Source organism: Pristiophorus japonicus, chromosome 1 (assembly GCF_044704955.1).
Source record: "Pristiophorus japonicus isolate sPriJap1 chromosome 1, sPriJap1.hap1, whole genome shotgun sequence".
Classification (NCBI taxonomy): domain Eukaryota; kingdom Metazoa; phylum Chordata; class Chondrichthyes; family Pristiophoridae; genus Pristiophorus; species Pristiophorus japonicus.
Window position 1 is genome coordinate 10,844,007 of NC_091977.1, and position 576,716 is coordinate 11,420,722.

The 576,716-nt window shown below is 48.9% G+C and overlaps 4 protein-coding genes and 1 non-coding gene across 17 annotated transcripts in view; 3 read left to right on the forward strand and 2 right to left on the reverse strand.

The window, feature by feature from the left end:
• The first annotated feature begins 91,998 nt into the window (after positions 1–91,998).
• On the forward strand, positions 91,999–95,634 carry LOC139275463 (C-C motif chemokine 28-like). The gene is made up of 3 exons (XM_070892680.1): positions 91,999–92,143; positions 93,490–93,616; positions 94,838–95,634. The coding sequence occupies exons 1-3, from the start codon at positions 92,080–92,082 to the stop codon at positions 94,938–94,940; spliced, it is 294 nt and encodes a 97-aa protein (XP_070748781.1). The 5' UTR covers positions 91,999–92,079; the 3' UTR covers positions 94,941–95,634.
• Positions 95,635–115,215: 19,581 nt separating this feature from the next.
• On the reverse strand, positions 115,216–366,883 carry LOC139262290 (pikachurin). 6 transcript variants are annotated; one of them, XM_070877446.1, is made up of 24 exons: positions 271,695–272,625; positions 264,263–264,369; positions 263,320–263,406; positions 255,697–255,723; positions 244,179–244,296; positions 240,473–240,608; positions 216,107–216,273; positions 211,373–211,438; positions 194,076–194,191; positions 179,496–179,781; positions 174,291–174,391; positions 168,165–168,265; positions 160,770–160,914; positions 158,812–159,001; positions 155,103–155,228; positions 148,461–148,704; positions 146,184–146,295; positions 142,603–142,719; positions 138,949–139,129; positions 131,893–131,971; positions 129,604–129,747; positions 121,796–121,879; positions 120,514–120,617; positions 115,216–115,677 (listed from the first exon to the last, which is right to left on the reverse strand). In XM_070877446.1, exons 1-24 carry the CDS (start codon positions 271,801–271,803, stop codon positions 115,523–115,525), a joined length of 3,102 nt encoding a protein of 1,033 aa, XP_070733547.1. In that variant the 5' UTR covers positions 271,804–272,625; the 3' UTR covers positions 115,216–115,522. The 6 variants fall into 6 exon arrangements, with proteins under 6 accessions (XP_070733547.1, XP_070733562.1, XP_070733554.1 ...); XM_070877461.1 differs by lacking the exons at positions 264,263–264,369; positions 271,695–272,625 and adding an exon at positions 366,872–366,883; XM_070877453.1 differs by lacking the exon at positions 211,373–211,438.
• On the forward strand, positions 352,192–404,155 carry LOC139262322 (cell surface A33 antigen-like). 3 transcript variants are annotated; one of them, XM_070877509.1, is made up of 9 exons: positions 352,192–352,274; positions 366,709–367,095; positions 369,523–369,870; positions 372,912–373,022; positions 376,316–376,355; positions 377,413–377,474; positions 383,177–383,230; positions 396,291–396,377; positions 403,386–404,155. In XM_070877509.1, exons 1-9 carry the CDS (start codon positions 352,241–352,243, stop codon positions 403,418–403,420), a joined length of 1,158 nt encoding a protein of 385 aa, XP_070733610.1. In that variant the 5' UTR covers positions 352,192–352,240; the 3' UTR covers positions 403,421–404,155. The 3 variants fall into 3 exon arrangements, with proteins under 3 accessions (XP_070733610.1, XP_070733592.1, XP_070733602.1); XM_070877491.1 differs by lacking the exons at positions 396,291–396,377; positions 403,386–404,155 and having other exon boundaries at positions 383,177–383,511; XM_070877501.1 differs by lacking the exons at positions 352,192–352,274; positions 396,291–396,377; positions 403,386–404,155 and adding an exon at positions 357,964–358,053 and having other exon boundaries at positions 383,177–383,511.
• A 26,622-nt stretch (positions 404,156–430,777) lies between these two features.
• On the forward strand, positions 430,778–430,849 carry trnad-guc (transfer RNA aspartic acid (anticodon GUC)). The gene has a single exon. It is a non-coding gene; the product is annotated as a tRNA-Asp (tRNA).
• Positions 430,850–502,705: 71,856 nt separating this feature from the next.
• The window catches only part of znf131 (zinc finger protein 131), a 104,975-nt gene continuing 30,964 nt past the window's right edge, over positions 502,706–576,716 (reverse strand). For 5 of the 6 annotated variants that reach the window (XM_070877600.1, XM_070877576.1, XM_070877569.1 and 2 more), the window contains exons 2-8: positions 561,984–562,119; positions 526,717–526,818; positions 519,634–519,778; positions 511,733–512,481; positions 504,886–505,016; positions 503,592–503,834; positions 502,706–503,297 (exon numbers count right to left, since the gene is read on the reverse strand). In XM_070877600.1, the coding sequence (XP_070733701.1) occupies positions 503,271–503,297; positions 503,592–503,834; positions 504,886–505,016; positions 511,733–512,481; positions 519,634–519,778; positions 526,717–526,818; positions 561,984–562,110 (1,524 nt within the window). In that variant the 5' untranslated portion in view covers positions 562,111–562,119 and the 3' untranslated portion in view covers positions 502,706–503,270. The remainder of the gene's footprint in view (positions 503,298–503,591; positions 503,835–504,885; positions 505,017–511,732; positions 512,482–519,633; positions 519,779–526,716; positions 526,819–561,983; positions 562,120–576,716) is intronic. The other variant, XM_070877607.1, reaches the window with a different exon arrangement.

Here is a 576,716-nt window from a genome sequence, read left to right on the forward strand (position 1 = left end):
CACGAACTCCCACCTCTCGGACTGCCGACGTCTCTCGCTGTCACTGAGCCTTTATAGGCCTCACCAACCACGAACTCCCACCTCTCGGACTGCCGACGCCTCTCGCTGTCACTGGGCCTTTATAGGCCTCACCAACCACGAACTCCCACCTCTCGGACTGCCGACGCCTCTCGCTGTCACTGGGCCTTTATAGGCCTCACCAACCACGAACTCCCACCTCTCGGACTGCCGACGCCTCTCGCTGTCACTGAGCCTTTCTAGGCCTCACCAACCACGAACTCCCACCTCTCGGACTGCCGACGTCTCTCGCTGTCACTGGGCCTTTATAGGCCTCACCAACCACGAACTCCCACCTCTCGGACTGCCGACGCCTCTCGCTGTCACTGGGCCTTTATAGGCCTCACCAACCACGAACTCCCACCTCTCGGACTGCCGACGCCTCTCGCTGTCACTGAGCCTTTATAGGCCTCACCAACCACGAACTCCCACCTCTCGGACTGCCGACGTCTCTCGCTGTCACTGGGCCTTTATAGGCCTCACCAACCACGAACTCCCACCTCTCGGACTGCCGACGTCTCTCGCTGTCACTGGGCCTTTATAGGCCTCACCAACCACGAACTCCCACCTCTCGGACTGCCGACGTCTCTCGCTGTCACTGGGCCTTTATAGGCCTCACCAACTACGAACTCCCACCTCTCGGACTGCCGACGTCTCTCGCTGTCACTGGGCCTTTCTAGGCCTCACCAACCACGAACTCCCACCTCTCGGACTGCCGACGTCTCTCGCTGTCACTGGGCCTTTATAGGCCTCACCAACCACGAACTCCCACCTCTCGGACTGCCGACGTCTCTCGCTGTCACTGGGCCTTTATAGGCCTCACCAACCACGAACTCCCACCTCTCGGACTGCCGACGTCTCTCGCTGTCACTGGGCCTTTCTAGGCCTCACCAACCACGAACTCCCACCTCTCGGACTGCCGACGTCTCTCGCTGTCACTGGGCCTTTATAGGCCTCACCAACCACGAACTCCCACCTCTCGGACTGCCGACGCCTCTCGCTGTCACTGGGCCTTTCTAGGCCTCACCAACCACGAACTCCCACCTCTCGGACTGCCGACGCCTCTCGCTGTCACTGGGCCTTTATAGGCCTCACCAACCACGAACTCCCACCTCTCGGACTGCCGACGCCTCTCGCTGTCACTGGGCCTTTATAGGCCTCACCAACCACGAACTCCCACCTCTCGGACTGCCGACGCCTCTCGCTGTCACTGGGCCTTTATAGGCCTCACCAACCACGAACTCCCACCTCTCGGACTGCCGACGCCTCTCGCTGTCACTGGGCCTTTATAGGCCTCACCAACCACGAACTCCCACCTCTCGGACTGCCGACGTCTCTCGCTGTCACTGGGCCTTTATAGGCCTCACCAACCAGGAACTCCCACCTCTCGGACTGCCGACGCCTCTCGCTGTCACTGGGCCTTTATAGGCCTCACCAACCATGAACTCCCACCTCTCGGACTGCCGACGTCTCTCGCTGTCACTGGGCCTTTATAGGCCTCACCAACCATGAACTCCCACCTCTCGGACTGCCGACGTCTCTCGCTGTCACTGGGCCTTTATAGGCCTCACCAACCACGAACTCCCACCTCTCGGACTGCCGACGTCTCTCGCTGTCACTGAGCCTTTATAGGCCTCACCAACCACGAACTCCCACCTCTCGGACTGCCGACGTCTCTCGCTGTCACTGAGCCTTTATAGGCCTCACCAACCACGAACTCCCACCTCTCGGACTGCCGACGCCTCTCGCTGCCACTGGGCCTTTATAGGCCTCACCAACACCACGAACTCCCACCTCTCGGACTGCCGGAGGGGTAATACTGAGGGAGAGCTGCACTGCTGGAGGGACAGTACTAAAGGAGCGCCGAACTGTCAGAGGGGTAATACCGAGGGAGCGCCGAACTGTCAGAGGGGTAATACTGAGGGAGCGCCGAACTGTCAGAGGGGCAGTACTGAGGGAGTGCTGCACTGTCGGAGGGGCAGTACTGAGGGAGTGCTGCACTGTCGGAGGGGCAGTACTGGAGGAGGTGCCGTCTTTTGGATGAGACGTTAAACCAAGGCTCCATCTGCTCTCTCAGGTGGATGTAAAAGATCCTATTTTGAAGAGCATGGGAGTTCTCCCTGGTGTCCCGGGGTCAATAGTTCTCCCTCAATCAACATAACAAAAACAGATGGTCTGGTCATTATCACCAGATTTGTTTGTGGGAGCTTGCTGTGCGCAAATTGGCTGCCGCATTTCCTACATCACAACAGTGACTATAATTTCAAATGTACTTCATTGGCTGTAAAGCACTTTGAGACGTCCGGTGGTTGTGAAAGGCGCTATATAAATGCAAGTCTTTCTTTCTTCTTTCTTTCATAGTCAGGCCTTTGAGGGGCTGCGTGGTCCATTCACAATACAGTTTGTACGGAGAGTCTGGCTGTGTGGGATCCCTAGAGCACTGTGCAGCCATGCAGTCTTGTCTACAGCCCAGCAAATTTCTCCTTTTCAAGTGTTTATCCAATTCCCTTTTGAATGTCAGTATTTAATCTGCATTCCCCGCCCTGTCAGGCAGCAACTCACTGCGTAAAACAAATGCTCCTAATTTTTCCCCCAAGGATGCTTTGTAGTTACCTTCAATCTGTGTCCTCTCTGCCACTGGGAACAGTTTCTCCCGATGTACACCATCAAAACCACTCGATTTTGAATTCTTAAATCTCCCAAATCACTGAAAGTTGAAATACACAGGTTAGCAAAGCCATAAAAAAACAAACCAAGCACTAGGGTTTATTTCTGGACTATAGAATTGAAAAGTAGGGAAGTTATGTTAAACCTGTATCGAACCGTGGTTAGACCACACGTGGAGCACTGCGTACAGTTCTGGTCACTATATCATAAAAAGGATATTGAGGCACTTGGAGAAATTGCAGAGAAGATTTACAAGGATGATACCAGGAATGCGAGGTTATACCCATCGGGAAAGGATGAACAGGCTGGCTCTCTTTTCTCGTGAAAAAAGAATGCCGAGGGGGTGACCTAATAGAGGTCTTTCAAATGATGAAAGGTTTTGATCGAGTGGATACAGAGAGAATGTTTCCACTTGTGGGGAAGAGCATAACTAGAGGCCATCAACATAAGATAGTCACCAAGAAATCCAATAGGGAGTTCAGAAAAAACTTCTTTACCCAGAGAGTGGTGAGGATGTGGAACTCGCTGCCACAGGGAGTGGTTGAAGCGAATAGTATCGATGCATTTAAGGGGAGGCTGGACAAGTATATGAGGGAGAAGGGAATAGAGGGGTATGCTGATAGATTCAGCTGAGGATGGACGGGAGGAGGCTTGAGTGGAGCATAAACGCCGGCATGGACTGGTTGGGCTAAATATCCCATGTGATCCCATGTGATCCTCTTAACCCTCGCTGCTCGAAGAAGAACAGTCCCAACTTCTCCAGTCTCCACATAACCGAAGTCCCTCATCCTTTTTAGAAAGAATGAACTTGCATTTATATAGCGCCTTTCACAACCTCAGGGTGTCCCAAAGCGCTTTGTAGCCAATGAAGTACATTTGATCCCGGACACTCTGCTCCAGGGGGCCATCCATCTCTTTAATGACAAGACGCGCCAGGCAATTGCACAGTAAGTTGTGGTTAATGAGTAATTTTCCGAAGACGGTCCATAAGAACATAGAACATAAGAATTAGGAGCAGGAGTCAGCCATTCGCCCCCTCGAGCCTGCTCCGCCATTTAATAAGAACATGGTTGATCTTCCACCTCAACTCCACTTTCCTGTACTGTCCCCATATCCCCTGATTCCCTTAATAACCAAAAACCTATCGATCTCTGTCTGGAGTATACTCAAAGACTGAGCCTCCACAGCCCTCTGAGGCAGAGAGTTCCAAAGATTCACCACCCTCTGAGTGAAGAGATTTCTCCTAATCTCAGTCCAAAATGGCCGACCCCTTTTTCTGAGACTGTGACCCCTGGTTCTAGACTCCTCAGCCAGGGGAAATATCCTCCCTGCATCCACCCTGTCAAGCCCTGTAAGAATTTTGTATGTTTCAATGAGATCACCTCTCATTCTTCTAAAGAATATAGACCTAGTCTACTCAATCTCTCCTCATAGGACAATCCCCCCATCCCAGGAATCAGTCTGGTGAACCTTCGTTGCACTCCCTCTATGGCGCGTATATCCTTCCTTAGGTAAGGAGACCAAAACTGTACACAGTACTCCAGCTATGGTCTCACCAGGGCCCGATATAATTGCAGTAAGACATCTTTACTCTAATACTCAAATCCTCTTGTAATAAAGACCAACATACCATTTGCTTTCCTAATTACTTGCTGTACCTGCATGTTAACTTTCAGTGATTTGTGTACATGGACACCCAGGTCCCTCTGAACACCAACATTTCCCAATCTCTCAGCATTTAAAAATATCGTTTTCTATTTTTCCTACTGAAGTGGATAACTTCACATTCTCCACATAATATTCCATTTCCCATGTACCTGCCCACTCACTTAGCCTGTCTGTATCCCCTTACATCCCCGCCTAGCTTTGTAGAGTAATGACTCTATTCTGCACCGTTTAATTCAACTGTTTACATCTTAATTAAGTGACGCCTGAGTGCACTTGACGGGTGAATTATTTCTTATTAAGGCCCTGTTGGCCTGGGTGAGGCTGTTCTGAAGGAAAAGGTTTGACTGCCACTCATGTTACCAAAGTGATGGGAGAGAGGCAGGCTGCATGTTCAGTGTGAGCCACTGGTTGTTAAACCCCATCCCAATGTTCATTCAGCCTCTGGGTGCAGTTACAGGCAAAGGCTGACATATCTCCTGTCAGCTGTGGCCCAGTGGGTGGCACTGTCTGGGTGGGAGGGGCCAGGAGTGAGGGGTTGGGAGGGGCCAGGAGTGAGGAGGTGCGAGGGGCCAGGAGTGAGTAGGTGGGAGGGGCCAGGAGTGAACACTCTCTGGGTGGGAGGGGCCAGGAGTGAGCACTCTCTGGGTGGGAGGGGCCAGGAATGAGCACTCTCTGGATGGGAGGGGCCAGGAGTGAACACTCTCTGGGTGGGAGGGGCCAGGAGTGAGCACTCTCTGGGTGGGTGGGGCCTGGAGTGAGCACTCTCTGGGTGGGAGGGGCCAGGAGTGAACACTCTCTGAGTGGGAGGGGCCAGGAGTGAGCACTCTCTCGGTGGGAGGGGCCAGGAGTGAACACTCTCTGGGTGGGAGGGGCCAGGAGTGAACACTCTCTGGGTGGGAGGGGTCAGGAGTGAGCACTCTCTGAGTGGGAGGGGCTAAGAGTGAGCACTCTCTGGGTGGGAGGGGCCAGGAGTGATCACTCTCTGGGTGGGAGGGGCCAGGAGTGAGCACTCTCTGGGTGGGTGGGGCCTGGAGTGAGCACTCTCTGGGTGGGAGGGGCCAGGAGTGAACACTCTCTGGGTGGGAGGGGCCAGGAGTGAACACTCTCTGAGTGGGAGGGGCCAGGAGTGAGCACTCTCTCGGTGGGAGGGGCTAAGAGTGAGCACTCTCTGGGTGGGAGGGGCCAGGAGTGAGCAGGTGCTGCTGATTATTGCCGGAGTTGGAGTGAGTTTGTGGGTTGTTTTTTTTACATTTTCGGACTTTTTGGCCCATAAACATCAGGCAGATAGCTGCTGAGGGGCCTGGAGTGTCTCCCACAAGTTCACCACCTAGTGGTCATTGTTCTCACGGTGTACAACTTAGGTCAGATTATACATGGGTTACAATGCTGGTTGAATACATGACATCACCTCTCCCCCAAAGTCTTATTGGGATCACAAGTTGAGTCTCTCTGGTGGTTTACGCTCTCTTGTAGAGCGCCTGAATTGGGGCTCCGGTTGTTGGGCGCTGGCCTGAGTGTCTGCTGTTTGCGGTGCCTCAGGCCTGTCCGGACTGCCCACAGTGACTGGGCTCTCCTCCCTTGGTTCCTGTGTTCGGTCACCTGTGGAGGAGTGAACTCTATATCGTGTTCTTCCTCTGCTTCTTCTATGGGGTTGCTGAATCTCCTTTTTGTTTGATCCACATGTTTGCGGCAGATTTGTCCATTGGTAAGTTTAACTACCAGAATCCTATTTTCCTCTTTGGCAACCACAGTGCCTGCGAGCCATTTGGGCCCTGCAGCGTAGTTGAGGACAAAAACAGGGTCATTTACATCAATACATCGCGCCCTCGCATTCCTGTCAGTCATGGTAGTCATATTGTGACTGGCGCCTGCTCTCGACAATTTCTTTCATGGTGGGGTGTATAAGGGATAACCGGGTTTTGAGCATCCTTTTCATTAGCAGCCCTGTGAGCAAGTGTGGTCGGGATCTGTAGGCCAACAGGAGGTGTGATAAGTGGCATTGTAGGGAACCCCCTTGGATTCTGAGCATCCCCTGTTTGATTATCTGCACTGCTCGTTCTGCCTGGCCGTTTGAGGCCGGCTTGAACGGTGCCATTCTGACATGGTTAATTCCATTGCCTGCCATGAAGTCCTGGAATTCAGTGCTTGTGAAGCATGGGCCATTGTCGCTGACCAAGATGTCCGGTAGACCGTGGGCGGCGAACATTGCCCGTAGACTTTCTACCATGGCAGAGGATGTGCTTGAATTTAAAATGTCACACTCGATCCATTTGGAGTAGGCGTCGACTACAACCAAAAACATTTTTCCCATGAAAGGACCTGCGTAGTCCACATGGATGCGTGACCAAGGCTTGGCGGGCCATGGCCAGGGGCTAAGGGGGGCTTCCCTGGGTGCATTGCCCAGCTGGGCACACGTGTTGCACCTGCGAACACAAAGTTCCAGATCTGCGTCTATCCCTGGCTACCAAACGTGTGACCTGGCAATTGTCTTCATCGTGACAATGCCCGGGTACTCCTTGTGGAGTTCTCTGATGAAATCCTCTCTGCCCATCTGGGGCATGACTACGCGGTTTCCCCACAGTAGGCAATCAGCCTGAATCGAGAGTTCATCCCTGCGCCTGTGAAATGGTTTAAATTCCTCAAGGTATGCCCTGTACATGGCTGCCCAGTCCCCATTCAGGACACATTTCTTGACTAGAGACAATAGCAGGTCTCTATTTGTCCAGACTTTAATCTGATGATACTTAAGGGGTTGACTGTGGATGGGCAATGGCAGACATTTAGAGACCGCATGGATGAATTACAACAATTGTACATTCCTGTCTGGCGTAAAAATAAAAAAGGGAAGGTGGCTCAACCGTGGCTATCTAGGGAAATCAGGGATTGTATTAAAGCCAAGGAAGTGGCATACAAATTGGCCAGAAATAGCAGCGAACCTGGGGACTGGGAGAAATTTAGAACTCAGCAGAGGAGGACAAAGGGTTTGATTAGGGCAGGGAAAATGGAGTACGAGAAGAAGCTTGCAGGGAACATTAAAGCGGATTGCAAAAGTTTCTATACGTATGTAAAGAGAAAAAGGTTAGTAAAGACAAACGTAGGTCCCCTGCAGTCAGAATCAGGGGAAGTCATAACGGGGAACAAAGAAATGGCAGACCAATTGAACAAGTACTTTGGTTCAGTAGTCACTAAGGAGAACACAAACAACCTTCCGGATATAAAAGTGGTCAGAGGGTCTAGTAAAGAGGAGGAACTAAGGGAAATCTTTATTAGTCGGGAAATTGTGTTGGGGAAATTGATGGGATTGAAGGCCGATATTCCCCAGGGCCTGATGGACTGCATCCCAGAGTACTTAAGGAGGTGGCCTTGGAAATAGTGGATGCATTGACAGTCATTTTCCAACATTCCATTGACTCTGGATCAGTTCCTATCGAGTGGAGGGTAGCCAATGTAACCCCACTTTTTAAAAAAGGAGGGAGAGAGAAAGCAGGGAATTATAGACCGGTCAGCCTGACCTCAGTAGTGGGTAAAATGATGGAATCAATTATTAAGGATGTCATAGCAGCGCATTTGGAAAATGGTGACATGATAGGTCCAAGTCAGCATGGATTTGTAAAAGGGAGATCATGCTTGACAAATCTTCTGGAATGTTTTGAGGATGTTTCCAATAAAGTGGACAAAGGAGTACCAGTTGATGTGGTATATTTGGACTTTCAGAAGGCTTTCGACAAGGTCCCACACAGGAGATTAATGTGCAAAGTTAAAGCACATGGGATTGGGGGTAGTGTGCTGACGTGGATTGAGAACTGGTTGTCAGACAGGAAGCAAAGAGTAGGAGTAAATGGGTACTTTTCGGAATGGCAGGCAGTGACTAGTGGGGTACCGCAGGGTTTTGTGCTGGGGCCCCAGTTGTTTACATTGTACATTAATGATTTAGACGAGGGGATTAAATGTAGTATCTCCAAATTTGCGGATGACACTAAGTTGGGTGGCAGTGTGAGCTGCGAGGAGGATGCTATGAGGCTGCAGAGTGACTTGGATAGGTTAGGTGAGTGGGCAAATGCGTGGCAGATGAAGTATAATGTGGATAAATGTGAGGTTATCCACTTTGGTGGTAAAAACAGAGAGACAGACTATTATCTGAATGGTGACAGATTAGGAAAAGGGAAGGTGCAACGAGACCTGGGTGTCATGGTACATCAGTCATTGAAGGTTGGCATGCAGGTACAGCAGGCGGTTAAGAAAGCAAATGGCATGTTGGCCTTCATAGCGAGGGGATTTGAGTACAGGGGCAGGGAGGTGTTGCTACAGTTGTACAGGGCCTATGTGAGGCCACACCTGGAGTATTGTGTACAGTTTTGGTCTCCTAACTTGAGGAAGGACATTCTTGCTATTGAGGGAGTGCAGCGAAGATTCACCAGACTGATTCCCGGGATGGTGGGACTGACCTATCAAGAAAGACTGGATCAACTGGGCTAGTATTCACTGGAGTTCAGAAGAGTGAGAGGGGACCTCATAGAAACGTTTAAAATTCTGACGGGTTTGGACAGGTTGGATGCAGGAAGAATGTTCCCAATGTTGGGGAAGTCCAGAACCAGAGGTCACAGTCTAAGGATAAGGGTAAGCCATTTAGGACCGAGATAAGGAGAAACTTCTTCACCCAGAGAGTGGTGAACCTGTGGAATTCTCTACCACAGAAAGTAGTTGAGGCCAATTCACTAAATATATTCAAAAGGGAGTTAGATGAAGTCCTTACAACTCGGGGGATCAAGGGGTATGGCGTGAAAGCAGGAAGGGGGTACTGAAGTTGCATGTTCAGCCATGAACTCATTGAATGGCGGTGCAGGCTAGAAGGGCTGAATGGCCTGCTCCTGCACCTTTTTTCTATGTTTCTATGTTTCTATGTTTCTATGACGGGCTGTCACGGGTGAGCCTTCGTTACCGAAAGCTTCAACAGCCATGACCATCTCAGCAGCATGCTCGGTAGCCCCCTCAGTGGTGGATAGTGGGAGCCTGCTGAGTGCATCGGCGCAGTTTTCAATGCCTGGTCTGCGCCGAATAGTGTAGTCATAGGCGGCTAACATGAGTGCCCACCTCTGTATGCGGGCCGATGCGTTTGCATTTATGTCCTTGTTGTCGGCCATAGAAGGCGAATTGGACCGCCTGCTGAGGGAAGGCATCATCTCGCCAGTCGAATTCAGTGACTGGGCGAGCCCGATTGTGCCGGTGCTCAAGGCGGATGGGTCGGTCAGGATGTGGCGATTACAAGGCCACCATCAATCGGGTGTCACTCCAAGACCAGTACCCGCTACCGAGAGCGGAGGACCTCTTTGCGATGCTATCTGGTGGCAAACTTTTTTCAAAATTGGACCTGACCTCAGCTTACATGACCCAGGAGCTGGCAAGTGAGTCGAAGAAGCTGACCACCATCACGACACACAAGGGGTTGTTTGAGTACAACACATGTCCGTTCGGGATTCGCTTGGCCGCCGCGATCTTCCAACGAAATATGGAAAGCCTCAAGTCGATTCCAGGGACGGTGGTTTTCAGGACAACATCCTCATCACGGGTTACGATACTGAAGAACACTTCTACAACCTGGAGGAGGTGATATGCAGACTGGACCGGGTAGGGCTGCGACTGAAAAAGGCGAAGTGCGTCTTCCTAGCTCCAGAGGTAGAATTCTTGGGAATGAGGGTAGCAGCAGACTGGATCTGCCCTACTGCGTCCAAGACGGAAGCGATCCAGAGAGCACCCAGACCCCGTAACACGACGGAGCTGCGATCATTCCTGGGGCTCCTGAACTATTTTGGTAACTTTCTTCCCAAATTGAGCACGCTGCTAGAGCCGCTACATGTGCTCCTACGCAAAGGTCGCGAATGGGTCTGGGGGGACAGCCAGGAAAGGGCTTTTAGTAGAGCACGCAATTTGTTATGTTCTAACAATCTGTTAATGCTATATGACCCATGTAAAAAACTTGCTTTAACGTGCGATGCGTCGTCCTATGGTGTTGGGTGTGTGTTGCAGCATGTCAATGCCAAGGGTCAGTTACAGCCGGTAGCTTATGACTCCAGAAGTCTGTCCCAGGCAGAAAGGGGCTACGGGATGGTAGAAAAGGAGGCACTCGCATGTGTATATGCTGTAAAGAAAATGCACCAGTACCTGTTTGGCAGGAAATTTGAGCTGGAGATAGATCACAAACCCCAAATCACAAATCTTTTCCCGCATGCCGGGTTGAAATAATGAGTCAAATTTGTTCAGGATCTGTGAACATGATACTCGCTCCACAGAAGAAATTGCATTGACATCGCCCCATTTCCAGTTCATGACAGCAAGCCAACTCCTCCCCAGTAGTGCGGGACCGTCCCCTGGGACAACCCAGAGTGGCAACCTGTTCTCCAAATCTTTGTGGGTCACGACTACCGTGGCGCTGCCTGGTACCGGAATGATCTGCTTTGTGTATGTCCGTAGCTGTGTGTCAATCGGCGATAATTTTGGCCTCCTGGCCTTGGACGCCCACAACTTTTCGAACTGTTTGATACCCATCAGGGACTGGCTGGCCCCCGTGTCTAGCTCCATTGATACTGGGATGCCATTGAGGAGCACTTTCATCATTATCGGTGGTGTCCTGGTGTATGAACTGTATACGTGCTCCACATGTACTCGCTGAACTTCAGCTCCCAGCGATTTCCCCCAGCGTTCATTTCTGCAATTTCTGCAGGTATTTTGCTCATCTCTGCAAACTCCGGCTGAGTGTGTGCCTCCATGCCTCCAACATGAGCTGCTGTTTGAAACAAAAGGTCCCTTGCCAGTCGATCGTCTCTGACTGCCCCTGTTATTGTCTTTGAGTGCGCCATTAACAGGTGTTGATGGCCCCATTACTGGCCGCATTGTCCCTTGCAATGGCGTGAATCACCATTCAGCTTGCCATTGTCTCTGTCGAATTCCCCCTCTGGGTTCGACTACATGTTGGGGCATGCTCGACTGCCCTTGGCTGCCTGGAGAACTGTGTGCTGCTTTAACAATGTTGAATCTCTGTCCCAACCATTCCTTAACACAGTACCTCTCGTCTGTTCTGCTTGTGGCCATGCTCGCGTGGTTTAAATCCCAGTTTCTCGTCGCCATTGATACGTCCTTACTAAGCAGTATAAATGCACACGAGGCCCATGCTTGAGAGAAGGTCAGTCTGTGACCTATCCTTTATTCCATAGCACTCAAGTGATGGAAGTGGGTGGAGCTTCCCTTTTTATATCTGAAGGTCCAGGTTAGGAGTGTCTCCCACAAGTTCACCACCTCGTGGTCATTGTTCTCACAGTGTAGAACTTTGGTCAGATTATACATGGGTTACAATGCTGGTTGAATACATGACACTTACTATCTGTTTTTATATTTCTTGCTAGTTTACTCTCGTACTCTATCGTCCCTCTCTTTATTATTTTTTTAGTCGTCCTTTAAAACATTTCCCAATCCTCTGGCCTCCCACTTGGCTACTTTGTATGCCATTGTTTTCAATTTAATACCATCCTTTACTTCCTTAGTTAGCCACGGATGTTTATCCCTTTTCTTAGTTTTTCCTTCTCATTGGGATATATTTTTATTGAGAGTTATGAAATATCTCCTTAAATGTCATAACGGGGAACAAAGAAATGGCGGACCAATTGAACAAGTACTTTGGTTCGGTATTCACTGAGGAGGACACAAACAACCTTCCGGATATAAAAGGGGTCGGAGGGTCTAGTAAGGAGGAGGAACTGAGGGAAATCCTTATTAGTCGGGAAATTGTGTTGGGGAAATTGATGGGATTGAAGGCCGATAAATCCCCAGGGCCTGATGGACTGCATCCCAGAGTACTTAAGGAGGTGGCCTTGGAAATAGTGGATGCATTGACAGTCATTTTCCAACATTCCATTGACTCTGGATTAGTTCCTATGGAGTGGAGGGTAGCCAATGTAACCCCACTTTTTAAAAAAGGAGGGAGAGAGAAAACAGGGAATTATAGACCGGTCAGCCTGACATCGGTAGTGGGTAAAATGATGGAATCAATTATTAATGATGTCATAGCAGTGCATTTGGAAAGAGGTGATATGATAGGTCCAAGTCAGCATGGATTTGTGAAAGGGAAATTATGCTTGACAAATCTTCTGGAATTTTTTGAGGATGTTTCCAGTAGAGTGGACAAGGGAGAACCAGTTGATGTGGTATATTTGGACTTTCAGAAGACTTTCGACAAGGTCCCACACAAGAGATTAATGTGCAAAGTTAAAGCACATGGGACTGGGGGTAGTGTGCTGACATGGATTGAGAACTGGTTGTCAGACAGGAAGCAAAGAGTAGGAGTAAATGGGGACTTTTCAGAATGGCAGGCAGTGACTAGTGGGGTACCGCAAGGTTCTGTGCTGGGGCCCCAGCTGTTTACACTGTACATTAATGATTTAGACGAGGGGATTAAATGTAGTATCTCCAAATTTGCGGATGACACTAAGTTGGGTGGCAGTGTGAGCTGCAAGGAGGATGCTATGAGGCTGCAGAGCGACTTGGATAGGTTAGGTGAGTGGGCAAATGCATGGCAGATGAAGTATAATGTGGATAAATGTGAGGTTATCCACTTTGGTGGTAAAAACAGAGAGACAGACTATTATCTGAATGGTGACAGATTAGGAAAAGGGGAGGTGCAAAGAGTCCTGGGTGTCATGATACATCAGTCATTGAAGGTTGGCATGCAGGTACAGCAGGCGGTTAAGAAAGCAAATGGCATGTTGGCCTTCATAGCGAGGGGATTTGAGTACAGGGGCAGGGAGGTGTTGCTACAATTGTACAGGGCCTTGGTGAGGCCACACCTGGAGTATTGTGTACAGTTTTGGTCTCCTAACCTGAGGAAGGACATTCTTGCTATTGAGGGAGTGCAGCGAAGGTTCACCAGACTGATTCCCGGGATGGCGGGACTGACCTATCAAGAAAGACTGGATCAACTGGGCTTGTATTCACTGGAGTTCAGAAGAATGAGAGGGGACCTCATAGAAACGTTTAAAATTCTGACGGGGTTAGACAGGTTAGATGCAGGAAGAATGTTCCCAATGTTGGGGAAGTCCAGAACCAGGGGACACAGTCTAAGGATAAGGGGGAAGCCATTTAGGACCGAGATGAGGAGGAATTTCTTCACCCAGAGAGTGGTGAACCTGTGGAATTCTCTACCACAGAAAGTAGTTGAGGCCAATTCACTAAATATATTCAAAAAGGAGTTGGATGAAGTCCTTACTACTAGGGGAATCAAGGGGTATGGTGAGAAAGCAGGAATGGGGTACTGAAGTTGCATGTTCAGCCATGAACTCATTGAATGGTGGTGCAGGCTAGAAGGGCCGAATGGCCTACTCCTGCACCTATTTTCTATGTTTCTATGTTTCTATGTTTCTATGTTTCTGCTATTGCTCATCAACTGGCCCACTCTTTAATCCATTTTCCCAGTCCACTTTAGCCAGCTCTGCCTTCATACCTTTGTAGTCTCCTTTATTTAAGATCAGGATGCTAGTTTGAGATCCAATGTTCTCACCCTCCAACTGAATTTGTAATTCAACCATGCTATGGTCACTTGTTCCTAGGGGATCCTTTACTATGAGATCATTTATTAATCCTGTCTCATTACACAGTACCAGATTCAGGATAGCCTGCTCCCTGGTTGGTTCCGCAATGTACTGTTCAAGGAAACTATCCCGGATACACACTATGAACTTTTCCTCAAGGCTACCTTGGCCAGTTTGATTTGTCCAATCAATATGAAGATTAAAATCACCCATGATTATTGCCGTACCTTTCTTACAAGCCTCCATTATTTCTTGATTTATATTCCGTCCAACAGTGTAGGTACTGTTAGGGGGCCTATAGACTATGCCCACCAGTGACTTTTTCCCTTTATTATTCCTTATCTCCACCCAAACTGATTCAACATCTTGATCTTCTGAGCCAATATCATTTCTCACTACTGCACTGATCCCATTCTTTATTAACAGAGCTACCCCACCTCCTTTTCCTTTCTGTCTATCCTTCCAAATTGTCAAATACCCCTGAATATTCAGTTCCCAGCTTTGGTCACCTTGCAACCATGTCTCTGTAATCGCTGTCAGATCATACCCATTTGTATCTATTAGTACCATTAACTCATCTGTCTTGTTAAGAATGCTGCGTGCATTCAGGTAAAGAGCTTTTAATTTTTTCTTTTCACCATTTTTTCCTGTTTTGACCCCACTTTCTGAAACACCTTTATGTTTATACATTCTGTCCCTTCCTGTCACGCTCTGGTTATCATTTCCCCCGGTGCTACCCTGCTCTATTGCCTTCTCCTTGCTCTTTGAATTTTTAAATTTCCGCTCACCTGAATCCTCCCCCCTCCCCCCACCCCCCCACTAATTAGTTTAAAGCCCTCTCTACAGCCCTAGTTATTTGATTCACCAGGACCCTAGTCCCAGCACGGTCTAAGTGGAGCCCATCCAAACGGAACAGCTCCCTTATCCCAGTACTGGTGCCAGTGTCCCACGAACTAAAACCCATTTCTCCCACACCAGTCTTTGAGCCACGTGTTTAACTCTCTGATCTTATTTACCCTGAGCAAATCTGCTCGTGGCTCAGGTTATTACCTTTGTGGTTCTGCTGTTTAATTTGGCCCCTCGCTGCCCGTTGGTACCCACGTGGACCACAACAACTGGATCTTTTCCCTCATACTCCAAGTTCCTCTCCAGCCCTGAGGAGATGTCCTTAACCCTGGCACCGGGCAGGCAACACAGCCTTCATGACTCATGCTCTCGGCTGCAAAGAACCTTATCTATCCCCCTAATGGTGTTGTTCCCTAGCACTACAATGTTTCTTTTTACTCCCCCCACTGTACCACGATGCTGTGGTCAGTTTGCTCATCCTCCCTGCAGTCCCTGCTCCTGTCCATACACGGAGTAAGAGGCTCAAACCTGTTGGACAAGACGCTCCTCCATCACCCCATCCCGAGTCCCCATACCTTCCTCACTCGTAGTCACACCCTGGCCATGGAGAGAATTTGAATTAATTACTCTAATTGGCATGACCAGCTCAAGGATCACAGCGTCCAGGTAACTCTTTCCTCCCCTGATGTGTTGTAGTGTTTGCAGCTCGGATTCCAGCTCATCAACACGGAGCCAAAGTTCCTCGAGCTGCAGACACTTGCTGTAGATGTGGTCGCCGTGGACCTCAATGGTGTCCACCAGCTCCCACATGCAACAGCAGAAACACATCGCCTGTCCTGTCATCTCAAATGTATTTAATTAATTAAGTTTAGAACGTTTAGTTTTTAATCCCAGCTCTTTATTTAAACCAATGCCCAAGAAAAGAGAGAAATACTGACCAACCAATCCCTTCCCTGCTTTCCTGTGACATCACACTTTCAACCTTTTTATTTTTGACCCTCCCAGGGTAGTTGGTGCTGTTCAGGTGGAGGGGTGGGGGGGAGGAGAGGGTGGGATGGAGGGGGAGGGGTGGGGGAGGAGGGGGAGGAGTGGGGGAGGTGGAGGGGGAGGAGGGGGGGATGGAGGGGGAGGGGGAGGGGTGGTGGGGAGGAGAGGGTGGGATGGAGGGGGAGGAGGGGGAGGAGTGGGGAAGGGGGAGGGGAAGGAGGGGGGGATGGAGGGGGAGGGGGAGGGGGAGGGGTGGTGGGGAGGAGGGAGAGGGGTGGGGGGGAGGAGGGGAAGGGGTGGGGGGGAGGAGGAGGAGGGGGAGAGCATGGGAAGGGGTGGGGGGGAGGAGGGGGAGGGGTGGGGGAGGGGAGGAGGAGGAGGGAGGGGGAGGGGTGGGGGTACGAGGGGGAGGGGGGAGGAGGGGAGGGGTGGTGGGGGGAGGAGGTGAGGGGAGGAGGGGGAGGGGAGGAGGGGGAGGGGTGGAGGGGAGGAGAGGGAGGGATGGGGGGGAGGGGTGGGGGGCACTTGCTTTACTTTTATCTCCCGCTCCTGATCTGCTCTCATGTTGAGGCAGTGAGAGGGAGGAGCTGCTGGAGTCACAGAGGTGTCAGATCAGCTGACAAGCACCAGAGCAGCCTGACGCCCTTCTACTGAACACCAGGAACACCAGCTGGCTGCAGGGCTGAGCCAATGGAGAACACCCTGGGTCTCTTTCCGGCATCAGCTATGATGAGGCGCCACCTGGTGGCGAGGTCTGTACTAGAATAGCGCTAAACATCCGTAAGACAAATGTCCTCCACCAGCCTGTCCTCTCCACACAGCACTGCCCCCCCAGTCATCAAGATCCATGGCGCAGCCCTGGACAACATGGACCATTTTCCATACCTCGGGAGCCTCCTATTAACAAGCGCAGGCATTGAAGACGAGATCCAACACTGCCTCCAGTGCAGCCTTTGGCCGCCTGAGGAAGAGAGTGTTTGAAGACCAGGCCCTCAAATCTACCACCAAGCTCATGGTCTACAGGGCTGTAGTAATATCCGCCCTCCTGTATGGCTAAGAGACGTGGACCATGTACAGTAGACACCTCAAGTCACTGGAGAAATACCACCAACGATGCCACCGCAAGATCCTACAAATTCCCTGGGAGGACAGATGCACCAACGTTAGTGTCCTCGACTAGGCCAACATCTCCAGCATTGAAGCACTGACCACACTTGATTAGCTCCTCTGGGCAGGCCACATTGTTCGCATGTCAGACACGAGACTCCCAAAACAAGCGCTCTACTCAGAGCTCGTCCCCGGCAAATGAGCCAAAGGTGGACAGAGGCAACGTTACATGAACACCCTAACCCTAACCCTGACCCTCCTCGATAAAGTGCAACATCCCCACTGATACCTGGGAGTCCCTAGGCAAAGACAGCCCTAAGTGGAGGAAGTGCATCCGGGAGGGCGCTGAGCGCCTCGAGTCTCATCACCGAGAGCATGCAGAAATCAAGCGCAGGCAGCGGAAAGAACATGGGCCAAAACTGTCTCACCCTCCCCTTCCCTCAATGACTATCAGTCACATCTGTGACAGGGACTGTGGCTCTCGTATTGGGCTGTTCAGCCGCCTAAGGACTCATTCTAAGAGTGGAAGCAAGTCTTCCTCGATTCCGAGGGACTGCCTATGATGATGATGAGCACCACCTGATGGCGGGGTCTGTATTAGCGGCAGGTCGAGGCCATAAAAGGAGCGGCGAGCAGCGGCCTGGGAGGCATACCACTCCAGGGAGCTGCGACAGCAGCGAAGAGTGACATCAGCAAGGTCCAGGTCGGTGATCGGTGGGCACATGCAGCAGGAGCGGAGAGGTCAGGGCGAAGGAGCCACGAGAGACTGTGGAGGGACGTGATCGGGGCCCAGGGGAGGTGTGAGTTCGGGGCCGGGGGCCCAGGGGCAGCACGGGCCTACCCACACTGTGATATGTGTGCGTACTAGGTCTGTGCAGCAGAGCTGGTCTCCAGTCGTCCTGGTTAACCCTTGTCACTGGACCAAGACCTAGCTCTGTCAAACCCGTGTGGTGGCTGGTGTGCAACGGCCACCACACGTTAAAAAAATCCACGCACAGGCATCTTCCACCCTTCAGGATGTAGTTCAGGATCTGGAATATCAGATCCTTCGTTGGAACACCTGTGAACTCATCCTTATTTGGCGTGGAAGCAGGTTATCATTGCTTCGAGGGACTGTCTAAGATGATGATTAGAATAGCGTCACCTGGTTTATGTTATTTGGAAAAACAAAGACTTGCATTTGATGACGACATTCACGACCACTGGATCTCCCAAAGCGCTTTAGAACCAATTAAGTACTTTTTGAAGTGTAGATACTGTTGTAATGTGGGAAACATGAGCGCTCCCTCAGTACTGCCCCTCCGACAGTGCCGCGCTCCCTCAGTACTGCCCCTCCGACAGTGCAGCGCTCCCTCAGTACTGCCCCTCCGACAGTGCAGCGCTCCCTCAGTACTGCCCCTCCGACAGTGCAGCGCTCCCTCAGTACTGCCCCTCCGACAGTGCGGCGCTCCCTCAGTACTGCCCCTCCAACAGTGCGGCGCTCCCTCAGTACTCCCCAGTACTGCCCCTCCGACAGTGCAGCGCTCCCTCAGTACTGCCCCCCCTCCCTCCAACAGCGCAGCGCTCCCTCAGTACTGCCCCTCCGACAGTGCAGCGCTCCCTCAGTACTGCCCCTCCGACAGTGCAGCGCTCCCTCAGTACTGCCCCTCCGACAGTGCAGCGCTCCCTCAGTACTGCCCCTCCGACAGTGCAGCGCTCCCTCAGTACTGCCCCTCTGACAGTGCAGCGCTCCCTCAGTACTGCCCCTCCGACAGTGCGGCGCTCCCTCAGTACTCCCCAGTACTGCCCCTCCAACAGTGCAGCGCTCCCTCAGTACTGCCCCCCCCCTCCCCCCAACAGTGCAGCGCTCCCTCAGTACTCCCCAGTACTGCCCCTCCAACAGTGCAGCGCTCCCTCAGTACTGCCCCCCCCCTCCCCCCAACAGTGCAGCGCTCCCTCAGTACTGCCCCTCCGACAGTGTTTCCGGGACCTCAGCCCGTCCCTCACAGGCACTTCAAAACACCTCTAGGTCTCTGCTTCCCAAATTGCTGTCAGGTTTGTTAGTTAACTATAAATAACAACATGAAATCATATAGTAAATATTAAAAAGGACCCAAAGTATGACTGGAGAATGAAGGCTGACCTCTGTCTGTATGCCCTGGACTCACTGGGGTCGATTTTAACTCCCTTCACCTGCTGTTCATGCCATCAAAGTTGGGCAGATAGATTCCTTCTCAACTGACTGGGTTCGGTTTGGTTTTGGAAGGGGATAAAATGAGACGGGGAGAAAGTTTACAATAGTGAGACTGGCAGAATGCTTCAGAACCAATCCCTTTCACAGATAGCAGTGGTAATGCATCCTGCACGTAACTCTTCTCCTGTTGTGTCATGTTTCTGTGCTGCCAATGGCCGAGGTTGAGTGTCCATTTAACGGGCACAGGTTCACGAATAGGCAAATGGGTCCAGACTCGATTCCACCCAAAGCTGTTCTTGCTGTGTTCTAAACCCTACCACAGGATGGCGCTGTTCTAGCAAATAACTCCTCCTCGGTGATTTCAACCTCCGTCTCAACTTGTCGTGCTCTCCCTCCTCTGAGTTCACTACCCTCCTGTCCTCCATTAATCTCTCCCTCCATATGAACACCCCAACCTATATTCACGGCCAGCCCCTCGACCTTGCCATCTCTCGTGGGTTCACAACTCCCATCGTGTCAATCATAGATAAGGCCGTCTCTGACCACTTCCTCGTACTGCTCTCCACCCTCATCCTCTCCCCCCAACTTCCTTCTGTGCCCATCCCTGCAAAAGACTCCCAATTCGCTTACATCATCATCATCATAAGCAGTCCCTCAAAATCGAGGAAGACTTGTTTCCACTCTAAAAGTGAGTTCTCAGGTGACTGAACAGTCCAATACGGAAATTACAGTCTCTGTCATAGAAACACAGAAACATAGAAACATAGAAAATAGGTGCAGGAGTAGGCCATTCAGCCCTGCTAGCCTGCATCGCCATTCAATGAGTTCATGGCTGAACATGCAACTTCAGTACTCCCTTCCTGCTTTCTCGCCATACCCCTTGATCCCCCTAGTAGTAAGGACTTCATCTAACTCCCTTTTGAATATATTTAGTGAATTGGCCTCAACAACTTTCTGTGGTAGAGAATTCCACAGGTTCACCACTCTCTGGGTGAAGAAGTTTCTCCTCATTTCGGTCCTAAATGGCTTACCCCTTATCCTTAGACTGTGACCCCTGGTTCTGGACTTCCCCAACATTGGGAACATTCTTCCTGCATCTAACCTGTCTAAACCCGTCAGAATTTTAAACGTTTCTATGAGGTCCCCTCTCATTCTTCTGAACTCCAGTGAATACAAGCCCAGTTGTTCCAGTCTTTCTTGATAGGTCAGTCCCGCCATCCCGGGAATCAGTCTGGTGAACCTTCGCTGCACTCCCTCAATAGCAAGAATGTCCTTCCTCAAGTTAGGAGACCAAAACTGTACACAATACTCCAGGTGTGGCCTCACCAAGGCCCTGTACAACTGTAACAACACCTCCCTGCCCCTGTACTCAAATCCCCTCGCTATGAAGGCCAACATGCCATTTGCTTTCTTAACCGCCTGCTGTACCTGCATGCCAACCTTTCATGATACCCAGGTCTCGTTGCACCTCCCCTTTTCCTAATCTGTCACCATTCAGATAATAGTCTGTCTCTCTGTTTTTACCACCAAAGTGGATAACCTCACATTTATCCACATTATACTTCATTTAACCCCTTATCCTTAGACTGTGACCCCTGGTTCTGGACTTTCCCAACATTGGGAACATTCTTCCTGCATCTAACCTGTCTAAATCTGTCAGAATTTTAAACGTTTCTATGAGATCCCCTCTCATTCTTCTGAACTCCAGTGAATACAAGCCCAGTTGTCGCAGGTGGGACAGACAGTGGTTGAAGGAAAGGGTGGGGAGTCTGGTTTGCCGCATGATCCTTCCGCTGCCTGCGCTTGGTTTCTGCATGCTCTTGGCGATGAGACTCAAGGTGCTCAGCGCCCTCCCGGATGCACTTCCTCCACTTATGGCGGTCTTTGGCCAGGGACTCCCAGGTGTTGGTGGGGATGTCGCAATTTATCAAGGAGGCTTTGAGGGTGTCCGTGAAACGTTTCCTCTGCCCACCTGGGGCTCGCTTGCTGTGTAGAAGTTCTGAGTAGAGCGTTTGCTTTGGGAGTCTTGTGTCGGGCATGTGGACAATGTGGCCTGCCCAGCGGAGCTGATCAAGTGTGGTCAGTGCTTTGATGCTGGGGATGTTGGCCTGGTCGAGGACGCCAATGTTGGTGCAACTGTCCTCCCAGGGGATTTGCAGGATCTTGTTGGAGATATCGTTGGTGGTATTTCTCCAGCGATTTGAGTCGTCTGCTGTATATGGTCCACAGCGCTTACAGCAGCACTAATGAACTCCCAACTGTCCAGCTTTTTGCCCTCCATTCACCACCACATTTTTGCAGCTAGCGATCTGCCCAATCACACCCTCTCCACCACCTTTGATGCCCAAGTCCCCATTACAACCATTGCTCTCCCTCACGCTGGCCATTGCCTCTGGTACATCTTCGCTCCCTTAACTCCAAGGGACACAGACTTCAACGGATTTGCAGACGACTGGTTTAGCCATTCACCACCAGATCTGGGTGGACTACGTAAAGCATTATCAGGTCCTGCGCTCGTCTGCAAAAACTGCTCACTATTCCAGGATCATTCTGGAATGCAAAGATAACCCCCGGTTTCCTTCCTCTACTGAGAAACGTTTTCTTAAACCCCTCTCCCCAGTCTCCACCCTCTCCTGCAACAACAAGTGCGAGGAGCTCAGGGATTTCTTTGTCTCTGAGATTGAGACCATGCGATCAGCTGCCTCTGCCACTTCCCTTCCTTCCCTTAGCCCACCCGGTCAAACTTCCTCGAAGGATCCCCCCCCCTGCCCTCGCCCTAAACTCGCGTCTTTCCCCAGTTTCTCTTTGATCTCCCCTCTTGATCTCCGAGCTCATCCTGTCCATGAGACCCACTTCCTGCTCCCTCGATCCTATTCCCACTAAACTGCTGACCACCCAACTTCCTTTTCTGGCTCCCATGTTAGTCAACATTGTTAACGGTTCCCTCTCCACAGGTACTGTCCCCCTCGCCTTCAAAGCTGCCGTCATCACCCCTCCCCTCAAAAAAAAAAGCACTTGAACCCTCCATTCTTGTAAACTACTGCCCCATCGCCTATCTCCCTTTCCTCTCCAAAGTCCTTGATCGTGTTGTCGACTCCTAGATCTTTCCCACAATTCCATGTTTGAATCCCTCCAATCCGGTTTCTGCTCCTGCCACAGTACCGAAACCGCTCTCATGAAAGTCACAAATTACATCCTTTGTGGCTGTGACTATGGTAAACTATCCCTCCTCGTCCTTCTGGACCGGTCTGCAGCCTTTGACCTGGTTGACCACTCTCTCCTCCTCCAACGCCTCTCCACCATCGTCCAGCTGGGTGGGACTGCACTCGCCTGGTTCCATTCTTATCTATCTAATCGTGACCAGAAAATCTCCTGCAATGGCTTCTCTTCCCACTCCCGCATCGTTACCTCTGGTGTCCCCCAAGGATCTATCCTTGGCCCCCTCCTATTTCTCATCGATATGTTTTCCCTTGGCGATATCATCCTAAAAAATTGTCCGTTGCCACATGTACGTTGACGATACCCAGCTCTACCTCACTACCACTCCTCTTGACCTTTCCACCGTATCTAAATTGTCAGATTGATTGACTGACATCCAGTTCTGGATGAGCAGAAATTTTCCCCAAGTAAATATTGGGAAGACCGAAGCCATTGTCTTTGGTCCCCGCTACAAACACCGTTCCCTAGCCACTGACTCCATCCCTCTCCCGGCAACAGTTCAGAACCTTGGTGCCATATTTGACCACAGGATGAGCTTGCGACCACATAGCCACAGAATAACTAAGACCGCCTATTTCCACCTCCATGGCATCGCCCATTTCTGCCCCTGCCTCAGCTCATCCGCTGCTGAAACCCTCATCCATGCCTTTGTTATCTCTAGACTTGATTATTCCAACACACTCCTGGCTGGCCTCCCACATTCTACATTCCGTAAACTTGAGCTCATCCAAAACTCGGCAGCCCGTGTCCTAAGTCGCACCAAGTCCCGCTCACCGATCACTCCTGTGCTCAATGACCTACATTGGCTCCCGGTTAAACAATGCCTCGATTTCAAAATTCTTATCCTTATTTAAAATCCCTCTGTGGTCTCGCCCCTCCCTATCTCTCTAATCTCCTCCAGCCTCACAACCACCTGAGATGTCTGCGTTCCTCCAATTCTGCCCACTTGAGCATCCCTGATTATAATCGCTCAACCATCGGTGGCCGTGCCTTAAGCTGCCTGGGCCCCAAGCTCTGGAATTCCCTCCCTAAACCTCTCCGCCTTTCTACCTCTCTGTCCTCCTTCAAGACGCTCCTTAAAACCTACCTCTTTCACCCTCACCTGCCCTAATATCTCCTTATGTGGCTCGGTGTCAGTTTTTGTTTGATAATGCACCCGTGAAGTGCCTAGGGACAATTTATTATGGTAAAGGCATGTCGGAATACAAGCTGCTGTTAATTCTACTTCAGCCAAAGATTTAATTGATAAAGCGCTGCAATACCACTATCACCACTAGATGTCTCCTCAAGATCCTGCAAATCTCCTGGGAGGACAGGCGCACCAACATCAGTGTCCTCGCCCAGGCTAACATCCCCAGCATTGAAGCACTGACCACACTCGATCAGCTTCGCTGGACAGGCCACATAGTACGCATGCCAGGTACAAGACTCCCGAAGCAAATGCTTTATGCGGAGCTCCTTCATGGTAAACGAGCCAAAGGAGGACAGCGGAAACGTTACAAGGACACCCTCAAAGCCTCCCTGGTAAAGTGCGACACCACCACTGACACCTGGGAGACCCTGGCCGCAGACTGCCCGAGGTGGAGAAAGTGCATCCGGGAGGGTGCTGAGTTCTTCGAGTCTCGGTGCAAAGAGCGTGAAGAGGCCAAGTGCAGGCAGCGGAAGGAGCGCGCGGCAAACCAGTCCTACCCACCCCTTCCCTCGATGAATGTCTGTCCCACCTGTGACAGGGTCTGTGGCTCTTGTATCGGACTGTTCAGCCACCAGGGAACTCATTTTTGGAGTGGAAGCAAGTCTTCCTCGATTCCGAGGGATTGTCTATGATGATGATGAGCAACCAGCAATGTGATAATGGCCAGATAATCTGTTTTAGTGATGTTGGTTGAGCGATAAATATTGGCCCCAGGAAACCGGGGATAACTCCCCTGTACTTCTTCACAAAATAGTGCCATGGGATCTTTTACTCTGCCTGAGAGGGCAGACGCGGCCTCGGTTTAACATTACACCCCTCAGCACTGCGCTGGAGGGTCAGCCTGGATTTTTGTGCTCAGGTCTCTGGAGTGAGACCTGAACCCACAGCCTCCTGACTCAGAGGTGAGAGTACTGCCCATTGAGACACGGCTGGGATCCAAAGAGTGATAATGTATACAACAGGTACTGTACAGCCCAGTGTGTGTCTATGTACCCTGCACATGTACAGTACACAGCGGGTAAAGGAGAACGATTCACTTCTGTCTGGTACTGTACACCCAGTGTGTGTCTCAGTGTCGGCTCCTGTACATGTACAGTACACACAGCGGGCAAAGGAGAACGATTCACTCCTGTCTGGTACTGTACACCCCGTGTGTGTCTCAGTGCCCCCTGTATATGTACAGTACGCACAGCGGGCAAAGGAGAACGATTCACTCCCGTCTGTTACTGTACATCCCGTGTGTGTCTCAGTGCCCCCTGTATATGTACAGTACACAGCGGGCAAAGGAGAACGATTTACTCCCGTCTGGTACTGTACACCCAGTGTGTGTCTGTGTCCCCTGTATATGTACAGTACACAGCGGGTAAAGGAGAACGATTTACTCCCGTCTGGTACTGTACACCCAGTGTGTGTCTGTGTCCCCTGTATATGTACAGTACACAGCGGGTAAAGGAGAACGATTTACTCCCGTCTGGTACTGTACACCCAGTGTGTGTCTGTGTCCCCTGCACATGTACAGTACACAGCGGGTAAAGGAGAACGATTTACTCCCGTCTGGTACTGTACACCCAGTGTGTGTCTGTGTCCCCTGCACATGTACAGTACACACAGCGGGCAAAGGGGAACGATTCACTCCTGTCTGGTACTGTACATCCCGTGTGTTTCTCAGTGTCGGCTCCTGTACATGTACAGTACACACCGGGTAAAGGGGAACAATTCACTCCTGTTTGGTACTGTACACCCCATGTGTGTCTCAGTATCGGCTCCTGCACATGTACAGTACACATCGGGTAAAGGGGAACAATTCACTCCTGTTTAGTACTGTACACCCCGTGTGTGTCTCAGTATCGGCTCCTGCACATGTACAGTACACACCGGGTAAAGGGGAACAATTCACTCCTGTTTGGTACTGTACATCCCGTGTGTTTCTCAGTGTCGGCTCCTGCACATGTACAGTACACACCGGGTAAAGGGGAACGATTCACTCCTGTTTGGTACTGTACACTCATTGTCGGCTCCTGTACATGTACAGTACACACCGGGTAAAGGGGAACGATTCACTCCTGTCTGGTACTGTACATCCCGTGTATTTCTCAGTGTCGGCTCCTGCACATGTACAGTACACACCGGGTAAAGGGGAACGATTCACTCCTGTTTGGTACTGTACACTCATTGTCGGCTCCTGTACATGTACAGTACACACCGGGTAAAGGGGAACGATTCACTCCTGTCTGGTACTGTACATCCTGTGTGTTTCTCAGTGTCGGCTCCTGCACATGTACAGTACACACCGGGTAAAGGGGAACGATTCACTCCTGTTTGGTACTGTACACTCATTGTCGGCTCCTGTACATGTACAGTAGACACCGGGTAAAGGGGAACGATTCACTCCTGTTTGGTACTGTACACTCAGTGTCGGCTCCTGTACAAGTCCAGACAGGAGGGAATTAGTCTCTTTTATCAGCTACCCTCCCACCAGTGGAGACTGTTTAGTCTGGAAAGGTGAGCACTCGATGCCGTAGGTTCCCTGAGGACCTCTTGTCTTCGCTGAACAGGAAGTGGAATCCAGGAGGGAGGGGAGCTGAGGAAAATCCCTTCTCTTATTCTTCGAACTGTTTATTCCAGCGAATTATCGGGATTGCTACCTTGACATGACCCTGTACTATCACCCTCACTTGGTAATGTATTGTGGGCGGGCCGTACAGCACCTGGATACATTCCCTGGAATCCTTTCACACTCCCGGGAATTCCCGTCCAACTTGGAAGAGGAAATTCTTTGTTCTTTATTTCTAACTGGTAAAGAACGCTGGGTTTGGATTGCAACCCGTCCCTCTGCTAATTCAGTGCACCCTTTAACCAGAGCAGGTAACGCCGTGGGGAATATAGCCCAGGGCAATGCAATAAAGGAAAGCCTTGCGTTTATATAGCACCGTTCCCGATCTCCGGACTTGTGGGAGTGCCCTACTGGGAATGGCGGGGAGGACAGTGACAGACCAGGGGTCACGGACACATGGGGTGTCTCGGACTGGGGGCATAGTCTAAAGATTAGAGACAGGTCCTTCAGGAGCGAGATGAGGAAACACTTCTACACACACAGGGTGGGAGACGTTTGGAACTCTCTCCCGCAAACGGCAATTGATGCTAGATCAATTGTTTGCAATTAATTATAATGAAGAAATGGTAAGCTAATGATTATAAGCTGCCAACTGTTCAGATCCAGTAGTAATTATAATATTTATCCTCTAGCCACCCCCTTGGATAAGAGCCCGATATATTCTGTCATGGGCATCGTGTTCATTGACGGCAATGGCGATGGACGGCAAGGGACTGGAACAGCAGGAGGCCATTCAGCCCCTTCAGTCTGTTCCACCATTCAATTGCTGATCGGTGCCTGGGGTGAGGGGGAAGAGGTGTGTGAGGGGGAGGGTGGTGATGGGAGTGAGGGGATGAGGGAGGGTAAGGGGCATAAGAGGGGAAGGTGAGGGGATGGGTGGAGGGGATGATGGGAGTGAGGAGTGGGGTGGAGTGGAATAAGGGGTGAAGTGAGGGGGTGGGTGAGTGGGGGGGGGGTGAGGGAGTGAGAGGTGGAGGTGGCTGAGGGGGAAGGGTGAGGGGATGAGGTGTGGGAGCGTGGGAGTGAGGGCGTTGAGTGGATGGGTGCGGAGGGGTGAGGGAGTGGGGTGAGTGAGTGGGGGTTGAGGAAGGGTGGAGTGGGGGAGGGTGGGGGGTGGATGAGGGAGTGAGGGGTGGGTGGGTGGGGGAGCGCATGGGGGCGAGGTCTGGTGAGGGAGGGGTGGGTGGTGGGGAGGAGGGGTGGGGAGGTTGGGGGGGTGAGGGAGTGCAGGGGGGGTGAGGGAGGGGGTGGGGGGGAGTGGTGAAAGAGTGCAGGGCAGGTAGATAAGGGGGGTGGGTGAAGAGATGGGTGAGTGGGGGGTGAGGGTGTGAGGGAGTAAGGGGGGTGAGGGAGGGTGAGTGGAGGGGGATGAGGGGGGTGTGTGTGGAGTGGGTGAGTGGATGGGTGAATGGCGAATGTTGACGATTGATCAGATGTTTGGAGGGGTTTGCCTTTGAGCAAATTTCCCCATGCAGATTGTAGAGGAAGTCCCTGGAGACGTATCTAAGAGATGTGTGTGAGTGTGAGGTGTATTTTTACAGACCAATGATGGTTTTGTACTATCACACCGAGCGATAGGCCCGCTAGCCCACAGACGATAGTCACACATGGACATTGGAACACAGGAACAGCAGGAGGCCATTCAGTCCCTCGAGTCTGTTCCAATCAGATCGAGGCTGACCTGTATCTTAACTCCATTTACCCACCCTTTAATACTCTTACCCATCAGCCACGGTTTTGACATTTTCAATTGAACCCGAGCCCCCAGCCTCGACAGCTTTTTGGGGGAGAGCGTTCCCGATTCCCACCACCCTCTGTGTGAAGGAGTGCTTCCTGACATCACCCCCTGAATGATCTGGCTGTAATTTTAACCCCCTTGTTCTGGACTCCCCCCACCAGAGGAAAAGTTTCTCTCGATCTGCCCTATCAACTACTTTAATCGTCTTAAACACCTCAATTCGATCACCCCTTAATCTTCGATACTCCAGGGAACGTTCTCATTCATCCATTGCATTGGAGGTACGGGCCCAGTAATTTAACCCTTTCAGCCCCAGTATCGTACAGAGTACATAAAAAATCCCTGCGTCTAGTTAATACTTGGATGTGTGACAGCCCATTACGTCACTGTGTAAAGTGCCAATCTTTAGATGGTAATCCCCTTCAATACCCGCTTCCTCGTGTTCATTGTTCTCTCTTTCTGAGAAACTCTGGATATCGGTTACACCTGCACTTCTTATCTCTCCCCCGAATGTCCACAATGAACTTTATTCCTGCTGATGACTCTCCTGACTGCCTAGCCCTAAGCCTGGAATATTTCTTATCTGTGCTGTTGGTGTAATGTTTACTCTAGTCCTGACCTTGTATATCTTGCAGTTACAACTACTACAGAATGGATAGACCCACCAGTGACGGTGGCTAAGTGGTACACAGTTGGGAGGGAGTGGCTCTGGGAGTCCGCAACATTGACTCTGAACCCCATGAAGTCTCATGGCTTCAGGTCAAGCATGGGCATAGAAACGTCCTGCTGATGACCACCGACCTGGGAGCACCTTCACCACATGGACTGCAGCTCACTGCCGCCTTCTGGAGGGCAATTAGGGATGGGCAATAAATGCCGGCCTGGCCACCAATGCCCACATCCCAGGAACAAACTTTTAAAAAAAGTCTTCAACCTGTGTGTATACTCCAGGGAATGTTGTGGCGAATGTTTGGTGCGGAGGTGCGGTGAGAGATCGTGGCGGAGGTTCGGCGAATGTTTTGTGGCAGGGGAGCGGCGAGAGATCATGGCGGAGGTGCGGCAAATGAGGGTACGGGGCCCAGAAAAGCCGAGGGCCCAGGCGCAGTACGGGCCAGCCCACACTGCGATATGTGTGCGCACTAGGTCCGTGCAGCAGAGCAGGTCTCCAGTCATCCTGGTTAATCCTTGCCACCGGATAAAGACCGAGCTCTGTCAGGCTGGTGTGCAACGGTCACCCCATGTTAAAAAAAATCCACGCACAGGCATCTTCCATCCCCTCAATTGGAGTTCAGGACTGGAACATCGGGTCCTTCATTGAAACATTTGTGAACTCATCCCTTTTTGGCGTGGAAGCAAGTCATCCTCGTTTTGAGGGACCATCTATGATGATATTAAGAAAATCTTACCATGATTATCCGACCTGGTGTGCCTATACATACTTCCATTATCTGTCTCGCTGTCCTGTACGAGCAAGGTGTCGAGATATTATGAGGACTGGGTTTGTTCTCATTGGAATAGAGGAGGTTGAGAGGAGACCTCATTGGGTGTACAAAATATTGAGGGACCTGGACATATAGTGGATAGTAAGGGTCTATTTCCATTGGTGGAGGGGTCTGTTACGAGGGAGCATAGTTTTAAGGTGGTTGATGGAAGGTTTAGACAGGATTTGAGCGGTGGGGGGGGCTTCTTTACGCAGAGGGTTGTGGGGATCTGGAACTCGCTGCCTGGAAGAGTGGTGGATACAGAAACCCTCACCACTTTTAAGAGATGGTTGGGTGGGCACTTGAAGTGCCATAACCTGCGGGGTTACAGACCTAGAGCTGGTAATTGGGATTAGACTGGGTAACCTTTTGTTGGCCGGCGCAGATATAATGGTAAGTACTGCAGGGCATTGAATACGGCCAGGGTGATCTCCTGGACTAGTTTCCATTGCCTGGAAGGGTCAGAGAGGAATTTTCCCAGATTTTTTCTCCTTAAATTGGCCTGTGTTTTTATCTGGTTTTTCCCTCTCCCAGGTGATCACATGGCTCCGGTTGGGGTGGAGTGTAGAATGTTTCAGTGTAAGGGCTGTCGCAGTTGTGTGAGGCGGACTGGTTGGGCCGGGTGCTCTTTGCCTTTCCGTCATTGTTCATAGGTTTCTATGTAACCTTCAGGGCTGCTGACCGAGGGCCGTGCGGCTCTTTGTCGGCCGGCGCGGACACGATGGGCCGAAATGACCTCCTTCTGCGCTGTAAATTTCTGTGTTTCTATGAGACACGGAGGGGGGCGCCGGGGAGGGGGGTGGGGGGGAACTCACAGCATGGGTGAGCAGGAGCACCTGACCCGTGCTGCCACCCTGACAAACCGCTCCGATCCCAGCTGCACTGGGCACTGGCACTCCACGGGCCATTCACCCGCGGGAGCTGAGCCAGTGTTTGGTGTCAGCCGTGGGTGCCAGTCCCGCCTCGGGGTCAGAGGATCGTGGGACCCACTCCAGGGACTTGGGCAAATAATCTCCACTGACACTCCAGTCTGTCGGATGGGAGACCAGTCAGTGCGGAGCCGGCTGAACTGAGAGAAAGACCTGTATTTATACAGCCCACAACACTTTACAGCCAATTAAATACTTTTTGAAGTGCTGTAATGTGGGAAACGCCACTGCAAATTTGTGCACAGCACGCTCCCACAAAAATCATCATCATCATCATCATGGGCAGTCCCTCGAAATCGAGGAAGACTTGCTTCCACTCTAAAAGTGAGTGCTCAGGTGACTGAACAGTCCAATACGGGAACCACAGTCTCTGTCACAGGCGGGACAGACAGTGGTTGGAGGAAAGGGTGAGTGGGACAGGTTTGCCGCACGCTCCTTCCACTGCCTGCGCTGGGTTTTTGCATGCTCTTGGCGACGAGACTCGAGGTGCTCAGCGCCCTCCCGGATGCTCTTCCTCCACTTAGGGCGGTCTCTGGCCAGGGACTCCCAGGTGTCAGTGGGGATGTTGCACTTTATCAAGGAGGCTTTGAGGGTGTCCTTGAAACATTTCCTCTGCCCACCTGGGGCTCGCTTGCCATGTAGGAGTTCCGAGTACAGCGCTTGCTTTGGGAGTCTTGTGTCGGGCATGTGGACAATGTGGTCCATCCAACGGAGCTGGTCGAGTGTGGTCAGTGCTTCAACGCTGGGGATGTTGGCCTGATCGGGAACACTGACGTTGGTGCATCTGTCCTCCCAGGGGATTTGCAGGATCTTGCAGAGACATCGTTGGTGATATTTCTTCAGCGACTTGAGGTGTCTACTGTACATGGTCCATGTCTCTGAGCCATACAGGAGGGTGGGTATTACTACAGCCCTGTAGACCATGAGCTTGGTGACAGTTTTGAGGGCCTGGTCTTCGAACACTCTCTTCCTCAGGTGACCAAAGGCTGCGCTGGTGCAGTGGAGGCGGTGTTGGACCTCACAAAGGCCTTTGACACTGTTAACCGCGTGGGACTATGGAGCGTCCTCCTCCGTTTCGCCTGCCCCCAAAAGTTTGTCGCCATCCTCCGCCTGCCCCACAACGACATACAAGCCATGACCCTGATCAATGGATCCACCACAGATCCAATCCACATCCGGACCGGGGTCAAGCAGGGCTGCGTCATCACTCCAACCCTCTTCTCGATCTTCCTCGCTGCAATGCTCCATCTCATGCTCCCACAAACAGCAATATGATAATGACCGGATAATCTGTTTTTCGGTGTTAATATTGATCTTCTAAGCCCCTGGCAGTACATCTGTTGTTTTACTGTGTACTTTCTCCAGTAAGTCAATGTGTGTTTAATAGCAGTAGCCCAAACCTGCCCAGTGTTGAGTTACCAATACGCTGTACTACATTCAAATATATAGGTTTGGCTTCCAGTTAAATGGCTTGTCAAAGTTGCTGACTTAAGTTATATGGGGAGATTTTCCAAACTAGGGTGTGTTCCCTTAAATTTAGAAGATTAAGGGGTGATTGATCGAAGTTTTCAGGATATTAAGGGGAACAGATAGGGTAGATAGAGAGAAACGAGTTCCGCTGGTTGGGGAGTCTAGGACTAGGGGTCATAGCCTAAAATTTAGAGCCAGACCTTTCAGGAGTGAAATGAGGAAACACTTCTACACACACACAGGGTGGTAGAGTTTTGGAACTCTCTTGTTCAAACAGCAATTGATGCCAGATCAATTGTTAATTTTAAATCTGAGATTGATGGATTTTTGTTAACCAAAGGTTTTAAGGGACATGGGCCAAAGGCGGGTAAATGGAGTTAGATCGCAGATCAGCCACGATCTCATTGAATGTTGGAGCAGGCTCGAGGGGCTGAATGGCCTCCTCCTGTCCTATGACATATTTAGCTGCAGAAAAGAAAAAAAGAAAGACTTGCATTTATATAGCGCCTTTCACAACCACCGGACGTCTCAAAATGCTTTACAGCCAATGAAGTACTTTTTGAAGTGTGGTCACTGTTGTAATGTAGGAAACGCAGCAGCCAATTTGTGCACAGCAAGCTCCCACAGACAGCAATGTGATAATGACCAGATAATCTGTTTTTTTCGTGATGTTGATTGAGGGATAAATATTGGCCCCAGGACACTGGGGATAACTCCCCTGCTCTTCTTCGAGATGGTGCTGTGCGATCTTTCACGTCCACCTGAGGGCAGACTGGGCCTCGGTTTAACGTCTTATCTGAAAGGCGGCACCTCCGACTCCCTCAGCACTGCACTGAATCACTCACACTCACAGGTACGCACACACTCACTGGTACGCACAGTCACAGAATCACTCACACTCACTGGTACACACACACTCACTGGTACGCACACTCACTGAATCACTCACACTCACTGGTACACACACACTCACTGGTGTGCACACACTGACTGAATCACTCACACTCACTGGTATACACACACTCACTGGTGTGCACACACTGACTGAATCACTCACACTCACTGGTACACACACACTCACTCGTGTGCACACACTCACTGAATCACTCACACTCACTGGTACACACACACTCACACACACACGCTCCGACATCCATTGATACGCGCACTTACACAGCAGCACTCACACTGGTGATTACACATATACACACACACACACACACACACACACACATACTCTCACACTCACTGACAAGCACACACTCACACACACACACTATCATACATAAGAACATTGGAAATAGGAGCAGGAGTCGGCCATTCAATAAGATCATGGCTGATCTTCGAACTGAACTCTACTTTCCCGCCCGATCTCCGTATCCCTTGATTCTCCTAGATTCCAAAAATCTATGGATCTCAGTCTTGAATATTCTCAATGATTCAGCATGCAGATCCCTCTGGGGCAGAGAATTCCAAAGATTCACCATCCTCTGAGTGAAGAAATTTCTCCTCATCTCAGTCTTACAGTGACACACACCCGTATACTTACACTCACTGATGTACAGATATTCACTCTCACACTCACACACACACACACACACACACACACACACTCTCACACTCACACTCACACTCTCACACTCACACTCACACTCACACTCTCACACTCACACTCACACTCTCACACTCACACTCTCACTCTCTCACTTACTCACTTACTCACTCACTCACTCACTCACATACATATTCACACACTCTCTCTCACTCACTCACTCACACATACACCCACGTGTATATTCACACACTCACTGAGCAACATTTGCAGACGGTCCCTCAGCATTCTGCATTTGTCAATGCATCAACCAGACTGGAGAAAGCGTCATTGTGGACATTGGAAGCAAGTTGGGAGCTGCTTTTACAACAAGTTGTTTCAGACCTGAGTTGTGATCATTTCTCATTCTGTTCTGGATGATAAGAGCTTGATCATTTGCTTGAACGTTTGTTCTCAGGTTTACCTAAGGAAGGATATAATTGCCATTGAGGGAGTGCAGCGAAGGTTCACCAGACTGATTCCTGTGATGGGGGGATTGCCCTATGAGGAGAGATTGAGTAAACTAGGCCTATATTCTCTAGAGTTTAGAAGAATGAGAGGTAATCTTATTGAAACATACAAAATTCTTACAGGGCTTGACAGGGTAGATGCAGGGAGGATGTTTCCCCTGGCTGGGGAATCTAGAACCAGGGGTCACAGTCTCAGAATAAGGGGTTGGCCATTTAAGACTGAGATGAGGAGAAATTTCTTCACTCAGAGGGTGAGGAATCTGTGGAATTCTCTACCCCAGAGGGCTGTGGATGCTCAGTCATTGAGTTTATTCAAGGCTGAGATCGATAGATTTTTGGATATTATGGGAATCCAAGGGATATGGTGATAGTGCAGGAAAGTGGAGTTGAGGTCAAAGATCAGGAAGGCAAATAGAATGTTGCCCTTTATCGCAAGGGGGATAGAGTATAAAAGCAGAGAAGTCCTGCTGCAACTGTACGGGGTATTGGTGAGGCCACACCTGGAGTACTGCGTGTAGTTTTGGACTCTGTATTGAAGGAAGGATATATTTGCATTGGAGGCTGTTTAGAGAAGGTTCACTCAGTTGATTCCGGAGATGAGGGTGGATTAACTTATGGGGATAGGTTGAGTAGGTTGGGCCTATACACATTGGAGTTCAGCAGAATGAGAGATGATCTTATTGAAACTTATAAGATAATGAGGGGGCTCGACAAGATGGATGCAGAGAGGATGTTTCCACTCATAGGGGAAACAAAATTAGGGGACATAGTCTCAGAATAAGGGGCCGCCCACTTAAAACTGAGATGAGGAGGAATTTCTTCTCTGAGGGTTGTAAATCTGTGGAATTATCTGCCCCAGAGAGCTATGGAGGCTGGGTCATTGAATAAATTTAAGGCGGAGATCGACAGATTTTTGAGCGATAAGGGAATAAAGGGTTATGGGGAGCGGACAGGGAAGTGGAGCTGAGTCCATGATCAGATCAGCCATGATCATATTAAATAATGGAGCAGGCTCGAGGGGCCAGGTGGCCTACTCCTGCTCCTAATTCTCATGTTTATTGTGGGCAACACTGAGCAAGACTTGCCCATATCCCCAGTTGACCTTCTATTCAGCAATTGTTTGTACAACTGAGTTCCACGGCAGAGGGGCGTTAGCGTTAACCGTATAGCATGGGACTGGGGTCACGTGCTGCAGTCTGGAGCGGGTGGGGGCAATTTCCCTTCCCTGAAGCTAACACTGAGGAAGAATGCATCACGATACAAGAAGACATTGGAAAACTTGCAGACTGGCCAGTTAAGTGACAAATGAACTGTAACATAGATAAATGTGAGGTGATGCACTTTGGTCGGGATAAGAACACAAGAACATAAGAAATAGGAGCAGGAGTAGGCCATACGACCCCTCGAGCCTGCTCCGCCATTTAATACAATCATGGCTGATCCGATCATGGACTCAGCTCCACTTCCCCGCCCGCTCTCCATAACCACTTATCCCCTTATCATTTAAGAAACTGTCTATTTCTGTCTTAAATTTATTCAATGTCCCAGCTTCCTCAGCTCTCTGAGGCAGTGAATTCCACAGACTTACAACCCTTTGGGAGAATAAATTTCTCCTCATCTCAGTTTTAAATGGGCAGCCCCTTATTCTAAGATTATACCCTCTAGTTCTAGTCTCCCCTATCAGTGGAAACATCCTCTCTGTATCCACCTTGTGAAGGCCCCTCACAATCTTACACGTTTCGATAAGATCGTCTCTCATTCTTCTGAATTCCAATGAGTAGAAGCCCAACCTACTCAACCTTTCCTCATAAGTCAACCCCCTCATCTCTGGAATCAACCTAGGGAACCTTCTCTGAACTATCTCCAAAGCAAGTATATCCTTGCGTAAATATGGAAACCAAAACTGCGCGCAGTATTCCAGGTGTGGCCTCACCAATACTGGAAATGCTAGAATCATCACCAATATAATGAGGTAGAAGAGCAAAGGGAGAGAATCATAGAATCATAGAAATTTACAGCACGGAAGGAGGCCATTTTTGCCCATCATGTCCCGCCAGCCGACCAAGAACTATCTAGCCTAATTCCTCTTTCCAGCTCTTGGTCCGTAGCCCTGTAGGTTACGACACTTTAAGTGCGCTTCCAAGTACTTTTTAAATGTGGTGAGGGTATCTGCCTCTACCGCCCTTTCAGGCAGTGAGTTCTAGACCCCCACCATCCTCTGGGTGAAAAAATCTAGGGATACAGGTGAACAAGTCATTAGAAGCATTGCAGGTCAGCAAACCAATTCCAAAAACTCTAACAATGTACTGGGATTTATTTCCAGGGGTATAGAATTCAAAAGTAGTGAAGTTATGTTAAACCTGTACAGGGCCCTGGTCAGGTCACACTGGCACTACTGCGCATAGTTCTGGTCTCCGTACTGTAAAAAGGACATAGAGGCACTGGAGAAAGTGCCAAAAAAGGATTTACAAGGATGGTACCAAAACTGAGAGATTACCGCCCCGGGAAAGACTGAACAGGTTGGGGGTTTTTTTATTTAGAAAAGAGAAGACTCAGAGATGACCTGATGGAGGTGTTTAAGATTATGAATGGGTTGGACAGGGTAAATGTGGAGGGAATCTTTCCGCTTGTGTGAGAATCCAAAACTTGAGGCCATAAATACAAAATAGTCGCTAATAAATCCAATAGGAAAATAAGGATAAATGACTTTACTCAGAGTGGTTAGAACGTGGAACTCACTGCCACAGAAAGTGGTTGAGGCAAATAGCTTGGATTCTTTCAAAAGGAAACGAGAATAGTACATGCGAGAGAAGGGAAGAGAAAGATGGGCTGAAAGGCTGAGACGAGGCAGGTGGAATGGGAGGAGACTCGTGTGGAGTATAAACCCCAGCACAGACGAGTTGGGCCGAATGACCTATATATTCTATGTGAGGGCATTGAGTGAACCAATCGGGTTTGGCCAACAGTCCGGCAAGCTTCCATGGTCACTTTTTGTGACCGAGCATCCCACAATGCCCATGTGTGAACTGGTGACCTTTGAGCTCCAGGGCCAGAACCACAAGACCAGCGATCTCACCAACACAACCGTGCGTGGAAAGTGACTTACTGGGTGGTTGCGAAGTGCTGTGGGGTGAGCTGAGCATATGGGAAGGTGCTGATAACTAAAAATGTATTCAAGTCACAGATAGATAGATTTTTAACCAATAAGGGAATTAAGGGTTATGGGGAGCGGGCGGGTAAGTGGAGCTGAGTCCACGGCCAGATCAGCCATGATCTTGTTGAATGGCGGAACAGGCTCGAGGGGCTAGATGGCCTACTCCTGTTCCTAATTCTTATGTTCTTATGTTCTTTCCTTGGAGTCCCCTGGGACTCGAACCCTTTCAGCACAGGGAACAACGTTGAAGGTGGTAGAACAAGTTGCGAAGGCTGTTTAAGAAAAAAGCATATGGGAACCTGGGCTTTATAAAGAGAGGCACAGAATACAGGAGCAAGGACCTTATACTAAACCTTTATCAATTGCTGGTTCGGTCCCAACTGGAGCATTGTATCCAATTCTGGGCACCGCACTTTAGGAAGGATGTGAAGGCCTTGGAGAGAGTGCAGAGGGTGTTTACCAGAATGGTTCCAGGGATGAGGGACTCCAGTTATGTGAAGACTGGGGTGGTTCTCCTTTGAGTAGAGAAGGTTAAGAGGAGATTTAGTAGAGGTGTTCAAAATCATGAAGGGATTTGATTGAGCAAATAAGGAGAAACTATTTCCACGGGCAGGGGGGGTCGGTAACCATGGACACAGATTGGAGATGATTGGGGAAAGAACCAGAGGGGGAGATGAGGAGAATTTTTTTTACGCAGAATGTTGCTATGATCTGAAAGGCCGGTGGCAGCAGATTCAATAAGTAACTTTCAAAAGAAAAGCAGATAAATAGTTGAAAAGGACAACATTTTCAGGGCTATGGGGAAAGAGCAGGGGGAGTGGGAGTAATTGGAGAGCTCTATCACAGAGCCGGCACAGGCACGATGGGCTCCTCCTGTGTGGTGAAAGATTCTACGATTCTATGAACATGCCTGGGTGTGTTTTACCAAGTCCCTTTATAAAGGTGAGTGCTTCTCTTCAGAAAAGCAATTCCACGGACCTCAACCTTTTCCTCATGATTTCCGTGAGGGACAGCTGTTAGAGACTGAGTATTGGATTGCCACCAACAAACGTACATCACATTCAGCATCCGACATGTAAGGACAGGCGAGTACATACATGTAACCCTCGGGAGCTGCTGCTAGCCCCCCGCCCCCCCACCCTGGCCCCAACAGGTTTATTTGTTACTTGTCGATCCGCTCTTTCTGTGCACCAAAGAACCGCCGACAGTCGTACTGTCCGAGGGTCAGTGCTGAGGGAGCACCGCACTGTCGGAGGGTCAGTACTGAGGGAGCACTGCACTGTCGGAGGGTCAGTACTGAGGGAGCACCGCACTGTCCGAGGGTCAGTACTGAGGGAGCACCGCACTGTCGGAGGGTCAGTACTGAGGGAGCACTGCACTGTCGGAGGGTCAGTACTGAGGGAGCACTGCACTGTCGGAGGGGCAGTGCTGAGGGAGTGCTGCACTGTCCGAGGGTCAGTGCTGAGGGAGCGCCGCACTGTCGGAGGGGCAGTACTGAGGGAGCACTGCACTGTCGGAGGGTCAGTGCTGAGGGAGTGCTGCACTGTCCGAGGGTCAGTGCTGAGGGAGCGCCGCACTGTCGGAGGGGCAGTACTGAGGGAGTGCTGCACTGTGCGAGGGGCAGTACTGAGGGAGCGCCGCACTGTCGGAGGGTCAGTGCTGAGGGAGCACTGCACTGTCGGAGCGTCAGTACTGAGGGAGCACTGCACTGTCGGAGGGGCAGTACTGAGGGAGCACCGCACTGTCGGAGGGGCAGTACTGAGGGAGTGCTGCACTGTCGGAGGGGCAGTACTGAGGGAGTGCTGCACTGTCCGAGGGTCAGTGCTGAGGGAGTGCCGCACTGTTGGGGGGGTCAGTACTGAGGGAGCGCCATACTGTCGGAGGGTCAGTGCTGAGGGAGCACTGCACTGTCGGAGGGGCAGTACTGAGGGAGTGCTGCACTGTCGGAGGGGCAGTACTGAGGGAGTGCTGCACTGTCGGAGGGGCAGTACTGAGGGTGTGCTGCACTGTCGGAGGGGCAGTACTGAGGGAGTGCTGCACTGTCCGAGGGTCAGTGCTGAGGGAGTGCCGCACTGTTGGGGGGGGGCTGTACTGAGGGAGCGCCATACTGTCGGAGGGTCAGTGCTGAGGGAGCACTGCACTGTCGGAGGGTCAGTGCTGAGGGAGCACTGCACTGTCGGAGGGTCAGTACTGAGGGAGCGCCGTACTGTCGGAGGGACAGTACTGAGGGAGCACTGCACTGTTGGAGGTGCCGTCTTTCGAATGAGACATTAAGCCGAGGCCCCATCTGCTCTCTCAGGTGGACGTACATGATTCCACGGCCACTATTTTGAAGAAGAGTAGGGGAGTTATCCCTGTGTCCTGGGGCCAATATTTATCCTTCAATCAACATAACAAAACAGATTATCTGGTCATTATCGCATTGCTGTTTGTGGGAGCTTGCTGTGCGCAAATTGGCTGCTGCCTTTCCTACATTCAAACAGTGACTACACTTCAAAGTACTTCTTTAGCTGTAAAGCGCTTTGGGACGTCCAGTGGTTGTGAAAGGCGCTATATAAATCCAAGTCTTTCTTTCTTTACCCTTCAGAATTGCTTTCCATCTAAATTCATGAATTTGCTACTTCAGGGCTCTTATGATGCCCATTAACTTTGGCACGGCAATGGACAAGCGGGCTGCATTTTCGTCTTAGCAGATTTCGGGGCGGTAAAGTTTGCGCCCGGGGAACAGTTTGCGCCTCAGGGAGGAGTTGCAGGCCTCTCTTAAGGCCCTAGGCCGGCTGAGAATGGGAAAATCCCACGCTAAAGAGCCGTTGTGGGAGCGCTCCAAAAGGCCTGGGGAGCAAAAAAAAACCCGCACCAAAATTGCAACAAAAAAAAAAAAAGAAAACAAATGGCATTTACCTGAGGTGGCCATTACTTACCTCGCCGGGCCCGCCTTCACAGGCCGTCCCACAAGGGCACGGTCTGGAGTGTTACATAGAAACATAGAAAATAGGTGCAGGAGTAGGCCATTCGTGGCTGAACATTCAACTTCAGTACCCCATTCCTGCTTTCTCGCCATACCCCTTGATCCCCCTAGTAGTAAGGACCTCATCTAACTCCTTTTTGAATATATTTAGTGAATTGGCCTCAACAACTTTCTGTGGTAGAGAATTCCACAGGTTCACCACTCTCTGGGTGAAGAAGTTCCTCCGCATCTCGGTCCTAAATGGCTTACCCCTTATCCTTAGACTGTGACCTCTGGTTCTGGACTTCCCCAACATTGGGAACATTCTTCCTGCATCTAACCTGTCTAACCCCGTCAGAATTTTAAATGTTTCTATGAGGTCCCCTCTCATTCTTCTCAACTCCAGTGAATACAAGCCCAGTTGATCCAGTCTTTCTTGATAGGTCAGTCCCGCCATCCCGGGAATCAGTCTGGTGAACCTTCGCTGCACTCCCTCAATAGCAAGAATGTCCTTCCTCAGGTTAGGAGACCAAAACTGTACACAATACTCCAGGTGTGGCCTCACCAATGCCCTGTACAACTGTAGCAACATCTCCCTGCCCCTGTACTCAAATCCCCTCGCTATGAAGGCCAACATGCCATTTTCTTTCTTAACCGCCTGCTGTACCTGCATGCCAACCTTCAATGACTGATGTACCATGACACCCAGGTCTCTTTGCACCTCCCCTTTTCCTAATCTGTCACCATTCAGATAATAGTCTGTCTCTCTGTACGGGCCGGGCGGGAATCAAAAAGCCAGCCAGTGTTGCAACCAGGGGCCGATGCACACCAACTCGCCTCTCCCGCTCAAACCGGGCCCCGAAAACTCGCGCAGGGCGCTGGAGGCTGACCGCCCGCCTAGGACACCTCATCGCCACCATTGCCACCCCCTCCAGTGCGCAAACAAGAGGCAAACATCACCGAAAAACCCAGCTGCATTTATTCTGCAAAATTATCCACAAATTGAAAAGTATAAACACGCATGATTCGTTGGAAGTCAGACAATTCCATGTGTGGCTCTCCCCATGGGAACCTCGACCTTTGACACTTCCTTCAATAACACCGTAACACCTTGAGCAAACACCCGGCTCGAGTAAAAGGGAGCGGCTTTCGACTGAACACCTGGGACTGAAAATCATCATCTTCATCATCATCATCATTATAGGCAATCCCTCGGAGTCGAGGAAGACTTTCTTCCACACTAAAAATGAGTTCTCGGATGATTGAAGAGCCCGACACGGGCGGGACCCACAGTCTCTGTCACAGGTGGTTGAAGGAACGGGAGGTTGGGGGGGGGGGCCTGGCTTGCCGCACGCTCCTTCCGCCGTCGACGCTTGGCTTCAGCTTGCTCTCGGCGAAAAGACTCGAGGTGCTCAGCGCCCTCCCAGGATGCTTTTCCTCCACTTTGGGTGGTCTTTGGCCAGGGATTCCCAGGTGTTGGTGGGGATGTTACATTTTTTCAAGGAGCCTTTGAAGGTGTCCCTGAAGCGTTTCCTCTACCTGGGGCTCGCTTGCCGTGTCGGAGCTCCGAGTAGAGCGCTTGTTTTGGGAGTCTCGTGTCGGGCAGGCGGACGATGTGGCCTGCCCAGCGGAGCTGATCGTGCGTGGTCAGTGCTTCGATGCTGAGGTTATTGGCCTGAGAGAGCACACTGACGTTGGTGCGCCCATCCTGCCGATGGATTTGCAGGATCTTGCGGAGGCAGCGTTGGTGGTACTTCTCCAGTGTTTTGAGGTGCCTGCTGTACATGGTCCATGTCTCTGAGCCATGTAGGAGGGCGGGTATCACTACTGCTCTGTAGACCATGAGCTTGGTGCTGAGTTTGAGGTCCTGGTCTTCAACAGGCAAACACGCTCAGCAGGGAGTTTTCACATCCTCCACCCCTCCCTATCTCTGTAACCTCCTCCAGCCCTCCACCCTTCCCTGTCTCTGTAACCTCCTCCAGCCCATCAACCCCCCGAGATAGTTGCGTTCCTCCAATTCTGGCCTCTGGAGCATCCCTGATTTTGATCGTCATTCCATTGGTAGCCTTCAGCTGCCCAGTTCTGGAACTCCCTCCCTAAACCTCTCCGCTTCTCTACCTCTCTCTCCTCCTTTAAGACGCTCCATAAAACCTACCTCTTTGACCAAGCGTTTGCTCACCAGTCCTAATATCGCCTTATGTGGCTCTGTGACAGATTTTCTCTGATGTTCCTGTGAAACATATTGGGACGTTTTACTACGTTAAAGGCACCATAGAAATGCAAGTTGTTGTTGAGTTACAGGCTGGAATCTAATCGAGGGGTTCGGGAGATTTATATATAGAATAATGGATACCCGGGATTGAGTTACAGGCTGGAATCTAATCGAAGGGTTCAGGAGGTTTATATATAGAATAATGGATACCCGGGAGTGAGTTACAGGCTGGAATCTAATCGAGGGGTTCAGGAGGTTTATATATAGAATAATGGATACCCGGGAGTGAGTTACAGGCTGGAATCTAATCGAGGGGTTCGGGAGATTTATATATAGAATAATGGATACCCAGGAGTGAGTTACAGGCTGGAACCTAATCGAGGGGTTCGGGTGGTTTGTATATAGGATGACAGATACCCGGGAGTGATACACAGGAGGGGGAGGGGGGGCTCATGGAAGCTGCATTTGCCGCCAACATCGAATAAAGGGTCAGGCGACAACAACAGTATCTGGAGTTTCGAAGAATGAGGGGTGATCTCATCAAAACGTAAGATTCTGAGGGGGATTGACCGGGTAGATGCTGAGAGGATGTTTCCCCTGTCTGGGGGGCACAGTCTCAGGATAAGGAGTTGGCCATTTAGGACTGAGATGAGGAGGAATTTCTTCACTCAGAGGGATTTGTGGAATTCTCTGCCCCAGAGGCCTGTGGTTGCTGAGGCTCTGAATATATTCAAGGCTGAGATCGATGGATTTTTGAAGTCTAGGGAATATGGGGATCGGGCGGGAAAGTGGAGTTGAGGTCGATGATCAGCCGTGATCCTATTAAATGGCGGAGCAGGCTCGAGGGGTCATAGGGCCTACTCCTGCTCCTATTTCTTATATTCTTAATTTTATATCGCGCCTTCAGCATAGCAAAACGTCTCAAGGGGCTTCACAAGAGCAACATCAATAGAAACATTTTTGACATCGAGCCACATAAGGAAATATTAGGGCAGGTGACCAAAAGCTTGGTCAGAGGTAGATTCTAAGATGAGTCTTAAAGGAGGAGAGAAAGGTGGAGTAGTTTAGGGAGGGAGTTCCAGAGCTTGGGGCCCAGGCAGCTGAAGGATTGGCTGCCACCGAAAGCAAATGATGTGGCCTGGGAGAGCTGTCCTGTGGATTGGATTGGGACCACTGCCATTGGCTCCTGTCGTTCTCTCTGTCTCTCGCTCTGCCTGCTGGGTGAATCACCCAAGTGACTGCTTGGCCCGAGGAGGGTTAACCCGGAGTGGGAGGGAATGCCCACCCCCGTAAACTATAACTAATCTGTTTAGCAATCATTGATTGTGTGCCTGCAGGGCAAGGTGCGTTGTGAAGGTGACAGTTCAGCTGCCAGTTCAATTCTTCGAGTGTAAGTTAATAAATTGCCTAGCGTTTGAACATTCTCCTGGTCCTGCTCTGTAGAGATCGTCTTCCTTCTGCCACCCTCCGGCTTTTATCTTCACAGGGAAGGTGGTCTCCACATATATACTGACACTCCAGTAGTGCACTGTTGGAGGGGCAGCGCTGAGGGAGCGTCGCACTGTCGTAGGGGCAGCGCTGAGGGAGTGTCGCACTGTCGTAGGGGCAGTGCTGAGGGAGCGCCACACTGTCTGAGGGGCAGTGTTGAGGGAGTGCTGCACTGTCGTAGGGGCAGTGCTGAGGGAACGCTGCACTGTCAGAGGGGCAGCGCTGTGGGAACGTTGCACTGTCGGAGGGGCAGTGTTGAGGGAACGCTGCACTGTCAGAGGGACAGTGCTGAGAGAGTGCCGCACTGTCAGAGGGGCAGTGTTGAGGGAACGATGCACTGTCGGAGGGGCAGTGCTGAGAGAACGATGCACTGTCAGAGGAGCAGTGTTGAGGGAACGATGCACTGTCGGAGGGGCAGTGCTGAGGGAGCGCTGCACTGTCGGAGGGGCAGTGTTGAGGGAGCGCTGCACTGTCAGAGGGGCAGCGCTGTGGGAACGTTGCACTGTCGGAGGGGCAGTGCTGAGGGAACGATGCATTGTCGGAGGGGCAGTTTAGAGGGTGCACTGCAATGTCAGAAGGGCAGTGCTGAGAGAGTGCCGCACTGTCGGAGGGGCAGTGTTGAGGGAACGATGCACTGTCGGAGGGGCAGTGCTGAGGGAACGATGCGCTGTCGGAGGGGCAGTTTAGAGGGTGCGCTGCAATGTCAGAAGGGCAGTACTAACAAAGAAAGAAAGAAAGAAAGCCTTTCATGATCACCAGACATCTTAAAGCGCTTTACAGCCAATGAAGTACTTTTGGAGTGTAGTCACTGTTGTATTGTGGGAAACGCAGCAGACAACTTGGGACGTCATGCGTTCGTGAAAGGCGCTATATAAATCCAAGTCTTTCCTACTCTCTTTTACATCTGACTAACTATTCGACAATAATATAAAATTTACGTTGTACCGGCAGTTAGAAACAAAGAAGAACTTGCATTTATATAGCGCCTTCGGCAACCTCAAGATGTCCCAAATCGCTTTACAGCCAATGAAGTACTTTCTGAAGTGTCACCACATTGCACTGTGGGAAACGCGGCAGCCAAATTGCACACAGCAAGCTCCCAGAAACAGCAATTGTGATAATGACCAGATAATCTGTTTTTGTTATGTTGATTGAGGATAAGTATTATCCAGGACACTGGGGATAACTCCCCTGCTCATCTTCAAAATAGTGCCAAAGGATTTTTTTACGTCCACCTGAGAGAGCAGACGGGGCCTCGGTTTAGCATCTCATCCGAAAGACGGCCCCTCCGACAGTGCAGCGCTCCCACAGCACTGCCCCTCCAACAGTGCGGCGCTCCCTCAGTACTGCCCCTCTGACAGTACAGCGCTCCCTCAGTACTGCCCCTCCGACAGTGCGGCGCTCCCTCAGTACTGCCCCTCCGACAGTGCGGCGCTCCTTCAGTACTGCACTGGAGTGTCAGCCCAATTTATGGGAGCTCAAGTACAGAAATAGAAACATAGTGGTCTTCTTACGGGACTAATAATTCAGAGGCTTGGATTAATGTTCCAGAGACACGAGTTCAAATCCCACCATGGCAGCCGGGGAATTTAAATTCCGTTAATTAAATAAATCGGGAATAAAAAGCTAGTGCCATGAAACTGCCGAATTGTTGTAAAAACCCACCTGGTTCTTTAATGTCCTTTAGGGTGGGAAATCTGTGTCAGTACCCAGTCTGGCCGATACATGACTCCAGACTAAGAGTAATAACTGCCCTCTGATATGGCCTAGCGAGCCGCTCAGTTATAAGGCAGATCTCCACCACCTTCATGATTAGGGACTGGCAATAAATGCCGGCCTTGCCAGCGACACCCACATCCTGTGAATGAACAAAATAAACTCTATGCAGCGGGACTTGAATGCACAAGCTACTGACTCAGAGGTAACTTCAAGCATGCTGTGTGGGCAGTTTGCTGAAATATGATACAAGTTTCCACGAATAACAACATATGTAAGTAAATATTTAGTTCTGACGTATCTGTTATGGAGAAAGTGAAAAAAAATCCCTATTCTTTTTCCCTGGAAAGGCGGGGGAGTGACGAGCGGCTTCATGTATATCGCGACAGGAATCAACAGGCAGACAGTCTCTGAATAATTACAGACAGACACACTGCTCAAAAAACATAGAAAATAGGTGCAGGAGTAGGCCCTTCGAGCCTGCACCACCATTCAATATGATCATGGCTGAACATTTTTGCAACTTTAGTACCCCATTCCTGCCTGCTCTGCAAACCCCTTGAACCCTTTAGCTGTAAGGGCCACATCTAACTCCCTTTTGAATATATCTAAAAAACTGGCCTCAACAACTTTCTGTGGTAGAGAATTCCACAGGTTCACTATTCTCTGAGTGAAGAAGTTTCTCCTCATCTCGGTCCTAAATGGCCTACCCCTTGTCCTTAGACTGTGACCCCTGGTTCTGGACTTCTCCAACACCGAGATCCCCTCTCAGTCTTCTAAATTCCAGTGAATATAAACCCAGCCAATCCAATCTTTCTTCATATGTCAGGCCTGCCATCCTGGGAATCAGTCTGGTGAACCTTCGCTGCACTCCCTCAATAGCAAGAATGTCCTTCCTCAGATTAGGAGACCAAAACTGCACACAATACTAAGGCCCTGTACAACTGCAGTAAGACCTCCCTGTTCCTATACTCAAATCCTGTAGCTATGAAGACCAACATGCCTTTTGCCTTCTTCACCGCCTGCTGTACCTGCATGCCAACTTTCAATGACTGATGTACCATAACACCCAGGTCTCGTTGCACCTCCCCTTTTCCTAATCTGTCACCATTCAGATAATATTCTGCCTTCCTGTTTTTGCCACCAAAGTGGATAACCTCACATTTATCCACATTATACTGCATCTGCCATGCATTTGCCCACTCACCTAACCTGTCCAAGTCACCCTGCAGCCTCTTACCATCCTCCTCACAGCTCACACTGCCACCCAGCTTAGTGTCATCTGCAAACTTCGTCTAAATCGTTAATGTATATTGTATAATGTATATCACTGCCTGCCGTTCCAAAAAGGACCTGTTTATTCCGACTCTCTGCTTCCTGTCTGTCAACCAGTTCTCTATTCACGTCAATACATTACCCCCAATACCATGTGTTTTAATTTTGCACACTAATCTCTTGTGTGGGACCTTGTCAAAAGCCTTTTGAAAGTCCAAATACACCACATCCACTGGTTCTCCCTTATCCACTCTACTATTTACATCCTCAAAAAATTCCAGAAGATTTGTCGAGCATGATTTCCCTTTCATAAATCCATGCTGACTTGGACCGATCCTGTCACGGCTTTCCAAATGTGCTGCTATTACATCTTTAATAATTGATTCCAACATTTTCCCCACTACCAATGTCAGGCTAACCGGTCTATAAATCCCTGCTTTCTCTCTCCCTCCTTTTTTAAAAAGTGGGGTTACATTAGCTACCCTCCAATCCATAGGAACTGATCCAGAGTCTATAGAATGTTGGAAAATGACCACCAATGCATCCATTATTTCTAGGGCCACTTCCTTAATGCTCTGGGATGCAGACTATCAGGCCCTGGGGATTTATCGGCCTTCAATCCCATCAATTTCCCTCACACAATTTCCTGAAAATAAGGATTTCCTTCAGTTCCTCCTTCTCGCCAGACCCTCGGTCCCCGAGTATTTCCGGAAGGTTATTTGTGTCTTCCTTCGTGAAGACAGATCCAAAGTATTTGTTCAACTGGTCTGCCATTTCTTTGTCCCCCGTTATAAATTCACCTGATTCTAACTGCAAGGGATCTACATTTGTCTTCACTAATCTTTTTCTCTTCACATATAGTAGCTTTTGCAGTGAGTTTTTATGTTCCCAGCAAGCTTACTCTCATACTCTATTTTTCCCCCTCCTAATTAAACCCTTTGACTTCCTCTGCTGAATTCTAACTTTCGCCCAGTCCTCAGGTTTGCTGCTTTTTCTGGCCAATTTATATGCCTCTTCCTTGGATTTATCATTATCCCTAATTTCCCTTGTTAGCCACGGTTGAGCCACCTTTCCCATTTTATTTTTACGCCAGACAGGGATGTACAATTGTTGAGGTTCTTCCATGTGATCTTTAAATATCTGCCATTGCCTATCCACCGTCAACCCTTTAAGTATCATTCGCCAGTCTATCCTAGCCAATTCACATCTCATACCATCGAAGTTACCTTTCCTGAAGTTCAGGACCCTAGTCTCTGAATTACTTGTGTCACTCTCCATCTTAATGAAAAATTCTACCCATTATGGTCACACTTCACCAAGGGCCCTTGCACAACAAGATTGCTAATTAATCCTCTCTCATTACACAACACCCAGTCTAGGATGGCCAGCCCTCTAGTTGGTTCCTCGACATATTGGTCTAGAAAACCATCCCTTATACACTCCAGGAAATCCTCCTCCATAGTATTGCTACCAGTTTGGTTAGCCCAATCTATATGTAGATTAAAGTCACCCATGATGACTGCTGTACCTTTATTGCACGAATCCCTAATTTCCTGTTTGATGCCATCCCCAACCACACTACTACTGTTCTACTGATCTGTACACAACTCCCACTAGTGTTTTCTGCACTTTAGTGTTCCGAAGCTCTACGCATACAGATTCCACATCATCCAAGCTAAAGTCCTTCGTTACGATTGCATTAATCTCTTCTTTAACCAGCAATTCTACCCCACCACCTTTTCTTTTCTGTCTATCCTTCCTGAATATTGAATACCCCTGGATGTTGAGTTCACAGCCTTGGTCACCCTGGAGCCATGTCTCCGTAATCCCAATTACATCATATCATATCAGTCACTGTACACTGTATTGAATGGTGGTGCAGGCTCGAAGGGCCGAATGGCCTGTTCCTGCACCTATTTTCTATGTTTCTATGATGACACTCACAGGACACTTAGTTCTATATCTACAGCTCTGTATTGTGAAATTGGATACAGTTAATTTAATTCATGTCACCCTCTCATTGAGAAAGTGGAACTGTTAATGTGAATTTTCTTCTTTTCTAAAATCAAGACGCAGTTACTTTTTCATAAGCATTGGTCTTCATTTCTTTGCATTTGACACTGGACTAGACCAGAAATTCACCCAGGCCAAACCAAGCCAAGCCAGTCCAAATCAAATCAGACTAGTTAGACCAAACCAGATTTATGAGGGGTGTTGATCGAGTAACTGGGCAGGAACTGTGTTCACTGGGGGTGGGGTTGGTAACCAGAAGACGCAGATTTAAAATAGTTGCCAAAAAAAAACAGAGGGAGATTAAAATATTAATTTTTACGCAGCAGGTTGTGATGAGCTGGAATGCGCTGCCTGAAGGGGGGGTTGGGAGCAGATTCAATTGTAACTTTCAAAAGGGAATTGGATAAATACTAGAAGGGGAAATCCCTTCTGCCACCGGAAACAGCTTCGCCTTATTAACTCAAGCAAAACCCTTTGTAAATTTAAGCACCTCTGTTAAATCTCGCCTGAACCTCTGCTCTCGGGGGAACAATCCCAGCTTCTCAGTCTGAGGTGGAGGCATTAAGTCCTAGGTCCTCCTTGCCTCCCCTCTCCATCCCACCTCATGCGCCACCTCCCCCCCCACCCCGCCACTCACTCGTTTCAGGACCCACCGTGCAGATGATAGAGCTGTAGCGGAGCAGGGAGATTCCCTGTATCCTGGCCAACATTCCTTTCTCACACAATGCCTCCTCAACATCGCAATCTGAATGGGGTTTCACCCAATGCGATCGGGCCTTCTTCCGCACCAAATCAAACAGCTCAGCTAATACAACAACAACGAGTATTTATATAGTGCCTTTAACGTAGTAAAACATCCCAAGTCACTTCACAGAAGTGTTTTGAGACAAAACAAATAAATTTGACACCGTCACATAAGGAGAAATTTTGGCAGATGACCAAAGGCTTGATCAAAGAGGTAGGTCGTAAAGGAGGAAAGAGAGGTAGAGACATTCCAGAGCTTGGGGTAACAGAGGGCGCGGCCACCAATGGTTGAGCAGTTATAATCAGGGATGGTCAAGAGGGCAGAATTTGAGGACAATTTGAGGAGAATACAGAACAATTTTAATCGAATACAACAATGGGGAGAGCTGGGGCAAGCCTCATTCAATAACACTTCTAAGAAGCAGGCAAACATCACACACTCGTCTACCAATGACACGGTACTTTTGCCTAAAATGTCATCTGGTTTCTTAAAGCAAAGCAATTTGGAGACAGGTTACTTTTCAACCAGTGTAGGTAAGCATAGGCTGCGTACACCAACAGACTTTTGTACTGGAATTTTAACACGTGTAACAGAACACGGGTCTTCCGAGATTAGACTGTGACCACCACACTGCAGTGGGAGAGCTAGGGGGGCTGACGCAAAGCTACTCCAATACGTTTCGGAGCGTGGGCAGGAACATCAGCAGGGCCCAGGTACAGAGGAGTGGGAAGGTCGGGGCAGATGAGCGGCGAGTGTTTGTGGCGAGATGGAATTCTGTAAGTTTTCATATTTTTTCAACCGACACGCCACCACCGAAGTTTTGCAAACAGGGCCGGAGGGTCGGAGTGTCGGCCGGCAGAATTGATCCCGGATACGGGCTCGGGGCACGGCTGCAAATCAAGCCCGGTGGCGGGGCGGGTGGGGAGGTGAAGGGCTGTGGAAGGCGATCGGAAGGCATCAGAGGCCTGCACTATCCATCGAATGTCGCCGGTGGGGGGTTGCAGGGGGTTCCCGATCACTGCCCCTGCCCAGACCTGGGTGTGGTCCATACAGACCTGTGGGGAGAGAGAACAAAGAACCTTGTCCTACCTGCCTGCCGTTTTAAGCTTCTTGCAAAATTTAAATTTAAGAATGGGTCAATATTGACAATACTGACCACGCACGATGGTGCTAAGGAGGAGACAATTGATTCGCCGTCATCGCATGAGGGACCTCAGAGCCCGTAGGGTGATGGGCAGGAGGCCTCACTCACGTCGGGTATATCAAGACCTGCACCTGAGTCTTGCAGACTATGTCAGAATGCTGCGTTTTCACAAAGAATTTGTAACTGAGATCTGTGAGTTGGTAAAAGCAGACCTGCAAACTCAAAGTGTCAGGAGGACTGCTTTGTCAGTTGAAGTGAAGGTTACAGCTGTACTTTCATTCTATGCTCCCGATCATTCCAAGCTACAACTGGGGATGTGTGCGCCATTTCTCAACATGCAACACATGACTGCATTCATCAGGTGACTGCTACACTATACGCCCAGAGGAATGACTACATAAAGTTCCCCATAACCGCGCAGTCAATCCGTGACAGGGCTGCGGGCTTCTCCAGGATTGCTGGCTTCCCAAAGGTACAGGGCTGCATTGATTGTACCCACATGGCCTTGCGAGCACCTTTGCAGGATTCTGAGATGTACAGAAACAGAAAAGGTTTGCACTCCATTAATGTGCAGCTCATGTGTGTGACAACATGCATCGCATCATGTCAGCGAGATACCCTGGGAGCACCCATGATGCCATGTTTCAGCAGCAGCCAAAAGGGCAGAGCTGGCTACTGGGAGACAAAGGGTACTGCCTCACCATCTGGCTCATGATGCCCATACGTGGATAGTGGATAGTCAAGGGGCCATAGCGGGGAGGAACTTAACACAATCACATAGAAACATAGGGAGGCGCCAGCGGGAGGTCGAGGAGGCATCGGAGAGGCCCAGCGGGAGGTCGGAGAGGCCCAGCGGGAGGTCGGAGAGGCCCAGCGGGAGGTCGGAGAGGCCCAGCGGGAGGTCGGAGAGGCGAGGCTGGTGTAGTTGCAGCAGGGAGGCAAAAAAGTAGAAAGAAATCGAAAGATGACGTCACAGCCAAGGGGGTAAGTGATTGGTGGTGATTGGTGAGTAGTTTTTCTTTTTCTTTTCTATATCAGTAAGTAACCTTTAGCATTGTTGTTGCCAAATTAAGTTAATCTAAGGGTTAAGACATGGCAGGAGAGCTCGGACACGTGTTATGCTCCTCCTGTACTATGTGGGAAGTCAGGGACGCTTCCGGTGTCCCTGAAGACTACGTTTGCGGGAAGTGTATCCGCCTCCAGCTCCTGACGGACCGCATTGTGGCGCTGGAGCTGCAGGTGAATTCACTCTGGAGCATGCACGATGCTGAGAATGACGTGAATAGCACGTTTACCAAGTTGGTCTTATCGCAGGTTAAAGGTATACAGCCAGATAGAGGATGGGTGACCAACAGGAAGAGCAGTGCAAGGAAGGTAGTGCAGGGGTCCCCTGCGGTCATCCCCCTGCAAAACAGAAACACCGCTTTGAGTACTGTTGAGGGGGATGACTCATCAGGGGAGGGCAGCAGCAGCCAAGTTCATGGCACCGTGGCTGGCTCTGCTGCACAGGAGGGCAGGAAAAAGAGTGGGAGAGCGATAGTGATAGGGGATTTGATTGTAAAGGGAATAGATAGGCATTTCTGCGGCCACAACCGAGACTCCAGGATGGCATGTTGCCTCCCTGGTGTAAGGGTCAAGGATGTCTCGGAGCGGGTGCAGGACATTCTGAAAAGGGAGGGTGAACAGCCAGTTGTCGTGGTGCATATAGGTACCAACGTTATAGGTAAAAAACAGGATGAGGTCCTACAAAACGAATTTAGGGAGCTAGGAGCTAAATTAAAAAGTAGGACCTCAAAAGTAGTAATCTCAGGATTGCTACCAGTGCCACGTGTTAGTATGAGTAGGAATCGCAGGATAGCTCAGATGAATACGTGGATTGAGGAGTGGTGCAGAAGGGAGGGATTCAAATTCCTGGGACATTGGAACCGGTTCTGGGGGAGTTGGACCAGTACAAACCAGACGGTCTGCACCTGGGCAGGACCGGAACCAATGTCCTAGGGGGAGTGTTTGCTAGTGCTGTTGGGGAGGAGTTAAACTAATATGACAGGGGGATGGGAACCTATGCAGGGAGACAGAGGGAAATAAAATGGAGTCAGAAGCAAAAGATAGAAAGGAGAATAGTAAAAGTGGAGGGCAGAGAAACACAAGGCAAAAAACAAAAAGGGCCACATTACAGCAAAATTCTAAAGGGGCAAAGTGTGTTAAAAAGGCAAGCCTGAAGGCTCTGTGCCTCAATGCGAGGAGTATTCGGAATAAGGTGGACGAATTTACTGTGCAGATAGCAGTTAACGGATATGATGTAATTGGCATCACGGAGACATGGCTCCAGAGTGACCAAGGCTGGGACCTCAACATCCAGGGGTATTCAACATTTAGGAAGGATAGACAGAGAGGAAAAGGAGGCGGGGTGGCATTGCTGGTTAAAGAGGAAATGAATGCAATTGTAAGGAGGGACATTAGCCTGGATGATGTGGAATCGGTATGGGTGGAGCTGCGGAATACCAAAGGGCAGAAAATGCTAGTGGGAGTTGTGTACAGACCACCAAACAGTAGTAGTGAGGTTGGGGATGGCATCAAACAAGAAATAAGGGATGCGTGCAATAAAGGTACAGCAGTTATCATGGGCGACTTTAATCTACATATTGATTAGGCTAACCAAACTGGTAGCAATGCGGTGAGGAGGATTTCCTGGAGTGTATTAGGGATGGCTTTCTGGACCAATATGTCAAGGAACCAACTAGAGAGCTGGCCATCCTAGACTGGGTGATGTGTAATGAGAAGGGACTAATTAGCAATCTTGTTGTGCGAGGCCCCTTGGGGAAGAGTGACCACAATATGATAGAATTCTTTATTAAGATGGAGAGTGACACAGTTAATTCGGAAAATCGGATCCTGAACTTAAGGAAAGGTAACTTCGACAGTATGAGGCGTGAATTGGCTAGAATAGACTGGCAAAGGATACTTATAGGGTTGACGGTGGATAAGCAATAGCAAACATTTAAAGATCACATGGATGAACTTCAGTAATTGTACATCCCTGTCTGGAGTAAAAATAAAACGGGGAAGGTAGCTCAACCGTGACTCACACGGGAAATTAAGGATAGTGTTAAAATCAAGGAAGAGGCATATAAATTGGCCAGAAAAAGCAATAAGTGATAAGGAGGAACTGAAGGATATCCTTATTAGGTGGGAAATTGTGTTCGGGAAATTGATGGGATTGAAGGCCGATAAATCCCGGGGCCTGATAGTCTGCATCCCAGAATACTTAAGGAAGTGGCCCTAGAAATAGTGGATGCATTGGTGATCATTTTCCAACAGTCTATCGACTTTGGATCAGTTCCTATGGACTGGAGGGTAGCTCATGTAACATCACTTTTTAAAAAAGGAGGGAGAGAGAAAACAGGGAATTATCGACCGGTTAGCCTGACATCAATATTGGGGAAAATATTGGAATCAATCATTAAGGATGAAATAGCAGCGCATTTGAAAAGCAGTGACAGGATCGGTCCAAGTCAGCATGGATTTATGAAAGGGAAATCATTCTTGATGAATCTTCTGGAATTTTTTGAGGATGTAACTAGCAGAGTGGACAAGGAAGAACCAGTGGATGTGGTGTATTTGGAATTTCAAAAGGATTTTGACAAGGTCCCGCACAAGAGATTGGTGTGCAAAATCAAAGCACATGGTATTGGGGGTAATGTACTGACATGGATAGAGAACTGGTTGATAGACAGGAAGCAGAGAGTCGGGATAAACAGGTCCTTTTCAGAATGGCAGGCAGTGACTAGTGGAGTGCCGCAGGGCTCAGTCCTGGGACCCCAGCTCTTTACAATATACATTAAAGATTTAGATGAAGGAATTGAGTGTAATATCTCCAAGTTTGCAGATGACACTAAACTGGGTGGCGGTGTCAACTGTGAGGAGGACGTTAAGAGGCTGCAGGGTGACTTGGACGTTTCTATGAGACCCCCTCTCATCCGTCTAAACTCCAGTGAATAAAGGCCCAGTTGATCCAGTTTCTCCTCATACGTCAGTCCAGCCATCCCTGGAATCAGTCTGGTGAACCTTCGCTGCACGCCCTCAATAGCAAGAACATCCGTCCTCAGATTAAGAGACCAAAACTGAACACAATATTCCAGGTGAGACCTCACCAAGGCCCTGTACAACTGCAGTAAGACCTCCCTGCTCCTATACTTAAATCCCCCAGCTATGAAGGCCAACATACCATTTGCCTTCTTCACCGCCTGCTGTACCTGCATGGCAACTTTCAATGACTGATGAACCATGACACCCAGGTCTCGTTGCACCTCCCCTTTTCCTAATCTGCCGCCATTCAGATTATATTTTGCTTTCATGTGTTTGCCCTCAAAATGGATAACCTCACATTTATCCGCATTATACTGCATCTGCCATGCATTTGCCCACTCACCTAACCTGTCCAAGTCACCCTGCAGCCTCTTAGCATCCTCCTTGCAACTCGCCCTGCCTCCCAGCTTAGTGTCCTCTGCAAACTTGGAGATATTACATTCAATTCCTTCGTCTAAATCATTAATGTATATTGTAAATAGCTGGGGTCCCAGCACTGAACTCCGCTGCACCCCACTAGTCACTGCCTGCCATTCTGAAAAGGACCCGGTTATTCCCACTCTTTGCTTCCTGTCTGCCAACCAGTTCTCTATCCACTTCAATACATTACTCAATACAGCTTGGTGGCAGTTTTGAGGGCCTGGTCTTCAAACACTCTTTTCCTCAGGCGACCGAAGGCTGCACTGGCGCACTGGAGGCGGTGTTGGATCTCGTCGCCGATGCCTGCTCTTGTTGATAGGAGGCTCCCGAGATATGGGAAGTGGTCCACGGTGTCCAGGGCCGCTTCTCAATCTTCTCCGCCGCCATGCTCCACCTCACAGTCAACAAGCTCCCCGCTGGAGAGAAACTAAAGTACAGAACCAGTGGGAACCCGTTCAACCTGCGCCGTCTCCAGAACAGATCCAAGACCACCTCAACCTCTGTCGTCGAGCTACAGTACGCGGACGACGCCTGCGTCTGTGCACGTACAGAGGCCGCACTCCAGGACATAGTCGACGTATTTACTGAGGCATACGAAAGCATGGGCCTTACGCTAAACATCCGTAAGACAAAGATCCTCCACCAGCCTGTCCTCACCGCACAACACTGCCCCCCAATCATCAAGATCCACGGCATGGCCCTGGACACCGTGGACCACCTCCCATATCTCGGGAGCCTCCTATCAACAAGAACAGGCACCGACGACGAGATCCAACATCGCCTCCAGTACGCCAGTGCAGCCTTCGGTCGCCTGAGGAAAAGAGTGTTTGAAGACCAGGCCCTCCAAACTGCCACCAAGCTCATGGTCTACAGGGCTGTAGTAATACTTGCCCTTCTGTATGGACCATGTACAGTAGACACCTCAAGTTGCTGGATTAATATCACCAAAGGTGTCTCCGCAAGATCCTACAAATCCCCTGGGAGGACAGACACACCAACATCAGCGTCCTCGACCAGGCTAACATCCCCAGTATTGAAGCACTGACCACACTCGATCAGCTCTGCTGGACAGGCCACATAATCCGCATTGCCAGACACGAGACTTCCAAAGTAAGTGCTCTACTCGGAGATGCTTCATGGCAAACGAGCCAAAGGTGGGCAGTGGAAACACGACAAGGACACCCTCAAAGCCTCCCTGAACAAGTACAACATCACCAGCTGGGAGTCCCTGGCCCAGGACCATCCTAAGTGGAGGAAGTGGATCTGAGAGGGCGCTGAGCACCTCGAGTCTCAACGGCGAGAGCATGCAGAAAACAAACGCAGACAGCGAAAAGAGCATGCGGCGAACCAGTCCCACCTACCCCTTCCCTCAACGACTATCTGTCCCACCTGTGACAGAGTCTGTGGCTCTTATATTGGACTGTTCAGCCACCAAAGAACTCACTTCAGAAATGGAATCAAGTCTTCCTCGATTCCGAGGGACTGCCTATGATGATGATGACACCCAATACCATGTGCTTTAATTTTGCACACTAATCTCTTGTGTGGGACCTTTCATAAATCCATGCTGACTTGGACCGATCCTGTCACTGCTTTCCAAATGTGCTGCTATTACATCTTTAATAATTGATTACAGCATTTTCTCCACCACCGATGTCAGGCTAACTGGTCTATAATTCCCTGTTTACTCTCTCCCTCCTTTTTTAAACATTAGCTACTCTCCAGTTCCTAGGAACTGATCCTGAGTCCATGGAATGTTGGGAAATGACCACCAATAAATCAACTATTTCCAGGGCCACTTCCTTAAGTACTCTGGGATGCAGACTATCAGGCCCTGAGGATTTATCGGCCTTCAGTCCCTTCAATTTCCCTAACACCATTTCCTGACTAATAAGGATTTACCTCAGTTCCCCCTTGTCGCTAGACCCTCGGTCCTCTTGTATTTTCAGGAGGCTATTCATGTCTTCCTTAGAGAAGACAGAACCAAAGTATTTGGTCAATTGGTCTGCCATTTCCTTGTTCCCCATTATGAATTCACCTGATTCTGATTGCAAGGGACCTACATTAGTCTTCACTAATTTTTTTCTCTTCACATATCTATCGAAGCTTTTGCAGTCATTTTTTATGTTCCCTGCAAGCTTCCTCTCATACTCTATTTTCCCCCCCCTAATTAATCCGCTGAATTCTAAATTTCTCCCAGTCCTCAGGTTTGCTGCTTTTTCTGGCCAATTTATATGCCTCTTCCTTGGATTTAACACTTTCCATAATTTCCCTTGTTAGCCACGGCTGAGCCACCTTCCCTTTTTTATTTTTACGCCAGACAGGGATGTAAATTGTTGTAGTTCATCCATGTGGTCTTTAAATGTTTGCCATTGCCTATCCACCGTCAACCCTTTAAGTATCATTTGCCAGTCTTTTCTAGCCAATTCATGTCTCATACCATCAAAGTTTCCTTTCTTTGAGTTCAGGACCCTAGTCTCTGAATTAACTGTGTCACTCTGCATCTTAATGAAGAATTCTACCATATTATGGTCACTCTTCCCCAAGGGACCTCGCACGATCGGATTGCTAATTAATCCTCTCTCATTACACAACACCCAGTCTAGGATGGCCAGCCCTCTAGTTGGTTCCTCGACATATTGGTCTAGAAAACCATCCCTTATACACTCCAGGAAATCCTCCTCCACAGTATTGCTACCAGTTTGGTTAGCCCAATCAATATGTAGATTAAAGTCACCCATGATAACTGCTGTACCCTTATTGCATACGTCCCTAGTTTCCTGTTTGATGCCATCCCCAACCTCCCTACTACTGTTTGGTGGTCTGTACACAACTCCAACTAACATTTTATGCCCTTTAGTGTTTCGCAGCTCTACCCATATAGATTCCACATTATCCAAGCCAATGTCCTTCCTTACTATTACGTTAATCTCCTCTTTAACCAATAACGCTACCCCACCTCCTTTTCCTTCCTGTCTGTCCTTCCTGAATATTGAATACCCCTGGATATTGAGTTCCCAGCCTTGGTTACCCTGTAACCATGCCTCCATAATCCCAATTACATCATATCCGTTAACATCTATCTGTGCAGTTAATTCATCCACCTTATTACGAATGCTCCTCGCATTGAGACTCAGAGCCTTCAGGATCATTTTTTAAACACTCTCTGTCCTTTTAGAATTATGTTGTAATGTGGCCATTTTTGATTTTTGCCCTTGATTTCTCTGCCCTCCACTCTTGCTTTTCTCCTTCCTACCTTTTGCTTCTGCCCCTTTTTACTTCCCTCTGCCTCCCTGCATAGATTCCCATCCCCCTGCCTTTTTAGTTTAAACCCTCCCCAACAGCACTAGCAAACACTCCGCCTAGGATAACGGTTCCGGTCCTGCTCAGGTGCAGACCGTCCGGTTGTACTGGTCCCACCTTCCCCAGAACCGGTTCCAATGTCCCAGGAATTTGAATCCCTCCCCCTTGCACCATTCCTCAAGCCACTTATTCATCTGAGCTATCCTGCAATTTTTACTCTGACTAGCATGTGGCACTGGTAGCAATCCTGAGATTACTACCTTTGGAGTCCTACTTTTTAATTTAGCTCCTATCTCCCTAAATTCAGCTTGTAGGATCTCATCCTGTTTTTTACCTATATCGTTGGTACCTATATGGACCACGACAGCTGGCTGTTCACCCTCCCCCTCCAGAATGTGCTGCAGCCGCTCCGAGACATCCTTGACCCTTGCACCAGGGAGACATCATACCATCCTGGAGTCTCATTTGCAGCTGCAGAAATACCTATCTATTCCCCTTACAATCAAAATCCCTATCACTATAGCTCTCCCAATCTTTTTCCTGTCCTCCTGTGCAGCAGAGCCAGCCCTGGTGCCATGGACTTGGCTGCTATCACTAAGGAGGTGTTACTCAGTAAGATAATGGGATTAAAGGTGGATAAATCCCCTGGACCTGATGGCTTACATCCTCGGATCTTAAGACAAGTAGCGGCAGGGATAGTGGATGCATTGGTTGTAATTTAGCAAAATTGCCTGGATTCTGGGGAGGTCCCAAAAGATTGAAAAACTGCAAATGTAACGCACCTATTTAAAAAAGGAGGCAGACAAAAAGCAGGAAACTATAGACTAGTTAGCCTGACATTTGTGGTTGGGAAATTGTTGGAGTCCGTTATTAAAGAAGCAGTAGCAGGGCATTTGGAAAAGCATCATTCGGTCAGACAGAGTCAGCATGGATTTATGAAGGGGAAGTCATGTTTGACAAATTTGCTGGAATTCTTTGAGAATGTAACGAACAGAGAATGTAACTAATGTAATGTACAGACCTCCAAATAGTAGTAGTGTGGTTGGGGAGGGCATCAAACAGGAAATTAGGGGTGCATGCAATAAGGGTGCAGCAGTTATAATGGGTGACTTTAATATGCACATAGATTGGGCTAACCAAACTGGAAGCAATACGGTGGAGGAGGATTTCCTGGAGTGCATAAGGGATGGTTTTCTTGACCAATATGTCGAGGAACCAACTAGGGGGGAGGCCATCTTAGACTGGGTGTTGTGTAATGAGAGAGGATTAATTAGCAATCTCGTTGTGCGAGGCCCCTTGGGGAAGAGTGACCATAATATGGTGGAATTCTGCATTAGGATGGAGAATGAAACAGTTAATTCAGAGACCATGGTCCAGAACTTAAAGAAGGGTAACTTTGAAGGTATGAGGCTAGGATAGATTGGCGAATGATACTTAAGGGGTTGACTGTGGATGGGCAATGGCAGACATTTAGAGACCGCATGGATGAACTACAACAATTGTACATTCCTGTCTGGCGTAAAAATAAAAAAGGGAAGGTGGCTCAACCTTGGCTATCAAGGGAAATCAGGGATAGTATTAAAGCCAAGGAAGTGGCATACAAATTGGCCAGAAATAGCAGCGAACCCGGGGACTGGGAGAAATTTCGAACTCAGCAGAGGAGGACAAAGAGTTTGATTAGGGCAGGGAAAATGGAGTACGAGAAGAAGCTTGCAGGGAACATTAGGACGGATTGCAAAAGTTTCTATAGATATATAAAGAGAAAGAGGTTAGTAAAGACAAACATAGGTCCCCTGCAGTCAGAATCAGGGGAAGTCATAACGGGGAACAAAGAAATGGCGGACCAATTGAACAAGTACTTTGGTTCGGTATTCACTAAGGAGGACACAAACAACCTTCCGGATATAAAAGGGGTCAGAGGGTCTAGTAAGGAGGAGGAACTGAGGGAAATCTTTATTAGTCGGGAAATTGTGTTGGGGAAATTGATGGGATTGAAGGCTGATAAATCCCTAGGGCCTGATGGACTGCATCCCAGAGTACTTAAGGAGGTGTCCTTGGAAATAGCGGATGCATTGACAGTCATTTTCCAACATTCCATTGACTCTGGATCAATTCCTATCGATTGGAGGGTAACCAATGTAACCCCACTTTTTAAAAAAGGAGGGAGAGAGAAAACAGGGAATTATAGACCGGTCAGCCTGACATCGGTAGTGGGTAAAATGATGGAATCAATTATTAAGGATGTCATAGCAGAGCATTTGGAAAGAGGTGACATGATAGGTCCAAGTCAGCATGGATTTGTGAAAGAAAATCATGCTTGACAAATCTTCTGGAATTTTTTGAGGATGTTTCCAGGAGAGTGGACAAGGGAGAACCAGTTGATGTGGTATATTTGAACTTTCAGAAGGCTTTCGACAAGGTCCCACACAAGAGATTAATGTGCAAAGTTAAAGCACATGGGATTAGGGGTAGTGTGCTGACATGGATTGAGAACTGGTTGGCAGACAGGAAGCAAAGAGTAGGAGTAAATGGGGACTTTTCAGAATGGTAGGCAGTGACTAGTGGGGTACCTCAAAGTTCTGTGCTGGGGCCCCAGCTGTTTACATTGTACATTAATGATTTAGACGAAGGGATTAAATGTAGTATCTCCAAATTTGCGGATGACACTAAGTTGGGTGGCAGTGTGAGCTGCGAGGAGGATGCTATGAGGCTGCAGAGCGACTTGGATAGGTTAGGTGAGTGGGCAAATGCATGGCAGATGAAGTATAATGTGGATAAATGTGAGGTTATTCACTTTGGTGGTAAAAACAGAGAGACAGACTATTATCTGAATGGTGACAGATTAGGAAAAGGGGAGGTGCAACGAGACCTGGGTGTCATGGTACATCAGTCATTGAAGGTTGGCATGCAGGTACAGCAGGCGGTTAAGAAAGCAAATGGCATGTTGGCCTTCATAGTGAGGGGATTTGAGTACAGGGGCAGGGAGGTATTGCTACAGTTGTACAGGGCATTGGTGAGGCCACACCTGGAGTATTGTGTACAGTTTTGGTCTCCTAACCTGAGGAAGGACATTGCTATTGAGGGAGTGCAGCGAAGGTTCACCAGACTGATTCCCGGGATGGCGAGACTGACATATCAAGAAAGACTGGATCAACTGGGCTTGTATTCACTGGAGTTCAGAAGACTGAGAGGGGACCTCATAGAAATGTTTAACATTCTGATGGGTTTAGACAGGTGAGATGCAGGAAGAATGTTCCTAATGTTGGATAAGTCCAGAACCAGGGGTCACAGTCTAAGGATAAGGGGTAAGCCATTTAGGACCGAGATGAGGAGGAATTTCTTCACCCAGAGAGTGGTGAACCTGTGGAATTCTCTACCACAGAAAGTTGTTGAGGCCAATTCACTAAATATATTCAAAAAGGAGTTGGATGAAGTCCTTACTACTAGGGGGATCAAGGGGTATGGCGAGAAAGCAGGAATGGGGTACTGAAGTTGCATGTTCAGCCATGAACTCATTGAATGGCAGTGCAGGCTCGAAGGGCCGAATGGCCTACTTGCACCTATTTTCTATGTTTCTGTTTCTATGAACAGGGTGGATAAAGGAGCACCAGTGGATGTGGTGTATTTGGACTTCCAGAAGGCATTTGACAAACATAGAAACATAGAAACATAGAAAATAGGTGCAGGAGTAGGCCATTCGACCCTTCGAGCCTGCACCAACATTCAATAAGATCATGGCTGATCATTCACCTCAGTACCCCTTTCCTGCTTTCACTCCATACCCCTTGATCCTTTTAGCCATAAGGGCTATATCTAACTCCCTCTTGAATATATCAAAAACTCTCTGAGGGAGAGAATTCCACAGGTCCACAATTATCTGAGTGAAGAAGTTTCTCCTCATCTCGGTCCTAAATGGCTTACCCGTTATCCTTTCACTGTGATCCCTGGTTCTGGACTTCCCCAATGTCGGGAACATTCTTCCTGCATCTAACCTGTCCAGTCCTGTCAGAATTTTATATGTTTCTATGAGATCCCGTTTCATTCTTCTAAACTCCAGTGAATACAGGCTCAGTCAATCCAGTCTCTCCTCATATGTCAGTCCTGCCATCCCGGGAATCAGTCTGGTGAACCTTCGCTGCACTCCCTCAATAGCAAGAACGTCCTTCCTCAGATTAGGAGACCAAAACTGAACACAATATTCAAGGTGAGGCCTCACTAAGGCCCTGTACAATTGCAGTAAGACCTCCCTGCTCCTATACTCAAATCCCCTAGCTATGAAGGCCAACATGCCATTTGCCTTCTTCACCGCCTGCTATACCTGCATGCCAACTTTCAATGACTGATGTACCATGACACCCAGGTCTCGTTGCACCTCCCCTTTTCCTAATCTGCCGCCATTCAGATAATATTCTGCCTTCATGTTTTTGCCATCAAAGTGGATAACCTCACATTTATCCAGATTGTACTGCATCTGCCATGCATTTTCCCACTCACCTAACCTGTCCAAGTCACCCTGCAGACTCTTAGCATCCTCCTCACAGCTCACACCGCCACCCAGCTTAGTGTCATCTGAAAACTTGGAGATATTACACTCAATTCCTTCATCTAAATCATTGTGTATATTGTAAATAGCTGGGGCCCTAGCACTGAACCTTGCGGAACCCCACTAGTCACTGCCTGCCATTCTGAAAAGGACCCGCTTATCCCGAATATCTGCTTCCTGTCTGCCAACCAGTTCTCTATCCACATCAATACATTACCCTCAATACCATGCGCTTTAATTTTGCACACCAATGTCTTGTGTGGGGCCTTGTCAAAAGCCTTTTGAAAGTCCAAATACACCACATCCACTGGTTCTCTCTTGTCCACTCTACTAGTTACATCCTCAAAAAATTCTAGAAGATTTGTCAAGCATGATTTCCCTTTCATAAATCCATGCTGACTTGGACCGATCCTGTCACTGCTTTCCAAATGCGTTGTTATTTCATCTTTAATAAATGATTCCAACATTTTCCCCACTACCGATGTCAGGCTAACTGGTATATAATTCCCTGTTTTCTCTCTCCCTCCATTTTTTTAAAGTAGTGTTACATTAGCTACCCTCCAGTCCATAAGAACTGATCCAGAGTCGATAAACTGTTGGAAAATGATCACCAATGCTTCAACTATTTCTTGGGCCACTTCCTTAAGTGGGATGCAGACTATCAGGCCCTGGGGATTTATCGGCCTTCAATCCCATCAATTTCGCTCACACAATTTCCTGATGAATAAGGATTTTCTTCAGTTCCTCCTTCTCGCTAGATCCTCGGTTCACTAGTATTTTCAGAAGATAATTTGTGTCTTCCTTCGTGAAGACAGAACCAAAGTAATTGTTCAATTGGTCTGCCATTTCTTTGTTCCCCATTATAAATTCACCTGATTCTGAGTGCAAGGGACCTATGTTTATCTTCACTAATCTTTTTCTCTTCACATATCTATAGAAGCTTTTGCAGTCAGTTTTTATGTTCCCAGGTGCCACATTACTGCACAAGATAAAAGTTCACAGGGTTGGGGGTAATATATTAGCATGGATAGGGTATTGGCTAACTAACAGAAAACAGAGAGTCGTGATAAATGGTTCATTCTCAGGTTGGCAACCAGTAACTAGTGGGGTGCCACAGGGATCAGTGCTGGGACCCCAACTATTTACAATCTATATTAACGACTTGGATGAAGGGACTGAGTGTAATGTAGCTAAATTTGCTGATGATACAAAGATGGGAGGAAAAACAATGTATGAGGAGGACACAAAAAACCTGCAAAAGGACATAGACAGGCTAAGTGAGTGGGCAAAAATTTGGCAGATGGAGTATAATGTTGGAAAGTGTGAGGTTACGCACTTTGGCAGAAAAGATTGAAGAGCAAGTTATTATTTAAATGGAGAAAAATTGCAAAGTGCTGCAGTACAGTGGGACCTGGGGGACCTGGTACATGAAACACAAAAGGTTAGTATGTGGGTACAGCAAGTGATCAGGAAGGCCAATGGAATCTTGGCCTTTATTGCAAAGGGGATGGGGTATAAAAGCAGGGAGGACTTGCTACAGTTATACAGGTTATTGGTGAGGCCACACCTGGAATACTGTGTATAGCGTTTGGTTTCCATATTTATGAAAGTATATACTTGCTTTGGAGGTAGTTCAGAGAAGGTTCACTAGGTTGATTCCGGAGATGAGGGGATTGACTTATGAGGAAAGGTTGAGTAGGTTGGGCCTCTACTCATTGGAATTCAGAAGAATGAGAGGTGATCTTATCGAAACGTATAAGATTATGAGGGGGCTTGACAAGGTGGATGCAGAGAGGATGTTTCCACTGATAGGGGAGACTAGAACTAGGGGGCAGAATCTTAGAATAAGGGGCCGCCCATTTAAAACAGAGATGAGGAAGAATTTCTTCTCTCAGGGGGTTGTAAATCCGTGGAATTCGCTGCCTCAGAGAGCTGTGGAATCCGGAACATTGAATAAATTTAAGACAGAGATAGACAGTTTCTTAACCGATACGGGAATAAGGGGTTATGGGGAGCGGGCAGGGAAATGGACCTGAGTCCGTGGTCGGATCAGCCATGATCGTATTAAATGGCGGAGCAGGCTCGAGGGGCCATGTGGCCTACTCCTGCTCCTAATTCTTATGTTCTTGTGTTCTTATGTAACCCGGACGGAAACTGACCAGGAATACAACATGTTGCACTTTGCAACATGCAGCATAATAGAGAGGACTATTGGCATCTGGAAACAGCGTTTCCGATGCCTGGCCCATTCCGGAAGCTACTTGCTATACTCCCCTGAGATTGTGGGTCAGTTCACTATTGTGCACTGCATGTTGCATAACTTAGCCATCATTAGGCAGCAGCACCTGGTAGTGGAAGACCCACATGAGGTGAGAGTGGCTGATAATGATGAGGAGGAAGAGGATGAGGGAGCCATGCAACTACCTGATCCCGGAGCATGACGGTGGAGGAGGGCGGGCCGTCGTGCCCCTTTAATAATTGCTCGAGCCTTGCACCAGCAGCTCATCCGTGAACGCCTTGCTGCCTGAAGGCTCAGCAGCAACTATTCCAAATGGACCATGTTTGGACCTGTTCCGTAATGTATTGTGGTAATGGAACAAATGATGGAAATGATTCTTGTTTACTTCAAAAGTTGTGTTAATAATCAAACAAATAATATAAATGATTCAGTTATAATTTAAAATATATTTTATTCAAAAGTTGAACAAAAATTTGTTTGTACTTAACTTTAATAAACATATTCGTGTATCAAACTTTAAAGTTTTCACTTACGATCACTTACAAACTCTAAGATCACTTAAAAACTTTAAGATCACTTACTAACTTTTAAACTTGTAAATTTACGTAACTTACAAAAAACTTTTAATTTGAGAACAAGTTACAACAGTAACAATAATAACAACAACAAAGAAAGGCTGCACCCATCTCTCCTCCACCTTATTCTAAGACTGCCCGCTGCGCTTGGTCTTGGTGACTCCACTCCTGCCCGCAGGCGGTGGCGCAGTGTTGGTGCCAAGCTTATTCTTTCTAATATTTTGGAAAATGAGCAGGCGGTAATGTGGAAGGCCAGGCTTGGGCCTCTTCAGAGGCTGGTCTGGGGATTGGAGTGGGAGTGGCAGTTGATTCTGTCAATGGGCGTGGGGTTTGGCCGTGTTCCCTATTGCAGCAGCTAACTCCGACATTCCCTCCCTCATGTGCTCTGGCAGTGTCTCAACTACCTGCAACATTCCCTCCCTCATGTTCACTGAGAGTGTTTGAACTACCTGCAACATTCCCTCCCTCATGTTCACTGAGAGTGTTTGAACTACCTGTGACATTCCCTCCCTCATGTACACTGGACAGCATTCCCATTTCTCATTGTTGTTACTTCTCCCGACAGTCCCGATACCTCATCACCCACCCCACAGATGGTGTCCAGGAGTGTTTGCGTAAGGTCAATGCTCTCCCCACTCAGTGCCATCATCTGAACCACATCTGTTAGAACCTGCACCTCAGGAGAGCGCTGTTGAGCTCTCCTTCCCCTCCTCACCCTGGGTGTGCCTTGCTGCATCCCACTGGGACCCGCAGCCTCGGACGATGGGGCCCTGGGTGTGCCTCGCTGCATCCCACTGGGACCCGCAGCCTCGGACGATGGGGCCCTGGGTGTATCTCACTGCATCCCACTGGGACCCGCATCCTTGGAGGTTGGGGCCCTGGATGTGTCTTGCTGCACCCCACTGGAATCCCCAGCCTGGGACAGTGGGAAACTATGGAATGTCCCACCAACACTCAAACCACTACTCAGGGAAGGGGCTAGCACCTCAATGGGCGGCAGCTGCACCTCCTCAAAAGTGAGTACAATAGTGGGGTCTTCATCCATCCTCTCCCCCTCCTCCTCCCCCTCACCCCAATGCTCTTGGTCTGGAAGGTGCAATTGTAAGATGTTCTTCTCTTCAGGCTTGTCCCCTCTGAATCTTCTTCTGCATCGTCAGGGTTGGCCTCAAGTTCTGCAAAATATAACAGAACAGACAAATGATGAGCAGCAGAGGAGGGGGCAGGGTGGGTGGTATGAGTAGGTTCACACAGCACAGGCAGCAGGCTGTTTTGAAGGACCACGATGTATGATAGCACATTACATCAACCGAAGCCTAGCTGACGAAGACATCTCCATGAACCGAAGCATGGCTAGCCTGCATAATACTTAACATTTAGCAAAGACAGACTCTGGAATGTGGGCCCAGCTTGTGCAGTGGTAGTTGCTTTTCTCCAGACAGGACCCATCAAAGCAGTGAACTTCTCTTCCAAGGGTGTCAATGGCTGCAGATTTGCCGGCCTCTGACTGTTTGAGTTCTTTCCCATTTGTTGTGTGCCACCTTCCTCTGTAAAGATGAAAATGTTATATATGTATACTTGTATTTACTCTGTACAGCCACCAAGGGGCTCATCTCCTGGAGTCCCAAGGGATCCCATAATCCCTTGGGAGCATAGGTATTTAAGGAGGCTTCACAGGTTGGAGTGGCACTCTGGAGACTGCAATAAAAGACTAAGGTCACACCTTACTTTGAGCTCACAGTGTTCAGTCTGACTCTTTCTCCATACACAACAACTGGCAACGAGATACAGATAGCGAACCCAAAGATGCAGAGAACAGCGGGCATCCTGGAGAAATTCTCGGAGGAAGATGATTGGGAAACTTTTGTGGAGCAACTCGACCAATAATTCGTAGCCAATGAGCTAGATGGGGAAGAGAGCGCTGCCAAACGAAGGGCGATCCTCCTAACATCTCTGGGGCATCAACGTATGGCCTCATGAAAAATCTGCTCACTCCAGCGAAACCCACGGAGAAATCATACGATAATTTGTGAACACTGGTCCGTGAGCATTTGAACCCGAAGGAAAGTGCTCTGATGGCGAGGTACCGGTTCTAAACCTACAAAAGATCTGAAGGTCAGGAAGTGGCGAGTTATGTCACCGAGCTAAGATGCCTTGCAGGTCATTGCGAATTTGAAGGACATTTGGAGCACATGCTCAGAGACTTTTTCGTACTTGGCAATGGTCACGAAACCATACTTCGCAAACTTTTGACTGTAGAGACCCCAACCTTGAGTAAGGCCATAGCGATAGCCCAGGCGTTCATTGCCACCAGTGACAATACGAAGCAAACCTCTCAGCACACAAGTGCTGCTACAAGTACTGTGAACAAAGTGATGTTGTTTTTGAATCGCAACGTACAGGGCAGGTCACACATACCTGCAGCTACACATCTGCAGATGTCTCAGAGTCCACCATCAAGGGTGATGAATGCAAGGCTATTAACACCTTGTTGGCGCTGCGGGGGTGATCATCGTTTTCATTCATGCCTTTTCAAAGAGTACATTTGCAAGGGCTGTGGAACAATGGGACACCCTCCAACGAGTGTGCAGGCGAGCTGCAAAGCTTGTTAAACCTGCAAACTACCATGTTGCAGAGGAGGACAGATCCACGGAGGATCACGACGAACCAGAGCCTCAGAATGAGGAGGCAGAGGTACATGGGATGCACACATTCATCACAAATTGTCCCCCGATAATGCTGAATGTTGAACTGAATGGACTCCCAGTGTCAATGGAGCTGGACACGGGCGCGAGCCAGTCCATCATGGGCAAAAAGACTTTCGAAAGGTTGTGGTGCAACAAGGCCTCAAGGCCAGTCTTTACTCCAGTTCGTATGAAATTAAGAACTTACATGAAATAACTTATTCCTGTAATCAGCAGTGCTACCATAAAGGTCTCCTACGATGGAGCGGTGCACAAGCTACCATTCTGGGTGGTACCGGGCGATGGTCCCACGCTGCTCGGCAGGAGCTGGCTGGGAAAGATACGCTGGAACTGGGACGACGTCCAAGTGCTATCGCCCGCTGACGACACTTCATGTGCCCAGGTCTTAAACAAATTTCCTTCGCTGTTCGAACCAGGCATCGGGAAATTCCAAGGAGCAAAAGTGCAGATCCACCTAATTCCGGGGGCGTGACCCATCCATCACAAGATGAGAGCAGTACTGTACATGATGAGAGAAAGGGTAGAGATCGAGCTTGGCCGGCTGCAAAGAGAGGGCATTATTTCCCCGATCGAGTTGAATGAGTGGGCCAGTCCTATTGTCCCAGTCCTCAAGGGAGACGGCACCGTCAGAATCTGTGGCGATTACAAAGTAACTATCAATCGTTTCTCTCTGCAGGACCAATACCCACTACCAAAGGCCGACGACCTCTTTGCAATGCTGGCGGGAGGAAAGACATTCACGAAGCTGGATCTGACTTCAGCCTACATGACGCAGGAACTGGAGGAATCATCAAGGCCCTCACATGCATCAACACGCACAAAGGTCTTTTTGTTTATAACAGATGTCCGTTTGGAATCCGATCGGCGGCGACGATATTCCAGAGAAACATGGAAAGTTTACTGAAGTCAGTCCCGCACACCGTGGTCTTCCAGGATGACATCTTGGTCACAGGTCGGAACACAGTCGAGCATCAGCAGAGCCTGGAGGAGATTCTTAGTCGACTCAACTGCGTGCGGCTCAGGTTAAAATGCTCGAAGTGTGTTTTCCTGGCACCTGAAGTGGAGTTCCTGGGAAGGAGGATTGCGGCGGACGGCATCAGGTCCACCAACGCGAAGTCGGAGTCAATCGAGAACGCACCGAGGCCACAGAACGTGATGGAGCTACAGTCGTTTCTGAGACTCCTGAACTACTTTGGTAACTTCTTACCGGGTCTCAGACCCTGCTAGAACCACTGCATGTCTTACTATGAAAAGGGGATGAATGGGTTTGGGGCAAAAGCCTAGAAAATGCCTTTGTAAAAGCGAGAAAATTGTTATGCTCAAACAAGTTGCTTGTGTTGTATGATCCATGTAAGCGTTTGGTCCTAGCATGTGATGCGTCGTCATATGGCGTCGGGTGGTGTATTGCAACAAGCTAATGATTTCAGGAAACTGCAACCGGTTGCTTATGCATCCAGGAGTCTGTCTAAGGCCGAGAGAGCCCACAGCATGATTAAGGAAAGAAGCATTAGTGTGTGTCTATGGGTAAAAAAAATGCCTCAATACCTGTTTGGACTAAAATTCGAATTGGAAACTGACCCTAAGCCACTTATATCCCTGTTCTCTGAGAGTAAAGGAATAAATACCAACGCATCGGCCCGCATCCAGAGATGGGCGCTCACATTGTCCGCATACAACTACGCCATCCGCCACAGGCCAGGCACAGAAAACTGCGCCGATGCTCTCAGTAGGCTGCCATTGCCCACCACGGGGGTGGAAATGGCGCAGCCCGCAGATCTAGCCATGGTTATGGAAGCATTTGAGAGTGAGCAATCACCCATCACTGCCCGGCAGATCAAAATCTGGACAAGCCAGGACCCCTTATTATCTCTAGTCAAAAGCTCTGTGCTTCACGGGAGCTGGTCCAGTGCCCCAGTGGAAATGCAGGAAGAGATAACGCTGTTCCAGCGGCGCAAAGATGAAATGCCGATACAGGCAGACTGCCTTCTGTAGGGCAATCGAGTAGTGGTCCCCAAGAAGGGCAGAGACACCTTCATCAATGACCTCCACAGTACCTACCCAGGCATCGTAATGATGAAAGCGATAGCCAGATCCCACGTGTGGTGGCCCGGTACCGATGCGGACTTAGACTATGCAGGCCCGTTCTTGGGTAAAATGTTCCTTGTGGTTATAGACACGTACTCCGAGTGGATTGAATGTAAGATAATGTCAGCTAGCACGTCCGCTGCCACTACTGAAAGCTGCAGGCCATGTTTGCCACACATGGCCTACCCGATGTCCTGATGAGCGACAACGGGCCGTGTTTTACCAATGCTGAGTTCAAAGAATTCATGACCCGCAATGGGATCAAACATATCACATCTGCCCCGTTTAAACCAATGTCCAATGGTCAGGCAGAGAGAGCAGTGCAAACCATCAAGCAAGGCTTGAAGAGGGTAACTGAAAGTTCATTGCAGACTCACCTATCCGAGTCCTGCTTAGCTACCGCATGAGACCCCACTCACTCACTGGGATCCCACTTGCTGAACTGCTCATGAAAAGAGCACTTAAGACAAGGCTCTCGTTAGTTCACCCTGATCTACATGAACAGGTAGAGAGCAGGCGGCTTCAACAAAGTGCATACCATGATAGCGCAAATGTGTCACACGAGATTGAAATCAATGATTCTGTATTTGTATTGAATTATGGACAAGGTCCCAAGTGGCTTCCCAGCACTGTTGTGGCCAAAGAGGGGAGCAGGGTGTTTCGGGTCAAACTTTCAAATGGACTCATTCACTGGAAACACTTGGACCAAATCAAACTCAGATTCACGGACTATCCTGAGCAACCCACCTTGGACCCTACCTTTTTTGATCCCCCAACACACACATCAGTGGCAACCGGCACCACGGTTGACCAGGAAGCAGAACCCATCATCCACAGCAGCCCTGCAGGGCCCAACACACCAGGCAGCCCAGCAAGGCCAGCTGCACAGTGGCCCAGCGAGGGCCCAACAAATGATTCAACAACACCAGCTTTCACACCGAGACGATCAACCAGGACAAGAAGGGCCCCAGATCGACTCACATTGTAAATAGTTACACTATTGACTTTGCGGGGGAGTGTTGTTATATATGTATACTTGTATTTACTCTGTACAGCCACCAGAGTGCTCATCCCATAATCCCTTGCGATCACAGGTATTTAAGGAGGCTTCACAGGTTGGAGAGGCCCTCTGGAGACCTGCAATAAAAGACTAAGGTCACACTTTACTTTGAGCTCACAGTGTTCAGTCTGACTCTTTCTCCATACACAACAGAAAATATAACTTTTTAGAGAGGGTGTCTTTCTGCTGGGTGGGACATATACAGATGAATATACATTTACAATTGCAATTCCATTGAAAAGTGAAAATATTACTTTTACTTACATTAACTATTTGACCAAGGTCCTGCCACTTATTTTTGCACTGGCCTCCAGACCTCGGGGTGGTCACCATTGCACAGTAATCTTCTGCAAGTTGGTTCCAGCGTTTCTTCATTTCTTTGTGTGGAACTTTTATATGACTTCTGCTGCCATTTGGCCTCAATCACAGTAACCAGTGCCTCCTGTAAGAAATTCTTGCTCCTTGTGCCGCGTTGCATCTTGTATTGCAGCTATGATTTTTCCAATGATAATTAAAGTTCTCACACACACAACTGGCTCTTTAAAAATGGCCGATTGCAGACAGAGACAATGGCAGGTTGAACGGATATTTACACCATCACAAGGGACAATACATCCCGGGATGGGGCCATTGACACCCACTAACAGAGTGCTCAAAAGTAATCAAAGAGACAATCAGAGAGGAATGCCTGGTAACAGCTCTTTTGTTCACAACAATCTCAGCTCATGCTGGAGGTGCGGGGGCAGACATGCTGCAAAAACCTGTAGGTTTCAACAATTTATCTGTAGAAATTGTCACTTCAGTGGACATTTAGCCAGAATGTGCAGGAAGCCCGCAGCGAGGCTAATTTACGAGGCAGATGAACCACAAGAGGGGTCTGCGAGGCAGGTTGATGCTTGGGACAAAGCAATGGACGCTGAAGTTCAGCAGGTTCATGTGGCAAACATCCACAGCTCATATACAAAAACGCCACCTATGATGATGAAAGTCCTATTAAACGGCATCCCGGTATGCATGGAGCTGGGCACAGGGGCCAGCCAGTCACTTATGAGTGTCCAACAATTCGAGAAACTATGGCCACTCAGAGCTAGCAGACCCAAACTAGAACGCATTGACACGCAATTATGGACGTACACCAAAGAGATCATCCCAGTGCTAGGCAGTGCAATGTTGGTGGTCACACCTAATGGATCAGAGAACCGGCTGCCACTCTGGATTGTCCCAGGAAATGGCCCCGCGCTTTTGGGGAGGAGCTGGCTAGCCGAGATGAACTGGAAATGGGGGGATGTGCACGCCATTTCATCTGTGGAGCGAAGTTCATGCTCACATATCCTACAGAAATGTGAGTCACTATTTCAACCTGGTGTCGGGACTTTCAAAGGCAGCAAAGTAAGGATACGCATCACCCCGGACGCCAGACCAGTGCACCACAAAGCCCGAGCTGTGCCATATGTGATGCGGGAGAAAATTGAAAGTGAGTTGGATAGGTTGCTAAGAGAGGGCATAAGTTCGCCCGTTGAATTCAGCGAATGGGCAAGCCCCATCGTCCCTGTCCTAAAAACGGATGGCTCGGTCAGGATCTGTGGCGACTACAAGGCCACTATCAACTGAGTGTCACTACAAGACCAATACCCGCTTCTGAGAGCGGAGGATCTTTTTGCCACGCTGGCAGGTGGCAAGCTGTTCACCAAGTTGGACCTCACTTCAGCCTACATGACCCAGGAACTGACCGAAGAATCCAAGCTACTGACCACCATCAGCACGCACAAGGAGCTGTTTGTCTACAACAGGTGTCCGTTTGGCATTCGATCAGCGGCTGCTATCTTTCAAAGGAACATGGAAAGCCTGCTCAAATCCATCCCTGGAACAATCGTATTTCAGGACGATATCCTTATCACGGGTCGAGACACCGAGGAACACCTCCACAACCTGGAGGAGGTGCAACGCCGACTGGACCGGGTAGGCCTGCGACTAAAGAAGTCCAAGTGTGTGTTTTTGGGCCCAGAGGTCGAGTTTTTGTGCAGGAGGGTTGCCGCAGACGGAATCCGGCCTACCGAATCCAAAACGGAGGCGATTCGTCGTGCGCCCAGGCCCGGCAACACATCGGAGTTGCGTTCATTTCTGGGACTCTTGAACTATTTCGGGAACTTTCTGCCAAACTTAAGCACATTGTTAGAGCCGCTATACGTGCTCCTGTGTAAGGGTTGTGATTGGTTTTGGGGGGGGACTGTCAGGAACGGGCTTTCAATCTGGCGCAGAACCTGCTTTGTTCTAATAAGCTGTTGACCCTGTACAACCCCTGTAAGAAATTGGTTTTGACATGTGATGCATCATCCTATGGGGTTGGGTGCGTGTTGCAGCAGAGTAATGACGAGGGCCAACTCTAACCTGTGGCTTATGCCTCCAGGTTGCTCTCCCAAGCAGAAAGGGGATATGGGATGGTTGAAAAGGAAGCACTCGCATGTGTCTACGGGGTGAAAAAGATGCACCAGTACCTTTTTGGCAGAAGGTTCGAGTTAGAAATGGACCACAAGCCGTTAACGTCCCTGTTGTCAGACAGCAAAGCTGTCAATGCCAATACGTCAGCTCACATACAGCGATGGGTTCTCACGCTGGCTGTTTATGGCTACACCATACATCACCAGCCAGGCACCGAAAATTGCACTGACGCGCTCAGCAGGCTTCCACTGGCCACTGAGGGGGCAGCCGAGCAAAGCGCTGAGATGGCCATGGCTGTCGATGCTTTTGACAGCACAGGCTCCCCCATCACAGCCGGCCAGATCAAAATCCCCTCCTATCCTTGATTAAGAAATGTGTCCTGACTGGGGATTGGGCGCCCGCACACGGAGCATGCCCTGAGGAGGTCAGACCGTTTCACAGACGGATGGATGAGCCCTCCATCCAAGCCGACTGCCTACTATGGGGCAGCCGGGTAGTCATGCCCCAAAAGGGAAGGGAGGCATTCATCAGGGAACTCCACAGCGAGCACCCAGGCATCGTGCTAATGAAGGCCATTGCCCAGTCACATGTATGGTGGCCTGGAATTGACTCAGACCTGGAACACTGTGTTCGCAGGTGCATGATGCCCCCAGGGAGGCCCCACTCAGCCGTGGCCCTGGCCCACCAGGCCATGGTCACGTATTCACGTAGACTAGGCGGGCCCGTTCATGGGAAAAATGTTCCTCATTGTTGTTAATGCATACTCGAAATGGATCGAGTGCATCATATTGAATTCGTGCATGAAATCAGCTCCCCCCAACGTCTTTTGTTCTTAATCACGCTTTGGGGCCCAAGTGGCTTGAGGGTACTGTAATTGGCAAAGAGGGGAATAAGGTCATAGTGGTCAGACTTAACAATGGACAGATATGCCACAAGCATCTGGACCAAGTAAAAAAAAGGTTGAGCATGGACACTGAGGAACCTGAGGAAGATCATGAGATGTTGCCCACACCACCGCCAGTGAACGAGCAACAAGAACATTCAGCAGCATGCACAGTCCCTGCGGCCAGCCTGGACAGGCCGGAATCACCACAGGTGACAGAGACGCATACCAAGGCTCAACAACCAGAGCCCCAACTGCGGCCCTTCACGAGAGAGCGTCGACCGCCCGAAAGACTTAATCTTTGACCCCATAAGACGTTGGGGGGGAGGTGATGTCATGTCTGTAACCTTCATGTAACAACACTGCATTCTGGAAACACCTCAAAAATTCACACCTTGACCAAGGGGGTGAACTTGTGGGAGACACTCCCCACCTGGTCATACAGGTATATAAAAGGAGGTCCCACGCAGGGTCATCACTTCTTGGTCCTGTGAATAAAGGTTAGGGTCACAGAGTGACCTTGTCTGCAGAATGTGCCTCGTGTGAATTTATCGTAGTGTTTAAGGACACAACACTAACCCTATCCCTAACCCTAACCCTCACCCTAACCCGCACCCTAGTCCTAACCCTAACCCTCATCCTAACCCTCACCCTAGCCTGATCCCAAGCTTTATTTAAAGCTAGTCTATGCCTCTAAAAGGCAGTCTGCACCTCTTAAAGGTGAGCAGTCTCCTGCTTATCAAAAACTGTAAAACTGCTCCAGCTCAAACCAAAATGGCTCAACAGACCAGGGTCTTGTACGCAGCAATCGAGGCCTTTGAGCGGGTGTGAAGAAGCGAAGAGAGGTCCGCTACCATCAAGGAGCCAGGAGGCCCTCCAGAAACACTGGATGAGGGTCCAGCATGACAGGGCGATGGGCAGCAAAGAAGAGGGCAAGCTACTCACAGAGGCAGGAGGGAACGATAGCTTAGTGGTTATGTTACTGGTCTAGTAATCCAGAGGCCTGGTTCACTAATGGCCTTTGGGGAAGGAAATCTGCCGTCCTTACCCGGTCTGGCCTATATGTGACTCCAGACCCACGGCAATGTGGTTGACTCTTAACTGCCCTCAGAAATGGCCTAGCAAGCCACTCAGTTAAGGACGGATGATAAATGGTGGCCTTGCCACCGACGTCCACGTTCCACGAATGAATGATTAAAAAAAGAGTGGCTCTCAGCGGGTGTGCCTTCCGAGAGCACCTCTCCTACCTGCACCCAAGCCAGGAGCAGTGTATTCAGAGGCTCCGCTTCACCAAGGAGGTGGTCACAAAACCACGTATAAGACCAAACGTATAAGATTATGAGGGGGCTTGACAAGGTGGATGCAGAGAGGATGTTTCCACTGATGGGGGAGACTAGAACTAGGGGGCATAATCTTAGAATAAGGGGCTGCCCATTTAAAACTGAGATGAGGAGGAATTTCTTCTCTCAGAGGGTTGTGGATCTGTGGAATTCGCTGCCTCAGAGAGCTGTGGAAGCTGGGTCATTGAATAAATTTAAGACAGAAATAGACATTTTCTTAAACGATAAGGGGATAAGGGGTTATGGGGAGCGGGCAGGTAAGTGGACCTGAGTCCATGATCGGATCAGCCATGATCTTATTGAATGGCGGAACAGGCTCGAGGGGTCGTATGGCCTACTCCTGCTCCTATTTCTTATGTTCCTACCTTCCTATGTAGAACTCTGGCAGCCCGTGGAACCAGACCTGCAGCCTGTGAGCAGGGTGAGGACGGTGCTGCCAGTGGCCCTCGAAGGTGGCCGTGGCCCTGGAATCTTTTCGTCGCTGAATCCTTCCCATCTGGATCAGGCGACATCTCGCAGTTCGCCGTCCATCGTCGCAGCCGGGCCATCACACAGGCTTTGTACACTAGGACAGGCACCTGCATGGTCTTCTCCCGAAAGCAGAGGTATCGGACTGCCCCATGGGCGCAGGGCTCCATCGACTGCACACACACCTGGCTTCGCGGGCGCCGCACACCAAGCCTGAGACCTTCCCGACTGCAAAGGCTGCCATTCGCTTACTGTGCAGCTGGTGGGCGACCACACCCGGCACCTCGTGATGGTGAATGACCGGCATCCGAGCAGCAGCCACGATGCCTGCATCCTGCGCCAGTCCCCTGTGCCAGCAACCTTCCAGCGACCACGTCACACCCGAGGGTGGCTGCTCGGGGGACAAGGGGCTATCCGTTCTCATCACCACAGGCGGTCCCTCGAAGTGAGGGTGACTTGCTTCCACGCCAAAAAAGGGTGAGTTCACAGGTGTTTCAATGAAGGACCTAATATTCTGGATCCCGAACTACGTCCTGAAGGGTGGAAGATGCCTGTGCGTGGATTTTTTTACCGTGTGGTGGCCGTTGCACACCAGACACCACGCGGGCTTGACAGAGCTAGGGTCTTGGTCCAGTGGCGAGTGTATCCATTCTACACTTGGCTGCTGGCTCCCCTCCGCAGCCCCACGAGAGAGGGAACATTTTCAGGGCCATGGGGAAAGAGTCGGGGATTGGGATCAATTGGAGAGCTGTTTCAAAGAGACGGCACAGGCACAATGGGCCGAATGGCCCCCTTTTGTGCTGTAAGATTCAATGTGCGCAGCTTCGAGAGAACAGTGATCAGTACCCCTTTGTTGCACTGTGAGTAATATTCTAATTACTTACGTGGATGCACAGCACGTCAGCACCATAGGAAAGCCCCTGCTCCTGATGTTTGTGCAGCCATCGCTATTGTGACATGAGGGACGGGCTAAGACGGTGAAAACTTTAAAATTAATACAATTTGCACGAATATATATGCCTCTTTCAGCTCACCTTGTGCCTTTGGATTGTTTGTCGATGCATAACCGTGTAACTGTGGTGTTTCTGAAGTGTTAATGCATTACTACGCAGTTCTTTTAGATCATTTAAATAAGAGCATAAGAACATGAGGATTTGCGTATAGGAGCAGTTGTACTGGGCCTTGGTGAGGCCACATCTTGAGTATTGTGTTCAGTTTTGGTCTCCTAATCGGAGGAAAGACATTCTTGCTATTGAGGGAGTGCGGCGAAGGTTCACCAGACTGATTCCCGGGATGGCAGGACTGACATATGAAGAAAGACTGGATCGACTAGGCTTATATTCACTGGAGTTTAAAAGGATGAGAGGTGATAGAGAATTCAAACAGGCTGCATTTAGACAGGTTGAGAAAACACAGACTCCCATGTCTTCGTGCGACTGAGCACATTGCATTAAGTCATCAATCAACTTGACATTTTAGGACCTTTGGATAGCGAGCCAATTAAAGGTTAAAAGACTATCAAATGAGCCAATAAGGTCAAAGAAGGCGAGTTCTTTTCTGTAAATTGAAACAGATATAAGTACAGTCATTTTGACCATATGGTCTCAGAAGGACAAAGGCCTGGCTTAAAGCCAGAAGCTTGTTGCTGCTGCTAAAATAAAGTTACATTAAAACTATAACCGGAGTTCGTATTTCATTGGAAATTAAGAGATCTAACAATTTTGGCATCACGAACACGATCACTGAGGGAAGAAACTGAATTTTGGACATCGGACCTACATACTGAAGTAAGGACTCTTTATAAAAGTCCTCGGTCAAAAGTCTAAATTCGCCTCTCCTTCTACGCGATTCCGAAAGCCTCCGGTTTGCGAACCCTCCAGTTGGTAGTCGGCTAGAGGTCCCATAGATGTCTAACTTCGGCGGTGTGTTAGTTAATTAATCACCGACCCATTGACCGGCTGGAAAGCCTTCGATTCGAGACCCCAGAAAATAAATCAGTATTATGGCAGCAGGAGATAAGAGCAAAGAATTCCTACAACTGTTAAAGGTGGGCAGGCACCACCTGAGGTTTCGATAGATGAAATCCTCGAACAGTTGAAAGAATACATTGAGCAACAATTCAACTTATCGAAAACCTGTATTAAGATCGAACAGAAGTACGGAATCTCCAAAGGACAATGGTCCTTGGACGAGATTAAAAGCGTCTGGGGAAAAACGACCCGTATGAAAAATAAAGAACGAACCAGATGGTCCCTAGCGGTTATAGGACAGATTCGAAAGCAGAATGAAATTATAATGCGTTCCCAACATGATCGAGAACTGACCAGTACAAAGGATCAATTGCAAACTGTTTGTGCACAGCTGCGACAGAAAAAGCTTGAATTTGAAAAGCTGGAAGCGGAAGTTAAAGATCTTAAAGGTGAAATTAAAGAATGGAAAAAATCATTAGGTCAAGAGACAGTAATAGGGAAAGGAAAATGTATCGGTCAATTCCCAGGGTACCCATGTTTGGATAAATTAAAAGCGCAAACCCGAAGACACGACCGAGGAATAGATACGGATTCTGAATCCTCTGACGATACAGGGTCGGAGGATGATGAAGAATTAGGGGTGCGCTTTGCCCCATTTAAAAAAAGACGAGTTGTAGTCAAATCAGAAGAGACTGCGGATGAGGGCGGAACAAAAAAACGAAGAGAAGGGTGTACGAAGAATACTTAGTTCATGATCCGGCAGACCCAGAGAAAATTGATAAATGATCCAAGGAATTGCCCAATCCAAAGAAAGGGGGAGTAAAAACGTGGGACCAATTGGACCGCTTAAGAAATATATATCAACTTCATCCCTGGGACGGAGTGCAAATTTTGACCATAATGGTGCCAAAAACACAGGGAAGAAAATTGCACGACAAGGTAGAAGAAGCTTTGGGGCAGAATGAGCAAGAATTAGACGCAGGATGGGAGGCGATTAAACACTGGCTGCAAGCCTTCAGTCCAGCTAAGGCAGACTGGGGAAAAATTGCAGCCTGCCAACAGAAAGGAACAGAGGAGGTCCTGGAGTATGACGAGCGGTTTAGATGCACGTGGCTAGAACATTCGGGTATGAATAATACGGATGAGGAAATGGATGAACAAGTGTTTGGACCCCTGAAAGCAGCTTTCGTGGCAGGTCTAAAGCCAGAACTGTCCAAAATGCTTAAGGTAGTGTTACCGGACTGGGAAGGTAGAGGAACTACCTTTGCAGCATTGGTGGATCGATGTAACCAATTAGATCAGGATATGGGAGCTAAAGTCCGAGCTGTACAGGCTATGGGATGGAAATCCCAGGATTCCAATAAACAGTTATAAGGAAAATTACCTGCAAAATGTCATTATTGTGGGAAAGAAGGTCACTGGGCCAAGACGTGCAGGGCAAAACAGCAAGGTCGTGGCTGGGGAAGAGGACGCAGCCAGGGATACAATTCAGCCAACAAGCCAGGCTTGTCACAAGATAATGACCTCATAGAAGCATTTAAGCGACTGACAATACAACAACAGAAGGAGTTACTTGGGATAGCAAAAAACGATTAGAGCCCACCCTGGCCTCCCTCCTCGCACTAATACAACAGAGGGGAGATGGGCTATATATATCTGTGAGGGTGGGCGATAAGGATGTGGACTGTCTTTTCGACACAGGGGCGGAATGAACATGCTTACCCCTACAATATGGAGACTTTTTGCCGTTGGATGGTAGGGCATGTACAGCCTATAGAGTTGGAGACCATAAAATGGAAATTAAAAGGACAACACCAGTACTTATAGGGCAGGGTCCACATGAACTAACCACGCCGGTCTGGATAGGCCCAGTAGATCAACCCCTTTTGGGAATGGACGTTCTAATCCAAATAGATTCATCGTTGCATTTCGAGAATGGTCGGGTGACATGGTCAATTAGAACTTTGAAGAAAGAAGAATTGAAGGAACACCCGATATGGGCTAAAGATAAGAACGATTGTGGCCTACTCCAGATGGAGCCTGCGTCATTTACAGGGACCAAGCCTCCATGCACTAAACAGTATCCCATCAGTCCAACTGCCATCGCGGGAATCTTATCGGTTATTCAGCAATTGGAGAAACAAGGGGTGCTTATTAAAACGCATAGCTCCTCCAATAGCCCCATGTGGCCGGTACAGAAATCTAATGAGACTTGGCGTTTGACTGTCGATTATAGGAAAGCTAACCAGTGTATTGATCAAAAAGCTCCTTTGGTCGCAGATCCCTCCACCATTTTTAATGCCCTCAAACCTGAACATAAATATTTCTCGGTTATAGATATGGCCAACGGATTTTGGTCGGTGCCTCTGGCACCAGAGGTTCGACAGTGGTTTGCTTTCACGGTCCAAGGACAATAGTATACTTGGACCCGGTTACCGCAGGGTTTCCACAACAGCCCTATGGTATTCCACATGGCTTTACAAAGCCATTTGCGAGAATTACCTCCCCTGTCGTCCACAGTCATCCAATATGTAGACAATATCCTGCTAGCTTCAAACACGGAAGAACAGCATGAACAAGATTTACGAGCTTTGCTGGATCACCTTCGGCTGAAAGGACATAAAGTCAGCATCGACAAAGCACAAATATCCCAAGAAGAGGTTGTATACCTGGGACAAAAGATTTCACAAGGAAAGAGAGAACTTACCCAGGATAGAACTGCAGCCATTCGGGCTGCTAAAAAACCCACCACTATTCAGGAACTAAGGTCTTTTTTGGGATTGTGTAACTTTAACAGAAATTGGATTGACTCCTTCACACAGCTTGCTCAGCCACTGAATGATATTTTAAAGGGGAAACGTGCCTCGAAAGAAGCAACACCCTCACTAAAGAACAGCAAGAGGCGTTTTAGTCTGAGGAATAAGAAGGCCACATGCTCCTTGGAAAATAAGGTTGCGAAATTGCCCTGCGCCTGGATTGGGGCGGTAACCAGCTTGGGAAGGGACATTCTGTGCCCAGCGCAGGAGTCCTGCCCCAGCTGTAGTATTGAGCATACGGCCCTCAAAGGAAATGGAACACAATCTCACGCACTCCACTTCATTGGGGGGGGTTTCCCAGGGTGCGACTGGGGTGAGACCATCAGCGCTACGTGGATGCCCCCGCATATCGCTGATGCACCTCAACGCCCCTCCCCATCGCTTAAAGGGGAGAGCCACTGCGCATTCTGCAAGGCCTCTGATGGCCTCCACTGGGCTACCAGGGCAGCCTGGGACCCAAAACGGAGCACCGGGCTGCACGATGGCGTTGGGGGCAGTGAGGGACAGTGAGAGTCTGCGAGAGGTGGTGAGAGGCGGTGAGGGGCGGTGAGGGATGGTGAGGGGCGGTGAGGGACGGTGAGGGGCAGTGAGAGGCGGTGAGGGGGCGGTGAGGGGTGGTGAGGAGCGGTGAGAGACGGTGAGAGGCGGGGCGAGGCGGTGAGGGGCGGTGAGAGGCGGTGTGGGGCGGTGAGAGACGGTGAGAGGTGGTGTGGGGCGGTGAGGGGCGGTGAGGAGCGGTGAGAGGCGGTGAGAGGCGGGGCGAGGCGGTGAGGGGCGGTGAGGGGCGGTGAGAGACGGTGAGAGGCGGTGTGGGGCGGTGAGAGACAGTGAGAGGCGGGGCGAGGCGGTGAGGGGCGGTGAGAGGCGGTGAGGGGCGGTGAGGGGCGGTGAGGGGCGGTGAGGGGCGGTGTGGGGCGGTGAGGGGCGGTGAGGGGCGGTGAGGGGCGGTGTGGGGCGGTGAGGGGCGGTGAGGGGCGGTGAGAGGCGGTGTGGGGCGGTGAGGGGCGGTGAGGGGCGGTGAGAGACGGTGAGAGGCGGGGCGAGGCGGTGAGGGGCGGTGAGAGGCGGTGTGGGGCGGTGAGAGACGGTGAGAGGCGGGGCGAGGCGGTGAGGGGCGGTGAGAGGCGGTGTGGGGCGGTGAGAGACGGTGAGAGGCGGTGTGGGGCGGTGAGGGGCGGTGAGGGGCGGTGAGAGGCGGTGTGGGGCGGTGAGAGACGGTGAGAGGCGGGGCGAGGCGGTGAGGGGCGGTGAGGGGCGGTGAGGGGCGGTGAGGGGCGGTGAGGGGCGGTGAGGGGCGGTGAGAGGTGGTGTGGGGCGGTGAGGGGCGGTGTGGGGCGGTGAGGGGCGGTGAGGGGCGGTGAGAGGTGGTGTGGGGCGGTGAGAGAAGGTGTGGGGCGGTGAGGGGCGGTGAGAGGTGGTGTGGGGCGGTGAGAGGTGGTGTGGGGCGGTGAGGGGTGGTGTGGGGCGGTGAGGGGCGGTGAGAGGCGGTGAGAGGTGGTGTGGGGCGGTGAGAGGTGGTGTGGGGCGGTGAGGGGCGGTGAGGGGCGGTGAGGGGCGGTGAGGGGCGGTGAGGGGCGGTGAGGGGCGGTGAGGGGCGGTGAGAGGCGGTGAGGGGCGGTGAGGGGCGGTGAGGGGCGGTGAGGGGCGGTGAGGGGTGGTGAGAGGTGGTGTGGGGCGGTGAGAGGTGGTGTGGGGCGGTGAGAGGTGGTGAGGAGCGGTGAGAGACGGTGAGAGGCGGGGCGAGGCGGTGAGGGGCGGTGAGAGGCGGTGTGGGGCGGTGAGAGACGGTGAGAGGCGGTGTGGGGCGGTGAGGGGCGGTGAGGGGCGGTGAGAGGCGGTGTGGGGCGGTGAGAGACGGTGAGAGGCGGGGCGAGGCGGTGAGGGGCGGTGAGGGGCGGTGAGGGGCGGTGAGGGGCGGTGAGGGGCGGTGAGGGGCGGTGAGAGGTGGTGTGGGGCGGTGAGGGGCGGTGTGGGGCGGTGAGGGGCGGTGAGGGGCGGTGAGAGGTGGTGTGGGGCGGTGAGAGAAGGTGTGGGGCGGTGAGGGGCGGTGAGAGGTGGTGTGGGGCGGTGAGAGGTGGTGTGGGGCGGTGAGGGGTGGTGTGGGGCGGTGAGGGGCGGTGAGAGGCGGTGAGAGGTGGTGTGGGGCGGTGAGAGGTGGTGTGGGGCGGTGAGGGGCGGTGAGGGGCGGTGAGGGGCGGTGAGGGGCGGTGAGGGGCGGTGAGGGGCGGTGAGGGGCGGTGAGAGGCGGTGAGGGGCGGTGAGGGGCGGTGAGGGGCGGTGAGGGGCGGTGAGGGGTGGTGAGAGGTGGTGTGGGGCGGTGAGAGGTGGTGAGGGGCGGTGTGGGGCGGTGAGGGGCGGTGAGGGGCGGTGAGAGGCGGTGTGGGGCGGTGAGGGGCGGTGAGGGGCGGTGAGAGACGGTGAGAGGCGGGGCGAGGCGGTGAGGGGCGGTGAGAGGCGGTGTGGGGCGGTGAGAGACGGTGAGAGGCGGGGCGAGGCGGTGAGGGGCGGTGAGAGGCGGTGTGGGGCGGTGAGAGACGGTGAGAGGCGGTGTGGGGCGGTGAGGGGCGGTGAGGGGCGGTGAGAGGCGGTGTGGGGCGGTGAGAGACGGTGAGAGGCGGGGCGAGGCGGTGAGGGGCGGTGAGGGGCGGTGAGGGGCGGTGAGGGGCGGTGAGGGGCGGTGAGAGACGGTGAGAGGCGGGGCGAGGCGGTGAGGGGCGGTGAGAGGTGGTGTGGGGCGGTGAGGGGCGGTGAGGGGCGGTGAGGGGCGGTGTGGGGCGGTGAGGGGCGGTGAGGGGCGGTGAGGGGCGGTGTGGGGCGGTGAGGGGCGGTGAGGGGCGGTGAGAGGCGGTGTGGGGCGGTGAGGGGCGGTGAGGGGCGGTGAGAGACGGTGAGAGGCGGGGCGAGGCGGTGAGGGGCGGTGAGAGGCGGTGTGGGGCGGTGAGAGACGGTGAGAGGCGGGGCGAGGCGGTGAGGGGCGGTGAGAGGCGGTGTGGGGCGGTGAGAGACGGTGAGAGGTGGTGTGGGGCGGTGAGGGGCGGTGAGGAGCGGTGAGAGGCGGTGAGAGGCGGGGCGAGGCGGTGAGGGGCGGTGAGGGGCGGTGAGAGACGGTGAGAGGCGGTGTGGGGCGGTGAGAGACAGTGAGAGGCGGGGCGAGGCGGTGAGGGGCGGTGAGAGGCGGTGAGGGGCGGTGAGAGACGGTGAGAGGCGGGGCGAGGCGGTGAGGGGCGGTGAGAGGTGGTGTGGGGCGGTGAGGGGCGGTGAGGGGCGGTGAGGGGCGGTGAGGGGCGGTGTGGGGCGGTGAGGGGCGGTGAGGGGCGGTGAGGGGCGGTGTGGGGCGGTGAGGGGCGGTGAGGGGCGGTGAGAGGCGGTGTGGGGCGGTGAGGGGCGGTGAGGGGCGGTGAGAGACGGTGAGAGGCGGGGCGAGGCGGTGAGGGGCGGTGAGAGGCGGTGTGGGGCGGTGAGAGACGGTGAGAGGCGGGGCGAGGCGGTGAGGGGCGGTGAGAGGCGGTGTGGGGCGGTGAGAGACGGTGAGAGGCGGTGTGGGGCGGTGAGGGGCGGTGAGGGGCGGTGAGAGGCGGTGTGGGGCGGTGAGAGACGGTGAGAGGCGGGGCGAGGCGGTGAGGGGCGGTGAGGGGCGGTGAGGGGCGGTGAGGGGCGGTGAGGGGCGGTGAGGGGCGGTGAGAGGTGGTGTGGGGCGGTGAGGGGCGGTGTGGGGCGGTGAGGGGCGGTGAGGGGCGGTGAGAGGTGGTGTGGGGCGGTGAGAGAAGGTGTGGGGCGGTGAGGGGCGGTGAGAGGTGGTGTGGGGCGGTGAGAGGTGGTGTGGGGCGGTGAGGGGTGGTGTGGGGCGGTGAGGGGCGGTGAGAGGCGGTGAGAGGTGGTGTGGGGCGGTGAGAGGTGGTGTGGGGCGGTGAGGGGCGGTGAGGGGCGGTGAGGGGCGGTGAGGGGCGGTGAGGGGCGGTGAGGGGCGGTGAGGGGCGGTGAGAGGCGGTGAGGGGCGGTGAGGGGCGGTGAGGGGCGGTGAGGGGCGGTGAGGGGTGGTGAGAGGTGGTGTGGGGCGGTGAGAGGTGGTGTGGGGCGGTGAGAGGTGGTGAGGAGCGGTGAGAGACGGTGAGAGGCGGGGCGAGGCGGTGAGGGGCGGTGAGAGGCGGTGTGGGGCGGTGAGAGACGGTGAGAGGTGGTGTGGGGCGGTGAGGGGCGGTGAGGAGCGGTGAGAGGCGGTGAGAGGCGGGGCGAGGCGGTGAGGGGCGGTGAGGGGCGGTGAGAGACGGTGAGAGGCGGTGTGGGGCGGTGAGAGACAGTGAGAGGCGGGGCGAGGCGGTGAGGGGCGGTGAGAGGCGGTGAGGGGCGGTGAGAGACGGTGAGAGGCGGGGCGAGGCGGTGAGGGGCGGTGAGAGGTGGTGTGGGGCGGTGAGGGGCGGTGAGGGGCGGTGAGGGGCGGTGAGGGGCGGTGTGGGGCGGTGAGGGGCGGTGAGGGGCGGTGAGGGGCGGTGTGGGGCGGTGAGGGGCGGTGAGGGGCGGTGAGAGGCGGTGTGGGGCGGTGAGGGGCGGTGAGGGGCGGTGAGAGACGGTGAGAGGTGGTGTGGGGCAGTGAGAGGTGGTGTGGGGCGGTGAGAGGTGGTGTGGGGCGGTGAGGGGCGGTGTGGGGCGGTGAAGGGCGGTGAGAGGCGGGGCGAGGCGGTGAGGGGCGGTGACAGGTGGTGTGGGGCGGTGAGAGACGGTGAGAGGCGGGGCGAGGCGGTGAGGGGCGGTGACAGGTGGTGTGGGGCGGTGAGAGGCGGTGAGGGGCGGTGAGAGGCGGTGTGGGGCGGTGAGAGACGGTGAGAGGCGGGGCGAGGCGGTGAGGGGCGGTGAGGGGCGGTGAGGGGCGGTGAGGGGCGGTGAGGGGCGGTGAGGGGCGGTGTGGGGCGGTGAGGGGCGGTGAGGGGCAGTGAGGGGTGGTGAGGGGCGGTGTGGGGCGGTGAGGGGCGGTGAGGGGCGGTGAGAGGCGGTGTGGGGCGGTGAGGGGCGGTGAGGGGCGGTGAGAGACGGTGAGAGTCGGGGCGAGGCGGTGAGGGGCGGTGAGAGGCGGTGTGGGGCGGTGAGAGACGGTGAGAGGCGGGGCGAGGCGGTGAGGGGCGGTGAGAGGCGGTGTGGGGCGGTGAGAGACGGTGAGAGGCGGTGTGGGGCGGTGAGGGGCGGTGAGGGGCGGTGAGAGGCGGTGTGGGGCGGTGAGAGACGGTGAGAGGCGGGGCGAGGCGGTGAGGGGCGGTGAGGGGCGGTGAGGGGCGGTGAGGGGCGGTGAGGGGCGGTGAGGGGCGGTGAGAGGTGGTGTGGGGCGGTGAGGGGCGGTGTGGGGCGGTGAGGGGCGGTGAGGGGCGGTGAGAGGTGGTGTGGGGCGGTGAGAGGTGGTGTGGGGCGGTGAGGGGCGGTGAGGGGCGGTGAGGGGTGGTGAGGGGCGGTGAGGGGCGGTGAGGGGCGGTGAGGGGCGGTGAGAGGTGGTGTGGGGCGGTGAGAGGTGGTGTGGGGCGGTGAGGGGCGGTGAGGGGCGGTGAGGGGCGGTGAGGGGCGGTGAGGGGCGGTGAGGGGCGGTGAGAGGTGGTGTGGGGCGGTGAGAGGTGGTGTGGGGCGGTGAGAGGTGGTGTGGGGCGGTGAGAGACGGTGAGAGGCGGGGCGAGGCGGTGAGGGGCGGTGACAGGTGGTGTGGGGCGGTGAGGGGCGGTGAGGGGCGGTGAGGGGCGGTGAGAGGTGGTGTGGGGCGGTGAGAGGTGGTGTGGGGCGGTGAGGGGCGGTGAGGGGCGGTGAGGGGCGGTGTGGGGCGGTGAGAGGTGGTGTGGGGCGGTGAGAGACGGTGAGAGGCGGGGCGAGGCGGTGAGGGGCGGTGACAGGTGGTGTGGGGCGGTGAGGGGCGGTGAGAGGTGGTGTGGGGCGGTGAGGGGCGGTGAGAGGCGGTGAGGTCGCGCTCAGAGGGCCTCGTGTCCCACTCGATACAAAGAACATTAGTGGGGACATTGGCCCGGCAGCTGAGGCTCGCCTTGCCATCTCCTTCCCATCTCATGGGAGTCACTATGGAAAGAGTGAGAGTGCAGGCTGGGACCTCAGTGTTAGGCTCCCCCTCCCTGACCCCTGCACTGGCAAACTGCTGAGTGTGGGCCCACCCATTCAGGGCCCCATGGAAAGAGTGAACTTTACATCCACTCCTTGTTTCACTGGAACCTTATCTCAACTGGAGGGCCGCCAGGAAAGAAATTAGAAGCTCTTGCAAAATCAAATTCTTTTCCTTTTCTATGAAGCGAACAGACTTCAACGGAATGGCTTTATTGGGACAACATTTCCAATTTTTTACATACAATGATTTACTTAGAAATTATGTGCACGATCCTACAAGCAGCAATAATTCAACTGTCTCATTAATTAGTCATCCGTCAATGTGGGTTGTGAAAGAAATATTGGCCTCCGGGAAAATCCTCCTGCTCTGCTCTGGATCTGATTTCCAAACTACAATAATAAATACACTTCTCACTGCAATGGGAAGGTTGCAGTTGATGAGCAGTGAAAGGGGAAAATTAGTTAGGGGTTTCTTCCTGATGGCTTCTCATGACCCTTGCTGGAATGCGCGTGTGTGTGCACACGTGTGTGCTTGTGTATTCCACGTGTCTGTGTGAGTGAGTGCATGTGAGTGTGTATTATGTGTGTGTGAGTGGGTGTGTGTGTGTATTGCGCGTGTGAGAGAGTGAGTGCATGAGTGTGTATCGCATGTGTGTGTGTGTGTGAGTATGTGCGTGCGTATTGCGTTAGTGTGTATTGCATGTGTTTGTGAGTGTGTATTGCGTGTGAGTGTGTATTGCGTGTGAGTGGTGTGTGTGTGTGAGTGAGTGAACGTGTACGTGTATTGTGTGTATGTTGGAGTGAGTGTGTGTGAGTGTGTATGGCATGTGTGTGTGTGAGTGAGTGTGTATGTGCGTGTATTGTGTGGCTGTGTGAGTGAGTGTGTGTGTGTGTATTGCATGTGTGTGTATGAGTGAGAGTGCGTGTGAGTGTGTATTTTGCATGCATTTCATGTTGATTGCATGTGTGAGTGAGGGCGTGTGAGTGTTTTTGCATGTGTGTGTGAGTGTGAGTGAGTGCGTGTGAGTGTGTATGCAAGTAACAACATTTCATTTGTCAGCGATTACACCCCATTCACCCATTCAATTACCTGCCCACAATGGTTGTCCAGGGTCATGTGTGAGCAATGGACCGTTGGCTGCGTTACTGGTGAGCGTGTCTGGTACCAGCTTCTCGACCAACCTGTGAGAGTGAGTGTGTGGCTGTGAGAGTGTGTGTATGTGAGAGTGAGTGTGTGTCTGTGAGAGTGTATGTCTGTGAGAGTGAATGTGTGTGTGAGAGTGTGTGTGTGTCTGCGAGAGTGTGTGTGTGAGAGTGAATGTGTGTCTGTGAGAGTGTGTGTGTGTGAGAGTGAGTGTGTGGGTGTGAGTGTGTGTGTGTGTCTGTGAGAGTGCGTGTGAGAGTGTGTGTGTGTGTGAGAGTGAGTGTGTAAGAGAGTGTGTGTGTGTCTGTGTGAGTGTGTGTGTGAGTGAATGTGTGTGAGAGTGAGTGTGTGTCTGTGAGAGTGTGTGTGTGAGTGAGTGTGTGTGTGTGAGAGTGTGTATGTGAGAGTGTGTATGGTGTCTGTGAGAGTGTGTGTGTGTGTGTGAGAGAGTGAGTGTGTGTGTGTGAGAGAGTGAGTGTGTGTGGCAGTGAGTGTGTATGTGTGTGAGTGTGTGTGAGAGTGAGTGTGTGTGAGAGTGACGATGAAAGAACGGCGATATATTTCCAAGTCAGGATGGTGTGTGACTTGGAGGGGAACGTGGAGGTGGTGGTGTTCCCATGCACCTGCTGCTGTCCTTCTAGGTGGTAGAGGTGGCATGTTTGGGAGGTGCTGCTGAAGAAGCCTTGGCGAGTTGCTGCAGTGCATCTTGTTGATGGTACACACTGCAGCCACGGTTCGCCGGTGGTGGAGGGAGTGAGTGTTGAAGGTGGTGGATGGGGGGCCAATCAAGCGGCTGCTTTGTCCTGGATGGTGTCGAGCTTCTTGAGTGTTGCTGGAACTGCATTCATCCAGGCAAGTGGAGAGTATTCCATCACACTCCTGCCTTGTGGCTTGCAGATAGTGGAAAGGCTTTGGGGAGTCAGGGGGCGAGACACTCGCCACAGAATACCCAGCCTCTGACCTGCTCTTGTTGCTACAGTATTTATGTGGCTGGTCCAGTTAAGTTTCTGGTCAATGGTGATCCCCCACGATGTTATGACAGGAGATTCGGCGATGGTAATGTCGGCATCTGTGAGGTGGTTCCTGGCATTTAGTAAATTCAGGATCCCTTATCCCAGCAGAAGAATTATAGTCCCACAAAATGTGTCACCCATCTGAACACAGGAACAAGAGGAGGTATTCAGCCCCTCAAGCCTGTTCCACTATTCAATGGCTAACCTGTATCTTAACTCCACCCACCTTGATTCTCTAACCTTTCATATCCTTACCAACAAAAACCTATCAATTTCAGTTTTGACATCTTTGATAGACTGCCCCGGCCTCAGCAGTCTATTGGAGGAGAGAGTTCCAGATTTCCACTATCCTTTGTGTGAAGAAGTGCTTCCTGACATCACCCCTGAATGGCCTGGCTCGAATTTTAAGATTTCCCTCCTTTGTTCTGGACTCTCCCCAGCAGAAGAAACAGTGTCTCTCTATCTACCCTGACAAATCCTTTAAGCGTCATAAACACCTCAATTAATCTTGTTTATTTGAGGGAATACAAGCCTAGTCTGTGCAACCTGACTGCATAATATAACCTTTAAGGTGCCGGCATCATTATGGTGCAGGCTGTAGCTCAGTGGGTAGCACTCTCGCCTGACACTCCCAGTGCAGTACTGAGGGAGTGTTGCACTGTCGGAGGGGCAGTACTGAGGGAGTGTTGCACTGTCGGAGGGGCAGTACTGTGGGAGCGCTGCACTGTCGGAGGGGCAGTACTGAGGGAGTGCCGCACTTTCGGAGGGGCAGTACTGAGGGAGCGCCGCACTGTCGGAGGGGCAGTACTGAGGGAGTGTTGCACTGTCGGAGGGGCAGTACTGAGGGAGGGGTGCACTGTCGGAGGGGCAGTACTGAGGGAGTGCTGCACTTTCGGAGGAGCAGTACTGAGGGAGTGCTTCACTGTCGGAGAGGTAGTACTGAGGTAGTGCCGCTCTGTTACAGGGGCAGTACTGAGGGATCGCTGCACTGTCGGAGGGGCAGTACTGAGGGAGCGCTGCACTGTCGGAGGGGCAGTACTGATGGAACGGCACTGTCGGAGGGGCAGTACTGAGGGAGCGCTGCACTGTCGGAGGGGCAGTACTGAGGGAGCGCCGCACTGTCGGAGGGGCAGTACTGAGGGAGTGCTGCACTTTCGGAGGGGCAGTACTGAGGGAGTGTTGCACTGTCGGAGGGGCAGTACTGAGGAAGTGCTGCACTGTCGGAGGGGCAGTACTGAGGGAGTGCTGCACTGTCGGAGGGGCAGTACTGAGGGAGTGCTTCACTGTCGGAGAGGTAGTACTGAGGTAGTGCCGCTCTGTTACAGGGGCAGTACTGAGGGATCGCTGCACTGTCGGAGGGGCAGTACTGAGGGAACGGCACTGTCGGAGGGGCAGTACTGAGGGAGCGCTGCACTGTCGGAGGGGCAGTACTGATGGAACGGCACTGTCGGAGGGGCAGTACTGAGGGAGCGCTGCACTGTCGGAGGGGCAGTCCTGAGGGAGCGCCGCACCGTCGGAAGGTCAGTACTGAGGGAGTGCTTCACTGTCGGAGAGGCAGTACTGAGGGAGTGCTGCACTGTCGGAGGGGCAGTACTGAGGGAGTGCTGCACTGTCGGAGGGGCAGTACTGAGGGAACGGCACTGTCGGAGTGGCAGTACTGAGGGAGCGCTGCACTGTTGGAGGGGTAGTACTGAGGGAGTGCCGCTCTGTTAGAGGGGCAGTACTGAGGGAGCGGCACTATCGGAGGTGACGTCTTCCGGATGAGACGTTGAACCGAGGCCCCGTCTGCTCTCTTGGGGGGACGTAAAAGATCCCATGGCCACTATTTCGAAGAAAAAACGGGGGAGTTCTCCGCGGTGTCCTGGGGCCAATATTTATCCCTGAATTAACATAATTGAAACAGATTATCTGGGTCATCATCACATTGCTGTTTGTGGGATCTTGCTGTGCGCAAATTGGCTGCTGCGTTTCCTGCAACCGCGATCACAGTTCGAAAAGGACTTTATTGTCCGTAAAGAGCTTTGAGACGTCCGGTGGTCATAAAAGGCGCTATATAAATGCAAGCTTTTTTCTGAATACTGCACTGGGATAATACCAGCTGGAGACAGAATATTTTAGCTTTGACACAATTGTGTTGGCGTGCTACAATATGCGAACACGATCTATGACAACAGCAGCCTGTATTGCGGTGAGTCTGTGGGAGGCGGTGTGAAGAGGGTTCGACCCCAGCATCTGGTGAAAGTTCTCTCTCCAGGCATTTCCGAGACCGCGTGTCTCAGCCTGCCGGGAATCTTGCGTCACTGCTTTCCAGTGCTGCGGACAGGCGGAGCTCCCCGATATAAGCAGCAGCCCGGCGCTGTCCCAGCACAGAGTGCGACTCTGCCCCGCTCCCGAACACAGGCACACACAGAGAGACACAGAGACAGAGAGAATGGAACTCAAACTGGTCGCGCTGATCCTCCTCACTGTCACAGTTCTGCTGCAGCACAGCACAGGTAGGTGCCTCTCTCCCCCCCGGGCTTTCCTCTTGACCAGTTGCTTAATCATGTTTTATCTTTTGTCTTTTAAATCTCAGTTCCACAGGCACCCCACACACTGCACCTTCCCCTCATCAATGTGGCTCAGTGGGCAGCACTCTCGCCTCTCAGCCAGAGGGTCGTGAGTTCATAGTCCCACTGCTGAGACTTGAGCACTTAGTCCAGGCAGTGCTGAGGGAGTGCTGCACTGCCGGTGGTGCAGTGCTGAGGGAGTGCTGCACTGTCGGTGGTGCAGTACTGAGGGAGTGCTGCACTGTCTGGGACAGTGCTGAGGGAGTACTGCACTGTCAGAGGGGCAGTACTGAGGGAGTGCTGCACTGTCTGGGGCAGTGCTGAGGGAGAGCTGCACTGTCGGAGGGGCAGTACTGAAGGAGTGCTGCACTGTCGGAGAGGCAGTACTGAGGGAGTGCTGCACTGTCGGAGAGGCAGTACTGAGGGAGTGCTGCACTGTCTGAGGCAGTACTGAGGGACTGCTGCACTGTCGGAGGGGCAATACTGAGGGAGTGCTGCACTATCGGAGGGGCAGTACTGAAGGAGTGCTGCGCTGTCGGAGGGGCAGTACTGAGGGAGTGCTGCGCTGTCGGAGTGGCAGTACTGAGGGAGTGCTGCGCTGTCGGAGGGACAGTACTGAGGGACTGTTGCTCTGTTGGAGGGGCAGTAGGAACCCAGTGGTTATGTTTGAAATTAAAAGCAATGCAGCACAGAATGAGGCCATTCGGCCCATCGTGCCTGTGCCAGCTCTTTGAAAGAGCTGTCCAGTTAACCCACTCCCCCTGCTCTTTTCCCACAGCTCTGCAAATTTTCTCCCCTTCAAGTATTTATGCAATTCCATTTTGAAAGTTACTATTGAATCTGCTTCCTCCTCCCTTTCAGGCAGCGTGTTCCAGATCACAGCATCTCGTTGCATTAAAAAAAAATTCTCTTCTTCTCCCATCTGGTTCTTTTGCCAATTATCTTAAATCTGTGCCCTCCTGATACTGACCATCTTGCCACTGGAAACAGTTTGTCCTTAAATACTCTACCTAAACTGTTCATGATTTTGAACGCCTCTATTAAATCTCCCCTTAACCTTCTCTGCTCTAAGGTGAACAGCACCAGTTTCTCCAATCTCTCCACAGCCCCTCATCCCTGGCACCATTCTGGTAAACCTCCTCCACACCCTCTCCAAGGCCTTGACATCCTTCCTACAGCGCGGTGCTCAGAATTGGACACAATGCTCCAGCTGGGGCCGAACCGGTGTTTTACACAGGTTGATCATAACTTCATTACCGTTTAAGTCTAATTGCTGCCCCTTCTCCCCACAGCCATGCCAAGCAGTCACGTCATCAGCTGCTGCACACAGGTGTCCAACAAGGTCAGCAAAAGGTTATTGAAAAGGGTGAAAAACTTTGCGATCCAGAATGACCAGATGTGCGACATCAGGGCAGTCGTGTAAGTGTCGCCTCCTTTTGTTTCATGGTAGATAGATTCCAGAGAGTTCTGGTCACCCGAGGTCAGGAAGAATGTTAGTGCTCTTGGGAGAGAGCAGGGCAGCAACTCGGGTCCCTCCGGGTGTGGAAAAGTGAAGTTGTGAGGAAAGGTTAAGGACTATGGTGAGAAGGTGGGTAGGTGGGGTTGAGGATATGGGGAGAAGGATGGTCACCTTATTTAAGGAAGGATATACTGGCTTTGGAGGGGGTACAGAGACGATTCACGAGGCTGATTCCGGAGATGAGGGGGTTACCTTATGATGATTGATTGAGTAGACTGGGTCTTTACTCGTTGGAGTTCAGAAGGATGAGGGGTGATCTTATAGAAACATTTAAAATCATGAAAGGGATAGACAAGATAGAGGCAGAGAGGTTGTTTCCACTGGTCGGGGAGACTAGAACTAGGGGGCACAGCCTCAAAATACGGGGGAGCCAATTTAAAACCGAGTTGAGAAGGAATTTCTTCTCCCAGAGGGTTGTGAATCTGTGGAATTCTCTGCCCAAGGAAGCAGTTGAGGCTAGCTCATTGAATGTATTCAAGTCACAGATAGATAGATTTTTAACCAATAAGGGAATTAAGGGTTACGGGGAGCGGGCGGGTAAGTGGAGCTGAGTCCATGGCCAGATCAGCCATGATCTTGTTGAATGGCGGAGCAGGCTCGAGGGGCTAGATGGCCTACTCCTGTTCCTAATACTTATGTTCTTATGTTCTTATGGTAGGTGAGGTTGAGGGCTATGAACACGAGGATGAAAATTTTAAATTTGAGGCTTTGCTGGACTGGGAGCTAATGTAGTTTGGTGAGGACAGGGATGATGCGTGAACACGCACAAGTTGCATGCGGATGGGCACAGAGGGAGGGGCGTGCACGCAGGGGCTGAGGATTAGGACCAGGATCACCACTGTAAAAAGGCAACACTCGAGTGGGGAAGGTGGGGGGGGGGGGGGGGGGGGGTCTCGCCTGTCAATGTTTGGGGCCTCGGGCCTGCAGAGAACATTGACACTTTCAAAACTGCCATCAAAAGACTTTTGGTGGTAAGGGTATTGAGGGTTGCGGAACCAAGGCAGGTAGGTGGAGTGAGGCTACAGAGCAGCCGTGATGTCATTGAATGGCAGGGCAGGCTCGAGGGGCTGAATGGCCTCCTCCTCTTCCAATGAGTGAATTCTGTTGAATTTTCCCTGCAGGCTCTACGTGGGTCAAAAAGCGTTGTGCGCGGAACCAGACAACGCACTGCTCGGGAGATGGATGAGAAAACATAATAAGAAGGAAATCAAGTTGAGGGGATGAGGTGGAGGAGAAGGTTGAGGAAGAGGAAGAGATGATGAGGAGGAACACAGGCTGCCTTTGGAAACTACTACCCGTGATGTCCACACTGGAGTGTCAACCATTAAAACAAACACTGGAACAGCGGACGTATTTAACGCACTGTTGCATCAATGGAGACTGGTTAACTCTTCCCACTCCTCTCATTACCAATGCGTATTCTCATAATTGTTTTAATATTTACAAGCAGTATTTTGTTGGGGAGGGGGTTGTTATTTGGGGCAATGTTTTATTTATACCCTGTTAAGAAGTGTGACGGTGAGCGATACCCTTTAAAAAGCGAGATGTAAAAGCTGTGCGGTGTTTCGGATTGCAAGCAGAACAAAATCCAATATAGCTGGGATCAGATCCGGCCCTGTCCATCAGACCTGGGATCAGATCCGGCCTTGCTCTAGTCCATCGATCCAGGCCAATAGAACCCAACGGAAGTCTGTCAGACTGCGATTAGTGAACTGGCTGTGCATGGCCTGATTCCTGGCCTGTGATCTACTTCTTGTTCCAAACCGTGCCAGTATTCGTAATACTTTTTGATTTTCCTGATTCTGTGTGACCCTGGGCAGTGTAATGCCAGTGGGTCAAATGTCACCCTTGTTCTGTATGATTATGTTTATCGGAGAAACAAAGCCATGCTGAATAAAATTCTATTTTTTAAGAAATATCTCCCTTGAATTCTCGACTCCTTTGGTTGAAAGTCATCTTTGTGTTTTATCTTCGTGTCTTCAAAAGGCATCACTGAGCAGTGGGACGTAGAACTGAGACACACAATAACCTGCATTTATATAGCACCTTTAAAAAGTCCCAAGGCACTTCGGAGGAGCAATTATCGGACAAAATCTGTCACCGAGCCACATAAGAAGATATTAGGACAGGTTATTAAAGACTTGGTCAATGATGTAGGTTTTAAGGATCGTCTTAAGAACATAGGAATAGGAGGAGGTCATTCACCCCCTCGAGTCTGTTCTGCCATTCAATGAGATCATGGCTGATCTGTGACCTAACTATATACCCGCCTTGGCTCCATATCCCTTAATATACTTGGCTACTAAAGGTCTATGGATCTCAGAATTAATTATTAATGGAGCAAGTATCTTCTGCTTTTTGTGGGAGAGAATTCCACATTTCTACCACTGGTTGCACGAAGAAATGTTTCCCAACTTCTCCCCTGAATGGCATGGCTCTGATTTTAAGGTCATGTCCCCTTGTCGTAGGCTCCCCCACCAGTGAGAAAACGGTTCTCTCCCTCTACCTTTTAATTCCTTTCAAAGTCCTCAAAACCTCAATCTATTCATCCCGTAACCTTCTACATTCCAGGAACTACAAGCCTATTTTATGTAATCTCTCCTCATAATCTAACCCTTGGAGCCCTGGTAACATTCTAGTAAACCCATGCTACACTCCTTCCAAGACCATTGGGGCGGAAATTGCGGTCGGATGCCTCCGACCCGAAACATTTCTACGAAATTACCTGGTGGTCCCGGAGGAGCGTGGGATTCCGGTGGGGAGGCCTTCTCTTCCCGCGCTGTGAAGCGCGCTCCCACCCTCCAGGTTCCCACGCAGAAGGTGCAGTCATGTGTGACTTCTCAGGCAGGTACAGCATTCCACAGCTTTCTCATTAATAGCAATGGGAACTCCGTATCTACAAGTTCTCATTGCTATTAATGAGAACAAAAAACCAAAGACACTAAACACCACAATAAAAAAATAAAAACACACCTCACATAATTAAAATTAAAGTTAATAAATATCTTCGAGGAAAATAAAGTTCAGAGTTTTTAAAAAGTTTTTTTAATTATGGTTAAAAATAAATGTAACGTGGTGGGCAGGGTTTTTAAAAATATGTGTTTTTTAAATTTAATTTAATTATATTTTTGTGTATTTTAAACTCTTACGCCTGTAACAGTAGGCTATGTGCCTGCTTTTATCAGGCGCAAGAATTTTCAGGACATTTGCTGGACAAGGTATGGGTAAATCCCGCAATCTTCCCCTTGCAAATGTCCTCGCTCCCGATATGCGTTGGATATGTCAAGCTGCAGCTTGACAGATCGGAAAAGCTGGTTTTCAGCGCATGCGCATTGTGCGCTGAAAACCGGCTTTTCCGATGCCTTCCCGGGTCCGTAGAAACTTCATACGGACCCAGGGAGGCCCGGATTTCCAAGCCAATATATCCTTCCTAAGTTGTGGTACCCAGAGCTGTACACAGTACTCTAGGTGTGGTCTAACCAGGGCTTTGTATAGCTCTGGCAAAACTTCCTCTCCTTTATATTCCAGCCCTCCAGTGATAAAGGCTGACATTCCATTGGCCTTTTTTGATTATTTTTTTCTACCTGACTATGACTTTTTAGTGCTCTGAGTACGTGACCCCTAAATCCCTTTGGGCCACCGCTGTTCCTAGCTTTTTACCATTTAAAAAATACCCAGATCCTCCTGTAAAGTCCAAAATGGCTTGCGTTGAAATCCATCTGCCACAGTTTTGCCCACTCACAATCAATCAATGTGTCTTTGTAATTTTATGCTCTCGTCTACACTATTTACTACACCACCAATCAGCAGACTTTGATATATGGCTCTCTATTGTGTTATCTAAGTCATTAATAAGATATAGTGAATAGTTGAGGCCCCAGCGCAGCACCTTGTGAGACATCTTTCAATTCCAGTACATACCCATTATCCCTACTCTCTGTCTTCTCCCGCCCAACCAACGTCCCAACCAGGTCAATATTTTGCCTTCAATCCCAAGAGCTTTCATTTTAGCTTAAAGATGGAGAGAGACAGAGAGAATTAGGGAGGGAATTCCACAGCTTAGGGCTGAGACAGCTGAAGGCACAGTCACCAATGGTGGGATGGGTTCACGGGGTTGGGGGTAATATATTAGCATGGATAGAGGATTGGCTAACTAACAGAGAAAAGAGAGTCGGGATAAATGGTTCATTCTCGGGTTGGCAATCAATAACTAGTGAGGTGCCGCAGGGATCAGTGCTGGGACTACAACTATTCACAATCTATATTAATAACTTGGAAGAAGGGACTGAGGCGTAATGTAGCCAAGTTTTCTGATGATACAAAGATGGGAGGAAAAGCAATGTGTGAGGAGGACCACAACTGTTACAATATACATAGATGACCCGGAAGAGGGGACAGAGTGTAGTGTAACAAAATTTGCAGATGACACTAAGATTAGTGGGAAAGCGGGTTGTGTAGAGGACACAGAGAGGCTGCAAAGAGATTTAGATAGGTTAAGCGAATGGGCTAAGGTTTGGCAGATGGAATACAATGTCGAAAAATGTGAGGTCATCCACCTTGGAAAAAAACACAGTAAAAGGGAATACTATTTGAATGGGGAGAAATTACAACATGCTGCGGTGCAGAGGGACCTGGGGGTCCTTGTGCATGAATCCCAAAAAGTTAGTTTGCAGGTGCAGCAGGTAATCAGGAAGGCGAATGGAATGTTGGCCTTCATTGCGAGAGGGATGGAGTACAAAAGCAGGGAAGTCTTGCTGCAGTCATACAGGGTATTGGTGAGGCCACACCTGGAATACTACGTGCAGTTTTGGTTTCTATATTTAAGAAAGTATATACTTGCTTTGGAGGCAGTTCAGAGAAGGTTCACTTGGTTGATTCCAGTGATGAGGGGTTGACATGTGAGGAAAGTTTGAGTAGGTTGGGCCTCTAATCATTGGAATTCAGAAGAATGAGAGGTGATCTTATCGAAACGTATAAGATTGTGAGGGGGCTTGACAAGGTGGATGCAGAGAGAATGTTTCCACTGATAGGGGAGACTAGAACTAGAGGGCATAGCCTTAGAATCAGGGGCCGCCCATTTAAAACTGAGATGAGGAAGATTTTCTTCTCTCAGAGGGTTGTAAATCTGTGGAATTCGCTGCCTCAGAGAGCTGTGGAAGCTGGGCCATTGGCTCCAGGGTGACCAAGGCTGAGAACTCAACATCCAGGGCTATTCAGCATTTAGGAAGAATAGACAGAAAGGAAAAGGAGGCGGGGTGGCGTTGCTGGTTAAAGAGGAAATTAATGCAATTATAAGGAGGGACATTAGCTTGGATGATGTGGAATCGGTTTGGGTGGAGCTACGGAATACCAAAGGGCAAAAAACGCGAGTGGGAATTGTGTACAGGCCACCAAATAGTAGTAGTGAGGTTGGGGACAGCATCAAACAAGAAATAAGGGAGGTGTGCTATAATGGTACAGCAGTAATCTTGGGCGACTTTAATCTAAATATAGATTGGGCTAACCTAACTGGTAGAAATGTGGTGGAGGAGGATTTCTTGGAGTGTATTAGGGATGGTTTTCTAGACCAATATGTCGAGGAACCAACCAGAGAGCTGGCCATCCTAGACTGGGTGATGTGTAATGAGAAAGGACTAATTAGCAATCTTGGTGTGCGAGGCCCCTTGGGGAAGAGTGACCATAATATGGTAGAATTCTTTATTAAGATGGAGAGTGACACAGTTAATTCAGAAATTAGGGTCCTGAACTTAAGGAAAGGTAACTTCGATGGTATGCAACGCGAATTGGCTAGATTAGACTGGCAAATGATACTTAAAGGGTTGACGGTGGATAGGCAATGGCAAACCTTTAAAGATCACATGGATGAACTTCAACAATTGTACATCCCTGTCTGGAGTAAAAATAAAACAGGGAAAGTGGCTCAACCGTGGCTAACATGGGAAACTAAGGATAGTATTAAATCCAAGGAAGAGGCATATAAATTGGCCAGAAAAAGCAGCAAACTGGGGGACTGGGAGAAATTTAGAATACGGCAGAGGAGGACAAAGGGATTAATTAAGAAGGGGAAAATAGCATACGCGAGGAAGCTTGCCGGAAACATAAAAAATGACTGCAAAACCTTCTATAGATATGTGAAGAGAAAAAGATTTGTGAAGACAAACGTTGGTCCTTTGCAGTCGGATTCTGGAGAATTTATAATGGGGAACAAAGAAATGGCAGACCAATTGAACAAATACTTTGGTTCTGTCTTCACAAAGGAAGACACAAATAACCTTCCGGATGTATTAGGGGACCGAAGGTCTAGTGAGAAGGAGGAACTGAAGGATATCCTTATTAGGCGGGAAATTGTGTTTGGGAAATTGACGGAATTGAAGGCCGATAAATTCCCAGGGCCTGATAGTCTACATCCCAGAGTACTTAAGGAAGTGGCCCTAGAAATAGTGGATGCATTGGTGATCATTTTCCAACATTCTATCGACTCTGGATCAGTTCCTATGGACTGGAGGGTTGCTAATGTAACACCACTTTTTAAAAAAGGAGGGAGAGAGAAAACGGGTAATTATAGACCAGTTAGCCTGACATCATTAGTGGGGAAATTGTTGGAATCAATCATTAAGGATGAAATAGCAGCGAATTTGGAAAGCAGTGATAAAATTGGTCGAAGTCAGCATGGATTTATGAAAGGGAAATCATGCTTGACAAATCTTCTGGAATTTTTTGAGGATTTAACTAATAGTGGACAAGGGAGAACCAGTGGATGTCGTCTATTTGGACTTTCAAAAGGCTTTTGACAAGGTCCCACACAAGAGATTGGTGTGCAAAATCAAAGCACATAGTATTGGGGGTAATGTACTGACGTGGATAGAGAACTGGTTGGCAGACAGGAAGCAGAGAGTCGGGATTAACGGGTCCTTTTCAGAATGGCAGGCAGTGACTAGTGGAGTGCCGTAGGGCTCAGTGCTGGGATCCCAGCTCGTTATAATATATATTGATGATTTAGATGATGGAATTGAGTGTAATATCTCCAAGTTTGCAGATGACACTAAACTGGGTGGCGGTGTGAGCTGTGAGGAGAACGCTAAGAGGCTGCAGGTTGATTTGGACAAGTTAGGCGAGTGGGCAAATACATGGCAGATGCAGTATAATGTGGATAAATATGAGGTTATCCACTTTGGGGGCAAAAACATGAAGGCGGAATATTATCTGAATGGCGGCAGATTAGGAAAAGGGGAGGTGCAGCGAGACCTGGGTGTCATGGTTCATCAGTCATTGAAATTCGACATGCAGGTAAAGCAGGCGGTGAAGAAGGCAAATGGTATGTTGGCCTTCATAGCAAGAGGATTTGTGTATAGGAGCAGGGAAGTCTTACTGCAGTTGTACAGGGCCTTGGTGAGGCCCCACCTGGAATATTGTGTTCAGTTTTGGTCTCCTAATCTGAGGAAGGACGTTCTTGCTATTGAGGGAGTGCAGCGAAGGTTCACCAGACTGATTCCAGGGATGGCTGGATTGACATATGAGGAAAGACTGGATCAACTGGGCCTTTACACACTGGAGTTTAGAAGGATGAGAGGAGATCTCATAGAAACATATAAGATTCTGACTGGACTGGACAGGTTAGATGCGGGAAGAATGTTTCCGATGTTGGGGAAGTCCAGAACCAGGGGACACAGTCTTAGGATAAGGCCATTTAGGACTGAGATGAGGAGGAACTTCTTCACTCAGAGAGTTGTTAACCTGTGGAATTCCCTGCTGCAAAGAGTTGTTGATGCCAGTTCATTGGATATATTCAAGAGGGGGCTAGATATGGCCCTTGCGGCTAAAGGGATCAAGGGGTATGGAGGGAAAGCAGGAAAGGGATACTGAAGGAATGATCAGCCATGATCTTATTGAATGGTGGTGCAGACTCGAAGGGCCGAATGGCCTACTCATGCACCTATTTTCTATGTTTCTATGTTTCTATGAATAAATTTAAGACAGAGATAGACAGTTTCTCAACCGATAAGAGAATAAGGGGTTATGGGGAGCGGGCAAGTAAGTAGACATGAATTCATGATCGGATCAGCCATGATTGTATTAAATGATGGAACAGGCTCGAGGGGCCGTATGGCCTACTCCTGCTCCTATTTCTTATGTTCTCATGGACTAGATTTTACACTTTTGTGCTTATCGCCCAAAAATTGGCGTTATTTCCAGCGTGGGCGGTAAAAATAGGTTTTCAGATCGCCGGCTTCTCACCCATTCTCAAAGCACCTAGTTTCCATTTTTGAAATTGGGCATTATCGTGAGCAATATGAAATGGGCGGTAGCGTTAAATCTCGCCGGCCTTCTGCTGTAAAGTGTCGCCGTCCTTAGCAACGGCATGGCAACGCTCAATTCCCGCGATTCAGGAGGTCAAGGGTCATCATGGCATGCGCAGAAAAGGAGACAGAAAGAGAAGGAGCTCAGAGGGACTGAAGGCGTGTCTGGGTGTGGTGTGGCTGCTTTGGGAGGAAGGAGGGAGACTCTATTGCAAATAGGGAAACAAAAATTAGCTGTTACCAGCCACATATTTGCCTGAATGTGGGCTATAATGGAGGGAGAGGAGGAGGCATCACAGCACGCTATGGAGACTGACGCTGGAGAAAGCAGTGAGGTGGGAGAGGAGCACATTGGAGGGCGCAAAAGAGCGAGGAGTTTCTCAGATGAGGCAAATGCCTCCCTCCTGCAGGAGGTCGAGTTACGCTGGGGTGATTTGACACAGGGAGGGCGTGGGAAGCCCACCCCAAAGGCCTACCAGAAGATATGGACCGAGATAGCAGATGTGGTCTCGTCGGCGACCAATGAGGTGCATGAGGGCAACCAATGCCACAAACGATGGAACGACCTTGTGGGATCCGCAAGGGTAAGTATTACATTTATTTACATGTACTTATGTATTTATATAATTTGATTTGTAACAATCATGAGCGACTATCAGCAGATGTGAGGTCTTCCACTTTTACCGGGAATGTTTTACTCAAAGCCTGTAGTCACGGTGTACGTCTTTAGGCAAAGAATGATAATTATCATAATAAGCATGATTACATCTGTCGGTTATGTGTTGTATCAGTCTCTGTGACAGTACGTAGCAATGATATCACGCAATGATCTCATGCCATGTCGTCCTGTCACCTTTTACAGAAGAAGCTATCGATGTTGAGGTCCGTGTAGGGGAGAACAGGTGGGGGGCCATCAGTCCCCAGCGACATCATTGAGATGGAGGAGCGGGTGCTCGCACTCGTGGGGAAGCACCCCCGGACAGCCACGGATGCACCTGAAGTGAAGCCACGTGAGTAAAACTTACACCATTGTGCCATGTAAAGTCAATAGATGCCAGACCCACTCATATCCGAACAATCATATATAATAGATGATTTCTAAAATTGTCCTATAAATAATGCTGGCCTCATGAAAATCATTGCAATGCAAATGTGTTGATGGTCATGAAATGTGATGTGTGTGATGATTTTGAGAGCGGTGGTGCTTTTGTCGTGCATATGCTGTGTGTAGCGCTGGACTCACCTTGTCACCCTTTCACCCACTTCTTCTCTAATAACCTCATTTGTGTCTTGCAGCTCAGCCAGCAGCGCGGCCCCAGGCAAGACCACAGAGGCCAGAAGGTGGGGGCGTGGGGCCCGACTCTCCGGACGATCCAACATCTGGTGCTGAGGAGCTCCGATTCTCGCCCGACAATCCGCTGGGTCTGTTCTCCGAGGGCCGACTTCGAGGAACCTGCATCACCACGCTCCAGAAGCCATTCCCCCCCAAGGCCATCTAGTGGTCCTCCGGTCATTCCTGCCACCAAGCTGGAGGTACCGGCCCCAAGCACCTCACCACAGGGCACCCCATTTGTCCCCAGGAAGGCACCGACCCCGCGGAGGCCTCGTGGACGCGGCAGGTCTGGTCCACAAGCGACACATGAGAGCGGAGAGATGGTACAGGTGTCCAGGAGAACTGTAGATATTGGTGACCAGATCATCGAAGCATTGGAGGGGCATATCCCGTCAGCTGGCCACCATGACTGAGTACATTCCACAGATGGCGGAGGCTCTGGATGCGATAGCCAGGAACACTGCTGGCACAGGCCTCCCAGTGGTTCCAGAGCGCGGCACTCCACCCCTAGGTTCTGCACCACCACTGTGAAGGACGGATGAGAGCAAGGACCAAGATCCTGCTTCTGTATCAGAGAATGTTGCCCCCTCGGCACCCGCCGCTCCCGTACACGTGCAACCACCGCATCTGCCTTCATCCCCCCCAATGAGGCACTGCCTGAGGAGCTCCTCGGCCAGGCGCCGTAGAGCAAGGAAGGGAAGGAGTAGAGGTGGAGAGAAGGGGAGGGGGGAAGGAAAGTGAGGTGCATGTCCGCAGGTGATGGCTGTGTTATATCTCCATCTGGGTGCAATTTGTTGTAATGTATGGGGGGAGGGGACCACCCTCCTGCTTTGCATTTGTATTCTGTGTTGCTGGACATGTTGAACATTTGATTTATGTCAATGGTGGAAAAAGTGGGGTGTGGGCAGGGTTTGGGTGTTTTTTCCTGTGATACTTATGATTTCAGACCAATGTTGGTATAAAAAATGTTTTATTGAATATAACCTTGTTGCGCATTGTCTCAGATAGCCGGATCGTCACACACTGGTGTTTCCTTTAAGTAAAACTTAACTTCAATCAACGTAAACTTTAACTGGCACCAAGGTGATGGGCACCATTGATGTCTGAGCTGCACACACACAGCAGTGTGTCAGTGTTGTCATGCACAGTAATGTTCTTTCAGGCAAATCTTTCATATACCAGCTCCTCACGTAAGAGTCTTGCAGCTATGTAGCCACCACGGGGCCCTTTCCTGTGGTCTGGAGGGGGTCGTGGGCATGGTTGCATAGCCAGCCTGATTGCCTGGCCCTAGGTCAGCGTCCAGCCCCTCATCATCCTCTTCCTCTCTCTCCTGCGGTGGAGCATAGAAACATAGAAACATAGAAAATGGGTGCAGGAGTAGGCCATTCGGCCCTTCGAGCCTGCACCACCATTCAATATGATCATGCAACTTCAGTACCCCATTCTTGCTTTCTCTCCATACCCCTTGGTCCCTTTAGCCGTAAGGGCAACATCTAACTCCCTTTTGCCGATATCTAATGAAATGACCTCAACAACTTTCTGTGGTAGAGAATTCCACAGGTTCACAATTCTCTGAGTGAAGAAGTTTCTCCTCATCTCGGTCCTAAATGGCCTACCCCTTATCCTTAGACTGTGATCGCTGGTTCTGGACTTCCTCAACATCGGGAACATTCTTCCTGCATCTAACCTGTCCAATCCCGTCAGAATTTTATATGTTTCTATGAGATCCCCTCTCATTCTTCTAAATTCCAGTGAATATAAGCCTAGATGATCCAGTCTTTTTTCATATGTCAGTCCTGCCATCCTGGGAATCAGTCTGGTGAACCTTTGCTGCACTCCCTCAATAGCAAGAATGTCCTTCCTCAGATTAGGAGACCAAAACTGTACACAATATTCCAGGTGAGGCCTCACCAAGGCCCTGTACAACTCCAGTAAGACCTCCCTGCTCCTATACTCAAATCCTCTCGCTATGAAGGCCAACATGACATTTGCCTTCTTCACCGCCTGCTGTACCTGCATGCCAACTTTCAATGACTAATGTACCATGATACTCAGGTCTCGTTGCACCTCCCCTTTTCCTAATTTGTCACCACTCAGATAATATTCTGCCTTCCTGTTTTTGACACCAAAGTGGATAACCTCACATTTATCTACAATATACTGCATCTGCCATGCATTTGCCCACTCACCTAACCTGTCCAAGTCACTCTGAAGCCTCTTAGCATACTCCTCACAGCTCACACAGCCACCCAGCATCTGTAAACTTGGAGATATTACATTCAATTCCTTCGTCTAAATCATTAATGTATATTATAAATAGCTGAGGTCCCAGCATTGAACCTTGCGGTACCCTCTTGTCACTGCCTGCCATTCTGAAAAGGACTCGTTGATTCCTTCTCTTTGCTGTCTGTCTGCCAACCAGTTCTCTATCCACATCATTACATTACCCCAAATACCATGTGCTTTAATTTTGCACACCAATCTCTTGTGTGGGACCTTGTCAAAAGCCTTTTGAAAGTCCAAATACACCACATCCACTGGTTCTCCCTTGTCCACTCTGCTAGTTACATCCTCAAAAAATTCTAGAAGATTTGTCAAGCATGATTTCCCTTTCATAAATCCATGCTGACTTGGACCGATCCTGCCACTGCTTTCCAAATGCGCTGCTATTACATCTTTAATAATTGATTCCAACATTTTCCCCACTACTGATGTCAGGCTAACTGGTCTATAATTCCCTGTTTTCTCCTTCCTTTTTTAAAAAGTGGGGTTACATTAGCTACCCTCCAGTCCATAGGAACTGATCCAGAGTCTATAGACTGTTGGAAAATGATCACCAATGCATCCATTATTTCTAGGACCACTTCCTTAATACTCTGGGATGCAGACTATCAGGCCCCGGAGATTTATCGGCCTTCAATCCCATCAATTTCCCTAACACAATGTCCTGACTAATAAAGATTTCCTCATTTCCTCCTTCTCGCTAGACCCTCGGTCCCCTAGTATTTCCAGAAGGTTATTTATGTCTTCCTTCGTGAAGACAGAACCAAAATATTTGTTCAATTGGTCTGCCATTTCTTTGTTCCCCATTATAAATTCACCTGATTCTGACTGCAAAGGACCTACATTTGTCTTCACTAATCTTTTTCTCTTCACATATCTATAGAAGCTTTTGCAGTCAGTTTTTATATTTCCTGCAAGTTTCCTCTCATACTCTATTTTCCCCCTCCTAATTAAACCCTTTGTCCTCCTCTGCTGAATTCTAAATTTCTCCCAGTCCTCAGGTTTGCTGCTTTTTCTGGCCAATTTATAAGCCTCTTCCTTGGATTTAACACTATCCCTAATTTCCCTTGTTAGCCATGTTGAGCCACATTCCCCGTTTTATTTTTACGCTAGACAGGGATGTACAATTGTTGAAGTTCATCCATGTGATCTTTAAATGTCTGCCATTGCCTATCCACCGTCAACCCTTTAAGTATCATTCGCCAGTCTATCCTAGCCAATTCATGTCACATACCATCAAAGTTATCTTTCTTTAAGTTCAGGATCCTAGTCTCTGAATTAACTGTGTCACTCTCCATCTTAATTCTACCATATTATGGTCACTCTTCTCCAAGAGGCCTCAGTCCCTTCTGGCAATTCTTGGCCACTCCTGATAGCCAGATTGTGCAGCATGGAGCATATGACCACGAATTTAGCTACTTGCTCAGGGTTGTATTGTAGCTCCCCTCCTGAGTGGTCCAGGCATCTGATTCGCTGCTTAAGCACAGTTATTGTTTTCTAGACCACATTGCGTGTGTCTCTGTATCGCTTTTTAGCCTCGGTGTGGGTGTCACGCAAGGGGGTCATCAGCCAGGTGGCTAGGCCATATCGATTATCACCAAGCATCACCAAGTATTGTCCTTGTGGCTGACTCTTATCGATGTCAGAGACAGCTCTCTCAAGCAGGATGTAAGCCTCATCGAAGGTGCCTGGATATTTAGCATTCCCTGCCAGTATGATCTGGTTGTGGTCGACAACTAGTTGGACCTTCAGGGAGTGAAATCCTTTTCTGTTATGAAAACGCTCTGGTTCCTGAGAAGCTGGCCGCATGGCGATGTGAGTGCACTGTATAGCTCCCTGTACCCTGGGGAACTTAGCAATGCGGTAGAATGCTCCAGCCCTGTCAGTCTGAGCCTCCGTAGTCATGGGGAAGCTGATAAAGTCCATCCTTCTCGCGTACAGGGTCTCCGTGACCTGTCTACTGCAACAATGGGTTGCATGGTAAAACAGAGGGCAAATCTTGACCACGGAGGCCTGAAAGGAACCGGAAGCGTCGAAAGATAGTGCCGCGGAGACACTGATATCCTGATGGCAGGCTGCATATGTGGCCTGATGAGCTCACATATTTCATTGATCACCACCTTGTGGAAGTGCAATCTCCGAAGGCAGGTGTGGTCAGAGATGTCAAGGTAAGATCTCTTTTCCCTGTACGTGTGGGGTGTGTATGGTCTGGCCCTCCTCCTCATTCTTGCATGTCTTAAATTGGGGACACAATGATGTGCATCACACATTGAGCCATCTGCATTCTACAGCATCTGCGTATTAATCGATGCAGACTGAGAAATGGCTGGCCACATTGCAATCAAAGTATAATAGCGATTGATCAGAAGCAATAATCTCCTCACTAAAATATACCTAGATTAAATGCCCAATAGTTCAGAGTCTGAAAATATTTCTGTTGAAATGGTCACTTCACCTGAGAAGAACTCCAGAATCAATGCAAACTGCCCCAAAGTTGAAGCAGCCTTTTGAATGAAGCGACATGCGATTTCAAAAATGGCAGCCACACCGCTGGCTTCAGTTCAGAACAGTTCCACTTTTTCTGAGCGGTGTTTTGGGCGAGCGATATTGTGGGCGATATGTGTGCGAGATGGTGAAAGTGACAGTGGCCGATCTCCTGGGCGTTAGTTTCGCCAAATGTGCTCTTTACGACAAAAAAAACCAGGCGGGCGGTATTATTGAATCTCGACGTTAATTCCGTGCGGAAAGTAACGCTGGCCGATATTATGGGCGTTGATTTCGCCCATTCTGATGATTCCGCCCCAAAATCCCGCCGTCAAGCACATGGGGAAAGTAACGCTCGGCGATAAATTTCCGAAAAATGCCCGTCAGTTTCCATTTTGTGGCTAAATGGGCAATATACGTCATTTCAGTGGTAAAATGGACGTTAAGTGGACGTTAAGCATGCAAAAAACTCGAAAAGTCTAGCCCCATGTTCTTATGAAGGAAAGGAGAGTTACATAAGAGGTCGGAATCAGAGCAGCGCAGAGATCTCGGTGGAGGGGGGGGGGGGAGTTGTAGGTCTGGAGGAGGTCACAGAGATGGCAGGGCTCAGACCACGGAGGGTTTCAAACACAAGGATGAGAATAGTCATATTGAGGTGCTTGAGGACTGGGAGCCGAGGAAGATCAGCAAGCACAGGGGTGATCTTACCTGGGTCCGCTGGTGGGGGTCCCGGGCTATAGTCTGTCTCAGTGTCCATGGGTTAGGTAAGACTAAAATCAGTCAGGATTCTCACTCCTGGCATCATGTGGCTCCGACTGGGAAACGTGGAGGTCGTGTGGGAATGGAATCAGGGATTGGATATGATGCTGACACTCACTCATCACCTGAACTCAAACATAAGAACATAAGAAATAGGAGCAGGAGTAGGCCATACGGCCCCTCGAGCCTGCTCCGACATTCAATACAATCATGGCTAATCTGATCATGGATTCAGCTCCACTTCCCTGCCCGCTCCCTATAACCCCTTATCCCCTTATCGTTTAAGAAACTGTCTATCTCTGTCTTAAATTTATTCAATGTCCCAACTTCCACAGTTCTCTGAGGCAGTGAATTCCACAGATTTACAACCCTCTGAGAGAAGAAATTCCTCCTCATCTCAGTTTTAAATGGACAGCCCCTTATTCTAAGATTATGCCCTCTAGTTCTAGTCTCCCCAATCAGTGGAAACATCCTCTCTGCATCCACCTTGTCAAGCCCCCTCATAATCTTATACGTTTCGATAAGATCACCACTCATTCTTCTGAATTCTAATGAGTAGAGGCCCAACCTCCTCAACCTTTCCTCATAAATCAACCCGAATATGTCTCTACTTATTTGTAGAATAACTCCATGAGGCCTAGTGCTGTGCTTGAACTACTGTGACCTTAGTCTTTTTATTGTAACTGCAGAGTGCCTTCACCGCATGGTGACCAGCCTTTTATACAGCTCCTGCCTGGGCCTCCCACAGTTGCACCCTCTAGTGGTACTAGCATAGTGTATACACAGAGTATACATATATGACAAACCCCTGCATAGATTGGGTGTCAGAGTAGGGCTCCCGTTCCAGATATCACAGTAAAACATCAGCCAATACCACCAGATCCCTCACACTCAGTAACTCCTTCCCCCAGCACCGTTAATGACTGTATCTCCACTGATGTTAATCCAGCTCCCTCACACTGTCATTCAGTAACCCCTCTTCCCCAGTGTCACTGACTGTATCTCTCCTGATGTTAATCCAGTTCCCTCACACTGTCACTCAGTAACCCTCCCCCAGAACCCTGTGTTGCTAACTGTATCTGTACTGATGTTAATCCAGCTCCCTCACGCTGTCACTTAGTAATCCCTCTCCCCCAGTGTCACTGACTATATTGCTACTGATGTTAATCCAGCTCCCTCACACTGTCACTCAGTAACCCCTCCCCCAGTGCCCTGTGTCGCTGACTGTATCTCTACAGATGTTAATCCAGCTCCCTCACACTCACTCAGTAACCCCTCTCTCCCAGCGCCATGTTACTTACTGTATCTTTACTGATGTTAATCCAGCTCCCTCACACTGTCACTCAGTAACCCCTCCCCCAGCGCCCTGTGTTACTGACTGTATCTCTACTGATGTTAATCCAGCTCCCTCACACTGTCACTCAGTAACCCCTCTCCCCCAGCGCCATGTTACTTACTATATCTCTACTGATGTTAATCCAGCTCCTTCACACTGTCACTCAGTAACCCCTCTCCCCCAGCGCCATGTTACTTACTGTATCTCTACTGATGTTAATCCAGCTCCCTCACACTGTCACTCAGTAACCCTTCTCCCCCCCACCCCCACGCACCCTGTCACTGACTATCTTTACTAATGTTAATCCAGCTCCCTCACACTCTCCCTCAGTAACTCTTTTCTCACCTCCGCCCCCCACCCCCGCCCCCCAGCACCCTGTGTTACTCACTGTATCTCTACTGATGTTAATCCAGCTCCCTCACACTGTCACTCAGTAACCCCCCCCACCACCATTACTGACTGTATCTCTACTGATGCTGGCTTGCTGGTGGCAGCTGTATCATGATCTTAATCAGTGCATAAAACAAACATCTGCTGGTGTTTGTGACGAAGGAATGGAATATATCCTGAGGTGTTTGCATGTCTGAGGATGAGTCACTTTTTGCAAAAGATGTGGGCCAGGTGCGTCAGAGAAGAGCTGCATTGTCCTCAAAGTGTGTAACTTCAGTCAAGTCTTGCAAAGCCCTATGATCCTCTAATCACGAAGTGACGGCTTGATAGCTAGTTGGCAGCCAAGTGGAATAATACACGCTCAGCCCAAGGCAAGCAGCCTTGATCTTGAGAACATTCATAAGAACATAAGAAATAGGAGCAGGAGTAGGCCATTTGGCCCCTCGAGCCTGCTCCGCCATTTAATAAGATCATGGCTGATCTGATCTTGGCTTCAACTCCACTTCCCTGCCCGCTCCCCATAACCCTCGACTCCCTTATTGCTCAAAATTCTGTCTATCTCCACCTTAAATATATTCAATGACCCATCCTCCACAGCCCTCTGGGGTAGAGAATTCCAAAGATTCACTACCCTCTGAGAGAAGAAATTCCTTCTCATTTCCATTCTAAATGGGCGACCCCTTGTTCTGAAATTATGCCCCTAGTTCGAGATCTCCCCATGAGGGGAAACATCCTCTCTGCATCTACCCTATCGAGCCCTCCCAGAATCTTATACATTTCAATAAGATCACCTCTCATTCTTCTAAACTCCAATGAGTATAGGCCCAACCTGCTCAACCTTTTTTCATAAGACAACCCCCTCATCTCAGGAATCAACCTCGTGAACCTTCTCTGAACTGCCTCCAATGCAAGTATATCCCTCCTGTAATAAGACCAAAACTGTATGCAGTACTCTAGGTGTGGTCTCACCAAGTCGTAGCAGGACTTCTCTGCTTTTATACTCTGTCCCCTTGCAACAAAGGCCAACATTCCATTGCCTTCCTAATTACTTGCTGTACCTGCATGCTAACTTTTTGTGTTTCATGTACAAGGACCCCCAGATCCCTCTGTACCACCGCATTTTGTAATCTCTTCCCCATTCAAATAATAATTTGCTTTTCTATTTTTTCTACCGAAGTGAATAACCTCACATTTTTGCACATTATACTCCATCTGCCAAATTTTTGCCCACTCACTTAGCCTGTCTATATCCCTTTGCAGATTCATTGTGTCCTCTTGGTATCTTGGTAACTTCTTTGTATCAGCAGCAAATTTGGCTACATTACACTCGGTCCCTTCCTCCAAGTCATTAATATAGATTATAAATAGTTGAGGCCCCAGCACTGATCCTTGTGGCACCCCACCAGTTATAGTTTGCCAATCTGAAAATGACCCAGTTATCCCGACTCTCTGTTCTCTGTTAGTTAGCCAATCCTCTATCCATGCTAATATATTACCCCCAACCCCGTGAACTTTTATCTTTTGCAGTAACCTTTTATGTGGTACCTTATCGAATGCCTTCTGAAAGTCCAAATACATGACATCTACTAGTTCCCCTTTATCCACCCTGCTCGTTACATCCTCAAAGAACTCCAGCAATACTTGACAAACATGATTTACATAGAAATATAGAAACATAGAAAATAGTTGCAGGAGTAGGCCATTCGGCCCTTCGAGCCTGCACCACCATTCAATAAGATCATGGCTGATCATTCACCTCAGTACTCCTTTCCTGCGTTCTCTCCATGCCCCTTGATCCCCTTAGCCGTAAGGGCCATATCTAACTCCCTCTTGAATATATCCAATGAACTGGCATCAACAAATCGCTGCAGTAGGGAATTCCACAGGTTAACAACTCTCTGAGTGAAGAAGTTTCTCCTCATCTCAGTCCTAAATGGCTTACCCCTTATCCTAAGACTGTGTCCCCTGGTTCTGGACTTCCCCAACATCGGGAACATTCTTCCCGCATCTAACCTGTCTAAACCCGTCAGAATTTTATATGTTTCTATGAGATCCCCTCTCATCCTTCTAAACTCCAGTTAATTCAGGCCCAGTCGATCCAATCTCTCCTCATGTGTCAGTCCTGCCATCCCGGGAATCAGTCTGGTGAAGCTTAGCTGCACTCCCTTAATAGCAAGAACATCCTTCCTCAGATTAGGAGACAAAAAATGAACACAATATTCCAGGGGAGGCCTCATCAAGGCCCTGTACAACTGCAGTAAGACCTCCCTGCTCCTATACTCAAATCCCCTAGCTATGAAGACCAACATACCATTTGCCTTCTTCACTGCCTGCTGTACCTGCATGGCAACTTTCAATGACTGATGAACCATGACACCCAGGTCTCGTTGCACCTCCCCTTTTCCTAATCTGCCGCCATTCAGATAATATTCTGCCTTCGTGTTTTTGCCACCAAAGTGGATAACCTCACATTTATCCACATTATACTGCATCTGCCACGCGTTTGCCCACTCACCTAACCTGTCCAAGTCACCCTGCAGCCTTTTAGCGTCCTCCTCACAGCTCACACTGCACCCAGCTTAGTGTCATCTACAAACTTGGAGATATTACACTCAATTCCCTCATCCAAATCATTAATGTATATTGTAAATAGCTGGGGTCCCAGCACTGAGCCCTGTGGCATCCCACTGGTCACTGCCTGCCATTCTGAAAAGGACCCGTTTATCCCGATTCTCTGCTTCCTGTCTGCCAACCAGTTCTCTATCCATGTCAGTACACTACCCCCAATACCATGTGCTTTAATTTTGCACACCGATCTCTTGTGCGGGACCTTGTCAAAAGCATTTTGAAAGTCCAAATACACCAGATCCACTGGTTCTCCCTTGTCCACTCTACCAGTTACATCCTCAAAAAAATTCCCTTTCATAAAACCATGCTGACTCTATTTGACTGTATTATGATTTTCTAAATGTCCTGCTACTACTTCCTTAATAATGGACTCCAGCATTTTCCCAATGACAGATGCTAGGCTAATTGGTGTATAATTTCCTGCTTTCTGTCTCCCTCCTTTGCAGTTTTCCAATCTGCTGGGACCTCTCCAGAATCCAGGGAATTTTGGTAGATTACAACCAATGCATCCACTATCTCTGCAGCCACTTCTTTTACGATCCTGGGATGCAGGCCTTTAGGTCCAGGAGACTTGTCCATGTTTAGTCCCATTGGTTTGCCTAGTACTTTTTCTCTATTGATAGTGATTGTTTTAAGTACCCCCCCCCTCCCCTCCCCCTCGCAGAGAGGTCAACAACCAGGGGGCATAGATTTAAAGTCATTGGTAGAAGGTTCAGAGGGGATTTGAGGGGAAATTTCTTCACCCAGAGGGTGGTGGGGTCTGGAACTCACTGCCTGAAAGAGTGGTAGAGGCAGAAACCCTCACCGCATTTAAAAAGTACTTGGATATGCCTTGACGAGCCGTAACCTACAGGGCTACGGACCGAGAGCTGGCAAGTGGGATTAGGCCGGGTAGCTCATTGTCGACTGGCACGGACACGATGGGCCAAAATGGCCTCCTTCCGTGCTGTAAGTTTCTATGATTCTATAACCCGGTTTCCTGGGCCTACTGAAGCAGTGAAGCCTTGTTCTCCACAGGCCTTTCAACCTGAGCTAAATTTTAATCCTGTGTCAAAAGCCCAGTCTGAAGGGTCATTCAGACTCCATCACAAACCTCCCAGTTACCTCCTCTAGACCCATCTTTTGTTTCTTAACTTGTCCCATTACCATCTCCTTTTGCCTCGCACCATCATCCCCTTTGTCATTCAATCTCTCCTGCCTTCCATCCTATCACAGATCTTCCCTTTTGCTCTTTCCTCCCCTCCCCATTTTCTCTGCACTTTCTTAAAAATCTGTTGCATCGCTAACTTTTTCCAGTTCTGATGAAAGGTCATCGACCCGAAACGTTAACTCGGTTCTCGGTTTCACTCTCCATGGATGCTGCCTGACCTGCTGAGTATTTCCAGCATTTCCTGTTGTTATTCCCTCAGTTACTCTGTTCAGTACACATACACCAGTGAATAAAGTGATGTGCCAGCCATGGTTCAGTGGGAAGCGTTATAAGCCTCCACTTTTAAAAGAATATCTGCACACATGACTCTCTCACTCTACCCCTCACGTCCATTGTGCCTTTTACTGGTTAGGGGATACTCTCATTGTATTTTCTCCGTAAAATTTACTAGTTCACATTTCTCTGCACTGAACTGCATCTGCCACCTTTCTGCCCCCGATCTGTCGAGGTCCTCCTGCAATCTGTTGAATTCTTCCTCATATTTTCCCATACCATCTAATTTGATACCATTGGCAAACTTGAATATCACTCATCGCATGCATTTATACAACAATTTGCATTTATATAGCTTTTTTAACATAGTAAAATATCCCAAGACGCTTCACAGGAACAGAGGAGCAGCAGATGACCATTCAACCCCTCGGGACTCTTTCACCATTCAATTGGATCGTGGCCTATCTGTCTCTTAACTCCATCTACCCACCTTGGTTCCATAACCCTTAATACTCTTGCCTAACAAAGTCTATATTGCTTCGATGAATTTACATTGGAGAGGGAGATCTGGTCCCGCTGTCTCCCAAGAGCCGCCGTTTAATAGGAAAAGAACAGGATACAGTCAAGCCAGCCGACGCAACCATAAAAAGAAAATGTCCTCCTGAAGTGAGTGATCTACACGTTTCGGTTGCCGCGGAAACTCTATCGAAAAGGAAGCTTCTGGCAAGCCGCCAGTTCCCAATGTCTGTTGTTGCCCCGGCATTTCTGGTCCAAGGGTTTTTTTTTTGGAGGGGGCTGCAAGTTTCCTTCTTCACTCCCTGCCCCACCCCTCCCCCCCCGCCCCCCCCCGCGCTGCTCCCCGGCCGGAGGGGGCTATTTGGTTCCACATGTGTTGATGTTCTTCCCATCTGTGGCGTCCTCCACCAGTGAGACATGGTAATCGGTCGAAAGCGTGAGGTGCGAGATGCAGCCCACAAAGCCCCTCATGTACTGTCGGTTGGTGTGGAGGGCGATCTCCTTCATCCCCCCTGACGCGAGAGAAAGAAACAAAATGTTAGGCCCAACTCGTTTCTTCGGAGGGATGGCAATCCCTTTCAGCAGCCACGCTGTTCCCACGCTGGTGTTTTGTGGGGAGGGAACGGCTCACAAACCAAGGGAGCTTCTTTCCTTTGTGGAGGAGCCACTTCCTGCCTAGGATTAGCTATTTCCTGTGTGGAGGAAGCCACTTCCTGTGTGGAGGAAGATACTTCCGGCCTAGGGTTAGCTATTTCCTGTGCAGAGTGAGCTACTTCTGGTGTCAGGTTATCTATTTCCTATGTGGAGGAAGCTGCTTCCTGCCTAGGGATAGCTATTTCTTGTGTGGAGCGAGCTATTTCCTGCGTCAGGTGAGCTATTTCCTGTGTGGAGCGAGCTATTTCCTATGTGGAGGAAGCTACTTCCTATGCCAGGTTAGCTATTTCCTGTGCGAAGGAAGCTACTTCTTGCCTAGGGTTAGCTATGTCCTGTGCGGAGCGAGCTACTTCCTGTGGCAGGTTAGCTATTTTCTGTGTGGAGGAAGCTACTTCCTGCCTAGGGTTAGCTATGTCCTGTGTGGAGGAAGCTACTTCCTGTGGCAGGTTAGCTATTTCCTGTGTGGAGGAAGCTACTTCCTGCCTAGGGTTAGCTATGTCCTGTGTGGAGGAAGCTACTTCCTGCCTAGGGTTAGCTATGTCCTGTGTGGAGGAAGCTACTTCCTGTGGCAGGTTAGCTATTTCCTGTGTGGAGGAAGCTACTTCTTGCCTAGGGTTAGCTATGTCCTGTGCGGAGCGAGCTACTTCCTGTGGCAGGTTAGCTATTTTCTGTGTGGAGGAAGCTACTTCCTGCCTAGGGTTAGCTATGTCCTGTGTGGAGGAAGCTACTTCCTGTGGCAGGTTAGCTATTTCCTGTGTGGAGGAAGCTACTTCCTGCCTAGGGTTAGCTATGTCCTGTGTGGAGGAAGCTACTTCCTGCCTAGGGTTAGCTATGTCCTGTGCGGAGTGAGCTACTTCCTGCATCAGGTTAGCTATTTCCTGTGTGGAGGAAGCTACTTCCTATGCCAGGTTAGCTATTTCCTGTGCAGAGGAAGCTACTTCCTGTGTCAGATTAGTATTTTAGAACAGAGAAGGTTGAGGGGAGATTTGATGGAGGTGTTCAAAATCATGAGGGGTCTGGACAGAGTGGATAGAGAGAAACTGTTCCCATTGGCGGAAGGGTCAAGAGCTAGAGGTCATAGATTTAAGGTGATTGGCAGAAGAACCAAAGGCGACATGAGGAAAAACTTTTTTTACGCAGCAAGTGGTTAGGATCTGGAATGCGCTGCCTGCAAGGGTGGTGGAGGCAGACTCAATCACGGTTGCCAAAAGGGAGCTGAATAAATACCTGAAGGAAAACATTTGCAGGGCTTCGGGTAAAGGGCGTTGGAGTGGGACTAGCTGAGGTGCTCTTGCAGAGAGCCGGCATGGGCTCGACGGGCCGAATGGCCTCCTTCTGTACTATAACCATTCTATGATTTCCTGTCTGGAGGAACTACTTCCTGTGTAGGGTTAGCTACATCCATCATGGGGGGAGCTGCACCCAGTGTGGAGGGGTTTGTGTTGTGTGCAGTGCACGACCTTACCAACGCTTGATTCAAGATCCGTGCAGGAGAGGGAAGAGAGAAGGATGAGCATAGCGATTAGGAATATCTCCCCTGCTGCTCTGAGGGTCCTGCCTCATGTTGGGATGCAGTTCGATGGGCATCACCCAGTCTGCGGTATAGCTACCAACCCATTGGCCTTGAGGTGTGAGCCCAGACCAACAGGACACTGCTGCCCAGCCCCATCCTGTCCTCCTCCCAACACCCACATGCCTGACCTTACTAGCAGGGGGCAATTGTGACCAGTGTCTCTCCTCCCTAACCCGGGTGTACTCGGGCCCCTCGCACCATCTCAACACAGGCCAACTAACTCGGTACAGACCACGCCAGGCGCGAAAACTGTGTCCTTAACAGTGGTTGTTGGAAATCAGTCAGAATTCTTGCCGGGATTCAAATATAGAAAGGGTCGCATTTATGTTGCCTGTTGCTATGTTGCTATTGAGGGAGTGCAGCGAAGGTTCACCAGACTGATTCCCGGATGTATCAAGAAAGACTGGATCAACTGGGCTTGTATTCACTGGAGTTTAGAAGGATGAGAGGGGATCTCATAGAAACATATAAAATTCTGACGGGATTGGACAGGTTAGATGCGGGAAGAATGTTCCCGATGTTGGGGAAGTCCAGAACCAGGGGTCACAGTCTAAGGATAAGGGGTAAGCCATTTAGGACCGAGATGAAGAGAAACTTCTTCACCCAGAGAGTGGTGAACCTGTGGAATTTTCTACCACAGAAAGTTGTTGAGGCCAATTCACTAAATATATTCAAAAAGGAGTTAGATGTAGTCCTTACTACTAGGGGGATCAAGGGGTATGGCGAGAAAGCAGGAATGGGATACTGAAGTTGCATGTTCAGCCATGAACTAATCGAAGGGCTGAATGGCCTATTCCTGCACTTATTTTCTATGTTTCTATGTTTCTATGTTGTCAGCCATGGCTCAGTGGGCAGCATCCTTGCCTCTGAGTCAGAAGGTTATGGGTTCAAGTCCCACTCTAGGGACTTGAGCACATAAATCTAGCCTGAGGGAGCGCTGCACTGTCGGAGGTGCCGTCTTTCGGGTGAGGCGTTAAACCGAGGTGGGCGTAAAGAAGAGCAAGGGAGTTCACTCGGTTGATTCCAGGGATGAGGGGGTTGACTTATGAGGAAAGGTTGAGTAGGTTGGGCCTCTACTCATTGGAATTCAGAAGAATGAGAGGTGATCGTATCGAAACGTATAAGATAATGAGAGGGCTTGACAGGGTGGATGCAGAGAGGATGTTTCCACTGATAGGGGAGACTAGAACTAGAGGGCATGATCTTAGAATAAGGGGCCGCCCATTTAAAACTCAGATGAGGAGGAATTTCTTCTCTCAGAGAGTTGTAAATCTGTGGAATTCGCTGCCTCAGAGAGCTGTGGAAGCTGGGTCATTGAATATATTTAAGACAGAAATAGACAGTTTCTTAACTGATAAGGGAATAAGGGGTTATGAGGAGCGTACAGGGAAGTGGACCTGAGTCCATGATCGGCTCAGCCATGATCGTATTAAATGACGGAGCAGGCTCGAGGGGTCGTATGGCCTACTCCCGCTCCTATTTCTTATGTTCTCCCCGGTAATTTGGTCAATATTTATCCCTCAACCAACATCACTAAAAAAAACAATTGATCTGGTCATTATCACATTGCTGTGTGTGGGAGCTTGCTGTGCGCAAATTGGCTGCCGCGTTTCCCACATTACAACAGTGACCACACTCCAAAAGTACTTCTTTGGCTGTAAAGCGCTTTGGGACGATCTGAGGCTGTGGAAGGCGCTATCGAAATGCAAGTTCTTTCTTTCCCCGGATATAATGGGCGTCACCTCACTGTGACATTGACTGCCCTGTATGCTGGGGACAGGCTGCTGTGTGCCTCTCCGGGGCAAAATGGTGGATTAGGGCTGCGAGCGTCCTCTTGGCCAAGGCACCCGACACACCTGGTGTTCTCCAATCGTCCATTCGCTTCCGAATTCCAAGTGCCTGGTCATATTTCACTGCATCACTGCCTTTGGGTAACATCTCCACGGGTGTCAGTGAGGGTCTCGGATATGCTGTCCTTATACCTCTCATTCTGCCCTCCACAACATAGGAGGAGGCCACCCAGCCATTCAATTAGATCATGGTCGATCATGGTACGAGAGGACACCACCGCAGATCGGGAGGTATAAGAGCCGGGGCGAGCCACTGCAGTTTCCAGCGCGAGCCGCTCCAAGTGTGCGACGGCTTCGAGGTGGGCGACTGGGTGACGTCATCGGGTCCCAGGTCGTTATTCGGAGCGTGGGCAGGAGCATCGGCTGGGCCCTGGTACAGCAGAGGAGCGGGAAGGTCGTGGCGGACTCGCAACGAGTGATCGGGGCGGGAGGAGTGATGAGGGATCGTAGCTGAGATTTGGTGGGTGGTCGTGATGGAGGTGCGGCAAATGTTTGGTGCGGCAAATGTTTGGTGCGAAGGAGCGGCGGGAGATCTTGGCGGAGGCGCGGCGAATGAGGGTACGGGGCCCAGAAGAGCCGAGGGCCCAGGGGCAGCACGGGCCCAGCCCACACTGTGCAATATGTGTGCGCACTAGGTCCGTGCAGCAGAGCTGGTCTCCAGTCGTCCTGGTTAACCCTTGTCACTGGACCAAGGCCGAGCTCTGTCAAGCCCGTGCGGTGGCTGATGTGCAACGGTCACCACACGTTAAAAAAATCCACGCACAGGCATCTTCCACCCCCTCAACTGGAGTTCAGGACTGCAACATTCGGGTCCTTCATTGAAACATCTGCGAACTCTTGTGGAAGCAAGTCATCCTCGTTCCAGGGACCGCCTGTGATGATGATGGTTGATCCATTTACCCGCCTGTGATTCCTTGATACCCTCACCCAAGAAACATCTATTTCAGGTTTAAAATTTTCAATTGACCCCCGCAGCAGGCTGATGCCTTGGAAGCTCCTGGCCTGGGAGTCTCCCCCCCTCCCCCAGCCACACCCCTCCTTTACGCTGACCTCAGTGAGGGGAGGGTCGGCACGCACTCACTCACACCGTGAGTTGCGGCCTGAGAGAGCTGCAGATTCCTGGCCCAAGTTTCTGATTGGATACACAGGCTTCGGGCACGGACCACATGCTGGAGCGCGCATGCCGCCCGTCCCCTGTGTCGACGGGTCAGGGGAACACAGCCCCACGCAGGCCTGGCACCCTCCGATATCGCAGACCGACTTCCCCTTACCCACATAGAGAGGCCCGTTGATGTTGAGCTGCCGCATCATTCCGGGGGATTTCCCGGTTTTCGCTCCGTAATCGTCGATGGTGAGCTTTCCAGCCTGTCCTTCCCTGGAATAGAGAGATCATAAAACACAGACAGAAAAACATATAGTAACATAGACACAGAAACACATGGGCACATATAGAAACAGACAGATAGAAATGTATAGAAACACATAGAAACATACACACTGGGGCCGATTTTCACCAAGGCCTTCACCCGACCAGGCGCCACTCAAAGTGCCGCCGATGGCCACCGAGGTACCGGACGGTACTTTGGGCGAGATATTCATGGCCAATGTCCCTCGAAGGTTGGCAGGCGGCAAATGGACGATGTACACCGCCAATCTGTTCCGCGGCGGGCAGAGGCGCTTGCTGCCCAAGTGCCGCCGAGGGTGGAGTTGGGCCCAGGGAAGGTCGAAGAGCTGCAAAGAAAAAGCATTAAAAAAAAAAATAAACTAGCGGAAGACGTTCAGGGGAGCCCACGCAGGTAAGCCGCTGGCTCTCCAGACTTACCATCGGGGACACACCGGCCTGCAGCTAGCGGGCCTCCCCCGTTCTGGCACCGACTCCCGCCCGCGGGAATCTGGGAGCTCGGTAGACGGGAGGTCCGGCAGCGTCAGCGGATGGTTGCTGGCGGGTCTCCTCTCCCGCCCGCTCCGGGCCACCCCGAAAGTGGCACTGGGCGGATCTTGCAGAGGAATATCGGCGGGAGTGGGCAGCAGCGGGCAGTGAGGTGATGAATTTCGGCCCCATAGAAATATAAACATATAAACATACATAGAAACATATAGAAATGTATAGAAACATACATAAATAGAAACATAGAGAAAAATAGGCACACGTGGAATGAAGCATATACACATATAAAACATGCACATATAGAAATATGCCCACAGATTGAAACACATATACGCCAGGAATTTCTTCATGGGCTCTCCCGATCAGTTGTGGCAACTCTGACAGGAATGTGCATGTATCCAGGCTTTCCACAAATCTTCCCACAAACGTATGGTAGCCGGTAGGGCCGAGAAAATTCCTGGGAATAAACACAAATACAAACACCCAGCCGTATATTTTTTTTATTTATTCGTGAGCAAGGCCAGGATAGTCCCTGCATGCTGGGTGTTGTCAGCGGACGTGGACATACAAACATGGACATGCACACATACATACACATACGTGTCCATGCTTGTGCAAACATACTTTCACAGCTAAAGACACACACACAGAACGAGGGCTCTTACCGAACCGCCTTCACACGATGCCATCGGTCATCGTGAAATGATCCGTTCACCAGGATGGCAACTGTGCCACTGCCAAGGTTATAGCTGGAACAATACAGAGAGCTTTATAAACACCCGGGTAAATACAGGGTCAATACACGGAGCTGTATAAACACCCGGGTAAATACAGGGCCAATACAGAGAGCTTTATAAACACCCGGGTAAATACAGGGTCAATACACGGAGCTGTATAAACACCCGGGTAAATACAGGGACAATACACGGAGCTGTATAAACACCTGGGTAAATACAGGGTCAATACAGAGAGTTTTATAAACACCCGGGTAAATACAGGGTCATTACACAGAGCTTTATAAACACCCAGGTAAATACAGTGTCAATACACGGAGCTGTATAAACACCTGGGTAAATACAGGGTCAATACACAGAGCTTTATAAACACCCGGGTAAATACAGGGTCATTACACAGAGCTTTATAAACACCCAGGTAAATACAGTGTCAATACACGGAGCTTTATAAATACCCGGGTAAAGACAGGGTCAACACACAGAGCTGTATAAACACCCGGGTAAATACAGGGTCAATACACGGAGCTTTATAAACACCCGGGTAAATACAGGGTCAATACACGGAGCTTTATAAACACACGGGTAAATACAGGGTCAAAACAGAGAGCTTTATAAACACCCGGGTAAATACAGGGTCAATACACAGAGCTTTATAAACACCCTGGTAAATACAGGGTCAATACACAGAGCTTTATAAACACCCAGGTAAATACAGGGTCAATACACAGAGCTTTATAAATACCCGGGTAAATACAGGGTCAATACACAGAGCTGTATAAACACCCGGGTAAATACAGGGTCAATACACGGAGCTGTATAAACACCCAGGTAAATACAGGGTCAATACACGGAGCTTTATAAACACCCAGGTAAATACAGGGTCAATACACGGAGCTTTATAAATACCCGGGTAAATACAGGGTCAATACACGGAGCTGTATAAACACCCAGGTAAATACAGGGACAATACACAGAGCTGTATAAACACCCGGGTAAATACAGGGACAATACACAGAGCTGTATAAACACCCGGGTAAATACAGGGACAATACACAGAGCTGTATAAACATCCGGGTAAATACAGGGACAATACACAGAGCTGTATAAACACCCGGGTAAATACAGGGACAATACACAGAGCTGTATAAACACCCAGGTAAATACAGGGACAATACACAGAGCTTCATAAACACCTGGGTAAATACAGGGTCAATACACAGAGCTGTATAAACACTTGGGTAAATACAGGGTCAATACAGAGAGCTTTATAAACACCCGGGTAAATACAGGGTCAATACAGAGAGTTTTATAAACACCCGGGTAAATACAGGGTCAATACACAGAGCTTTATAAACACCCGGGTAAATACAGGGTCATTACACAGAGCTTTATAAACACCCAGGTAAATACAGTGTCAATACACGGAGCTTTATAAATACCCGGGTAAATACAGGGTCAATACACAGAGCTGTATAAACACCCGGGTAAATACAGGGTCAATACACGGAGCTTTATAAACACCCGGGTAAATACAGGGTCAATACACGGAGCTTTATAAACACACGGGTAAATACAGGGTCAAAACAGAGAGCTTTATAAACACCCGGGTAAATACAGGGTCAATACACAGAGCTTTATAAACACCCGGGTAAATACAGGGTCAATACACAGAGCTTTATAAACACCCAGGTAAATACAGGGTCAATACACAGAGCTTTATAAATACCCGGGTAAATACAGGGTCAATACACAGAGCTGTATAAACACCCGGGTAAATACAGGGTCAATACACGGAGCTGTATAAACACCCAGGTAAATATAGGGTCAATACACGGAGCTTTATAAACACCCGGGTAAATACAGGGTCAATACACGGAGCTGTATAAACACCCAGGTAAATACAGGGACAATACACAGAGCTGTATAAACACCCGGGTAAATACAGGGACAATACACAGAGCTGTATAAACACCCGGGTAAATACAGGGACAATACACAGAGCTGTATAAACATCCGGGTAAATACAGGGACAATACACAGAGCTGTATAAACACCCGGGTAAATACAGGGACAATACACAGAGCTGTATAAACACCCAGGTAAATACAGGGACAATACACAGAGCTTCATAAACACCTGGGTAAATACAGGGTCAATACACAGAGCTGTATAAACACTTGGGTAAATACAAGGACAATACACATAGCTGTATAAACAACCAGGTAAATACAGGGACAATACACGGAGCTGTATAAACACCCGGGTAAATACAGGGTCAATACACAGAGCTATATAAACACCCAAGTAAATACAGGGACAATACACGGAGCTTTATAAATACCCGGGTAAATACAGGGACAATACACAGAGCTGTATAAACACCCAGGTAAATACAGGGACAATACACAGAGCTTCATAAACACCTGGGTAAATACAGGGTCAATACACAGAGCTGTATAAACACTTGGGTAAATACAAGGACAATACACATAGCTGTATAAACAACCAGGTAAATACAGGGACAATACACAGAGCTGTATAAACACCCGGGTAAATACAGGGTCAATACACAGAGCTGTATAAACACCCAGGTAAATACAGGGACAATACACGGAGCTGTATAAACACCCAGGTAAATACAGGGACAATACACTGAGCTGTATAAACACCCAGGTAAATACAGGGACAATACACATAGCTGTATAAACACCCGGGTAAATACAGCGACAATACACAGAGCTTTATAAACACCCGGGTAAATACAGGGACAATACACAGAGCTCAGTAAACACCCGGGTAAATACAGGGACAATACACAGAGCTGTATAAACACCCAGGTAAATACAGGGAGAATACACGGAGCTGTATAAACACCCGGGTAAATACAGGGACAATACACAGAGCTCTGTAAACACCCGGGTAAATACAGGGACAATACACAGAGCTGTATAAACACCCGGGTAAATACAGGGACAATACACATAGCTTCATAAACACCCGGGTAAATATAGGGACAGTTCACAGAGCTCTGTAAACACCCGGGTAAATGCAGGGTCAATACACAGAGCTTCATAAACACCCGGGTAAATACATGGGTAATACACAGAGCTGTATAAACACCCAGGTAAATACAGGGACAATACACAGAGCTGTATAAACACCCGGGTAAATGCAGGGACAATACACATAGCTTTATAAACGCCTGGGTAAATACAGGGACAATACACAGAGCTGTATAAACACCCAGGTAAATGCAGGGACAATACACAGAGCTGTATAAACACCTGGGTAAATACAGGGACAATACACAGAGCTTTATAAACACCCGGGTAAATACAGGGTCAATACACAGAGCTTTATAAACACCCAGGTAAATACAGGGACAATACACAGAACTTTATAAACACCCGGGTAAATACAGGGACAATACACAGAGCTTTATAAACACCCAGGTAAATACAGGGACAATACACATAGCTGTATAAACACCCGGGTAAATACAGGGACAATACACAGAGCTTTATAAATACCCAGGTAAATACATGGGTAATACACAGAGCTGTATAAACACCCAAGTAAATACAGGGACAATACACAGAGCTGTATAAACACCCAGGTAAATACAGGGACAATACACAGAGCTGTATAAACACCCGGGTAAATACAGGGACAATACACAGAGCTGTATAAACACCCAGGTAAATACAGGGACAATACACAGAGCTGTATAAACTCCCAGGTAAATACAGGGACAATACACAAAGCTGTATAAACACCCGGGTAAATACACGGACAATACACACAGCTGTATAAACACAAGTGTATTGAAAGAAATGGAGATCTATGAGTCTCCTCCTGTCCTGAAAGTGCGGCATCCTTGCCGAGGTGCGATTCCAGTGAGGAGCAGGTCTCTACTACCTTGACCACATGGTCATTCTTCATTGGGTGATCCTGGACGGTGAGTGTTAGCAGGCTATTTGACTGCAATGAGCATCACCACCCACCCCTATCCTGTGCAGACCCACCCCCTAAACACACGAACCTCCAATCTGTGGGGGCACTAGACAGAGATCAGCTCATTTTATTTCTCTCGCCCAGAGGTGCTGAGGACCACTGTAGCTCGCTCCACAACAACAACTTGCATTTATATAGCACCTTTAATGTAGTAAAATGGCAAGTGTCGCTTCACAGGAGCGATTAACAAACAAAATTTGACACCGAGCCACATAATGGAGACATTAGGATGGGTGACCAAAAGCTTGGTCAAAGTGGTAGGTTTTAAGGAGCATCTTAAGAACATAAGAAATATGAGCAGGAGTAGGCCATTCGGCCCCTCGAGGGCTGACCGTCCATTGCAACTCCACTTGCCTGCACTATCCCCATATCCCTTGAATCCCTTAAGATCTAAAAAATCTATTGATCTCAGTCTTGAGTATATTCAATGACTGAGCCTCCACAGCCCTCTGGGGTAGAGAATTCCACAGATTCACCACCCTCTGAGTGAAGAAATTTCTCCTCATCTCAGTCCTAAATGGCTGAGCACTTATTCTGAGACTGTGACCCCTGGCTCTAGACTCCCCAGCCAGAAGAAGCATCCTCCCTGCATCTACCCTGTCAAGCCCTAAAAGAGTTGGAGGAGAGAGAGGTGGAGAGGTTTAGAGAACATTGGTGCAGAAGGAGGCAATTGAGCCCCTCAAGCCTGATCCACCATTCAAGGAGACCATGGCTGATCTGCAACCTAACTCTATTTACCCGCCATGTCCCTTAATACCTTTGGTTAACAAAAATCCATCAATCTCAGATTTAAAATTAACAATTGATCCAGCATCAATTGCTGTTCGCAGAAGAGAGTTCCAAAACTCTACCACCCTTTGTGTGAAGAGGTGTTTTCTAATTTCACTCCTGAAAGGTCTGGCTCTAATATTTAGACTATGCCCCCCCTAGTCCGAGACCCCCCAACCAGCAGAAATCGTTTCTCTCTATCTAGCCTATCTGTTCCCCTTAATATCCTGAAAACTTTCTTAATGCTTAACACCTCTTAATCTGCTAAATTCCAGGGATACAAATCTAATTTGCGTAATCTCTCCTCGTAATTTAACCCTTGAAATCTGGGTACCATTCTGGTAAACCGAGGCTGCGCTCCCTCCAAGGGCAATATGTCCTTCCTAAGGTCTGGTGCCCAGAACTGCTCACAGTACTCCAGGTGTGGTCTAACCTGGGTTTTATACAGCTGCAGCATAACTTCTACCCCCTTGCATTCTAATCTTCTACAATAACAACAACAACTTTTATTTTTTATAGTGCCTTTAGCAAAGTGAAATGTCCCAAGGCGCTTCACAGGAGTATTATGCGACAAATCAATTTGACACCGAGCCACATAAGAAATTGGCGCAGGTGGCCAAAAACTTGGTCAAAGAGATAGGTTTTAAGGCACGACTTGAAGAAAGAGAGAGGGAGGTAGAGAGGCGGAGAGGTTTATAGAGGGCGTTCCAGAGCTTGAGGCCTGAACAGCTGAAGGCACGGCCACCGATGGTGGGGTGAAGGAAGTGGGGGATGCAGAGGAGGCCAGAGTTGAAGGAAGGCAGAGATCTCAGCACCAGATACCGTCACCCAGGCCAGAGATGGACACCGGGACTTCCTGATCTGTGTCACCCAGTACCACAGTGCATTTACCAACTGAGCGAACGAGCCAAGGATCATTCGGTTGGAGTTGAGGAATTGCCGACAAGCTCCTGCTCCCTACAATGCTCAATCCCTCAATTACCCAGGTGTTGGTGCAGTGAGTACGGGGTCATTGTGACTGTTCGTAGAATCATAGAAATTTACAGCATGGAAGGAGGCCATTTCGACCCATCGTGTCCGCGCCGACCAATCAAGAGCCATCCAGCCTAATCCCACTGTCCAGCTCTTAATCCATAGCCCTGCAGGTTACAGCATTTCAAATGTACATCCAAGTACTTTTTAATTGTGGTGAGGGTTTCTGCCTCTACCACCCTTTCAGGCAGTGAGTTCCAGACCCCCAACAACCTCCGGGTGAAGAAATTTCCCCTCAAAACCTCCTTCCAATTACTTTAGATCTATGCCCCCTGGTTGTTGACCCCTCTGCTAAGGGAACTAGGTCCTTCCTATCCACTCTATCCAGGCCCCTCATAATTTTATACGCCTCAATAACATCTCCCCTCAGCCTCCTCTGTTCCAAAGAAAACAAACCCAGCCTATCCAATCTGTCCTCATAGCTAAAATTCTCCAGTCCTGGCAATATCCTTGTCCTTTCCAGTGCAATCATATCTTTCCTGTAATGTGGTGACCAGAACTGCACGCAGTACTCCAGCTCAGGCCTAACCAGTGTTCTATACAGTTCAAGCATAACCTCCTCGCTCTTGTATTCTATTCCTCGGCTAATAAAGGGAAATATTCCGTATCCCCTCCTAACCCCCTTATCTACCAGGCCTGCTACCTTCGGGGATCTGTGGACCTGCATTCCAAGGTCCCTTTGTTCCTCTACACTTCTCAGTGTCGTACCATTTCATGTGTATTCCCTTGCCTTGTTAGCCCTCCCCAAGTGCATTACCTCACACTTCTCCGGATTGAATTCCATTTGCCACTGTTCTGCCCACCTGACCAGTTCATTCAATAAGGACCTGGAGGTGGTCATCACTGTGACGAAGATCAGGAGGTAGGTGGAGCGTTTGGTACGTATCTCACGGTGCCCCAACATCTGAGAGGAATTTCCCAAATAGCTTCCTCCTTGAATTGGCCTAGAGTTTCTTAGTGATCTATATGTTTGCCTCTTCCAGGAGAGTGGCTGCAGGTTGGAGGGAAAACTGGGAATCATGATCGTTAGTTGCACCATGAGCATTGGGGACCCGCTTGATGGACCAGTTTGTCTTTTTCTGTCCGTATTTTCACATGTCGGCGCAGGCTCGACAGGCGAATGGCCTTCTTCTGTGTTGAAACCATTCTAGGATTCTCTGAAGTCACGAAAGCTGCTGTATAAATGCAAGTACTGTCTTTCTTTTCTTTGTTCAAGCGCTTGATATACAGGAGCCAGTCAGTATTGAGTCATATCCGTAACACAAGGAACAACCTGAACACCAAGGCCCAGACACCAACCATACCCCGAGGCCCAGGCACCAACCATACCCCGAGGTCCAGACACCAACCATACCCCGAGGCCCAGACACCAACCACACCCCGAGGCCCAGACACCAACCAGGTCCCGAGGCCCAGACACCAACCACACCCCGAGGCCCAGACACCAACCACACCCCGAGGCCCAGACACCAACCACACCCCGAGGCCCAGACACCAACCACACCCCGAGGCCCAGACACCAACCACACCCCGAGGCCCAGACACCAACCATACCCCGAGGCCCAGACACCAACCATACCCCGAGGCCCAGACACCAACCATACCCCGAGGCCCAGACACCAACCATACCCCGAGGCCCAGACACCGACCATACCCCGAGGCCCAGACACCGACCATACCCCGATGCGCAGATACCGACCATACCCCGAGGCCCCAGACACTAACCACAGCCCAAGGCCCAGACACTAACCACAGCCCAAGGCCCAGACACTAACCACACCCCAAGGCCCAGACACCAACCACACCCCAAGGCCCAGATACTAACCACACCCCAAGGCCCAGACACCAACCACACCCCAAGGCCCAGACATCAACCACACCCCAAGGCCCAGACACTAACCACAACCCAAGGCCCAGACACTAACCTGAACACCAAGGCCCCATCCTGGAGACCGAGAGAGATGAAGTCACTGTTCAGCCTCATGGTACTGTCTCCCCTCCAAAGCAATAAGCCGTCGTCAGCTGTAGTCTTGAACCTCATGAAGATGTTGCATCTCGACCCCGACACTCTGGTGGGAAGATCAAAAACAAACAAAGCTCTGTTTAAATATGAGCGGGAGCCACTCACTCAAACTGTGCCATCACCAGTGAACATAAACACATGGAAACCAGGTTGACCTGGGGCAAAGGCGAAGGGAATGATGGCAAAGGTTCTAAAACCTTAGTGAGCTCCTGGATAGAAATATACCCCACTGTAACCCACTGGATGATTCTAGTCATCAGGCAATCGGAATAAAGTAATTTATATCAATCAAATGGTGAGGTGGGAACAGACTGTGATCTTATTGAATGGCGGAGCAGGCTCGAGGGGCCATAAGGCCTACTCATGTTTCTATTTCTTATGTTCTTATGAAACGGGCAGATACATGGCAGATGAAATTTAACACAGGGAAGTGAGAAGTGATGTATTTTGGAAGGAAGGGGAGACAATATGGACTAAATGGAACAATTTTAAAAGAGGTGCAGGAACAGAGAGACCCAGGGCTGTGCATACACAAATCTTTGAAGGTGGCAGGACAAGCTGAGACTGTTAAAAAAGCACACGGGCTCCTGGCTTTATTAATAGAGGCATAGAGTAGAAAAGCAATGAGGTTATGCTAAATCACTGGCCCCAGCTGGAGTATTGTGTCCAATTCTGGGCACCGCACTGTAGGAAGGATGTGAAGGCCCTGGAGAGGGTGCAGAGGAGATTTACCAGAATGGTACCGGGGATGAGGGGCTTCAGTTATGTGCAGAGACTGGAGAAGCTGAGATTGATCTCCTTAGAGCAGTAAAGGGTAAAGGGAGATTTAATAGAGGTTTTCAAAATCAGAAGTTATTATCGAGTAGATAGGGATCAACTGTTTGCACTGGCTAATAAGGAAAGGGTATACACATTAGGCGGTAGGCCACTTAATAGTGTAGATGAACAAAGGGACCTTGGAGTGCTTGTCCACAGATCCCTGAAAGTAGCAGGCCAGGTGGATAAGGCGGTTAAGGCGGCATACGGAATGCTTGCGTTTATTGGCCGAGGCATAGAATATAAGAGCAGGGAGGTAATGCTGAAATTGTATAATACTTTAGGCCACAGCTGGAGTACTGCGTGCAGTTCTGGTCGCCGTATTATAAGAAGGACGTGATTGCACTCGAGAGGGTGCAGAGGAGATTTACTAGGATGCTGCCTGGAATGGAGAATCTTAGTTATGAGGACAGATTGGATAAGCTGGGTTTGTTCTCATTGGAACAGAGGATGTTGACATGAGACCTCATTGAGGTGTGCAAAATATTGAGGGGCCTGGACATAGTGGAAAATAAGGGCCTATTTCCAGTGGTGAAGGGGTCTATAATGAGGGGCCATAGTTTTAAGGTGGTTGATGGAAGGTTGAGAGGGGATTTGAGGGGGGTTTCTTTACGCAGAGGGTTGTGGGGATCTGGAACTCGCTGCCTGGAAGAGTGGTGGATACAAAAACCCTCACCACTTTTCAGAGATGGTTGGATGGGCACTTAACGTGCCGTAACCTGCAGGGTTACGGGCCTAGAGCTGGTAATTGGGATTAGACTGGGTAACCTTTTGTTGGCCGGCACAGATATAATGGTAAGTACTGCAGGGAATAGAATGCGGCCAGGGTGATCTCCTGGACTAGTTTCGATTGCCTGGATGGGTCGGAGAAGAATTTTCCCAGATTTTTTCCTCCCGAAATTGGCCTGGGTTTTTATCTGGTTTTTGCCTCTCCCAGGAGATCACATGGCTCTGGTTGGGGTGGAGTGTAGAATGTTTCAGTATAAGGGGTGTCGCAGTTGTGTGGGGCGGACTGGTTGGGCTGGGTGCTCTTTGCCTTTCCGTCATTGTTCAGAGGTTTATATGTAACCTTCAGGGCTGCTGACTGAGGGCCATGCGGCTCTTTGTCGGCCGGTGCGGACACGATGGGCCGAAATGGCCTCCTTCTGCGCTGTAAATTTCTATGTTACTATGAACCCCTCAGTTAGATTCCAGCCTATAACTCACTCCCGGGTATCTTGTATTCTATATATAAACCACCCTGAGATTGTCTAGAGTGGAGCTTGAACCCATGATGTTCTGACTGTAAGGGAGAGAGCTACCCACTGAGCCAGGGCTGGCACGGAGCGCGAGCGGTCACAGATGCCTTTGGTGATGTGAGCGGGAGGACACTTACCGCTTGAGGAAGTTCGGATGGTCGTAGATGAGGTAACTGCGGCCAATAAACTGCGGGATTTCAATGGCTTCTGTTATAGCTGAAATCACAGGAAGAAGCTCATGGTCACACTCTGAGCCCAGCAGGTGCAATTCCTATAGTGGCCCACAGAGGGCAGGCTGGGCTCTTTTGCTGGTTTCTGCCCCACTCTCCTAAACAAAGCTGGCTTCTGTTCCACAGACACCAGATTCCCTCTCGTACCTCGCCTGTGTGTGAGAGCAGAGAACTAACCTTGGCAAACACAGATCAGAGTAATGCTTTCCCCTCCCCCCTCCCCGTCCCTCTCACCGCCATCCCCCACCTCAGCCCACCTGACCACAGTGGGGATGATCCCACCCACCAGAAGCAGCAAAACTCCGCTGTACATGTAAATCCGTGACATGAGGTGGGGGGAAGTGTAGATACAGCCCCGGTGGTCCGGGCATCCACCGTTCATATCACAATTAAAGTCCCCTACTCCCCTCACCGAGACGCCAAACTTTGGCAGAGTCAGTGCCAGAGGTCCCGGGTACGGGGAACTCAGTAATTACACCCAAGGCAGCCCCCTCCCTGCACGCTCTCCCTCCCACCCTCGCCCCAACCCTCTCACCCTCCCCACCCTCTCCCACACCCTCTCCCCATCCCCACCCTCTATCTACCCCTCCCCACCCTCTCCCCCACCCTTTCCCCCTCCCTGCACCCTCTCCCTCCTCCCCCCACCCTCTCCCCCCTCCCCCATCCTCTTCTCTCTCCACCACCCTCTTCCGCCTCCCCCACCCTCTTCCGCCTCCCCCACCATCGAACTCGTTACCACAGGGAGTAGTTGAAGCGAATAGTACAGATGCAGTTAAGGGGAGGCTAGACAAGCAAATGAGGGAGAAGGGAATAGAGGGTTATGCTGATAGATTTAGATGAGGAAAGACGGGTTGATGCTCGAGTGGAGCATAAACTTCGGCGTGGACTGGTTGGGCCGAATGGCCTGTTTCTGTGCCAAATATTCGATGCAATCCTATGTAATTCTACGAATCATGCCTCAAACTTACTCTTGGCACAGTAATGGAGGCTCAATTACCCATAATCCTTAGCTAAGATGAAACCACTCTTATAAGGGCCATGGTGTGTGCAGCAGCTCCAGTGTGTTGAGCACAGTCCCGGTGCTCCCTCTAGTGGACACCTCCATTTGGTGCACCCGCCCGTCGCAACAAACGGTGTCGCACGTCCAAGAGCAGAGGGACCTGGGGATGCGAATTCACAGAACTTTGAAGGTGGCGGGGCAAGTTGATGAGGCGGTTAAGAAAGTGTATGGGACACTTGGATTTGTAAATAGGGGCATTGAATACAAAAGCTTGGAAATCGTGCTAAACCTTTACAGATCACTGTTTGGGCCCCAGCTGGTGTATTGTGTCCAATTCTGGGCACCGAACTTTCGGAAGGATGTCAAGCAACCTGGCGAGGAGGTTTACCACAATGATGGTTTACCGGGGATGAGGGAGAGATTGGAGAAGCTGGGCTTGTTCTCCTTGGAGCAGCGAAGATTAAGGGGAGACCTAACAGAAATTGTCCAAACTATGAGGGGTTTTGATAAGAGCAAGGAGGGAGGAACTGTTTACTCTGGCCAGGGGGTTGGTAGCCAGAGGTCGCAGGTTTACAATAATGACAGGGAACGGTAGCATAGTGGTAACATCACTGGACTAGGAATCAGAGGCTTAGACTAATGATCTGGAGACACGAGTTCAAATCCCACCACGGCAGCAGTGGAATTTAAATTCAGTTAATTAATAAATCTGGAATAAAAAGCTAGTATTACTAATGGTGACATGTAACGACCGGATTGTCATTAAAAACCCATCCTTTAGGAAAGGAAATCTGCTGTCCTTACCCGGTCTGGGCCGATATGTGACTCCAAACCCACAGCAATGTGGTTGACTCTTAACTGCCCTCTGAAATGGCCCAGCGAGATACTCAGTTATACCAGACTGCCACAAGGAACAGCGGTTCAGGAGGGCGGAACACTGCCACTTCTCAAGGGCGGGTGGTCAGTAACCAGAGGTCACAGATTTACAATAATTGGCAAAATAACTCATTATACAGGAACGTTCGAAAGGCAATTGGATGTGTGGTTGAAGTTGGTTAATTAAGACGGTTATGGGGAAAGAGTGAGAGGGAGCGGCACTAATTGGATAGCACTTTCACAGAGCCGGCACAGGCTTGATGTGTCTCTGGCCAAGCCCGTTTTAGAAATGAATCCTCGGGACGTGGGTGTCGCTAGCAAGGGTGTCCCTGGGTGGACCCTACTTCTCGCACCAATCCTTTGCAAATTGTTAGCCCACATCAGAGTCAACTGCGTCGGTGTGGGACTGGAGTCACGTGTAGGCCCAGACCGGGTGAGGACGGCAGGGTTCCTTCCCCCGAAAGACGTCAGTGAACCGGTCGGGTTTTTACAACAATCCAGCAGCTTCTCATCGTCATTCTTCCCGGTGACCATCGCTGGCACCCAGAGCTGGTAAAGGTCAGGATCACTGTCACCCAGAGCTGGTAAAGGTCAGGATCACTGTCACCCAGAGCTGGTAAAGGACTGGATCACTATCACCCAGAGCTGGTAAAGGTCAGGATCACTGGATCACTGTCACCCAGAGCTGGTAAAGGCCAAGATCACTGGATCAAATGATCACTGGTACCCAGAGCTGGTAAAAGCCATGATCACTGGATCACTGGTACCCAGAACTGCTAACGGTCAGGATCACTGGTATCCAGTGCTGGTAAAGGACTGGATCACTGGATCAAATGATCACTGGTACCCAGAGCTGGTAAAAGCCAAGATCACTGGATCACTGGTACCCAGAGCTGCTAAAGGTCAGGGTCACTGGATCACTGGTATCCAGTGCTGGTAAAGGTCAGGATCACTGGATCAAATGATCACTGGTACCCAGAGCTGGTAAAGGCCAAGATCACTGGATCATTGGATCAAATGATCACTGGTACCCAGAGCTGGTAAAGGCCAAGATCACTGGATCGAATGATCACTGGTACCCAGAGCTGGTAAAGGCCAAGATCACTTGATCATTGGATCAAATGATCACTGGTACCCAGAGCTGGTAAAAGCCAAGATCACTGGATCACTGGTACCCAGAGCTGCTAAAGGTCAGGATCACTGGATCACTGGTATCCAGTGCTGGTAAAGGTCAGGATCACTGGATCACTGGTACCCAGAGCTGCTAAAGGTCAGGATCACTGGATCACTGGTATCCAGTGCTGGTAAAGGACTGGATCACTGGATCAAATGATCACTGGTACCCAGAGCTGGTAAAAGCCAAGATCACTGGATCATTGGTACCCAGAGCTGCTAAAGGTCAGGGTCACTGGATCACTGGTATCCAGTGCTGGTAAAGGTCAGGATCACTGGATCAAATGGTCACTGGTACCCAGAGCTGGTAAAGGCCAAGATCACTGGATCATTGGATCAAATGATCACTGGTACCCAGAGCTGGTAAAGGCCAAGATCACTGGATCAAATGATCACTGGTACCCAGAGCTGGTAAAGGCCAAGATCACTGGATCATTGGATCAAATGATCACTGGTACCCAGAGCTGGTAAGGGTCAGGATCACTGGTATCCAGTGCTAGTAAAGGTCAGGATCACTGGATCACTGGTATCCAGTGCTGGTAAAGGTCAGGATCACTGGATCACAGGTACCCAGAGCTGGTAAAAGTCAGGGAAGAGGGGAGGGGATTTATATATTAAACGGACGGTGTTTGACAATACAATTGACGGATGGATTAGCAGAGGCAGCATTCACCACCTCATGGACACTGCGAGCTTTCCTGTCTGTAGGTGGGAGGGAAGGGAAGGGAGGGAGGGAGGAAGGAAGGAAGGAAGGAAGGGTGGGAGGAAGGAAAGGAGGGTGAGACAGAAGGAAGGATGTTTCACAACCCCGGGTCGGCCCAAGCTGCTTTACATCCAATGAATGTTCTGAGGTGTACGTATCTGAATGTATCTCAAGTTGCTAATATATCCTGGTGATCCAGTTTCAGATTCCTCCAATGAGGCGGCCCTTCTGAAAACTGCAGTGCCAGAAAATTCAAACACCAAACCAGCACTGGCCGTTCGATGAAAGGTCATCGCCCTGAAACATTCGCTCTGTTTCTCTCCCCACGAACGCTGCGGTGACCTGCTGAGTACTGCCAGCAGTTTCTGTTTTTTATATGGGGAGTATCAGCACAACAAGGACTGGTTGTGTGGGAGCCATCCACTGTGGTGCACAGGCAGCGATTGCCTCAAGGGCCCCAGGGATGTGCCAATGGGACGGTGTATTGGCTGAGGGGGTTGGCCATCTGCAAACACTACTCGCAACCTCCGAGCAGTTCCTGCTAGGACCAGGGCGGATTCTGGAGTTACTCACTGTTCAGACAGTAATTTCCACATTCTGCAGCCCGCAGGAAGCAAAGGAAAGAAAGCAAAACCAATTGTTAGCAGTTCAGGGCTTACATCACACAGGTTATAGAAAGAAAGAAAGACCGGCATTTATATAGCGCCTTTCCTGACCACCGCACGTCCCAAAGCTCTTTCCAGCCAATGAAGTACTTTTGGAGCGTAGTCACTGTTGTAATGTGGGAAACACGACAGCCAACTTGCGCACAGCAAGATCCCACAAACAGCAATGTGATAATGACCAGATAATCTGTTTTAATGATGCTGATTAAAGGATAAATATTGGCCCCAGGACACCGGGGAGAACTCCCCTGCTCTTCTTCAAAATAGTGACCGTGGGATCATTTCTGTCCACCTGAGAGGACCCTCGGTTTTATGTCTCATCTGAAATGTGGCACCTCTGACAGTGTAGCGCTCCCTCAGCACTGTCCCTCCAACAGTGCAGCGCTCCCTCAGTACTGCCCCTCCAACAGTGCAGCACTCCCTCAGTACTGCCCCTCCGACAGTGCAGCGCTCCCTCAGTACTGCCCCTCTGACAGTGCGGCACTCCCTCAGTACTGCCCCTCCGACAGTGCAGCGCTCCCTCAGTACTGCCCCTCCGACAGTGCTGCACTCCCTCAGCACTGCCCCTCCGACAGTGCAGCGCTCCCTCAGTACTGCTCCTCTGACAGTGCAGCGCTCCCTCAGTACTGCCCCTCCAACAGTGCTGCACTCCCTCAGTACTGCCCCTCCAACAGTGCAGCACTCCCTCAGTACTGCCCCTCCAACAGTGCAGCGCTCCCTCAGTACTGCCCCTCTGACAGTGCGGCACTCCCTCAGTACTGCCCCTCCTACAGTGTAGCGCTCCCTCAGTACTGCCCCTCCGACAGTGCTGCACTCCCTCAGCATTGCCCCTCTGACAGTGCAACGCTCCCTCAGTACTGCCCCTCCAACAGTGCAGCGCTCCCTCAGTACTGCCCTTCCGACAGTGCTGCACTCCCTCAGTACTGCCCCTCCAACAGTGCAGCACTCCCTCAGTACTGCCCCTCCAACAGTGCAGCGCTCCCTCAGTACTGCCCCTCTGACAGTGCGGCACTCCCTCAGTACTGCCCCTCTGACAGTGCAGCACTCCCTCAGTACTGCCCCTCCGACAGTGCAACGCTCCCCCAGTACTGCCCCTCCGACAGTGAGGCAGTCCCTCGGCACTGCACTGGAATGTCAGCCTAGATTTTGTGCTCAAAGTCCCTGGAGTGGGAATTGAACCCACAACCTTTTGACTCAGGCGAGTGTGATGGCTGACATTGTAAGTTAACACTTTAATGTTTCCTGTCGAAGAGGGAGAATAAGACCTGGGGATCTATGTGTAGCTGAGACAAAATTAAAAATCAAGTTTTAGTCCAATGACACAATCAAACTTCTTTTGTAAATGACCATGCCCCCTTGTGGCTCAGTTGGTAACTGCAGTCCCTTGCCTGGTAGTCCGCCGAACAGACCAGACCGACCCTCGGCCTCTGCGGAGGGTCCATCCCAGCAGGGAGGGGGAAATACTGCACCTGACATCACTCCAGCTCCCCCCTTCCCCCCCCCCCCTTTCCCCCCCCCCCCCAAACCACCACACCCCCGCACTGCGGCATCAGACTGGGCTGTGACTCTCACAGCCAAATAGCTCGCCGACCTCACTGTTGAGGCTCACACAAGAAGAATGGGCGCTTGGGAATAAAGCGGGTGCTTTGCATCCCAACAACAATCTCCAGCAGGGAGTCAGCACATCCAAGAGAGAAGAGAGCAGGAATAAAATACCATCAGCTGCCCAATCCTCTCATTGCTTTAACATACGATGGGAGGGAGATGGAGATTACACCTTCCTCTGTTTACTGAAATATAGCCTTCCGCTCTGACCCTCGACCCCCCCCCCCGGCCCCTTGACCCCCAACCCCCGACTCTCGGCCCTCGACCCCCAACCCTCGACCCCCCCGGCACTCAACCCTCAACCCCCCCGGCCCTCGACCCTCAATCCCCGACCCCTCCTCTTGAATATAGAATATAGAAGATTAAGGGGTGGTATAATCGAGGATTTTAAGATGATTAAAGAAGTTGACGGGGTAGACGGAGACAAACTCTTTCCTCTGGTGGGGAGCGTCCAGAACAAAGGAGCATCACCTTAAAATTAGAGCCAGGCCGTTCAGGGGTGATGTCAGGAAGCACTTCGTCACACAAAGGATGCTGGGAATCTGGAATTCTCTCTCCCCAAAACAGCTGTTGAGGTCGGGGGGTCAATTGAAAATGTCAAAGCTGAGACTAATAGGTTTTTTGCTGGGTAAGGGTATTAAGGGACGTGGAGCCAAGGCGGGTAGATGGAGTTAAGATACAGATCAGCCACGATCTGATTGAATGGCAGAACAGGCTCGAGGGGCTAAATGGCCTCCTCCTGTTCCTATATTCACCAACCCACCTCCCCAAACCCCCCCCCCCCGACCCCCGCCAACCCACCTCCCCACAACCCACCATCCCCATCTCCCCCCACCCCCAACCCCCAGCCCCCTACCATCTCCTCCCCCACCCCCCAGCCCCCCACACACCCCTCCCTCCCCCCCCACCCCACCCTAATCTCTCCCCTGGCGACAAGATACCTTTCTGACAGCGCAGCCCGTCGAAGCCCAGGGGGCAGTCACACTCGAAGGCATCGTGCCGCGGTGTACAGGAGCCCCCGTTGACACAGGGGCTGTGGACGCAGGGGTGGGCCGCGTTCTCCACGTTCACACTCGTGCCGAACTCCCGGTGCAGCCGCAGGGTCCGATCGTTGAGGATAATCTGGTGGGGAACAAGAGATGCAGGAGTTCAGCACGGCAAGGCTTCGGGAACAGGGCGTTGGAAATGGGGAGACTCCATCAGGGGACTTCGGGGATGGGATCATGATTACGGAGGCAACAGTTCCACTGAGGGTTTCAGCCGCAGATGTGTCAGCCGTGGCTCAGTGGGCAGCACCCTCGTCTCTGAATCAGAAGGTTGTGGGTTCAAGTCCCACTCCAGGGACTTGAGCACAAAAATCTAGGCTGACATTCCACTGCAGTGCTGAGGGAGTGCTGCACTGTCGGAGAGGCAGTGCTGAGGGAGTGCTGCACTGTCGGAGGGGCAGTACTGAGGGAGTGCTGCACTGTCGGAGAGGCAGTGCTGAGGGAGTGCTGCACTGTCGGAGGGGCAGTACTGAGGGAGTGCTGCACTGTCGGAGAGGCAGTGCTGAGGGAGTGCTGCACTGTCGGAGGGACAATACTGAGGGAGTGCTGCACTGTCGGAGGGACAGTACTGAGGGAGTGCTGCACTGTCGGAGGGACAGTACTGAGGGAGTGCTGCACTGTCGGAGAGGCAGTACTGAGGGAGTGCTGCACTGTCGGAGGGGCAGTACTGAGGGAGTGCTGCACTGTCGGAGAGGCAGTACTGAGGGAGTGCTGCACTGTCGGAGGGGCAGTACTGAGAGAGTGCTGCACTGTCGGAGGGGCAGTACTGAGGGAGCGCTGCACGGTCGGAGGGGCAGTACTGAGGGAGTGCAGCACTGTCGGAAGGGCAGTACTGAGAGAGTGCTGCACTGTCAGAGGGGCAGTACGGTGGGAGGCGTCGCCTTTCGGATTAAATTTTAAACCGAGGCCCGGTCTGCTCTCTCAGGTGGGTGTAAAAGATCCCATGGCACTATTTCGAAGAAGAACAGGGGAGTTATCCCCAGAGTCTTGGTCAATATTTATCCCTCAATCAACATAACAAAAACAGATTCTCTGCTCATTATCTGATGGTATCTGAATGGCGGCAGATTAGGAAAAGGGGAGGTGCAACGAGACCTGGGTGTCATGGTTCATCAGTCATTGAAAGTTGGCATGCAGGTACAGCAGGCGGTGAAGGCGGCAAATGGTATGTTTGCCTTCATAGCGAGGGGATTTGAGTATAGGAGCAGGGAGGTCTTACTGCAGTTGTGAGGCCTCACCTGGAATATTGTGTTCAGTTTTGGTCTCCTAATCTGAGGAAGGACGTTCTTGCTATTGAGGGAGTGTAGCGAAGGTTCACCAGACTGATTCCCGGGATGGCAGGACTGACATATGAGGAGAGACTGGATCAACTGGGCCTTTATACACTGGAGTTTAGAAGGATGAGAGGGGATCTCATAGAAACGTATAAGATTGTGATGGGACGGGACAGGTTAGATGCGGGAAGAATGTTCCCGATGTTGGGGAAGTCCAGAACCAGGGGACACAGTCTAAGGATAAGGGGTAGGCCATTTAGGACTGAGATGAGGAGAAACTTCTTCACTCAGAGAGTTGTTAACCTATGGAATTCCCTGCTGCAGAGAGTTGTTGATGCCAGTTCATTGGATATATTCAAGAGGGAGTTAGATATGGCCCTTACGGCTAAAAGGATCAAGGGGTATGGAGAGAAAGCGGGAAAGGGTTACTGAGGTGAATGATCAGCCATAATCTTATTGAATGGTGATGCAGGCTCGAAGGGTCGAATGGCCTACTCCTGCACCTATTTTCTATGTTTCTTTGTGTCGGTGGAGATGTTGCACTTTATCAGGGAGGCTTTGAGGGTGTCCCCGAAATGTTTCCTCTGCCCACCTGGGGCTCGCTTGTTTCATACATTACAACAGTGACTACACTTCAAAAAGTACTTCATTGGCTGTAAAGTGCTTTGAAGAGGTCCGGTGGTCATTAAAGGCGCTATATAAATCCTAGTGTTTCTTTCAGATGGGCTGAGGAGGGGCAGAGACGGGCGATGGTACGGAGGTGGTCTAGGTGATGGAGCAGATATGGGGTCGGAAGCTCATCTCAGGGTCACATAGGACGCCAAGGTTGTGAACAGTCTGGTTCAGCCTCACATAGTGGCCTGGGAGAGAGGGATGGAATCAGTGGCAAGGGAACAGAGTTTGTGACGGGGCCCAAAAACAATGGCTTCGGTCTTCCCACTATTCAATTGGAGGAAACTTCTGCTTGGCCAAGCAGATAACTTGGAGACCGTGTAGGGGTCGAGAGACGTGGCCGTGAGCATTGTTCCCTCTAAGCTGTGCGTCCGCGCAGCAAAGGGACGGTCAAGCGGAGGCTGCTCACTGACTTCCCCCATTGTAAATACCGAGCATGCACGGAGAGTTAAAGGGACCACGCACTAAATGAACCAGGCAGCGCAGAACACAGCGCAGCTCACAGGGAACATTGGTGGTGAGGTAGACACACACACACACACACCTTCACACCAAATGCACGCAAACGCACTCGCACACACGCCTCTCACACACTCGCACATGCACTCGCACACTCACACCAGACAAATACTCACACTCACAACACACACTCACAACAGACACATACTCACACCACACACTCACACACGCACTCACACCACACATACACATTCACAACACCTGCACTCATATGAACATACTCAAAGCACACACATTCACACTCAGACCACACACTCACACACACACACTCACAACACATACACGCACATTCTCTCTCTCTCTCTCTGTTAGGCAGTCCCCCGGAGTCGAGGATGACTTGCTTCCACACTAATATGGGTTCTCAGGTGACTGAAGAGTCCAATGCGGGACCTACAGTCTCTGTCACAGGTTGGGAAGATGGTGGATGAAGGAACAGATGGGTGGGGTGCCTGGGTTGCCGTGTGCTCCATCCGCTGTCTACGCTTGGCTTCAACTTGCTCCCGGCGACGAGACTCGAGGTGCTCAGCGCCTTCCCGGATGCTTTTCCTCCACTTTGGGGCGGTCTTGGGCCAGGGACTCCCAGGTGTCGGTGGGGATGTTACATTTTATCAGGGAGGTTTTGAGGGTGTCCTTGAAACATTTCCTCTGCCCACCTGGGGCTCGCTTTCCGTGTAGGAGTTCCGAGTAGAGCGCTTGCTTTGGGAGTCTCATGTCGGGCAAGCGGACGATGAGGCCCGTCCAAAGGAACTGATCGAGCGTGGTCAATGCTTCAATGCTGGGGATGTGGGCCTGAGTGAGCACACACACTCTCGCTCACACGCACTCTCACACAAACACCCATTGAATCAGAGAGCCCCGGGGCCTCTGTACCTCCTGGGTTCCCGTATCACTGCCTCACTGAGACCAGCTCACTCAGCTCAGCGCAGTGCAGGGATTGAAGTTGGGTCCTCGGTGTTCCATGGTGCTCAGTGCCTGACCTGGGCCGTGCTGCTCACTTAGGCAGCTGGCATGTTAAAAATAAAACAGTCCCTGCCCACCCACTTCAGGAATTGAGTGCAATTATTCTGTCAGACTGAATTCTTACAGTCTGAATACTGCCGGTGAACGGCTCCAACACCTCAGAGTTCCTCCTCACGTTGTCGTAGTCTGGGATCCCTCCGAAGAATATATCCGTGTTGCACTTAATCTGGGTGAAGGCCCCCTGTGAGGGGGAAGAGAGAATGAAAGAGGCGTCAATATAGGGTCAACATAGAGGGCACCGCTCACTACTGCAGGATCCTACATCATGGAATTAGGATCAATTACTGAACCTGTCGCAAACGTTTCCCTCCTTCTCTCATTCTGGCTCGGCCAAAGGTCGTAGGCACATCGGAACAGGAGGAGGCCATTCAGCCCCTCGAGCCTGCTCCGCCATTCGAGATCATGGCTGATCTGCGACCTATCTCCATATACCTGCCTTTGGCCCATGTCCCTTAATACCTTTGGTTAACAAAAATCTATCAATCTCCGATTTAAAATTATCAATGGATCTAGCATCAATTGCCGTTTGCAGAAGAGTGTTCCAAACTTCTACCATTCTTTGTGTGTAGAAGTGTTTCCTAATTTCACTCTTGAAAGGTCTGGCTTTAATACTTAGACTCTGCCCCCTAGTCCTAGAATCTCCAACCAGCGGAAATCGTTTCTCTCTAACTACCCTATCTGTTCCCCTTAATATCCTGAAAACTTTGATGAATCACCCCTTAACCTTCTAAATTCCAGGGAATACAACCCTAATTTGTGTAATCTCTCCTCGTAACTTAACTCTTGAAGTCCTGGTTTTATTCTGGTAAACCTACGTTGCACTCCCTCCAAGGCCAATATATCATTCCTCAGGTGTGGTGCCAGAAAGTGCTCACAGTGCTCCAGGTGTGGTCTAACCCGGGCTTTGTATAGTTGCAGCATAACTTCTACCCCCTTGTAATCTAGTCCTCTCGATATAATGGCCAGCATTCCATTAGCCTTTTTGATTATTGTCTGACCTTGTTCATGATATTTTTCTGATCAATGTACCTGAACCCCCCCCCCAAGTCTCTTTGGACCTCCACTGTTTATAGATTTTCACCATTTAGAAAGTACCCTGTTCGATCCTTTTTTTGGTCCAAAGTGGATGACCTCATATTTGCCGACATTGAAATCCATTTGCCACAGTTTTGGTCGTTCACTTAATCGATTGCTATCCCTTTGCAGTTTTATGCTTCTACAGGTAAAATGTCTCAAATCCGGTAACTTCGGGACCCAGACCTGTGCCAGTTTTCGGACTTTTCAGGATTTCAGACAAGAACTCACCAGAGCGCCCAAAAAGCGTATGTGTGCTACCGAGACAGACAAAGTACTAATGGTGGCGTGGGTCAGGTGGGGTCGGGCCAGGTTGAGGGTCATTCAGCAAGGCTCGGACCAATCACGCGCCATTTAAAACCTAGCGGCGAAGCCGGCAACTAGTCCGGCCCGCCGGTTTTTGGACAATAATTCCGGATTTTATTTCACTGAATATCAAATGGGATTTTCCCAAAAATGTCCGGTTTTCGGACAATTGCGATTTTCAGACGGCCGGATTTGAGACGTTGTACCTCTACACGGCCACCTACCTCTGTATCATCGGCAAACTTGGATATATATGACTTTCTATCCCATCATCATGTTGTTAATAAATACTGTGAATAGTTGAGGCCCCGTCAAAGATCCCTGCGGGACACCACTGGATACAGCTTGCCAATTTGAGTACCTACCCATTATCCCTATTGTCTGCCTCCTGCCGCTCAGCCAATTTCCTAACCAGGTCAATAATTTGCCCTCAATTCCGAGGGCTTTTACATTAGTTAACAGTCTCTTAGGAGGGTCTTTATCAAATGCCTTCTGGAAGTCCGTATAACATACATAGACAGACCCAAGCTTGTCATCGCACCGTAACTGGCTGATTTATCGGACCTTGCCCCTTACTCTCTCCCAGCTCATAGAAACATAGAAACATAGAAAGTAGGTGCAGGAGTAGGTCATTCGGCCCTTCGAGCCTGCACCGCCATTCAATATGATCATGGCTGATCGTGCAACTTCAGTACCCCATTCCTGCTTTTTCTCCATACCCCTTGATCCCTTTAGCCATAAGGGCCAAATCTGACTCCCTTCTGAATATATCTAATGAACTGGCCTCAACAACTTTCTGTGGTAGAGAATTCCACAGGTTCACAATGCTCTGAGTGAAGAGGTTTCTCATCTCGGTCCTAAATGGTATACCCCTTATCCTTAGACTGTGACCCCTGGTTCTGGACTTCCCCAACATCGGGAACATTCTTCCTGCATCTAACCTCTCCAATCCCATCAGAATTTTATGTTTCTATGAGATCCCCTCTCATTCTTCTAAATTCCAGTGAATATAAGCCTAGTCGATCTAGTCTTTCTTCATATGTCAGTCCTGCCATCCCGGGAATCAGTCTGATGAACCTTCGCTGCACTCCCTCAATAGCAAGAATGTCCTTCCTCAGATTGGAGACCAAAACTGTACACAATACTCCAGGTGTGGCCTCTCCAAGGCCCTGTATAACTGCAGTAAGACCTCCCTGTTCCTATACTCAAATCCTCTCGTTATGAAGGCCAACATGCCATTTGCCTTCTTCACTGCCTGCTGTACCTGAATGCCCACTTTCAATGACTGATGTACCATGACACCCAGGTTGCACCATTGCATCTCCCCTTTTCCTAATCTGTCACCATTCAGATAACAGTCTGCCTTCCTGTTTTTTCCACCAAAGTGGATAACCTCACATTTATCCACATTATACTGTATCTGCCATGCATTTGCCCACTCGCCTAACCTGTCCAAGTCACCCTGCAGCCTCTTAGCATCCTCCTCACAGCTCACACTGCCACCCAGCTTAGTGTCCTCTGCAAACTTGGAGATATTACATTCAATTCCTTCATCTAAATCGTTAATGTGTATTGTAAAGAGCTGGGGTCCCAGCACTGAGCCCTGCGGCACTCCACTGGTCACTGCCTGCCATTCTGAAAAGGACCCGTTTATTCCGACTCTCTGCTTCCTGTCTGCCAACCAGTTCTCTATCCACGTCAATACATTACCCCCAATACCATGTGCTTTAATTTTGCACACCAATCTCTTGTTTGGGACCTTGTCAAAAGCCTTTTGAAAGTCCAAATACACCACAGCCACTGGTTGTCCCTTGTCCACTCTACTAGTTACATCCTCAAAAAAGTGCGGTGATGTCCTGCACTGTGAGCCATGGTCCTGCACTCAGGGCTCCTCTATAAAACGGACCCACATCCATGAGGATAAACACCTGGATGACCATCGAGTCCAAAGGAGGTGACTGCCCTCTTCTGCCCCAAAAGGGCACAAAGTACCGGCCGAGCACTACCCCCCCACCCCCGCAAAACATCCAATGGACTATTCCAAGTCATCCCAACCAGATATGGAAGCTCGGTATAGTAACCCTGCACTGCCATTAGATGTTGCTAGTGCGATGTCTGATATCGTTTATTAAACCTGCCCCAGACATTTTTAGTCAGCAAATCCTTACACTGCCACATCGGACTCCTCAACGTGGGGCTCCGGGGGAGGGCTGATGGAAGCGGAGATTATTTCGGAATCACCCCCCCCCCGGTGCTGGAACTCACCTCCGCCATCCCCTCCACGGGCCGCTGATCATCTACCTGCAGGATGCCGTTCTTGGCGGTCCGAGAGACCTTCACCTCATGCCACTCGTGCAGGGCAATGGGCTCCCGGCTCCTGCAGGGGGAAAGAGGCAACACAGTCAGCCAGTCAACAACTGCGTTGGGAGAAGGTGAGGGTCAAGGGTCAACACACAATCATTCTCACACATGTACTGCAGTGTAAGGCTCGGAGACACAGCCTGGTAGGTGGGATTGAGGGTATGGTGGGATTGAGAGATATGGTGGGATTGAGGATATGGAAAACTGGGATTGAGGGATGTGGTGGGGAGGTGGGATTGAGGATATGAGGAGGTGGATCGGTGGGATTGAGCGATGTGTGAAGGTAGGTCACATTATCTAAACTAACCATTGTTTGAATTGCAGTCTTAATTCAGCAGTTCAGGGGTCTCTGGATCTAAATTGCCTTATATTTCCTTACTCAACAGAGAATATAAAAGGGCATAACCTTAAAATTAGAGCTAGGCCGTTCAAGGGTGATGTCAGAAAGCACTTCTTCACAAAGGATCCTGGAAATCTGGAACTCTCTCCCCCCAAAAAGCTGTCGAGACTGAGGGCCAACTGAAGATTTCAAAACTGAGATTGGTAGATTTTGCTCGGTAAGGGTATTAAGGGTTACAGAACCAAGTCGGGTCAATGGTGTTAAGATCTGATTGAATGATGGAGCAGGCACGAGGGGCTGAATGACCTCTTCCTGTTCCTAAGAGAAATAAATCCCAGTATTTAGCAACTTCAGGACAATCTGATTAACCTTTTTCTCATAAAGGGAGTTGGTCTATTTTAAAGAAAGACTTGCATTTCTATAGCGCCTTTCAGACCTCAGGTTGTCCCAAAGCGCTTTACAGTCAATGAAGTACTTTCTGAAGTGTAGTCACTGTTGTAATGTAGGAAACACGGCAGCCAATTTGCGCACAGCAAGCTCCCACAAACAGCAACCTGATCATGATCAGATTATCAGCTTTAGGTGTTTGAGGGATAACTAATAGCCAGGATACCTGGGAGAACTCCCCTGCTCTTCTTCGAAATAGTGCCACAGGATCTTTTACACCCTCCTGAGAGGGCAGACGGGGCCTCAGTTTAACGTCTCATCCGAGAGACGGCACCTCTGGCAGTGCAGCGCTTCCTCAGTACAGCCCCTCCGACACTGCAGCGCTCCCTCAGTACTGACCCTCCGACAGTGCAGCGCTCCCTCAGCACTGCCCCTCCGACTGTGCAGCGCTCCCTCAGCACTGCCCCTCCGACAGTGCGGCGCTCCCTCAGTACTGCCCCTCCGACAATGCAGCACTACCTCAGTACTGCCCCTCCGACAGTGCGGTGCTCCCTCAGTACTGCCCCTCCGACAATGCAGCACTACCTCAGTACTGCCCCTCCGACAATGCAGCACTACCTCAGTACTGCCCCTCCGACAGTGCGGCGCTCCCTCAGTACTGCCCCTCCGACAGTGCGGCGCTCCCTCAGTACTGCCCCTCCGACAATGCAGCACTACCTCAGTACTGCTCCTCCGACAATGCAGTAATCCCTCAGTACTGCCCCTCCGACAATGCAGCACTACCTCAGTACTGCCCCTCCGACAGTGCGGCGCTCCCTCAGTACTGCCCCTCCGACAATGCAGCACTACCTCAGTACTGCCCCTCTGACAGTGCAGCGGTCTCTCAGTACTTACCATCCGACAGTGCAGCACTCCCTCAGAACTGTCCCTCTGACAGTGCAGCGCTCCCTCAGTACTGCCCCTCCGACACTGCAGCACTCCCTCAGTACTGCCCCTCCGACAGTGCAGCACTCCCTCAGTACTGCCCCTCCGACACTGCAGCACTCCCTCAGTACTGCCCCTCCGACACTGCAGCACTCCCTCAGTACTGCCCCTCCGACAGTGCAGCACTCCCTCAGAACTGTCCTTCTGACAGTGCAGCGCTCCCTCAGTGCTGCCCCTCCGACACTGCAGCACTCCCTCAGTACTGCCCCTCCGACACTGCAGCACTCCCTCAGTACTGCCCCTCCGACACTGCAGCACTCCCTCAGTACCGCACTGGGAGTGTCAGCCTAGATTATGTGCCCAAGTCTCTGGAGTGAGACTTGAACCCACGACCTTCTGACTTTGCGGCAAGAGTGATACCTACCGAGCCACAGCTGACACTGACATTAACCATGTGATTAACCCTTTCTCTTACGATGAGGGGGCGGGGGGGAGATGGCCCGCTGCTGTTTTTGCGGGTGAACTCTGACCTGATGGCGGCGGTCCCCGAGCCGCAGTCGAAGCGGAATTCCACGTAGCGGCCCACCAAGTTGAGGGAGATGAAGTCCTTGCTGGACGTGTCGTAGCTGTAGAGGACGGCCCCATCGCCCGTGTCAGGCCGCAGGGTGATGTGGAACTCCATGAAGGAGAGGTAGTGCTGGGGCTCCATGGGCCAGGCCAGGCCCGCGTAGGACATCAGCGAGGCGTTGAACTGCGGCACCACCAGAGTGAAAGCTAGACAGGACAGTCGTTGGAGATACAAAGAGGAGGGGTTGGGTTATAAAAGGGGCCACGGTGCTGGAGCTGGCTTTGTTCGTCAAGGGAACACCAAAAGAATCCTTGTACACCAGTCATTGACAGCAAACATGCAGGTGCAGCAAGCAGTTAGGAAGGCAAATGGTATAGAAACATAGAAACATGGCTGATCATGCAACCTCAGTACCCCATTCCTGCTTTCTCTCCATACCCCTTGATCCCTTTAGCCGTAAGGGCCACATCTAATTCCCTTTTGAATATATCTAACGAACTGGTCTCAACAACTTTCTGTGGTAGAGAATTCCATAGGTTAACCACTCTCTGAGTGAAGAAGTTTCTCTTCATCTCCATCCTAAATGGCTTACCCCTTATCCTTAGACTATGACCCCTGGTTCTGGACTTCCCCAACATCGGGAAGATTCTTACTGCATATAACCTGTCCAATCCCATCTGAATTTTATGTTTCTATGAAATCCCCTCTCATTCTTCTAAATTCCAATGAATATTAGCCTAGTTAATCCAGTCTTTCTTCATATGTCAGTCCTGCCATCCTGGGAACCAGTCTGGTGAACCTTCGCTGCAGTCCCTCAATAGCAATAGTATGTTGGCCTTCATTGCAAGAAGATTTGAGTACAGGAGCAAGGATGTCTTACTATAGTTATACAGGGCCTTGGTGAGACCGCACCTGGAGTATTGTGTGCAGTTTTGGTCTCCTTACCCAAGAAAGGCTATACTTGCCATAGAGGAAGTGCAGCGAAGGTTCACCACACTGATTCCTGGGATGGCAGGACTGTGGTATGAGGAGAGATTGTTTTGACTAGACCTGTATTCACTAGAGTTTAGAAGAATGAGAGGGGATCTCATTGAAACGTATAAAATTCTGACGGGGTTGGATAGACTGGATGCGGGGAAGATGTTTCCCCTGGCTGGGAAGTCTAGAACAAGGGGTCACAGTCTCAGGATACAGGGTAGGAAATTTAGGACCGAGATGAGGAGAAATGTTTTCACTCAGAGCATGGTGAACCTGTGGAATTCTCTACCACAGAAGGCTGTGGAGGCCAAGTCACTGAATATATTTAAGAGGGAGATAGATAGATTTCTAGACACAAAAGACATCAAGGGCTATGGGGAGAAAGCGGGAATATGGTGTTGAGATAGAAGATCAGCCATGATCATATTGAATGGCGGTGCAGACTCGAAGGGCCAAATGGCCTACTACTGCTCCTAATTTCTATGTTTCTATGTTTCTAATCGACTGGTTAGACGGTCGGTAACCAGAGGGGTTGGCCATTTAGGCCCGAGATGAGGAGGAATTTCTTCACTCAGAGGGTTGTGAATCTTTGGAACTCTCTGGCCCAGAGGGCTGTGAATCTTTGGAACTCTCTGGCCCAGAGGGTTGTGAATCTTTGGAACTCTCTGGCCCAGAGGGCTGTGAATCTTTGGAACTCTCTGGCCCAGAGGGCTGTGAATCTTTGGAACTCTCTGGCCCAGAGGGCTGTGAATCTTTGGAACTCTCTGGCCCAGAGGGCTGTGAATCTTTGGAACTCTCTGGCCCAGAGGGCTGTGAATCTTTGGAACTCTCTGGCCCAGAGGGCTGTGAATCTTTGGAACTCTCTGGCCCAGAGGGCTGTGAATCTTTGGAACTCTCTGGCACAGAGGGCTATGGAAGCTGGGTCTCTGAATATATTCAAGACCGAGATTGATAGATTTTTGGAGTCTTGGGGAATCAGGATCTGGAGATCGGGCAGGAAAGTGGAATTGAGGTTGAAGCTCAGCCATGACCTCACTGAGTGGCAGAGCAGGATCGAGGGGCCGAATGGCCTATTCCGGCTCCTATTTCTTATGAGGACACAGATTTGTAATGATTGGCAAAACAGCCAGGGAGGGAGATGAGCAGAATGTTTATTTTTACGCAGCGAGTTGTTGTGATCTGGACCGCGCTGCCTGAAAGGGCGGTGGGAGCAGATTCAATCGTAGCTTTCAAAGGGAATTGGATAAATACATATATATTAATGACTTGGATGTAGGTGTACAGGGCACAATTTCAAAATCTGCAGATGACACAGTATAGTGAACAGTGAGAAGGATGGGGATAGACTTCAGGAAGACATAGACAGGCTGGTGGAATGGGCGGACACATGGCAGATGAAATTTAACGCAGAAAAGTGCAAAGTGATGCATTTTGGTAGGAAGATCGAGGAGAGGCAAAATATAAACTAAAGGGTACAATCCTAAAGGGGCTGCATGAACAGAGAGACCTGGGGGTATATGTGCACAAATCATTGAAGATGACAGGGCAGGTTGAGAAAGTGGTTAAAAATGCTTGTGTGATACTGAGCTTCATAAATAGAGGCACAGCAAGGAGGTTATGATGAACCTGTATAAAACACTGGCTTGGCCTCAACTGGAATATTGTGTCCAATTCTGGGCACGGCACTTTAGGAAGGATGTGAAGGCCTTAGAGAGGGTGCAGAAAAGATTTACGGGAATGGTTCCAGGGATGAAGGACTTCAGTCACGTGGATAGACTGGAGAAGCTGGGTTGTTCTCCTTGGAGCAGAGAAGGTTGAGAGGAGATTTGATCGAGGTGTTCAAAATCATGAGGGATCTGGACAGAGTAGATCGAGAGAAATTGTTCCCATTGGCGGAAGGGTCGAGAACCAGAGGACACAGATTTAAGGTGATTGGCAGAAGAACCAAAGGCGACACGATGAAAAACTGTTCTACGCAGCGAGTGGTTAGGATCTGGAATGCCCTGTCTGAAAGGGTGGTGGAGGCAGACTCAATCGCTGCTTTCAAAAGGGAGTTGGATAAGTACCTGAAGGAAAAAAATTGCAGGGCTACGGGGAAAGGGCAGGGGAGCGGGACTGGCTGAGGTGCTGTTGCAGAGAGCCGGCACGGGTTCGACGGGCCGAATGGCCTCCTTCTGTGCTGTAACCATTCTATGGTCCAGGGAGGGCCCCCCCCAGAGTCTGCAGCTTGGCCCTCCCCTTTAATGAAGCGGAGAGCCCCTTCGACACGGCAGTGTTGCGCTCCGTAGCTCTTTGCCCCCCTCTCTGTGCCCCTCTCCCTGTGCCCCCTCTCCCTGCCCCCCTCTCCCTATGCCCCTCTCCCTGTGTCCCCCTCTCCCTATGCCCCTCTCTCTGTGTCCCCTCTCTCTGTGTCCCCCTCTCCCTATGCCCCTCTCCCTGTGCCCCCTCTCCCTATGCCCCTCTCCCTCTGCCCCCTCTCCCTCTGCCCCCTCTCCCTCTGCCCCCTCTCCCTATGCCCCTCTCCCTGTGCCCTCCCCCCCGCCTCCCCGGGCCCACACAGCACGTTATTCTGCGCTCCACTTCCTCTTGGGGGGGGGGGGGAAACGCGGTAACCCCTAATTCTGTGAGTGAGGCGGGACTTTCATGGCCTGACAACGGGGCGCTGGGCAATTTCCCCCCCTTGGATTCGATGAATTGGACAGCTCTTTCATAGAGCCAGCACACGACAAGGGGCCAAAATTGCCGTCTGTCTCAAACGGGGTGGATAACTCGAATTAAATAATTACTCGTCGCTCGAACACATGGGGCGGAGAACAGAGGGAAATTGGCCACTTTCACTGTTTTAATTTGTCCGGGCGGTGTCCGGGGCGGCCGAGAGATGGAAGTGCGTTAGGAGCGGGGCGGAAGGCGGGCGGTGTCATCAGCACCGCGCTGAGCCTAACAATGTCCCGCCCCTTCAGTTAAAGGGTGGGGCCGCTGCGAACTCTGTACCCCCTTTAGTGTCACCGCCTTGGGCCAGCAGGGAGGGTTTCGGCCGGGACTGCCGTAATGGACCTTAAAGAGGGGGCAATTTCAGATCCGCTTAGTTTTGCAACACAGAAGTTACACACAGTACGTGAGTGAGAACTACTCGCTCAGAGGTCAGGCGATAGTCATACCTGATGCAGGCCATTCGGCCCATCTTGCTACCTTTATCTCCCAAAAGTCCCCCTCTCAATTGCTGCTTCATTAATTCCAGGGATTTCACCGGCAGGGCACATAGTGCAGAGGAGATTTATGGGATGATACCATGGTTGAGGGACTTCTGTCACGGGGAGAAGCTGGGATTGTTCTCCTTCGAGCAGAGGAGATTTAATAGAGGGGTTCAGAATCTTGAGCGTTTTTGACAGAGTAAATGAGCAGCAATTGTTTGCAGTGACAGCAGGGTCAGTAATCAGAGGACGCAGATTTAAGATAATTGGCGAAAGTACCAGAGGGGAGATGAGGAGAATTTTTATGGGTAAAATCTGAAAGGGCGGTGGAAACAGATTCAATCGTAACTTTATAGAGGAAATTGATAAATACTTGAAAAGGATTTCAGGGCTACGGAGAAAGAGCAGGGAATGGGACTAATTGGATCGCTTTTTCAAAGAGCTGGCACAGGCATGATGGGTCGAATGATCTCCTTGTGTGCTGCATTCTGGGGAGGTCCCAGCAGATTGGAAAACTGCAAATGTAATGCCCCTATTTGAAAAAGGAGACAGACAGAAAGCAGGAAACTATAGACCAGTTAGCCTAACATCTATTATTCAGAAAATGCTGGAGTCCATTATTAAGGAAGCTGTAGCAGGATATTTGGAAAAGCATAATTCAATCAAGCAGAGTCGGCATGGTTTTATGAAAGGGAAGTCATGTAGGACAAATTTGCTGGAGTTCTTTGAGCATCTAACAAACAGGCTGGATAAAGGGGAAACAGTGGATGTGGTGTATTTGGACTTCCAGAAGGCATCGATAAGGTGACACATAAAAGGTTACTGCACAAGATAAAAGTTCACAGGGTTGGGGGTAATATATTAGCATGGATAGAGGATTGGCTAACTAACAGAAAACAGAGAGTCGGGATGAACGGGTCATTTTCCGGTTGGCAAACAAAAACTAGTGGGGTGCCGCAGGGATCGGTGCTGGGACCCCAACTATTTACAATCTATATTAATGACTTAGATGAAGGGACTGAGTGTAATGTAGCCAAGTTTGCTGATGATACAAAGATGGGTGGGAAAGCAAATTGTGAGAACACAAAAAATCTGCAAAGACAGGCTAAGTGAGTGGGCAAAATTTTGGCAGATAGAGTATAATGTAGGGAAATGTGAGATTATTCACTTTGGAAGAAAAAATAGAAAAGCAGATTATAATTGAAATGGAGAAAAATTGCAAAGTGCTTCAGTACAGAGGGACCTGGGGGTCCTTGTGCATGAAACTCAAAAAGTTAGTATGCAGGTACAGCAAGTGATCAGGAAGGCAAATGGAATGTTGGCCTTTATTGCAAGGGGGATAGAGTATAAAAGCAGAGAAGTCCTGCTACAACTGTACAGGGTATTGGTGAGGCCACACCTGGAGTACTGCGTACAGTTTTGGTCTCCGTATTTAAGAAAGGATATACTTACATTGGAGGCTGTTCAGGGAAGATTCACTTGGTTGATTCCGGAGATGAGGGGGTTAGCTTATGAAGATAGGTCGAGTAGGTTGGGCCTATACTCATTGGAGTTCAGAAGAATGAGAGGTGGTCTTTTCGAAACATATAAGATAATGAGAGGGCTCGACAAGATTGATGCAGAGAGGATATTTCCACTCATGGGAGAACTAAAACTTGGGGAAATAGTCTCAGAATAAAGGGCTGCCCATTTAACACTGAGATGAGGAGGAATTTCTTCTCTCAGAGGGTTGTAAATCTGTAGAATTCGCTGCCCCAGAGAGCTGTGGAAGCTGGGACATTGAATATATTTAAGGTGGAGAGAGATAAGATTTTTGAGCGATAAGGGAATAAAGGGTTATGGGGAGTGGGCAGGGAAGTGGAACTAAGTCCATGATTAGATCAGCCATGATCTTATTAAATGGCGGAGCAGGCTCAAGCAATCAAATGGCCTACTCCTGCTCCTATTTCTTGTGTTCTTGTGTAGCAGTCTGTGATTCTATGAACTAAATGTGCTTAATTAGAGGGAAGAGTCACCAGGAGATTTCAGACCTGTCATTAACACAGACACAGACACACACGCTCACACACACGCGCTCACACACACTCACACACCCACAGACACACACATACACTCACAAACACACAAACAGACACACACAAACAGACACACACACACACGCAGACACACACACAGACACACACAAACACAAACATACACACACACACAGACACACACTCACACACTCACAAACACACAAACAGACACACACACACAGACACACACTCACACACTCACAAACACACAAACAGACACACACACACACACACACACTCACAAACACATACCGACACAGCAATGCTAACCAGCCTCGGAATGAGCATTAGCTTAGGATTTCCAGCACAGAGAGAGAGAGAGAGAGAGAGAGCGAGAGACAGCGAGTCGAAGACACCTACCTTCCTCACAGTGCTTGCCTCGGAAGCCCGGGGGACACAGACACAGGTAGGAATCGGCTCTGTTTGAGACACAGGAACCGCCGTTGGCACAGGAGACGTCGTTGCACAATCCGGTGCTGCACTCCCCTAAAAACAAATCCCAATCGGGGGGAGGGGAGGGAAGAGGGGAGGAGGAGGGAAGGTGAAAGAATGGCAAGGGTTACTTCGTCGGAGTGAGAGGCAGTCACTTCAGGGGAGTTACTACAAGAGCAGGCAAGTACTGGGCAACTCTACGAGGAAACGATTAGACGGCCATGACCAGGAAGGACCCGGACGGTGCCAGGATGAGGGACGTGACAAAGTGTGGGGAGGGGGGAGGGCAGAGAAACTTCTGGAAAAACCAGAAGTGATGGTTCATGTGGGGAACTGATGCAATAAGAACAAAATAAAGCCATGAAAGTAGGATTACCGACTGTGATGGCTGTGTTTATTTGCAACACAAGTGGGTTAGACCAGATCTCTGATTGGTCCCCTTGGAGAACAAGACACACCCAATAGGTATCTGGAATGTGCAATTTGATCCAGTTTTCTCGGGCAACCTACAGAAAGTGGGACTGTCATTCGCTTTGGCAACACCCTCTGTTATCTCATGTTCTGCAATTGTAATTATAGTTGTTCTCGGCTGGTAAAAGTGTCAGCTGTGGCTCAGTGGGTAGCACTCTCGCCTCTCAGTCAGAAGGTTGTGGGTTCAAGTCCCACTCCAGGGACTTGAGCACAAGAATCTAGTCTGACACTCCAGGGAGTGCCACATTGCCAGAGTTGCCATCTTTCGGATGAGATGTTAAACCGAGGCACCGTCTGCTCTCTCAGGTGGACATAAAAGATCCCATGGCACTATTTTGAAGACCAGTACGGGAGTTATCCCTGGAGTGCTGGCCAATATTTATCCCTCAATCAACATCACTAAAACAGATCATCTGCTCATTCTCACATTGCTGTCTGTGGGAGCTTGCTGTGCGCAGTTGGTTGCTACATCTCCCACATTACAACAGCGACTACACTCCAAAAGTACTTCATTGGCTGTAAAGCACTTTGGGACATCCAGTAGTCATAAAAGGTGCTAAAATAAATAAGACTTTATACTCTAATCAGTGGGTGTGCCTGCGATGTTTGGGAGCAGAAGACCTTGTCATTAATCACTCCGGACTGTGGTCGGACTCATTCGTGGAGCTGTGATCACATGACTTCCCCACTCCAACTGCCCCGCCATTGGTCGCCTGGTACGTCCACCCTCGCGGCGACCCGTTTTCCCAGCCAATCGGAAAGCGAGCAGACTCTTTACAACTCGTTTGGATGATTCCCGACTGTTTTTTTATGTTGGCCTCAGGACACCGGGGATAACTCCCCTGCTCTTCTTCAAAATAGTGGCCGTGAGAGAGCAGGCGGGGCCTCGATTTAACATCTCATCTGAAAGACGGCACCTCTGACAGTGCAGTGCTCCCTCAGCACTGCACTAGGAGTATCAGCCTGGATTTTTGTGCTTTAGTCTCTGGAATGGGTCTTGAACCCACAACCTTCTGACTCAGAGGCGAGAGTGCTGCCCACTGAGCCACGGCTGTAATTTGAGGCAGTATGTTTAAAGACCAGCCCTATTTCCTGCAGGAACAGCTCCACGATCCAAAGGTTCCCGTAAGCGGCAGATCTGAGCAGTGGACTGGGCTGTGATGATCCCTGTGGACCAAGAGCCCCCTAACACCCATTCACCAATGAAGGATGAGCAATTGGATCATGCGATTGGCGGGGTGGGGGGAGGGGGGGCTGTTGATACGTGCAGAATGTTTTTTTCATATTCATTCTCGGGATGTGGCAAGACCAGCATTTATTGCCCATCCCTAACTGCCCTTGAGAAGGTGGTGGTGAGCCCCCTTCTTGAACCGCTGCAGTCCGTGTGGTGAAGGTGCTCCCACAGTGCTGTTAGGGAGGGAGTTCCTGAATTTTGACCCAGCGACGATGAAGGAACGACCGATATATATCTGAGTCCAAGGGTTGAACTAATTGAGATGTTTAAGATGATTACAAGAGTTGATAGGGGAGATAGAGAGAAACTCTATCTGGCGGGAAAGTGGGGAACAAGGGGGTGTAACCTTAAAATGAGAGCCAGGCCATTCAGGGGTGATGTCAGGAAGCGCTTCTTCACACATGGGAAATCTGGAACTCTGTCCCCCAAAAAGCTGTTGAGGCTGAGGGTGTAATGTATTTGCTTCATGGTTCTTTGCTTAAGTATCCGTAGCAACATGTTGCTAATAAGAACGAGTTGGTTTATGAGTAAAGGTTTAACACTCACACTAGACAATACCATTTCATCCACCAGGCTCACAACCACCTGACTCATCGTGGATCCCCTGAACCCAACTGGCTGGGGTTTTATTGAGTCCTGTGAACATCACGTGACTGGCTAAGCCACTCACAACTCCACAGCTCTACAACTATTTTTGTAAAACTTTAAATCAAGTGCCTGCTTATTAAAGGGCACGAGAACCAACAAATTAACAAATTAACCTTTTGGACATTACAAGACAAGTTAAAATTTGGTTGCCGGGGGTGATGATCCACTCTCTCCGGCAGAAGGCCAAGAGCGTACCAGTGGACACCACGTGCTCCAGCTCCAACTGTTCAGCCATGAATTCATTGAATGGCGGTGCAGGCTAGAAGGGCCGAATGGCCTACTCCTGCACCTATTTTCTATGTTTTTATGTTTCTATGTTTCCAGGGACACCCTGGCTCGGATGTAACTGCGGAAGAGAGGCAGGCTGTTGGGCTGAACGACCCCTCGACTGCCCGCTGCCTGGATCGGTTAATGGCCCCCTTGGCCAGGCCCAGTCAACAGCTCCACAACTATTTTGTTGTGAACAATCAAATCAAGTGTCTCCTGATTAAAGGGGGGAGGGGGGAGGGGGGAGGACACACCAAACACTTTCAAAGAAGTGCCCCCTTGATTTTTTTTGAGGGCACTAAAAACACAAATTATACAAATGCCCCCTGGTTTAAAAAGTGGGTGCACTAAAACAGGCACAATAAATAAATTAAACTTTAGATAAAAAACACCAAATTAAAATTTGGTTGCCGGGGGTGATGATGCACTCCAGTCCCTCCGGCGCCCTCCTCTCGCAGAAGGCCGCGAGCGTACCGGTGGACACCGCGTGCTCCACCTCGAGGAACACCCTGGCGCAAACATAACCGCGGGAGAGAGGCAGGCAGTCGGGCTGCCTCGACTGCCCGCTGCCTGGACCGATTAATGGCCCCCTTGGCCAGGCCCAGAGCAGGCAACAAGCTGCTCAAACCTGTGAGCATACTCACGGTGCATACATTACAGAGGGTCAATTCAAAACTGAGTCAAAACTGAGATGGGTTCGATTTTCGTTCAGTGAGGGTATAGGGGGCTATGGAACCAAGGTGGGGGAATGGAGTTGAGCTGCAGATCGGCTGTGTTCTGATTAACCGAGGGAGCAGACCCGAGGGGCTGAATGGGATCCTCCTGTTCCTATGTTCCTCGGTCGGGATGCTGTGGGACCTGGAGGTGATGCTGTCCCCATGCAGCTGCTGCCCCTGACTTTGGTGTAGGGGTGGGACGCAGGACTGGTTAACCCGGCTTGATGGAGACCGAGCTGGAGAGATGACGGGACCCCTGCCCCCCGTCCACCTCCCAATCATCGCGGCTCGAAGCACCTACCTATGTCGGCCCCACTGACCGCCCGGCCCAGGGGCCAGGGCCTCATGTTGACCCGCCTGCCGTTGATGAGCAGCGACTGCACGCAGCCCCGGAAACCCCGGTTGGTCCCCGCGACCTTGGCCAGCCAGTAGGCACTGGGGGCACCGCCAAGGTACAGGGGGGAGCGGAAGGTGATCTTGGTGTAGTGACCCTGTGGGAGGACAGAAAGTCTGGTCAATGGAGAGTCAAACACCCCCAGCCCACCCAACTACTGTGCAACAGGCAATCTCTTCCCCCCCTCCCCACTCACTACCGTGCAACAGGCAATCTCTTCCCCCCTCCCCACTCACTACCGTGCAACAGGCAATCTCTTCCCCCATCCCCTTCCCCACTCACTACCGTGCAACAGGCAATCTCTTCCCCCCCTCCCCACTCACTACCGTGCAACAGGCAATCTCTTCCCCCCTCCCCACTCACTACCGTGCAACAGGCAATCTCTTCCCCCATCCCCTTCCCCACTCACGACCGTGCAACAGGCAATCTCTCCCCCCTCCCCACTCACTACTGTGCAACAGGCAATTTCTTCCCCCATCCCCTTCCCCACTCACTACTGTGCAACAGGCAATATCTTCCCCCATCCCCTTCCCTGCTCACTACCGTGCAACAGGCAATCTCTTCCCCCGTCCTCCTCACTACCGTGCAACAGGCAATCTCTTCCCCCATCCCTCTCCTGCTCACTGCTGTGCAACAGGCAATCTCTTCCCCCTCCCCGCTCACTACTGTGCAACAGGCAATCTCTTCCCCCATCCCCCTCCTGCTCACTACCGTGCAACAGGCAATTTCTTCCCCCATCCTTCTTCCCACTCACTAACGTGCAACAGACAATCTCTTCCCCAATCCCCTTCCCCACTCACTACTGTGCAACAGGCAATCTCCTCCCCCATCCCCCTCCTGCTCACTGCTGTGCAACAGGCAAGCTCTTCCCCCTCCCCCCTCACTACTGTGCAACAGGCAATCTCTTCCCCAATCCCCTTCCCCACTCACTACTGTGCAACAGGCAATCTCTTCCCCCATCCCCCTCCTGCTCACTACTGTGCAACAGGCAATCTCTTCCCCAATCCCCTTCCCCACTCACTACTGTGCAACAGATATTCTCTTCCTCCTCCCCGCTCACTACTGTGCAACAGGCAATCTTTTCCCCCTCCCCGCTCACTATTGTGCAACAGGCAATCTCTTCCCTCACCCCATGCTCCCGCTCCCCACTCTTACCCTTTTTCCCTTACCTCCCCTCCCACTCTTCCCCTCCCCTCTCAATCCATCATTTCCCCTCTCTCCCCTCATCCACTTCTCCCCCACCTCTCTTCTCGCCCCCTCTCTACCCTCTCTGCCTCTCCCCTCCCACCTCCTCCTCCTCTACCCCTCCTCTCTCCCCCTTCCTCCTCCCTCCCCCTCTCTCTCCTCCCCCTCTCCCTCGTTCTTCTCTCCCCCTCTCTTTCCTCCCTTCCCTCTCCCCCTCCTCTCCCCCTCTCTTCTCCCTCCGCCCCCTCCTGCGCCCCGCTGGGGTTACCTTGGATTTCCCGGAGACGGGGGTGTTGTTGCCCCCTCCCCCCCCACCAGCCCTCCCCCCCCCCCCCCTGGGGGGTTACCTTGGATTTCCCGGAGACGGGGGTGTTGTTGCCCCCTCCCTCTCCCCTCCCCCCCCCCACCAGCCCTCCCCCCCCCCGGGGGTTACCTTGGATTTCCCGGAGACAGGGGTGTTGTTGCCCCCTCCCTCTCCCTCACCCCCCCCACCAGCCCTCCCCCCGGGGGGTTACCTTGGATTTCCCGGAGGCAGGGGTGTTGTTGCCCCCTCCCCCCTCCACCAGCCCTCCCCCCCCCCCCCGCTGGGGTTACCTTGGATTTCCCGGAGACGGGGGTGTTGTTGCCCCCTCCCTCTCCCCTCCCCCCCCCCACCAGCCCTCCCCCCCCCGGGGGGTTACCTTGGATTTCCCGGAGACGGGGGTGTTGTTGTCGAGCCGGAGCCAGCCGCTGCTGCCATTCCTGTAGACGGAGACCGAGTGCCACTTCCCTGCCTGGATCCTGCTCTCAGTGACCAGAACCGCAGCCCCAGTGCCACAGTTAAACCTGCCGAGAGAGACCAATCAACGTACATTTCTATAGCGCCTTTCACCTCAGGATGTCCCAAAGCACTTAAGTACTTTTGGAGTGTAGTCACTGTTGTAATGTGGGAAACGCGGCAGCCAATTTGCGCACAGCAAGCTCCCACAAATGGCAATCTGATAATGACCAGATCATCTTTTTCTGACCATCTTCACTTTAACCAGGCTGGGACCAGTGTCCTTGAAAATCGAATAACTAGGGCTGTAGAGAGGGCTTCAAACTAAATAGTGGGGGGCAGGGTTCAGATGAGGGGAAATGATAACCAGAGGGTGACAGGAAGGGACAGAATGTATAAACATAAGAGTGTATCAGAAAGTGGGGTCAGAGTAAGGAAAAATGGTAAAAAGACAAAATTAATAGCTCTTTATCTGAATGCACGCAACATTCGTAACAAGATAGAAGAGTTGACGGCACAAATAGAAATAAATGGGTATGATCTGATGGCGATTACAGAGACGTGGTAGCAAAGCGACCAAAGCTGGGAACTGAATATTCAGGGGTATTTGACATTTCGGAAGGATAGGCAGAAAGGAAAAGGAAGTGGGGTAGCTCTGTTACTAAAGGATGAGATCAGTGCAGTAGTGAGAAATGACATTGGCTCAGGAGATCAAATGTAGAATGGGTTTGGGTGGAGATAAGAAATAACAAGCGAAAGAAGTCACTGATGGGAGTGATCTATAGGCCCCCAAACAGTAGCTACACTGTAAGACAGAATATAAATCTAGAAATAATTGAGGCTTATAAGAATGGTATGGCAGTAAACATGATGTGGAATCTATATGGGTAGAGCTGCAGAACACCAAAGGGCAAAAAACGTTAGTGGGAGTTGTGTACAGACCTCCAAACAGTAGTAGTGATGTTCGGGAGGGCATCAAACAGGAAATTAGGGGTGCATGCAATAAAGGTGCAGCAGTTATAATGGGTGACTTTAATATGCACATAGATTGGGCTAACCAAACGGGAAGCAATACGGTGGAGGAGAATTTCCTGGAATGCATAAGGGATGGTTTTCTCGACCAATATGTCGAGGAACCAACTAGGGGGGAGGCCATCTTAGACTGGGTGTTGTGTAATGAGGGAGGATTAATTAGCAATCTCGTTGTGCGAGGCCCCTTGGGGAAGAGTGACCATAATATGGTGGAATTCTGCATTAGGATGGAGAATGAAACAGTTAATTCAGAGACCATGGTCCTGAACTTAAAAAAGGCTAACGTTGAAGGTATGAGGCGTGAATTGGCTAGGATAGATTGGCAAATGATACTTAAGGGGTTGACTGTGGATGGGCAACGGCAGACATTTAGAGACCGCATGGATGAACTACAACAATTGTACATTCCTGTCTGGCGTAAAAATAAAAAAGGGAAGGTGGCTCAACCGTGGCTATCAAGGGAAATCAGGGATAGTATTAAAGCCAAGGAAGTGGCATACAAATTGGCCAGAAATAGCAGCGAACCCGGGGACTGGGAGAAATTTCGAACTCAGCAGAGGAGGACAAAGGGTTTGATTAGGGCAGGGAAAATGGAGTACGAGAAGAAGCTTGCAGGGAACATTAAGACAGATTGCAAAGGTTTCTATAGATATATAAAGAGAAAAAGGTTAGTAAAGACAAACGTAGGTCCCCTGCAGTGAGAATCAGGGGAAGTCATAATGGGGAACAAAGAAATGGCGGACCAATTGAACAAGTACTTTGGTTCGGTATTCACTAAGGAGGACACAAACAACCTTCCGGATATAAAAGGGGTCAGAGGGTCTAGTAAGGAGGAGGAACTGAGGGAAATCCTTATTAGTCGGGAAATTGTGTTGGAGAAATTGATGGGATTGAAGGCCGATAAATCCCCAGGGCCTGATGGACTGCATCCCAGAGTACTTAATGAGGTGGCCTTGGAAATAGCGGATGCATTGACAGTCATTTTCCAACATTCCATTGACTCTGGATCAGTTCCTATCGATTGGAGGGTAGCTAATGTAACCCCACTTTTTAAAAAAGGAGGGAGAGAGAAAACAGGGAATTATAGACCGGTCAGCTTGACATCGGTGGCGGGTAAAGTGATGGAATCAATTATTAAGGATGTCATAGCAGCGCATTTGGAAAGAGGTGACATGATAGGTCCAAGTCAGCATGGATTTGTGAAAGGGAAATCATGCTTGACAAATCTTCTGGAATTTTTTGAGGATGTTTCCAGTAGAGTGGACAAGGTAGAACCAGTTGATGTGGTATATTTAGACTTTCAGAAGGCTTTCGACAAAGTCCCACACAAGAGATTAATGTGCAAAGTTAAAGCACATGGGATTGGGGGTAGTGTGCTGACATGGATTGAGAACTGGTTGTCAGACAGGAAGCAAAGATTAGGAGTAAATGGGTACTTTTCAGAATGGCAGGCAGTGACTAGTGGGATACCGCAAGGTTCTGTGCTGGGGCCCCAGCTGTTTACACTGTACATTAATGATTTAGACGAGGGGATTAAATGTAGTATCTCCAAATTTGCGGATGACACTAAGTTGGGTGGCAGTGTGAGCTGCGAGGAGGATGCTATGAGGTTGCAGAGCGACTTGGATAGGTTAGGTGAGTGGGCAAATGCATGGCAGATGAAGTATAATGTGAGGTTATCCACTTTGGTGGTAAAAACAGAGAGACAGACTATTATCTGAATGGTGACAGATTAGGAAAAGGGGAGGTGCAACGAGACCTGGGTGTCATGGTACATCAGTCATTGAAGGTTAAGAAAGCAAATGGCAGGTTGGCCTTCATAGCGAGGGGATTTGAGTACAGGGGCAGGGAGGTGTTGCTACAGTTGTACAGGTCCTTGGTGAGGCCACACCTGGAGTATTGTGTACAGTTTTGGTCTCCTAACCTGAGGAAGGACATTCTTGCTATTGAGGGAGTGCAGCGAAGGTTCACCAGACTGATTCCCGGGATGGCGGGACTGACCTATCAAGAAAGACTGGATCAATTGAGCTTGTATTCACTGGGGTTCAGAAGAATGAGAGGGGACCTCATAGAAACGTTTAAAATTCTGATGAGTTTAGACAGGTTAGATGCAGGAGGAATGTTCCCAATGTTGGGGAAGTCCAGAACCAGGGGTCACAGTCTAAGGATAAGGGGTAAGCCATTTAGGACCGAGATGAGGAGAAACCTCTTCACCCAGAGAGTGGTGAACCTGTGGAATTCTCTACCACAGAAAGCTGTTGAGGCCAATTCACTAAATATATTCAAAAAGGAGTTAGATGAAGTCCTTACTACTAGGGGGATCAAGGGGTATGGCGAGAAAGCAGGAATGGGGTACTGAAGTTGCATGTTCAGCCATGAACTCATTGAATGGTGGTGCAGGCTAGAATGCCAAATGGCCTACTCCTGCACCTATTTTCTATGTCTATGTTTCTATGGGCAATTTTAATCTTCATATAGATTGGACAAATCAAATTGGTAGCCCTGGGGTCGAGTTTAGTGAGTGTATTCAGGATGGTTTCTTGGAACATTACATTGTGGAACCAACAAGGGAGCAGGCTATTTTAGATCTGGTAATGTGTAAAGAGATCAGACTAATTAATGTTCTCATAGTAAAGGATCCTCTAGGGAAGAGTGATCATAGCATGTTAGAATTTCAAATTCAGTTTGAGGGTGAGAAACTTGGGTCTGAACCTAGTGTCCTGAACTTAACTAAAGGCAATTACAAAGGTATGAGGACTGAAGTGGACTGGGAAAATAGATTAAAGGGTAAGACGGTAGATAAACAGTGGCAGACATTTAAGGAGATATTTCATAACTCTCAGCAAATATATATTCCAGTGAGAAAGAAAGACTCTAAGAGGAGGATGACCCATCCGTGGCTAACTAATGAAGTAAAGGATGGTATCAAATTGAAAACATGACATACAATGTTGTGAAGATTAGTGGCAGGCGTGAGGATTGGTAAATTTTTAGAAACCAGCGAAGGACGACTAAAAAAAAAATAGAGAATAAGAGAAGCTGGATTATGAGAGTAAACTAGCAAGAAATATAACAACAGACAGTAAGAGCTTCTACAAGTATATAAAAAGGAAGAGGGTGGCTAAAGTAACTGTTGGACCCTTAGAGGATGAGACTGGGGAATTAATAATGGGGATCAGGGGAATGGCAGAACCTTTGAACAAATATTTTGTATCAGTCTTCAATTTGTGATACAAAAACTATCCCAATAATAATAGATAATCAAGGGGCTATAGGGAGGGGGGAACTTAAAACAATCACTATCACTAGAGAAAAAGTACTCGATGAAATAATGGGACTAAAGGTGGACAAGTCCCCTGGACCCGATGGCCTGCATCCTTGGGTCTTAAAAGAAGTGGCTGCAGAGATGGTGGATGCATTGGTTGTAATCTACCAACATTCCCTGGATTCTGGGGAGTTCCCAGCAGATTGGAAAACCACAAATGTAATGCCCCTATTTAAAAAGGGAGGGAGACAAAAAGCAGGAAACTATAGACCAGTTAGCCTAACATCTGTCGTTGGGAAAATGTTGGGGTCCATTATTAAGGAAGTAGTAGCAGGTCATTTAGAAAATCAAAATACAATCAAGCAGAGTCAGCATGGTTTTATGAAAGGGAAATCATATTTCACAAACTTGCTGGAGTTCTTCCAGGATGTAATGAACAGGGTGGATAAGGGGAAACCAGTGGATGTGGTGTATTTGGATTTCCAGAAGGCATTCGATAAGGTGCCACATAAAAGGTTACTGCACAAGATAAAAGCTCATGTGGTTGAGGGTAATATATTAGCATGGATAGAGGATTGACTAACTAACAGACAACAGAGAGTCGGGATAAATGGGCCATTTTCAGGTTGGCAAACTCTAACGAGTGGGGTGCCAAAGGGATCAATGCTGGGGCCTAAACTATTTATAATCTATTTATTGCCCATTTAAAACTGAGATGAGGAGGAATTTCTTCTCTCAGTGGGTTGTAAAATCTGTGGAATTTTCTACCCCAGAGAGCTGTGGAGGCTGGGTCATTGAACCTATTTAAGGCGGAGATAGACAGATTTGTGAACGATTTGGGAGTCAAGGGTTATGGGGAGCGGGCAGGGAAGTGGAGCTGAGTCCATGATCAGATCAGCCATGATCTTATTAAATGCAGAGCAGGCTCAAGGGGCTAAATGGCCTACTCCTGCTCCTATTTCTTATGTTCTTATGTTGATTGAGGGATAAATATTGGCCAGGACACCAGAGTAACTCCCCTGCTCTCCTTCTAAATAGTGGCCGTGGGAACTTTTACATCCGCCAGAGAGAGCAGAATTGGTTTCAAGCCTCACCCGAAAGACGGCACCACCGACAGTGCAGCATTCCATCAGTCCTGTGTAGTCACTGTTATAATGTCGGACAGTGGGGGAGGGGAGAAGAATGGCAGCATTCATAAAAGCATATGAAATAGGAGCAGGAGTAGGCCATTCGGCCCCTCGAGCCTGCTCCGACATTTACTAAGATCATGGCTGATCTGATCATGGACTCAGCTCCACTTCCCTGCCCGCTCCCCATAACCCTTATCAGTCAAAAATCTGTCGATCTCCATCTTAAATATATTCAATGGCCCAGCCTCCACAGCTCTCTGGGGCAGAGAATTCCACAGATTTACAACCCTCTGAGAGAAGAAATTCCTCCTCATCTCAGTTTTAAATGGGTGGCCCCTTATTCTGAGATTATGTCCCCGGGTTTTAGTTTCCCCTATGAGTGGAAACATCCTCTCTGCATCCACCTTGTTGAGCCCCCTCATTATCTGATATGTTTCAATAAGATCACCTCTCATTCTTCTGAACTCGTGATTCCCGCTGCCCACAGGGCGCGTTACTTATTTTGTTTGTTTTTTCCAACTTTTTTTCCCAAAAGCACTGAATTGTGTCACAGCACGAACATAAGAACAGAAGAAATAGGAACAGGAGTAGGCCATTCGGCCCCTCAAGCCTGCTCCACCATTCAATAAGATCATGGCTGATCTTTGACCTGCCCAATCCCCATGAGGCCTCACACGGATCCGCAAGCAGTTCAAAGAGGGAGTTGTGAGGGAGTTGTGAGGGAGTGCTGCAGTGTCGGGGATTCCGGTGCCCACAGTTTGCCCGCGGGAGGTGGGTGTTAAAGCCCACCGATCCTGGGGGAAGGAGCTGGGCGTTCCATTTCCCCGTGCATTGGCCAACATTGCGCCCTGCACCAGCGCGCGGATTGGACCGATCCCCCACCCGTTTATCGTGAATCTACAGACTGGCCCCGGAGTTAAATGGTCGTCAGAGAGGTGCTTTGGAATATCCTGAGGATGTGCAAGTGGGATGTGTGTAAATACCGGGGGCATGTGTGAGTGGGCAAAAATTTGGCAGATGGAGTATAATGTTGGGAAGTGTGAGGTCATGCACTTTGGCAGAAAAAATCAAAGAGCAAGTTATTATTTAAATGGAGAAAGATTGCAAAGTGCCGCAGTACAGCGGGACCTGGGGGTACTTGGGCATGAAACACAAAAGGATAGTATGCAGGTACAGCAAGTGATCAAGAAGGCCAATGGAATCTTGACCTTTATTGCAAAGGGGATGGAGTATAAAAGCAGGAAAATCCTGCTACAGATATACAGGGTATTGGTGAGGACACACCTGGAATACTGCGTGCAGTTTTCGTTTCCATATTTACGAAAGGATATACTTGCTTTGGAGGCAGTTCAGAGAAGGTTCACCAGGTTGATTCCGGGGATGAGGGGGTTGACTTATGAGGAAAGGTTGAGGAGGTTGGGCCTCTACTCATTGGAATTCAGAAGAATGAGAGGTGATCTTATTGCAACGTATAAGATTATGAGGGGGCTTGACAAGGTGGATGCAGAGAGGATGTTTCCACTGATGGGGGAGACTAGAACTAGAGGGCATAATCTTAGAATAAGGGGCTGCCCATTTAAAACTGAGATGAGGAGAAATTTCTTCTCTCAGAGGGTTGTAAATCTGTGGAATTCGCTGCCCCAGAGAGCTGTGGAAGCCGGGACATTGAATAAATTTAAGACATAGATAGACAGCTTCTTAACCGATAAGGGAATAAGGGGTTATGGGGAGCGGGCAGGGAAGTGGACCTGAGTCCATGATCAGATCAGCCATGATCTTATTAAATGGCGGAGCAGGCTTGAGGGGCCGTATGGCCTACTCCTGCTCCTAATTCTTATGTTCTTATGTGTGTATGAACTTTGTGTTTAAGAAGAGAAAGCCTGACCCTGACCTGAACTGGAGGCGTCGGCGAATGATTGCGAGGGACAGGAAGTCTCCGCGGCCGTTCTCGCGCTCTCCACAGTAAAGCAGCAATCCGTCCTCCACATCGGCCTGCGAGAGGAATGGGAGATGGTCCGTGAGTGTCGGGGAGGGGAAACGCGACAGACCGATCGGCACGAGCCCCACTCCTTGTACAGGAGGCGGGACATGGTGGCGCTAAACCCATTCGCCATCAGCACATCACACAGCGCAGGAGGCCATTCGGCCCATCGTTTCTGTGCTGGCTCCATGAAAGAGCCATCCAGTTAGTCCCACTCCCCCTGCTCTTTCCCCACAGCCCTGCAGATTTGTCCTCTTCAAGTGTCTGTCCAATTCCCGTTTGAAAGATGCTACTGAATCTGCTCCCACCGCCCTTTCAGGCAGCGCATTCCAGATCACAACAACTCGCTGCGTAAAAACAATTCTGCTCCTCTCGGGGCCGAAATTCACCCCCCGTTGGACACGGGTCACACCGACTGTCTTTCTAGTGTTTTGGCCCATTCTGCGAAATTCAGCTCTTTGTCGTTTTCTCTCGAGCGGGGTGGATGTCGGTCATAAGGGGGGGGGCGGGAACCGAGCCTTCGCGACTGTCGGTCATCGCGCCGGGCCGGTGACGTCATCGCGCCGGGCCGGTGATGTCATCGCGCTAGCGTGTCACCACGTCTTGCTCCTTCAGTTAAAGGGGAGGGCCGCTGCGAACTCTGCGATCCTTTGAGTTCGCTCCACTGGGCCACCAGGGAGGGGTTTCGGCCGGGCCAGTGGCCCAAGAAGGCAGGGGAGGGGGAGGGGGAGGGGGCTTCCATGCTACCTGTTGGCGGCCTGGCCGAACCTGGGGGGTGAAATTGTCAGGCCGGTACCCGACAAAAAAAAATAAGATGCGCCCTCCCCTTTAATGGTGGCCTTGCTGCCATCTCAAACACTGAGCGCGACAGAAAAAGCTGTTGGGGGCACCGGCCGGCAGCAGGAAGACTTTCTCAGCTGAATCTCCGGAGCAGGACCTTGCCGGGGCGCACTCTGATGATGCACTTAGGCTTCGGCAGCAGCGGGGCGAGAGCGGGGCGGATAAGGACACCAATTTTGCGAACGGGTGGCCATTCGACACCGACTCGTGGCCGTCACTCTCCGGTGGCCAGAAGCCTTATCGGAAGGCTGGATTCCGGGCCCCCTCATCGCTGGTCCTTCTGGCAATTATTGTGTGCGGGACTTTTAGCATCCAGCACGGAGATCCCGCCCCCAGCGTGGAATTGGCCACGCTGCCCCTGAAAGGAAGCAGAGAATTATCTCCGGCGCTCCGCTTTCTGTAGGGGCGGGGCCCCGGGGCATGCTGGGCCTCTGAAGCAAGCGCTACTTGGATGCCCCGTGTAGCACAGACGCGATTCAACGCCCCTCCCCTTCCATTAAAGGGGAGGGCTGCTGCACACTCTACACGGCCTCTGATGGCTCCACTGGGCCATCAGGGCAGCGTGGGACCCAAGACGGAGTGATTGGGTGGACCCGGCCCACGCTCGCGTCACCATGGTCAGGCCGACCCGAGAGTCGGACCGACAAAAAAAGATGGCAGCCTGGGGCACTGGCGCCCGCCCGTTTATTCACCGCCCCGAGAACGGATGTCCACCAGCTTCCCGACCCACGGAGCTAGCGGTGATATCTGCCGATAACAGCCTTGCACGGCTGTGAGGGGTCATCAGGGGCGGTGAGGGGTCATCGCGGGGGGGGGGGGTAGGGGTCATCGCAGAGCGGTGAGGGGTCGGGGTGTGGGCGGTGAGAGGTCGGGGTGTGGGCAGTGAGAGGTCGGGGTGTGGGCGGTGAGAGATCCGGGTGTGGGCGGTGAGGGGTCAGCGTGTGGGCGGTGAGGGGTCGGGGTGTGGGCGGTGAGAGGTCAGCGTGTGGACGGTGAGAAGTCAGCGTGTGGGCGGTGAGGGGTCGGGGTGTGGGCGGTGAGAGGTCGGGGTGTGGGCAGTGAGAGGTCAGCGTGTGGGCGGTGAGGGGTCGGGGTGTGGGCGGTGAGAGGTCGGGGTGTGGGCGGTGAGAGGTCGGGGTGTGGGCGGTGAAGGGTCGGGGTGTGGGCGGTGAGGGGTCGGGGTGTGGGCGGTGAGGGGTCGGGGTGTGGGCGGTGAGGGGTCGGGGTGTGGGCGGTGAAGGGTCGGGGTGTGGGCGGTGAGAGGTCGGGGTGTGGGCGGTGAAGGGTCGTGGTGTGGGCGGTGAGGGGTCGGGGTGTGGGCGGTGAAGGGTCGGGTTGTGGGCGGTGAGGGGTCGGGGTGTGGGCGGTGAAGGGTCGAGGTGTGGGCGGTGAGAGGTCGGGGTGTGGGCGGTGAGAGGTCGGGGTGTGGGCGGTGAAGGGTCGGGGTGTGGGCGGTGAGGGGTCGGGGTGTGGGCAGTGAGGGGTCCGGGTGTGGGCGGTGAGGGGTCGGGGTGTGGGCGGTGAGGGGTCGGGGTGTGGGCGGTGAGAGGTCGGGGTGTGGGCGGTGAGGGGTCGGGGTGTGGGCGGTGAGAGGTCGGGGTGTGGGCGGTGAGAGGTCGGGGTGTGGGCGGTGAGGGGTCGGGGTGTGGGCGGTGACAGGTCGGGGTGTGGGCGGTGAGAGGTCCGGGTGTGGGCGGAGAGGGGTCAGGGTGTGGGCGGTGAGGGGTCCGGGTGTGGGCGGTGAGGGGTCGGGGTGTGGGCGGTGAGAGGTCCGGGTGTGGGCGGTGAGAGGTCAGGGTGTGGGCGGTGAGAGGTCAGGGTGTGGGCGATGAAGGGTCGGGGTGTGGGCGGTGAGGGGTCAGGGTGTGGGCGGTGAGAGGTCGGGGTGTGGGCGGTGAGAGGTCGGGGTGTGGGCGGTGAGAGGTCCGGGTGTGGGCGGTGAGGGGTCGGAGTGTGCGCGGTGAGAGGTCAGGGTGTGGGCGTTGAGGGGTCGGGGTGTGGGCGGTGAGGGGTCGGGGTGTGGGCGGTGAAGGGTCGGGGTGTGGGCGGTGAGGAGTCGGGGTGTGGGCGGTGAGAGGTCGGGCTGTGGGCGGTGAGGGGTCGGGGTGTGGGCGGTGAGGGGTCGGGGTGTGGGCGGTGAGGGGTCGGGTGTGGGCGGTGAGGGGTCGGGGTGTGGGCGGTGAGAGGTCGGGGTGTGGGCGGTGAGAGGTCGGGGTGTGGGCGGTGAGGGGTCGGAGTGTGGGCGATGAGCGGTCGGGGTTTTGGCGGTGAGAGGTCCGGGTGTGGGCGGTGAGGGGTCGGGGTGTGGGCGGTGAGGGGTCGGGGTGTGGGCGGTGAGAGATTGGGGTGTGGGTGGTGAGGGGTCGAGGTGTGGGCGGTGAGAGGTCCGGGTGTGGGCGGTGAGAGGTCAGGGTGTGGGCGGTGAGGGGTCAGGGTGTGGGCGGTGAAGGGTCGGGGTGTGGGCGGTGAGAGGTCGGGGTGTGGGCGGTGAGAGGTCCGGGTGTGGGCGGTGAAGGGTCGGGGTGTGGGCGGTGAGGGGTCAGGGTGTGGGCTGTGAGAGGTCGGGGTGTGGGCGGTGAGAGTTCGGGGTGTGTGCGGTGAGAGGTCCGGGTGTGGGCAGTGAGGGGTCAGGGTGTGGGCGGTGAAGGGTCGGGGTGTGGGCGGTGAGAGGTCGGGGTGTAGGCGGTGAAGGGTCGGAATGTGGGCGGTGAGAGGTCGGGGTGTGGGCGGTGAGAGGTCGGGGTGTGGGCGGTGAGAGTTCGGGGTGTGTGCGGTGAGAGGTCCGGGTGTGGGCAGTGAGGGGTCAGGGTGTGGGCGGTGAAGGGTCGGGGTGTGGGCGGTGAGAGGTCGGGATGTAGGCGGTGAAGGGTCGGAATGTGGGCGGTGAGAGGTCGGGGTGTGGGCGGTGAGGGGTCGGGGTGTGGGCGGTGAGGGGTCGGGGTGTGGGCGGTGAGGGGTCGGGGTGTGGGCGGTGAGAGGTCGGGGTGTGGGCGGTGAGAGGTCGGGGTGTGGGCGGTGAGGGGTCGGGGTGTGGGCGGTGAGAGATCGGGGTGTGGGTGGTGAAGGGTTGGGGTGTGGGCGGTGAGAGGTCGGGGTGTGGGCGGTGAGAGGTCGGGGTGTGGGCGGTGAGAGGTCGGGGTGTGGGCGGTGAGGGGTCGGGGTGTGGGCGGTGAGAGGTCGGGGTGTGGGCGGTGAGAGGTCGGGGTGTGGGCGGTGAGAGGTCGGGGTGTGGGCGGTGAGGGGTCGGAGTGTGGGCGATGAGAGGTCGGGGTGTGGACGGTGAGGGGTCAGGGTGTGGGCGGTGAAGGGTCAGGGTGTGGACGGTGAGAGGTCGGGTGTGGGCGGTGAGAGGTCAGGGTGTGGCCGGTGAGGGGTCAGGGTGTGGGCGGTGAAGGATCGGGGTGTGGGCGGTGAACGGTCGGAGTGTGGGCGGTGAGAGGTCAGGGTGTGGGCGGTGAGAGGTCAGGGTGTGGGCGGTGAAGGGTCGGGGTGTGGGCTGTGAGGGGTCGAGGTGTGGGCGGTGAAGGGTCGGGGTGTGTGCGGTGAGGGGTCCGGGTGTGGGAGGTGAGGGGTCGGGGTGTGGGCGGTGAAGGGTCGGGGTGTGGGAGGTGAGGGGTCGGGTTGTGGGCGGTGAGGGGTCAGGGTGTGGGCAGTGAGGGGTCGGGGTGTGTGCGGTGAGGGGTCCGGGTGTGGGAGGTGAGGGGTCGGGGTGTGGGCGGTGAAGGGTCGGGGTGTGGGAGGTGAGGGGTCGGGTTGTGGGCGGTGAGGGGTCAGGGTGTGGGCAGTGAGGGGTCGGGGTGTAGGCGGTGAAGGGTCGGGGTGTGGGCGGTGAAGGGTCGGGGTGTGGGCGGTGAGAGGTCGGGGTGTGGGCGGTGAGGGGTCAGGGTGTGGGCGGTGAGGGGTCGGGGTGTGGAGGGTGAGGGGTCCGGGTGTGGGCGGTGAGAGGTCGGGGTGTGGGCGGTGAGTGGGTCGGGGTGTGGGCGGTGAGGGGTCGGGGTGTGGGCGGTGAGAGGTCGGGGTTTGGGCGGTGAGAGGTCGGGATGTGGGCGATGAGAGGTCGGGGTGTGGGCGGTGAAGGGTCGGGGTGTGGGCGGTGAGAGGTCAGGGTGTGGGCGGTGAGAGGTCAGGGTGTGGGCGGTGAAGGGTCGGGGTGTGGGCAGTGAGAGGTCGGGGTGTGGGCGGTGAGGGGTCAGGGTGTGGGCGGTGAGAGGTCGGGGTGTGGGCGGTGAGGGGTCGGCGTGTGGGCGGTGAGAGGTCGGGGTGTGGGCGGTGAGAGGTCGGGGTGTGGGCGGTGAAGGGTCGGGGTGTGGGCGGTGAGAGGTCGGGGTGTGGGCGGTGAGAGGTCGGGGTGTGGGCGATGAGAGGTCGGGGTGTGGGCGGTGAGGGGTCGGGGTGTGGGCGGTGAGAGGTCGGGGTGTGGGCGATGAGAGGTCGGGGTGTGGGCGGTGAGAGGTCTGGGTGTGGGCGATGAGAGGTCGGGGTGTGGGCGGTGAGGGGTCGGGGTGTGGGCGATGAGAGGTCGGGGTGTGGGCGATGAAGGGTCGGGGTGTGGGCGGTGAGAGGTCGGGGTGTGGGCGATGAGAGGTCGGGGTGTGGGCGATGAGAGGTCAGGGTGTGGGCGGTGAAGGGTCGGGGTGTGGGCGGTGAGGGGTCGGGGTGTGGGCGATGAGAGGTCGGGGTGTGGGCGATGAGAGGTCAGGGTGTGGGCGGTGAAGGGTCGGGGTGTGGGCGATGAAGGGTCGGGGTGTGGGCGGTGAGGGGTCGGGGTGTGGACGGTGAGAGGTCGGGGTGTGGGCGATGAGAGGTCGGGGTGTGGGCGATGAGAGGTCGGGGTGTGGGCGGTGAGAGGTCGGGTTGTGGGCGGTGAGAGGTCGGGTTGTGGGCGGTGAAAGGTCGGGGTGTGGGCGGTGAGGGGTCGGGGGGGATCTGGGATGGATCGGCGCTGGTTGTGCATTAACCGCGAGGCGCGGTGCTGCCAGGCCGCGTCTCGTAAACCTCCCTGGCAATTTCTTGGGAGGCGGTAGTGCCCCGTCCCCCGGACAAAAAATGTCTTGTAGATGCCCCACCTGCCCTCCCCTGGAAGTGCTGACGGGGCCATAAGGCAGCTCAATTTCACCCCCGCTGTTTCCATCCAAGTTGTTGTTATTTAATGTTTTTGCAATGCTGCATGTCATCATTCAGCATAGTTTGACTCACCTTGAACTCAATGGTTATCTGAAAGGTCTGGTAGGAATTCTTGAGAGGCTCGAAGGTGAGGTAGGAGTAACCGTAGAACTTTGGGTATCGAATGGCGATATCTGCGGGAGCCGGAAGGACACAGCCTCTATCAATTACAGCAACAACACCATGCCCAGCCCAGCAATCGTACCTCACACTCTTTCACTTGCAAACGTGATAATTTTTAATTATAATGAAGGGCCCGAGGGCAGGGAACCAGACCCCATCACCCTGGGCGTCAGAGAGAACACCTCGTCACTCCGTGACACCAAGACTGTGATTTGAAAGCCGGTAGATTGCGAGAGTTAGGGAAGACCGAGGAGATGAATAATTGTGCATGAAACACAAAAGAATAGTATCCAGGTACAGCAAGTGATCAGGAAGGCCAATGGTATCTTGACCTTTATTGCAAAAGGGATAGAGTATAAAAGCAGGGAAGTCTTGCCACAGTTATACAGGGTATTGGTGAGGCCACACCTGGAATACTGCGTGCAGTTTTGGTTTCCATATTTACGAAAGGATATACTTGCTGTGGAGGCAATTCAGAGAAGGTTCACTCAGTTGATCCCGGAGATGAGGGGGTTGACTTATGAGGAAAGGTTGAGTAGGTTGGGCCTCTACTCATTGGAATTCAGAAGAATGAGAGGAGATCTTATCGAAACGTATAAGATTATGAGGGGGCCTGACAAGGTGGATGCAGAGAGGATGTTTCCACTGATGGAGGAGACTAGAACTAGGGAGCATAATCTTAGAATAAGGGGCCGCCCATTTAAAACTGAGATGAGGAGGAATTTCTTCTCTCAGAGGGTTGTAAATCTGTGGAACTTGCTGCTTCAGAGAGCTGTGGAAGCTGGGTCATTGAATAAATTTAAGACAGAAGTAGACAGTTTCTTAACCGATAAGGGAGTAAGGAGATATGGGGAGCGGGCAGGGAAGTGGACCTGAGTCCATGATCGGATCAACCATGATCGTATTGAATGGCGGAGCAGGCTCGAGTGGCCATATGGCCTACTCCTGCTCCTATATTTATGTTGTTATGAATGGTCCACAGTTGGAGCCGGGACATTGGATGAAGGTGGACAAGGACATGGTTTGATGAGGCTTCATTGCGATAATGAAGATGAAGAGAGGAGAAGGAGCATGGGGGAGGAGTCATCTGCAGCTTAGGAGGAACAGGAGAACACGACAATCCAGGCTGACACTCCCAGTACAGTAGTGAGGGAGCGCCGCACTGTCGGAGGCGCAGTACTGTGGGAGTGCCGCACTGTCGGAGGGGCAGTACTGAGGGAGCGCTGCACTGTCAGAGGGGCAGTACTGAGAGAGTGCTGCACTGTCGGAGGGGCAGTACTGAGGGAGTGCTGCACTGTTGGAGGGGCAGTACTGAGGGAGCGCTGCACTGTTGGAGGGGCAGTACTGAGGGAGCACTGCACTGTTGGAGGGGCAGTACTGAGGGTGTACTGCACTGTCGGAGGGTCAGTACTGAGGGAGAGCTGCATCATCGGTGGGGCAGTACTAGGGAGCGCTGCGCTGTCGGAGGGGCAGTACTGAGGGAGTGCTGCACTATTGGAGGGGCAGTACTGAGGGTGTACTGCACTGTCGGAGGAGCAGTACTGAGGGAATGCTGCACTGTTGGAGGGGCAGTTCTGAGGAAGCGCTGCACTGTTAGAGAAGCAGTACTGAGAGTGTGCTGCACTGACGGAGGGGCAGTACTGAGGGAGTGCTGCACTGTTGGAGGGGCAGTACTGAGGGAGCACTGCACTGTTGGAGGGGCAGTACATAGAAACATAGAAAATAGATGCAGGATTTGCCATTCGGCCCTTCGAGCCTGCACCACCATTCAATGAGTTCATGGCTGAACATGCAACTTCAGTACCCAATTCCTGCTTTCTCGCCATACCCCTTGATTCCCCTAGTAGTAAGGACCATGTAATTTCTTTTTGAATATATTTAGTGAATTGGCCTCAACAACTTTCTGTGGTAGAGAATTCCACAGGTTCACCACCCTCTGGGTGAAGAAGTTTCTCCTCATCTCGGTCCTAAATGGCTTACCCCTTATCCTTAGACTGTGACTCCTGGTTCTGGACTTCCCCAACATTGGGAACATTCTTCCCGCATCTAACCTGTCTAAACCCGTCAGAATTTTAAATGTTTCTATGAGATCCCCTCTCATTCTTCTGAACTCCAGTGAATACAAGCTCAGTTGATCCAGTCTTTCTTGATATGTCAGTCCCGCCATCCCGGGAATCAGTCTGGTGAACCTTCGCTGCACTCCCTCAATAGCAAGAATGTCCTTCCTCAGGTTAGGAGACCAAAACTGTACACAATACTCCAGGTGTGGCCTCACCAAGGCTCTGTACAACTGTAGTAACACTTCCCTGTACTCAAATCCCCTAGCTATGAAGGCCAACATGCCATTTGCTTTCTTAACCGCTTGCTGTACCTGCATGCCAACCTTCAATGACTGATGTACCATGACACCCAGGTCTCGTTGCACCTCCCCTTTTCTAATCTGTCACCATTCAGATAATAGTCTGTCTCTCTGTTTTTACAATCAAAATGGATAATCTCACATTTATCCACATTATACTTCATCTGCCATGCATTTGCCCACTCATCTAACCTATCCAAGTCACTCTGCAGCCTCATAGCATACTCCTCGCATCTCACACTGCCACCCAACTTAGTGTCATCCGCAAATTTGGAGACACTACATTTAATCCCCTCGTCTAAATCATTAATGTACAATGTAAACAGCTGGGGCCCCAGCACAGAACCTTGTGGTACCCCACTAGTCACTGCCTGCCATTCTGAAAAGTACCCATTTACTCCTACTCTTTGCTTCCTGTCTGCCAACCAGTTCTCAATCCATGTCAGCACACTACCCCCAATCCCATGTGTTTTAACTTTGCACATTAATCTCTTGTGTGGGACCTTATCGAAAGCCTTCTGAAAGTCCAAATACACCACATCAACTGGTTGCCCCTTGTCCACTCTACTGGAAACATCCTCAAAAAATTCCAGAAGATTTGTCAAGCATGATTTCCCTTTCACAAATCCATGCTGATTTGGACCTATCATGTCACCTCTTTCCAAATGCGCTGCTATGACATCCATAATAATTGATTCCATCATTTTTCCCACTACCGATGTCAGGCTGACCAGTCTATAATTCCCTGTTTTCTCTCTCCCTCCTTTTTTTAAAAGTGGGGTTACATTGGCTACCCTCCACTACATAGGAACTGATCCAGAGTCAATGGAATGTTGGAAAATGACTGTCAATGCATCCGCTATTTCCAAGGCCACCTCCTTAAGTACTCTGGGATGCAGTTCATCAGGCCCTGGGGATTTATCGGCCTTCAATCCCATTAATTTCCCCAACACAATTTCCCGACTAATAAGGATTTCCCTCCGTTCCTCCTTCTTACTAGACCCTCTGACCCCTTTTATATCTGGAAGGATGTTTGTGTCCTCCTTAGTGAATACTGAACCAAAGTACTTGTTCAATTGGTCCGCCATTTCTTGGAAGTGCTGCACTGTTGGAGGGGCAGTACTGAAGGAGCACTGTACTGTCGGAGGGGCAGTACTGAGGGAGTGCTGCACTGTTGGAAAGGCAGTACTGAGAGAGTGCTGCACTGTCGGAGGGGCAGTACTGAGGGAGTGCTGCACTGTCGGAGGGGCAGTACTGAGGGAGTGCTGCACTGTCGGAGGGGCAGTACTAAGGGAGTGCTGCACTGTTGGAAAGGCAGTACTGAGGGAGTGCTGCACTGTCGGAGGGGCAGTACTGAGGGAGTGCTGCACTGTTGGAAAGGCAGTACTGAGGGAGTGCTGCACTGTCGGAGGGGCAGTACTGAGGGAGTGCTGCAGTGTCGGAGGGGCAGTACTGAGGGAGTGCTGCACTGTCGGAGGGGCAGTACTGAGGGAGTGCTGCACTGTTGGAAAGGCAGTACTGAGGGAATGCTATACTGTTGCAGGGGGTGTCTTTCAGATGAGACGTTAAATCGAGTACCCGTCTGCTCTCTCAGGTGGATATAAAAGATTCCATGGCACTATTTCGAAGAAGTGCAGGGGAGTTCTCCCCTGTATCCTGGCCAATATTTATCCCTCCATTAACATCACTAAAACAGGTTATTTGCTCATTATCATATTGCTGTTTGTGGGAGCTTGCTGTGCACTAATTGGTCGCCGTGTTACCTACATTACAACAGTGACTACACTTCAAAAAGAACCTTATAGGCTGTTTTGCGCTTTGGGTCGTCCAGTGGTCCTGAAATACACGAGTATCTTTTTTTGTTGAAATGAACTTGTCGTCTATTGTCATGAAGCGCCACTAGGTGGCGGCAGTGCTTCATCTACCATTGCAGCCTTGAAGCAGCTTCATTAAAAACCGTCCCATCACACACTCCCAGGGCAGGTACAGCACGGGCTAGATACAGAGTAAAACTCCCTCTTTACTGTCCCATCAAACACTCCCAGGGCAGGTACAGCACGGGTTAGATACAGAGTAAGGCTCCCTCTACACTGTCCCATCAAACACTCCCAGGGCAGGTACAGCACGGGTTAGATACAGAGTAAAGCTCCCTCTACACTGTCCCATCAAACACTCCCAGGTCAAATCAAGACAGAAAGACTTATATTCCTCCTTTAAATCCTCCTTTACTCCCTTGTTCTTCCTCATAATAGTACCGTGGGATCTGTTATGTACACCTGGCACCTCAGTTTAACGTCGCATCCGAAAATTGATACATTTAAGGGGAAGCTAGATTAACACATGAGGGAGAAAGGAATAGATGGATATGTTGATAAGATGAGATGGAGAGGGGTGGAAGGAGGCTCGTGTGGAGCATAAATACCGGCATAGACCAGTGCTATAAATACTATGCAATTATATGTAATTGTATGGAAATCTATGTAATTCTATATAAATTCTCTGTATAAAAATGTAATTCTATGTAAAAATTTAATTCTATATAAATTATATGTAAATGATATATAAAAGTGCAATTCTATGTAATTCTATCTAAAAATGTGATTGTATTTAAATTATATGTAATGTTATGTAAATTACATGTAAATTCTATCTATATCATGTAAATGATATGGGATGCTATGTAAATCGTATGTAAATTATATTAATGATATGTAAATTCTATGTAATGCTATGTAAATTCTATGATGCCCCCTCACCTTTGCTGCATCTCGCGTCGGCTTTTCCCAAGTTGCAGTGGCATCTGGAGCCTCCGCTCTCGTAGTCGCTCGTACAGAAGCTGTCGACCGGACAGTTGGCCTCTTCGCACGGGAGATCGAGGACGTGTCCAGCGGCCGCAGGGGGTCGGAGAGAGGTGCTGGGGGTCGGAGTGGTGGGCACTCGGGCAGGAGAAGTTCTCCCCGGGGTGGTGGCAGGATCTGGTTGGAGCCGAGTCTCGACATGGAACTTTCTGTTCCTTCCCTGGAGGACGGAGGGGGATTGAAGCTACAACAGAAAGGGGACAAGGCTGGAGGTTACAGGATCGGTTGGGAAGGGGCAGATGCCCCGACATCGGCTCGTCCAGGGCGGGACGTAGTCACCTCCTGGGTTGCCAACTCCCATTGAGCGAATTCCTGGAGGTTTCATCACATGAACTCCCGTCTTCATTCGCCCGGACCGGGCAAACAGCAGATTTACAACTAAAATCACAATTGTTGTAAACATAAACTAAGAACATAAGAAATAGGAGCAGGAGTAGGCCATACGGCCCCTCGGGTCTGCTCCACCATTCAATAAGATCATGAACTCAGCTCCACTTCCCTGCCCACTCCCCATAACCCCTTATTCCCTTATCGGTTAAGAAACTGTCATTTTCTGTCTTAAATTTATTCAATGTCCCAGCTTCCACAGTTCTCCGAGGCAGCAAATTCCATAGATCCACAAGCCTCTGAGAGAAGAAATTTCTCCTCATCTCAGTTTTAAATGGGCAACCCATTGATGCCCCAATGATTTCGCTCCTGGAGCTGCCAGATACACTGCTTTGAGAACTGTTGAGGGGGATGACTCATCAGGGGAGGGCAGCAGCAGCCAAGTTCATGGCACCGTGGCTGGCTCTGCTGCACAGGAGGGCAGGAAAAAGAGTGGGAGAGCGATCGTGATAGGGGATTCAATTGTAAGGGGAATAGATAGGCGTTTCTGCGGCCAGAGCCGAGACTCCAGGATGGTATATTGCCTCCCTGGTGCAAGGGTCAAGGATGTCTCGGAGCGGGTGCAGGACATTCTGAAAAGTGAGGGAAAACAGCCAGTTGTCGTGGTGCACATTGGTACCAACGATATAGGTAAAAAACGGGATAAGGTCCTCCGAGACGAATTTAAGGAGCCAGGAGCTAAATTAAAAAGTAGGACTTCAAAATTAGTAATCTCGGGATTGCTACCAATGCCACGTGCTAGTCAGAGTAGGAATCGCAGGATAGCGCAGATGAATATGTGGCTTGAGCAGTGGTGCAGCAGGGAGGGATTCAAATTCCTGGGGCATTGGAACCGGTTCTGGGGGAGGTGGGACCAGTACAAACCAGACGGTCTGCACCTGGGCAGGACCAGAACCAATGTCCTAGGGGGAGTGTTTGCTAGTGCTGTTGGGGAGGAGTTAAACTAATATGGCAGGGGGTGGGAACCAATGCAGGGAGAGAGAGGGAAACAAAATGGAGACAGAAGCAAAAGACAGAAAGGAGATGAGTAAAAAAGTGGAGGGCAGAGAAATCCAAGGCAAAAAACAAAAAGGGCCACTGTACAGCAAAATTCTAAAGGGTCAAAGTGTAATAAAAAGGCAAGCCTGAAAGCTCGGTGCCTCAATGCGAGGAGTATTCGGAACCCAGGAGAGGGCTCTGAGCTAGTTAGAGTGGGTGAGAGCTCAGATGAACAGGACCCCAAGGAAGAATGCAATAGGCAGGAGGCAACAGAGCAGAGTAGCACTGGGGTATGTGGAAACCACAAGGTGATAGGAAGGGACAATATGTATGAATATAAAGGGGCTGCAGGAGGGGTCAAGACTAAAAATCATGGTTTAAAAACTAGTATTAAAACACTCTACCTAAACGCACGCAGCATTCGAAATAAAGTAAATGAGTTGATGGCACAAATCATTACAAATGGGTATAATTTGGTGGCCATTACAGAAACCGGGTTGCAGGGTGGCCAAGACTGGGAATTAAACATACAGGGGTATCTGACAATTTGGAAAGATAGACAAGAAGGGAAAGGAGATGGGGTAGCTCTGTTAATAAAGGATGATATCAGGGCAGTTGTGAGAGACGATATTGGCTCGAATGAACAAAATGTTGAATCATTGTGGGTGGAGATTAAAGATAGTAAGGGGAAAAAGTCACTGGTGGGCGTAGTTTATAGGCCCCCAAATAATAACTTCACAGTGGGGTGGGCAATAATCAAGGGAATAATGGAGCCATGTGAAAAAGGAATGGCAGTAGTCATGGGGGATTTTAACCTACATATCGATTGGTCAAATCAAATCGCACGGGGTAGCCTGGAGGAGGAATTCATAGAATGCATACGGGATTGTTTCTAAGAACAGTATATAACAGAACCTACAAGGGAGCAAGCTATCTTAGATCTGGTCCTGTGTAATGAGACTAGTAACGATCTCCTAGTAAAAGATCCTCTCGGAATGAGTGATCACAGTATGGTTGAATTTGTAATACAGATTGAGGGTGAGGAAGTAGTGTCTCAAACGAGCGTACTATGCTTAAACAAAGGGGACTACAGTGGGATGAGGGCAGAGTTGGCTAAAGTAGACTGGAAACACAGACTAAACGGTGGCACAATTGAGGAACAGTGGAGGACTTTTAAGGAGCTCTTTCATAGTGCTCAACAAAAATATATTCCAGTGAAAAAGAAGGACGGTAAGAGAAGGGATAACCAGCCGTGGATAACCAAGGAAATAAAGGAGAGTATCAAATTAAAAACCAATGCGTATAAAGTGGCCAAGGTTAGTGGGAAACTAGAAGATTGGGAAAATTTTAAACGACAGCAAAGAATGACTAAGAAAGCAATAAAGAAAGGAAAGATAGATTACGAAAGTAAACTTGCGCAAAACATAAAAACAGATAGGAAAAGCTTTTACCGATATATAAAACGGAAGAGAGTGACTAAAGTAAATGTTGGTCCCTTAGAAGATGAGAAGGGGGATTTAATAATGGGAAATGTGGAAATGGCTGAGACCTTAAACAATTATTTTACTTCGGTCTTCACAGTGGAAGACACAAAAACCATGCCAAAAATTGCTGGTCACGGGAATGTGGGAAGAGAGGGCCTTGAGACAATCACTATCACTCGGGAGTTAGTGCTGGACAGGCTAATGGGACTCAAGGTAGACAAGTCCCCTGGTCCAGATGAAATGCATCCCAGGGTATTAAAAGAGATGGCGGAAGTTATAGCAGATGCATTCGTTATAATCTATCAAAATTCTCTGGACTCTGGGGAGGTACCAGCGGATTGGAAAGCAGCTAATTTAACGCCTCTGTTTAAAAAAGGGGGTGGACAAAAGGCAGGTAACTATAGGCCGGTTAGTATAACATCTGTAGTGGGGAAAATGTTTGAAGCTATCATTAAGGAAGAAATAGCGGGACATCTAGATAGGAATAGTGCAATCAAGCAGACGCAACATGGATTCATGAAGGGGAAATCATGTTTAACTAATTTACTGGAATTCTTTGAGGATATAACGAGCATGGTGGATAGAGGTGTACCGATGGATGTGGTGTATTTAGATTTTCAAAAGGCATTCGATAAGGTGCCACACAAAAGGTTACTTCAGAAGATAAAGGTACGCGGAGTCAGAGGAAATGTATTAGCATGGATAGAGAATTGGCTGGCTAACAGAAAGCAGAGAGTCGGGATAAATGGGTCCTTTTCAGGTTGGAAATCAGTGGTTACTGGTGTGCCACAGATATCGGTGCTGGGACCACAACTGTTTACAATATACATCGATGACCTGGAAGAGGGGACAGAGTGCAGTGTAACAAAATTTGCAGATGACACAAAGATTAGTGGGAAAGCGGGTTGTGTAGAGGACACAGAGAGGCTGCAAAAAGATTTAGATAGGTTAAGCGAATGGGCTAAGGTTTGGCAGATGGAATAGAATGTCGGAAAATGTGAGGTCATCCACCTTGGAAAAAAAAACAGTAAAAGGGAATAGTATTTGAATGGGGAGAAATTACAACATGCTGCAGTGCAGAGGGACCTGGGAGTCCTTGTGCATGAATCCCAAAAAGTTAGTTTGCAGGTGCAGCAGGTAATCAGGAAGGCGAATGGAATGTTGGCCTTCATTGCGAGAGAGATGGAGTACAAAAGCAGGGAGGTCCTGCTGCAACTGTACAGGGTATTGGTGAGGCCGCACTTGGAGTACTGCGTGCAGTTTTGGTCACCTTACTTAAGGAAGGATATACTAGCTTTGGAGGGGGTACAGAGACGATTCACTCGGCTGATTCCGGAGATGAGGGGGTTACCTTATGATGATAGATTGAGTAGACTGGGTCGTTACTCGTTGGAGTTCAGAAGGATGAGGGGTTATAGAAACATTTAAAATAATGGAAGGGATAGACAAGATCGAGGCAGAGAGGTTGTTTCCACTGGTCGGGGAGACTAGAACTAGGGGGCACAGCCTCAAAATACGGGGGAGACAATTTAAAAACGAGCTGAGAAGGAATTTCTTCTCCCAGAGGGTTGTGAATCTGTGGAATTCTCTGCCCAAGGAAGCAGTTGAGGCTACCTCATTGAATGTATTCAAATCACAGATAGATAGATTTTTAACCAATAAGGGAATTAAGGGTTACGGGGAGCGGGCGGGTAAGTGGAGCTGAGTCCACGGCCAGATCAGCCATGATCTTGTTGTTTGGCGGAGCAGGCTCGAGGGGCGAGATGGCCTACTCCTGTTCCTAATTCTTATGTTCTTATGTTCTTATGTTCCCAGCAGTGCCCAGGAGATTAATGTTTCATTGCTGCAGACTCCAGGGCAACCCTGGGGATTGGCAACCCTGTCCCAGTAAGACTCTCCTTTGGCATCACCAAACAACAACTTGCATTTACATAGCGCCTTTAACATTTTGAAACACCCCACGGAACTTCACAGGAGCGTAAATTAAACAACATTTGATACCGAGCCACTTAAGGAGATATTAGGACAGGTGACCAAAAGCTTGGTCAAAGAGGTCGGTTTAAAGGAGGGTCTTCAGGGCGGAAAGGTTTAGGGAGGGAGTTCCAGAGCTAAGGGCCTCGGCAGCTGAAGGCACGGCCACCAATGGTGGAGCGATTAAAATCGGGACTGTGTAGGAGGCCAGAATTAGAGGAGCGCATACATCTCGGGAGATTGTGGGGCTCCAGGAGATTACCGAGATAGGGAGGGGAGAGGTTATGGAAGGAATTAAAAACAAGGATGAGAATTTTAAAATCGAGGCGTTGCATAATCGGGAGCCAATGTAGGTCAGCGAGCACAGGGGATGATGGGTGAGCGGGACTTGTTGCGAGTTAGGTCACGGGGCTGCCGAGTTTTGGGTCACCTCTAGTTTACGTAGGGTAGAACGTGGGAGGCCAGCCAGGAGTGCGTTGGAATAGTCAAGTGAAGAGGTAACAAATGCATGGCCGAGGGTTTCAGCAGCAGATGAGCTGAGGCAAGGGCGGAGGCGGGCAATGTTACAGAGGTGGAAATACACAGTTTTAGTTATGCTGCGGATATGTGGTCGGAAGCTCAGCTCTGTTCAGAACCAAGGTTGTGAACAGTCTGGTTCAGCATTAGACAGTTGCCAGGCAGGGGGTTGGAGCTGATGGCTAGGGAATGGAGTTTGTGGCAGGGACCGAAAACAATGGCTTTGTTATTCCTTACATTTAATTGGAGAACATTTCTGCTCATCCGGTACTGGATGTCGGATAAGCAGCCTGACAATTTAGAGACCGTGGAGGGGTTGAGAGAAGTAGGGGTGAGGAAGAGCTGGGTGTCATCAGCGTACATAAGCTAGTTATAACGTTGCTCTTTTCTTTTTTGTTTTATTTTAATGGAAGTTTGAAAAATATATCACAAAAGACTACGATTATTTATATTACAATCTATATTAACGACTTGGAAGAAGGGACCGAGTGTAACGTAGCCAAGTTTGCTGATGATACAAAGATGGGAGGAAAAGCAATGTATGAGGACACAAAAAACCTGCAAAAGAACATAGACAGGCTAAGTGAGTGGGCAAAAATTTGGCAGATGGAGTATAATGTCGGAAAGTGTGAGGTCATGCACTTTGGCAGAAAATAATTAAAGAGCAAGTTATTATTTAAATGGAGAAAAATTGTAAAGTGCTGCAGTACAGCGGGTCCTGGGGGTCCTGGTGCATGAAACACAAAAGGTTAGTATGCAGGTACAGCAAGTGATCAGGAAGGCCAATGGAATCTTGGCCTTTGTTGCAAAGGAGATGGAGTATAAAAGCAAGAAAGTCCTGCTGCAGTTATACAGGGTATTGGTGAGGCCACACCTGGAATACTGCGTGCAGTTTTGGCTTCCATATTTACAAAAGGATATATTTGCTTTGGAGGCAGTTCAGAGAAGGTTGATTCTGGAGATGAGGGGATTGACTTATGAGGAAAGGTTGAGGAGGTTGGGCCTCTACTCATTGAAATGCAGAAGAATGAGAGGCGATCTTATTGAAACGTATAAGATTATGAGGGGGCTTGACAAGGTGGATGCAGAGAGGATGTTTCCACTGATAGGGGAGACTAGAACTAGGGGGCATAATCTTAGAATAAGGGGCCGCCCATTTAAAACTCAAATGAGGAGGAATTTCTTCTCTCAGAGGGTTGTAAATCTGTGGAATTCACTGCCTCAGGGAATAAGGGGTTATGGGGAACGGGCAAGGAAGTGGACCTGAGTCCATGATCGGATCAGCCATGATTGTATCAAATGGCCGAGCAGGCTCGAGGGGCCGTATGGCCTACTCATGCTCCTATTTCTTATGTTCTTATGTTTTTATGTGGAAACTGACGCTGTGTTTTCAGATAATATCGCCAAGGGGCAGCATGTAGATGAGATATAGGAGGGGGCCAAGGATAGATCCTTGGAGGACACCAGAGGTAACGATGCGGGAGTGGGAAGAGAAGCCATTGCAGGAGATTTTCTGTCTACGATTAGATAGAAAGAATGGAACCAGGCGAGTGCAGTCCCACCCAGCTGGACGATGGTGGAGAGGCCTTGGAGGAGGATTGAGTGGTCAACCAGGTCAAAGGTCGCAGACAGGTCGAGAAACACGAGGAGGGATAGTTTACCACAGTCACGGTCACATGGGATGTCACAGAATCAGACCAATACCTGTCCAACTCCCTTTTAAAATTATTAATACAAATCAGCATCTACCACTTTTTCAGGGGGTGTGTTCCAGATGCTGACATCTCAGTGAAAGTATTTCTCCCCATTTGTCACTTCGATAAGGGCCATTTCGGTACTGTGACAGAGGCAAAAACCCGATTGGAGGGGTTCAAACATGGAGTTGCGGGAAAGATGGGCATGGATTTGGGAGGTGACAAAACTTTGAGGGACTTTGGAGAGGAAAGAGAGGTTGGAGTTGGGGACGGTGGCTTACAAGGTCGGAGGGGTCGAGGGTTGTTTTTTTTGAGGAGAGGGGTGATGCCGGAAGATTTGAGGGAGAGGGGGATGGTACCTGAGGAGAGAGAACCGTTAACAATATCGGCTAACATGGGAGCCAGAAAAGGGAGTTGGGTGGTCAGCAGTTTGGTGGGAATAGGGTCAAGGGAGCAGGAAGTGGGAGTAGGGTCAAGGGAGCAGGAAGTGGGAATAGGGTCAAGAGAGCAGGAAGTGGGAATAGGGTCGAGGGAGCAGGAAGTGGGTCTCATGGACAGGATGAGCTTGGAGAGGTCATGATGGGAGATCGGAGAGAAATTGGAGCAAGATGTGGCATCAGGGCTAGGGTGGGGGAAGCTGAGGGAATGTTTGGGCCAGTGAGGCAGGGGAAGGAAGGGATGGAGGAGAGGGTGGACGAGACTGGGGAGGAGGGTTTAAGAAGACAGTTGGCAGTAGAGGAAAGAAGCTGGGGGTTATCTTTCAATTCCAGGATGATCCTGCAATAGTGAGCAGTTGCGGTAGATGAGAGCAGGACCCGATAATGCTTGTTGTGGTTCAGCCGTGTCTGCCGGTATGTGGTCTGATATGTTTTCCCTTTTCCTTAACCGAGGATTCCCCTCTACCATGGTTAACATGGCCCTCGCCCATGTCCGTTCTATTTCTCGTATTCTCTGCCCTCACCTCTCGGAACCACGACAGGGTTCCCCTTGTCCTCACCTTTCACCCCACCAGCCTCCACGTCCAACGGATCATCCTCCGCCATTTCCGCCACCTCCAGCGTGATCCCACCACCAATCACATCTTCCCCTCCCCTCTCCTCTCAGCATTCCGAAGGGACCGCTCCCTCTGCGACACCCTGGTCCATTCCGCAGTCACCCCCAGCACCCCCTTCCCTTCCCACGGCACCTTCCCGTGCTAGTGCAGGAGATACAACCCCTGCCCTTTTACCTCCTCCCTTCCCACTGTCCAGGGCCCCAAATACTCATTCTAGGTGAAACAGCGATTTACTTGTACTTCTTTCAATTTAGTATACTGTATTCGCTGCTCACGATGCAGTCTCCTCTATATTGGGGAGACCAAACGTAGATTGGGTGACCGCTTTGCGGAACACCTCCGTTCAGTTCGTAAGTGTGACCCTGAGCTTCCGGGCGCCTGTCACTTTAATTCCCCGCTCCACTCCCACTCCGACCTCTCTGTCCTCGGCCTCCTACACTGTTCCAATGAAGCTCAACACAAGCTCGAGGAACAGCACCTCATCTTTTGTTTAGGCATTTTACAGCCTTCTGGACTCAACATCGAGTTCAATAATTTCAGATCATAACCCCCTCTTTTACTTCCCTATATTGATGATCCTGCCATTCCCATTTACACCCTATCTAGACTCATCTTTTGTTTCTTAACTTGTCCCATTACCATCTCCTTTTGCCTCGCACCAACATCCCCTTTGTCTCTCTGATCTCTCCTGCTTTCCACCCGATCACAGACCTTCCCTTTTGTTCTTTCCTCCCCTCCCTCCTTTCCCGACACTTGCTTAAATACCTGTTCCATCTCTAACTTTTTCTACTTCCGACGCAGGGTCACCGACCCGAAACGCTAACTCTGTTCCTCGCTCCGCTGAGTGCTTCCAGCATTTCCTGTTTTTATTTCAGGTCTGGTGGTGTACGGCTACATGCAGTGCCCGCCGTATCCATCCACCCCTGTGGCCCTCGGACTAAAGAGAGCGGAGACTCGGGCCGTACCAGGGGGAACGGCCAGGGTGAGGGAGGGTAATGCTTGTAATGGGGGACTGAGGCATCGAAGGTGGTGGTGAGGGTGTGGCTGAGCAGATCGGTAGCTGGAGAAATGTCGTGGTGAATGGAGGGCCAAAACCTGGACAGTTGGATTTTGAAAGCGTAGTTGCAAGTGAACTGGGAGAGAATCGTTTCCAGAGGCGGACACAGAAAGAAATGGGTTTGGGAGGGGGAAGGGTGATGTGGGCTCAGAGCAGTACAAGGAAGTGGTCAGAGATGGCCTTATCTGTGTCATGTATCCAGACATGTTTACTGCCTGTACTATTACATATGTGTGCCACCAGAGGGCACTACTATGGGAAACTTGTGCACCAGCGGTATGGTCACTAAGATGTGCCACCAGAGGGCACTGCAGTGGGAGACTTGTAGGTTACCTGTACAGGTGTGCCAGGCCTACTATAAAAGGCAGGCCACCATGTGTGATCCTCACTCGGGAGTTATATTAAATGGACTAAGGTCACTACAATTCAATTGCAATATATTGCCTCGTGGAGTCATTATCAGAGTATCTAAAGACATAACAATCTGTGATTGACAGGATGGGAGGATATGACAGATGGTAAAGGGGGGACAAGGCCCCTTTAAAGGGCTTTATCCCGATTTCTCCTGACCCAGCCCCGCCTATTCCACTCTACATTAATCTACTTGGAAACCATTCTCGTCTCCATCTTCTTCTCCTAAAATGATACAGCACAGAAGGAGGCCATTCGGCCCATCGTGTCAGTGCCAGCTCTTTGGCTGTCCGATCCAATTAGTCCCACACCCCTGCTCTTGCCCTGTAATTTTTTACCCTTCAAGTATTTATCCAATTCCATTCTGAAAGTTACTATTGAATCTGCTTCCACCGTCCTTTCAGGCAGTAGATTCCGGACCACAACTAGCTGCGAAAAAAATGCTAGATTTTAAAGAGATTAAATGGGTGAGTTGTGTCCATGATAGAGGAGAGTGTACATGGGCTGTGGGAGGGGATTAAATGGGTGGGTAGTCAGTGATAGGGGAGAGTGTACATGGGCTGTGGGAGGGGATTAAATGGGTGGGTAGTCAGTGATAGGGGAGAGTGTACATGGGCTGTGGGAGGGGATTAAATGGGTGGGTAGTCAGTGATAGGGGAGTGTACATGGGCTGTGGGAGGAGATTGAATGGATGGGTAGTCAGTGATAGGGGAGTGTGTACATGGGCCTTGGGAGGGATGATATTGATGGACTGAATCAAAAGATTGCCCGATTATCAGACACTGACCAATATGATAAGAGATAGAGAGAGAGAGATACAGAGTGTGAGTGAGAGAGGGAGAGGGGGAGAGTGGAAGGGGGAGTGAGAGAGGGGGAGTGGGCGAGGGGGAGAGGTAGAGGGAGAGGTAGAGGGAGAGGGGGAGAGGGAGAGCAAGAGGGAGAGGGAGAGAGGGAGAAGGAGAATGGAGAAGGAGATAGGGAGAGAGAGGGGGAGAGAGAGAGTGGGAGAGAGAGTAGGAGAGAGAGGGGGAGAGAGTGGGAGAGAGTGGGAGAGAGGGAGAGGGAGAATGGACAGAGAGAATGGGAAGGGAGAGAGTGGGAGAGGGAGAGAGTGGGAGAGGTAGAGTGGGAGAGAGAGTGTGAGGGAGAGAGAGTGAGAGGAGAGAGAGAGCGTGAGAGTGTGAGGGAGAGAGAGAGTGAGGGAGCGTGGGAGAGGAAGAGTGGGAGGGAGAGTGTGAGGGAGAGAGAGTGAGAGGAGAGAGAGAAAGAGTGTGAGGGAAAGTGTGAGGAGAGTGTGAGGGAGAGAGAGGGAGAGTGAGAGGGAGAGTGAGAGGGAGAGCAGGCAGAAACGCACTGTGACAGGCAGAGGCAGAGAAAGGCCGGTAGCGATGGATAGAGACTGAGTTGTGTGAAGCTGGGGCGGGCCGCCTGCCCTGCCCTGCCCTGCCGGAGGGAACAGTGTGTGTACAGGGGGAGTCTGCTGTCGGTGTACAGGCCATGGCCGCTGCCCAGGCTTGGGGAAAACAGCTCTTGTTTCCCAGTTAAATTAGACACTCTGTTTCCTCCCAGTGGGGCTGTAGCCGGGGACAGATTACTTTAGCAGAAACTTCCAGCGAGTGTTTTGAGTGGGTTGGCTTGTGTTTACAAAGTCACTTCCTGCCAGAGTCAACCTCCCACTCCCAACCGTTGCACTGAACCAGGCACCAAACCAAGCTGTGGTTTGCTCTGCGAACCATCCCCAGTAACTCCGCAGCTGTGCACCAGCCGAGGGTGGACCCGACAGGAACACACACTGATTTATGCTGAATATACTGCCCCCACTCCATTCCCAGCCTCCTGTCCAGGCCCCCGCTCCATTCCCAGCCTCCTGCCCAGGCCCCCGCTCCATTCCCAGCCTCCTGCCCAGGCCCCCGCTCCATTCCCAGCCTCCTGCCCAGGCCCCCACTCCATTCCCAGCCTCCTGTCCAGGCCCCCGCTCCATTCCCAGCCTCCTGTCCAGGCCCCCACTATCTCTGGGACCCGATCTCCCTGGGCACCCGCTTTTTCTGGGACCCGCTCTCCCTGGGCACCCGCTCTCTCTGGGACCCGCTCTCCCTCGGCACCCGCTCTCTCTGGGACCCACTCTCCCTGGGCACCCGCTCTCTCTCTGGGACCCGCTCTCCCTGGGCACCCGCTCTCTCTGGAACCCGCTCTCCCTGGGCACCCGCTCTCTCTCTGGGACCCGCTCTCCCTGGGCACCCGCTCTCTCTAGAACCCGCTCTCCCTGGGCACCCGCTCTCTCTCTGGGACCCGCTCTCCCTGGGCACCCGCTCTCTCTGGGACCCACTCTCCCTGGGCACCCGCTCTCTCTGGGACCCGCTCTCCCCAGGTACCCACTCTCCCCGGGCACCCACTCTCCCGGGCACCCGCTCTCCCCAGGCACCCACTCTCTCTGGGACCCGCTCTCCCCAGGTACCCGCTCTCCCCAGGCACCCACTTTCTCTGGGACCCACTCTTCCCAGGCACCCACTCTCTCTGGGACCCGCTCTCCCCAGGCACCCACTCTCCCCGGGCACCCACTCTCCCCGAGCACCCGCTCTCCCCAGATACCCACTCTCCCCGGGCACCCGCTCTCTCTGGCACCCGCTCTCTCTGGGACCTGCACCAGCACCAGCCTGCCGCGCCACGCCCGGCGTTCTCACTGTGTGGCCGGGAATGGGCTGCTCAACTGTGGTGGGCTTCGCCAGCCTGCCTTCAGCTTACACCCGGACAAGTGCGAAATGACGGTGGGGCCCACGGTGTCGCTGCCAGCCAGTGGCTCCGTGGGTGGCACTCTCGCCTCTGAATCAGCAGGTTGTGGGTTTGAGTCCCACTCCAGGGGGCTTGAGCACATAATCCAGGCTGGCACTCCCAGTGCAGGGCTGAGGGAGTGCCGCACTGTCGGAGGTGCCGTCTTTCTGGTGAGATGTTGAACCGAGGCCCCGTCTGCCCTCTCAGATGGACGTAAAAGATCCCATGGCAACTATTTCAAAGACGAGCAGGTGAGTTATCCCCGGAGTCCTGGCCAATATTTATCCCTCAATCAACGTCACCAAAAGACAGATTATACGGTCATTATCACATTGTGGGAGCTTGCTGTGCGTAAATTGGCTGCTGTGTTTCCTTCACTACAAAAGGTACTTCACTGGCTGTGAAGCACTTTGGGACATCCGGTGGTTGTGAAAGGCGCTATATGAATGCAAGTCTTTATTTCGAACCCGGGTCGATTGATTTTTTTCCCCCCTCTTCTCCCTTCCAAGGAGACCAGCTTCGCCGCCCCCCCCATCCCCCCACCCCACCCCACAACCCCCACCCCACACCATCTCACACTAGGCCGGGGAGAGCTGGAGCCCAGCCGACTGAGGGCTCCACATCATTTAACCCCCTCGCTGGAGCTGACACCCAACCTGGCAAAGACAGTGGACTGCTGACATCAGTGCCGGGAAATGCAAGGCCCTCCTACACTTTGCCAGGCGGGATGTGGATCGGGAATGGGGACGTGACACTCCGAGGCCTCCCCTTCCCCCGCTGCCAGCTCTCACTAACTGCACTCGCACCAGAGGAGGAAGAATGGGCCATTTGGGCGGAACGTTGGAGGACTGTCAGCACCTTCAGGAGAGGAAGGAGCTGGGAGGGAGAGATACAGTCCCCACCATTGTGCTTAACTCCCGCTGTAGCACAGAAGGCCAAGAGGTCAAAGAAAGGACAAGAGAACTTGTATTTATATAGCTCCTTACATGACCGCTGGACCTGCCAAAGCACTTTACAGCTAATGAAGTACTTTTTTTGAAGTGTTGTAATGTGGGAAACACGGCAACCAATTTGCGCACAGCAAGCTCCCACAAACAGCAATGTGATCATGACCGGATAATCTGTGTTTTAGTGATGTTGATTGAGGGAAAAATATTGGCCAGGACACCGGGGAGAACTCTCCTGCTCTTCCTCGAAATAGTGGCCGTGGGATCTTTTATGTCCACTTGAGAGGGCAGAGGGGCCTCGGTTTAACGTCTCATCCGAAAGACGGCACCTCCGACAGTGCAGCCCTCCCTCAGCACTGCCCCTCTGACATTGCAGCCATCCCTCAGCACTGCCCCTCCGACAGTGCAGCCCTCCCTCAGTACTGCCCCTCCAACAGTGCAGCACTCCCTCAGTACTGCCCCTCCGACAGTGCGGCACTCCCTCAGCACTGCCCCTCCGACAGTGCGGCACTCCCTCAGCACTGCCCCTCTGACAGTGCAGCACTCCCTCAGCACTGCCTCTCCGACAGTGCAGCGGAGCTCCCTCAGTACTGCCCCTCCGACAGTGCAGCGCTCCCTCAGTACTGCCCCTCCGACAGTGCAGCGCTCCCTCAGTACTGCCCCTCCGACAGTGCAGCACTCCCTCAGTACTGCCCCTCCGACAGTGCGGCACTCCCTCAGCACTGCCCCTCCGACAGTGCGGCACTCCCTCAGCACTGCCCCTCTGACAGTGCAGCACTCCCTCAGCACTGCACTGGAGTATCAGCTTAGATCTTTGCGCTCAAGTCTCTGGAGTGGGGCTGAAACCCACAACCTTCTGACTCAGAGGCAAATGTGCTGCCCACTTAGCCACAGCTGACACAAGGATGCCAAGGACGATGGGGTTAGAATTTGGAGCAATCCGCAGTCTGGGATCAGAGACTTAGCCAACCTTCGGAGCGCGGTCGTGGATGTCGATCCAAGCCCTGGCTTCAAGTGATGTAGCCTCCCCGGTGCGGAGGTTGGGGCCGGGGCCAGTGCTGGCCTGTTTCTCCCGCCGTGCCTCTTCGGCAGAGATTTAGAGACCCCCATTCCCCCCCCTTCCCCACAGGGACTCCCCTTCCCCCCCCTTCCCCCGCCCCCCTCCCCCCTCCCAACGTTTGCCCCTAACCATCGCCCCATTCTCCGTTACCTTCTCGATGTAGACATCAAAGTCAGAATCGTCGACGGCGAACCCATCATCATCGGCGATCCCAGTGCCCACGGTGTAGCGCCGCCCGTAATGGCCGCTGCCCAGCTCCTCCGCATCTATGTCAAGCAAACCAAGAGCGCCGTCAGTCGCCGCGGGTCAAACCGCCAGGGCCCCACCCCCCAACCCGCACCCAAAAAAAAACACTTCCCACCGTCAGCAACAAAGGGACAGATCGCCAAGCAAGCCAACATCTGCCCAGGTGTCAACGCAGCCCAGCTGCAGAGCGAGGAGGCCGCAATGAGCCTTGAAGCAGTCAGGCCATTAACCAGGATTTAATCAGAATGCAAGCGGCCTGAAGTAGCAAGAACGCCGAGAGAGAGAGAGGCCACTTCACTCCCAACGTTCCCCCAAACAGTCTCACTATGCTAGAATCAGGACTCCGCCTACTCACAACTCATTCTTACCCTGGGCCTCGGAACTGTGGGACCCTTCCCCTCCCTCTGTCTCCCCTTCCTTCCCCATTGTTTGATTCATCAGCCAACCCTAGACGCAGAGTCTGGACTTATGTTTCCCTTGAGTATAGACGATTAAGGATAGATCTTAATTGAGATGTTAGGGTAGATAGAGAAAAACTATTTCCTCTGCTGGAGGAGTGCAGAACAAGGGGAGGGGGCCGCGGAAATCTTAAAATTAGAGCCAGGTCCTTCAGACGGTGATGTCAGGAAGCACTTTTTCACACAAAGGGTGGTGGGAATCGAGAACTCACTCCCCCCAAAAAAGCTGTTGAGGTCGGGGGTCAATTAAAAATGTTAAAACTGAGACTGAAAGATTTTTGCTGGGTTACAGAACCAAGGCGGGTAGATGGTGATCAGCCACGATCTAAGTGAATGGCGGAGCAGGTTAGAGGGGCTGAATGGCCTCCTCCTGTTCCTATGGTTCTATCATTTCTTCAATTTGCTGGTACCTTGAGCCATTGTCGAAGATTTTTCAGTTTACTGACATGTCACGGCTTGGAAACTATGCAGTTGTCATCTATAAATTCCCTTCTTCCCCCACCCCCCCTTCCCCCCACCACTCCCCCCCCTCCCACACACACACACACACACACATCCACCATTCCTACTGATACCACTACCCCTCCTCCCATCCCCCACCCCCACACCCCCTTCCCCCCACCACCCCCCCCCTCCCACACACACACACACACACACATCCACCATTCCTACTGATACCACTACCCCTCCTCCCATCCCCCACCCCCAACCCCCATTTAGTGTCCATGTGCACACCAGACTAATCCCTCCCCGCACCATAGGTCATTGTACAATAGGGCTGCGGCCTGCTCTAAGCTGTTGAGAAGCGCGCTGTGTAGTCTGGGTTAGGAACATAGGAACAGGAGTAGGCCATTCAGCCCCTCGAGCCTGCTCTGCCATTCAGTCAGATCCTGGCTGATCTGTATCCTAACTCCATCCACCTGCCTTGGCTCCACAATCCCTTAACACAATTGGCCAACAAAACATCTATCAATCTAAGATTTAAAATTATTACTCAAGTCCAAGCATCTAGGGCTTTTTGTGGAAGTGAGTTCCAAACTTCTACCACTCTTTGTGTGAAGAAATGCTTCCTACCTTCTCTGCTGAACGGCCCAGCTCTGATTTGAAGGTCATGTCCCCTTGTCCTGAACTCCCCACAAGTGGGAAAATGTCTCTCTATCTAACCTATCAATTCCTTTCAAAATCCTGCAAAACTCAATCAAATCATCTCTTCACAGTCTATATTCCAGGGACTACAAGGCTACTTTATGTAATGTCTCCTTGTAATCTAACTCTCGGAGCGCTAACATTCTGATAAACCTACGCTGCACTCCTTCCAAGGCCAGTATATCCTTCCTAAGGTGCAGTACCCAGAGCTGTACACAGTGCTCCAGGTGTGGTCTAACCAGGGCTTTGTATAGCTCTGGCAAAACTTCCCCTTTATATTCCAGCCCTCCAGTGATAAAGACTAGCATTCCATTAGCCTTTTTGATTATTTCTTTGTACCTGATCACTAGATTTTCGCGATCTGTGTACATAGATTAAGTTGCAGGACTTCATTGGACGATATACAGGATATACAGCCCAGAAACAGGCCATTCGGCCCAACCAGTCCATGCCGGCGTTTATGTTCCGCTCGAGCCTCCTCCCGTCTTTCCTCATCTAACTCTATCAGTATACCCCTCTATTCCCTTCTCCCTCATATGCTTGTCTAGCCTCCCCTTAAATGCATCGATACTATTCACTTCAACCACTCCCTGTGGTAACGAGTTCCACATTCTCACCACTCCCTGATTTCTTGGTGACTATCTTATATCGCTGGCCTCTAGTTATGCTCTTCCCTACAAATATTCTCTCTGTATCCACTCGATCAAACCCTTTCATACTTTTAAAGACCTCTTTAATTTGGGGGTTGGGAGTAAGAGAAAAAGACATAGAATCATAGAAGTTTACAGCACGGAAGGAGGCCATTCGGCCCATCGTGTCTGTGCCAGCCGACAAAGAACTACCCAGCCTAACCCAGCTTGCCAGCTCTAGGTCCATAGCCCTGTAGGTCACGGCACTTCAAGTGCATATCAAGTACTTTTTAAATTTGGTGAGGGTTTCAGCCTCTACCGCCCTTTCAAGCAGTGAGTTCCAGGGCCCCACTAACAACATATCTGTTGTTAAGAATTCAGGCAAACAGGAAAAGGAAAAAAATGAATAAAACTTGATGTAAACCTGCTGAAAAGATCAGTCGTGATGTAAACAGGAAGTTAAAACAAGAGATACGAGGCTCATGGAGAAGAGGTGGGGGAGGGGGTTAAATAATCAATGAGGCGCCCTGAAGGATACAGAATGTGGCAAAGTTAGAATAGGGGAGGCCAGAACTTACATTGGAACAGGAGGCCATTCAGTTCCTCGAGTCTGTTCTCATACAATCATAGAATCATAGAAACTTACAGCACGAAGGAGGCCATTTCAGCCCATCCTGTCCGCACCGGCCGACTAAAAGCTACCCAGCCTAATCCCACTTTCCAGCTCATGGTCCATAGCCCTGTAGGTTACGGCACTTCAGGTGCACATCCAAGTATTTTTTAAATGTGGTGAGGGTTTCAGCCCCTACCACCCTTTCAGGCAGTGAGTTCCAGACCCCCACCACCCTCTAGGAGAAGACATTTCCCCTCATATCTCCTCTAAACCGCCCCCCAATTACTTTAAATCTATGTTCCCTGGTTGTTGACCCCTCTGCCAAGGGAAACAGGTCCTTCCTATCCACTCTATCCAGGCCCCTCATAATTTTATACACCTCAATCAGGTCTCCCCTCAGCCTCTTCTGTTCCAAAGAAAACAGACCCAACATCTCCAATCTTTCCTCATAGCCAAAATTATCCAGTCCAGGTAACATCCTCGTAAATCTCCTCTGCACCCTTTCCAGTGCAATCACATCTTTCCTGTAATATGGTGCACACAATACTCCAGCTGCGGCCTAAGCTGTGTTTGATACATTTCAAGCATTTAATTAGATCCTGAATGTTCTGTACCTCAGCTCCATTTTCCTGCCTTAGTTCCATATCCCTCGATACCGTTACTTAACAAAAATCTATCGACCTTAATCTTGAACGCTCCAATTGTTCCTCAGGATCCACAGCTTTTCACATTTATACTACCCTTTGCATGAAAAATTGGTTCCTGATTTCACTTCTGAACGGCCTAGCTCTAATCTTGACTGCTCCAACACACTCCTGGCTGGCTTCCCGCATTCCACCCTCCATAAACTTGAGCTCATTCAAAACTTGGCTGCCCGTGTCCTAACTCGCTCCAAGTCCCGATCATCCCTGTGCTCGCTGACCTACATTTGCTCCCGGTTGAGCAACGCCTCGATTTAAAAATTCTCATCCTTGTTTTCAAATCCTCCATGGCCTCGCCCCTCTCTATCTCTGTAATCTCCTCCAGCCTCACAACCCCACGAGATCTCTGTGCTCCTCCAATTCTGGCCTCTTGTACTTGCCTGATTTCCATCGCTCCACCGTCGGTGGCCGTGCCTTCAGCTACCTGGGCCCTAAGCTGGAATTCCCTCCCTAAACCTCTCCACCACTCAAATTGTCCTCGTTTAAGATGTTCTTTAAAACCTACCTCTTTGAGCAAGCTTTTGGTCACCTGCACTAATATCTCCTTATGTGGCTCGGTGTCTGATGTCCATTGATAATTGCTCCTGTAGCACCAAGGCACTGAGCCACATCAGGAGATATTAGTGCAGGTTTTACTAAGCTCAAGGCTCTGTATAAATACAAGTTACTGTTCGTGATGTAATGTTGAGGCTATGCCCCCTCATTCTGGATTCCCCATCAGAAGAAATAGTTTCTGCATATTGACCCTGTTGAGTCCCTTTATCATTTTAAACACCTCGATTAGATCACCCCTCGACCCCCCCAAACTCTAGGGATATAGGGAAAAGATGGGGCTGAGGGATATGGGGAGAAGGTGGGCAGGTGGGGTTGAGGGATATGGTGAGAAGGTGGGTAGGTGGGACCAAGGGATATGGTGGGAAGATGGGTAGGAGGTGTTGGGGGATATGGTGGGAAGGTGGGTAAGAGGGATTGAGGGATATGGGGAGAAGGTGGGTAAGAGGGATTGAGGGATATGGGGAGAAGGTGGGTAAGAGGGGTTGGGGGATATGGTGGGAAGGTGGGTAAGAGGGGTTGGGGGATATGGTGGGAAGGTGGGTAAGAGGGATTGAGGGATATGGGGAGAAGGTGGGTAAGAGGGATTGAGGGATATGGGGAGAAGGTGGGTAGGTGGGATTGAGGGATATGGGAGAAGGTGGGAAGGTGGGACCAAAGGATATGGTGGGAAGGTGGGTAGGTGGGGTTGAGGGATTTGGGAGAAAGTGGTAGGTGGGGTTGGGGATAGGGTCTATGCAACCTGTCCTCATCATTTAACCCTTTAAGACCTGGTCTCCTGCTGGTGAATCTGAGCATCTACAAGTTCCCAGTGCAGGAAACACCGGTCTGCCCTTGTGACAAACAGAGACGAGAGCGATCCTTCCAGGAACATGGGCAAAACGGGAGTCAGTAATGATAGGGGAGAAATGGAACCCACCCTGGATTAATTAACGGGCCGGAACCTACATGAAAGCTTGTTTAGCAAATCTTTTCATCGCTTGATGTTGCAATCCAAATCAACTAAACAACAACTTGTATTTATAGACTGCTTTAATGTAGGAAAATGTCCCAGGGCGTTTCTCATAGTCTAATCTAAACATGGATACAGGCCAGAGAGGGAGATATTAGGAGTGGGGAACAAGTGTTTGGTCAAAGAGGTGGGTTTCAAGACGATGGGGTTTAGACGAGAATGCCAGAGATAAGGGCCCAGATAGCTGAAGGCACGACCACCAATGGTGGAGTTCCAGGCCAAGAATTTTTAGCAATAGGAGAGGACCATTAGACCCAACAAATCCGTCCACCTTTGATTTGGTTTTCAACCCCACCTTCTCACCATATCCCCCAACCCCACCTACCCACCATGTCCCTCAACCCCACCTTCTCACCATATCTCCCAACCCCACCTTCTCACCATATCCCCCAACCCCACCTTCTCACCATATCCCCCAACCCCACCTTCTCACCATATCTCCCAACCCCACCTTCTCACCATATCCCCCAACCCCACCTTCTCACCATATCCCCCAACCCCACCTTCTCACCATATCCCCCAACCCCACCATGTCCCACAACCCCACCTTCTCACCATATCCCCCAACCCCACCTACCCACCATGTCCCCCAACCCCACCTTCTCACCATATCCCCCAACCCCATCTACCCACCATGTCCCTCAACCCCACCTTCTCACCATATCTCCCAACCCCACCTTCTCACCATATTTCCCAACCCCACCTTCTCACCATATCTCCCAACCCCACCTTCTCACCATATCCCCCAACCCCACCTTCTCACCATATCCCCCAACCCCACCTTCTCACCATATCCCCCAACCCCAGCTACCCACCTTCCCGCTATTACGCTCATTTCCCTTGTCTCCCCATAAACATATCTAATTGTATCTTGATGCCATTGACCTTGACCTCTTCAATGTCCATCGCTGGGAACTCAATCTGTTGCTCAATTTTCCCTAGATTGAACAGGTCAACAGCCAGCTGCCCTTCCTACTCCTGGCCTTTCTCACTCTAACCAGCGGACCCTGGGATTTGAGCGATTTACTGAATTAACTTTATCAATCCTTCTTCATGATCTTAAAAATTGCCTCACCTCCACGTCTCTCTTCCAAAGAAAACAAGCTGCCCTCCACCGTGACCACCCACCCCCTCCGGGCCTCCTGGGATATACTGCCCAGTCGTGCCCAGCCTCTCTCTTCCTACTAGAATCGTCGAGTCATACAGCACAGAAGGAGGCCATTCAGCCCATCGAGCTTGTGCTGGATCTTTGAAAGCGCGACCAATTAGTCCCACTTTCCCTGCTCTTTCTCTACAACCCTGTAAATTGCTTCCTTTTCGAGTATTTATCCAATTTCTTTTTGAAAGTTACGATTTAATCAGCCTCCACCGCCCTTTCAGGCACTGTGTAAAACGGGCTGTAGCGAACCGGAAGCCTAGTTTCCTCTTCCACCAAAGTCAATGGGAAAGAAAGTGGGGCGGAGTATAAAATGAGCTGCCGATTGGCTATCGCAGCCCCCAGTCGAATCTCACCTCCACAGTGCCCCTATAATGAAGGGAGGGCTACACTTATAATAAGTACAGCAGCTGTCCGAAAGAATTGGAAAATAGCTGACGTCAGCCCAGGCTCTCAAAACAAAGCATGGGAAACTAGACTGGGGGAATGGTAAGCTGGCTAACCTTGGGCACCTGTCGATGGGACAATAGCAGAGCCTGTTTTGAAGGAAGCAATTGAGGAGCAATTAGAAGTCCGAGCCAACTTGCTATAGGAGGGCCGGGTCAGGTCCAGCGTGTTTCACTTCGAGAATATGGAGCTGGAGAATAGGAAAGTGAACTCGGCAGCTTGTGTCCTAACTCACACCGAGTCCTGCTGACCCATCACCCCCTGTGCTCGCTGACCCGTGTCCTAACTCGCACCCAGTCATGCTCACCCATCACCCGCTGTGCTCACTGACCCGTGTCCTAACTCGCAACAAGTCCCACTCACCCATCACCCACTGTGCTCGCTGACCCGTGTCCTAACTCGCACCCAGTCATACTCACCCATCACCCGCTGTGCTCACTGACCCGTGTCCTAACTCGCACCCAGTCCCACTCACCCATCACCCCCTGTGCTCGCTGACCCGTGTCCTAACTCGCACCAAGTCCTGTTCACCCATCACCCCCTGTGCTCGCTGACCCGTGTCCTAACTCGCACCAAGTCCTGTTCACCCATCACCCCCTGTGCTCGCTGACCCGTGTCCTAACTCGCACCGAGTCCTGCTGACCCATCACCCCCTGTACCCCCTGTACTCGCTGACCCATGTCCTAACTCGCACCAAGACCTATTCACCCATCACCCCTGTGCTCGCTGACCCGTGTCCTAATCTGCACCGAGTCCAGTTCAGCCATCACCCTTGTGCTCGCTGACCCATGTACTAACTCGCACCAAGTCCTGTTCACCCATCACCCACTGTGCTCGCTGACCCGTGTCCTAACTCGCACCAAGTCCTGTTCACCCATCACCCCCTGTGCTCGCTGACCCGTGTCCTAACTCGCACCGAGTCCCGCTCACCCATCACCCCCTCTGCTCGCTGACCCGCGTCCTAACTCGCACCAAGACCTATTCACCCATCACCCCCTCTGCTCGCTGACCCGTGTCCTAACTCGCACCGAGTCCTGCTGACCCATCAACCCCTGTACCCCCTGTACTCGCTGACCCATGTCCTAACTCGCACCAAGACCTATTCACCCATCACCCCTGTGCTCGCTGACCCGTGTCCTAACCTGCACCGAGTCCAGTTCAGCCATCACCCCTGTGCTCGCTGACCCGTGTACCAACTCGCAGCAAGTCCTATTCACCCATCACCCCTGCGCTCGCTGATCCGTGTCCTAACTCGCACCAAGTCCTGCTCACCCATCATCCCTGTGCTCGCTGACCTACATTGGCTCCCGGCTAAGCTACGCCTCAATTTCAAAATTCTCATCCTTGGTTTTCAAATCCCTCCATGGCTTCGCCCCTCCCTATCTCTGTAATCTCCTCCAGCCCCACAAACTCCCCCCTCCCCGGCCCCCGCCATCCCCACCCTCCCCACCCCGAGATATCTGCGCTCCTCCAATCCTGGCCTCTTGTGCACCCCCGATTTTAATCATAAGAACATAAACAATAGGGGCAGGAGTAAGCCATACGGCCCCTCGAGCCTGCTCCGCCATTCAATAAGGTCATGGCTGATCATCGACCTCAACTCCACTTTCCCGCCTGATCTCCATATTCCTTGATTTCCCCCCGATCATTCAACCATTGGCGGCCATGCCTTCAGTTGCATGCTGAACCCTTGCTGAACCTCTCTGCCTCTCTACCTTTCTCTCTCTCCTCCTTTAAGATGCCCCGTAAAACCTATCTTGCCTAGCTTTTGGTCATATCTCCGGCCCTGTGTCTTTATTCCGTTAAAGGCTCTATATAAATGCCAGTTGTTGATGTTATCAATAGCTACACATTCATGGAGCTACTTGATAAGATGTCCATGGCCTCGTGGAAGCCTTGTGATGAAGGACGAGTAAATTGGATAGCAATGTCGCTAGACAACAGGAAATGGCAGACATGATCAGTAGTATTAAGTCCTAATTGGGCCGCTGTGGTCGATAACAAGGTTTGACGTTGGACTGACACGGTTCACTGCCACAGCGGAGTGGGCTGATTCCCCCCACCCTGTACCTGAGGTCACTTGTAAATCTAGCCGCCCGCACCCCCAAGCCCACCCCCAGCCCCTGCCCATCCCTCTCCTGGGTGGGAAAGCTAATTGTGAGGAGGACACAAAAAATCTGCAGAGGGATATAGACAGGCTAAGTGAGTGGGCAAAAATCTGGCAGATGGAATATAATGTGGGAAAATGTGAGGTTATCCACTTTGGCAGTAAAAATAGAAAAGCAAATTATAATTTAAATGGAAAAAAATTGCAAAGTGTTGCAGTACAGAAGGACCTGGGGGTCCTTGTGCATGAAACACAAAAAGTTAGTATGCAGGAAAAGCAAGTGATCAGGAAGGCCAATGGAATGTTGGCCTTTATTGCAAGGGAAGATAGAGTATAAAAGCAGAGAAGCCCTGCTACAGTTATTCAGGGTATTGGTGAGGCCACACCGAGAGTACTGCGTACAGTTTTGGTCTCCGTATTTAAGGAAGGATATACTTGCATTGGAGGCTGTTCAGAGAAGGTTCACTAGGTTGATTCTGGAGATGAGGGGGTTGACTTATGAGGGCAGGTTGAGTAGGTTGGACCTATACATATTGGAGTTGAAAAGAATGAGAGGTGATCTTATCTGTTATGTATTTATCCTTGGGGTCACCAGACACCAGATGGCGCCACTGTCAGAGGTCATCGGGCTGTACGCATGTGTGCGCGGTCACTGGTTTATAAGCACAGGTACCATGTCATGCGGGTTACTTTGGGCACGAATAAAGTTGGATCAAGTTTACATCTGAGGCAGTTTACAGTAACAAGTCTTTTGAGTCATTACATTCATTATATTTGGCAACGAGGTAACTTAAGAACCTTCGCATGTACAATGGGCACTATTGGAATTCTGGAGAGATTCGTGGATGGCGAGGACTGGGTGGATTTTATCGACTGCCTGGATCAGTATTTTGTGGCCAACAAAATGGAGGCTGACGCAGTTCGGCGCAGGGCGGTTTTCTCACCGTTTGTGGTCCAAAAATTTATGGCTTCATGAAGAATCTTCTCTCAACTTTACGTCCAATGGACAAAGAATATGGAGATTTGTGTGCTTTGGTGCGTGACCATCTTAAGCCAAAAGAGGGGATCATCATCTCACGTTATCGCTTCTACACGCATGTTCGTGCTGAGGGCCAGGATGTGTCGGGATTCGTCACCGACCTACGACGTCTTGCTGAGCCGTGTAAGTTCGGGAACGTGTTGGAAGACATGCTGTGAGATTTCTTTGTGATAGGCATCAACCATGATGTGATTCTTCGGAAGTTATTGGCCGAAGAGAAGCTGGATTTGAGCAAGGCCATCACAAGCCCAGGCATGCATGACGACTGATGATCATTTGAGGCAGATAGCATCGAAGAGTCGGAGCTCCACAGCAGGTACTGTAAACAATATTGTGTCGTCGTCTGGCAGAGCTGCTTATGGCAGGGCCCACTCGACTGCTTACGTGAAACCTGTAGCTGCTCACAGTCCGCCAACTCGTACAAATCCGATCTCACTCTGTTGGCCTTGTGGGGGCAATCATCGGCTTCATCAGTGTCAGTTTAAACAGTACTCCTGTAATGGCTGTTCGAAAGTGGGGCATCTTCTGCCCACAACTGAGCAAGCGTGCTGCCGCTCATTACATTGTTGATGATGACCAGTCTAGTGCTGGCCCGGATACACAACCCGAGGAGGAAGTGTACGGTCTGTATTCATTCTTGGGAAGGAGCCAGCCGATAATTGTTAATGTGAAGCTGAATAGTGTGCCTGTATCAATGGAGCTGGACATGGGTGCGAGCCAGTCAATAATGAGCCAAGAGACATTCAACAAGTTGTGGGACACTGAGGCTGTGAAGCCTAAGTTGAGTCCAGTCAATGCCAAGTTGCGTACTTACACTAAGGAACTCATACTGGTGATCAAGGTGTCATATGATGGTGTGGTAATTGATCTACCATTATGGATCATCCCAGGTAATGGTCCAACGCTGTTCAACAGAAATTGGCTCGAGAAAATCAAGTGGAATTGGAATGATATCAAAGCGGTGTCGATGACACTTCGTGTGCTCAAGTATTGAAGAAGTTTTCTTCTTTGTTTGAACTGGGCATTGGTAATTTTACTGGAGCCAAGGTGCAGATTCATCTGGATTCTGACGCAAAGCCTTTCTATCATAAAGCTCGGTCTGTCCCCTACATGATGAGGGAGAAGGTTGAAATTGAGTTTGACAGACTCCAACGTGAAGGGATCATATCACCAGTCAAGTTTACGAATGGGCCAGTCCTATTGTTCCTGTGTTGAAGAGTGATGGCATTGTCAGGATTTGTGGAGACTACAAGGTTACGATTAACCGATTTTCGAAACAGGATCAGTATCCGTTACCGAGAGCTGATGACCTGTTCGCCATGCTAGTTGATGGAAAGTCATTCACGAAACTGGATCTGACATCAGGCTATATAACACAGAGCTTGTCGACACTTCGAAGAAACTCATCTGCAAAAAAACCCACAAAGGACTGTTTGTCTACAGCAGGTGTCCTTTCGGAATTCGTTCGGCTGCAGCCATATTTCAGAGGAACATGGAGAGTCTACTGAAGTCCGTTCCTAGAACTGTCGTGTTTCAAGATGACATTCTGGTCACAGGTCGCGACACTACTGAACATCTGGACAATCTTGAAGATGTTCTACATCGTCTGGACAAAGTGGGACTCAGGCTGAAACATTCGAAGTGTGTCTTCATGGCACCTGAAGTTGAATTCCTGGGGAGGAAGATTGCTGATGACGGTATCAGGCCTGCTGATTCGAAAACCAAGGCCATCAAAAATACACTCAGGCCTCAGATTCCTTGGGCTACTCAACTACTTTGGTAATTTCTTACCTAGATTGAGCACTTTGTTAGAGCCACTGCACGTGCTACTCAGAAAAGACGACAACTGGGTCTGGAGTGTGTCTCAAGATAGAGTCTTTGAGAAAGCTAAGAATCTGCTATGTTCAAACACGTTGCTTGTTCATTACGATCCATGTAAGTGTCTTGTATTGGCCTGTGATGCTTCATCATCTGGTGTTGGCTGTGTACTCCAACAAGCCAATGAGGCGGATATGCTACAACCTGTTGCGTATGCTTTGAGAAGTTTGTCAAAAGCGGAATAGTAGAAAAAGCTTTGGCCTGTGTGTATGGGGTCAAAAGGATGCATCAGTACCTGTTTGGTCTTCGAAACGGATCACAAGCCACTCATTTCATTGTTTTCGGAAAACAAAGGTATTAATACCAATGCATCGTCCCGTATCCAGAGGTGGGCGTTGACATTGTCTGCCTATGATTATGTTATTTGTCATAGACCTGGTACTGAGAATTGTACCGATGCACTGAGTCATCTGTCGTTGCCCACATCTGAGGTGGAGACGCCTCAACCTGCAGATCTACTGTTAGTAATGGATGCTTTGGAGAGTGAAGGAACTCCAGTCACTGCTCAACAAGTTAGGATCTGGACCAGCCATGACCCTATTTTGTTGGTCGTGAAACATTTTTTCCTCAGTGATGATTGGTCTGCAATACCTATGGAAATGTGTGATGAGACCAAGCCCTACATCCATCGCAAAGATGAGCTGTCCATTCAGTCAGATTGTTTATTGTGGGGTAATCGTGTTGTTATGCCTAAGAAAGGTAGAGAAAAATTTGTACATGAACTACATAGCACTCATCCTGGTATTGTCATGACAAATCTTCTGGAATTTTTTGAGGATGTTTCCATTAGAGTGGACAAGAGAGAACCAGTTGATATGGTATATTTGGACTTTCAGAAGGCTTTCGACAAAGTCCCACACAAGAGATTAATGTGCAAAGTGAAAGCACATGGGATTGGGGGTAGTGTGCTGACATGGATTGAGAACTGGTTGTCAGACAGGAAGCAAAGAGTAGGAGTAAATGGGGACTTTTCAGAATGGCGGGCAGTGACTAGTGGGGTACCGCAAGGTTCTGTGCTGGGGCCCCAGCTGTTTACATTGTACATTAATGATTTAGATGAGGGGATTAAATGTAGTATCTCCAAATTTGCAGATGACACTAAGTTGGGTGGCAGTGTGAGCTGCGAGGAGGATGCTATGAGGCTGCAGAGTGACTTGGATAGGTTAGGTGAGTGGGCAAATGCATGGCAAATGAATAAATGTGAGGTTATCCACTTTGGTGGTAAAAACAGAGAGACAAACTATTATCTGAATGGTGACAGATTAGGAAAAGGGGAGATGCAACGAGACCTGGGTGTCATGGTACATCAGTCATTGAAGGTTGACATGTAGGTACAGCAGGTGGTTAAAAAAGCAAATGGCATGTTGGCCTTCATAGCGAAGGGATTTGAGTACAGGGGCAGGGAGGTATTGCTACAGTTGTACAGGGCCTTGGTGAGGCCACACCTGGAGTATTGTGTACAGTTTTGTTCTCCTAACTTGAGGAAGGACATTCTTGCTATTGAGGGAATGCAGCGAAGGTTCACCAGACTGATTCCCGGGATGGCCGGACATATCAAGAAAGATTGGATCAACTGGGCTTGTATTCACTGGAGTTCAGAAGAATGAGAGGGGATCTCATAGAAATGTTTAAAATTCTGACAGGTTTAAACAGGTTAGATGCAGGAACATTGTTCCCAATGTTGGGGAAGTCCAGAACCAGGGGTCACAGTCTAAGGATAAGGGGTAAGCCATTTAGGACCGAGATGAGGAGAAACTTCTTCACCCAGAGAGTGGTGAACCTGTGGAATTCTCTACCACAGAAATTTGTTGAGGCCAATTCACTAAATATATTCAAAAAGGAGTTAGATGTAGTCCTTACTACTAGGGGGATCAAGGAGTATGGCGAGAAAGCAGGAATAGGGTACTGAAGTTGCATGTTCAGCCATGAACTCATTGAATGGTGGTGCAGGCTCGAAGGGCCGAATGGCCTACTCCTGCACCTATTTTCTATGTTTCTATGTTTTCTATGTTTCTATGTAAAGCCATTGCTAGGGCTCATGTATGGTGGCCTGGAATCGACTGATCTGGAATCATGTGTGCATCAGTGCAACACTTGCATGCAGCTAAGTAAAGTACCAGCAGAATCTCTGCTGAGTCTTTGGTAATGGCCATCTAAACCATGGTCCAGGATCCACATGGATTTTGCGGGCCCTTTCCTGGGAAAGATGTTTTTTGTTGTGGTGGATGCATATTCAAAGTGGATAGAGTGTATAATTATGTCATCCAGCACGTCTACAGCTACCATTGAGAGCCTTCGTGTCATGTTTGCTACTCATGGTTTGCCTGACATTGTTGTGAGCGACAACGGATCTTGCTTCACAAGTCTGGAGTTTCAAGAGTTCATGAAACTCAATGGTATTAAACATGTGAGGTCAGCCCCATTCAAACCTGCTTCTCATGGTCAAGCAGAGCGTGCTGTTCAAACGATCAAGCAGAGTATGAAATGTGTAACTCAGGGTTCACTGCAGACTTATTTGTCCTGTATACTGCTCAGTTACAGGACCAGACCTCATACGCTTACTGGGGTCTCCCCTGCTGAACTACTGATGAAGAGAAATCTCAAGACCAAGCTCTCTCTTGTTCATCCCGATTTGAGTGATTGTGTTGAAAACAAATGTCCAAGTCAGCAAGGGTATCATGATGGTGCTGCTGTCACGTGACATCTCTGTCAACGATCCTGTGTATGTACTGAACTATGTCAAGGTCCAAAGTGGATCGCCGGCACTGTTACAGCCAAGGAGGGTAACAGAGTGTTTATTGTCGTGCTCAAGAATGGGCAAACATGCAGGAAACATGTTGATCAGATCAAACTGCGGCACACGGATGAATTTGAACTGCATGAGGAAGATGCAGCCACTGACCAACCAACCCATGTTCATTCATCAGAGGACTATGCTGTCATTCTTGAAATTGGACCTCCAGTCTCTGATGTGGTCATTACCACTCCCATCAGATCGACTACTCAGCCTTCAGTCACACCTGGCTCAGAACGCTCGCCAAGAACTAAAGTTGAACTGAGACGATCAACTCGTGAGCGGAAAGTCCCAGACTGTCTTAATTTGTAAAAAGACTGATATTAAGATCTTGAAAGGGGATGTTGTTATGTATTGATGCTTGGGGTCACCAGACACCAGAGGGCGCCACTGTCGGAGGTTATCGGGTTGTACACGCGCGTGCGCGGCCACTGGTATATAAGTGCGGGAAACATGTCACGCGGGTTACATTGGCCGCGAATAAAGTTGGATCTGGTTTACACCTGAGGCAGTTTACAGTAACAAGTCTTTTGAGTCATTTCATTACATTATCGAAACATTTAAGATAATGAGGGGGCTTGACAAGGTGGATGCAGAGAGGATGTTTCCACTCGTAGGGGAAACTAAAAATAAGTGGCCGCCCATTTAAAACTGAGATGAGGAGGAATTTCTTCTCAGAGGGTTGTAAATGTGGGATTTTCTGCCCCAGAGAGCAGTGGAGACTGGGTCATTGAATATATTTAAGGTGGAGATCGACAGATTTTTGAGTGATAAGGGAATAAAGGGTTATGGGGAGCGGGCAGGGAAGTGGAGCTGAGTCCATGATCAGATCAGCCATGATCTTATTAAATGGCGGAGCAGGCTCAATGGGCCGAATGGCCGACTCCTGCTCCTATTTCTTATGTTCTTATGTTCTCTCTCTCCCTGCTGAGCTTATCCAACTCAGCACACACCAGGGATTCACCTGAACTGTCCTGCTCTACATAAAGAAAGACTTGCATTTTTCTAGTACCTTTCACGACCTCAGGATATCCCAAAGTGCTTTGCTGCTAATTAAGTGTAGTCAATGTTGTAACATAGGAAACGCGGCAGCCGATTTTCACACAGCAAGATTCCACAGACAGCAATGAGATAAATGACCAGATAATCTATTTTAACTATCGGCTGAGAGGTAAATATTGGCGAGGACACCGGTGATATTATCCCCTGCTCTTTTATTGAAATTGGTCCATGGGATCTGAGAGGGCAGACAGGGCCTCCATTTATCATCTCATTCAAAAGGTGGCACCTCCGACAGTGCAGCACTCCCTCTGACAGTGAAGCACTTTCTCAGTACTGCCCCTCTGACCGTGCGCCGCTCCCTCAGTACTGTCCCTTCGACATTGCGGCACTGCCTCAGCACTGCCCCTCCGACAGTGCGGCGCTCCCTCAGTACTGCCCCTCCGACAGTGCGGCGCTCCCTCAGTACTGCCCGCTCCAACAGTGCGGCGCTCCCTCAATATTGTCCCTTCAACAGTGCGGCGCTCCCTCAGTACTGTCCCTCCAACAGTGCGGCACTCCCTCAGTACTGTCCCTTCAACAGTGTGGCACTCCCTCAGTACTGCCCCTCCAACAGTGCGGCACTCCCTCAGTACTGTCCCTTCAACAGTGCGGCACTCCCTCAGTATTGCCCCTCCAACAGTACGCCGCTCCCTCAGTACTGCCCCTCCAACAGTGCGGCACTCCCTCAGTACTGCCCCTCCAACAGTGCGGCGCTCCCTCAGTACTGCCCCTCCAACAGTGCGGCGCTCCCTCAGTACTGTCCCTTCGACAGTGCGGCGCTCCCTCAGTACTGCCCCTCCGACAGTGTAGCACTCCCTCAGTACTGGGAGTATCAGCCTCGATTTTTGTGCTCAAGTCTCTGGAGTGGGTTTGAACCGATGATCTTCTGACTCTGAGGCGAGAGCGTTGCCCACTGAGCTCCGGAGAAGCAGCCAATGTCCTGCTCTATGTACCTCAGCCAAACACTGCTTTACCGGCCGAGCCATGGAGAGAGTCTTGGAAATGGGAGCAACTCGTTCTTTCCCAGAACCTTTAGACTCTGGTGCTCCTCAACCTCTCTCGGTCTTCCCTTCCTTCACAATCTACAGGCTTCCAATTCCCAAGCTTGCCGAACCTTTCTCCTCTCTCTCCCTGTACACGGCTGTCCTGCCTCGCGGCCCTTGTCTTTAAATTATGATCACACAGTGTTTGTTTGTGTATGACCCCCGCCAGCCCCCTCTCCCCCTCCCCTCTTGCCCCCACCCACCTCCCCCTCCCCCACATTCCCTTCCCCCCCCCCACCCACCTTGCCTCTGTCCCCTTCCCCTCTCCCCCTTCCCCTCTGCAACCCCCTTCCCCCTTGCCCTCACTCGCCCCTGCACCTCCCTCCCTGCACCTCCCCTCCCTCCCCCCCCCACCTTCCCCCCCACCATCCCCTTCCCGTGTCCCCTGCCGCTCGGAGTGATCATGTGACTGGGCCAATCAGCGGCCCACGATGGCGATGGTGAATGAGCCGAGCGGTGAGGCGAGGAGTTAGTGAGCAGCCAGCACACTGTTAGAGTGAATGGGTGTGTGTGGGTGGGGCGGGTGGGATGGAATGGATGGATGGATGTGTGGATCGAGCTGCTGAGCTGGCGTGTGGCCTGTACCTGCCAACCTGTACCCAGGGTCCACACCGTAACGGAAGGTCCGCCCCGCAGAGACCCTGCGCTCCGCTTGGCCGTCGACAGGAGAGAAACAATCGGTCAGCAAGAACAATATTTCCCCGCGCCTACCCTTCCCCACAGTCACCATCTCTCCAATCCCCCCCGGGCTATTCATCGTGGCATCTCCCAGGAGATGATGCGGCTTCCAGTTGGGGGGGGGGGCGATGGGGGAGTGTTGGGGGGAAGTGCTTCTATCGTGATGCACGAGGCATCGCTGTCAAATGTGGAGCAGCCAGGGGGGGCCATTAGAGTTACTGGGGAGGGGCCGGTGGGAGCTCACACTGGGGGCGGGGTGGGGGGTACAGGCTCACACTGAGAGGGGGGGGGTACAGGCTCACACTGAGAAGGGGGGGGGTACAGGCTCACACTGGGGCCGGGGGGGTGGTACAGGCTCACACTGAGAGAGGGGGGGGTACAGGCTCACACTGAGGGGGGGTGATATGGGCTCACACTGGGGGGGGTACGGGCTCACACTGAGGGGGGGTACGGGCTCACACTGAGGGGGGGGGTACAGGCTCACACTGGGGGGGGGTACGTGCTCACACTGGGGGGGGGGTACAGGCTCACACTGAGAGGGGGGGAACGGGTTCACACTGAGGGGGGTGATACGGGCTCACACTGAGGTGGGGGTACGGGCTCACACTGAGGTGGGGGTACAGGCTCACACTGGAAGGGGGGGTACGGGCTCACACTGGGGGGGCGGTACGGGCTCACACTCGGGGGGAGTGTACGGGCTCACACTGAGGGGAGTGGTGTACGGGCTCACACTGAGGGGTAGGGTGTACGGGCTCACACTGGGGGGTGTACGGGCTCACACTGGGGGGGAGGGTACGAGCTCACACTGGGGGGGGTTACGGGCTCACACTGGGGGGAGGGGGTACAGGCTCACACTGAGGGGTAGGGTGTACGGGCTCACACTGGGGGGTGTACGGGCTCACACTGGGGGGGAGGGTACGAGCTCACACTGGGGGGGAGGGTACGGACTCACACTGGGGGGGGTTACGGGCTCACACTGAGGGGGGTGTACGGGCTCACACTGAGGGGGGGTATGGGCTCACACTGAGAGGGGGGTATGGGCTCACACTGGGGGAGGGGGTACGGGCTCACACTGAGGGGGGGGGTACGGGCTCACACTGGGGGAGGGGGTACGGGCTCAAACTGAGGGGGGGGTACGGGCTCACACTGAGGGGCGGTACGGGCTCACACTGAGGGGGGGGTACGGGCTCACACTGAGAGGTGGGGTACGGGCTCACACTGAGGGGGAGGGGTACGGGCTCATACTGGAGAGGTTGTACAGGCTCACACTGGGGGGGGGGGGTAACGGGCTCCCACTGTGGGGGGGGGTACGGGCTCACACTGGGGGGGTTGGGTGGGCTCACACTGAGGGGGGGTGTACGGGCTCACACTGAGGGGGGTTTACGGGCTCACACTGGGGGGGGGTGTACGGGCTCACACTGGGGGGGGTACGGGCTCACACTGGGAGGGGGGAATGGGCTCACACTGGAAGGGGGGTACGGGCTCACACTGGGGGGGTACTGGCTCACACTGGGGGGGGTGTACGGGCTCACACTGAGGGGGGGGAGGTACGAGTTCACACTGTGAAGGGGGGAGGGGGGTTGGGCGGATGAGCCTGTGTGTCCTTTCTCCCCTCCCGTGTCCCGGTGGCTGAATGAATCCAGCTGCGGGTGGTGGGTTTTCCGTGTTTCGGACATTGGATGGAATGTGCACCGACAGTTCTCTCAGAGACACACACACACGCACTCGGGGCAGGCACTAACCTCCAGAGGGACCCGCACCGCCTCACACTGCCATCGTTCACTGATGACGATGTGGATAATTGTGGAGTGGGCAGATATCCCTCCCACCCAGCAACAGGGATACTGAGGCGAGCTGTAAATCTAACACCCGCCCCCACACACCCCACCCCACATCAACCTGGGTCTGTCCTGCTCCATGTAAACACAGAACTTGCATTTCTATAGCGTCATTCCCGGCCTCAGGCCATCCTAAAGTGCTTTACAGCCAATGAGATACTTTGTGACGTGTAGTCACTGTTGTAATGTGGGAAACGCGGCAGCCAATTTGTGCACAGCAAGCTCCCACAAACAGCAACCTGATAATGAGCAGATATTCTGTTTTTGGGGTGATGATTGAGGGATAAATATTGGCCAGGTCAGGAGGGGGAGGGGAGCAGAGGGAGGAGGGGGCCAGGGGGCGCACGGGGTAGCGGGAGGCGGAGGGGGGTTGGGGGGAGGAGGGGGGGCAGGGGGCGAAGGGGGGCAGGGGAAGGAGGGGGCGTGGAGCGAGGAGCGGGGGATGGGGGAGGGGAGGGGAGGAGAGGTTGTGGTTGGGGGGGCGGGGGGAGGAAGAGGCGCGGAGAGAGGAGGGGGATGGGAGGAGGGGCGAGGGGGAGGGGTTGCAGCGGTGGGAGGAGGGGTGGCGGAGGGGTCGGAGGTTGAGAAATGGGATCTCACTCTCTGTGCTGCTTTGAGAGTGATTGAGTAATCTGCTACAGTTCCTCGCTATCACAGACCGGATCGGGCCCCGAATCGGTCTAACTGTGAGTTCTCGACTCCCAGAGGGTTGTGGGGGTCTGGAACCCACTGCCGCAAAGGGTGGTAGAGGCAGAAACCCCTACCACATTTAAAAAGTACCTGGATGTGCACCTGATGTGCCGTAACCTGCAGGGTTACGGACCAAGAGCTGGAAAGTGGGATTAGGCTGGCTAGCTCTTGGTCAGCCGACGGGGACACAATGGGCCGAAATGGCCTCTTTCTGTGCCGTACATTTCCACGATTCTATGATCACAGTTGGCAGGCATTGATTGAATAATTCTGAGGCTTGCCCTGGCTCCTGCGATGCCCCGCCCCCTCCCCCCCTGCCCCTCCCCCGCTCCTCTCAAATTGAGCCTTGGCGCAGCAGGGGTTTAAGCCGCCCTGACTGAGACCTCGGTGAGTCTCGGGGATTCAGTGCAGGCCTATCCATGCCACAGCTGCTGGGCATGTACCCTGCTGTTTTCTAAATCTCCTTTATTACCCAATTAACTTCAGAGGATTAGAGTTCAGGCTGCTCAGCTCCAAGTTGGGTCTGATGCCGGGGCTATGATGGTAACCGAGGTTCCGATATTTCAAAACCTCACATCATATTTTGTGCGATTGACTTTTTTCCGCTTTCAGATCTTTCTACTTCCCTTCAATATTCGGGCCGCTGGCCAGGCCAGCTTGATTGCCCTCAGAGGTCAGTGGTGGACCTTCGACTTCAGCAGTTGCTATAGTTGGTCACGGGAACTTCCACAGTCAATGAGACCTGCCCCTCTCCTCCCAACCCCCACACCCCTTCCCTCCGTTCCTCTCCCCTCCCTTCGCTGGTGCCAGCACACATTGGGTAAGGGCATGATCTGACCAGCTCTATATGAAGCCTGCCATTATCCAGTGGTTGGTACCTCAAACACTCACTCCCCCCCACCACCGGCACACCGTGGCTGCAGTGTGTACCATCAACAAGATGCACCAAAGCAACTCGCCAAGGCTCCTTCGGCAGCACCTCCCAAACCCGCGGCCCCTACCACCTAGAAGGACAAGGGCAGCAGGTGCATGGGAACATCACCACCTCCTCCTCCTCCTCCTCATCATCATCATCATCGGCAGTCCCTCCAATCGAGGAAGACTTGCTTCCACTCTTAAAATGAGTCCTTAGGTGGCTGAACAGTCCAATACAGGAACCACAGACTCTGTCACAGGTGGGACAGATAGTCGTTGAGGGTAAGTGTGGGTGGGACTGGTTTGCCGCACGCTCTTTCCGCTGCCTGCGCTTGTTTTCTGCATGCTCTCGGCGATGTGACTCGAGGTGCTCAGCGCACTCCCGGATGCACTTCCTCCACTTAGGGTGGTCTTTGGCCAGGGACTCCCAGGTGTCAGTGGGGATGTTGCACTTTATCAGGGAGGCTTTGAGGGTGTCCTTGTCACGTTTCCTCTGCCCACCTTTGGCTCGTTTATCGTGAAGGAGTTCTGAGTAGAGCGCTTGCTTTGCCTCCACGTTCCCCTCGAATAGTATATCGCCGTTCTCTCATCGTCGGGTAGACAAAATCCTGGAACGCCCTCCCGAAGAGCACTGTGGGAGCACCTTCACCACACGGGACTGCAGCGGTTCAAGAAAGCGGCTCACCACCACCTTCTCGAGGGCAAATACGGATGGGAATGTAATGTATTTGCTTCAAGGATTCTTTGCTTAAGAATTCATAGCAATACATTTCCATTAAGAACTAGTTGGTTTATTAGCAAAGGTCTAACACTCACACTGCACGTTACCAGTTCATCCACCAGGCTCACAACCATCTGCCTCATCTTGGATCCCCTGCACCCAACTGGATGGGGTTTTACTGAGTCTTGTGAACATCACATGACTGGCTGAACCACTCACAACTTAACAGCTCTACAGGTGCATGCAATACAGCCCACATCCCAGGAATATTTTTTTTTAAAAAGAGCCTGTGTGCAAATTGGCTGCCACATTTTCATACGCTCCTAACTGTGACTACACTTCAAAAGTACTTCATTGGCTGTGAAGTGCTTTGGGACATCCTAAGGTTGTGAAAGGCGCTATAGAAATGCAAGTTCTCTCTTTGATGTCATTGAAGGAATTGTTCAACTCATTTAAACGTGAAGTGTTTGAACTCACTGAGTGTCTTGACAGCGTTGCTGGGGTCACTGTGCAAGCTCGGGCCGTGAGCATTGACAGCCCGAACCACAAACTGGTACCGTGTGTTCGCCTCCAGCCCCTTGATCACCATGGATTCCGACTGGATCCGTTCTCCTATCAGAGTCCAGCTGTTGTTAAGTTCCGACCTAGGGAGGGAAACAAGTCAGAAGGTGAATCTCACCACCTCCATCGTAAGTTAGAGTCTCTCGCATCGAAGGGGACTTAAAATTAGTTTAACGTAAAAGGTACAAAATTGCACTGGGAGCCGAGTGATTGAAACTGGACTAACCCCTTCAACAGGATAAAGATGTGGTTGGGCATGGGACTGGAGGGTGAATTGGATTGGGGCAAGCTGAGATTGTCAGTTACTCCTGGGAGACTATGGGGCAGAAATTGGCCTCCTTTGCACCTCTCGTTAGTGCCTCCAGGGGGTGGGGGGGTGGGGAGGGCGCGGGATAACGGGGCGATACCAGCTCTGTGAGAGTATCGACCCCCGAGAACTTGTATTTTCTATTTTGTACGTGGCAAACCCCATTTAGTGAACAATGGGTGGCGCCTCTTAATATCGCACAGCATTACATGGTACTGAATCCCACCTGACCCACCCTGCTCAGGGGGGTGGGGGGAGAGGCGGGGGGTAGGGGCCGGGGCGATTCGGGTCTGAGATGGACAAGTTGCACATACAGAACTCAAGTGATTTAGAATGAGGATGTCTTCGTTGGATGACGTCAAACCCAGTGGAAGAAACCACGTTGGGTAAGCAATGGCTCTGGGGTCAGAGGGGAGAGGTCAGGAGGGAGGTCAGTCAGAGAAGTTGTGCTATGGGAACACAACCCAACCCTGGGAAGATCCCCTTGGAGGACAGTGATGACGTAGTGGGAGCATTCACGGGCTAATTAACCGTCTGATAGGCATGATTGCTCCGTCCATGGACGTAACCCCTTTTATAGCAGTACAGGTTAGTCCAATACGGTGGGAGGGTTTTATGGGCTCCTACAACCCATCGGATGAGGGCTGGGGTGTTACCCACACCCATCCACCAGGAGAATCCCACTGGATGTCGGCGCTTCAGTCACCGGTCTGTACCCGCCGGGACAGTCTGGAGCGGGGATTGAACCCTGTACCTTCTGCCCCACAGCTCACTGGCCCAGAATGTACTGTGGCAGGACAACAAACGGTGGCTGCTGTTCATCAGGCTGCCGCTGTCCGTTTAATGTTGACGGACGTTTGCACTGCAAGTTACTGGAAGTGGGCGATGGAAGCAGCACGGAACCCTCTACAGGGCATCAGGGACCCGTGCAAACAGGGCAAGCAACTTCGTATCTCCTTAACCAATCAGAGAGAAGGAAGGTGAAATGAGCAGCGCAGAGTCTGAACCAGGAAGTGTAAGTTAGAGTGGATGAATTCAATGTCAAATCTGGTACAGGAAGAGAAATAAAGAGAGGGAAAGAAAGATTGGATTGGGACAGAGAGACAGAGATGGAAAGAAAGTTAAAAAATAATAATTTAAAATTTCACTCCAACAGTTAAATCCAGAAGGAATGCGACTCCACTCTTGTAATAATTAATTTTCAGTGTCAGAGATGTTGACTAGTTGTAATTCAAAATAATCACATCGTTAAAAGAATCTCTGACAGCTAATCCCGGATTCATTAAATATGCATGGACATTAAATGGCTCGAAAAATATCGCCTGCGTCACTTTGGGCCCTAACTTTCCATGGCCAGTTTAGTGCATATCGACCTCTCAAATACAGCAACCTCCCTCCACTCAATGCATCCTAAAGGTGAGCCAGGCAACGCAAAGCCGATTTCCTGGAATTAACGGCAAAGCGGAGCATCTCCAACAGCAGCTTTTGGAGTTCCCGTGTAATCGTTCATCTGCCCATCGCCTGAAGTACATAAGAACATAAAAAATAGGAACGGGAGTAGGCCATTTGGCCCCTCGAGCCTGCTCCGCCATTCAATAAGATCATGGCTGATCTGATCATGGACTCAGCTCCCACTTCCCTGCCCGCTCCCCATAACCCTTCTCTACTTTCTCTGGAGCAGAGAATTCCACAGATTTACAACCCTGAGGGAGAGCTGCACTGTGAGAGGGGCAGTACTGAGGGAGTGCTGCACTGTCGGAGGGGCAGTACTGAGGGAGTGCTGCACTGTGGGAAGGGCAGTACTGAGGGAGTGCTGCACTGTCGGAGGGGCAGTACTGAGGGATTACTGCACTGTTGGAGGGACAGTACTGAGGGAGCACTGCACTGTTGGAGGGACAGTACTGAGGGAGCGCTGCACTGTCGGAGGGGCAGTACTGAGGGAGTGCTGCACTGTAGGAGGGGCAGTACTGAGGGAGCGCCGCACTGTCTGAGGGACAGTACTGAGGGATCGCCCCTCCCACAGTGCTCATCTCAGTTTTAAATGGGCGGCCCCTTATTCTGAGACTACGCCCCCTAGTTCTAGATTCCCCTACAAGGGAAACATCCTCGCTGCAACCACCTTGTCGAGCCCCCTCATTACCTTATACATTTCAATAAGATCACCTCTCATTCTTCTAAACTCCAATGAGTATAGGCCTAACTTGCTCAATCTTTCTTCATACGACAACCCCCTCATCTCAGGAATCAACCTAGTGAACCTTCTCTGAACTGCCTCCAATGCAAGTAAATGAGACCAAAACTGCACGCAGTACTCCAGGTGTGGCCTCACCAATACCCTGTACAGTTGTAACAGGACTTCCCTGCTTTTATACTCTATCCCCTTTGCAATAAAAGCCAACACTACATTTGCCTTCCCATTCACTTGCTGTACCTGCATACTAACTTTTTGTGTTTCATGTACAAGGACCCCCAGGTCCCTCTGTATTTTGTAGTCTCTCTCCATTTAAATCTTATCAAAGTGGATAACCTCACATTTTCCCACATTTTACTCCATCTGCCAAATGTTTGCCCACTCACTTAGCCTGTCTATATCCCTTTATAGATTCTTTGCGTCCTCTTCACAACTTGCTTTCCCACCTATCTTTGTATCATCAGCAAACTTGGCTACGTTACACTCGGTCCCTTTATCCAAGTCATTAATATAGGTTGTAAACACTGAGCGTCATTAGCCTCGCAGTTATTCTGACAGCAAGTTATCGGCCAATCAGAAAACAACCCAGCCGAAATCCAGGGATTAAAAGATTAAAAGAGTTGATGAGATTTATGCTGTGTTTGTGAGGAAAAGCCCAGCGAACAGGAGGGTTGGTATACGAAGCTGTCAGAAACAGGGACACAATGTGAGTGTGGCGCCTCGGGAGGGTGAGATGGAGAGGGCGGACTTTAACATATTCATTCTCAGGATGTGGGCGTCGCTGGCAAGGCCGGCATTTATTGCCCTTCCCGAGTCGCCCTGAGCAGGTGACAGTGGGCCTTCTTCTTGAACCGCTAGTACCAGGTTTGTTACAGCTGAGTGGCTTAAAGGTCACTTCAAAGGGAGGGTGGAAGGGAACAAGGAAGGTAATTTGCGCACAGCAAGCTCCCACAGACAGCAATATGTCAATGACCAGACAGTCTGTTTTAGTGATGTTGATTGAGGGATAAATATTGGCCCCAGGAGACCGGGGATAACACCCCTGCACATCTTCAAAATAGAGGCCGTGGGATCTTTTACGTCCACCCAAGAGAGCAGACGGGGCCTCGGTTTAACGTCTCATCCGAAAGACGGCACTGTCGGAGGGGCAGCGCTCCCTCAGTACTGCCCCTCTGACAGTGCAGCACACCCTCAGTACTGCCCCTCGACAGTGCAGCACTCCCTCAGTACTGCTCCTCTGACAGTGTAGTGCTACCTCAGTGCTGCCCCTCCGACAGTGTAGCAGTCCCTCAGTACTGCCCCGACAGTGTGGCGCTCCCTCAGTACTGCCCCTCTGACAGTGCAGTGATACCTCAGTACTGCCCCTCCGACAGTGCAGCACTCCTTCAGTACTGCCCCTCCGACAGTGCAGCACTCCCTCAGTACTGCCCCGACAGTGCAGCACTCCCTCAGTACTGCCCCTCTGACAGTGTAGTGCTACCTCAGTGCTGCCCCTCCGACAGTGCAACACTCCTTCAGTACTGCCCCGACAGTGTGGCGCTCCCTCAGTACTGCCCCTCTGACAGTGCAGTGATACCTCAGTACTGCCCCTCCGACAGTGCAGCACTCCCTCAGTACTGCCCCTCTGACAGTGCAGTGCTCCCTAAGTGCTGCCCCTCCGACAGTGCAACACTCCCTCAGTACTGGCCCTCCGACAGTGCAGCACTCCCTCAGTTCTGCCCCTCCAACAGTGCAGCACTCCCTCAGTACTACCCCTCCGACTGTGCAACACTCCTTCAGTACTGCCCCGACAGTGCGGCGCTCCCTCAGTACTGCCCCTCCGACAGTGCAGCACTCCCTCAGTACTGCCCTCCGACAGTGCAGCGCTCCCTCAGTACTGCCCCTCCGACAGTGCAGCACTCTCTCAGTACTGCCCCTCCGACAGTGCAGCGCTCCCTCAGTACTGCCCTCTGACATTGTTGCACTCCCTCAATACTGCCCCTCCAACAGCGCAGCGCTCTCTCAGTGCTGCCCCTCCGACAGTGCAGCACTCCCTCAGTTCTGCCCCTCCAACAGTGCAGCACTCCCTCAGTACTACCCCTCCGACAGTGCAACACTCCTTCAGTACTGCCCCGACAGTGCGGCGCTCCCTCAGTACTGCCCCTCCGGCAGTGCGGCGCTCCCTCAGTACTGCCCCTCCAACAGTGCGGCGCTCCCTCAGCACTGCCCCTCCGACAGTGCGCCGCTCCCTCAGTACTGCCCCTCCAACAGTGCGCCGCTCCCTCAGCACTGCCCCTCCGACAGTGCGCCGCTCCCTCAGCACTGCACTGCGAGTGTCAGTCGAGATTATGTGCTCAAGTTTCTGGAGTGGGACTTTGAACGTCTGACTCTGAGGCGAGAGTGCTATCCACTGTGCCACGGCTGATACTGTAAGAGTCAACCATGATGATGTGGGGCTGGGCTAGGCCCAGACCGGGTAAGGGCGGCAGTTTTCTTTCCCAGTAACGTTTCCCACGTTACAAGTGACTACACTTCCAAAGTACTGCATCGGTTCGAACTCACTTTGGCATGTCCCGAGGTCGTGAAAGTCGGCACAGAAATGCAAGTCTTTCCTAAAGAACATTTAGAAACGCAATCGGATTTTAATGGCAATCCGACAGTTTCATTTTTACTGATCTATGGTTTTAATAATATTTCCAGACTTTAAAAACAAACCTGAAATTCAAATTGTCAAAGTGCCACGGTGGGATTTGAACTCACGTTCTCTGTATTATTAATCCAGGCCTCGGGATTACTGTGTCAGTAACACAGCCAGCACAGTACACTACGCTGATACCGAGGGGGATTGGAGCATTTTAAACTCAGAAACGTGTTGTCAGTGTGTTGGGGGAGGGGTATTGGAATGTTGCGATACAGAGGGTTGTTGTAGCGAGGAATTCCTTGCAACAGGGAATGGTTGTGGGACTGAAAGCTGCAACTTTGAGGAAAATGGGACAAATTTGAAAGCAAAGGGTGAGGTGAGGATTTGGGGAGTGAGCAGGGCAGTTGAATTAGCTTCGAACTGCTCTAGCTAAGGGCCGGAAGAGACACATAGAAACATCAAAAATAGGCCCTCCGAGCCTGCACCACCATTCAATATGATCATGGCTGATCATTCCCTCAGTACCCCTTTCCTGCTTTCTCTCCATACCCCTTGATCCCTTTAGCCGTAAGGGCCACATCTAACTCCCTCTTGAATATATCCAATGAACTGGCATCAACAACTCTCTGCGGCAGGGAATTCCACAGGTTAACAACTCTCTGAGTGAAGAAGTTTCTCCTCATCTCAGTCCTAAATGGCCTACCCCTTATCCTAAGACTGTGTCCCCTGGTTCTGGACTTCCCCAACATTGGGAACACTTTTCCCACATCTAACCTGTCCCGTCCCGTCAGAATCTTATACGCTTCTATGAGATTCCCTCTCATCCTTCTAAACTTCAGTGTATAAAGGCCCAGTTGATCCAGTCTCTCCTCATATGTCACGTTGGCTGAGTGGCCTCCGTCTGTGCTGTTAACTTGCCTGGGTCCACGTGAAGGAGAGAGATAGAATCCCTCAGAGCAATGATAGCTCCACAACCACTCTATTGGAATACCCCAATAGGAGGGCCAAGAGTCACAGCCCAGGGCAACACCAAGGTTGAAAAGAGTAGGAGAGAAGCTGATTAAATTAAAGAGTACTGCCGAGGTGACACCAAAATACGGTTATAAAAGGCTGTAGACTGTCAAAGGACGGGAAATCGAGGGAGGGGAGAGGGCGGGAAGGGAGACAGAGGGAAGGGAGACAGAGGGAGGGAAGACAGAGGGAGGGAGAGGAGACAGAGGGAGGGAGGGGGTATAGAAGGAGGGGGTATGGAGGAAGGGGAGATGAAGGAAGAGGAGACAGAGGAAGAGGAGACAAAGGGAGGGGAGACAAAGGGAAGGGGTGATGGAGGGAGGGAGGGGAGACAGAGAGAGGGGGTTACGAAGGGAGGGGGATACGGAAGGAGGGGGATACGGAGGGAAGGGACACGGAGGGAAGGGGACACGGAGGGAAGGGGACACGGAGGGAAGAGGACACGGAGGGCAGGGGAGACGGAGGGAAGGGGAGATACATGGAGGGAACATGGATGGAGGGGAGACGGAGGGAGGGAGGGGAGATGGAGGGGGAGGGAGGGGAGATGGAGGGGGAGGGAGACGGAGGGAGGGGGAGGGAGACGGAGGGGAGAGGGAGTGAGGGGAGAGGGATAGAGGGAGGGGAGATTGAGGGAGGGGAGTTGTAGGGAGAGGAAATGGAGGGAGATGGAGATGGAGGGAGCTGGAGGGAGGGGGAGGTGGAGACAAAGGGAGGGGGAGATGGAGGGAGGGGGAGATGGAGGGAAGGGAGACAGAGGGCGGGGAGAGGGATGGGAGATAGCGGGAGGGGGTATGGAGTGAAGGTGTATAGAGGAAGGGGTATGGAGGAAGGGGAGAGGGAGGAAGGGGAGACAGAGGGAGGCGAGATGGAGGGAGGGAGAGACGGAGAGAGAGGCAGACAGAGGGGAGGGGAGAGGGAGGGAGGGGAGACGGAGGGAGGGGAGACAGGGGGGGAGACGGGGAGGGGAGACGGAGGGAGGGAGAGGAGATGGAGGAAGGGGGTATGGAGAAAGGGGAGACGGAGGAAAGGGTGAAATGAAGGGAGGGGAGAGGAAGGGAGAGGGGATAGAGGGAGGGCAGAATGAGGGAGGAGAGATGGAGGGAGGGAGATAGAGGGAAGGAGATAGAGGGAGGGGGAGACATAGGAAAGGGAGATGGAGGTTAGGGAGACGGAGGGAGAGGAGACAGAGGGAGAGGGAGATGGAGGGAGGCGAGATGGAGGGAGAGGGAGACAGAGGGTGGGGAGATGAAGGGGGGATAGAGGGAGGGGAGATGGAGGGAGTGCTGGACAGAGGGAGGGGGAGATGGAGGGAGGGGGGATAGAAGGCGGGGAGATGGAGGGAGGGCTGAATGGAGGGAGGAGCAGACGGAGGGAGGGTGAGACAGAGAGAGTGTAGATGGAGGGAGTGGGAGAGATGGAGGGAGAGGGAGAAGGAGGGAAGGGAAACAGAGGGAGGGGGAGACGGAGAGTGGGGAGACGGCGGGAGGGGAGAGGGAGGGAGGGGAGTCGGAGGGAGGAGGAATGGAAGGAGTGGAGATGGAGGGAGAGGGAGATGGAGGGGGGAGAGGGAGGGGGGCAGGTGGAGGGAGGGGAGATAGAGGGAGGGGAGATGGAGGGAGAGATTGAGGGAGGGGAGATTGAGGGAGGGGAGTTGTAGGGAGAGAGAGATGGAGGGAGTGGGAGATGGAGAGAGGGGGAGATGGAGAGAGGGAGGGGAGACAGTGGGAGGGGAGATGGAGGGGGGAAGGGTGGGGAGATAGAAAGAGGGGGAGACGGAGGGAGGGGTAAATGAAGGGAGAGGGATACAGAGGGAGGGGAGATGGAGGGAGGGGGAGACAGAGGGAGGAGAGATGGAGTGAGGGGAGACGGAGGAAGCGTGAGATGGAGGGAGGGGAGATGGAGGGAGAGGGAGCGAGGGGAGATTGAGGGAGGGGTGTTGTAGGGAGAGAGAGATGGAGGGAGGGGAGATGGAGGGAGAGTAAGATGGAGGGAAGGGAGACAGATGGAGGGGAGAGGGATGGAGGGGAGGTGGAGGAAGCGAGGGGAGACGGAGGGATGGGAGATGGAGGGAGAGGGAGATGGAGGGAGGGGAGAGAAGGGGGAGGGGGAAGCGAGGGAGGGGGAATAGAGGGATGAAATGTGGAGGGAGGGGAGGTAGAGGGAGGGGGAGACAGAGGGAGGTGAGACGAAGGGAGGGGAGATGGAGGGAGGGGGAGACGGAGGGTGAGGGAGACAGGGAAGGGAGATGGAGGGAAAGGAGATGGAGGGAGGGGGGATACAGGGAGGAAATGTGGATGGAGGGGAGATGGAGGGAGGGAGAGACAGAGGGAGGGGGAGGGGGAGACGGAGAAAGGGGAAATGGAGGGAGGGAAGGCGGAGGGAGGCGAGATGGATGGAGGGGAAATGGAGGGAGAGGGAGATGGAGTGAGAGGGAGACGGAGGGAGAGGGAGACGGAGGGATGGGGAGATGGAGGGATGGGGAGACGGAGGGATGGGGAGACACAGGGAGAGGGAGACGGAAGAAGGGGAGACAGAAAGAGGGGGAGACGGAGGGAGGGGAGATGGGGGCAGGAGGAGACAGAGGGAGGTGGGATGGAGGGAGTGGAGGCAGACAAGGGTGAGCCGGAGGGAGGGGAGTGGGAGGGAGAGGGGATAGAGGGAGGGCAGATGGAGGGAGGGGGATAGAGGGAGGGGAGATGGAGGAAGGGGAGATGGAGGGAGGGGGATAGAGGGAGGGAAGATGGAGGGAGGGGGAAATGTAGGAAGGGGAGATGGAGGGAGAGCGAGACGGAGGGTGGGGAGAGGAAGCGAGGATGGGGAGATAGAGGAGGGATAGAGGGAGGGGAGATGGAGGGAGGGGGAGACGGAGGGAGGGGGAGACAGAGAGGGGAGAGATGGATGGAGGGGTAGGCAGAGGAGTGGGAGATGGGGGGAGAGGGAGACGGAAGGAAGGCAGACAGAGGGAGGCGACGACGGAGAGAGTGGAGATGGAGGGAGGGGTAGACGGAGGGAGGCAGAGACAGAGGGACAGGGAGGTGGAGGGTGGGGAGAGGGAGGGAGGGGAGTCAGAAGGAGGAGGGATGGAAGGAGGGGAGATGGAGGGAGGGGAGATGGAGGCAGGGGAGATGGAGGGGGAGGGAGATGGAGGGACAGGGAGATGGAGGGAGGGTGGGGAGATGGAGGGATGGGGGATAGAGGGAGGGGAGATGGAGGGAGGGCTGGACGAAGGGAGGGGGAGACGGAGGATGAGGGAGACGGAGGGAGGGGAGATGGAGGGAGAGGGTGATGGAGGGAGGAGAGAAAGAGGGAAGTGAGTTGGAGGGAGGGGAGATGGAGGGAGAGGGAGACAGAGAGAGGGGAGATGAAGGGAGGGGAGATGGAGGGAGGGAGCGACGGGGACAAGGGAGACAGAGGGAAGGGAGATGGAGGGAAGGGGTGGGAGGGAAGGGAGTGGGAGGGAAGGGAGTGGGAGGGAAGGGGGATAGAGGGATAGGAGATAGAGGGAGGAGAGACGGAGTGAGGGGGAGACGGAGGAAGCGGAGTCAGAGGGAGGGGGATGGAAGGAGGGGAGATGGAGAGAGGGGAGATGGAGGGAGGGGGAGACAGAGGGAGGGGGAGAAAGAGGGAAGAGAGTTGGAGGAAGGGGAAATGGAGGGAGAGGGAGATGGTGTGAGAGGGAGACAAAGGGAGGGGGAGACGGAGGGAGGGGGAGACGGTGGGAGGGAAGCGGGAGGGAGGAGAGTCGGAGGGAGGAGGAATAGAAGGAGGGGAGATGGAGGGAGAGGGAGATGGAGGGAGAGGGAGGGAGGGGAGATGGAGGGAGGAGAGATGGAGGGAGAGGGAGATGAAGGAAGGGGAGATGGAGGGGGAGGAAAGCTGGGGAGATGGAGGGAGGGGGATAGAGGGAGGGGAATTGGAGGGACGGGGAGACGGAGGGAGGGGGAGACGGAGGGAGGGGAGACGGAGGGAGGGGAGATGGAGGGAGGGGGGAGACAGAGGGAGGGGGAGACAGAGGGAAGGGAGATGGAGGGAGGGGAGAGGGAGGGAGAGGAGATGGAGGGAGAGGAGATGGAACAACGGGATGGAGGGAGGGACAGACAGAAGGAGGGGAGATGGAGGAAAAGGAGATGGAGGGAGGGCAGACGGAGATCGGGGGTGAGGGAGAGAAGGTAGTCGGAGGGAGTGGCGACAGAGGGAGGGTGGGTTGTGAGATGGAGCGAGGTGAGACGGAGGAAGGGGAGATAGAGGAATGGGAGATAGAGGGTGGAAAGGAGGAGAGGGAGGGAAGAGGGAGGGAGAGGGAGACAGAGGGAGGGGAGATGGAAGGAGGGGAGATGGTGCTCGGTGTGACAAAGCTCCTTGATTCACTGAACTGGACAAGAGCCTCACTGATCATTTTCCACTCGGAGTTCATTGCTGTATTTTTATATTTTATTTGAACATAAACACAAAGGGTCAGTGTTGGGAATGTCACGCGTTGCGGTCTCTCCCACTTCCTGTATGGCCAGCGACTGGAGATTCTGAAGGTTACATGCCAAGATCTCACCAGCGGCAACAGATTGTGCTGAAAGTCTGCTCCTTCGGAGGGTCAGGGTGAATGACGAACACAGGCGTCCGCGATGTTTACGAGCAGTCTGTGAATTATGGACAACGCTCCTCTTATAGCTTACAAGTGCTCAAGTGCAACAGGTCAAGTATGACAAGAGAAACTCGCCGGGCGACACATTCCACCCCCTCTCGGGACCCACAATCTCCCAGTTTCCATCACAACAAGAAAGGCCATTCAGCCCATCAAACTGGCTCCTCCCACGGCCCATGTACACTCTCCCCTATCATAAGAAACATAAGAACTTAAAAAATAGAAGCAGGAGTAGGCCACCTGGCCCCTCGAGCCTGCTCCACCATTGAATAAGATCATGGCTGATCTGGTCATGGACTCAGCTCCACTTCCCTGCCTGCTCCCCATAATCCTTTATTCCCTTATCGCTCAAAAATCTGTCTATCTCCGCCTTAAATATATTCAATGACCCAGCCTCCACAGCTCTCTGGGGCAGAGAATTCCACAGATTTACAAGCCTCAGAGAAGAAATTCCTCCTCATCTCAGTTTTAAATGGGCAGCCCCTTATTCTGAGACTGTATCCCCTAGTTTTAATTTCCCCTATGAGTGGAAATATCCTCTCTGCATTCACCTTGTCGAGCCCTCTCATTATCTTAGATGTTTCGATAAGATCACCTCTCATTCTTCTGAACTCCTATGTGTATAAGCACAACCTACTCAACCTTTCTTCACAAGTCAACCTCCTCATCTCCAGAATCAACCAAGTGAACCTTCTCTGAACAGCCTCCAATGCAAGTATATCATTCCTTCAAGACAGAGAGCAAAACTGTACGCAGTACTCCAGGTGTGGCCTCACCAATACCCTGCACAGTCGTAGCAGGACTTCTTCTGCTTTTATACTCTATCCCCCTTGTAATAAAGGCCAACATTCCATTTGCCTTCCTGATCACTTGTTGTACCTGCATACTAACTTGTTTTGTTTGTTGCACAAGGACCCCCAGGTCTCTCTGTACTGCAGCACTTTGCAATTTTTCTCCATTTAAATTATAATTTGCTTTTCTATTGTTTCTGCCAAAGTGGATAACCTCACATTTTTCCACATTGTGCTCCATCTGCCAAATTTTTGCCCTCTCATTTAGCCTGTCTATATCCCTTTGCAGATTTTTTGTGTCCTCCTCAGAATTTCCTTTCTCAGCCATCTTTGTATCATCAGCAAACTCCACCTCACAGTCAACAAGCTCCCCGCTGGAGTGGAACTAAACTACAGAACCAGTGGGAACCTGTTCAACCTTCATCGTCTCCAGGCTAGGTCCAAGACCACCCCAACCTCCGTCGTCGAGGATGCCTGCGTCTGCGCACATACAGAGGCTGAACTCCAGGACATAGTCGACGTATTTACTGAGGCGTACGAAAGCAAAGGCCTTACGCTAAATATCCGTAAGACAAAGGTCCTCCACCAGCCTGTCCTCGCCGCACAGCACTGCCCCCCAGACATCAAGATCCACGTCGTGGCCCTGGACAATGTGGACCACTTCCCATACCTCGGGAGCCTCTTATCAACAAGTGCAGACATTGACGACGAGATTCAACACTGCCTCCAGAGCGCCAGTGCAGTCTTCGGCCACCTGAGGAAAAGAGTGTTTGAAGACAACCGGTTGGAAATCGGTGGTTAGTGGTGTGCCACAGGGATCAGTGCTGGGACCACAACTGTTTACAATATACATAGATGACCTAGAAGAGGGGACAGAGTGTAGTGCAACAAAATTTGCAGATGGCACTAAGATTAGTGGGAAAGTGGGTTGTGTAGAGGACTCAGAGAGGCTGCAAGGAGATTTGGATAGGTTAAGCGAATGGGCTAAGGTTTGGCAGATGGAATACAATGTCAGAAAGTGTGAGGTCATCCACCTTGGGAAAAAAAACAGTAAAAGGGAATATTATTTGAATGGGGAGAAATTACAACATGCTGTGGTGCAGAGGGAACTGGGGGTCCTTGTGCATGAATCCCAAAAGGTTAGTTTGCAGGTGCAGCAGGTAATCAGGAAGGCGAATGGAATGTTGGCCTTCATTGCGAGAGGGATGGAGTACAAAAGCAAGGAGGTCTTGCTGCAACTGTATAAGGTATTGGTAAGGCCGCACCTGGAGTACTGCGTACAGTTTTGGTCACCTTACTTAAGGAAGGATATACTAACTTTGGAAGGGGTACAGAGACGATTCACTAGACTGATTCCAGAAATGAGGGGGTTACCTTATGATGATAGATTGAGTAGACTGGGTCTTTACTCCTTGGAGTTCAGAAGGATGAGGGGTGATCTTATAGAAACATTTAAAATCATGAAAGGGATAGACAAGATAGTGGTAGGGGAGACTAGAACTAGGGGGCACAGCCTCAAAATACGGAGGAGCCAATTTAAAACCGAGTTGAGAAGGAATTTCTTCTCCCAGAGGGTTGTGAATCTGTGGAATTCTCTGCCCAAGGAAGCAGTTGAGGCTAGCTCATTGAATGTTTTCAAGTCAAAGATAGATAGATTTTTAAACAATAAGGGAATTAAGGGTTGCGGGGAGAGGGCGGGTAAGTGGAGCTGAGTCCACGACCAGATCAGCCATGATCTTATTGAATGGCGGAGCAGGCTCGAGGGGCTAGATGGCCTACTCCTGTTCCTAATTCTTATGTTCTTATAAGACCAGGCCCTCAAATCTGCCAGCAAGCTCGTGGACTACAGGGCTGTAGTGATACCCGCCCTCCTGTATGGCTCAGAGACATGGACCATGTACAGTAGACACCTCAAGTCGCTGGAGAAATATCACCAACGATGTCTCCGCAAGATCCTACAAATCCCCTGGGAGGACAGATGCACCAAAATTAGTGTCCTCGACCAGGCCAACATCCCCAGCATTGAAGCACTGACCACACTTGATCAGCTCCATTGGGCAGGCCAGACACGAGACTCCCAAAGCAAGCACTCTACTCGGAACTCCTTCACAGCAAACGAGCCAAAGGTGGGCAGAGGAAACGTTACAAGAACACCCTCAAAGCCTCCCTGATAAAGTGCAACATCCTCACTGACACCTGGGAGTCCCTGGCCAAAGACCACCCTAAGTGGAAGAAGTGCATCCGGGAGGGCGCTGAGTGTTAAGTCCTGACTCTAATGTACTGGCTTACACGAGACACATGCTGAAGTCAAGGTCACTCAGGGCCTGCACCTTTATTTCCAGCTCTCCAGTCCTGCACTTGCCTGAGACCTCCCTTTATATACCACAGTGGGACAGGTATGGAGTGTCTCCTGCAAGTGCACCCCTGGTGGTAAGGTATGCTTATTGTTACAAGTCATATCCAGTTACAGTCATGTATAGCATGGTAAGATACAGTTATATACAGTAATGTGAGATACACGACATCACCCTCCCCCAAGGTCTTATTGCCTTTATAGATTCAGTCTCTCAGGTGCTTTCGCGTGGAGCGTCTTAGTTGTGGTTCAGTTGTTTGCCTTGGTGCCTGTTTTTCGTTCGGTGTAATTGCTGGTATCTCGCCTGGGCTGTCTGTTTCGTTCGGTGTGATTGCTTGTATCTCGCCTGGGCTGTCTGTTGAGACTGCCCTTTCCTCAATATGTTCCACCTGTCTGTCCACCAGGTGTGGTGTGAGTTCCACATTGTAGTCTGCCTCTGGTTCTTCCGTGTTATCAGTGAATCGACTTTTTACTTGGTCTACATGACTCCGGCAGGTTTGGCCATTGTCCATTTGTACAACCAGTAACCTGTTTCTCTCTTTGCCTGTTACTGTCCCTGCAAGCCATTTGGGACCCCGGCCTCTGCCCAGTCACCGGTTAAAACGCATCTTTTAACTAGAGATAACGTGGGGTCGCTGGTCGTCCAGGCTCTGATTTGGCAAGCCATCATGGGCGAACCTATGGATTCAAAGGCATTGATTGCCATGACCATCTCACAGTCCTGTTCGTCGGACCTTTCTGTGGGTCGCCAGGGGTAGCCTGCTAAGCGCATCGGCACAGTTGTCTGTGCCTGGTCTGTGCCTTATCGTGTAGTCGTAAGCTGCCAGCATGAGTGCCCACCGCTGAATGCGCGCCGAGGCGTTGGCGTTGATTGCCTTGCACTCGGATAGTAGGGATGTGAGGGGTTTGTGGTCAGTTTCTAACGCAAACTTGGCCCCGAAAAGGTATTGGTGCATCTTTTTGACACCGTACACGCATGCGAGCGCCTCCTTCTCAACCATACCGTACCCGCGCTCCGCCCGCGAAAGTGACCTGGAGGCATAAGCAACAGGCTGCAATTTACCCGCATCATTGACGTGCTATAAAACACATCCTACCCCGTACGCTGACGCATCACACGTAAGGACTAACTTTTTACCTGGGTCAAAAAAGGCTAAAACACTCTTGGAACATAGACGGTTGCGTGCCTTATTGAAGGCACGTTCTTGGGCGTCCCCCCAAAACCAATCCTTCCTGAGTAGCAAGTGGAGAGGCTCCAGCAGTGTGCTCAAGTTCTGCATAAAGTTCCCAAAGTAATTGAGTAGCCCGAGAAAGGCGCGCAGTTCCGAGTCATTCCGGGGCCTGGGTGCCAGGCAAATCGCTTCGGTTTTGGACTCTGTTGGGCGGATTCCATCAGCGGCAATCCTTCTGCCCAAAAATTCAACCTCGGGCGCGAGAAACAGACACTTGGATTTCTTAACTCTTAGGCCTACCCGATCCAATCGACTTAGTACTTCCTCAAGATTGCGGAGATGGGAGTCGGTGTCCCTGCCCGTGATGAGTATGTCATCTTGAAACACAACCGTCCCCGGGATGGACTTGAGCAGACTCTCCATGTTGCGCTGGAATATGGCAGCTGCCGACCTGATGCCGAATGGGCATCGATTGTACACAAAAAGGCCTCGATGTGTGTTGATGGTGGTGAGTAGCTTAGACTCTTCGGTCAGTCCTTGCGTCATATACGCAGATGTGAGGTCAAGTTTCGAGAAAAGTTTTCCTCCAGCCAACGTGGCAAATAGGTCCTCCGCTCTGGGCAGCGGGTACTGGTCCTGTAGGGAGACTCTGTTTATGGTAGACTTGTAATCCCCACAGATTCGCACGGATCCATTGGGCTTTATGCCGGGGACGATGGGACTTGCCCAGTCGCTGAATTCCACGGGAGAAATTATGCCTTCCCGCAGAAGCCGTTCCAGTTCGTTTTCAATCTTTTCCCTCATCACATAAGGCACAGCTCTAGCCTTGTGATGGACCGGTCTGGCATTCTGTGTGATGTAGATTCTAACTTTAGCCCCTTTGAAGGTGCCCACACCTGGCTGAAAGAGATGTTCAAAACGGCTTAGAACTGTTGAGCAGGAGGTCCGTTCCTCTGACGACATGGCGTGAACATCATCCCATTAAGTTCTGCTAGCCAGCTTCTCCCCAACAGGGCTGGGAGATCCTCGGGGACAATCCACAGGGAAAGTCGGTTCACCATCCCTTTGTGTGTGACTGAGAGCATGGCGCTGCCAAGGACTGGGACGATTTCTTTAGTATAGGTCCTTAGTTTGGTGTCGATCTTTGTGAGTTTTGGTCTGTTGCTTTTGTGCGGCCACAGCTGTTCAAATTGTTGAACGCTCATGAGAGATTGACTGGCCCCCGTGTCCAATTCCATGTTGACGGGTATCCCGTTGAGTAGAACCCTCATCATAATTGGAGGCATTTTGGTGTAAGAACAGTGGAAATTGACCGTGTTAACCCGCTGTACCTCGGCGTCCCGTGCACTGTTCCAACCGTCTTCTGGTCCGCTTTCCGACCCTTCCGATTCGTATACCAGCCGAGCTGCTGTTTTTCTGCACATGCGAGCCAGATGCCCTGTGTAGTTGCAGTTTCTGCAAACAGCATGCTGAAATCGACACACCCTGTGCCTTCCCCCACATCTCCAACACAGACCGTTTCCATTGTTTCCGAAGGATGAGCTGCGTCTGGCTGATCTCCCTTGAGCTTCTCTCAATCTGTTGTTGATTGCTCGCATTGTGGATTGATGAGGTGTGATCGGCCGTTCATGTGGCCCTTGATTTTGATGGCTTCTGGCACCAATGTCTGCTGTTGAAGGCCTGCTCTCCTGCCTTTGCCTGTGTGTGTGGGTAGCGGTTTGTTTCACAATGTGAACCCCTTGTTCCGATGTTTCGTTGGTTGTCGTACCCGAAGTATAGATCAGCCTCGTTTCTTCTTCGCCTGCCAAGAGTGTCTGTGCAACCAGTGCTGCTGCCTCTAGAGTCAAGTTCTTAGTCTCTATAAGCTTTCGGAATATGCCTGCGTGGCCTATTCCTTAAATAAAAAAGTCTCTCAGTACTTCTCTCCTTAGTTCATCGGGGAACTCACATGAACTAGCCAGCCTCCGAAGTTCCGCCACAAAGTCGGGTATGCTTTGGCCCACACAGCGTCTGTCGTTGTAGAACCTGTGTCTGGCCGTGTGTAGGCTGCTCGCTGGCTTCAGGTGGTCTCTCACCAGTGTGCTCAATTCTTCAAACGACTTGCTTGCTGGTTTCTTGGGTGCCAGCAGGTCTTTCATTAAAGTGTATGTTTTCGAGCCACAGCTGGTCAAGAGATGGGCTCTTCTCTTGTCTGCCTTATCATCGCCCAGCCAGTTTTTGGTCACAAAGCTTTGCTGGAGCCTTTCTATAAAGTCATCCCAATTGTCTCCAGCATTGTATTTCTCATCTGAGCTGTTGGTAGCCATTCTGTGGATTCTGCGATCCTGTAACTCGTCGCCACTGTTAAGTCCTGACTCTAATGCGCTGACTTACATGATACACATGCTGAAGTCAAGGTCACTCAGGACCTGCACCTTTAATTCCAGCTCTCCAGTGCTGCACTTGCCTGAGACCTCCCTTTATATACCTCAGTGGGAGAGGTATGGAGTGTCTCCTGCAAGTGCACCCCTGGTGGTAAGGTATGTTTAATATTACAGGTCATATCCAGTTACGTATAGCATGGTAAGATACAGTTATATACAGTAATGTGAGATACATGACACTGAGTACCTCGCGTTTCATCGCTGAGAGCATGCAGAAATCAAGCGCAGGCAGCGGAACGAGCGTGCGGCAAACCTGTCCCACCCACCCTTTCCCTCAACAACTATCTGTCCCACCTGTGACAGAGACTGTGGTTCTTGTATTGGACTGTTCAGCCACCTAAGGACTCATTCTAAGAGTGGAAGCAAGTCTTCCTCGATTCCGAGGGGCTGCCTATGATGATGATGGTATCATCCGCAAACTTGGCTACATTACACTCGGTCCCTTCATCCAAGTCATTAATATAGATTGTAAATAGTTGAGGCCCCAGCACTGATCCTTGCGGCACCCCACTAGTCACTGTTTGCCAAGCAGTAAATGATCCATTTATCCCGACTCTCTGTTTTCTGTTAAGTTCGCCAATCCTTTATCCATACATTAACCCCAATGCCGTGAACTTTTATCTTGTGCCGTAACCTTTTATGTGGCACCTTATTTAATCTCCTCCCACAGCCCATGTACTCTCTCCCCTTTTATTAAGCTACTGCACTGACCAGGACAGCTGGAAGCTGGTTACTAAACAGAGCTCATCATCCAGTTGTCTCATGACAGCTAAGTAACCTTCCTTCCAACACTTAATTATCTGATTGAAATCAGCTCCCTCGGGAGATATGAGGATGAAGAGAGCTGATGATGAGAGATAAAATAGAGCGGAAGGAGAGAGAGAAGTAATGATGTTAGAGAGAGAGACAGAGACAGAGAAATCAATAGGAGAGAAATCTAGGGGAAAAGGCAGAGAAATGGAGGTTGAGAGAAATGGAGAGAAAAGAGAGGGACTGCGAGAAAGAAGACTTGGATGTATATAGCACCTTTCACAGCCACAGTGGTCCAGGGCTCAAAGCTGTTACCCAATGATGGGGGTAAAGGGGAGGGAGAGGGCAGGAGGAGAGGAGAAGAGGGAAGGGGGAGGAGGGTTGGAGGAGAGGGGGAGAGGTGATGAGGAGGAGAGGGGAGGGGAGGAGGAAAAGAAAGAAAAGAAAGACTTGCATTTATATAGCGCCTTTCATGACCACCGGACTTCTCAAAGCGCTTCACAGCCAATGAAGTGCTTCTGGAGTGTAGTCACTGTTGTAACGCGGCAGCCAATTTGCGCACCGCAAGCTCCCACAAACAGCAACGTGATGATGACCAGATCATCTGTTTTTTTGGTTATGTTGATTGAGGGATAAATATTGGCCAGGACACCGGGGAGAACTCCCCCTGCTCTTCTTCGAAATAGAAAGGAAAGAAAGAATGGACAGGGTGAGTGTGGGAGGCAAGTGAGAGAGAAAGGCAGAGTTACCCAGCTCAGTCCTCCAGTCTATGGCCTGCTCTTTAGTAGCATTAAAACGTTCGAAGGAGCCCTTCAGCTTGTAATTATCCTCACACTGCTCAATTCATGCTTAACATTAAAGATTGGACAAAGCGTACAAACGGAAGGCGGAACAGTGTAAATAGCTCGGTGTGGGGGTGGGGGAGGGGAGAGGGAAAAGGTGGCAGGAAAAGGCAATCATATGTGCCTCGCACCACTGACACCAATCTGTCAACATCACTTAACGTCACAATGAGTTAAATTTATTGCAGGAAAATGACACACAGATGGTAGAAAGAATTAAACATTTAAGCAGCGAGTTAATAAGCTGATAGATGTCCCCCCCCCCGCCGCCAACCCCCTCCCCACTCTCCTCCTCCTCGTCCCCGGACTGCAGACACTGAAGACGGGAGAGTAGGAGACAGAGAGAATCCCTTGCGTGGGCCCAAGGCTGTTTGTCACACGCACAGACCCATGGAGGCTGCACCAGCCAGAGCCTCTCAATCGACCGTCTCTCCGTACTGTCGAGGCATTCCTCCTCTAAACTTGCCTTCCTCGCTCAGCCCATTCTGCTGCTGCACCTCCCCATCTGCAAATCGGAACTTGATGTTCTGGTCACAGACCTTCCCTCCCCCAACATCTGGGGGAAGGGGCACACACTCGAACATAGAAACATAGAAAATAGGTGCAGGAGTAGGCCATTCGGCCCTTCGAGCCTGCACCACCATTCAATAAGATCATGGCTGATCATTCACCTCAGTACCCCTTTCCTGCTTTCTCTCCATACCTCTTGATCCCTTTAGCTGTAAGGGCCATATCTAACTCCCTCTTGAATATATCTAACGAACTGGACTCAACAACTTTCTGTGGTAGAGAATTCCACAGGTTCACAACTCTCTGGGTGAAAAGTTTCTCCTCATCTCGGTCCTAAATGGCTTACCTCCCCAATATCTGGGGGAAGGGGCACGCACTTGATCGACCTTCCCTCCCCAACATCTGGGCGAAGGGGCACGCACTCAATTGACCTTCCCTGCCCAACATCTGGGGGAAGGGGCACGCACTCGATCGACCTTGCCCCCCCCCAACCTCTGGGGGAAGGTGTGAAGAGTCAGGATCTCGGCAGGCCCACCTCAGGCGAGGGGACTTGGCACCTGTGAGCAGCAGTCCAATAAAAAGCGCAAGAGCCCGCGTGGTAGCAGAAGGTTAAGAACATAAGAATTAGGAGCAGCGGTAGGCCACATGACCCCTCGAGCCTGCTCCGCCATTCAATAAGATCATGGCTGATCATCGACCTCAACTCCACTTTCCCGCCCGATCCCCATATCCCTTGATTCCCCTAGACCCCAAAAATGTGTCTATCTCAGCCTTGAATACATTCAGAGACTCAGCATCCACAGCCCTCAAGGGCAAAGAATTCCAAAGGTTCACAACCCTCTGAGTGATGAAATTCCTCCTCATCTCAGTCTTAAATGGCTGACCCCTTATCCTGAGACTATGTTCCCTAGTTCGAGACTCTCCAGCCAGGGGAAAACAACCTCTCAGCATCTACCCTGTCAATCCCCCTCAGAATCTTGTAAGTTTCACTGAGATCACCTCTCATTCTTCTAAACTCCACAGAGTATAGGCCCATTCTGAGCTGAGTCAGGACAGCAGGAAGGGGGAGTCACCACTGGCCCCAGGGTAGGGAGGAGGGGGTGTCCCAGGGCTGCAGCGGACTTTAACTCGGGTTGCCAAGTTTTCCGGATCAACCTGGAGTCTCCCGGAATGAAAGATTCATCACTCCAGCGAGCAGGGCGGTGGCGAGGGAAAGAAATACTTTGCTGATGGTAAGGAAAGGCAGGAGAAGGAGGCGGAGCTGGGGGTGTAAGGCCGCTGGGCCGAGAGATGCTGTGGTGCATCCTGCTCAGACATTCCCATGTGCAAGTAATCACGGAGAAGAACCTTCCCGGGAGAAGGCATTCAGAGACCATCCTTCCGGCACTCCATCTCTGCGTGCATATGTCGGATCAGGAAGAGGGGAGGGAAAATCCCACATCAGCTCCAGCCTCCTCCCACCCCCAACATCGCACAACTCCATTAACCCCTTCACTGCTGATCAACACCTCCCAAACGTGGCAATTAATCCTTAATCCCTCCTCTCCTCCTCCCCTCCCCCCCTCATCCATTTCCTCCTCCCCTCCTATTCCCCTCCCCCCTCATCCAGTTCTTCCTCCCCTCGGAGGGAGCGCTGCACTGTCAGAGGAGCATTACTGAGGGAGCGCTGCACTGTAGTAGGGGCAGTACTGAGGGAGCGCTGCACTGTCGGAGGGGCAGTACTGAGGGAGCACTACACTGTCGGAGGGGCAGTACTGAGGGAGCACTACACTGTTGGAGGGGCAGTACTGAGGGAGCGCTGCACTGTCGGAGGGGCAGTACTGAGGGAGCGCTGCACTGTCGTGGGGCAGTACAGAGGGACTGCTGCACTGTCGGAGGGGCAGTACTGAGGGAGTGCTGCACTGTCGGAGGGGCAGTACTGAGGGAGTGCTGCACTGTCGGAGGGGCAGTACAGAGGGAGCACTGCACTGTCGGAGGGGCAGTACTGAGGGAGTGCTGCACTGTCGGAGGGGCAGTACTGAGGGAGTGCTGCACTGTCGTGGGGCAGTACAGAGGGAGTGCTGCACTGTCGGAGGGGCAGTACAGAGGGAGCACTACACTGTTGGAGGGGCAGTACTGAGGGAGCACTACACTGTCGGAGGGGCAGTACTGAGGGAGCGCTGCACTGTCGTGGGGCAGTACAGAGGGACTGCTGCACTGTCGGAGGGGCAGTACTGAGGGAGTGCTGCACTGTCGTGGGGCAGTACAGAGGGAGTGCTGCACTGTCGGAGGGGCAGTACAGAGGGAGCACTACACTGTTGGAGGGGCAGTACTGAGGGAGCACTACACTGTCGGAGGGGCAGTACTGAGGGAGCACTACACTGTTGGAGGGGCAGTACTGAGGGAGCGCTGCACTGTCGGAGGGGCAGTACAGAGGGAGCACTGCACTGTCGGAGGGGCAGTACTGAGGGAGCACTGCACTGTCGTGGGGCAGTACAGAGGGAGTGCTGCACTGTCGGAGGGGCAGTACAGAGGGAGTGCTGCACTGTCGGAGGGGCAGTACTGAGGGAGCACTGCACTGTCGGAGGGGCAGTACTGAGGGAGCGCTGCACTGTCGGAGGGGCAGTACTGAGGGAGCGCTGCACTGTCGGAGGGGCAGTACTGAGGGAGCGCTGCACTGTCGGAGGGGCAGTACTGAGGGAGCGCTGCACTGTCGGAGGGGCAGTACTGAGGGAGCGCTGCACTGTCGGAGGCGATGTCTTTCGGATGAGACGTTAAACCGAGGCCCCGCCTGCTCCCTCGAGTGGACGTAAAAGATCCCACGGCCATTATTTCGAAGAAGAGCAGGGGAGTTATCCCCGGTGTCATGGGGACAATATTTATCCCTCAATCAACATCACTAAAATAGATTATCTGCCCATTATCACATTGCTGTTTGTGGGAGCTTGCTGTGCGCAAATTGGCTGCCGCATTTCCGACATTACAACAGTGACTACACTCCAAAAGTACTTTATTGGCTGTAAAACGCTTTGAGAAGTCTGGTGGTTGTGAAAGGCACTATGTAAATTAAACTCTCCTCTCCCTCCCCTCTCCTCCTCCCTTCTCCTTCCCCTTTCCCCCCATCACTGGGTAACAGCTTTGAGTCCAGGACCAGGTGGCACTGCCTAATCCAACAGTGAGGGATTACCGTCACCTTCTGTCCCTCCCCCCACTGTGAGATCATCAGAACTACAAAAACTATTCAATGGTCCCGCCTCCTCACTGACCAAGCAATCTTGGTGGTCCGTGGAGTCCGTAACTGAACTCCCGTGTGGATCTAACTGACCTGTCCAGTGTTCCTACCCAGCTTGGACCGTATGACACAGCACAGAGCAGGAGCAGAACCTGGGCCCCCTGTTGGCCTGTATTTATTGGTCAGCTGTTCAACTGTGGAAAGTTCCACAGCCAAGTCCGACCCCCAACCTTGCCCAACGCCCGCAGGGTTCCAACGGTCAAGGGAATCCCAGGCCGGATTTCCCTCGCCCCCTTCCCTAACCTGGGGCGTTGAGGCCTAGGCTGGGGTGACCCGCAGAGGCTGCCTCCTTCACTAGCCTGGTGGCCGTTCTCGGGCTCCACCTTTGAATTCGGGGTGGGCGGTCCCGGGTACCGGGTCACTCGGCCCCACTCGGCTCCGCACGGGCGGTTCGCGGCAGACTTCCAGAGACCGGGCCTCAAAGCGAGGCCTTGCCCGGAGCCTGGGTCCCTCGTGGGGGAGCCAGTGAGTAACCGTGGGTTACTGGGGGAGCCTTGGGCTTACAGGTTTCCGCAGAAGATTTCCTGAGGAGCTTTATCCTTGGGAACGATGCTAGTTCGGGGTCCAACGTTCCTGGCAGACAATGCTGGGATATCCTGCAAGTTGCTTTTAAAAAAAATACATTTCCTTTGGGCCGTGAGGAATTCTGTTTATTCCCTCTTGTAGGGGACAGGAAGTGGCGGGGGGGGGGGGGCGGGGGGGGGGTCAAAGGTGAAAGGGGAGCCTCTATAAACAGTGAGTGATGTCTGCCTGCTCGCTCCTGTCTGACCGGAGGGCAGTGTTGCTTTGTGTCGAACTTGCGGAGCCTGTTAATTGGGCTGTCCTGGCCAGGGACCCACAATGGCCTCTTTCAGTGCATCTTTCCCGAGTCAGGGCAGATTTCAAAGGGGCTCCAATTGCAGTCGGTCAGTGCCTGAATAAACCGTCCCCTGTGCGCACGCTGCCCCATTAAAGTCGCCCATTTATCGCAGTGAGGGTCAGATAATGAGCTGTAAGTGAAGGCTTCCCGAGAACTGAAGGTTGGATTGTTCGTTAAGCGATCCAGAACAAGGAGGGTACAATCTTAAAAAAAAGAGCCAGGCCGTTCAAGGGGGATGATGTCAGGAGGCACTTCTTCACACAAAGGGTGGTGGAAATCTGGAACTCTCTCCAATAAAAAGCTGTTGAGGCCAGGGGTCAATTGAAAATGTCAAAACTGACGTTGACACATTTTTTTGTGGGTTAAGGGTATTAAGGGTTAGGGAACCAATGGAGTTAAGATACAAATCAGCCACGATCTGATTGAATGGCGGGACAGGCTCGAGGGGCGGAATGGCCTCCTCCCTCAGTTCCAATACGAGGCGTTGGATTGCCAGCTCGACTCGGGCACAAGTCAACACCGCTCTGATCAACCGACACTCACCGGGTATATTCCACTGTGTAGTGCAGCAGCGACGAACTCCCTGCCCTCGGCCCTGGTTTCCACGACAACGCCACCTCTGAGTCAGACACGGCTGCGGCCTCAGGTCTAGACGGGGCGTCTGGGGGTAAGCACCGAGCTGTGGAAAGATGGATGGGCAGACCGTTCACCAACAGACCAGACAGCAGCGAGCAACGCACCCTTCACCGGCTGGAATTAAGGCCAACATGTCCACAAAGGGATAGAGTATAAAAGCAAGGAAGTCTTGCAACAGCCATACAGGGTATTGGTGAGGCCACACCTGGAATACTGGCATACAGTTTTGGTTTCTATATTTATGAAAGGATATACTTGCTTTGGAGGTAGTTCAGAGAAGGTTTACGAGGTTGATTCTGGAGATGAGGGGGTTGACTTATGAGAAAAGGTTGAGTAGGTTGGGCCTCTACTCATTGGAATTCAGAAGAATGAGAGGTGATCTTAACAAAATGTATAAGATTATGAGGGGGCTTGACAAGGTGGAAGCAGAGAGGATGTTTCCATTGATAGGGGAGACTGGAACTAGGGGGCATAATCTTAGAATAAGGGGCCTCTGAGATAAGGAGAAATTTCTTCTCTCAGTTGGTTGTAAATCTGTGGAATTCACTGCCTCAGAGAGCTGTAGAGGCTGGAAAATTGAATAAATTTAAGACAGAAATACATAATAAAATAAGAAATAGGAGCAGGAGTAGGCCATATGGCCCCTCGAGCCTGCTCCACCATTCAATAAGATCATGGCTGAGCTGATCATGGACTCAACTCCACTTCCCTGCCCGCTCCCCGTAACTCCTTATCCCCTTATCGGTTAAGAAACTGTCTATCTCTGTCTTAAATTTATTCAATGTCCCAACTTCCACAATTCTCTGAGGCAGCGAATTCCACAGATTTACAACCCTCTGAGAGAAGAAATTTCTCCTCATCTCAGTTTTAAATGGGCGGCCCCTTATTCTAAGATCATGCCCTCTAGTTCTAGTCTCCCCTATCAGTGGAAACATCCTCTCTGCATCCACCTTGTCAAGCTCCCTCAGAATCTTATATGTTTTGATTAAGATCACCTCTCATTCTTCTGAATTCCAATGAGTAGAGGCCCAAACTACTCAACCTTTCCTCATAAGTCAACTCCCTCATCTCCGGAATCAACCTAGTGAACCTTCTCTGAACTGCCTCCAAAGCAAGTACATCCTTTCGTAAATATGGAAACCAAAACTTGCACAGTATTCCAGGTGTGGCCTCACCAATACCCTGTATAACTGTAGCAAGACTTCCCTGCTTTTATACTCCATCCCCTTTGCAGTAAAGGCCAGTTTCTTAAATAGATAGATTCTTAACCGATAAGGGAATAAGGGGTTATGGGGAGCGAGCAGGGAAGTGGACCTGAGTCCATGATCGGATCAGCCATGATCTTATTAAATGGCGGAGCAGGCTCGAGGGGCTGTATGGCCTACTACTGCTCCTATTTTCTAAAATGCCCCAGAAAGCTCCACCGAAGCTGCTCGATTGTCAACAGAGGCATCAATGTGCCGATTGGTCCATCCCAACATGTTCCATTCAGGCTGACTGGATTGGCCGGTGGGCAGCCCAATAATTCCGAGGGTGGATTGTGGGACCTGTCAGCTGGCAGTAACAGGGTGATTGGCAGCCCCGAAAATGATGGGGAATGACTTACCGTTCCCCCTCCCACCCTGCCATCCCCGATCCCCTGCCTGTTCCCCCCCGCCATCGCTGTTGTCGTGGCAACCTCCAACCCAGGTCAACCAATCAGCGTGCGGCCGGTCGCTTCAGGACAGCGGCACAGGGAGTGCAAGCTTCAGATGTCCCGCCCGGTATCAGCCCGGTACCAATCGAAGAGGAGGATGACGGGGAAATTGTTGCCCTCGGTATTGGAAAGAAAAAAGAAAGACTTGCATTTAGATAGCGCCTTTCACGTCCTCTCAGCCACCCCAAAGCGCTGTACAGCCAATGAAGTGCTTTTGAAGTGTAGCCACTGTTCTAATGTAGGAACCATGGCAGCCAATTTGTGCACAGCAAGCTCCCACAAACAGCAATGTGATAATGAGCAGATCATCTTGTTTTGGTGCTGTTGGGTGAGAGATAAATATTGGCCCCAGGACACCCGGGAAAACTCCCCTGCTCTTCTTCGAAATAGTGGCCATGGGATCTTTTACGTTCACCTGAGAGAGCAGACGGGGCCTCGGTTTAACGTCTCATCTGAAAGACGGCACCTCCGACAGTGCAGCACTCCCTCATAGAAACATAGAAAATAGGTGCAGGAGTAGGCCATTCAGCCCTTCTAGACTGCACCGCCATTCAATGAGTTCATGGCTGAACATGCAACTTCAGTACCCACTTCCTGCTTTCTCGCCATACCCCTTGATCCCCCGAGTAGTAAAGACTTCATCTAACTCCCTTTTGAATAGCCTGGATTATGTGCTCGAGTCTCTGCAGTGGGACTTGAACCCACAACCTTCTGACCCAGAGGCGAGAGTGCTGCCCACTGAGCCACAGCTGGCACCTTGGGAGAAGCAGGCGTGTTAGTCCGGGGTCCATAAAACCAGCCTGGGCCGGTGCTAATTCGGGTTCAGCAACCCCCACCCACCCCCCCGCCAATCTCGAGACTAGAACATCCCCTCCCAGGGATCATTGTGGGGGTCCGGAGCCCACCCAATACTAATGAGGCTCTGGCTGCTCACAATGGACCAGGCTCCACCGCCCCAATTATCGGACGGTCTGATGGGGCATTCTCCAGGTGGTGGGGAGGTGGTGGGTGTGGATGGGGCGGGTGTTAGCGGGGAATAGAATTATAAATTATAAACTTAAGTTGCATTTAAGAGTAAGTTAGATAAGTACACGAGGGAGAAAAGGATTAGAAGATTAAGTTCTAATCTAAGTAAGCTGGGAGGAGGCTAATGTGGAGCATAAACACCAGCAGCGACCTGAAAAGGTCTGTTTCGGTGCACAGAAACATAGAAAATAGGTGCAGGAGTAGGCCATTCGGCCCTTCGAGCCTGCACCGCCATTCAATGTGATCATGGCTGATCATTCCCTCAGTACCCCATTCCTGCTTTCTTTCCATACCCCTTGATCCCTTTAGCCATAAGGGCCACATCTAACTCCCTCTTGAATATATCTAACAAACTGGCCTCAACAACTCTCTGTGGTAGAGAATTCCACAGGTTCACAATTCTCTGAGTGAAGAAGTTTCTCCTCATCTCGGTCCTAAATGGCTTACCCCTGATCCTTAGACTGTGACCCCTGGTTCTGGACTTCCCCAACATCGGGAACATTCTTCCTGCATCTAACCTGTCCAATCCCATCAGAATTTTATATGTTTCTATGAGGTCATCTCTCATTCTTCTAAATTCCAGTTAATATAAACCGAGTCGATCCAGTCTTTCTTCATATGTCAGTCCTGCCATCCCGGGAATCAGTCTGGTGAACCTTCGCTGCACTCCCTCAACAGCAAGAATGTCCTTCCTCAGATTAGGAAACCAAAACTGTACACAATAGTCAAGGTGTGGCCTCATCAAGCCCTGTACAAGTGCAGTAAGACCTCCCTGCTCCTATACTCAAATCCTCTTGCTATGAAGGCCAACATGCCATTTGCTTTCTTCAATATCGGCTGTACCTGCATGCCATCTTTCAATGACTGTCAATATGAGATGGGATCTCCTACCTTGAGGCACAGTGGTCACATCCTTGGAGGGGCTCGGCCTCCCCTCCCTCACCACGCCATGCGCTCTCAATGATACACGGTACCTGGTTCCTGGTTTCAGGCTCCCGATGACCATCTCCTGTACAGAGAAATACAAGAACTTCAATTCGACACCTGGGCATCCCACACTGCGACACACCTGGGCATCCCACACTGCGACACACCTGGGCATCCCACATTGCGATACACCTGGGCATCCCACACTGCGACACACCTGGGCATCCCACACTGCGACACACCTGGGCATCACACACTGCGACACACCTGGGCATCCCACACTGCGATACACCTGGGCATCACACACTGCGACACACCTGGGCATCACACACTGCGACACAGCTGGACATCACACACTGCGACACACCTGGGCATCACACACTTCAATATAGAAACATAGAAACATAGAAATCTAGAGCGCAGAAGGAGGTCATTTCGGCCCATCGTGTCCGCACCGGCCGACAAAGAGCCGCTCGGCCCTCGGTCAGCAGCCCTAAATGTTACATATAAACCTATGAACAATGACGGAAAGGCAAAGAGCACCCAGCCCAACCAGTCGGCCTCACACAACTGCGACACCCCTTATACTGAAAACATCTACACTCCATCCCAACCACAGCCATGTGATCTCCTGGGAGAGGCAAAAACCAGATAAAAACCCAGGCAATTTAGCGAGAAAAAATCTGGGAAAATTCCTCTCCGACCATCTAGGCGATCGAAACTAGTCCAGTCCACCACAACCCTCTGCATAAAGAAGCCCTCCGCCCCCCCCCCCCATTCAAATCCCCTCTAAACCTTCCGCCAACCACCTTAAAACTATGCCCCCTCGTAATAGACCCCTCCACCAATGGAAATTGATCCTTACTCTCCACTATGTCCAGGCCTCTCAATATTTTGTACACCTCAATGAGGTCTCCTCTCAACCTCCTCTGTTCCAATGAGAACAAACCCTGCCTATCCAATCTGTCCTCATAACTAAGATTCTCCATTCCAGGCAGCATCCTAGTAAATCTCCTCTGCATCCTCTCTAGTGCAATCACGTCCTTCCTATAATACGGTGACCAGAGCTGCATGCAGTACTCCAGCTGTGGCCTAACCAAAGTATTATACAATTTAAGCATAACCTCCCTGCTCTTATATCCTATGCCTCGGCCAATAAAGGCAAGCATTCCGTATGCCTTCTTAACCACCTTATCCACATGGCCTGCTAGTTTCAGGAATCTGTGGACAAGCACTCCAAGGTCCCTTTGTTCATCTACACTATTAAGTGGCCTACCGCTTAATGTATATACCCTTTCCTTATTAGCCCTCCCAAAGTGCATCACCTCAAACGTCTCCGAATTACATTCCATTTGCCACTGCTCTGCCCATCTGACCAGTAGATTGATATCCTCCTGCAGCCCATGACTTTCCTCTTCATTATCAACCACACAGACAATTTTAGTGTTGTCTGCAAACTTCTTAATCACACTCCCTATATTCAAATCTAAATTGTTGATATCTACCACAAAAAGCAAGGGATCCAATACTGAGCCCTGCAGAACCCCATTGGATACATCCTTCCAGTCACAAAACATCCATCAATCATTACCCTTTGCTTCCTACCTCCAAGCCAATTTTGGATCCAACTTGACACTTTGTCCTGTATCCCATGGGCTTTAACCTTCATGAACAGTCTACCATGTGGGACCTTATCAAAAGCTTTGCAAAAGTCCATATATACTACATCGTATGTACTACCCTCATCAACCTTCTTGGTTACCTCCTCAAAAAATTCAATCAGGTTAGTCAGACACGATCTTCCCTCAACAAATCCGTGCCGACTGTCCCTAATTAATCCTGGCCTTTCCAAATGTAGATTTATCCTGTCTTTCAGGATTTTTCCAATAATTTTCCCAACACTGAGGTTAGGCTGACAGGCCAGTAATTACTTGGCCTATCCCTCTCTCCCTTCTTAAACAAGGGTACTACATTAGCAGTCCTCCAATCCTCCGGCACCATGCCCAGATCCAAAGAGGACTATAAAATGATGGTCAAGGCCTCTGTTATTTCCTCTTTTGCTTCGCTCAACAGCCTGGGATGCATTTCATCCGGGCCTGGGGATTTATCTACTTTCAAAGCTGCTAAACCCCTTAATACTTCCTCTCTCTCTCTATTTATTTCATCCAGAATATCACACTCCTCCTCGATAGCAGTATCTGCATTGCCCCTTTCCTTTGTGAAAACAGATGTAAAGTACTCGTTAAGAACCCTCCCAACATCTTCCGCCTCCACACAAAGATTACCCTTATGGTCTCTAATAGGCCCTACCCTTTCTTTAGTTACCCTCTTACTCTTAATATATTTATAGAACATCTTAGGGTATTCCTTAATTTTACTGGCCAAGAATTTCTCGTGCTTTCTCAGCATTCCTAATATCCTTTTTAATTTTTCCTCTTAACTTTCTATATTCATCTAAAGATTCTAAAGTATTTAGCCGTTGATATACGAAATAAGTGTCCCTTTTTATCTTCATCCTCCCCTGTAAGTCCCTAGACATCCAGGGGGCTCTAGAATTATTTTTCCCAGCCTTTTTCTTTAAGGGCACATGTTTAGCCTGAGCCCTCCGGATCTCCTCCTTGAATGCCTCCCACTGTTCCGACACTGATTTACCCACAAGTAGCTGATTCCAGTCCACTATGGCCAAATCACTCCACAACTGAGCAAAATTAGCTTTTCCCCAATTCGGAACTTTTATTCCAGGCCTATTCTTGTCCTTATCCATAACCAACATGAATCTGATTGAATTATGGTCACTGGCACCCAAGTGCTCCCCCACTAATACCCCTTCAACCTGCCCAGCTTCATTCTCCAAAACTAAATCCAAAACCGCCCCCTCTCGTGTTGGGCTTGTTACATACTGACTAAAAAAGTTATTTTGAATGCATTTTAAGAATTCTGCATCCTCTATACCCTTCACACTAAATTTGTCGCAATCAATATTTCAATAGTTTAAATCCCCTACTATTACTACCCTATGGTTTTTGGACTTCACAGCAATTTGCCTACATATTTGCTCCTCTATCTCCCTCCCACTACTTGGGGGTCTATAATACACTCCCAGCAATGTGATCGATCATTTTTTATTTTTCAATTCTACGTATATGGCCTCATTTGATGATCCCTCGAACATATCATCCCTCCTCACCGCCTTAATAGTTTCTTTAATCAGTACCGCAACCCCCACCCACACCCCACACCCCCGCCCTTTTTTACCCCCCTCTCTATCTTGTCTAAAAATCCTGTAGGCAGGAATATTGATCTGCCAAACTTACCCCTCTTTCAACCATGTGTCTATAATGGCTGTAATGTCATACTCCCAAGTGTCTACCTGTGCTCTTAGCTCATCCACCTTATTCGCTATACTCCTTGCATTAAAGTATATATCATTCAGCACAGGAAGACCTCTTTGCTTACTAAATACTAAGCCCTGTTTCCCCTGTCTTACAGATTCACTTTCGAGATTCTTGCTATACAATTTCTGCTTTACTTCCTTCCCCTTTGAATTCGTTCTCAGGTTCCCATCCCCCTGCCATTACACACTGCTAATATATCCTTACTATACAGTATAAATGCACACGAGGCCCATACTTGAGAGAAGGTCACTCTGTGACCAGTTCTTTATTAGCCAGCACTGAAATGATGAAGGTGGGTGGAGCTTCCCCTTTTATACCTGAATGTCCAGGTTAGGAGTACTCCCACAAGTTCACCACCTAGTGGTCAGTGTTCTCACAGTGTACAACTTAGGTCAGTTTATACATGGGTTACAATGATAGTTGAATACATGACATCACCTCCCCCCCGAAAGTCTTATTGGGATCACAGGTTGAGTCTCTCTGGTGGTTTACGCTCCCTTGTAGAGCGTCTGAGTTGGGGCTTTGGTTGTAGGGCACTGGCCTGAGTGTCTGCTGTTTGCGGTGCCTCAGGCCTGTCCGGACTGCCCACAGTGACTGGGCTCTCCTCCGCTTGGTTCCGGTGTTCGGTCACCTGTGGAGGAGTGAACTCTACATCGCGTTCTTCCTCTGCTTCTTCTATGGGGTTGCTGAACCTCCTTTTTGTTTGATCCACGTGTTTGCGGCAGATTTGTCCATTGGTAAGTTTAACTACCAGAATTCTATTCCCCTCTTTGGCAATCACGGTGCCTGCGAGCCAATTGGGCCCTGCGGCGTAGTTGAGGACAAAGACAGGGTCATTGACATCAATACATCGCGCCCCCGCATTCCCGTCATGGTAGTCACATTGTGACTGGCGCCTGCTCTCAACAATTTCTTTCATGGCGGGGTGTATAAGGGATAACCTGGTTTTGAACGTCCTTTTCATTAGTATCTCTTCGGGTGGGACTCCTGTGAGCGAGTGTTGTCGGGATCTATTGGCCAACAGGAGGCGTGATAAGCGGCTTTGTAGGGAACCCCCTTGGATTCTGAGCATCCCCTGTTTGATTATCTGCACTGCTCGTTCTGCCTGGCCGTTTGAGGCCGGCTTGAACGGTGCCATTCTGACATGGTTAATTCCATTGCCTGCCATGAAGTCCTGGAATTCAGTGCTTGTGAAGCATGGGCCATTGTCGCTGACCAAGATGTCCGGTAGACCGTGGGCGGCGAACATTGCCCGTAGACTTTCTACCATGGCAGAGGATGTGCTTGAATTTAAAATGTCACACTCGATCCATTTGGAGTAGGCGTCTACTACAACCAAAAACATTTTTCCCATGAAAGGACCTGCGTAGTCCACATGGATGCGTGACCATGGCTTGGCAGGCCAGGACCAGGGGCTAAGGGGGGCTTCCCTGGGTGCATTGCCCAGCTGGGCACATGTGTTGCACCTGCGAACACAAGGTTCCAGGTCTGCATCTATCCCTGGCCACCAAACGTGTGACCTGGCAATTGCCTTCATCATGACAATGCCCGGGTGCTCAATGTGGAGTTCTCTGATGAACATCCTCTGCCCATCTAGAGCATGACTACTCAGTTTCCCCATAGTAGGCAATCGGCCCTGAATCGAGAGTCCATCCTTGCGCTTGTGAAATGGTTTGAATTCCTCAGGGCATGCCCCAGACATGGCTGCCCAGTCCCCATTCAGGACACATTTCTTGACTAAAGACAGTAGCGGGTCTCTATTTGTCCAGACTTTAATCTGACGGGCTGTCACTGGTGAGCCTTTGCTTTCGAAAGCTTCAACAGCCATGACCATCTCAGCAGCATGCTCGGTTGCCCCCTCGGTGGTGGCTAGTGGGAGCCTGTTGAGTGCATCGGCGCAGCTTTCGGTGCCCGGTCTATGCCGAATTGTATAGTCATATGCGGCTAACGTGAGTGCTCACCTCTGTATGCGGACTGATGCATTTGCATTTAAGGCCTTGTTGTCGGCCAAAAGGGACGTTAGGGGTTTGTGATCTGTCTCCAGCTCAAATTTCCTGCCAAACAGATACTGGTGCATTTTTTTTTACAGCATATACACACGCAAGCGCTTCCTTTTCTACCATCCCTTAGCCCCGTTCTGCCTGGGACAGACTTCTGGAGGCATATGCTGCCGGCTGTAACTGACCCTTTGCATTAACATGCTGCAACACACACCCGACACCATAGGACGACGCATCACACGTTAAAACGAGTTTCTTACATGGGTCATATCGCGTTAACAGCTTGTTGCAGCATAACAAATTTCGTGCTCTATCAAAAGCCCTTTCCTGGCTGTACCCCCAGACCCAATCGCATAGGAGCACGTGTAGCGGCTCTAACAGCGTGCTCAATTTGGGAAGAAAGTTACCAAAATAGTTCAGGAGCCCCAGGAACAAATGCAGCTCCGTCGTGTTGTGGGGTCTGGGTGCTCTCTGGATCGCTTCTGTTTTGGACGCAGAAGGTCTGATCCCGTCTGCTGCTCATCCCCAGGAATTTTACCTCTGGAGCTAGGAAGACTCACTTCGCCTTTTTCAGTCGCCGACCTACCCGGTCCAGTCTGCGTAGCACTTCCTCCAGGTTGCGGAGGTGTTCTTCAGTATCAAAACCCGTGATGAGGATGTCGTCTTGAAAAACCACTGTCCTTGGAAACGACTTGAGGAGGCTTTCCATATTTCGTTGAAAGATCGCGGCGGCCGAGCGAATACCAAACAGACATCTGTTGTACTCAAACAACCCCTTGTGTGTCGTGATGGTGGTCAGCTTCTTCGACTCACTCGCCAGCTCCTGGGTCATGTAAGCTGAGGTCAGGTCCAATTTTGAAAAAAGTTTGCCACCGGATAGCATCGCAAAGAGGTCCTCCGCTCTCGGTAGCAGGTACTGGTCTTGGAGTGACGGTGGTGGCCTTGTAATCGCCACATATCTTGACCGACCCATCCGCCTTGAACACCGGCACAATCGGGCTCGCCCAGTCACTGAATTCGACTGGCGAGATGATGCCTTCCCTCAGTAGGCGGTCCAATTCACCTTCTATCTTTTCCCGCATTATATACAGCACCGCTCTGGCCTTGTGGTGTACTGGCCTGGCGTCTGGGTTTGTGTGAATCACTACCTAGGCCGCCATGAAAGTGCCAATGCCGGGTTGAAATTGTGAGTTAAATTTGTCCAGGATCTGTGAGCATGATACTCGCTCCACAGAAGAAATTGCATTGACATCGTCCCATTTCCAGTTCATGACAGCCAGCCAACTCCTCCCCAGCAGTGCGGGACCATCCCCCGGGACAATCCAGAGTGGCAACCTATTCTCCGAATCTTTGTGGGCCACGACTACCGTGGCGCTGCCTAGCACCGGAATGATCTGCTTTGTGTATGTCCGTAGCTGTGCGTCAATTGGCAATAATTTTGGCCTCCTGGCCTTGGACTCCCACAACTTGTCAAACTGTTTGTTACTCATCAGGGACTGGCTGGCCCCTGTGTCTAGCTCCATTGATACAGGGATGCCATTGAGGAGCACTTTCATCATTATCGGTGACGTCCTGGTGTATGAACTGTATATGTGCTCCACATGAACTCGCTGAACTTCAGCTTCCAGCAATTTCCCCCAGTGTCCAATTGGCCTCGTAGGGCTTACATAGTCCCCGTCCTCCTCGTACATCAACCTGGCTGCAGGTTCCTGCACATACGCGCCAAGTGACCGCTGACGGTGCAGTTTCTGCAGGTATATTGCTGATACCTGCAAGCTCTGGCATTTGCCTCCACACCTCCAACATGAGCCGTTGTTGGAAACAAAAGGTCCATTACCAGTCAATCGTCTCTGACTGTCTCTGTAACTGTCCTTAAGCGAACCATTGACAGGTGTTGAATACCCCATTACTGGCCTCATTGTCCCTTGTGATGACATGAATTGCCGTTCAGCTAGCCATTGTCTCTGTTGAATTCCCTCTTTGGGTTCGACTACATACTCGGGCATGTCCGATTGCCACTGTCTGCCTGGAGAACTGTGTGCTGCGTTAACAATGTTGACTCCCTGTCCATTTGCTGCATTTAAACCCAGATTTTTGTCAAACATCATTCTGCTCTCTTCGTTCCCTGAGATAAATGTCTGGGCCATCAAAGCCGCCGTTTCCAGGGTCAAGTCTTTGGTCTCAATCAGTTTCCTGAAAACCCCAGCGTGCCCGATGCCCTCAATAAAAAAGTCTCGCAGCATCTCCGCTCTGCATGCATCTGGGAACTTACATAGGCTCGCCAGTCACCGGAGGTCTGCCACGAAGTCTGGAACGCTTTGCCCTTCTCGCCGCCGATGCGTATAAAATCGGTGTCTCGCCATGTGCATGCTGCTCGCCGGTTTAAAGTGTTCCCCGATCAACTTACTGAGCTCTTCAAAAGACTTGTCCGCCGGCTTCTCTGGCGCTAGAAGGTCCTTCATCAGGGAGAACGTCCTGGATCCACAAACCGTCAGGAGATGAGCTCTGCGTTTGTCGGCCGAATCCTGTCCCAGCCATTCCTTAGTGACGAAACTTTGCTGTAGTCTCTCAATAAAATCGTCCCAATCATCACCAACACAGTACCTCTCGTCTGTGCTGCTAGTGGCCATGCTCGCGTGGTTTAAATCCCAGTTTCTTGTCGCCAATAATATGTCCTTACTATACAGTATAAATGCACACGATTACCATACTTGAGAGAAGGTCACTCTGTGACCAGTCATTTATTAGCCAGCACTGAAGTGATGAAGGTGGGTGGAGCTTCCCCTTTTATACCTGAAAGTCCAGGTTAGGAGTGTCTCCCACAAGTTCACCACCTAGTGGTCAATGTTCTCACGGTGTACAACTTAGGTCAGTTTATACATGGATTACAATGACAGTTAAATACATGACAACTGCGATACACCTGGGCATCACACTGCAATACACCTGAGCATCACACACTGCAATACACCTGGGCATCACACCGTAATACACCTGGGCATCACACCGTAATACAGCTGGGCATCACATTGCAATATACCTGAGCATCACACTCTACGATACACCTGGGCATCACACTGCAATATACCTGGGCATCACACTGCGATACACCTGGGCATCATACTGCAATACACCTGGGCATCACACATTGCAATACACCTGGGTATCACACTGCGATACACCTGGGCATCACATTGCAATACACATGGGCATCACACTGCAATACACCTGGGCATCACACTGCAATACACCTGGGCATCACACTGCGATACACCTGGGCATCACACTGCAATGGACCTTCACAAAACAGACTCGGTCAGTAACTCCATGTTTAGTCAATGCACTTCTGGCAAAGGCAAGTTTAATTTTATTTAGCTATAATGGGTTAAAAAGTATGAAGAAGGATCTTTATACACATAATGTGTCAGCCATTGCTCAGTGGGTAGCACTCTCTCCTCTGAGTCAGAGGGTTGCCTTTGTTACCTCTAGACGTGACTATTCCAACAAACTCCTGGCTGGCCTCCCACATTCTACCCTACGTAACCTTGTGATCCAAAACTCGGCTGCCTGTATCCTAACTCGCACCAAATCCCGCTCACCCATCACCCCCTGTGCTCGCTGACCTACATTGGCTCCCAACCCAGCAACACCTCAATTTAAAAATTCTGTCTTTGTTTTCAATCCCTCCATGGCCTCGCCCCTCCCTATCTCTGTAATCTCCTCCAGCCCCACAACCCCCCCGAGATGTCGGCGCTCCTCTAATTCTGCCCTCTTGAGCATCCCTGATTATAATCGCTCCACCATTGGTGGCCATGTCTTCTGTTGCCTAGGTCCTAAGCTCTGGAACGCCCTCCCTAAACCTCTCCGCCTCTCTACCTTTCGTTCCTCCATAAAACATATCTCTTTGACCAAGCTTTCGGTCACCTGCCCTAATTTCTCCTTTTGTGGCTCGGTGACAAACAATTTTGTCTTATAACGCTCCTGTGAAGCACCTTGGGATGTTTTACTGAAGGAGCTATATAAATACAAGTTGTTGTTGTTGTTGTTGTTATGGTTTCAAGTCCCGCTCCAAAGACTTGAGCACTAAAATCTAGGCTGACACTCCCAGTGCAGTGCTGAGGGAGTGCTGCACTGTCGGAGGTGCCGTCTTTCCAATGAGATGTTAAACCGAGACCCTATCTGCTCTCTCAGGTGGACGTAAAAGATCCCATGGCACTATTTCGAAGAAGAGCAGTGACGTTCTCCCTGGTGTCCTGGGGCCAATATTTTCCCCACAATCAACATACCAAACATAGAAACATAGAAACATAGAAAACAGGTGCAGGAGTAGGCCTTTTGGCCCTTCGAGCCTGCACCACCATTCAATAAGATCATGGCTGATCATTCACCTCAGTACCCCTTTCCTGCTTTCTCTCTATTGCTGTTTGTGGGAGCTGGCTACTGCATTTCCTACATTACAACAGTGACTACGCTTCAAAAAATACTTTGATTGACTGCAAAGTCCTTTGGGATTTTCTGAGGTCATGAATGTGTGCTAGATTAATGCAACTCTTTGTTTCTTTATAAATACCGTGGCAACAAGAGCAGGTCAGAGGCTGGGTATTCTGTGGCGAGTGTCTCACCTCCTAACTCCCCAAAGCCTTTCCAGCATCTACAAGGCACAAGTCAGGAGTGTGATGGAATACTCTCCACTTGCCTGGATGAGTGCAGCTAAAACAACACTCAAGAAGCTCGACACCATCCAGGATAAAGCAGCTCGTTTGATTGGCCCCCCATCCACCACCTTCAACACTCACTCACTCCACCACCGGCGCACCGTGGCTGCAGTGTGTACCATCTACAAGATGCACTGCAGCAACTCGCCAAGGCTCCTTCGGTAGTACCTCCCAAACCCACGACCTCTACCATCTAGAAGGACAAGGACAAGTTCCCCTCCAATTCACACAACATCCTGACTTGGAAATATATCGGCCGTTCCTTCACCGTCGCTGGGTCAAGATCCTGGAACTCCCTCCCTAACAGCACTGTGGGAGCACCTTCACCACACGAACTGCAGCGATTCAAGAAGGCGGCTCACCGCCATCTTCTCAAGAGCAATTAGGGATGGGCAATAAATGCCGGCCTTGTCAGCAATGCCCACACCCCTTGAATTAATTTTTTTTAAACAGGCAGACGGTGCCTTGATTTAAAGACTCACACAAAAGGCGGACTCTGCCAATGCAGCACTCCCTCAGTACTACACCGCAGTGTCAGCCAACATCAACTGTGCCCAAATCCTGGAGTAGGTCTTTAACCCATGACCTTCTGCCTCAGTGCGAGGTGGTTACTAACCAAGCCAAACTGAGAGGCATGTTAACCATGAATAAGCAATCAATCACATAGGAAAAGGGCCAAGTTGAGGAAATTGACAAACGGGATCCAAAGCAACGACACAACCAAAGTGAAAGGTTCAAATCCCAGCGTTACAACAACAGCAGCAACTTACATTTATATAGCGCCATCAACATAGTAAAATGCCCCAAGGCGCTTCACAGTAGCGTTATCAAACAGTTTACACTGAGCCACATAAGGAAATACTAGGACAGGTGAGGTAGGTTTTAAGGAGCATCTTAAAGGAGGAGAGAGAGGCGTCGATGACTGGGGAGGGAATTCTAGTGCTTAGGACCTAGATGCTGAAGGCACGGACACCAAAGGTGACATAATGAAAATCAGGGATGGCCAAGAGTCCAGAATTAGAGGAACACAGAGATCTTGGAGGGTTGTTGGGCTGGAAGAGGTTACAGAGATGGGGAGGGGCGAGGCCGTGGATGGATCTGAACGTGAAGTTGAGGATTTTAAGTTCAAGGTGTTACCGGACCGGGAGCCAATGTAGGCCGGCGAGCACAGAAGGTGATGGGTGAACGGGACTCGGTGCGAGTTCGTACACAGACTGCCAAGTTTTGGATGAGCTGAAGTGTATGGAGGATGGAAGATGGGAGGCCTGCCAGGAGAGCAATGGGAATAGTCGAGTCTGGAGGTAACAAAAGAATATTACCATGAAAGCTAAAATGCAGTGGAAAGGGTAAAACATATTATTTACATACTTACATATGGTTGTGGGATTTTCATCTGGTCCTGCAGAACAGAAATATAAATTATAATTTTAGTCAATGCTCAACGACCCAGCTTGCTACAGAACTAGCCCCACGGGTGGCGGGGGGGGGGGGGGGAGGGTTAGCTGTGGATAGATATGGACTCCACCTCGAGTCTCTGCTGCTCCCTCGCTCCTCTCATTTATATCCAGTTCATCGACCCAGAACACAAAAATGGCCCAACTGAGGAGACACTGGGCTTTGGGGCATGTCACACTGGGGTAGTAAGAGCCGTTGCTCAGAGATTGGGGCTGAGGAGAATTCTTCGGGAAGAATAGAGGGAACTCACTAAAAGCAAATGTACAATATATTTGCTTCATAGATTCTTTGCTTACGAATTCATGGCAACACATTGCTGTTAAGAACTAGTTGGTTTATTAACAAAGGTTTAACAATCGCATTTCACATTACAATTCATCCACCTGGCTCACAACTGCATACCTCATCATGGATGACCTAGACCCAACTGGCTGGGGTTTTATTGAATCTTGTGAACATCACGTGACTGGCTAAGCCACTCACAATGCAACAGCTCTACAATTATTTTGTTGCAAACAATAATCAAGTGCCCCCTGGCTAAAGGGGGGGTCACACTCCAAAAACTTTAATTCAAAACAGATAGCAAGAGGTTCTATAGGTATTTAAAAAGGAAAAGAGTGGCTAAAGTAAATGTTGGTCCCTTAGAGGACGAGACCGGGGAATTAATAATGGGGAACATGGAGACGGCAGAAACTCTGAACAAATATTTTGTATCAGTCTTTAAGGTAGGGGACACTAATAATATTCCAACAGTGGATAGCCAAGGGGCTATAGGGGGGTATGAACTTAACACAATCACAATCATTAAGGAGGTGGTACTCAGTAAGATAATGGGACTAAAGGCGGATAAATCCCCTGGACCTGATGGCTTTCATCCTAGGGTCTTAAGAGAAGTAGTGGCAGGGATAGTGGATGCATTGGTTGCAATTTACCAAAATTTCCTGGATTCTGGGGAGGTCCCAACAGATTGGAAACTGCAAATGTAACGCCCCTATTTAAAAAAGGAGGCAGACAAAAAGCAGGAAACGAAAGTTCAGGGTGACTTGGACAGGTTAGGTGAGTGGGCAAATGCATGGCAGATGCAGTATAATGTGGATAAATGTGAGGTTATCCACTTTGGGGGCAAAAACATGAAGGCAGAATATTACCTGAATGGCAGCAGATTAGGAAAAGGGGAGGTGCAACGAGACCTGGGTGTCATGGTACATCAGTCATTGAAAGTTGCCATGCAGGTACAGCAGGCGGTGAAGAAGGCAAATGGTATGTTGGTCTTCATAGCTAGGAGATTTGATTATAGGAACAGGGAGATCTTACTGCAGTTGTACAGGGCCTTGGTGAGGCCTCACCTGGGATATTGTGTTCAGTTTTGGTCTCCTAATCTGAGGAAGGACGTTCTTGCTATTGAGGGAGTGCAACGAAGGTTCACCAGACTGATTCCAGGGATGGCTGGACTGACATATGAGGAGAGACTGGATCGACTGGGCCTTTATTCACTGGAGTTTAGAAGGATGAGAGGGGATCTCATAGAAACATATAAAATTCTGATGGGACTGGACAGGTTAGATGCAGGAAGAATGTTCTCGATGTTGGGAAAGTCCAGAACCAGGGGACACAGTCTAAGGATAAGGGGTAAGCCATTTAGGACCGAGATGAGGAGAAACTTCTTCACTCAGAAAGTTGTTAACCTGTGGAATTCCCTACCGCAGAGAGTTGTTGATGCCAGTTCATTGGATATATTCAAGAGGGAGTTAGATATGGCCCTTATGCTAAAGGGATCAAGGGGTATGGAGAGAAAGCAGGAAAGGGATACTGAGGGAATGATCAGCCATGATCTTATTGAATGGTGATGCAGGCTTGAAGGGCCAAATGGCCTACTCCTGCACCTATTTTCTATGTTTCTATGACCAGTTAACCTAACATCTGTGGTTGGGAAAATGCTGGAGTCCATTATTAAAGAAGCAGTAGCAGGACACTTGGAAAAGCAAAATTCGGTCAGGCAGAGTCAGCATGGATTTATGAAGGGGAAGTCATGTTTGACAAATTTGCTGGAGTTCTTCGAGGATGTAACGAACAGGGTGGATAAAGGGGAACCAGTGGATGTGATGTATTTGAACTTCCAGAAGGCATTTGACAAGGTGCCACTTTAAAGTTTACTGCACAAGATAAAAGATTACAGGGTTGAGGGTAATATTTTAACATGGATAGAGGATTGGCTAACTAACAGAGAACAGAGAGTCAGGATAAATGGTTCATTCTCTGGTTGGCAACCAGTAACTAGTGGGGTGCCGCAGGAATCAGTGCTGGGACCCCAACTATTTACAATCTATTTTAACAACTTGGAAGAAGGGACTGAGTGTAACGTAGCCAAGTTTGTTGATGATACAAAGATGGGGGGAAAAGCAATGTGTGAGGAGGACACAAAAAATCTGAAAAAGGACATAGACAGGCTAAGTGAGTGGGCAAAAATTTGGCAGATGGAGTATAATTGTGGAAAGTGTGAGGTCATGCACTTTGGTAGAAAAAATCAAAGAGCAAGTTATTATTTAAATGGAGAAAAATTGCAAAGTGCCGCAGTACAGCGGGACCAGGGGGTACTTGTGCATGAAATACAAAAGGATAGTATGCGGGACAGCAAGTGGTCAGGAAGACCAATGGTATCTTGGCCTTTATTGCAAAGGGGATGGAGTATAAAAGCAGGGAAGTCTTGCTACAGCTATAGAAGGTATTGGTGAGGCCACACCTGGAATACTGCATGCAGTTTTGGTTTTCAGATTAACGAAAGGATATACTTGCTTTAGAGGCAGTTCAGAGAAAGTTTACTAGGTTGATTCCAGAAATGAGGGGGTTGACTTATGAGGAAAGGTTGAGTAGATTGGACCTCTACTCACTGGAATGAGAAGAATGAGAGGTGATCTTATCGAAACGTATAGGTTTATGAGGGGGCTTGACTGGGTGGATGCAGAGAGGATGTTTCCACTGATGGGGGAGACTAAACTAGGGGGCATGATCTTAGAATAAGAGGCCGCCCATTTAAAACTGAAATGAGGAGAAATTTCTTTTCTCAGAGGGTTGTAAATCTGTGGAATTCGCTGCCTCAGAAAGCTGTGGAAGCTGGGACATTGAATAAATTTAAGACAGAAATAGACAGTTTCTTAAACGATAAGGGGATAAGGAGGTATGGGGAGCGGGCAGGGAAGTGGAGCTGAGTCCATGATCAGATCAGCCATGATCTTATTGAATGGCGGAGCAAGCTTGAGGGGCCGTATGGCCGACTCATGCTCCGATTTCTTATGTTCTTATGTTCTAAGTGCCCCCTTGTTTTTTTTTTTGAGGGCACCAAAAACACAAATTATACAAGTGGCGCCTGGCTAAAAGGGGGTGGTGGGGGGTGGGGCGGGGGGCAGGGTGGGGGGGCACTAAAACCGATAAACGTAAACAAATTAAACTTTAGACATGGTTCAAATTAAAATTTGGTTGCCGGGGGTGATGATGCATTCCAGTCCCTCCGGTGCCCACCTCTCACGGAAGGCCGCGAGCGTACCGGTGGACACCGCGTGTTCCATATTCAGGGACACCCTGGACCGGATGTAACCGCAGAAGAGAGGCAGGCAGTTGGGCTGAACGACCCCCTCGACCGCCCGCTGCCTGGACCGGCTGATGGCCCCCTTGGCCATGCCCAGGAGCAGTCCTACACGGGGGCCTTCCGTCCTGCCCGCTCCCCTCCGCACAGGGTGCCCAAAGATCAGGAGTGTGGGACTGAAGTGCAACCAGAATTTGAGGAGCAGCCCCTTCAGACATTGGAACAGGGGCTGCAACATCGCATACTCAACATACACACGGACACAGACTCCCCCAGACCGCAGAAATTACAGGCGGCCTTGGAGCCCGTGAACCGACTTAAAAACTTATTGCACGGGACTGCTCCGTGCATCACCCTCCAGGCCAAGGCCCCAATAAATAGAGGGAGGACTCCCGGGTAGAGCGCACTCCATTGGGGACCCCCGTCTCCTCCGGACGGCAAGATGGTGCGCCATAGCATGTCCGGACGGCAGACGAGGATGGCAAGGTGGAAAGTGTGGAGGAGCAGCCCGTACAGGAAACCCCCTCCGCGCAGAACTGAAAGGCATGGAGGGGATTTCCCCGAGGAGGCTCAAGTTGTGAGGCACCGGCTCCCAAGCGAGGTTTCTGGGCGTGGCGCCGATGAGAATTCCGTCCGGACGGGGGTCAGTTCGGACGGGATTGCCCCACGTGCTTGAGCCTCCTCGAAACAACAGCTCTACAACTATTTTAGTTGTGCACTTTAATCAAGTGACCCCTGCTTAAAGGGGGGGCACACTCCAAATACTTTCAAACAAGTGCCCCCTTATTTTTTTTTTGAGGGCACTAAAAACATAAATTGTACAAGTGCCCCCTGGCTAAAAGTAGCGGGGGGGGGGGCACTGAAACCGGCACAAAAATAAATTAAACTTTAGACAAAAAACATCAAATTAAAATTTGGTTGCCGGGGGTGATGATGCACTCCAGTCCTTCCAGCGTCCACCTCTCGCGGAAGGCCGTGAACGTACCGGTGGACACTGCGTGCTCCATCTCCAGGGACACCCTGGCTCGGATGTAAGCATAGAAACATAGAAAATAGGTGCAGGAGTAGGCCATTCAACCCTTCGAGCCTGCACCACCATTCAATAAGATCATGGCTGATCATTCACCTCAGTACCTCTTTCCTGCTTTCTCTCCATACTCCGTGATCCCTTTAGCCATAAGGGCCATATCTAACTCCCTCTTGAATATATCCAATGAACTGGCATCAACAACTCTCTGCAGCAGGGAATTCCACAGGTTAAAAACTCTCTGAGTGAAGAAGTTTCTCCTCATCTCAGTCCTAAATGGCCTACCCCCTATCCTTAGACTGTGTCCCCTGGTTCTGGACTTCCCCAACATCGGGAACATTCTGCCTGCATCTAATCTGTCCAGTCCCATCCAAATTTTATATGTTTCTATGAGATTCCCTCTCATCCTTCTAAACTCCAGTGAATAAAGGCCTAGTCGATCCAGTTCTCCTCATATGTCAGTCCAGCCATCCCTGGAATCAGTCTGGTGAACCTTCGCTGCACTCCCTCTATAGCAAGAATGCCCTTCCTCATATTAGGAGACCTAAACTGAACACAATATTCCAGGTAGATGATTGATTGAGTAGACTGGGTCTTTACTCGTTGGAGTTCAGAAGGATGAGGGGTGATCTTATAGAAACATTTAAAATAATGAAAGGGATAGACAAGATAGAGGCAGAGAGGTTGTTTCCACTGGTCGGGGAGAATAGAACTAGGGGGCACAGCCTCAAAATACGGGGGAGCCAATTTAAAACCGAGTTGAGAAGGAATTTCTTCTCCCAGAGGGTTGTGAATCTGTGGAATTCTGTGCCCAAGGAAGCAGTTGAGGCTAGCTCATTGAATGTATTCAAGTCACAGATAGATAGATTTTTAACCAATAAGGGAATTAAGGGTTATGGGGAGCGGGCGGGTAAGTGGAGCTGAGTCCACGGCCAGATCAGCCATGATCTTGTTGAATGGCGGAGCAGGCTTGAGGGGCTAGATGGCCTACTCCTGTTCCTAATTCTTATGTTCTTAGGTGATGCCTCACCAAGGCCCTGTACAACTGCAATAAGACTTCCCTGCTCCTTTACTTAAATCCTCTAGCTATAAAGGCCAACATACCATTTTCCTTCTTCACCGCCTGCTGTACCTGCATGCCATTCAATGACTGATGTACCATGACATCTAGGTCTCGTTGCACCTCCTCTTTTCCTAATCTGCCGCCATTCAGATAATATTCTGCCTTCGTGTTTTTGCCCCCAAAGTGGATAACCTCACATTTATCTACATTATACTGCATCTGCCATACATTTGCCCATTCACCTAACCTGTCCAAGTCACTCTGCAGCCTCTTAGCGTCCTCCTCACAGCTCACACCGCTGCCCAGTTTAGTGTCATCTGTAAACTTGGAGATATTACACTCAATTCCTTCATCCATATCATTAATGTATATTGTAAATAGCTGGAGTCCCAGCACTGAGCCCTGCGGTACCCCACTGGTCACTGCCTACCATTCTGAAAAGGACCTGTTTATCCCAACTCTCTGCTTCCTGGCTGCCAACCAATTCTCTATCCACATCAGTGTATTACCTCCAATACCATGTGCTTTAATTTTGCACAACAATCTCTTGTGGGGAACCTTGTCAAAAGCCTTTTGAAAGTCCAAATATACCAAAACCACTGGTTCTTCCTTGTCCACTCTACTAGTTACATCCTCAAAAAATTCCAGAAGATTTGTCAAGCATGATTTCCCTTTCATAAATCCATGCTGACTTGGTCCGATCCTGTCACTGGTGTTATTTCATCTTTAATAATTGATTCCAACATTTTCCCCACTACTGATGTCAGGCTGACCGGTCTATAATTACCCATTTTCTCTCTCCCTCCTTTCTTAAAAAGTGGTGTTACATTAACTACCCTCCAGTCCATAGGAACTGATCCAGAGTCGATAAACTGTTGGAAAATGATCACCAATGCATCCACTATTTCAAGGGCCACTTCCCTAACTACTCTGGGATGCAGACTATCAGGCCGTGGTGATTTATCGATCTTCAATCCCATCAATTTCTCTAACACAATTTCCCGCCTAATAAGCATATCCTTCAATTCCTCCTTCTCACTAGACCCTCAGTCCCCTAGTACTTCGGAAGGTTATTTGTGTCTTCCTTCATGAAGACAGAACCAAAGTATTTGTTCAACTGGTCCGTCAGTTAAAAAATAATTTTATAAGGCTTTATACAACTGTAGCTTAACTTCCAGACACCCCCATCTGGAGTAACTGTAACCGCAGAAGAGAGGCAGGCAGTCGGGCTGAACGACCCCCTCGACCGCCCGCTGCCTGGACTGGCTGATGGCCCCCTTGGCCAGGCCCAGGAGCAGCCTTCTGACCTGCCCGAACAACAACTCTACAAACCTGTGAGCATGCTCATGGTGCATACATTACTGAGTGGAAAGGTACAAAAAATAATTTTATAAGGCTTTACACCACTGTAGCTTAATTTCCAGACACCCCCATCTGGAGTAACTGCGTTCAGTGCTGGGCACGGCACCTCAGGAAGGGTATATTGGCCTTGGAGGGGGGATTCACCAGAATGACACCGGGGCTAAGAGGGTTAAATTATGAGGGCAGGTTGCATAGATGAGGCTTGTCTGGAAGATTAAGCGGTGATCTATTTGAGGTATTTGAGACGATTGAAGGATTTGAGGGGGTTAGACGGTGCAAAGGGATGTTATAACTAACAAAAGGCAGGGCTTAAAGGGGCAAGTACCATGAAACGCCATCCCTTTAAGTGCGGGGTAAGCACTGTGATTAATCTTTCTCAGGACTTCTATAATCACAGTCACAAGGCAAACTATTGGCAATTATTAAATGACTACAAAGGATAATGAACTCACATTGCCATTTTTGGTAAATGTATCCAACAATCCCCTTTACAAACTCAGGTACTAACCCTGCTGTGATTGTCGAGGCTGAGGAGCAGATCACGAGCTATCTTGGGCAGGACAGGCTTGTTACTCTTCATCTCTGCGTACTGTACCTGGCCAATTGGAATCACAGACACAGTTTAAGAGGAATATAAATCAGACAGTTTGGTTTCAAATATTCTTACTGAAAGTGCCCACTTTTCCAAACCCCCTTCCCGTACGGGACCCCACTCCAGATTACGATCTCCCAAACTTTCCTCATTGAGGGCAATGACCAGGGGATACTCCTTTTCCACACAGGGACCAGAACAATGATGAGAAGATCTTCCTCCTCCAGCCAGAGGAGGGGGTAATGACCCGGGGACCCTCCTGCTCCACCCAGCAGAAAGGACAATGACCAGAAGACCCTCGTTCTCCAGCTAGAGGCCAGAGCGGTGACTAGGGCATCTTCTATCTCCAGCCAGGATTTGGGGCAAAGTCCAGATCACCCTCCTTCTCCATCCAGGACCCACATCAATGACCAGTGGATCACCATCTCCAGCCAAGGGCCAGGCAATGACCAGTGGATCACCATCTCCAGCCAGGGGCCATTTCAATGACCAGTGGATCACCATCTCCAGCCAGGACCCACATCAATGACCAGTGGATCATCATCTCCAGCCAAGGGCCAGGCAATGACCAGTGGGTCACCATCTCCAGCCAGGACCCACATCAACGACCAGTGGATCACCATCTCCAGCCAGGACCCACATCAACGACCAATGGATCACCATCTCCAACCAAGGGCCAGGCAATGACCAATGGATCACCATCTCCAGCCAGCGGCCATTTCAATGACCGAGGAGATTCCTTGGTGGATAAGCCATAATGGACTGATACCAATGCCTGAGATTCCCTCTAATTGCCCCGACCCATTGCACCACCCGTTGCCCCGGGATTCACCAGGTCTGGGAATGCCGTTGCCCTTACCGTGTATCTGGTGATGGTGCCGTGCCGGCGGGGCGTCTTCCACCGCAGGCGGAAGGCGGTACAGTTCAGGGCCTCCAACTGCAGGTCCTGCGGGGGGCTGGGCCGCTCTGCCTCACACAAGATGTTTGGTAAGAACAAGATAAGAACATAAGAAATAGGAGCAGGAGTAGGTCCTACGGCCCCTCGAGCCTGCTCCGCCATTCAATAAGATCGTGACTGATTTGATCATGGACTCAGCTCCACTTCTCCGCCCGATCCCATATCCCTTGATTCCCTTCGAGTCCAAAGATCCATCAATCTCAGCCTTGAATATACTCAACGACTGAGCATCCACAGCCCTCTGGGGTAGAGAATTTCAAAGATTCACAACCCTCTAAGTGAAGAAATTCCTCGTCATCTCAGTGCTAAATGGCCGACCCCTGATCTTGAGACTGTGTGACCCCTCGTTCTAGACACTCCAGCCAGGGGGAAACAACCTCTCAGCATCTACCCTGTCAATCCCACTCAGAATCCTGTATGTTTCAATGGGATCACCTCTCATTCTTCTAAACTTCTACACAATCTCTCCTCATAGGACAACCCTCTCATCCCAGGAATCAATCTAGTGAACCTCCGCTGTATCGCCTCCGGATGCAAGATATCAATCTCGTACTCGTTCCTCTCTCACAGTGTGGTCCCATAGGCTGACCCCTTCTGGCTAACATCAGGACCCCTGCCCCACAAAGGGATTGAGCGCACACCATATGGAAGGGCGGGTTCACTTAAATATTCAGTGGCACGCAGCACGTGGTGCACTGGGAGTGCCATTGGGGAGCGGGGCTGGGGAGGGGGGGGTTAATGAAATTGGTGTTCCATTGGACAGCGAGCGCATGCTCGTCACACGGGTCTCGCTGCCTTTGTGTAAATCGGACAAGCCGGGACAGAAATCTGCTCCTTGGGTCCGGTCACTGAGGGACAGGAACAAATAGAAAACTGAAAATATCAATAATACAAACAACGAATTGCATTTATATAGCACCTTCCATGACCTCAGGAAGCCCTAAAGCATTTTTACAGCCAATTAACTACTTTTTGAAGTGTAGTCACTGTTGTGATATAGGAAACACGGCAACCAATTTGTGCACCGCAAGCTCCCACAATCAGCAATGAGATTACAATCATTGATTATGATAATCATTGTTGCTTCAGGGATAAATATTGCCCGGGACACCTGTGAGAACCTCCCCTGTAGTTCTTCAAAGCAGCACCATGGGATCCTTTACATCCACCTGAGAGGGCACATGGGGCCGCAGTTGCAATAGCGCCTCTGACTGTGCAGCACTCCCTCAGCACTGCACGCGGAGCGTCAGCCTAGACTATGTGCTACAAGTCTCTAGAGTGGGACTTGAGCCCATGACCTTCTAACTCAGAGGCGAGTATGCTGCCCACTGAGCCATAACTGACAGTCAAAATTGCCCTAGATTACAACAGTACTTCATTGACTGTAAACCACTTTGGGACATCTTGAGATCATGAAAGGTGCTATATAAATGCAATCATTTTCTTCTTTCTTTCTTTCTTCCCTCTACATTATCCCATCAAACACTCCCAGGGCAGGTACAGCACAGGTTAGATACAGAGTAAAGCTCCCTCTACACTGGCCCATCAAACACTCCCAGGGCAGGTACAGCACGGATTAGATACAGAGTAAAGCTCCCTCTACACTGTCCCATCAAACACTCCCAAGGTAGGTACAGGGGGTTAGATACAGAGTAAAGCTCCCTCTAAACTGTCCCATCAAAAACTCCCAGGGCAGGTACAGCACGGGGTTAGATACAGTAAAGCTCCCTCTACACTGTCCCATCACACACTCCCAGGGCGGGTACAGCACGGGTTAGATACAGAGTAAAGCTCCCTCTACACTTCCCATCAAACACTCCCAGGGCAGGTACAGCACGGGTTAGATACAGAGTAAAGCTCCCTCTACACTTCCCATCAAACACTCCCAGGGCAGGTACAGCACGGGTTAGATACAGAGTAAAGCTCCCTCTACACTGTCCCATCAAACACTCCCAGGGCAGGTACAGGGGGTTAGATACAGGGTAAAGCTCCCTCTACACTGTCCCATCAAACACTCCCAGGACAGGTACAGGGGGTTAGATACAGAGTAAAGCTCCCTCTACACTGTCCCATCAAACACTCCCAGGGCAGGTACAGGGGGTTAGATACAGAGTAAAGCTCCCTCTACACTGTCCCATCAAACACTCCCAGGGCAGGTACAGGGGGTTAGATACAGAGTAAAGCTCCCTCGACACTGTCCCATCAAACACTCCCAGGGCAGGTACAGGGGGTTAGATACAGAGTAAAGCTCCCTCTACACTGTCCCATCAAACACTCCCAGGGCAGGTACAGCACGGGGTTAGATACAGTAAAGCTCCCTCTACACTGTCCCATCACACACTCCCGGGGCAGGTACACCACGGGTTAGATATAGAGTAAAGCTCCCTCTACACTGTCCCATCAAACACTCCCAGGGCGGGTACAGCACGGGTTAGATACAGAGTAAAGCTCCCTCTACACTTCCCATCAAACACTCCCAGGGCAGGTACAGCACGGGTTAGATATAGAGTAAAGCTCCCTCTACACTTCCCATCAAACACTCCCAGGGCAGGTACAGCACGGGTTAGATACAGAGTAAAGCTCCCTCTACACTGTCCCATCAAACACTCCCAGGGCAGGTACAGGGGGTTAGATACAGAGTAAAGCTCCCTCTACACTGTCCCATCAAACACTCCCAGGGTAGGTACAGGGGGTTAGATACAGAGTAAAGCTCCCTCTAAACTGTCCCATCAAACACTCCCAGGACAGGTACAGGGGGTTAGATACAGAGTAAAGCTCCCTCTACACTGTCCCATCAAACACTCCCAGGGCAGGTACAGGGGGTTAGATACAGAGTAAAGCTCCCTCTACACTGTCCCATCAAACACTCCCAGGGCAGGTACAGCACGGGGTTAGATACAGTAAAGCTCCCTCTACACTGTCCCATCACACACTCCCGGGGCAGGTACACCACGGGTTAGATATAGAGTAAAGCTCCCTCTACACTGTCCCATCAAACACTCCCAGGGCGGGTACAGCACGGGTTAGATACAGAGTAAAGCTCCCTCTACACTTCCCATCAAACACTCCCAGGGCAGGTACAGCACGGGTTAGATATAGAGTAAAGCTCCCTCTACACTTCCCATCAAACACTCCCAGGGCAGGTACAGCACGGGTTAGATACAGAGTAAAGCTCCCTCTACACTGTCCCATCAAACACTCCCAGGGCAGGTACAGGGGGTTAGATACAGAGTAAAGCTCCCTCTACACTGTCCCATCAAACACTCCCAGGGTAGGTACAGGGGGTTAGATACAGAGTAAAGCTCCCTCTAAACTGTCCCATCAAACACTCCCAGGACAGGTACAGGGGGTTAGATACAGAGTAAAGCTCCCTCTACACTGTCCCATCAAACACTCCCAGGGCAGGTACAGGGGGTTAGATACAGAGTAAAGCTCCCTCTACACTGTCCCATCAAACACTCCCAGGGCAGGTACAGGGGGTTAGATACAGAGTAAAGCTCCCTCGACACTGTCCCATCAAACACTCCCAGGGCAGGTACAGGGGGTTAGATACAGAGTAAAGCTCCCTCTACACTGTCCCATCAAACACTCCCAGGGCAGGTACAGCACGGGTTAGATACAGAGTAAAGCTCCCTCTACACTGTCCCATCAAACACTCCCAGGGCAGGTACAGGGGGTTAGATACAGGGTAAAGCTCTCTCTACACTGTCCCATCAAACACTCCCAGGGCAGGTACAGCACGGGTTAGATACAGAGTAAAGCTCCCTCTACACTGTCCCATCAAACACTCCCAGGGCAGGTACAGGGGGTTAGATACAGGGTACAGCTCTCTCTACACTTCCTATCAAACACTCCCAGAACAGGTACAGGGGGTTAGATACAGAGTAAAGCTCCCTCTACACTGTCCTATCAAACACTCCCAGGACAGGTACAGCACAGGTTAGATACAGAGTAAAGCTCCCTCTACATTTCCCATCAAACACTCCCAGGGCAGGTACAGCACGGGGTTATATACAGAGTAAAGCTCCCTCTACACTGTCCCATCAAACACTCCCAGGACAGGTACAGGGGGTTAGATACAGAGTAAAGCTCCCTCTACACTGTCCTATCACACACTCCCAGGGCAGGTACAGGGGGTTAGAAACAGAGTAAAGCTCCCTCTACACTGTCCCATCAAACACTCCCAGGGCAGGTACAGGGGGTTAGATACAGAGTAAAGCTCCCTCTACACTGTCCTATCACACACTCCCAGGGCAGGTACAGGGGGTTAGATACAGGGTACAGCTCTCTCTACACTTCCTATCACACACTCCCAGGGCAGGTACAGCACGGGTTAGATACAGGGTACAGCTCTCTCTACACTTCCCATCACACACTCCGGGGGGGGGGGGGGGGGTACAACACACAGCACCTGTCAGCTCCAGCCCCCAAAGTCGATCATCTCTGAATGTCGTTTGCAACCTGAATGTTTTTTGGGATTGTTCCTCCCACCTCCCTGAATGCTGAGAGAGAGAGAGACAGAGAGGGAAGAGGTGGCGAAAGAGAGAGAAAAAGAGATAGAAAAAGATAGAGCGAGAAAAAGAAAAAGAGACGAAGAAACAGATAGCAACACAGTCAGAAGAGCCAGAGTTAAAATAGTGTCAGAAAGTGTGTGACAGAAAGAGAAGAGTTAGAGAGTGAGAGAAAGAGAGAGGCAGAGCGAGACTGATAGAGAAACAGAGAGTGACAGAGAGAGAGAAAGAGAGAGAGAGACAGGGAAAAAATAGAGGAACAGAAGACGTGACAGAACGAGAACAAGGCAGAGAGGCAGATAGACAAAGGCAGAGAGTGAGGCAGAGGGGAAGAGTGACACAGAGAGAAGAACAGAGAGAGACAGAGAGAAATAGAGAGACAGACAGAAAGCAAGACAGAGTGACAGACAGAGACAGAGATAGTGGCAGAGGCAGAGAGAGAGACAGATACAAAGAAAGTCAGAGACAGACAAAGAGAGAGAGAGAGAGAGACAGACAGAGCGAGACAGAGACAGAGAGAGAGAGAGAGAGACAGAGCGAGAGAGAGAGACAGAGAGGGAGACAGACAGCGAGAGAGACAAGAGAAAGGCAATGACAGAGAGAGACAGAGAGAGAGAGAGCAACAGATAGAGAGAGGCAGATACAGAAAAAGAGAGAGACAGACAACGAGAGTGACAGAGGGAGACAGCGAGAGAGAGAAAGCCAGACAGAGACAGAGGGAGAGAGGGAGAGAGAGAGAGACAGAGACAGAGAAAGAAAGAGAGACAGAGAGAGAGAGAGAGAGCGACAGTACAGAGATTTTGATTCGAGCAGGTGGTTCCGGATTTAACCACAGGTTAAAGGGCAGTGAATTCTAACTCTCTGCAGCAACTAATTCCCTCTAAATCCTGTTTGTAAACTTCCTGTTCAGCCAGCAGCAGGCTGTCAGCATGTTTACAAACCACAGGCACACATTCCGGCACCGGAGGAAGGGGTTTGGAGCAACGCTTTCATCAGCTTCTACCCAACGAAACTGGAACTGTGTCAGTGAACCAGGTGAGTGAGGAGCACCTGCACCGTCCCACACAAGACCCATGGGTCGATCAGCTCCGCCTACCCCCACCCCCCCAATGGTCGATCAGCTCTGTCCCCCCATGGTCGATCTGCCCCGTCCTCCCATGGTCGATCAGCCTCCCACCACCCATGGTCGATCAGCTCTGTCCCCCCATAGTCGATCTATCCCGTTCCCCCCATGGTCGATCAGCCCCCCCCCCCCCACCCCCATGGTCGCTCAGCTCTGTCCCCCCATGGCCGATCTGCCCCGTTCCCCCCATGGTCGATCAGCCCCCCCCCACCCCACCATGGTCGATCAGCCCCATCGCACCCATGATCGATCAGCTCCTCCTACCCCCCATGGTCGATCAACTCTGTCCCACCCCCCCCATGGTCGATCAGCCCCGTTCCCCCCCCCCTATAGTGGATCAGCCCCATTGCCCCCATGATCGATCAGCTCCTCTCACCCCCATGGTCGATCAAATCTGTTCCCCCCCCCCCCCATGGTCGATCAGCTCCGTTCCCCCCCCATGGTCGATCAACCCCGTCCCCCCGCATGGTCGATCAGCCCTGTCCCCCCCGCATGGTCGATCAGCTCTGAACCCCCCATGGTCGATCAGCTCCGTGCCCCCCCCCATAGTCGATCAGCCCCGTCCCTCACCCCCATGGTCGATCAGCTCCTCCCCCCCATGGTCGATCAGCCCTGCCCCCACCCCCCCATGATCGATCAGCTCCCCACCCCCCATGGTCGATCAGCCTCGTCCCCTCCCTCCCCCTCCATGGTCGATCAGCTCCTCCCCCCCATGGTCGATCAGCCTCGTCCCCTCCCTCCCCCTCCATGGTCGATCAGCCTCGTCCCCTCCCTCCCCCTCCATGGTCGATCAGCCCCATACCCTCCCTCCCCCTCCATGGTCGATCAGCTCTGTTCCCCCCAGGAGCTGTCAGCGTACTAGGGCAGTGAGCAGAATCTGCACCTTTCCAAAGTCCCAATGCAAGAATGTATCATGTAACACTTTCCACAATTACTGACTCCCCCCCCCTCAATCGCAACCCAAAAAACGTGGTTGGGATCGAGTGTTCGTCTCGAGGCTCTCACTGGCCTGAGGCAACACCGTCCAAATCACGGCCTGTTAAAATGGCGCGGGATGGGAGTGCAGCCTGAGGGAGGAGGAGTAACGTAGTGGGGCGAGTTTACCCTCTCCGCAAACCACGTTCCCGTCTGGTGCGGGGGTGGGGGGTGGGAGAGGGGGGTTTAAATCGGGGTTGGCATTTTTCACGGTGGGTGCAGAACAGACCAAATTTCACCGTGGAAATCGTTTGCTGTCAGTGAAATGCTAGCAACATCACCGTACGAAGCCCCTGGGCCGTCTCTGTGATGGGATGGTACGATGCACATCACAGTTGAGCAGCTGCATGGCAATGACGGTGGGGGGATTTTCACTCACTCGAGGGGCAAAGACTGTGGTTTCACGCCTCAGACGTGACGCAGATCACCGGTGCAAGAAGGAGCAGGGGCATTTCACCCCCCTCCCCCGCCCCGTTCCCCCCCGCACCTTTCTCCTTACTGGGGTACGGCTGCTATTCCACTAGGGCGGGCTTCATGCATGTCTGAGCCTGGGGACCCCATCCCAAGATCCCCTCCCCGGCCACCCTCCATCCCCGAGGGCTAGGCCGACCAGGAGACCTCTGCCCTCCCCTTGAAGAAAAGGCTGGCAGTCCGGGGGGGTCTTCACCCATCCTCTACGCACAGTCGCTCGATTCCAACCGGTCCAGGGGGTTCAGGATCTTACCTGGTCTGCGCAGCGCAGTCCTCTCCCGCTTGAAGCTCGCGGTCTGAGCAGAGAAGATGGCCAAGAGCAGGAGGGGGGCCAGATGCCCCGATCGCCCCCGGGCACCCATCCGGAGAGGGGCCGGAATTCCCCGTCGATGTGAGATGGACAGGACAGGGAGAGGCTGGAGGGGGTGCAGGGGCAGGATCCCAAGGCGGTGGGGCAAGAGGGAGAGTGTCTGGAACTCCTGCGCACCAAGGCAGAGAGCAATTTACAAGGCAGATTTCCACTGGGCAAATAGTCGACTCCTGCAGACTCCGTCCCCCGGAAACACTGTGAGGGAGGAGGAGACACAAACTCCAAAAAAAGACCAAAGATTCAATGGTTCACCCTTAAAGCTTAGGAACTTTCCCTCCTCCTCCTCCTCTCTTCTAACTCTCTCTCTCTCTCTCTCTCTCTCTCTCCCTCGGTCTCTCTCTCCCTCGGTCTCTCTCTCTCTCTCCCTCTCTCCCTCTCTGTCCGTCTGTTTATCTCTCACTGTCCCTCTTTCTCTTTCTCTCTCTGTCTCTCTCTCTCTCTGTCGCTCTATGTCTGTCTCTCTCTCTGTCTCCCTCTCTCTCGCTCTCTCTCTGTGACTCTGACTCTCTTTCTCTTTCTCTCTCTCTGTCGCTCTGTCTCTCTGTCGCTCTGTGTCTGTCTGTCTCTCTGTCTCCCTCTCTCTCTCTCTGTGTGTCTCTCTCTCTTTGACTCTCTCTCTTTGACTCTCTATCTGTCTCTCTCTCCCTCTGTCTCTCTCTCCCTCCCTCTGTCTGTCTCTCTCTCTCTCTCTCTGTCTCTGTCTCTCTGTCTCTCTCTCTCTCTGCCTCTCTCTGTGTGTGTGTCTCTCTCTCTGACTCTCTCTCTCTGACTATCTCTCTCTGTCTCTCTCTCTCCCTCTGTCTCTCGCTCTCTCTCTCTCTCTCTGACTCTCTCTCTCTGACTCCCTCCCTCCCTCCCTCTGTCTGTCTGTCTCTCTCTCTCTCTGTCTCTGTCTCTGTCTCTCTCTCTCTCGTCGTGCACAGTTGCTCCTTCAGGACGAGAGAGAGATCCGACTGCTAAGGAGATAAGTGAAGTTTAATCCTGTGCTGATGTAAGGGAAGCCCAGATGTAGCCCTCGGAGCTAACTTTAGCACAGCGGGATGAACATTTAAAGCAACATCGCCCACTCAATGAAACGGCTTTGAAGTTTTCTGGTGAATATACCTCGAACAGATTGGACGTTACATTCTATATCTGTTCGAGGAGTATTCTCCAGTAAAATTATAGCCATTTAATTGAGTGAGTGACGTTGCTTTAAAAAAAAAATCAGCATTTATAACAATCTTGGAAAGGCCAAAGGTCAGGAGAGAGGCTGAAATTAGTATCCCACACTAAATATCTAATCCTGCATCATTTTAATGGACATTATTTTCAATGGAATTGAGCCTTTAAACTAACGTCAAATTTCTGCCAACTTCCTTGAAGTTCTTTGGCCTCAGGATGTCCCAAAGAGCGTTCCAACCAACAAAGTACTTTTGAAGTGTAGCAAATCTCTGCCTTTTAAATTGTGCAACAGAAATCAATAAACCAGGAAGATTTTGCGAGGGTCCGGCACAGGGAAGTGGAGGATTGCAGGAAGGGCCGGAGTCAGGAACAACTGCACTGTATTAAGGTAACGCAACTTTTAAAAAGAATAATCGGTCTGGTGGCGCGCACTGCCTTTAAATGCAAATTAAAGCAAAGGGGGCGTGACCCAGTGTAAACCACCTCCTGTGAAATCACGTTAAGTGCAGCTTTCCTCAGTCAGGCTCTTAATGACATCTGGCACACGGGTGTGAGAGAGGGAAAAGAAAAGATTTGCATTTCTGTAGCGCTGTTCACGACCTCAGGACCAGCCAAAGCACTTTACAGCCAATGTGGGTCACCATTGACCAGAAACTTAACTGGACCAGCCACATAAATACTGTGGCAACAAGAGTAGGTCAGAGGCTGGGTATTCTGCGGTGAGTGTCTCATCTCCTGACTCCCCAAAGCCTTTCCACCATCTACAAGGCACAAGTCAGGAGTGTGATGGAATACTCTCCACTTGCCTGGATGAGTGCAGCTCCAACAAGAAGCTCGACACTATCCAGGACAAAGCAGCCCGCTTGATTGGCCCCCCATCCACCACCTTCAACACTCACTCCCTCCACCACCTGCGCACCGTGGCTGCAGTGTGTACCATCTACAAGATGCACTGCAGCAACTCGCCAAGGCTTCTTCGACAGCACCTCTCAAACCCGCGACCTCTACCACCTAGAAGGACAAGGGCAGCAGGCGCATGGGAACACCACCATCTCCACGTTCCCCTCCAAGTCACACACCATCCTGACTTGGAAATATATCGGCCGTTCCTTCATCGTCGCTGGGTCACAATCCTGGAACTCCCTCCCCAACAGCACTGTGGGAGCACCTTCACCACACGGACTGCAGCGGTTCAAGGCAGTGGCTCACCACCACCTTCTCAAGGGCAGTAAATGCTGGCCTTGCCAACCATGCCCATAATCCAGGAAGTTTTTTTTTTAAGTACTTTTGAAGTGTGATCACTGTTGTAATGTGCAGCAAGCTCCCACACACAGCAATGTGATAATGGCCAGATACTCAGTTTTGGTGATGTTGAGTGAGGGATAAATATTGGCCCCAGGACACCGGGGATAACTCCCCTGCTCTTCTTCAAAATAGTGCCATGGGATCTTTTACGTCCACCTGAGAGAGCAGACGGGAACTCGGTTTAATGTCTCATCGGAGAGACGACACTCCCGACAGTGCAGCGCTCCCTCAGCACCGCGCTGGGGGTGTCGGCTAGGATTATGGGCTCGAGTCCCTGGAGTGGGACTTGAACCCACAAACTTCCGACGCAGAGACGAAAGTGCTACCCACTGAGCGACAGCTGGCACCCAGGCTCCCTCACATCCTGGGAGAGGCAGAGCAGTCTGAGGTTCTCACTCACTGCCCTCTCTCCTCCCCTATCGATATTTCGTGGATTACCCCTGACCCTTCACCAGCAGCTTGCATATTCAGAATCATAAGTGTTTACAGCACGGAAGGAGGCCATTTCGGCCCATCGTGTCTGTGCCGGCCAGCAAAGAGCCATCCAGCCTAATCCCACTTTCCAGCTCTAGGTCCGTAGCCCTGCAGGTTACGGCACTTCAAGTGCACATCCAAGTATTTTTTAAATGTGGTGAGGGTTTCTGCCTCTACCACCCTTTCAGGCAGTGAGTTCCAGACCCCCACCACCCTCTGGGTGAAGAAATTTCCCCTCAAATCCCCTCTAAATCTTCTACCAAGTTTATGCCCCCTGGTTGTTGACCCCTCTGCTAAGGGAAATAGGCCCTTTCTATCCACTGTATCTAGGCCCCTCATAATTTTATACACCTCAATGAGGTCTCCCCTCAGCCTCCTCTGTTCCAAAGAAAACAATCCCAGTCTATCCAATCTGTCCTCATAGCTAAGATTCTCCAGTCCCGGCAACATCCTCGTAAATCTCCTCTGTACCCTCTCCAGTGTAATCACATCCTTCCTGTAATACGGTGACCAGAACTGCACGCAGCACTCCAGCTGTGGCCTAACTAGTGTTTTATACAGTTCAAACATAACCTCCCTGCTCTTGTATTCTATGCCTCGGCTAATAAAGGCAAGTATTCCATATGCTTTCTTAACCACCTTATCAACCTGGCCTGCTACCTTCAGGGATCTGTGAACCTGCACTCCCAGGTCCCTTTGTTCCTTTACACTTCTCAGTATCCTACCATTTAATGTGTATTCCCTTTCCTTGTTCGCCCTCCCAAAATGCATTACCTCACACTTCTCCAGATTAAATTCCATTTGTCACTGTTCTGCCCACCTGACCAGTTGATTAATATCTTCCTGCAGTCCACAGCTTTCTTTTTCATTATCAACCACACAGCCGATTGGAGTATCATCTGCAAACTTCTTAATCATACCCCCTATATTCAAATCTAGATCATTGATGTATACCACAAAATATATAGCGCCTTTAACATAGTAAAACATCCCAAGGCATTTACAGGAGCGTTGGCAGGCAGAATTTGACAGCGATATGGAGAAATTAGGGCAGGTGACCAAAGCTTGGTCAAAGAGGTAGGTTTTCGGGAGCGTTTTAAAGGAGGAGAAAGAGACAAAGAGGTTTAGGGAGGAGGTTCCAGAGCTTGGGACCTAACTTCCGCTGGCAGTCGTGAATTACTCTCGGCAGAGTTGGAACCTGAGAGAGGAGAACTTCTGCACCCCTCCCACGGTCGATCAGCCCGAGGTCGTGTGTACGAGAGGCAAGGGGCCGACATGGGCTCAGGTGCCTGACACACCAATCTCCCTCCTGCTGTCGTTCATCAGGACCGGGCACCTCTGGTGTAAGAAAGGCAACTCCAGGCCGCTGGGCCTGGTAACCTTTGACCTCATCAGGACGGCCTCGCCCCCACCCTCTACACATGAGCTATTGACAGCCTCCGCCCCTCATCCCTGCCCCCACCCCCAGTCTAGGTCGGTGGCACTGCCAGCTGCACTGTCTCATCAGGTGCCGAGGGCAGAGAGCTTTGAGATAAAGGTCCCAATTGAGGGAGTCTGCATCTGTCCTGGAAACAAATCTCACGTGTCACCTGCAAACTAGAAGTCCTCTCCCTGTCCAGCTCTCCCCCTCTCTCCGTCCAGGTCTCCCTCTCTCTCCCTGTGCAGATCTCCCTCTCTCTCTGTCCTGATCTCCCTCTCTCTTCCTGTTCTGATCTCCCTCTCTCTCCCTGTCCAGCTCTCCCCCTCGCTCCATCCAGGTCTCCATCTCTCTTCCAGTCCTGATCTCCCTCTCTCTCCCTGTTCCGATTTCCCCCCTCTCCCTGTCCTGATCTCCCTCTCTCTCCCTGTGCAAATCTCCCTCTCTCTCTGTCCCGATCTCCCTCTCTCGCCCTGTCCAGATCTCCCTCTCTCTCTCTGTCCCGATCTCCCTCTCTCTCTCTGTCCCGATCTCCCTCTCTCTCCCTGTCCTGATCTCCCTTTCTCTCTGTCCCGATCTCCCTCTCTTGCCCTGTCCAGATCTCCCTCTCTCTCTCTGTCCCGATCTCCCTCTCTCTCCCTGTCCTGATCTCCCTTTCTCTCTGTCCCGATCTCCCTCTCTTGCCCTGTCCAGATCTCCCTCTCTCTCTCTGTCCCGATCTCCCTCTCTTGCCCTGTCCAGATCTCCCTCTCTCTCCCTGTGCAGATCTCCCTCTCTCTCCCTGTCCCGATCTCCCTCTCTCGCCCTGTCCAGGTTGCCCTCTCTCTCCCTGTCCCGATTTCCCCCCTCTCTCCCTGTCCCGATTTCCCCCCTCTCTCTCCCTGTCCAGATCTCCCTCTCTCTCCCTGTGCAGATCTCCCTCTCTCTCCCTGTCCCGATCTCCCTCTCTTGCCCTGTCCAGATCTCCCTCTCTCTCTCTGTCCCGATCTCCGAGTGCCGCAAGGTTCTGTGCTGGGGCCCCAGCTGTTTACATTGTACATTAATGATTTAGACGAGGGGATTAAATGCAGTATCTCCAAATTTGCGGATGATACTAAGTTGGGTGGCAGTGTGAGCTGCGAGGAGGATGCTATTAGGCTGCAGAGTGACTTGGATAGGTTAGGTGAGTGGGCAAATGCATGGCAGATGAAGTATAATGTGGATAAATGTGAGGTTATCCACTTTGGTGGTAAAAACAGAGAGACAGACTATTATCTGAATGGTGACAGATTAGGAAAAGGGAAGGTGCAACGAGACCTGGGTGTCATGGTACATCAGTCATTGAAGGTTGGCATGCAGGTACAGCAGGCGGTTAAGAAAGCAAATGGCATGTTGGCCTTCATAGCGAGGGGATTTGAATACAGGGGCAGGGAGGTGTTGCTACAGTTGTACAGGGCCTTGGTGAGGCCACACCTGGAGTATTGTGTACAGTTTTGGTCTCCTAACTTGAGGAAGGACATTCTTGCTATTGAGGGAGTGCAGCGAAGGTTCACCAGACTGATTCCCGGGATGGCGGGACTGACCTATCAAGAAAGATTGGATCAATTGGGATTGTATTCACTGGAGTTCAGAAGAATGAGAGGGGACCTCATAGAAACGTTTAAAATTCTGACGGGTTTAGACAGGTTAGATGCAGAAAGAATGTTCCCAATGTTGGGGAAGTCCAGAACCAGGGGTCACAGTCTGAGGATAAGGGGTAAGCCATTTAGGACCGAGATGAGGAGAAACTTCTTCACCCAGAGAGTGGTGAACCTGTGGAATTCTCTACCACAGAAAGTAGTTGAGGCCAATTCACTAAATATATTCAAAAGGGAGTTAGATGAAGTCCTTACTACTCGGGGGATCAAGGGTTATGGCGAGAAAGCAAGAAGGGGGTACTGAAGTTTCATGTTCAGCCATGAACTCATTGAATGGCGGTGCAGGCTAGAAGGGCTGAATGGCCTGCTCCTGCACCTATTTTCTATGTTTCTATGTTTCTATGTTTCTCTCCCTGTCCCGATCTCCCTCTCTTGCCCTGTCCAGATCTCCCTCTCTCTCTCTGTCCCGATCTCCCTCTCTCGCCCTGTCCCAATCTCCCTCTCTCTCCCTGTCCAGATCTTCCTCTCTCTCCCTGTGCAGATCTCCCTCTCTCTCCCTGTCCCGATCTCCCTCTCTTGCCCTGTCCAGATCTCCCTCTCTCTCTCTGTCCCGATCTCCCTCTCTCTCCCTGTCCCGATCTCCCTCTCTTGCCCTGTCCAGATCTCCCTCTCTCTCCCTGTCCCGATTTCCCCCCTCTCTCCCTGTCCCGATTTCCCCCCTCTCTCCCTGTCCCGATCTCCCTCTCTCTCCCTGTCCCGATCTCCCTCTCTTGCCCTGTCCAGATCTCCCTCTCTCTCTCTGTCCCGATCTCCCTCTCTCTCCCTGTCCAGATCTCCCTCTCTCGCCCTGTCCAAATCTCCCTCTCTCTCTCTGTCCAGATCTCCCTCTCTCTCTCTGTCCAGATCTCCCTCTCTCTCCATGTCTAGATCTCTCTTTCTCTCCCTGTCCACATCTCTCTTTCTCTCCCTGTCCACATCTCCCTCTCTCGCCCTGTCCAGATCTCCCTCTCTCCCTGTCCAGATCTCCCTCTCTCTCCCTGTCCAGATCTCCCTCTCTCGCTGTCCCGATCTCCCTCCCTCTCTGTCCAGATCTCCCTCTCTCTCCCTGTCCAGATCTTCCCCAAACCCCCTATGTTGTCCTCACTCCCACCCTAAGGAGTACAGACCACCCCCAGAAGGTGGCTACACTTGTGTTGCTGTGTTCCTGCGTCGATGTGTCAATGTGTTACTCTGTTACTATTGCACTTTGTCACTGTGTTACCCTCTGTGACTCTCTGTTACTGATACTCTGTTGCTATATCCCAGAAATCGGCGCGGGCCTGGTCTGCAAGACCATCAGCGGGCCGGGGCCATTGGAGGGAACAGCATGTGGCGATATACCACTGCAGGGAGCAGCGCGTGCTGCTGCAGGAGGGCGACGGCTGACTGCAGTGCAGGCAGGTACAGCAGGAGCGACGAGGTCAGGGCGAAGGAGCGGCGAGAGTTCATAGAGGGACATGATCGGGGCCCAGGAGAGGCGAGAGTTCAGGGCCCAGAAGAGACGAGGGCCCAGGGGCAGCACGGGCCAACCCACACTGTGCAGCAGAACAGGTCTCCAGTCGTCTTGGGTAACCCTTGCCATTCTAAGACCTAGCTCTGTCAAGCCCGTGTGGTGGCTGGTGTGCAACGGCCACCATACGTTAAAAAAATCCTGCACAGGCATCTTCCACCCTTCAACGTGTAGTTCGGGATCTGGAGTATTAGGTCCTTCATTGAAACACCTGTGAACTCATCCCTTTTCGGCGTGGAAACAAGTCATCCTCGCTTCGAGGGACCGCTATGATGATGATGACTATATCACTATGTCACTGTCACACTGTGTCACTGTAACACTGTGTCACTCTGTCACAGGAGGGTCTGGGGTTCAGTGAGCACCCCAGCAATGGTCAATCGATGCAGGAACCCCATAAGAAATAAAGAATGAATTAATAAACTTGCAGAATGTCCAGAACCAGTGGACATAGTCTAAGGATAAGGGGTAGGCCATTTAGGACTGAGATGAGGAGAAACTTCTTCACTCAGAGAGTTGTTAACCTGTGGAATTCCCTGCTGCAGAGAGTTGTTGATGCCAGTTCGTTGGATATATTCAAGATGGAGTTAGATATGGCCCTTACGGCTAAGGGGATCAAAGGGTATGGAGAGAAAGCAGGAAAGGAGTACTGAAGGAATGATCAGCCCTGACCATATTGAATGGTGGTGCAGGCTCGAAGGGCTGAATGGCCTACTCCTGCACCTAGTTTTTATGTTTCTATATAATGGGCAAATTAAGTTCAACACAGATAAATGTGAGGTATTACCTTTTGGTAAGAAAAATAAGGCGGTCACTTATTGCTTGGAGGGTGCGTGTCTGGGTGGGGTAGAGGAACAAAGGGATCTCGAAGTACACATACACACATCACTAAAACTTGCGACACAGGGTAGCGAGGGCATAAAAAAAAACAAGCACTAGGGTTTATTTCTAGAGGGATATAATTGAAAAGTAGGGAAGTTATGCTAAACTTGTATCGAACCGTGGTTAGACCACACGTGGAGTACTGCGTACAGTTCTGGTCACTATATCATAAAAAGGATATAGAGGCACTGGAGAGGGGGCAGAGAAGATTTACAAGGATGATACCAGAAATGCGAGGTTATACCCATCAGGAAAGGATGAACAGGCTGGGTCTCTTTTCTCTGGATAAGAGAAGGCTGAGGGGTGACCTAATAGAGGTCTTTAAAATGATGAAAGGTTTTGATCGAGTGGATACAGAGAGAATGTTTCCACTTGTGAGGAAGAGCATAACTAGAGGCCATCAATATAAGATAGTCACCAAGAATCAGGAATTCAGGAGAAACTTCTTTACCCAGAGAGTGGTGAGAATGTGGAACTCGCTTCCACAGGGAGTGGTTGAAGCGAATAGTATCAATGCATTTAAGGGGAGGCCAGACAAGCATACGAGGGAGAAGGGAATAGAGGTGTATGCTGATAGATTTAGATGAGGAAAGACGGGAGGAGGCTCGAGTGGAGCATAAACGGCGGCATGGACTGGTTGGACCGAATGGCCTGTTTCTGTGTTGTAAATCCTATGTAATCCATCATTTTTTTTTACTTAGTTGAAGGCTGTGGTTGCCTGAAGTCAGTTGTCATGACACCTCCGATGTTGGAAAGGGTCTTGGGAGAGAAAGGTAATTGGCCAAGAGCACCGCCTACTGTCCAGAACAAGTAATTGCAAAGGGGATGGAGTATAAAAGCAGGGAAGTCTTGCTACTGTTATACAGGGTATTGGTGAGGCCACACCTGGAATACTGCGTGCAGTTTTGGTTTCCATATTTACGAAAGAATATACTTGCTTTGGAGGCAGTTCAGAGAAGGGTCACAAGGTTGATTCCAGGGATGAGGGGGTTGACTTATGAGGAAAGGTTGAGTAGGTTGGGCCTCTACTCATTGGAATTCAGAAGAATGAGAGGTGATCTTATCGAAACATAGAAGATTATGAGGGGGCTTGACAAGGTGGATGCAGAGAGGATGTTTCCACTGATGGGGGAGACTAGAACTAGGGGGCATAATCTTAGAATAAGGGGCCGCCCATTTTAAACTGAAATGAGGAGAAATTTCTTCTCTCAGAGGGTTGTAAATCTGTGGAATTTACTGCCTGTTTCTGTGTTGTAAATCCTATGTAATCCATCATTTTTTTTTACTTAGTTGAAGGCTGAATAAATTTAAGACATAGATCGACAGTTTCTCAACCGATAAGGGGATAAGGGGTTATGGGGAGCGGGCGGGGAAGTGGAGCTGAGTCCATGATCGGATCAGCCATGATCGTGTTGGTTGGCGGAACAGGATCGAGGGGCCATATGGCCCACTCCTGCTCCTATTTCTTATGTTCTAATGCAGGACTCACTCGGGAATGCAAAGTCAGTGGCAGGAAGTGACAGAATATAGTGTGACAGGTATCACGTCACACATCGAGTGAGGCAAGAGTGATTGCCATAGAAAAGATGTGACAGAAATAGTGTTCCAGGGTGTAGGAGCTACACAGCAGATGCAAGGCTATTATAAGAGATAGACAGATTGTTCGATATATCGGTACGGGGACTCTGAATACAACTTCAAAGTAAGTCAGAAAAATAACATCAGTAAACACACATGGAAATTAGTGACAAGTAAATTTAGGGCCGTTATGAGGACACATTTCTTCATTCAAAAAGTGACAAATGTTTGGATTAATGAGAGTAATACAGGGACAAATTGGGGGGGTTATGTAGAATACAATTCGATGCCAGGTTGGGTTAATGTACCAGGGGCTTCAATGGGTTATGGGTTAATGTACTGGGGGAGGGACTTTGATGAGTTAGTGTATCGGGGGAGGGGCTTTGGACGAGTTGCTGTACCAAGGCGAGGGACTTTGATGAGTTATTGTACCAGTGGGAGGGGCTTTGGAAGAGTTGCTGTACAGGGGGAGGGGCTTCAATGGGTCAGTGTACCAGGGGGAGGGGCCTCGATAGGCCAAACGCCCTCTTCAAATCCCTGAATGCTGTTCTTCTGAAACTCAGTTCCCAGTGTCACACCGCAAGAGTGCCAATTTGAGCAAGGTACGGGAGAAGGCCTGATACCCATGGGTATCGTAAACCTGCTTGGGCAGGGGGAGGGGGTGGGGGGGCAAGGGAGAAAACCGGCATCAGCAAGAACGGGTAGGTTGTGAGGAGGAGGGGGAGACCGAGGGAAGTGAGGTATCCTGAGATTCCTACTCTGACTAGCACGTGGCAGTGGTAGCAATCCCGAGATTACTACATTTTGAGGTCCTACGTTTTAATTTAGCTCCAAGCACCTTAAATTCGTCTCGTAGGACCTTATCCCTTTTTTTACCGAAATCGTTGGTACCAATGTGCACCACGACAACTGGCTGTTCACCTTTCCTTTTCAGAATGTCCTGCACCCGCTCCGAGACATCCTTGACCCTTGCACCAGGGAGGTAACATACCATCTCGGTTGCGGCCGCAGAAACACCTATCTATTCCCCTTACAATCGAATCCCCTATCACTATTGCTCTCCCACTCTTTTTCCTGCCCTCCTGTGCAGCAGAGCCAGCCACGGTGCCATGAACTTGGCTGCTGTTGCCCTCCCCTGATGAGTCATTCCCCTCAACAGTACTCAAAACGGTGTATCTGTTTTGGAGGGGGATGACCGCAGGAGACCCCTGCACTACCTTCCTTGCACTGCTCTTCCTGCTGGCCTTCCACTCCCTAGCTGGCTGTGGACCCTTTCCCTGCGGTAAGACCAACTCGCTACACGTGCTACTCACGTCATTCTCAGCATCGTGGATGCTCCAGAGTGAATCCACCCTCAGCTCCAATTCCGCAACACGGACCGTCAGGAGCTGGAGGCGGATACACTTCCCGCACACGTAGTCGTCAGGGACACCGGAAGTGTCCCTGAGTTCCCACACGGTTCAGGAGGAGCATATCACGTGACCGAGCTCTCCTGCCATGATTTAACCCTTAGATACACTTAAATTGGCAACAACAATGTTAAAGTTTACTCGCTGTTATAGAAGAGAAAAAAGAAAAACTACTCACCAATCACCAGCCAATCACTTACCCCCTTGGCTGTGACGTCACCTTTCTGTTTCTTTCTACTTCTTTTTTGCCTTCTCCTGTAGCTGCACAAGCCACGCCTCTCGCTGAACTCGCGCTGCTCCCGGTCTCACTGGCCTTTTGTAGGCCCCTCCGATCCCCGGAACTCCCGCCTCTCGCTGAACTCGCGCTGCTCCCGGTCTCACTGGCCTTTTGTAGGCCCCTCCGATCCCCGGAACTCCCGCCTCTCGCCGAACTCGCGCTGCTCCCGGTCTCACTGGCCTTTTGTAGGCCTCTCCGATCCCCAGAACTCCCGCCTCTCGCTGAACTCGCGCTGCTCCCGGTCTCACTGGCCTTTTGTAGGCCCTTCCGATCCCCGGAACTCCCGCCTCTCGCTGAACTCGCGCTGCTCCCGGTCTCACTGGCCTTTTGTAGGCCCCTCCGATCCCCGGAACTCCCGCCTCTCGCTGAACTCGCGCTGCTCCCGGTCTCACTGGCCTTTTGTCGGCCCCTCCGATCCCCGGAACTCCCGCCTCTCGCTGAACTCGCACTGCTCCCGGTCTCACTGGCCTTTTGTAGGCCTCTCCGATCCCCAGAACTCCCACCTCTCGCCGAACTCGCGCTGCTCCTGGTCTCGCTGGCCTTTTGTAGACCTCTCCGATCCCCGGAACTCCCGCCTCTCGCCGAACTCGCGCTGCTCCTGGTCTCGCTGGCCTTTTGTAGGCCCCTCCGATCCCCGGAACTCCCGCCTCTCGCCGGACTCGCGCTGCTCCCGGTCTCACTGGCCTTTTGTAGACCTCTCCAATCCCCAGAACTCCCGCCTCTCGCCGAACTCGCGCTGCTCCTGGTCTCGCTGGCCTTTTGTAGACCTCTCCAATCCCCAGAACTCCCGCCTCTCGCCGAACTCGCGCTGCTCCTGGTCTCGCTGGCCTTTTGTAGACCTCTCCGATCCCCAGAACTCCCGCCTCTCGCCGAACTCGCGCTGCTCCTGGTCTCGCTGGCCTTTTGTAGACCTCTCCGATCCCCAGAACTCCCGCCTCTCACCGAACTGCTTCAGCTGCTTCCCGCGGGCGATCAGGTAAAAAACTTTAAAAAGATGCACACGTAGCTGTTCCTGCTGTGCTCCTGAGGACTCCACTGACTGCGTGTCGCAGTGCGTGCACGTCAGGACGTGCGCAGGACTGGTGCTGCAGTCACATGGCTCTGGGCAGCCAATCAGGTAAAGTATGTTCTCCGTAAGCTGGAGTTCCCATTATTGTACTATGAATGAGAAACCACCCCCAAACACACAAAACATTAATAAAAAATAGAAAAATACACTACATATTTAACATTAATTTAAATTAAAGTTAGTTATGTATTATTAAAAATATATATTTTTCCGATTTAAAAAAAAGTTTTTTTAATTCTGCTTTAAAATAAATTTAATGTAGTGGGCAGGGTTTTTTTTCCAAGTAAAATGTGTTTTTTTAATTTTATTTTTTATGTTTTAAGTGTGTTATAAAACTCTCACGCCTGTAAAAGTAGGCGGAGAGGTTTAGGGAGGGAGTTCCAGAGCTTGGGGCCCAGGCAGCTGAAGGCACGGCCACCGATGGTGGAGCGATAACAATCAGGGATGCTCAAGAGGGCAGAATTAGAGGGCAGACATCTCGGGGGGTGTTGCGGGGCTGGAGGAGATTACAGAGATAGGGAGGGGTGAACCCCTGGAGGGATTTGAAAACAAGGATGAGAATTTTGAAATGGAGGCGTTGCTTAACGGGGAGCCAATGTCGGTGAGTGAGACAGGCCTGAGCAACGCTCCCTCGAAGTGCGAGCATGCCTGGTTGTGCAGCAATCTGGAAGGAAGTGTGCAGTCCGCTCACAAGGTGTTTCAAGACACCGTGCAGAACATTTAAAGGGACCATGCACTGAAATAAATAGGCGGCACACAATGAAACGTCGAGGGAACATCGGGCCTGAGTCGGCCGCCTCAAGGCTGGGCTTCACATCGCGGCACCAGAAGTTCCCTCTGTGAGCCAGCAGCTCGACCTCTCTCCCTCCCCACTGCACCCTGTCTTACCTCTCTTTCATCAATACTTCAATCATCGTTCCTCTAAACTCTCCGCCCCCGTTCCTCCTCATGCTCCAGCCTGCACAGAACTGCCAAAGTTATGCTGAACCTTTATAAAAACACTGGTTCGGCCCCAGCTGGAGCATTGTGTCCAATTCTGGGCACTGCGCTGTAGGAAGGATGTCAAGGCCCTGGAGAGGGTGTGGAGGAGGTTTACCAGAATGGTGCCAGGGATGAGGGATTTCAGTCCTGTGGAGAGACTGGAGAAACTGGGATTATTCTCCTTAGGGCAGAGAAAGCTAAGGGGAGCTTTAATAGGGGTGTTCAAAATCATGAAGGGTTTTGACAGATTAAATAAATTGTTTCCCATGGCAGAAGGGTTGATAACTAGAGGACATAGTTTTAAGATGATTGGCAAAAAACACAGAGGCAACATGAGGAAATATTTTTTAACCCAGTGAGTTGTGATCTAGAGCGCGCTGCCTGAAAGAGCGGTGAAAGGAGATGCAATAATAACTTTCAAAAGGGAACTGGATAAATACATAAGAACATAAGAAATAGGAGCAGGAGTAGGCCATCTGGCCCCTCGAGCCTGCCCATCGAGCCTGCTCCAACCATTTAATACGATCATGGCTGATACGATCATGGACTCAGCTCCACTTCCCCGCCCGCTCCCCAATACTTAAAGGGGAAACATTTTCAGGGCTATGGCGAAGAGCGGGGGTGCGGGATTAATGGGATAGTTCTTTCAAATAGTTCCACCAAATAGTCTCCTTCTGTGCTGTATCATTCTCCGGTTCCAGGACACGCAATCTTGAACCTCCCACACAACCCCATCGCCCCTCTCCTACACTCATTCACTCTCCCTCTACACTGTCCCATCAAACAGTCCCAGGGCAGGTACAGCACGGGTTAGATACAGAGTAAAGCTCCTTCTACACTGTCCCATCAAACACTCCCAGGGCAGGTACAGCACGGGTTAGATACAGAATAAAGCTCACCCTGCACTGTCCCATCAAACACTCCCAGGGCAGATACAGCACAGGGTTAGATTCAGAGTAAAGCTCCCTGTCATGTTTGTAACTACAATGTAACACCACTGTATTACTGGATACACTCAGCTTAGATGCACACCTTGACCACAAGGGCTGAACTTGTGGGAAACACTCCTTACCTGATCACACAGGTATATAAAGGGAGGTCCCATGTAGGGTCATCACTTCTGGAGTCCTGTAATAAAGAGTTAAGGTCACAGAGTGGCCTTGTCCCTGGAATGTACCTCGTGTGGTTTCATGCTGTAGAGTAAGGACTTTACATTGGCGACGAGAAACGGGAATTCACGACCCACGAGAATGGCCACCGGTAGCACAGAGGAACGGTACTGTGTTGGGGAAGACTGGGATGATTTTGTTGAGAGGCTTCAGCAAAGCTTTGTTATGAAAGACTGGCTGGGGGATGCAGCGGCCGACAAGCGAAGGACTCATCTTTTGACCAGCTGCGGACCAAAGACATACGCGCTCATGAAGGACTTACTAGCACCCGAAAAGCCGGCGGACAAAACCTTTGAAGAGCTTAGCAAATTGATCGGGGAGCTCCTCAAACCGGCGAGCAGCATACACATGGCCCGACACAGATTCTACACCCACCGACATCGTGAAGGACAGAGCATACCGGACTTTGGAGCGGACCTCCGGCGTTTGGCCAGCCTCTGTAAGTTCACAGACGCCTGCAGGGGGGAGATGCTCAGGGACTTCTTTATCGAGGATATCGGTCATGCAGGAATTTTTCGCAAGTTAATTGAGACCAAAGACTTGACCTTGGAAGCGGCGGCGTTGTTAGCTCAAATTTTCATGGCGGGGGAGGAAGAGACGAGAATGATTTACGTGCGCAATTCTGCCTCTAACGCAGCGATGGATCAGGGAGTCAACATCATCAATGCTACTCAGAGCCCCGCAGGCAGGCAGGGGCAGTCCGACATTTACCAGGCAGCAATAGACCCCAGAGTAGGACTTCAACAGAAATTCCCTCCTAACCCTGATTAAGAAATGTGTCCTGACTGGGGATTGGGCGCCCGCACACGGAGCATGCCCTGAGGAGGTCAGACCGTTCCACAGACGGATGGATGAACTCTCCATCCAAGCCGACTGCCTACTATGGGGCAGCTGGGTAGTCATGCCCCAGAAGGGCAGGGAGGCATTCATCAGGGAACTCCACAGCGAGCACCCAGGCATTGTGATGATGAAGGGATTGCCTGGTCACACATTTGGTGGCCTGGAATTGACTCAGACCTGGAACACTGTATTCGCAGGTGCACGACCTGTGCCTAGCTGGGTAATGCCCCCAGGGAGGCCCCGGTCAGCCCATGGCCCTGGCCCACCAAGCCATGGTCACACATTCACGTTGACTACGCGGGCCCGTTCATGGGGAAGATGTTCCTCATTGTAGTAGATGCGTACTCGAAATGGATCGAGTGCATCATCCTGAATTCATGCACGTCATCCACCACTGAGGAAAGCCTACGTGCGATCTTTGCAACCCATGGCTTGCCAGACATCCTGGTTAGTGATAATGGCCCGTGTTTCACGAGCTATGAATTCCGGGAGTTTATGTCGGGTAATGGCATCAATCACTTCAGGACTGCGCCATTCAAGCCAGCCTCCAATGGCCAGGTGGAACGGGCAGTCCAAATCATTAAGCAAGGGATGCTCAGGATTCAAGGACCCTCCCTACAATGCTGCCTATCGCGCCTCCTGCTGGCCTATAGATCCCTCCCGCACTCGCTCACGGGGGTCCCGCCCGCAGGGCTACTCATGAAACGGACACTCAAAGCTCGGTTGTCTCTCATTCACCCAGTCCTGACCGACATAGTTGAGGGTAAGCGCAAGTCACAAAATGAGTACCATGACCGTAATTCGAGGGGGAGATGTATAGAAATAAATGATCCTGTATTCATCCTCAATCACGCCGTGGGGCCCAAATGGCTCGAGGGTACTGTAATTGACAAAGAGGGGAATAGGATCATCGTGGTAAAACTCAACAATGGCCAGATATGCCGTAAGCATCTGGACCAAGTAAAAAAAAGGTTCAGCATGGACACGGAGGAACCTGAAGAAGACCATGAGATGGAGCTCACAACACCGCCAGTGAATGTGCAACAAGAGCAATCAGAAGAATGCACAGTCCCTGCGGTCAGCCCAGACAGGCCGGAATCACCACAGGTGACAGACACTCACGTCAATATCCAACAACCAGAGCCCCAACTGCGGCGCTCCACGAGGGAGCGTAGACTACCTGAAAGACTAAACCTATGATCTCAGTAAGACTTTGGGGGGGGGTGGGGCAGGGAGGTGATGTCATGTTTGTAACTACAATGTAACACCACTGTATTACTGTATACTCTCAACCTAAATGCACACCTTGACGACAGGGGGTGAACTTGTGGGAGACACTCCTTACCTGACCACACAGGTATATAAACGGAGGTCCCATGCAGGGTCATCACTTCTGGAGTCCTGTAATAAAGAGTTCAGGTCACAGAGTGGCCTTGTCCCTGGAATGTGCCTCGTGTGGTTTCAAGCTGTAAAGTAAGGACTTTACTCTACAGCGACACTTCCAGAGCAGGTACAGCACGGGTTAGATACAGAATAAAGCTCCCTCTATACTGTCCCATCCAACACTCCCCTGGCAGGTACAGCATGGGTTAGATACAGAGTAAAGCTCCCTCTATACTGTCCCATCCAACACTCCCAGGGCAGGTACAGCACGGGTTAGATACAGAGTAAAGCTCCCTCTACATTGTCCCATCAAACATTCCCAAGGCAGGTCTAGCATGGGTTAGATACAGAGTAAAGCTCCCTCTACACTGTCCCATCCAACACTCCCAGGGCAGGTACAGCAAGGGTTAGATACAGAGTAAAGCTCCCTCTACACTGTCCTATCAAACACTTTCAGGGCAGATACAGCACGGGGTTAGATACAGAGTAAAGCTCCCTCTACACTGTCCCATCAAACACTCCCAGGGCAGGTACAGCACAGGTTAGATACAGAGTAAAGCTCCCTCTACACTGTCCCATCAAACACTCCCAGGGCAGGTACAGCACGGGTTAGATACAGAGTAAAGCTCCCTCTACACTGTCCCATCAAACACTCCCAGGGCAGGGACAGCATGGGTTAGATACAGAGTAAAGCTCCCTCTACACTGTCCCATCAAACACTCCCAGGGCAGGTACAGCACGGGTTAGATACAGAGTAAAGCTCCCTCTACACTGTCCCATCAAACACTCCCAGGGCAGATACAGCATGGGTTAGATACAGAGTAAAGCTCCCTCTACACTGTCCCATCAAACACTCCCAGGGCAGGTACAGCACGGGTTAGATACAGAGTAAAGCTCCCTCTACAATGTCCCATCAAACACTCCCAGGGTAGGTACAGCACGGGTTAGATACAGAGTAAAGCTCCCTCTACACTGTCTCATCAAACACTCCCAGGGCAGGTACAGCACGGGGTTAGATACAGAGTAAAGTTCCCTCTACACTGTCCCATCAAACACTCCCAGGGCATGTACAGCACGGGTTAGATACAGAGTAAAGCTCCCTCTACACTGTCCCATCAAACACTCCCAGGGCAGGTACAGCACGGGTTAGATACAGAGTAAAGCTCCCTCTACACTGTCCCATTAAACACTCCCAGGGCAGGTACAGCACGGGGTTAGATACAGAGTAAAGCTCTCTCTACACTGTCCCACAGCAGGTGTGACATTTTCCATCCCATTCACTTGTCACCTTTCTGAGTCAGGTTGTTCTGCTTTGGAGGCTGTTTGGTGCTGGACAGCTGGTTTGTTGAACCCTCGTCCCTCTCCGTACACAGACCCTGCCTTGTTGAAATGATTCTCAGATCTATAACGACCATATTTTCCCAAATGTTTTCATCCCTTCTCTCAGGGTGTTGCTGTCTGGTACTGGGCGCAGGCTCTGCGAGCACCATTCACTTTCCCAGATCTGACCTCACTGGGCACTCCTCATGCCTGAGCCCAGGCAGTGGGCGCCTGCAGGCTATTCAGCTGTGGGGGCATCACAGCCAGGCCCAATCCTGTCGTCACCACCTCGGTCTTCCCCTTGTCGAAGCCCAGTGCTGCCGCTCCTCCTATTTCCAGTCTGGGATCAGCTGGCTCAGCACTGGAGGGAGCCTGAGGTGTGGAATGCCAGTTGCTGCAGAACAGCCAGTCTACACAGCTTTCAGAGCACCAAAATCTCTCCATCTCTGTCCCTGTTTCTTTCTCTCTCTCTGTGTCTCTATGCCAATTTCTGTCTGTCCTCCCTGATTCTTCCTCTCGCTATGTCTCGTTCCATTTATCTGCGTATGTCTATCTTTTTCCCTGTTTCTTTCTCTGTCTGTCTGTCTCTCTGCCACTATCTGTCTCTCTGATTCACTCTCTCTATGTCTCTTTCCATTTCTCTGCTTCTGTATATCTCTTTCCCTGATTCTCTCTCTCTCTCTCTCTCTGTCTCGTTCCATTTATCTCTCTTCCTCTCTCTCTCTCTTTCCCTGTTTTGCTCGCTTTCACTGTTTCTCTGTCTCGCTCTGTCCATCTCTCTCTCTCGCTCGCTTTCTATTCTCTCTCTCTCCTGGTACCTGGCATTTAATTCCACATTCGATGGCAACACGTTCGTATTTATTTTGGATAAAATAAAGTATGTATGTTTTGAAGCGTAAGAGTATTATGTACAGGTATCCACAGGCTCCCTGATGCCATCTCCCTTTGGTTCATTCCCACCTCCCAATTCTGGAACATCTTTCAGGATCTCGGAATTTTGCTTGGGCAGAAATTAATTCTCGATTTCCAGGTTGAAACCGACTGCACAGAGGCAATGGTGGGTGTGAGATCGGCGGTGGAGATAAAAAGCTGCTATAGGTAAAAGTGATCTTGCAGCTGTTCACCAATGTCCTTTTCAGGAAGTAAACCTGGAGTCCTTAACCACTTTGGGCCTATACGTGACGCCAGTCCCACACCAACGTGGTTGAGGTGGCTGAGCCAAGCTGCTGTAAACAAGACCACGTTGATTGCAGCGGTTTAAGAAGGAGGCCCAGCACGGTCTCAAGGGACGGGCAATATATATAAACAATAAATGGATTGTGGGTCACTGCTCTGCATTATAGTGTTACCTCTTTTCAGGGACTAGGCAGTGCACACTAGGTCCGTGCAGCAGAGCAGGTCTCCAGTCGCCTTGGGTACCCCTTGCCACTGGACAAAGACCTAGCTCTGTCATTGGGGTGCAATGGCCACCACAGGTTAAAAAAATCCACGCACAGGCATAAGAAAATAAGAACATAAGAACATAATAATTAGGATCAGGAGTAGGCCATCTAGCCCCTCGAGCCTGCTCCGCCATTCAACAAGATCATGGCTGATCTGGCCGTGGACTCAGCTCCACTTACCCGCCCGCTCCCCATAACCCTTAATTCCCTTATTGGTTAAAAATCTATCTATCTGTGACTTGAATACATTCAATGAGCTAGCCTCAACTGCTTCCTTGGGCAGAGAATTCCACAGATTCACAACCCTCTGGGAGAAGAAATTCCTTCTCAACTCGGTTTTAAATTGGCTCCCCCGTATTTTGAGGCTGTGCCCCCTAGTTCTAGTCTCCCCCGACCAGTGGAAACAACCTCTCTGCCTCTATCTTGTCTATCCCTTTCATTATTTTAAATGTTTCTATAAGATCACCCCTCATCCTTCTGAACTCCAACGAGTAAAGACCCAGTCTACTCAATCTATCATCATAAAGTAACCCCCTCATCTCCGGAATCAGCCGAGTGAATCGTCTCTGTACCCCCTCCAAAGCTAGTATATCCTTCCTTAAGTAAGGTGACCAAAACTGTACGCAGTACTCCAGGTGCGGCCTCACCAATACCCTGTACAGTTGCAGCAGGACCTCCCTGCTTTTGTACTCCATCCCTTTCGCAATGAAGGCCAATATTCCATTCGCCTTCCTGATTACCTGCTGCACCTGCAAACTAACCTTTTGGGATTCATGCACAAGGACCCCCAGGTCCCTCTGCACCACAGCATGTTGTAATTTCTCCCCATTCAAATAATATTTCCTTTTTTCCCAAGGTGGATGACGTCACACTTTCCGACATTGTATTCCATCTGCCAAACCTTAGCTCATTCGCTTAACCTATGTAAATCTCTTTGCAGCCTCTCTGTGTCCTCTACACAACCTGCTTTCCCACGAATCTTTGTGTCATCTGCAAATTTTGTTACACTACACTCTGTCCCTTCTTCCAGGTCATCTATGTATATTGTAAACAGTTGTGGTCCCAGCACCGATCCCTGTGGCACACCACTAAGCACTGATTTCCAACCCGAAAAGGACCCATTTATCCCGACTCTCTGCTTTCTGTTAGCAAGCCAATTCTCGATCCATGCTAATACATTTCCTCTGACTCCGCATGCCTTTATCTTCTGCAGTAACCTTTTGTGTGGCACCTTATCGAATGCCTTTTGGAAATCTAAATACACCACATCCATCGGTACACCTCCATCCACCATGCTCGTTATATCCTCAAAGAATTCCAGTAAATTAGTTAAACATGATTTCCCCTTCATGAATCCATGCTGCGTCTGCTTGATTGCACTATTCCTATCTAGATGTCCCGCTATTTCTTCCTTAATGATAGTTTCAAGCATTTTCCCCACTACAGATGTTAAACTAACCGGCCTATAGTTACCTGCCTTTTGTCTGCCCCCTTTTTTAAACAGAGGCATTACATTAGCTGCTTTCCAATCCGCTAGTACCTCCTCACAGTCCAGAGAATTTTGGTAGATTATAATGAATGCATCTGCTATAACTTCCGCCATCTCTTTTAATACCCTGGGATGCATTTCATCCGGACCAGGGGACTTGTCTACCTTGAGTCCCATTAGCCTACGCCCCTAGTGATAGTGATTGTCTCAAGGTCCTCCCTTCCCACATTCCTGTGACCAGCAATTTTTGGCATGGTTTTTGTGTCTTCCACTGTGAAGACCGAAGCAAAATAATTGTTTAAAGTCTCAGCCATTTCCACATTTCCCATTATTAAATCCCCCTTCTCATCTTCTAAGGGACCAACATTTACTTTAGTCACTCTTTTCCGTTTTATATATCTGTAAAAGCTTTTACAATCTGTTTTTATGGCATCTTCCACCATTCAAGATTTAGTTCAGGACCTGGAATATTAGGTCCTTCATTGAAACACCTGTGAACTTTTTGGCGTGGGAGCAAGTTATCCCCGCTTCGCGGGCCTGCCTATGATGATGATGATGATTAGGGACAGCAAGCACCGCAGTGCCCACTTATAACCATACGGTGGTGCTATATTTCAACAATTGCTTCCAATCAATTTAGCCATCCTTTCCAAAGCTGCCTGAGCTCCCCCAAGAGCCCACACACCAGCATTCCATTGATTCACATTGCATAGAGTTTGCAGCACAGGCCATTCGGCCCATCTGATCTATGCCAGTCTTTATGTTCCTCCCACCCCTCTTCATCTCACCCCATCAGAATAACCATCTATTCCATTCTCCCTCATGTGTTTAGCCAACTTTCCCTTAACTACATCTATTCATTCACCTCAACCACTCCCTGTGGTAGCGAGTTCCACATTCTCACCACTCTCTGGCTAAAGAGGTTTCTCCTGAATTCCCGGTTGCCTTTAATAGTAACTATTTTATATTTATGGCCCTTAGTTCTGGCCTCACCACAAGTGCAAACATCGGGGCCGAAATTACCCTACGCCCCGAGCGGGGCGAGCAATTCGAATGAAATGATTATTCTCTGCCCCAATCCATGGGCCAGAGAACAGAGGGAATTTGCCCCTTTCCCTCTGTGGATCAGTCGGGGCGGTGTATCGGGCAGCTGTCGGGGGAGGTGGGTCAGGAGCGGGGCGGAAGGCGGGCAGTGTGATCATCATCATAGGCAGTCCCTCGGGATCGAGGAAGACTTGCTTCCACTCTTAGCATGAGTTCTTAGGTGGCTGAACAGTTCAATATGAGAACCACAGTCTCTGTCACAGGTCGGACAGACAGTGGTTGAGGGGAAGGGTGGGCAGGGAGCCTGGTTTGCTGCACGCTCCTTCCGCTACCTGCGCTTGATTTCTGCATGCTCTCGGCGATGATACTCGAAGAGCTCAGCGCCCTCCCGACTGCACTTCCTCCACTTAGGGCGGTCTATGGCCAGGGACTCCCAGGTGTCAGTGGGGATGTCGCACTTTATCAGGGAGGCTTTGAGGGTGTCCTTGTAACGTTTCCTCTGCCCGCCTTTGACTCGTTTGCCGTGGACAAGTTCCGAGTAGAGTGCTTGTTTTGGCATGTGAACGATGTGGCCTGCCTGGCAGAGCTGATCGAGTGTGGTCAGTGCTTCAATGCTGGGGATGTTGGCCTGGACGAAGACGCTAATGTTTGTGCATCTGTCCTCCCAGGGGATTTGAAGGATCTTGCGGAGACATCACTGGTAGTATTTCTCTAGCGACTTGAAGTGTCTACTGTACATGGTCCACGTCTTTGAGCCATACAGGAGGGCGGGTATTACTACGGCCCCGTAGACCATGAGCTTGGTGACAGTTTTGAGGGACTGATCTTCAAACACTCTTTTCCTCAGGCGGCCAAAGGCTGCACTGGTGCGCTGGAGGCGGTGTTGGATCTCATCATCAATGCCTGCCGTTGTTGATAGGAGGCTCCCGCGATATGGGAAATGGTCCACGTTGTCCAGGGCCACGCCGTGGATCTTGATGACTGGGGGGGCAGTGCTGTGCAGCGAGGACAGGCTAGTGTAGGACCTTTGTCTTACTGATGTTTAGCGTAAGGCCCATGCTTTCATTCGCCTCGGTAAATACGTCAACTATGTCCTGGAGTTCAGCCTCTGTGTGTGCACAGACGCAGGCGCGGTGTTGGACTTCATCGTCCCTGCTGTCGGCCACTGGGAAAGCCATCGCCAGAATCCTCCTCAACCGCCTTCTCCCAGTGGCTGAAGAACTCCTCACAGTGTTGCAATGCGGATTTCGCCCACTAAGGGGCACAATATACATGAACTTCACCGCACGGCAGATACAAGAGAAATGCAGGGAACAGCACCAACGCTGATGACGTCAGTGCGACGCGGACGTGTCATGGCCCCTGTGGCGCGGAGCAACGTCCCTCTCCTTCAGCTAAAGGTCAGGGCTGCTGCCAACTCTGCAGCCACTTTAGTGGCACCCCCTGGGCCAGCAGGGAGTGCTTCAGCCGAGCCAGCAGTCCGGCTCCCGAGAGGGTACCATTGGCGGCCATTGTCGGGCCCACTTCAGAGTCAGCCCAACAATTAAAGTAAAATGGCGGACGCGGAGGTGCACCCTCCCTTTTAATGCCACTGGCTGCTTCCCGCTGGGAAAAGCCATTGGGGGCACCGCTCCGCTCCGGCGGGGTCATTTCCCTCACGGGGCGGTAAGGGGTCAGTGCGCGCCAGGGGGCGGGAACACGGGCCGGGTGGAAACCTGATTCCGCTGTTCCCGGCCCACCCGCCTGACCCAGGCCGCAAAGGCCTTCCCACCCGTTACCGCCTCTTAGGGGCGGTAGTGGACCTTACAGTGGGGGCAATTTTGGCCACGTCTTGTGCCCGTCTACCCTATCGAAACCTTTCGTAAATCTTCAGACCTCCATCAGGTCACCCTTCAGAGAAAAGAGCCCCAGCCTGTTCAATCTTCCCCGAGAGGCATAACCTCTCAATTCTGGTCGCATCCTCAAGGGGATGACACCAGATATCAAGTGGAAACAATCAATTTGTTCTGGATTTGCAGGATCTTGCGGAGGCAGCGTTGGTGGTACTTCTCCAGTGTTTGGAGGTGCCTGCTGTGCATGGGTCATGTCTCTGAGCCATATAGGAGGGCAGGAATTACTACTGCTCTGTAGACCATGAGCTTGGTGCCGGGTTTGAGGTGCTGGTCTTCAAACAATCTCTTCCTCGGGCGACCGAAGGCTGCACTGGCACACTGAAGGCGGTGTTGGACTTCATCGTCCCTGCTGTCGGCCACTGGGAAAGTGATCGCCAGAAATGCTCCTCAACCGCCTTCTCCCAGTGGCTGAAGAACTCCTCACAGAGTCGCAATGCGGATTCCGCCCACTAAGGAGCACAATGGACACGATCTGCACCGCGCGGCAGATACAACAGAAATGCAGGGAACAGCACCAACCCCTGTGCATGGCCTTCTTTGACCTCACAAAGGCCTTCGACACTGTCAACCGTGAGGGATTATGGAGCGTCCTCCTCAAATTCGGATGCCCCCAAAAGTTTGTCGCCATCCTTTGCCTGCTTCACGATGACATGCAGGCCGTGATCCTGACCAACGGATCCACCACAGACCCAATCCACGTGCCCTGTGTCACTCTTATCTCTGTGTCACTACAGCAACTTGATGGGTCCCAGTGATCGACAATAGACAGCCCGTGTCTCTCTGCCTCCCCCGGTGTTCGTCCTGTCACCATTTCACGGGAAGCTTCTGCTGTCATTCCCAAGGATTGATCACTCCAATCAGGAAGCACCTGAGGCCCAGCACTCGGCAGAGGCCTCCCGCTCTTGGTGTGATGTTTGAGGCTTTTCCGTGAATCATCCAGGTGCACAGGGACAGGGCGAGGATATTCAGCCCGTTGAGCCTGCTCCACCACTCCGCAGAACGCTCGGGGGGCAGGGGGTGCTGAGACGAGACTGGACTGCATCAGGAATCTGTGTAAATCTGTGCATAGCAGACAACAAACCATCTGTACTCTGTCTCACACACACACACAACCACGCACGTACACACCACACTCACACAAATACGGGCACACGCGTAACCACACTCAAGCGCACTCAGACATACGCACGTGTATACACATGCACACTCACACAGGTGGGTATGGTGGTCCAGCGGTTACATTACTGGACTGGTATTCCAGAGAACAACAGTTCACATCCCACGATGGCAGTTTGAGAATTTCAATTGTTTTTTTGTAATGTGTAAAAGTGACTAAAAAGTGATTAGATTGTTTGTTTTCTTTTGGTTTGGTGTGGTTAGATGGTGATGTGGTCTGGTTAGATGGCGGTGTGGTTTGGTTAGATGGCAGTGTGGTTTGGTTAGTAGTGGTGTGGTTTGGTTTGATGGCAGTGTAGTTTGGTTAGATGGTGGTGTGGTTTGATTAGATGGTGGTGTGGTTTAGTTAGATGGCAGTGTGGTTTGATTAGATGGCGGTGTGGTTTGGTTAGATGGCAGTGTGGTTTGGTTAGACGGCAGTGCAGTTTGGTTAGATGGCAGTGTAGTTTGATTAGATGGAAGTGTGGTTTGGTTAGATTGCAGTGTGGTTTAGTTAGATGGTGGTGTGGTTTGGTTAGATGTGGTGTGGTTTGGTTAGACGGCAGTGTGGTTTGGTTAGATGGCAGTGTAGTTTGATTAGATGGCAGTGTGGTTTGGTTAGATGGCAGTGTGGTTTGGTTAAATGGTGGTGTGGTTTGGTTAGATGTGGTGTGGTTTGGTTAGATGATGGAGTGGTTTGGTTAGATGGCAATGTGGTTTGGTTCGATAGTGGTGTGGTTTGGTTAGAGGGCATTGTGATTTGGTTAGATGGTGGTGTGGTTTGGCTAGATGGTGGTGTGATTTGGTTAGATGGTGGTGTGGTTTGGTTAGATGATGCTGTGGTTTGGTTAGATGGCAGCGTGCTTTAGTTAGATGGCCGTGTAGTTTGGATGGATGGTGGTGTGGTTTGTTTAGATGGTGGTGTGGTTTGGTTCGATGGCAGTGTGGTTTGGTTAGATGGTGGTGTGGTCTGGTTAGATGGTGTGGTTTTGTTAGATGGAAGTGTGGTTTGGTTAGATGGTGGTGTGGTTTGGTTAGCTGGCAGTGTGGTTTGGTTAGATGTCAGTGTGATTTGGTTAGATGTTGGTGTGGTTTGGTTAGGTGGCAGTGTGGTTTGGCTAGATGGTGGAGTGGTTTGGTGAGATGGTGGTGTGGTTTGGTTAGATGGCAGTGTGGTTTGGTGAGATGGCAGTGTGGTTTGGTTAGATGGTGGTGTGGTCTGGTTAGATGGCGGTGTGGTTTGGTTAGATATCAGTGTGGTTTGGTTAGATGGCAGTGTAGTTTTGTCAGATGGTGTGTGGTTTGGTTAGATGGCAGTGTGATTTGGTTAGATGTTGGTGTGGTTTGGTTAGGTGGCAGTGTGGTTTGGCTAGATGGCAGAGTGGTTTGCTTAGATAGTGGTGTGGTTTGGTTAGATGGCGGTGTGGTTTGGTTAGTGGTGGTGTGGTTTGGTAAGATGGCAGTGTGATTTGGTTAGATGACAGTGTGGTTTGGTTAGATATCAGTGTGGTTTGGTTAGATGGCAGTGTAGTTTTGTTAGATGGTGTGTGGTTTGGTAAGATGGCAGTGTGATTTGGTTAGGTGATGGTGTGGTTTGGTTAGATGGTGATGTGATTTGGTTAGATGGTGGTGTGGTTTGGTTAGATGATGCTGTGATTTGGTTAGATTTCAGTGTGCTTTGGTTAGATGGCAGTGTAGTTTGGTTAGATGGTGGTGTGGTTTGTTTAGATGGTGGTGTGGTTTGGTTAGATTGCAGTGTGGTTTGGTTAGATGGTGGTGTGGTCTGGTTAGATGGTGTGGTTTGGTTAGATGGCAGTGTGGTTTGTTTAGATGGTGGTGTGGTTTGTTTAGATGATGGAGTGGTTTGGTTAGACGGCGGTGTGGATTGGTTAGCTTGTGGTGTGGTTTGGTTAGATGGCTGTGTGGTTTGGTTAGATGACGGTGTGGTTTGGTTAGATTGCAGTGTGGTTTGGGTAGGTGGCTGTGTGGTTTGGTTAGATGGCGATGTGGTTTGGTTAGATTGCAGTGAGGTTTGGTTAGATGGTGGTGTGGTCTGGTTAGATGGTGTGGTTTGGTTAGATGGCAGCGTGCTTTAGTTAGATGGCCATGTCGTTTGGATGGATGGTGGTGTGGTTTGTTTAGATGGTGGTGTGGTTTGGTTCGATGGCAGTGTGATTTGGTTGGATGGTGGTGTGGTTTGGTTAGATGATGCTGTGGTTTGGTTAGATGGCAGCGTGCTTTAGTTAGATGGCCGTGTAGTTTGGATGGATGGTGGTGTGGTTTGGTTCGATGGTGGTGTGGTTTGGTTTGATGGCAGTGTGGTTTGGTTAGATGGTGGTGTGGTCTGGTTAGATGGTGTGGTTTTGTTAGATGGAAGTGTGGTTTGGTTAGATGGTGGAGTGGTTTGGTGAGATGGTGGTGTGGTTTGGTTAGATGGCAGTGTGGTTTGGTGAGATGGCAGTGTGGTTTGGTTAGATGGTGGTGTGGTTTGGTTAAATGGCAGTGTGGTTTGGTTAGTGGCAGTGTGGTTTGGTAAGATGGCAGTGTGATTTGGTTAGATGGCAGTGTGGTTTGGTTAGATATCAGTGTGGTATGGTTAGATGGCAGTGTAGTTTTGTTAGATGGTGTGTGGTTTGGTAAGATGGCAGTGTGATTTGGTTAGATGATGGTGTGGTTTGGTTAGATAGTGATGTGATTTGGTTAGATGGTGGTGTGGTTTGGTTAGATGATGCTGTGATTTGGTTAGATTTCAGTGTGCTTTGGTTAGATGGCAGTGTAGTTTGGTTAGATGGTGGTGTGGTTTGTTTAGATGGTGGTGTGGTTTGGTTAGATTGCAGTGTGGTTTGGTTAGATGGTGGTGTGCTCTGGTTAGATGGTGTGGTTTGGTTAGTTGGCAGTGTGGTTTGTTTAGATGGTAGTGTGGTTTGTTTAGATGGTGGAGTGGTTTGGTTAGACGGCGGTGTGGATTGGTTAGCTTGCGGTGTGGTTTGGTTAGATGGCTGTGTGGTTTGGTTAGATGACAGTGTGGTTTGGTTAGATTGCAGTGTGGTTTGGGTAGGTGGCTGTGTGGTTTGGTTAGATGGCGATGTGGTTTGGTTAGATTGCAGTGTGGTTTGGTTAGATGGTGGTGTGGTCTGGTTAGATGGGGTGGTTTGGTTAGATGGCAGCGTGCTTTAGTTAGATGGCCGTGTCGTTTGGATGGATGGTGGTGTGCTTTGTTTAGATGGTGGTGTGGTTTGGTTCGATGGCAGTGTGATTTGGTTAGATGGCAGTGTGGTTTGGTTAGATATCAGTGTGGTTTGGTTAGATGGCAGTGTAGTTTTGTTAGATGGTGTGTGGTTTGGTAAGATGGCAGTGTGATTTGGTTAGGTGATGGTGTGGTTTGGTTAGATGGTGATGTGATTTGGTTAGATGGTGGTGTGGTTTGGTTAGATGATGCTGTGATTTGGTTAGATTTCAGTGTGCTTTGGTTAGATGGCAGTGTAGTTTGGTTAGACGGCGGTGTGGATTGGTTAGCTTGTGGTGTGGTTTGGTTAGATGGCTGTGTGGTTTGGTTAGATGACGGTGTGGTTTGGTTAGATTGCAGTGTCGTTTGGGTAGGTGGCTGTGTGGTTTGGTTAGATGGCGATGTGGTTTGGTTAGATTGCAGTGAGGTTTGGTTAGATGGTGGTGTGGTCTGGTTAGATGGTGTGGTTTGGTTAGATGGCAGCGTGCTTTAGTTAGATGGCCGTGTCGTTTGGATGGATGGTGGTGTGGTTTGTTTAGATGGTGGTGTGGTTTGGTTCGATGGCAGTGTGATTTGGTTGGATGGTGGTGTGGTTTGGTTAGATGATGCTGTGGTTTGGTTAGATGGCAGCGTGCTTTAGTTAGATGGCCGTGTAGTTTGGATGGATGGTGGTGTGGTTTGGTTCGATGGTGGTGTGGTTTGGTTTGATGGCAGTGTGGTTTGGTTAGATGGTGGTGTGGTCTGGTTAGATGGTGTGGTTTTGTTAGATGGAAGTGTGGTTTGGTTAGATGGTGGAGTGGTTTGGTGAGATGGTGGTGTGGCTTGGTTAGATGGCAGTGTGGTTTGGTGAGATGGCAGTGTGGTTTGGTGAGATGGCAGTGTGGTTTGGTTAGATGGTGGTGTGGTCTGGTTAGATGGCGGTGTGGTTTGGTTAGATGGCAGAGCGGTTTGGTTAGATGGTGGTGTGGTTTGGTTAAATGGCAGTGTGGTTTGGTTAGTGGCGGTGTGGTTTGGTAAGATGGCAGTGTGATTTGGTTAGATGGCAGTGTGGTTTGGTTAGATATCAGTGTGGTTTGGTTAGATGGCAGTGTAGTTTTGTTAGATGGTGTGTGGTTTGGTAATATGGCAGTGTGATTTGGTTAGATGATGGTGTGGTTTGGTTAGATGGTGATGTGATTTGGTTAGATGGTGGAGTGGTTTGGTTAGATGATGCTGCGATTTGGTTAGATTTCAGTGTGCTTTGGTTAGATGGCAGTGTAGTTTGGTTAGATGGTGGTGTGGTTTGTTTAGATGGTGGTGTGGTTTGGTTAGATTGCAGTGTGGTTTGGTTAGATGGTGGTGTGGTCTGGTTAGATGGTGTGGTTTGGTTAGTTGGCAGTGTGGTTTGTTTAGATGGTAGTGTGGTTTGTTTAGATGGTGGAGTGGTTTGGTTAGACGGCGGTGTGGATTGGTTAGCTTGTGGTGTGGTTTGGTTAGATGGCTGTGTGGTTTGGTTAGATGACAGTGTGGTTTGGTTAGATTGCAGTGTGGTTTGGGTAGGTGGCTGTGTGGTTTGGTTAGATGGCGATGTGGTTTGGTTAGATTGCAGTGTGGTTTGGTTAGATGGTGGTGTGGTCTGGTTAGATGGGGTGGTTTGGTTAGATGGCAGCGTGCTTTAGTTAGATGGCCATGTCGTTTGGATGGATGGTGGTGTGGTTTGTTTAGATGGTGGTGTGGTTTGGTTCGATGGCAGTGTGATTTGGTTGGATGGTGGTGTGGTTTGGTTAGATTATGCTGTGGTTTGGTTAGATGGCAGCGTGCTTTAGTTAGATGACCATGTAGTTTGGATGGATGGTGGTGTGGTTAGTTTAGATGGTGGTGTGGTTTGGTTCGATGGCAGTGTGGTTTGGTTAGATGGTGGTGTGGTCTGGTTAGATGGTGTGGTTTTGTTAGATGGAAGTGTGGTTTGGTTAGATGGTGGCGTGGTGTGGTTAGCTGTCAGTGTGGTTTGGTTAGATGGCAGTGTGATTTGGTTAGATGGCAGTGTGGTTTGGTTAGGTGGCAGTGTGGTTTGGCTAGATGGTGGAGCTGTTTGGTGAGATGGTGGTGTGGTTTGGTTAGATGGCGGTGTGGTTTGGTGAGATGGCAGTGTGGTTTGGTAAGGTGGCAGTGTGATTTGGTTAGATGGCAGTGTGGTTTGGTTAGATATCAGTGTGGTTTGGTTAGATGGCAGTGTAGTTTTGTTAGATGGTGTGTGGTTTGGTAAGATGGCAGTGTGAATTGGTTAGGTGATGGTGTGGTTTGGTTAGATGGTGATGTGATTTGGTTAGATGGTGGTGTGGTTTGGTTAGATGATGCTGTGATTTGGTTAGATTTCAGTGTGCTTTGGTTAGATGGCAGTGTAGTTTGGTTAGATGGTGGTGTGGTTTGTTTAGATGGTAGTGTGGTTTGTTTAGATGGTGGAGTGGTTTGGTTAGACGGCGGTGTGGATTGGTTAGACGGCGGTGTGGATTGGTTAGCTTGTGGTGTGGTTTGGTTAGATGGCTGTGTGGTTTGGTTAGATGACAGTGTGGTTTGGTTAGATTGCAGTGTGGTTTGGGTAGGTGGCTGTGTGGTTTGGTTAGATGGCGATGTGGTTTGGTTAGATTGCAGTGTGGTTTGGTTAGATGGTGGTGTGGTCTGGTTAGATGGGGTGGTTTGGTTAGATGGCAGCGTGCTTTAGTTAGATGGCCGTGTCGTTTGGATGGATGGTGGTGTGGTTTGTTTAGATGGTGGTGTGGTTTGGTTCGATGGCAGTGTGATTTGGTTGGATGGTGGTGTGGTTTGGTTAGATTATGCTGTGGTTTGGTTAGATGGCAGCGTGCTTTAGTTAGATGACCGTGTAGTTTGGATGGATGGTGGTGTGGTTAGTTTAGATGGTGGTGTGGTTTGGTTCGATGGCAGTGTGGTTTGGTTAGATGGTGGTGTGGTCTGGTTAGATGGTGTGGTTTTGTTAGATGGAAGTGTGGTTTGGTTAGATGGTGGCGTGGTGTGGTTAGCTGTCAGTGTGGTTTGGTTAGATGGCAGTGTGATTTGGTTAGATGGCAGTGTGGTTTGGTTAGGTGGCAGTGTGGTTTGGCTAGATGGTGGAGCTGTTTGGTGAGATGGTGGTGTGGTTTGGTTAGATGGCGGTGTGGTTTGGTGAGATGGCAGTGTGGTTTGGTAAGGTGGCAGTGTGATTTGGTTAGATGGCAGTGTGGTTTGGTTAGATATCAGTGTGGTTTGGTTAGATGGCAGTGTAGTTTTGTTAGATGGTGTGTGGTTTGGTAAGATGGCAGTGTGAATTGGTTAGGTGATGGTGTGGTTTGGTTAGATGGTGATGTGATTTGGTTAGATGGTGGTGTGGTTTGGTTAGATGATGCTGTGATTTGGTTAGATTTCAGTGTGCTTTGGTTAGATGGCAGTGTAGTTTGGTTAGATGGTGGTGTGGTTTGTTTAGATGGTGGTGTGGTTTGGTTAGATTGCAGTGTGGTTTGGTTAGATGGTGGTGTGGTCTGGTTAGATGGTGTGGTTTGGTTAGATGGCAGTGTGGTTTGTTTAGATGGTGGTGTGGTTTGGTTAGATGATGGAGTGGTTTGGTTAGATGGCGGTGTGGATTGGTTAGCTTGTGGTGTGGTTTGGTTAGATGGCTGTGTGGTTTGGTTAGATGTTGGTGTGGTTTGGTTAGATTGCAGTGTGGTTTGGGTAGGTGGCTGTGTGGTTTGGTTAGATGGCGATGTGGTTTGGTTACATTGCAGTGAGGTTTGGTTAGATGGTGGTGTGGTCTGGTTAGATGGTGTGGTTTGGTTAGATGGCAGCATGCTTTAGTTAGATGGCCGTGTAGTTTGGATGGATGGTGGTGTGGTTTGTTTAGATGGTGGTGTGGTTTGGTTCGATGGCAGTGTGATTTGGTTGTATGGTGGTGTGGTTTGGTTAGATGATGCTGTGGTTTGGTTAGATGGCAGCGTGCTTTAGTTAGATGGCCGTGTAGTTTGGATGGATGGTGGTGTGGTTTGGTTCGATGGTGGTGTGGTTTGATTTGATGGCAGTGTGGTTTGGTTAGATGGTGGTGTGGTCTGGTTAGATGGTGTGGTTTTGTTAGATGGAAGTGTGGTTTGGTTAGATGGTGGCGTGGTGTGGTTAGCTGTCAGTGTGGTTTGGTTAGATGGCAGTGTGATTTGGTTAGATGGCAGTGTGGTTTGGTTAGGTGGCAGTGTGCTTTAGTTAGATGGCCGTGTCATTTGGATGGATGGTGGTGTGGTTTGTTTAGATGGTGGTGTGGTTTGGTTCGATGGCAGTGTGATTTGGTTGGATGGTGGTGTGGTTTGGTTAGATGATGCTGTGGTTTGGTTAGATGGCAGCGTGCTTTAGTTAGATGGCCGTGTAGTTTGGATGGATGGTGGTGTGGTTTGGTTCGATGGTGGTGTGGTTTGGTTTGATGGCAGTGTGGTTTGGTTAGATGGTGGTGTGGTCTGGTTTGATGGTGTGGTTTTGTTAGATGGAAGTGTGATTTGGTTAGATGGTGGAGTGGTTTGGTGAGATGGTGGTGTGGTTTGGTTAGATGGCAGTGTGGTTTGGTGAGATGGCAGTGTGGTTTGGTTAGATGGTGGTGTGGTCTGGTTAGATGGCGGTGTGGTTTGGTTAGATGGCAGAGTGGTTTGGTTAGATGGTGGTGTGGTTTGGTTAAATGGCAGTGTGGTTTGGTTAGTGGCGGTGTGGTTTGGTAAGATGGCAGTGTGATTTGGTTAGATGGCAGTGTGGTTTGGTTAGATATCAGTGTGGTTTGGTTAGATGGCAGTGTAGTTTTGTTAGATGGTGTGTGGTTTGGTAAGATGGCAGTGTGAATTGGTTAGGTGATGGTGTGGTTTGGTTAGATGGTGATGTGATTTGGTTAGATGGTGGTGTGGTTTGGTTAGATGATGCTGTGATTTGGTTAGATTTCAGTGTGCTTTGGTTAGATGGCAGTGTAGTTTGGTTAGATGGTGGTGTGGTTTGTTTAGATGGTGGTGTGGTTTGGTTAGATTGCAGTGTGGTTTGGTTAGATGGTGGTGTGGTCTGGTTAGATGGTGTGGTTTGGTTAGATGGCAGTGTGGTTTGTTTAGATGGTGGTGTGGTTTGGTTAGATGATGGAGTGGTTTGGTTAGATGGCGGTGTGGATTGGTTAGCTTGTGGTGTGGTTTGGTTAGATGGCTGTGTGGTTTGGTTAGATGACGGTGTGGTTTGGTTAGATGGCTGTGTGGTTTGGTTAGATGACGGTGTGGTTTGGTTAGATTGCAGTGTGGTTTGGGTAGGTGGCTGTGTGGTTTGGTTAGATGGTGATGTGGTTTGGTTAGATTGCAGTGAGGTTTGGTTAGATGGTGGTGTGGTCTGGTTAGATGGTGTGGTTTGGTTAGATGGCAGCGTGCTTTAGTTAGATGGCCGTTTCGTTTGGATGGATGGTGGTGTGGTTTGTTTAGATGGTGGTGTGGTTTGGTTCGATGGCAGTGTGATTTGGTTGGATGGTGGTGTGGTTTGGTTAGATGATGCTGTGGTTTGGTTAGATGGCAGCGTGCTTTAGTTAGATGGCCGTGTAGTTTGGATGGATGGTGGTGTGGTTTGGTTCGATAGTGGTGTGGTTTGATTTGATGGCAGTGTGGTTTGGTTAGATGGTGGTGTGGTCTGGTTAGATGGTGTGGTTTGGTTAGATGGCAGCGTGCTTTAGTTAGATGGCCGTTTCGTTTGGATGGATGGTGGTGTGGTTTGTTTAGATGGTGGTGTGGTTTGGTTCGATGGCAGTGTGATTTGGTTGGATGGTGGTGTGGTTTGGTTAGATGATGCTGTGGTTTGGTTAGATGGCAGCGTGCTTTAGTTAGATGGCCGTGTAGTTTGGATGGATGGTGGTGTGGTTTGGTTCGATAGTGGTGTGGTTTGATTTGATGGCAGTGTGGTTTGGTTAGATGGTGGTGTGGTCTGGTTAGATGGTGTGGTTTTGTTAGATGGAAGTGTGGTTTAGTTAGATGGTGGCGTGGTGTGGTTAGCTGTCAGTGTGGTTTGGTTAGATGGCAGTGTGATTTGGTTCGATGACAGTGTGGTTTGGTTAGATTGCAGTGTGGTTTGGGTAGGAGGCTGTGTGGTTTGGTTAGATGGCGATGTGGTTTGGTTAGATTGCAGTGAGGTTTGGTTAGATGGTGGTGTGGTCTGGTTAGATGGTGTGGTTTGGTTAGATGGCAGCGTGCTTTAGTTAGATGGCCGTGTCGTTTGGATGGATGGTGGTGTGGTTTGTTTAGATGGTGGTGTGGTTTAGTTCGATGGCAGTGTGATTTGGTTGGATGGTGGTGTGGTTTGGTTAGATGATGCTGTGGTTTGGTTAGATGGCAGCGTGCTTTAGTTAGATGGCCGTGTAGTTTGGATGGATGGTGGTGTGGTTTGGTTCGATGGTGGTGTGGTTTGGTTTGATGGCAGTGTGGTTTGGTTAGATGGTGGTGTGGTCTGGTTTGATCGTGTGGTTTTGTTAGATGGAAGTGTGATTTGGTTAGATGGTGGAGTGGTTTGGTGAGATGGTGGTGTGGTTTGGTTAGATGGCAGTGTGGTTTGGTGAGATGGCAGTGTGGTTTGGTTAGATGGTGGTGTGGTCTGGTTAGATGGCGGTGTGGTTTGGTTAGATGGCAGAGTGGTTTGGTTAGATGGTGGTGTGGTTTGGTTAAATGGCAGTGTGGTTTGGTTAGTGGCGGTGTGGTTTGGTAAGATGGCAGTGTGATTTGGTTAGATGGCAGTGTGGTTTGGTTAGATATCAGTGTGGTTTGGTTAGATGGCAGTGTAGTTTTGTTAGATGGTGTGTGGTTTGGTAATATGGCAGTGTGATTTGGTTAGATGATGGTGTGGTTTGGTTAGATGGTGATGTGATTTGGTTAGATGGTGGTGTGGTTTGGTTAGATGATGCTGTGATTTGGTTAGATTTCAGTGTGCTTTGGTTGGATGGCAGTGTAGTTTGGTTAGATGGTGGTGTGGTTTGTTTAGATGGTGGTGTGGTTTGGTTAGATTGCAGTGTGGTTTGGTTAGATGGTGGTGTGGTCTGGTTAGATGGTGTGGTTTGGTTAGTTGGCAGTGTGGTTTGTTTAGATGGTAGTGTGGTTTGTTTAGATGGTGGAGTGGTTTGGTTAGACGGCGGTGTGGATTGGTTAGCTTGTGGTGTGGTTTGGTTAGATGGCTGTGTGGTTTGGTTAGATGACAGTGTGGTTTGGTTAGATTGCAGTGTGGTTTGGGTAGGTGGCTGTGTGGTTTGGTTAGATGGCGATGTGGTTTGGTTAGATTGCAGTGTGGTTTGGTTAGATGGTGGTGTGGTCTGGTTAGATGGGGTGGTTTGGTTAGATGGCAGCGTGCTTTAGTTAGATGGCCGTGTCGTTTGGATGGATGGTGGTGTGGTTTGTTTAGATGGTGGTGTGGTTTGGTTCGATGGCAGTGTGATTTGGTTGGATGGTGGTGTGGTTTGGTTAGATTATGCTGTGGTTTGGTTAGATGGCAGTGTGCTTTAGTTAGATGACCGTGTAGTTTGGATGGATGGTGGTGTGGTTAGTTTAGATGGTGGTGTGGTTTGGTTCGATGGCAGTGTGGTTTGGTTAGATGGTGGTGTGGTCTGGTTAGATGGTGTGGTTTTGTTAGATGGAAGTGTGGTTTGGTTAGATGGTGGCGTGGTGTGGTTAGCTGTCAGTGTGGTTTGGTTAGATGGCAGTGTGATTTGGTTAGATGGCAGTGTGGTTTGGTTAGGTGGCAGTGTGGTTTGGCTAGATGGTGGAGCTGTTTGGTGAGATGGTGGTGTGGTTTGGTTAGATGGCGGTGTGGTTTGGTTAGTGGTGGTGTGGTTTGATAAGATGGCAGTGTGATTTGGTTAGATGGCAGTGTGGTTTGGTTAGATATCAGTGTGGTTTGGTTAGATGGCAGTGTAGTTTTGTTAGATGGTGTGTGGTTTGGTAATATGGCAGTGTGATTTGGTTAGATGATGGTGTGGTTTGGTTAGATGGTGATGTGATTTGGTTAGATGGTGGTGTGGTTTGGTTAGATGATACTGTGATTTGGTTAGATTTCAGTGTGCTTTGGTTAGATGGCAGTGTAGTTTGGTTAGATGGTGGTGTGGTTTGTTTAGATGGTGGTGTGGTTTGGTTAGATTGCAGTGTGGTTTGGTTAGATGGTGGTGTGGTCTGGTTAGATGGTGCGGTTTGGTTAGATGGCAGTGTGGTTTGTTTAGATGGTGGTGTGGTTTGTTTAGATGATGGAGTGGTTTGGTTAGACGGCGGTGTGGATTGGTTAGCTTGTGGTGTGGTTTGGTTAGATGGCTGTGTGGTTTGGTTAGATTGCAGTGTGGTTTGGGTAGGTGGCTGTGTGGTTTGGTTAGATGGCGATGTGGTTTGGTTAGATTGCAGTGAGGTTTGGTTAGATGGTGGTGTGGTCTGGTTAGATGGTGTGGTTTGGTTAGATGGCAGCGTGCTTTAGTTAGATGGCCGTGTCATTTTGATGGATGGTGGTGTGGTTTGTTTAGATGGTGGTGTGGTTTGGTTCGATGGCAGTGTGATTTGGTTGGATGCTGGTGTGGTTTGGTTAGATGATGCTGTGGTTTGGTTAGATGGAAGTGTGGTTTGGTTAGATGGTGGAGTGGTTTGGTGAGATGGTGGTGTGGTTTGATTAGATGGCAGTGTGGTTTGGTGAGATGGCAGTGTGGTTTGGTTAGATGGTGGTGTGGTCTGGTTAGATGGCGGTGTGGTTTGGTTAGATGGCAGAGTGGTTTGGTTAGATGGTGGTGTGGTTTGGTTAAATGGCAGTGTGGTTTGGTTAGTGGCGGTGTGGTTTGGTAAGATGGCAGTGTGATTTGGTTAGATGGCAGTGTGGTTTGGTTAGATATCAGTGTGGTTTGGTTAGATGGTAGTGTAGTTTTGTTAGATGGTGTGTGGTTTGGTAATATGGCAGTGTGATTTGGTTAGATGATGGTGTGGTTTGGTTAGATGGTGATGTGATTTGGTTAGATGGTGGTGTGGTTTGGTTAGATGATGCTGTGATTTGGTTAGATTTCAGTGTGCTTTGGTTAGATGGCAGTGTAGTTTGGTTAGATGGTGGTGTGGTTTGTTTAGATGGTGGTGTGGTTTGGTTAGATTGCAGTGTGGTTTGGTTAGATGGTGGTGTGGTCTGGTTAGATGGTGTGGTTTGGTTAGTTGGCAGTGTGGTTTGTTTAGATGGTAGTGTGATTTGTTTAGATGGTGGAGTGGTTTGGTTAGACGGCGGTGTGGATTGGTTAGCTTGTGGTGTGGTTTGGTTAGATGGCTGTGTGGTTTGGTTAGATGACAGTGTGGTTTGGTTAGATTGCAGTGTGGTTTGGGTAGGTGGCTGTGTGGTTTGGTTAGATGGCGATGTGGTTTGGTTAGATTGCAGTGTGGTTTGGTTAGATGGTGGTGTGGTCTGGTTAGATGGGGTGGTTTGGTTAGATGGCAGCGTGCTTTAGTTAGATGGCCGTGTCATTTGGATGGATGGTGGTGTGGTTTGTATAGATGGTGGTGTGGTTTGGTTTGATGGCAGTGTGATTTGGTTGGATGGTGGTGTGGTTTGGTTAGATTATGCTGTGGTTTGGTTAGATGGCAGCGTGCTTTAGTTAGATGACCGTGTAGTTTGGATGGATGGTGGTGTGGTTAGTTTAGATAGTGGTGTGGTTTGGTTCGATGGCAGTGTGGTTTGGTTAGATGGTGGAGTGGTTTGGTTAGACGGCGGTGTGGTTTTGTTAGATGGAAGTGTGGTTTGGTTAGATGGTGGCGTGGTGTGGTTAGCTGTCAGTGTGGTTTGGTTAGATGGCAGTGTGATTTGGTTAGATGGCAGTGTGGTTTGGTTAGGTGGCAGTGTGGTTTGGCTAGATGGTGGAGCTGTTTGGTGAGATGGTGGTGTGGTTTGGTTAGATGGCGGTGTGGTTTGGTTAGTGGTGGTGTGGTTTGGTAAGATGGCAGTGTGATTTGGTTAGATGGCAGTGTGGTTTGGTTAGATATCAGTGTGGTTTGGTTGGATGGCAGTGTAGTTTTGTTAGATGGTGTGTGGTTTGGTAAGATGGCAGTGTGATTTGGTTAGGTGATGGTGCGGTTTGGTTAGATGGTGATGTGATTTGGTTAGATGGTGGTGTGGTTTGTTTAGATGATGCTGTGATTTGGTTAGATTTCAGTGTGCTTTGGTTAGATGGCAGTGTAGTTTGGTTAGATGGTGGTGTGGTTTGTTTAGATGGTGGTGTGGTTTGGTTAGATTGCAGTGTGGTTTGGTTAGATGGTGGTGTGGTCTGGTTAGATGGTGTGGTTTGGTTAGATGGCAGTGTGGTTTGTTTAGATGGTGGTGTGGTTTGGTTAGATGATGGAGTGGTTTGGTTAGATGGCGGTGTGGATTGGTTAGCTTGTGGTGTGGTTTGGTTAGATGGCTGTGTGGTTTGGTTAGATGACGGTGTGGTTTGGTTAGATTGCAGTGTGGTTTGGGTAGGTGGCTGTGTGGTTTGGTTAGATGGCAGTGTGGTTTGGTTAGATATCAGTGTGGTTTGGTTAGATGGTAGTGTAGTTTTGTTAGATGGTGTGTGGTTTGGTAATATGGCAGTGTGATTTGGTTAGATGATGGTGTGGTTTGGTTAGATGGTGATGTGATTTGTTAGATGGTGGTGTGGTTTGGTTAGATGATGCTGTGATTTGGTTAGATTTCAGTGTGCTTTGGTTAGATGGCAGTGTAGTTTGGTTAGATGGTGGTGTGGTTTGTTTAGATGGTGGTGTGGTTTGGTTAGATTGCAGTGTGGTTTGGTTAGATGGTGGTGTGGTCTGGTTAGATGGTGTGGTTTGGTTAGTTGGCAGTGTGGTTTGTTTAGATGGTAGTGTGGTTTGTTTAGATGGTGGAGTGGTTTGGTTAGACGGCGGTGTGGATTGGTTAGCTTGTGGTGTGGTTTGGTTAGATGGCTGTGTGGTTTGGTTAGATGACAGTGTCGTTTGGTTAGATTGCAGTGTGGTTTGGGTAGGTGGCTGTGTGGTTTGGTTAGATGGCGATGTGGTTTGGTTAGATTGCAGTGTGGTTTGGTTAGATGGTGGTGTGGTCTGGTTAGATGGCGTGGTTTGGTTAGATGGCAGCGTGCTTTAGTTAGATGGCCGTGTCATTTGGATGGATGGTGGTGTGGTTTGTTTAGATGGTGGTGTGGTTTGGTTTGATGGCAGTGTGATTTGGTTGGATGGTGGTGTGGTTTGGTTAGATTATGCTGTGGTTTGGTTAGATGGCAGCGTGCTTTAGTTAGATGACCGTGTAGTTTGGATGGATGGTGGTGTGGTTAGTTTAGATAGTGGTGTGGTTTGGTTCGATGGCAGTGTGGTTTGGTTAGATGGTGGAGTGGTTTGGTTAACGGCGGTGTGGTTTTGTTAGATGGAAGTGTGGTTTGGTTAGATGGTGGCGTGGTGTGGTTAGCTGTCAGTGTGGTTTGGTTAGATGGCAGTGTAGTTTTGTTAGATGGTGTGTGGTTTGGTAAGATGGCAGTGTGATTTGGTTAGGTGATGGTACGGTTTGGTTAGATGGTGATGTGATTTGGTTAGATGGTGGTGTGGTTTGGTTAGATGATGCTGTGATTTGGTTAGATTTCAGTGTGCTTTGGTTAGATGGCAGTGTAGTTTGGTTAGATGGTGGTGTGGTTTGTTTAGATGGTGGTGTGGTTTGGTTAGATTGCAGTGTGGTTTGGTTAGATGGTGGTGTGGTCTGGTTAGATGGTGTGGTTTGGTTAGATGGCAGTGTGGTTTGTTTAGATGGTGGTGTGGTTTGGTTAGATGATGGAGTGGTTTGGTTAGATGGCGGTGTGGATTGGTTAGCTTGTGGTGTGGTTTGGTTAGATGGCTGTGTGGTTTGGTTAGATGACGGTGTGGTTTGGTTAGATTGCAGTGTGGTTTGGGTAGGTGGCTGTGTGGTTTGGTTAGATGGCGATGTGGTTTGGTTAGATTGCAGTGAGGTTTGGTTAGATGGTGGTGTGGTCTGGTTAGATGGTGTGGTTTGGTTAGATGGCACCGTGCTTTAGTTAGATGGCCGTTTCGTTTGGATGGATGGTGGTGTGGTTTGTTTAGATGGTGGTGTGGTTTGGTTCGATGGCAGTGTGATTTGGTTGGATGGTGGTGTGGTTTGGTTAGATGATGCTGTGGTTTGGTTAGATGGCAGCGTGCTTTAGTTAGATGGCCCTGTAGTTTGGATGGATGCTGGTGTGGTTTGGTTCGATGGTGGTGTGGTTTGGTTTGATGGCAGTGTGGTTTGGTTAGATGGTGGTGTGGTCTGGTTAGATGGTGTGGTTTTGTTAGATGGAAGTGTGGTTTAGTTAGATGGTGGCGTGGTGTGGTTAGCTGTCAGTGTGGTTTGGTTAGATGGCAGTGTGATTTGGTTAGATGGCAGTGTGGTTTGGTTAGGTGGCAGTGTGGTTTGGCTAGATGGTGGAGCTGTTTGGTGAGATGGTGGTGTGGTTTGGTTAGATGGCAGTGTGGTTTGGTGAGATGGCAGTGTGGTTTGGTTAGATGGTGGTGTGGTCTGGTTAGATGGCGGTGTGGTTTGGTTAGATGGCAGTGTGGTTTGGTTAGTGGTGGTGTGGTTTGGTAAGATGGCAGTGTGATTTGGTTAGATGGCAGTGTGGTTTGGTTAGATGGTAGTGTGGTTTGGTTAGATGGCAGTGTAGTTTAGTTAGTTGGTGGTGTGGTTTGGTAAGATGGCAGTATGATTTGGTTAGATGGTGGTGTGGTTTGGTTAGATGGTGATGTGATTTGGTTAGATGGTGGTGTGGTTTGGTTAGATGATGCTGTTATTTTGTTAGATGGCAGTGTGGTTTGGTTCGATAGCAGTGTGGTTTGGTTAGATGGTGGTGTGGTCTGGTTAGATGGTGTGGTTTTGTTAGATGGAAGTGTGGTTTGGTTAGATGGTGGTGTGGTTTGGTTAGCTGGCAGTGTGGTTTGGTTAGATGGTGGTGTGGTTTGGTTAGCTGGCAGTGTGGTTTGGTTAGATGGCAGTGTGATTTGGTTAGATTGCAGTGTGGTTTGGTTAGATGGTGGTGTGGTCTGGTTAGATAGTGTGGTTTGGTTAGATGGCAGTGTGGTTTGTTTAGATGGTGGTGTGGTTTGTTTAGATGGTGGAGTGGTTTGGTTAGACGGCGGTGTGGATTGGTTAGCTTGTGGCGTGGTTTGGTTAGGTGGCTGTGTGGTTTGGTTAGATGGCGGTGTGGTTTGGTTCGATGGCAGTGTGGTTTGGTTAGATGGTGGTGTGGTTTGGATAGATGGTGGTGTGGTTTGATTAGATGGCAGTGTGGTTTGGTTAGATGGTGGTGTGGTTTGGTTAGATGTGATGTGTTTTGGTTAGATAATGTTGTGGTTTGGTTAGATGGCAGTGTGGTTTGGTTAGATATCAGTGTGGTTTGGTTAGATGGCAGTGTAGTTTTGTTAGATGGTGTGTGGTTTGGTAAGATGGCAGTGTGATTTGGTTAGATGATGGTGTGGTTTGGTTAGATGGTGATGTGATTTGGTTAGATGGTGGTGTGGTTTGGTTAGATGATGCTGTGATTTGGTTAGATTTCAGTGTGCTTTGGTTAGATGGCAGTGTAGTTTGGTTAGATGGTGGTGTGGTTTGTTTAGATGGTGGTGTGGTTTGGTTAGATTGCAGTGTGGTTTGGTTAGATGGTGGTGTGGTTTGGTTAGACGGCGGTGTGGATTGGTTAGCTTGTGGTGTGGTTTGGTTAGATGGCTGTGTGGTTTGGTTAGATGACAGTGTGGTTTGGTTAGATTGCAGTGTGGTTTGGGTAGGTGGCTGTGTGGTTTGGTTAGATGACGATGTGGTTTGGTTAGATTGCAGTGTGGTTTGGTTAGATGGTGGTGTGGTCTGGTTAGATGGGGTGGTTTGGTTAGATGGCAGCGTGCTTTAGTTAGATGGCCGTGTCGTTTGGATGGACGGTGGTGTGGTTTGTTTAGATGGTGGTGTGGTTTGGTTCGATGGCAGTGTGATTTGGTTGGATGGTGGTGTGGTTTGGTTAGATGATGCTGTGGTTTGGTTAGATGGCAGCGTGCTTTAGTTAGATGACCGTGTAGTTTGGATGGATGGTGGTGTGGTTAGTTTAGATGGTGGTGTGGTTTGGTTCGATGGCAGTGTGGTTTGGTTAGATGGTGGTGTGGTCTGGTTAGATGGTGTGGTTTTGTTAGATGGAAGTGTGGTTTGGTTAGATGGTGGCGTGGTGTGGTTAGCTGTCAGTGTGGTTTGGTTAGATGGCAGTGTGATTTGGTTAGATGGCAGTGTGGTTTGGTTAGGTGGCAGTGTGGTTTGGCTAGATGGTGGAGTGGTTTGGTGAGATGGTGGTGTGGTTTGGTTAGATGGCAGTGTGGTTTGGTGAGATGGCAGTGTGGTTTGATTAGATGGTGGTGTGGTCTGGTTAGATGGCGGTGTGGTTTGGTTAGATGGCAGAGTGGTTTGGTAAATGGTGGTGTGGTTTGGTTAGATGGCAGTGTGGTTTGGTTCGTGGTGGTGTGGTTTGGTAAGTTGGCAGTGTGATTTGGTTAGATAGCAGTGTGGTTTGGTTAGATGGTAGTGTGGTTTGGTTAGATGGCAATGTAGTTTAGTTCGTTGGTGGTGTGGTTTGGTAAGATGGCAGTGTGATTTGGTTAGATGGTGGTGTGGTTTGGTTAGATGGTGATGTGATTTGGTTAGATGGTGGTGTGGTTTAGTTAGATGATGCTGTTATTTTGTTAGATGGCAGTGTGGTTTGGTTCGATAGCAGTGTGGTTTGGTTAGATGGTGGTGTGGTCTGGTTAGATGGTGTGGTTTTGTTCGATAGAAGTGTGGTTTGGTTAGATGGAAGTGTGGTTTGGTTAGATGGTGGTGTGGGTTGGTTAGCTGGCAGTGTGGTTTGGTTAGATGGCAGTGTGATTTGGTTAGATGGCAGTGTAGTTTGGTTAGATGGTGGTGTGGTTTGGTTAGATTGCAGTGTGGTTTGGTTCGATGGTGGTGTGGTCTGGTTAGATGGTGTGGTTTGGTTAGATGGCAGTGTGGTTTGTTTAGAAACATAGAAACATAGAAAATAGGTGCAGGAGCAGGCCATTCAGCCCTTCTAGCCTGCACCGCCATTCAATGAGTTCATGGCTGAACATGAAACTTCAGTACCCACTTCCTGCTTTCACGCCATACCCCTTGATCCCCCGAGTAGTAAGGACTTCATCTAACTCCCTTTTGAATATATTTAGTGAATGGGCCTCAACTACTTCCTGTGGTAGAGAATTCCACAGGTTCAATACTCTCTGGGTGAAGAAGTTTCTCCTTATCTCGGTCCTAAATGGCTTACCCCTTATCCTTAGACTGTGACCCCTGGTTCTGGACTTCCCCAACATTGGGAACATTCTTCCTGCATCCAACCTGTCCAAACCCGTCAGAATTTTAAACATTTCTATGATGTCCCCTCTCACTCTTCTGAACTCCAGTGAATACAAGCCCAGTTGATCCAGTCTTTCTTGATAGGTCAGTCCCACCATCCCGGGAATCAGTCTGGTGAATCTTCGCTGCACTCCCTCAATAGCAAGAATGTCCTTCCTCAAGTTAGGAGACCAAAACTGTACACAATACTCCAGGTGTGGCCTCACCAAGGCCCTGTACAACTGTAGCAACACCTCCCTGCCCCTGTACTCAAATCCCCTCGCAATGAAGGCCAACATGCCATTTGCTTTCTTAACCGCCTGCTGTACCTGCATGCCAACCTTCAATGACTGATGTGCCATGACACCCAGGTCTCGTTGCACCTTCCCTTTTCCTAATCTGTCACCATTCAGATAATAGTCTGTCTCTCTGTTTTTACCACCAAAGTGGATAACCTCACATTTATCCACATTATACTTCATCTGCCACGCATTTGCCCACTCACCTAACCTATCCAAGTCACTCTGCAGTCTCATAGCATCCTCCTCGCAGCTCACACTGCCACCCAACTTAGTGTCATCCGCAAATTTGGAGATACTACATTTAATCCCCTCGTCTAAATCATTAATGTACAATATAAACAGCTGGGGCCCCAGCACAGAACCCTGCGGTACCCCACTAGTCACTGCCTGCCATTCTGAAAAGTCCCCATTTACTCCTACTCTTTGCTTCCTGTCTGACAACCAGTTCTCAATCCACGTCAGCACACTACCCCCAATCCCATGTGCTTTAACTTTGCACATTAATCTCCTGTGTGGGACCTTGTCGAAAGCCTTCTGAAAGTCCAAATACACCACATCAACTGGTACTCCTTTGTCCACTTTATTGGAAACATCCTCAAAAAATTCTAGAAGATTTGTCAAGCATGATCTCCCTTTCACAAATCCATGCTGACTTGGACCTATCATGTCACCATTTTCCAAATGCGCTGCTATGACATCCTTAATAATTGATTCCATCATTTTAACCACTACTGAGGTCAGGCTGACTGGTCTATAATTCCCTGCTTTCTCTCTCCCTCCTTTTTTAAAAAGTGGGGTTACATTGGCTACCCTCCACTCGATAGGAACTGATCCAGAGTCAATGGAATGTTGGAAAATGACTGTCAATGCATCCGCTATTTCCAAGGCCACCTCCTTAAGTACTCTGGGATGCAGTCCATCAGGCCCTGGGGATTTATCGGCCTTCAATCCCATCAATTTCCCCAACACAATTTCCCGACTAATAAAGATTTCCCTCAGTTCCTCCTCCTTAATAGACCCTCTGACCACTTTTATATCCGGAAGGTTGTTTGTGTCCTCCTTAGTGAATACTGAACCAAAGTACTTGTTCAATTGGTCTGCCATTTCTTTGTTCCCCGTTATGACTTCCCCTGATTCTGACTGCAGGGGACCTACGTTTGTCTTTACTAACCTTTTTCTCTTTACATACCTATAGAAACTTTTGCAATCCGCCTTAATGTTCCCTGCAAGCTTCTTCTCGTACTCCATTTTCCCTGCCCTAATCAAACCCTTTGTCCTCCTCTGCTGAGTTCTAAATTTCTCCCAGTCCCCAGGTTCGCTGCTATTTCTGGCCAATTTGTATGCCATTTCCTTGGCTTTAATACTATCCCTGATTTCCCTAGATAGCCACGGTTGAGCCACCTTCCCTTTTTTATTTTTACGCCAGACAGGAATGTACAATTGTTGTAATTCATCCATGCGGTCTCTAAATGTCTGCCATTGCCCATCCACAGTCAACCCCTTAAGTATCATTAGCCAATCTATCTTAGCCAATTCATGCCTCATACCTTCAAAGTTACCCTTCTTTAAGTTCTGGACCATGGTCTCTGAATTAACTGTTTCATTCTCCATCCTAATGCAGAATTCCACCATATTATGGTCACTCTTCCCCAAGGGGCCTCCCACAATGAGATTGCTAATTAATCCTCTCTCATTACACAACACCCAGTCTAAGATGGCCTCCCCCCTAGTTGGTTCCTCGACATATTGGTCTAGAAAACCATCCCTTATGCATTCCAGGAAATCCTCCTCCACCGTATTGCTTCCAGTTTGGCTAGCCCAATCTATGTGCATATTAAAGTCACCCATTATAACTGCTGCACCTTTATTGCATGCACTCCTAATTTCCTGTTTGATGCCCTCCCCAACAGCACTACTACTGTTTGGAGGTCTGTACACAACTCCCACTAACGATTTTTGCCCTTTAGTGTTCTGCAGCTCTACCCATATAGATTCCACATCATCCAAGCTAATGTCTTTCCTAACTATTGCATTAATCTCCTCTTTAACCAGCAATGCTACCCCACCTCCTTTTCCTTTTATTCTATCCTTCCTGAATGTTGAATACCCCTGGATGTTGAGTTCCCAGCCCTGATCATCCTGGAGCCACGTCTCCGTAATCCCAATCACATCATATTTGTTAACATCTATTTGCACAGTTAATTCATCCACCTTATTGCGGATACTTCTTGCATTAAGACACAAAGCCTTCAGGCTTGCTTTTTTAACACCCTTTGTCCTTCTAGAATTTTGCTGTACAGTGGCCCTTTTTGTTCTTTGCCTTGGGTTTCTCTGCCCTCCACTTTTCCTCATCTCCTTTCTGTCTTTTGCTTTTGCCTCATTTTTGTCTCCCTCTGTCTCCCTGTATAGGTTCCCATCCCCTTGCAATATTAGTTTAACTCCTCCCCAACAGCACTAGCAAACACTCTCCCTAGGACATTGGTTCCGGACCTGCCCAGGTGCAGACCGTCCGGTTTGTACTGGTCCCACCTCCCCCAGAACCGGTTCCAATGCCCCAAGAATTTGAATCCCTCCCTGCTGCACCACTGCTCAAGCCATGTATTCATCTGCGCTATCCTGCGATTCCTACTCTGACTAGCACGTGGCACTGGTAGCAATCCCGAGATTACTACTTTTGAGGTCCTACTTTTTAATTTAGCTCCTAGCTCCTTAAATTCTTTTCGTAGGACCTCATCCCTTTTTTTACCTATGTCGTTGGTACCAATGTGCACCACGACAACTGGCTGTTCTCCCTCCCATTTCAGAATGTCCTGCACCCGCTCCGAGACATCCTTGACCCTTGCACCAGGGAGGCAACATACCATCCTGGAGTCTCGGTTGCGTCCGCAGAAACGCCTATCTATTCCCCTCACCATCGAATCCCCTATCACTATCGTGCTCCCACTCTTTTTCCTGCCCTTTTTGCAGCAGAGCCACCTACGGTGCCATGAACTTGGCTGCTGCTGCCCTCCCCTGATGAGTCATCCTCCCCAACAGTACTCAAAGCAGTGTATCTGTTTTGCAGGGGGATGACCACAGGGGACCCCTGCACTATCTTTCTTGCACTGCTCTTCCTGCTGGTCTTCCATTCCCTATCTGGCTGTGGACCCTTCTCCTGCGGTAAGACCAACTCACTACACGTGATACTCACGTCATTCTCAGCATCGTGGATGCTCCAGAGTGAATCCACCCTCAGCTCCAATTCCGCAACGCGGACCGTCAAGAGCTCGAGGCGGATACACTTCCCACACACGTAGCGCCCAGGGACACCGGAAGTGTCCCCGAGTTCCCACATGGTACAGGAGGAGCATATCACATGGCCGAGCTCTCCTGTCATGTCTTAACCTTAGATACCCTTAAATTGGTAATAACAATAAAAAGAAAAGAAAAGCTACTCACCAATCACCAGCCAATCACTTACCACATTGGCTGTGACGTCACTTTTTGATTACTTTCTACTTCTATTTTGCTTTCTCTCCCGCTGTAGCTGTACCGGTACGCTGGCTCTCGATCTCCCGCTGGGCTTTTGACAGGTCGCTCCCCTCTCACCAACTGCCGCTGGCTCTCGATCTCCCGCTGGGCTTTTGACAGGTCGCTCCCCTCTCACCAACTGCCGCTGGCTCTCGATCTCCCGCTGGGCTTTTGACAGGTTGCTCCCCTCTCACCAACTGCCGCTGGCTCTCGATCTCCCGCTGGGCTTTTGACAGGTCGCACCAGATGGTGGTGTGGTTTGTTTAGATGGTGGAGTGGTTTGGTTAGACGGCGGTGTGGATTGGTTAGATGGCAGTGTGGTTTGGTGAGATGGCAGTGTGGTTTGGTGAGATGGCAGTGTGGTTTGGTTAGATGGTGGTGTGGTCTGGTTAGATGGCGGTGTGGTTTGGTTAGATGGCAGAGTGGATTGGTTAGATGGTGGTGTGATTTGGTTAGATGGCAGTGTGGTTTGGTTACTGGTGGTGTGGTTTGGTAAGATGCCAGTGTGATTTGGTTAGATGGCAGTGTGGTTTGGTTAGATGGCAGTGTGGTTTGGTTAGATGGCAGTGTAGTTTGGTTAGATGGTGGTGTGGTTTGGTAAGATGGTAGTGTGATTTGGTTAGATGGTGGTGTGATTTGGTTAGATGATGCTGTTATTTTGTTAGATGGCAGTGTGCTTTGGTTAGATGGCAGTGTAGTTTGGTTAGATGGTGGTGTGGTTGGTTAGATGGCAGTGTGGTTTGTTTAGATGGTGGTGTGGTTTGGTTAGATTGCAGTGTGGTTTGGTTAGATGGTGGTGTGGTCTGGTTAGATGGTGTGGTTTGGTTAGTTGGCAGTGTGGTTTGGTTAGATGGTGGTGTGGTTGGTTAGATGGCAGTGTGGTTTGTTTAGATGGTGGTGTGGTTTGGTTAGATTGCAGTGTGGTTTGGTTAGATGGTGGTGTGGTCTGGTTAGATGGTGTGGTTTGGTTAGTTGGCAGTGTGGTTTGTTTAGATGGTAGTGTGGTTTGGTTCGATGGCAGTGTGATTTGGTTGGATGGTGGTGTGGTTTGGTTAGATGATGCTGTGGTTTGGTTAGATGGCAGCGTGCTTTAGTTAGATGACCGTGTAGTTTGGATGGATGGTGGTGTGGTTAGTTTAGATGGTGGTGTGGTTTGGTTCGATGGCAGTGTGGTTTGGTTAGATGGTGGTGTGTTCTGGTTAGATGGTGTGGTTTTGTTAGATGGAAGTGTGGTTTGGTTAGTTGGTTGCGTGGTGTGGTTAGCTGTCAGTGTGGTTTGGTTAGATGGCAGTGTGATTTGGTTAGATGGCAGTGTGGTTTGGTTCGGTGGCAGTGTGGTTTGGCTAGATGGTGGAGTGGTTTGGTGAGATGGTAGTGTGGATTGGTTAGATGGCAGTGTGGTTTGGTGAGATGGCAGTGTGGTTTGGTTAGATGGTGGTGTGGTCTGGTTAGATGGCGGTGTGGTTTGGTTAGATGGCAGAGTGGATTGGTTAGATGGTGGTGTGGTTTGGTTAGATGGCAGTGTGGTTTGGTTACTGGTGGTGTGGTTTGGTAAGATGCCAGTGTGATTTGGTTAGATGGCAGTGTGGTTTGGTTAGATGGCAGTGTGGTTTGGTTAGATGGCAGTGTAGTTTGGTTAGATGGTGGTGTGGTTTGGTAAGATGGTAGTGTGATTTGGTTAGATGGTGGTGTGATTTGGTTAGATGATGCTGTTATTTTGTTAGATGGCAGTGTGCTTTGGTTAGATGGCAGTGTAGTTTGGTTAGATGGTGGTGTGGTCTGGTTAGATGGTGTGGTTTGGTTAGCTGGCAGTGTGGTTTGGTTAGATGGCAGTGTGATTTGGTTAGATGTTGGTGTGGTTTGGTTAGGTGGCAGTGTGGTTTGGCTAGATGGTGGAGTGGTTTGGTGAGATGGTGGTGTGGTTTGGTTAGATGGCAGTGTGGTTTGGTGAGATGGCAGTGTGGTTTGGTTAGATGGTTGTGTGGTCTGGTTAGATGGCGGTGTCGTTTGGTTAGATGGCAGAGTGGTTTGGTTAGATGGTGGTGTGGTTTGGTTCGATGGCAGTGTGGTTTGGTTAGATGGTGGTGTGGTCTGGTTAGATGGTGTGGTTTGGTTAGATGGCAGTGTGGTTTGGTTAGATATCAGTGTGGTTTGGTTAGATGGCAGTGTAGTTTTGTTAGATGGTGTGTGGTTTGGTTAGATTGCAGTGTGATTTGGGTAGGTGGCTGTGTGGTTTGGTTAGATGGCGATGTGGTTTGGTTAGATTGCAGTGTGGTTTGGTTAGATGGTGGTGTGGTCTGGTTCGATGGTATGGTTTGGTTAGATGGCAGCGTGCTTTAGTTATATGGCCGTGTCATTTGGATGGATGGTGGTGTGGTTTGTTTAGCTGGTGGTGTGGTTTGGTTCGATGGCAGTGTGGTTTGGTTAGATGGTGGTGTGGTCTGGTTAGATGGTGTGGTTTTGTTCGATGGAAGTGTGGTTTGGTTAGATGGTGGTGTGGTTTGTTTAGATGGTAGAGTGGTTTGGTTCGATGGCAGTGTGGTTTGGTTAGTGGTGGTGTGGTTTGGTAAGATGTCAGTGTGATTTGGTTAGATGGCAGTGTGGTTTGGTTAGATATCAGTGTGGTTTGGTTAGATGGCAGTATAGTTTTGTTAGATGGTGTGTGGTTTGGTAAGATGGCAGTGTGATTTGGTTAGATGATGGTGTGGTTTGGTTAGATGATGCTGTGATTTGGTTAGATTTCAGTGTGCTTTGGTTAGATGGCAGTGTAGTTTGGTTAAATGGTGGTGTGGTTTGTTTAGATGGTGGTGTGGTTTGGTTAGATTGCAGTGTGGTTTGGTTAGATGGTGGTGTGGTCTGGTTCGATGGTGTGGTTTGGTTAGATGGCAGTGTGGTTTGGTTAGATATCAGTGTGGTTTGGTTAGATGGCAGTGTAGTTTTGTTAGATGGTGTGTGGTTTGGTTAGATTACAGTGTGGTTTGCGTAGGTGGCTGTGTGGTTTGGTTAGATAGCGATGTGGTTTGGTTAGATTGCAGTGTGGTTTGGTTAGATGGTGGTGTGGTCTGGTTCGATGGTGTGGTTTGGTTAGATGGCAGCGTGCTTTAGTTAGATGGCCGTGTCGTTTGGATGGATGGTGGTGTGGTTTGTTTAGATGGTGGTGTGGTTTGGTTCGATGGCAGCGTGCTTTAGTTAGATGGCCGTGTCGTTTGGATGGATGGTGGTGTGGTTTGTTTAGATGATGCTGTGGTTTGGTTAGATGGCTGTGTGCTTTAGTTAGATGGTCGTGTAGTTTGGATGGATGGTGGTGTGGTTAGTTTAGATAGTGGTGTGGTCTGGTTAGATGGTGTGGTTTTGTTAGATGGAAGTGTGGTTTGGTTAGATGGTGGTGTGGTTTGGTTAGCTGGCAGTGTGGTTTGGTTAGATGGCAGTGTGATTTGGTTAGATGTTGGTGTGGTTTGGTTAGGTGGCAGTGTGGTTTGGCTAGATGGTGGAGTGGTTTGGTGAGATGGTGGTGTGGTTTGGTTAGATGGCAGTGTGGTTTGGTGAGATGGCAGTGTGGTTTGGTTAGATGGTGGTGTGGTCTGGTTAGATGGCGGTGTGGTTTGGTTAGATGGCAGTGTGGTTTGGTTAGTGGCGGTGTGGTTTGGTAAGATGGCAGTGTGATTTGGTTAGAAGGCAGTATGGTTTGGTTAGATATCAGTGTGGTTTGGTTAGATGGCAGTGTAGTTTTGTTCGATGGTGTGTGGTTTGGTAAGATGGCAGTGTGATTTGGTTAGATGATGGTGTGGTTTGGTTAGATGATGCTGTGATTTGGTTAGATTTCAGTGTGCTTTGGTTAGATGGCAGTGTAGTTTGGTTAAATGGTGGTGTGGTTTGTTCAGATGGTGGTGTGGTTTGGTTAGATTGCAGTGTGGTTTGGTTAGATGGTGGTGTGGTCTGGTTCGATGGTGTGGTTTGGTTAGATGGCAGTGTGGTTTGGTTAGATATCAGTGTGGTTTGGTTAGATGGCAGTGTAGTTTTGTTAGATGGCGTGTGGTTTGGTTAGATTGCAGTGTGGTTTGGGTAGGTGGCTGTGTGGTTTGGTTAGATGGCGATGTGGTTTGGTTAGATTTCAGTGTGGTTTGGTTAGATGGTGGTGTGGTCTGGTTCGATGGTGTGGTTTGGTTAGATGGCAGCGTGCTTTAGTTAGATGGCCGTGTCGTTTGGATGGATGGTGGTGTGGTTTGTTTAGATGGTGGTGTGGTTTGGTTCGATGGCAGCGTGCTTTAGTTAGATGGCCGTGTCGTTTGGATGGATGGTGGTGTGGTTTGTTTAGATGATGCTGTGGTTTGGTTAGATGGCTGTGTGCTTTAGTTAGATGGTCGAGTAGTTTGGATGGATGGTGGTGTGGTTAGTTTCGATAGTGGTGTGGTCTGGTTAGATGGTGTGGTTTTGTTAGATGGAAGTGTGGTTTGGTTAGATGGTGGTGTGGTTTGGTTAGCTGGCAGTGTGGTTTGGTTACATGGCAGTGTGATTTGGTTAGATGTTGGTGTGGTTTGGTTCGGTGGCAGTGTGGTTTGGCTAGATGGTGGAGTGGTTTGGTGAGATGGTGGTGTGGTTTGGTTAGATGGCAGTGTGGTTTGGTGAGATGGCAGTGTGGTTTGGTTAGATGGTGGTGTGGTCTGGTTAGATGGTGGTGTGGTTATGTTAGATGGCAGAGTGGTTTGGTTAGATGGTGGTGTGGTTTGGTTAGATGGCAGTGTGGTTTGGTTAGTGGCGGTGTGGTTTGGTAAGATGGCAGTGTGATTTGGTTAGAAGGCAGTATGGTTTGGTTAGATATCAGTGTGGTTTGGTTAGATGGCAGTGTAGTTTTGTTTGATGGTGTGTGGTTTGGTAAGATGGCAGTGTGATTTGGTTAGATGATGGTGTGGTTTGGTTAGATGGTTATGTGATTTGGTTAGATGGTGGTGTGGTTTGGTTAGATGATGCTGTGATTTGGTTAGATTTCAGTGTGCTTTGGTTAGATGGCAGTGTGGTTTGGTTAGATGGTGGTGTGGTTTGTTTAGATGGTGGTGTGGTTTGTTTAGATTGCAGTGTGGTTTGGTTAGATGGTGGTGTGGTCTGGTTAGATGGTGTGGTTTGGTTAGATGGCAGTGTGGTTTGTTTAGATGGTGGTGTGGTTTGGTTAGATGATGGAGTGGTTTGGTTAGATGATGGTGTGGTTTGGTTAGATTGCAGTGTGGTTTGGGTAGGTGGCTGTGTGGTTTGGTTAGATGGCGATGTGGTTTGGTTAGATTGCAGTGTGGTTTGGTTAGATGGTGGTGTGGTCTGGTTAGATGGTGTGGTTTGGTTAGATGGCAGCGTGCTTTAGTTAGATGGCCATGTCGTTTGGATGGATGGTGGTGTGGTTTGTTTAGATTATGGTGTGGTTTGGTTTGATGGCAGTGTGATTTGGTTGGAAGGTGGTGTGGTTTGGTTAGATGATGCTGTGGTTTGGTTAGATGGCAGCGTGCTTTAGTTAGATGGCCGTGTAGTTTGGATGGATGGTGGTGTGGTTTGGTGAGATGGTGGTGTGGTTTGGTTAGCTGGCAGTGTGGTTTGGTTAGATGGCAGTGTGATTTGGTTAGATGTTGGTGTGGTTTGGTTAGGTGGCAGTGTGGTTTGGCTAGATGGTGGAGTGGTTTGGTGAGATGGTGGTGTGGTTTGGTTAGATGGCAGTGTGATTTGTTTAGATGGCAGTGTGGTTTGGTTAGATGGCAGTGTGGTTTGGTTAGATGGCAGTGTCGTTTGGTTAGATGGTGGTGTGGTTTCATAAGATGGCAGTGTGATTTGGTTAGATGGTGGTGTGGTTTGGTTAGATCATGCTGTAATATTGTTAAATGACAGTGTGCTTTGGTTAGATGGCAGTGTAGTTTGGTTAGATGGTGGTGTGGTTTGTTTAGATGGTGGTGTGGTTTGGTTAGATTGCAGTGTGGTTTGGTTAGATGGTGGTGTGGTCTGGTTAGAAGGTGTGGTTTGGTTAGATGGCAGTGTGGTTTGTTTAGATGGTGGTGTGGTTTGTTTAGATGGTGGTGTGGTTTGGTTAGATTGCAGTGTGGTTTGGTTAGATGGTGGTGTGGTCTGGTTCGATGGTGTATTTTGGTTAGATGGCAGTGTGGTTTGTTTAGATGGTGGTGTGGTGTGTTTAGATGGTGGAGTGGTTTGGTTAGACAGCGATGTGGATTGGTTAGCTTGAGGTGTGGTTTGGTTAGATGGCTGTGTGGTTTGGTTAGATGGTGGTGTGGTTTGGTTAGATCGAAGTGTGGTTTGGTTAGATGGTGGTGTGGTTTGGATAGATGGTGGTGTGGTTTGGTTAGATGGCAGTATGGTTTGGTTAGATGGTGGTGTTGTTTGGTTAGATGTGATGTGTTTTGGTTCGATGATGGTGTGGTTTGGTTAGATGCCAGTATGTGGTTTGGTTCGTTGGTGGTGTGGTTTGGTTAGAGTGCAGTGTGATTTTGTTCGATGGTGGTGTGGTTTGGTTAGATGGCAGTGTGGTTTTGTTAGATGGCAGTGTGGTTTGGATCGATGGTAGTGTGGTTTGGTTAGATGGCAGTGTAGTCTGGTTAGATGGTGGTGTGGTTTGGTTAGATGGCAGTGTGACTTGGTTGGATGGTGGTGTGGTTTGGTTAGATGGCAGTGTGATTTGGTTAGATGGTGGTGTGGTTTGGTTAGATGATGCTGTTGTTTTGTTAGATGGCAGCGTGCTTTAGTTAGATGGCCGTGTAGTTTGGATGGATGGTGGTGTGGTTTGTTTAGATGGTGGTGTGGTTTGGTTCGATGGCAGTGTGGTTTGGTTAGATGGTGGTGTGGTCTGGTTAGATGGTGTGGTTTTGTTAGATGGAAGTGTGGTTTGGTTAGATGGTGGTGTGGTTTGTTTAGATGGTGGAGTGGTTTGGATCGATGGCAGTGTGATTTGGTTAGATGGCCGTGTAGTTTGGATGAATGGTGGTGTGGTTTGGTTAGATGGCAGTGTGATTTGGTTGGATGGTGGTGTGGTTTGGTTAGATGGCCGTGTAGTTTGGATGGATGGTGGTGTGGTTTGGTTAGATGGCAGTGTGATTTGTTTAGATGGTGGTGTGGTTTGGTTCGATGACAGTGTGGTTTGGTTAGATGGTGGTGTGGTCTGGTTAGATGGTGTAGTTTTGTTAGATGGAAGTGTGGTTTGGTTAGATGGCGGTGTGGTTTGGATAGCTCGTGGTGTGGTTAGGTTAGGTGACAGTGTGGTTTGGTAAGATGGCGTTGTGGTTTGGTTAGATGGTGGTGTGGTTTGTTTAGATGGCAGTGTAGTTTGGTTAGATGTTGGTGTGGTTTGGTTAGATGGCAGTGTCGTTTGGTTAGATGGTGGTGTGGTTTGGTTTGATGGCTGTGTGGTTTGGTTAGATGTTGGTGTGCTTTGGTTAGATGGCAGTGTGGTTTTGTTAGATGGCAGTGTGGTTTGGATAGATGGCAGTGTGGTTTGGTTAGATGGTGGTGTGGTTTGGTTAGATGGCTGTGTGGTTTGGTTAGATGTTGGTGTGGTTTGGTTAGATGGTGGTGTGGTTTGGCTAGATGGTGGAGTGGTTTGGTGAGATGGTGGTGTGGTTTGGTTAGATGGAAGTGTGGTTTGGTTCGATGGCAGTGTGGTTTGGTTAGATGGTGGTGTGGTTTGGTTAGATGGTGGTGTGCTTTGGTTAGATGGCAGTGTGGTTTAGTTAGATGTTGGTGTGGTTTGGTTAGATGTCGGTGTGATTTGGCTAGATGGTGGTGTGGTTTAGTTAGATGTTGGTGTGGTTTGGTTAGATGGTGGTGTGGTTTGTTTAGATGGTGGAGTGGTTTGGTTAGATGGCGGTGTGGTTTGGATAGCTCGTGGTGTGGTTAGGTTAGGTGACAGTGTGGTTTGGTAAGATGGCAGTGTAGTTTGGTTAGATGGTGGTGTGGTTTGTTTAGATGGCAGTGTCGTTTGGTTAGATGGTGGTGTGGTTTGGTTTGATGGCTGTGTGGTTTGGTTAGATGGTGGTGTGCTTTGGTTAGATGGCAGTGTGGTTTTGTTAGATGGCAGTGTGGTTTGAATAGATGGCAGTGTGGTTTGGTTAGATGGTGGTGTGGTTTGGTTAGATGGCTGTGTGGTTTGGATAGATGGCAGTGTGGTTTGGTTAGATGGTGGTGTGGTTTGGCTAGATGGTGGATTGGTTTGGTTCGATGGCTGTGTGGTTTGGTTAGATGGTGGTGTGGTTTGGCTAGATGGTGGAGTGGTTTGGTGAGATGGTGGTGTGGTTTGGTTAGATGGAAGTGTGGTTTGGTTCGATGGCAGTGTGGTTTGGTTAGATGGTGGTGTGGTTTGGTTAGATGGTGGTGTGCTTTGGTTAGATGGCAGAGTGGTTTAGTTAGATGTTGGTGTGGTTTGGTTAGATGTTGGTGTGATTTGGCTAGATGGTGGTGTGGTTTGGTTAGATGGTGGTGTTATTTTGTTAGATGGCAGTGTGGTTTGGTTCGATGGCAGTGTGGTTTGGTTAGATGGTGGTGTGGTCTGGTTAGATGGTGTGGTTTTGTTAGATGGAAGTGTGGTTTGGTTAGATGGTGGTGTGGTTTGTTTAGATGGTTGAGTGGTTTGGTTAGATGGCAGTGTGATTTGGTTAGATGGCCGTGTAGTTTGGATGGATGGTGGTGTGGTTTGGTTAGATGGCAGTGTGATTTGGTTGGATGGTGGTGTGGTTTGGTTAGATGGCCGTGTAGTTTGGATGGATGGTGGTGTGGTTTGTTTAGATGGTGGTGTGGTTTGGTTCGATGACAGTGTGGTTTGGTTAGATGGTGGTGTGGTCTGGTTAGATGGTGTAGTTTTGTTAGATGGAAGTGTGGTTTGGTTAGATGGCGGTGTGGTTTGGATAGCTCGTGGTGTGGTTAGGTTAGGTGACAGTGTGGTTTGGTAAGATGGCGTTGTGGTTTGGTTAGATGGTGGTGTTGTTTGTTTAGATGGCAGTGTAGTTTGGTTAGATGTTGGTGTGGTTTGGTTAGATGGCAGTGTCGTTTGGTTAGATGGTGGTGTGGTTTGGTTTGATGGCTGTGTGGTTTGGTTAGATGTTGGTGTGCTTTGGTTAGATGGAAGTGTGGTTTGGTTCGATGGCAGTGTGGTTTGGTTAGATGGTGGTGTGGTTTGGTTAGATGGTGGTGTGCTTTGGTTAGATGGCAGTGTGGTTTAGTTAGATTTTGGTGTGGTTTGGTTAGATGTTGGTGTGATTTGGCTAGATGGTGGTGTGGTTTGGTTAGATGGTGGTGTTATTTTGTTAGATGGCAGTGTGGTTTGGTTCGATGGCAGTGTGGTTTGGTTAGATGGTGGTGTGGTCTGGTTAGATGGTGTGGTTTTGTTAGATGGAAGTGTGGTTTGGTTAGATGGTGGTGTGGTTTGTTTAGATGGTGGAGTGGTTTGTTTAGATGGCAGTGTGATTTGGTTAGATGGCCGAGTAGTTTGGATGGATGGTGGTGTGGTTTGGTTAGATGGCAGTGTGATTTGGTTGGATGGTGGTGTGGTTTGGTTAGATGGCCGTGTTGTTTGGATGGATGGTGGTGTGGTTTGTTTAGATGGTGGTGTGGTTTGGTTCGATGACAGTGTGGTTTGGTTATATGGTGGTGTGGTCTGGTTAGATGGTGTAGTTTTGTTAGATGGAAGTGTGGTTTGGTTAGATGGCGGTGTGGTTTGGATAGCTCGTGGTGTGGTCAGGTTAGGTGACAGTGTGGTTTGGTAAGATGGCGTTGTGGTTTGGTTAGATGGTGGTGTGGTTTGTTTAGATGGCAGTGTAGTTTGGTTAGATGTTGGTGTGGTTTGGTTAGATGGCAGTGTCGTTTGGTTAGATGGTGGTGTGGTTTGGTTTGATGGCTGTGTGGTTTGGTTAGATGTTGGTGTGCTTTGGTTAGATGGCAGTGTGGTTTTGTTAGATGGCAGTGTGGTTTGGATAGATGGCAGTGTGGTTTGGTTAGATGGTGGTGTGGTTTGGTTAGATGGCTGTGTGGTTTGGTTAGATGTTGGTGTGGTTTGGTTAGATGGTGGTGTGGTTTGGCTAGATGGTGGAGTGGTTTGGTGAGATGGTGGTGTGGTTTGGTTAGATGGAAGTGTGGTTTGGTTCGATGGCAGTGTGGTTTGGTTAGATGGTGGTGTGGTTTGGTTAGATGGTGGTGTGCTTTGGTTAGATGGCAGTGTGGTTTAGTTAGATGTTGGTGTGGTTTGGTTAGATGTCGGTGTGATTTGGCTAGATGGTGGTGTGGTTTAGTTAGATGTTGGTGTGGTTTGGTTAGATGGTGGTGTGGTTTGTTTAGATGGTGGAGTGGTTTGGTTAGATGGCGGTGTGGTTTGGATAGCTCGTGGTGTGGTTAGGTTAGGTGACAGTGTGGTTTGGTAAGATGGTGGTGTGGTTTGGTTAGATGGTGGTGTGGTTTGTTTAGATGGCAGTGTAGTTTGGTTAGATGTTGGTGTGGTTTGGTTAGATGGCAGTGTCGTTTGGTTAGATGGTGGTGTGGTTTGTTTAGATGGCAGTGTAGTTTGGTTAGATGTTGGTGTGGTTTGGTTAGATGGCAGTGTCGTTTGGTTAGATGGTGGTGTGGTTTGGTTTGATGGCTGTGTGGTTTGGTTAGATGGTGGTGTGCTTTGGTTAGATGGCAGTGTGGTTTTGTTAGATGGCAGTGTGGTTTGAATAGATGGCAGTGTGGTTTGGTTAGATGGTGGTGTGGTTTGGTTAGATGGCTGTGTGGTTTGGATAGATGGCAGTGTGGTTTGGTTAGATGGTGGTGTGGTTTGGCTAGATGGTGGATTGGTTTGGTTCGATGGCTGTGTGGTTTGGTTAGATGGTGGTGTGGTTTGGCTAGATGGTGGAGTGGTTTGGTGAGATGGTGGTGTGGTTTGGTTAGATGGAAGTGTGGTTTGGTTCGATGGCAGTGTGGTTTGGTTAGATGGTGGTGTGGTTTGGTTAGATGGTGGTGTGCTTTGATTAGATGGCAGTGTGGTTTAGTTAGATGTTGGTGTGGTTTGGTTAGATGTTGGTGTGATTTGGCTAGATGGTGGTGTGGTTTGGTTCGATGGTGGTGTTATTTTGTTAGATGGCAGTGTGGTTTGGTTCGATGGCAGTGTGGTTTGGTTAGATGGTGGTGTGGTCTGGTTAGATGGTGTGGTTTTGTTAGATGGAAGTGTGGTTTGGTTAGATGGTGGTGTGGTTTGTTTAGATGGTTGAGTGGTTTGGTTAGATGGCAGTGTGATTTGGTTAGATGGCCGTGTAGTTTGGATGGATGGTGGTGTGGTTTGGTTAGATGGCAGTGTGATTTGGTTGGATGGTGGTGTGGTTTGGTTAGATGGCCGTGTAGTTTGGTTGGATGGTGGTGTGGTTTGTTTAGATGGTGGTGTGGTTTGGTTCGATGACAGTGTGGTTTGGTTAGATGGTGGTGTGGTCTGGTTAGATGGTGTAGTTTTGTTAGATGGAAGTGTGGTTTGGTTAGATGGCGGTGTGGTTTGGATAGCTCGTGGTGTGGTTAGGTTAGGTGACAGTGTGGTTTGGTAAGATGGCGTTGTGGTTTGGTTAGATGGTGGTGTGGTTTGTTTAGATGGCAGTGTAGTTTGGTTAGATGTTGGTGTGGTTTGGTTAGATGGCAGTGTCGTTTGGTTAGATGGTGGTGTGGTTTGGTTTGATGGCTGTGTGGTTTGGTTAGATGTTGGTGTGCTTTGGTTAGATGGAAGTGTGGTTTGGTTCGATGGCAGTGTGGTTTGGTTAGATGGTGGTGTGGTTTGGTTAGATGGTGGTGTGCTTTGGTTAGATGGCAGTGTGGTTTAGTTAGATGTTGGTGTGGTTTGGTTAGATGTTGGTGTGATTTGGCTAGATGGTGGTGTGGTTTGGTTAGATGGTGGTGTTATTTTGTTAGATGGCAGTGTGGTTTGGTTCGATGGCAGTGTGGTTTGGTTAGATGGTGGTGTGGTCTGGTTAGATGGTGTGGTTTTGTTAGATGGAAGTGTGGTTTGGTTAGATGGTGGTGTGGTTTGTTTAGATGGTGGAGTGGTTTGTTTAGATGGCAGTGTGATTTGGTTAGATGGCCGTGTAGTTTGGATGGATGGTGGTGTGGTTTGGTTAGATGGCAGTGTGATTTGGTTGGATGGTGGTGTGGTTTGGTTAGATGGCCGTGTAGTTTGGATGGATGGTGGTGTGGTTTGTTTAGATGGTGGTGTGGTTTGGTTCGATGACAGTGTGGTTTGGTTATATGGTGGTGTGGTCTGGTTAGATGGTGTAGTTTTGTTAGATGGAAGTGTGGTTTGGTTAGATGGCGGTGTGGTTTGGATAGCTCGTGGTGTGGTTAGGTTAGGTGACAGTGTGGTTTGGTAAGATGGCGTTGTGGTTTGGTTAGATGTTGGTGTGGTTTGTTTAGATGGCAGTGTAGTTTGGTTAGATGTTGGTGTGGTTTGGTTAGATGGCAGTGTCGTTTGGTTAGATGGTGGTGTGGTTTGGTTTGATGGCTGTGTGGTTTGGTTAGATGTTGGTGTGCTTTGGTTAGATGGCAGTGTGGTTTTGTTAGATGGCAGTGTGGTTTGGATAGATGGCAGTGTGGTTTGGTTAGATGGTGGTGTGGTTTGGTTAGATGGCTGTGTGGTTTGGTTAGATGTTGGTGTGGTTTGGTTAGATGGTGGTGTGGTTTGGTTAGATGACGGTGTGGTTTGGATAGCTCGTGGTGTGGTTAGGTTAGGTGACAGTGTGGTTTGGTAAGATGGCGTTGTGGTTTGGTTAGATGGTGGTGTGGTTTGTTTAGATGGCAGTGTAGTTTGGTTAGATGTTGGTGTGGTTTGGTTAGATGGCAGTGTCGTTTGGTTAGATGGTGGTGTGGTTTGGTTTGATGGCTGTGTGGTTTCGTTATATGTTGGTGTGCTTTGGTTAGATGGCAGTGTGGTTTTGTTAGATGGCAGTATGGTTTGGATAGATGGCAGTGTGGTTTGGTTAGATGGTGGTGTGGTTTGGTTAGATGGCTGTGTGGTTTGGTTAGATGTTGGTGTGGTTTGGTTAGATGGTGGTGTGGTTTGGCTAGATGGTGGAGTGGTTTGGTGAGATGGTGTTGTGGTTTGGTTAGATGGAAGTGTGGTTTGGTTCGATGGCAGTGTGGTTTGGTTAGATGGTGGTGTGGTTTGGTTAGATGGTGGTGTGCTTTGGTTAGATGGCAGTGTGGTTTAGTTAGATGTTGGTGTGGTTTGGTTAGATGTCGGTGTGATTTGGCTAGATGGTGGTGTGGTTTAGTTAGATGTTGGTGTGGTTTGGTTAGATGGTGGTGTGGTTTCTTTAGATGGTGGAGTGGTTTGGTTAGATGGCGGTGTGGTTTGGATAGCTCGTGGTGTGGTTAGGTTAGGTGACAGTGTGGTTTGGTAAGATGGCAGTGTAGTTTGGTTAGATGGTGGTGTGGTTTGTTTAGATGGCAGTGTCGTTTGGTTAGATGGTGGTGTGGTTTGGTTTGATGGCTGTGTGGTTTGGTTAGATGGTGGTGTGCTTTGGTTAGATGGCAGTGTGGTTTTGTTAGATGGCAGTGTGGTTTGAATAGATGGCAGTGTGGTTTGGTTAGATGGTGGTGTGGTTTGGTTAGATGGCTGTGTGGTTTGGATAGATGGCAGTGTGGTTTGGTTAGATGGTGGTGTGGTTTGGCTAGATGGTGGATTGGTTTGGTTCGATGGCTGTGTGGTTTGGTTAGATGGTGGTGTGGTTTGGCTAGATGGTGGAGTGGTTTGGTGAGATGGTGGTGTGGTTTGGTTAGATGGAAGTGTGGTTTGGTTCGATGGCAGTGTGGTTTGGTTAGATGGTGGTGTGGTTTGGTTAGATGGTGGTGTGCTTTGGTTAGATGGCAGTGTGGTTTAGTTAGATGTTGGTGTGGTTTGGTTAGATGTTGGTGTGATTTGGCTAGATGGTGGTGTGGTTTGGTTAGATGGTGGTGTTATTTTGTTAGATGGCAGTGTGGTTTGGTTCGATGGCAGTGTGGTTTGGTTAGATGGTGGTGTGGTCTGGTTAGATGGTGTGGTTTTGTTAGATGGAAGTGTGGTTTGGTTAGATGGTGGTGTGGTTTGTTTAGATGGTGGAGTGGTTTGTTTAGATGGCAGTGTGATTTGGTTAGATGGCCGTGTAGTTTGGATGGATGGTGGTGTGGTTTGGTTAGATGGCAGTGTGATTTGGTTGGATGGTGGTGTGGTTTGGTTAGATGGCCGTGTAGTTTGGATGGATGGTGGTGTGGTTTGTTTAGATGGTGGTGTGGTTTGGTTCGATGACAGTGTGGTTTGGTTAGATGGTGGTGTGGTCTGGTTAGATGGTGTAGTTTTGTTAGATGGAAGTGTGGTTTGGTTAGATGGCGGTGTGGTTTGGATAGCTCGTGGTGTGGTTAGGTTAGGTGACAGTGTGGTTTGGTAAGATGGCATTGTGGTTTGGTTAGATGGTGGTGTGGTTTGTTTAGATGGCAGTGTAGTTTGGTTAGATGTTGGTGTGGTTTGGTTAGATGGCAGTGTCGTTTGGTTAGATGGTGGTGTGGTTTGGTTTGATGGCTGTGTGGTTTGGTTAGATGTTGGTGTGCTTTGGTTAGATGGCAGTGTGGTTTTGTTAGATGGCAGTGTGGTTTGGATAGATGGCAGTGTGGTTTGGTTAGATGGTGGTGTGGTTTGGTTAGATGGCTGTGTGGTTTGGTTAGATGTTGGTGTGGTTTGGTTAGATGGTGGTGTGGTTTGGTTAGATGACGGTGTGGTTTGGATAGCTCGTGGTGTGGTTAGGTTAGGTGACAGTGTGGTTTGGTAAGATGGCGTTGTGGTTTGGTTAGATGGTGGTGTGGTTTGTTTAGATGGCAGTGTAGTTTGGTTAGATGTTGGTGTGGTTTGGTTAGATGGCAGTGTCGTTTGGTTAGATGGTGGTGTGGTTTGGTTTGATGGCTGTGTGGTTTGGTTAGATGTTGGTGTGCTTTGGTTAGATGGCAGTGTGGTTTTGTTAGATGGCAGTATGGTTTGGATAGATGGCAGTGTGGTTTGGTTAGATGGTGGTGTGGTTTGGTTAGATGGCTGTGTGGTTTGGTTAGATGTTGGTGTGGTTTGGTTAGATGGTGGTGTGGTTTGGCTAGATGGTGGAGTGGTTTGGTGAGATGGTGGTGTGGTTTGGTTAGATGGAAGTGTGGTTTGGTTCGATGGCAGTGTGGTTTGGTTAGATGGTGGTGTGGTTTGGTTAGATGGTGGTGTGCTTTGGTTAGATGGCAGTGTGGTTTAGTTAGATGTTGGTGTGGTTTGGTTAGATGTCGGTGTGATTTGGCTAGATGGTGGTGTGGTTTAGTTAGATGTTGGTGTGGTTTGGTTAGATGGTGGTGTGGTTTGTTTAGATGGTGGAGTGGTTTGGTTAGATGGCGGTGTGGTTTGGATAGCTCGTGGTGTGGTTAGGTTAGGTGACAGTGTGGTTTGGTAAGATGGCAGTGTAGTTTGGTTAGATGGTGGTGTGGTTTGTTTAGATGGCAGTGTCGTTTGGTTAGATGGTGGTGTGGTTTGGTTTGATGGCTGTGTGGTTTGGTTAGATGGTGGTGTGCTTTGGTTAGATGGCAGTGTGGTTTTGTTAGATGGCCGTGTAGTTTGGATGGATGGTGGTGTGGTTTGTTTAGATGTTGGTGTGGTTTGGTTCGATGACAGTGTGGTTTGGTTAGATGGTGGTGTGGTCTGGTTAGATGGTGTAGTTTTGTTAGATGGAAGTGTGGTTTGGTTAGATGGCGGTGTGGTTTGGATAGCTCGTGGTGTGGTTAGGTTAGGTGACAGTGTGGTTTGGTAAGATGGCGTTGTGGTTTGGTTAGATGTTGGTGTGGTTTGTTTAGATGGCAGTGTAGTTTGGTTAGATGTTGGTGTGGTTTGGTTAGATGGCAGTGTCGTTTGGTTAGATGGTGGTGTGGTTTGGTTTGATGGCTGTGTGGTTTGGTTAGATGTTGGTGTGCTTTGGTTAGATGGCAGTGTGGTTTTGTTAGATGGCAGTGTGGTTTGGATAGATGGCAGTGTGGTTTGGTTAGATGGTGGTGTGGTTTGGTTAGATGGCTGTGTGGTTTGGTTAGATGTTGGTGTGGTTTGGTTAGATGGTGGTGTGGTTTGGTTAGATGACGGTGTGGTTTGGATAGCTCGTGGTGTGGTTAGGTTAGGTGACAGTGTGGTTTGGTAAGATGGCGTTGTGGTTTGGTTAGATGGTGGTGTGGTTTGTTTAGATGGCAGTGTAGTTTGGTTAGATGTTGGTGTGGTTTGGTTAGATGGCAGTGTCGTTTGGTTAGATGGTGGTGTGGTTTGGTTTGATGGTTGTGTGGTTTGGTTAGATGTTGGTGTGCTTTGGTTAGATGGCAGTGTGGTTTTGTTAGATGGCAGTATGGTTTGGATAGATGGCAGTGTGGTTTGGTTAGATGGTGGTGTGGTTTGGTTAGATGGCTGTGTGGTTTGGTTAGATGTTGGTGTGGTTTGGTTAGATGGTGGTGTGGTTTGGCTAGATGGTGGAGTGGTTTGGTGAGATGGTGGTGTGGTTTGGTTAGATGGAAGTGTGGTTTGGTTCGATGGCAGTGTGGTTTGGTTAGATGGTGGTGTGGTTTGGTTAGATGGTGGTGTGCTTTGGTTAGATGGCAGTGTGGTTTAGTTAGATGTTGGTGTGGTTTGGTTAGATGTCGGTGTGATTTGGCTAGATGGTGGTGTGGTTTAGTTAGATGTTGGTGTGGTTTGGTTAGATGGTGGTGTGGTTTGTTTAGATGGTGGAGTGGTTTGGTTAGATGGCGGTGTGGTTTGGATAGCTCGTGGTGTGGTTAGGTTAGGTGACAGTGTGGTTTGGTAAGATGGCAGTGTAGTTTGGTTAGATGGTGGTGTGGTTTGTTTAGATGGCAGTGTCGTTTGGTTAGATGGTGGTGTGGTTTGGTTTGATGGCTGTGTGGTTTGGTTAGATGGTGGTGTGCTTTGGTTAGATGGCAGTGTGGTTTTGTTAGATGGCAGTGTGGTTTGAATAGATGGCAGTGTGGTTTGGTTAGATGGTGGTGTGGTTTGGTTAGATGGCTGTGTGGTTTGGATAGATGGCAGTGTGGTTTGGTTAGATGGTGGTGTGGTTTGGCTAGATGGTGGATTGGTTTGGTTCGATGGCTGTGTGGTTTGGTTAGATGGTGGTGTGGTTTGGCTAGATGGTGGAGTGGTTTGGTGAGATGGTGGTGTGGTTTGGTTAGATGGAAGTGTGGTTTGGTTCGATGGCAGTGTGGTTTGGTTAGATGGTGGTGTGGTTTGGTTAGATGGTGGTGTGCTTTGGTTAGATGGCAGTGTGGTTTAGTTAGATGTTGGTGTGGTTTGGTTAGATGTTGGTGTGATTTGGCTAGATGGTGGTGTGGTTTGGTTAGATGGTGGTGTTATTTTGTTAGATGGCAGTGTGGTTTGGTTCGATGGCAGTGTGGTTTGGTTAGATGGTGGTGTGGTCTGGTTAGATGGTGTGGTTTTGTTAGATGGAAGTGTGGTTTGGTTAGATGGTGGTGTGGTTTGTTTAGATGGTTGAGTGGTTTGGTTAGATGGCAGTGTGATTTGGTTAGATGGCCGTGTAGTTTGGATGGATGGTGGTGTGGTTTGGTTAGATGGCAGTGTGATTTGGTTGGATGGTGGTGTGGTTTGGTTAGATGGCCGTGTAGTTTGGATGGATGGTGGTGTGGTTTGTTTAGATGGTGGTGTGGTTTGGTTCGATGACAGTGTGGTTTGGTTAGATGGTGGTGTGGTCTGGTTAGATGGTGTAGTTTTGTTAGATGGAAGTGTGGTTTGGTTAGATGGCGGTGTGGTTTGGATAGCTCGTGGTGTGGTTAGGTTAGGTGACAGTGTGGTTTGGTAAGATGGCGTTGTGGTTTGGTTAGATGGTGGTGTGGTTTGTTTAGATGGCAGTGTAGTTTGGTTAGATGTTGGTGTGGTTTGGTTAGATGGCAGTGTCGTTTGGTTAGATGGTGGTGTGGTTTGGTTTGATGGCTGTGTGGTTTGGTTAGATGTTGGTGTGCTTTGGTTAGATGGCAGTGTGGTTTGGTTCGATGGCGGTGTGGTTTGGTTAGATGGTGGTGTGGTTTGGTTAGATGGTGGTGTGCTTTGGTTAGATGGCAGTGTGGTTTAGTTAGATGTTGGTGTGGTTTGGTTAGATGTTGGTGTGATTTGGCTAGATGGTGGTGTGGTTTGGTTAGATGGTGGTGTTATTTTGTTAGATGGCAGTGTGGTTTGGTTCGATGGCAGTGTGGTTTGGTTAGATGGTGGTGTGGTCTGGTTAGATGGTGTGGTTTTGTTAGATGGAAGTGTGGTTTGGTTAGATGGTGGTGTGGTTTGTTTAGATGGTGGAGTGGTTTGTTTAGATGGCAGTGTGATTTGGTTAGATGGCCGTGTAGTTTGGATGGATGGTGGTGTGGTTTGGTTAGATGGCAGTGTGATTTGGTTGGATGGTGGTGTGGTTTGGTTAGATGGCCGTGTAGTTTGGATGGATGGTGGTGTGGTTTGTTTAGATGGTGGTGTGGTTTGGTTCGATGACAGTGTGGTTTGGTTATATGGTGGTGTGGTCTGGTTAGATGGTGTAGTTTTGTTAGATGGAAGTGTGGTTTGGTTAGATGGCGGTGTGGTTTGGATAGCTCGTGGTGTGGTTAGGTTAGGTGACAGTGTGGTTTGGTAAGATGGCGTTGTGGTTTGGTTAGATGGTGGTGTGGTTTGTTTAGATGGCAGTGTAGTTTGGTTAGATGTTGGTGTGGTTTGGTTAGATGGCAGTGTCGTTTGGTTAGATGGTGGTGTGGTTTGGTTTGATGGCTGTGTGGTTTGGTTAGATGTTGGTGTGCTTTGGTTAGATGGCAGTGTGGTTTTGTTAGATGGCAGTGTGGTTTGGATAGATGGCAGTGTGGTTTGGTTAGATGGTGGTGTGGTTTGGTTAGATGGCTGTGTGGTTTGGTTAGATGTTGGTGTGGTTTGGTTAGATGGTGGTGTGGTTTGGCTAGATGGTGGAGTGGTTTGGTGAGATGGTGGTGTGGTTTGGTTAGATGGAAGTGTGGTTTGGTTCGATGGCAGTGTGGTTTGGTTAGATGGTGGTGTGGTTTGGTTAGATGGTGGTGTGCTTTGGTTAGATGGCAGTGTGGTTTAGTTAGATGTTGGTGTGGTTTGGTTAGATGTCGGTGTGATTTGGCTAGATGGTGGTGTGGTTTAGTTAGATGTTGGTGTGGTTTGGTTAGATGGTGGTGTGGTTTGTTTAGATGGTGGAGTGGTTTGGTTAGATGGCGGTGTGGTTTGGATAGCTCGTGGTGTGGTTAGGTTAGGTGACAGTGTGGTTTGGTAAGATGGCGGTGTGGTTTGGTTAGAAGGTGGTGTGGTTTGTTTAGATGGCAGTGTAGTTTGGTTAGATGTTGGTGTGGTTTGGTTAGATTGCAGTGTCGTTTGGTTAGATGGTGGTGTGGTTTGTTTAGATGGCAGTGTAGTTTGGTTAGATGTTGGTGTGGTTTGGTTAGATGCCAGTGTCGTTTGGTTAGATGGTGGTGTGGTTTGGTTTGATGGCTGTGTGGTTTGCTTAGATGGTGGTGTGCTTTGGTTAGATGGCAGTGTGGTTTTGTTAGATGGCAGTGTGGTTTGAATAGATGGCAGTGTGGTTTGGTTAGATGGTGGTGTGGTTTGGTTAGATGGCTGTGTGATTTGGATAGATGGCAGTGTGGTTTGGTTAGATGGTGGTGTGGTTTGGCTAGATGGTGGATTGGTTTGGTTCGATGGCTGTGTGGTTTGGTTAGATGGTGGTGTGGTTTGGCTAGATGGTGTAGTGGTTTGGTGAGATGGTGGTGTGGTTTGGTTAGATGGAAGTGTGGTTTGGTTCGATGGCAGTGTGGTTTGGTTAGATGGTGGTGTGGTTTGGTTAGATGGTGGTGTGCTTTGGTTAGATGGCAGTGTGGTTTAGTTAGATGTTGGTGTGGTTTGGTTAGATGTTGGTGTGATTTGGCTAGATGGTGGTGTGGTTTGGTTAGATGGTGGTGTTATTTTGTTAGATGGCAGTGTGGTTTGGTTCGATGGCAGTGTGGTTTGGTTAGATGGTGGTGTGGTCTGGTTAGATGGTGTGGTTTTGTTAGATGGAAGTGTGGTTTGGTTAGATGGTGGTGTGGTTTGTTTAGATGGCAGTGTAGTTTGGTTAGATGTTGGTGTGGTTTGGTTAGATGGCAGTGTCGTTTGGTTAGATGGTGGTGTGGTTTGGTTTGATGGCTGTGTGGTTTGGTTAGATGTTGGTGTGCTTTGGTTAGATGGAAGTGTGGTTTGGTTCGATGGCAGTGTGGTTTGGTTAGATGGTGGTGTGGTTTGGTTAGATGGTGGTGTGCTTTGGTTAGATGGCAGTGTGGTTTAGTTAGATGTTGGTGTGGTTTGGTTAGATGTTGGTGTGATTTGGCTAGATGGTGGTGTGGTTTGGTTAGATGGTGGTGTTATTTTGTTAGATGGCAGTGTGGTTTGGTTCGATGGCAGTGTGGTTTGGTTAGATGGTGGTGTGGTCTGGTTAGATGGTGTGGTTTTGTTAGATGGAAGTGTGGTTTGGTTAGATGGTGGTGTGGTTTGTTTAGATGGTGGAGTGGTTTGTTTAGATGGCAGTGTGATTTGGTTAGATGGCCGTGTAGTTTGGATGGATGGTGGTGTGGTTTGGTTAGATGGCAGTGTGATTTGGTTGGATGGTGGTGTGGTTTGGTTAGATGGCCGTGTAGTTTGGATGGATGGTGGTGTGGTTTGTTTAGATGGTGGTGTGGTTTGGTTCGATGACAGTGTGGTTTGGATAGCTCGTGGTGTGGTCTGGTTAGATGGTGTAGTTTTGTTAGATGGAAGTGTGGTTTGGTTAGATGGCGGTGTGGTTTGGATAGCTCGTGGTGTGGTTAGGTTAGGTGACAGTGTGGTTTGGTAAGATGGCGTTGTGGTTTGGTTAGATGGTGGTGTGGTTTGTTTAGATGGCAGTGTAGTTTGGTTAGATGTTGGTGTGGTTTGGTTAGATGGCAGTGTCGTTTGGTTAGATGGTGGTGTGGTTTGGTTTGATGGCTGTGTGGTTTGGTTAGATGTTGGTGTGCTTTGGTTAGATGGCAGTGTGGTTTTGTTAGATGGCAGTGTGGTTTGGATAGATGGCAGTGTGGTTTGGTTAGATGGTGGTGTGGTTTGGTTAGATGGCTGTGTGGTTTGGTTAGATGTTGGTGTGGTTTGGTTAGATGGTGGTGTGGTTTGGCTAGATGGTGGAGTGGTTTGGTGAGATGGTGGTGTGGTTTGGTTAGATGGAAGTGTGGTTTGGTTCGATGGCAGTGTGGTTTGGTTAGATGGTGGTGTGGTTTGGTTAGATGGTGGTGTGCTTTGGTTAGATGGCAGTGTGGTTTAGTTAGATGTTGGTGTGGTTTGGTTAGATGTCGGTGTGATTTGGCTAGATGGTGGTGTGGTTTAGTTAGATGTTGGTGTGGTTTGGTTAGATGGTGGTGTGGTTTGTTTAGATGGTGGAGTGGTTTGGTTAGATGGCGGTGTGGTTTGGATAGCTCGTGGTGTGGTTAGGTTAGGTGACAGTGTGGTTTGGTAAGATGGCGGTGTGGTTTGGTTAGATGGTGGTGTGGTTTGTTTAGATGGCAGTGTAGTTTGGTTAGATGTTGGTGTGGTTTGGTTAGATGGCAGTGTCGTTTGGTTAGATGGTGGTGTGGTTTGTTTAGATGGCAGTGTAGTTTGGTTAGATGTTGGTGTGGTTTGGTTAGATGGCAGTTTCGTTTGGTTAGATGGTGGTGTGGTTTGGTTTGATGGCTGTGTGGTTTGGTTAGATGGTGGTGTGCTTTGGTTAGATGGCAGTGTGGTTTTGTTAGATGGCAGTGTGGTTTGAATAGATGGCAGTGTGGTTTGAATAGATGGCAGTGTGGTTTGGTTAGATGGTGGTGTGGTCTGGTTAGATGGTGTGGTTTTGTTAGATGGAAGTGTGGTTTGGTTAGATGGTGGTGTGGTTTGTTTAGATGGTGGAGTGGTTTGGTTAGATGGCAGTGTGATTTGGTTAGATGGCCGTGTAGTTTGGATGGATGGTGGTGTGGTTTGGTTAGATGGCAGTGTGATTTGGTTGGATGGTGGTGTGGTTTGGTTAGATGGCCGTGTAGTTTGGATGGTGGTGGTGTGGTTTGTTTAGATGGTGGTGTGGTTTGGTTCGATGACAGTGTGATTTGGTTAGATGGTGGTGTGGTCTGGTTAGATGGTGTAGTTTTGTTAGATGGAAGTGTGGTTTGGTTAGATGGCGGTGTGGTTTGGATAGCTCGTGGTGTGGTTAGGTTAGGTGACAGTGTGGTTTGGTAAGATGGCGTTGTGGTTTGGTTAGATGGTGGTGTGGTTTGTTTAGATGGCAGTGTAGTTTGGTTAGATGTTGGTGTGGTTTGGTTAGATGGCAGTGTCGTTTGGTTAGATGGTGGTGTGGTTTGGTTTGATGGCTGTGTGGTTTGGTTAGATGTTGGTGTGCTTTGGTTAGATGGCAGTGTGGTTTTGTTAGATGGCAGTGTGGTTTGGATAGATGGCAGTGTGGTTTGGTTAGATGGTGGTGTGGTTTGGTTAGATGGCTGTGTGGTTTGGTTAGATGTTGGTGTGGTTTGGTTAGATGGTGGTGTGGTTTGGCTAGATGGTGGAGTGGTTTGGTGAGATGGTGGTGTGGTTTGGTTAGATGGAAGTGTGGTTTGGTTCGATGGCAGTGTGGTTTGGTTAGATGGTGGTGTGCTTTGGTTAGATGGCAGTGTGGTTTAGTTAGATGTTGGTGTGGTTTGGTTAGATGTCGGTGTGATTTGGCTAGATGGTGGTGTGGTTTAGTTAGATGTTGGTGTGGTTTGGTTAGATGGTGGTGTGGTTTGTTTAGATGGTGGAGTGGTTTGGTTAGATGGCGGTGTGGTTTGGATAGCTCGTGGTGTGGTTAGGTTAGGTGACAGTGTGGTTTGGTAAGATGGCGGTGTGGTTTGGTTAGATAGTGGTGTGGTTTGTTTAGATGGCAGTGTAGTTTGGTTAGATGTTGGTGTGGTTTGGTTAGATGGCAGTGTCATTTGGTTAGATGGTGGTGTGGTTTGTTTAGATGGCAGTGTAGTTTGGTTAGATGTTGGTGTGGTTTGGTTAGATGGCAGTGTCGTTTGGTTAGATGGTGGTGTGGTTTGGTTTGATGGCTGTGTGGTTTGGTTAGATGGTGGTGTGCTTTGGTTAGATGGCAGTGTGGTTTTGTTAGATGGCAGTGTGGTTTGAATAGATGGCAGTGTGGTTTGGTTAGATGGTGGTGTGGTTTGGTTAGATGGCTGTGTGGTTTGGTTCGATGGCTGTGTGGTTTGGTTAGATGGTGGTGTGGTTTGGCTAGATGGTGGAGTGGTTTGGTGAGATGGTGGTGTGGTTTGGTTAGATGGAAGTGTGGTTTGGTTCGATGGCAGTGTGGTTTGGTTAGATGGTGGTGTGGTTTGGTTAGATGGTGGTGTGCTTTGGTTAGATGGCAGTGTGGTTTAGTTAGATGTTGGTGTGGTTTGGTTAGATGTTGGTGTGATTTGGCTAGATGGTGGTGTGGTTTGGTTCGATGGTGGTGTTATTTTGTTAGATGGCAGTGTGGTTTGGTTCGATGGCAGTGTGGTTTGGTTAGATGGTGGTGTGGTCTGGTTAGATGGTGTGGTTTTGTTAGATGGAAGTGTGGTTTGGTTAGATAGTGGTGTGGTTTGTTTAGATGGTGGAGTGGGTTGGTTAGATGGCAGTGTGATTTGGTTAGATGGCCGTGTAGTTTGGATGGATGGTGGTGTGGTTTGGTTAGATGGCAGTGTGATTTGGTTGGATGGTGGTGTGGTTTGGTTAGATGGCCGTGTAGTTTGGATGGATGGTGGTGTGGTTTGTTTAGATGGTGGTGTGGTTTGGTTCGATGACAGTGTGGTTTGGTTAGATGGTGGTGTGGTCTGGTTAGATGGTGTAGTTTTGTTAGATGGAAGTGTGGTTTGGTTAGATGGCGGTGTGGTTTGGATAGCTCGTGGTGTGGTTAGGTTAGGTGACAGTGTGGTTTGGTAAGATGGCGTTGTGGTTTGGTTAGATGGTGGTGTGGTTTGTTTAGATGGCAGTGTAGTTTGGTTAGATGTTGGTGTGGTTTGGTTAGATGGCAGTGTCGTTTGGTTAGATGGTGGTGTGGTTTGGTTTGATGGCTGTGTGGTTTGGTTAGATGTTGGTGTGCTTTGGTTAGATGGCAGTGTGGTTTTGTTAAATGGCAGTGTGGTTTGGATAGATGGCAGTGTGGTTTGGTTAGATGGTGGTGTGGTTTGGTTAGATGGCTGTGTGGTTTGGTTAGATGTTGGTGTGGTTTGGTTAGATGGTGGTGTGGTTTGGCTAGATGGTGGAGTGGTTTGGTGAGATGGTGGTGTGGTTTGGTTAGATGGAAGTGTGGTTTGGTTCGATGGCAGTGTGGTTTGGTTAGATGATGGTGTGGTTTGGTTAGATGGTGGTGTGCTTTGGTTAGATGGCAGTGTGGTTTAGTTAGATGTTGGTGTGGTTTGGTTAGATGTCAGTGTGATTTGGCTAGATCGTGGTGTGGTTTGTTTAGATGGTGGAGTGGTTTGGTTAGATGGCGGTGTGGTTTGGATAGCTCGTGGTGTGGTTAGGTTAGGTGACAGTGTGGTTTGGTAAGATGGCGGTGTGGTTTGGTTAGATGGTGGTGTGGTTTGTTTAGATGGCAGTGTAGTTTGGTTAGATGTTGGTGTGGTTTGGTTAGATGGCAGTGTCGTTTGGTTAGATGGTGGTGTGGTTTGTTTAGATGGCAGTGTAGTTTGGTTAGATGTTGGTGTGGTTTGGTTAGATGGCAGTGTCGTTTGGTTAGATGGTGGTGTGGTTTGGTTTGATGGCTGTGTGGTTTGGTTAGATGGTGGTGTGCTTTGGTTAGATGGCAGTGTGGTTTTGTTAGATGGCAGTGTGGTTTGGATAGATGGCAGTGTGGTTTGGTTAGATGGTGGTGTGGTTTGGTTAGATGGCTGTGTGGTTTGGTTAGATGTTGGTGTGGTTTGGTTAGATGGTGGTGTGGTTTGGCTAGATGGTGGAGTGGTTTGGTGAGATGGTGGTGTGGTTTGGTTAGATGGAAGTGTGGTTTGGTTCGATGGCAGTGTGGTTTGGTTAGATGGTGGTGTGGTTTGGTTAGATGGTGGTGTGCTTTGGTTAGATGGCAGTGTGGTTTAGTTAGATGTTGGTGTGGTTTGATTAGATGTCGGTGTGATTTGGCTAGATGGTGGTGTGGTTTAGTTAGATGTTGGTGTGGTTTGGTTAGATGGTGGTGTGGTTTGTTTAGATGGTGGAGTGGTTTGGTTAGATGGCGGTGTGGTTTGGATAGCTCGTGGTGTGGTTAGGTTAGGTGACAGTGTGGTTTGGTAAGATGGCGGTGTGGTTTGGTTAGATGGTGGTGTGGTTTGTTTAGATGGCAGTGTAGTTTGGTTAGATGTTGGTGTGGTTTGGTTAGATGGCAATGTCGTTTGGTTAGATGGTGGTGTGGTTTGTTTAGATGGCAGTGTAGTTTGGTTAGATGTTGGTGTGGTTTGGTTAGATGGCAGTGTCGTTTGGTTAGATGGTGGTGTGGTTTGGTTTGATGGCTGTGTGGTTTGGTTAGATGGTGGTGTGCTTTGGTTAGATGGCAGTGTGGTTTTGTTAGATGGCAGTGTGGTTTGAATAGATGGCAGTGTGGTTTGAATAGATGGCAGTGTGGTTTGGTTAGATGGTGGTGTGGTCTGGTTAGATGGTGTGGTTTTGTTAGATGGCAGTGTGGTTTGGTTAGATGGTGGTGTGGTTTGTTTAGATGGTGGAGTGGTTTGGTTAGATGGCAGTGTGATTTGGTTAGATGGCCGTGTAGTTTGGATGGATGGTGGTGTGGTTTGGTTAGATGGCAGTGTGATTTGGTTGGATGGTGGTGTGGTTTGGTTAGATGGCCGTGTAGTTTGGATGGATGGTGGTGTGGTTTGTTTAGATGGTGGTGTGGTTTGGTTCGATGACAGTGTGGTTTGGTTAGATGGTGGTGTGGTCTGGTTAGATGGTGTAGTTTTGTTAGATGGAAGTGTGGTTTGGTTAGATGGCGGTGTGGTTTGGATAGCTCGTGGTGTGGTTAGGTTAGGTGACAGTGTGGTTTGGTAAGATGGCGTTGTGGTTTGGTTAGATGGTGGTGTGGTTTGTTTAGATGGCAGTGTAGTTTGGTTAGATGTTGGTGTGGTTTGGTTAGATGGCAGTGTCGTTTGGTTAGATGGTGGTGTGGTTTGGTTTGATGGCTGTGTGGTTTGGTTAGATGTTGGTGTGCTTTGGTTAGATGGCAGTGTGGTTTTGTTAGATGGCAGTGTGGTTTGGATAGATGGCAGTGTGGTTTGGTTAGATGGTGGTGTGGTTTGGTTAGATGGCTGTGTGGTTTGGTTAGATGTTGGTGTGGTTTGGTTAGATGGTGGTGTGGTTTGGCTAGATGGTGGAGTGGTTTGGTGAGATGGTGGTGTGGTTTGGTTAGATGGAAGTGTGGTTTGGTTCGATGGCAGTGTGGTTTGGTTAGATGGTGGTGTGGTTTGGTTAGATGGTGGTATCATTTGGTTAGATGGTGGTGTGGCTTGGTTAGATAGTTGTGTGTTTTGGTTAGATGGTGGTGTGGATTGGTTAGATGATGGTGTGCTTTGGTTAGATGGCCGTTTAGTTTGTTTCGATGGTGGTGTGGTTTGGTTAGATGGTGGTGTGGTTTGGTTAGAGGTTGGTGTGGTTTGGTTAGATGGTGGTGTGTTTTGGTTAGATGGCAGTGTGGTTTGGTTAGATGGCAGTGTGGTTTGGTTAGATGGTAGTGTGGTTTGGTTAGATGGTTGTGTTGTTTGGTTAGATGGCAGTGTGCTTTGGTTAGATGGCAAAATGGTTTGGTTCGATTGTGGTGTGGTTTGGTTAGATGACAGTGTGGTTTGGTTAGATGGCAGTTTGCTTTGCTTAGATGGTGGTGTGGTTTGGTTAGATGGTGGTAGGCAATGGTTAAATGGCAGTCAATTGGTTAGATGGTGGTGTGGTTTGGGTAGATAGTGGTGTGGTTTGGGTAGATGGCAGTGTGGTTTGGTTAGATGGCAGTCTGGTTTGGTCAGATGGCAGTTGATTTGGTTAGATGGTGGTGTGGTTTGGTTAGATGATGTTATGGTTCGGTTAGATGGTGGTGTGGTTTGTTTAAATGCTGGTGTGGTTTGTTCAGATGGTGGTGTGGTTTGGTTAGCTGGCAGTGTGGTTTGGTTAGATGGTGGTGTGGTTTGGTTAGATGTGGTGTGGTTTGGTTAGATTACAGTGTGGTTTGGTTCGATGGTGGTGTGGTGTGGTTAGATGGCAGTGTGATTTGGTTAGATGAAGATATGATTTGGTTAGATGGCAGTTTGTTTTGGTTAGATGTCAGTGTAGTTTTGTTAGATGGCAATGTGGTTTGGTTAGATGGTGGTGTGGTTTGGTTAGATGGCACTGTGGTTTGATTAGATGGCGGTGTGGTTTGGTTGGATGGCAGTGTAGTTTGGTGAGCTGGTGGTGTGGTTTGGTTAGATGGCAGTGTGGTTTAGTAAGATGTTGGTGTGGCTTGCTTCAATGACAGTGTGGTTTGGTTAGATGGTGGTGTGGTTTGGTTAGATGGTGTTGTGATTTGGTGAGACAGTTGTGTGGTTTGGTTAGATGGTGATGTGGTTTGGTTAGATTGCAATATGGTTTGAGTAGATGGTTGTGTGATTTGGTTAAATGGCATCATGGTTTGTTTAGATGGCAGCGTGGTTTGGTTAGATGGTGGTGTGGTTTGGTTAGCTGGCAGTGTGGTTTGGTTAGATGGTGGTGTGGTTTGGTTAGATGTGGCGTGGTTTGGTTAGATTACAGTGTGGTTTGGTTCGATGGTGGTGTGGTTCGGTTAGATGGCAGTGTGATTTGGTTAGATGAAGATATGATTTGGTTAGATGGCAGTTTGTTTTGGTTAGATGTCAGTGTAGTTTTGTTAGATGGCAATGTGGTTTGGTTAGATGGGGGTGTGGTTTGATTAGATGGCGATGTGGTTTGGTTAGATGGTGTTGTGGTTTCATTAGATGGCAGTGTGGTTTGGTTAGATGTTGGTGTGGTTTGGTTAGATGGCAGTGTGGTTTGGTTAGATGGTGGTGTGGTTTGGTTAGATGGTGGTGTGGTTTGGTTAGATGGCAGTGTGGTTTGGTTAGCTGGTGTTGTGGTTTGGTGAGACAGTTGTGTGGTTTGGTTAGATGGTGATGTGGTTTGGTTAGATGGCAGTATGGTTTGGGTAGATGGTTGTGTGGTTTGGTTAAATGGCAGCATGGTTTGTTTAGATGGCAGTGTGGTTTGGTTAGATGGTGGTGTGGTTTGGTTAGATGGCAGTGTGGTTTGGTTAGATGTTGGTGTGGTATTGTTCGATGGTGGTCTGGTTTGTTTAGATGGCGGTGTGGTTTGGTTAGATGGTGGTGTGGTTTAGTTGGGTGGCAGTGTGGTTTGGTTAGATGGCAGTCTAGTTTGGTTAGCTAGTGGTGTGGTTTGGTTAGATGGTGGTGTGGTTTGGTTAGAGGGCAGTCTGGTTTGGTTAGATGGCAGTGTAGTTTGGTTAGATGGTGGCGTTGTTTGGTTAGGTGTCAGTGTGGTTTGTATAGATGGTTGTTTGGTTTGGTTCGATGACGGTGTGATTTGGTTAGATGGCAATGTGGTTTGGTTAGATGGTGGTGTGGTTTGGTTAGATGGCAGTGTGGTTTGTATAGATGGCAGTGTGGTTTGGTTAGATAGTGGTGTGGTTTGTTTCGATGGCAGTGTCGTTGCTTATGGCACAATGGGATTGTTGGTGACAGCATCAGTTTAGAGCATTTCAGTGATAATATGATTGGTTCAATGATGTCACAAAGGGTATGAATAAATTAATGACATAGGAACTAGCGGAGGCCATTCAGCCAGGCGAGTCATACCACCATTCAATCAGATCATGGCTCATCTGTACCTCCCCACTATTTTCACCATTAGGGCAATGACCAACAACATCTCGGGGGAGTGCAATCCAGAGGACATCCACCTAGAGGAGGGATCAGACAATGGGCAAATGCAAGGCAGTCTAAAATGGGTTTGCAGTGCATGTGCGTAAATGCCCAGAGCGGGTAAATAGGGTGGTGAGTTGTGGCATAAGTCACCACATGGGACTGTGATGTCATGGCAAAACAGAGACCTGGCTCAAAGAAGGGATAGATTGGGAACTTAATATTCCTGGTTACAAAGGATTCATGAAAGATAGGGAAGGGAAAACATAGAAACATAGAAATTAGGTGCAGGAGCAGGCCATTCAGCCCTTCAAGCCTGCACCGCCATTCAATAAGATCATTGCTGGTCATTCAACCTCAGTACCCCTTTCCTGTTTTCTCTCCCTATCCCTTGATCACTTTGGCCATAAGGGCCACATCTAACTCTCTTTTTGAATATATCTAAGGAACTGGCCTCAACAACTTTCTGCGGTAGAGAATTCCACAGGTTAACTATTCTTTGAGTGAAGAAGTTTCTCCTCATCTCATCCTAAATGGCTTCCCCCTTATTCTTAGACTGTGGCCCCTGGTTCTGGAACTCCACAGCAATGGGAACATTTTTCCTGACTCTAACCTGTCCAATCCCGTCAGAATTTTATATGTTTCTATGAGATCCCCTCTCATTCTACTAAACTCTAGTGGATACAAGCCCAGTTGATCCAATCTCTCCTCGTATGTCAGTCCTGCCATCCCGGGAATCAGTCTGGTGAACCTTCACTGTACTCGCTCACTAGCAAGAACACCCTTCCTCAGATTAGGAGACCAAAACTGAACACAATATTCCAGGTGTGGCCTCACCAAGGCTCAGTACAACTGCAGTAAGACCTCCCTGCTCCTATACTCAAATTCCCTAGCTATGAAGGCCAACATACCATTTTCCTTCTTCACCGCCTGCTGTACCTGCATGCCAACTTTCAATGACTGATGTACCATGACACCCAGGTCTCGTTGTACCTCCCCTTTTCCTAATCTGTCACCATTCAGATAATATTCTGTCTTTCTGTTTTTGCCACCAAAGTGGATAACCTCACATTTATCCACATTATACTGCATCTGCCATGCATTTGCCCACTCACCTAACCTGTCCAAGTCACCCTGCATCTGCTTAGCATCCTCCTCACAGCTCACACCGTCACCCAGCTTAGTGTCATCTGCAAACTTGGAGATATTACACTCAATTCCTTCATCTAAATCATTGATGTATATTGTAAATAGCTAGGGTCCCAGCACTGAACACTGCGGCACCCCACTGGTCACTGCCTGCCATTCTGAAAAGGACCCGTTTATCCCGACTCTCTGCTTCCTGTCTGCCAACCAGTTCTCTATCCATGTCAATATATTACCCCCAATACCATGTGCTTTAATTTTGCACACTAATCTCTTGTGTGGGACCTTGTCAAACGCCTTTTGAAGTTCTAAATACACCACATCCACTGGTTCTCCCTTGTCCACTCTACTAGTTACATCCTCAAAAAATTCTAGAAGATTTGTCAAGCAGGATTTCCCTTTTATAAATCCATGCTGACTTGGACCGATCCTGTCACTGCTTTCCAAATGCGCTGCTATTTCATCTTTAATAATTGATTCCAACATTTTCCCCACTACTGATGTCAGGCTAACCGGTCTATAATTTACCGTTTTCTCTCTCCCTCCTTTTTTAAAAAGTGGTGTTACATTAGCTACCCTCCAATCCATAGGAACTGATCCAGAGTCAATAGAATGTTGGAAAATGATCACCAATGCATCCACTATTTCTAGGGCCACTTTCTTAAGTACTCTGGGATGCAGACTATCAGGCCCTGGGGATTTATCAGCCTTTAATCCCATCAATATCCCTAACACAATTTCCTGACTAATAAGGATTTCCTTCAGTTCCTCCTTTTTGCTCGACCCTCGAACCCCTAGTATTTCCGGAAGGTTATCTGTGTCTTCCTTCGTGAAGACAGAACCAAAGTATTTATTCAATTGGTCTGCCATTTCTTTGTTTCCCATTATAAATTCACCTGATTCTGTCTGCAAAGGACCTACGTTTGTCTTCACTAATCGTTTTCTCTTCATATATCTATAGAAGCTTTTGCAGTCAGTTTTTATGTTCCCTGCAAGCTTCCTCTCAAACTGTATTTTCCCCCTCCTAAATAGACCCTTTGTCCTGCTCTGCTGAATTCTAAATTTGTCCCAGTCCTCAGGTTTGCTGCTTTTTCTGGCCAATTTATATGCCTCTTCCTTGTATTTAACACTATCCCTAATTTCCCTTGTTAGTCACGGTTGAGCTCCCTTCTCCTTTTTATTTTTATTCCAGACTGGGATGTACAATTGTTGAAGTTCATCCATGTAATCTATAAATGTCTGCTATTGCCTATCCATCGTCAATCATTTAAGTATCATTTGCCAGGAAGGGTCGAAGTGGCTGTATTGTGTACCACACGGACTGCAGCGGTTCAAGCACCACCTTCTCGAAGGCAATTAGGTTTGGGCAATAAATGCTGGCTTTGCCAGCGACGCCTATATCCCGTGAATAAATATCTTTTTTTTAAAAAGCACATAGATAATATGGAGCCAAAGGATGGGCCCTTGGAGTGATTCCAGAGGTGAAAGAGTGAGCGAGGGAAGGGAAGCCATTGCTGGAGATGTGCTGCCTGTATCGGTGTCTGGTGGGTAGAGGTGGAACCAAGCCAGGGCAGTCCCACGGGCAGAAACAGGACAGAGGAGAGGCGATGAAAGAATTTGGCACAGTCAATGGTGTCAAATACTGCCGAGAGCACAAGGAGTGATAATGCAGAGGACATCATTTGGGACTTTAGCCAGGGCGTTCTCAGTGGGTGAGAAGGGAGCAAACCAGACTGGAGGCTTTCCGACAGTGAGTTTCAGGACAGATTAGTACAGAGCTGAGCCAGAACACATGTACTGACCTTACAGAAGGGAGGTTAGAGCTGGGGCGATGAATGGGGAGGCGGGTGGTGATTTGGATGAGATTAATGATGCCGCTAATTTCATTGGGCGGGTTCAGTACTGGCACGGCCCAGTTTGGGACGGCACAGATTGTTTGCACTGGTTCAGTGATGGTACGTGAAGAGGTAAATTACAATTCTTTATAATATTGTGCCATTTTAAAATGGAACCTGCAGGCTACAGACTGTGAGAACATTCCCATGAGAAGCCAACGCTCCAGTTCACAGACCAAAAACCTTGGAGGGCAAGAGAACAGAGAGATAACATAGAAACTGAACTAACTAACAAGATAAGGATAGAAGGGAAATGCAAACTATAGCAACTGTCCGGAATTACCATTTAAGGCATATGGAAGCCAGACTGAAGGAAGCGCTGTATCAAGCATCATGTATTAATTGTAACTTGTATAATTACGTAATGACTTAATCTGAAATCTGAAATTGTACAAAGGAAAATGCCTCCAGCCATTTCTTTGAGCGTTCCTTATGGAATAGCTCCCCTGCTAGCTTGTATTAATTAATTAATAAAAATTGCATTTACTTTTAGGCTAATGGACTTTAAGTGGTGGTTTGAAGTTAACCCTTACAGTACGGACTGGTTCAGTGATGGCACAGACTGGCTCAGTGATGGTACGGAGTGGTAAGTTATGGCACAGACTGGTTCAGTGATGGCACAGACTGGTTCAGTTATGGCACGGACTGGTTCAGGCTCTCTCCAGTGCTGATCCAGCTGATACCAGACTGGAAACTGGAGGAGTGGCAGCATTGGGCTTCAGGACCGGGCCTGGCTGTGATGTCCCCACAGCTGAATAGCCTGCAGGCACCCACTGCCTGGGCTCAGGCATGAGGAATGCCCAGTGAGGTCAGATCTGGGAAAGTGAATGGTGCTCGTAGAGCCTGCGCCCAGTACCAGACAGCAACACCCTGAGAGAAGGGATGAAAACATTTGGGAAAATATAGTCATTATAGATCTGAGAATCATTTCAACAAGGCAGGGTCTGTGTGCGGAGAGGGACGAGGGTTCAACAAACCAGCTGTCCAGCACCAAACAGCCTCCAAAGCAGAACAACCCGACTCAGAAAGGTGACAAGTGAATGGAATAGAAAACAGCAGAGGGCGCTCTTCTCTGTTTGTGGGACAGTGCAGAGGGAGCTTTACTCTGTATCTAGCCCGTGCTGTACCTGCCCTGGGAGTGTTTGATGGGACAGTGTAGAGAGAGCTTTACTCTGTATCTAAACCGTGCTGTACCTGCCCTGGGAGTGTTTGATGGGACAGTGTAGAGGGAGCTTTACTCTGTATCTAAACCGTGCTGTACCTGCCCTGGGAGTGTTTGATGGGACAGTGTAGAGGGAGCTTTACTCTGTATCTAAACCGTGCTGTACCTGCCCTGGGAGTGTTTGATGGGACAGTGTAGAGAGAGCTTTACTCTGTATCTAAACTGTGCTGTACCTGCCCTGGGAGTGTTTGATGGGACAGTGTAGAGAGAGCTTTACTCTGTATCTAAACCGTGCTGTACCTGCCCTGGGAGTGTTTGATGGGACAGTGTAGAGAGAGCTTTACTCTGTATCTAAACCGTGCTGTACCTGCCCTGGGAGTGTTTGATGGGACAGTGTAGAGAGAGCTTTACTCTGCATCTAACCCTGTGCTGTATCTGCCCTGGGAGTGTTTGATGGGACAGTGTAGAGAGAGCTTTACTCTGTATCTGGATCTCCTGATCGTTTTCATCAAACCAGTCCTGATATTTTCTGGTTGAGTAACCAAGTGTCTCTTCACAGGCTCTGGTTATAGAGGCCTGGAAGGCAGACCAAGCGCTGTGAGCATTGAGCATCTCAGGGTCACCAAGGCACGCCAGATTGGCTGTGAGGCACTGGCTGCATACGGCTCTCTTAGCTGGTCATTAAGTGCCCCGGTATTAACATTCTGCAGCACTGTTTCTTCTGTCCTCCCTGCTTTGGGGCTATGTTAATGTTGATGACGGATTGGATTAGGCGATGTTCCGTCCAACAGTCATCAGCTCCTGTCATGGCGCAGGTGATGCGCACAACCCTGCGATCCCTGGATCGGACAATGACATTGTCGAGCAGGTGCTAGTGTTTGGAGCGAGGGTGTTGCCACGATGCCTTGTATTTGTCCCTCTGATGGAACAAGGTGTTGGTGATGAGAGTTCATGTTCTAGACATTTTGTCAGGAGTCTCTTGTCAACCCCACGATGGTTGGGGGCAGGCATTGAGAGGGTCAGCGGTCCGCTGGAGTTCAGTGTGGAAGGTCAGAGTGGTCACAGCCATAGTACTCACCACGTGCTGGGGGAGAAGAGGTCAGGTCACCAGTGGGGACGGAGAGGCGCAGTCGTCGCTGAAGGGGAGGCAGCCCGATCACCATTGAGGAGGTGCGGTCCAGCCGCCATTGAAGGAGGAGGCCCAATCTCCGCTGGAGTGGAGCAGCTGAGTCAGCCACGTGAGGTAAGCCTGTGGGGCTCGTGGGGGGAGCCTCTTGTCAACAAAGGCAGACTTTGATGCGGAGATTCAACAATGCCTCCAGTGCGCCAGTGCAGCCTTCGGCCGTCTGAGGAAAAGAGTGTTCGAAGACCAGGCCCTCAAACCTACCACCAAGCTCATGGTCTACAGGGCTTTAGTAATACCCGCCCTCCTGTATGGATCGGAGGCATGGACCATGTACAGAAGACACCTCAAGTCGCTGGAGAAATATTACTAACGATGTCGCCGCAAGATCCTGCAAATCCCCTGGGAGGACAGACGCACCAACATCAGTGTCCTCGCCCAGGCCAACATCGTCAGCATTGAAGCACTGACCACACTCGATCAGCTCCGCTGGGCAGGCCACATGCGAGACTCCCAAAGCAAATGCTCTACGCAGAGCTCCTTCATGTCATACGAGCCAAAGGTGGGCAGCGAAAACGTTACAAGGACACACTCAAAGCCTCCCTGGTAAAGTGTGACATCACTACTGACACCTGGGAGACCCTGGCCGAAGACCACCCTAGGTGGAGAAAGTCCATCCGGGAGGGCGTTGAGCTCTTCGAGTCTCAACGCAGAGCGTGAAGAGGTCAGGTGCAGGCAGCGGAAGAAGCGATCAGCAAATCCGTCCCACCCCCCCCTCCCCCATTTCTCCGACAAATGTCTGTCCCACCTGTGACAGTGTCTGTGGCTCTCGTGATGGACTGTTCAGCCACCAAAGAACTCACTTTAAGAGTGGAAGCAAGTCTTCCTCGATTCCGAGGGACTGCCTATGATGAGGGGTAACTAACTGCTGCACCTTTCCTGGGAGTGTTTGATGGGACAGTGTAGAGAGTTTTACTCTGTATCTAACCCCGTGCGGTACCTGCCCTGGGAGTGTTTGATGGGACAGTGTAGAAAGAGTTTTACTCTGTATCTAACCCCGTGCGGTACCTGCCCTGGGAGTGTTTGATGGGACAGTGTAGAGAGAGCTTTACTCTGTATCTAACCCCATGCTGTACCTGCCCTGGGAATGTTTGATGGGACAGTGTAGAGGGAAATTTATTCTGTATCTAACTCGAGCTGTACCTGCCCTGGGAGTGTAGAGGGAGCTTTACTCTGTATTTACCCCCGTGCTGTACCTATCCTGGGAGTGTTTGATGGGACAGTGTAGAGGGAGCTTTACTCTGTATCTAAAACCAAGCTGTACCTGCCCTGGGAGTGTTTGATCGGACAGTGTAGAGGGAGCTTTACTCTGTCTCTAACCCGTGCTGTACCTGCCCTGGGAGTGTGTGGTGGGACAGTGTAGAGGGAGCTTTAGTCTGTATCTAACCTGTGCTGTACCTGCCCTGGGAGTGTTTGATGGGACAGTGTAGAGGGAGCTTTATTCTGTATTTACCCCCGTGCTGTACCTGCCCTGGGAGTGTTTGATGGGGCAGTGTACAGGGAGCTTTATTCTGTATTTACCCCCGTGCTGTACCTGCCCTGGGAGTGTTTGATGGGACAGTGTACAGGGAGCTTTATTCTGTACCTAACCCCCTGTACCTGGCCTGGGAGTGTTTGATGGGACAGTGTACAGGGAGCTTTATTCTGTACCTAACCCCCTGTACCTGCCCTGGGAGTGTGTGATCGGACAGTGTAGAGGGAGCTTTACCCTGTATCTAACCCGTGCTGTACCTGCCCTGGGAGTGTTTGATGGGGCAGTGTACAGGGAGCTTTACTCTGTATCTAACCTGTGCTGTACCTGGCCTGGGAGTGTTTGATGGGACAGTGTAGCGGGAGCTTTACTCTGTATCCTACCCATGCTGTACCTGCCCTGGGAGTGTTTGAGACAGACACTGTAATGGAAAATGTTGCCTCAGTAGTTGCAGAGTCTGTTGGAGTTTTTGAGGACTATAGGGGGTGGTGTGTGGGGTCAGTTTGCCTTCCCTGACCCAGAGTGGTTGCGAGTCGCTCCCACTTCCTGGTTCTCGAGCCTGGATTTATTAATCAGGGTGTGATAAAGTACAGCAGACAACTGTTTTATACAAAGAAATGTATGATTTTTATTCAAGAAGAATGAATACATCTTTTATTAAAACTGAGAAAATTTATCACTTGAGATGAGACAAAACATATAATTTTAAATGAGAGAAAACTTATCACTCTAATGGGGAATCCTTTACTCAAACGCAAGAGAATACACAACAGTACAACACCTCCCAGCTCCCAATTCCCCTATCTAACTAGGTTAGGCTCTGGGGCTTCAGGGACTATGCTCACCAATCCTTCTTTGACAGTCGGTAATGGGTCCCGGTTTTGGGGTGCGTTGGATTTTGTCAATTCTGCGAGCCGTACCCCGAACATAGGAGAGGACTTCTTGCTGCGTGTTCCTCAGTTGGGTGGTATCCGCTGATGTGGTAGGGCGCGTATTGGATTTATGGGGTAAGTACCCACTTTCTTCCTTCAGTAGCAGGTTTTAAAATTCTTTTAGGTAATGTTTTACCCGTTTGGTAACGAGATAGCTTGTAGAGTGGAAACACCTTGCGAATCTCCGGGTTTTCGTCGATTGACTTCGGTTTGGAAATTGTTGGTTGCAGTGGCTCAATATTACCAATTTGGTTGCTGGTAATAGCTTGGTGGTTGTTCTGTGAGCCTCTTGCTGCCGCAGCGTGCTTGGTGTCCTGGTCGTTTGCGATGCTGTCTTGGTTGATGTTCTGAAGAACCAGGTTAACGAAGCTTGTGTGCTAGTCTTGAAGTCTGCCAGGTCTGAAGCATACGAAGCTGGTGTAGAAGCCAAGTGCAGTCCTGGCTGTAAAAACAGGCCTTAATTATACTTTGAGAGACTTCCTTATTTGTCCCCAAATCAACCTTGGTTCTTTGTTTAGGTTTTGCAGCCCAGCTAACTGAAACTTGATTAAGTTTTAATCTGGCGTTGATAGACTTTTCTGAGTTGATGAGCTCTTGTCCATTGTGCTAGCTGTTTTTTGTCCCAGAAGTCTGGCCTGAGCCAGGTATTTCGATGCCTGTTGAAAAGCTGTTGGAATATGTAGGTGACATTTGGGTCCTCTGGGTGGGGTGATAATGTTTCTTCCATGGTCGATTGTTTAAATGCTAATGTTTTCTAGGGGCAGGTTTCAGGGGGTAACAGTTCCCAGACAATTTGATTAGCTTCAATGTCCAGAGATTGACCCCACCCCTTTTCTTGCAGACCCAACATTCACCTTTTAAAAATCCCAAACTTGGTTAAAACTCGTAGATTTCTTCCATAAGCATTTTAAGATCCCAAACTTTCTGGTAGATAGTTCCAAAATAAATTTCCTTTCCAATGAGTCCAAACTCTGGGGGGTTCTCCCATGAATTTTGCAACTCTACACGACAATATTTTAACCTATTGCATTATCTCTCATTCTCAATATATGTCTCGCTTTTCCAGTATATATAAATATCTCTGCTCTTGCTCAACATAAATGGACTTCTCTTTAGCTGCTAAATTCAATAAGGTTGATCAACAGTTTCCACAGAATTCACAGGAAGTGAAGAAACACTTCGAGCAACTTCTGCATTTTGTCAGGAGACAAGAAGCAGCGAGGGAGAAGGACAAAACAGCGGAGAGCTGGCGATGAATTCTCTCTATGTTTGGCTTCCCACAGTCCTGCTGTCGGTCTCGGTGCAGGGTCACAGTAGGTGCTTTCCATTACATTGCCCCTTCTTGATTACCTGATCTCCTCTCCTCCTTATTGTTCCCAACCCTGGTGGTGTCCAGCACGATGTGCCGTGCCCTTGGCCCCATGGTATCTCAACCTGAGAAAACATTTGGCTTGTCAAGCAACTATCAATGCAGAATAAGATTGCTGAACTGAAGCAGTACCAGCAGAGCTCGAGAAGCCCATAGAAGCTGAGGGGAACTTTCATGGTGTGAGCGGAGAAAGAGACCGCTGCAGTCATTGCCCGGTTTTAGGGGAACTCATTGCCCGTCAGATAACGGTGAGGCTAATGGCGCTCACTTCTTATTTCTGGTCCCGCAACTTCAGGCGAGGGCCAGACGCGCGGTTATGCGCAGAAATCCAAAAGTTTCTGCTTCATGAAATCGGCATCTCGCAGCCTGGCTCACCGCTGAAATGCATTGAACGGCGAGGAGTTGCTGTATTTGCGCGGTCGATATGAACTAAACTTAGCGCAGGAAGTTAAGGCTTGTCCATTTCGGTCTAAATGCCCTTTTGACAATGTGGTGAGTGTTACTTTGCTGCCAGTCAACCACTCTGGCACTGAAAATGAACTGTTACAAGTGTGGAGTCTCCTTCCTTCAGCTTTTAATTGTTGGTGATTTTTAAAAAATGTACCTTTTCTTTTACTTTTCTTCTCTGTCTCTATTTTTTCTTCTCCCTTAATCCAATCTTTCTTCCCCTTTCTTAATTTGTCATTGAATTCGCTCACACTTTCTTTCTCAGTCCTTACGCTGTAATGTTACAATCCTCTAATCTGATTGTTTAAGGAGATACACAATTGCTTGTCCGTTTGTTCTCGCTGTGATGTTATCAACTCGCATCTTCAGCAACTTGACACAGAAAAAATGTAAACGCCTAAGCATACAAGGGCAAGTCCAACTGACGGCAGGCACCATTAGATACCAAAACTGCATTGAATTGCATCATATTTATAGCACAGAAACAGGCTATTTGGCTCAACTGGTCTATGCCGTTCCACAGGAGTCTCCTCCCACCCTACTTAATCTAACCCTCTCAACATATCCTTCTATTCCTGTACATATCCAGCTTCCCCTTAAATGCATCTGTGCTATTCACCTCAACTACTCCATATGGTGGCGAGTTCCACATTCTCTGGGTAAAGAAGTTTCTCCTGATTTCTTCCTGATTTATTAGTGGCTATCTTATATTTCTGTCCCCTAGTTTTGGATTCCTCCATATCTTCTCCAAGTCTATCCTATCGACCCTTTCATAATTTTGAAGACCTCTATCAGATCATCCCTCAGTCTTCTCTTTTCGAGAAGAAAGAGCCACAGCCTGTTCAGTCTTTCCTGGTAGTTACAACCCTCTCATTTTTCCCGCTGTATTTTAAATTTTTATCAATGAGTCTAGCTTTGCCAAAACATTTTATTCATTCTCTTTGCTGCGTAACCTGTCTTTGGGACTGGTGGTCTTGCTCACGAGGTGAGCTGCCTTCTCCACAGTCGTCTTGCCATTTTTGGAGGAGGCATTGTGAGCGATCTCGGCACCGTAAGTCCTGTTGCTCATCACTAGAATCATAGAACATTGCAACACAGAAGGAGGCCATTCAGCCCATCATGTCCGTGCTGGTTAAAAAAGAGTTACCCAGCCTAATTCCACTTTCCAGCTCTTGGTCCATAGCCCTATAGGTTATTGCACTTCACGTACGCAATGAAGTACTTTTTAAATGTGATGAGGGTTTCTGCCTCTACTACCCTTTCAGGCAGTGAGTTCCAGACCCCCTCCACCCTCTGGGTGAAGAATTGTTTCCTCATCTTCCCGCTAATCCTTCTAATAATTACTTTAAATCTATGACCCCTGGTTGTTGACCCCTCTGCTAAGGGAAATAGGTCCTTCCTATCCACTCTATCCAGGCCCCTCATAATTTTATACACCTCAATTAAATCTCCCCTCAGCCTCCTCTGTTCCAAGGAAAACAACCCCAGCCTATCCAATCTTTCCTCATAGCTAAAGTTTTCAAGTCTTAGCAACATTCTCGTAGACCTCCTCTGCACCCTCTCCAATGCAATCACATCCTTCCTGTAATGTGGTGACCAGAAATGTAGTACTCAAGCTGTGGCCTAACTAGTATTTTATGCAGTTTAAGCATAACCTCCCTGCTCTTGTATTCAATGCCTCGGCTAATAAAGGAAAGCATTCCATATTCCTTTTTAACTAATGTATCGACCTGTCCCCCTACCTTTAAGGATCTATGGACATATACTCCAAGGTCCCTCTGTTCCTCCACATTGCTCAGTATCCTCCCATTTAATGTGTATTCCCTTGCCTTGTTGCCCCTCCCCAAATGCATTACCTCACACTTTTCCAGATTGAATTCCATTTGCTAATTTTCTGCCCAACTGACCAATTCATCGATATCTTCCTGCAGTCTCGAGCTTTCCTCACTTTCAACCACACCGCCAATTTATGTATCATCTGCAGATTTCTTTATCATGCCCCCTACATTTAAGTCTAAATCATTAATATATACTACAAAAAGTAAGGGACCAAGTTCTGAGCCCTGTGGAACCCCACTGGAAACAGCCTTCCAGTCACAAAAGCTCCCCTCATCCATTACCCTTTGCTTCCTGCCACTGAGCCAATTTTGAATCCAATTTGCCCCTCTCCCTTGTATCCCATGGCCTTTTACATTTTTGATCAGCCTACCATGTGGGACCTTGTCAAAAGTCTTGTTAAAATCCATGAAAACTACATCAAAAGCACTGCCCTCATCGACCCTCCTGGTTATCTCCTCAGAAAATTCAATCAAGTTAGTCAGAAACGACCTTCCTTTAACAAATCCATACTAACTGTCCTTGATTAACCTGTGTCTTTCAAAATGAAGGTATATACTATCGCTCAGAATTGATTCCAGTAATTTGCCCACCACAGAGGTTAAACTAGCTGACCTGTAATTGCTTGGTTTATCTCTTCCTCCCTTTTTAAACAATGGTACAACATTAGCAGTTCTCCAATCCTCTGGCACAACACCTGTAGCCAGGAAGAATTAAAAAATGATGGTCAGATCCTCCGCAATTTCCTCCCTTGCTTCTTTTAGTAGCCTCGGATATATTTCATCCAGTCCTGGTGAATTATCTACTTTCAAGAATGCTAAACCCCTTAAAAATTCGTCTCTTATTATGTTAATCCCATCCAATATTTCACCATCTTCCTCATGAACTTTAACGTCGGCATCGTGTCTTTTGTGAAGACAACTGCAAAGTATTCATCAAGTTCCTTATTCACATCCTCTGCATTCACACATAGATCACCATTTTAGTCCATAACAGGCCCTATTCTTTCCATAGTTATTCTCTTGCTCTTTATGTAATTGCAAAACATCTTTGGATTTTCTTTGATTCTACTTGCCAGTATTTTTTCAAGCCCTCTTTTTGCTTTCCTAATTTCCTTCTTAATTTTACCCCTGCACTTTCTAGGCTTTCTGCAGTATTGAGCTCATGATATCTGATATAGACTTCCCTTTTTAGCCTTATCTTACCCTATATGCACCTTGGATTCCAGGGGGCTCTACATTTAGCAGTTCTACCCTATTTCTTTGTGGGAACATGTTTACCCTGAACTCCAAGTACTTCCCTCTTGAATGCCACCCACTGTTCTGGCACTGATTTACCTTCAAGTAACTGTTTCCAGTCCACTTTTGCTAAATTACTTCTCAGCCAAGTAGAACATCCGGCTCCTTGATATTGGGGACTGAAAATTTCTTGAATTCCAAGGGCAGCATGTCTTAAATCTTCTTGTTGCTGCCATAACTGATGTTTGGCGTAAGAACCTGACCCTTAAAGCTCCTGCCAATCGCTCTGGGTTTGTGCCCGTTACGCACCATCTTCACCTTGTGTCAACAACTTTGGGTTTTCCGACTTCAATTCAGTTCAGTGGAATACAGTGGGGATCCCTTTGTATGAGCTGCTGTGATGTCTACGCAGCCAATCAAACAAATGGACAAACTTTAAAAGAAATGTAAAATGGTTTGGAGAAAAGTTTCATAAAAATTTAAACTTTTATTAAAATGGACCAATTTCACACTGTACAAAATTAAAATAAGCTTTCCAGGCCCTTAACCTTTGTTTAGCAGTGAATACATTGTTAAAACTCTTGGTGTAACAACCTTTAGTGGGGAATTTAACAGCGTGCTTACTGTGGGGGGGGGGGGGGGGGGGCGCGGTGGCAGGCGGAGGTGAGGAGGGGGAACAGCACAGCCTGTGTCAAAGCTGTCGATGACTGGCAGCAACTTCAGGATTTGCTCATGTGTCAACTCCCAAAGTTGCGGTCAGTTTCAAAGGCGGAATGACAGTGAATGCTGCTTGTTTACCCAACTGCAAATTCCGGGCAAGGGTTTAGAATATTAGGTCGTGCCTGACAAATCCAGTGGATCTCATTAACGAATTCACTTATTCAGTATAGAAGTTGCATGAATTTCAGAAGGCACTGCTTAACGTTCCATATTGGAAACATAAGAACATAAGAAATAAGAGCAGGAGTAGGCCACCTGGCCCCTCGAGCCTGCTCCGCCATTTAATAAGATCGTAGCTGATCTGATTATGGACTCAGCTCCACTTCCCTGCCCGCTTCCCATAACTCTTTATGCCCTGGTCGCTCAAAAAATCTGTCTATCTCCGTCTTAAATATATTCAATGACCCAGCCTCCACAGCTCTTTGAGGCAGAGAATTGCACAGATTTACAATCCTCTGAGAGAAGAAATTCCTCCTCCTCTCAGTTTTAAATGGGTGACCCCCCCATTTTAGTTTCCCCTATGAGTGGAAATATCCTCTCTGCATCCACCTTGTCGAGCCCCCTCATTATCATATGTTTCGATAAGGTCACCTCTCATTCTTCTGAACTCCAATGTGTACAGGCCCAACCTACTCAACCTTTCTTCATAAGTCAACCCCCTCATCTCCGGAATCAATCTAGTGAACTTTCTCTGAACAGTCTCCAATGCAAGTATATCCTTCCTTAAATACGGAGACCATAACTGTACGCATACTCCAGGTGTGACCTCACCAATACCCTGTACAGTTGTAGCAGGACTTCTCTGCTTTTATACTCTATCCCCCTTGCAATAAAGGCCAACATTCCATTTGCCTTCCTGATTACTTGCTCTGCCTTCATACTAACTTCTGGTGTTTCATGCACAAGGACCCCCAGGTCTCTCTGTACTGCAGCACTTTGCAATTTTTCTCCATTTAAATTATAATTTGCTTTTCTATTTTTTCTGCCAAAGTGGATAACCTCACTTTTTGCCACATTATACTCAATCTGCCAAATTTTTGCCCAATCATTTAGCCTGTCTATATCCCTTTTCAGATTTAGTGTGTCCTCCTCACAATTTGCTTTCCCGCCCATTTTTGTATCTTCAGCAAACTTAGCTACATTAGAACATAAGAAATAGGAACAGAAGTAGGCCTTACGGCCCCTCGAACCTGCTCTGCCATTTAATACGATCATGGCTGACTCAGGTCCACTTCCCTGCCCGCTCCCCATAACCCCTTATTCCCTTATCGGTTAAGAAACTGTCTATCTCTGTCTTATTATTATTCAATGACCCAGCTTCCACAGCTCTCTGAGGCAGCAAAGTCCACAGATTTACAATCCTCTGAGAGAAGAAATTCTTCCTCATCTCATTTTAAATGGGCGGCCCCTTATTCTAAGATTATGCCCCCAAGTTCTAGTCTCTCCTATCAGTGGAAACATTCGCTCTGCATCCACCTTGTCGAGCCCCCCTCATAATCTTATACGTTTCGATATGATCACCTCTCATTCTTCTGAATTCCAATGAGTAGAGGCCCAACCTACTCAACCTTTCTTCGCAAGTCAACCCCCTCATCTCCGGAATTAACCAATGAACCTTCTCTGAACTTCCTCCAAAGCAAGTTTTGCCCTTCTTAAGTATGGAAACCAAAACTGTACGCAGTGTTCTAGGTGTGGCCTCACAAATACCCTGTATAACTGTAGCAAGACTTCCCTGCTTTTATACTCCATTCCATTTGCAATAAAGGCCAAGATTCCATTGGCCTTTCTGATCACTTGCTGTACCTGCATACCAACCTTTTGTGTTTAATGCACCATGACCCCCAGGTCCCGCTGTACTGCAGCACTTTGCAATTTTTCTCCATTTAAATAATAACTTGCTCTTCGATTTTTTTCTGCCAAAGTGCATAACCTCAGACTTTCCAACATTATACTCCATCTGCCAAATTTTTGCCCACTCACTTAGCCTGTCTATGTCCTTTTTCAGGGTTTTTGTGTTCTCCTTGCACATTGCTTTTCCTTCCATCTTTGTATCATCATCAAACTTGGCTAAATAACACTTGGTCCCTTCATCCAAGTCGTTAATATAGATTGTAAATAGTTGGGGTCCCAGCACTGATCTCTGAGGCACCCCACTAGTTACTGATTGCCAACCCAAGAATGAACCATTTATCATGACTCTCTGTTTTTTGTTAGTTAGCCAATACCCTATCCATAATATATTACCCCCAACCCTGTGAACTTTTATCTTGTGCGGTAATCTTTTATGTGGCACCTTGTCAAATGCCTTCTGTAAGTCTAAATACACCACATCCACTGGTTCCCCTTTATCCACCCTGTACATTACATCCTCAAAGAATTCCAGCAAATTTGTCAAACATGACTTCCCCTTCATAAATCCATGCTGACTCTGTGCCTGACCGAATTTTGCTTTTCCAAATGTCCTGCTACTGTTTCTTTAATAATGGACTCCAGCATTTTCCCAATGACAGATGTTAGGCCAACTGGCTAACTAGACTAGCTGGGACCTCCCCAGAATACAGGGATTTTGGTAAATTACAATCAATGCATCCACAATCCCTGCCATTACTTCTCTTAAGACCCTAGGATGCAAGCCATCAGGTCCATGGGATTTATGCACCCTTAATCCCATTATCTTACTGAGTACCAGCTCCTTTGGGATTGTGATTGTGTTAAGTTCCTCCACCCCTATAGCCCCTTGACTATCCACTGTTGGCATATTTTTAACATCCTCTACTGATAAAAAATATTTATTCAGAGTTTCTGCCATCTCCATGTTCCCTATCACTAATTCCGCGGTCTGGTCCTCTAAGTGACCAATATTTACTTTAGCCATTCTTTTCTTTTTTATATACCTGTAGAAACTCTTACTATCTGTTTTTATATTTTGTGCTAGTTTACTTTCATAGTCTATCTTCCCTTTCTTGATCATTTTTTTAGTCATTCTTTGCTGGCTTTTAAAAGCTTCCCAATCTTCTGTCCTCGGTCCTTTCATCCAAGTCATCAATATAGATTGAGGCCCCAGCACCGATCCCTGCGGCACCCCAATAGTCACTGTTTGCCAACTGGAAAATGACCCATTTATCCCGCCTCTCTGTTTTCTGTTAGTTAGCCAATCCTTTTTCCATGCTAACATATTACCCTCAACCCCGTGAACTTTTATCTTGTGCAATATCCTTTTATATGCCACCTTATTGAATGCCTTCTGGAAATCCAAATACACCACATCCACTGGTTTCCCCTTATCCACCCTGCTCGTTACATCCCCAAAGAACTCCAGCAAATTTGTCAAACATGATTTCCCTTTCATAAAACCATGCTGACGCTGCTTGATTGAATTATGCTTTTCCAAATGTCCCACTACTGCTCCTTAATAATGGGCTCCAGCATTATCCCAACTACAGATGTTAGGCGAACTGGTCTATAGTCTCCTGCTTTCTGTCTGCCCCCATGACACATGAAACAGTTGGAAAAAGGCTGGCATGGTAATAAAGTAGAAAATGACGGTAAATAGACAAGACTCTGTAGTGAGGGCCCTGAGTGCTGTTCTTCAGACACCTCCTGGTCTCCTGACACAACCGAGAGATTTGAGAAAAGTCTTACGCACATTATCAGCGCCAGAAAACGCAGGACCAAACCCACCCTTCAAACAAACAAAGCGACAAAACTTCAAAAACAACAGAGACCTGCAATCTAACCTAGGGAACAGATGGTAGTTACAAACCACCCGAACCCCTCGATTAGATTCCAAACTGTAACTCAGTCCCAGGTATCCATTATTGTATATATAGACCTCCCGAACCCCTCGATTAGGTTCCAGCCTGTAACTCACTCCCAGGTATACATTATTGTATATATAGACCTCCCGAATCCCTCGATTAGGTTCCAGCCTGTAACTCACTCCCAGGTATCCATTATTGTATATATAGACCTCCCGAACCCCTCGATTAGATTCCAGCCTGTAACTAACTCATTTCCAACTATCTATTATTGTATATATATAAACTCCCCGAACCCTGGATTAGATTCCAGCCTGTAATTCTCCCCCTGATATCCATTATTGTATATATAAATCTCCCGAACCCCTCGATTGGATTCCAGCCTGTAACTCAGTCCCAGGTATCCATTATTGTATATATAGACCTCCCGAACCCCTCGATTAGGTTCCAGCCTGTAACTCACTCCCAGGTATACATTATTGTATAGATAGAACTCCCAAACCCCTCGATTAGGTTACAGCCTGTAACTCACTCCCAGGTATCCATTATTGTATATATAGACCTCCCGAACCCCTCGATTAGGTTCCAGCCTGTAACTAACTCATTTCCAACTATCTATTATTGTATATATATAAACCCCCCGAACCCTGGATTAGATTCCAGCCTGTAATTCTCCCCCTGATATCCATTATTGTATATATAAATCTCCCGAACCCCTCGATTGGATTCCAGCCTGTATGTCACTCCACAGTGTCCGATGCCCATGTATAAACCATCCCAATCTGACCGTGTGATGTTGTATCTGTTGTCACTATATAACTGACTCAGTATATTGTCTCGCAGTATGTTTTCCAAACACTGAGTCTGACCCAGTGCTGTGTTAATGTTGTCTCTCTCTCCACAGAGCTTTCTGCCAATGGCTGGACAATGACCATCGCGGATGCAGTGAGTGCTGAGGAAGGGAGGTCCGCTGTCTTGCCGTGCAGTTTCACCCACCCACCCACTGATCGCCTGCTCACCGGCACTGTGAAATGGTTCAAAGTGCACTCATTGGAAGATATTTTTACCTGCACGTATTCTGGTCTGGGCCATTCACAGGGCGAGCTGTGTGAGATTGTGAGGCAGCAGGAAGGCGGGAATCGATTCAGATTCGTGGGGAACCTCAGCAACAACGATGTTTCGATAATGATGGAGCGGCTGAGCCAGGCGGACAATGCTGGTTATCGGTGTCGTGTGGAGCTCAATATTGGCAACTTTGGAACATCGAAAGGAACGGATCTGAGTGTGAGAGGTGAGGATCAATGTTCAGGGGCTGTCGCTGCTCCGATAGCTCAGTGGGGAAAGGATCCACCTGGTTCGGTGAGTCTCGGGTTTAAACACCGTTCTTCGTTGATCTGAAGCAGGAGGCAGTAAGAAGGAAAGGGAGTAGAGACGAGCATTGAAAAGCTTTTAAACGTGTCTCCGATAGTGTGTTTCACATAGCCTCACTGGTTTGACGTGTTCAAGCTCGCTTCAGTGGTTCTGGGCTGGGGAGCACAAAAAACATCATGGGGGATTCTAGCTCCAAGATTTCTACCAAGCTTGATGGTATCAGACCCATGTCCTCAGCCAATCGGGGCTCGGGAGGTACCAGCCTCACTACGACCTCAGCCAATGGGGGCTCGATGGTACCATCTATTGGCATTGGCTGAGGACATGGTGAGGCTGGTACCATCGAGCCCCCATTGGCTGAGGACATGGGGCTGATACCATTGAGCCCCCATTGGCTGAGGACATGGGGCTGGTACCATCGAGCCCCCATTGGCTTAGGACATGGGTCTGGTACCATCGAGCCCCCATTGGCTAAGGTCGTGGTGAGGCTGGTACCTCCCGAGCCCCGATTGGCTGAGGACATGGGTCTGATACCATCAAGCTCCCATTGGCTGAGGACATGGTGAGGCTGGTATCATCGAACGACCATTGGCTGAGGACATGGTGGGGTTGGTAAATACCTAGCCCCCATTGGCTGAGGCCATGGTAGCGCTGGTACATTCCCAGCCCCCATTTGGTGTGGCCATGCTGGGATGACTATCATTCCCTTTCCCTCCCCCCACCACCAAATAACCTGCCAACAGTCGCTGTTTAGGCTCGTCCATGAGGAAGGATTCCTTGGTCCAAGTTCCTAACAACAGTCGGCGACCATGTTAAGTAGGAAAGAAAATGGGTAACAAACATGCTCCATGGATGGTATAGCTAAGGATGAGGTTGAAAGAGACCCAGGAGGCTTGGGAGACTCGAATCTCAATAAGTCCAACCAATGCAGAGCACCAATCAACTAAACCAGTAGAGTGCTGAATAATGTTCTCTCTCTCTTCTTTTGGATCCACGGCCTCTTTAAGGGGCTGCGCGGCCCATTCACAGTTAATTTATATTGAAAAGGCCGGCCCCAGGCTGCGTGGGGACCGCACCTTACCGGAAACGTTGGTGTTGAACTACATAGCCAAAACAATAAGGTATGAGTCAGGAATTCATGACCAAACTGTACAGTTATCTGAAAGAAAGAGAGAACGTGCATTTATATAGCGTCTTTCTCCACCTCATGACATCCCAAAGCACTTTACAGTCAATAAAGTACTTTTGAAGTGTAGTCACTGCTGTAATGTAGGAAATACGGCAGACAATTTGCGCACAGCAAGCTCCCGCATACAGCAATGTGATAATGACCAGATAATCTGTTTTAGTGATATTTCTTGAAAGCTAAGTATTGGCCCAGGACACGGGGAGAACTCCCCAACTCTTGTTTGAATAATGTTTGTTTGTCAGCCAGTGGTTCGGTTGTTAGCACTCTCGCCTCTGGATCAGAAGGTTGTGACTACAAGTTCCACTTTTGAGCACATAATGCAGGCTGAAACTCCCAGTGCAGTACTGAGGGAGTGCTGCACTGTCGGAGGTGCAGTTTTTCCATATGAGACGCTTAACTGAGGCCCCATCTACACTCTAAGGTGGACCTATGGCACTATATCCTATGACTTAACATTTCATCCGAACGATGGCAGCTCCGACAGTGCAGCACTCCCTCAGCACTGCACTGGGAGTGTCAGCCTGGATTTTGTGCTCAAGTCTTTGAAGAGGGACTTGAACCCGCAACCTTCTGACTCAGAGATGAGTGTGCTACCCACTGAGCCACAGCTGATACATATGATCAGACCTCACCTTGAGTGCTGGCCATTGAGAGAGAAGAGAGCTATTCAAGTACTGGAGCTGGTGGGGAGGAGAGTCACTTGGCGGATCCCTACCCCAGTGTCAGGGTCTGAGTCCTGAGGAAAGACTGGTGAGATTTGGAATTTTCAGTCTGCAGAGGAGGAGACTGAGAGGTGACCAGGTGACCATGTAGAGGTTTGAAAGATCTTAAATGACGTAGAAAAATAAATCCGGAGTACTTACTTAAATCAAACTGTGCAAGTAGCACCAGCATCACGTGTTGAAAGCAGTGAAATGCAATGTTAGAACTGATATCGGGAGGTTCTCCTTCACGCAGAGAGTGAATGGGGGGCGGCATTTTGATCAGGGTGTGTGCTGTAGGGGAATATAAACAGCCTGTTTGGGGCAGCCCTGGAGAAATATGTCAGTGCAGTTTTTAAGCATTCATTCTATTGTAAAGTTGAAAATTACAAAACAAATTGAATCTAAAAATGATGCAGGTTGATCTGACACATTCTGATGTCTGACCTTTCCTCAGCTGCTAGTGGAAATGACTCAGTGGTGAGAGGGACCGAGGGAGCTTCGGTTACATTGCCCTGTCTGTTCACACCCAGCGACGACACCAACCCAACTGTTACATGGATGAGGAAGGAGCCCTACCAACACTTAGTCACATTTAGAGCCCAATCAAATGGGTCTTGGACAACTGTAAATGGTGGAAATCGGTACGAGCTCATCGGGAACCCAAAGGAGGGAAACGCTTCAACCAGGATAAAGCAGCTGAGCGTGAAGGACAACCACACTTACCTGTGTCTGGTGGAGCACAAGCCACGGAACAATTACATAAATCTGAGCCAGACTGAGACATGTCTGCAGCTCGTACATGGTAAGAAACCATTCCTACATTCTCCAGTGTAAAGAGGTTTTCTGTGCACTTTTGATGTTTATTGTATTTCATGTAACTTGCACGTGCTGATTCTGTTAGATGCATTCTGACATTCAGTATTGAAAGACAATGAACTGAGTGTTAAGTGTGTGTCATTATACCTTCACCAAGGGAATGGGCAGGTTTGTGAACAGACTTCACAGGACCAGAAGCTTCACAAGAACATGAGAATTAGGAGTAGGAGTAGGCCATGCGGCCCCTCGAGCCTGCTCCGACATTCAACAAGATCATTGGTGATCTCTGACCTCAACTCCCCGATCTCCATTTCCCTTGATTCCCCTCGAGTCCAAAAATCTATCGATCTCAGCATTGAATATATTCAGAGACTCAGCATCCACAGCCTTCTGGGGCAAAGAATTCCAAAGGTTCACAACCCTCTGAGTGAAGAAATTCCTCCTCATCTCGGTCTTAAATGACCGACCCCTTATCCTGAGAATGTGCCCCCCGAGTTCTAAAGTCTTCAACCAGGGGAAACAATCTCTCCGCATCTATGCTGTCAATCTCCCTCAGAATCTTCTATATTTCAATGAGATCACCTCTCATTCTTCTATACCCCAGAGAGTAGAGGCCCAATCTACTCAATCTCTCCTCATATTTCAACTTCCCCCTTCATCAGGTTAACAAGGCCATAAAAATGCTAACCAAGCGCTGGGGTTCATTTCTAGAAACACAGAAACATAGAAAATCAGTGCAGAAGTAGGCCATTCATCCCTTCAAGCCTGCACCACCATTCAATAAGATCATGGCTGATCATCACCTCAGTACCCCTTTCTTGCTTTCTCTCCATACCCCTTGATCCCTTTAGCTGTAAGGGCCATATCTAACTCCCTCTTGAATATATCCAATGAACTGGCATCAACAACTCTCTGCAGTAGGGAATTCAACAGGTTAACAACTCTGAGTGAAGAAGTTTCTCCTCATCTCAGTCCTAAATGGCTTACCCGTTATCCGTAGACTATGTCCCCTGGTTCTGGACTTCCCCAACATCGGGAACATTGTTCCTGCATCGAACCTGTCCAGTCCTGTCAGAATTTTATATGTTTCTATGAGATCCCCTTTCATCCTTCTAAACTCTAGTCGATCCAGTCTCTCCTCATATGTCAGTCCTGCCATCCCGGGAATCAGTCTGGTGAACCTTCACTGCACTCCCTCAATAGCAAGCACGTCCTTCCTCAGAATAGAATTGAAAAATAGTGACGTGTGTTAAACTTGTATCGAACATTGGTTAGACCCTACTTGGAGTACTGTGCACATTCTAGTCTCCATATTATAAAAAGGCTGTAGAGGCACTGGAAAAGATGCAAAAAAGATTTACAAGGTTGATAAGAACATCAGAACATAAGAAATAGGAGCAGGAGTAGGCCTTTTGGCCACGCAAGCCTGCTCCGCCTTTCCTCTCCCAGTATCTAGAGTACAACGGCAGTAGCTATGGGGATTGGCCGGGGGTGAAATCACATCGCCATCTTAGACACGGGAGTGGACCCCGAAGCACAAGGACTCCAGGTAATGGCACGCGATTATAGATACTGCGCATGCCCTCATTGCTTATTAGAGCAGTGTGTTTAGTCTGCCATCATTTTTGTGGTCAATATTGTTTCTGTCATAATGGAGGGCTCTTCAGTTCAACCTTGCTGTAGGTGGGGGACCATGATGTCGGTCTATTCCTGCTTGCTGGGTCAGTATTCATGCTAATTTTAACCTCTGTTGAGTCTGGACTGTGCCGGGCTGATAAAGAGTTCATCATTTTGAGAATAGCTTTGCACAGACATAGCCTTGAAATCAGATAGCATAATAAGGAACAATGATTCATACATGGGTTACTGGAAATAACATGCAAACGGCCAGCTGCACAGCCAAACATGAAACCCCTGTATGTTTTCAAAGACCATGCAGTGTAACTGGTTGGTTTCAAAAGCTCTCACTCAGGGGTGGCCAATTATTTGGGCTGGAGGGCCACTTACTGCACACGCAGTGTCTCTCCCAGCAGCAGGGGCTGGTGAGTGGCCTGCGGGGGTATCCTCGCAGATTGGTGTGTGGCCGCGCACCTTAAGGGGAACATTGGTGTGCGACCCTCGACAGCCCATCAAAACTTGTTAAGTGGCCTTCCAGCCCAAATAACTGCCCACCCCTGGGTTAGGTGAAGTAGGGTAGGAAGAGGCTCGTGTGGAGCACACACTCAGCGTGGGCCAAATGGCCTGTTTGTTCATTCAATGTAACCCTGCCACATGTCCCGTTGGAGAAGCAGTGGAACCTAAAGGCCCTCTGGGAACCAGAGCCTTCCACTTCTTTCCACGACAGACCCAAAAACAACTCCACACATCCCCCTGCACATAGTAAAGGAAAGAAAGAGCTTTCATTGATATAGCACCTCTCACATCCTCAGGATGTCCCAACATAGCCAATGAATTACTTTCGAAGTGCAGTAACATTTGTTATGGAGCCAAACGCAGCTGACAATTTCTGCTGGTTGAGGGATGAATGTTGGCCAGGACACCAGGAGAATTCCCTGCTCTTCTTCGACATGGGATCTTTTGCATCCACCCGACCAGGGAGTCGGGGGCTCGGTTTAACGTTCCATCCGAAAGACGGCACTTCTGGTAACGTAGCAGTCCCATTCAGTGCTGTATTCGAAGGTTCAGTCTCGATTACATGCTGAAATTATGTAATGGGGCTGATGGTGGCAAGAATGCCAACAACTGAGCCTGGTCGGGTGGATGCAAAAGATCTCATGTCGAAGGAGAGCAGGGAATTCTCCGGGTGTCCTGGCCAACATTCATCCCTCAACCAGCAGAAATTGTCAGCTGCGATTTGCTCCATAACAAATGTTACTGCACTTCGAAAGTAATTCATTGGCTATGTTGAGACATCCTGAGGATGTAAGAGGTGCTATATCAATGAAAGCTCTTTGGGGAGTGGCTCAAGGGTGAACACGTCCTGGGTGTGAGACATTGCATATTAACAGTGTTCGTGCTATTTTACAGAGAAGCCCTCTGACCCCACCAACAAAATGACGCCGATCATTGCACTGCTGCCGTTGCTGCTCATCCTCTTCATCCTCTTGATCCTCTTGATCATATGCAGGAAGAAAGGAGGTGGGTTCTGGATAGGATGAGGCCAAATAAAACAATACGTTTCTGTGTTTAAAGCAACAACATATGATTACCCTGGATTATGTTTCCCTCGACAATATTCTCCTCTTCCCCTCCTTTTCTGAAAGAACTGACTTTTCTTTTTGGGGTGTGTGGCCTGTTCCACAAGCAGCGGGCACCCTCTGGCACCTCAGCCAATTGGTTCTTTTTCAAGAGGAGCTTTTATGGCATCAGTCGGCTTTCAAGTGTCAGGGATTTCACAGCCAAGCTCACTCTATAGAACTGACATGGACCAAACTCCTTCCCATTCACTGTATAAAATCTCAATGGACTAAACCTCTTCCCATTCTTCCCCCACTGTATAGAATCCCAATAGGCCAAGCCTTTCCTACTCACTACCACTGTGTAGAATCCCAATGGGCCAAGCCTTTCCCACTCACTCCCATGCCTTGATCAGCCATGATCTTATTGAATGGCGGTGAAGGCTCGAAGGGCCGAATGGCCTACTCCTGCACCTATTTTCTATGTTTCTATGTTTCCATGTTTCACTCCCATTGTATAGAATCCCAATGGGCCAAGCCTTTGCCACTCACTCCCATTGTAGAGAATCCCAATGGGCCAAGCCTTTGCCACTCACTCCCATTGTAGAGAATCCCAATGGGCCAAGCCTTTGCCACTCACTCCCATTGTAGAGAATCCCAATGGGCCAAGCCTTTGCCACTCACTCCCATTGTATAGAATCCCAATGGGCCAAGCCTTTGCCACTCACTCCCATTGTAGAGAATCCCAATGGGCCATGCCTTTCTCACTCACTCCCATTGTAGAGAATCCCAATGGGCAAAGCCTTTGCCACTCACTCCCATTGTAGAGAATCCCAATGGGCCAAGCCTTTGCCACTCACTCCCATTGTAGAGAATCCCAATGGGCCATGCCTTTCTCACTCAAGCCCTCTTTGCACTGGCCGCTAATATTAGAGGGGCGAAGTGCCTTGTGCACGCTGCAGGCCTCAAACTCCCAAGTCCAATAATGTGGATCCCGATGATCTTGAAAATGTAAAGTTCTCATCCTTATGTTCAGATCCCTCGGTGGCCTCGCCCCTCCCTATCTCTGTAACCTCTCCAACTTTCCAAGATATCTGCGTTCCTCCATTTCTGGCCTCAGCCTCCAGCTGCCTAGGCCCCCAAGCTCTGGAACTCCCTCCCTAAACCTCTCCGCCTCGCTACCTCTCTCCTCCTTTCAGACACTCCTTAAAACCTACCTCTTTGACCAGGCTTTTGGTCACCTGTCCTAACATGGCTCCGTCAAATTTTTTCTGATGACGCTCCTGTGAAGCACCTTGGGACGTTTTATTACATTGATGGCGCTATATAATTAGAAGTTGTTGTTGTTGTGGTGCTTAAGTGTATCCAGTGCCCATCATCGGATTAAAGGCAAGTGACATTGATAAAACAAGGAAAGCCTTCGCAACGTTGAGACATACGGCCTCGGGTAAGAACAACAACCTTACAGTCTCATGACTAAGAACATTGTGTAATGAGTCTTATCGTAAGTGCTATCAGTGTAGCAGTCATCTTGCCTAAGTTCCCATAGGGTGACAGTTGCAACATCCTAAGACACGTTCATGTGCGTGAATGACACCTTGGAAAAAGATCTATGTAAACAAGTTGGCTTTTCTGGGAAAATTAGGAGAATGGTTCCAGGTATACGGCTCTTCAGTTATGTGGAGAGATTGGAGAAGCTGGGGTTTTTCTCCTTGGAGCAGGGGAGGTTAAGGGGAGATTTAACAGAGGCTTTCAAAATCATGAAGGGTTTTGATAGAGTGACTAAGGAGAAACTGTTAGAACTGGCAGAAGGGTCGCTAACCAGAGGGCACAGACTTAAGGTAATTGACAAAAGAGCCAGAGGTGACCTGAGGAGAATTTGTTTTACGCAGCAAGTTGCTGTGATCGGAACGCGCTGCCTGAAAGACGGTGGGAGCAGATTCGATAATAACTTTCGAAAGGGAATTGGATAAATACTTGAAAAGAAAACATTTACAGGTTTATGGGGAAAGAGCAGAAGAGTGGGACTAATATCGGATCGATCTTTCAAAGGGCCGGCACAGGCACGATGGGCCAAATGGCCTCCTTCTGTGCGGTATAATCCTCTGATTCTTCTGAACTGAACAATGAAAGATGAACAAGTGTTTTCAGAGGAAGGGGAGTGAGCAAGAACAATACAAAAGCACAGACTAAGAGAGAAGTAGTAGAGGATCGATTTCTGTGGCAGTAAGAGTAACATTGCTTTTCACTCGGTGTTGGATGGGGTTCCTGCTGCTGGTTTGGTCATTGAGTGATATTGGACTGGGCTATGTTGGGCAGTCTTCAGCAAGAGAATTTAGGTACCGTATATAAAACCTGAGACGTTTCCCAATCTAATTCTGCCTTGTGTATATATTGATGAAAGGGGATGGTTTCGCCTGTTACACTTCCACTAATAGAGGCTACATATTACAGTTGTCAATACAATATTATCGACACGCTAATGGCAATGTGGAGGAATTAGCGTGCATTTCACACCCACTCCATTGTATAGAATTCTAATGCGCTATGTTTTTCACATTCACTTTTGGTACCTAGAATGATATGTACATTGGCTATGGAAGGAGATTAAATTGGTAGGTAGAGAGTACATGGGCTGTGGGAGGGGATTAAATGGATGGGTAGTCAGTGATAGGGGAGCGTGTACATGGGCTGTGGGAGGGGATTAAATAGGTGGGTAGTGTCAGTGATAGTGGAGTGTGTACATGGGCTGTGGGAGGGGATTAAATGGGTGGGTAGTGTCTGTGATAGGGGAGTGTGTACATGGTCTGTGGGAGGGGATTAAATGGGTGGGCAGGGTCAGTGATAGGGGAGTGTGTACATGGGCTATGGGAGGGGATTAAATGGGTGGGTAGGGTCAGTGATAGGGGAGTGTGTACATGGGCTGTGGGAGGGGATTAAATGGATGGGTAGTGTCAGTGATAGGGGAGTGTATACATGGTCTGTGGGAGGGGATTAAATGGGTGGGTAGTGTCAGTGATAGGGGAGTGTGTACATGGGCTGTGGGAGGGGATTAAATGGGTGGGTAGTGTCAGTGATAGGGGACTGTGTACATGGGCTGTGGGAGGGGATTAAATGGGTGGGCATAGTCAGTGATAGGGGAGTGTGTACATGGGCTGTGGCATTGATTACCATATTTTTCCTGCTCTTTCCAATGCACCCGGTGAGGATTTCAGTTATTAAACTAAATATTTACTAATCGTTTTATCTCTTCAGGGTGTTCGTGGCTAATGGGGTGCACCAGATGTACAAAAAGGTAGGATAGTTGGCTATGAATACATGCGGGGTCACCGAGTTGCTCTGCTCCAGGGCTGCATTGACCACCCCTTGCTCACAGGTCGAGTGCAGCATGCTGGCGATGTTTAGCTGCTCACATGGTTTATCTGCTGCTCCCTGGTCACTCGCTGCGGGGAAGTGATGTAAATAGCCCCCGGGGTGAATCACAGGTTCATTGTTACTGAGTAAATATTGCCGGTTGCCAGACGGGTTGTAAATCCCTGACTCCAGATCCACCAGCAAGCTTCCTTCGACAAATTACCCCGCACTTCACCGAGTGAGCAATGGCCGTCTTGCTCCTTGTTAATACTTTGGGCACTTTGAGATGTAATGAAAGCTTGCTGAATGCTCACTTGGAATGAATGAGTATAATATGGAAGTATCTTGCTTTATGTTAATCGTCTTGGATCCCATTATTTTCCCCGACCACCCCCCCCCCCCCCCCCCCCCCAAGGAGCTGAATTTCCATTGGGAGGGGAGAGGGCCCCCTGATCGTCCACCATTTTCCAGGGTTAGTCTGTGCGTTGACAAGCTATTCAACTGTTCATTGGCAAGCTATTCAACTGTGGTAATCCCAGACTGTGCATTGTCAAGCTATTCAACTGTGGTAATCCCAGACTGTGCATTGGCAAGCTATTCAACTGTGGTAATCCCAGACTGTGCATTGGCAAGCTATTCAACTGTGGTAATCCCAGACTGTGCATTGGCAAGCTATTCAACTGTGGTAATCCCACACTGTGCATTGTCAAGCTATTCAACTGTGGTAATCCCAGACTGTGCATTGGCAAGCTATTCAACTGTGGTAAGCCTAGACTGCATTGTCAAGCTATTCAACTGTGGTAAGCCTGAGCCCACATCCGCACATGTGCTCTTTCTAGTCGGGGTCGATCGATTAACGCTGTTAATTGCCCTCGGAAATCTGTTCGCTGTATAACGTGAGCAGGAAGTTGATATGTACACATACTTTCTCACATTACTGTCACCTTGGATTATGCCGTTCGCTTTCTCTGAATATTTCTGTTCCGTGTTTTGTTTAGGGATGACCCGGGTCCATCCAGCATCGCTGGGACCAATCCTTGCCGCCGGCTGTCAGCACCAGGTAACGTCTGCACTCGAACTCACTGATCAAATGCCTTTCAGTGTGCCAGGGAGAGCTGCAAGAGTATCTACAAATAGGAAATACAGGACAGATATTCAGGGGTAGGCTCTCACCTTCACTGCCTGGGTGATCACTGATGGGACGGACTGACTGCCCCTTAAAAGAACCCGTTCGAGTTTGATTCTACTGAAACTCTTTTAGGAGTAAACAAAAAACATTAAACCGTGCCCCCCCCGATCTGGGGGAAACACCAACATTTACAAGGCCCTTTTTTTATTTTTTTGGTCTTTTTTTTTGGGCACAGAATCAAATTTTTTTCCAAGTGCCCCCTATAAAAGGGGAGGGGGACACTAAAAGCACCGGCAATTAAAACAAATTAACTTAAAAACATAAAATCAAATTAAAATTTGGTTGCCGGGCGTGATGATGCACTCCAGTCCCTCCGGTGCCCACCTCTCGCGGAAGGCCGCGAGCGTACCGGTGGACACCGCGTGCTCCATCTCCAAGGACACCCTGGACCGGATGTATGCACGGAAGAGAGGCAGGCAGTCTGACTGAACGACCCCCTCGACCGCCCGCTGCCTGGACCGGCTGATGGCCCCCTTGTTGATTCTACTGAAATCAGGGGAATGAAAATCAGGTGGGTTCTCTCATGGCCGGGTGATCTGACTCACTAGATTATTACCCAGGCAGTGAAGGTGAACATTGCTCCATGCATTCGCTGGCTCTGGATGGTTTCACAGACTATGACCATTACCTGAATCCCCGGCTGAATTACTAGCTGAAACTCTCTCGTAGGTGTCTGCTCTCATTCGTGATCAGCCTGCATGTAGAGCTCAGCAGCTTCTGCACAGGGTAGGGAGGAGAGATCAGTTGGCTGTCAGTCGCCCCCAGTGGGGACTGGCAGGGAGTGAGGGGTGGTGGGGGGAGTAAAACAGCATTAAACCGAGGCTCATCGCCCATCTCCCGCTCTAACGCTTTCTTCCTCAGGATCTGAGAGCTGGGGAGCTCCCCCTCCCCCTCAGTCTTCCCTTCCTTCCACAGGTTTATGAACCCCACGTGTGGAGTCGCCCAAATGTTACACCTCGATTCACTTCAGTTTTTACAGAGGGTGAGAGTGGTTCTGCAGGGACAGGGTAAAGAACCACTCCTGGAGGGAAACCTTCAAAACTGCGCTGTGCTTAAAAAGGTTCACAGGGTTTTTGGATGCACCAAAATCGAAGATATTGGAGGCACTAATTGTTTTACAAAAATATCACCATTCCTTTTACTATCCCACCCAGTCTAATCCCACTCTCCCGCTCTCTCCCTGTATCCTTTAATATCCCACCCAGTCTAATCCCACTCTCCCCTCACTCCCCATACCCTTTAATATCCCAACCAGTCTAATCCCACTCTCCTGCTCTCTCCCTGTATCCTTTAATATCCCACCCAGTCTAATCCCACTCTCCCCTCACTCCCCGTACCCTTCCATATCCCACCCAGTCTAATCCCACTCTCCCTCACTCCCCATACCCTTTAATATCCCACCCAGCCTAATCCCACTCTTGCCTCACTCCCCGTACCCTTTAATATCCCATCCAGTCTAATCCCTCCCTCCTGCTCACTCCCCATAACCCTTTACTATCCCACCCAGTCTAATCCCACTCTTGCCTCACTCCCCGTACACTTTAATATCCCATCCAGTCTAATCCCTCGCTTCTGCTCACTCCCCATACCCTTTAATATCCCACCCAGTCTAATCCCACTCTCCCTCACTCCCCATACCCTTTAATATCCCACCCTGTCTAATCCCACTCTTGCCTCACTCCCCGTACCCTTTAATATCCCACCCAGTCTAATCCCTCCCTCCTGCTCACTCCCCGTACCCTTTAATATCCCACCCAGTCTAATCCCACTCTTGCCTCACTCCCCGTACCCTTTAATATCCTACCTAGTCTAATCCCTCCCTCCTGCTCACTCCCCATACCTAATATCCCACCCAGTCTAATCCCACTCTCCCCCTCACTCCCCACACCCTTTAATACCCCACTTTCCATCAGTTTTCTAATTCCCTATTAAAAGGGTCTTTACTGCAATCAGAACAAATCAAAGAGTCTGTCTCTACAGATTCCACAGGTGAGCTTCCCACAACACCAAGACCAGAGGCTATGAAAATGTCCTGTCCCTTTAAGGGGTCACCATGGCGACATTGCAGTTAGGGGCTAAATGTGCCTAAATACATTGTGTGTGCTTATTTAAAGAACAAAAAACATTTTATGATATTAAAAAAGACATATTTCAGATATGTCACAGACCTGTATTTATTACTGCATCGAATCCAGGGACCTGGAATGATAATCCATAAAACAGAAGTTCACATTCCACCACAGTAATGAGAGAATATGAAATCTGTTAATAAAGAAGCCCGGAAATAAAAATCTGGTATTGGTAAAAGTGCCCGTGAAGCGGTGGGACTGACGTCAAAACCGCACTTATTCACTAACGTCCTTTAGTGAAGGAAAGCTGCCATGCCCTGACGGTCTGGCCGATATGTGACTCCAGTCCAACTTCAATGTGGCTGACTCTCTTCAATGCCCTCTAAAGCAGCCTAGCGAGCCACTCAGTTGTATCAAACGGCAAGCAGTGACCCCGGTGAGATTGCGGTGTGCTTGTCCCAAACTCTGCTGTCACCAAGTGTTTGATGCTCAGGCAGTGCATGGCTGGGCACTCTGCTGTGGAGAGGCAGGCGCATGTAAAAACAAAACACTGCACCTTCCACAATCTCAGCACGTTCCAAAGTGATTTACAGCCAATGAAGTACTTTTTTGGAGTGTAGTCACTGTTGTAATGTAGGAAATGCTGCAGCCAACGTTGCCAGAGCAAGCTCCCACAGACAGCAATGTGATAGTGACCAGTTAATCTGTTTTTTAGTAATATTGTTTGAGGGATAAATATTGGCCAGCGATAACTCCCCAGCTCTTCTTCAAAATAGTGCCGTGGGACCTTTTGCATCCAGCTGAGAGGGCAGACGGAGCTTCGGTTTTACATCTCATCCAAAGGACACACCTCCCACAGTGCAGCGCTCGCTCAGTACTGCAGTGAAGTGTCAGCCTAGAACTTTGTGCTCAAGTCTCTGGAGTGAGACTCGAAACCACGACCTCCTGACTCAGAGGCAAGAGTGCTACCAACTGAGCCACGGCTGATACCCAAGGATAAATATGCTGGAGTGTTTTTCATGATTGGTTCATGGGATGTGGACATCGCCAGTAAGGCCAGCATTTATTGGCCATCTCTAATTGCCCTTGAGAAGACTTTATTGGAAGGGGGATGGAGTATAAAAGTAGTTAAGTCTGCGACAACTGTACAGGGTATTGGTGAGGCCACACCTGGAGTACTGCGTATAGTTTTAGTCTCCTTATTTAAGGAGGGATATACTTGCATTCGAGGCAGTTCAGAGGTTCACGAGGTTGATTCCTGAGATGAAGTTGTTGTCTTATGAAGAAAGTGGAGGAGGTTGGGCCTATACTCATTGGAGTTTAGAAGAATGAGAGGTGATCTTATTGAAATGTATAAGATAATGAGGGGATTTGACAGGGTAGATGCAGAGAGGATGTTTCCCCTTGTGGGGTAACCTAGAACTAGGGGGCATAGTTTCAGAATAAGGGGTCACCCATTTAAAACAGAAATGAGGAGGAATTTCTTCTCTCAGAGGGTCATGAATCTTTGGAATTCTCTATCCCAGAGAGCTCTGGAGGCTGGGTCATCGAATATATTAAAGGAAAGGTCGATTTTTGAACAATAAGGGAGTGAAGAGTTATGGGCAGCGGGCAGGGAAGTGGAGTTGAGGCCAAGATCAGATCAGCCATGATCTTATTGAATGGCGGAGCAGGTTCGAGCTACTCTTGCTCCTATTTCTTATGTTCTTATATTATATGAATGGCACAGAACACTGCAATCATCAGCGAACATCCCCACTTCAGACCTGAAAAGAAAATAAGAACATAAGAAATAGGAACACGAGTAGGCATACGGCCCCTCGAGCCTGCTCCGCCATTCAATAAGATCATGGCTGATCTGATCATGGACTCAGCTCCACTTCCCCGCCCGCTCCCCATAACCCCTTATCATTTAAGAAACTGTCTATTTCTGTCTTAAATTTATTCAATGTCCCAGCTTCCACAGCTCTCTGAGGCAGCGAATTCCACAGATTTACAACCCTTTGATAAGAAATTTCTCCTCATCTCAGTTTTAAATGGGCGTCCCCTTATTTCTAAGATCGTGCCCTCTAGTTCTAATCTTCCTCATCAGTGGAAACATCCTCTCTGCATCCAACTTGTCAAGCCCCCTCATGATCTTATACGTTTCGATAAGATCACCTCTCATTCTTCTGAATCCAGTGCGTAGAGACCCAACCTACTCAACCTTTCCTCATAAGTAAACCCCCTCATCTCCGGAATCAACCTAGTGAACCTTCTCTGAACTGCCTCCAAAGCAAGTATATCCTTTCGTAAATATGGAAACCAAAACTGCACGCAGTGTTCCAGGTGTGGCCTCACCAATACCTTATATAGCTGTAGTAAGACTTCACTGCTATTATACTCCATCCCTTTTGCAATAATGGCCACGATATCATTGGCCTTCCTGATCACTTGCTGTACCTGCATACTATCCTTTTGTGTTTCATGCACAAGTACCCCCAGGTCCCACTGTAGAAACATAGAAACATAGAAAATAGGTGCAGGAGTAGGCCATTCGGCCCTTCGAGCCTGCACCGCCATTCAATGAGTTCATGGCTGAACATGCACCTTCAGTATCCCATTCCTGCTTTCTTGCCATACCCCTTGATCCCCCGAGTAGTAAGGACTACATCTAACTCCTGTGGCACTTGGCAATCTTTCTCCATTTAAATAATAACTTGCTCTTTGATTTTGTTCTGCCAAAATGCATGACCTCACACTTTCCAACATTATACTCCTTCTGCAAAATTTTTGCCCACTCAGCCTGTCGATATCCTTTTGCAGATTTTTTGTGTTCTCCTCACACATTGCTTTTCCTCCCATATTTGTATCATCAGCAAACTTGGCTACATTACACTCAGTTCCTCCTTCCAAGTCGTTAATATAGATTGTAAATAGTTGGGGTCCCAGCACTGATCCCTGCGACACCCCACTAGTTACTGGTTGCCAACCAGAGAATGAACCATTTATCCCAACTCTCTGTTCTCTGTTAGTTAGCCAATCCTCTATCCATGCTAATATATTACCCCCAACCCCGTGAACTTTTATCTTGTGCAGTAGCCTTTAATGTGGCACCTTGTCAAATGCATTCTGGAAGTCCAAATACACCACTTCCACTGGTTCCCCTTTAAACACCCTGGAGAGAAGATGATGAAGCAACTGATGATGGTTGGGCCGAGGACACTGCCCTGAGGAACTCCAGCTGCGATGTCCTGGGGCTGTGCTGATTGACCTCCAACCACCACAACCATCTTCCTTTGTGCAAGGTATGACTCCAGACAGTGGAGAGTTTTCCCCCTGATTCCCATTGACTTCAGTTTTACTCGGGCTCCTTGATGCCACACTCGGTCAAATGCTGCCTTTATGTCGAGGGCAGTCATTCTAACCTCATCTCTGGAATTTGCCTCTTTGTCCATGATTGGACCAAGGCTGTAGTGAGGCTGTCTGGTACCATTTCACACCTTGTTGCTGCTTGTGTTACAGTGGAAGACAATTCCTGTACCTACGCCGAAATAGAGCATCACAGCAACGGGAAAGGTAAACGTCTGCAACTTAACGGGTTAGAGCTCTTATCTATTGTGTATTCAGACTGGACTGCGTGCCCCAACCAACACAGATTACAGGTGGCAAGAGACTCACACTCAGTGCTTCAGAGGACCGTGAGTGAAAGTCTCCTTTCATATATAAAACAATTTGTTCCAAATCTCTCCACTCCCCACGTCCTTGAGAGTTGATTGATCGCTGGGTCCTGTAACCTGACCAGGGAGTGTTAGATGCTGCAATGGGCGACTTTTCCAATCCCCAGGCTTCACCATCAGGAAGTCATCCAACAGAGAGTTCCCAGGCCAGCTTCGAGTGACCATGGACTCGCCACAAGTAGTTGTTTCACAATATGGTTCCCAGCCAGCATCACGCCCTATGTCCTGACAGCACAATGACGGGAAACGGAAAAGCCACAATGCTCCAATTAGATCAGAGTTGGGGTGAAGTTTTGTCAATGGGAATGGAACGCTTTCCCATTTCTGCATCAAACACTCCCAGGGCAGGTACAGGGGGTTAGATACAGAGTAAAGCTCCCTCTACACTGTCCCATCAAACACTCCCAGGGCAGGTACAGGGGGTTGGATACAGAGTAAAGCTCCCTCTACACTGTCCCATCAAACACTCCCAGGGCAGGTACAGGGGGTTGGATACAGAGTAAAGCTCCCTCTACACTGTCCCATCAAACACTCCCAGGGCAGGTACAGGGGGTTGGATACAGAGTAAAGCTCCCTCTACACTGTCCCATCAAACACTCCCAGGGCAGGTACAGGGGGTTGGATACAGAGTAAAGCTCCCTCTACACTGTCCCATCAAACACTCCCAGGGCAGGTACAGGGGGTTGGATACAGAGTAAAGCTCCCTCTACACTGTCCCATCAAACACTCCCAGGGCAGGTACAGGGGGTTAGATACAGAGTAAAGCTCCCTCTACACTGTCCCATCAAACACTCCCAGGGCAGATACACCACGGGTTAGATACAGAGTAAAGCTCCCTCTACACTGTCCCATCAAACACTCCCAGGGCAGGTACAGCACGGGTTAGATACAGAATAAAGCTCCCTCTACACCGTCCCATCAAACACTCCCAGGGCAGTTACAGCACGGGTTAGATACAGAGTAAAGCTCCCTCTACACTGTCCCATCAAACACTCCCAGGGCAGGTACACCACGGGTTAGATACAGAATAAAGCTCCCTCTACACCGTCCCATCAAACACTCCCAGGGCAGATATAGCACGGGTTAGATACAGAGTAAAGCTCCCTCTACACAGTCCCATCAAACACTCCCAGGGCAGGTACAGGGGGTTAGATACAGAGTAAAGCTCCCACTACACTATCTCATCAAACACTCCCAGGGCAGGTACAGCACGGGTTAGATACAGAGTAAAGCTCCCTCTACGCTATCCCATCAAACACTCCCAGGACAGGTAGAGCACGGGTTAGATACAGAGTAAAGCTCCCTCTACACTGTCCCATCAAACACTCCCAGGACAGGTAGAGCACGGGGTTAGATACAGAGTAAAGCTCCCGCTACACTGGCCCATTAGCTGCCAGAAGCACATCAGGACTCTTCTATAAGCGTTGTTTCTCTGAGGGTTTGATATTCCTGTAAACAAGCTTCTCTCTCTGCTGTGGCGAGTTGGGCACCCTTTAAATGTTCCACATCTGAGTTGTGACAAAATGAACGTTGGTGGTCTTTTGACTAATTGCTGTCCCCTTAAATGCGGTCAATGTATAGGGCACCTGGGGCGTGCTACCAGTTGGCCGGGTTGTAAGTTGAGGCGAGGCTTTCTTACACCCAGCCATTGGGCCAGCCTGGGGTTGCGGTTGGAGGAACATAGGAGCAGGAGGAGCCCATTCAGTCCCTCGGGCCTGCTCTGCCTTTCACTTAGGCTGGTCTGTACCTCTGCTCCATTTACCCGCCTTTGATCCATATCCTGTTCAAATAAATGGGAGAGGGATAAACATAGCAACTGCAGGCCAGGCAGCCTACTGTCGGTGGTGGGGAAACTGAGATATTAATCCAGGACAAAGTTAATTGGCATGTGGAAAAGTATGGGCTAAGGAATGAAAACCAGCACGGATTTGTTAAACGCAAACTGTCTCTGACAAACTTGATTGAATTTTTTGATTAGTTTCTTAAAGGCCAATTTCCTCACAGGAGTCGGCTGCAAATCAGAATGTGAGCTTTCTGGGAAAGGGACTTTGGATGACGGATTTAATTAACGCATGAGACATCAGTCCAACATATTACTTTGTTTTGTGTTTCATGTACAAGGACCCCCAGAGCCCTCTGTACCTCAGCATTTTGTAATATCGTCCCTTTTAAATAACTGCTCAGATAATGAAGCTGTCCATCACTCCAAGGGACTGCCTAAGAGTCAGAAGTCCATGCGAACTTAATTTGAAACTGCATCAATAGACAGTTAAGAAGAGCTGATCAGATTCTATTCTAATACAAGCTATAATTCAGCCGTTGACCGCACATGGACACTCGACTGGGTTCCGATGTTTCTGCTGTTCTCTCGAAGTGATACATTTTGACCTGTTAATTTGTGACAAACACATTTGATTGGTTGTGTTGGCGACTTGCACAATTCACTCGTCAGCAAGTTTCAGTTTGAGACCCTTTGGTCAAGTTTAATTTTGTTTCAGTTATCGAACAGCTTGCTAAACGTGAAGAATTCTCGGGCTCCGAGCTCACCGATATCCTGTTCCATTGTCGGAAGGGTGCAGGCAACGGTTCACACTCTTTCATTACACTTGTCTCTGCCAGAATGCCTTCCTGTTTGTTAGCAAGATCAGATATTTCTGCTTCCTGTTTGAATCAGAGAATGATACAGCACAGGGGACCATTTGTCCCATCGTGCCTGTGCTGGCTCTTTGAAAGAGCTGTCCAAGTTAGTTCCTCTCCCCTGCTTTTTCCCCATAGCTCTGTACATTTTTTCCCTTTAAGTATTTCTTCAATTCCCTTTTGAAAGTTACTATCGAACCTGTTATATTTTTGGTACAACCTAACAAACACACAGGCTCTAAGATGGCTGATAACTTCAGGAACCAGTTCCCTCTTTATTGTGGTAAACTGCAATGGCTGCATTACCACAGTAGTCCACTGGGTGGAGCTATATATATATATTACTTCTTCAGTAAGGAGGGAGAAGTGTAATTATAACAAACAATCATCATACATAACTTGCATGGTTATACATAACAAATGATATGGACTTATTTTGCCATATTTACAAATCAAACTTAACCACTTGTTTTCTGTTTCGAAGAGGACACCTTCGCTCTCAAACAGAACTTTCCAAACATGGTGTCGAATTTAGACTTATTCTAGGCTGTTCCTGAGGAAAGTTTTCCTCCAAGGGATGCCCTTGATCTACATTTGAACTCTCTACAACTTCAGACTGTTTGTCTGCCTGACTTGGACTCAGACTTACATTCTGACTTTCTCTTGGATTTGTTTCCAGTACATCTGATGTAGGATATGCTACTGGTACTGTACTTGTAATGAGACTATCTGATGCTCAGAAATAATCAAATCATTCCAACCTTCAACTCCTTCCACATCTGTAGGTAAAAGATGATCAATGTGAACAAACCTAACCTGATCAAACATGATCAAACAACTTGACTAAATATGTGCGAGGACCACGGATCTTCACCACTTTTCCTGGCAACAATTTTAACCATTTATGGTGATGGTTCTTCACTCTCACCTTCTGATTTAATTTCACACTTCTCTCTTTTACTCTACCTCTTTCATGATTCTCTTTCTTTCTTAATTGTTTCTCTTCTATGGACTGTGCCAAGTTTGGTTTTAACAACGAGAATCTGGTTCTTGGCTGTCATTTGAGAAACAACCCTGCTGATGTTCTACTAGTAGTTGTATGAGGAGTATTACGATACGTAATTAGAAAATTAGCCAATTTGTCCAATGACAACTGTCATTTCTTTGGATTTGGATCCAACATCTGTTTGATGAGGGCACGTTTTACAACTTGTACTGGCTTTTACACTCCTTGAATGCTGCATCGCATTCTTCTGACCACTTCCAATGGACCTGTTTTTTCAACAGTTCATTCAGTGGATGTAGCACTGTAGCCAAATTTGGTAGGAACTTCCCATAATAGTTGAAAAGACCCAAAAATCGAAGTTCAAAGATCGAAGTTCAAAGATCGAAGTTCAGTGACATTCTTGGGAGTGGGTGCATTTCTGATTGCATCCAGCTTTCCCTTGGTTGGATGTAAACCATCTTTGTCTACTCTGTACCCTAAGTACTCCACTGAGTTTTGAAATAACTCAAACTTGCGAGCAGTCACTCGTACTCTGTGCTTCTCTAGACGTTTGAGGACTTCATTCAATATATTATAAATTTGTCTGTTTGTTGCTGAAATGAATATGTCATCTAAATAACCTACTACCCCTTCAATGCCTTGCAAAATCTGGTTCATCACCCCTTGAAATATGGCAGGGTCAGAAGAAACTTCAAATAGTAGCCTAGTAAATTGATATAGGCCTAGTTGAGTATTTATAGTCAAGCATTGTCATGTATCCTACATGGTTACTGCTTGTACTATTACAAAGTGTGCCACCAGTGGGCACTGCAATGGGAGACTTGTCGGTTACTTGTACAGGTGTGCTAGGCCTAGTATAAAAGCAGGCCACCAGGTGTGATCCTCACTCTGGAGTTACATCAAATGGACTAAGGTCACTACAGTTCAAGTACAACACATTGTCTCGTGGAATCATTATTAGAACATCTGAGGACATAACAATTGGCGATGAGATTACGGACCTTCATGCGAAAATGGCTAACTTTGGTACGTTGTAGCAGTTCGCCGATGGTGATGATTGGGAAGCCTTTGTGGAGAGACTCGACTATTTCTTCACAGCAAACGACCTGGCAGGCGACAATCCGGCCACACTGGCTGATAAGTGCAGAGCTATCCTGCTAACCAGTTGTGGGCCCACCGTCTATGGCCTAGTCAGGGACTTGCTGGCACCAGCGAAAACAACAACCAAGACGTTCGAGGAGCTTGTAATGCTGATCCAAGAACAACTCATGCCCAAAGAGAGCATCCTCACCTCAGACACCGGTTTTATACACACCAACGGCCCGAAGGCCAGGAAATCACGAAATATGTTGTAGACCTCAGGGCTGGTGGCACCGTGTGATTTCGGCGACCACCTCACCGAAGCACTGCGGGATATCTTTTTCATCGGAATCGGCCAGGAAGGCCTTCTTCATAAGTTACTATCTGCGGATACCACAGTCATACTGCAGAAGACCATCTCCGTGAGCCAAGCATTCATGACCGCGGCTCTATGCGGCTGACTCATCTCAGGACTCAAACCTGGCAAGTACTGTGCACAGAGTGGCGCCTTTTAGAGGCTGGACTGGAGAACGTGAATCTTCTCAGGGGAGAGAGAACAGGCCCCCAAGTCCCTTAACTCAGAGTCTGCCAAGGGGGGCTAATCGAGTAGCACCATGCAGGCATTGTGGAGGGAATCACAGGACTCACCAGTGCCATTTTAAGGACTAGGTGTGTAAAGGCTGCAGCACAAAGGGCCACCTCCAGCAAATGTGTAAAAGAAATCTGACTCACTGTGTTGATGAAGAGTCTGCAGATGGCCATGAATCCAGCAGGATTATGAAGCAATAGTCAGAGAGGCAGCTCAGCCCCACGATGAGGTATATGGCATGTTTATCTGCACCACCGAATGTTCTCCGTTGAGGATAGAAGTCGAGATAAATGGCGTTCCAGTCTCATGGAAGTGGACACGGGGATGAGTCAGTCAGTAATGAATCAAGAAGCCTTTGTCCATAGCCTCTCAATCGGGCTGAACGACTCCAAGTTGGTCCCGGTTCAGGCAAAGCTGCGCACCTACATCAATGAACTTATCCCAGTCATTGATAGTGCGGATGTAAAGGTACTCCATGATGGCGCGGTGCACAAGTTACCCCTGTGGATTGTTGCAGGTGATGGACCAACGCTACTCGGAAGAAGGTGGATGGAGAAGATCCACTGGAGTTGGGAAGATTTCATCCCTTCAGCAATCGATGTCCCCTGCGCTCAGAGGCAAAGCAAGCCCTCATCTGAGGGTGGACCCGGCACCAGAGAGCAGACCAGCACAGCACCCGAGGCACAGACTGCTCAGCACGACTGTGTGGAGATGATCCAGCTGGGACGACCCGAACGCACTTTCCAGGCTCCAGTGGCAGGACTCCGGAGGAAGAAAATCAGATCCAGAGACGGCTTCCCAGCTTCGGTGGCAGAACCCAGGGAGAAGAGGATCACCGCAGTCAACATCGTGGAGGGAAGAAAGATGGCGCCCAAATCACGAGGTGAGGCACTGAAGAAAAAGATGGCGGCGGCCAGACCACGAGGTGCAGCGCTGATGGAGCAACACGTGGCACCAAACGGAGAAGGGGATTGGGGTAAAGATAGCAAGGCTCTCTTAAAGGAGGCCTGCAATCCACCACACTTAAAGGGACAATTCCACATTTTCAAATAATGTAAGAGCAACTGTGAGTTAGATGTAAAATGTGTATTGATGATCAAAGTTGTGTACATGCAATAAGCAAGGAAAAGTTGCGCGATGGCGATCGGAGCTACAGGTCATTTACAATAAGTAATGAAACGTTGTGTGATGTAGGATTTTAACTGTATACAATCAATGAAGCGGGCAAACACCTATCGGGAGCACACAGGTCCAGTGATGTACAATGCTGTAGTTTGCGTCCCTGGGACCAGAATGATGCACTACAGAGTGTGGCCACAAGCAGCTAATACATATCAGCTGCAGATATCGATATCCTGCCCCCAATCGACTCCACCTCTCAGGCACCCGATGGCACCAACCGCCACGAGCCTGAAAGAGCAAACTGCCCTAAGGTGCAGCCCCCAGACCCCATCGCCACCAAGGCTACACCCGGGAACGAAGGGTCACCCACAACGGTTCTCCCAAATGGGACTGGGACCAGCTAGGATCCCAAACCAAACAACGCACAGGCAAGCGAGTCAGCAGTTCCCTGTGCACTGCCAGACGACTGCTCCTCAGGGAGCAGCAACGACCTGGGGTGCAAGGAAAGGAGAGGAAGGTCACAGGCATCTGCGAACCTGCCTGATGCTAGAAGCAACAGCAAAAGTCCCGAGAGCAGGCAACTTGAGCCAACTGGGCTCCCACTGCCAGCACTGGGCACCGCATTGCCACCAGACTACCTGGACACCATCCAGCAGTTCTGGCACTAGTTTGTCCTCATGCACCGGTGCTGACCCCAGCACTGACTCCCAAGTATATTCCAAGCATGTACCTCACCATTCCAATGTACTCACCTCACCACGGTACCACGAATGCAATATTGTAAATGCAAACTTTTTTTTGGACTTGAATGTATATGAATGTAATGAGCCAACGGCACAATCTGTATGTGTGGGGTGGGGGCGGGGGGGGGGGGGGGAAAGAGAATGGAGTGGTCATGGAAACACAAACAGAAACCACCAGCAACTCTACTGCCAACGAAACACCACCTACTCACCCAAGATGGAAACAACCCTCCAAGGGTCAACCAGATAGAGCTAAGTCCAGAGCACCGTCAATGCAAAGGCGATTTGCACTAAAGACTTGAGGGAGAGTGATGTCAAGTATCCTACATGGTTACTGCTTGTACTATTACAAGGTGTGCCACCAAAGGGCACTGCAGTGGGAGACTTGTAGTTTACCTGTACAGGTGTGCCAGGCCTAGTATAAAAGACAGGCCACCATGTGTGATCCTCACTCTGGAGTAACATTAAATGGACTAAGATCACTATAATTCAAGCACAACACATTGTCTTGTGGAGTCATTATTAGAGCATCTGAAGACATAACAAGCATGACTTAGATTCCTCATCTAGTTCAAGTTGTAAGTAAGCATTTGTAAGATCCAACTTTGAGGAGATCTGACCACCTGTCAGCGTTGTGAACAAATCTACATTTGGCAACATATTGGGGAGATTACCCTCTAGAACCTGGTTTACAGTTACTTTATAATCACCACACAACCTTACCTTGCCATCGGACTTGGGTACAACAATATTAGTAGCCCAATAACATAGATCTATCTTTGTTGTTCTCAGTCTCTTATCTTTTGAATTCTTGCTCAACTTTCTCCTTGAGTGCATATGGTACAGGACATGGCTTGCAGTAAACTGGTCTAGCATCCTTCTGTACCCTGACACTCACCTTGAAGCCTTGGATCGGACTGCCTGTTTCACAGAACACCTTTGGATACTTCTTGGTGACATTATCCTTCGATGCAAATCTCGTTTCAACACAAAAATTCTCACTCCAATCCAGCTTCAGTGATCCCAACTAATGTCTTCCTAGTAAGGCGGGCTTGTCTCCTGCCACTACTAAGAGAGGCAAGCTCTGAAATTGATCCTTGTATTTCACCGGTACGGTGACACGACCTACCACAGGAATGTTCTCTCCCGAGTTGCCTCGCAGCTCTATCTTGGGATTTCTCCAATCGGTTAAAAGCGGGATGAGGTCCTACAAGCTGAATTTAGGGAACTAGCAGTTAAATTTAAAAGTAGGACCTCAAAGGTAGTAATCTCAGGATTGCTACCAGTGCCACGTGCTAGTCAAAATAGGAATTGCAGGAAAGATGAATACGTGGCTTGAGGAGTGGTGCAAGAGGGACGGTTTCAAATTCCTGGGACATTGGAACCGGTTCTGAGGGAGGTGGGACCAGTACAAACCGGACGGTCTCCAATTGGGCAGGACCGGAACCAATGTCCTAGGGGGAGTGTTTGCAACTGCTGTTGGGGAGGGGTTAAACTAATATGGCAGGGGGATGGGAACCTATGCAGGGAGACAGAGGGAAATAAAATGGGGGCAGAAGCAAAAGATAGAAAGGAGAATAGTAAAAGTGGAGGGCAGAGAAACCCAAGGCAAAAATCAAAAAGGGCCACATTACAGCAAAATTCTAAAGGGACAAAGAGTGCTAAAAAGACAAGCCTGAAGGCTCTGTGCCTCAATGCGAAGCGTATTCGTAATAAGGTGGATGAATGAACTGCGCAGGCAGCTATTAACGATTATGATATAATTGGGATTAGGGAGACATGGCTCCAGGGTGACCAAGGCTTGGAACTCAACATTCAGGGGTATTCAACATTCCGGAAGGATAGACAGAAAGGAAAAGGAGGTGGGGTAGCATTGCTGGTTAAAGAGGAAATTAACACAATAGTAAAAAAGGACATTAGCTGGGATGATGTGGAATCTGTATGGGTAGTGCTGCGGAATACCAAAGGGCAGAAAACGTTAGTGGGAGTTGTGTACAGACCACCAAACAGTAGCAGTGAGGTTGGGGATGACAACAAACAGGAAATTAGGGATGCATGCAATAAAGGTACAGCAGTTATCATGGGCGACTTTAATCTACATATAGATTGTGCTAACCAAGCTGGTAGCAATGCGGTGGAGGAGGATTTCCTGGAGTGTATTAGGGACGGCTTTCTGGACCAATATGTCGAGGAACCAACTAGAGAGCTGGCCATCCTAGACTGGGTGTTGTGTAATGAGAGAGGACTAATAGCAATCTTGTTGTGCGAGACCCCCTGGGGAAGAGTGACCATAATATGGTAGAATTCTTTATTAAGATGGAGAGTGACAGTGTTAATTCAGAGATTAGGGTCCTGAACTTCAGGAAAGGTAACTTCGATGGTATGAGACGTGAATTGGCTACGATAGACTGGAAAATGATGCTTAAAGGGTTAACAGTGGATAGGCAATGGCAGACATTTATAGATTACATGGATGAACTTCAACAATTGTACATCCCTGTCTGGAATAAAAATAAAATGGGGAAGGGAGCTCAACCGTGGCTAACAAGGAAAATTAAGGATAGTGTTAAATCCAAGGAAGAGGCATATAAATTGGCCAGAAAAAGCAGCAAACCTAAGGACTGGGAGAAATTTAGAATTCAGTAGAGGACAAAGGGTTTAATTAGGAGTGGAAAATAGAATATAAGAGGAAGCTTGCAGGGAACATAAAAGCTGACTGCAAAAGCTTCTATAGATATGTGAAGAGAAAAAGATTAGTTAAGACCAATGTAGGTCCTTTGCAGTCAGAATCAGGTGAATTTATAGTGGGGAACAAAGAAATGACAGACCAATTGAACAAATACTTTGGATCTGTCTTCACTAAGGAAGACATAAATAACCTTCCGGAAATACTAGGGGTTCAAGGGTCTAGCGAAAAGGAGGAACTGAAGGAAATCCTTATTAATCAGGAAATTGTGTTAGGGAAATTGATGGGATTGAAGGCTGATAAATCCCCAGGGCCTGATAGGCTGCACCCCAGAGTACTTAAGGAAGTGGCCCTAGAAATAGTGGATGCATTGGTGATCATTTTCCAACATTCTATTGGCTCTGGATCAGTTCTTATGGACTGGAGGGTAGCTAATGTAAAATAGGAGGGAGAGAAAACAGGGAATTATAGACCGGCTAGCCTGACATCGGTGGTGGGGAAAATGTTGGAAACAATTATTAAAGATGAAATAGCAGCGCATTTGGAAAGCAGTGACAGGATCGGTCCAAGTCAGCATGGATTTATGAAAGGGAAATGATGCTTGACAAATCTCCTAGAATTTTTTGAGAATGTAAATTGTAGAGTGGACAAGGAAGTACCAGTGGATGTGGTGTATTTGGACTTTCAAAAGGCTTTTGACAAGGTCCCGCACAAGAGATTGGTGTGCAAAATCAAAGCACGTGGTATTGGGGGCAATGTACTGACGTGGATAGAGAACTGGTTAGCAGACAGGAAGCAGAGAGTCGGAATAAACGGGTCCTTTTCAGAATGGCAGGCAGTGACCAGTGGGGTGCTGCAGGGTTCAGTGCTGGGACCCTAGCTATTTACAATATACATCAAATGATTTGGATGAAGGAATTGAATGTAATATCTCCAAGTTTGCAGATGACACTAAGCTGGGTGGTGGTGTCATCTGTGAAGAGGATGCTAAGAGGCTGCAGGGTGACTTGGACAGGTTAGCTGAGTAGGCAAATGCATGGCAGGTGCAGTATAATGTTGATAAATGTGAGGTTATCCACTTTGGTGGCAAAAACAGGAAGACAGAATATTATCTGAATAGTGACAGATTACGAAAAGGGGAGGTGCAGCGAGACCTGGGTGTCATAGTACATCAGTCATTGAAGTTTGGCATGCAGGTACAGCAGGCGGTGAAGAAGGCAAATGGCATGTTGGCCTTCATAGCTAGAGGATTTGAGTACAGGAGCAGGCAGGTCTTACTGCAGTTGTACGGAGCCTTGGTGAGGCCACACCTGGAATATTGTGTTGAGTTTTGTTCTCCTAATCTGAGGAAGGACGTTCTTGCTATTGAGGGAGTACAGCGAAGGTTCACCAGATTGATTCCCGGGATGGCAGGACTGACATATGAGAAGAAACTGGATCAACTGGGCTTGTATCCACTGGAGTTTAGAAGAATGAGAGGGGATCTCATTGAAACATAGAAAATTCTGACGGGATTGGACAGGTTAGATGCAGGAAAATTGTTCCCGTTGCTGGGGAGTTCCAGAACCAGGGGCCACAGTCTAAGAATAAGAGGTAAGCCATTTAGGACCAAGATGAGGAGAAACTTCTTCACTCAGAGAGTGGTTAACCTGTGGAATTCTCTGCCGCAGAAAGTTGTTGAGGCCAGTTCGTTAGATATATTCAAAAGGGAGTTAGATATGGCCCTTATGGCCAAAGGGATCAAGAGATATGGCGAGAAAGCAGGAATGGGGTACTGAGGTTGAATGATCAGCCATGATCTTATTGAATGGTGGTGCAGGCTCGAAGGGCTGAATGGCCTGCTCCTGCACCTAATTTCTATGTTTCTATGTTTCTATGAAACACTCTGCCTTCAACTGTGGACAACTTTGAGCAATGTGTTGTCCCAGGCACCGATAGCATGATTTCAATGTATTATTACCATGGCCAGTTTCTGAGACCTTAAGGCCTTTTACTTTTAACCTGCAGTTAAATGTAAAACTCACCTCGGTTGTCTGACGACCGGAAATGGTATAAAATTCTCGGGAATATTACTCGACCATGTCCATTGACATAGCTGTCTGACAAGCTAAATGAAAAGTCAAGTTAGGAGTTGTCAACAACTTTCTTCTGATCGCTTCATTTTCCATCCCTCAAACAAAACGGTTTCCGAAATTATCTTTTGTAAGTGAAGTACAGGGAGCCTTAGAAAAATCTATATTAAGAAAGCCGACCTCCCATCTACCCCCCTAATACACTTCAGCTCATCCAAAACTCTGTTGCCCGTGTCCTAACTTGCACTAAGTCCCGCTCACCCATCATCCTTGTGCTCGCTGGCCTACATTGGCTCGCGGTCCAGCGATACCTCGATTTAAAAATTCTCATCCTTGTTTTCAAATCCCTCCATAGCCTCGTTCCTCCCTATCTATGTAACCTCCTCCAACTCTGGCCTCTTGTGCATCCCCCACTTCTTTCATCCCACCCTTGGGGGCCGTGCCTGCAGCTTTCTGGGCCCTAAGCTCTGGAATTTCCTTCCTAAACCTCTCCACCTCTCTCACCTTTAAGACGCTCCTTAAATCCTACCTCTTTGGCCAGCGTTTGGTCAGCTGACCTAACATGGCTCCAGGTGGGGTGGAGTGCAGAATGTTTCGGTGTAAGGGGTGTTGCATTTGTGTGAGGTGGACTGGTTGGGCTGGGTGCTCTTTACCTTACCGCCATTGTTCATTGTTCATAGATTTATATGTAACCTTCAGGGCTGCTGACCAAGGGCCGTGTGGCTTTGTCAGCCGGCGCGGACACGATGGGCCAAACTGGCCTCCTTCTGCGCTGTAAATTTCTATGTTTCTATATGTGACTCGGTGTCAAATGTATGTCTGGTTACACTCCTGTGAAGCACCTTGGGAAGTTTTACTACCTTAAAGGTGCACTGTAAATGCAAGTTGCTGTTGTGCTGTAAGATTCGGGTAAAGAAGTTCGGAAGTTTAGTGCCATTGAGAGAGGATACTGTTTGTGTTACAGCTCAGCCCGAGTCCGATTTCTGTACTTATGCCAGCATAGTGCATGACGACAGCCGTAAAGATAACCGGCTAGAAACCGATGCTCAAGGTATTTGATATATTTTACAATTCCCAAAATGTTTAGCTTCCCGACTAACGGAACATTCTCCTTTGGTTTAAGGTGGGATGAAGCACACAGTGGCTGATTCAGAAGAGGATGAGTCACTTATTCCTTTCAAAATACGATTGTTAATGATCTTCCCGCCTCCTCTCCCTCCCGGCAGTCGCTGTGGCCAATCTACCATGTGCCAGCCAAAGGCACATTGGGGCCCGGTGATTCATCTCCCTGTTATTCGGGTCACCAACTCTGGTTGGGCGTATTCCTGGAGGTTTCATCACATGAGCGCCAAACCAGCCCTGCCCCCTCCCCCACGCTCCCGCTATTGGTCGCCCAATACGCCCATCCTCGGACAGCACGCTGTTCCCACACCAATCGGATAGCGAACAGATTCTCTGTTACCCCATTGGATGATTCTTGACAGTCAAACAGCATTTCTTCCCCCCCCTTACCCCCTCGCCCATCACTCCCAATATATTTATAACTAATAAACAAAAGCATTCGAAGAAAATGAGGGGGGAAAATGCACAATTGTTTTGTTTAAATGTCCCTATGATTTTTTTTCTCCTGGAGTTGTTCACAGCAGTGTCCTGGCGATTAATAGAAAGGAAGAAAGAATTGCATTTATACAAGTAACATTCGCACCACACAGGTGCCAGGCAATGGCTATCTCCAACAGGCGAGATTCTAACCACCGCCCCTTGATATTCAACAGCATTACCATCACCATAGTTCAATGACAGAGGATGGGACGACCTTGGATCTGGCCTGGAGTTGGCAGAGGTTGAACAGATTCCCATTTGTTCTATAATTTAGCTCCAGTCCAGCGGGGAGCTTGCTAAGGGTGGGATGAAGCATTGCAGCAAGGAAGATCGAAAAGAGCGTTGGTGCAATGACGCAGCTATGCTTGACCCCTGTCCGGACGTGGATTGGGTCTGTGGTGGACCCATTGGTCAGGATCACTGCTTGCATGTCAAAGGCATGACAGCCTTTGACACTGTCAACCATGAGGGATTATGGAGCGTCCTCCTCCGTTTCGGCTGCCCTCAAAAGTTTGTCACCATCCTCCGTCTGCTCCACGATGGCATGCAAGCCGTGATCCTGACCAATGGATCCATCACAGACCCAATCCACGTCCTGACTGGGGTCAAGCAAGGCTGTGACATCGCCCCAACCTTCCTCGATCTTCCTCGCTGCAATGCTTCATCTCACCCTTAGCAAGCTCCCCGCTGGAGTGGAGCTAACTTATAGAACAAATGGCAATCTGTTCAACATCTGCCACCTCCAGGCCAGATCCAAGTTCATCGCATCCTCTGTCATTGAACTACAGTACGCAGATGACGCTTGTGTCTGCGCACACTCGGAGGCCGAACTCCAAGCCATCGTCAACACATTCACTGAGACGTAAGAGAGCATTGGCGTTACGCTAAACATTCGTAAGACAAAGGTCCTCTACCAACCCGACACTACCACATTATCAAAATCCACGACGAGGCCTTGGACAACGTGGACCATTTTCCATACCTTGGGAGCCTACTGTCAGCAAGAGCAGACATTAATGACGAAGTCCAACACCGCCTTCAGTGCGCCAGCTCAAACTTCGGTCACCTGAGGAAGAGAGTGTTTAAAGACCAGGACCTTAATTCTGGCACCAAGCTTATGTTCTACAGGGCAGTAGTGATACCCACACTACTGGCTCAGAGATGTGGATTATTTATAGCGGACACCTCGAAAAGCTGGAGAAGTACAACCAGAGCTGCCTCTGCAATATCCTGCAAATCCATTGGCAGGATAGACACACCAACGTCAGTGTTCTCGCTTAGGCCAACATCCCCAGCATCGAAGCACTGACCGCGCTCGATCAGCTCCGTTGGGCGGGCCACATGCCCGACGCGAACTTTGGCATGCGAGCCCCAGGTGGGCAGAGAAAACATTTTAAGGACACCTTCAAAGACTCCTTGAAAAAGTGCAACATCCCCACTGACTCCTGGGAATCCCTGGCCAAAGACCACCCCAAAATGGAGGAAGAGCATCCGGGAGGGTGCTGAGCACCTGTGACAGAGACTGTAGGTCCCGCATTGGACTCCTCAGTCATCTGAGAACTCACTTTTAGAGTCAAAGCAAGTCTTCCTCTACTTTGATGGACTGCCTATGATGATGATAGGGATCACTTTTGACCAGAAACTTAACTGGACCAGCCGTATAAATACTGTGGCATCAAGAGCAGGTCAGAGGCTGGGCATTCTAGAACATAAGAAATAAGAGCAGGAGTAGGCCATACGGCTCCTCGAGCCTGCTCCGCCATTCAATAAGATCATGGCTGATCTGATCATGGACTCAGCTCCACTTACCCGCCCGCTCCCCATAACCCCTTATTCCCTTATTGTTTAAGAAACTGTCTATTTCTGTCTTAAATTTATTCATAAGAACATAAGAATTAGGAACAGGAGTAGGCCATCTAGCCCCTCGAGCCTGCTCCGCCATTCAATAAGATCATGGCTGATCTGGCCATGGACTCAGCTCCACTTACCCGCCCGCTCCCCGTAACCCTTAATTCCCTTATTGGTTAAAAATCTATCTATCTGTGACTTGAATACATTCAATGAGCTAGCCTCAACTGCTTCCTTGGGCAGAGAATTCCACAGATTCACAACCCTCTGGGAGAAGAAATTCCTTCTCAACTCGGTTTTGAATTGGCTCCCCCGTATTTTGAGGCTGTGCCCCCTAGTTCTAGTCTCCCCGACCAGTGGAAACAACCTCTCCACCTCTATCTTGTCTATCCCTTTCATTATTTTAAATGTTTCTATAAGATCACCCCTCATCCTTCTGAACTCCCAATGAGTAAAGACCCAGTCTACTCAATCTATCATCATAAGGTAACCCCCTCATCTCCGGAATCAGCCTAGTGAATCGTCTCTGTACCCCCTCGAAAGCCAGTATATCCTTCCTTAAGTAAGGTGACCAAAACTGCACGCAGTACTCCAAGTGCGGCCTCACCAATACCCTGTACAGTTGCAGCAGGATCTCCCTGCTTTTGTACTCCATCCTTCGCGCAATGAAGGCCAACATTCGATTCGCCTTCCTGATTACCTGCTGCACCTGCAAACTAACTTTTTGGGATTCATACACAAGGACCCCCAGGTCCCTCTGCACCTCAGCATGTTGTAATTTCTCCCCATTCAAATAATATTCCCTTTTACTGTTTTTTTTCCCCCAAGGTGGATGACCTCACACTTTCCGACATTGTATTCCATCTGCCAAACCTTAGCCCATTCGCTTAACCTATCCAAATCTCTTTGCAGCCTCTCTCTGTCCTCTACACAACCCGCTTTCCCACTAAATTTCCCAGCTTCCACAGCGCTCTGAGGCAGCGAATTCCACAGATTTACAACCCTCTAAGAGAAGAAATTTCTCCTCATCTCAGTATTAAATGGGCGGCCCCTTATTCTAAGATTATGCCCTCTAGTTCTAGTCTCCCTCATCAGTGGAAACATCCTCTCTGCATCCACCTTGTCAAGCCCCCTCATAATCTTAAACGTTTTAATAAGATCACCTCTCAATCTTCTGAATGAGTCGAGGCCCAAACTACTCAACCTTTCCTCATAAGTCAATCCCCTCATCCCCGGAATCAATAGTGAACCTTCTCTGAATTGCCTCTAAAGCAAGTATATCCTTTTGTAAATATGGAAACCAAAACTGCACGCAGTATTCCAGGTGTGGCCTCACCAATACCTTGTATAACTGTAGCAAGACTTTATTGCAAAGGCGATGAGTATAAAAACAAGGAAGGCCAAGATTCCATTGGCCTTCCTGATCACTTGCTGTACCTGCATACTATCCTTTTGTGTTTCATGCACAAGTACGCCCAGGGCCTGTTGAACTGTGGCACTTGGCAATCTTTATCCATTTAAATAATAACTTGCTCTTTGATTTTTTTCTGCCAAAGTTCATGATCTCACACGTTCCAACATTATACTCCATCTGCCAAATTTTTGCCCACTCACAGCCTGTCTATGTTCTTTTGCAGATTTTGTGTGTCCTCCTCACACATTGCTTTTCCTCCCATCTTTGTATCGTCAGCAAACTTGGCTACATTATACTCAGTCACGTCTTCCAAGTCGTTAATATAGATTGTAAATAGTTGGGGTCCCAGCACTGATCCCTGCGGCACCCCACTAGTAACTGATTGCCAATCAGAGAATGAACCATTTATCCCGACTCTCTGTTCTCTGTTAGTTAGCCAATCCCCTATCCATGCTAATATATTACCCCCAACTCCATGAACTTTTATCTTGTGCAGTAACCTCTTATGTGACACCTTGTCAAATGCCTTCTGGTATTCCGAATACACCACATCCACTGGTTCCCCTTTATCCACCCTGTTCGTTACATCCTCAAAGAATTCCAGCAAATTTGTCAAACATGACTTCCCCTTCATAAATCCATGCTGACTCTGCCTGACCGAATTTTGCTTTTCCAAATGTCCTGCTACTGCTTCTTTAATAATAGACTCCAACATTTTCCCAACCACAGATGTTAGGCTAACTGGTCTATAGTTTCCTACTTTTTGTCTGCCTCCTTTTTTAAATATCAACATTTACTTTAGCCACTCTTTTCCTTTTTATATACCTATAGAAACTTTGCAACTGTTTTTATATTTTGTGCTAGTTTACTTTCACAGTCTATCTTTCCTTTCTTAATCAATTTTTTAGTCATTCTGTTGGCTTTTAAAAGCTTCCCAATCTTCTGACCTCCCACTCGTTTTGGCCACTCTGTATGCCCTTGTTTTTAATTGGATACCGTCCTTTATTTTCTCTATCTTTTCTCTTACACCCTTTTCTCCTCACAAGAATATATTTTTCTTGAGAGTTGTGAAATATCTCCTTAAATATACACCACTGTTCATCAACCATCCTACACTTTAATCTATTTTCTCAGTCTACTTTAGCCACTCCGCCCTCATACCTTCATAGTCTTCTTTATTTAAGCTTAGTACACTGGTTTGTGATCCAACTTTCTCACCCTCCATCTGAATTTGAAATTCAATCATGCTATGATCACTCATTCCAAAGGGATCCTTTACTATAAGATTGTTTATTAATCTTGTCTCATTACACAGGAGCAGATCTAAGATAACTTGTCCCCTGGTTGGTTCCATTACATACTGCTCAAGGAACCCATCCCTTATGCACTCTATGAACTCCTCAAGGCTACCCTGATCAATTTGATTTGTCCAATCAATATGGTGTCTCACCTCCTGACTCCCCAAAGCCTTCCCACCATCTACAAGGCACAAGGCAGATGTGTGATGCAATATTCTGGATAAGTGCGCCTCTAACAACACTTAAGGAGCTCAACACCATCCAGGATAAAGCAGCCCGCATAATTGGCAACCCCTCCACCACCTTCAACATTCACTCCCTCCACCACTGCACCGTGGCTACAGTGTGTACCATCGACAAGATGCACTGCGGCAACTCGCCACGGCTAATTCTACAGCATCTCCCAAACGCGCGACCTCTACCAGCTAAGGACAAGGGCAGCAGGTGCATGGGAACACCACCACCTCCACGTTCCCCTCCAAGTCACACACCATCCTGACTTGAAAGTATATCGCTGTTCCTTCATCGTCGCTGGGTCAAAATCCTGGAACTCCCTCCCTAACAGCACTGTGGGAGCACCTTCACCACACGGACTGCAGCAGTTCAACAAGATGGCTCACTACCACCTTCTCAACGGCGATTAGGGATGGGCAATAAATCCTGGCCTTGCCAATGACGTTCACATCCCTGGAACAAAAAAAACCCCAGCACCTTTCACGACCCAAAGCAATTTACAGCCAATGTTGTCACACTGCAGGAAACATGGCACCAACTTGCACACAGTAAGGTCCCGCAAACAGATTATCTGTCTTTTGTGATGTTGACCAGGACACTGGGGATAACTCCACTGCTTTACTTCGAAATAGTGTCATGTAATCTTTCACGTTCACCTGAGAGAGCAGACGGTGCCTCGGCTTAACGTCTCATCCGAAAGATGGCACCTCCGACAGTGCAGCGCTCTGAGAGAGCTGGCCACCGAGCCACAACCGACACCCTTTAATTTCTGGAGACACCAGGACAATCCGGGAGGGCTGTCACCCTTATTGAGGCAGAGGCCTGAGGCCTGCTTCTGTTCTGAACGGGGATATGCGGGGTGGTGAGGTGGGGGTGTGTGAGGGTGGGGGTTGGAGAGAGGGGGGAGGGTCAGGCGAGCCAGGTGGATGTACACCGACTGTGCATGAAGCTGGTTAGTATAATGGAGCTGGAGTGCCCGGCTTCAAACAGGCCCTGAAAGGGAAGGTCCATATAATTGTCGGGGTAGTCCTGGGAGAGCGCAGTTTGTTAAACGGCCACACTGCTGAAGGGCCTGCCTTTGTTCAGGCCTCCGTCGCTCCAATCGAAACGAGAGGCCCCGCAACTTGACAGGAAATCGGGCAATGTTCGACTGTCCATTTAACCTTCATTGCCCGCTGGTACCTCGTGGGGTATTACTGGGGGTACGTGAGCTGCCCGCTGAAACCCTCCCCCACCCGAGTCTTGTACTTATCCTCACACTGACTGAAGGGGCTAATGCTGGTGTTAACCACCCTCTGCCATTCCTGTACTCACCCTCACACTGAAGGGGCTAATGCTGGGGTTAATCCCCCCGCCCCGCAGTCCTGTACTCGTACTCACACTGACTGAAGGGGTTAATGCTGGTGTTAACCCCCTCACCCCCAGTCCTATACTCACCCTCACACTGAAGGGGCTAATGCTGGGGTTAATACCCCCCTCAGTCTGTACTCACCCTCACACTGAAGGGGCTAATGCTGGGGTTAATACCCCCCTCATTCTGTACTCACCCTCACATTGAAGGGGCTAATGCTGGGGTTAATCCCCCCCAGTCTTGTACTCACCCTCACACCGACATTCTTACTGTGATTGTAATCAGCGCTGACCCCTGTTCCCTTTGTTTCAGATGTAATCTATGCTGCTGTTGTGACCACACAGTAGGAGTGATCGTTGACAGTAAATACTGAGGCTGCACCATTTCTCCCACTCACATCCGAGGGAACATCCCAGCACTCACCAGCTCCGAAGCTGAACAAACCCTTTTTAAAAAACAAAGATGTGTCTTCGGGATGCGAGTGACACTGGCAAGTGCAGCATTCATTGGGCGTCCCATTTACCCCGAGGAGAAGGTGATGCTGGGCGACCTGCTGTGTACTGATTGTACAAAACTACAAAAGCTTTCTGGACAACTTCAGAAGGCATTACGAAAAAGAAACAAAGACTTGAATTTATATTGCACCTCACACGGCCAGCGGTTTCCGAAAACACTTTGCAGAACAATGAAGTACTTTTGATGTGTGGTCACTGTTGCAATGTAAGAAACGTGGCAGCACAGCAAGATCCCACAACAGCAATGTGATAATGACCAGGTAATCTGTTTTTGTTATGTTGGATGAAGGATAAATATTAGTCAGGACACCGGGGATAATCCTCGTGCTCTCTTCAAAATAGGCCTCGGTTTAACGCCTCATCCGAAAGACAACACCTCTGACAATGCAGCACTCCCTCAGTACTGCCTCTCTGACAGTGCAGCACTCTCAGTACTGCCCCTCCGACAGTGCAGCGTTCCCTCAGTACTGCCCCTCTGAAAGTGCAGCACTCCCTCAATACTACCCCTCCGACAGTGCAGCACTCCCTCAGTACTGCCCCTCCGACAGTGCGGCGCTCCCTCAGTACTGCCCCTCCGACAGTGCGGCACTCCCTCAGTACTGCCCCACCGAAAGTGCAGCACTCCCTCAGTACTGCCCCTCCGACAGTGCGGCACTCCCTCAGTACTGCCCCTCTGACAGTGCGGCGCTCCCTCAGTACTGCCCCTCCAACAGTACAGCACTCCATCAGTACTGCCCCTCCAACAGTGCAGCACTCCATCAGTACTGCCCCTCTGAAAGTGCAGCACTCCCTCAGTACTGCCCCTCCGACAGTGCGGCGCTCCCTCAGTACTGCCCCTCCGACAGTGCGGCACTCCCTCAGTACTGCCTCTCCGACAGTGCAGCATTCCCTCAGTACTGCCCCACCGAAAGTGCAGCACTCCCTCAGTACTGCCCCTCCGACAGTGCGGCACTCCCTCAGTACTGCCCCTCTGACAGTGCGGCGCTCCCTCAGTACTGCCCCTCCAACAGTACAGCACTCCCTCAGTACTGCCCCTCCGACAGTGCAGCGCTCCCTCAGTACTGCCCCTCCAACAGTACAGCACTCCCTCAGTACTGCCCCTCCACCAGTGTGGCACTCCCTCAGTACTGCCTCTCCGACAGTGTAGCACTCTCTCAGTACTGCCCCTCCCACAGTGCAGCAATCCCACGGTATTGCACTGGAGTGTCAGCCTGGACTTTTGTGGTCAAGTCTCTGGGGTGGGACTGGATCCCCCGACCTTCTGACTGAGGGGTGAGAGTGATGCCCACTCAGCCATGGCTGACACTACAACTGTTAAGTGTTAACCATGTTGTGTGGGACGGAGCCACATAAGGCCAGACTGGGTGAGGACAGTGGGGAATGAGTTAGGTTTTTGCAACAATCCGACAGCTTCACATGGCCATTTGTCTGGTGCCAGTCCACCAGATTTATTGCATTTAATCGCAACGCAGGAGCTCCAGGGTTGCTGGTTTGGTGACAGTAATCACCATAACATGCAGCCAGACCAGCCCAGAGTCTTCCAGCTAGAGTGTGAGCTGGCAAGAGAGTCAGCATGGATTTGTGAAGGGTAGGTCATGTCTGGTTCATTTCATGAAATCATTAACACGGTGAACAGGGAAGTGTCTATGGACATTGCCTATAAGCAGTTCCGGAAGGTATTTGATAAAGTTCCACACGAGATTATTAGCAAACATTAGAGCACATGGAATTGCAAAGTATTTACAGCGCAGAAACAGGCCATTCGGCCCAACAGGTCCATGCCATGCTCAACTAGTGTTGAATCTTGCTTGGACCACACTTGGAGAACTGCGTACAATTCTGGTCACCATATTATAAAAAGGATTATAGAGGCACCAGGAGAGGGTGCAAAGAAGATTTACAAAGATGATACCAGAAATGCGAGGTTATACCCATCGGGAAAGGATGAACAGGCTGGGTCTCTTTTCTCTTGAAAAAAGAATGCCGAGGGGGTGACCTAATAGAGGTCTTTAAAGTTATGAAAGGTTTTGATCGAGTGGATACAGAGAGAGTGTTCCCACTTGTGGAGAAGATCAAAACTAGAGGCTATCAACATAAGATAGTCACCAAGAAATCCAAAAGGGAATTCAGAAGAAACTTCTTTACCCAAAGAATGGTGAGAATGTGGCACTCGCTAACACAGGGAATGGTTGAAGTGAATAGTATAGATGCATTTAAGGGGAGGCTAGACAAGTATATGAGGGAGAAGGGAATAGAGGGTTATACTGAAAGATTTAGATGTGGAAAGATGGGAGGAGGCTCCAGTGGAGTATAAACACCGGTATGGAATGATTGGGCTGAATGGCCTGTTGCTGTGCCGTATTTCCTGTGTAATCCTATGTATAATGCTCCGCAAAAGCCTCTTCCCATCCCTCTTCATCTAATCCCATAAACATGTAACATGGGTTGACGAATGGTTGGGAAGTCGGAGTCACAGAGTAGGGATGAAGGGAACGTTATGATTGGTGGAATGTGACAAGTGGTGTTTTCCAGAGAACAGCCTCAGCTTTGCATCATATTTATCAATGACTTGGATGAAGGAATAAAGAGTTGTATATCCATGATCGCAGATGATACTAAGTTAGGGGCACAGTGTAAGATTATTATAGATGAATTGTTTTAATATTTTATAATCATCAGTATCTTCAGTAATGGAATTATAATCATGTGTAAGAATTCAAAGTAGAAGTCTGTAATCATCAACTGTATGCAACGGAACCTGAATTATATACGACACGTAACGCTTTTGCTTGTAATTAAAAGCCTGTGAGTAAGCTGTAACCCAGACAGCCTGGGGTGAGAAAGAGAACTGCTATAGTCGAATAGGGAAGCTGGGAGTGAAAGCTGGATATTAGGCAATACTAAGGATGAGGCATAGAGTGCAGCTCGCCTGGGAACCAAGGTCAGGTGTAGCTGTAACTGACTGGAATGTTACGATGTCTGCAGTGAGTTAAAAACATAGGCCTTTTACAGGACATCACGGGCTCAGTATCTCGATAGTGTGGAGACATGCTCCTTTTGTGTTGACATAACTACACCAGATACGAGTCTTGATGGTCAAAAACAGATGTTGTCAGGGGGTTCATAAGACCAGGACCTGCGTAAGCCAAGGTGCTGCGGACTTGTCATCTTTCTGATTAAATTTTGGGGAATTGGGCATAAGTCAGTGATTGGTTCAATAAGACTCTACAGTATCATAGATATTTACATCACAGAAAGAGGCCATTCGGCCCATCATGTCTGTACCGATATGTTCTTACTCTCATTCAAACCTAAGAACATAAGAAATAGGAGCAGGAGTAGGCCATATGGCCCCTCGAGCCTGCTCCGCCATTCAATAAGATCATGGCTGATCTGATCACAGACTCAGCTCCACTTACCCACCTGCTTCCCATAACCCCTTATCAGTTAAGCAACTGTCTATTTCTGTCTTAAATTTATTCAATGTCCCAGCTTCCACAGCTCTCTGAGGCAGCGGATTCCACAGATTTACAACCCTCTGAGAGAAGAAATTTCTCCTCATCTCAGTTTTAAATGGGCGGCCCCTTATTCTAAGATGATGCCCCCTAGTTCTAGTCTCCCCAATCAGTGAAAACATCCTCTCTGTATCCACCTTGTCAAGCCCCCTCATAATCTTATACGTTTTGATAAGATCACCTCTCATTCTTCTGAATTCCAATGAGTAGAGGCCCAACCTACTCAACCTTTCTTCATAAGCCAACTCCCTCATCCCCGGAATAAAATTAGTGAACCTTCTCTGAATTGCCTCCAAAGCAAGTATATCCTTTCGTAAATATTGAAACCAAAACTGCATGCAGTATTCCAGTTGTGGCCTCACCAATACCTTATATAGCTGTAGCAAGACTTTCCTGCTTTTTTACTCCATCCCCTTTTCAATAAAGACCAAGATTCCATTGGCCTTCCTGATCACTTGCTGTACCTGCATACTATCCATTTATGTTTCATGCACAAGTACCCCAGGTCCCGCTGTACTGCGGCACTTTGCAATCTTTCTCCATTTAAATAATAACTTGCTCTTTGATTTTTTTCTGCCAAAGTGCATGACCTCACACTTTCCAACATTATACTCCATCTGCCAAATTTTTGCCCACTCAGTTAACCTGGCTATATCCTTTTGCAGATTTTTTGCATCCTCCTCACACATTGCTTTTCCTCCCATCTTTGTATCATCAGCAAACTTGGCTACGTTACACTCGGTCCCTTCTTCCAAGTCGTTAATATAGATTGTAAATAGTTGGGGTCCCAACACTGATCCCTGTGGCACCCCACTAGTTACTGGTTGCCAACCAGAGAATGAACCATTTATCCCAACTCTCTGTTTTCTGTTCGTTAGCCAATCCTTTATCCATGCTAATATATTAGCCCCAAACCCCGAGAACTTTTATCTTGTGCAGTAACTTTTCACGTGGCACCTTGTCAAATGCCTTCTGGAAGTCCAAATATACCACATCCACTGGTTCCCCTTTATCCACCCTGTTTGTTACATCCTCAAAGAACTGCAGCAAATTTGTCAAACATGGCTTCCCCTTCATAAATCCATGCTGACTCTGCCTGACCGAATTTTGCTTTTCCAAATGTCCTGCTACTGCTTCTTTCATAATAGACTCCCAACATTTTCCCAACCACAGATGTTAGGCTAACTGGTCTATAGTTTCCTGCTTTTCATCTGCCTCATTTTGTAAATAGGGGCGTTACATTTGCAGTTTTCCAATCTGTTGGGACCTCCCCAGAATCCATGGAATTTTGGTAAATTATCCCAATGCATCCACAATCCCTGCCGCTACTTCTCTTAAGACCCTAGTATGCAAGCCATCAGGTCCAGGGGATTTATCTGTCTTTAGTCTCATTATCTTACTGAGTACCACCTCCTTACTGATTGTGATTGTGTTAAGTTCCTCCCTCCCTATAGCCGCTAGACTATCCACTATCGGAATATTGTTAGTGTCCTCTACCGTAAAGACTGATACAAAATATTTGTTCATAATTTCTGCCATCTCCATGTTCCCCATTACTAATTTCCTGGTCTCGTCCCCTAAGGGACCAACGTTTAGTTTAGCCACTCTTTTCCTTTTTATATATCTATAGAAACTCTTGTAAGGGTATAAGAAAGGGTCGTAGCAGCCATAAAGTGGAGAAGGTTTTAGGACGAATCAAGAAGACACCCGGGAGACAAAGAGAAAGGAGAGACAAGAGATATGGGGTGCATCTTACTCATGGTTGCAGCTTCTACCCAGAGTATAACGGGGTAATACAAGCCATAATTATTCTCTGTAAACTGCTGCTCAAATACTGTAATGTATTAAGTCTTGTGCTGAATAAAGTTTAATCACTGTCCCAATGTGGTCAGCTTCAAACCATTCAGACCCAGGGTCGCTATGGGATCTTACAACAGTAAGTTGTGTCGATGGGAGCAGGAAGTTACAAAGGAACATGCAGCGATTCAGTGAGTGGGTAAAACGGTGAGCGATGGAGTTCAATGTGGGGAAATGTGAGTGGATCCACTGGATCAGAGGAAGACAAATTGCAACATTTTCTTAATGGTGACACACGAGGAAATGTGGTGGAGCGAAGGGATTTCGGTGTCCGGGTACACAAATTACTGAAAGCTTATGCACAGGCACAAAAAGTCATCAAAAAAAGGCTAATGGAATGTTGGCCTTTATCTCAAGGGGGTTGGAATCCAAGCACGAGGGAGTGATGCTCCAGGTGTGCAGATCTTTGGTCAGACCCCATCTGGAGCATGGCTTCCAGATGATAAAAGGATTCGATTGGTTAGATAGAGAGAAACTATTTCCACTGGTGGAGGAGTCCAGAACAAGGAGGGAAATCAGAGCGAGGCTGTTTAGGAGTGAAATCAGGAACCACTTTTACACACAAGCTTAGTGGACATCAGGAACTCTCTCCCACAAAAAGCTGTGGATCTGGGGGTCAGTTGAAATTTTCAAGACTGAGGTCGGTAGATTTTTGTTGGGTAGGGGTATTGAGGGTTATGGAGCAAAAGTGGGTAAATGGAGTTAAAGTGCAGATCAACCGTGATCTACTGAAGTGGGGGAGCAGGCTCGAGGGGCTGAATGGCCTCCTCCTGTTCCTCTGTTAGTTCGTCGTCCTGTTCTCAGTTACTGTTCATTAACTGTATCTACAGGCCAGCCTGAGGAATGAGGGATTCACAGACACCTTCCACACCTGAGACATGGCAAAGGAACAGAAGGACCTGCAGTGCCACTGGAACCTGCAGCACTGCCAGAAAACCAACCCGTGCTATTGCTGAACCAGTCCAATCAAATCGGTGCTGGCGCAAACCAATCCAAACCAATCTGTGCCGGTCCAAACCAACCCGTACTATCACTGAACCAGTCTAAACCAAACTGTGCCGGCCCAAACCAGTCCATGCTATCACTGAACCAGTCTAAACCAATCTGTGCCGTCACAAACCAGTCCAAACCAATCTGTGCTGGCCCAAACCAACCCTTGCTATCACTGAACCAGTCTAAACCAATCTGTGCCAGTCCAAACATATAAGATAATGAGGGGGCTCGACAAGGTGGATGCAGAGAGGATATTTCCACTCAGAGGGGAAACGAAAACTAGGTGATATAGGGCTAGGCTTTCCACTTTTTTTGCATCAATACCGCCCATTTAACGTCCATTTTAACACTGAGATGAGGTATAACGCCCAGATATCGCCCATTTAGGCACAAAATGGAAACTAACGTCCATGTATCGCTCACTTATCGCCCAGCGTAACTTTCGGCATGTAATTAACGCCGAGAAATAATAATACCGCCCACCACTTTTTTTTGTCGTAAAGATCAGAATGGGCAAAACTAACGGCCAAAATATCGCCGAGCATTGCTTTCGGCATGTAATTAACGCCGAGATTTAATAATGCCGCCTGCCCACTTTTTTTTAATCGTAAAGATCAGAATTGCCGAAACTAACGCCCAAAATATCGGCGAGCGTCACTTTCGACACCTCGCACACATATCACATATCACCGAAAATATTTATCGCCGAAAAAACCGCTGTGATAAAGTTGCTCTCAGCTGAACTAATCACAGCAGCACGGACGCCATTTTCTAAATCGCAGGGCGCTTCATTTAAAAGGCTGCTTCAACTTCGGGGAAGTTTTGATATACTGTGGAGTTCTTTTAAGTTGATTTAAACATCTGAACAAACATCTTACACTGTGGACGATTGGAATTTAGTTTAGGTGTCTTAGTAGGAAAAATTATTGTTTGTGAACAATAGATATAATACTGATAGTTATTGGAATGGGGCCTGTCATTTCTCAGCCTGTCTTGATGACCACGACATGCTGCAGACTAGAGATTGCAGAAGGTATATTCAACAGCATTATGTGCCCAATCTAAGACGTGCCAGACTGCTGAGGAGGACAAGACCTTACACCCCACATACTTATAGTGAGAAGTGGTCTTACCTGAACTTGTCCGATAACACGTGCCTTAGGAGATTGCACTTCCACAAACAGGTTATCAGTGATATATGCCAACTCATCAGGGGAGATGTGCAGCCTGCCAGCACCATCAGGACCGCACTGTCCGTCGAGGTCAAGGTCACCGTGGCACTTTCGTTCTATGCAACGGGTTCCTTTCAGGCCTCAGCTGGCGACATTTGCAGTATATCTCAGCATGCCACATATTGCTGCATTAGACAGGTGACTGAAGCACTTTACGCATGCAGGATGGACTTTATCAGCTTCTCTATGACCAGGGAGGCTCAGACTGAGAGGGCTCTAGGATTCTACCGAATTGCTAGCTTCCCCAAGGTGCAGGGAGCAATAGACTGTACGCACATCGCGATGCGGGCACCTTTTCAGGATGCAGAAGTTTTTCGGAACCGAAAGGGATTCCACTCCCTGAATGTGCAACTCGTCGACTACCGGCAAATTCGAGGCCTCAACCTACGAGAAATCATCAGCGGCAGGTCGGGGCCATAAAAGGAGCGGTGTGCGGCCCAGAGGGCAGAGTGGAGGCCACTACAGCGCGAGCTGGTGCAGGAGGGCAACGGCAGTGGAGTGACGTCAGCAAGGTCCAGGTCGGTGATTGGAGCGTGGGCAGATATAGCAGGAGCGGCGAGGTCGGGGTGAAGGAGCTGTGAGAGACTGTGGAGGGATGTGATCGGGGGCCCAGGAGAGGCGTGAGTTTGGGACCAGGGGCAGCACGGACCAACCCACACTGCGATATGTGCGCACTAGGTCCGTGCAGCAGAGCAGGTCTCCAGTCTTCTTGGGTAATCCTTGCCACTGGACCAAGACCTAGCTCTGTCAAGCCCGTTTGGTGGCTGGTGTGCAACGGCCACCACACATTAAAAAATTCTACGCACAGGCATCGTCCACCCTTGAGGATGTCGTTCGGGTTCTTCATTCGAAACACCTGTGAACTCATCCTTTTTTTTGGCGTGGAAGCAAGTCTTCCTCGTTTCGAGGGACTGCCTGTGATGATGGTTATGGCAGTGAATGCAAAATTTCCAGGCAGCCATGATGTACACATCCTGCGTGAGAGCACTGTATCTGACATGTTTACCAGTTTGCTGGATGCTTGGTAACAAAGGATATGGCCTCGCCACCTGGCTGATGACCCCCCTGCGTAACACCCAGACAGAAACCAAGAAGCGATACAACGAGAGCCACAGAGCCACACGCAATATCGTCGAGAAAACCATTGGAGTGCTTAAGCAACGCTTTAGATGCCTGGACCACTCAGGAGGCGAGCTACAATACCACCCTGAGCAGCTAGCTCAATTCATGGTGGTGTGCTCCATGCTGTACAACTTGGCTATCAGGAGGCGACAAGAATTGCCAGAAGGGACTGCCGGTCCACCTCAGGAGAGAGAGGAAGAGGAGGACAAAGAGGTGGATGCTGACCTCAGGCCAGACAATCAGGCTGATGCTGAAGCCATGCCCCCGCACCCCCTCTAGACCGCAGGAAAGGGTCCGTGGTGGCTACATAGCTGCAAGACTCTTACATCAGCAGCTCATAAATGAGCGCTTTGCTTGAAATAACGTTGCTGGTATTTACAAAGCTGCAACACTGCTGTGTCTGCAGCTCATACCTCAATGGTGTGCATCACCTTGGTGACAGTTAAAGTTTAAGTTGATTAATGTTAAGTTTAATTATCCCCTTTCATGTTAAGGAATCACCAATGTGTAACGGTACAGCTATGTGAGACAATGCGCAACAAGGTTATGTTAAATAAAAAACATTTAATGGGAACATTTGTATGAAATCATAATTTTATAACTGTAAAAAACACCCCACCCCACAAAAAATTAAAAACATTTAGAGCAATCAAATGGTCAACATTTCCAACAACACAGAACACAAAATGCAAAACAAGGTAGCTCCCTCCCTCCTTCCCCCAAACCTCCCAACAAAATAGCACCAACAACATAAAAATATGATCAAGACAACACCTGGGGCCATGCAACTCACTTTCCTTCCCCCCCCACGCTTCTCCTCCCCACCTCTACCCCTTCCCCTCCTGACTCCAAGCCGCCTGGCCGAGGAGCTCCTCAGACGATGCTTCATTGGGGGGGATGACGGCAGAACCACTGCTTGGACGGATACGGGAGAGAACGGTCCTGAGGTGGGAACGAGCTCCGAGCCAGAAGCAAGATCTTACTCCTGGCTGTCATGTGTCAGTGGCAATGGGAGTGCAGCACCTTGGGGTGCAGAGCCACGCTCCGGGACCACTGGGAGACCTTTGCCATTAGTGTTCCTGGCTAACATCTCCAGGGCCTCCACCATCCGCGGCATGTACTCCGTCATGGTGGCGGACATGCTGGCCATCTGTTGGGATATGCCCCTCAGTGTCTGTAGGATCTGCTGACCTATGTCAACACTCCTCCTGGACAAATGTACTATGTCCCTGCTCAGATCTGCCACTCGTGGAGCAGACCTGCTGTGTCGAACCAACCACCGCGTGGTCGCTGCCATCCTGGAGACACCTCAGATTCCCTGTGGCAAAGTGCTTGGGCCCGGTACCTCCACGGTGGAGGTGGGAATGCTGCAGGAGCACTAGATTTCTTTGTGGACTGCAGTATGGAGCTTGGCAATGCAGGTTCCTCAAAGTTGGCACTGTCATCCGTGGAGAAGGGACCCAGCAGAGCCACGGGCGAGAATCGGGGCTCCTCAGCACCAGATGTTGGATCGTCCGGTGAGTCCAGCCCCGCGCTCCCACCTTCTGGGCTCGGTGGTCTTGCATGGGTCAGCGCTACTGGCTAAGCTGCAAAACATAAATGAGGTTATTAGAGGAGAAGGGGGTTCTAGAGTCACAAGGTGATTCCAACGCTGCACATAGGATATGCATGACAAAAACACCACCGCTATCAAAATCATCACAGACATCACATTTCATGACCATCACCAAATTCTGCAATGATTTTCATGAGGCCATCATTATTTAGAGAACAGTTTTATCATTCATCTATCATATATTATTGGTTGGATATGAGTAGGTGTGGCATCTATTGACTTTACATCACGCAATGGTGTATACTTTACTCATGTGGCATCACATCAGATTCTGCTGCTCCTTGCGTGGCCGACCACAGGTGGCTCCCCACTAGTGACAACACCCGCTCCTCAATGTCGGTGAGGTCGCTGATGACTGGTGACCCGCCTCTGCTCGGCCCTATTCCCCGAAAGCTTCTTCTGTAAAAGGTAACACCAGCACGACATGGCTGAGATCATTGTATGAGATCATTGCTAGGTACTGTCACAGAGACTGATACAACACATTACCAACAGATTTAATTATGATTATGATGAAAATTATCATTCTTTACCTAAAGACGTACACTGTGACCACAGGCTGAGAGTAAAACATTCCCGGTATAAATGCAAGACATCACATCTGATTTTAATCACTCATTACACTTACAATTATATAAATATATAAGTAAATGTAAATAAATGTAATACTCTGGCAGATCCGACAAGGTCGATCCAGCGCTTGCGGCATTGGTTGCCCTCACGCACCTCATTGGTTGCCGACGGGACCACCTGGGCTATGTCGGCCCATATCCTCTGGTAGACCTTTGGGGGTGGGCTTCCTACGCCCACCCTGGGTCAATTAACCCCAGCGTGACTCCACCTCCTGTAGGAGGAAGGCATTTGCCTCGTCCGAGAATCTTCTCGCTCTTTTTCGTCCTCCCAATTGTTCCTCTCCCACCTCACTGCTTTCGCCAGCGTCAGTCTCCACAGTGTGCTGTGTCACCTCCTCCATCCCTTCCATTGTAAATAAAACATTTCTGCAAAAAACTTGGTGGGAACAATGTTATTTGGGCTCTGAATTCTTTTTTTTGCTGGAAAATCTTCCTCCTACCTCCCAAAACAGCCAAACAAGCACACACCACAGGCACACATGCTTTCAGTTCCTCTCTGCTCCCTCTCTCCTCTTCTGCGCATGTAATGATGCCCCTGACCTCCTGAAACGCAGGAAGCAACCGTTGCCATGCCGTTGCTATGGACGCTGACACTTTACGGCAGAAGGTCAACATTTTTTTACGCTAACACCCATATCAGATTGCTCGCGGTAACACCCATTTATGGTTTGAAAATGGGCGATAATCCGGCGATCTCAAAACCCACATATACCGCCAGTGCTGGAAATAACGCCCATTTTGGGGCGATCTGCACAAGAGTGGAAAGTCTAGCCCAAAGTCTCAGGATAAGGGGCCGCCCATTTAAAACTGAGGTGAGGAGGAATTTCTTCTCTCAGAGGTTGTAAATCTGTGGAATTCTCTGCCCCAGGGAGCTGTGGAGGCTGGGTCATTGAATAAATTTAAGGTGGAGATAGATTTTTCAGCGATATGGAGAGCGGACCGGGAAGTGGAGCTGAGTCCATGATCAGATCAGCCATGATCTTATTAAATGGCAGAGCAGGCTCGAGGGGCCAAATGCCCTACTCCTGCTCCTATATCTTACGTTCTTATGTAAACAAGTCCAAACCAGTCAGTGCCATCACGGAACCAGTCCAAACCAATCCGTGCTATCACTGAACCAGTCCATGACATCACTGAACCAGTCTATAACATCACTGAACCAGCCTATGACATCACTGAACCAGTCCAAACAAATCTGTGCTGGCCCAAACCAGACCAAACCAATCTGTGCTATCATTGAACCAGTCCATGATATCACTGAACCAGTCTATGATATCACTGAACCAGTCCAAACAATCTGTGCCATCCCAAACTGGGCCGTGCCAGTTCTGAACCACAAAAAAATCAGAACCATCATTAATCGCATCCAAATCACCATCTACCTCCCCATTCATCGCCCCATCTCTAACCTCCCTTCTGTAAGGTCCGTACATGTGTTCTGGCTCAGTTCTGTACTAATCTGTCCTGAAACTCACTGTCAGAAAGCCTCCAGTCTGGTTTGCTCCCTTCTCACCCACTGAGAACGCCCTGGCTAAAGTCCCAAATGATGTCCTCTGCATTATCACTCCTTGTGCTCTCGGCAGTATTTGACACCATTGACTGTGCCAAATTCTTTTATCGCCTCTCCTCTGTCCCGTTTCTGCCCGTGGGACTGCCCTGGCTTGGTTCCACCTCTACCCACCCGGACACCGATACATCCTTAATTTCTTTTGTTAGCCATGATTGGGCCACTTTTCCTTTTGTGTTTTTATGCCAGAAAGGAATGTATAACTGTTGCAATTCATGCATTCGTTCCTTAAATATTAGCCATTGCCTATCCACCGTCATGCCTTTTAATGAAACTTCCCAATCTATTATAGCCAATTCATTCCTCATACCTTTGTAATTTCCTTTGTTTAGATTTAGGACCCTAGTTTCGGATCGGACTACTTCACTTTCCATCTTAATAAAGAATTCATTCATGTTATAGTCACTCTTCCCTAAAGGACCTCGCACAACAAGACTGTTAATTAACCTCTTCTCATTGCACAATACCCAATCTAGGATAGCCTGTTCCCTAGTAGGCTCTTCAACATACTGGTCTAAAAATCCATCTCGTACACACTCCAGGAATTCACCTGCTAATTTGGTTTGGCCAGTCTATATGTGGATTAAAGTCACCTACGATTACTGTAGTACCCTTGCTACATGCATCTCTAATTTCCTGTTTGATGCATTCTCCTACACTACCACTACTGTTTGGAGGCCTATAGACAACTCCCACAATGTTTTCTGCCCCTTGGTGCTCCTTAGCTCCACCCAGACTGATTCTACATCTTGATTTTCTGAGCCAATATCTTTTCTCACGATTGCTCTGATTTCATCTTTTACTAACAACGCCACACCACCCCCTCTTCCTTTTTGCCTGTCCTTCCTAAATATCGAATATCCTTGGATATTCAGTTCCCAACCCTAGTCACCCTGGAACCATGTCTCCGTAATTGCAACTATAGCGTATCCGTTTACATCTATTTGCGCTGTTAATTCCTTCTACCTTATTACAGATGCTGCGTGCATTCAGATACAATGCTTTTAAATTTGACTTTTTAATATTATTAAACATCTTAACATTATTTTGTACTATAGCCCGATTTGTCTTATCGCTATTTTTTCTTACCTGGACCATATTTGTTAGTGCACTCTTTTGTTTGCATGCCCTGTCCCTTCCTGACATAATCTGGTTATCCTTACCACAATCACTTTCCTGCATTGCTTCCTTTTCTTTTCTCTTTAGCATTCTAGATTGCTCTCTACTGCGATCATCCTCCTCTTATTTCATTTAAAGCCCTGTCTACCTCCCTAGTTATTTGATTCGCTAGTACTCTGGTCCCAGCATAGTGTCCCCACGGAACAGCTCTCTCCCGAGTATTGGTGCCAGTACCCCACGAATCAAAACCCACTTCTCCCACACCAACTTCTGAGCCACGTATTTATCTCCCTGACTCAATTGACCTATGCCTATTTGCTCACGGCTCAGGTAATAATGCAGAGATTATTACTATTGTGTTCCTAACACAGATGAGACTGCACACAGGGAGGTTAAAGTAACAGTGACCTCAGTCTTTATTAAAACACTCCAGAGTGAGGAACAGGCCTAAGGGACCGGCTTATATATCCCTTGGTTCATCAGGGGATGCGCTCGCTGGTGGCGGAACATGGGAGTGCATGCTTTACAGATACACATCACTCCCCCCAAAAGTCAAAGTGAAAACTATTTACAAGGTGAGGCGGTCGGGAGCCTTTCTTTCCCTGGTGGACCGCCTCGGTACAAATGTCTGTTCTGGTGTGTTGGCTGTGCCCTCGCTGGGCTGGCGTATTGTTGGCCCTGCAGGGCTGCTGGGTGAGCCTGGCCTTGCTGGGCTGTTGGGCGTGATGGGTTCGATTTCCTGGTCCGGGGTGGTGTTGTCGATCCTTTGGATGTGTTGCGGGCTCGAAAAAGGTGGTGTCTGCTGTGGGTTGTTCAGGGCAGTCTGTGAACCGCAGCCTCGTTTGGTCCAGGTGCTTTCTGCAAATTTGTCCAGTGTCCAGTTTGACTACAAACACCCGACTCCCTTCTTTAGCTATCACCATGCCCATGATACACTTGGGACCATGTCCATAGTTTAGCACATACACAGGGTCATTCAGATCAATTTCCCGTGACACAGTGGCGCGACCATCGTTTACATTTTGTTGCTGCCACCTGCTCTCTACCTGATCATGCAGGTTGGGGTGAACTAGCGTGAGTCTGGTTTTAAGCGTCCTTTTCATGAGTAGCTCAGCCGGGGGCACCCCTGTGAGCGAGTGGGGTCTTGTGCGGTAGCTGAGCAGTACTCGGGACAGGCGGGTTTGGAGTGAGCCTTCTGTGACTCGTTTAAGGCTCTGTTTGATTGTTTGTATTGCCCGCTCTGCCTGCCCATTGGAGGCTGGTTTAAACGGGGCTGAGGTGACATGTTTTATCCCATTGCAGATCATGAATTCTTTAAATTTGGCACTGGTGAAACATGGCGCGTAGTCACTGACCAGTATGTCAGGCAGGCCGTGGGTGGAAAACATGGCCCTCAGGCTTTCAATGGTGGCGGTGACGGTGCTTCCCGACATTATTTCACATTCAATCCATTTTGAAAAAGCATCCACCACCACCAGGAACATTTTACCGAGAAATGGGCCCGCACAGTTGACATGGATCCTCGACCATGGTCTGGAGGGCCAGGACCACAAACTTAGTGGTGCCTCTCTGGGAACGTTGCTCAACTGAGCACACACGCTGCATTGCCGTACACAGGACTCTAAGTCAGAGTTGATACCGGGCCACCACACGTGGGATCTGGCTATCGCTTTCATCATTACTATACCCGGGTGTGTGCTGTGGAGATCAGAGATGAACGTCTCCCTGCCCTTTTTGGGTCGCACTACGCAGTTACCCCACAACAGGCAGTCTGCCTGAATGGACAGCTCGTCCTTTCGCTGCTGGAACGGCTTGATTAGCTCTTACATTTCAATGGAGATGCTGGCCCAGCTCCCATGCAGTACACAGTTTTTTACTAGGGACAGCAGAGGATCTTGGCTTAGTCTTAATCTGGCGGGCCTTGACAGGTGATTTATCATTTTCAAACGCTTCCATGACCATCAACAAGTCTGCGGGCTGCGCCACCATCAACAAGTTTGCAGGCTGCGCCATTTCCACTCCCGTGGTGGGCAATGGTAGCCGACTGAGAGCATCCACACAGTTCTCGGTGCCTGGCCTGTGGCGGATGGTACAGTTATACGCTGATAGCGCGAGTGCCCACCTTTCTATGCGGGCTGAGGCATTAGTATTTATCCACTTGTTTTCAGCGAACATGGATATGAGGGGCTTGTGATCGGTTTCCAGCTCACAGTTGAGGCCAAACGGATACTGATGCATTTTCTTTACCCCAAACACACACGCTAATGCCTCTTTCTCAATCATGCTGCAGGCCCTTTCGGCCTTAGACAAGCTGCTGGAGGCATAGGAGACAGTTTGCAACTTCCCCGCAACGTTAGCTTGTTGTAATACACACCCGACGAAGCATCACATGCTACTCCAAGTCGTTTACACGGGTTATACAATACAAGCAGCTTGTTGGAGCATAAAATGTTTCTGACTTTCTCAAAAGCAATTACTTGGTTTTTTTCCCCATACCCAGTTCTCACCTTTACGCAATAACACATGTAGGAGCTCTAAGAGGGTGCTTAACCCCGATAGGAAGTTACCAAAATAGTTAAGGAGTCCCAGGAATGACAGCAGCTCCATGACATTCTGTGGCCTGGGTGCGTTCCTGATAGCCTCTGTCTTGGCGCCTGTTGGCCGAATGCCGTCCGCCGTGATCGATCTCCCCAAAAACTCCACTTCTGTTGCCATGAAGTTGCATTTCGACCTCTTCAGCCGCAGCCCTACGCGATCCAGTCACTGGAGGATATCCTCCAGGTTTTGTAGGTGCTCGACGGTGTCCCGACCCGTGACCAATATGTCGTCCTGAAAAACCACCGTGCGTGGTACCGACTTGAGTAGGCTCTCCATGTTTCTCTGGAAGATCGCTGAAACCGACCGAATTCCAAACGGTCCCTTGTGCGTGTTGATGCAGGTGAGGCCCTTCGAAGACTTTTCCAGCTTCTGCGTCATGTAGGCCGAAGTCAGCTCGAGCTTGGTAAACGTCTTGCCTCCTGTCAGCGTCGCATATAGGTCGTCTGCCTTAGGTAGCGGATATTGGGTCTGTAGCGAGAAACGATTAATAGTTATTTTATAATCGCCGCAAATCCTGACCGTGCCATCACTTTTGAGTACTGGAACAATCGGGCTGGCCCACTCGCTGAATTCCACTGGGGAGGTGATGCCCTCGCGTTGCAGCCTGTCCAGCTCGATTTCCACTCTCTCCCTCATCATGTGAGGTATCGCTCGCGCCTTGTGGTGAATGGGTCATGCCTCTGGGACCAAGTGAATCCGCACTTTCACCCCGGAAAAGTTTCCAATGCCTGGTTGAAAAAGGGAAGGAAATTTGTTAAGAACCTGGGTATATGAGGCCTCATCGACATGTGATAGCGCTCGGATGTCATCCCAGTTCCAGCGGATTTTGCCCAGCCAGCTCCTTCCAAGCAGTGTGGGGCCATCGCCCGGGACAATCCAGAGTGGCAGTTCGTGCACCGTGCCCTCGTAGGTGACCTTGACCATGGCGCTGCCCAGGACAGTGATGAGATCTTTGGTGCACGTTCTCAGTTTCGTGTGGATTGGGCTCAAGGCTGGACTGAGTGCCTTGTTGCACCACAGTCTCTCAAACATCTTTTTACTCATGATGGATTGGCTAGTGCCAGCGTCCAGTTCCATGGCTACAGGTAAGCCATTCAATTTTACATTTAGCATTATAGGTGGACATTTCGTCGAAAATGTGTCCACCCCCTATACTTCAGCATCTGCCTCCTCTCTCTGAGGCTCGAAATTGCTTTGATCCACCATGGACCGATCTTCCTCTGCCATGTGGTGGTTAGCAGGTTTTGCAGAGCTTGCAGCTCATTTGCAAGCTCATTGGAGGTGCCCCATTGTTCCATTGCTCTTGCAAACATACCCTTTGAAGCAGCATGAATAGGCTGAATGGAAGCCTCCACAACGCCAACAAGGTGTGAATTGCCTTGCAATCATCTTTTGTTGGGGTTTCTGAGTCATCTGGGTCACTCGTGGGTTCTGCCCTGTACATTTCTGCTCGCAAATACAGTTCCGGTTAATTTATGAACATTGCCAGCACTTGTGTGCTGAGAGATTTGTTTGGTGTTATCACTGGTGGACATAAACGCCTGCGCTATCACAATGGCCTTACTGAGGGTCGGTGTCTCTACAGTCAAAGTTTTCATAGGATGATCACGTGGCCAATGCCCAGTACAAAAAAGTCTCTAAGCATCTGCTCCAGGTAGCCATCAAACTCACATTGTCCTGCAAGTCGCCTTAGCTCAGCGACGTAGCTCGCCACTTCCTGACCTTCAGATCACTGGCACGTGTAGAACCGATACCTCGCCATCAGCACGCTCTCCCTCAGGTTAAGATGCTCCTGACCCAGTAAACACAGCTCCTCATATGACTTATCTGTGGGTTTCACCGGAGCCAGAAGATTCTTCATGAGGCTGTAGGTCGGTGCCCCGCAGACCGTGAGGAGGACCGCTCTCCTTTTTGCAGCATTTCCTTCTCCGTCCAGCTCGTTGGCTACAAAGTACTGGTCTAGCCGTTCGACATAGACTTCCCAGTCTTCATCCTCTGAGAACTTCTCCAGGATGCCCACAGTTTGCTGCATCTTTGCGTTGGATTCGTATACTCGTCGCCAGTTATTGTGTTCCTAACACAGATGAGACTGCACACAGAGAGATTAAAGTAATCGTGACCTCAGTCTTTATTAAGACACTCCACAGTGAGAAACAGGCCTTAGGGGCCGGCTTATATACAGTGCTCCCAAGGGATGCTGGGATCCCTTGGGACATCAGAGGATGCGCTCCCTGGTGGCGGAACATGGGAGTGCATGCTTTACAGACACACAACAATTACCTTTGTGGTTCTGCTTTTCAATTTAGTCCCTAGCTATTCAAACTCTCACAGCAGAACCTCTTTCTTAGTCCTAACCTATGTCATTGGTATCTACGTGTACCACGACAACTGGATCCTCCCCCTCCCACTCCAAGTTCTTCTCCAGTCCTTTACCCTGGCACTGGGTAGGTAACACAGCCTTCAGGAATGGTTGATCTCGGCTGCAGAGAACCCTATCTATCCCCCTAACTATCCTGTCCCTTACTACAACCACCTGCCTCTTTACTCCCCCCACTTGAATGGTTTTCTGCACCATGGTGCCTTGGTCATTCTGCTCATCCACCCCGCAGTCTGCACACTTGTCCACAAGAGTTGCAAGAACCTCAAATCTATTGGACAAGTGCAGGGACTGTGTTTCTGCAATACTACCTCCTGGATCCCCTTACCTGCTTCACTCGCAGTCACACCCTGCTGTCCCTGACCACTTGTCAATTCTAAAGTATTTAATCTAGAGGATGTGGCTGCCTCCTGGAGCAAAAGTTCCAGGTAACTTTCTCCCTCCCTGATGTCTCGCAATGTCTGTAGCTCGGACTCCAGCTCCTCAACTCGGAGCTGAAGTTCGTCGAGCCGCAAACAATTACCGCAGATGTCGTCACCCTGGACCAAAACGCACAGAAGCTCCCCACATATTGCAGCAGCAACATATCTCCTGTTTTCCCATTATTTTATTTAATTAATTAGTTTAGCGTAAGTCAAGCATTTACCATATAATTTATTAAATTAGTTAAACAAATAAAGGTTAGTTTTTAGTATTTAGTTATATGCTATATGTTAATTTAAAAGAAAAAAGAAAAACGTAGCCCACAGTCACTACCAATCACTTACATAAGAACATAAACATAAGAACATAAGAATTAGGAACAGGAGTAGGCCATCTAGCCCCTCGAGCCTGCTCCGCCATTCAAAAAGATCATGGCTGATCTGGCCGTGGACTCAGCTCCACTTACCCGCCCGCTCCCCATAACCCTTAATTCCCTTATTGGTTAAAAATCTATCTATCTGTGATTTGAATACATTCAATGAGCTAGCCTCAACTGCTTCCTTGGGCAGAGAATTCCACAGATTCACAACCCTCTGGGAGAAGAAATTCCTTTTCAACTCGGTTTTAAAGTGGCTCCCCTGAATTTTGAGGCTGTGCCCCCTAGTTCTAGTCTCCCCGACCAGTGGAAACAACCTCTCTGCCTCTATCTTGTCTATCCCTTTCATTATTTTAAATGTTTCTATAAGATCACCCCTCATCCTTCTGAACTCCGAGTAAAGACCCAGTCTACTCAATCTATCATCATAAGGTAACCCCCTCATCTCCGGAATCAGCCGAGTGAATCGTCTCTGTACCCCCTCCAAAGCTAGTATATCCTTCCTTAAGTAAGGTGACCAAAACTGCACGCAGTACTCCAGGTGCGGCCTCACCAATACCCTGTACAGTTGCAGCAGGACCTCCCTGCTTTTGTACTCCGTCCCTCGCGCAATGAAGGGCAACATTCCATTTGCCTTCCTGATTACCTGCTGCACCTGGGCCAATTGTGGAGCAGTGGAGGCGTGGCCTAAACAGTTGGAGCTGTGAGCAGTGAGAAAAGGAGCTGCTTCTTTTGCTCCTGGCTGGGCCTGTGAATCAGCCCAGGAAGAGAAGGAAGGAAGGAAGGGGCTTCACCACCAACTTTCACCCAGAGGGAGAGGAGGAAAAAGCAGAAAACTTTAACAACTTCACCATTTCTACAAAGAGTTGGAGAGGGGGGGAAAGACCAACAACAACATCCAGTGTGGAAGGAGGGAGACTCTACCATTCTACAGGTGGGTGTATTGGTGCAGTCCCTAAAAGACTTTGCTGTATCGGTGGGGGGAGGAAAGAAGACCAGTCGGGGGCCGGAACATCGCGGGGGGTGTGCGTGTGTGGAAGTGTGTGTGGGGGCCTTGCTTACAACTGGGCCCCACACACCTTTGAAGCACCCCTCCTCCATTGCCTAGCCTGGGATAGCTGGAGCTACCAGGCTGAAGAAACAATTAATCCACCCTAATTAACATCGTTGGGAGTGTGTGCCTGTGTGGCTCCAGCTGCACCAGGTGAAGACATCTTCTCCCCTCACCCGAAGACCACCCCAAAGACTATTTTTTTGTTTGCCATCTAGGGATTGCACCCACCCACAGCTGCGAGGGGAGACCTGCCCTCGCAGTTCCCCCCCTTCCCACACCCCTCTCTCTTTCTCTGTTACTCTCTGTCTCTCCCCTCTCTCTCTGAGAGCCATTTCCTCCCAAATTGATTGGAAAAATATAAAACAATTAAGACAACTGAGCAGAGGGAGCAAGGCCCCTCCCCAATTGTCAACAAGAGGAGCGGTGTGCCTCGTTAAGAGCTCCTCTGCTCAGTCTATTAAACGAGGCCATTTAAAGACCATTAAGGCCTGTGACTTTGGGGTGGGTGTAGCTCTTAAAGGGACCCCGTGATGGCGACCCCATCTACGCTGGTGGCAGGGCCAGCTAGGACTTATGCGCAGGTGGCATCCACATCCACGGCGCCTCCTGCGCCACCTGCTGCCCTGCCACCGTTCAGACTTATAACTAAGAAACACGGGGTCAAGAGCTACACTCACCCCACAATGAGCATTGAGGAGTGCGTGCGGGCGATGGCTGGGGTAGTCGGCCCCTTGGCCATTGTCGCAGCCTCCAAGATGTCTGGGAAGGCCGTGTTCTTCCTGGGGTCGGAGCGGGCGGTATCCCTGGCCCTTGAAAAGGGGCTCACGGTGGGCGGGGCGTTCCTGCCGGTGGACCCTCTCGAGGCCACCGCGCAGAGGGTCATCATTTCAAACGTCCTGCCCTTTGTTCCCGCTGAGCTCCTCCTCCCTCACCTACACCAACTGGGGGAGGTAAGGTCGCGGATCAACCTCATACCGCTTGGCCTCAGGGAGAACAGCCTGCGCCATGTGTTCTCCTTCCGCCGCCAGCTCTTTGTCCGGCTGGCGCGGGAAGAGACGACAGAGGGCAATTTTAATGTGGTGCACGAGGGGACTGCCTACCGCGTCTTTTGGACGTCGGACGGCGTGCGGTGCCATGCCTGCAGGGAGGTGGGGCACGTTCGCAAGAACTGCCCCGCCTCCAAAGCCGCCAAACCACCGAGGGCGGCCAAGGCTGGCGCCGCCGCCACCCTCCCCCTAGTAGCGTCCGCGTGCGCGGGCATCGTCGGGGGCCTTTGTTTTCACGGCCTCCGGCGGGGGGAGGGAGAGCGTCCGACCGGAAAGAAGGCGGCGAAACACCTAGAGGCGGGTCCCCTTAGTGCGCCAGACAAGCTGTTCACCGCGCTCGGCCCAACCCCGTCACCGGCGAGTGCGGGGTGCCCTGAGCCCGTGCCCGAGCCCTTGACTAATACCGCAGAGGGGTTCGGGCGCGGGCAAGATAAGAAAAAGGGGAGAGTGGAGCGGGAGGCCTCGGCAGACACGGGTGTCTCCCTGTCTCCGTGCCCCCCCAGGAAAAAAAGGAGGCGCCGCTCCAATGAGGCGGGGGGGGGGGAACAACATCCCTCCGCGGAGGAGTCGGTGCCCGCCGCGTGTCCCGTGTCCCCCACCGGCGCCCCCAAACTGCGCCGTAGGCACGAGGAATCTGTCCCCGGGGAGGGTGAGGCAGTCGAGGCTGCCCAGCCGCTGCCTCCTGGGGTGGGCGTGGAAGATCTGCCTGTCGTGGGGGGCGTGGGGCTAGCGGAAGAATGCGTAGCCGCCGGGCCGAGCGTCCCGGGGACTGAGGCGGGCGGGGCCGAAAATGCCAAACCTGAGCCTGCCCAGCCAATATCCAACTTCCCCCGGGATTTGCTCGACTCGGCAGAAACACAAAGTATTAGCACTTTTAATGAATCTGTACACGCTGGGCCGGGGGGTGGCGGCGGGGAGAGGGAGGAACACCCACCCTCGTCCCCTACTTTGGAGCTGGAGCGCTTGGAGGGCCTGGGGATTTCCTATGGCCGGGTCTCTCCTTGTTCCCCGGTTCCTGGGGCGGAGGAGGAACCCCTTCCGCTGTCGCTTCCCGACCCAGCACCAATTCTAAAAGAGCCCAGTGGGGACTCCTCTGCCGACGATCCTGGGGGTGGGATCGGGGCAGAGCCAGGGCCGGATGGAGCAGCCGGGCCGTTTGCCGTACCTCGTGCGGTCGACGGGCCGGCTGCTAGCGGCGACCTCCCGGAGGAGGACGGGGACTCGGTGGAGGACGCGGGTGAAGATCTCGAGTCCATCGCCAGTGAGGCGGTGGATCTCCTCGTGCCCGCAGCTGAGACCCCCCTCATTCCCGTAGAGGATCTCCGGGACTTTTTGGTCGAGAGCCAGGGTCGCCGCAACCGAGCCCATCTGGCCCGGGAAAGATGGTCCGAGCCGGGGCTGCTCATCGCTTCCGTCCGCGTCGCCGCTAAAACCATGGCCGCGGGCGGGCCCTTATCAAGGGCGCAAGGCCTTGAGCTGCGCCGGCTCAAAAAGTTCCTCGCTGGGCTGCTGAAGGAGCGGAGTTCAACAAAAGACTCCGCTCCCTCCCCCACAATAGGTTAAGGTAGAGGTTGCACTATGCTTTTGCCATGAAGATAACCATAGCCAGCCTCAACATCAACGGCGGCAGAGAGGCACGTCGTAGATTTGACAATTTTTCGCTCCTGCGGGAGGGGAAATACGCGGTGTGCTTCCTGCAAGAAACCCACACCGTTCCGGGAGACGAAGCCACGTGGCTCCTGGAATGGCAAGGAGAGGTCCGCATGAGCCACCTCACCGCCACTTCTAGTGGGGTGGCCATCTTGCTGGGCCTGCATTTTCAGCCGGAGATCTTGGGGGTCGAGGAGCCCGTGCCTGGCCGCTTGCTGCACGTAACGGTTCGCCTGGGGGACGTGCCGCTCCATCTCGTGAACATGTACGCCCCTCAGCCCGGCCCGCAGCAGGCGCGCTTCTTCGAAGAAGTGTCCGCTCTTCTTGGCTCAGTCGACGTCGGTGACTGCATTGTCCTCGGGGGGGATTTTAACTGCACCCTCAAGGCGAGGGACCGCTCCGGTGCCCCGCAGAGCATGACGGCGATGGAGAAGTTGAGGGACCTGGTTGGGTCCTTCGACTTGGTGGACGTCTGGCGAAATCTCCACCCCGACTCCAGCGCCTTTACTTGGGTGAAGCCTGGAGTAGGATGGTCCAGAGTCGACCGCCTTTACGTGTCTCGGGCGTACGTTTCCCGCGCGAGGACGGGGTCCGGGTACTGGCATTTTAACAACCGGCTGCTGGAGGACGTGCGGTTCCAGGACTCATTCCGTCGTTTCTGGGCCGACTGGAGAAGGAAGCAGGGGGGCTTCCCCTCCTTGAGGCTATGGTGGGACGTGGGCAAGGCTCACGTCCGCGTCTTCTGTCAAGAGTACGCGAGGGGGTCGACCAAGAGGCGGGCGGCCGGAGTCGGGCGCCTAGAAAAAGAGGTGCTCGACCTGGAGTCCCGTCTCGGTCAAGTCGTCGAGGACCTGGCCCTGCGGACGGTGTACGAAGCGAAGAAGGCCGTGCTGAAGGACCTGCAGCTCGTCGGGTCCCGAGACGCGTTCATGAGGTCGCGGATCCGGTTCCTGCGGGATCTGGACCGCGGCTCCCCCTTCTTCTACTCGCTGGAAAAAAGGCAGACTGTCCGTAAGCAGCTCTTGACGCTGCTGGCCGACGACGGCTCTCTCGTCTCGGATCCGGAGGGCGTCAACAACAGGGCCCGAGACTATTATGGGGCTCTGTTCTCTCCGGATCCGTCCAGCGAGGAAGCGCGTAGAGTTTTGTCGGAGGACTTGCTGAAAGTCAACCCGGAGGGCGGTGAAAATTTGGAAGCTCCGCTAAGCCTGGCGGAGCTGACCGGTGCCCTCGACCGGCTCTCGAGGGGAAAATCCCCGGGGCTGGACGGGCTGACCGTGGAGTTCCACAGGGCGTTCTGGGACGTCCTGGGGAGCGACTACGCGCGGGTCCTGGGGGAAAGTCTGGCGACCGGGGAGATGCCCCTCTCTTGGCGCAGGGCAGTCATCGTCCTGCTGCCTAAGAAGGGCGATCTCCGCCTCCTTAAGAACTGGCGCCCGGTCTCCCTCCTCAGCACGGACTACAAAATCTTCGCCAGGGCGATGTCTGCTCGCCTTGGCACCGTGCTGGACCACATGATCCACCCCGACCAGTCCTACACGGTCCCGGGCTGGACAATCCACGACAACATCCATCTGGTCCGGGACCTCATCCATCATTCCCAGGAGGCTGGTCTGTCGGTCGCCTTCCTATCTCTCGACCAAGAGAAGGCGTTCGACAGGGTGGATCACGACTATCTGCTCGGAACTCTGCGCGCTTTCGGGTTCGGGACTCATTTCGTCGCCCAGATCCGACTTTTGTACGCCGCCGCGGAGTGTCTGATTAAGGTTAACGGGTCCTTGACGGCGCCCCTTCGCTTTGGGAGAGGGGTGCGCCAGGGATGCCCCATGTCCGGCCAGTTATATGCTGTTTGCGTGGAGCCTTTCCTGCGCCTCTTGCGGACGAGGTTGACGGGACTGGCTCTGCAAGGGCCGGGCGTGGAGGTCGTCCTCTCGGCTTACGCCGATGACGTGCTCCTCGCGGTAGAGAATTCCGCTGACCTGCGGAGGATGCGTGAGTGCCAGGAGATTTACTCGGCCGCATCCTCCGCCAGAATCAACTGGGAAAAATGTTCCGGACTCCTGGTGGGTCAGTGGCGGGTGGACTCCCTGCCGGAGGAGCTCAGGCCTTTTGCCTGGAGCACGACCCATCTCCTCTATCTGGGAGTCTACCTTAGCCCCGACGAGGAAGCCTGGCCGGCGAACTGGCAGGAGCTGGAGGCCAAGGTCGCCGCTCGCCTAGGGCGCTGGACAGGACTGCTCCGAGTGCTGTCCTACAGGGGTCGAGCGCTAGTCATAAACCAGCTGGTGGCCGCAATGTTGTGGTACCAGCTGGTCACTTTGACCCCTCCCCCTGCGTTTGTCGCCAAGATACAGAAGAAGCTGGTGGACTTCTTCTGGAACAACAGGAAGCACTGGGTCTCTGCCGCGGTCTTGAGTCTCCCGCTTGAGGAAGGCGGTCAGTCGTTGGTGTGCGTCAGCGCCCAGCTCGCGACTTTCCGTCTTCAGACCCTGCAGAGATACCTTTACGTCGAGCACCCTCCTAGGTGGTGCGCTCTGGCGATGTATTTCTTCCGCCAGCAGCGCGACCTCAATTACCACACGTAGCTCCTGTTTGTGAACTTGGGGGGTGTCAGGACCGCCCTCCGGGAGCTGCCTGTCTTTTACAAGGAACTCATCAGGGTCTGGAACAAAGTCTCCACCAAGCGCAGCTCTCCGCCGGCTAGAGTGGCGGCTGTCCTGCAGGAGCCGCTGCTCGGGAATCCGTACCTCCACGACCGAGGTTTTATGTGGCGGTCGGAAGAGAGGGCTGTGGCTGGTGAGGTGACCAGGGTCAGGGACCTGCTCGATGGCGGAGGAGCGGGCTGGATGGCGCCAGGCATGCTGGCGCGGCGCCTAAATTCAGCCAACGTCTGCCGCGCGGCCGAAGCCATCGAGTCGCTAAAAACAGCTTTGGGCCCTGACTCTGTTAGGTGCATCGAGGAGGCTCAAGCACGTGGGGAGATCCCGTCCGAACTGACCCCCGTCCAGACAGAATTCCTCATCGGCGCCAAACCCCGGAACCTCCCTCGGGAGCCGGCGCCTCACAACTTGAGCCGCCTCGGGGAAATCCCCTCCGTGCCTTTCAGTTCCGCGCGGAGGGGTTTCTTGTACGGGCTGCTCCTGCACACTCTCAACTTTGCCATCCTCGCCGGCCGTCCGGACACGCCATGGCGTACTATCTTGCCGTCCGGAGGAGGCGGGGGTCCCCGATGGAGGGCACTCTATGCGGGAGTCCTCCCACTATTCATCGGGGACGTGGCCTGGAGGGTGGTGCACGGAGCAGTGCCGTGCAATAAATTTTTAAGCCGGTTCACGGACTCCCAGGCCGCCTGCAATTTCTGCGGTCTGGAAGAGTCCGTGTTCCATGTTTTTATGGAATGCACGAGGTTGCAGCCCCTGTTTTATTATTTAAAGGGGCTGCTCCTGAAATTCTGGCTGCACTTCAGTCCCACTCTCCTGATCTTTGGGCACCCTGTGCGGAGGGGAGCGGGTAGGTCCGAGGGCCTCCTCGTAGGACTGCTCCTGGGCACGGCCAAGGGTGCCATCAGCCGGTCCAGGCAGCGGGCGGTCGTTCAACCTGACTGCCTGCCTCTCTTCCGCGCCAGGGTGTCCTTGGAGATGGAGCACGCGGTGTCCACCGGTACGCTCGCGGCATTCCGCGAGAGGTGGGCGCCGGAGGGACTGGAGTGCATCGTCACGTCCGGCAACCAAATTTTAATTTGATTTTATGTTTTAAAGTTTAATTTGTTTTAATTGCCGGTGCTTTTAGTGTCCCCCTCCCCTTTTATAGGGGGCACTGTAAAAAATTTGATTTTAGTGCCCAAAAAAAAAAACAAAAAAAAAGAAAAACAAAAAAAAACCACAAAAAAGAAAAAAAGGGCCTTGTAAATGTCTGGTGTGTCATCCAGGTCAGATGGCACGGTTTAATGTTTTATGTTTTTCAGATAAACTCCAAAAAGAGTTTCATGCTCGTTAGTTCCTAAAAGAGTTTCATGCTCGTTAGTATAGTGGTGAGTATCCCCGCCTGTCACGCGGGAGACCGGGGTTCAATTCCCCGACGGGGAGGCAGTTGTTTCAAAATGTAGAATTTCCAAAAAGAGTTTCATGCACAAGGACCCCCAGGGTCCCTCTGCACCGCAGCATGTTGTAATTTCTCCCCATTCAAATAATATTCCCTTTTACTGTTTTTTTTTCCCCAAGGTGGATGACCTCACACTTTCCGACATTGTATTCCATCTGCCAAACCTTAGCCCATTCGCTTAACCTATCCAAATCTCTTTGCAGCCTCTCTGTGTCCTCTTCACAACCCGCTTTCCCACTAATCTTTGTGTCATCTGCAAATTTTGTTACACTACACTCTGTCCCTTCTTCCACATCATCTATGTATATTGTAAACAGTTGTGGTCCCAGCACCGATCCCTGTGGCACACCAATAACCACCGATTTCCAACCCGAAAAGGACCCATTTATCCCGACTCTCTGCTTTCTGTTAGCCAGCCAATTCTCGATCCATGCTAATTGAAACATAAAAACATAGAAAATAGGTGCAGAAGTAGGCCATTCGGCCCTTCGAGCCTGCACCGCCATTCAATGAGTTCATGGCTGAACATGCAACTTCAGTACCCCATTCCTGCTTTCTCGCCATACCCCTTGATCCCCCTAGTAGTAAGGACTATTCTAACTCCTTTTTGAATATATTTAGTGAATTGGCCTCAACAACTTTCTGTGACAGAGAATTCCACAGGTTCACCACTCTCGGGGTGAAGAAGTTTCTCCTCATCTCAGTCCTAAATGGCTTACCCCTTATCCTTAGACTGTGACCCCTGGTTCTGGACTTCCCCAACATTGGGAACATTCTTCCTGCATCTAACCTGTCTAAACCCATCAGAATTTTAAACGTTTCTATGAGATCCCCTCTTATTCTTCTGAACTCCAGTGAATACAAGCCCAGTTGATCCAGTCTTTCTTGATATGTCAGTCCCGCCATCCCGGGAATTAGTCTGGTGAACCTTCGCTGCACTCCCTCAATAGCAAGAATGTCCTTCCTCAAGTTAGGAGACCAAAACTGTACACAATACTCCAGGTGTGGCCTCACCAAGGCCCTGTACAACTGTAGCAATACCTCCCTGCCCCTGTACTCAAATCCCTTCGCTATGAAGGCCAACATGCCATTTGCTTTCTTAACCGCCTGCTGTACCTGCATGCCAACCTTCAATGACTGATGTACCATGACACCCAGGTCTCGTTGCACCTCCCCTTTTCCTAATCTGTCACCATTCAGATAATAGTCTGTCTCTCTGTTTTTACCACCAAAGTGGATAACCTCACATTTATCCACATTATACTTCATCTGCCATGCATTTGCCCACTCACCTAACCTATCCAAGTCACTCTGCAGCCTCATAGCATCCTCCTCGCAGCTCACACTGCCACCCAACTTCGTGTCATCCGCAAATTTGGAGATACTGCATTTAATCCCCTCATCCAAATCATTAATGTACAATGTAAACAGCTGGGGCCCCAGCACAGAACCTTGCGGTACCCCACTAGTCACTGCCTGCCATTCTGAAAAGTCCCCATTTACTCCTACTCTTTGCTTCCTGTCTGACAACCAGTTCTCAATCCATGTCAGCACACTACCCCCAATCCCATGTGCTTTAACTTTGCACATTAATCTCTTGTGTGGGACCTTGTCGAAAGCCTTCTGAAAGTCCAAATATACCACATCAACTGGTTCTCCCTCGTCCACTCTACTGGAAACATCCTCAAAAAATTCCAGAAGATTTGTCAAGCATGATTTCCCTTTCACAAATCCATGCCATACATTTCCTCTGACTCCGCGTACCTTTATCTTCTGCAGTAACCTTTTGTGTGGCACCTTATCGAATGCCTTTTGGAAATCTAAATACACCACATCCATCGGTACACCTCTATCCACCATGCTCATTATATCCTCAAAGAATTCCAGTAAAAAGGTTGAGTGTATCCGGTGCCCATCACCGGATTAAAGGCAAGTGACATTGATAAAACAAGGAAAGCCTTCTCAACGTTGAGACATACGGCCTCGGGTAAGAACAACAACCATACAGTCTCATGACTAAGAACGTTGTGTAATGAGTCTTAGCGTTAGTGCTAAGTTCCCATAGGGTGACAGTTGCAACATCCTAAGTGTGCGTGAATGACACCTTGGAAAAAAATCTATGTAAACAAGTTGGCTTTTCTGGGAGAATAACGAGAATGGTTCCAGGTATACGGCTCTTCAGTTACGTGGAGAGATTGGAGAAACATCGAAACATAGAAAATAGGTGCAGGAGTAGGCCATTCAGCCCTTCGAGCCTGCACCGCCATTCAATAAGATCATGGCTGATCATTCAACCTCAGTACCCCTTTCCTGCTTTCTCTCCATACCCCTTGATCCCTTTAACCGTAAGGGCCATATCTAACTCCTTTTTGAATATATCTAACAAACTGGCTTCAACAACTTTTTACGGTAGAGAATTCCACAGGTTAACCACTCTCTGAGTGAAGAAGTTTCTACTCATCTCGGTCTTAAATAGCTTACCCCTTATTCTTAGACTGTGACCCCTCGTCCTGGAACTCCCCAGCAACGGGAACATTCTTCCTGCCTCTAACCTGTCCAATCCCGTCCGAAATTTATATGTTTCTATTGAGATCCCCTCTCATTCTACTAAACTCCAGTGGATACAAGCCCAGTTGATCCAGTCTCTCCTCATATGTCAGTCCTGCCATCCCGGGAATCAGTCTGGTGAACCTTCGCTGTACTCCCTCAATAGCAAGAATGTCCTTCCTCAGATTTGGAGATCAAAACTGAACACAATATTCCAGATATGGCCTCACCAAGGCTCTGTACAACTGCAGTAAGACCTCCCTGCTGCTATACTTAAATCCTCTAGCTATGAAGGCCAACATGCCATTTGCGTTCTTCAACCTTCAATGACTGATATACCATGACACCCAGGTCTCGTTGCACCTCCCCTTTTCCTAATCTGTCACCGTTCAGATAATATTCTGTCTTCCTGTTTTTGCCACCAAAGTGGATAACCTCACATTTATCCACATTATACTGCATCTGCCATGCATTTGCCCATTCACCTAACCTGTCCAAGTCACCCTGCAGTCTCTTAGCATCCTCCTCACAGCTCACACCGCCACCCAGCTTAGTATCATCTGCAAACGTGGAGATATTACATTCAACTAAATCATTAATGTATATTGTAAATAGCTGGGGTCCCAGCACTGAGCCCTGCGGCACCCCACTGGTCACTGCCTGCCATTCTGAAAAGGATCAGTTTATTCCAACTCTCTGCCTCCTGTCTGCCAACCAGTTCTCTATCCACATCAATACATTACCCCCAATATCATGTGCTTTAATTTTGCACACGAATCTCTTGTGTGGGACCTTGTCAAAAGCCTTTTGAAAGTCTAAATACACCACATCCACTGGTTCTCCCTTGTCCACTCTACTAGTTACATCCTCAAAAAATTCTAGAAGATTTGTCAAGCATGATTTCCCTTTCATAAATCCATGCTGACTTGGACCGATTCTGTCACTACTTTCCAAATGTGCTGCTATTTCATCTTTAATAATTGGTTCGAACATTTTCCCCACCACCGACGTCAGGCTAACCGGTCTATGATTCCCTGTTTTCTCTCTCCCACCTTTTTTAAAAAGTGGTGTTGCATTAGTTACCCTCCAGTCCATAGGAACTGATCCAAAGTCAATAGAATGTTGGAAAATGATCGCCAATGTATCCACTATTTCTCGGGCCACTCAGCCTATCAGGCACTGGGATTATTGGCCTTCAATCCCATGAATTTCCCTAACAGAATTTCCTGACTAATAAGGATTTCCTTCATTTCCTCCTTCTCGCTAGACCCTCGATCCCCTAGTATTTCCGGAAGGTTATTTGTGTCTTCCTTAGTGAAGACAGATCCAAAGTATTTGTTCAATTGGTCTGCCATTTCTTTGTTCCCCATTATAAATTCACCTGATTCTGACTGCAAAGGACTTACGTTGGTCTTCACTAATCTTTTTCTCTTCACATATCTATAGAAGCTTTTGTAGTCAGTTTTTATGTTCCCTGCAAGCTTCCTCTCATACTCTATTTTCCCCCTCCTAATTAGACTCTTTGCCCTCCTCTGCTGAATTCTAAATTTCTCCCAGTCCTCAGGTTTGCTGCTTTTTCTGACCAATTTATATGCTTCTTCCTTGGATTTAACACTATCCCTAATTTCCATGTTAGCCACGGTTGAGCTACCTTCCCCATTTTATTTTTACTTCAGACAGGGATGTACATTTGTTGAAGTTCATCCATGTAATCTATAAATGTCTGCCATTGCCTACCCACTGTCAACCCTTTAAGTATCATTTGCCAATCTATCCTAGCCAATTCACATCTTATACCATCGAAGCTACCTTTCCTTAAGTTCAGGACCCTAATCTCTGAATTAACACTGTCACTTTCCATCTTAATAAATAATTCCATGTTATGGTCACTCTTCCCCAGGGGGCCTCGCACAACAAGATTGCTAATGAGTCCTCTCTCATTACACAACACCCACTCTAGGATGGCCAGCTCTCTAGTTGGTTCCCGACATATTGGTCCAGAAAGCCATCCCTAATACACTCCAGGAAATCCTCCTCCACTGCATTGCTACCAGTTTGGTTAGCCCAATCTATATGAAGATTAAAGTGACCCATGATAACTGCTTTACCTTTATTGCACGCATCCCTAATTTTTTGTTTGATGCTGTCCCCAACCTCACTACTACTGTTTGATGGTCTGTACACAACTCCCACTAGCGTTTTCTGCCCTTTGGTATTCCGCAGCTCTACCCATACAGATTCCACATCATCCAAGCTACTGTCCTTTCTTACTATTGCATTAATTTCCTCTTTAACCAGCAATGCTACCCCACCTCCTTTTCCTTTCTGTCTATCCTTCCGGAATATTGAATACCCCTGAATGTTGAGTTCCAAGCCTTGGTCACCCTGGAGCCATGTCTCCCTAATCCTAATTATATCATAATCGTTAATAGCTGCCTGCACAGTTAATTCATCCACCTTATTACGAATACTCCTCGCATTGAGGCACAGAGCCTTCAGGCTTGTCTTTTTAATACTCTGTGCGAGCAGCAGTGAGTACGGGGACGTCGGAGCGGCCCATAAAGGCCCAGCAGTGTCGGAGAGGCGGGAGTGCGAGCAGCAGGGAGTCCGGGGACGTCGGAGCGGCCTATAAAGGCCCAGCAGTGTCGGAGAGGCGGGAGTGCGAGCAGCAGGGAGTCCGGAGACGTCGGAGCGACCTACCGGTGCAGCTGCAGCAGGGAGGCAAAAAAGAACTCGAAAGAAATCGAAAGGTGACGTTTAAGCCAAGGGGGTAAATGATTGGCTGGTGATTGGTAAGTAGTTTTTCTTTTTCTTTTCTATATCAGTAAGTAACATTTAGCATTGTTGTTGCCAAATTAAGATTATCTAGGGGTTAAGTCATGGCAGGAAAGCTCGGGCACGTGTTATGCTCCTCCTGTACTATGTGGGAAGTCAGGGACGCTTCCGGTGTCCCTGACGACTACGTGTGCGGGAAGTGTATCCGCCTGCAGCTCCTAACAGGCCGCATTGCGGCACTGGAGCTGCAGGTGGATGAACTCTGGGCCATGCACGATGCTGAGAATGACGTGAACAGCACGTTTAGTGAGTTGGTCTTACCGCAGATAAAGGGTACGCAGCCAGATAGGGAATGGATGACCAACAGGAAGAGCAGTGCAAGGAAGGTCGTGCAGGAGTCCCCTGCGGTCATCCCCCTGCAAAACAGATACACCGCTTTGGGTACTGTTGAAGGGGACGACTCATCAGGGGAGGGCAGCAGCAGCCAAGTTCAAAAAATTTGTTTTTTAAATTTTAAAAAAAATCCTGATTTTTAAAGAGTTAGGGTTCGGGTTTAAAATAAAATTATCTGAGTAGGCACGGTTTTGACATAAATGTGTTTTTAAATTGTTATTTTAATCATGTTTTTTCTATGTTTTTAAACTCTTACGCCTGTAAAAGTAGGCTATTTGCCTGCTTTTTCAGGCGCAAGATTTTAAAGGACATTTGAAGGGCAAAATATTCGTAAATATCGGAAACCCGGCTTTTCCGATGCCTTCCCGGGTCTGTAGAAACTTCGTTCGGACCCGGGACGTCGGTATTTCAGGGCCATTGATTCATATTACATAGAATTTACAGCACAGGCCATTCGGCCCATCTGATCTATGCCAGTGTTTCTGTTCCTCCCACCCCTCTTCATCTCACCGCATCAGAATAATCTTCTATTCCATTCTCACTCATATGTTTAGCCAGCTTCCCCTTAAATTCATCTATTCATTCGCCTCAACCACTCCCTATGGTAGCGAGTTCCGCTTTCTCACTGCTCTCTGGTTAAAGACGTTTCTCCTGAATTCCCTATTACCTTTAATAGTGACTATTTTATATTCATGGCCCTTAGTTCTGGTCTCACCACAAGTGCAAACATCGGGGCCGAAATTGCCCTCCGGGGCGAGCAATTCGAATGAAATGATTATTCTCCGCCCCAATCCATGGGCCAGAGAACAGAGGGATTTTGCCCCTTTCCCTCTGTGGATCAGTCGGGGCGGTGTATCGGGCAGCTGTGGGGGGAGGTGGGTCAGGAGCGGGGCGGAAGGCGGGCAGTGTGATAGCACCAACGCTGATGACGTCAGTGCGACGCGGACGTGTCATGGCCCCTGTGGCGCGGAGCAACGTCCCTCTCCTTCAGCTAAAGGTCAGGGCTGCTGCCAACTCTGCAGCCACTTTAGTGGCACCCCCTGGGCCAGCAGGGGGTGCTTCAGCCGAGCCAGCAGTCCGGCTCCCGAGAGGGTACCATTGGCGGCCATTGTCGGGCCCACTTCAGAGTCAGCCCAACAATTAAAGTAAGATGGCGGACGCGGAGGTGCACCCTCCCCTTTAATGCCACTGCTGGGAAAAGCCATTGGGGGCACCGCTCCGCTCCGGCTGGGTCATTTCTGATACCCATACTTGAGAGAAAGTCACTCTGTGACCAGTTACCTTTATTACCAAGACCTCAAGTGATGAAGGTGGGCGGAGCTTCCCCTTTTATACCTACAAGTCCAGGTTAGGAGTGTCTCCCACAAGTTCACCCCCTTTGGTCAATCTTCTCAGGTGTACAACTTATTCAGCTTATACATGGGTTACAATGATAGTTGAATACATGACATCACCTCCCCTCCCCCCATCTAAAATCTTATTGGGATCACAGGTTAAGTCTCTCTGGTGGTTTACGCTCCCTTGTAGAGCGCCTGAGTTGGGGCTCTGGTTGTTGGGCGCTGGCCTGAGTGTCTGCTGTTTGCGGTGCCTCAGGCCTGTCCGGACTGCCCACAGTGACTGGGCTCGCCTCCACTTGGTTTCGGTGTTTTGTCACCTGTGGTGGAGTGAACTCTACATCGTGTTCTTCCTCTGCTTCTTCTATGGGGTTGCTGAACCTCCTTTTAGTTTGATCCACGTGTTTCCGGCAGATTTGTCCATTGGTAAGTTTAACTACCAAAACCCTATTCCCCTCTTTGGCAATCACAGTGCCTGCAAGCCATTTGGGCCCTGCAGCGTAATTAAGGACAAAAACAGGGTCATTGACATCAATACATCGCGCCCTCGCATTCCTGTCATGGTAGTCACATTGTGACTGACGCCTTCTCTCAACAATTTCTTTCGTAGTGGGGTGTATAAGGGATAACCTGGTTTTGAGCGTCCTTTTCATTAGCAGCTCTGCGAGTGGCACCCCAATGAGCGAGTGTGGTCGGGATCTATTGGCCAACAGGAGGCGTGATAAGCGGCTTTGTAAGGAACCCCCTTGGATTCTAAGCATCCCCTGTTTGATTATCTGCACTGCTCGTTCTGCCTGGCCGTTTGAAGCCGGCTTGAACGGTGCCGTTCTGACATGGTTGATTCCATTGCCGCCATGAAGTCCTGGAATTCAGTGCTTGTGAAGCACGGGCCATTGTCGCTGACCAAGACATCTGGTAGACCATGGGCGGCAAACATTGCCCGTAGACTTTCTACCTTGGCAGAGGATGTGCTTGAATTTAAAATGGCATACTCAATCCATTTGGAGTAGGCATCTACTACAACCAAAAACATTTTTCCCATGAAAGGACCTGCGTAGTCCACATGGATGCGTGACCATGGCTTGGCGGGCCAGGACCAGGGGCTAAGGGGGGCTTCCCTGGGCGCATTGCCCACCTGAGCAACGTGTTGCACCTGTGAACACAAAGTTCCAGGTCTGCATCTATCTCTGACCACCAAACGTGTGACCTGGCAATTGCCTTCATCATCACAATGCCCGGGTGCTCATTGTGAAGTTCTCTGATGTACACCTCTCTGCCCATCTGTTGCATGGCTACTCGGTTTCCCCACAGTAGGCAATCGGCCTGAATCGAGAGTTCATCCTTGCGCCTATGAAACAGTTCAAATTCCTAAGGGTATGCCCCATACGTGGCTGCCCAGTCCTCATTCAGGACACATTTCTTAACTAAAGACAGTAGCGGGTCTTTATTTGTCCAGACTTTAATCTGACGGGCTGTCACAGGTGAGCCTTCGCTTTTGAAAGTTTCAACAGCCATGACCATCTCAGCATCATGCTCAGTTGCTCCCTCAGTGGTGGCAAGTGGGAGCCTGCTGAGTGCATCGGCGCAGTTTTCAGTGCCCGGTCTGTGCCGAATTGTGTAGTCATAGGCGGCTAATGTGAGTGCCCACTTCTGTATGCGGGCCGATGCATTCGCATTTATGGCCTTGTTGTCGGCCAAAAGGGACTTTAAAGGTTTGTGATCTGTCTCCAGCTCAAATTTCCTGCCAAACAGGTACTGGTGCATTTTTTTTACTGCATTTACACATGCTAGCACTTCCTTTTCTACCATCCCGTAGCTCCTTTCTGCCTGGGACAGACTTCTGGAGGCATAAGCTACCGGCTGTAACTGACCATTGGCATTGACATGCTGCAACACACACTCGACCCCATAGGACGACGCACCGCTCGTTAAAACAAGTTTCTTACATGGGTCATATAACGTTAACAGTTTGTTGGAGCACGCAATTTGTTATGCTTCATCAAAAGCCCTTTCCTGGCTGTCCACCCAGACCCAATCGCGACCTTTGCGTAGGAGCACGTGTAGCGGCTCTAACAGCGTGCTCGATTTGGGAAGAAAGTTACAAAAATAGTTCAGGAGCCCCAGGAATGAACGCAGCTCCGTCGCATTATCGAGTCTGGGTGCTCTCTGGATCGCTTCCATTTTGGACGCAGTAGGTCTGATCCTGTCTGCTGCTACCCTCCTCCCCAGGAATTCTACCTCTGGAGCTAAGAAAATGCACTTCACCTTTTTCAGTTGCACCATAAAAATGATGGCAGACTAAACACACTGCTCTAAATGAGGGCATGCGCAGTATCTATAATCGCGTGCCATTACCTGGAGTCCTTGTGCTTCGGGATCCACTCCCGTGTCTAAGATGGCGATGTGATTTCACCCCCCATCCCCACAACCACTGCCACTGCCGTTGTACTCTAGTCCCCTCGGTAAAAGAGACATTGCGATGAGCAGCCATGAATCGACTCTAAAATGGATGGGACATAGTCCAATAGACAATGTATTCTGGGTACAGACATCCGCCATTGGGGTCCAGAATCACGGAGCAGATCCTTTTAAGATCAGGCCGGGAGAATCGCTTTTGTGAATTGACAAATTGAATGAATTACCGTGTGTTACCTGGATGCAGTTTGGGTCTCCACTCTGACCTACGAGAAGTGAAAGTGACCAACAAGGAGCTCGAGCTCGGGCTCGCGGTTTATTTCGGTCCCGTCCAGCGGGCCAGAGAGAATGACTTGGCTGCCTAACCCAATCTGCATAGCCTTCTACTCCTTTCTCCCTCGTATACTTATCTATCTTCCCCTTAAATGCATCGATACTATTCACCTCAACTACTCCCCTATGGTAGCGAGTTCCACATACTCACCACTCTCTGGGTAAAGAAGTTTATTCTGAATTTCCTATTGGATTATTAATCTTATATTTATGGCCCCTATGTCTGGTCTATCAAACCCCTTCATAATTGTAACGGCCTTTATCAAGTCACCCCTCAACCTTCTCTGTTCGAGAGAAAAGAGCCCCAACCTGTTCAAACGTTCCTGATACGTATAACCTCTTAGTTCTAGTCTCATTATTTAGTCTCCTCTTATTTAAGGAGGGATATAATTGCATTGGAGGCAGTTCAAAGAAGGTTCATTAGATTAATTCCTGACATGAAAGGGTTGACTTATGAAGGACGGTTGAGCAGGTTGAGCCTATACTTATTGGTGTTTAGAAGATGAAAGGTGATCTTAATGAAACACTAAGGCGCCTCGACAAGGTAGATGCAGAGCGTGGTGACTCATGGGGGAATCTAGAACTAGGGGGCAGAGTTTAAGAATAAGGTTTAGAACTGAGATGAGGGGGAATTTCTTCTCTCAGAGCGTTGTAAATCTGTGGAATTCTCTAACCCAGAGAGCTGTGGAGGCTGGGTCATTGAATATATTTAAGGTGGAGATACAGATTTTTGAACGATAAGGGAGTGAAGGGTTATGGGGAGCGGGCAGGGAAGTGAAGCTGAGCCCAAGATCAGATCAGCCATAATCTTAATAAATGGCAGAGCAGGCTAGAGGGGCCAAAAGGCCTACTCCTACTCCTATTTCTTATGTTCTGATGTTCTTATCAACCTTGAAAATCTTTTTTGCCGTGCCTCTATTGCCTTTTTACAATATGGAGACCAGAACTGTGCACAGTACTCCAAGAGTGGTCGAACCAAGGTTCGATACAAGTTTAACACAACTTCATTACTTTTCAATTCAATTCTTCTAGAAATGAACCTCAGCGCTTGGTTAGCATTTTTATGGCCTTGTTAAACTGATGAAGGGGGAAGTTGAAATATGAGGAGAGATTGAGTAGATTGGGCCTCGACTCTCTGGGGTACAGAAGAATGAAAGGTGATCTCATTGAAATATAGAAGATTCTGAGGGAGATTGGCAGCGTAGATGCTGAGAGATTGTTTCCCCTGGTTGAAGACTTTAGAACTCGGGGGGCACATTCTCAGGATAAGGGGTCGGCCATTTAAGACCGAGATGAGGAGGAATTTCTTCACTCAGAGGGTTGTGAACCTTTGGAATTCTTTGCCCCAGAAGGCTGTGGATGCTGAGTCTCTGAATATATTCAATGCTGAGATCGATAGATTTTTGGACTCGAGGGGAATCAAGGGAAATGGAGACTGGGCGGGAAAGTGGAGTTGAGGTCAAAGATTACAAATGATCTTGTTGAATGTCGGAGCAGGCTCGAAGGGCCGCATGGCCTACTCCTACTCCTAATTCTCATGTTCTTATGAAGCTTCTGGTCCTGTGAAGTCTGTTCACAAACCTGCCCATTCCCTTGGTGATGGTATAATGACACACACTTAACACTCAGTTCATTGTCTTTCAATACTGAATGTCAGAATGCATTTAACAGAATCAGCACGTGCAAATTATATGAAATACAATAAACATCAAAAGTGCACAGAAAACCTCTACACTGGAGAATGTAGGAATGGTTTCTTACCATGTACGAGCTGCAGACATGTCTCAGTCTGGATCAGATTTATGTAATTGTCCCGTGGCTTGTACTCCACCAGACACAGGTAAGTGTGGTTGTTTTTCACGCTCAGCTGCTTTATCCTGGTTGAAGCGTTTCCCCCTTTGGGTTCCCGACGAGCTCGTACCGATTTCCACCGTTTACAGTTGTCCAATATCCATTTGATTGGGCTCTAAATGTGACTACGTGTTGGTAGGGCTCCTTCCTCATCCATGCAACAGTTGGGTTGGTGTAGTCGCTGGGTGTGAACATACAGGGCAATGTAACCAAAGCTCCCTCGGTCCCTCTCACCATTGAGCCATTTCCACTAGCAGCTGAGGAAAGGACAGACATCAGAATGTGTCAGATCAACCTACATCATTTTTAGATTCAATTTATTTTGTATTTTTCAACTTTACAATAGAATGAATGCTTAAAAACTGTACTGACATATTTCTCCAGGGCTGCCCCAAACAGGCTGTTTATATTCTCCTACAGCACACACCCTGATCAAAATAGCCCCATCCCCCATTCACTCTCTGCGTGAAGGAGAACCTCCCGATATCAGTTCTAACATTGCATTTCATTGCTTTCAACCCGTGATGCTGGTGCTACTCGCACAGTTTGATTTAAATAAGTACTCCAGATTTATTTTTACTGGTTTAGTTGATTGCTGCTCTGAATTGATTGGACTTATTGAGCTTTGAGTCTCCCAAGCCTCCTGGGTGTCTTTCACCCTCAACTTTAGCTGTATCAGCAACATAGAAACATGGAAACATAGAAAATAGGTGCAGGAGTAGGCCATTCGGCCTTTCGAGCCTGCACCACCATTCAATAAGATCATGGCTGATCATTCACCTCAGTACCCCTTTCCTGCTTTCTCTCCATACCCCTTGATCCCCTTAGCCGTAAGGGTCATATCTAACTCTCTCTTGAATATATCCAATGAACTGGCATCAACAACTCTCTGCAGTAGGGAATTCCACAGATTAACAATTCTCTGTGTGAAGAAGTTTCTTCTCGTCTCAGTCCTAAATGGCTACCCCTTATCTTTAGACTGTGTCCCCTGAGTCTGGACTTCCCTAACATCGGGAACATTCTTCCCGCATTTAACTGTCCAGTCCCGTCAGAATTTTATACGTTTCTATGAGATCCCCTCTCATCCTTCTAAACTCCAGTGAATACAGGCCCAGTCGATCCAGTCTCTCCTCATATGTCAGTCCTGCCATCCCGGGAATCAGTCTGGTGAACTTTCGCTGCACTCCCTCAATAGCAAGAACATCCATCCTCAGATTAGAGACCAAAACTGAACACAATATTCCAGGTGAGGCCTCACCAAGGCCCTGTACAACTGCAGTAAGGCCTCCCTGCTCCTATACTCAAATCCCCTAGCTATGAAGGCCAACATACCATTTGCCTTCTTTATCGCCTGCTGTACCTGCATGCTAACTTTTAATGACTGAGGTACCATGACACCCAGGTCTTGTTGCACCTCTCCTTTTCCTAATCTGCCGCCATTCAGATAATATTCTGCCTTTGTGTTATTGCCACCAAAGTGGATAACCTCACATTTATCCACATTATATTGCATCTGCCATGCATTTGCCCACTCACCTAACCTGTCCAAGGCACCATGCAGCCTCTTAGCGTCCTCCTCTCAGCACACCGTCACCCAGCTTAGTGTCATCTGCAAACTTTAGATATTACATGCAATTCCTTCATCTAAATCATTAATGTATATTGTACATAGCTGGGGTCCCAGCACTGAGCCCTGCGGCACTCCACTAGTCACTGCCTGCTATTCTGAAAAGGACCCGTTTATCCCAACTCTCTGCTTCTGTCTGCCAACCAGTTCTCTATCCACGTCAGTACATTACTCCCAATACCATGTGATTAATTTTGCATACCAATCTCTTGTGTGGGACCTTGTCAAAAGCCTTTTGAAAATCCAACTACAACACATCCACTGGTTCTCCCTTGTCCACTCTACTCGTTACATCCTCAAAAAATTCCAGAAGATTTGTCAAGCATGATTTCCCTTTCACAAATCCATGCTGACTTGGACCGATCCTGTCACTGCTTTCCAAATGCGCTGCTATTTCATCCTTAATAATTGATTCCAACATTTTCCTCACTACTGATGTCAGGCTAACCAGTCTATAATTAACCGTTTTCATTCTCTCTCCTTTTTTAAAAAGTGGTGTTACATTAGCTATTCTCCAGTACATAGGAACTGATCCAGAGTCGATAGACTGTTGGAAAATGATCACCAATGCATCCACTATTTCTAGGGCCACTTCCTTAAGTACTCTGGGATGCAGACTATCAGGCCCCGGGGATTTATCGGCCTTTAATTCCATCAATATCCCTAACACAATTTCCCGCCTAATAAAGATTTCCTTCAGTTCCTCCTTCTCGGTAGACCCTCGGTCCCCTAGTATTTCTGGAAGGTTATTTATGTCGTCCTTCTTGAAGACAGAACCAAAGTAGTTGTTCACCTGGTCTGCCATTTCTTTGTTCCCCATTATAAATTCACCTGAATCTGACTGCAAGGGACCTACGTTTGTCTTCACTAATCTTTTTCTCTTCACATATCTATAGAAGCTTTTGCAGTCAGTTTTTATGTTTCCAGCAAGCTTCCTCTCATACACTATTTTCCCCCTCCTAATTAAACCCTTTGTCCTCCTCTGCTAGATTCTAAATTTCTCCCAGTCCTCAGGTCTGCTGCTTTTTCTGGCCAATTTATATGCCTCTTCCTTGGATTTAACACTATCCTTAATTTCCCTTGTTAGCCACGGTTGAGCCACCTTCCCCGTTTTAGTTTTACTCCAGACCGGGATATACAATTGTTGAAGTTCATCCATGTGATCTTTAAATGTTTGCTATTGTCTATCCACCGTCAACCCTTAAAGTATCATTTGCCAGTCTATTCTGGCCAATTCACGTCTCATACCATCGAAGTTACTTTTCCTTAAGTTCAGGACCCGAGTCTTTGAATTAACTGTGTAACTCTCCATCTTTATAAAGAATTCTATCATATTATGGTCACTCTTCCCCAAGGGCCATCACACAACAAGACTGGTAATTAGTCCTTTCTCATTATACATCATCCAGTCTAGGATGGCCAGCCCTCTAGTTGGTTCCTCGACATATTGGTCCAGAAAACCATCCCGAATACACTCCATGAAATCCTCCTCCACCGCATTGCTACCAGTTTGGTTAGCCCAATCTATATGTAGATTAAAGTTGCCCATGATAACTGCTTTACCTTTATTGCACGCATCCCTAATTTTTTGTTTGATGCTGTCCCCAACCTCACTACTACTATTTGATGGTCTGTACACAACTCCCACTAGCGTTTTCTGCCCTTTGGTATTCCGCAGCTCCACCCATACAGATTCCACATCATCCAAGCTAATGTCCTTCCTTACTATTGCGATAATTTTCTCTTACACCAGCACGCCACCCCACCTCCTTTTCCTTTCTGTCTATCCTTCCTGAATGTTGAATACCCCCTGGATGTTGAGTTCTCAGCCTTGGTCACCCTGGAGCCATGTCTCCGTAATGCCAATTATATCATATTCGTTAATTGCTGCCTGTGCAGTTAATTAGTCCACTTTATTATGAATACTCCTCGCATTGAGGCACAGAGCCTTCAGGCTTGTCTTTTTAACACACTTTGTCCCTTTAGAATTTTGCTGTAATGTGGCTATTTTTGATTTTTGCCTTGGGTTTCTCTGCCCTCCACTTTTACTTTTCTTCTTCCTATCTTTTGCTTCTGCCCCCATTCTACTTCACTGTCTCCCTGCATAGGTTCCCATCCCCCTGCCATATTAGTTTAACCCCTCCCCAACAGCACGAGCAAATACTCCCCCTAGGATATTGGTTCCGGTCCTGCCCAGGTGCAAACCGCCCGGAGCATGTTTGTTACCCATTTTCTTTCCTACTTAAGATGGTCGCTGACTCTTGTTAGGCACTTGGACCAAGGAATCCTTCCTGATGGATGAGCCTAAACAGTGACTGTTGGCAGGTTATTTCAGTGGGAGGTGGGGGAGGGGGGATGGGAAATGGAATGATAGTCATCCCACCATGGCCACACCAAATGAGGGCTGGGAATGTACTAACGTTACCACGTCCTCAGCCAATGAGGGATGGTAAATTACTAACCCTATCATGACCTCAGGAATTGGGGCTCGGGAGGTACCAGCCCCATCCATCATCATCATAGGCAGTCCCTCGGAATCGAGGAAGACTTGCTTCCACTCTTAGCATGAATTATTAGGTGGCTGTATACTCCAATACGAGAACCACAGGTGGAACAGTCAGTGGTTGGAGGAAAGTGTGGGTGGGGAGCCTGATTTGCCGCATGCTCTTTCCGCTGCCTGTGCTTGATTTCTGCATGCTCTTGGCGACGAGACTCGAGGAGCTCAGCGCCCTCCCGGATGCACTTCCTCCACTTAGGGCGGTCTTTGGCCAGGGACTCCCAGGTGTCAGTGGAGATGTTGCACTTTATCAGGGAGGCTTTGAGGGTGCCCTTGTAACGTTTCCTCTGCCTTTGGCTCGTTTGCAGGGAAGGAGTTCCGAGTAGTGCGCTTGCTTTGGAACTCTCGTGTCTGGCATGCAAACAATGTGGCCTGCCCAGTGGAGCTGATCAAGTGTGGTCAGTGCTTCAATGCTGGGGATGTTGGCCTGGTCGAGGACATTAATGTTGGTGCGTCTGTCCTCCCAGGGGATTTGCAGGATCTTGCGGAGGCATCGTTGGTGGTATTTCTCCAGCGACTTGAGGTGTCTACTGTACATGGTCCACGTCTCTGAGCCATACAGGAGGGCAGGTATCCCTACCATCACGGTAGTCCCATGGGCAGCCCCACCACGACCTCGGCCAATGGGGGCTCGGGAGGTACCAGCCTCACCATGCCCTCGGCCAATGCCTATAGAGCAGGGGTCACTTGGTAGAAATCTTGGAGCTAGAATCCCCCGTGATGTTTTTTGTGCTCCCTAGCCCAGAACCACTGAAGCGAGCTTGAACACGTCAAACCAGTGAGGCTATGTGAAACACACTATCGGAGACACATGTTTAAAAGCTTTTCAATGCTAGTCTCTACTCCCTTTCCTTCTTACTGCCTCCTGCTTCAGATCAACGAAGAACGCTCAGGGCAGTGTTCAAACCCGAGACTCACCGAACCAGGTGGAGCCTTTCCCCACTGAGCTATCGGAGCAGCGACAGCCCCTGAGCAGTGCTCCTCACCTCTCACACTCAGAAGCGTTCCTGTCCAAGTTCCAAAGTTGTCAATATTGAGCTCCACACGACACCGATAACAACCATTGTCCGCCTGGCTCAGCCGCTCCATCATTATCGAAACATCGTTGTTGCTGAGGTTCCCCACGAATCTGAATCGATTCCCGCCTTCCTGCTGCCTCACAATCTCACACAGCTCGCCCTGTGAATGGCCCAGACCAGAATACGTGCAGGTAAAAATAACTTCCAATGAGTGCACTTTGAACCATTTCACAGTGCCGGTGAGCAGGCGATCAGTGGGTGGGTGGGTGAAACTGCACGGCAAGACAGTGGACCTCCCTTCCTCAGCACTCACTGTATCCGCGGTGGTCATTGTCCAACCATTATTAGAAGCCTCTGTGGAGAGAGAGACAACATTAAAACAGCACTAGGTCAGACTCAGTGTTTGGAAAACATACTGCAAGACAATATACTGAGTCAGTTATATAGTGACAACAGATATAACATCACACGGTCAGATTGGGATGGTTTATACATGGGCATCGGACACTGTGGAGTGATATACAGGCTGGAATCCAATCGAGGGGTTCGGGAGATTTATATATACTATAATGGATATCAGGGGGAGAGTTACAAGCTGTAATCTAATCGAGGGATTCGGCAGGTCTATATATACAATAATGGATACCCGGGAGTGAGTTACAGGCTGGAATCTAATCGAGGGGTTCGGGTGGTTTGTATAGACAATAATGGATACCCGGGAGTGAGTTATAGGCTGGAATCTAATCGAGGGGTTCGGGAGGTCTATATATACAATAATGGATATCTGGGAGTGAGTTACAGGCTGGAACCTAATCGAAGGGTTCGGGAGGTCTCTATATACAATAATGGATACCCGGGAGTGAGTTACAGGCTGGAACCTAATCGAGGGGTTCGGGAGGTCTATATATACAATAATGGATACCCGGGAGTGAGTTATAGGCTGGAACCTAATCGAGGGGTTCGGGAGGTCTATATATACAATAATGGATATCTGGGAGTGAGTTACAGGCTGGAACCTAATCGAGGGGTTCGGGAGGTCTATATATACAATAATGGATACCTGGGAGTGAGTTACAGGCTGAAACCTAATCGAGGGGTTCGGGAGGTCTATATATACAATAATGGATACCTGGGAGTGAGTTACAGGCTGGAACCTAATCGAGGAGTTCGGGTGGTTTGTAACTACCATCTGTTCCCTAGGTTAGATTGCAGGTCTTTGTTGTTTTTGAAGTTTTGTCGCTTTGTTTGTTTGAAGGGTGGGTTTGGTCCTGCGTTTTCTGGCACTGATAATGTGCGTAAGACTTTTCTCCAATCTCTCGGTTGTGTCAGGAGACCAGGAGGTGTCTGAAGAACAGCACTCAGGGCCCTCACTACAGAGTCTTGTCTATTTACTGTCATTTTCTACTTTATTACCATGCCAGCCTTCATCCAACTGTTTCATGTGTCATGTGGCAAGTCTTTTAAAAAAGGAAGCAGACAGAAAGCAGGAGACTATAGACCAGTTCGCCTAACATCTGTAGTTGGGAAAATGCTGGAGTCTATTATTAAGGAAGCAGTAGCGGGACATTTGGAAAAGCATAATTCAATCAAGCAGAGTCAGCATGGTTTTATGAAAGGGAAATCATGTTTGACAAATTTGCTGGAGTTCTTTGAGGATGTAACGAGCAGGGTGGATAAGGGGAAACAGTGGATGTGGTGTATTTGGATTTCCAGAAGGCATTCGATAAGGTGCAACATAAAAGGTTACTGCACGAGATAAAAGTTCACAGGGTTGGGGGTAGTATATTAGCACGGATAGAGGATTAGCTAATTCACAGAAAACAGAGAGTCGGGATAAATGGGTCATTTTCCGATTGGCAAACAGTGACTAGTGGGGTGCCGCAGGGATCGGTGCTGGGGCCTCAACTATTTACAATCTATATACCCGCACCCCAGCCGCAGCCCCCCCCCCCCCCCCCGGCCCCACCACACAAAGAGCGACGTGCGATCAGAGGCAGGATTCAGGGTGGCTTTTGGAGGGATGAGAGGTAATGATAACCTCTGTGAACTCTCGTGGAAGCAAGTCATCCTCGTTCGAGGGACCGCCTGTGATGATGGGATAACCAGAGTGAGACAGGAAGGGACAGAGCATTCTCTGTCACAGAAAGTTGTTGAGTCCAGTTCGTTGGCCATATTCAAAAGGGAGTTAGATGTGGCCCTTATGGCTAAAGGGATCAAGGGGGTATGGAGAGAAGGCAGCGGTGGGGTACTGATGAGGATATAAATGCAAGTCTTTCTTTCTTGCTCACTTCCTTGTTTGCAGTCTCTGAGAATTATGCCTTTTGATTGGCTGCGTAGACAGCTTGTTGACATCACAGCAGCTCGTACAAGGGGATACCCACTATATTCCACTAAATTGAATTGAAGGCCGGAAAACCCGAAGTTGTCGACACAAGGTGAAGATAATTCGCCAGGACCGGATGAAATATATCTGAGGCTACTAAAAGAAGCAAGGTAGGAAATTGCGGAGGATCTATCCATCATTTTTCAATCCTCCCTGGCTACAAGAGTTGTGCCAGAGGATTGAAGAACTGCTAATGTTGTACCATTGTTTAAAAAGGGAGGAAGGGATAAACCGAGCAATTACACGCCAGTTAGTTTAACCTCGGTGGTGAGCAAATTACTAGAATCATAGAAACATAGAAAATAGGTGCAGGAGTAGGCCATTCAGCCCTTCGAGTCTGCATCACCATTCAATATGATCATGGCTGATCATGCAACTTCAGTACCCCTTTCCTGCTTTCTCTCCAAACCTCTTGATCCCTTTAGTCATAAAGGTCACATCGAACTCCCTTTTGAATATAGCTGACGAACTGGCCTCAAAAACTTTTTGTGGTAGAGAATTCCACAGGATCACAATTCTCTGGGTGAAGAAGTTTCTTCTCATCTCGGTTCTAAATGGTTTACCGTTTATCCTTAGACTGTGACCCCTGGTTCTGGACTTCCCCAACATCGGGAACATTCTTCCTGCATCTAACCTGTCCAATCCCGTCAGAATTTTATATGTTCCTCTCATTCTTCTAAATTCCAGTGAATATAAGCCTAGTCGTTCCAGTCTTTCTTCATATGTCAGTCCTGCCATCCCGGGAATCAGTCTGGTGAACCTTCGCTGCACTCCCTCAATAGCAAGAATGTCCTTCCTCAGATTAGGAGACCAAAACTGTACACAATATTCAAGGTGTGGCCTCACCAAGGTCCTGTACAACTGCAGTAAGACCTCCCTGCTCCTATACTCCTGTACATTCCTGTCTGGCGTAAAAATAAAAAAGGGAAGGTGGCTCAACCATGGCTATCAAGGGAAATCAGGGATAGTATTAAAGCCAAGGAAGTGGCATACAAATTGGCCAGAAATAGCAGCGAACCCGGGGACTGGGAGAAATTTAGAACTCAGCAGAGGAGGACAAAGGGTTTGATTAGGGCAGGGAAAATGGAGTACGAGAAGAAGCTTGCAGGGAACATTAAGACGGATTGCAAAAGTTTCTATAGATATGTAAAGAGAAAAATGTTAGTAAAGACAAACGTAGGTCCCCTGCAGTCAGAATCAGGGGAAGTCATAACGGGGAACAAAGAAATGGCAGACCAATTGAACAAGTACTTTGGTTCGGTATTCACTAAGGAGGACACAAACAACCTTCCGGATATAAAAGGGGTCAGAGCGCCTAGTAAGGAGGAGGAACTGAGGGAAATCCTTATTAGTCGGGAAATTGTGTTGGGGAAATTGATGGGATTGAAGGCCGATAAATCCCCAGGGCCTGATGGACTGCATCCCAGAGTACTTAAGGAGGTGGCCTTGGAAATAGTGGATGCATTGACAGTCATTTTCCAACATTCCATTGACTCTGGATCAGTTCCTATGGAGTGGAGGGTAGCCTATGTAACCCCACTTTTTAGAGATAACAGGGAATTATAGACCGGTCAGCCTGACATCGGTAGTGAGTAAAATGATGGAATCAATTATTAAGGATGTCACAGCAGTGCATTTGGAAAGAGGTGACATGATAGGTCCAAGTCAGCATGGATTTGTGAAAGGGAAATCATGCTTGACAAATCTTCTGGAATTTTTTGAGGATGTTTCCAGTAGAGTGGACAAGGGAGAACCAGTTGACGTGGTATATTTGGACTTTCAGAAGGCTTTCGACAAGGTCCCACACAAGAGATTAATGTGCAAAGTTAAAGCACATGGGATTGGGGGTAGTGTGCTGACATGGATTGAGAACTGGCTGTCAGACAGGAAGCAAAGTGTAGGAGTAAATGGGGACTTTTCAGAATGGCAGGCAGTGACTAGTGGGGTACCGCAAGGTTCTGTGCTGGGGCCCCAGCTGTTTACACTGTACATTAATGATTTAGACGAGGGGATTAAATGTAGTATCTCCAAATTTGTGGATGACACTAAGTTGGGTGGCAGTGTGAGCTGCGAGGAGGATGCTATGAGGCTGCAGAGCGACTTGGATAGGTTAGGTGAGTGGGCAAATGCATGGCAGATGAAGTATAATGTGGATAAATGTGAGGTTATCCACTTTGGTGGTAAAAATTATCTGAATGGTGACAGATTAGGAAAAAGGTAGGTACAACGAGACCTGGGTGTCATGGTACATCAGTCATTGAAGGTTGGCATGCAAGTACAGCAGGCGGTTAAGAAAGCAAATGGCATGTTGGCCTTCATAGCGAGGGGATTTGAGTACAGGGGCAGGGAGCTGTTGCTACAGTTGTACAGGGCCTTGTTGAGGCCACACTTGGAGTATTGTGTACAGTTTTGGTCTCCTAACCTGAGGAAGGACATTCTTGCTATTGAGGGAGTGCAGCGAAGGTTCACCAGACTGATTCCCGGGATGGCGGGACTGACCTATCAAGAAAGACTGGATCAACTGGGCTTGTATTCACTGGAGTTCAGAAGAATGAGAGGGGACCTCATAGAAACGTTTAAAATTCTGATGGGGTTAGACAGGTTAGATGCAGGAAGAATGTTCCCAATGTTGGGGAAGTCCAGAACCAGGGGACACAGTCTAAGGATAAGAGGTAAGCCATTTAGGACCGAGATGAGGAGGAATTTCTTCACCCAGAGAGTGGTGAACCTGTGGAATTCTCTACCACAGAAAGTTGTTGAGGCCAATTCACTAAATATATTCAAAAAGGAATTCGATGAAGTCCTTACTACTAGGGGGATCAAGGGGTATGGTGAGAAAGCAGGAATGGGGTACTGAAGTTGCATGTTCAGCCATGAACTCATTGAATGGCGGCGCAGGCTAGAAGGGCCGAATGGCCTACTCCTGCACCTATTTTCTATGTTTCTATACTCAAATCCTCTCGCTATGAAGGCCAACATACCATTTGCCTTCTTCACCGCCTGCTGAACCTGCATGCCAACTTTCAATGACTGATGTACCATAACACCCATGTCTCGTTGCACCTCCCCTTTTCCTATTCTGTCACCATTCAGATAACTTTTGCCTTCCTGTTTTTGCCACCAAAGTGGATAACCTCACATTTATATACATTTTATTGCATCTGCCATGTATTTGCCCACTCACCTAACCTGTCCAAGTCATCCTGCAGCCTCTTAGCATCCTCGTTACAGCTCACACTGCCACCCAGCTTAGTGTCATCTGCAAACTTGGAGATATTACATTCAATTCCTTCATCTAAATCATTAATGTATATTGTAAATAGTTGGGGTCCCAGCACTGAACCTTGTGGCACCCCACTAGTCACTGCCTACCATTCTGAAAAGGACCCGTTTATTCCTACTCTTTGATTCCTGTCTGCCAACCAGTTCTCTAACCACTAAATACATTACCATGTGCTTTAATTTTGCACACTAATTTGAGCGACAGTATAAACCTTCATTTCGAAAGACACAGATTAATCAAGGACAGTCAGCATGGATTTGTTAAGGGAAGGTAGTGTCTGACTAACTTTATTGAGTTTCTTTGAGGAGGTAACAAGGAGGGTTGATGAGGGCAGTGCTTTTGATGTAGCTTACATGGATTTTAACAAGGCTTTTGACAAGGTCCCACATGGTAGGCTGATCAAAAACGGAAAAGCCCATGGGATCCAAGGGAGAGTGGCAAATTGGATCTAAAATTGGCTCAGTGGCAGGAAGCAAAGGGTAATGGCTGAGGGGAGCTTTTGTGACTGGAAGGCTGTTTCCAGTGGGGTTCCACAGGGCTCAGTACTCGGTCCCTTGCTTATTGTAGTACCCCTGTATATATTAATGATTTGGACTTAAATGTAGAGGACATGATAAAGAGTTCGTGGTGAGTCGGCGAGAGGCTCGGGAGGTGCATGGAGAGGCCTATAAAAAGGCCCAGCGTCCATGAGTCGTCGGGAGTTCGTGGTGAGTCGGCGAGAGGCTCGGGAGGTGCGTGGAGAGGCCTATAAAAAGGCCCAGCGTCTGTGAGTCGTCAGGAGTTCGTGGTGAGTCGGCGAGAGGCATGCTTGTGCTTGTGCAGCAGGGCGAGAAGGCAAAAAGAAGTAGAAGGAAAACGAAAGGTGACGTCACAGCCAAGGGGATGTGATTGGCTGGTGGTTGGTAAGTAGTTTTTCTTTCTTTTTTCTATATCAGTAAGCAACCTTTAGCATTGTTGTTGCCAAATTAAGTTAATCTAAGGGTTAAGTCATGGCAGGACAGCTCGGACACGTGTTATGCTGCTCCTGTACTATGTGGGAAGTCAGGAACGCTTCCGGTGTCCCGGACGACTACGTGTGCTGGAAGTGTATCCGCCTCCAGCTCCTGATGGACCGCATTACGGCACTGGATCTGCGGGTGGATTCACTCTGGAGCATCCACGATGCTGAGAATGACATGAAAAGCACGTTTAGCGAGTTGGTCTCACCGTAGGTAAAGGGTACACAGCCAGATAGTAAATGGGTGACCAGCAGGAAGAGCAGTGCAAGGAAGGTAGTGCAGGGGTCCCCTGCGGTCATCCCCCTACAAAACAGATACACTGCTTTGAGTACTGTTGAGGGGGATGACTCATCAGGGGAGGGCAGCAGCAGCCAAGTTCATGGCACTGTGGATGGCTCTGCTGCACAGGAGGGCAGGAAAAAGTGTGGGAGAACATTAGTGATAGGGGATTCGATTGTAAGGGGAATAGATAGGCGTTTCTGCGGCCGCAACAAAGACTCCAGGATGGTATGTTGCCTCCCTGGTGCAAGGGTCAAGGATGTCTTGGAGCAGGTGCAGGACATTCTGAAAAGGGAGGGTGAACAGCCAGTTGTCGTGGTGCATGTAGGTACCAACGATATAGGTAAAAAACAGGATGAGGTCCTACAAGACGAATTTAGGAAGCTAGGAGCTAAATTAAAAAGTAGGACCTCAAAAGTAGTAATCTCAGGATTGCTACCAATGCCACGTGCTAGTCAGAGTAGGAATCGCAGGATAGCTCAGATGAATATGTGGCTTGAGGAGTGGTGCAGAAGGGAGGGATTCAAATTCCTGGGACATTGGAACCAGTTCTGGGGGAGGTGGGACCAGTCCAAACCGGACGGTCTGCACCTGGGCAGGACCGGAACCAATGTCCTAGGGGGAGTATTTGCTAGTGCTGTTAGGGAGGAGTTAAACTAACATGGCAGGGGGATGGGAACCTATGCAGGGAGAGAGAGGGAAATAAAATGGAGGCAGAAGCTAAAGATAGTAAGGAGAATAATAAAAGTGGAGGGCAGAGAAACCCAAGGCAAAAAACAAAAAGGGCCACATTCGAGAAAAATTCTAAAGGGGCAAGGTGTGTTAAAAAGACAAGCCTGAAGGCTCTGTGCCTCAATGCGAGGAGTATTCGGAATAAGGTGGACGAATTAACTGCGCAGACAGCAGTTAACGGATATGATGTAATTGGCATCACGGAGATATGGCTCCAGGGTGACCAAGGCTGGGAACTCAACATCCAGGGATATTCAACATTCAGGAAGGATAGACAGAGAGGAAAAGGGGGAAATTAAGGATTGTGTTAAAGCCAAGGAAGAGGCATATGAATTGGCTAGAAAAAGCAACAAACCTGAGGACTGGGAGAAAATTAGAATTCAACAGAGGAGGACTAAGGGTTTAATTAAGAGGGGGAAAATATAGAACGAGAGGAAGCTTACAAGGAACATAAAAACTGACTGCAAAAGCTTCTATAGATATGTGAAGAAAAAAAGATTAGTAAAGACAGTCGGATTCAGATGAATTTATAATGGGGAACAAAGAAATGGCAGACCAATTGAACAAATACTTCGATTCTGTCTTCATGAAGGAAGACACAAATAACCTTCCGAATGTACTAGGGGACAGTGTGTCTAGTGAGAAGGAGGAACTGAAGGATATCCTTATTCGGCAGGAAATTGTGTTAGGGAAATTGATGGGATTGAAGGCTGATAAATTCCCGGGGCCTGATAGTCTGCATCCCAGAGTACTTAAGGAAGTGGTCCTAGAAATAGTGGATGCATTGGTGATCATTTTCCAACAGTCTATCGACTCTGGAGCAGTTCCTATGGACTGGAGGGTAGCTAAAGTAACACCACTTTTTAAAAAGGGAGGGAGAGAGAAAACGGGTAATTATAGACCGGAAAGCAGTGACAGGATCGGACCAAGTCAGCATGGATTTATGAAAGGGAAATCATGCTTGACGAATCTTCTGGAATTTTTTGAGGATGTAACTAGCAGAGTGGACAAGGGAGATCCAGTGGATGTGGTGTATTTGGACTTTCAAATGGCTTTTGACAAGGTCCCGCACAAGAGATTGGTGTGCAAAATCAAAGCGCATGGTATTGGGGGTAATGTCCTGACGTGGATAGAGACAGAAAGCAGAGAGTCGGGATAAACGGGTCCTTTTCAGATTGGCAGGCAGTGACTAGTGGAGTGCCGCAGGGCTCAGTGCTGGGACCCCAGCTCTTTACAATATACATTAACGATTTAGATGAAGGAATTGAGTGTAATAGCTCCAAGTTTGCAGATGGCACTAAAGTGAGTGGTGGTGTGAGCTGTGAGGAGGACGCTAAGAGGCTGCAGGGTGACTTGGACAGGTTAGGTGAGTGGGGAAATGCATGGCAGATGCAGTATAATGTGGATAAATGTGAGGTTATCCATTTTGGGGGCAAAAACACGAAGGCAGAATATTATCTGAATGGCGGCAGATTAGGAAAAGGGGAGGTGCAACGAGACCTGGGTGTCATGGTTCATCAGTCACTGAAAGTGGACATACAGGTACAGCAGGCAGTGAAGAAGGCAAATGGTATGTTGGCCTTCATAGCTAGGGGATTTGAATATAGGAGCAGGGAGGTTTTACTGCAGTTGTACAGGGCCTTGGTGAGGCCTCACCTGGAATATTATGTTCAGTTTTGGTATCCTACTCTGAGGAAGGACGTTCTTGCTATTGAGGGAGTGCAGCGAAGGTTCACCAGACTGATTCCAGGGATGGCTGGACTGTCATATGACGGGTGACTGGATCAACTGAGCCTTTATTTACTGGAGTTTAGAAGTATGAGAGGGGATCTCATGGAAATGTATAAGATTCTGACCGGACTGGACAGGTTAGATACGGGAAGAATGTTCCTGATGTATGGGAAGTCCAGAACCAGGGGACATAGTCTTAGGATAAGGTGTAGTCCATTTAGGACTGAGATGAGGAGAAACTTCTTCACTCAGAGAGTTGTTAACCGATGGAATTTTCTGCCACAGAGAATTGTTGATGCCAGTTCATTGGATATATTCAAGAGGGAGTTAGTTACGGCTAAGGGGATCAAGGGGTATGGAGAGAAAGCAGGAAATGGGTACTGAGGGAATGATCAGCCATGATCTTATTGAATGGCGGTGCAGGATCGAAGGACCGAATGGCTTGCTCCTGCACCTATTTTCTATGTTTCTATTTGCAGATGATGCAAAAATTGGCCGTGTGGTTGACAGTGAGGAGGAAAGCTCGAGACTGCAGGAAGATATCGATGAACTGGTCAGTTGGGCAGAAAATTAGCAAATCGAATTCAATCTGGAAAAGTGTGAGGTAATGCATTTGGGGAGGGGCAACAAGGCAAGGGAATACACATTAAATGGGAGGATACTGAGTAATGTGGAGGAACAGAGGGGCTTTGGAGTTTCTGTCCATTGATCCTTAAAGGTAGCAGGACAGGTCGATAAGGTAGTTTAAAAGGCATATGGAATGCTATCCTTTATTAGCCGAGGTACTGAATACAAGAGCAGGGAGGTTATGCTTAAACTGCATAAAATACTAGTCAGTCCACAGCTTGAGTACTGTATGCAGTTCTGGTCACCACATTACAGGAAGGATTACACTAGAGAGGGTGCAGAGGAGATTTACGAGAATGTTGTTAAGACTTGAAAACTTTAGCCATGAGGAAAGATCAGATCGGCTGGGGTTGTTTTCCTTGGAACAGAGAAGACTGAGAGGAGATTTAATTGAGGTGTATAAAATTATGAGGGGCCTGGATAGAGTGGATAGGAAGGACCTATTTCCCTTAGCAGAGGGGTCAACAACCAGGGGGTATAGATTTAAAGTAATTATTAGAAGGATTAGAGGGAATATGAGGAAACAATTTTTCACCCAGAGGGTGGTGGGGGTCTGGAACTCACTGCCTGAAAGGGTGGTAGAGGCAGAAACCCTCATCACATTTAAAAAGTACTTCAATGTGCATGTGAAGTGCCGTAACCTATAGGGCTGTGGACCAAGAGCTGGAAAGTGGAATTAGGCTGGGTAACTCTTTTTTAACCAGCATGGACACGATGGGCCAAATGGCCTCCTTCTGTGTTGTAATGTTTTATGATTCTAGTGATGAGCAACAGGACTTACGGTGCCGAGATCGCTCACAATGCCTCCTCCAAAAATGGCAAGACGACTGTGGAGAAGGCAGCTCACCTCATGAGCAAGATCACCAGTCCCAAAGACAGGTTACGCAGCAAAGAAAATGAATAAAACGTTTTGGCAAAGCTAGACTTATTGATAAAAATTTAAAATACAGCGGGAAAAATGAGAGGGTTGTAACTACCAGGAAAGACTGAACAGGCTGTGGCTCTTTCTTCTCGAAAAGAGAAGACTGAGGGATGATCTGATAGAGGTCTTCAAAATTATGAAAGGGTTGATAGGAAAGACTTGGAGAAGATATGGAGGAATCCAAAACTAGGGGCCAGAAATATAAGATAGCCACTAATAAATCAGGAAGAAATCAGGAGAAACTTCTTTACCCAGAGAATGTGGAACTCGCCACCATATGGAGTAGTTGAGGTGAATAGCACAGATGCATTTAAGGGGAAGCTGGATATGTACAGGAATAGAAGGATATGTTGAGAGGGTTAGATTAAGTAGGGTGGGAGGAGACTCCTGTGGAACGGCATAGACCAGTTGAGCCAAATAGCCTGTTTCTGTGCTATAAATATGATGCAATTCAATGCACCATCATTTGGTATCTAATGGTGCCTGCCGTCAGTTGGACTTGCCCTTGTATGCTTAGGCGTTTACATTTTTCCTGTGTCAAGTTGCTGAAGATGCGAGTTGATAACATCACAGCGAGAACAAACGGACAAGCAATTGTGTATCTCCTTAAACAATCAGATTAGAGGATTGTAACATTACAGCGTAAGGACTGAGAAAGAAAGTGTGAGCGAATTCAATGACAAATTAAGAACGGGGAAGAAAGATTGGATTAAGGGAGAAGAAAAAATAGAGACAGAGAAGAAAAGTAAAAGAAAAGGTACATTTTTTAAAAATCACCAACAATTAAAAGCTGAAGGAAGGAGACTCCACACTTGTAACAGTTCATTTTCAGTGCCAGAGTGGTTGACTGGCAGCAAAGTAACACTCATCACATTGACCGAAATGGACAAGCCTTAACTTCCTGCGCTAAGTTTAGTTCATATCGACCGCGCAAATACAGCAACTCCTTGCCGTTCAATGCATTTCAGCGGTGAGCCAGGCTGCGAGATGCCGATTTCATTTTTTTTGTTGAACACTTTCATTTATTAGTTATAAATATACTGGAGAAACAAAGTAGCGGCAGGGATAGTGGATGCATTGGTTGTAAGTTACAAAAATTCCCAGGTCCCAGCAGATTGGAAAACTGCAAATGTAACGCCCCTATTTTAAAAAGGAGGCAGACAAATGCAGGAAACTATAGACCAGTTAGCCTAATGTCTGTGGTTGGGAAAATGTTGGAATCCATTAGTGGAGAAGCAGTAACAGGACATTTAGAAAAACATAATTCAATCAAGCAGAGTCAGCATGGATTTATGAAGGGGAAGTCATTTTTGACAAATAGGCTGGAATTCTTTGAGGATGCAACGTACAGGGTGGATAAAGGGGAACCAGTGGATGTGGTGTGTTTGGACTTCCAGAAGGCATTTGACAAGGTGCCACATAAAAAGTTGCTGCACAAGGGGTGCCGCAGGGATCAGTGCTGGGACCCCAACTATTTACAATTCATATTAATGACTTGGAAGAAGGGACCGAATGTAACGTAGCCAAGTTTGCTGATGATACAAAGATGGGAGGAAAAGCAATGTGTGAGGAGGACACAAAATAATCTGCAAAAGGACATAGACAGGCTAAGTGAGTGGGCAAAAATTTGGCAGATGGAGTATAACATAGAAACATAGAAAATAGGTGCAGGAGTAGGCCATTCGGCCCTTCTAGCCTGCACCGCCATTCAATGAGTTCATGGCTGAACATGCAACTTCAGTACCCCATTCCTGCTTTCTCACCATACCCCTTGATTCCCCTAGTAGTAAGGACTTCATCTAACTCCTTTTTGAATATATTTAGTGAATTGACCTCAACAACTTTCTGTGGTAGAGAATTCCACAGGTTCACCACTCTCTGGGTGAAGAAATTCCTCCTCATCTCGGTCCTAAATGGCTTCCCCCTTATCCTTAGACTGTGTCCCCTGGTTCTGGACTTCCCCAACATTGGGAACATTCTTCCTGCATCTAACCTGTCTAAACCCGTCAGAATTTTAAACGTTTCTATGAGATCCCCTCTCATTCTTCTGAACTCCAGTGAATACAAGCCCAGTTGATCCAGTCTTTCTTGATATGTCAGTCCCGCCATCCCGGGAATCAGTCTGGTGAACCTTCGCTGCACTCCCTCAATAGCAAGAATGTCCTTCCTCAAGTTAGGAGACCAAAACTGTACACAATACTCCAGGTGTGGCCTCACGACGGCCCTGTACAATTGTAGCAACACCTCCCTGCCCCTGTACTCAAATCCCCTCGCTATGAAGGCCAACATGCCATTTGCTTTCTTAACCGCCTGCTGTACCTGCATGCCAACCTTCAATGACTGATGTACCATGACACCCAGGTCTCGCTGCACCTCCCCTTTTCCTAATCTGTCACCATTCAGATAATAGTCTGTCTCTCTGTTTTTACCACCAAAGTGGATAACCTCACATTTATCCACATTATACTTCATCTGCCATGCATTTGCTCACTCACCTAACGTATCCAAGTCGCTCTGCAGCCTCATAGCATCCTCCTCGCAGCTCACACTGCCACCCAACTTAGTGTCATCCGCAAATTTGGAGATACTACATTTAATCCCCTCGTCTAAATCATTAATGTACAGTGTAAACAGCTGGGGCCCCAGCACAGAACCTTGCGGTACCCCACTAGTCACTGCCTGCCATTCTGAAAAGTCCCCATTTACTCCTACTCTTTGCTTCCTGTCTGACAACCAGTTCTCAATCCATGTCAGCACACTACCCCCAATCCCATGTGCTTTAACTTTGCACATTAATCTCTTGTGTGGGACCTTGTCGAAAGCCTTCTGAAAGTCCAAATATACCACATCAACTGATTCTCCCTTGTCCACTCTACTGGAAACATCCTCAAAAAATTCCAGAAGATTTGTCAAGCATGATTTCCCTTTCACAAATCCATGCTGACTTGGACCTATCATATTACCTCTTTCCAAATGCACTGCTATGACATCCTTAATAATTGATTCCATCATTTTACCCACTACCGATGTCAGGCTGACCGGTCTATAATTCCCTGTTTTCTCTCTCCCTCCTTTTTTAAAAAGTGGGGTTACATTGGCTACCCTCCACTCCATAGGAACTGATCCAGAGTCAATGGAATGTTGGAAAATGACTGTCAATGCATCCACTATTTCCAAGGCCACCTCCTTAAGTACTCTGGGATGCAGTCCATCAGGCCCTGGGGATTTATCGGCCTTCAATCCTATCAATTTCCCCAACACAATTTCCCGACTAATAAGGATTTCCCTCAGTTCCTCCTCCTTACTAGACCCTCCGAACCCTTTTATATCCGGAAGGTTGTTTGTGTCCTCCTCAGTGAATACCGAACCAAAGTACTTGTTCAATTGGTCCGCCATTTCTTTGTTCCCCGTTATAACTTCCCCTGATTCTGACTGCAGGGGACCTACGTTTGTCTTTACTAACCTTTTTCTCTTTACATATCTATAGAAACTTTTGCAATCCTTCTTAATGTTCCCTGCAAGCTTCTTCTCATACTCCATTTTCCCTGCCCTAATCAAACCCTTTGTCCTCCTCTGCTGAGTTATAAATTTCTCCCAGTCCCCGGGTTCGCTGCTATTTCTGGCCAATTTGTATGCCATTTCCTTGGCTTTAATGCTATCCCTGATTTCGCTTGATAGCCACGGTTGAGCCACCTTCCCTTTTTTATTTTTATGCCAGACAGGAATGTACAATTGTTGTAGTTCATTCATGCGGTCTCTAAATGTTTGCCATTGCCCATCCACAGTCAACCCCTTTAGTATCATTCGCCAATCTATCCTAGCCAATTCACTCCTCATACCTTCAAAGTTAGCCTTCTTTAAGTTCTGGACCATGGTCTCTGAATTAACTGTTTCATTCTCCATCCTAATGCAGAATTCCACCATATTATGGTCACTCTTCCCCAAGGGGCCTCGCACAACGAGATTGCTAATTAATCCTCTCTCATTACACAACACCCAGTCTATGTTGGAAAGTGTGAGGTCGTGCACTTTAGCAGAAGTCGTGCACTTTAGCAGAAAAAATCTATTATTATTTCAATGGAGAAAAATTGCAAAGTGCTGCAATACAGCAGGACCTGGGGGTACGTATGCATAAAACATAAAAGGTTAGTATGCAGGTACAGCAAGTGATCAGGAAGGCCAATGGAATCTTGGCCTTTATTGCAAAGGGAATGGAGTATAAAAGCAGGGAAGTCTTGCTACAGTTATACCATCATCATCATAGGCAGTCCCTCGAATCGAGGATGACTTGCTTAATCTTCAAAAAGTTCACAGGTGTTTCAATGAAGGACCTAAAATTCCAGGTCCCAAACTAAACCTTGAAGGGTGGAAGATGCCTGTGCATGGATTTTTTTAACGTGTGGTGACCATTGCACACCAGCCACCACACGGGCTTGACAGAGCTCGGTCTTGGTCCAGTAGCAAGGATTAACGATGACGACTGGACCAGCTCTGCTGCACGGACCTAGTGCGCACACATATCGCAGTGTGGGCTGGTCCATGCTGCCCCTGTGCCCTCGCCTGTTCTGGGTCTGAACTCACACCCCTCCTGGGCCCCGATCACGTCCCTCTACAATCTCTCGCCACTCCTTCACCCTGACCTCACCACTCCTGCTGTATCTGCCCACGCTCCAATCACTGACCTGGACCTTGGCGATGTCCCTTTTCACTGCCGTTGCTCTCCTGCTCCAGCACAGTTATACAGGGTAATGGTGAGGCCACACCTGGAATACTGCATGCAGTTTTGGTTTCCATATTTACAAAAGGATATACTTGCTTTGGAGGCTGTTCAGAGAAGGTTCACTAGGTTGATTCCGGGGATGAGGGGGTTGACTTATGAGGAAAGGTTGAGTAGGTTGGGTCTCTACTCGTTGGAATTCAGAAGAATAAGAGGTGATCTTATCAAAACATATAAGATTATGAGGGGGCTTGACAAGGTGGATGCAGAGAGGATGTTTTCACTGATAGGGGAGACTAGAACTAGGGGGCATAATCTTAGAATAAGGGGCCGCCCATTTAAAACTGAGATGAGGAGTCATTTCTTCTCTCAGAGGGTTGTCAATCTGTGGAATTCGCTGCCTCAGAGAGATGTGGAAGCTGGGACATTGAATAAATTTAAGACATAGATAGACAGTTTCTTCACCGATAAGGGAATGTGAGGTTATGGGGAGCGGGCAGGGAAGTGGACCTGAGTCCATGATCAGATCAGCCATGATCGTATTAAATGGCGGAGCAGGCTCGAGGGGCTATATGGCCTACTCCTGCTCCTATTTCTTATGTCCTTATGAGTATGGGGGGTGGGGAAAAGGCTGTTTCACTAACAGTCAAGAATAATCCGATTGGATAACAAAGAATCTGTTCCATTTCCAATTGGCCATGGAAAGGCAGTAGCGCCAGGAGAATGGACCAATGGCGAGTGTGAGGTCGGGGTGGTTCAAGGCCGCAGGTCATGTGATCATAGAGGAAACCTTAGTAGTATTCTGGCTGAAAGCAAGTATAAATCCCACGATGGTGGTTTGAGAATTTCAATAGAGTTTAAATTGAGGTCATCCAAAACTCAGCTGCCCATGTCCTAACTCGCACCAAGTCTCGTTCACCCATCACCCCTGTGCTCACTGACTTACATTGGCTCCCGGTTAAGTCATGCCTCGATTTTAAAATTCTCCTCCTGGTTTTCAAATGCCTCTATGGCCTCGGCCCTCCCTATCATTGTAATCTCCTCCAGCCCCATAAACCTCCCCCCCCCACCATGCCCCCAGGAAATCTGCGCTCCTCTAATTCTGCCTTCTTGAGCATCCCTGATTATAATTGCTCCACCATCGATGGCTGTGCCTTTTGTTGCCTCGGCCCTAAGCTCTGTTATTCCCTCCCTAAACCTCTGCACCTCTCTACCTCTCTTTCCTCTTTTAAGACGCTCCTTAAAATATACCTCTTTGACCAAGTTTTTGGTCATCTGTCCTAATATCGCCTTATGTGGTTCGGTGTCAAATTCTGTTGTATAACACTCCTGTGAAGCACCTTGGGACTTTTTATTATGTTAAAGGTGCTGTATCAATACAAGTTGTTGTAGAGTTAAAACAATAAAGCTGGTACAGGTTGAACCTCTCTTATCCGGTCCCCTTGGGACTTGGCATGTGCTGGATAAGGGATTTTGCCGGATGAGGGGCGGTCACGTTAAATTGGATTTACAGGTACAGAGCAAGGGGATATCGGGGCTGGCTGGCTTGGGGCTGGGAGTGTGGCAGAGAGATCGTGGAGGGGCAGCGCGGGGAGGGGGCGGGCGGGGGATTGCGGGGTCAGGCCAGCGATTGCCAGAGTCGGCAGCGAGGAAAGACACCAATTTGTTCCATTGTTTCATGTCGGAGAGGCCAGATAAGGGAGGCTCAACCTGTATTAGTAAAAGTGATCGTGAAGCTGTCTGATTGTCGTAAAAATCCAACTGGTTCACTAATGTCCCTTTAGGAAAGAAAACCCAGTCTGAGTTCAGGAGAGTCCGAGAGCTCAGTAGAGTTGGAGAGTCCGTGAGTTCAGGAGGTCTGGAATTCGGAGGTCTGAGTGGTCGGGAGGTCAGGAGGTCATGAATCCGAGAGTTCGGGAGGCCACAGAGGTCGGTGAGGTGAGTTGGTAAGTATCTCTCTCTTCTCTATTTTTTTTTTAATTAGATTTTAAACTATATAAGTCTAACTAAAGGGATGGCAGGGCAGCTCAGTCCCGTGGAGTGCACATACTGCGGCTTAGACAACCATGTGTGCAGGAGGAGTCTCCGGCTTCACTACCCGAGCTCCGTGTTTCGGAGGTGGTCACCCCGCAGCCTAAAGGCCTGCAGGCAGAGGGGAAGTGGATGACCAACAGACAAAGTAAGAATGCTAGGCAGGTAGTGCAGGAGTCCCCCCCATGAGCCCATCTTGCTTTCAAACCGATATTCACTTCTGAGTATCAGTAAGGACAATGGTGCCTCTGGGGAGTGCAGCCAGGGCCAATTCCAAGGCACCATGGGTGGCTCAGCTGCACAAGGGGGAGGGATGAAGAATAAAAGAGCTCTAGTGATAGGGGATTCTATAGTTCGGGGAACAGACAGACGTTTCTGCGGCCGTAGACGTGATTCCCGAATGGTTTGCTGCCTCCCTGGGTGGAACGCAGGGCATTCTGGGGGGTGGAGGGTAAACAGCTAGAGGTTGTGGTCCATATCGGGACCAACGACATCGGTAAAAAGAGGGATGAGGTCCTACAGGCAGAATTCAGGGAGTTAGGAAGAAAATTAAAGGGTAGGACTTCAAAGGTAGTAATCTCAGGAGAGAAAGCAGGAAAGGAGTACTGAGGGAATGATCAGCCATGATCTTATTGAATGGTGGTGCAGGCTCGAAGGGCTGAATGGCCTACTCCTGCACCTATTTTCTAGGTTTCTATGTTACTACCGGTGACACATGCTAATGAGTACAAGAATAGAAGGATTGAGAGGATGAACACGTGGCTGGAGAGTTGGCGTAGGAGGGAGGGCTTTAAATTCTTGAGGCATTGGGACTGCTTCTGGGGGACATGGGACCTGTACAAACTGGATGGGTTGCACCTCAACAGTACCGGGACCAATATCCTCGCGGGAAGTTTTGCCAATGCTGTTGTTGAGAGTTTAAACTAGCTTGGCAGGGAGATGGGAACCTGAGAACAAATTCAATAGGGAAGGAAGTAAAGCAGAAGTTGGATAGCAAGAATCTAGGAAGCGAATCTGTAAGAAGAGGAAACAAGGCTTAGTATGTAGTAAACAAGGAGGTCTTCCTGTGCTGAATGGTATATACTTTAATGCAAATAAGGCGAATGAGCTAAGAGCACAGGGAGACACTAGGGAGTATGACATTATAGCCATTACAGAAACATGGATGAAAGTGGGGCAGGTTTGGCAGATCAATATTCCTGGCTCCAGGATTTTTAGACAAGACAGAGAGGGGGTAAAAAGGCCGGGGGCGGGGTGGGGGACGTCGCGGTTCTGATTAAAGAAACTATTACAGCGGTGAGGAGGGATGATATGTTAGAGGGATCATCAAATGAGGCCATATGGGTCGAATTGAAAAATAAAAAAGGGTCAATCACACTGCTGGGAGTGTATTATAGACCCCAAACAGTGGGAGAGAGATAGAGGAGCAAATATGTAGGCAAATTGCTGTGAAGTCCAAAAACCATAGGGTAGTAATAGTAGGGGATTTCAACTATCCAAATATTGATTGTGACAAATTTAGTGTGAAGGGTATAGAGGGTGCGAAATTCTTGAAATGCATTCAAGAGAACTTTTTAGTCAGTATGTATCAAGCCCAACACGAGAGGGGGCGGTTTTGGATTTAGTTTTGGGGAATAAAGCTGGGCAGGCTGAAGGGACATTAGTGGGAGAGTACTTGGGTGCCAGTGACCATAATTCAGTCAGATTCAAGTTGGGTATGGATAAGGACAAGGATAGGCCTGGAATAAAAGTCCCGAATTGGGGAAAAGCTAATTTTGCTAAGTTAAGAAATGATTTGGCCATAGTGGACTGGAAACAGCTACTTGTGGGTAAATCAGTGTCGGAACAGTGGGAGGCATTCAAGGAGGAGATCCAGAAGGCTCAGGCCAAACATGTACCCTTAAAGAAAAAGGGTGTGAATAATAATTCTAGAACCCCCTGGATGTCTAGGGACTTACAGGGGAGGATTAAGAAAAAAAAGGATGCTTATGTCATATACCAATGGCTAAATACTATAGAATCTTTAGAAGAATATAGAAAGTTGAGAGGCAAAATTAAAAAGAATATTAGAAATGCTAAGAGAGAGCATGAGAAATTCTTGGCCAGTAAAATTAAGGAAAACCCAAAGATGTTCTATAAATACATTAAGAATAAGAGGGTAACTAAAGAAAGGGTAGGGCCTATTAGAGACCATGAGGTAATCTTTGTGTGGAGGCGGAAGATGTTGGAAGGGTTCTTAACGAATACTTTGCATCTGTTTTCACAAAGGAAAGGGGCATTGCAGATATTGCTATCGAGGAGGAGTGTGATATTCTGGATGAAATAAATATAGTGAGAGAGGAAGTATTAAGGGGTTTAGCAGCTTTGAAAGTAGATAAGTCCCCAGGCTCTGATGAAATGCATCCCAGGCTGTTGAGCGAAGTAATAGAGGAAATAGCAGAGGCCTTGACCATCATTTTCCAGTCCTCTTTGGATCTGGGCATGATGCCGGAGGATTGGAGAACTGCTCATGTGGTACTCTTGTTTAAAAAGGGAAAAAGGGATAGGCCGAGTAATTACAGGCCTGTCAGCCGAACCTCAGTGGTGGGAAAATTATTGGAAAAAATCCTGAAAGACAGGATAAATCTACATTTGGAAAGGCAAGGATTAATTAGGGACAGTCAGCACGGATTTGTTAAGGGAAGATCGTGTTTGACTAACCTGATTGAATTTTTTGAGGAGTAACCAAGCAGGTCGATGAGGGGAGTGCTAATGATGTAATGTATATGGACTTCAGCAAGACTTTTGATAAGGTCCCACATGGTAGACTGGTCACGAAGGTTAAAGTCCATGGGATCCAGGGAAAAGTGGCAAGTTGGATCCAAAAATTGGCTTCGAGGTAGGAAACAAAGGGAAATGATTGATGGATGTTTTTGTGACTGGAAGGATGTTTCCAGTGGAGTTCCACAGGGCTCAGTACTGGGTCCCTTGCTTTTTGTGGTATATATCAACGATTTAGATTTGAATATAGGGAGTATGATTAAGAATTTTGCAGACGACACTAAAATTGGCTGTGTGGTTGATAATGAAGAGGAAAACCATGATCTGCAGGAGGATATCAATCTACTGGTCAGGTGGGCAGAGCAGTGACAAATGGAATTTAATTCAGAGAAGTGTGAGGTAATGCACTTTGGGAGGGCTAATAAGGAAAGGGTGTACACATTAAGCAGTCAGCCACTTCATAGTGTAGATGAACAAAGGCACCTTGGCGTGCTTGTCCACAGATCCCTGAAAGTTGCAGGCCAGGGGGATAAGGTGGTTAAGAAGGCATATGGAATGCTTTCCTTTCTTGGTTGAGGCATGGAATACAAGTATTAAATTGTATAATACTTTGGTAAGGCCACAGCTGGAATACTGCGTGCAGTTCTGGTCGCCGTATTATAGGAAGGACGTGATTGCACTAGAAAGGGTGCAGAGGAGATTTACTAGGATGCTGCCTGGAATGGAGAATCTTAGTTATGAGGACAGATTGGATAGGCTGGGCTTGTTCTCATTGGAACAGAGGAAGTTGAGAGGAGACCTCATCGAGCTGTACAAAATACTGAGGGGCCTGGACATAGTGGATAGTAAGGGCCTATTTCCATTGGTGGAGGGGTCTATTACGAGGGGGCAAAGTTTTAAGGTGGTTGGTGGAAGGTTTAAAGGGGATGGTTGGTGGAAGGTTTAAAGGGGATGGTTGGTGGAAGGTTTAAAGGGGATTTGAGGGGGGCTTCTTTACGCAGAGGGTTGTGGGGATCTGGAACTCGCTGCCTGGAAGAGTGGTGGATGCAGAAACCCTCACCACTTTTAAGAGATGGTTAGATGGGCATTTAAAGTGCCGCAACCTGCAGGGTTATGAACCTAGAGCTGGTAATTGGGATTAGACTGGATAACATTTTATTGGCCGGCGCAGATATAATGGTAAGTACTGCAGGAAATCAAATATGGCCAGGGTGATCTGTTAGACTAGTTTTGTTCACCTGGATGGGTCGGAGAGCAATTTTCCCAGATTTTTTTCTCCCTAAATTGGCCGGTTTTTATCTGTTTTTTTTCCTCTCTCGGGAGATCACATGGCTCCGGTTGGGGTGAAGTGTAGTAGGTTTCAGTCTAAGGGGTGCCGCAGTTGTGTGAGGTGGACTGGTTGGGCTGGGTGCTCTTTACATTTCCGTCATAGTTCATAGGTTTATATGTAACCTTTAGGGCTGCTGACTGAGGGCCGTGCAGTTCTTTGTCGGCCGGCACGGACACGATGGTCCGAAATGGCCTCCTTCTGCGCTGTAAATTTCTATGTTTTTATATGTGACTTCAGTCCCACATCAGCGTGGTTGACTCTTAACTGCCATCTGAAGTGGCCTAGCAAGTCACTCAATTTTATCAAAACTGCCGCACTGCAGTGATTCTGGAAGCAGCCTTCTCAGAAAGACGAGACTAAGTGGAGAGCTCTTACCGTGACCGACACATGCGCAACCTGCAGAGTGGCCTCTGCGCTGTGAGTGATTCCATGAGCAGAAGAACAGATTTGAGAAACGTGGCTCTAAGATTGGAGTACTATGCACCGTTCTGGTTTCAAAAAGTATATTTGAATCTGGTCTCCATATTACAAAAAGGGCCTGGAGAAAATGCTAAATACATTCACAATGATGAAACCACAACTGAGAGGATGAGGAAAGTTTGAACAGGCTGGGGTGTTTCTCTCTTTAAAAATAAAAGAGAAGCTTGAGCGGTGACCTGATAGAGGTCTTTAAATTTATGAAGGGGTTCGATAGAGTACTCGTGAAAAGATGTTTCCACTTTTGGGGAGTCCAAAATTAGAAATCATAAATATAAGCTAGTTACTATTTAATCCAATAGGGAATTCAGGAGAAATGTCTTTACCGAGAGAGTGGAACTTGCTACCTCGTGTAGTGGTTGAGGCAAATAGCACAGCTGCATTTAAGGGGAAGCTTCATAAATACAAGATGGAGAAAGGAATAAAATGATATGCCGGTATACCTGGAATACTGCGCGCAGTTTTGGTTTTCATATTTACGAAAGGATGTACTTGCTTTGGAGGCAGTTCAGAGAAGGTTCACAAGGTTGATTCCGGAGATGAGAGGGTTGACTTATGAGGAAAGGTTGAGTAGGTTGGGCCTCTACTCATTGGAATTCAGAAGAATGAGATATGATCTTATTTACAAAAGGATATACTTGCTGAATTCCAATGAGTAGAGGTTCAACCTACTCAACCTTTCCTCATAAGTCAACCCCCTCATCCCCAGAATCAACCTTGTGAACCTTCTTTGAACTTCCAGGTTAGATCAGTAGGGGTGGGAGGAGGATCGTGTGGAACATAAACACTGGCAGGGACCAGTTGGGCCGAATGGCCAGTTTCTGTGCTGCAAATTCAATATAATACACCCTCTGAAACATAACTAACTGACATCACATGTATTTTACGGTACTATAAGAACAGAAGAAATAGGAGCAGGAGTAGGCCATACTGCCCCTCGAACCTGCTTCGCCATTTAATATGATCATGGCTGATCCGATCATGGACTCAGCTCCACTTCCCTGCCCGCTACCCATAACTGCTTATTCCCTCATCGTTTAAGAAACTAACTATTTCTGCCTTAAATGTATTCAATGTCCCAGCTTCCACAGCTCTCTGAGGCAGCAAATTCCACAGATTTACAACCCTCTGAGAGAAGAAATTTCTCCTCATCTCAGTTTTAAATGGGCGGCCCCTTATTCTAAGATTATGCCCTCTAGTTTTAGTCTCCCCTATCAGTGGAAACATCCTCTCTGCATCCACCTTGTCAAGCCTCCTCATAATCTTATATGTTTCAATAAGATCACCTCTCATTCTTCTGAATTCCAATGAGTAGAGGCCTAACCTACTCAACCTTTCCTCATAAATCAACCCCCTCATCCCCGAAATCAACCTAGTGAACCTTCTCTGAACTGCCTCCAAAGCAAGTATATCCTTTTGTAAATATGGAAACCAAAACTGCACGCAGTATTCCAAGTGTGGCCTCACCAAGACCATGTACAACTGTAGCAAGACTTCCCTGCTTTTGTACACCATCCCCTTTGCAATAAAGGCCACAATTCCATTGGCCTTCTTGATCACTTGCCGTACCTGCATACTAACCTTTTGTGTTTCATGCACAAGTACCTCCGCTGTACTGCGGCACTTTGCAATCTTTCTCCATTTAAATAATAACTTGCTCTTTGATATTTTCTGCCAAAGTGCATGACCTCACACTCTTCAACATTATACTCCATCTGCCAAATGTTTGCCCACTCACTTAGCCTGTCTATGTCCTTTTGCAGATTTTTTGTGTCCTCCTCACACATTGCAGTCCCTCCCATCTTTGTATCGGCAGCAAACTTAGCTACGTTACACTCGGTCCCCTCTTCCAAGTTGTTAATATAAATTGATAATACTATGCTGCAGTACATGTCTTTGGGGGTGACACGCAACCTCTCTCTCCTCCACTCTCTAGATTGTCTCCAGGCCCAGCATCTCCTGGGACCTGTATAAGAGTTTTAGGCAAAGTGACTTCCCTCTATTATGCATTTGTTGTTATGAGTGGTCTTGCCGTACAAACAAGTGTGTCAGCCTAGATTCTTGGGCTCAAGTCTCTGGAGTGGGACTTGAACTCACAACCTGTTGACTCAGAGGCGAGAGTGCTTCCCACTGAGCCACGACGGGCACTTGGACAGACACTTGGTTGCCCAAGTGCTGTGCATTGTCAAGCTGTTACATTGAATATACAGCCCAGAGCCAGATTCCCCCCGACCCCCTACTCTCCTGATGCTCATACCCATGCAGCACGTGAAAGTATAGTGTAGTATTAGGCAGTCCCTCGTGTCGAGGATGATCCACGTGAAACTAGAGTAGGGAACACAGGGCGCCTTCCTGCCCCTTCGCCCGGCTCCCCAGCTCGAGCTCAGAAAAATCGGCATTTTAAAATAAAGGAGAATTCATCGCCTGTAATCGTTCAACAGTGATGAATCATAATCAGAGCAAAGAACATGACTTCAAGATTACAGTGATCTTTATCTTACTCACTTCCTGCTAATTATAAATTTAAAGAAGTTCTGAATTCTTTCTTATTTCAAGGTTGACCACAACCAGTTAATATTTTCAGAGCAGAAACAGCAAAGAAAGGCTTGCATCTGAATATGATGTCGAAAATCGCAAGCTTCAACAACTCTTAAATACCAACGCCCTTCCTGATCCTTCATCCCATTGACTTTCCTCTGACCCCCATCCTTCCTTCCAATCTCACCCATTGTCGTGTTTTACCTCCACCCTTCTCCTCTCTGACCCCGAACCATCATTCCCTTACGGCACCACCTCATTAAATTTCGTGCTCGGCATGATGCTGAACCTTTGGCCATTTTTGGCCAGGAGTCTTCCCCCACCCCGCACAGCGGCACCTTCTCCAGTCCCTCTGTATCCTTTTTGCAATATGGAGACCAGAACCTTGGAGAAAGTTTGGCCTGGTGGGCTAGGGGAAGGAAGGGAGGTGGCAGAGGCAGCTGAACGGATGGTCTCAAACTTAGAGACAAAGAAGTCCATGAGCTCCTCACACTTTTTGTTGGAGATGAGGGGGAAGGAGACGGGGGAAGAAGGGTTTAAGAAGACGATTTGCAGTAGAGAAACATAGAAAATAGGTGCAGGAGTAGGCCATTCGGCCCTTTGAGCCTGTACCACCATTAAATAAGATCATGGCTGATCATTCCCTCAGTACCCCTTTCCTGCTTTCTCTCCATACCCCTTGATCTCTTTAGCCGTAAGGGCCATATCGAATTCCCTCTTGAATATATCCAATGAACTGGCATCAACAACTCTCTGCGGTAGGGAATTCCACAAGTTAACAACTCTCTGAGTGAAGAAGTTTATCCTCATCTCAGTCCTAAATGGCTTACCCCTTATCTTTAGACTGTGTCCCTGGTTCTGGATTTCCCCAACATCAGCAACATTCTTCCTGCATCTAACCTGTCCAGTCCCATCAAAATTTTAAATGTCTCTATGAGATCCCCTCTCATCCTTCTAAACTCCAGTGAATACAGGCCCAGTCAATTCAGTCTCTCCTCATATGTCAGTCCTTCCATCCTGGGAATCAGTCTGATGAACCTTCGTTGCACTCCCTCAATAGCAAGAACGTCCTTCCTCAGATTAGGAGACCAAAACTGAACACAATATTCCAGGTGAGGCCTCACTAAGGCCCTGTACAACTGCAGTAAGACCTCCCTGCTCCTATACTCAAATCCTCTAGCTATGAAGGCCAACATACCATTTGCCTTCTTCATCGCCTGCTGTACCTGCATGCCAACTTTCAATGACTGATGTACCATGACACCAAGGTCTCGTTGCACCTCCCCTTTCCTCAATCTGCCGCCATTCAGATAATATTCTGCCTTCGTGTTTTTGCCACCAAAGTGAATAACCTCACATTTATCCACATTATAGTGCATCTGCCATGCATTTGCTCACTCACCTAACCTGTCCAAGTCACCCTGCAGCCTCTTGGCATCCCCCTCACAGCTCACATCGCCACCCAGCTTAGTGTCATCTGCAAACGTGGAGATATTACACTCAATTCCTTCATCTAAATCATTAATGTATATTGTAAAGAGCTGGGGTCCCAGCACTGAGCCCTGTGGCACCCCACTAGTCACTGCCTGCCATTCTGAAAAAGACCCGTTTATCCCGACTCTCTGCTTCCTGTCTGCCAACCAGTTCTCTATCCACGTCAGTACATAACCGCCAATACCATGTGCTTTGATTTTGCACACCAATCTCTTGTGCGGGACCTTGTCAAAAGCCTTCTGAAAGTCCAAATACACCACATCCACTGGTTCTCTCATAGAAACATAGAAAATAGGTACAGGAGTAGGCCATTCGGCCCTTCTAGCCTGCACCGCCATTCAATGAGTTCATGGCTGAACATGCAACTTCAGTACCCCATTCCTGCTTTCTCACCATACCCCTTGATTCCCCTAGTAGTAAGGACTTCATATAACTCATTTTTGAATATATTTAGTGAACTGGCCTCAACAACTTTCTGTGGTAGAGAATTCCACAGGTTCACCACTCTCTGGGTGAAGAAATTCCTCCTCATTTCGGTCCTAAATGGCTTACCCCTTATCCTTAGACTGTGTCCCCTGGTTCTGGACTTTCCCAACATTGAGAACATTCTTCCTGCATCTAACCTGTCTAACCCCATCAGAATTTTAAACGTTTCTATGAGGTCCCCTCTCATTCTTCTGAACTCCAATGAATACAAGCCCAGTTGATCCAGTCTTTCTTGATAGGTGAGTCCCGCCATCCCGGGAATCAGTCTGGTGAACCTTCGCTGCACTCCCTCAATAGCAAGAATGTCCTTCCTCAGGTTCGGAGACCAAAACTGTACACAATATTCCAGGTGTGGCCTCACCAAGGCCCTGTACAACTGGAGCAACAGCTCCCTGCCCCTGTACTCAAATCCCCTCGCTATGAAGGCCAACATGCCATTTGCTTTCTTAACCGCCTGCTGTACCTGCATGCCAACCTTCAATGACTGATGTACCATGACACCCAGGTCTCTTTGCACCTCCCCTTTTCCTAATCTGTCACCATTCAGATAATAGTCTGTTTCTCTGTTTTTACCACCAAAGTGGATAACCTCACAGTTATCCACATTATACTTCATCTGCCATGCATTTGCCCACTCACCTAACCTATCCAAGTTGCTCTGCAGCCTTATAGCATCCTCCTCGCAGCTCACACTGCCACCCAACTTAGTGTCATCCGCAAATTTGGAGATACTACATTTAATCCCCTCGTCTAAATCATTAACGTACAGTGTAAACAGCTGGGGCCCCAGCACAGAACTTTCCGGTACCCCACTAGTCACTGCCTGCCATTCTGAAAAGTACCCATTTACTCCTACTCTTTGCTTCCTGTCTGACAACCAGTTCTCAATCCATGTCAGCACACTACCCCCAATCCCATGTGCTTTAACTTTGCACATTAATCTCTTGTGTGGGACCTTGTCGAAAGCCTTCTGAAAGTCCAAATATACCACATCAACTGGTTCTCCCTTGTCCACTCTACTGGAAACATCCTCAAAAAATTCCAGAAGATTTGTCAAGCATGATTTCCCTTTCACAAATCCATGCTGACTTGGACCTATCATGTCACCTCTTTCCAAATGCACTGCTATGACATCCTTAATAATTGATTCCATCATTTTACCCACTACCGATGTCAGGCTGACCGGTCTATAATTCCCTGTTTTCTCTCTCCCTTCTTTTTTAAAAAGTGGGGTTACATTGGCTACCCACCACTCCATAGGAACTGATCCAGAGTCAATGGAATGTTGGAAAATGACTGTCAATGCATCCACTATTTCCAAGGCCACTTCCTTAAGTACTCTGGGGTGCAGTCCATCAGGCCCTGGGGATTTATCGGCCTTCAATCCCATCAGTTTCCCCAACACAATTTCCCGACTAATAAGGATTTCCCTCAGTTCCTCCTCCTTACTAGACCCTCCGACCCCTTTTATATCCGGAAGGTTGTTTGTGTCCTCCTCAGTGAATACCGAACCAAAGTACTTGTTCAATTGGTCCGCCATTTCTTTGTTCCCCATTATGACTTCCCCTGATTCTGACTGCAGGGGACCTACGTTTGTCTTTACTAACCTTTTTCTCTTTACATATCTATAGAAACGTTTGCAATCCGTCTTAATGTTCCCTGCAAGCTTCTTCTCGTACTCCATTTTCCCTGCCCTAATCAAACCCTTTGTCCTCCTCTGCTGAGTTCTAAATTTCTCCCAATCCCCGGGTTCGCTGCTATTTCTGGCCAATTTGTATGCCACTTCCTTGGCTTTAATACTATCCCTGATTTCCCTTGATAACCACGGTTGAGCCACCTTCCCTTTTTTATTTTTACGCCAGACAGGAATGTACAATTGTTGCAGTTCATCCATGCGGTCTCTAAATGTCTGCCATTGCCCATCCACAGTCAACGCCTTCAGTATCATTCGCCAATCTATCCTAGCCAATTCATGCCTCATACCTTCAAAGTTACCCTTCTTTAAGTTCTGGACCATGGTCTCTGAATTAACTGTTTCATTCTCCATCCTAATGCAGAATTCCACCATATTATGGTCACTCTTCCCCAAGGGGCCTCGCACAACGAGATTGCTAATTAATCCTCTCTCATTACACAACACCCAGTCTAAGATGGCCTCCCCCCTAGTTGGTTCCTCGACATATTGGTCTAAAAAACCATCCCTTATGCACTCCAGGAAATCCTCCTCCACCGTATTGCTTCCAGTTTGGTTTACCCAATCTATGTGCATATTAAAGTCACCCATTGTAACTGCTGCACCTTTATTGCACGCATCCCTAATTTCATGTTTGATGCCCTCCCCAACATCACTACTACTGTTTGGAGGTCTGTACACAACTCCCACTAACGTTTTTTGCCCTTTGGTATTCTGCAGCTCTACCCATATAGATTCCACATCGTCCAAGCTAATGTCCTTCCGAACTATTGCCTTAATTTCCTCCTTAACCAGCAATGCTACCCCACCTCCTTTTCCTTTTATTCTATCTTTCCTGAATGTTGAATACCCCTGGATGTTGAGTTCCCAGCCCTGATCATCCTGGAGCCACGTCTCCGTAATCCCAATCACATCATATTTGTTAACATCTATTTGCACAGTTAATTCATCCACTCTGCTAGTTACTCCTCAAAAAATTCCAGAAGATTCGTCAAGTATGATTTCCCTTTCATAAATCCATGCTGACTTGGACCGATCCTGTCACTGTTTTCCAAATGTGCTGCTATTTCATCTTTAATAATTGATTCCAACATTTTCCCCACTACTGATGTCAGGCTAACCGGTCTATAATTACCCGTTTTTTCTCTCCCTCCTTTTTTTAACAGTGGTGTTATATTAGCTACCCTCCAGTCCACAGGAACTGATTCAGAGTCGATAGACTGTTGGAAAATGATCACCAATGCATCCACTATTTCTAGGGTCACTTCCTTAAGTACTCTGGGATGCAGACTATCAGGCCCCAGGAATTTATCGACCTTCAATCCCATCATTTTCCCCAACACAATTTCCCGCCTAATAAGGATTTCCTTCAGTTCCTCCTTCTCACTCGACCCTCAGTCCCCGAGTATTTCCGGAAGGTTATCTGTGCCTTCCTTCATGAAGACTGAACCAAAGTATTTGTTCAACTGGTCTGCCATTTCTTTGTCCCCCCATTATAAATTCACCTGAATTTGACTGCAAAGGACCTACGTTTGTCTTCACTAATCTTTTTCTCTTCACATATCATAGAAGCTTTTGCAGTCAGTTTTTATGTACCCAAGAAGCTTCCTCTACACTCTATTTTCCCCCTCCTAATTAAACCCTTTGTCCTCCTCTGCTGAATTCTAAATTTCTCCCAGTCCTCAGGTATGCTGCTTTTTCTGGCCAATTTATATGCTCCTTCCTTGGATTTAACACTATCCTTAATTTCCCTTGTAAGTCACAGTTGAGCCACCTTCACTCTGGAGCATCCACGATGCTGAGAATGATGTGAATAGCACGTTTAGCAAGTTGGTCTTACCGCAGGTAAAGGGTACGCAGCCAGATAGTGAATGGAAGACCAGCAGGAAGAACAGTGCAAGGAAGGTAGGGCAGGGGTCCCCTGCGGTCATCCCCCTGCAAAACAGATACACCACTTTGGGTACTGTTGAGGGGGATGACTCATCAGGGGAGAGCAGCAGCAGCCAGGTTCATGGCACCGTGGGTGGCTCTGCTGCACAGGAGGGCAGGAAAAAGAGTGGGAGAGCGATAGTGATAAGGGATTCAAATGTAAGGGGAATAGGTCGACGTTTCTGCGGCCACAACCGAGACACCACGATGGTATGTTGCCTCCCTGGTGCAAGGGTCAAGGATGTCTCGGAGCGGGTGCAGGACATTCTGAAAAGGGAGGGTGAGCAGCCAGTTGTCGTGGTGCATATAGGTACCAACGATATCGGTAAAAAATGGGATGAGGTCCTACGAGACGAATTTAGTGAGCTAGGAGTTAAATTAAAAAGTAGGACCTTAGAAGTAGTAATCTCAGGATTGCTACCAGTGCCACGTGCTAGTCAGAGTCGGAATCGCAGGATAGCTCAGATGAATATGTAGCTTGAGCAGCAGTGCAGAAGGGAGGGATTCAAATTCCTGGGACATTAGAAACGGTTCTGGGGGAGGTGGGACCAGTACAAACCGGACAGTCTGCACCTGGGCAGGACCGGAACCAATGTCCTAGGGGGAGTGTTTGCTAGTGCTGTTGGGCAAGGGGATGGGAACCTATGCAGGGAGACAGAGGGAAATAAAATGGAGTCAGAAGCAAAAGATAGAAAGGAGAATAGTAAAAGTGGAGGGCAGAGAAATCCAAGGCAAAAAACAAAAAGGGCTACATTACAGCAAAATTCTAAAGGGGCAAAGTGTGTTAAAAAGACAAGCCTGAAGGCTCTGTGCCTCAATGCGAGGAGTATTCGGAATAAGGTGGATGAATTAACTGCGCAGATAGCAGTTAACGGATACGATGTGATTGGCATCACGGAGACATGGCTCCAGGGGGACCAAGGCTGGGAACTCAACATCCAGGGGTATTCAGCATTTAGGAAGGATAGACAGAAAGGAAAAGGAGGCGGGGTGGCGTTGCTGGTTAAAGAGGAAATCAATGCAATTGTAAGGAAGGACATTAGCTTGGATGATGTGGAATTGGTATGGGTGGAGGTACGGAATACCAAAGGGCAGAAAACGCTGGTGGGAGTTGTGTACAGACCACCAAACAGTAGTAGTGAGGTTGGGGACCGCATCAAACAAGAAATAAGGGAGGTGTACAATAAAGGTACAGCAGTAATCATGGGCGACTTTAATCTATATATTAATTGAACTAACCTAACTGGTAGGAATGCGATGGAGGAGGATTTCCTGGAGTGTATTTGGGATGATTTTCGAGACTAATATGTTGAGGAACCAACCAGGGAGCTGGCCATCCTAGACTGGGTGATGTGTAATGAGAAGGGACTAATTAGCAATCTTGTTGTGCGAGGCCCCTTGGGGAAGAGTGACCATAATATGGTAGAATTCTTCATTAAGGTGGAGAGTGACAAAGTTAATTCGGAAACTAGGGTCCTGAAATTAAGGAAAGGTAACTTCGACAGTATGAGGTGTGAATTGGCTTGAATAGACTGGCAAAGGATATTTAAAGGGTTGACGGTGGATAAGCAATGGCAAACATTTAAAGATCACATGGATGAAATTCAGCAATTGTACTTCCCTGTCTGGAGTAAATATAAAACAGGCAAGGTGGCTCAACCATGTCTAACAAGGGAAATTAAGGATAGTGTTAAAGCCAAGGAAGAGGCATATAAATTGGATTAAAAAAAGCAACAAACCTGAGGATTGGGAGAAATTTAGAATTCAGCAGAGCAGGACAAAGGGTCTATTTAGGAGGGGGAAAATACAGTTTGAGAGGAAGCTAGCAGGGAACATAAAAACTGACTGCATAAGCTTCTATAAATATGTGAAGAGAAAAAGATTCGTGAAGACAAACGTAGGTCCCTTGCAGTTGGATTCAGGTGAATTTATAATGGGGGACAAAGAAATGGCAAACCAATTGAAACAATACTTCGGTTCTGTCTTCACGAAGGTAGACACAAATAACCTTCCGAATGTACTAGGGGATAGTGGGTCTCGTGAGAAGGAGGAACTGAAGAATATCCTTATTAGGCGGGAGAGTGTGTTAGGGAAATTGATGGGATTGAAGGCCGATAAATCCCCGGGGCCTGATAAGTCTGCATCCAAGAGTACTTAAGGAAGTGGCCCTAGAAATAGTGGATGCATTGGTGATCATTTTCCAACAGTCTATCGACTCTGGATCAGTTCCCATGGACTGGAGGGTAGCTAATGTAACACCACTTTTTAAAAAAGAAGAGAGAGAAAAAACGGGTAATTATAGACCGGTTAGCCTGATATCAGTAGTGGGGAAAATGTTGGAATCAATTATTAAGAATGAAATAGCAGCGCATTTGGAAAGCAGTGACAGGATCGGTCCAAGTCAGCATGGATTTATGAAAGGGAAATCATGCTTGACGAATCTTCTGGAATTTTTTGAGAATGTAACTAGCAGAGTGGACATGGAGAACCAGTGGATGTGGTGTAGTTGGACTTTCAAAAGGCTTTTGACAGGGTCCCGCACAAGAGATTGGTGTGCAAAATCAAAGCGCATGGTATTAGGGGTAATGTACTGACGTGGATAGAGAACTGGTTGGCAGACAGGAAGCAGAGAGTCGGGACAAACGGGTTCTTTTCAGAATGGCAGACAGTGACTAGTAGAGTGCCGCAGGGCTCAGTGCCCAACCCCAGCTCTTTACAATATACATCAATGATTTGGATGAAGGAATTGAGTGTAATATCTCCAAGTTTGCGGATGACACTAAACTGGGTGGCGGTGTGAGCTGTTTGGAGGACGCTAAGAGGCTGCAGGGTGACTTGGACAGGTTAGGTGAGTGGGGAAATGCATGGCAGATGCAGTATAATGTGGATAAATATGAGGTTATCCATTTTGGGGGCAAAAACACGAAGGCAGAATATTATCTGAATGGCGGCAGATTAGGAAAAGGGGAGGTGCAACAAGACCTGTGTGTCATGGTTCATCAGTCATTGAAAGTTGGCATGCAGGTACAGCAGGCGGTGAAGAAGGCAAATGGTATGTTGTCCTTGATAGCTAGGGGATTTGAGTACAGGAGCAGGGAGGTCTTACTGCAGTTGTACAGGGCCTTGGTGAGGCTTCACCTGGAAAATTGTGTTCAGTTTTGGTCTCCTAATCTGAGGAAGGACGTTCTTGCTATTGAGGGGGTGCAGCGAAGGTTCACCAGACTGATTCCAGGGATGGCTGGACTGTCATATGAGGAGAGACTGGATCAACTGGGCCTTTATTCACTGGAGTTTAGAAGGATGAGAGGGGATCTCATAGAAACGTATAAGATTCTGACGGGACTGGACAGGTTAGATGCGGGAAGAATGTTCCCGATGTTGGAGAAGTCCAGAACCAGGGGACATAGTCTTAGGATAAGGGGTAGGCCATTTAGGACTGAGATGAGGAGAAACTTCTTCACTCAGAGAGTTGTTCCCCTGCCGCAGAGAGTTGTTGATGCCAGTTCATTGGATATATTCAAGAGGGAGTTAGATATGGCCCTTACGGCTACAGGGATCAAGGGGTATGGAGAGAAAGCAGGAAAGGGGTACTGAAGGAATGATCAGCCATGATCTTATTGAATGGCGGTGCAGGCTCGAAGGGCCGAATGGCCTGCTCATGCACCTATTTTCTATGTTTCTATGTTTCCCCGTTTTATTTTTACTCCAGACAGGGTTGTACAATTGTTGAAGTTTATCCATGTGATCTTTAATAGTTTGCCATTGTCTATTCACCGTTTATGTATCATACGCCAATCTATTCTCGCCAATTCACCTCTCATACCATTGAAGTTACCTTTCCTCAAGTTCAGGACCCTAGTCTCTGAATTAACTGTGTCACTCTCCAGCTTAATGAAGAATTCTACCATATTATGGTCACTCTTCCCCAAGTGGCCTCGCACAACAAGACTGCTAATTAGTCCTTTCTCATTTTTTACACATCACCCAGTCTAGGATGGCCAGCCCTCTAGTTGACTCTTCAACATATTGGTCTAGAAAACCATCCCTAATACACACCAGGAAATCCTCCTCTACAGTATTGCTACCAGTTTGGTTAGCCCAATCTATATGTAAATTAAAGTCACCCATGATAACTGTTGTACCTTTATTGAACGCATCCATAATTTCTTGCTTGATGCTGTCCCCAACCTCACTACGACTGTTTGGTGGTCTGTACACAATTCCCACTCGCATTTTCTGCCCATTGGTATTCCGCAGCTCCACCCATACCAATTCTACATCATCCAGGGGCTAATGTCCTTCCTTACTATTGCGTTAATTTCCTCTTTAACCAGCAATGCTACACCACCTCCTTTTACTTTGTGTCGGGTGTTATCTTTGCATTCTACAATGATCCTGGAATAGCGAGCAGACAACAGATAATAAGGGATGAGATAAAGGCAGTCGTGAGAAAGGATCTTAGCACCACCTAATGATTCTACATCCCAATTTCTGGGCTAAGAAATGACACAAACACGATGGGCCAAATGGCTTCCTTCTGTGCCATTAATTTCCATGATTTTATGAACAACGGGCAGTAAACATTGGTGGGAGTAGTTTATAACAGTAGTTATACAATTGGACAGAGTATAAATCTGGAAATCAGAGGAGATGTAATAACGATAATGCAATAAGGAAATAAGGGATGGTATCAAATTAAAAACAAGGGCATACAATGTGGCCAAGACTAGTGGGAGGCCAGAGGATTGGGAAAATTTTAAAAGCAAGGAACGACTAAAAAAATGATTGAGAGGGAAGATAGCTTATGAAAGTAAACTCGCATGAAATATAAAAACAGATAGTAAGAGCTTCTACAGGTAGGGTGCCGCAGGGATCTGTGCTGGGGCCTCAACTATTTACAATCTACATTAATGACTTGGATGAAGGGACCGAATGCAATGTAGCCAAGTTTGCTGATGATACAAAGATGGGTGGGAAAGCAAATTGTGAGGAGGACACAGAAAATCTGAAAAGGAATTTAGACAGGCTAAGTGAGTGGGCAGAAATTTGGCAGATGGAGTATAATGTGTGAAAATGTGAGGTCATCCACTTTGCCAGAAAAAATAGAAAAGCAAATTATAATTTAAATGGAGAAAAATTGCAAAGTGCAGCAGTACAGAGGGACCTAGGGGTCCTTGTGCATGAAACACAAAAAGTTAGTATGCAGGTACAGCAAGCAATTAGGAAGACAAATGGAATGTTGGCCTTTATTGCAAGGGGGATAGAGTATAAAAGCAGAGAAGTCCTGCTGCAACTGTACAGGGTATTGGTGAGACCACACCTAGAGTACTACATACAGTTTTGGACTTCGTATTTAAAGAAGGATATACTTACATTGGAGGCCATTCAGAGAAAGTTCTCTAGGTTGATTCCGGAGATGAGGGGGTTGACTTATGAAGATAGGTCGAGTAGGTTGGGCCTATACTCATTGGAGTTCAGAAGAATGAGAGGTGATCTTATCGAAACATATAAGATAATGAGGGGGCTCGACAAGGTGGATGTAGAGAGGATATTTCCACTCATAGGGGAAACTAAAACTAGAGGGCATAGTCTACGAATAAGGGGCCGCCCATTTAAAACTGAGATGAGGAGGAATTTCTTCTCTCAGAGGGTTGTAAATCTATGGAATTCTCTGCCTAGAGTGCTGTGGAGGCTGGGTCATTGAAATATAGAAACATAGAAAATAGGAGCAGTAGTAGGCCATTCGGCCCTTCGAGTCTGCTTCGCCATTCAATATGATAATGGCTGATCTTCTATCGCAACACCATATTCCCGTTTTTTCCCCCATACCCCTTGATGCCTTTGGTTTCTAGAAATCTATCTATCGCCCTCTTAAATATATTCAGTGACTTGGCCTCCACAGCCTTCTGTGGTAGAGAATTCCACAGGTTCACCACCCTCTGAGTGAAAACATTTCTCTTCATCTCGGTCCTAAATTCCCTACCCCGTATCCTGAGACTGTGACCCCTTGTTCTAGACTTCCCGGCCAGGGGAAACATCCTCCCCACATCCAGTCTATCCAACCCAGTAAGAATTTTATACGTTTCAATGAGATCCCCTCTCATTCTTCTAAACTCTAGTGAATACAGGCCCAGTCGACCCAATCTCTCCTCACACGACAATCCCCCCATCCCAGGAATCAGTCTGGTGAACCTTCGCTGCACTCCCTCTATGGCAAGTATATCCTTTCTTAGGTAAGGAGACCAAAACTGCACACAATACTCCAGGTGCGGTCTCACTAAGACCCTGTATAACTGTAGTAAGACATCCTTGCTCCTGTACTCAAATCTTCATGCAATGAAGGCCATTTGTCTTCCTAACTGCTTGCTGCACCTACATGTTTGCTTTCAATGACTAATGTAGAAGGACACTCAGGTCCCTCTGTACATCGACACTTACCAAGCCATCACCATTTAAATAATACTTTGTCCTTATGTTTTTCCTACTAAAGTGGATAACTTCACAGTTATCCACGTTATACTGCATTTGCCATGTGTTTGCCCATTCACTCAACCGATCTAAATAGCCGTGCAGCATCTTTTCATCCTCCTTACAACTCATAATCCCACCTAGTTTTGTGTCGTCAACAAACTTGGAAATATTACATTTGGTTCCCTCATCCAAATCATTTATATATATTGTGAATAGCTGGGGCCCAAGCACTGATCCCTGTGGGACCCCACTAGTCACTGCCCGAAAAAGACCCGTTTATTCCTACTCTCTGTTTCCTGCCAGTTAATCAATTTTCAATCTATGCCAATAAATTACCCCCAATCCTATGTGCTTTAATTTTGCACACTAACCTCTTGTGTGGGACTTTATCAAAGGCCTTCTGAAAATCCAAATACACTACATCCACTGGTTCTCCCTTATCTATTCTATCAGTTACAGTCTCAAAAAACAGCAATAGGTTTGTCAAACATGATTTTCCTTTCATAAATCTTTTGACTTTGTTTAATCCCATTGATACTATCTAAGTGTGCCGTTATAACATCCTTTATAATAGACTCTAGCATTTGCCCTACTACTGATGTTAGGCTAACCGGTCTGTAGTTCCCTGTTTTCTCTCTCCCTCTTTTTTTAAATAGTGGGGTTACATTTGCCGCCCTCCAATCTGCAGGAACTGTTCCATAATCTATAGAATTTGGAAGATGACAACCAATCTACTATTTCCATGGCTATCTCTTTTAGTACTCTGGATGCAGATCATCAGGCCTTGGGGATTTATCAGCCTTCAGTCCCATTAGTTTCTCCAGCACTATTTTCTTACTAATAATCATTTCCTTTAATTCCTCTTGCTCACTAGACCTTTGGTTCCCTAGCATTTCTGGGACGTTATTTGTGTCCTCTTCCGTGAAGATAGAACCGAAGTATTTATTTAATTGTTCTGCTATTTCCTTGTTCCCCATTACAACTTCTCCCATTTTTGTCTGTAAAGGACCTGCATTTGTCTTCACTAATCTCTTTCTTTTTACGTACTTGTAGAAACTTTTGCAGTCGGTTTTTATGTTCCTTGCAAGTTTACTCTCATACTCTATTTTTTCCCCTCTTAATCAATCTCTGTCCTTTTTTGCTGAATTCTAAACTGCTCCCAATCCTCAGGCTTGGTACTTTTTCTGGCAACTTTGTATAACTCCTCTTTGGATCTAATACTTTCCTTAATTTCTTTTGTTGGCCATGGTTGGGCCACTTTTTCTTTTGTGTTTTTGCACCAGAAAGGAATGTATAACTGTTGCAATTCATGCATTCGTTCCTTAAATGTTAGCCATTGCCTATCCACCGTCATGCCTTTTAATGAATCTTCCCAATCTATTATAGCCAATTCATTCCTCATACCTTCGTAGTTTCCTTTGTTTAGATTTAGGACCCTAGTTTCGGATTGGACTACTTCACGTTCTATCTTAATAAAGAATTCAATCATGTTATGGTCACTCTTCCTTAAAGGACCCCGCATAACAAGACTGTAAATTAACCCCTTCTCATTATACAATACCCAATCTAGGATAGCCTGTTCCCTGGTAGGCTCCTCAGTATACTGGTCTAAAAAACCATCTCGTACACACTCCAGGAATTCACCTGCCAAACTATTACTACAAATTTGGTTTGGCCAGTCATAGAAACATAGAAAATAGGTGCAGGAGCAGGCTATTCGGCCCTTCGAGCCTGCACCGCCATTCAATAAGATCATGGCTGATCATTCCTTCAGTACCCCTTTCCTGCTTTCTCTCCATACCCCTTGATCCCTTTAGCCATAAGGGCCATATATAACTCCCTCTTGAATATATCCAATGAACTGGCATCAACAACTCTCTGCGGCAGGGAATTCCACAGGGGAACAACTCTCTGACTGAAGAAGTTTCTCCTCATCTCAGTCCTAAATGGCCTACCCTTATCCTAAGACTTCTCCAACATCGGGAACATTCTTCCCGCATCTAACCTGTCCAGTCCCGTCAGAATCTTATACGTTTCTATGCGATCCCCTCTCATTCTTCGAAACTCCAGTGAATAAAGTTGATCCAGTCTCTCCTCACATGACAGTCCAGCCATCCCTGGAATCAGTCTGGTGAACCTTCGCTGCACCCCCTCAATAGCAAGAACGTCCTTCCTCAGATTAGGAGACCAAAACTGAACACAATATTCCAGGTGAAGCCTCACCAAGGCCCTGTACAACTGCAGTAAGACCTCCCTGCTCCTGTACTCAAATCCCCTAGCTATCAAGGACAATATACCATTTGCCTTCTTCACCGCCTGCTGTACCTGCATGCCAACTTTCAATGACTGATGAACCATGACACACAGGTCTTGTTGCACCTCCCCTTTTCCGAATCTGCCGCCATTCAGATAATATTCTGCCTTCGTGTTTTTGCCCCCAAAATGGATAACCTCATATTTATCCACATTATACTGCATCTGCCATGCATTTCCCCACTCACCTAACCTGTCCAAGTCACCCTGCAGCCTCTTAGCGTCCTCCTCACAGCTCACACCGCCACCCAGTTTAGTGTCATCTGCAAACTTGGAGATATTACACTCAATTCCTTCACCTAAATCGTTGTAAAGAGCTGGGGTCCCAGCACTGAGCCCTGCGGCACTCCACTAGTCACTGCCTGCCATTCTGAAAAGGACCCGTTTATCCCGACTCTCTGCTTCCTGTCTGCCAACCAGTTCCCTATCCACGTCAGTACATTACCCCCAATACCATGCCCTTTGATTTTGCACACCAATCTCTTGTGCGGGACCATGTCAAAAGCCTTTTGAAAGTCCAAATGCAACACATCCATGGGTTCTCCCTTGTCCACTCTGCTAGCTACCTCCTCAAAAAATTCCAGAAGATTCGTCAAGCATAATTTCCCTTTCATAAATCCATGCTGACTTGGACCGATCCTGTCACTGCTTTCCAAATGCGCTGCTATTTCATCCTTAATGATTGATTCCAACATTTTCCCCACTACTGATGTCAGGCTAACCGGTCTATAATTACCCGTTTTCTCTCTCCCTCTCTTTTTAAAAAGTGGTGTTACATTAGCTACCCTCCAGTCCATAGGAACTGATCCCGAGTCGATAGACTGTTGGAAAATGATCACCAATGCATCCACTATTTCTAGGGCCACTTCCTTAAGTACTCTGGGATGCAGACTATCAGGCCTCGGGGATTTATCGGCTTTCAATCCCATCAATTTCCCTATCACAATTGCCCGCCTAATAAGGATATCCTTCAGTTCCTCCTTCTCACTAGACCCACTGTCTCCTAGTACATTCGGAAGGTTATTTGTGTCTTCCTTCGTGAAGACAGAACCGAAGTATTTGTTCAATTGGTCTGCCATTTCTTTGTTCCCCACTATAAATTCCCCATTATAAAGTCTAGATGTAGATTAAAGTTACCTACGATTACTGTACTACCCTTGTTACATGCATCTCTAATTTCCTGTTTGATGCCATCCCCTGCACTACCACTACTGTTTGGAGGCCTATAGACAACTCCCACCTGTGTTTTCTGCCCCTTGGTGCTCTTTAGCTCCACCCAGACTGATTCTACATCTTGGTTTTCTGAGCCAATATCCTTTCTCACTATTGCTCATCCTTTACTAACAACGCCACACCACCCGCTCTTTTCTTTTTGCCTGTCCTTCCTAAATATCGAATATCCTTGGATATTCAGTTCCCAACCCTAGTCACCCTGCAACCATGTCTCCATAATTGCAACTATATCGTATCCATTTACATCTATTTGCGCTGTTAATTCCGTCTGTCTTATTACAGATGCTTCGTGCATTCAGATACAATACTTTTAAATTTGTCTTTTTAACGTTTTTAGACTTCTTAACATTATTTTGTATTATAGCCCTATTTGTTCTTACCTGGACCCTATTTGTTAGTGCACTCTTTTGTTTATATGCGCCGTCCCTTTTTGACATAATCTGGTTATCCTTACCACAATCACTTTCCTGCATTGCTTCATTTTCTTTTCCCTTTAGCATTCTAGATTTCTCTCCACTGCCACCGTCCTCCCCACGCCCCCCCCCCCCCCACCACCACTCCCTTATTTAGTTTAAAGCCCTGTCTACCTCCCTAGTTATTCCGTTTGCTCGAACTCTGGTTGCAGCATAGTTTAGGTGTAGTCTGTCCCCACAGAACAGCTCTCTCTTTCGCGAGTATTGGTGTCAGTGCCCCACAAATCGAAACCCACTTCTCCCACACCAACCTCTGAGCCACGCATTAATTTTCCTGATTCTATTGATCTGTGCCAATTTACTCGTGGCTCAGGTAATAATGCAGAGATTATTACCTTTGTGGTTCTGCTGTTCAATTTAGTCCCTGGCTGTTCAAACTCTCTCAGCAGAATCTCTTCCTTAGTCCTTATCTATGGCATTGGTACCTACGTGTATGGTTAAAGGGATCAGGGTGTATGGAGAGAAAGCAGGAATGGGGTACTAAAGTTGCATGATCAGCCATGATCATATTGAATGGCAGGTTCGAAGGGCCAAATGGCCTCCTCCTGCACCTATTTTCTATGTTTCTATGTAATCTGCTTAGTCTGTGCTGTGTTAGCTGCCTGCTCCAGCAGAGTGGTGGTTACAATCGACTCCGACGTTAGGAAAGGGGGATTAAAAAAACACACGTTTCTGATTGCAGTTCAGTAAACTCTCGCAGAAAGTGTGCACATGTGGATGTCAGGACTGGGGAATCAGCTGTGATGTTCTCCACAACAACAGCTTGCATTTTGATAGCGTCTTTAATGTAGTAAAACATCCCAACGCGCTTCACAGGAATGTTATCAAACAAAATTTGACACTGAAACACATAAGGAGATATTAGGACAGATGACCAAAAAGCTTGATCAAAAAGGTAGGTTTTAAGGAATGTCTTGCATGAGGATTGTGGCGGAGGGGTGGCGCATGTTTGGTGAGGTGAGATATCGTGGTGGAGGTGCGGCGAATGTTTATGGCGGAGGAGCGGCAAGACATTGTGGCGGAGGTGCGGCAAATTAGGGTGCAGGGTCCAGAAGAGCTGAGGGCCAAGGGGCAGCACGGGCCAGCCCACACTGCGATATGTGTGTGCACTAGGTCTGTGTAGCAGAACAGGTCTCCAGTCATCCTGGTTCATCCTTGCCACTAGTTAAAGGCCGGGCTCTGTCAAGCCCGTGTGGTGGCTGATGTGCAACGGTCGTCACACATTTAAAAAAATCCACGCACAGGCATCTTCCACCCCTGGAGTCCAGGACTGGAATATCGGATCCTTCATTGAAACATTTGCGAACTCATCCCTTTTGGTGTGGAAACAAGTCATCCTCGTTCGAGGGATTGCCTATGATGATGATGATGATGATGTACCACGACAACTGGATCTTCCCCCTCCCACTCCAAGTTCTTCTCCAGCCCGGAGGAGATGTTCTTTACCCTGGCACCGGGTAGGCAACACAGCCTTTGGGACACATGCTCTCGGCTGCAAAGAACCCTATCTATCCCCCTAACTATCCTGTCCCCTACTACAACCACCTGCCTCTTTACTCCCCCCACTTGAATGGCTTTCTGCACCACAGTGCCTTGGACAGTCTGCTCATCCACCCCGCAGTCTGCACACTTGTCCACAAGGGTTGCAAGAACCTCAAATCTATTGGACAAGCGCAGGGACTGAGGCTCCTGCAATACTACTTCCTGGATCCCCTTACCTGCTTCACTCGCAACCACACCCTGCTGTCCCTGACCACTTGCCAATTCTAAAGTATTTAATCTAGATGGAATAGATTTAACGCGGAGCTAGACAGATTTTTGAGCGATAAGGGAATAAAGTGTTATGGGAAGCGGGCAGGGAAGTGGAGCTGAGTCCATGATCAGATCAGCCATGATATTAAATGGTGGAGCAGGCTCAAGGGGCCAGGTGGCCTACTGCTGCTCCTATTTCTTATGTTCTTATGTAATAATCATGGGGGATTTAAATCTTCAAGGAGACTGGGCAAATCAAATTGGCAAAAGTAACTTGGAGGCCGAGTTCATGGAATGCATCAAGACAGTTTTCTAAAACAATATTTTGAGGCATCAACTAGGGAACAGGCTATTTTAGATCAAGTATTGTGTAATGGGACAGGGTTAATTAGTAATCTTACAGTAAAGGATCCTCTGGGGAAGAGTGACCATGAGACAGAATTTCATTCTGAGTTTGAGAGTGATGTGGTTAAGTCAAAACTAGGGTCATAAATTTAAACAAGACCAATTACGTAGGTATCGTGATGAGTTGGCTAAGGTAGATTGGGAAATTAGATTAAAGGGTACGACTGTAGCAACGGCAAACATTAAAGAAATAATTCATAATTCTTAACAAATTGAGGAATAAAAACACCACTGGAAGAGTCGTCCAACTAGAGAAAGGATAGTACCTTGTATTAGATTAAAAGAAGAGGCTTACAATGTTGCCACAAACAGTAGTAAGCCTCAGGATTGGACGGTTTTTAAAAAATCAGCAAAGGACCACCAAGAAATTAATACAGGGAGAAAATAGAATGAGAGTAAACTAACAAGAAATATAAAAACAAATTGTAAGAGCTTCTACAAGTATGCATAGAAACAGATTTGCAAAAGTAAATGTGGGACCCTTAGAGGCTCATGCAACATAAATTATAATGGAGAATGGGGAATAAGGAAACGGCATCGACGTTAAACAAACATTTTGTATCTGTCTTCACAGTATAAAACACAAATACATACCGGAATTAGTGGGGAACCAAGGGATTGATAAGAGTGAGGAAATTAAATTATTAGCAAAGAAAAAGTACTGCAGAAATCAAAGGGACTAAAAGCCACCAAATTCCCTGAACCTGATGGCCTACAACTTCGGATTCTAAAAGAGATGACTGTAAAGATAGTGGATGCATTGGTTGTGATCGTCCAAAATTCCCCAGATTCCAGAACGGTCCCAGTGTTTCTAAGGTAGCAAATGTAACACCGCTATTCATGAAAGGAGGGACAGATCAGTTAGTCTAACATCAGTAGTAGGGAAAATGCTAGAATCCATTATTATGGGCGTGTTAACAGGTCACTTAGAAAATCATAACATGATTATGTAGTCAACATGGTTATATGAAAGGGATATTGTGTTTGAGGGTGAAACTAGCAGGGTAGATGAGGGGGGGACCAGTGGATGTAATATATTTGGATTTTCAGAAGGCATTTGGCAAAGTGCCACATAAGAGATCGTTACACAAGATCAGTGCTCATAGGCTTTGGAGTAATATATTAGCATGGACTGAGGATTGGTTAACGAACAGAAATCAGAGAGTAGGAATAAACGGGCCATTTTCGGGGTGGCAGCATGTAACTAGTGGGGCACCGCAAGGATCAGTTCTTGGACCTTAGCTACTCACAATCTATATCAATGATTTCGATAAGGGGGTCGAGTACAATATATCAAAGTATGTTAACGATATAAAGCTAGGCGGGAATGTATGCTGCAAAGAGGCTGCAAAGGGATATAGACCAGTTAAGTGGTTGGGCAAGAAGGTGGCAGATGGAGTATAATATGAGCAAGTGCGAAATTATCTACTTTGGTAGAAAGAATAGAAAAACAAAATATTTTTTAAAAGGTGAGGAACTAGTAAATGTTGGGGTTCAGAGGGATTTGAGGGTCCTTGTACACGAATCACAGAAGGTTAACATGGATGTATAGCCAGCAATTAGGAAAGCAAAGTGTCTATTAGCCGTTATTGCAAGGGGATTGGACTAAAATCTATGATCTAGACTTGAATATAGAGGATATGATCAAGAAGTTTGCAGATGATACTAAAATCGGCTGTGTGGTTGATAATGAAGAAGAAAGCTGCGGACTGCAGGAAGATATCAATCAACTGGTCAGGTGGGCAGAACAGTAACAAATGGAATTTAATCCAGAGAAGCATCTGGGGAGGGCGAACAAGGAAAGGGAATACACGTTAAATGGTAGGATACTGAGAAGTGTAGAGGAACAAAGGCATCTTGGAGTGCATTTCCACAGATCCCTGAAAGTAGCAGGCCAGGTGGATAAGGTTGTTAAGAGGGCATACGGAATGCTTCTTTATTAGCCGAGACACAGAATACAAGAGCAGGGGGATTATGCTTGAACTGTATAAAACACTGGTTAGGCCGCAGCTGGAGTACTGCGTGCAGTTCTGGTCACCACATTACAGGAAAGACGTGACTGCACTGGAGAGGGTACAGAGGAGATTTGTGAGGATGTTGCCGGGAGTGGAGAATCTAAGCTATGAGGGCAGATTAGATAGGCTGGGTTTGTTTTCATTGGAACAGTGGACGCTGAAGTGAGACCTCACTGAGATGTATAAAATTATGAGGGGCCAAGATATAGTGGATAGAAAGGGCTCATGTCCCTTCGCAGAGGGGTCAACAATCAGGGGGCATAAATTTAAAGTAATTGGTAGAAGGTTTAGAGGGGATTTGAGGGGACATTTCTTCACGCAGAGGGTGGTGGGGGTCTGGAACTCACTGCCTGAAAGGGCGGTAGAGGCAGAAACCCTCACCACATTTAAAAAGTACTTGGATGTGCACTTGAAGTGCTGTAACCTACAGGGCTACGGACCAAGAGCTGGAAAGTGGGATTAGGCTGGACAGCCTCTTGCTGGCCAGCATAGACACGATGGGCCGAAATGGCCTCCTTCCGTGCGGTAAACTTCTATCATTCTCTGAAAAGAGTAAAGAAGTCTTGCTGCAATTATTTAGGGAGAGTACTTACTGAAGGAAGGATATACTTGCTTTAAAGAGGATGCTTCAAAGGTTCAGTAAATTGATTCCTGGGATGACAGTGATGTCCTAGGTGGAAAAGATTGAATAAAATGGGCCTATACTCTCTGGGGTTTAAAAGAATGAGAGATGATCTCATTGAAACATAGAAAATAATCAAAGGCAAAACAGCGTCAATGCTGAGAGGCTGTTCTCCTGGCTGCAGAGTTTAGAACCAAGCGTCATAGTCTCAGGCTAAGAGGTCAGCCATTTAGGATGGAGGCAAGGAAAAATGTCTTCACTCAGAGGGATGTGGATGCTCAGTCGATGAGTATATTCATGACTGAGATCGATAGACTTTTCGGCACTAAGGAAATCACGGGACATGGGAACAGGGCAGGAAGGTGAAGTTGATGTAGAAGTTCAGCCATGATCTTATTGAATGGCAGAGCAGGCTTAAGGGGCAGTATGGTCTACCCCTATTTCTTACGTTCTTATGACAGTGTAGAAGGAGCTTTACTCTGTATCTAACTCGTGCTGTATCTGCCCTGCGAGTGTTTGATGGGACACTGTAGAGGGAGCTTTATTCTTTTGCTAACCCATTCTGTACCTGCCCTGGGAGTGTGTGATGGGGCCGTGTTGAGGGAGCTTTACTCTGTATCTAAACCTGTGCCGTATCTGCCCTGGGAGTGTTTGATGGGACAGTGTAGCGGGAGCTTTACTCTGTATCTAACCTGTGCTGTACCTGTTCTGGGAGTGTTTGATGGGATAGTGTCTCGGGAGCTTTATTCTGTATCTAACGCAGGCTATACCTGCCCTGGGAGTGTTTGATGGAACAGTGTAGAGGGAGCTTTACTCTGTACACATTAAATGGTAGGACACTGAGAAGAGTAGAGGAACAAAGGGACCTTGGAGTGCATGTCCACAGATCCCTGAAGGTAGCAGGCCAGGTAGATAAGGTAGTTAAGAAGGCATAGGGAATACTTGCCTTTATTAGCCGAGGCACAGAATATAAGAGCAGGGGGGGTTATGCTTGAACTGTATAAAACACTGGTTGGGCCACAGCTGGAGTACTGCGTGCAGTTCTGGTCACTGCATTACAGGGAGCACTTGATTGCACTGGAGAGGGTACAGAGGAGATTTACAAGTATGATGCCGGGAGTGGTGAATCTTAACTATGAGGACAGATTGGATAGGCTGGGTTTGTTTTCCTTGGAACAGAGGAGGCTGAGGGGAGACCTCATTGAAATATATAAAATTATGAGGGGCATAGAAACATAGAAAATAGGTGCAGGAGTAGGCCATTCGGCCCTTCTAGCCTGCACCGCCATTCAATGAGTTCATGGCTGAACATTCAACTTCAGTACCCCATTCCTGCATACCCCTTGATCCCCCTAGTAGTAAGGACATTATCTAACTCCTTTTTGAATATATTTAGTGAATTGGCCTCAACAACTTTCTGTGGTAGAGAATTCCACAGGTTCACCACTCTCTGGGTGAAGAAGTTCCTCCGCATCTCGGTCCTAAATGGCTTCCCCCTTATCCTTAGACTGTGACCCCTGGTTCTGGACTTCCCCAACATCGGGAACATTCTTCCTGCATCTAACCTGTCTAACCCCGTCAGAATTTTAAATGTTTATATGAGGTCCCCTCTCATTCTTCTGAACTCCAGTGAATACAAGCCCAGTTGATCCAGTCTTTCTTGATAGGTCAGTCCCGCCATCTCGGGAATCAGTCTGGTGAACCTTCGCTGCACTCCCTCAATAGCAAGAATGTCCTTCCTCAGGTTAGGAGACCAAAACTGTACACAATACTCCAGGTGTGGCCTCACCAATGCCCTGTACAACTGTAGCAACAGCTCCCTGCCCCTGTACTCAAATCACCTTGCTATGAAGGCCAACATGCCATTTGCTTTCTTAACCGCCTGCTGCACCTGCATGCCAACCTTCAATGACTGATGTACCATGACACCCAGGTCTCTTTGCACCTCCCCTTTTCCTAATCTGTCACCATTCAGATAATAGTCTGTCTCTCTGTTTTTACCACCAAAGTGGATAACCTCACATTTATCCACATTATACTTCATCTGCCATGCATTTGCCCACTCACCTAACCTATCCAAGTCGCTCTGCAGCCTCACAGCATCCTCCTCGCAGCTCACACTGCCACCCAACTTAGTGTCATCCGCAAATTTGGAGATACTACATTTAATCCCCTCATCTAAATCATTAATATACAGTGTAAACAGCTGGGGCCCCAGCACAGAACCTAGATATAGTGGATAGTGGATAGAAAGGGCCTATTTCCCTTAGCAGAAGGGTCAACAACCAGTGGGCATAAATTTAAAGTAATTGGTAGAAGGTTTAGAGAGGATTTGAGGGGCAATTTCTTCACGCAGAGTGTTGTGGGGGTCTGGAACTCACTGCCTGAAAGGGCGGTAGAGGCAGAAACCCTCACCACATTTAAAAAGTACTTGGATGTGCACTTGAAGTGCCATAACCTACAGGGTTACAGACCTAGAGCTGGAAAGTGAGATTAGGCTGGACAGCCCCTTGTTGGCCATCACGGACAGGATGTACCGAAATAGTCACCTTCCGTGCTGTAAACTTCTATGATTCTATCTAACCTATGCTGTAGCTGCCCTGGGAGTTTTTGATGGGGACAGTGTAGAGGGAGCTTTACTCTGTATCTAACCCGTGTTGCGCCTGTCCTGGGAGTGTTTGATGGGACAGTGTAGAGGGAGCTTTACTCTGTATCTAACCCGTGCTGTACCTGCCCTGGGAGTGCGAGATCGGACAGTGTAGAGGGAGCTTTATTCTATATCTAACCCATTCTGTACCTGCCCTGGGAGAGTTTGATGGGGCTGTTTAGAGGGAGCTTTACTCTGTATCTAATCCCGTGCTGTACCTGCCCTGGGAGTTTTTTGGGGGGCAGTGTAGAGGGAGTTTTACTCTGTATCTAACCCTGTGCTGTACATGCCCTGGGAGTGTTTGATGGGGCTGTTTAGAGGGAGCTTTACTCTGTATCTAACCCCGTGCTGTACCTGACCTGGGAGTGTTTGATGGGACAGTGTAGAGGGAGCTCTACTCTGTATCTAACCCTGTGCTGTACATGCCCTGGGAGTGTTTGATGGGGCTGTTTAGAGGGAGCTTTACTCTGTATCTAACCCCGTGCTATACCTGACCTGGGAGTGTTTGATGGGACAGTGTAGAGGGAGCTCTACTCTGTATCTAACAGGTGGAGGACATTAGTCTTACGGATGTTTAGCGTAACACCTATGCTTTCGTACGCCTCAGTAAATACGTCGACTATGTTCTGGAGTTCTGCCTCTGTATGTGCGCAGACTCAGGTGTCATCCGCGTACTGTAGCTCGACGACAGAGGTTGGGGAGCTTGTTGTTACCCTCAATGACTATCTATCCCACCTGTGACTGTGGCTCTCGTATTGGACTATTCAGCCACCTAAGGACTCATTTTAAGAGTGGAAGCAAGTCTTCCTATATTCCGAGGGACTGCCTATGATGATGTATCTAACCCATGCTGTACCGAGGGTTGCCAACCATCCCCAATTGCCTTGTGAGCATCCTGAATTGAGGAATGATCTCCCAGGCGCTCTTTCTAGCGACCCAGGACAAAAGTACTTTGTATGTGTGGTTGATGCCTGCGTCGCCCAGACTTTCAATCCCCGTCGTGATAAAAATGTTAAATTATCTATTTTTTTTTTAAAGTTCAATGTAACTCGGGTTTTATTTCCAAACACGGAAAACAAATCGATTGACAAACTAAGCAGCCAGACGGAGGTTACACATTCCAGAGTCGAGATAAATAGCCAATCTGCACTGGGGAGCGGAGAGAGGGGATGGGAACAGCCAATTTGTGAATTAACTACCACCACTAAACGGACATCCAGATGTCGGCAGCTGCACTGACTTATAAATCAGGATGAAGAATATTGAAGTTAAAGTGGCGACATAATGAGATCTTACAAAATTAAAAACAATCGCACAAACCACAAAAGATTTAAACATATGAAACAAAAATTAGGAAATGAGAAACATCTGTCCTTTTCTTTCCAAAGGTGGACAGAGGAAACATTACAAGGATTCCCTCAAAGCCTCCTTGATAAAGTGCAACATCCCCACCGACACCTGGGAATCCCTGGCCAAAGACCGCCCTAAGTGGAGGAAGAGCATCCGGGAGGCCGCTGAGCACCTCGAGTCTCGTCGCCGAGAGCATGCAGAAAACAAGCGCAGGCAGCGGAAAGAGCGTGCGTCAAACCTGTCCCACCCACCCCTTCCCTCAATATCTGTCTGTCCCACCTGCGACAGAGACTGTAATTCCCATATTGGACTGTTCAGTCACCAGAGAACTCACTTTTGGAATGGAAACAAGTCTTTCTCGATTTCAAGGAACTGCCTATGATGAATGGCCCAATCAATACATTTAAGCTTTTAAATGGTTAGTTCAGCACAAAATGAAAATTTTTATAAAGCCGTTAAAAGTAATCCGCCTCACAACAGCCAAATGAGTTACTGCCCAGCCAACCACGAAAATAACCACCCTAACCCTGGCTTTCTTTTAAATGATATCTATTAAATCATCTTTAACGAGCAAGAAATATCGACACACTATAGTACGTGGCCCACTCTGTCCACGATGGGCCTGCCGGAAGTCACATACCAATTCTGCGGATGTCGAGTTAGGGTTGCCAATCCAACCGGATTCCCCGTGAGTCTTTGTAAATTACCATTCATTTGCCGGGCGCTGCTGCTGGTTGGCGATCTGAGAGAAAAGTTTCTGCGTACGCTCTGTTCGTGCCTCCATGGCTCGAGCTCTGGATTGCTTTCTTGCACCATCCAATCTGTCTCCGTGCTACTGTCGAGCTTCAGAGTCAGCCGTTCCTGGAGAAGGAGGGGGATCCAGCAGTCGTGGTCCACGTAGGAACCAGCTAACTATGAATGAGGTTCTGCTGAGAGTGTTTGAGGAGCTAGGGCCCAAATCAAAACGCAGAAACTCTAAGGTAATAATCTCTGGATTGCTTGCTGAGACACACACAGATTGGAAGAGGGACAAGTAGATCAGAGAGTTCAATGCATGGCTGAAAGTGTGTTATGGGAGAAAAGTGTTTCGGTTCATGGGGCACTGGCACCAGTACTGGGGAAAGAGGGAGCTGTTCCATTCGGACGGGCTCCACTTAAACCAGGCTGGGACCAGTGTCCTGGCGAATCGACTAACTAAAGCTGTAGAAAGGGCTTTAAACTAAAGGGGGGGGAGGGGGTCAGATGAAGGGGAATTTAGAAATCTAAAGAGAAAAGTCAAGGCAATGGAGCAGTGTAGCGATTTGCGTAAAGATAAGCAGAGTGTGATGGGAAGGGACAGAGAGTTTAACCATAATAGTGCATCAGCGAATAAGGTCAAAGCAGGGACTAATGGTAAAAAGTTCAAATTAAAGGTTCTTTATCTGAATGCACAAAGTATTTGTAACAAGATAGACAAATTAGCGGCACAAATAGAAATACATGGCTTTGATCAAATAGACATCACAGAGACATGGCTGTAAGGTGACCAAGGTTGGGGACTAAATATTCCAGGGTACTTGACATTTCAGAAAGACAGGCAGAATGGAAAAGGAGGGGTGTAGCCCTGATAATAAAAGACGACATAAGGACAGTAGAGAGAAAGGATCTTGGCTCAGAAGATCAGGAAATAGAATCAGTATGGGTGGAGCTAAGAAATAACAAAGCGCAGTAAACACTGGTTGGAATAATTTCTTGGCTCTCTACAGTAGCTAGACTGTTGGACAGAGTGTTAATCATGAAATAATAGGAGCTTGTAACAAAGGTAATGCAACAATTGTGGGGGACTTTAAATTTTATATACAGGGCATACCAAATTGGTAAAGGTAGTCTGGAGGATGAGTTCATAGAATGCATTCGAAACAGTTCACTAAAACAATACGTTGTGGAACCAACCAGGGAACAGGCTATTTTAGATCTTGTATTGTGTAATGAAACAGGGTTAATTAGTAATCTCAAAACAAATGATCCACTGGGGAAGAGTAATCATAATGTAATAGAATTTAACACTGAGTTTGAAAGTGACTTACTTAAATACGAAACTAGAGTCTTAAACTTAAATAAACCCAATTACATAGGTATGAGGGATGAGTCGGCAACGGTAGATTGGGAAATTAGATTAAAAGGTATATAGTTGATAAGCAGTGGCAAATATTTAAATAAATATTTCAAAATTCTCAACAAATATACATTCCATTGAGAAATAAAAACTCCATGGGAAAGGTGAGCCATCTGTGGCTAACTAAAGATGTTAAGGATAGTATTAGATTAAAACAAGAGGTGTATAATGTTGCAAATAGTAGTAAGCCTGAGGATTGGAAGAACTTTAGAAACCAATGAAAGATGACTAAAAAATGGATAAAAAGAAAGAAAATAGAATGAGAGAAAACTAGCAAGAAATATAAAAACAGATTGTAAGAGCTTCTACAAGTATCTAAAAAGCAAGAGAATAGCAAAAGTGTTAGCCCCTTAGAGGCTGAGACAGGAGAAATTATAATGGGGAATAAGAAAATGTCAGAGACTTTAAGCAAATATTTTAAGAATGGAGTAGGCCATTTGGCCCTTCGAGCCTGCTCCGCCATTCAACATAATCATGGCTGATCTTCTACCTCAACTCCACCTTCCCACACTATCCCCATATCCTTTAATTCCTGTAGTTCCCAAAAAAGTATTGACCCCTGTCTTAAATATACTTAAGGACTGAGCATCCACAGCTCTTTGGAGTAGAGAATTCCAAAGGTTCACAACCCTTTGAGTAAAGAAATCTCTACTCATCTCAGTCCTAAATGGCCAACCCCTTATTCTAAGACTGTGACCCCGTATTCTAGATTCCCCAACCAGGGGAAACATTTTCTCAGTATTAACTCTGTCAAGCCTCTTAAGAATTTTGTATCTGTCTTCACAGTAGAAGACACAAATAGCATATCAAAAATAGGGGAACCATGGGGGTTAATGAGAGTGAGGAACTTAAAGTGATTAATATCAGTAGAGAAAAAGTACTTGAGAAACTAATGATACTAAAAGCCAATAAATTCCCTGGACCTGACGGCCTACATCCTGGGGTTCTAAAAGAGGTGGCTGCAGAGATAGTGGATGCATTGGCAACACATTTTTAACCAATACAATTTGGATTGGTTAAAAATGTGTTTTTGCATACAGTTACATGAACAGGTGTGTTGGATTTATCAAGAAATTCCAAGTGTCTCCACAACTAAGTGAATGGCTTTTAGAGGATCCACAATTTCTTTCACATTGACTCTCCTCAAGACCCATTCTGGTTTTAGTTTAGAAACTACTCTGGTTCGCACAGGAGTAGCTGGAATATATACAACACCATTGCGAGGGGCATTCATCCGCTGCTTAAAATTTAATCTATCTATATCCATCTTGATAGACTGAGGTCGGCCCCCCGTCTGTGTGTGTTCAGGCAGGACGGCCATTGTATAAAAAAACTCCTGGTAATTTTTTAATTTATTTTTTTCCTTTAGTGGCTGGGGTTCTAAAAGAGGTGGCTGCAGAGATAGTGGATCATTGGCTGTGACCGTCCAAAATTCCCAAGATTCTAGATTCCAGCAGACTGGAAGGTAGCAAATATAACCCCGATATTGAAGAAAGATGGGAAGAGAGAAAACAAGGAATTACAGGCCAGTTAGCCCGACATAGAAATGAGTTGTTCCCCGGTACTGACATTCTTCACCTGGATGAGCATAAATCTGTAAAGAGTTTCTCACATCTGTAAAATTAGGAAAAGTCAAAAACATACGGTTATACGGCACACACGAATTCAATGTCCACACACACACACACTTTACAGCAGCCTCCAAAATCCGTGCCCACCTTTCCCAGAACTCCATGTTTGGATCCCTCCAATCAGGTTTCCGCGCCTGCCACAGTACCGAAACGGCTCTTACCAAAGTCACAAATGACATCCTATGTGACCGTGATGAAAGTATCGCTCTTCGTCCTTCTCGATTTGTCTGCAGCCTTTGGCACAGTCGACCATTCTATCCTTCTCCAACGCCTCTCCACCGTTGTCCAGCTGGGTGGAACTGCACTCGTCTGGTTCCATTCTAATCTATCTAATCGTAGCCAGAAAATCTCCTGCAATGGCTTCTCTTCCCACTCCCACATCGTTACCTCTGGTGGCCCCCAAGGATCTGTCCTTGGCCCTCTCCTATATCTCAGCTACATGCTGCCCCTCGGCGACAACATCCGAAAAGTTTCTAAATGTATACCACGCCATCCAGCTATACCTCACCACATCTCTTGACTGCTCCACTGTCTATAAACAGGATGAGTAGAAATTTCCTCCAACTAAATATTGGGAAGACTGAAACCATTGTCTTCGGTCTCCATCACAAACTCCATTCCCTAGCCACCACTCCATCCCTCTCCCTAGCATCAGTCTGAGGCTGAACCAGACTGTTTGCAACCTTGGTGTCATATCTGACTCTGAAATGAGCTTCCAACCACATATCCACGGCATCACTAAAACCCGCCTATTCTCACCTCCGTGACATTGCCCGACTCCTCCCCTGCCTCAGCTCACCTGAAACCCTTATCCATGCCTTTGTTACTTGTAGACTTGACTACTCCAAAGCACTCCTGGCTGGCCTCCCATGTTCTACCCTCCATGAACATGAGGTCATTCAAAACTCTGCTGCCCATGTCCTAACTCGCACCAAGTCCTGTTCATCTAACACCCCTGTGTTCGCTGACCTATATTGGCTCCCGGTTAAGCAACGCCTCAATTGTAAAATTCTCATCCTTGTTTTTAAATCCCTCCATGGCCTCGCCCCTCCCTATCTCTGTAATTTCCTCCAGCCCCACAACCCTCCAAGATGTCTGCGCTCCTCAAATTTTGCCCTCTTGAGCATCCCCAATTTTAATCGCTCCGCCATTGTTTGGCGGTGCCTTCAGCTGCCAAGGGCCCAAGCTCTGAAATTCCCTCGCTAAACCTCTCCGTCTCTCTAACTCTCTTTACTCCTTAAAACCTACCTCTTTGATCAAGCTTTTGGCCATCTGCCCTAATATCTCCTTGTGTGGCTCTGTGTCAAATTTTGCTTTATAACACTCCTGTGAAGCGCCTTGGGACCTTTTACTATGCTGAAGGGGCTATATAAATACAGCTGGGATCTTCCTGGTCTGTTAGTCACCAGTTACATCATCGGGTGGCTGTTGGTGGTGGGAGGGATTGGGGAAGGAGAGGATGGGTGCAAAGAGCAATATAAAATGATGTTAATGAAAGACGACATACATGGTGTCTCCAGAATCAGCCACTGTTTTTATTAACAGGCCTGTAAATGGATTTAATTGCTGTGCATTCACTGTGAACATTTACAGAAGTCAAGTGGAGCTGGATGACTGGATCGACTCCACGTGTGTGGGGTCCTGTCCGCTTTGCATCCAACATCACCCATAAAAAAAGGTCCTGCGGACCAGCACTTTCTGACAGACAAGCCAGACTGCACCAGCTATGTATAAAACACGGACTATCGACATCGACAGTGACAAAAACCTCAGGAACGCGTGCGACCGTGATCTCAAGTCCGACGGAGCGACGACGGTGGGTGGTGGGGGGGTTGGGGTGGTTTCCAGCGATTGTGACAAGTGCACAATCTACAGTGCATTCATTGCTGCTCCTCTGAAATGTTGCAAAGCCGGAGGGTTGGAACTTTCAGCCGCTGGAGGAAAGAGAGTTCCCGTCTCTTCCGGCTCACGCTTACCACGGGCCAACCGCGTCCACGGACCAAATGACGGCAGCCTGGTCGGAGGGAGCGCCCTCAGCAAACCTGCGACGGTCCTGATGCTCTCGGGCAAGAAGACTTCAATTCCACAGCCTTGGACCGCAATTCTATTTAAGTCGGGAGGCAAAAAAAAACAAAGTTGTCCGCCGATCGTAAAAACTTAAAACGTGAGAGTCTGACGGGGGTGGAAACGCGGCCGGCAAAGCAGTCTCCGCGCTGGCACAGGTGCCATCAGGGCTGCTGTCTGTGCCCTTGTATTGTCCCGTTGACGGACCCCCCACCCGCCATAGGTCGGTAACTTCTCCTTGCGCTCGCTTGTGTTCGGCCGGTACGTGGAAGATTTCGATCTGGGCCTCAAACCGACCCTCCCCACCTCGGGTGGCCGTCTCCTACACCGTCACCTGCTCGATGATGGTCTCGCCCTCCATCGCCTCGGTGTCGATCAGCTCCACGGGCACCATGATCTCCGTCACTTCGCCCGCCTCCTGCTCGCCAGCGCCGTGCACCTCCTTGACGTGCTGTCGCAGCTCACCGGCACGCATGAACCACATGTCGCACACGGTGCAGTGGTTCGGCTTCTCCCCCGTGTGGACCGCCAGGTGGTTCTTGAACTGGTCCCAGCTGGGGAAGACGCTGGAGCAAACCTGCGATTGAGAATAACAGCACTGGGGTTAGTACAAGGCACAAGTCAGGAGTGCAATGGAACACTCTCCACTTGCCTGGATCAGCGCAGTTCCAAAAGCACTCAAGAAGCTCAACACCATCCAGGACAAAGCAGCCCGCATGATCAGCACCCCATCCACCACCTTCAACACTCACTCCCTCCACCACCGGCGCACCGTGGCTGCAGTGTGTACAAGATGCACTGCAGCAACTCGCCAAGGCTTCTTCGGCAGCACTTCCCAAACCCGCGACCTCTACCACCTAGAAGGACAAGGGCAGCAGGCGCATGGGAACACCACCATCTCCACGTTCCCCTCCAAGTCACACACCATCCTGACTTGGGAAATATATCGGCCGTGCCTTCAATGCCGCTGGGTCAAAATCCTGCAACAGCACTATGGGAGAACCTTCACCACATGGAGTGCAGCGGTTCAAGAAGACGGCTCACCACCACCTTCTCAAGGACAGTTAGGGATGGGCAATAAATGCCCGCCTTGCCAGCGACGCCCACAACCCGGAAAACATTTTTTTTCCCAAGTTGTGATCGGAATGTATAGGCACTGATTTCCTAATACCCAATACCCCTGATAGCATGCAAACGTAAAAATCACTCGACACCCTTCATCCTGGCTTTCAAATCCCTCCATGGCCTCGCCCCACCCATATCTGTGTAACCTCCTCCAGCCCTACAACCCTCTGAGATCTCTGCGCTCCTCCAATTCCCCTCTTGCGCATCTCCGATTTTAATCGCTCCACCATTGACGGCCGTGCCTTCAGCTGCCAAGGTTTTAAGCTCTGGAATTCCTTCCCTAATCCTTTCCGCCTCTCTACCTCCTATAAGATGCTCCTTAAAACCTTTTGGTCCTCTATCCTAATATCTCCTTATGTGGCCCAGTGTCAAATTTTGTTTGATGATGCCCCTGTGAAGCGCTTTGGGATGTTTTACTGCATTAAAGGGGCTGTGCAAAGGTTGTTGGTCTTCACCCTGGCCTTCAGGGAAGCAAGTGGCCTGTGCTGCTCGGTGTGCCGTACCTGACACTCGTACATCTTCTTTCTTCCTTTCTTTGCGCCCATACCCGTACGGCACGCCACCAGGTGGCATTTCAGTGTGCTATTCCTGGCAAATCGCTCGTGGCAGTTCGGGCACTCAAAAGGTTTCTCACCTGGAGAAGTAAAAGAATAGATTGTTCCATTTAATGTCCTGATTCACAGCTATAGTCAAGTCAAACATTCCGAGTGTCATACCCTCCCTCTCAAAAGAAAATGCTTTTTGAATTTTATACCGGTGGAAACAGAAATGATGCCAGCGAGTAACTCCACCCTCCTCTGAATAAGGACCAATCAGAAGCTAGTCTCCCATCCTAATATTTTTGCCGCTGTTTCATACGGTTAAAAAAAACGAAAGACTTGCAGTAATACAACGCCTTTCATGACCGCCGGATGTCAACAAAGTGCTTTACGGCCAATGAAGTATTTTTTGGTGGAGTCACTGTTGTAATGCAGGAAACGCGGCAGCCAATTTGTGCACAGCAAGCTCCCACAAACAACAATGTGATAATGACCAGATGATCTATTTTTGTGATGTTGATTGAGGGATAAATATTGACCAGGACACCGGAGAGAACTCCCTTGCTCTTCTTCGAAATAGTGCCCTGGGATCTGTTACATCCACCTGAGGGGGCAGACAGGGCCTCGGTTTGCCTGCAACACTGCAGCCTCAGCATTGCACTGGAGTGGCAGCCTAGATTTTTATGCTCAAGTCCCTGGAGTGGAACTAGAACCCACAACTTCTGACTCAGAGGCCAGGGTGCTCACCACTGAGCCACGTTATAACAGCGACTGCACTTTAAAAGTACTTCATTGGCTGTAAAGTGCTTTGGGATGTTCTGAAGATACGGATGGCGTTGTGGAAATACAAGTCTTTCTTTATTTCCTTGGCTCACTGTCAATTTGGGTTTGCTAACGCTCCTCTGAAGCGCTTTGGCGCTATATAAATGCAAGTTCTTGTTGCTTCAATCTGAGGTCCCAGGAGCTTCAAGGATCTGTGAGGATCCCCGGAAGTTCCCATCATCAGATTCCGACCATCTGATGGTCCAATTTTCCTATATTTGTTGACTTACTACCATGCTAGATCTGCTGCTGTACACTAAATTAAAAATAAAATTCTGCAATATCATCACTATGTTCCTTCCGATGTCTGACATGGTCTTTCGAAAAGTAGCCTGGGAAGTTCCTGGGAGTGTGTCAGTATTTACAGGGGGTCCGCGGGAGCTTGTCAGTATTTACAAGGGGTCCCCGGGAGCGTGTCAGTATTTACAGGGGATCCACAGGTGCACATCAGTATTTACAGGGGTTCCCCGGGAGTGTGTCAGTATTTATAGGGGGTCCGCGGAAGTATGTCAGTATTTACAGGGGGTCCTCTGGAGCGTGTCAGTATTTACAGGGGGCCCTCGGGAGCGTGTCAGTATTTACAGGGGGCCCCCGGGAGTGTGTCAGTATTTACAGGGAGCCCCTGGGAATGTGTCAATATTAGCAGGGAATCCCCGGGAGTGTTTCAGTATTTACAGTCTGTCCCCGGGAGCAGGTCAGTATTTACAGGGAGTCCCCGGGAGTGTGTCAGTATTTACAGGGAGTCTCCGGGAATGTGTCAATATTAGCAGGGGATCCCCGGGAGTGTTTCAGTATTTACAGTCTGTCCCCGGGAGTGGATCAGTATCTACAGGGGGTCCCTGGGAGCAGGTCATTATTTACAGGGGGTCCCCGGAGGTGTGTGAGTATTTGTAGGGGGTCCCCGGGAATGTGTCAATATCAGCAGGGGTTCCCCCGGAGTGTGTCAGTATTTACAGGCTGTCCCCGGGAGTGTGTCAGTATTTACAAGGGGTCCCCGGCAGTGTGTCAGTATTTACAGGGGGTCCCCGGGAGTGTGTCAGTATTTACAGGGGGTCCCTTGGAGTGTGTCAGTATTTACAGGCTGTCCCCGGGACTGTCAGTATTTACAGAGGGTCCCCGGGAATGTGTCAGTATTTACAGGGGGTCCCTGGAAGTGTGTCAGTATTTACAGGGGGTCCCCGGAAGTGTGTCAGTATTTACAGAGGGTCCCCGAGAGTGGGTCAGTATTTACAGAGGGTCCCCGGGAGTGGGTCAGTATTTACAGGGGGTCCCCGGGAATGTGTCAGTATTTACAGGGGGTCCCTGGAAGTGTGTCAGTATTTACAGGGGGTCCCCGAGAGTGGGTCAGTATTTACAGAGGGTCCCCGGGAGTGGGTCAGTATTTACAGGAGTCCCCGGGAATTTGTCAATATTAGCAGGGGTTCCCCCGGAGTCTGTCAGTATTTACAGGGGGTCCCCGGGAGTGTGTCAGTATTTACAGGGGGTCCCCGGGAGTGTGTCAGTATTTACAGGGTTTCCCCGGGAGCGGGTCAGTATTTACAGGGGGTCCCCGGGAGTGTGTCAGTATTTACAGGGGGTCCCCGGGAGCGGGTCAGTATTTACAAGGGGTGCCTGGGAATAGGTCAATATTTACAGGGGGTTCCCGGGAGTGTGTCAGTATTTACAGGGGGTCCCCGGGAGTGTGTCAGTATCTACAGGGCGTCCCCCAGGAGTGTGTCAATATTTACAGGGTGCCTCGGGAGCGGGTCAGTATTTACAGGGGGTTCCCGAGAGCGTGTCAGTATTTACAGGGGGTCCCTGGAAGCGCGTCAATATTTACAGGGAGTCCCCGGGAGTGTGTCAATATTTACAGGGGGTCCCCGGGAGTGTGTCAGTATTTACAGGGGGTCCCCCAGGATGTGTCAGTATTTACAGGGGGTCCCCGGGAGTGGGTCAGTATTTATAGGGGTCCCCAGGAGTGGGTCAATGTTTGCAATGTAATAACGTAGGAAATTAGTGCCTGCTCTGCCTTTCAATAAGATCATGACTGATCTTCTACCTCAACTCCACCATCCTGCACCATCTCCATATCCCTTGATTCCCTTAATATCCAAAAATCTATTGAACAGTTTCTTGAATATACTTAAAGACTGAGTTTCCATAGCGCATGGTAGTGGGGGTAATGTACTGACGTGGATAGAGAACTGGTTGGCAGACAGGAAGCAGAAAGTCGGGATAAACGGGTCCTTTTCAGAATGGCAGGCAGTGACTAGTGGAGTGCCGCAGGGCTCAGTGCTGGGACTCCAGCTCTTTACAATATACATTAACGATTTAGATGAAGGAATTGAGTGTAATATCTCCAAGTTTGCAGATGGCACTAAACTGAGTGGCGGTGTGAGCTGTGTGGAGGACAATAAGAGGCTGCAGGGTGACTTGGACAGTTAGGTGAGTGGGCAAATGCATGGCAGATGCAATATAATGTGGCTAAATGTGAGGTTATCCATTTTGGGGGCAAAAATACGAAGGCAGAATATTATTTGAATGGCGGCAGATTAGGAAAAGGGGAGGTGCAACGAGACCTGGGTGTCATGGTTCATCAGTCATTTAAAGTTGGCATGCAGGTACAACAGGCAGTGAAGAAGGCAAATGGTATGTTGGCCTTCATAGCTAGGGGATTTGAGTATAGGAGCAGGGAGATCTTGCTGCAGTTGTACAGAGTCTTAGTGAGGCCTCACCTGGAATATTGTGTTCAGTTTTGGTCTCCTAATCTGAGGAAGGACGTTCTTGCTATTGAGGGAGTGCAGCAAGAACTCCTGCACCTATTTTCTATGTTTCTATGTCTATGTTAACTTGCTATGTTAACCCGCTCACCCATCACCCCTGTGCTCGCTTACCGACATTGGCTCCCAGTTAAGCAACGCCTCGATTTCAAAATTCTCATCCTTGTTCACAAATCTCTCCATAGCCTTAACCCTCCCTATCTCTGTAACCTCCACCAGCCCCATAACCCCACGAGATGTCTACGCTCCTCAAATTCTGCCCTCTTGAGCATCCCTGATTATAATCGCTCAATCATTGGTGGCCGTGCCTTCAGCTGCCTGGGCCCAATGGACTGGAACTCCCTGCCTAAACCTCTCTATCGCTCTTTCCTCCTTTAAGAGCTCCTTAAAACCTACCTCTTTGACCAAGCTTTCGGTCATCTGCCGTAATTTATTCTTCTGTAGCTCGGTATCAAATTAATTTGTTTTGCTGTGAAGCACCTTGGGACGTTTTACTAAATTAAAGACGCTATATAAATGCAAGTTGTTGTTGTTGTCATCTTCTTTATCCAACTTTACATACATTTTACTCAAATATTGTCACGTCTAAGGCAATAGAACGACAGATGCTCACCGAATGGAAGGAGGCAGTTTGGCCCATCGTCTGTGATAGCTCTTTGTGAGAGCAATCCAAAATTGGAATAACAGAAACATAGAAAATAGGTGCAGGAGTAGGCCATTCAGCCCTTCGAGCCTGCACCACCATTCAATATGATCATGGCTGATCATGCACCTCAGTACCCCATTCCTGCTTTCTCTCCATTCACCCTGATCCCTTTAGCCGTAAGGGCCACATCTAACTCCCTTTTGAATATGTCCAATGAACTGGACTCAACAACTTTCTGTGGCAGAGAATTCCACAGGTTCACAACTCTCTGGATGAAGAAGTTTCTCCTCATCTCAGTCCTATATGGCTTAACCCTTATCCTTAGACTGTGTCCCTGGTTCTGGACTTCGCCAACATCGGGAACATTCTTCCTGCATCCAACCTGTCCAGTCCCGTCAGAATTGTATACGTTTCTATGAGATTCCCTCTCATTCTTCTAAATTCCAGTGAGTATAAGCCTAGCCGATCCAGTCTTTCCTCATATGTCAGTCCTGCCATCCCGGGAATCAGTCTGGTGAACCTTCGCTGCACTCCCTCAATAGCAAGCACGCCCTTCCTCAGATTAGGAGAACAAAACTGCACACAATACTCAAGGTGTGATCTCACCAAGGTCCTGTACAACTGCAGCAAGACCTCCCTGCTCCTGTACTCAAATCCACTCACTATGAAGGCCAGCATGCTATTTGCCTTCTTTACTGCCTGCTGTACCTGCATGCCTACCTTCAATGACTGATGTACCATGACACCCAGGTCTCATTGCACCTCCCCTTTTACTAATCTATCACCATTCAGATAATAATCTGCCTTCCTGTTTTTGCCACCAAAGTGGATAACCTCACATTTATCCACATTATACTGCATCTGCCATGCATTTGCCTATTCACTCAACCTGTCCAAGTCTCCCTGCAGCCTCTGAGCATCCTCCTTGCAGCTCGCACTGCCACCCAGCTTAGTATCATCTGCAAACTTGGAGATATTACATTCAATTCCTTCGTCTAAATCATTAATGTATATTGTAAATAGCTGGGGTCCCAGCAATGAACCCTGCAGCACACACTAGTCACTGCCTGTCATTCTGAAAGGACCCGTTTATTCCCACTCTTTGCTTCCTGCCTGCCAACCAGTTCTCTAGCCACGTCAATACATTACCCCCAATACCATGTACCTTAATTTTGCACACTAATCTCTTGTGTGGGACCTTGTCAGAAGCCTTTTGAAAGTCCAAATACACCACATCTACTGGTCTCCCTTATTCACTCTACTAGTTATATCCTCAAAAAACGCTAGAAGATTTGTCAAGCATGATTTCCCTTTCATAAATCCATGCTGACTTGGACCAATCCTGTCACTGCTTTCCAAATGCGCTGCTATTACATGTTTAATAATTGACTCCAGCATTTTCCCCACCACCGATGTCAGGCTAACCGGTCTATAATTCCCTGTTTTCCCTCTCCCTCCTTTTTTAAAAAGTGGTGTTACATTAGCTACCCTCCAGTCCATAGGAACTGATCCAGAGTCTATAGAATGTTGGAAAATGACCACCAATGCATCCACTATTTCTAGGGCCACTTCCTTAAGTACTCTGGGATGCAGACTATCAGGCCCTGGGGTATTATCGGCCTTCAGTGCCATCAATTTCCCTAATCCCACTGCCCTGCACTCTCCCCTTTTCCCTGTAGAATGTCCAAGTCTTGGAGAGGCTGCAAAGCAGATTTACAAGAATGGTACCAGTGACTTCAGTTCGGTGGAGAGACTGGAGAAGCTGGGATTGTTTTCCTTAGAGCAGAGAAGGTTAAGGGGAGATTAAATAGAGGTGTTCAAAATTATTAAGGATGTTCATAGAGCAAATAAGGAGAAACTATTTCCACTGGCAGGAGGGTCGGTAATCAGAGGACACAGATTTAAGGTAATTGGCAAAATATATATTTTTTTTACACAGCAAGTTGTTATGATCTAGAATGCGCTGCCTGAAAGGGTGGTGAAAGCAGATTCAATCATAACTTTCTGAAGGGAATACTTGAAAAGGAAAAATTTGCAGAGCTATGGGGAAATAGCAGGGGGGAGTGGGACTAATTCAAAGAGCCGGCACAGGCACGATGGGCCAAACCACCTCCTTCTGTGCTTTAAGACTCAATGATTCTGTGATACGGGGCAGCACTCTACTCGCAACTCCTTCATGGCAAACGAGCCAAAGGTGGGCAGAGGAAACGTTATAAGGACACCCTCAAAGCCTCCTTGATAAAGTGCAACATCCCCACTGACACCTGGGAGTCCCTAGCCAAAGACCGCCCTAAGTGGAGGAAGTGCATCCAGGAGGGTGCTGAGCACCTCGAGTCTCATCGCTGAGAGCATGCAGAAAACAACGCAGGCAGCGGAAGGAGCGTGCGGCAAACATGTCCCACCCTCCCTTACCCTCAACCACTGTCTGTCCCACCTGTGACAAGGACTGTGGTTCTCGTATTGGACTGTTCAGCCACCTAAGGATTCATTCTTAGGGTGGAAGCAAGTCTTCCTCGCTTGCGAGGGACTGCCTGTGATGCTGATGATACTTGGGTAAGATCCTAGTGTCGCTGGCATCTCTTACCTGTGTGCTTTCGAAGATGCTCTTTAAAATGTCCGAAGTGGTCAAACTGTTTCTCGCAATACTGACACACGTGCACCTTGCGGACACAGCGTGGCTTCTTGTTCCCGCCCTCCTCCTCGTGGTGGGAGGAGAGGTGCTGTTTCCAGGCGCTCTCCCGGGTGTACTGCTTGTTGCACAGGTGGCACACGTAGTTCTCCCCCGAGTGCACCTTCAGGTGCTCCTTGAAGTGGTAGAAGAGTCTGAAGGAGCGGTTGCACTTCTCGCAGCAGAAGAGCTTGTCACCCTGCGCCAGCACCTCCACGATGTGGATCCCGTCCTCCGACGTCAGGGAGACCTCTGACTCCTCTCGGGGCCGGGCTGTGGGCTCCCGCTCCCCCTCCTTCTCCAGCTCCTTGTCCAGCTCGTCCTGCTGGTACTTGCTGGTGATGTCAGCGAGCAGGGCCAGCGCCGACTCCGCTGGCTGCTCCAAGCTCGCCGCGTCACCGGTCGGCTGCATCGCCTCGTCTGCCGTCGACAGGTTCTCCACTGCTTCTACCGCGGCGGCCTGGTCCTCCAGCTCCTCCGCTTGCGCGTCGATCTCCACGATCTCTGCGGCGAACACGTTCTCCTGGTCGATCTCCACCGTCTCTGTCTCCTGGATGGACGGCAGGGTTTCTGTAATGACGTTCGACGTTTCAGCTATCGTCCGTTTCTTGGCTTTCCTCTTGCCAGACGTCTTGGCTTTCGCTGTCGGTGAAGCTGCATTGTTCCTGAAACACAGGGCATAACAGTGAGCAGGACAGTGAGTAGGACAAGGGACAGTAACACAGAGCGGGACAGTGAGTGGGACAGTGAGTGTGGAACAGTGAGCGGGACAGTGAGTGGGACAGTGAGTGTGGGACAGTGAGTGGGACAGTGAGTGCGGGACAGTGAGTGTGGAACAGTGAGTGTGGGACAGTGAGTGGGACAGTGAGTGTGGAACAGTGAGTGGGACAGTGAGTGTGGAACAGTGAGTGTGGGACGGTGAGTGGGACAGTGAGTGTGGAACAGTGAGTGGGACAGTGAGTGTGGAACAGTGAGCGGGACAGTGAGCGGGACAGTGAGTGTGGGACAGTGAGTGGAACAGTGAGTGGGACAGTGAGTGCGGGACAGTGAGTGCGGGACAGTGAGTGCGGGACAGTGAGTGCGGGACAGTGAGTGCGGGACAGTGAGTGCGGGACAGTGAGTGCGGGACAGTGAGTGGGACAGTGAGCGGGACAGTGAGTGTGGGACAGTGAGTGGGACAGTGAGTGGAACAGTGAGTGGAACAGTGAGTGTAGGACAGTGAGCGGGACAGTGAGCGGGACAGTGAGTGGAACAGTGAGTATGGGACAGTGAGCGGGACAGGGGACAGTGAGCGGGACAGGGGACAGTGAGCGGGACAGGGGACAGTGAGCGGGACAGGGGACAGTGAGCGGGACAGGGGACAGTGAGCGGGACAGTGAGTGGGACAGTGAGTGTGGAACAGTGAGTGGGACAGTGAGCGGGACAGTGGACAGTGAGTGGGACAGTGAGTGGGACAGTGGACAGTGAGTGGGACAGTGAGTGGGACAGTGAGTGTGGAACAGTGGGCGGGACAGTGGACAGTGAGTGGGACAGGGGACAGTGAGCGGGACAGTGAGTGTGGGACAGTGAATGTGGGACAGTGAGCGGGACAGTGAGCGGGACAGTGAGTGTGGAACAGTGAGCGGGACAGTGAGTGTGGAACAGTGAGTGTGGAACAGTGAGTGTGGGACAGTGAGCGGGACAGTGAGTGTGGGACAGTGAGCGGGACAGTGAGTGTGGGACAGTGAGCGGGACAGTGAATGTGGGACAGTGAGCGGGACAGTGAATGTGGGACAGTGAGTGGGACAGTGAGTGTGGAACAGTGAGTGGGACAGTGAGCGGGACAGTGGACAGTGAGTGGGACAGTGAGTGGGACAGTGGACAGTGAGTGGGACAGTGAGTGGGACAGTGAGTGTGGAACAGTGGGCGGGACAGTGGACAGTGAGTGGGACAGGGGACAGTGAGCGGGACAGTGAGTGTGGGACAGTGAATGTGGGACAGTGAGCGGGACAGTGAGCGGGACAGTGAGTGTGGAACAGTGAGCGGGACAGTGAGTGTGGAACAGTGAGTGTGGAACAGTGAGTGTGGGACAGTGAGTGTGGGACAGTGAGCGGGACAGTGAATGTGGAACAGTGAGTGTGGAACAGTGAGTGTGGGACAGTGAGTGTGGGACAGTGAGCGGGACAGTGAGTGTGGGACAGTGAGCGGGACAGTGAGTGTGGGACAGTGAGCGGGACAGTGAATGTGGGACAGTGAGCGGGACAGTGAATGTGGGACAGTGAGTGTGGGACAGTGAGTGTGGGACAGTGAGTGTGGGACAGTGAGTGTGGGACAGTGAGTGGGACAGTGTGTGGGACAGTGAGTGTGGGACAGTGAGTGTGGGACAGTGAGCGGGACAGTGAGTGTGGGACAGTGAGTGTGGGACAGTGAGTGTGGGACAGTGAGCGGGACAGTGAGCAGGACAGTGAGTGTGGGACAGTGAATGTGGAACAGTGAGCGGGACAGTGAGTGTGGAACAGTGAGTGGGACAGTGCGTGTGGAACAGTGAGCGGGACAGTGAGTGTGGAACAGTGAGTGTGGGACAGTGAGCGGGGACAGTGAGTGTGGGACAGTGAGCGGGACAGTGAGTGTGGGACAGTGAGCGGGACAGTGAGTGTGGGACAGTGAGCGGGGACAGTGAGTGTGGGACAGTGAGCGGGGACAGTGAATGTGGGACAGTGAGCGGGACAGTGAGTGTGGGACAGTGAGCGGGACAGTGAGTGTGGGACAGTGAGCGGGGACAGTGAATGTGGGACAGTGAGCGGGACAGTGAGTGTGGGACAGTGAGTGGGACAGTGAGTGGGGACAGTGAGTGTGGGACAGTGAGTGTGGGACAATGAGCGGGACAGTGAGTGTGGGACAGTGAGTGGGACAGTGAGTGGGACAGTGAGTGCAGGACAGTGAGTGTGGAACAGTGAGTGTGGAACAGTGAGCGGGACAGTGAGTGTGGGACAGTGAGCGGGACAATGAGCGGGACAGTGAGTGTGGAACAGTGAGTGGGACAGAGAGTGTGGGACAGTGAGCGGGACAGTGAGCGGGACAGTGAGTGTGGGACAGTGAGTGGGACAGTGAGTGGGACAGTGAGTGGGACAGTGAGTGCGGGACAGTGAGTGTGGGACAGTGAGTGGGACAGTGAGTGGAACAGTGAGTGGAACAGTGAGTGGAACAGTGAGTGCAGGACAGTGAGTGTGGAACAGTGAGTGTGGAACAGTGAGTGTGGAACAGTGAGCGGGACAGTGAGTGTGGGACAGTGAGTGTGGGACAGTGAGTGGAATAGTGAGTGTAGGACAGTGAGTGGGACAGTGAGTGGAACAGTGAGTGGAACAGTGAGTGGGACAGTGAGTGCAGGACAGTGAGTGTGGAACAGTGAGTGTGGAACAGTGAGTGGGACAGTGAGTGTGGGACAGTGAGTGTGGGACAGTGAGTGTGGGACAGTGAGCGGGACAGTGAGTGTGGGACAGTGAGTGGGACAGTGAGTGGAACAGTGAGCGGGACAGTGAGTATGGGACAGTGAGTATGGGACAGTGAGTATGGGACAGTGAGTGGGACAGTGAGCTGGACAGGGGACAGTGAGCGGGACAGGGGACAGTGAGCGGGACAGTGAGTGGGACAGTGAGTGGGACAGTGAGTGTGGAACAGTGAGTGGGACAGTGAATGTGGGACAGTGAGCGGGACGGTGAGTGTGGGACAGTGAGTGTGGAACAGTGAGCGGGACAGTGAGTGTGGGACAGTGAGTGGGACAGTGAGCAGGACAGTGACTGTGGGACAGTGAATGTGGGACAGTGAATGTGGGACAATGAGCAGGATAGTGAGTGTGGGACAGTGAGTGTGGGACAGTGAGCGGGACGGTGAGTGTGGGACAGTGAGTGTGGGACAGTGAATGTGGGACAGTGAGTGTGGGACAGTGAGTGTGAGACAGTGAGCGTGGGACAGTGAGTGTGGGACAGTGAGTGTGGGACAGTGAGTGTGAGACAGTGAGCGGGACAGTGAGTGTGGGACAGTGAGTGTGGGACAGTGAATGTGGGACAGTGAGTGTGGGACAGTGAGTGTGGGACAGTGAGTGTGGGACAGTGAATGTGGGACAGTGAATGTGGGACAGTGAGCGGGACAGTGAGTGTGGGACAGTGAGTGTGGGACAGTGAGTGTGGGACAGTGAGTGTGGAACAGTGAGCAGGACAGTGAGCGGGACATTGACTGTGGGACAGTGAATGTGGGACAGTGAGCGGGATAGTGAGTGTGGCACAGTGAGCGGGACAGTGAGTGGAACAGTGAGTGGGACAGTGAGTGTGGGACAGTGAGTGTGGGACAGTGAGTGTGGGACAGTGAGCGGGACAGTGAGCAGGACAGTGAGTGTGGGACAGTGAGTGTGGGACAGTGAATGTGGAACAGTGAGTGGGACAGTGAGTGTGGAACAGTGAGTGGGACAGTGAGTGGGACAGTGAGTGGGACAGTGAGTGTGGAACAGTGAGCGGGACAGTGAGTGTGGAACAGTGAGCGGGACAGTGAGTGTGGAACAGTGAGTGTGGGACAGTGAGCGGGGACAGTGAGTGTGGGACAGTGAGTGTGGGACAGTGAGCGGGACAGTGAGTGTGGAACAGTGAGTGTGGGACAGTGAGCGGAGACAGTGAGTGTGGGACAGTGAGCGGGGACAGTGAGTGTGGGACAGTGAGCGGGACAGTGAGTGTGGGACAGTGAATGTGGGACAGTGAGTGTGGAACAGTGAGTGGGACAGTGAGCGGGACAGTGAGTGTGGGACAGTGAGTGTGGGACAGTGAGTGTGGGACAGTGAGTGTGGAACAGTGAGTGGGACAGTGAGCGGGGACAGTGAGTGTGGGACAGTGAGTGGAACAGTGAGTGGAACAGTGAGTGTGGGACAGTGAGTGTGGGACAGTGAGTGTGGAACAGTGAGTGTGGGACAATGAGTGGGACAGTGAATGAGGGACAATGAGCGGGACAGTGAGTGTGGAACAGTGAGTGTGGGACAGTGAGTGTGGAACAGTGAGTGTGGGACAGTGAATGAGGGACAATGAGCGGGACAGTGAGTGTGGAACAGTGAATGGGACAGTGAGTGTGGAACAGTGAGTGGGACAGTGAATGTGGGACAATGAGTGGGACAGTGAGCGGGACAGTGAGTGTGGAACAGTGAGTGGGACAGTGAGTGTGGAACAGTGAGTGTGGGACAGTGAATGTGAGACAATGAGCAGGACAGTGAGTGTGGAACAGTGAGTGGGACAGTGAGTGTGGAACAGTGAGTGTGGGACAGTGAATGTGGGACAATGAGCGGGACAGTGAGTGTGGGACAGTGAGTGGGACAGTGAGTGTGGAACAGTGAGTGTGGGACAGTGAGCGGGACAGTGGACAGTGAGTGGGACAGGGGACAGTGAGTGGGACAGTGGACAGTGAGTGGGACAGGCAATAGAAACAGCACACGAACATTGCAGAGGAAGGAAGAATATCCCCAAACTTAAAAGTGCAAATAAATATCTTTAATTCAAATGGGCCTTGGCTAGAGAAAAGGAAGAGGGCATCGATGGAGCACTCCACCACTGCTCTCAAACGTCTTCAGTGAATGACTTTGAAGTGCGGTGACTTTTTGTCGGATTGCTAAAACAACAATGAGATAAATGACCCATTCAAACAAGGGCATGCAGAGTCAGCATGGATTTATGAAGGGGAAGTCATGTTTGACAAATTTGCTGGAACTCTTTGAGGATGTAACAAATAGGGTGGATAAAGGGGAACCAATGGATGTGGTGTATTTGGACTTCTAGAAGGCATTTGACAAGGTGCCACATAAAAGGTTACTGCACAAGATAAAAGTTCATGGGGTTGAAGGTAATATATTAGCATGGATAGAAGATTGACTAATGAACAGAAAACAGAGAGTCAGGATAAATGGTTCATTCTCTGGTTGACAACCAGTAACTAGTGGGGTGCTGCAGGGATCAGTGCTGGGACCCTAACTATTTACAATCTATATTAACGACTTGGAAGAAGGGACTGATTGTAACGTAGCTGACGATACAAAGATGGGAAGAAAAGCAATGTGTGAGGAGGATACAAAAAAATCTGCAAAAGGACATAGGCAGGCTAAGTGAGTGGGCAAAAATTTGGCAGATGAAGTATAATGTTGGAAAGTGTGAGGTTATGCACTTTGGCAGAAAAAAATCAAAGAGCAAGTTATTATTTAAATGGAGAAAGATTGCAAAGTACTGCAGTACAGCAGGACCTGGGGGTACTTGTGCATGAAACACAAAAGGATAGTATGCTGGTACAGCAAGTGATCAGGAAGGCCAATGGAATCTTGGCCTTTATTGCAAAGGAGATGGAGTATAAAAGCAGGGAAGTTTTGCTACAGTTATACAGGGTATTGGTGAGGCCACACCTGGAATACTGCATGCAGTTTTGGTTTCCATATTTGCGAAAGGATATATTTGTTTTGGAGGCAATTCAGAGAAGATTCACTAGGTTGATTCCGGGGATGAGGGGGTTGACTTATGAGGAAAGGTTGAGTAGGTTGGGCCTCTACTCATTGTATTCAGAAGAATGAGAGGTGATCTTACTGAAACGTATCAGATTATGAGGGGGTTTTGACAAGTGGATGCAGAGAGGATGTTTCCACTGATAGGGGAGACTAGAACTAGAGGGCATGATCTTAGAATAGGGGGCCACCCATTTAAAACTGAGTTGAGGACAAATTTCTTCTCTCAGAGGGTTGTAAATCTGTGGAATTTGCTGCCTCAGAGAGCTGTGGAAGCTGGGACATTGAATAAATTTAAGACAGAGATAGACAGTTTCTTAAACTGTTAATATGTTCTTATGCTCTTATTAATGTTGGGGAAGTCCAGAACCAGGGATCACAGTCTAAGGATAAGGGGTAAAACATTTAGGACCGAAATAAGGAGAAACTTCTTCACCCAGAGAGTGGTGAACCTGTGGAATTCTCTCCAACAGAAAGTTGTTGAGGCCAATTCACATAATATATTCAAAAAGGAGTTAGATGTAATCCTTACTACTAGGGGGAATCAAGGGGTATGGCAAAAAAGCAGGAATGGGGTACTGAGGTTGCATGTTCAGCCATGAACTCATTGAATGGCGGTGCAGGCTCGAAGGGCCGAATGGCCTACTCCTGCACCTATTTTCTATGTTTCTATGTAAATGATAAGAGGATGAGGGTTATGGGGAGCGGGCGGGGAAGTGGAGCTGAGTCCATGGTCAGATCAGCCATGATCTTATTGAATGGCGGAGCAGGCTCGAGGGACCTTATGGCCTACTCCTGTTCCTATTTCTTATGTTCTTATGTTTAATGTACTGGGCCACATTCTCCCTCAAACACCGCCACCAAAACATGTCATTCACCCCACCGCTGTTTGCGGGCTCTACCTATGCGCAAATTGGTTGCAGCATGTATTTGAATAACTAGTCACTGCATGCCACAGTAATGCAATGTCTGAGATGCATTGTGGGGCATTTGAGAGATATGATCAGGTGCTGTACAAATGCAAATTTTTGCCGACACAGGCGCGATGGGCCAAATGTCCTCCTGTGCTGTATCATTCTATGATGAGCCTGGATTTCCCCACGGCTCTTAAAGTGGCGTCCATCTGTAAATCCTAGGCTTTAATAGCTCGGATCTCACACACACTACGAGTGGCTTCCCGAGCAGGAGGGCTGCCAGCAGCCATCGAACTCATAGAATGATACAGCAGAGAAGGAGGCCGTTCAGCCCATCCAGTCTGTACCCCAGCACTAGCCTCCAGCAGAGTAAACGGCAGAAAACCGCGCAAGCGCTTTGTTACCGGTTGTTGAGTGCTTTCATCGCCTCTTCCATTTGCAAGTATTCCGCCGCCTTCCACACGTCACTCGCCTCCTCTTCCTGCAGCACCATCAGCTTGGCAGTGTAGGTAAACTCGATCAGATGTCGAAACGCCAGGTTACTCACCCCTGAGACCACAGAGCAACCGGTGTCAAAAAACTTGGTACGGCCATATCTACACTGCTTCAAATCAAGCCTCATCACAACTTGCTCAGGCTCACTCTTTCCCCGGGCCTCTTACCACACAACCTGCAGTTAGAAACGCAGGGAGGTTGCAGAGGTGCAAGGCTGCGGGGTCCCCAGCTTAGTTCCCCCATCGAGAAGGAGCCCGCCGTCTCCCCACTGTAGCCTCCCATTGCTTCTTCGATGATACAACGGTCGTTGCGGGTTGATTCCTTGGATGAGAGGGTTGTCCTATGAAGAGAGATTGAGTAGATTGGGCCTATACTCTCCAGAGTTGTGAAGAATGAGACGTGATCTTATTGAAACTTCTAAAATTCTGAAGGGGATTGACAGGGTAGATGCTGAAAGGTTGTTTCCCCTGGCTGAAGAGTCTAGAACTAGGGGTTAGAGTGTCTGTACAAAGGTTTGGCCATTTGGACTGAGGTAAGAAATTTCTTCGCTCAAAGGGTTGTGAATGTTTGGAATTCTCTGCCACAGAGGGCTGTGGATGCGGAGTCATTTGAGTATATTCAAGACAGATCGATAGATTTTTGGACTCTGGGGGAATCAAGGGATATAAGGATCGGGCAGTAAAGTGGAGCTGAGGTCCAGAGGTCGTGAAGGGCGAGGTCCGGAGGTCGGGACCGGCAAGGTCCGGAGATAGGAAGCGGAATGGAGAGGACGGTTGAGGAGCGGAGAGGTCGGAGCCCAGAGGTGGAGCACCAAGGGAAGGTACAGCACAGGCCAATAGCGAGGCTGTGAGGTCGTGAGGCTCACATTGCATACTATGAATTCCACATAGAGAGAGGTCCTGTGGGAAGGAGGATGGTAGGAGTATGTTTGAGTTTGTGTGTATGTATTGGCACATGTGGCGGAGTCTGATCTCCAGTCGTCTTGGATCCCCTGAGTACTTGTTTTTAGTGTGGAAGCAAGTCATTCTTGACCCCGAGGGACTGCCTGTGGTTTGATGATGATGAATGGCGAAGCAGGCTCGAGGGACCTATGGCCTACTCTTGCCCCTACTTCTTATAGATACCTCCACTGCTCTTATGTGGGAGACTATTTCACAAGTTGATCGCTCTCCATGTCAAGAGGAACGTCTTGATATGGCACCATGAAGACAGTTTACATCCCAAGGTGCTGCACTGAAGCTGAGCGGTAATAGGAGGGATTTTTGAGAGAGAATATTGAAGAGAGACGGAATCAAGGAAGGGAGGGAGAGAAAGCGCAAGGGAGGGAAGGGTTAGACAGGGAGCTGCAGGCAGTATGGCTGAAACAGTTGAAGGTTCTGCCACCAGCAGAGGAATATGGGGAGGGGGGGGGGGGGGATAGGGGTAAGTACACAAAGGTAGACATGCAAGACTGAGAGGCCAAGGGCTGAGACAGAGAGCTTGGGGCCGAAGTTCCCTTGTTCTGCGCCTCCCAAGAGGAGGGAGGGGGGGGGGGGGGCGGGGGGCGCTGGGGGGGGGCGCTACCAGCTCCCGCGAAACTGCGCAGGAGTTAGCAGTAGCGTGAACACACTGTAGCACCCTGGCTCGCCGCGCCTCTGCCGATGACATCATCACTGTGCACGCCGACCCCTTTTCGGCCCGCGGCAGGAATTGGGCAACGCCCTAAAAGGCCGCCGCGGGCGATGTCCATGCCAGCCTCACGGATCGCGAAGCGGGCCGCTCACCCATCGCGGGGCGAACCTTAAAGGGGAGGTGCGATGCACCCAGCGCCCCCATTTTCTATTTTCCCTCCCTTACCTGTCGGGAGATTTGCTGCTCCTTTCGTGGGGTCCGGGCCGCAATCATGCAGCCCGATAGGATACTCTGCTTTCGTGCCGGGCTGCGGCCACAGAACCCCTTAGTCCTGGTGGCCCAGTGGAGCCCATCAAAGGGCCTGCGGAAGGGGAGGGACGTGGAAACGCATCAGTGATACGTGGAGAGGCCACATAGCGCTCCACGATGCCCCTGGGCAGCGCCCCGATCTCGCCCCCAGAGGAAGTGGAGCGGGCGACATTAAGCTCCACTTCCTGTGACGGGCGGTGACCTGAATTTCCCAGCCGGGGTGCAGGAAGACCCGCATCGCCTCGGTTACCGCCCGCAAACGGGGCGTAAACCAATTTCGACCCCCTTGAGATGTTGCACAGGGAAATGTTGGGGGGGGGGGGGGGGCGGCGGGGGGGCAGAAGGAATTATAAATGTGGACAAGGATTTTGAATTTGATGTGCTGAGCGACACGGACCCACAGGAGATGGACAAGGATAGTGGTACGGGGCAAATGGGGCAGGTTGTAGACGGAGAAGTTTTGGGTGAGTTGCTGATGATCTGGGATGGAGCTGGGAGATCAGCATTCCAAGAAGTTTTTACTTCCCTCTACGGTGGAAATGGTTTTACTCCAATGAAATAGTCATTAAACTCATTGGCCATACAGTTCCAACAAAGAGCCCACAGCTGAACTGTTAACCAGTCTTTTCCCAATTCAGGAGTTGACGGACCCACTTTGTATTTCAAGTCCTGATGGATTCTTTCTTTCATCAAGGTGTGGTGGATATTTCACAGCTCACTCTGACAGTAAAAGGCCCCTCTGCATACTGTTGGTGTGAGCTGTAGTTATCGTTTAATTAATTTTGTAATATGCTTACTGGCACCCAGTTCCAACAAACACTCCTAGCTGTCCCATCAAACACTCCCAGGGGTACAGCACGGGGTTCGACTCAGAGTAAAACTCCCTCTACACTGTCCCATCAAACACTCCCAGGGCAGGTACAGCACGGGTTAGATACAGAGTAAAGCTCCCTCTGCACTGTCCCATCAAACACTCCCAGTGCAGGTACAGCACGGGTTAGATACAGAGTAAAGCTCCCTCTACACTGTCCCATCAAACACTCCCAGGGCAGGTACAGCACGGGTTAGATACAGAGTAAAGCTCCCTCTACACTGTCCCATCAAACACTCCCAGGGCAGGTACAGCACAGGGTTTGAAAAAGTTAATTTTTTTTTACATTTCCTTTCTGTCTCTTTTTTAACTCTCTCTATAAATGCTGTTTTTCTTTCCCTCCCTGTATCTGATCAGACATTGAATTCGCCCACTCTACTTTGCACTTTCTTCTCAGACCTTGCACTGTTAAGGAGATAACACAGCTTCCACTTTCAGCGACTTGCCACATAAAAAATGTATAAAGCGAAATGTGCAAAGACCAGTCTAACTCACAGCAGACGCTGTTAAATGCCCAGCCACAGCAAATTATAGCCCAATGTTCAATTTTAACCGTTGATTTTTAAGTAAGGAAGTAAGATTCTTAAATTGTATGGCGACCATTGAACTCTTGGGCAGAGAACAGACCCTTTCACCAGCACAGTTTTAATATGCTGGGGCCAAAAGAGGGAGCGGCGCGCGGCAGCATAGCAATGCAGGGAGTAGCGCGTGCTGTTGCAGGTGGGCGACGGCTGACTGCAGTGCGGGCAGGTACAGCAGGAGCAGTGCAGTCGGGGCAAAGGAGCGGCAAGAGTTCGTAGAGGGATCTCATCGGGGCCCAGGATAGGCGAGGGCCCAGGGTCAGCAGGAGCCAGCCCACACTGCGATATGTGCGCGCACAAGGTCCGTGCAGCAGAACTGGTCTCCAGTCGTCTTGGTTAACCCTTGCCACTGGACCAAGACCTAGCTCTGTCAAGCCCGTGTTGTGGCTGGTGTTAAAAAAATCCACGCACAGGCATCTTCCACCCTTCAAGATGTAGTTCGGGATCTGGAATATTAGGTCCTTCATTGAAACACCTGTGAACTCATCCCTGTTAGGCGTGGAAGCAAGTCATCCTCGCTTCGAGGGACTGCCTGTGATGATGATGATGAGATATAGAGTAAAGCTCCCTCTACACTGTCTCATCAAACACTCCCAGGGCAGGTACAGCACGGGGTTAAATACAGAGTAAAGCTTCCTCTACACTGTCTCATCAAACACTCCCATGGCAGGTAAAGCACGGGTTAGATACAGAGTAAAGCTCCCTCTACACTGTCCCATCAAACACTCCCAGGACAGGGACAGCTTGGGTTAGATACAGAGTAAAGCTCCCTCTACACTGTCCCATCAAACACTCCCAGGACAGGGACAGCTCAGTCCCTTGCTGTGCATTAATGGATAAAGCTGCAAAGCGTACAATTGCTATTGGATCTGTTCTGAGTGCACTGGGTATTTGTGGGTTTTAGACAAACTCAAATTGAAATCCGGTCCTTTCATCCAACTCTCTGCGGTCAGCCGATTAGATTAGCTGCAGACGGACATAGGAAGCAAGTTGGTGGAGGGACCGGACATTGTGTCAGTGAAATTTAATCAGGAAAATTACAGTAGGTCACCATATGAATAATGACAGGACCGAAGTCTGCGTCTGTGCCGCTAGCCTTAACCACACGACTGTCCCTGTAACAACCGACTGCTTACCCGGCACCAAGGCATGGAGGAGCCAGAAATTGCTCCATTGGCAAGACAGCAGCCAACCTGCTCGGTTCCCACGAGATATTTCACCTGTTAGCCCCTCCCTCCGCTGCCACAGTTATTCATTTACTTGCAGCTGACAACAGCGTGCCTGGTTTGACTGCGAGCACAGCTTCGAACCCTACATGCTACCCATCAGCAAGGCCTCCGTTCTCAACTGCTTCTGCTGGGAACCCATCACTGTTGTCTCCTATCTTGCCAACGTTCACCTGCAGAAATTCAGGCCCCATCATTCACTGGTGCTGGAGTGGCAGATGGTCACGACAGGATTGGTGATTGGGAGCCCAAGGGCGTTGGCGGATAAGATGCTCCCGGGATCTTCGCCACTGTTGCTCTAAAGTTGGCGGCTGGAAGTTGCATGAAAGCGCCGCCCTCCGCTCCTGCAGAAACCTTCATCCGCGCCGTCACCATCTCCAGGCTTGGATCTCCGGCACTCCCTCCTCGCCTGCCTCCCAACTACCCACCTGACACAAACCTGAACTTGTTCCCAAACTCCTCTACGCTTCCCTCTTCGACCGTACCTGTGTTCACGTCCCTAAATATCTGCTGGGTGTGTAATTCCCCTACTCCCCCTGGTGAAACACCTGATGATGTTTGTTATTACAGGAAATGTACAGCACAGAAACAGGCCATTCGGCCCAGCTGGTCGGGATAAATGGGTCCTTTTCGGGTTGGAAATCGGTGGTTAGTGGTGTGCCACAGGGATCGGTGCTGGGACCACAACTGTTTACAATATACATAGATGACCTGGAAGAGGGGACAGAGGGTAGTGTAACAAAATTTGCAGATGACACAAAGATTAGTGGGAAAGCGGGTTGTGTAGAGGACACAGAGAGGCTGCAAAGAGATTTAGATAGGTTAAGCGAATGGGCTAAGGTTTGGCAGATGGAATACAATGTCGGAAAGTGTGAGGTCATCCACCTTGGGAAAAAAAACAGTAAAAGGGAATATTATTTGAATGGGGAGAAATTACAACATGCTGCGGTGCAGAGGGACCTGGGGGTCCTTGTGCATGAAACTCTTTTTGTCCCAAAAAGTTAGTTTGCAGGTGCAGCAGGTAATCAGGAAGGCGAATGGAATGTTGGCCTTCATTGCGAGAGGGATAGAGTACAAAAACAGGGAGGTCCTGCTGCAACTGTACAGGGTATTGGTGAGGCCGCACCTGGAGTACTGCGTGCAGTTTTGGTCACCTTACTTAAGGAAGGATATATTAGCTTTGGAAGGGGTACAGAGACGATTCACTAGGCTGATTCCGGAGATGAGGGGGTTACCTTATGATGATAGATTGAGTAGAATGGGTCTTTACTCGTTGGAGTTCAGAAGGATGAGGGGTGATCTTATAGAAACATTTAAAATAATGAAAGGGATAGACAAGATAGAGGCAGAGAGGTTGTTTCCACTGGTCGGGGAGACTAGAACTAGGGGGCACAGCCTCAAAATACGGGGGAGCCAATTTAAAACCGAGTTGAGAAGGAATTTCTTCTCCCAGAGGGTTGTGAATCTGTGGAATTCTCTGCCCAAGGAAGCAGTTGAGGCTAGCTCATTGAATGTATTCAAGTCACAGATAGATAGATTTTTAACCAATAAGGGAAATAAGGGTTATGGGGAGCGGGCGGGTAAGTGGAGCTGAGTCCACGGCCAGATCAGCCATGATCTTGTTGACTGGCGGAGCAGGCTCGAGGGGCTAGATGGCCTACTCCTGTTCCTAATTCTTATGTTCTTATGTTCTTATGGTCCATGCCGGTGATTATGCTCCAGACGAGCCTCCTACCACCCCACTTCGTCTAACAATCAACATAACAAAAACAGATTATCTGGTCATTGCTGTTTGTGGGAGCTTGCTGTGCACAAGTTGGCTGACGCGTTTCTCACATTACAACAGTGACTACTCCACCAAAAGTGAAAGGCGCTATATAAATGCAAGTCTTTTTTTTCTTTTAATCCTATCAGCTTAACCTTCTATTGCTTTCGCCCTCATTTATCCAGCTTCCCCTTAAATATATCTGTGCTATTCACCTCAACCACTCCCTCTGGTAGCGAGTTCCACATTCTAACCAATTTCTGGCTAAAGAAGTTTCTCCTGAATTCCCTATTGCATTTATATCTTATATCTATTGCCCCGCGCTTTGGTCTCCCCACAAGTGGAAACACTTTCTCTACATCTAAGCTATCAACTCCTTTCATTTATTGTGCCAATGTGTAAACGGCAAATTTTGGACGTCATCACACAGAAAGAGTGACCCATACTCGGAATGGGCTCCTGGGCGGGCAGTAAGGGAAAACGTCAATCAAGAGGAAGCTGTGCTGGGATGCGGGTGGGGGGGGTGGGAAATTAGGGGTCTCTAAGCAGGGAGGAGCCACGAGGACCAAATCGCCTTCATCATTTCAGATTGTCTCTGTGAAGTAGTTGCTGTTGGTGGGAAAACTCACCTTCGATCTCAACCAAGGGCTCCTCCCTGAAATCCTGGAAAAAGCGGCAGAAGAACTGGCTGCAGGCAGCAAGGACAGCTTTGTGGGCTTTGAAATGGTGACCTGCAGAACAGAAGCGGCAAAGATAAATCCAATCATTTAATTGAAAAATACTATAATCGGGACGTGGGCGTTGCTGGTGATGCTGAGGGGGATATTTGACCAGTTTCAGGTGATGTTGGGGATATTTGACCAGTTTCAGGAGATGTTGACGATATTTGACCAGCTTCGAGTGATGTTGGGGATATTTGACGAGTTTCACGTGATGTTGACGATATTTGACCAGTTTCAGGTAATGTTGGGGATATTTGGCCAGTTTCAGGTGATGTTGACGATATTTGACCAGTTTCAGGTGAAGTTGGGGATATTTGACAAGTTTCGGGTGATGTTGGGGATATTTGACCAGTCTCAGGTGACGTTGGGGATATTTGACAAGTTTCGGGTGATGTTGATGATATTTGACCAGTTTCACAGAAACATAGAAACATAGAAAATAGGTGCAGGAGTAGGCCATTCAGCCTTCGAGCCTGCACCACCATTCAATAAGATCATGGCTGATCATTCCTTCAGTACCCCTTTCCTGCTTTCTCTCCATACCCCTTGATCCCCTTAACCGTAAGGGCTATATGTAACTCCCTCTTGAATATATCCAGTGAACTGGCATCAATAACAATCTGCGGCAGGGAATTCCACAGGTTAACAATTCTCTGAGTGAAGAAGTTTCTCCTCATCTCAGTCCTAAATAGCCTACCCCTTATCCTAAGACTATGTCCCCTGGTTCTGGACTTCCCCATCGTCGGGAACATTCTTCCCGCATCTATTTTGTCCAGCCCCGTCAGAATCTTACATGTTTCGATGAAATCCCCTCTCATCCTTCTAAACTCCAGTGAATAAAGGCCCAGTTGATCCAGTCTCTCCTCATACAACAGCCCAGCCATCCCTGGAATCAGTCTGGTGGACTTTCGCTGCACTCCCTCAATAGCAAGAACGTCCTTCCTCAGACTAGGAGACCAAAACTGAACACAATATTCCAGGTGAGGCCTCACTAAGGTCCTGTATAGCTGCATTAAGACCTCCCTGCTTCTATATTCAAATCCCCGAGCTGTGAAGGCCAACATACCATTTGCCTTCTTTACCGCCTGCTGTACCTGCTGTATCTCACTTTTGGTGACTGATGAACCATGACACCCAGGTCTCGTTGCACCTCCCGTTTTCCTAGTCTGCCGCCATTCAGATAATATTCTGCCTTCGTGTTTTGCCCCCAAAATGGATATTACACTCTATTCCTTCATCTAAATCGTTAATGTACATTGTAAAGAGCTGGGGTCCCAGCAATGAGCCCTGCGGCACTCCACTAGTCACTGCTTGCCATTCTGAAAAGGACTCATTTATCCCGACTCTCTGCTTCCTGTCTGCCAACCAGTTCCCTATCCACGACAGTATATTACCCCCAATACCATGTGCTTTGATATTGCACACCAATCTCTTGTGCAGGACCTTGTCAAAAGCCTGTTAAAAATCCAAATACACCACATCCACTGGTTCTCCCTTGTCCACATAGCTAGTTACATTCTCAAAAAATTCCAGAAGATTCGTCAAGCATAATTTCCCTTTCATAAATCCATGCTGACTTGGACCGATCCTGTCACTGCTTTCCAGCTGCGCTGTTATTTCATTCTTAATGGTTGATTCCAACATTTTCCCCGCTACTGATGTCAGGCTAACCGGTCTATAATTATCCGTTTTCTCTCTCCCTCCTTTTTTAAAAAGTGGTGTTACATTAGCTACCCTCCAGTCCATAGGAACTGATCCAGAGTCGATAGACTGTTGGAAAATGATCACCAATGCATCCACTATTTCTAGGGCCACTTCCTTGAGTACTCTGGGATGCAGACCATCAGACCCCGGGGATTTATGGCCTTCAATCCCAATTTACTTAACACAATTTCCCGCCTAATAAGGATATCCTTCAGTTCCTCCTTCTCACTAGACCCACTGTCCCCTAGTACCTTCGGAAAGTTATTTGTATCTTCCTTCGTGAAGACAGAACAGAAGTATTGGTTCAATTGGTCTGCCATTTCTTTGTTCCTCATTATAAATTCACATGAATCCAACTGCAAGGGACCTACATTTGTCTTTACTAATCTATTTCTCTTCACATATTTATAGAAGCTTTTGCAGTCAGTTTTTATATTACCTGCAAGCTTCCTCTCATACTCTATTGTCCCCCTCCTAATTAAACCCTTTGTCCTCCTCTACTAGATTCTACATTTCTCCCAGTCCTCAGGTTTGTTGCTTTTTCTAGCCAATTTATATCCTTGGCTTTAACACTATCCTTAATTTCCTTTGTTAGCCATGGTTGAGTTACCTTCCCAGTTTTATTTTTACTTCAGACAGGGATGAACAATTGCTGAAGTTCATCCATGTGATCTTTAAATGTTTGCCATAGCTTATCCTCCGTCAACCCTTTGAGTATCCTTTGCCAATCTATTCTCGCCAATTCACGCCTCATACCATCGAAGTTACCTTTCCTTAAGTTCACGACCCTAGGTTCTGAATTAACTTTGCCACTCTCCATCTTAATAAAGAATTCTGCCACATTATGGTCACTTTTCCCCAAGAGGCCTCGCACAACAAGTTGCTAATTAGTCCCTTCTCATTACACATCACCCAGTCTAGGATGGCCAGCTCCCTGGTTGGTTCCTCGACATATTGGCCTAGAAAACCATCCCTAATACACTCCAGGAAATCCTCCTCCACCGCATTGCTACCAGTTAGGTTCGCCCAATCCATATGTAGATTAAAGTCGCCCATGATTACTGCTGTACCTTTATTGCACACATCCCTTATTTCTTGTTTGAGGTGATGTTGGGGATATTTGACCAGTTTCAGGTGATGTTGGGGATAATTGACCAGTTTCAGGTGATGTTGGGGATATTTGACCAGTTTCAGATGATGTTGGGAATATTTGACCAGTTTCAGGTGATGTTGACGATATTTGACCAGTTTCAGGTGATGTTGACGATATTTGACCAGTTTCAGGTGATGTTGACGATATTTGACCAGTTTCAGGTGATATTGGGGATATTTGACCAGTTTCAGGTGATGTTGGGGATATTTGACCAGTTTCAGGTGATGTTGGGGATATTTGACCAGTTTCAGGTGATGTTGGGGATATTTGACCAGTTTCAGGTGATGTTGGGGATATTTGACCAGTTTCAGGTGATGTTGACGATATTTGACCAATTTCAGGTGATGTTGGGGATATTTGACCAGTTTCAGGTGATGTTGGGGATAATTGACCAGTTTCAGGTGATGTTGGGGATATTTGACCAGTTTCAGATGATGTTGGGAATATTTGACCAGTTTCAGGTGATGTTGACGATATTTGACCAGTTTCAGGTGATGTTGACGATATTTGACCAGTTTCAGGTGATGTTGACGATATTTGACCAGTTTCAGGTGATATTGGGGATATTTGACCAGTTTCAGGTGATGTTGGGGATATTTGACCAGTTTCAGGTGATGTTGGGGATATTTGACCAGTTTCAGGTGATGTTGGGGATATTTGACCAGTTTCAGGTGATGTTGGGGATATTTGACCAGTTTCAGGTGATGTTGACGATATTTGACCAGTTTCAGGTGATGTTGGGGATATTTGACCAGTTTCAGGTGATGTTGGGGATATTTGACCAGTTTCAGGTGATGTTGACGATATTTGACCAGTTTCATGCTGCGGTGCAGAGGGACCTGGGAGTCCTTGTGCATGAAACCCAAAAAGTTAGTTTGCAGGTACAGCAGGTAATAAGTAAGGCGAATGGAATTTTGCAAGAGGGATGGAGTACAAAAGCAGGGAGGTCCTACTGCAACTGTACAGGGTATTGGTGAGGCCGCACCTGGAGTACTGCGTGCAGTTTTGGTCACCTTACTTAAGGAAGGATATACTAGCCTTGGAGGGGGTGCAGAGACGATTCACTAGGCTGATTCCGGAGATGAGGGGCTTACCTTATGATGATAGATTGAGTAGACTGGGTCTTTACTCGTTGGAGTTCAGAAGGATGAGGGGTGATCTTATGGAAACATTTAAAATAATGAAAGGGATAGACAAGATAGAGGCAGAGAGGTTGTTTCCAGTAGTCGGGGAGACTAGAACTCGGGGGCACAGCCTCAAAATACGGGGGAGCCAATTTAAAACCGAGTTGAGAAGGAATTTCTTTTCTCAGAGGGTTGTGAATCTGTGGAATTCTCTGCCCAGGGAAGCAGTTGAGGCTAGCTCATTGAATGTATTCAAATCACAGATCGATAGATTTTTAACCAATAAGGGAATTAAAGGTTATGGGGAGCGGGCGGGTAAGTGGAGCTGAGTCCACGGCCAGATTAGCCATGATCTTTTTAAATGGCGGAGCAGGCTCAAGGGGCTAGATGGCCTACTTTTGTTCCTAATTCTTATGTTCTTGTGTATGTTGACGATATTTGACCAGTTTCAGGTGATGTTGCCGATATTTGACTAGTTTCAGGTGATGTTGAGGATATTTGACCAGTTTCAGGTGATGTTGAGGATATTTGACCAGTTTCAGGTGATGTTGAGGATATTTGACCAGTTTCAGGTGACGTTGACGATATTTGACCAATTTCAGGTGATGTTGACGACATTTGACCAGTTTCGGGTAATGTTGGGGATATTTGACTAGTTTCAGGTGATGTTGAGGATATTTGACCAGTTTCAGGTGACGTTGGGGATATTTGACCAGTTTCAAGTGATGGGGATATTTGACCAGTTTCAAGTGATGGGGATATTTGACCAGTTTCAGGTGATGTTGGGAATATTTGACCAGTTCAGGTGATGTTGAGGATATTTGACCAGTTTCAGGTAACGTTGACGATATTTGACCAATTTCAGGTGATGTTTACGATATTTGACCAGTTTCGTGTGATGTTGAGGATATTTGACCAGTTTCAGCTGATGCTGACGATATTTGACCAGTTTCAGGTGATGTTGAGGATATTTGACCACTTTCAGGTGATGTTGAGGATATTTGACCAGTTTTAGGTGATGTTGGGGATATTTGACCAGTTTCAAGTGATGTTGGGGATATTTGACCAGTTTCAGGTGAAGTTCAGGATATTTGACCAGTTTCAGGTGATCTTGAGGATATTTGACCAGCTTCAGGTGATCTTGAGGATATTTGACCAGCTTCAGGTGATGTTGGGGATATTTGACCAGTTTCAGGTGAAGTCCAGGATATTTGACCAGTTTCAGATGATCTTGAGGATATTTGACCAGTTTCAGGTGATGTTGGGGATATTTGACCAATTTCAGGTGACGTTGGGGATATTTACATAGAAACATAGAAAATAGGTGCAGGAGTAGGCCATTCGGCCCTTGGAGCCTGCACTGCCATTCAATAAGATCATGGCTGATCATTCCCTCTGTACCCCTTTCCTGCTTTCTCTCCATACCCCTTGATCCCCTTAGCCGCAAGGGCCATATCTAACTCGCTCTTGAATATATCCAATGAACTGGCATCAACAACTCTCTGCGGCAGGGAATTCCATAGGTTAACAACTCTCTGAATGAAGAAGTTTCTCCTCATCTCAGTCCTAAATGGCCTACTCCTCATCCTAAGACTACGTCCTCTGGTTCTGGACTTCCCCAACATCAGGAACATTCTTCCCGCATCTAACCTGTCCAGTCCCGTCAGAATCTTATACGTTTCTATGAGATCTCCTCTCATCCGTTTAAAGTCCAGTGAATAAAGGCCCAGTTGATCCAGTCTCTCCTCATATGACAGCCCAGTCATCCCTGGAATCAGTCTGGTGAACCTTCGCTGCACTCCCTCAATAGCAAGAACGTCCTTCCTCAGATTAGGAGAGCAAAACTGAACACAATATTCCAGGTGAGGCCTCACTAAGGCCCTGTACAACTGCAGTAAGATCTCCCTACTCCTATACTCAAATCCCCTAGCTATGAAGGCCAATATACCATTTGCCTTCTTCACCACCTGCTGTACCTGCATGCCAACTTTCACTGACTGATGAACCATGACAACCAGGTCTCGTTGCACTTCCCCTTTTGCTAATCTGCCGCCATCCAGATAATATTCTGCCTTTGTGTTTTTGCCCCCAAAATAGATAACCTCACATTTATCCACATTATACTGCATCTGCCATGCATTTGCCCACTCACCTAACCTGTCCACGTCACCCTGCAGCCTCTTAGCATCCTCCTCAAAGCTCACACCACCATCTAGTTTAGTATCATCCGCAAACTTGGAGATGTTACACTCAATTCCTTCATCTAAATCATTAATGTATGTTGTAAAGAGCTGAGGTCCCAGCACTGAGCCCTGCGGCACTCCACTAGTCACTGCCTGCCATTCTGAAAAGGACCCGTTTATCCCGACTCTCTGCTTCCTGTTTGCCAACCAGTTCTCTATCCACGTCAGTACATTACCCCCAATACCATGCGCTTTGATTTTGCACACCAATCTCTTGTGTGGGACCTTGTCAAAAGCCTTTTGAAAGTCCAAATACACCATATCCACTGGTTCTCCCTTCTCCACTCTGCTAGTTAGATCCTCAAAAAATTCCAGAAGATTCAGCAAGCATGATTTCCCTTTCATAAATCCATGCTGACTTGGTCCAAACCTGTCACTGCTTTCCAAATGTGCTGCTATTTCATCCTTAATGATTGATTCCAACATTTTCCCCATTACTGATGTCAGGCTAACCGGTCTATCATTACCCGTTTTCTCTCTCCCTCCTTTTTTAAAAAGTGGTGTTACATTAGCTACCCTCCAGTCCATAGGAACTTATCCAGATTCAATAGACTGTTGAAAAATGATCACCAATGCATCTAATATTTCTATAGCCACTTCCTTAAGTACTCTGGGATGCAGACAATCAGGCCCCGGGGATTTATCGGCCTTGATAGAAACATAGAAAATAGGTGCAGGAGTAGGCCATTCAGCCCTTCTAGCCTGCACCGCCATTCAATGAGTTCATGGCTGAACATGAAACTTCAGTACCCCCTTCCTGCTTTCTCGCCATACCCCTTGATCCCCCGAGTAGTAATAGATCCCATCAATTTCCCAAACACAATTTCCCGCCTGATGAGGATATCCTTCAGTTCCTCCTTCTCACTAGACCCATTGTTCTCTCGTACATTCGGAAGGTTATTTATGTCTTCCATCCTGAAGACAGAACCGAAGTATTTGTTCAACTGGTCTGCCATTTCTTTGTTCCCCATTATAAATTCACCTGAACCCGACTGCAATGGACCTATGTTTGTCTTCACTAATCTTTTTCTCTTCACATATTTATAGAAGCTGTGGAGTCAGTTTATATGTTCCCTGCAAACTTCCTTTCGTACACTATTTTCCCCCTCTTAATTAAACCCCCTCTTAATTAAACCCTTAGTCCTCCTCTGTTGAATTCTAAATTTCTCCCAATCCTCAGGTTTGTTGCTTTTTTTAATCCAATTTATATGCCTCTTCCTTGGCTTTAACACTATCCTTAATTTCCCTTGTTAGACATGGTTGAGCCACCTTCCCTGTTTTATTTTTACTCCAGACAGGGAAGTACAATTGCTGAAGTTCATCCATGTTATCTTTAAATGTTTGCCATTGCTTATCCACCGACAACGCTTTAAGTATCCTTTGCCAGTCTATTCTAGCCAATTCACGCCTCATACTGTCGAAGTTACCTTTCCTTAAGTTCTGGACCCGAGTTTCCGAATTAACTGTGTCACTCTCCATCTTAATAAAGAATTCTACCATATTATGGTCACTCTTCCCCAAGGAGCCTCACACAACAAGATTGCTAATTAGTCCCTTCTCATTTCACATCACCCAGTCTAGGATGGCCAGCTCTCTAGTTGGCTCCTCGACATATTGGTCTAGAAAACCATCCCTAATGCATTCCAGGAAATCCTCTTCCACCACATTGCTACCAGTTTGGTTAGCCCAATCAATATGTAGATTAGTCGCCAATGTACCTTTATTGCACACATCCCTTATTTCTTGTTTGGTGCTGTCCCCAACCTCACTACTGCTGTCTGGTGGTCTGTACACAACTACCACTCGCGTTTTCTGCCCTTTGGAATTCCGCAGCTCCACCCTAACCGATTCTACATCATCCAGGCTAATGTCCCTCCTTACTGTTGCGTTAATTTCCTCTTTAACTGGCAACGACACCCCGCCTCCTTTTCCTTTCTGTCTATCCTTCCTAAATGCTGAATACCCTTGGATGTTGAGTTCCCAGCCTTGGTCACCCTGGAGCCATGTCTCCGTGATGCCAATTACATCATACCCGTTAACTGCTATCTGCGCAGTTAATTCGTCCACCTTATTCCGAATACTCCTCGCATTGAGGCACAGAGCCTTCAGGCTTGTCTTTCTAACATACTTTGCCCCTTTATAATTTTGCTGTAATGTGGCCCTTTTTGTTTTTTCCCTTAGGTTTCTCTGCCCTCCACTTTTACTATTCTCCTTTCCATCTTTTGCTTCTGACTCCATTTTATTTCCCTCTGTCTCCCTGCATAGGTACCCATCCCCATGTCACATTAGTTTAACTCCTCCCCAACAGCACTAGCAAACACTCCCCCTCGGACATTGGTTCCGGTCCTGCCCAGGTTCAGACCGTCCTGTTTGTACTGGTCCCACTTTTAGGTGATGTTGACGATTTTTGACCAGTTTCAGGTGATGTTGGGGATAGCTGACCAGTTTCGGGTGATGTTGACGATAAATGACCAGTGTGGGGTGATGTTGACGATATTCGACCAGTTTCAGGTCACGTTGGGGATATTTGACCAGTTTCAGGTGATGTTGGGAATATGTGACCACTTTCAGGTGATATTGGGGATATTTGACAACTTTCAGGTGATATTGGGGATATTTGACAAGTTTCGGGTGATATTGGGGATATCTGACCAGTTTCAGGTTATGTTGGGGATATTTGACCAGTTTCAGGTGAGGTTGGGGATATTTGACCAATTTCAGGTGATGTTGGGGATATTTGACCACTTTCATGCTGCGGTGCAGAGGGACCTGGGAGTCCTTGTGCATGAAACCCAAAAAGTTAGTTTGCAGGTACAGCAGGTAATAAGGAAGGCGAATGGAATTTTGCAAGAGGGATGGAGTACAAAAGCAGGGAGGTCCTGCTGCAACTGTGCAGGGTATTGGTGAGGCCGCACCTGGAGTACTGCATGCAGTTTTGGTCACCTTACTTAAGGAAGGATATACTAGCCTTGGAGGGGGTACAGAGACGATTCACTAGGCTGATTCCGGAGATGAGGGGCTTACCTTATGATGATAGATTGAGTAGACTGGGTCTTTACTCGTTGGAGTTCAGAAGGATGAGGGGTGATCTTATGGAAACATTTAAAATAATGAAAGGGATAGACAAGATAGAGGCAGAGAGGTTGTTTCCAGTAGTCGGGGAGACTAGAACTCGGGGGCACAGCCTCAAAATACGGGGGAGCCAATTTAAAACCGAGTTGAGAAGGAATTTCTTCTCTCAGAGGGTTGTGAATCTGTGGAATTCTCTGCCCAGGGAAGCAGTTGAGGCTAGCTCATTGAATGTATTCAAATCACAGATCGATAGATTTTTAACCAATAAGGGAATTAAGGGTTATGGGGAGCGGGCGGGCAAGTGGAGCTGAGTCCACGGCCAGATCAGCCATGATCTTTTTAAATGGCGGAGCAGGCTCGAGGGGCTAGATGGCCTACTTTTGTTCCTAATTCTTATGTTCTTATGTATGTTGACGATATTTGACCAGTTTCAGGTGATGTTGGCGATATTTGACTAGTTTCAGGTGATGTTGAGGATATTTGACCAGTTTCAGGTGATGTTGAGGATATTTGACCAGTTTCAGGTGATGTTGGCGATATTTGACTAGTTTCAGGTGATGTTGAGGATATTTGACCAGTTTCAGGTGATGTTGAGGATATTTGACCAGTTTCAGGTGATGTTGGGGATATTTGACCAGTTTCAGGTGACGTTGACGATATTTGACCAGTTTCGGGTGATGTTGACGATATTTGACCAGTTTCGGGTTATGTTGACGATATTTGACCAGTTTCAGGTGATGTTGGGGATATTTGACCAATTTCAGGTGATGCTGGGGATATTTGACCAGTTTCAGGTGATGTTGGGGATATTTGACCAATTTCAGGTGATGTTGGGATATTTGACCAGTTTCAGGTGACGTTGGGGATATTTGACCAGTTTCAGGTGACGTTGACGATATTTGACCAGTTTAGGTGATGTTGGGGATATTTGACCAATTTTAGGTGATGTTGCCTATATTTGTCCAGTTTCAGGTGATGTTGCCTATATTTGTCCAGTTTCAGATGACGTTGACGATATTTGACAAGTTTCAGATGACGTTGACGATATTTGACCAGTCTGAGGTAATGTTGGGGATATTACACCAGTTTCAGGTGATGTTGGGGATATTTGACCAATCTTAGGTGATGTTGGTGATATCTGACCAGTTTCGGGTGATGTTGGGGATATTTGACCAGTTTCAGGTGATGTTGGGGATATTTGACCAGTTTCAGGTAATGTTGGGGATATTTGACAAATTTTAGTTGATGTTGGGGATACTTGACCAGTTTAGGTGATGTTAAGGATATTTGACCAGTTTCAGGTGATGTTGGGGATATTTGATCAGTTTAAGGTGATGTTGGGGATATTACACCAGTTTCAGGTGATGTTGACGATATTTGTCCAGTTTCAGGTGTCTGTTGGGGATATTTGACCAGTTTCGGGTGATGTTGGGGATATTTGACCAGTTTCAGGTGTTTGTTGGGGATATTTGACCAGTTTCGGGTGATGTTGACGATATTTGACAAGTTTCAGGTGATGTTGGGGATATTTGACCAGTTTCGGGTGATGTTGACGATATTTGACAAGTTTCAGGTGATGTTGGGGATATTTGACCAGTTTCGGGTGATGTTGACGATATTTGACCAGTTTCGGGTGTCTGTTGGGGATAATTGACCAGTTTCCTGTGATGTTGGGGATATTTGACCAGTTTCAGGTGATGTTGGGGATATTCAGTTTCAGGTGATGTTATAAGAACATAAGAACATAAGAATTAGGAACAGGAGTAGCCCCTCGAGCCTGCTCCGCCATTCAACAAGATCATGGCTGGTCTGGCCGTGGACTCAGCTCCACTTACCCGCCCGTTCCCCATAACCTTCAATTCCCTTATTGGTTAAAAATCTATCTATCTGTGACTTGAATACATTCAATGAGCTCGCCTCAACTGCTTCCTTGTTCAGAGAATTCCACAGATTCACAACCCTCTGGGAGAAGAAATTCCTTCTCAACTCAGTTTTAAATTGGCTCCCCCGTATTTTGAGGCTGTGCCCCCGAGTTCTAGTCTCCCCGACCGGTGGAAACAGCCTCTCTGCCTCTATCTTGTCTATCCCTTTCATTATTTTAAATGTTTCCATAAGATCACCCCTCATCCTTCTGAACTCCAACGAGTAAAGACCCAGTCTACTCAATCTATCTTCATAAGGTAACCCCCTCATCTCCGGAATCAGCCGAGTGAATCGTCTCTGTACCCCCTCCAAAGCTAGTATATCCTTCCTTAAGTAAGGTGACCAAAACTGCACTCAGTACTCCAGGTGCAGCCTCACCAATACCCTTTGCAGTTGCAGAAGGACTTCCCTGCTTTTGTATTCCATCCCTCTCGCAATGAAGGCCAACATTCCATTCGCCTTCCTGATTATCTGCTGCACCTGCAAACGAACTTTTTGGCAGGACACGCCTCCAAAGCTCCACCATTGGCCCTTGTGCATGAAACTCTTTCCAAAAAGAGTTTCATGCACAAGGGCCAATGGTGGAGCTTTGGAGGCGTGTCCTGCTCAGTTGGCTGAGTGAGCAGTGAGGAGAGCAGCTCCTGTTGTAGCTCCTGGCTGGGCCTGTGAATCAGCCCGGGAAGAGAAGGGAGGAAGGAAGGGGCTTCACCACCAACTTTCACCCAGAGGGAGAGGAGGAAAAAGCAGAAAACTTGAACAACTTCACCATTTCTACAAAGAGTTGGAGAGGGGGGGAAAGACCAACAACAACATCCAGTGTGGAAGGAGGGAGACTCTACCCTTCTACAGGTGGGTGTATTGGTGCAGTCCCTAAAAGACTTTGTTGTATCGGTGGGGGGAGGAAAGAAGACCAGTCGGGGGCCGGAATATCGCGGGGGGTGTGTGTGTGTGGAAGTGTGTAAACAAAGTGAAGCAGCTCTCCCCCATTGCCTAGCCTGGGATAGCTGGAGCTACCAGGCTGAAGAAACAAATTAATCCACCCTAATTAACATCGTTGGGAGTGTGTGCCTGTGTGGCTCCAGCTGCACCAGGTGAAGACATCTTCTCCCCTCACCCGAAGACCACCCCAAAGACTATTTTTGTTTTGCCATCTGGGGATTGCACCCACCCACAGCTGCGAGGGGAGACCTGCCCTCGCAGTTTCCCCCCCTTCCCACCCCCCTCTCTCTTTCTCTGTTACTCTCTGTATCTCCCCTCTCTCTCTGAGAGCCCTTCCTCCCAAATTGATTAGAAAAAAAAATATAAAACAATTAAGACAACTGAGCAGAGGGAGCAAGGCCCCTCCCCAATTGTCAACTAGGGGAGAGGTGTGCCTCGTTAAGAGCTCCTCTGCTCAGTCTTTTGAACGAGGCCATTTAAAGACCATTAAGGCCTGTGACTTTGGGGTGGGTGTAGCCCTTAAAGGGACCCCGTGATGGCGACCCCATCCACGCCGGTGGCAGGGCCAGCGAGGACGTATGCGCAGGCGGCATCCACATCCACGGCACCTCCTGCGCCACCTGCTGTCCTGCCACCATTCAGATTGATTACCAAGAAACACGGGGTCAAGAGCTACACTCACCCCACAATGAGCATCGAGGAGTGCGTGCGGGCGATGGCTGGGGTAGTCGGCCCCTCGGCCACTGTCGCAGCCTCTAAGATGTCTGGGAAGGCTGTGTTTTTCCTGGGGTCGGAGCGGGCGGTGTCCCTGGCCCTTGAAAGGGGGCTCACGGTGGGCGGGACGTTCCTGCCGGTGGACCCCCTCGAGGCCACCGCGCAGAGGGTCATCATATTGAACGTCCCGCCCTTTGTTCCCGCTGAGCTCCTCCTCCCTCACCTACACCAACTGGGGGAGGTAAAGTCGGGGATTAACCCCATACCGCTCGGCCTCAGAGAGAACAGCCTGCGCCACGTGTTCTCCTTCCGCCGCCAGCTTTTTGTCCGGCTGGCGCGGGAGGAGACGACGGAAGGGCATTTTAATGTGGTGTACGAGGGGACTGCCTACCGCGTCTTCTGGACGTCGGACGGCGTGCGGTGCCATGCCTGTAGGGAGGTGGGGCATGTTTGTAAGAACTGCCCCGCCTCCAAGGCCGCCAAACCACAGAAGGCGGCCAAGGCTGGCGCCGCCGCCACCCCTCCCCCTAGTTGCGTCCGCGTGCCGGGAGCCGTAGGTGCGCGGGCATCGTCGGAGGCTTTTGTTTTCACGGCCTCCGGCGAGGGGGAGGGAGAGCGTCCGACCGGAAAGAAGGCGCAGAACAAGGCGAAACATCTAGAGGCGGGTCCCCTCGGTGCGCCAAACAACTTGTTTACCGCGCTCGGCCCAACCCAGTCATCGGCGAGCGCGGGGTGCCCTGAGCCCGTGCCCGAACCCTTGAACAACACCACAGAGGGGCCCGGGCGCGGGCAAGAAAAGGAAAAGGGGGGGGGTGGAGCGGGATACCTTGGCAGACATGGGGGTCTCCCTGCCTCCGCGCACCCCCAGGAAAAAAAGGAGGCGCCGCTCCAATGAGGTTGAGGGGGAACAACATCCCTCCGCGGAGGAGTCGGTGCCCGCCGCGTGTACCGCGTCCCCCACCGGCGCCCCCAAATTGCGCTGTAGGCGCGAGGAATCTGTCCCCGGGGAGGGTGAGGCAGTCGAGGCTGCCCAGCCGCTGCCTCCCGCGGATGGCGTGAAAGATCTGCCTGTCGTGGGGGGCGTGGGGCCAGCGGAAGAATGCGTAGCCGCCGGGTCGAGCGTCCCGGGGACTGAGGCGGGCGGGGCCGAAAAGGCCGAACTTGAGCCCGCCCCATCCAATAACCCAACTTCCCCCGGGATTTGCTCGACTTGGCAGAAACTGACACTGCAAATAATTTTAACATACATCCACACGCTGGGCCGGGGGGTGGCGGCGGGGAGGGGGAAGAACAACAACCCTCGCCCCCTACTTTGGAGCTGAGGGACTTGGTGGACCTGGAGAACTTCCTAAACCAGGTCTCTCCGTGTTCCCCGGTTCCTGGGGCGGAGGAGGAACCCCTTCCGCTGTCGCTTCCCGACCCAGCACCAATTTTAAAAGAGCCCAGTGGGGACTCCTCTGCCGACGATCCTGGGGGTGGGATCGGGGCAGAGCCAGGGCCAGATGGAGCGGCCGGGCCGTTTGCCGTACCTCGTGCAGTCGACGGGCCGGCTGCTAGCGGCGACCTCCCGGAGGGGGACGGGGACTCGGTGGAGGACGCGGGTGAAGATCTCGAGTCCATTGCCAGTGAGGCGGTGGATCTGCTCGCGTCCGCCGCTGAGACCCTCCTCATTCCTGCAAAGGAACTCCGGGACTTTTTGGTCCAGTGCCGGGGTCGCCGCGACCAAGCCCGTCTGGCCCTGGGAAGATGGTCTGAGCCGGTGTTGATCATCGCTTCCGTCCGCGCCGCCGCTAAAACCATGGCCGCGGGCGGGCCCTTATCAAGGACGCAGGGCCTTGAGCTGCACCAGCTCAAAAAGTTCCTCGCTGGACTGCTGAAGGAGTGGAGGTCAACAAAAGACTCAGCTCCCTCCCCCACAATAGGTTAAGGTAGAGGTTGCACTATGCTTTTGCCATGAAGATAACCATAGCCAGCCTCAACATCAACGGCGGCAGAGGGGCACATCGTAGATTTAACAATTTTTCGCTCCTGCGGGAGGGGAAATATACAGTGTGCTTCCTGCAAGAAACCCACACCGTGCCGGGAGACGAAGCCACGTGGCTCCTGGAATGGCAAGGAGAGGTCCGCATGAGCCACCTCACCGCCACTTCTAGTGGGGTGGCCATCTTGCTGGCCCCGCATTTTCAGCCGGAGATCTTGGGGATCGAGGAGCCCGTGCCAGGCCGCTTGCTGCACGTAACGGTTCGCTTGGGGGACGTGCCGCTCCATCTCGTGAACGTGTACGCCCCTCAGCCCGGCCCGCAGCAAACGCGCTTCTTTGAAGAGGTGTCCGCTCTTCTTGGCTCCGTCGACGTCGGCGACTGCATTGTCCTCGGGGGGAATTTTAACTGCACCCTCGAGGCGAGGGACCGCTCCGGTGCCCCGCAGTGCATGACGGCGATGGAGAAGTTGAGGGACCTGGTCGGGTCCTTTGACTTGGTGGACGTCTGGCGAAATCTCCATCCCGACTCCAGCGCCTTTACTTGGGTGAGGTCTGGAGTAGGATGGTCCAGAGTCGACCGCCTTTACGTGTCTCGGGCGTACGTTTCCTGCGTCCCGGCGGCCTCCATGCGGCCGGTGCCGTGTTCGGACCACCACCTGGTGTGGGCAGAGCTCGCTTCGCTCCGCGCGAGGACGGGGTCCGCGTACTGGCATTTTAACAACCGGCTGCTGGAGGACGTGCGGTTCCAGGACTCGTTCCGTCGTTTCTGGGCCGACTGGAGAAGGAAGCAGGGGGGCTTCCCCTCCTTGAGGCTATGGTGGGACGTGGGCAAGGCTCACGTCCGCGTCTTATGTCAAGAGTACGCGAGGGGGTCGACCAAGAGGCGGGCGGCCAGGGTCGGGCGCCAAGAAAAAGAGGTGCTCGACCTAGAGTCCCGTCTCGGTCAAGTCGTCGGGGACCCGGCCCTGCGGACGGTGTACGAAGCGAAGAAGGCCGCGCTGAAGGACCTGCAGCTCGTCGGGTCCCAAGGCGCGTTCGTGAGGTCGCGGATCTGGTTCCTGCGGGATCTGGACCGCGGCTCCCCCTTCTTCTACTCGCTGGAAAAAAGGCAGACTGTCCGTAAGCAGCTCTTGACGCTGCTGGCCGACGACGGCTCTCTCGTCTCGGATCCGGAGGGCGTCAACAACAGGGCCCGAGACTATTATGGGGCTCTGTTCTCTCCGGATCCGTCCAGCGAGGAAGCGCGTAGAGTTTTGTCGGAGGACTTGCTGAAAGTCAACCCGGAGGGCGGTGAAAATTTGGAAGCTCCGCTAAGCCTGGCGGAGCTGACCGGTGCCCTCGACCGGCTCTCGAGGGGAAAATCCCCGGGGCTGGACGGGCTGACCGTGGAGTTCCACAGGGCGTTCTGGGACGTCCTGGGGGGCGACTACTCGCGGGTCCTGGGGGAAAGTCTGGCGACCGGGGAGCTGCCCCTCTCTTGGCGCAGGGCAGTCATCGTCCTGCTGCCTAAGAAGGGCGATCTCCGCCTCCTTAAGAACTGCCGCCCGGTCTCCCTCCTCAGCACGGACTACAAAATCTTCGCCAGGGCGATGTCTGCTCGCCTTGGTGCCGTGCTGGACCACATGATCCACCCCGACCAGTCCTATACGGTCCCGGGCCGGACAATCCACGATAACATCCATCTGGTCCGGGACCTCATCCATTATTCCCAGGAGGCTGGTCTGTCGGTGGCCTTCCTTTCCCTCGACCAAGAGAAGGCGTTCGACAGGGCGGATCACGACTATCTGCTCGGAACTCTGCACGCTTTCGGGTTCGGGACTCATTTCGTCGCCCGGATCCGACTTTTGTACGCCGCCGCAGAGTGTCTGATTAAGGTTAACGGGTCCTTGACGGCGCCCCTTCGCTTTAGGAGAGGGGTGCGCCAGGGATGCCCCATGTCCGGCCAGTTACACGCCGTCTGCATGGAGCCTTTCCTGCGCCTCCTGCGGACGAGGTTGACGGGACTGGCTCTGCAAGGGCCGGGCGTGGAGGTCGTCCTCTCGGCTTACGCCGATGACGTGCTCCTCGCGGTAGAGGATCCCGCTGACCTGCGGAGGATGCGTGAGTGCCAGGAGATTTACTCGGCCGCATCCTCCGCCAGAATCAACTGGGAGAAATGTTCCGGACTCCTGGTGGGTCAGTGGTGGGTGGACTCCCTGCCGGAGGAGCTCAGGCCTTTTGCCTGGAGCACGACCCATCTCCTCTATCTGGGAGTCTACCTTAGCCCTGACGAGGAAGCCTGGCCAGCGAACTGGCAGGAGCTGGAGGCCAAGGTCGCCGCTCGCCTAGGGCGCTGGACAGGACTGCTCCGAGTGCTGTCCTACAGTGGTCGAGCGCTAGTCATAAACCAGCTGGTGGCCGCAATGTTGTGTTACCGGCTGGTCACTTTGACCCCTCCCCCTGCGTTTGTCGCCAAGATACAGAAGAAGCTGGTGGACTTCTTCTGGAACAACAGGAAGCACTGGGTCTCTGCGGCGGTCTTGAGGCGCCCGCTTGGGGAGGGCGGTCAGTCGTTGGTGTGCGTCAGCACCCAGCTAGCGACTTTCCGTCTTCAGACCCTGCAGAGATACCTTTACGTTGAGCCCCCTCCTAGGTGGCGTGCTCTGGCGACGTATTTCTTCCGCCAGCAGCACGGCTTCAACTACGACACGCAGCTCCTGTTTGTGAGCTTGGGGGGAGTCAGGACCGCCCTCCGGGAGCTGCCTGTCTTTTACAAGGAACTCATCAGGGTCTGGAACAAGTCTCCACCAAGCGCAGCTCTCCACCGGCTGGAGTGGCGGCCGTCCTGCAGGAGCCGCTGCTCGGGAATCCGTACCTCCACGACCGAGGTTTTATGTGGCGGTCGGACGAGAGGGCTGTGGCTGGTGAGGTGACCAGGGTCAGGGACCTGCTCGATGGCGGAGGAGCGGGCTGGTGGCGCCAGACACGCTGGCACGGCGCCTAAATTCTGCCAACGTCCGCCGCGCGGCCGATGCCATCGAGTTGCTAAAAACAGCTCTGGGCCCCGACTCTGTTAGGTGCATCGAGGAGGCTCAAGCACGTGGGGAGATCCCGTACGACCTGACCCCCGTCCGGACGGAATTCCTCATCGGCGCCAAACCCCGAAACCTCCCTCGGGAGCCGGCGCCTCACAACTTGAGCCGCCTCGGGGAAATCCCCTCCGTGCCTTTCAGTTCCGCGCGGAGGGGTTTCCTGTACGGGCTGCTCCTGCACACTCTCAACTTTGCCATCCTCGCCTGCCGTCCAGACACGCCATGGCGTACCATCTTGCCGTCCGGAGGAGGCGAGGGTCCCCGATGGAGGGCACTCTACGCGGGAGTCCTCCCAGTATTTATCGGGGACTTGGCCTGGAGGGTGGTTCACAGAGCAGTGCCGTGCAATAAATTTTTAAGCCGGTTCTCGGGCTCCCAGGCCGCCTGCAATTTTTGCGGTCTGGAAGAGTTCGTGTTCCATGTTTTTATGGAATGCATGAGGTTGCAGCCCCTGTTCCATTATTTAAAGGGGCTGCTCCTGAAATTCTGGCTGCACTTCAGTCCCACACTCCTGATCTTTGGACACCCTGTGCGGAGGGGAGCGGGTAGGTCCGAGGGCCTCCTCGTAGGACTGCTCCTGGGCACGGCTAAGGGTGCCATCAGCCGGTCCAGGCAGCGGGCGGTCGAGGGGGTCGTTCAACCTGACTGCCTGCCTCTCTTCCGCGCATACATCCGCGCCAGGGTGTCCTTGGAGATGGAGCACGCGGTGTCCACCGGTACGCTCGCGGCCTTCCGCGAGAGGTGGGCACCGGAGGGACTGGAGTGCATCGTCACGCCCGGCAACCAAATTTTAATTTGATTTTATGTTTTAAAGTTTAATTTGTTTTAATTGCTGGTGTTTTTTAGTGTCCCCCTGCCCTTTTATAGGGGGCACTTAGGAAAATAATATTATTTTAGTGCCCACAAAAAAAACCAAATGGGCATTGTAAATGTTTGGTGCATCCCCCAGATCGGGGAGCCACGGTTTAATGTTTTTGTTTACTCCAAAAGAGTTTCATGCACAAGGACCCCCAGGTCCCTCTGCACCGCAGCATGTTGTAATTTCTCCCCATTCAAATAATTTTCCCTTTTACTGTTTTTTTTCCCAAGGTGGATGACCTCACACTTTCCGACATTGTATTCCATCTGCCAAACCTTAGCCCATTCGCTTAACCTATCAAAATCTCTTTGCATCCTCTCTGTGTCCTCTGCACAACCCGCTTTCCCACTAATCTTTCTGTCATCTGCAAATTTTGTTACACGACACTCTGTCCCTTCTTCCAGGTCATCTATATATATTGTAAACAGTTGTGGTCCCAGCACCGATCCCTGTGGCACACCACAAACCACTGATTTCCAACCGAAAAGGACCCATTTATCCCGACTCTCTGCTTTCTGTTAGCCAGCCGATTCTCTATCCATGCTAATACATTTCCACTGACTCAGCGTACCTTTATCATCTGCAGTAACCTTTTGTGTGGCACCTTATCGAATGCCTTTTGAAAATCTAAATACACCACATCCATCGGTACACCTCTATCCATCATGCTCGTTATATCCTCAAAGAATTCCAGTAAATTAGTTCAACATGATTTCCCCTTCATGAATCCATGTTGCGTCTGCTTGATTGCACTATTCCTATCTAGATGTCCCGCTATTTCTTCCTCAATGAAAGCTTGAAGCATTTTCCCCAATGCAGATGTTAAACTAACCGGCCTATAGTTACCTGTCTTTTGTCTGCCCCCTTTTTTAAACAGAGGCGTTACATTAGCTGCTTTCCAATCCGCTGGTACCTCCCCAGAGTCCAGAGAATTTTGGTAGATTATAACGAATGCATCTGCTATAACTTCCGCCATCTCTTTTAATACCCTGGGATGCATTTCATCAGGACCAGGGGACTTGTCTACCTTGAGTCCCATTAGCATGTCCAGCACTACCCCCTAGTGATAGTGATTGTCTCAAGGTCCTCCCTTCCCACATTCCTGTGACCAGCAATTTCTGGCATGGTTTCTGTGTCTTCCACTGTGAAGACCGAAGCAAAATAATTGTTTAAGGTCTCAGCCATTTCCACATTTCCCATTATTAAATCCCCCTTCTCATCTTCTAAGGGACCAACATTTACTTTAGTCACTCTTTTCCGTTTTGTATGTCTGTAAAAGCTTTTACTATCCATTTTTATGTTTTGCGCAAGTTTACCTTCGTAATCTATCTTTCCTTTCTTTATTGCTTTCTTAGTCGTTCTTTGCTGTCGTTTAAAATTTTCCCAATCTTCTATTTTCCCACTAACCTTGGCCACCTTATACGCATTGGTTTTTAATTTGATACTCTCCTTTATTTCCTTGGTTATCCACGGCTGGTTATCCCTTCTCTTACCGCCCTTCTTTTTCACTGGAATATATTTTTGTTGAGCACGATGAAAGAACTCCTTAAAAGTCCTCCACTGTTCCTCAATTGTGCCACCGTTTAGTCTGTGTTTCCAGTCTACTTTAGCCAACTCTGCCCTCATCCCACTGTAGTCCTCTTTGTTTTAGCATAGTACGCTCATTTAAGACACTACTTCCTCACCCTCAATCTGTATTACAAATTCAACCATACTGTGATCACTCATTCCGAGAGGATCTTTTATCTGGAGATCGTTTATTATTCCTGTCTCATTACACAGGACCAGATCTAAGATAGCTTGCTCCCTTGTAGGTTCTGTAACATACTGTTTTAAGAAACAATCCCGTATGCATTCTATGAATTCCTCCTCCAGGCTACCCAGTGCGATTTGATTTGACCAATCGATATGTAGGTTAAAATCTCCCATGATTACTGCCATTCCTTTTTCACATGCCTCCATTATTCCCTTGATTATTGCCCACCCCACCGTGAAGTTATTATTTGGGGGCCTATAAACTACGCCCACCAGTGACTTTTTTCCCTTACTATCTCTGATCTCCGCCCACAATGATTCAACATTTTGTTCATTAGAGCCAATATCGTCTCTCACAACTGCCCTAATATCATCCTTTATTAACAGAGCTACCCACCTCCTTTCCCTTCTTGTCTATCTTTCCGAATCGTCAGATACCCCTGTATGTTTAATTCCCAGTCTTGGCCACCATGCAACCACATTTCTGTAATGGCCACCAAATCATACCCATTTGTAATGATTTGTGCCGTCAACTCATTTACTTTATTTTGAATGCTGCGTGCATTAAGGTAGAGTGTTTTAATACGAGTATTTAAACCATGATTTTTAGTTTTGACCCCCCCTGCAGCCCCTTTACATTCAGTGGCCCTTTTTGTTTTTTGCCTTGGGTTTCTCTGCCCTCCACTTTTACTCATCTCCTTTCTGTCTTTTGCTTTTGTCTCCTTTTTGTTTCCCTCTGTCTCCCTGTATTGGTTCCCATCCCCCTGCCATATTAGTTTAACTCCTCCGCAACAGCACGAGCAAACACTCCCCCTAGGACATTGGTTCCGGTCCTGCCTAGGTGCAGACCGTCCGGTTTGATGATATTTGACCAGTTTCAGGTGATGTTGGGGATATTTGACCAGTTTCGGGTGATGTTGACGATATTTGACCAATTTTAGGTGATGTTGCCGATATTTGACTAGTTTCAGGTGATTTTGGGGATACTGGACCAATTTCAGGTGATGTTGGGGATATTTGACCAGTTTCAGGTGATGTTGACGATATTTGACCAGTTTCAGGTGATGTTGGGGATATTTGACCAGTTTCAGGTGATGTTGGGGATATTTGACCAATTTTAGGTGATGTTGCTGATATTTGACTAGTTTCAGGTGATGTTGGGGATATTGGACCAATTTCAGGTGATGTTGGGGATATTTGACCAGTTTCAGGTGATGTTGGTGATATTTGACCAGTTTCAGGTGATGTTCGGGATATTTGACCAGTTTCGGGTGATGTTGACGATATTTGACCACTTTTGGGTGATGTTGGGGATATTTGACCAATTTTAGGTGATGTTACATAGAAACATAGAAAATAGGTGCAGGAGTAGGCCATTCAGCCCTTATAGCCTGCACCGCCATTCAATGAGTTCATGGCTGAACATGCAAGTTCAGTACCCCATTCCTGCTTTCTCGCCATACCCCTTGATCCCCCGAGTAGTAAGGACACCATCTAACTCCCTTTTGAATATATTTAGTGAATTGGCCTCAACTACCTTCTGTGGTAGAGAATTCCACAGGTTTACCTCTCTCTGGGTGAAGAAGTTTCTCCTCATCTCAGTCCTAAATGGCTTACCCCTTATCCTTAGACTGTGACCTCTGGTTCTGGACTTCGCCGACATTGGGAACATTCTTCCTGCATCTAACCTGTCTAACCCCGTTAGAATTTTAAACATTTCTATGAGGTCCCCTCTCATTCTTCTGAACTCCAGTGAATACAAGCCCAGTTGACCGAGTCTTTCTTGATAGGTCAGTACAACCTTCCCGGGAATCAGTCTGGTGAATCTTCGCTGCACTCCCTCAATAGCAAGAATGTCCTTCCTCAAGTTAGGAGACCAAAACTGTACACAATACTCCAGGTGTGGCCTCACCAAGGCCCTGTACAACTGTAGCAACACCTCCCTGCCCCTGTACTCAAATCCCCTCGCTATGAAGGCCAACATGCCATTTGCTTTCTTAACCGCCTGCTGTACCTGCATGCCAACCTTCAATGACTGATGTACCATGACACCCAGGTCTCGTTGCACCTTCCCTTTTCCTAATCTGTCACCAAAGATAATAGTCTGTCTCTCTGTTTTTACCACCTAAGTGGATAACCTCACATTTATCCACATTATACTTCATCTGCCATGCATTTGCCCACTCACCTAACCTATCCAAGTCACTCTGCAGCCTCATAGCATCCTCCTCGCAGCTCACACTGCCACCCAACTTAGTGTCATCTGCAAATTTGGAGATACTACATTTAATCCCCTCGTCTAAATCATTAATGTACAATGTAAACAGCTGGGGCCCCAGCACAGAACCTTGCGGTACCCTGCTAGTCACTGCCTGCCATTCTGAAAAGTACCCATTTACTCCTACTCTTTGCTTCTTGTCTGACAACCAGTTCTCAATCCACGTCAGCACACTATTCCCAATCCCATGTACTTTAACTTTGCACATTAATCTCTTGTGTGGGACCTTGTCGAAAGCCTTCTGAAAGTCCAAATATACCACATCAACTGGTTCTCCCTTGTCCACTTTACTGGAAACATCCTCAAAAAATTTCAGAAGGTTTGTCAAGCATGATTTCCCTTTCACAAATCCATGCTGACTTGGACCTATCATGTCACCATTTTCCAAATGCACTGCTATGACATCCTTAATAATTGATTCCATCATTTTACCCACTACTGATGTCAGGCTGACCGGTCTATAATACCGTGTTTTCTCTCTCCCTCCTTTTTTAAAAAGTGGGGTTACATTGGCTACCCTCCACTCGATAGGAACTGATCCAGAGTCAATGGAATGACTGTCAATGCATCTGCTATTTCCAAGGCCACCTCCTTAAGTACTCTGGGATGCAGTCCATCAGGCCCTGGGGATTTATCGGCCTTCAATCCCATCAATTTCCCCAACACAATTTCCCAACTAATAAAGATTTCCCTCAGTTCCTCCTCCTTACTAGACCCTCTGACCCCTTTTATATCCGGAAGGTTGTTTTTGTCCTCCTTAGTGAATACCGAACCAAAGTACTTGTTCAATTGTCTGCCATTTCTTTGTTCCCCGTTATGACTTCCCCGATTCCGACTGCAGGGGACCTACGTTTGTCTTTACTAACCTTTTTCTCTTTACATACCTTTAGAAACTTTTGCAATCCGCCTTAATGTTTCCTGCAAGCTTCTTCTCGTACTCCATTTTCCCTGCCCTAATCAAACCCTTTGTCCTCCTCTGCTGAGTTCTAAATTTCTCCCAGTCCCCGGGTTCGCTGCTATTTCTGGCCAATTTGTATGCCACTTCCTTGGCTTTAATACTATCCCTGATTTCCCTTGATAGCCACGGTTGAGCCACCTTCCCTTTTTTATTTTTACGCCAGACAGGAATGTACAATTGTTGTAGTTCATCCATGCGGTCTCTAAATGTCTGCCATTGCCCATCCACAGTCAACCCCTTAAGTATCATTCGCCAATCTATCCGAGCCAATTCACGCCTCATACCTTCAAAGTTATCCTTCTTTAAGTTCTGGACCATGGTCTCTGAATTAACTGTTTCATTCTCCATCCTAATGCAGAATTCCACTATATTATGGTCACTCTTCCCCAAGGGGCCTCGCAAAATGAGATTGCTAATGTTGCCGATATTTGACCAGTTTCAGGTGATTTTGCCGATATTTGACCTGGGGACTGGGAGAAATTTAGAACTCAGCAGAGGAGGACAAAGGGTTTGATTAGGGCAGGGAAAATGGAGTATGAGAAGAAGCTTGCAGGGAACATTAAGACGGATTGCAAAAGTTTCTATAGATATGTAAAGAGAAAAAGGTTAGTAAAGACAAATGTAGGTCCCCTGCAGTCAGAATCAGGGGAAGTCATAACGGGGAACAAAGAAATGGCGGACCAATTGAACAAGTACTTTGGTTCGGTATTCACGAAGGAGGACACGAACAACCTTCCGGTTATAAAAGGGGTCGGGGGGTCTAGTAAGGAGAAGGAACTGAGGGAAATCCTTATTAGCCGGGAAATTGTGTTGGGGAAATTGATGGGATTGAAGGCCGATAAATCCCCAGGGCCTGATGGACTGCATCCCAGAGTACTTAAGGAGGTGGCCTTGGAAATAGTGGATGCGTTGACAGTCATTTTCCAACATTCCATTGACTCTGGATCAGTTCCTATGGAGTGGAGGGTAGCCAATGTAACCCCACTTTTTAAAAAAGGAGGGAGAGAGAAAACAGGGAATTATAGACCGGTCAGCCTGACATCGGTTTGGGTAAAATGATGGAATCAATTATTAAGGATGTCATAGCAGTGCATTTGGAAAGAGGTGACATGATAGGTCCAAGTCAGCATGGATTTGTGAAAGGGAAATCATGCTTGACAAATCTTCTGGAATTTTTTGAGGATGTTTCCAGTAGAGTGGATAAGGGAGAACCAGTTGATGTGGTATATTTGGACTTTCAGAAGGCGTTCGACAAGGTCCCACACAAGAGATTGATGTGCAAAGTTAGAGCACATGGGATTGGGGGTAGTGTACTGACATGGATTGAGAACTGGTTGTCAGACAGGAAGCAAAGAGTAGGAGTAAATGGGTACTTTTCAGAATGGCAGGCAGTGACTAGTGGGGTACCGCAAGGTTCTGTGCTGGGGCCCCAGCTGTTTACGCTGTACATTAATGATTTAGATGAGGGGATTAAATGTAGTATCTCCAAATTTGCGGATGACACTAAGTTGGGTGGCAGTGTGAGCTGCGAGGAGGATGCTGTGAGGCTGCAGAGCGACTTGGATAGGTTAGGTGAGTGGGCAAATGCATGGCAGATGAAGTATAATGTGGATAAATGTGAGGTTATCCACTTTGGTGGTAAAAACAGAGAGACAGACTATTATCTGAATGGTGACAGATTAGGAAAAGGGGAGGTGCAAAGAGACCTGGGTGTCATGGTACATCAGTCATTGAAGGTTGGCATGCAGGTGCAGCAGGCGGTTAAGAAAGCAAATGGCATGTTGGCCTTCATAGCAAGGGGATTTGAGTACAGGGGCAGGGAGGTGTTGCTACAGTTGTACAGGGCATTGGTGAGGCCACACCTGGAGTATTGTGTACAGTTTTGGTCTCCTAACCTGAGGAAGGACATTCTTGCTATTGAGGGAGTGCAGCGAAGGTTCACCAGACTGATTCCCGGGATGGCGGGACTGACCTATCAAGAAAGACTGGATCAACTGGGCTTGTATTCACTGGAGTTCAGAAGAATGAGAGGGGACCTCATAGAAACATATAAAATTCTGACGGGGTTAGACAGGTTAGATGCAGGAAGAATGTTCCCAATGTTGGGGAAGTCCAGAACCAGGGGTCACAGTCTAAGGATAAGGGGTAAGCCATTTAGGACCGAGATGCGGAGGAACTTCTTCACCCAGAGAGTGGTGAACCTGTGGAATTCTCTACCACAGAAAGTTGTTGAGGCCAATTCACTAAATATATTCAAAAAGGGGTTAGATGAGGTCCTTACTGCTAGGGGGATCAAGGGGTATGGCAAGAAAGCAGGAATGGGGTACTGAAGTTGAATGTTCAGCCATGAACTCATTGAATGGCGGTGCAGGCTAGAAGGGCCGAATGGCCTACTCCTGCACCTATTTTCTATGTTTCTATGTTTCTATGTTTAGGTGATGTTGGGGATATTTAACCAATTTTAGATGATGTTGCCGATATTTCACCAGTTTCAGGTGATGTTGACGATATTTGACCAGTTTCAGGTGACGTTGACGATATCTGACCAGTTTCGGGTGATGTTGGGGATATTTGACCAATTTTGGTGATGTTGGGGATATATGACCAGTTTCAGGTGATGTTGGGGATATTTAACCAATTTTAGGTGATGTTGCCAATATTTGACCAGTTTCAGGTGATATTGCTGATATTTGACCAGTTTCAGGTGATGTTGGGGATATTTGACCAATTTTAAGTGATGTTGATGATATTTGACCAGTTTCGGGTGATGTTGATGATATTTGACCAGTTTCAGGTGATGTTGATGATATTTGACCAGTTTCAGGTGATGTTAGGGATATTTGACCAGTTTTGGGTGATATTGATGATATTTAAACAGTTTCAGGTGATGCTGCGGATATTTGACCAGTTTCAAATAATGTTGCCGATATTTGACCAGTTTTAGGTGATGTTGACGATATTTGACCAGTTTCAGGTGATGTTGGGTATATTTGATCAGTTTTAGGTGATGTTTCCGATATTTGACCAGTTTCAGCTGATGTTGACGATATTTGACCGGTTTCAGGTGATGTTGGGGATATTTGACCAGTTTCAGGTGATTTTGACGATATTTCACCAGTTTCAGGTGATTTTGATTATATTTGACCAGTTTCAGGTGATGTTGACGATATTTGACCAGTTTCAGTTGATGTTGGGGATATTTGACCAGTTTCAGGTGATGTTGGGGATATTTGACCAGTTTCGGGTGATGTTGGGGATATTTGACCAGTTTCAGGTGATGTTGACGATATTTGACTAGTTTCAGGTGATGTTGACGATATTTGACCAGTTTCAGGTGATATTGGGGATATTTGACCAATTTTAGGTGATGTTGATGATATTTGACCAGTTTCGGGTGACGTTGACGATATTTGACCAGTTTCAGGTGACGTTGGGTTTATATGACCAATTTTAGGTGATGTTGGGGATATTTGACCAATTTTAGGTGATGTTGCCGATATTTCACCAGTTTCAGGTGATGTTGACGATATTTGACCAGTTTCAGGTGATGTTGGGGATATTTGACCAGTTTCGGGTGACGTTGACGATATTTGACCAGTTTCAGGTGACGTTGGGTTTATATGACCAATTTTAGGTGATGTTGGGGATATTTGACCAATTTTAGGTGATGTTGCCGATATTTCACCAGTTTCAGGTGATGTTGACGATATTTGACCAGTTTCAGGTGATGTTGGGGATATTTGACCAGTTTCGGGTCATATTGGGGATATTTGACAAATTTTAGTTGATGTTGGGGATATCTGATCAGTTTCGGGTGATGTTGGGGATATTTGACCAGTTTTAGGTGATATTGCTGATATTTGACCAGTTTCAGGTGATGTTGGGGATATTTGACCAGTTTCAGGTGATGTTGCCGATATTTGGCCAGTTTCAGGTGATGTTGGGGATATTTGACCAGTTTAGGTGATGGTGGGGATATTTGACCAGTTTCAGGTGATGTTGCCAATATTTGACCAGTTTCAGGTGATTCTGATTATATTTGACCAGTTTCAGGCGATGTTGGGGATATTTGACCAGTTTCAGGTGATGTTGCCGATATTTGACCAGTTTCAGGTGATGTTGGGGATATTTGACCAGTTTCAGGTGATGTTGACGATATTTGACTAGTTTCAGGTGATGTTGACGATATTTGACCAGTTTCAGGTGATATTGGGGATATTTGACCAATTTTAGGTGATGTTGATGATATTTGACCAGTTTCGGGTGACGTTGACGATATTTGACCAGTTTCAGGTGACGTTGGGTTTATATGACCAATTTTAGGTGATGTTGGGGATATTTGACCAATTTTAGGTGATGTTGCCGATATTTCACCAGTTTCAGGTGATGTTGACGATATTTGACCAGTTTCAGGTGATGTTGGGGATATTTGACCAGTTTCGTGTGACGTTGACGATATTTGACCAGTTTCAGGTGACGTTGGGTTTATATGACCAATTTTAGGTGATGTTGGGGATATTTGACCAATTTTAGGTGATGTTGCCGATATTTCACCAGTTTCAGGTGATGTTGACGATATTTGACCAGTTTCAGGTGATGTTGGGGATATTTGACCAGTTTCGGGTCATATTGGGGATATTTGACAAATTTTAGTTGATGTTGGGGATATCTGATCAGTTTCGGGTGATGTTGGGGATATTTGACCAGTTTTAGGTGATATTGCTGATATTTGACCAGTTTCAGGTGATGTTGGGGATATTTGACCAGTTTCAGGTGATGTTGCCGATATTTGGCCAGTTTCAGGTGATGTTGGGGATATTTGACCAGTTTAGGTGATGGTGGGGATATTTGACCAGTTTCAGGTGATGTTGCCAATATTTGACCAGTTTCAGGTGATTCTGATTATATTTGACCAGTTTCAGGCGATGTTGGGGATATTTGACCAGTTTCAGGTGATGTTGCCGATATTTGACCAGTTTCAGGTGATGTTGGGGATATTTGACCAGTTTCAGGTGATTTTGACGATATTTCACCAGTTTCAGGTGATTTTGATTATATTTGACCAGTTTCAGGTGATGTTGGGGATATTTGACCAATTTTTGTTGATGTTGATGATATTTGACCAGTTTCGGGTGATATTGATATTTGACCAGTTTCTGGTGACATTGACGATATTTGACCAGTTTCAGGTGACGTTGGAGATATTTGACCAGTTTCAGGTGACGTTGGAGATATTTGACCAGTTTCAGGTGATGTTGGAGTTTTTTGACCAGTTTCAGGTGATGTTGGGGATATTTGACCAGTTTCGGGTCATGTTGGGGATATTTGACAAATTATAGTTGATGCTGGGGATATCTGACCAGTTTCGGGTGATGTTGGGGATATTTGACCAGTTTTAGGTGATGTTGCTGATGTTTGACCAGTTTCAGGTGATGTTGGGGATATTTGACCAGTTCAGGTGATGTTGCCGATATTTGACCAGTTTCAGGTGATGTTGGGGATATTTGACCAGTTTCAGGTGATGTTGGGGATATTTGACCAGTTTCAGATGATGTTGCCGATATTTGACCAGTTTCAGGTGATGTTGGGGATATTTGACCAGTTTCGGGTGATGTTGGGGATATTTGACCAGTTTCAGGTGATGTTGACGATATTTGACTAGTTTCAGGTGATGTTGACGATATTTGACCAGTTTCAGGTGATGTTGGGGATATTTGACCAATTTTAGGTGATGTTGCCGATATTTCACCAGTTTCAGGTGATGTTGACGATATTTGACCAGTTTCAGGTGATGTTGGGGATATTTGACCAGTTTCGGGTCATATTGGGGATATTTGACAAATTTTAGTTGATGTTGGGGATATCTGATCAGTTTCGGGTGATGTTGGGGATATTTGACCAGTTTTAGGTGATATTGCTGATATTTGACCAGTTTCAGGTGATGTTGGGGATATTTGACCAGTTTCAGGTGATGTTGCCGATATTTGGCCAGTTTCAGGTGATGTTGGGGATATTTGACCAGTTTAGGTGATGGTGGGGATATTTGACCAGTTTCAGGTGATGTTGCCAATATTTGACCAGTTTCAGGTGATTCTGATTATATTTGACCAGTTTCAGGCGATGTTGGGGATATTTGACCAGTTTCAGGTGATGTTGCCGATATTTGACCAGTTTCAAGTGATGTTGGGGATATTTGACCAGTTTCAGGTGATTTTGACGATATTTCACCAGTTTCAGGTGATTTTGATTATATTTGACCAGTTTCAGGTGATGTTGGGGATATTTGACCAATTTTTGTTGATGTTGATGATATTTGACCAGTTTCGGGTGATATTGATGATATTTGACCAGTTTCTGGTGACATTGACGATATTTGACCAGTTTCAGGTGACGTTGGAGATATTTGACCAGTTTCAGGTGACGTTGGAGATATTTGACCAGTTTCAGGTGATGTTGGAGTTTTTTGACCAGTTTCAGGTGATGTTGGGGATATTTGACCAGTTTCGGGTCATGTTGGGGATATTTGACAAATTATAGTTGATGCTGGGGATAGCTGACCAGTTTCGGGTGATGTTGGGGATATTTGACCAGTTTTAGGTGATGTTGCTGATGTTTGACCAGTTTCAGGTGATGTTGGGGATATTTGACCAGTTCAGGTGATGTTGCCGATATTTGACCAGTTTCAGGTGATGTTGGGGATATTTGACCAGTTTCAGGTGATGTTGGGGATATTTGACCAGTTTCAGATGATGTTGCCGATATTTGACCAGTTTCAGGTGATGTTGGGGATATTTGACCAGTTTCAGGTGATGTTGGGGATATTTGACCAGTTTCAGGTGATGTTGGGGATATTTGACCAGTTTCAGGTGATGTTGGGGATATTTGACCAGTTTCAGGTGATGTTGGGGATATTTGACCAGTTTCAGATGATGTTGCCGATATTTGACCAGTTTCAGGTGATGTTGGGGATATTTGACCAGTTTCAGGTGATGTTGGGGATATTTGACCAGTTTCAGGTGATGTTGGGGATATTTGACCAGTTTCAGGTGATGTTGGGGATATTTGACCAGTTTCAGATGATGTTGCCGATATTTGGCCAGTTTCAGGTGATGTTGGGGATATTTGACCAGTTCAGGTGATGTTGGGGATATTTGACCAGTTTCAGATGATGTTGTCGATATTTGGCCAGTTTCAGGTGATGTTGGGGATATTTGACCAGTTTCAGGTGATGTTGGGGATATTTGACCAGTTTCAGATGATGTTGCCGATATTTGGCCAGTTTCAGGTGATGTTGGGGATATTTGACCAGTTCAGGTGATGTTGGGGATATTTGACCAGTTTCAGATGATGTTGCCGATATTTGGCCAGTTTCAGGTGATGTTGGGGATATTTGACCAGTTCAGGTGATGTTGGGGATATTTGACCAGTTTCAGATGATGTTGTCGATATTTGGCCAGTTTCAGGTGATGTTGGGAATATTTGACCAGTTCAGGTGATGTTGGGGATATTTGACCAGTTTCGGGTGATATTGATGATATTTGACCAGTTTCAGGTGATGTTGACGATATTTCACCAGTTTCAGGTGATGTTGGGGATATTTGACCAGTTTCGGGTGATATTGATGATATTTGACCAGTTTCAGGTGACGTTGACGATATTTGACCAGTTTCAGGTGATGTTGGGGATATCTGACCAGTTTCGGGTGATGTTGGGTTTATATGACCAATTTTAGGAGATGTTGGAGATATTTGACCAGTTTCAGGTGATTTTGTCGATATTTCACCAGTTTCAGGTGATTTTGATTATATTTGACCAGTTTCAGGTGATGTTGACGATATTTGACCAGTTTCGGTTGATGTTGGGGATATTTGACCAGTTTCAGGTAATGTTGGGGATATTTGACCAGTTTCAGGTGATGTTGACGATATTTGACTAGTTTCAGGTGATGTTGACGATATTTGACCAGTTTCAGGTGATGTTGGGGATATATGACCAATTTTAGGTGATGTTGATGATATTTGACCAGTTTCGCGTGATATTGATGATATTTGACCAGTTTCTGGTGACGTTGACGATATTTGACCAGTTTCAGGTGATGTTGGGTATGACCAATTTTAGGTGATGTTGAGGATATTTGACCAATTTTAGGTAATGTTGCCGATATTTGACCAGTTTCAGGTGATGTTGACGATATTTGACCAGTTTCAGGTGATGTTGACGATATTTGACCAGTTTCAGGTGACGTTGGAGATATTTGACCAGTTTCAGGTGATGTTGGAGTTTTTTGACCAGTTTCAGGTGATGTTGGGGATATTTGACCAGTTTCGGGTCATGTTGGGGATATTTGACAAATTATAGTTGATGCTGGGGATATCTGACCAGTTTCGGGTGATGTTGGGGATATTTGACCAGTTTTAGGTGATGTTGCTGATGTTTGACCAGTTTCAGGTGATGTTGGGGATATTTGACCAGTTTCAGGTGATGTTGGGGATATTTGACCAGTTTCAGGTGATGTTGGGGATATTTGACCAGTTTCAGGTGATGTTGCCGATATTTGGCCAGTTTCAGGTGATGTTGGGGATATTTGACCAGTTCAGGTGATGTTGGGGATATTTGACCAGTTTCAGGTGATGTTGGGGATATTTGACCAATTTTAGGTGATGTTGCCGATATTTCACCAGTTTCAGGTGATGTTGACGATATTTGACCAGTTTCAGGTGACGTTGACGATATTTGACCAGTTTCAGGTGATGTTGGGGATATCTGACCAGTTTCGGGTGATGTTGGGGATATTTGACCAGTTTTAGGTGATGTTGCTGATATTTGACCAGTTTCAGGTGATGTTGCCGATATTTGACCAGTTTCGGTTGATGTTGGGGATATTTGACCAGTTTTAGGTGATGTTGGGGATATTTGACCAGTTTCAGGTGATGTTGACGATATTTGACCAGTTTCAGGTGATGTTGGGGATATTTGACCAGTTTCAGGTGATGTTGACGATATTTGACCAGTTTCAGGTGATGTTGGGGATATTTGACCAATTTTAGGTGATGTTGCCGATATTTCACCAGTTTCAGGTGATGTTGACGATATTTGACCAGTTTCAGGTGACATTGGAGATATTTGACCAGTTTCAGGTGATGTTGATGTTTTTTGACCAGTTTCAGGTGATGTTGGGGATATTTGACCAGTTTCGGGTCATGTTGGGGATATTTGACAAATTATAGTTGATGCTGGGGATATCTGACCAGTTTCAGGTGATGTTGGGGATATTTGACCAGTTTTAGGTGATGTTGCTGATGTTTGACCAGTTTCAGGTGATGTTGGGGGATATTTGACCAGTTTCAGGTGATGTTGGGGATATTTGACCAGTTTCAGGTGATGTTGGGGATATTTGACCAGTTTCAGGTGATGTTGGGGATATTTGACCAGTTTCAGGTGATGTTGCCGATATTTGGCCAGTTTCAGGTGATGTTGGGGATATTTGACCAGTTTCGGGTGATGTTGATGATATTTGACCAGTTTCAGGTGACGTTGGGGATATTTGACCAGTTTCAGGTGATGTTGCCGATATTTGACCAGTTTCAGGTGATGTTGTTGATATTTGACCAGTTTCAGGTGATGTTAAGGATATTTGACCATTTCAGGTGATGCTGACGATATTTGACGAGTTTCGGGTGATATTGACGATATTTAAACAGTTTCAGGTGATGTTGCGGATATTTGACCAGTTTCAGGTGATGTTGACGATATTTGACCAGTTTCAGCTGATGTTGACGATATTTGACCAGTTTCAGGCGATGTTAGGGATATTTGACCAGTTTCAGGTGATGTTGGGGATAGTTGACCAGTTTCAGGTGATGTAGGGGATATTTGACCTGTTTCGGGTGATGTTGACGATATTTGACCAGTTTCAGGAGATGTTGGGGATATTTGACCAATTTTAGGTGATGTTGATATTTGACCAGTTTCAGGTGATATTGATGATATTTGACCAGTTTCGGTTGACGTTGGGGATATTTGACCAGTTTCAGGTGATATTGATGATATTTGACCAGTTTCGGTTGACGTTGGGGATATTTGACCAGTTTCAGGTGATATTGACGATATTTGACCAGTTTCAGGTGACGTTGATGATATTTGACGAGTTTCAGGTGATGTTGGGTTTATATGACCAATTTTAGGTGATGTTGGGGATATTTGACCAATTTTAGCTGATGTTGCCGATATTTCATCAGTTTCAGGTGATGTTGACGATATTTGAACAGTTTCAGGTGACGTTGACGATATTTGACCAGTTTCAGATGATGTTGATGATATTTGACTAGTTTCAGGTCATTTTGGGGATATTTGACAAATTTTAGTTGATGTTGGGGATATCTGACCAGTTTCGGGTGATGTTGGGGATATTTGACCAGTTTTAGGTGATGTTGCCGATATTTGGCCAGTTTCAGGTGATGTTGGGGATATTTGACCAATTTTAAGTGATGTTGATGATATTTGACCAGTTTCTGGTGACGCTGACGATATTTGACCAGCTTCAGGTGATGTTTGGTTTATGTGACCAATTTTAGGTGATGTTGGGGATATTTGATCAATTTTAGGTGATTTTGACGATATGTGACCAGTTTCAGATGATTTTGATTATATTTGACCAGTTTCAGGTGATGTTGATGATATTTGACCAGTTTCTGTTGATGTTGGGGATATTTCGGGTGATGTTGGGGATATTTGACCAGTTTCAGGAAATGTTGGGTATATTTGACCAGTTTCAGGTGATGTTGATGATATTTCACCAGCTTCAGGTTGATGTTGGGGATATCTGACCAGTTTCGGGTGATGTTCGGGATATTTGACCAGTTTCAGGTGATGTTGAGGATATTTGAACAATTTTAGGTGATTTTGGGGATATTTGACCAGTTTCGGGTGATGTTGATGATATTTGACCAGTTTCGGGTGATGTTGAGGTTATGTGACAAGTTTCGGGGATGTTGAAGGGAATATTAGGTCTTTCTAATATCTACTTATGATAGTGCAAGAACAAAGGAAGGCGACCATTCTTTAACAGCACCTTTGTCAGGCAGAACTTCACTTTATGGAGGATGGCACCTCCGACCATGCAGCACTCGCTGAGTACGGCACTGAGGATTATGTGCTTGAACTGACGACCTCTGACCCAGGAGCGCGAACGCCACCAACTGAGCCAGGCTGATTCATTGCCCCGTACAGAAGTTACTGCTCACGCAGTTTTGTACAAATTATGTTTTTTTTTTAAATGACATAACACTTGTGGTCGATTTTTGGTGGTGTAAATAGCAAGACCCGACTCCCTTTCCCCCACCCAAAGAACATGGTTCCTCCCACGGACCTAAACACAAGAAGCGAGCACGAAGTACTGACCGTCCACGATGAGGGTGATGTCGGTAAATTGCTCCTGCTGCCGCTGTTCGTTCAGTCTGTCCAGTACCACCTTGTAGTGGCTCGGTACCTCATGAACATGGTCCACCAACACCTCCTCTGCTGCCATGTCGGGTGACTGGAAAACAAAGCACAGACCCAAAGGCCTCCCTTTAAAATGCTGTTCAATGCCTCCATCCATTCCGTTATTTTGATTCCAAATTACTTTCCTTCCTGACAAGAAGAGCTGGCCGAGAGGGTTAACGCACTGGACATGGCACTGAATGAAAGGACCCAGAAAGTCCCAGGTTCATCTTGATCTTGTAACATAAGAATTAGGAGCAGTTGTAGGCCATATGGCCCCTCAAGCCTGCTCCGCCATTCAATAAGATCATGACTGATCCACAACCTCAACTCCACCTTCCCGCCCCTTCCCCATATCTCTCGATTCCCCTAGAGTCTAAAAATCTATCTACCTCAGCCTTAAATATACGCAACCCTTTGGGTAGAGAATTCCAAAGATTCGTAACCCTCTGAGTGAAAGACTGTATCGACTCGGCTTATATTCACTGGAATTTAGAAGAATGAGAAGGAATCTCATGGAAACATATAAAATTCTGACGGGACCGGACAGGTTAGATGCAGGAAGAATGTTCCCGATGTTGAGGAAGTCCAGAACCAGGGGTCACAGTCTAAGGATAAGGGGTAAGCCATTTAGGATCAAGATGAGGAGAAACTTCTTCACTCAGAAAATTGTGAACCTGTGGAATTCTCCACCACAGAAAGTTGTTGAGGCCAGTTCGTTAGATATATTCAAAAAGGAGTTAGATGTGGCCCTTACGGCTAAAGGGATCAAGGGGTATGGAGAGAAAGCAGGAATGGGGTACTGAAGTTGCATGATCAGCCATGATCATATTGAATGGCGGTGCAGGCTCGAAGTGCCGAATGGCATACTCCTGCACCTATTTTCTATGTTTCTATGTTTCTAAACATGGAACAAGGACCCTCCAGACCGCAGAAATTGCAGGCGGCCTGGGAGTCCGTGAACCGACTTAATAACTTATTGCACGGGACTGCTCCATGCAACACTCTCCGGGCCAAGTCCCCAATTTCAGCTCGTTACAATCTGTGCTGAGGGAGCTGCTCCTAATTAGCAGCAGCATCCCTGGGCTGGGTGAGCTGCTCCTAATCGTAATCTATTGACTTCAGTAGTACAGATCCTTGGTTAGACCACCTCTGTCGCACTGCGTCAGTTTTGGGCACCGCACCTCAGGAAGGATATATTGGCCCCTGGAGCTGATGCAGCGTAGATTCACCAGAATGCTAACGGGGCTTAGAGGGTTCAATTACAAGATCAGGTTGCACAAACTTGGCTTATATTCAGACAATCCGAGAAATTTACAGCACAGAAGGAGGCCGTTCGTCCCATCGTGTCCGTGCCGGCTGAATAAGAGCTACCCAGCCTAATCCCACTTTGCAGCTCTTGGCCCGTAGCCTTGTAGGTTACAGCACTTCAAGTGCACATCCAGGTACTTTTTAAATGTGATGAGGGTTTCTGTTGAGCTCAGAAAATAAAGGTCATCTGTTTGAGGTGTTTAAAATTATAAAGGGATTTGATCGACAGAGAGAAACAAATTCCTATGGGTGGGGGGAGTCCAGAACAAGGGGCCAAAACCTTCAAATTAGAGGCAGGCCAATCAGGGGTGATGTCGGGAAGTGCTTTTCACACATAGGGTAGTGGAAATCTAGAGTTCTTTCTCACTCTCAAAAGGCTGTGGATGCTGAGGGTCAATTGGAGCTTTCAAGTCTGATCGACAGATTTTTGTTGGGTAAGGGTATCGCGGGATAGGGAAAAAAAGCAGATAAATGGAGTTGAGGTACAGAATGGCCATGATAGGAACATAGGAACAGGAGTAGGCCAAACAGCCCCTCGAGCCTGATCTGCCATTCAATGAGATTGTAGCTGATATGCGGCCGACCTCCATATACCTGCTTTTGGCCCGTGTCCCTTAATATCTTTGGTTAACAAAAAGTTACCAATCTCAGATTTAAAATCAACAATTGATCTAGCCTCCATTGCTGTTTGCGGAACAGGCACAAGGGGCTGAATGGCCTAATCTTGTTCTCATTACCCCAACAATAACTTGCATTTATATAGTGCTTTTAACAGAGTAAAACGTCCCAAGGAGCATTATCAAACAAAATTTGACACCGAGTCATACAAGGAGATATTGGGACAGGTGACCAAAAGCTTGGTCAAAGAGGTAGGCTTTAAGGAGTGTCTTAAAGGAGGTAGAGGTAGCGGTAGAGCAGTGAAGCGGTTTAGGGATTCCAGAGCTTGGGGCCCAGGCAGCTGAAGGCACAGCCACCAATGGCGGAGCGATTAAAGATCGGTAAGTGCAGGGGGAAGAATCCCCTGCGGGAAAGCCCGGACATCAAGTGAGGCCTCGGCTATACGCTCCCCACAGTCGGGCACCCTGCAGACACTCGAAGGGTGGGCACAAGGGCAAGGTACGAGGGGGCTGCCAGAGCCCGCCCCCACAGAAAGTCAGCGCGTTCAGGAGAGGAAGGGAAAAGAACTGAAGGGGGAAGGAAAACCAAAAAGGAAAAAAGTCGCAGCCGAGCTGCTGGTGCTACTCTCCTGCTCGACAGTGGCCAGTTAGTAGCAGTGAGCCGGAAACATAAGAACATAAGAAATAGGAGGAGTAGGCCATACGGCCCCTCGAGCCTGCTCCGCCATTCAATAAGATCATGGCTGATCTGATCATGGGCTCAGCTCCATTTCCCCGCCCGTTCCCCCTAACCCCTTATCGTTACAAGGACACCCTCAAAGCCTCCCTCAAAGTGCAACATCTCCACTGACACCTGGGAGTCCCTGCTGTGGAAATGTATTTTTATCCAAGCTGATACCACACAGTATTTTTGTGCCCTTTTTAATATATATAAAAATGGAGTCCTGGTCCTTCCAGAAATTTCTGCATAAAGCAGTCGGCTTGCATAAACAGCTAAACCTGGCTTGAAAGGGCTGATAGCCACCAGACAGCTGAGACAAGTACCCCTCCCCCCCACTCCATGGTGCTCTCCTATTGTCTATACGACACCAGTTCCACGCCACCCAACCCTTTTCGAAGTACTCAAACCACCAGCCATTATCTCTTGTACAGACCTCATCCATTTGACGCAAAAAGATAACTGACTAGGAAACTGGACAATCCTGACACAATGCAAGACAGGTAATACCACACTCTCATCGAGTAATGGCCGGCTGGCCAACTAATAACCCTGACAAAAGGAAATATCTGGAAACCACGTCAGGATAAGGATGTAGTAATTAACTCTTTATCTGTATTCACTGACTGCGAGACAGAGCCAATACACAGGGAGAGGCCATAACTTTGGTTTTACTGTATAAATATCTCGTGAAACTGTACCATTTCGAAGGTGTTCACTTAGCCACTGACTGAGTGTGACCTTTCCCTTGCTAGCAAGTAAATTAAAGAACCTTCTGCCGGAGCTGAAGGTGTCTGAGTCATTTATCGGAGGTCGAGATTTCGACACTGGCCAAAGACCGCCCTAAGTGGAGGGAGAGCATCCGGGAGGGCGCTGAGCACCTAGAGCTTCATTGCCGAGAGCATGTGTGGAAATGTATTTTTATCTAAGCTGATACCATATGGTATTTGTGTGCCTTTTGATCAAAATGGAGTCCTGGCCCTTCCAGAACTTTCTGCATTTTAGCAGTCAGCTTGCATAAACAGCTAAACCTGGTTTGAGATGGCTGATGGCCATCAGACAGCTAGGAGACAAGTCATGCTGAGACAAGTACCCCCCCATGGTGCTTTCCTATTGTCTACACTACAGAAGTTCCATGTCACCCCACCCTTATCTTCTAGCCATTATCTCTTTCCGAGACCTCATCCATTTGATGCAAAACAGATAAACTGACCAGGAAATTGGAACAATCCTGACACAATACAAGACAGGTGATAGCCCATTACCTATGACTCATGGAGTAATGGCCGGCTGGCCAACTGATAACCCTGACAAAAGGAAATATCTGGATACCATGTCAGGACCAGGATATAGTAATTAACTCTTTATCTGTATTCACTGACTGTGAGACAGAGCAATACACAGTGAGAGGCCATAATTTGGGTTTTACTGTATAAATATCTTGTTAAACTGAACCATTGCAGAGGTGTTCACTTAGCCCTTGACTGAGTGTAACCTACCCCTTGCGAGCAAGTAAATTAAAGAAACTTCTACCGGAGCTGTAAGTGTCGGAGTCATTCTTTTCGGAGGTCGAGATTTCGACAGTTATAACTTGGAGGTTCCACCGAGATGCATACTCTCTGTCCTGTGAGTAAAACGGATACAGGCATAGTGCCTCTCCAGTGAAAGGCTTCAGTGGCCAAACAAAGTGAGCCTTTTGCTCACAAGAGGTTTCTTCACTGTTGAATCGCATATGTAATCTGTTGTCCACAGGGGAGGTACTGCAATCTACAAGACTCGGCATTTATAAGCTAAAGGTATTTTTTATAACCATTTCTTTCTCAGCTCGCCAGCAGAAGAGAACAGGTTCTGGAAAAAAATCTTGAAACAGCCCGGGGAAGGTTTCAGTAGGTAAGGAAGCGCTAGTCGATCGAAAAGGGTTCCAGGTTCTTATGTGATAAGATTTTTATTGTTTTTAATTCGGAAGGGGTTCTTATGTGATAAGACTAGAAAAAAAAAGAAAGCGCAATCGATCAAAGAGTTTGGGTACGGAACCTTAAGTTTTATCAGTTTTTATTAGGATAAGTTAAGGACTCGGTCTGTAGTGGCGTACAACGCAGACTGAGAATTTGTTTAGATAAGGTGTAAGGTTATGATTTGTGTACTCGCGGGAATATTGTTTGTTGTCCTTGTATTACTGTTGTGTGCAATACCTTTGTGAGTCATTGCCATTAGAGAAACAGGAAGAGTCACTAGGGAAAGTTGTGATTCGGAAAAAAAAACACAAGGATTGATTAAGAAAAGAAACAGTAACTGATTGATCAACTACGGTTGGTTCGTGCCAACATATCTCACACACCCAGACTGAGCCCGAATTAAGAGCCTTTTCAGGCCACGTAACGGCCAGGAGAAGTGGGCGTAGAGAACTCGGTTGGCCGAAAGGATTGTGAGATCAGAAACTGTGGAAAATCTTAATCATCCAGAATGGGTGCCGGAGCAAGTTAAAACACCACAAAAGGCACACCAGCCTATGTCATGCTCCAGAATTGTGGTCAGTCTTCAATTGACCAAAGAAACAAAAACCGGTAAAGTGGACTAAGGGTGAAAACAGGCCATTTCCACCCGATGGTTCATTTAATTTAGAGAGAACAACATGTCTAGAGGAGTGTCTTATAAACAGAGATCCAGGTAAAAAAAAAGGAAAGTAATAGAAAAGGCCTGGGTTCCAATTCTTCAAGCCCATGTAAAATTAACAGAGGAAGTAAATCAAATGTAAAAAAAAAAGAGAACCTGATAGTGACTTATGGATTAAAAAAAAATGAAGCTAGCAAAAGAAAAAGCTTTATTGAATGGAGAGAGACTTGTGAATGTCTTGTCTTTGAATGAGAGTGCGTGAATGTCTTGTCTTTGAATGAGAGTGCTTGTGTCTTTTTTCCTTGTGTCTGGAAACCTGTTTGGAAAGGTTGTGGAGCTGCCTGTTTGTTTTAGCTCCACCCACTTTTTCAAACAAAGTGAAGTTTTTTAACCCTTCATAGTGTTGTCCTGTATGTGGGAAGTTTAAGACATTTTAAGTTAGAAGCGCAGGTGTGGATTTATTCGGATGAGAAGTTACAGAGCTAGGAAATGCACAAAGGATAGGTTTGTTGAGACATGGTCCCGGTGGTTGAAAGTTGTAATGCCTTTTTTTTTTAAAAAAGCCTTTGTGGGTCTCTCGAGGTGCAGGCTGGGGGAGTACACGCTCATTGTCCTTGGTGTAAAATCTTGGTACAAAAGCTTCTAGCTCAGTAAGAGGATTTTATTTTGATAGAGTGGCAGTACAATAGTTGAATTGGGATTTTGAGATATTTCAGGTGATCTCCTTGATCAACATTTTGGGTGTATTGGAAAAATCTTGGGTTTGGAAGCCTTTTAATAAGATTAGAAAACAAGTACTTTACATTCTGTGATCCGTGAATCACTATAAGCATAAATGAGAAGTCCGTGTAACACACAGATTCGTCCGGTTCAGAAGCCCACACAAATGGAGGTTTGTCCATGACCTACGAGCTGTGAATGAATCTACTATATTCTCACAATGCTTAAAGGATGTGGAATGAGGTATCCCGGAATGCTTTTCAGAACCTTAAACAGTCCCTCACTTCAGCACCCGCCTTGGGATTACCAGATTACACTAAGCTATTCAACTTATTTGTGCATCACAAGTCGGGTTTTGCACAATCTGTTTTGACTCAGTTACATGGGGACAGGCAGCGACCGGTAGCATATTTCAGTACCCAACTAGACCCAATGGGACGCGGACTACCAGGATGTCTTTCTTCGTTGGCAGCAGCTTATTATGCTATGCAACAGGCTCAGACAATAACTCTAAATCATCAGACCATTTTGTATATCCCACAATCTGTCGAGATTTTACTTACTAAATGTGCTACCCAACACCTAACCTCCGCAAGAACCACTAAATACGAGGTCGAACTGTTATCAAATCCGAACCTTATCAAAAGATGCACTACCTTAAATCCAGCCACTCTACTCCCCACGGAAGAAGACGGCGAACCCCATTCATGTGAAATGGTAACCGAATTAGTGACTAAACCACGTATCAATCTAACAGATGTACCAATGTGTAACCCTGATCTAATGTACTATGTTGACGGATCAGCCCTACGAAATGATAGGGGCCAACCTAGAGCGGCTTATGCAATTGTAACTCAGTTTAATGTTGTCGAAACAGCCTCTCTTCCAGACTCCTTTTCAGCCCAACAAGCCGAATTGTTTGCGTTAACTCGAGTCTGTATTCTGGCTGAAGGACACACAGTTAATATCTACACTGACTCCAGGTATGCTTTTGGGGTATCACATGACTATGGACAAATTTGGAAGATTCGCGGGTACCTGACTTCTTCAGGAACCCCTATCAAAAATGCAACAAACAAGCGATCTGCAACCAACAGAACAACAGGCCTGTCACCGCATGAGATAGTTATGGGACGTCCCCAACGACTACCTTTTACAGCACCATTTACTGCAAAACAGATGGACATCCACAAAATGGAGGAAAATATGTTGAATTATTGTATTGCACTAACCAAATGTATTTCCAGCTTTCATTCACAGGTAAAGGAAGCCCAAGTCAAGCCAGCGGAAGGCAAGTGTCATAACCTGGAGCCAGGGGAATTCGTTTACATCAAGATTTTTAAAAGAAAAAGCAGTCTACAGCCAAGATTCGAAGGACCATACCAGGTCTTGCTGGCGACCAATACTGCAATCAAGGTAAAGGAAAGACCAACATGGATCCACGCATCCCATTGCAAACGGGCACCCGACCAGGAGGAACAGAAAAAGGAAGACTGAATAAGGAACTGTATGGACTATGGGGACTGATGGTGCTGGACTTGACTTCACATTATTGATCACACCAGGGGTACAGACCCGCCACCGAAGGGAATTGCAAGTAAACGTATTTATGGCACTGAGTCATAAGTATGCTTAAGAAAGAAACTTGTCGAGTTGTTGGATATGTTCCCATGTACCTGTCCACTCCGAAGGGGTTATTCCCCTGAGATCTGTCCCCTTTAACGAATCAGAAACGGTAGAATGGTTGACAGTGCAAAATAGGACAAACCTAACTAAGGGGCCAGAAACAAAGGAGCAAACAGAATGGAGGTCGGCAGGGTGTAAACTTACAGCCTTCCAGGGATGGTACCAGCCCAATTATGATAATAACCATCAGCCTCCCTTCCTAAGCATTACTCCCAGAATAGAAAATCCCGAAGGTATAATATGCCGAGTGAGTAATGAGACTACAGGACCAGAAATGGGACGCAGCAAGTGTTCCCAAATGATTAAATGGCAAGCCACAACTAATCCCACTGAGAGAAAGATAGCAACCGTTGGCTGGACAACGGTCCATAACAAAGCCCCAGGTAAAGGGTGGGAAGGTGAGACCACTCGAGTAGGGACAGTGCGAAAGGACCAGGAGCTGACGTCCTATAATTGCACCTACTTTATTTGTGGCCATAAAGCCTACCCATGGTTACCAGCCAACTGGACCGGGTCCTGTTACATAGGATATGTGGTACCCCTTATCAGATCAGTAAGGACTCTAAGGGAGGCTTATGGAAGTCACAGATTTAAACGGGATTTGACGTGGCTAAATGGAATATTCAAGGTAATGGTGCCACCCTATGGAATAGCATCGACCGAATGGCAGTTACGGGAACTGGCTAACTTAGTGGAATCAGTAGCCAACGCAACTTCCCAAGCCTTTGAAGGGATAAATGACGAAATGGTAGCTATTCGAACAGTGGCTCTCCAAAATCGTATGGCCTTAGATTATCTCCTAGCCAAGGAGGGAGGAACATGCGCATTAATAGGTGAAGAATGCTGTACGTATATCCCAGATAAATCAGAAGATATCGGCAGTCTAGCTGAAAACATCAGGAAAAAGGTAATAGAGTATAAACAGACAGTTGGCCAGGACGGTATCACCTTGTGGGGTTGGGCATCAGGATGGTTGGGAGCCCTGGGGAAATCTGTGGTACAGGGTTTGATCATATTCCTGCTGATAGTCTTCGCCCTCTATCTATTATTTGTCATCGTTAAGTGTTGCTGGGCCAGGGTGGGAGAAACTATGTTACCTACCGAGACCACGGCTAGAGTTATGGTAGCAACAACTGCTGAAGGCTCTTGTGTGGAAATGGAAATGGAGAGACTGTACAAGATCAGAATGGATTAAGTTGTCCTTGTGAAGGACAAAATGGGGGAATGTGGAAATGTATTTTTATCTAAGCTGATACCATACGGTATTTGTGTGCCTTTTGATCAAAATGGAGTCCTGGCCCTTCCAGAACTTTCTGCATTTTAGCAGTCAGCTTGCATAAACAGCTAAACCTGGTTTGAGATGGCTGATGGCCATTAGACAGCTAGGAGACAAGTCATGCTGAGACAAGTACCCCCCCATGGTGCTTTCCTATTGTCTACACTACAGAAGTTCCATGTCACCCCACCCTTATCTTCTAGCCATTATCTCTTTCCGAGACCTCATCCATTTGATGCAAAACAGATAAACTGACCAGGAAATTGGAACAATCCTGACACAATACAAGACAGGTGATAGCCCATTACCTATGACTCATGGAGTAATGGCCGGCTGGCCAACTGATAACCCTGACAAAAGAAAATATCTGGATACCATGTCAGGACCAGGATATAGTAATTAACACTTTATCTGTATTCACTGTCTGTGAGACAGAGCAATACACAGTGAGAGGCCATAACTTGGGTTTTACTGTATAAATATCTTGTTAAACTGAACCATTGCGGAGGTGTTCACTTAGCCCTTGACTGAGTGTAACCTACCCCTTGCGAGCAAGTAAATTAAAGAAACTTCTACCGGAGCTGTAAGTGTCGGAGTCATTCTTTTCGGAGGTCGAGATTTCGACACATGCAGAAACCAAGCGCAGGCAGTGGAAGGAGCGTGCGGCAAACCTGTCCCACCCAACCACCCCCTTCCCTCAACGACTGTCTGTCCCACCTGTGACAGAGACTGTGGTTCTTGTATTGGACTGTGCAGCCACCTGAGGACTCATTTTTAGAGTGGAAGCAAGTCTTCCTCGATTCCGTGGGACTGCCTATGATGATGATGATGTATAGCAGTGACTTCCTAAACTAGGGACCATAGGTATAAGATAGTCACTAAAAAATCCAATCGGGAATTGACGAGGGATTTCTTTACCCAGAGAGTGGTTAGAATGTGGAACTCGCTGCCACAGGGAGTGGTTGAGGTGAATAGCATTTAAGGGGAAGTTAGATAAACACATGAGGGAGAAAGGAATAGGTGGTTATCCTGATAGGGTGAGATGGAGAGGGGTGGGAGAAGGCTTGCGTGGAGCATAAACCCCGGCACGGAACAGTTGGGCCGAATGGCCTGTTGGTGCTGTAAATGCTAGGTGATTATGTGAGGGATATTAATTTGCCTTTAGGTGGGACACCACAGCTGGCTGGAGCCTGCCAGCAGGGATATTTCCAGTGACCAGACCTTCTGCTGAACCCAGCAATGGCATCTATTATTCATCTTCAGATAGAATAATGTGGTGAACAGAGAGTGGCGAACCTGTGGAATTCTCTACCACAGAAGGTTGTTGAGTCCAGTTCGTTGGATATATTCAAGAGGGAGTTAGATGTGGCCCTTACGACTAAGGGAATCAGGGGGTATGGAGAGAAGGTGGGAGTGGGGTACTGAAGTTGCATGATCAGCCATGATCTTATTGAATGGCGGTGCAGGCTCGAAAGGCTGAATGGCCTGTTCCTGCACCTATTTTCTATGTTTCTATGTTTCTAATGTAATGTAGTGGAGACTTTTTTTTTAAAAGTCTGGAATTGTTTCAGGAACAGTCAGACAGGATGATGGGGAACTGCTGGTTTGTTTTAGATGAACAGATGGGGCAAACAGCTTTCCTTCATACAGGAAGGGGCGGGGCTAAGAGAGGAGGAACCAGTGTGCAAGATACGGGGAAGGGAACAGATGTTGTTAACCTGTGGAATTCCCTGCCGCAGAGAGTTGTTGATGCCAGTTCACTGGATATATTCAAAAGGGAGTTAGATATGGCTCTAATGGTTAAGGGGATCAAGGGGTATGGAGAGAAAGCAGGAAAGGGGTACTAAAGGAATGATCAGCCATGATCTTATTGAATGGCGGTGCAGGCTCGAAGGGCCGAATGGCCTACTCCTGCACCTATTTTTCTATGTTTCTATGTAACGCACTGCGCGAGGTGGAGAGAAAGGAACCGCTGGGCTCAAGGTCCTTCACAAGATTGATTTTACAATAAAAATCTCCAATGAGAGAATGACTACAGGAATAAATCAGTGGTTTCACAGTACATCCTGGCCACCTGCCAAAAGGTGTGTGGCAAAAAACACGCAGCACTGTATCTGCAGCACAGAAGCAGCTGTCCCTTCAGCCACCTTGGCCCCAATGCTCTCGATTTCCTCCCCAATACCCCTCTCGTCTCTCCTTTTAGACGGTCCTTAACCCCCTGTGCTTTGACCTCTTTGGGCACCCATCCCAATATCGCCTCCTCTATAAACGCAAGTCGCTGTTGTTGGATTTAAAGCTCTCCCAAGTTAAAATGACGCAAGGGGAAAAGACACCACAGGAAATGTCAGAGTCACCGCTTTCATCGCCAGTCTGTGGAACCTTGCTGAAAAGCATACCAGTGTGGGCAGGGTTGATCGAGGAAGGGGTGTAATACCAGAGTCCATGCCTCTGGGAGAGGAAAATGGAAAGGTTTCGGGACTGCTGGTCAGAATAACACAGGGGGTGAAAGGTAATTCTTTATTTAATTAATTCACAGGATGTGAGCATCGCTGCCAAGGCCAGCATTTATTGCCCATCCCTAATTGCCCTCGAGAAGGTGGTGGTGAGCCACCATTTCAGAGGGCAGTTAAGAGGCAACCACATGTGGGTCTGGAGTCACATATAGGCCAGATAAGGGCAGCAGATTTCCTTCCCTAAAGGACATTAGTGAACCAGCTGGGTTTTTATGACAATCCGGCGGTTTCATGGTCACCATTCCTGACACTAGCTTTATATTCCGAATTTTATTTAATTAATTGAATTTCAATTCCCCAGCTGCCGTGTGGGATTTGAACTCATGTCTTTGGATCATAAGTCCAGGCCTCTGGATTACTAGTTCAGTAATATTACCACATGCTACTGTACCCCATTCATAGTATAAGTGACACCAGAGACTTCCTGTGGGGAAGAGGAAACATTAGGCACCACAAGTACAGCACGGCGGTGCTATAATTAGGGCACTGAAACTGTGACATTGCAACCGAGACACGGAAACCATTTGCCCCAGGAGCTTTATTGCATTTTACACACGTTACATCCTTTCTCCACTCAATCCCCCATCTCTCGCCCACCCAACGGAGCTCAGCCCAACTTGCCAACAGTGTGGGAACGCAGCCGCACCCACCCTCGGTCTGGTGCAGTGGGTGGCACGGGCAGGGCCTGGCCTCTGATGCAAAACACTTAACCACAACATATAAAATAAACTAGCGAATGAAGAGCGGCGGGAGGGAAGCGGGTGAAGGAGAATGTGGGATTGCAGTTGGATCGGATGGCAGCACCAGCTACAAATGCTCTGCTGGAGCAGGGAGACTGGCAGGGGCCTGCAAACACTCGCTCTACCCTCAGGGAGTAATAAACGAGGAACACACAGATCATACATTTCTTGTCGGAGTCAAAGAACACCCCCTTTTCTTTCAAGTAACACATTAACAAAAACAACCCCCACGTACAGAGCAGCCCCGATGGCGGTTCATAATGAGGACGTTGAGTGGGGACTAAGGGAAGGGAGGGCGCGAACCGAGGCGAGAACAGCGTCAGCCATGTCTCAGTGGGTAGCACATTCGCCTCGGAGTCAGAAGGCTGTAGGTTCCAGTCCCATTCCAGAGACTTGAGCACACAAATCCAGGCTGACATTCCAGTGCAGTAGTGGAGAGTGCTGAACTGTCAAGAGGTTAAACCGAAGCCCCCTCTGCTCTCGCAGGTGGACGTAAAAGAACCTATGGCACTATTTCAAAGAAGAGCAGAGGAGTTTTCCCCGGTGTCTCGGCCAATATTTATCCCTCAATCAACATTATTAAAAAACAGATTATCTGGTCATTGTCACATTGCTGTTTGTGGGAGCTTGCTGTGCGCAAGTTGGCTGCTGCGTTTCCCACATTACAACGGTGACTACACTCCAAACAGTACTTCATTGGCTGTAAGCCGCATTGGGATGTCCGGTGGTTGTGCGAGGCACTGAATAAATGCAATGCTCTTTCTTTAAACCAAGAGACAGATTCTTTCAAGGCTTTTAAAGGAAGTGAATTGGCAGAAGGGAGTTCCAAAGGGCAGAGTCGAGTGACTGAAAAACCAGCTACACATGGTGGAGTGAAGGATGCAGGAAGCAAGCAGTAAGGTAGAGTCAGACAAACAAATCGCCTTTCCCTCCCATGACTAAACCCTCCTTCCACATCTCCTTCCAGGACGTCCATTCACTTGCGAACAAGGACCTTGCGATCCATGACCTTGCTGTGGATGATTATATTAGCATCCAGTCCTGGATGGACAGTTGGCTGATGGGTGATCGGTGATGACATCTTGCCGCTTACTGAAGCCTCCCTGCCTGGCTATACCTTCCACTCCGGCCCAGCCCAAAGCGCCGCGGTGGCAATATGGCCCTCATCACCAAATCTCACCTTGGTCTGTCCCCCCTAGTCCTCTGGCTTCTCCTTCTCCTCCTTTGAGCACCTCATTGTTTCACTGCTAGCACCTCCCATTTCAGATCTCATTCTCTGCTGCCCACCCAAGCCAGACTCCAAGTGTCAGCTCAGTGGGTAACACTCTAACCTTTGAGTCTGAAGGCCATGGGTTCAAGTCCCATTCCAGAGAATTGAGCACAACAATCTAGGTTGTGCAGTACTTAGGGAGTGCTGCACTGTCGGAGGTGCCACATTTTGGATGGGACATTAAACCGAGGCTCTCAGGTGAACAGAAAAGATTCAATGGCACTATTGCGAAGAAAAGCAGGGGAGTTATCCCCAGTTTACATTACAACAATGACTACACTCCCAAAGTACTTCATTGGCTGTAAAGCGCTTTGAGACATCTGGTGGTTGTGAAAGGCGCTGGATCAATCCAGGTCGTTCTTTCTTTTGTTCAGTGTCCGGGCCAACATTTATTACTCAACATCACTAAAATTCAGATTATCAGCTCATTATTACATTGCTGTTTTGTGGGAGCTTGCTGTGCACAAATTGGTTGCTGTGTTTCCTACATTGCAACAGTGACTACACTTCAAAGTACTTCATTGAATTCAAAAATGATATGTTGATAGGGTTAGGTGAAGAGGGGTGGGAGGAGGCTCATGTGGAGCATAAACACCGGCACAAACCAGTTAGGCCGAATGGCATGTTTGTATGTTTTGCAATGCTATATATAAATGCAATTCTTTTTTTTTCTTACTGAGAAATTCTCACTCTTTTCCTCCCTCAACCACGGCACCAAGCGACTTCTCAACTTCGGTGATATCAACCTCAATCTCTACTCCCCTTGCCCTCGCCCTCGCTCCCGAGTTCACTGTCCTCCCTTAACCTCTCCCTCCATATAAACTCTCCTACCCATATTCATGGCCACCTCCTCGACCTTGCCATCTCTCGATTCCCATCATCTCAATCACAGACAAGGCCATCTCTGATCACTTTCTTGCATCCCTCAACACTCACATTCCCCCTTCCACCCTGGAAAACCCAATGGCGCTCACAAACTGCCGAGCCTTTATCCCTCTGTTTGCCACATAACCTCTGCAGCTATGGATAGGCTCGCTCACACCCTCACCTCAGTCTTTGATGCCTTGATTCCCAATAAAACCCCTGGTTGTTGCCCGTGGTACGACCCCATCTTCACTCCCAAGGGGTGCAGACTTGAACCTATATAGTGTACATTTAGCCATTCAGGTACTGTCCCCCAACTCTTTC

Coding starts and splice junctions, on each gene's coding strand:
- LOC139275463 (XM_070892680.1), top strand. CDS start 92,080: ATGGAACTCAAACTGGTCGCGCTGATCCTCCTCACTGTCACAGTTCTG. Junction 92,144..93,489: donor TCTGCTGCAGCACAGCACAG/GTAGGTGCCTCT, acceptor TTCTCCCCACAG/CCATGCCAAGCAGTCACGTC. Junction 93,617..94,837: donor TGCGACATCAGGGCAGTCGT/GTAAGTGTCGCC, acceptor TTTTCCCTGCAG/GCTCTACGTGGGTCAAAAAG.
- LOC139262290 (XM_070877446.1), bottom strand. CDS start 271,803: ATGGGTGCCCGGGGGCGATCGGGGCATCTGGCCCCCCTCCTGCTCTTG. Junction 255,724..263,319: donor GCCTCGACAATCACAGCAGG/GTTAGTACCTGA, acceptor TCTGTTCTGCAG/GACCAGATGAAAATCCCACA. Junction 146,296..148,460: donor TCGGGGACCGCCGCCATCAG/GTCAGAGTTCAC, acceptor TTCCCCCTGCAG/GAGCCGGGAGCCCATTGCCC.
- LOC139262322 (XM_070877491.1), top strand. CDS start 352,241: ATGGCACAGACTGGCTCAGTGATGGTACGGAGTG. Junction 367,096..369,522: donor AACGGATCTGAGTGTGAGAG/GTGAGGATCAAT, acceptor ACCTTTCCTCAG/CTGCTAGTGGAAATGACTCA. Junction 377,475..383,176: donor CCGCCGGCTGTCAGCACCAG/GTAACGTCTGCA, acceptor CTTGTGTTACAG/TGGAAGACAATTCCTGTACC.